This window comes from Lepisma saccharinum, chromosome 21 (genome assembly GCF_977018435.1).
Source record: "Lepisma saccharinum chromosome 21, izLepSacc3.1, whole genome shotgun sequence".
Classification (NCBI taxonomy): Eukaryota; Metazoa; Arthropoda; class Insecta; order Zygentoma; family Lepismatidae; genus Lepisma; species Lepisma saccharinum.
This window is the reverse complement of record NC_139249.1, coordinates 65,678,994-66,255,709: the sequence shown is the minus strand read 5'-3', so window position 1 is coordinate 66,255,709 and position 576,716 is coordinate 65,678,994. Positions and strand designations below refer to the sequence as shown.

Genomic DNA, 576,716 nt, shown 5'->3' with positions numbered 1-576,716 from the left:
TAATGGTACGGTACACAGAACGATAGGCATGAAGCCAGCTGACGTTACGAAATCTGACGAGCAGCGTTTAATTTCTACAGTTTACTGTCCAAAGTAAACTCCGACTACCCAGAAATCAAAATTCAAAATTGGAAACCAGGTGAGAATCAGTAAATTCAAACGCATCTTCGAGAAGGGATTCACAAAAAATTGGATCACGGAACTTTTTACGGTGGTTCGAGTTTTACCCGGAAACCGACACACGTATATAATAAAGGAGAGTAGCGGCGAGATTTTGAAAGGAAGATTTTACGAAAAGGAACTCTCTAATACAAAACACCCCGACACGTACCTCATCGAGAAAGTATTGCGTAGGAAAGGTGACAAACTGTTTGTCAAATGGCTTGGACTTCCGGAAAAGAGTTGGATCGATGCGAACGAAGTGATCTTGTGAGTACGTGGAACGTGGTGAAGCGTCTACCGGATTCGGAAAGTCAAACGAAAAAAAAAGATAGGCTAGTTGCTTCCCGACAGCATCCGCTGTCTAATCGTAGGTCCTTCAGGGTGTGGGAAAACGACACTGCTCGTGGACAATTTTCTCCTTGCACCGAATTGGTTAGATTGGAAGAACAGGCACCTGTACGTGTTCTCGAAAAGTTTAGAGCAATCCAAATACCAGCAACTGATGAAACTGTACGATGGTCTGGACATTGCAACGTTCGCTTCGGAAATAAAACCACTCGACGATTTTCGTGAAAATTCAGTCGTTGTGTTCGACGATGTCATCCTGGAAAATCAAAATGAAATTCGAAACTTTTTCACGCAAGGTCGTCACAAAGGAATGGATTGCTTTTACCTAGGTCAAACGTTTTCCAAAATTCCAAAACAGTTACTACGCGACAACGCTAATTTCAAATGTTTGTTTCGTCAAGATCACACCAACCTCAAGCACGCGTACGATGACTACGTATTCGGAGACATGAACTACAATCAATTTTCGGAACGCTGCTCTTCTTGCTGGAACAGTGACGATGTCGGATTCGCGATGATCGACATGACGAGGAAACCCAACGACGGAAAATACAGAAACAAAATCGACGACTTTCTAAACGTTGCAACGTTGTGAGAAACTACGTGTATAAATAACGTTATGACGAAAAATCGAAGACGAAAATCTTAAGCTTCGCGATTACCTCGCGAAACGCTTCAAAGGTTGGAAATCCGAGAATCGCGGATTCTAGGAAGAGGAGAAACGTCAAGATCAACCTGTGATCGATGCCATCAGCGATCTAGGTAAAGAAATTAAAGTTGTCACGGAAAAAAATAAAAATTTGATCAACGAACTCGTACCACTTGCAGCTTAAAGTTACATTGTACCCACGCCTATTTCAAGCATTCCTTCGACGCCGTTCGAACTGAAGGACGTACCACAACGTCGAGCCATAAGCAGCACGTCTTCGGATAAAATCGAGTTGGGACCGTTCGCAAGAGACTACCTGAGCACGTGGAAATTCAACAAGGATGAAGTGTTTGGATTGTATCCGAGGCGTCGTGTAGAAGATTGGGAAATCGAAAGTCACCTTCAAAGGCAACGACATTAAAGTTCATTTATGCGATAAAAATAGTTGGACCAGGTATCCAGGTACGGTGGGACTGTGGGAACTCATTGCCAAAAAATATCCGAAACATTACACTGACGAAGATTATCAGAGTTACAGGGAAATTCTAATCATGACGGATGCCATGTACCAGAACAACGATGCCTCGCAGAATAGGGTGAAATCGAGCAGCGGTGAGAAGTACAGGAATCTCATCAAACCGATATGGAACGAGGTGAAAAGTGGAAGCGGCGTCAAACGCTACAACACGTTACCCAAAGAATTCGTTTGGGTGGATGACGTGAGAAAACTCATCGACAGATTGTTAGTGATAGCCGGTGAAGAGAATGCAGGCAATCGTAATTTTTACAATGAGAAGGTTTGCATCGTGGACATGATCAGCACCAAACTTTCCAACTTCATCGTGAACGACGACAAGGGCATAGGTTACTTGATCAAAATTATCAACACGCTGCCTCCGAGATTCTGAAAGGTGGCCGAAGGAAAGGGACTCGTGAACGACATCATCAACAAGTTACCTTTCGAGATGCATTTACCTGGCTACCAGTACTGCGGTCCCGGTACCAAACTGGAGAAAAGATTGGAGAGAGGAGACAAGGGTGTGAATCCGTTGGACGCTGCATGCAAAGATCACGATATTGCTTACAACACGCACCCGAATTTGGATGCACGTCACGAAGCAGACAAGAAATTGGAGGATGCCGCTTTCGGGAGGGTCATGAGCAGAGACGCATCGTTGGGTGAAAAATAGCAGCATTGGGCACCACCATCGCCATGAACACGAAACAAATATTTGTGTGGGGTATATAAATAAATAACATACAGTAAAAAAACTAATAACAACATGTCTTGTATAACACGCTTTAAACGGAGATTGTGGGGATGTAGGGAAACTTTTAAACATAGCAAGAACAACACCGGAATTTCGTATCCCTTGTGAAATGGTTGTCAAGGATTATCTTCGGGAGATCAGTGGAATGAGGTGCGATGATCTCGACACTCTTCTTTTAGCCGCAGGGGAAAAATTAAACGATAGGATGGAACTTTACGAGGCGAGGCAGGGAAGAAGACAATACACAGATGATTGGTTTAAGTCTAAACAGGAGACCGATGATATCATCACACACATCATCGCGTTTTCCAAAGAACGAACTTTCTTCCTCTAACACACTGTGAAAAAAATAATAATATTCATGTCAAAAAAATGTACGTGTCAAAAAAATATGACAAAAAAATATACGTAAAAAATGTACATGTCAAAAAAAAAGTTGCCATGGAAAAATTTTTCATCGTCAGAAAAAAGTTGCCTTATCGTAAAAAAATTTTATCGTCAAAAAAATTTTGTCTCGTCAAAAAAAAGTTGTCAAAAAATGTGCAACAAAAAATGTACATGTCAAAAAAAATGTACCTGTCAAAAAGAAATGTGAGAAAAAATGTAGGTGTAAAAAAATATACGTGTCAAAAAAAATATACAAGTAAAAAAAACTTCATATATAAATAACACATCGTAAAAAAAATCTACGAAATCAAAAAAAAATTCTTCGGTATATAAATAACACATTGTGAAAAATTTAAATTCTAACACACCCTGAATTTCTTCGATATGACTGAAAAAATAAGTGACCTCCAAGCATTAAAACAAATGCTAAATTTGTCAGTCGAGTATATAAAAATTCAGGAATTGGAAGTCAACAAACCTTACACGATAACTTCCGGTTCAATTCTGTCTACCCAGTATGGTCCCAAAGTACGTCTGTTGCTCAACGGACAATACAGTCTATTTTTACCAGATCGATATGATAACATGTTATCCGACGAGAAGCTATCTACTTTAATCGAGAACAAAACTCGAATCGTGTTCAAGGGGACAAAGGAACTTCTTGGTAAGAAAACAAAGCACGTAATAGAATTTGTGTAACGGCTGCGGAGTAGATAAAATAACATACCTTGAAAAAAAAAATTACACGAGAGGGAAACAAAAAAATCTTAGAACATATATATATATATATAAATAACATACCGTGAAAATAACTAATAGAGCATCAACATGAAGCCCAAGGGAGTCGTGTACCAGATACCATATTCGAATCTGAAAACGCTGGGTGCCCTCGATGGGTTACTCACCAAGAAACAACGCAAGAAGAAACGTTCTTGCTTGTCCAAAGGACATGGAATGAAATTGCTGCTCAGCACTCCACAATTGAGACGGTTGCAGCGTTCGCGGAAACAGCAAAAGACAGGGGGGGTTCAAATTCAGCATCCCTTCCATCCTGGCAGCATTGGGGGTCGTTGGAAGTTTGGCTGGGGGTAGCGCAACCATCGCGAAAACCGTGATCGACGTGAAAAAGAACAAGGCGGAATTGGAAGAAGAGAAACGTCACAATCTGGCCATGGAGAAGAAAGGGGGTCATGAGCAAGTATAAAAAAAAGAAAAAGCACTCACCAACCGAGACATTGAATCTTTAATCAAACCATTACAAATCAAACACTTCAGAGGCGTTTTCATGTCCGATTCTTTACCTTCAACCGTTAAAAATAGAGAATGTGGAGTAGTCAACTTGGACAGTCAAGAAAATCCAGGCACGCATTGGATATGTTACCACAAAAATGCAAATAACAAAGCAATTGTTTTCGATTCTTTCGGAGGTGTTCCACCTACAAATTTAGTTCATTTTCTGAAAACGAACAATCTATACTACAACGTCGAACGCATTCAAAATTTCGGAGACGTGAACTGCGGTCATCTCTGTCTCTCCATGCTCACGTTTCTCTCTAAAATAAATAAACCATCGGTGGAAGATTTCCAGAAAGCATTGTGGAACCTTAAACACGATGGGCGTGTTCCATCTCACGAGAGAATTTTCGATCTTGAAACTCGCGCTGCACGACGACATCGTCTATCCTAAATCCATAGCTCTGAGTGCATTCTACAGCATGTACCTCATACCTAACGTCACGCAGCACAACAACAAAATTAGCGTCGGAAGCGTACATATCGTCGTCACGCCAGGTCAATACAATTTTTCTACTTTGCAAGCTCAATTACCTAAAGGCACGTACTTTTCTCAAAATTCGGTAACGCACAGAGTCGAAATGGTGTCCGCGACGGAGACCGTGGACCTGGGCACCATAGGGGAACTTTTAGGTTTCGAGAACAACACCAAACTCGAAGCTGGCATCAAGAACACGGAAGCAAACATTCCTAAATTTCTAGCCATCGAAACTTTGAACGTTCACTGCAACGTGTCCAAAGGCATGATCCCGAAATCTGAGGGGTTGGGAAGTCACAAGCAGAGGGGAATCATAGCCACGTTCAAACCCAGTTCCGAATTCATGGAACTGATCATCTACACACCCACTTCGCCGATCTATTTTCCAGTATGTCGCAACCGCATAGACAATATAGAGTTGGTGGTCACGAACGAGAAAAGAGATGTGGTGGATTTTGCGGGTGCCACGACGACGGCCGTCCTGGAGATCAACGTATAATAAATAACCATACACACACATCATGGAACAAATCGAAAGTTACGAATTGCAATCTTTCCCTCCCAACCGTCGCACGTTCGCAAATTTGAACGAAGCGAACCTAGAAATCAAATATGATGTGGACGTAGGCGATGGGTTCGTTCATCCTCACAGAGCGGACCTTTACCTTCAATTCGACATGGTGAAGAAAGAAAGCGGAGACGCGTTCCCCGCAGCAGCAAATTTGAAACTCGTGGACAACTTCGTGCCTCACCTGTTCTCGCAGGTGGAGGTGAGGAAACACAACATCGTCATCGACAGAATCGATTATCCAGGCATCACGTCAACGGCAGTGGGAACATTGAAATTATCCAAAACGGACGCATCATACTATCAAGCGGGGCGGGGTTCGAAGTCGGAACCAAAATATCGACGAGAAGTCACACGGTGCTCTTTCCCATGCGTCTGCTTCCGGGATTCTTCTCGGACTACAAGGAGATCATGTGGAAGACAGGACTGAGAATCACATTTCGAAGAGCGGCTAACGATAACGACGCACTGATGCGATACGCTACTTTGGGTGCAGACGGTATCACGCCGCTGCCCAACACTTTACCCGAAGCAGCCAAATGCGTCATCCGGAGCATGGAGTTGAGAATGTCGATCGTGGAATACGAAACAAACTACGCCCTCAAGTACAAAGCAGAGATCTTGTCCACAGGTGCCCATTCACTTTCACGGTTACCAGTGCTTGCAAAAAATAGCGTCAGGAAGTCATCTGGAATTTGACGTGACGACGCAGTTCAACAATATACTGTTCGACATGCCAGATTTCGTCATTGTACTCTTTCAGACCAGACGCGATAACAATCAGGAAAAAGATTCCAGCTAATTCGACGACTCCAAGATCAAAAATGTTTATCTGAAGAATGGCAGGAACGAAGTGTTCCCGCGCGAGAATAACAACCTCGACATGACCAAAGATGATTATCTAAAACTTTACGAAGCTTACACCGCTTACAAGAGGGTAACAGAGGGAAACGTCGACATGTACTACACACCCAGCGAATTCAAAACCCACAGACCCATGTTCATCATCAATACCACAAAGAGGAAGCAGGTGGTAGTCAACGATCGAACTAACATAGAGATCGTTTGCGAGTTCAACAGTCCATTGCCCGAGGATATCGTGTGCAGTGTCATCCTGATTGCAGAGAAGTCCTTCGCGTACGACGTCATAACGAGAGGGTGACGGAACAGTTTTAAAATTCGTAAAAAATTGCCACATACTAAAAAAAATCAACACATTTTAGGTTATATAAAATATGTGAAAACTTTAAAATACTGAAATATTAAAACAAACGGGGTCCAATGTAAGTTAGTTCGGTGCGTAAAAGATCGCAAATAAAAAAATGATAGGTTAACTTATATCACTGAAGATCGTAAGAAAAAAAATCGTAAGAAAAAAGGATAGGTTAAGTTATATCACGTAGGATCGTGATATACCTACAAGTACGAGGTGGGAAAAAAAGAGGTGCATTGAAAATTGTACTAAAACATCGCTAAACGCTAAAACATCGACAAAAAGTTGTAAAATATGTCAAAAACGGATTTTCAATTGATAAAAAAAGAGGATACCTACAAAGTATTATTTTGAAACGATAAGTTTACACTACTTGTAACCAACCGTGGAACATAACGAGGGTGTGGTTTGGAAAATTGGAAAATCGAAAGTCACGTTCGAGGCGACGACGTAAAAATCAATTTGGGGGAGAAGAACAGCTGGACTAGGTACCCCGGCACCGTAGGACTGTGGGAACTTATCACCAAGAAGCAACCTAAAGATTATACGGACGAGGATTACCAAAGTTACACAGAAATTTTAATCATGACGGACGCCCTGTACCAAAACAACGATGCGACACAGAATCGCGTGAAATCTAGCAGTGGAGAAAAGTACAGGAACCTCATCAAGCCAAAATGGACCCAGCTCAAGACTGGCAGCGGAGTTTGTTTGGATAGACGACGTAAATAAGCTTGTAGATCGATTGCTGGTTATCGCAGGCGAAGATAATGCAGGCAATCGCAACTTCCACAACGAGAAGGTGGGTATCATGGACATGATTAACACCAAGCTTAGCAACTTTATTGTCAACGACAGCAAAGGCATAGGTAACCTCATCAAAATCATCAACACCCTGCCTCCCAAATTCTGGAATGTAGCCGAGGGTCGAGGTCTCGTGAACGATATTATCAACAAGCTACCCTTCGAGATGCACCTGCCAGGTTACCAGTACTGCTGTCCGGGTACGAAACTCGAACAGCGACTGGAGAGAGGAGACAAGGGAGTGAACACACTGGACGCAGCCTGCAAGGACCACGACATTGCCTACAATACTCACACAGATCTCGATGCACGTCACGATGCTGACAGGAAGTTGGAGCATTTAGCTTTCGGGAGACTCGTCAGCAGAGATGCCTCGCTAGGTGAACGGGTTGCTGCATTGGGTACGACCATTGCCATGAACACAAAACAAAAATTAGGGTGGGGATTGTAACTAAATAACCCTTGTGAAAAAAGCAATTTGTATAACCAACCTATTAGGGGGCAAAGCCTTACCCTCACACGATATATAAATAACATACTATCACCATGAAGCCCAAAAGTGTCGTTTACCAAATACCCTACGCAAACCTCAAGTCTCTCGGAACATTAGATGGAATGCTCACCAAAAAGCAGCGCGAGAAAAAACATTCCTGCTTGGCAAAAGGTCATGGAATGAAATTGCTACTTAGCATTCCTCAGTTGAGGAGGTTACAAGGTTCGCGAAAACAGCAGCAGAAGACTGGAGGTTTCATATTCAGCATCCCGGCTATCTTGACAGCATTGGGTGCTATTGGCAGCTTGGCAGGAGGCAGCGACGCCATTGCCAAGACCGTCATCGATGCAAAAAAGAACAAGGCCGAGTTAGAAGAGCAGAAACGTCACAACCTGGCTATGGAGAAAAAGGGAAAAGGTGTGACCAAAAAGCGAAAGAACAACCTCGAAGCTTTGAAAAAGTTTTAAAAAGAAGAGCCCTGTCCAACTTCGATATTGAATCTTCGATCGAATCGTTGGGGGTCAAGCACTTCAGGGGTGTTTTCATGTCCGATTCTCTACCTTCTGTTGTGAAGAAAAAATAGTGTGGCGTGGTTAACCTTAACAGTTACGAAAATCCAGGTACATATTGGATATGCTACCTCAAAGCCAACAACAACAACAAAGCATTTGTTTTCGATTCATTCGGAGGCACGCCACCTGCTGGGTTGGTAAAGTATCTCAGTGTTGCCAATCTCTACTACAATGACGAGCGAATCCAGGGTTTCAGCGATGTGAACTGTGCCCATCTCTGCGTTTCCATGCTTATCTTCCTCTCGCAATTATATAACCCAACAATCGACGATTTCCAGAAAGCATTGTGGCATCTAAAGCACTATGGGAGTATTCCATCTCACAAGCAAGACTTCGCTTCTGAAACTCGTATTGCATGACGATATCATCTATACTAAATCTCTTGCTCTTCGTGCATTCTACAGCATGTCCCTGATACCTAACGTGACGGTACACAACAATACCATCAAAATTGGCAGTGAAAAAATCAGCATCACCCCTGGCCAGTACAACTTGTCTACCTTGCAGGCTCAATTGCCAAGAAGTGTATTGCTGTCGCAAAATTCTGTAACTCACAGGGTGGAACTGGTGTCTGCCACGGAAACCGTAGACCTGGGTACCATCAGAGAGCTTTTGGGATTCGAGAACAACACAAAGCTCGAACCTGGCATAAAGCACATTGGTGCTGACATTCCTAAATTTCTAGCCATCGAGACTCTGAACATTTATTGCAATGTGGCAGAAGGTATGATCAACAAATCCTCGGACGGCATCCCAGGGAGTCACAAGCAGACAGGTATTGTCGCTACGTTCAAAGCAAACTCTGAGTTCATGGAGCCAATTATCTACACACCCTCCTCCCCGATATACTTTCCTGTATCTCGTAATCGCTTAGACAACATAGAATCGGGAATTACCAACGAGAAGGGAGATATGGTTGATTTTCCAGGAGCCACGACCACTGCCGTCGTGGAGATTAACGTATAATTAATAACCATCATGGAGCGAATCGAAAGGTACGAGTTGCAGTCCTTCCCACCAAATGGTCGCACGTTTGCCAACCTTAACGAAGCGAATCGAGACATAGAATACGACGTGGACGTCGGGGATGGATTTATTCACCCTCACAGAGCCGATTTGTATATCAAGTTTGATGTAGTGAAGAGAGACAACGGCGAAGCATTCGTTGCCAATGAAAATTTAAGACTCATGGACAATTTTGTGCCGTACTTATTCTCGCAGGTGGAAGTTAGAAAGTATGGCACCGTCATAGATACTGTTGACTACCCCGGGATTACCTCTACAGCAGTGGAAACACTGATTTATCCGATACCGATGCAGCATACTACCAGGCAGGGGGATTCGAATCAGGTACAAAAATTAAAACTCAAAGTCACACAGTACTGTTTCCAATGCGCCTGCGTCCTGGCTTCTTCTCCGACTACACAGAGATTATGTGGAAGGGTGGTTTGCGAGTCACTTTTCGCAGAAGCGGCAACGACAACAATGCGCTGATGCGTTACAGCACCTTGAATGCAGACGGTTCGGCACTTCCCAACACACTACCTGATCCTGCCAAGTGCATCATCCAGTCCATGGAGCTGCGCATGCCCGTAGTGGAATAAGAAACTAACTACGCTCTCAAGTACAAAGCAAACATTTTGAAGAATCCCCAAGTACCCATTAAATTTTAGGGTTACAGAAACCTGCTTACGGCAACCATTTTGAATTTGACGTGACAACACAGTTTAACAACATCCGGTACGATATTCCAGAGTTTGTGGTCGTGCTCTTCCAGACGGGAGAGGACAACAACCAAGAAAAAGAATCGAGCCAGTTCGACAATTGCAAGATCAAAAACATCTACCTCAAAAATGGCAGGAACGAGATATTCCCGCGTGAGAACTACAACCTGAACTTTGCAAACGACGACTACCTCAAACTGTACTAGGCATACACAGTTTACAAAATAGTGACTTCGGGTAACGTGGACGTGTACTACAACCCCAATGAGTTCATAGCTCGCAGACCCATGTTCGTCATTAACACATCGAAGAGAATACAGGTGGTTGTTAACGATCGCACCAACATCAAGATTGTCTGAGTTCATTGACTCCTTGCCTGCCAAGACGCTGTGCAGCGTCATTCTTATTGCAGAGAAAACTTTTGTTTATGATGTCAAGAATGAAACAGTGACCGAACAGTTTTAAATATGCATAGGAAATAACAAGAAATAATAATAAAAAGCCATGCTTGAGCGCGGAAAGAAACTTCCCCTTTTGGCCCTGCACATGCCCTTAATTTTCGTCCCGTAGGACACGGCGAGAGTTAGTTTCGTTAAAAAATATACATACTATATATTTGCAGACATTTTTAATTTTTTGTACTCTTTTGTGTAGGTCAACAAAAAATTCTGAATATATAGTATGAATATGAATTGAATATATAGTATGTATTACAAAAAAAAAGTGAAATTAATATTTTGAAAAAATATCCCACCTTCACCCCCTCGTTATTTTGCATTCGAGGGAAAATTTCTTTTTATTTTTTTTATTTTGAGCACACAGCAAGTTTTACCTGTTTTCAGGCGATAATGACCCCACGGCAGGGTATGAATCCCACATTCGAGAACACATCTCTTGTCGTCTAGTGCATTCAGAGCAATTTTCCTGACGGCGTTGGTTGTAAGTGTGTTTAACACTCTGGATGCGATACTCTTTTCGCATAATCGGCTTTTTGGTTTCGAGGCACTCGACATAGTCTTCAAACTTGAGTTTTCTCTAAACCACCCGCTTGCCTATGCCTTTAGCTTTTTTGGTCACAGAACTCTCAGCTTGAATTGCATATGCTTTGGCACGAAGACCAGCAAACTCTAATATAATATCCCCATCTTTTTCAACCCTTAGTTTGCCTGGTACTTTTTTGTTTCGAGCCAGGATTCCATATCGATTTGGTTGGGTATAGCTCGACGTGTCGAACAAGTTAACGAGAGCTTGAATCGTGGTGATATCTTTATATGCGTTAGCAGTGTGGGCGTGATATACCAGACTGTCCGTATCTGCGTAGAGAAGGTTGATGTTGGTACCATAGTGCAAGCGTAGTATATCATAATATATCTCGAACATTTGCAGCTTGCTTAACTCTAACACTGTGGCACCAACATAGAATGGTTTGTTGAGCTTTACCTCACCACGATTCATGTGCACCAAAGCAAGCTGTTCGTTGTATATTGTTCGAGATTTAAACAGTGGGCTTGCAACAAGTTTGCGACAACGGTCGACGCTAGTAAGCAACCTTATGTCTTCACGATTTCGCGTGTTTTCCATTGTTTTGCCAAATATTATATTATTCATGTCCTTAAAAAATTTGCGATCAAGTTCCGAGGTAACAGCAGTACGATGTTTAGTATTGAGGGCGATGTATGGCTTCAACCAATTTGAATGGTTGAAAGTGAGGACTCGGTGAATTGCTGTAATCGCGACCCCTCGTTGCATCAACCACCGAAGATTTCGGTAGTGCAACCCGTAACGCTTTTTGGGGTTCGAAATCCATGATGAGTTTTTTCCTCTTCGACGCAGGTGGACACTTGAATTCCGATGCTGGTGGGAGGTCGCAGAACACATCCTGCAGCTTCTCGGAAAACTCGAGGTCCACCTCGACAAAGAAACCTTGTTCCGAGTCGTCGAAAACTTCTACGTCGAATTTGGAAGGATCAGCCCACTCAAATCCTCCAAATGGACGTTTTTGCACCATGGAGTGCCCGTAAAGATTATTAGCATCCGTGTACATGATGTAGCTGGATGGTTGGCAAGGGTCGTACCCTGTCGACATGTGTTGGTTGTTGGCGCGAGCGTACCGTTGTGACACCTGGACCATGCCACTCCGAACAAGTTTTTCCACAAAAAGCATCATGTCCACATTGGAAATAAGCTCTGCTTGACTTTTGTTAGAAGGAGCATGGCCGACCATGCCAGCCCGGGGAAACCGTAGAAGTATGCAGGATCCAGCTTCTAGATTCGCATTGCATTTGCGCGAAACACTTGAAAGACGTCTGCGAGGAGTGTTACATCGAGTTTTAAGTAGGCATCGTGGTATTCTCCAAAATTTCGACAACCCAGCTTGAGCCACATGGACTGAGCATGCTGATATTCTTCATCGCTGATGGCCGAACCTCGCAGCCGGCTGTGAAACTTAGCCTGGGGAGGCAACGACTCCTCCTCGAACTTGGAAGTGTCGCTAAGATACTCGTAAAGGGTAGACCCCCTTACACCTGAAGAGACTAGCATCCAAGTTCGGGAAATTGGCTGAGGTAATAATTAGTTGATTGTTGTTGAGCATCCCAGCAAGAGCACCGAGACCTGCCTGGAGAAACCTCAGGGAATCGAGAAACCGAAGTTCTATGCCTTGCACCCATTTAGAGATGGCAATGTAGTGTTCCTCATTTTGTGCAACAATATTAATGCGCGCATCGTCCTATCCGAGATGCCTGATAAGGTGGTGAAAATCGTACCCGGAGCTGTTATGGAAGAATACGGGGACGAAGCGCGGGTCCTTAGCCTTCAGGTTGCACCCGTTACACCAAGAATCAATATAGCTTCCGGTGAAGTGATCGTGGTGTCGAACGTTCTTTTTTTTCCTACTATCAATAAATTTTTCGTTACAAACTGGACAGTGTGTAGCCTCTTCGTGTTTACGCTTTTCTTCGGGAGTTAAGTCTCGCATAGCTATAGGATCTAACAATACTTCTCCTATCTTGTTCACTTCTACAATCATCCTCTCCAAAAAATGATTGCCAGCATCGGTACCGCGATATACATATGGCTCAGGGGTAATTATTTGATTACGTCGCACCACAACATAGGCAAAACTGGAGATCTTGTGAATTTGACAAGGCATGGTAGAAGAAACTTCTGGGTTGGGTTTACGGGTGGACAGCGGTTCAAGGAAGGCCTCTAAATCTGCAATGATAATAGCAGGGTGCTCTCCCATAGCACTATGCCCCCGAAATTGCTCCACAGTACCAGGCTCGGGTAAGACTGCAATCCCAGGCCTGTTGTTGTTACAATAGCGCATTTGGTGTGCAAGCTTCTGGGCAGCAATGTCAAGACCTTGAATGTGTTGGTAATCTTGTGGTTTTTGATTATTGAACGTGGACAAGCATCTGCGATAGACTTCTATGCAACCATCATGCTTGCTTTTTTGACCTGAAACTAACCGGGAGAGAAAGCGAATAAGCGTGTAATGATGGCAAGTCTCGTTCTTGATAAGTAACAAATTGATTTCTTGTACAGCATCACCTTCCATGTTGCTCACTCGAATAGGGTATACAATATTTGTGTTCTTAGTAAGGCCGTAAACATTGATAGCTAGTTGCAGGTTTAGTAAGTTGTGTGCACGGGTCTCGAATTTGTTTATGTCCGACAACTGAACTGGGCAGGTAATCCCAGCCATCGCATTTTCTTATTTTGGTTCGTAGGGTATGTAGTGGGTAACACGATGCGGTTGATCTTTCCAGTGGATACGATGCAGCGCTGCCAGCACCGACCAAATAAACATTTTGAATCGCTATTCTGGATGTTTAGAACAGCCTTCTTGACTGCAATTATTGCGGCAGTGGAACATAACTAGACCCAGACAGTGTAACAAACTTGTTAAGACTCAATTTAAGTTTATGCGGAGTACCACACAACGAACCACCCGAGCTTTCAGCCTGATGTTCTTCCTGTTTGGCAACCAGCTCCTCCAAGAATTCGTCGTAGATACTCTCGAGGTTGGCAACATCTGCCAAGTGCAATATTTTTGCCTTGGTGTTATGGTGAAATCTGCATTCCTCATCAGATGGTTTTTTGTATTGGCATCCCAGCGATGCATAAAATTTAGTAGAGTTTAAAGCCAGTACACCACTTAAGATAGAAATTATCTTGGGTCGCGCACTCTCTAGGAAGCTACGTACATCGCATAAGCTATCTGAGGTAAAATCAAAATCCTCTAATATATGATCAAAAGCAAACCGGCTTGCTTTTGTTGCCGACTTGACGCGTTTGGCAGATGGTAATATGTTAAAAAAATCTGCTTCAGCCTTCCTTTTGACCGAGGTCGATGGTCCCAGCACAGGGTCTCCTGTACCCTTGCAATTAGGCATATGCTTTTTGGCATGTGCAATTGTAAAGTGTTTGTTACAATTAGGACACAATTCGGTTGCTGTTAAATGCTTGCCAGGCACACAGGTACGACTATGTCGTGCATAATGAGCACTGGAAATATTTTTCTTACATGTAATACAAATCTTTGTAGGACGCATATTTTTTGGGGGTGTTTATTTATATATGTAGATATGCTGATGTATGATTTTTTTGATGTCGAATCCACACGTACTGTTGTACAATTAGGTACAAAATGTTGTACAATGAGGTATAAAGTGCAGTACAATTAGGTAGAGAGTATTGCACAATTAGGTAATGAGTGTTGCACAAATAGATACCCAAAAAAAAGCAGTACAAGAAAAAATAACTACTCTTCAATCAGTCTCACAAAAACTCAACTACTGTGTATACAATTTTTAAAAATCAAACAGAAAATATCACCATGTAACAGGCAAATCTACAAGGAACACTGCGACAGGACGTCCGTACTCTTCAAGCTGCTCTCGCAGACTGTGACTGACTGCTCTGGCCCCCTTATATAACCTCGGTTTATTTATGACGTATTTTTCCTCCAATCAGAAGAGACCACGTTAAGTATGACGTATTTTTCCACCAACCAAAAGAGAGCATGTTAGATATCAGTCACCACATTACGTATTTTTTTTTAACTTATTAGAAAACGCAATATCAAAAGCATTCGCCTCTGGCTATCTCTGACTGGAGGCTGGAGTTGAGCGTGGACTGCAGGGCCTGCAGGTCGCTTCGCAGCTTCTTGATCCTGACGTCGAGCATGAGAAGCTCGTCGCCGTGGTCGTCGCGCTTGGTGTGACCGAAAATGTCGTTAAGCATTGTTACCACTGTGGTTATTTATTGTAGGGTAGGTGATTTTCATTTCTATGAAAAGAGGGATGAGTTTGTCGTAGTAGTCCAAGAGCTCCACGTACAGGCGATCGCCAGCAGACACATCGTACGTTGTAGTCGCATCAATCCTATCGTGCTTGATGCGATAGATGTTTTTGCCTGAGGAAACCTTATCCTCCCCTTCGTTCTCGGGGTTCATGTCGAACTTAAGTTTGCCGGAGATGGGGAACTGGTAATAATTCAAGTTGTTGTTGAATACATAGAAAGTTTTGCCCACATCTTCGTCGTACTGGGTAAGGATGCTATTCAAGTGTACAATTAACAGACCGTTAAGTTTATATAGCATGGAAGGCAGGAGTTCGTCGAAGCTCGACGACGACGTAGGCTGGCCAGGCACTTCCATAGCTTGCTTCCTGAAGCCAAACAGGTTCATAGGCACGGTTATTTTATAGAAACATTTTCTAGCCGTAAGGTTAAAATTTTGGGCCCGTCACAAATCGCATTACATACATACGTGGCGTTACAAGAGCCCCGTGCCTCCCAAGAGGTTTGGTTAGCACGCAATAGATCAGTATGCTAGAAAAAATAGAGGGGGAGGGGGAGAATCGATTTTATTTGCCAGTCGAATAGTTCTCGTCGAATCCTATCCAACAAACCTAAAATCGTCATCTTAGCTCAATTAGGAGCCAAGAAAATCAACGTCTTGGAAAAACGTCTTAAGATATTTGTCTCAAGAAAATTTTCTTGACAGGCCGGAATTGACAAACCGGAAGTCGACTTTCTTAAAGATTAAGATATTTGTCTTAAGACGTTTTCCAAGACGCTGAGAAGCAACTAGTTAGTGTTGCCAACTCCTATTTGTAGGTTAGCTTCGCCTGTGAAATATCACATGGTGATATTTTCTTGGAGAGGGTTGGCAACACTGAACCTCACTTAATGTTGCAGAACCGGCTAAGTGCCTTTACTCTTGCAATACATCAGTATGCTAGAAAAAAATAGAGGAGGGGGGTATTAACACTGCGCCACCAACACTATTGCCAGTTAGCATCACCAACTCTTCTTCATCTTACTGCATACTTATCATCTTAGAAGGCTACAAAATATTACGCCGTCAACTCCTATTTATATATTAGCCTCTAGAAGCCGGAATTGACATACCGGAAGTCGGCTTTCTTAAAAATTAAGATATTTGTCTTAAGACGTTTTCCAAGACGCTGAGAAGCAACTAGTCAGTGTTGCCAACTCCTATTTGTAGGTTTGCTTCGCCTGTAAAAGATCACATGGTGAAATTTTCTTCTGGTGGGCTGGCAACACTGCGAGCGCACCACTTTCGCGTTTGCCTTACGATATTGTTCCGTTAAGGTTGCAAAAAACGCACCACTTTCTGTTGGTGAACTGTCTTTTTACCCCTACTCGTCCTCAAACTGGTGTTCATAATTGCTGTGGTGAATGCCTGTACCAGAAAATAGTTTTATAGGCACGTGTTATCAATCCGCTATTTAGTTATGTGGTAATCCACAAGGGTTCGGAAGGTACAGGTTCTCTATTTTTCACAAGGTGGAAAGAAGAAAAGTTATAACTTCTAAAGACAGACGGATTTTTCCTACAGTCTCCGAGAAAGCTGCTTGTGAACACCATAGTAAAAATATCAACATTCGTAAAAGGACCTTGAAAAGCATTATCGATCGAAATCTGCTGCGTTCCGATGATCTAAGAATAAGCTTTGATGACGCTTCTGGTGATCGGATAGTGAGCAGGAACGTAAGAGAGTGCTCTGTCTATGGCCAAACTGGTGGTAGGAGTAGGAATGACGTGGTTCATTTCGAGAACAGCCTCTAAATTTTTAATTCTGACTGTAGGTCAAGTCTGATCTCCCCAGATGTAAAAATCGTCACGTGACCTGGCTAGATCAATACGTACTTCAACACCGTTGATCAGGGATTTAGGCTGGTGGAAGCAATCTTTGTGAAGTTTTACCATAAGTTCGACTACAGCTGACACTTCCATAGGATTTCCAGTTATCGGAACATATTGGATTTTTTTTTCTGGTGGTGAAACCTTTGTTGTCGGCTGTGATTTTATCTTGATAATCAGGTGTGTCCAAATACCATAAGGCATTATGAGATAAGTGTTTGCAGCATCGCTACCGTAATTGATATGATTTATATGCATAATTGTTATCGGCTGTTGTTACAGCAATGCCGTTGAGAGTCGTTGTACTCTTCGCAAGATCTTAATTGACCACCCAGAAGAAAATCAAAGTCCTGAATTCGTAAATTTGGCAACATAGCGCTTCAGAGTCCGCAAATAGTATCCAACGTAGCAACAGTTTTTCTTTCTAAACGAAAACGCTCTTGTTAATATATTTTATTCTTTCACATTCCATGAAGTTAGAAATCCTAAACCAGTAATATAATACGAAATTAAACAAAAATCGTAAATTGGAAATAGAAATGTTGATTTCTTTTTAAGACTCTTCGTTCTGAAATAAAAAATAGGGGAATTTATGTGCAGTTGGAAAGACTGAACTCATAGTTCACCACCTGGAGAGAATTGAAATCACATGCCAATGCAATGAAGCAAATTTCTGTCGATTTTATGCAAAATTACAATAAAGATAAATTGTACAATAACGGACGATTCTACAAAGTGCGTCCTTTCCCTGATCTGTGGCGAAACTTGGTTCGGAACTCCAGGAAAATATTATTTCAACTTAGATCAACTTGTTTTACAAACTTTCACATTAGCAATGCCCTGGGGCAGTTCGTTAAGCAGTCGTCTCGTTTTGCTTTTTCGTCAAGAAGGAAACGTCGTAGGTTCAAATCTCACCCACTCCTCATTATTTTTTATTGTTATTCACGTAGTAGGAAGTGTTGTAATGATGTAATATAAGATTACATTAAATCACTGTAAATATTTATACAATGCATACCTCGGAAATGTTTCTACTCATCTTCTTGATTTTTCAGTAATTGGCAGGATTTTTGGCAAGACCTTTCTTTTCATTTAGCTGTCAAAAGCCATGTTAACACACATTAAGAATTAATATATCATAAATACATGTTCTTATACAGCATATTGTAATCAAGTGTTCCCTGTTTTAATATCAGGTGGAGGCTCATTGCACAGTGGTTCGGATCCAACATTAAACTGTAGGTCCCGTCCCAATTAACTTTACTGTGCATAAGGTTGACGACTTAACACACCAAATCAACCAATACATCTCCTTTCAGAGTGGGCCTTCTACGATACTGTAGTCGGACAGCATCCGATAATACAGTTCTGCTTCGCGTGCACCAGAGTATAATTTCATTTAATATTGTGACTAATTTTACTTTAAAAGCACAGATTAAAGCAACAATAGTGTCCGGAAAATACCCTCCAAGCAGTATTCACACAAAGTATTTTAATCCATTGCCAAACATTTCAGTTAAGAATTTTATTATGCTTTTCCATTAACCGTATTTTCGATTCATAGTGAATTTGATAAAAGGCCCATGTCAAGAAACCTAATTATGTTAGTTTTACTAGAAATTGCATTTAAAATGCACGAAACAACAGGGGAGGAGAAAAATAAACCTGAAAAATAAGTAAAAAATGCAAAAAAAACTGTTAAGAATACTGACAAATAAACTAAAAGCCAAAAAAGGCTGAAAAATGCAAAAGAAATGTAAAGTAGAAAGTGTTTTCAGGCTCTAACTGAAGGGAAACGGACACGATATCAGGTTTGGCATTGTTTTTAAGGGTCAGAAAAAAAGTTGAGTTTCCTCAAGTTCCAGACCTTATTACTAATTATGACCATTGCAAAAGTTGGAGGGAAGGAGTCGGCTCACTTAAGTTTTTTTCTTTTTTTTTTCCTTTTTCTTTCTTTCTTCTTTTTCTTTTTTTTTTTTTTTTTTGCTGAGGGATCGTATCGCCCCATATCTCGACTTTATAATACAGAAAAAATCAAGTTCATATTTCGAAAATGACTTGCAGTTTTCCACCACGAAAATATGTTTTCATAGTTTGAAGTTCGTTAGTATTATCTTGCAGGGTTTATGTTGTTTTATTTTCACACATATTTTATATGTCATACGTTCCTCTCTATTTTCATCCAGTCTTTGGAAAAGAGCTGAAGTTTCTTGGCAACCGGGTTCTGGTTCAAATTACTCCTTTTCACTCTCCTGTTCCTACCTTAACCAAATAACAAAATACTTCGTAACTAAACAATTCCTTGTTTAAAACACGGGATTTTTACACAATTTACAAAATATGACAAAACACCAATAGAATGTTTATCATCTTTCCGTTTCATCGTTTCTCGATTTTTTCTGAATTCCTTTTCTCATGAATATTGCCATGAGAAAAATGTAGACTTGAAATTATGTGTGAATTGGTTTCTTCAAACTGGTAGCTAATCATAAGATGACCTACCTGGTGGAAAGGTAGCTTGCTTGATTCTCACGAGGGAGGTCATAGGTTCGACTCTCCACCTAGGCAGGATTTTTATCAGATATTTATCGTTGGATGTAAAGTTTATCCACCATACTAAGAAGTTAACATAGGTCTCTCTATTTCATGAGGTGAAAGGAAATAGTAAGAGAAAATTGTTTCGATTGTAGGAGGAAGTCATATGCCACGTGGAATGCGCAGAATCAAGTTACGTAGAGCTAAGTCGCTACTGGCGGTATCGAATGTTGCAAAGTTCGTTCGTGGGGAATGTTGTTATATCTGATACTCGTACTTTCTGTTCAAAGAAGACAAACATTTTAGATACAAAGGCAGTGACGAATTAACGATCATTATGAGGTTTTGAATTTTTTGTTTGTCACTCACTATATAAATATTTATTAGTAGTTTCTTATCGAATCGGCCTCCGTCGCAATAACCATTTACTTATGTTAATTAGCGATTTACTATTATTTTAGACGCATGGTAAGATGGTGGTGAGGGGATTAACAACAGTCGTTACGAAGGGACGGAAATAAAATTACCAATCTTAGCAATTTGAACTCATTAAACGCTCTCGTTTGTTACAGTAATGCACTACATCACTACTTAACATAACTGTATATGTTTGGTTTAGTATATCGAAATCAAATAATCAATATTTTAGGTGTCAGTAAAGAACAAACAATACATAACTTAAATAACATTACATTTTGCATCCTGAATTCATATATGTGATTTGTGAATTAATCATGATGTGTGTGTTAACACAACATATATACAATAACTAACAAAAAGTTTCAACTTTAAAAACTGGTAATATGCAAGTTCCAAGGGGAAATATGCGCCGAGGGGACGTCCCTCAAATGTGCATCGGATTCATTTTCTAAATATTCTAATATCAATGGTCTCTATTCAGGGAAAAAAAGAGGAGTGGAGAGGGTGGGATTCGAACCCGCGACCTTTAACGCTTGACGAAAAATAATGAAAGCAGAGTGTAACCAACTCATCTACGTAACTTTATGACGTAATGCCCTTAAAACACGTTGACGTTTATGGAGACTCCCACCTTCTTGTGTTTCAAGCACATTTTCTCGACAAGTCGTAAAAAATATTATTTTTTGAGAACTGTTCGACAATATGCAAGCTATTGTAAAAAAAATGGTGCATAAACTCCTCACAAATTTGCTTCGTTCTGCTCAAACTTGATGGCGATATCCTCCAGTTGGAGATAAACTGTATTCAGTGTTTCAAACCCCTCTATATTCAAGTCGAGCAAGCGGAATCGTAAAAATTCCTCAAGGTTAATTTTCCAATTTATTATTTCTGTTTGATTGTGTATTATAATAGCAGTTTATGGTTTCTAAGATCATGGAAAGTGCGAAATTGAAAACCTCTCACAGCAGCGTTTTTCGTCTTGTGGAAGGACCAACCAAAAGTTGGCTTCTCTCACTTGGAGCCGAAGTGCAATATTGCTAAGTTTACGAATTCCGGACTTAGAATTCTTTCGGGGCAGTCAAATAAGAAGTTGCGAAGTGTACATTCTGAAAATAATGAATGGAGAAGTTAATTTGCGACCTCACAGTTTTTTGTGATAGCTTTTTCGGTTTCGGAGGCACTCTTGGGACTTACAGCTTGTTTGACCATTTGCGTTTGCAGACAGAGATAAGCAGATGCAAGATCAAGAAAACCGGTTCCTGCCCCCCGTATGACAAACTGGATTATACTCTGATTATCGATGGAAGCAATAGGTTTGTAGGCGACCGTGTAAGTTTTTTTCGACATTTTGCTGAATAGTTTTTTTTTCCGGAAGAGGTCGAACTGCGAGATCATGTACGTGTTATCCTCCATCATTATCCAAAAATATATTTTTCTGCTGCTTTTTGATTGATTTTTGTTTTAAGTGTTCTCCTAGATGTTGTAGATGTTTTTGTCTTTTGGATGCGCGTTTTTTTAGGATCGCCTATGTTCTAATACGGGTGGATGAACGATTTAACATCAACTGAGCAATTTTTTTTGCAGGTTTTGTTCTTATAACGGAAACTACCAGAGAGTCGATTTTCCGTTGTTCTGTACTTTGAAGATTTTGACCCGCTTGACGTATCCGTTGACGAACAATAGTTTTCGGAGCTTTTTGGGTTGTTTACAATATCCGTGATAATTTTAGCGCCTGTTTTTAAAGATTCTTTTCCGATTGTTTTTGTACTGTTCCAGAGAAGAGGTTTCACCATTCTAAAGAGTCCTGCGAAAAGAGAACCCAATGCTCTCCCTCTTTGAATTCTGCTTGAACGGTACATGGGTCCAATCCCTCTACGGATTTCATTACTGTAATATTTGGTCTGCGAATTCATGGTGATTCATTCGCTTTTCTGTATAGACTGAGAAAAATAACGGCCTACTGTTTTTTCTACGAAAATGTAAAACAGCAATGGTGGGTACGGAACCGTTTCTCAAAGGCAGAAAACTTCCTTTTCTATCGTACAGCGCCATTTCTATTGTTTCGAAAGAACCTTTATCCAGAGAAAAGTAATGAATCTGGCAAAATGTAAAAAAAAGTAAAGTGCTCCCCTGTGCTTAGCACCACGCCATGAAGGCGTATAGGGGGTGTGAGGGTAACGCTCCACACTTTCTTGATCCGGTCATGAGTGGGGGTGATGTGATCAGCATCACGCCCCTGACCGCCTTTACCCCCCAGAGTTTCCCCCAGGTACCCATGTTATTCGACGCAGGGTGGGCGCCGGGGCCGCTTCCATTGTTAGAAAAGTTCCCGGATTTGAACCGGCCGGGGATCGAACCCGGGACCTTTAACATGGTAGTCAGACGCGTTGCCGACTTTTTTTTATTTATTTACCATTTTTCTTTCATACAGTAATTTTACAGGTTTTGGATAACAATAGTTCTTTTAAAATTCCATCAGCACCTTTACAAAATGTGCAAATATTATTGTTCTTTTATCTTGAGACACTTTATGATATTCCTGTTTAACATATATTAAAAATTGATCATGAAAATCTATACTTTTATATATGCAGACAAACAATATATAATACCCAACCAAACATTGTACACTACGCAATTTAGTACATGGCAAATACGAAACGGTAGGTAACATTATGTTATGCACAGTAAACGCATTGGGATGGGTGCAACAAATTTTTCCTAATAACACACATAGATATTTCCATGTTTCACGTGTCCGTATGCATTCACTTAGCCAGTGTGAAATCGAACCATTTTTTTTACACCTACAACGTAGTAGGTCTTGTAACAGTTTTAATTTATGTAATTTCTCTTCCGTTACCACTATATCCTGTACCACACAGTACCACGCAGATTTTACCATGGGCGATAAATTTATTTTATTTATTTATTTCGTCTTCTTTTACATGGCGAAGTTAAGGCTGTGGAGCCTTTTCTTCCACTTTACCATGTTTACAAAATACAATTGAATGTAAAATAATTAAAATTTTGAAAAAGAGAAAGAAAAAATAAAATTACAGAGAAATAAAAATACAAAGAGCAATTACATATAAGAATGGTAATCTAACCTACAGATACGGGTACACACACTCACACTCACACATACATATTTTTTCCTTACACGCGTACAAGCAAATACATAACACTACACTTACTTAAGCACAGTCCAACATTACACATACTGAAACACAGTCCAAAACGGAATACTTTGACGATAATTAATCTTAACTATTACGTTAAATCATTTTTGTGCCTAACGTCCTTCTATTATTCTCTGCACCCGCCATATTATTAGGGAAATCAAACATTTAATTTTCAGTGTATAATATGTGTAACTTTAACAATTTTTTGAACGTCACAATTGAGGAAGAGACATGAATTTCAGGTGGCAACTTGTTCCAAAGGCCTGCTGAGGTAACAGTAAAAGAATTTGCATAAAAGTTGGATTTGTGGAGAGGAATGGAGAGCAAAGACCTTTCGCGCGATCTGGTGCTGCGGCCGTGAAAGTCGGAAAGATGTTGAAATCGGTTATAGAGATATTGCGGGTCTTTTATTTGGAGGATTTTGTACAGTAAAATTAAATTATGAAAATTACGTTTATCGCTTAATTTAAGCCACTCGACCTTCGCAAAGTACGATGTCAAATGCTCTGAATATTTTAGATCGAAAACGAAAGGAATTCAGGGATTTTGAATTCCCTGCAGTCGTTTTGCTTGTTCATGATTGGCATCCAAGAAAGCAATGTCGCAATAGTCAACAATGGGAAATACAAGAGACTGGACCAGTTTAATTTTTATGCGCTCAGGGAGGAAGTTTTTGAGCCGATAGAGTGAATGCAATGCACCGAAAGCTCTTCTAGATACCAAGTTAACTTGCTCTGCCCAGGTGAGATGGTGGTTGACTATGACACCCAGATTCTTAACAGTAGTGGAGAAGGGCAGATGAATATCATTTACGTTGAGTCTAGGGAGGCTAGATTTATCTATTTTACTCCAAATTCTAGGTGAACCTACAAGAATACACTGGGTTTTAGTCGGGTTTAGATGTAAGGCATGGTGTGCAGACAAAGTATTTATTTGTTTAAGGTCATTGTTCACAATTTCTATTGCATGCAGTATTTCTTGCGGAGAGAAAGAGAAATATAACTGAAAATCGTCGGCATAGATATGGTATTTACAGCAGTTAAGCACTGTCGGGAGGTCGTTTATATACATAGCAAATAAGAGGGGGCCGAGTACAGTTCCTTGAGGGACATCACAAGGAATGTTTTTCCACGACGATTTTCCATATAGGTCAACGACACATTTTTGACGTTCTTGTAGATAGGAGCAGAACCAATTAACCACGGAGTCGGAAAAATTGAATAACGATGATAATTTAGCGAGTAGAATTTCATGATCAATTGTCTGAAAAGCTTTTGTAAAGTCTAGAAGTACCAGAATCGTAAGTTGTTTTTTGTCCATGGCTAGCCTCATGTCATCGGTTACATTGACAAGAGCCGTGCAAGTGCTGTGGTTACTTCGAAAGCCAGACTGAAGAGGATCTATTAAATTATTTCGCGTTAGAAAGTCCCGGGTTTGATCGCTAACGAGATGCTCTAGGGCTTTAGACAAGGCTGGGAGGATGCTGATTGGTCGGTAATCGTTGACGTTTATTATGCCGTTTGTTTTAGGTACAGGGTGTACCAGGGCGAGTTTCCAAGACGAGGGAAATGCGCCGGTAATTAAAGAAAAATTTGAAATATGAGTGATAGGAGCAAGTACGTGGTAGAGAATTTTTTTAATCATGAGGATAGAAATTTCATCTACTCCTTTATCTTCTGTAACGATTTTCTGACTTGTTCTGGCGAAAAATGAGAAAAACAAAATTTTGGAGCAGTTCTGGAGCGTGTTTCAATGTTACGAATCGTTTCGTGTTTCACATTATCATCGACGATCGGAAGATCACAAAAGTGATCGTTAAATACTTCCGGTGGAAATTTATTAATGGATTCGTGGTTTCTCCGCTTCCCAACTCCCAGAATTTTCATTTTTTTCCAGAGGACGTCAGGTTTACTTTCGTATGTTAGTAGTTCAGACGCGAATCGGCGCTTTGATTTTCGTACTTCCTGGGTGCAACGGTTCTTCAGGATTCTGTAATTTTCAAAGATGGATGTGTTATGATCACCGACCTTAATCGACTTCCTAAATTTGGTGTACGCTTTGTCACGCATCGCCATAAGCTGGCGCAACTCATCCGTCAGCCAGGGAGCAGGGGGACGCGAAACACGTTTCTTCCTGACTGGAGCATGTTTATCGTACAATTGGAGGATAAAGGTATTTAACAATAAAACTTGCTCATCCACTGTAGGTAACATACTGATTAAATGCCATGGTACAGTGTCTCTCAAAAGTTTTAGGACAACGACATTTTAAACTAGGCAACCCAACTTACACAAAGCGTTGGTGGGTTACGTGTAGAGTTAGGCTCAATTTCAGGGTTGCCATATGCGCAATAGATATTTATAAAATACGCGAAATGAATAAAAACAAGTAATACTGTATAAAATTATTAAAAATATCACTATTATATCGCAAGTGACAAAATTCTTTCTCGAAGAAAAAAAAATGTGTCTATTATTTCATCGCTGATGAGTCTACAGAAAGGAAAAGAGGTGAGAGAATACGAAAGGTGGCAAAGGAGAAGAGAAAGAGAAAGCGAAAGGAGAAGAGGGAAAGTAGAGGAGAGAAGAAAGAGAGGATAGACGAGGAGAAGAGATGTAGTGAAGAGAATGGAAAATGATTCTAGGAGATTTGAGAAAATGGAGCAAAGAAGATAGAAGAGGAGAAGAGGAGACGAGAAGAGGGGAGTGAAGTGTAAAGTAAAGGAGAGAAAAAGAGAAAAACGAAAAGAAGAGGAGAAGAGTGCAGTGGAGTTGTTACGACCTTACTTATTTTGTAACTTTGCAATGCCGTGTTAAAAAGAAAAATTGATATAGTGTTACCTCAAGTCATTGTTAATGTCCGTGATACTACATGTTTTGACGCAAATATGAACGCGCCAATCAAGGCGTTGTTGAACTAATGTATTCACCTTTCCGTAACTATCTAATGAAGACAGCTCGCTTAAGACAACGGGCATTTATTATGATGTAAATATAGATTTGCCAATCAAAGATTATCCATGTTTGATGAACTAACCTAATTGTAATTAAATAATGGCGGAACATTTAAATTTGTATATTTCCAAAATGTAAGATTTTATCAACGTTAAAGAAATAATTGTTAACTCAAATGAATATGTAAATTTTCTTTGTAAATTATTAATTGCCAAACTATGTATTTTTCAAATATCTTTCTGTTGTAATTTAGAGTATTGTAATAAGAAATTACATAAAGACAGGTGTTCGAGGCTGGAACTTTGGGTATAAATACGAAGGAGTTTGGTCCGTACGGAGGTCTGTTCTGGTATCAGTCTAGGTAGAAGTGAATAGGTGCAAGCCGCTCTTCTTTAAAGACCTAGACTGGCCAAATAGGAACGGTCTAATCTAGGAAGAAGTGAATAGGTGTATGCCGCTCTTCTGTAAAACCTAGGTTAGCCGAATGGGATATAAGTTCCAATTTAGGAAGAAGTGAATAGGTGCAAGCCGCTCTTCTGTAAAAACCTAAATTGGCAATCTCGGGTGATAACTCCAAGTCTAGGAAGAAGCGAATAGGTGTATGCCGCTCTTCTGTAAAACCTAGGTTTGGGCCACCCTAGTTTGACCTTTCTAGTAAGTTCGAAATTATCTATTAACAATTGACCTCCAAGTTCCAGTTACGAGTTACCTAACCACTGGCTGTAAATACTCAAGCAGTAAATAAACTTTTCATTAAAACTTCACAACGTTGGTTGGATTTGTTCTGCACCTACCCTGAAGATAGGTTTCAGTGTAGACCCTTAGAGACTCCATGCTCCCGACTATAGGAGTAAAGGGTGAGGAAAGTTGCTAGGAACGTAACAGATCCTTTTTGGCGCCCATCGTGATGGCCACGACAGTTTAGAACTTCAACCACCGACGTTGGATACTGGGTATACAACGTGGGGCTCGACAATTGAAGAATCCAGCCAGACGACTATTACGGAAGAGGTCCTCGTTAGAAGCGAAGTTGCAGTAGCGCCGTAGAAGCTGAAGAATCCTGACCGCTGCAGTTGAAGAAGATGACCAACGACGAGTAGAAGATTACTATAAGAAGCAATAACTTAAAGACTTCATTAGTTTGGAAAATATTCTTCAAGAAAAAGGACTTACATTTTAAAAGTGTGAAAACTCAAATATCAGTATTTAGTCATGTCTAAAAGGTATTTAAGGGGGGAACAAAGAAAATTAAACATGGCGACCTTTAAGTGCTGCACTGATGACTCCAAGTCCGAAGAAGGAACTGTCAAATGTCAAGAATGCGAGTGTTTGTTCCACTTGAGTTGTTTGAATATGGATGCCACGAATGAAGATGTTGATAGAACTAGTTTTAAATGCCAAGGTTGTCAAAACAAATCTGAATCTGCGAACCAAATGATAGATTTATTGAAAACGTGGAGACAAGAAGATGAAGAAAAGAGACAGAAAGAAAGACAAGAAGATGAAGAGAAAATACAGAAAGATGAAGAGAAGAGACAGAAAGAAAGACAAGAAGATGAAGAGAAGAGACAAAAAGAAAGAGAAGAAGATAGTAAAAAGATGAGAGAATTAATAGAGGAAGTAAGATTAGAGTGTAAGATCAATAAGAATGAGTTACAAAAAACTGTAGAAGAATGCCAAAAGGGAATGAGGGCGGAAATGGAAGAATTTAAACAAGTAATGAGTCAAGAAGTGAAAGATCAGATGGAAGCAACCCAGAAAGCCTTATTGGAAGAAATAGATGAAGAAAAAGTCAGAGGAAAACAAAAGAAACGGAATTAACAAGCTTATTTGAAAGTTTAAGGCTTGAAACTACCAAGAGCTTGATGGAAGAAAAACTGCAAAGAAGAAAGGAAATGGAAGACGAAATAAAGGAAGTACAATGGCAATTTCACAAAACTTCTAGTGAAATATATTATTTGGCCATGAAATTAGAACGTCTACCTTTGAGTGCTAATTCAGTAGACCAAAGTCAGAGGATTCACTCTGCTAATTTGGCCACTCCTATCGCTAGTGTATCTAAGAGGAGGTATACTGAAAGAAGTAACCTCTCATCCTCTAGTGCTACGTCCGACGAAGGTTCGGAGTTGAATAGAAGCCAACGCTCGAAGAAAGTGAAGAAGTCACAACAATTCTTCAATCACCTTTCAGAAGAAGAGACTAACAACAGAGTTAGGAAATCCAAGTGTCAGAATTTTAGACTGGCAGATATAAAAGCCTTAGAGAAGTTTTCTGGAGAAATAAATTCAGTCTCGGCCGAACGATACATCAAAAGTTTAAAGACCTATCTAGATATAATGCAAGTTTCAGAATTTTACAGGTTGAAAATTTTACCTTCCTTAATGACAGGAAAGGCCAAATCCTGGTTTATAGCAAATGAAAGGAAGTGGAAGAGTTTTGATCAGTTCTGTTATGCATTTCGAAAGCAGTCTGCTTCTTTAGAGGCTAAACAACGAGAAATGCAGCTGTTAAGGAATAAGAAATTTCAGAGGTCCCTTGGATTAACGTTAGAAGAATACTGCTGGGAAGTCTATGGAAACTACTGCAATCTGGTGGAAGTAGTAAATCAGGGTGAAGTCTTGCATTTGATAATCAGCCAACTTCCGGTGAAAGTTCGACAACTAGTATTGACTCGAGATCCAAAAACCATGGAACAACTAGCAAATTATCTTAGTCGATATGAAGCTTCCGAACAACTGGAGATAAGTAGGGGAGATAACCCCAAGGTGGAAGACAGAAGGCCGTTTCAACCCAGAGTTAGACAGACTAATATAGTCTCGCCTAGATTTAACAACGAAAGTGAAGGAGCGACCAGAACACCTCAGAATCCTAATAGGAACAATAATAGAAACCAGAGGGGTTACCAAGGGCGGAAGTTCTATAGCAACGGCAATAGAAGTCAACCTTATAGACGACCATGGAACCAATCCCGTTTCCCCAACAACCACTTCAATAGAAATTCTAATACAAAGGAAATCTCCTGCCAAACTGAAGAAGTCCCGACTGAGTTAAATCCTGTCGCTCCAGCTTGGGAAGGTTCAATGCTCCCAAATCAAAATTTAAACCAACCCTCGTTGTAAATGAAGCTCTCTCATTTACAACGGAAGGGAAAACTGCATCGGAGAAAAATGAGAGTACCGACCATTTCCTCACCGAAGATATTTTAGAAGTATTGCATTTAGAATTAGAAGTCGAAAATGAAGAATGGAAAAAGATAGAAGAACCTGAACATAGGGAATATTGTCGTCCAAGAAACCAAATTTTAGGATTAAAAATTAACTGCACTATAGATACATGGAGTGAATGCACTATAATGAAATATAAAATTTGGCTTAAGTTACGGGACAGGTTACCCGGACGTTAGACGTTCTATTGCAACCTGATTCCGGTTACCTGCTACATGAAGGCTTGTTGTTTTACAAGGATCAGAAGGGACGAGGAACTTACCGATTACTAGTTCCAGACATTTTAGTTCCTAAGGTAATGGTCGCCGAGCACGACGAAGCGGGACATTTCGGGTTCACCAAAACGTATAAAAGACTAAGACTTCATTTCATCTGGCCGAAAATGAAAGAGAAGATTGCGCAATATGTGCGGGAATGTTTGGTATGCTCCCGAAACAAACCGGACAGGAAAGGAATCTGTAAGTAGTATAAAATATGATATTATAAACCCGAGAAAGGAAGAGCCCCCCTCAAGCAGAATTGCTTACACTTAAACCTAGCTCAACATGCCCATATGAGCTTTTTGCTCAAGTGTAGCACCCCCCTCTAATCCAAGATTTTTGTAAAAAAGCCCTCATGGATTCCATGAGAAAGGAAGAGCCCCCTCGGATTGATGTGTCTATACTTACAAAAGGCACTTCTGTGAGATTGTTGTCCATAATTCTGTCAAAAATATGCCCCTCTTGATATTTTTTTCGGCCACACTTAAAACTAGGCCACGACACACCCACCTACACACACATACACCCACACACACTCACCCACACACACATATTTACTTCCGGTCCACTTCCGGTTTACTTCCGGTCCACTTCCGGTCCACTTCCGGTCCACTTCCGGTCCACTTCCGGTCCACTTCCGGTCCACTTCCGGTTTGCCGCAGAGCTCCTCTAGAATTGCTCTGTGACTCTCTCATTTCTTACATCATAAACATATGATTTTTCTCCTATGAGAATAACACTACATATGGTGTCATCAGGTAAAGCCTCATGGAATTCACAGATAATTTTAATGTTTGTTCTGTCATTCACCACAACCTGTTTTCTTTTCGAAGTGTTAATTACAAACATGGGTCTCTGTGCCTTGAATTCATCTGGTGTGTAGTACATGTCAGTATTGCCTGTAGTGACTCTCTTGAAAGCCGAAAAAGCCTCATATAATTTGAGGAAATCATTCTTGGACATGTCTAAATTGTAATTTTCTCTAGGAAATACCTCATTTCTGCCATTTTTAAGATATATGTTCTTGATGTTGCAGTTATCAAATTTGCTTGAATTTTTTTCCTGATTATTGTGTCTTCCAGTCTGAAACAATACTACCACAAAATCAGGCATGTCATATTGTATGCTGGAGAATGAATTTGTGGCATCAAACTCATAATAAGTACCAGATGCGGGCTTCTGTACGCATTGATATGTATAAAATTGCAGAGGAATCTGTGGATTTTTTATTATATCAGCTTTGTATTTAAGAGCATAACTGGCCTCGTATTCAACAACTGGGATTCTTAACTCCATAGTCTGAATAATGCATTTGCCTGCATCTGGTAGGGTATTGGGCAGAGCTTCTCCTGTAGAGTTTATTGCACTGTACCTCATCAAAGCATTGTTATCATTTGCAGCTCTTCTAAATGTAATTCTTAACCCACCCTTCCACATAATTTCTTTGTAATCTGAGAAGAATCCCGGCAATAGGCGCATGGGGAACAGCACTGTGTGGTTCTTAGATAATATCTTATCACCAGCCTCGAATCCTCCTATTTTGTAGTATGAAGCCTCGGTTTTGGATAATTTTAATGTGGCCAAAGCTGTGGAGGTAATGCCGGGATAATCCACTCTGTTTATAACAACGCCATGCTTTCTGATCTCAATTTCAGAGAACAGATGCGGCACAAAATTGTCTACAAGTCTTATATTTGAATTTGCCGGATAATCGGTTCCATCGAGCTTTACAACATCAAATTTGATGTATAGATCTGCTCTGTGGGGGTGTATAAATCCATCCCCTACATCAAGATCAACCTCAATCTCTGTGTTGGGCTGATTTAAATTTGCAAATGTCCTCCTGTTTGGGGGGAATGATTGTAGCTCATAACTCTCAATATTTTCCATTGTATGTATTTTTATTTAAATATTAATCTCTATGATTGCAGTTGTTGTGGCTCCAGCAAAATCAACTAATTCTTCTTTTTCATTAGTGACCATCAATTCAATGTAATCTATTCTATTATGACACACAGGAAAATATAATGTTGGTGATGGATTGTAGATGATGGGCTCCATGAATTCAGAATTAGGCTTGAATGTTGCAATGATGCCTGTTTGTTTGTGAGAGCCTATGCCATTGGATTTGGTGATCATACCCTCAGCCACATTACAGTGAATATTCAGAGTCTCTATGGCTAAGAATTTGGGTATATTCATAGCAGTGTGTTTGATGCCTGGTTCAAGTTTTGTGTTGTTCTCAAAGCCCAACAGCTCTCCTATGGTACCCAGATCCACTGTTTCTGTGGCAGATACAATCTCTACTCTGTGAGTGACAGAATTTTGACTTAACACTACACCTCTGGGTAATTGAGCATTTAGAGTGGACAGATTATACTGCCCTGGAGTGATGACAATTTTTTCATCACCAACTGCAATTGTATTGTTGTGGTGTGTAATATTAGGGATCAGGTACATGCCATAAAATGCCCTGAGAGCTATTGTTTTGGGATATACAATGTCATCATGCAATTTGAGTTTCAATATTGAATTTTGGCTGGTGAGATGGAATACCCCCATGATGTTTCAGATACCACAAGGCTTTTTGAAAATCTTCAATTGATGGTTTATTTATTTGAGACATGTATCTAAGAACAGATAAGCACAAATGTCCACAATTAACATCTTTGAAATTTTGAACACGGGCATTATTGTAATAAAGATTAGCTGAATTTAGATATTTTATTAAATTTTCAGGTGGAACACCTCCAAATGAATCAAACACAAATGCCTCATTTTTTAAATATTTAAGATAGCAGATCCAGTGAGTGCCCTGATTTTTGTACTTATCCAAATTAACAATGCCACACTCTTTGTTGAGTGGTTGTTCTGGTAAAGAATCAGACATGTGCACACCTCTAAAATGTTTGATGCCCAATGGCTTGATTAAAGCTTCAATATCTTGGTTTGTAAGCGGCTCTTGTTTTTTTTAAACTTATTCATGGCTCTTTTAACACCTTTGCCTTTTTTCTCCATTGCCAGGTTATGGCGCTTCTGCTCATCTAATTCTGCCCTATTCTTCTTGGCATCTATTACTGTTTTTGCTATGGCAGCTGAACCCCCAGCCAAGCTCCCAACAGCCCCGAGAGCAGCTAAGATGGCAGGGATGGTAAATATGAATCCCCCCACATGTGATTTTTTTCTTGATTGCTGTAATTTTTTTAATTGGGGGGTACTAAGCAACAATTTCATACCATGCCCCTTTGCAATACAAGAATTTTTTTTCTTGCGCTGCTTTTTGGTCAAGAGACTGTCAATAGTTTTAAGAGATTTGAGACCTGCATAAGGTACTTGATACATAACACCCTTGGCCTTCATTGTAGGTTTATTATATACATATTCACAACCCCCACCCCAGTTTTTGTTTGGTGCTCATAGCTATGGTGGTTCCCAATGCTGCTATTTTTTCACTTAAAGAAGCATCTTTGCTTACAAATCTGCCAAATGCAGCCTCTTCTAATTTCTTGTCTGCAACATGTCTCTTGTCAAGATCAGAATGTGTGTTGTATGCAATATCATGGTCTCTACAAGCAGCATCTAGGGGATTAACACCAGGATCCCCTCTGTTTAATCTATGGTCCAATTTTGTACCGGGACCACAATACTGATAGCCTGGAATGTGTAGTTCAAATGGCAGCTTGTTTATAATGTCATTAACAAGGCCCCGACCCTCAGAAATATTCCAGAATTTGGGGGGTAGAGTATTAATAATTTTTATGAGATATCCAATCCCCTTAGGATCATTCACTATAAAATTAGACAATTTGGTGCTTATCATGTCCATAATTCCAACCTTTTCATTGTAAAAATTGTGGTTCCCAGCATTTTCCTCCCCAGCTATCACCAATAACCTATCTACAAGTTTCCTGACATCATCAACCCACACAAATTCTTTGGGCAGGGTGTTGTATTGTTTGATTCCACTGCCAGTCTTGATCTGTGACCATATTGGCTTGATTAAATTATTGTATTTTGCTCCACTGCTAGACTTGACTCTTTTTTGTGTGGGATCATTGTTCTGGTATAGAGCATCTGATTTTATTAATATTTCTTTGTAATCCTCATAATCTTGATCTGTATAGCTGCCAGGCCTTTTCCTAGTCATCAATTCCCACAATCCAGGTGTTCCGAGATACTTAACAAAAGCACCTTTTTCTCCAAGTCGAGATTCTGAATATACAATTATATCATCTCCCATAAATGTTACTCTGAAATTGCCAATTCTATGTATGATGCTGCCATCAAGCTCTGTGTCAGCATATAAGCCAAAAACCTCATCTTTATTGTCTTTAGGTGTTGTTAAATATTTTTGAGCAAGAAGACCCAATTCAATAGGATCCTGACTAGCCTCAATTCTTCGAGGAGGACTAGGTGTATGAATACTTGAAAGTGGGGTGAATGGATAATCTAATATGTTCCTAGCAGCTACAGGTACAAGCTCTGTGAGCAAATTTTGATTCTGCTCTGTAACAGTTTTGATATTCTTACCTAAATTATTAATAGCATCAATTACAGGCTGTTCTGTTTGTTTGTGTTTTTCATAAATTCCACGGTTCTCTGATTTCCATCCCTTAAATCTTTTTACAAGATAATCTCTTAACTTAAGATCATCAATGATTGGCCTTTTCATGTTTATTTATATACGTCTCAACGTCTAGAAAATGTTTCAACGTCTAGAAAATTGTTGATTTTATTTCTGTATTTGCCACTGTTAGGTGTTCTTGTCATATCAATTGTGACAAACCCATAACTGTCCTGGTTCCAGCACTTGCTGCAAAATTTGGAAAAATCATTGTAGCTCAAGTCCCCACCTACATATTCATCATGTATGTGTTTGAGGTTGGTATGGTCTTGATGAAATACACATATGAAATTGCTGTTGTCCCGGATCAGCTGCTTGGGTATTTTTGAAAAGGTCTGTGCCAGGTAGAAGCAATCAATGTTTTTGTGCCGGCCCTGTGTAAAGAAGTTTCTAACCTTGTTTTGATTATCCAGTATAATGTCATCAAACACAACAACAGAATTATCGAGACATTCATCAAGTGGCTTAACATCTGGTTCAAAAGTGGCCATATCCAATCCATCATATAGCTTCATCAGCTGCTGATATTTTAATTGTTCCAAGCTCTTAGAGAAGATATACAAGTGCCTGTTTTTCCAGTCTAACCAGTTGGGTGCCAATAAAAAATTATCAACCATTAGTGTAGTTTTACCACAAGCAGATGGCCCAACAATAAGACACCTAATATTATCAGGTAGCAAGTTGCCATTTCTCTTATTCTGCTGTTCAGGTTCTGGCAGCCTTTTTATAACATCCCAGGTGTTCATATTATTATTTTGTCTGCATCGATCCAGCTGTTTTCCGGATGACCCAGCCATTTGACAAGTAACTTTTTGCCTTTTCTGCGGATGATTTTTTCTATGAGATATGTGTCAGGCTGTTTAGTTTTGCTGAGCTCTTGTTCATAGAACCTGCCTTTGAGAATTTCTCCTCGATGATCTTTTATTATATATGTGTTAAGGGTCCCGGGTTTAACCTGAACCACTGTAAATAATTCAGTACTCCAGTTTCTTGTAAAGCCTCTCTTGAATAAGTGCTTATATTTGCTTATTCTTACTTGATCCCCAATCTTGTATCTAGCCTTTCTTGTTGTTGGCTGATATTTAGGATAATAAACAGTGCTGATCAATTTTTGCTCATCAGATGAGCTCTTTACTTCAAAGGGTTTCATGTTGATTGTGGAATGGACTGAGTTGTTATATTTATGTAGAAGTTCTGGAAGAATATTAATCCATTTATAATTACCTTGAAGTGTAAATTGTTTATACATAAGATTTTTTAAGGTTCTGTTGAATCTCTCTACAATTGAGGCCTTGAGATCACTGTAACTCGAATAATGTTTTATTGCCTGGCTTTTCATAAATTGTTGAAACACTGAATTATAAAATTCTTTGCCATTATCTGTTTGCAAATAGCGCGGGGATCTTCCACTCTGATTGATGATTGTCCTAAAAGCTTCTGTAACACATGTTCCAGTCTTAGATTTGAGTGGCACAGCCCAGGCAAATTTTGAAAATGTGTCTATTACAGTGAGTAGATACTTGTAGCCCTTGTTGATTTTGTCTAAGTTTTTCAACTGTCCACTTGACATTTCAATCAAGTCGCTTTGCCATAAATCATCTATGCCCTTTGTGACTACTGGCAGTCTCTTAAAATTATGTCTGGCTTGTCTGTGTAATTCATCAACAATAATTTGTCTAGACATAATATGTAAACAAGAATATTGCAACTATGGGGTGTTCAGCAGCTGATACTGCAGGATTTTCTAAATATAATTTGTCCCCTATCTGTATTTTAAATTCCAGAGAGCCATCATCTTCTACATAAGATGTTTCTAATGTATTGGGATCTGTAAAATCCTCCAATTCTACACTGCTGATTTTCACTTTGTTGTCAGCATTTGTTATTGATAATGTGGGGTAGTGGTGTGCCTGTGGCTGTAGCCAATATTTGATCTTGATTGGTCTCAATGTGCCCCCAACAAAAAACTGGTAATAAAATTGTGCAGGGGACAGCATATATATTTTGCCACCTGGTGTAAATGGAGAATCATATTCTTTGTTGGGGATGCTGTACAATTCAAGAATTACTGAATGTTTTGGATTCTCGATTATGCCTGTTATTTCTTTTTCTGCTGTGAGCAATCTGCTTGTTACAGATTCAAGGTGCTCATTGATGGTCCTTACAACATCATCATGGCCTGGCTTTATTTTTATGTCCACAGCAAGTCTCTTGTATTGCTGCACAATCTCTTGAAGCTGGGTGGTAAAAACAGACAGAGCATTTGCTTGATTGGATTCCATGGTCCCTAGCTGCTGCTTGATATTAGCTACAATTTGTTGCAAATTTTCAACAACTGCCAATTTTGAATTTTGAGCTGTAAGATCATGGACCTGCCTTCTGATATCCTCAAACAGGGCATGCAATTCATTAATATGTTGATTAGTTGGTAGAGTGGCCACTGTCTGAGTGAGTTGTTTGATCTCTGCTTGGATATTCTTGATATCTTCTGATTTCAATATCCTATTCACTGCCCTCTTAATATTTTTAAGTTCCTGTGATGTAGGAAGATTTGATACTGTATTTTGCAAAGATTCAAGTGCCAATTTTACATTGTGTAATTCAGAAGCATCAGCCACATTTTGCATAGCATTTTGGAGCAGGGCTATATCTGCCTGAGAGGGTGTGGATTGTTGTAAAATTTCAAGTTTTGTTTGGATATCATCTATCAAGTGATGAAAATGAGATAGTTCAGATTCAGTGTTGAGGTTTTCAAGCTTTGTGATTTGTTGCTGGACACTGACAAGGGTATCTACAATCCCAGGCAATCTGGATTCTAGTACATTTGCCAAATCACTTTGCACTGCTGCTATTGTACCTTCAAGATGGGTTATGGAACTTTGAATTTTTCCAAAATCTTCATATGTTTCAAGTTGCAGCTTAATATTTGCCACACTCCGAGTTATTGCATTTAAAGCATCAGAAGAGGGCAAGTTGTTCATAAAATTTTCAAGTGTCTCAATTTTTTCTTTAACCTCGGCTATGGCATTGTTCAGAGGGTCCAGATTAGGTATTTGGAGTGACTGAATCTGTTCCTTTAGAGTGGAAATCACTAGATCAAAATCTTCTTGTGATTTTATGCTTTTGACAATTGTTTGGAGCTGTGCCTGGACATTATTTATCTGCTCTTCCAATTGTTGTTTCAATTGCTCAGAGTTGTTAGCCTGGGTCTTAAATTTGGCTTGAAGAGCTGCAACAGCTTCTTCTAAACTTTGAAAATTATCTAATGTCGCCAGGTCAGTATATTTCTGAAGCAGCAGTTTAAGTTCAGAATCAATTTTAAGAAGAGGGTCCATGCATTGTGATTGCAAATTTGTAATTTCTAATTGAAGACTGGCATTGAGTGTTGTTTGTAAAGCTTGTAAATCACTTCTTAATTTCTTGACTCTGACATCAAGCATCAGAATCTCATCACTGTGATCTTCATGTCTTGTATGGCCAAAAATATCATTAGGCATTTTGTTTAGTGGTTATTTATTATAGAGTATCTGATTCTTAATTCTATAAAAAAGGGTATAAGCTTATCATAGGATCCAGGGACCTCAATATATAAGCAGTCACCAGCAGAAACAGTATAAACAGTGCCAGAAACCATGTTTGAGTGCTTAATTCTGTAAATATTTCTCCCTACTGAAATTTTGACATCACCCTCAGGGGTTGTAATAAATTGTAATTGCCCACCTACAGGTAATTGGTAATGATTTAAATTATTGTTAAATATGTACAATATTTTGCCTGTTTCATCGTCAATATCTGTAAATATGCTGTTCAGATGAATAATTAACAAGCCACTCAGTTTAGACTGTATATCGGGAGAGGCTTGTGGTGTTGGCAGGTCCATAATAGCCCGTTTTTTGAACCCAAATAAGTTCATAGGCATGTTTATTTATTTCAAATCATGCTCTGTGCTTGTGCATTGGTTGCCATTTTTCAAATCACAATGACCCCATGGTAAAGTATGTATGCCACATGATAAAATGCATCTCTTATCATCATGTGGGTCCAGAGCCACTTTTCTTACAACATTTGAAGTCAACAAGTGATCCACACTCTGAATTCTGGATTCTGATGTTTTGATTAAATTCTGGGATTTGAGGCAATTTTTATAATCTTCAAATTGGAGCTCTTTTTCCACAGTAACTCTGCCAATGCCCTTGGCTTTTTTGACAACAGCATTACATGTTTTAAAACTGTACATCTTGGCACTTAACCCAGCAAATTCCACAATAACATCACCAAGTGTCTCATCTTTTAACTTGCCGGGTACTTTTTTGTTGTGGGGTTGAATCCTTTTATGTTCACTGGTATCAAAATATTCGAGCAATTCAGGCTGTGACATATCTTGATAAACATCTTCTGTTTGAATATCAAGAATAAAACTATCCGTATCCATGTACATCAGTTTTACATTATCGCCATAAAAAGGTTTCAACACATCATAATATAGTGTTAACATATGTAATTTGGACAATTCCAATATTGCAGCCCCTACATAAATAGGTTTATCAAACTTAATCCTTGTTTTTTTCATGTTGAAAAGTGCCATATCTTCATTATAAATTCTTCTGTAATTGAAATTAGGCTTTGCAACCAATTTTTTGCTCAGGCTGGGGTCAGTAATTATTTTAACATCGGTATGTTTTCTGACATTTTCAATTGTTTTGCCATATACAGAATTAACCATCAATTTAAACAAGCCCTTATCAAATTCGCTCTTTGCAGATGTTCGAAGCTCCGTGTTTGTATCAATGTATGGTTTCAACCATCTTGAGTGCCTAAACCTCAAAACTTTTCCAACTTTGGTTACTTGAACACCATGTTTCATCAGGAACTGGAGGTTTTTGTAATATATGACACAACCCTGTTTTGGCTCCAGAGTCATCATGAGCTTCTTCTGTTTAGAGCCAGGTGAGCACTGAACCTCGGGAATTGGGGGCAGATCAGAAAATTTGTTATGTAAATGATCTGGAAATATCAGATCAACCTCTAAGAAGAGGCCATGTTCTCTGTCATCATAGTTCTGAAGATCCTCAATATTGAAACCTTCGACCCATTCAAGCCCTGCATATGGCAGTTTTTGCATCATTGCCTGACCATAGAGGCTGTTTGCATCTACATACACTATATAATTTGATGGCCGTGCTGGATCATGATCAGGCATATATTTGTTATTTGCTCTGGCGTATCTCTGAGAACATTGCACCATACCTCCTCTTATACCTTGCTCTATAAACAGATACATATCTGGATCTTGGATCAAATCCAATGGCATTTTGGTGTTTAAAAACATTGCAGACCATGCTAGGCCCGGGGCACTGTAAAAATACACTGGGTCCAGTCCATAATTTTGCATTGATGATTTTCTGAATGCTTGAAGTATATCAGCTAAGAGGGTCACATCAAGTTTCAAATATGCCATGTGATAATCACGAAATGTCTGGCATTTTAAATTGTTCCACATCAATTGGGCATGGTGATAATCATCATCAGTGATTCCAGATCCTCTGATTTTGCTGTAAAACTCTTCTTGTGGTGGCAGAGAACACTCATCAAATTTAGAAAAATCTGTAACATAATCATATGGATATACACCCTTCTGCCTAATTAATTTCAGGTCCTGTTTTGGAAACACTGCACGTGTGATTTTGAATTCACCATCAGATAATTGAGTGGCCAGTGTAGCCAGGCTATCAGATAAAAATCTGTAAGAATCAAGAAATCTTATTCGAATAGAAAATCCATTAACTTTAATTATTTTGCTAATAGATATATATTTCTCATCATTTTCAGCTAAAATATTTAAATTCTGTTTCTCAAACCCCTCGTACCTGATGAGATGATGGAAATCATAATTGGATGCTCCATGGCAAAATATGGGGACAAATCTTGGTCTCTTGATCTTAATATTACAGCTATTACACAGGGCCTGTTTATATCGACCATCTGTATGAGAATGGTGTTTCACCTTGATATTTGTATCTGAAAATTCACAATCACATAGTGGGCATTTTTCTGCATTGTTGAAATCCTCAATCTGTTTCTCTGTTAAGGGCAACATGGGTTTTGATTTTAATAAGATGTTAGATGCTATGTCACGGCACTCATTTTCTATTCTATGTGCAAATATTTTGATGGCATCTGGTCCCATGTATGAATATTCTTTGGTAACAACACCATCCTGTACAACCACATAACAAAAACTGGAAGGTTCATGTAGCTGATATGGTGTAATTGAAGATTCTTCAGGATCTGGGCTACAAAATGCAAGAGCTTTGAGGTTCGATTCAGAATCCCAGACAATATATGCTGGGTGTTCCAACAAGGCTTCAAACTTTTTGAATTCGGCATTTTCACTTGGCATTGGCATCACCATATGAACAGGTTTATGATTGCCACAGTATTTCAGATGCTCAATTAACTTGTTTTTGGCAATTTCTGTATTACATTCAGGAACTTTTTTTGTTGTTTTTTGACCATCAAATACACGTAAACATCTTCTGCACAACTTGAATATTCTATTAGATTTGTCTAGTTGTGTTCTCACTAAAGCTTCAAGATTATGTATCAGAGTGTAATGATATTTGCCATCCTCTTCAATTAAGAGCAAATCAATTGGAATAGCAAAATCATCATCAATTGTACTGATTCTGAGAGGTTCTATCGGGCAATTGCCAGTGGAGCAAATAAATACATTAATAGATAATTGTTTGCCATTGATATCCCTGGCCTTTTTTTCAAATTTATCAATATTCTGAAGAGACATTGGATATTCCAAACCCTCCATTGCTTCATCAAAATCGTGCTCATGTTGTTTATAATAACTTATTCGCTCAGGATGCCTTGAAACTGGATACAAAGCAGCTAAAATACACCACAAAAAGCATTTCTCATCATTATTTTCAATATTAACCACGGCTCTTCTGTTTTTAATATTTGCAGGTAATGGCAGATATGTAGATCCTTGTAATGGGCTGAATTCAGAAATATTAACATATAACCTGTGTGGAGAGCCACATAGGCTCCATCCAGACTCTTTTGCTGCAAATTCAGAGTGTTTAATATTCAATTGATCTATTAAACTGCTTATTATTGTGTCTGAATTTGCATTTGAATATACAGGTACAGTTTCTGTCATGTGGGGCTGTGTAAATTTTGTGCCATTTGGTTTCTTATATTGAGTATACAATTTGAGAGAGAGCTTATAAGAGCCATTTTGTGCATTTAGAATTGCCTGCACATCAGGATTTATATTGTTCAAGAAATTCTGAATGCCACATCTTGGCTCTGATACAAACCGATAATCCCTAAGTTGGGCATTAAAACTGCTATGGATAGGTGCAAAGCATGGCTGTTTTGCTGCTCTGGCATTAAGAGGTACTTCATGCTTTCTTTTCAGACCAGATGTGGATGGTTGTGGGGGCAATGTTGATGACTGTGCAGAACAAGTATTTTTATGTGTATATGTGAAATATTCCATGCTATATTTTCTATTGCATTTGGGGCAAATTTTTGTGGGAGTTCTGCGTTTGTCTGGGTTACAAATCTTTTGGTGTCTGGCCCAATTAGAGCTAAATATATTCTTATTGCATTGGTCACAATATTTTTGATTCGGCATTTCTGTTGTTGTTTATTATATACAATTTCTTGGGATTCAATTCAAAACTCTATACTGGATCAGTTGTGTTCAACACTGTGCTGTGTATACCTAGTGTGTATACCTAGTGCATGTGTGTGTGTATGGCTATGGAATTTCTGTTGTTGTTTATTATATACAATTTCTTGGGATTCAATTCAAAACTATATACTGGATCAGTTGGGTTCAACACTGTGCTGTGTATACCTAGTGTGTATACCTAGTGCATGTGTGTGTGTATGGCTATGGAATTTCTGTTGTTGTTTATTATATACAATTTCTTGGGATTCAATTCAAAACTCTATACTGGATCAGTTGTGTTCAACACTGTGCTGTGTATACCTAGTGTGTATACCTAGTGCATGTGTGTGTGTATGGCTATGGAATTTCTGTTGTTGTTTATTATATACAATTTCTTGGGATTCAAATCAAAACTCTATACTGGATCAGTTGGATTCAACACTGTGCTGTGTATACCTAGTGTGTATACCTAGTGCATGTGTGTGTGTATGGCTATGGAATTTCTGTTGTTGTTTATTATATACAATTTCTTGGGATTCAAATCAAAACTCTATACTGGATCAGTTGGATTCAACACTGTGCTGTGTATACCTAGTGTGTATACCTAGTGCATGTGTGTGTGTATGGCTATGGAATTTCTGTTGTTGTTTATTATATACAATTTCTTGGGATTCAAATCAAAACTCTATACTGGATCAGTTGGATTCAACACTGTGCTGTGTATACCTAGTGTGTATACCTAGTGCATGTGTGTGTGTATGGCTATGGAATTTCTGTTGTTGTTTATTATATACAATTTCTTGGGATTCAATTCAAAACTCTATACTGGATCAGTTGGGTTCAGCACAGTGCTGTGTGTGTGTGTGTGTGTGTGTGTGTGTGTGTGTGTGTGTGTGTGTGTGTGTGTGTGTGTGTGTGTGTGTGTGTGTGTGTTAATATTTTTGGCTTTGGTATTTATATAAAATTTCTTGGGGTTCAAATCAAATCTCTATGCTGGATCAGTTGGGTTCAGCAGTGTGATTTGTAATTCAATTTATACAAATCTGCAATTAAAAAATATAAGCAGCACTGGAACAATACAACCTCACTCTTCAACAGCTCTTACAATACTGGCTGATATGCAATGCAAAATCTCTTTATATACCCTAAGCACGGACCGCATTGAAACAATAAGCCAATCAGAATATAACACATCATCAAATTACGTCATAAGCAACCAATCAGAAAACGACACATCTGAAACAATAAGCCAATCAGAATATAACACATAATCACATTACGTCATAAGCAACCAATCAGAAAACAACACGTATCTAATAATTTATTGGATGTTGCACAGCATGATGCAATACAGAAATAGGCCACAAGTAGACCGGAAGTAAATATGTGTGGGTGGGTGTGGGTGTGTGTGGGTGTGTATGTAGGTGGGTGTATATGAGGGTGGGTGTGGGTGTGTATGAGGGTGTGTATGTAGGTGGGTGTGGTCAAGGTCAAGGTCAAGGTCAAGGTCAAGGTCAAGGTCAAGATCAAAGTCAAGGTCAAGGTCAAGGTCAAGGTCAAGGTCAAGGTCAAGGTCAAGGTGAAGGTCGGGGTCAAGGTCAAGGTCAAGGTCAAGGTCAAGGTCAAGGTCAAGGTCAAGGTCAAGGTCAAGGTCAGGGTCAAGGTCAAGGTCAAGGTCAATATGTGTGTGTGTGTGTGTGTGTGTGTGTGTGTGTGTGTGCTTTTGCAGATGCTACCTTATGGGGACACTCGTCAGTTGTGAATCCACCTTGTGGGGACCGCACCGACTTGTGGGGACCAAAATCCGGTCCCCACAAGGAAATCGTTACAAAAATACATTTAGAAGCCTCGGATCACTGCCCTTGAATTTTTGAGGAATGATAACGGAATTACCTAATAGGAAGTACATGGAAGAACCTGATGGATAGCATCCTTACTTGGGCAAATTTGTTTTTCACGTGTCCCCACAGGGTGGCAAATTTCAATGCAACGTGTGGGATGAGCTTACTATTTTCCACACCAGGTGGCAGAAAAATCGCGTCCGCGTTACACACCCACACGCTCTGGTTTTATCGCCCTTGTCGGTACCCGGGGGGAAGTGGAGTAAGGGGGGAGGTTTCGGGTGGTGGTGCGGTGAGAGGGGGAGCGCATACACACGATTTCTTTCCGCGCAGACCTTGTGGGTACCGGAGAATCACCTCCCGGTCAAAAGCCAAGATATTCAAGGTGTACCGGCGCTCGTCAGGAGAGGTTGAGACAGTGTCTGGCTGAAGGTCACTTTTTACCCCACAGCTTTCTGGAATTCGATTTCTGAAATACTTTTAATTCTTATTATTTGGCGCCATTGCCCTCTATCTAAATCTGTTTCGCAACAGGTGTTCCTCCACAAGGTCACGGGTGTGCTGCGAACTTTTGTCTGTAGTAACTAATTGAATGTAAATTATTTAATCTGACTACCATGCGAGAGACCCGGGTTCTATCCCCAGCGGGGGAGAACCTGTATATTTTCCACCTGTTCAAGCGGTTCTGGCGCCCACCCAGCGTCGTATAAAGTGGCCACCTGGAGAAAACTTTTGACGAAAGAAGGCGGCCATGGACGTGGTGCTGATCACTTCACTCCCACCTTCGACCGTGATCAAGAAAGTGTAGGGTCCAAACTCCACACCCACTTTACTCCTTCATGGCATGGTGCAATGCACAGGGAAGCACTTGACTTTTTACTTTACAAATTTGTTTTCCTATGTTTGTATTTCTCGCTCTGTCATTGTCATGACTTCAATAAGACGCCCCTTGATGGCAAGGGTCAGTTTGTTATTACACATACATAATCTCTACAGGCGTTTCGGATCCATATAATCAGCTGCATGAATCGTTTCAATAATAATAATAATAATAATACCAAAAGTACCTATGAGTGCAGTGAATTGGATTATTATTATTATTATTATAATTTTTATTAATAGTAGTAGTAGTAGTAGTAGTAGTATTTTTAACTGATTATATTGTAACTCATTCCTAAAGTTTTAATTTATATCAACAGTGCCATAATGTATTTTTTTTAGATAAATAAATTTTATGATGTGCCGTGTTCAGTACTGGATAATTTATGGTATTCTGCGAGGACAAGAAGGTTGCGGAACATTGCTCAACCTTTTTTTTTATAGATGACGGAGTATTTTGAGGGGTTTAGAATTATCAGAAGGAAAAAGAGGTGAACACCATACTATCGGAGGTATTTTCTTATGCCCTGGTACCTTATAATTAACTCGGGCGTGAGTTCCGCGATTTTTCTTTTACGGATTCCCTTTTTGATTCATCCTTTATTTTCCTTATTTTTTTGTTTACAGTAAATCGCTGTGACATTGGCATGAAGAACCAAATTTGTTCGGTTTTCCTGAACAACGTTGGTTTTACAGCATTCTACGAGGAGATAAGTAAGATTAAAATAAACGTTAATAATAGTAGAAGGTAAATGTGTGTTAGTGTTCAACATTAATAATATTTATGAATACAGATACAAAATCACATAAGTGTGTAATTGGTTTGGTAATGTTTTGTTAGGATAGGTTATATTGTGTGTCGTGTGCCGTAATGTTAGTGTTAGTGTCAGAAGGAAGTCATGAGCTAAAAAGACGTCCGTTAAAAGTGTAAAGTTAGAGAGGCCCTATCACGGGTAAATACATGTTGTTTAGTTATTTTTCCCACTTATTTCTCCTTGATTCAACCTCGATAGCGAGAAAATATTAAGATTCAGTTGAAGTGAAGAAACTTCTATTGGTACTTAATTACTGCGATGTGTAGGGAGTAAAACCACAGACTAAAAAGCGAGGGAAGAACAACGTTAACGTTAATACCTATTTTGTTTTGTTTCTTGACTGTAAACTTACTGTTCTCTAGGACACAGCCTATATATTATGCAAGTTCTGTCCCAAAAGTAATTAGACCAATTCTGGAAAAATCGTTTTGTTGAAGGTACTGGTGTGTTTAAGGGGGCTATCGAATTTGAACCTTCTCAGAACATTCTCTGCACATAAATACTATAAATTAAATTCAATACCAATTTATGTGATGTAAAAATGTTAATAGAATTTATATTTTTTCACATATGCCTTTTTGAATGTAACAATGACATTGTACGTTTAATATTGTTGCCAAGTTGTTTGATGACTTATGGACAGTCAAAGACGACTGATGCTACAACTAAGTTATCCAGATACCTGTACCCTGCACCATCCCGTTTAATTTTTTTCATCATTGTTGCAGCCTACTAGGAAGGAATTCCTTGATTCTTCAAACTGTTATGGGTTTTCAGTGACGCATTTATGTGAGGCAACCATAGGTGCATAGGAGACACTTGCTCCCAATTTTTTTGGTTTATCACGAGATAATGGTACTTTTGTTATCTCCTGAAACCCGAGGATTAAAGTAATCAGTAATTTTATGATTTTGCAAATGTAACACCTATTTATCAAAATATTCCTGGATGATATTTCTATGAGCTGCAAAAAAGAAAATATTCTCCCCCCACCCCCCCACCCCCCCGGAGTTAAGCTCCAAATTTTTATACTATATTCTGAGCATACGAGGCAAACATTGAATATTTCATTCTGTAAAATAAGGTAAAGTTTTATGGTTGACGTAAAAGTGTGGAAGAAATCGAAGGAAAATTAAATTTAGATAAATAACATCATAAAATCGGATAGTCTTAACCCTCGGCCAGTCTGGTGAAAAGAAAATACATCATTAGTCTGGTGGGGTGTGAGGCACCCCAATACTTATTTTTATTTTGGGTAGTTTATTTTTTATTACAAATACCTCACATTTGCCGAAAAAGCTTTTCTAATGTTACAAATAATTTCTGAAAGCAAAAATTAAAAAAAACAACAAAGTTCAGTGACATTCAGTCAGGTTCACCGTTGTTTGCTTGTCCGTAACATTCTTTACAAAGAGAGAGTGCGTGTTCCAAACATAGAAATTTTGCACACCTTGCACAAGTGAACCTAGTCTTTCGATCTTTTGAACGTGGACAGATTACACATCGTCCTTGAGAACACTTTGGACCTGGAGCTGGAACGTCCTCTTCTGTATCATGTCTTCTTTTCAGCTTCAGTTGTAGTTCCCTCGGAAGATTGCTGCTGGAAGCAGCCCGAAGGTTGCGGTGTTCTTCGATCAATTCAAACGCCAACTTTTTTAGAAACTTACGTCTTTGTATTTGCTGGTTGGTGTTTCTCACAAATATAACCTGAGAATTGATGCCACTGATATTCAGTACAGCGTAAAATACCGTCAAAGGCCAACGTCTAGAGTTTCTAGAAACGTCGTACGTGGCACACATTTGATCCACTGTGTCAACGCCACCCTTACAGAAATTGTACGTGGTAATCATTTCTGGTTTTTGAAGATCGCCTGTTGTTTCATCAATCCTGTCGTCATGATGCATAGTAGAAACGACAAGCACAATCTTATTTTTTTGCGGATATTAGGAAACTAACGTTATATCTTTGGTGAAAGCAAAGATACTACTGTTCACTGTTCTTTTTGTGCCTTCAGTTAACTCAGGTGGTATCTCTCTCTTGTTTTTCCTGATTGTACCAAGTAAGGTTAGGTTATGATCTGTCAATAGTTTATTGGCCAGTGGTATGCTGGTGAACCAATTATCTACTGTGACGTTTCTTCCAGAACCTGTTATTGGTGACACCATTCGCTCTACGACAGATTCCTGAGAATTGCTGATCTTGAACGGTCCATCAGGTTGTTTACCAGCATATATTTCCAGGTTTTGCGAATAGAAGACTCTTGAATCTACAAGAGCAAAAAGTTTAATGCCATACTTGCCTGGCTTGTTGGATAAGTATTGCCGAAAGGGACACCTACCTCTGAACTTTTCGAGTTGCTCGTCTATTGTTACATTTGCTCCAACAGAGTAATGTACTTTACACTGCTCAACGAAAGTTTCAAAAAAATCTCTTATCGGTGCAAGTTTATCAAATTAAGATCGCTCAGCTCTCGTAGATTTGTCGTCGAAACGGAGACAAATGTCAATGCAACGTCATTGTACTCCAAAATATATCCATACCAGTACCATCTCTCGCCCACAAATCATCTAAATTTACTCTGTTTGCTTTGTAAACACCTGCCATGTACAAAAGTCCAATTACAGCTTTTATTTCTACTAATGACGTATTTTTTACTTTATATTTCTCATGTTCACCATACTTTTGGGACGCATTGTCTATGAATTTGTTTGCGTTACTTACGATTTTCTGCAGTGTGTCGTCACTAAGAAATAACTGAAAGTATTCTGAAGGACTTTTGCAGTTCTTAGCCACACCTAGTACACATGGGAGACGTGTTCTGATAATATTACTCGCTCTTGTTCTTGTATTCGTACGTGGTGCTGACTTGCTCCACTTTGTGGTACCGTCCTTACCTACGTAAAAATTCTCATTTACACTATCGGTATTGTCTAAATCCGCATCTTCTTCAGAATCTGTGTTATGTTCATTTTCACTAGCATGGTCCGACCAACAATCACTACCCTCACCTCCCTCCACATCCGATTCCACTTCTTCGCATTCTTGTAACAATCACCTAATATGTTCCACTTCAGAACTCATTGTTTGCAGAATACACAGACACTAAACAAACAATAACAAATAAACTATTGGCTTTTTTTTTGTATTTAGTCCGTACATAAAAACAGAACAGTGACTAGTCTGGTGGGGTATGCCAAACCCCAAAGCCAGCAAATACGTGACAACAACTTAACAGCTCCAGCACCTACAATTGCAAAAACACTACAAACATCCACGATAAACACTTGCCAGGTACACGGATGGACAAAGTTCAGTGTTGCCAAATCGTTGAGAAATAAACTAATATAGTACGACTGGGGTTTGTCACACCCCAACAGACTAACGCAGGGTTAATGTGAACGAAATTAAATAACGTCTGTTTCTGCCATGAATTCAATGGCGCTTCCAGAAAATTTGTAAGAAGCCTAATGCTGCTTTTTCACTCTTGCAGATGTATTTTGCCAGTATTTCATATTATTTTTGACCGAATCGAGCGGAAGTTTACGTCCACTTTATGCCCGATCTGATCGAACTGGAGCTACAAATTCAAAGTGCGACAAGGACAACTTGAAACGTGACCCCATAAGAAATCAAATCCTGGAACCTATATTTACAAGATCAACGTCCTATCGGCGAAGCCCTTACTTAAATTCCTCAGAGTATGTGTCAATAAAATACAGTAAGTTAGTTAGCATATATTTTTAACCGTGTTTGGAATTACAGTTTAATGTGGAATCGGTCCCGGGGAACCTTGATTGCAGCTTCAACCACTCGCTATCAGTTGTATTACGTTTTTCATTTTTCTCGGTAAAGGATATACGTATTTATATTTGGGTGGTCACTGCTTCACATCTCACGACAGCCTTAAAATTCTCGTTGTCTTGTTGAGTCTATTCAGGCGACTGCCGAGATAGTGCCGCTGACGCTTTATTCCCTGCCCTTCATTTTCACTTTTTATACACCGTTATCCTCTCGTCTCTGTTCAGTTAATTGTGAGGCCTCCTCGATGGCGCAGTGGCAGAGTAGTTGCCTTGCCATCATGGGGTCCCTGGCACATAGTGGTTCGGATCCCACTTTAAACTGTAGATCCAATCCCGATTAGCGTAACTGTGCATAAAGTTGACTTAAAACACCAAATCAATCAATCAATCATTTCAGCTAATTGTGCATATAAGCAATGATGAGTAAATAAACAAGCACCCAATCACAAAAAAAGATCCTTCAATTTTCCGCTTCTCATTAACTTCATTCATAGTTTCCAAAAACCTTTCAGCAGAAGGGAATAAAAAAAGCGTAGGTCGTTCCCCGTGACGTAAGCATATCAGAATCAGCTGCCTTGTGACTTGAGAAGGAAAGGAGAAACGTGACAGGTTAGAAGTTCAGATTGCAATGCCTCGATTCGTGATACCCACACACATGCTTGGAACCTAACGTCTTGTGTTTCGTTGTTGATAAAAACACAGCAGCCCCAGAGAACATTCGTGGAAGTTGCTCACAGCATGTCTACTGCTCCATTTCGACCTTGAGTTCCTTCGCTGGAATCACTTTGAACTGCAGCGTGTGATGTAGGTATATTGGAAGTCAAACGTCCAATCATGTGAACGTCGAAATACATACATCTTTTATTATAAAGTTGATATTACAAAATATATGCTACGAATGATGTGATAAAAAATTAATGGAAGTTATTTTCCTCAGGACGTCTAACTGCCAAGCGGGTGACCAGGGTTCGATTTCCGGGTGGGGCTTGATATACTCTCGGAATTCGAGAATATGAGGGGTCCTATACCTATATCCCCTAAATGTGCCTTTATGGCACGGTGCTATCTGCACGGGGAACTTTACCTTTTACCTCACATTTATCACAATAAACAAGCTTTGTTTAATATATATTAATAAATATAGTTCTGACTGGGTAAAGGCTGTGTAATATCCCACTTTATTTTTCATGATTTTCTGTAAAGTTACTAAACACGATATTTATTGCCATATTATTTTTATATTATATTTTTGGATTCTTTTATGTTCCTTTTAGGAAACTGATTAGCGAATGTGTAAAGTATTTCTGTCCAAGTCCATCAGCCCATATGAACGATCAGTGTCTCAAAGCTACAAATTCAAAAATCTGATAGACCTAACAGATAGTAGGTAAACACATCCATCTCTATCGGACCGTCCGTCTGTCTGGCCGTGAGGGACAAGAGTCGATGCGAGTTGAGACATCCATATCAACAGAATCTGTTGACGCTACATCCGCAAAAATAAACACAATTTTACGACAAAGAAAATTCTAAACAATCCCGGTATAAATTATCTCCAATCCAATCCAAAAGTCGGAAACCACCCATATATTTTCTCCAGATATTTTATATTTATTTATTTATTTAACAAATGATGCCACAAAACATTGTTCGATTTCCATACATTTTGTGCATTTGTATATGTGCATTACATATATCTGTGCATAACATAAATTGTTTCACTAATTCCTATACAGACGAACCCCTCACCCCTTTCTCCACTGAGCCAGTAGGACTCTTTTGAATGATTGAAATGACCGACTGTTTATATCAACGCTCGGATCATTTGCTACGACTTCATTATAAGTTTTACCCATTTTCCACATCGGAGATATATTTACATAATTTGTTCTAGATTTTGGTACATGAAACAAACCGGGTTTCGGTCTTCTTCTTATTTGAGGTACATGATATTGTAATGCAGATACTAACCCCGTAGAGTCTATTTTGTTATTTGCAATTTTATATAACGTGCTCATCAAATTAAGATTAAACTTTTCTTCAATTTTTTCAATGTTAAACTGCGATATAAGCTCCGAGTACGGATTGAATTTAGGATATACTTTGTCTTCTCTATACTTTATGAACCTCAAGAACTTGGACTGAATCATTTCTATTTCCCTCATATGTTTTTTTTTTTTGTCCAAGGGCTGCCATATTACCGATGCATATTCTACGAGTGAGCTTACTAGGGAGACATACAAAAATTATTAATATTGATGTACTTTCTAGATCTTCCACACATATTTTTATCAATCCTAATTTCTTATATGCTTGGTTAACGATATGATGCATATGCTCTTTAAAACATAGATTTGCGTCATACGTGACACCAAGATCCGTGAATTTAGTGACCTTAGCTATTTGTTTTCCTCCCATCTGACACTGGAAGTTTATTTTTATTTCAGCGTTTGTTATAGACATTACCTGACATGTATCAAGATTAAATGAAAGTCTATTATTTTCGCTCCATTGTAGTAATCTATTTACGTTTGCCTGCAAGTCAAGGCTGTCTTCGTCAGAGCAAATTGTTCTAAATATTTTTACATCGTCAGCAAATATAAGTCAACGTGATTTCGTAATAATTTTCGGGAGGTCATTAATAAAGAGTAAGAAAATGAGTGGGCCCAAATTGGATCCCTGCAGCACCCCAGAAGGCGTAGGGTATTCCCGAGATATGTATCCTCTATAATTGACAAATTGCTTTCGGTCCATTAGGTAAGATTTTAGCAGCATAATTACTTGTCAGAAATATTAAAATACGATAGCTTCTGAAGTAAAATGTCATGATTTACCGAATCGAACGCCTTGGCCAGGTCAACATAGAATACATCTATCTACCTGTCTCCTTTCGTCTAATTCATAAGCTACAAAATATGCAAATTCGGCAAGGTATGGGATTGTCGACCTCCGCGATATAAAACCATGTTACATGGGAGATATAGTCGGTCGTACGTTGGCCATTATTCCATCGTACAGTATTTGTTCAAACACTTTGCAAAAAAACTGAGAGAATTTACACTGGCCTAAAGCAATCAACGTTCTTTGCATTTGCCTTTTTTTGGGAAGGGATTAACTTTAGTGATTTTCCATTTTGATGGGAAGTTGTGATGTTCTAAAATGTTATTTAATATTATACTCAATGGTTTTATTTGCGCACCCCTTGACCACATAGGGAGGAATGATGTCCATCCTCACTGCTTTTTTGGCTTTCAACATTTTAATTGCTTCCTCGATATCATTCAATTCGATATGCGATATATCGAGTTGGGAAAGCACTCCGATTTCGCACTTATCTGATTCAACTATAGAGTACTGTGAAGCATCTTTGAACACCGATAGAAAGTAGGTAATAAATGCATTTACAATATCGTGCCCATTGTGTAAGATTTCATTGTTGTATTCAAAAGTATCACTACCTGAATCCCTCTTTTTATTTCTAATATACGTCCATACATTATTTACATCTATCCCTATGTTTTCCTCCGTCTCACGGATGTACGCTTTGTACGCTGCTGTTAGCCCTTTCTTTATCTCTTTCCTAAGACTTGTATTTTCCTTCATGATACTCTGCGTTGCAATGACATTTTACCCACTTTTTTTAATGATATAATTTTGACATTATTTTCCTAATAATGTCACCATTGACATTATTTTCCTAATAATGTCACCATTGAACCACACAGGATATTTAGGTACCTTGATGCGTTTCAGTGGTACGCAGTCATTCAAAATATTATATAAAATATCATAAAACGTATTAGTTAGTGTATTGACATCCTCAATATCGCATAGATTTACCCAGCCATAGTCTGTTAATTTTCGATATAAAGACTCGAAGTTCGCTTTTTTGAAGTTTTATTAAAAATTTACATTTTCTGTTCGAGTTGAAACATCGACCATTAATGTAGCCATATGCGGTATTAGGAGATAAAGTGCTTCATCTCTGAGGCATGTTAGATATCCCGTCCTCCATATTGGATTCGACATATTTGATTTAACCTTTTTTCAAATGGAAATAGGGATAAGTAACACATCAAACATCTTTGACAGTTTTCGAGTTCAGGAGAACCATGATTAAGTACGTAATTTTATATTATGCAGACACTCAAAAACGAATAAAAATCCCTTAAAAAGGATTTCAAAATGTGATATTTCAGAAAATTTCACGTTATTTCGGTATGACACATGATCCCCTTTCGAATTAAAAAATAATAAGCGGATTTGAAGTTGGAGCGGGTATTCTTGTTGCACTCTTTAGTCCAAGACATAATGGTAATGATATTATTGGTTTAACGTTATATGCGTTGTCATGAAATTGGCTGGTTCCATGTTTTTGCCTGTTTATACGTCGGTACTTTTTGACACCCCGTAACTTCGAAAGTAATACAGATATCTTAAAAAGGGATTTCACCATTCAATTTTTCAGAAAACTTTACATGAATTTGATATGTCATTTGCCTATCCCCATTTGAGAAAAAAAAGAAAAAAACTTTCTATCCACTTTCATCAATTCATTCTTTGTGTTGCGATTAACCTAGAGAGGTAGAAAAATATCGTAAAATAACAAAACAGGAGAAGAAAGTAAGGTATGGACACATAGACTCCTACATACTGCACGTGATTGCATTCACGGTTTATAATATCTGTATAAATTATATGGGTGTTTCCCTTTCGATTTTCGAATCACCCTGAATTTTAAAGTGGTGACGTGACCGAAACTGTTCGAGCTATAAATTGAAATTTGTCAAACCAACCGGACGCGTTATTAAAAATCTCTATTGGGTCTTTCATTTGATTCTTGTAGTCATTCACGAAATAATTGGATAGATAGTCAAAAACCATAAAATAGAATCGTAGATAGTTAGACCTGTCAAATACTAGCATGGAGCGGTATAAAGTATCTGGATGTGAGTATCCGTCTGTTTATGGGAGGCAATGAATCGAAAGTCAACAATGAAAATATTCTTATACTTAAATATCTTGGACTCAATTAAAGCTACGAACGTGTAATTTGATAGATATTTTAAATAGCAACTTCCATGGGCGTAACTTGAGACCTAACTTGAGGGGGGGGCAGGATCGAAATTTTTTCATCCCATAACTACTGTATTTGTAAAATTATAAAGTTATATTAATATAAAATCAATTTTTAATTAAACTTTTAAAACCATTAATTATTTATTGGAAAATTAACAAGCCGAATAGAAATTTTAAACACACAGCAAATTTTTGTTGTTATACTTAATTTAAATTTAGGAGATTAAAGAGCATTCTTCTTTCTGGTTGCAAATATTAGTCCTTCGGGGCTTGTTTTAAGGTGGCCTTCCCCACCTGAAAATACTTGTTTCAAATGGTACATGTTAGAAATTTTAATATTGAAGGAGTTAAGGTCAAACTGTTTCAACAGTGAATAGATGATGATCATGCACATTCGCTGATGCCAGAATTATTTAATATATTGTAAACTGTCCGCATTTAAATATTCAATTTAATATTTTTGATATTTAAAGTAACATCTGGTTATTCACGTGGGAATTTACAAATACAATTGTTGTCAATATTCTTTAAACTGTAATCAAGGGTCCCAGGTTCGATACCTGGTGGAGGCCCATAGTGATTCGGATTCCACTTTAAACTGTAGGTCCAGTCCCGATTATCCTATTAGAGTATAAAGTGAGGTTAGAACAACAACTTAACAAGATAATTTATACGTCACAAAGCATGAAACTTTTCAGATTCGTTGACTTTCTGCTATCCTCTGTGCACGTCCCAGCACTTGAGCCGTAGAGAAATATCGACTTGTATGGAAATTTTCACTCTTATATCTTCCACGATTTCATGTCATTTCCGGTGGCCGTGAAGAGCAGGACTTCCTCCATGCCGCAAGGACCACACAGTATTTCCAAAGCCCTGAAATACCTACTTTATAAATTGAACATTTAACCAATGTAGTTCTCTTTCTAAATTTTGTAGTATTTTCTGTGAGAGGGAGCGATAGTTCGCTCTTTGTATTTCTGCCATTTTAAAGAATAAGAATCGGAGCTCAAGCATGTATATACGATGACGTCCAAAGTGTACCTGGAGAGGGGAAGGGGTGATTCTGAATTATTTATCATCATTTTTTTACTCCTGTATCCTCTTTAAATAATAATATTTTTCAAGAAAACTGGCCATGTGCTTTGGCCAGAATTTCAGGCCTTTGAGAAATCTGTGTCATGGTGTGCAAAGTATGCAGTCCGGTGTGAGGTTGAATGCATGAAATTAGTTTCATCTAGCACGGTTAGCACAGTATAGTAACTATTTTTTAGCGTGTAAAACACGTCGTGTTATTTAACAATTTGTTTGCAGCAAGTTTTGTCACTCATGTTGAGCAGTTAATACCTCTACTGCATAATGGTTCTATTATTGCACAAGAAAACTATAAATGAGCCCAGCAACTCATCAATTCCTCCTCTATAAACGATATATATTCTTCAAATACAAGTGATAGAAATGCAATAGTTTGGGCTATCTATGTTGAAAAATAATGGTACCCAGCAACGCAAGAAATGTGGGCTTTAGACGGGAATTCCTTCAATATTTGGAATCATGTGAGACGTGGCATCCCCAAGAGTATCCGTGAGGTCATAAACATATATAGACCATAATACAATTTCGAAGGTGTTTTTATGCATAGCCTATTTCGATCTTTATATAGCATATAAATCCGATGCGCCACATACCACATATAGCACACAAGTATGAGTGAAGCTTCTAGTTCTAAGCTTCAGGCTTCCCCGATGGCGCAGTGGTAGCGTCCTCGCCTTGTAATCAAGGGGTCCCGGGTTCGATATCCGGTGGAGGTACAAAGTGGTTCGGATCCCACTTAAACTGTAGGTCTAGTCCCGATTAGCCTTACTGTGCATAAAGTGGACTTAAAACACAAAATCAATCTAATGAAGATTCAGTTTCCTTTCTTGACGAGTTGCGTCCGAGTAAAATTCATTTATAATTTTGGACCTATTAATATCATTCGTTTGTTAAATATACAAAACAGCAATAAGGCGAAGTATTTAATGTCCAGTAGTTTTGAGTATACAGTGTATTGGTCCTGAGCCTTCGAGGGCAAGAAAGAATGCTCACAGTATCCTGAACTCACGGAGGTTGTCAATAATGTTTTGAACAGTTCATTTAAAATTTGGAAATGTTCTCGTAAATGTTGTTCCTCACACACAAGAAAGATCTAGGTTGAAACTCATGATCAGTGTTCTTATATTCACACATTTCTGACAGCACATTGAGTTCTGAACTATTTTCTGTCTCTGTCATTTTATGTGTGGAATATACCTCTCTTTCACTCAACAACTGATTTTTTTGGGGGGGGTCCGGTTGCCCGCCCTTGCCCCCGCCAAGTTATGCCTATGGCAACTTCTCTCGGCAAAATGTTCTCAAATGGTTTGTCTGTTTGTAGGTGACGGTAAATAATTTGACAACATATACCTGTCGGTTGCTCAGAAATAATTGCAAATTGGATTGAAAGTAGTCTTAAGTCTAGTATTATGGAATAATTGACATGTCGATAAAATTGTTTGTCAGTCAATGTGAGTTCAACTATGGATATACTACTTTCTGATTAGTACACATAGCATAGAGCATTCGCAGTTACACTGTAAACACCGTTCTAACTTTTTTTACATATCTACGACGTGACATAAGCATGAATCATGAACTCATGAAATAAGTGGAGGGATTTTCGCACCTGCATGTTTTACTTAGAATTTCAACCTGAGGTCCATAACGCTATGCTTGATCATTTTTACGTACACTGCTGTTATCCTCTAATAAACCAGCCCGAATAATGAAGCAAATTTGTATGTGAAAATTTAAAACTGTGGGTTAACTTTATTCATGTATTATAATTATGGACGGAAAATACATAAAATGTGATCTTTATAGTTTGCTTTTATTCATCGTACCTTCATCAACTATTTTTTTCGTTAACAGAAATGTCGAAGTTGCCAAATTCCGAACATAACTGTGGTACAACTTGCTGCACATGGAAGAAAAATAGTATTTAAAGTTCTATGTAAAATGAAATACACTAACCGTCGGAGTGGTCAGCGCCAGGGACATGAGTATTCTTTCCGAGTATCACTTAATCAATTTCGTCTAATCATCACTCATCCTCATATTCGCGACTTTCCAAAAGTGGCAGAAATTCGAAGTAAAATAAACCAAATCAATCAATCAATCAACGAAATATACTAACTTGAAGTTTACAAAATATATTTACATGTAACTCTTACATAATCAATTTACAATCAATTGATGGAAATATATTTGCTAATTTGCGGTGATTAGAAGACAGTCAAAAGTTCTACTAATTCTTGACTTTGGTCGTTGAGATATTCTTAAAACGTGCTCATTAAAATTTCCGAAAGCAGATATTTTGATGCATTAAGGAAGATTCAGGCCAAAGCAGATTTCAGAAGAATAAGTAAACAAGAAACGAACATTAAGAAGCAAGTGTGACCTTCCACACCGGGGCGACGCAATAAGCACCTCAGTTGCCTGTAGATTGGGTGACTCTTGGAAAGGTTCGTTTTTTTCTATAGTCTAGTTGCACCCTTCAAGTGCAGTGAAGATTGCAAAGAAGATCCAGGTGTTGTATCCCTTGCATGTTGTTGCTTTTGTACGAAACCCTCTGTTGCTTCAAGCAACTTGCTTGTCTCCTGTACGTACTTGTTATTTGTATCTTTTGTGTGAAATCTTCGTAACATAAATTTCATAGCCAAGAAAAACCTCGCAGCACTTGTAATGGTCGGATTGAGCATTACTGGTTTTGGAAATATGTTAATTAATTGCTGGCCAGCTACAAGGTGTAGGGTAAAGTAATATGTTTTTCATGTGTGTACTTTTGTGTTATTACTGGATGTAAGTGTATGTGCTCATTGGATTGTGCTTTACTGGATATTAGATTCCCCTGTTTACCTCCACCGGGTATCGAACCCGGGACCCCTTGATTACAAGGCGACGACGCTGCCACTTCGCCATCGAGGAGACCCTACTAGAAATGTTATGATTTGCTGAATTAACTCTAAGAACTACAGTACTGTCCATTTTAAACCAGTTGTTTATTCACTTGATGTACATGCGTAACGAACCAGGGACTAAAAATATAAATGTTATGTGAAACCCCCCTTTCGTATTTCCGGCTCAAATATAATCTGCTCGCTTGGCACCTAGGGTGAGGTGAAAGGAGGGATTTGAAGGATTAAAGTAGGAAGTAATCCAGAGGGCCGGATAGAAACCAGGGACTGGGGCTAACCTTTCAAAGAGGGGGGTTGCACTTTCACACACTGATCCTAGGTTCGAATCTTCGGTAATCGATGTGTGTTTGTTCCGTCATCTGTCTCATCAATTCATCCTTCATCATTGTATTGTGATTAACCTAGAGAGGTAAAAAATGGACGTAAAATAACAAAACAGAAGAAAGTAAGGTATGGACAACAACGTTCCTCCGAATAGAGGAAACATTTTATTTTGAAAATATCAAAGAGCTTCTGTCAACATTACAGTGTCGCCGAGAAAGATAGAAGAAAAACGGGGGACCGAAATACTTTTTTAGGAATAGTCAAATTTTATTCCCATTAAATATCGCATACAAAATGCATACTTGAGGTAAAAGTTGGTTAAATGAAAATTTTTCTTGTAGGGACATTTTTTCTTGTGGGGACAGTTTTTCTTGTAGGCTAAGGTAATGTAGGCATGTGTCAAGCATGTGTACGACCGTGAGGTGCCGCTCCTCCACCCTTGTATTCCTCAAATCCTCAATTGTTTGTTATCATTGTAGTGAACAAAGTTGTAAAATTGTAATCAACAGGGTCGTAACGAGTAATTTCATTGTGAAGCAATTAATCTTCGTTTTTAAAATATGTTCTAGATATGTGTTTGAACAAGTTGGAGCTAGGGTTGCAGCTTATAATGTTCTCCATGGGTATCGAGGCATTTAATAATGCCCTGAGTTGTCCTGAAGCACAGTTTCGAACGACATTATGCGGGTGTGTCTACGAAAACCAATCCAGTCAGCAAATCAACCATCAGCTTGTAGATCCACTATTTAAAATAGTAGCTTATACCACTCGCTTATAGCAAGAAACTGAATGTGTAGATATTTGTGCGACATGAAAGCACTGTTTCTGTTGCTGTGGAAATGTTTGTACAATTCAAGATATCGCCAGAAGTTAGAGTAGTTACGCCAGAGGTTAGAGTAAGTTTAACTTGTTGAAACAAGTTCGCCACTTCTACCCAGTAGAGGCACATAATGGTTTGGATCCCACTTTAAACTGTAGGTCCAGTCCCGATTAGCCTTATTGTGCATAAAGTGGACTTAAACACCAAATCAATAAATCAATCAAGTTTGTCACTTCGCCGAAAGAAAAACTAAACATCTCTCAACTTACAGCATTTTGTAATCGCGCAAAATAGCGAAAATCCATTCTCCTCCCGCCTTATCGAAGGCTATGACCCAATTTTACTCAAATGAATTATCACTCTAGTCCTCAAAGGTATACAGCGACTGTAAAAAAATCTGCCTAAAAGCTCTAAATTTACAGTAATTACCATCTTAGCAGAGTTGTAATTTTTCTATTTTGTTCCTGCTCCCCCCCCCCCACCTATGCACTCAAAAGTAAATTTCTTACTGGCAAATTGTACATCTATTGTTTGTTGAGTTTCGATGATTAAGCTCTGAATATTTAGTTTCTACAGAGCATTGCAAATGTCAAAAATGGGTAAGTAGTGAATATGCATAAATATATTTACATACATACATATGTACATATAGGTAGGTATATGCATGGATGTAAGGTTCAAGTGACGGTTACATCCAATGGCTGGAAGCCCTCTGTTCTGCTAAATGAAATGTGGTATGTATCATCAGGAAAGCAGGTGAATATTTCTGCCAAACCTCTATTTTTGTTGTTGGTGTTGTTGTTTCCTCACAATCATTTCAAGAATATTTCTTAAAAAATAAAATAATGCGGGTTCAACCTTACTTTACCCATCTTTTCACACCACTAGGTTTCGTGCGAATTCTTCTCTCTCTTTACAGTTACACATTATTTCACACGCATTTGTTTATGAGAGTTGTGAATTCGTGACAGGGCAGAAGTCGCTAGCAATGCTATGAAGAAAGCAGGAACTCCCTTGCTCCTCCAATGTTTGTTTTGATCTGGTGGGGCCTACACAACACTAGGCCCCATCTCATAAACAAGGGTGTTCTAGGAATAACCAAAGAGACCCGGGAATTATGAAACATACATTGTTTACATGAATGTAAAATTAAGTACATGTCTGTAAGTAACTCTCAAAGTATCTTGATACAAAGTTTCGTTGCAGTTTGTGTCGTTCATTACAAACAGACGTTTATTATTATTATTGTTATTATTATTTTAGGCTCACCCTGACTCAAAAAAATTAGTACCTTGGGGTAATCCTCGGGAGTAAGGGCGGCCGGAGTGTGGTGCTGAACACATTACCTCCAAAATGGCCGAGATCAAGAATATGTGCTCCCACCTCCCCTAAATTTGCCTCATGCACGGTGCTATATGCGCGGGAAACTTTACATTTTACCTATTATTATTATTATTATTAAATATGTGAGATATCTGTATGCTCTTTGTGGTATTAGTTATTTCTTCGTTATTTTACGTCGCTTTTCGTTGGTTCGATGTGGCTTACAGACTGGGTATTGTTTGTCTCTTTCAGTACAGAATAAACGTAACTTGATTCGCAAAGGATTGGGTCGCCCACGTCGTCTTCGTGACCGCTTACGTGACTTCATATGTTAAGAAAACAAATTCAGATTGTTTCCACTTGACCTTGGAAGGGGTGGACTATAATTGTGCATAAAGAATGCAGCGTGCTGTAGAAAATAATTGGAATGTATATTCTTTCAATAGGTCGCCGTAGTGCGGGATGAAAGGGAATGCTTCCACAACTAGTGTTCAGCTTCAAGCCCTGCATTTCCCTCAGTAATAAACAGATAAGGAAAGAAAAAGGGAGAACCCCTGAAGACGCTTATTGTCCTGGTGCCTTTAAAATAAACAAGGGCGTCAGATCAGCGGAATTTCGATTCCCCCGTTTTTTTTCCCTTCTTTACTGACCGTTTCAATTATATGTATGTTCGAGACACTAAAGCTAAATCTAGTTAACGTCTCATGGGTATAGTGGACCAAGATTGTTCCGGCGTTCTAGAAACGAACTTGGTTGTAAGATCTTACTTGCTAGTAATTGAATTAAATTAATGGCATCTGCATTGTTAGTAATAAAAACCGCGGTAGCTCAGCTAGCGTCTGATTACCATGCGAGAGACCCGGGATTTTTTCCACCTGTTCAAGCGGCCCTGGCGCCCGCCCAGCGTCGTATAAAGTGGGTACGTGGAGGATGCTCTGGGAGATAAAGGCGGCCCCACCTTCGGCCGTGATCAAGAAAGTGTGGGGCCCTAACTCCACACCACGTATATGCCTTCATAGCTTGGTGCAAAGCACAGGGGAACACTTTACTTTTTATGTTAGTAATGAAACGAAGGTTGGGGAGCGGGGAGAATGTGTTAAGACAGAGAGGAAAAAGAGTGGTATTTTAGGAAGGTTATTAATTAAATGAGTTAAGCAGTGTGCGAATTAAGCGAAGGGGGTGCCGGTGATTTCCCCGCCACAATAAATTTTATCCCCTGCAAAAGAAAATTATTTTTATCCCTGCCAGAAGTGTTTTTATCCCTTTAAAGAAAAATGGAATTGAAAGGATATACGATATACGATATACGTATTATTCCATGTCTTAACTACGTAACAGACACAATTGAAAAATCATTTGTCCCTTAATGGTCCAGTCATAAGATTTCCCTGCCCCAAAGTATGCACGAAATTGACAACCTCACCGTGCCGACACAACAGAAACTCAAATTTTCGTGGCATAGTGCTGATATTTCACATTTATTAAATTGTTCACAAGAAACTTGTAAGATTAGCATTAAGTATGAACTTGGCAATATACAGTTTTTTCGTGTATGAGTTTGGGTTTACTTAGAATCAGGGGGGCCGCCAGGAGGTGGGGAAGGATGCTTCATCACCCCTTCATTTTCTTCCTCACGCCGTCCACCATCCCTTGTTCAATTTGTTAAACCATGTCATATTCAGCGTAGAATGGTTTTGAAGTGAGATCGGTATTACTGCATACAACAGGCAAGTCATCGATCTTAATCTGACATCAGGCACGTATCCGAAGGGGGAGGGCTTTGGGGGCTCGAGCCCCTCCGAAAATTTTCTGTTTACACTAGATAAAATGAGGCTTTTAGTTTCTTGAATAATGTGATCATAATTTGAGAGTTATAATTATCGAGAGAAGACAGAGAATGTTCTATTACTCTCTTATTGTTAATAGCACGTATCCATGGTGGGGATCGGAAATTTTTCAATTTACTTTAGAAAAAAATAGGTTTTTGTCTTCTTGAATAATGGGACGATGACTTAAAGAGAGAAATAATTATCAAGGCAAGACGAAGAATGTTCTATAACCCTGTTGTTCATAATATTGCACGTAAACTTTTCTTGCGCTTTCGGTGTTGTCGCAGCGAACTTGAGCACTATGGAAAGACTTGTCAGCATTTGAAAGCTGCACAACAAAGGTATCGCCACAAGTAGGACAATTCGTTGTAATTTTTAATCTCTGGAAAGCGCGAGAGGGAACGTTCTTGAATAAGAGAAGGAGTCGAACTACTACTGGGTATATTAACGAACCGTTTTCCTGCTGAACGTTCTAGAATATGAGAATATTCAATTTCCCGGTTGATCTGTACAATAGAATCGGTTAATGAGACTTCAGAGATAAGTGTGACAACTCATACAGTCGATTAGTGATCAGTCAGTGTCCATTGGTGGCTTTATAAGATCTAGTGATTTAAAAATGAAAAGTAACGAAGTCTACTTCTAGTTCCAGTTCGGGTCCAAAGAAGGACACAATGACGACAGCGGAACTTCCAGAGTCTCAGTGTAGTGCTAATTCAGGTCGAGAGTCGAAGAGATCGAAGGTCTCTTTCTCTAAAGTTAATATTTCAGCAATACCGGGTATTGGAGCAGTTTATTAAGAAAGAAATAAACTGCACAAATCAACTGAAAAACAAAGTTCTGATTGATGATTTAGTTGTGACCGGACCAAATTCCGTGTATGCGGTTTGTAACCTTATATAATAGAAAAATGCATATGCATGTGTGAACCTACAACAGATGGTGATATTTCAGATATTGGCTTTGTTATACTTATTACCCAGCAAGCCTTGATGAGTTACTAAGTCTCTCATGTTCCCGACAAAAGGAGTAGCGGACTAACTTTGTGACGACTGGTATCCAACTGGAGGATGTTGCAACATCGCGCTACGACGCCAGGGGTTCCGGTTTCGAATACCGGCCTGGGCATGGATGTTTTTGAGTGTACATTCATCAATTTCATCATATCGTCACTTATCCCCATATTCGCAAATTAGCCAAACGTGGCACAAAAAACTAGTAAAATAAAGGATGGAAAATTAGGGCTTTTTTAAGGTTAGGTTCGAAGGCAGGTGACAACACCCTAAAGGATCATATACAAACCTGCGGGAAGAACGATATTACTTAAGTCTCCGATACGAAATGATAAAAACTTTTGGTGAGTTCATTATAAATAATGTGTCCGAGATAAAGAGTGGTATCTCCAGAATTTTCGGAAGGGAGAGGGGTTATGAATACTATTTTTGGTGGTCAGTCTTCATTTTGCAATATTTGTCTGTCTTTGACGTTCTTTTTTTTTAAGGAATACTTTGTCAAATGGTGTTATGACCCCACCAACTCTCCCTTGGGCACGTCACTGTAGACAAATGAGTAAGCATTTGATCATATTGGGAGACGAAACATTAGATGTGTTGGGAACTGTGCATTAATTGTTTCTCGATCCGGCTATATTCGAGAAAACTTCCTTTGTTTCGTGCCGACATATGACAAGACTGAGGAAGCTGTGATAGACATCTTTGAACAAAGTAAAATAAAGCAGATCAATGAATCAATCACAATTTTGAACACTTGCGAGTGCCTGAATGTGGACAATTTGGTGGGTTTCGGCTTTTATAAGAGCTGCAAACATGGGAGGACAAGACACATTAGTGGTGTTCTGGTTCGAATCAGAGAGAAATATTCGAAAACTGCCTGCGTTCAGTTCGAAGCCCACAGTTTGAATCTCGCTTAGTCGAGTGGATTGCTCATTCCGTGCGTGTGTAACACCTTCGTAAAAACACTCACAGATACCACAGATGTTTTGATGCCTGGTGAGAAGAAATGGACAAACGCACATACTCAGATGGTTCCGGCAGACAATGTTAATGCTTGGAAACAGAGGAGTCGTGTGGTAAAAAATGTTCCGATTTCACGTTCTAATTAAAATGGCAACCTTAAACAGGCGACGATTTAAGGGATAGTTGTTCCCCATTTTTTTGCTTCCTCACTATGGCCTCTTAATGGTAAGCCTTGTCTACGAAGAGAAAGTAAATTTTCCTTGCACCGCCCCTTACCCCAGGTTTTGGAACCCAATAGCCACCACTGGCCTTAAACATGCAATTCTGAGGTTCTATCTATACCTCTTAAAAATATGTTGTTAGTGTAAGACTGTTTGCTTGTATAGAGTCAATTGTTTTTATGAGCCATTGTTGCTTTCCATTGTTATGCGGCAATAAAGAGGGTCCAAAATACAGGTTCCGACTGTATTTTTACTTATTTCGGCCCGTAATATCTTGGTTAAACAACACTACCCATTTTTTTTACTCGGCATGGAAGCTCACTATTAGCACTCACTGAAATGGCACATAATATGGATATTGACGCTGTTAGTAGATATAACCCTTTAAATACTAAATTATTGCAAAATCCGCAACTTTAGAATTAGGCTTTTCTCAAAACAGCAAAAGGGAAGAGTAAAACTTGGTATGCCAAGTCTTTTTTTCTTTTCTTTTCTTTTCTTTCTATTGAAGACTCGTAGTGGCGCTGTCGGCCACCAGAAGACAGTTTAGTAGAAGTGAGGAAAATGGCTACCACTGGACAGCAGAAAGCATTCTGTATTCTCGTTCAGCAGCGGCATTTCCGAACAAGATTTGTGGTTGAACCACCTTCTGGCAAGTCAATTAGAAAATGCTACAACATTGGTGGAATTACGTGAGCGCATCACTGCAGCCATAGCCGACGTGGACCCTGACATGCTAGGAAGAGTGTGGCAGGAACTTGATTATAGACTAGACGTGTGTCGTGTAACACTTGGATCACACAGAGAACATTTATAATACGCCAGGAAAAACATTTTGCGTTTTTCAATCTGTGTGTGTAATATCAGTCATTTACGTATCATTACAATGAAATAAATAGACACTGAAATCGGGAACATCATTTTGACTTACGCTGTATGTACTCACACATGGAAATAAAAAATCATTGGGGCCTCGTCCTATTTTTTGAGGGGAAAACATCAAAATGTTAAGAAATGTCAATGTAAATTATCACACTTCCTTCCCTATCAGAAAGAGGAACAGACCTTTCTCCTCCCCTTCTATGTTCCAAATGGAACAGTTCCTGTCTTGAAAAGTTGTGGAAGAGTTACAGTTTTTATTTCTTTGATGAGTAGCGTAGTGGTAATGCTACCTCTTTGTAATCAAAGGTCTCCTGGTATAATGTAAGGTGGAGTTACAAGTTGTTCGGATTCCACTTTAAACTGCAAGTCCACAGTCCCGAAAAGCTTTTATGTGCATAAAGTGGGTTTAAAAATAAAACTCTAACGAACTCTACATACAGTGACATACCAAGGACTTTCGTTAGCCATCTTTCTGCCACCTTTTCCTGCTTTAGACATTCTTTTTACTGGACCAAAGAGGGACTATGATTCCCTACACCAGAAATGCCCATCCCCCTCAAGGCCCTGAACGCAGTCCCCCAAATCAAGAATTTCAAGACAGCAAGCGTAAGGATAATAGGCCAAAATTCATAACTAGATTTGATCATCATAACCCCCCAATATTATTTTGATAAATATAGTAACTGATTTTAATTTGGATGCAATAGCCTGTCAAGTGGTCGATAGTTATATCTTTAAAATGTATATTTTCGACACGCAGAAAGCTAGCACATTGAGTTTTTAGATAATTTGAAATGTCAGAAAATAAATTATGTGCATGCAGTGTTTCTGGACGGGGATAGATGTTAAAAAGCCCACAACTTAATGATAAGATAGAAAAATCTAACTGGGCACATTACTTGCATACCCATGATTTTTCTTTTCGGAGGCGGCCGGAATTGTAAAGGTAGATATTACATAGCTGCTTCACTTTGTTCTGGGAGAAGACAGGATATAAAATATTTCATAAATATTATTTTCTTGCCTTCCTTTTTAAAGTTGTTCAAAGACAAATATCGGGGGGTCGTTTTAAGGGGAGTTTGCTTTTATCATTTTGCCCTTTCCAGAGTTTTTTACTGCCTTCATTTGAAAAAAATAATTTTCACAAAATTTGAGAATTTCAAATTTTCTCAAAAATTCATAGGTAATTGTGGAGCTACAGCACCATCATATCCCCCAACCCCTACCCTGCGTACACCAGTGGGGCACACCAAATATTCATGCTGCAGTTGTCTTAACCAAAACTTGTTTGTTCGTATGACTGATTCAATTATCATTTCATACACAGAGCTGTTGATAGTGAAAATAGAATTTGTTGCCTCCTGCAACAAATTTTCCTCTTAGGCTTAGAGTATTTCAAAGTAAAAAAAATCTGGATTATATCTCACGTGTAAAATTCACTTTCTGCGACAAGTTTGATATGCACATCTTACATTACATATTTTTCTGTTGTATCGGGTTCTTTACAATGCTTTAGTATGTAGTATATTTAGTACAATTATGACAGCACACGGAACAGACAATACAGTAGTATTTTTAATAGAACTACTTCCTTAAAATGGTGCACCTGCAGGAAGAAATGGCACGGGCCAAGTCCTGTGAATAGGCTGGATTGGGAATAAATTCGAAGCAAAATTAGTGCAATTTTGTCTTTGGGACGCTCGATTTATGGGATGGCCCGTTTTTCTGTTGCAAAAGCACTTTTTGGGCTTTTTAGAAAGTGATTCACCTAATGAACTGCGACATCATCTCCTAAATTTACATAAATATTCAATCAACACCAAGAATATTGGTCTAGTCTGGCAATGTAGCAGCCGACCTTCGTGGCGGTGTGATTAGCACAGCGCGCTACGACGCCAGGGACCACGGGTTTGAATTTCGGGTTGGACATGAGTGTTATTTGTGAGTGTTCCTTCATCAATTTTATCATATCATCACTCATTCTCATCGTCGCGATCAGCCCAAAGTGAAAGAAAAGCGACGCTAAATAACAAAAAGGAAATCAAATCGTAATGTAGCTACAGTATAATCCATTACAATCATCTTATCAAGACCCAAACAGGGATAATTGCGAGCAAAGCTAGCGGGAAAATTTTTATATATATTTATTTGCATACTTACAAGAATATTACATTAATTTAATTTTTCGTCAATACTTTCAAAAGATGCCGTGCTATTTACTCTTTCCCAACTTATTCTCCATTTGCTCATGGACGCCAAAAACGAAAAGGGTACATCACTAAGAAATGGGGTGGAAAAGTGGTACAATATCAAGTAAATGGTAAGACACGAACTACAATAATCTTTTCGTATATAATATCACAAAATGTGAACGGTTTTTTTTGTGACCTCCAGAGCTCTATGCCCCTTTTCTTCAATCTGCTGTTTTACATTGTGCGAAGCACTGCAAGCGAATCGAGCAAGAAAATAATGAGGGCATTAATTAAGAAACTGGCAATAATACTAATTTAACAAGGAGTAAATATATTTGCACACGGTGCCGCGACCTTTACTCCTTCCAAATTGTTCTCTTATTGCTTCTTCAGCACCCACTTTGTCGTCTCTGAGCTCGTGGCGCCACCGTACCTAATGCTATGTCAAACCATCTCACTTACCTTCATTATCCTAAAGTGGCAGAAAAGTAACGTAAAATAAGGAATAGTTACATGTGGATTTCTTATTTTGTAGTCGGTGCTCTATTTTTCTTCACTACATTTTCATGCATCAGATGTTTGTTTTAGGAGAGAAGGAAGAGAAGCGGATGGCTATGACACCCACCGCCACGCCGCTTAGCGAATAATCCAGAGTAAAATCCACTTTATACCATACGATCATCAAATGGTATGGTGTCTAAATAATGATCATCATACGAATTTTATGCCAAGCGCTAAATATTGATTGCCCCCCTCCCCGAACTTCAAAGTTCGATCCCCCCTTACTATGGAAATTCTGTGCCAATCTAAAACTTAACATTGCTATCCAATGTATGTCCTCGAAACATTGCAAGCCAACTCCAATTTAACCTGACTGGTAACCCGAGAACACTTGTTCGAATTGTGTACTTGTTTAAATATTTAAAAAAAATATGTAAGGTACGTACATGTATTCCATTCAGACTTTTGTTATATTAGGATATTCCAGTTAACGATTTCCTTGCTTATTTTGTTCAAGGAGTCTTGAAGAAAATTGTCAACGGGGGAGGAAGGGGGCTGGAATTAATGGGAAACCAGAAAGCAGGAAGAGCGAAAGACACGAATCAGAAAACATAAACAGAAGCTTGTTAGAATAACGAAAGAATACGAAACAGAAAATATAGCTGGGAAAGTCTATTGTAAAAGCAGAGTATGTACACTGAAACAGAAGGAGCTTTCAACAAACGCCGACAGTGAAGTGGCTAATGTTGTCACTTTCTAATCAAGGTCCTCGATTCGACACTCGGTGGAGGGCGCATTTGTCCGGATCCCACTTTAAACTGTAGGTCTAGTCCCGATTAGCCTATATGAGGATAAAGTGGACTTAAGACATACAATGGACGTCCATCTCAGAACTGAAAATCTGCGTTTTACACGTAGGTAATATATCAATTAGTTATGATTGTTGACTACAAAAGTTAAGTGTAAGGCTCAGTCTATAAAATAGACATGTATATATATGTAATGTAAATATATGAAACACTATCCTGAAACATATTGTGCCTAAAATTATTTTCTAAAAAATATGTTTTTATGCCGCAGGAGCGACAATCACTGTGAAATGCTGTGTGATTTGTTGTTCACACAAAACGTTATTGTGCACCATTGAAATTTCTTGCTCATAGTAATGAGTTGGATTAAGTCTTACAGAGGAACTGTGCCAGTGTCTCCTGTTGAAACAAATGAAAACGTTATTTGTCGTGCTTTTTGCCAAACAACTGTTCTCACCAAGAATTTTTAAATGTTCATGTGTTGCTCAGTTGACCTCCTCTTTTTCCAGGGTCTTGTGCGAGTCGTATGTCGGAAATAGGAAGAATGAAGAAGAGTAAAAAATAATGAATTTGATCATCTACATTCACCAGATGTTATTAGAATTATTAAATAAAGACGATTTCGGTGGGCAGGTCATCAAGCACGAATGGGAGAAGAAAGAAAACTTACAGAATTCTGGTTGGGAAACCTAATTGTAGGAAACTTATAGAAAGGCCAAGACAAAGATGGAATGGCAATAAATAAGTTGCTTATAAAGAAACTGGTTAACAATGGAGAAACCTGAATTAATCTTACCCATTGTAGGAACGGATAAAAAAGTTTAGGTTGCTGTGACAATAAATTTTCCACTTTAGAGTTTAAGTTCGAGTTTGTGTTTTAAGTCCACTCTATGCACAATATGGCTAGTCGGGACTGGACCTACTGTTTAAACTGTGATCCGAACCATTATGTGCCTCAATCAGGTATCCACACCGGGATCTCTCGATTACAAGGGGACGCTCGCACTTTCCGTTTTAGGAATGACAAAGAGTTAGTTAATATTTTCTAATTACTTTCACTTTCAAAACTTAAAGTTCAACAAATCTCGACTTCTGTGGAATAAAAGTCAGTGATATTTGTGTCAAGAAGTGTAACTCAACTGGTAATGTGAGTCCGAGGGACGCCAAGCTAACACGAGAGAGCGTAGAAATACGTCCAAAGTGCAAGCACCTAGCATAGGGTACATTCAAGGGGATTGCCATGGCAGTTTGTATCACAAAATGGTCGACAAATTAAGTTTCACTCGGGTCTGTCAGACACCTCGTTACCTTTCAACGTCTAAGATAACGGATTCGTTTTTGGAAGTAGCCGGTTATAATTCACGGGTTAAGCTTAACGCCCACTGAGACGTTGTTAAACGCAGCAACAGAACGCAACAGACGCGTTTCCGGCGTCTCAGCGTGCGATAACCTTTAAGATAACATGCAGACTTCTGGCATGGAAATTCCGTGCGTTTCCCTGTAGTGGGCGTTAAACCATTTGATTTCAATAGAAGCAGACAACAGAAATTCTGTTGCTTTCTGTTGCCGCGTCTCAGTGGATGTTAACTTGAAGTTTCCACCGTCACTTGAGACAAATGCTGCGGAAATATTTCATTTCCTCTTATTTGTTTATCACATTTTCCATCACTCTCTTATTTTGTCACCACGGTTAACCACCTAGTACAAATTGTCAATTTAAGTTGAATGAATTGAGCAAGGAAGAAGCTAGCAAAGTGCTACAACTTGTTTGAACTGTGTTACATCTTAATTTAGCATCGACATTCAATTATTCCCAGAGTTGTTTAATGTAAAATTGTAGTTGAGACATCTTGGAAATAGGGTCTGTAAGTTGGGTATGTTATGAATCCTCATGATAATATTTAATTCGGCTTCCTCGATGGCGCAGTGGTAGGGTTGTTCCCTTGTAATCAAGAAGCCACTGGTTCGATACCCGGTGGAGGCATACAGTGGTGCAGATCATAGTTTTAAACTGTAGGTTTAATCCCGATTATCCTTACTGTGCTTAAAGTGGACTTAAAACATCAAATCAACCAAATCGACCTCTACGTAAACACACACAACAGGTGTGTTTCTGCTTGCCATTAACTTCATTCCTAGTTGATACTTCCTACCCTCACATCAGGTTAGCGTAAGGAAAACATTTCCCCTGACATAATCAATCCCAAAAACTCCTATCAAAATGAGAGCGCTTACATCATAGCTGACACGTAAGCAGTTTACACGTTTCCCTGCACCACCCACGCGACCCTAAATCTGTTGACCTTGAGTTTATTTGTCGACATCAAGTGACCCAGCAACGAAAGATTTAGCGCGAACGCAGCTCACGTGTCGCCACTTTCATTCCGTTGCAGTGGCGCAACCACAGGGAGCAAGGGAGGCATTGTCCCCCCAACCTTGGATGGAAATGAGTTCTTGGGGGTACAAGAGGGGCAAACATTGACGGCCAAGTGTAACTGCAATTTCCGCCCACAACTTGAAATTTTATACAAACAAAAATACTATTCACAAAATTTTTCTTCATAGCTTCGCTCGCATTACCTGCTTATCTTAGTCTTATCTTTTGTAAGTCTTCAGTACCGTAGCTAGGGGGCGGAGGGAGTCTGCCCTGGGCACCGAACGACTTGAAGGAAAATAAGTTGTAAAATTGATTGATTGGGTTGTGGTTTTACGTCCATTTTACGAACAGAAATGCTAATCGGGACTGAACCTGCAGTTTAAAGTTGGATCCGAACCACTGTGCCATGTGCCTCCAGCGGATATTGAACCCGGGACCCCCTGATCACATGGCAACGATGTTATCATTATACCATCGAGGTGCAGGGGCGGCGCCAAAAATTTTCGACCGGGTGGGCAGAAGCTGTATATTCATAAATTAGGGTGGGCAGTATAAATCTAAGACCTTATATGAGTTTTTCATGCACTCATGCTCGTCCACCCCTCCAACATATTCAGGGTGTCCTAAAACAACTTCAACAACGGTTGGATGCTGATATATATATATATATATATATATATATATATATATATATATATATATATATATATAAAACAAGAAACTTTTCCTCATACTCATAATCTCGAAAGTGCTTAAGTTTCTGATCTATGAGCGCTGAAAATCTAACCTGTATGTACAGTCACGGACACGTCAGGGTTATAACAATCCCATTAACTTTCAATGCAATCATTACAACCCAGAAGTGTCCATGACTGTACGTATACAACCCAACTCACCAAACGATCGCTCTGACGTAACTTCCAGGGACGCGTAACAAGATTGCCACTTGAATTGAAAACAACATACTTGGGAGTCTTATCTGGCAAAATACAAAATAATAATTATACTTGCGATGTTGTAAGCATAGGTGCGCGCAGAATAATTTATTTGGGGGTCCCTTAAGAGAAGTTTCAGTTACCTACCTGGACATGGCTAGCCTATAGTCGTAACTTCATGTTATTTTCACAGGAACTATTAAGTATAAGAACATGAAATTTTAACAATATAGAATGAGCATTTGTTATCACTTTAGCACAGGTTTTACTATCACCGTGTCGATATTTTAAGTAATGAAAGTAAACAATTGAAAATGATAAATACAAGGCTATATCTCTACGGGTACTATCAGCTGAATCACTCTCACGAAGTACATCTGTAGGTTCAGTTTTACCATGTTTTCTAATGCACATTAGCCTACTTCATAAAATATATTGCTGTACCTGGTCACTCGATAGTTAATGCCATGTGTTACATGTCATTTTAAACCGTAGCATTCAGATGTAAGCAAAAATCTGAAAATTGATACACCTGTCATTGAATGAGAAGTGAGAGAGCATTCATGTAAATCTTTGAACATGAAAGTCTTATTGGAAATATTAGAAGGTTGCATTAACAGACAAGTCGGTCCTCGGGAAAATAATATTTACGGTCCAATATGTGAAGGGGCTCTGCGATTTATCAAGACAGAAATAATTTATTTACTACGTGATTACTGATTACTATAGTAAAGGAATATCACATTGTTTTGTGGAGAGGGAGAGACTCAGAGAGAGATTCAGAGAGAGAGAGAGAGAGAGAGAGCTGGTCATCTCAAATGAAACGAAATTCCTTATTTTTTACCACTGATATTATTTTCATTATTTTAATGGTAGTTCAACATATTTTCTTTATTTTTTAGAAGACGTTTGGGGTAGCCAGGTACCTTTGGCACCTCCGTGTGCACACCTGCCTGTAAGAAGTATCTATAGCATTTGCAAACTGGCCAAGACATAGAATTACCAACAGATACGGACTGAAATTCAAGACTCTTCATTCTAAAATGTCCTCATCGTGTTTCGAGTGTCGTGCAGTACCAATAATCGTGAATCGCGAGATACACTTACGACATGTTGATGAAATCGACGAACTGAGAAATGCAAACATAGTGTGTTCGCCATCTTGTTTTGTTTCACACGCAGACTGCAAACCCCTTACTAAAAATAATGAATGGTAAAATCTCTTGCAATAAAATGAAGAATATCGTTTGAACATTAATTAATTCGCAGATTAAAACTAATACATAATAACTGAAATCAATCCGATCTGTATAAGGGTGTGACTGTTTGACGTGTGCATTCCGAGCGCCCAATACAGCTCAGCGTTTGACGTAAGTATGAATAATGTCTTATTAGCAAAATTTAAAAAAGCAAGAACCCGGGTATAAATCAAATTATTAGTTCATTCTGCATAATATTTACCTAAGCTAAAGAAGGACATTTTGGCAAAATATCACCGAAATGTAATAAATAAATAAATAAAATTGTATGTATTTTGTTATGAAGCACAAAGTTCTAAAATTGTGTCCCTATTCTATGTTAGTTAACCACAAGAAAAATCACATGATTACGTAACTGATAGGGAAAATGTATCTGTAAGAAGATTTTTAGCCTCCCTGATGGCATAGTGGTAGGGTCGTCGCCTTGTGATCAAGCGGTCTCGGGTTCAATAACCGGTGGAGGCAAATAGTGATTCGGACCCCACTTTAAACTGTAGGTCCAGTCCCGATTAGCCTATCTGTGCATAAAGTGGACTTAAAACAACAATTCATTTAAGAAGAATCCTAATACGGTTGTTAACTCATCAAGTCATTACTAATTCTGCAGCTATTTTTCAAACCTACAGAGCTGTTTTATCAAAATCTATTTTTGTGATTGCTTCTTATTAGTAGAATGAATATAAAATTATTATTATCTATTTTGGATACGATATCGAAATTAGAAATTACAGGTATATAAAATCGTGATGATGAAAGGGACATATCAAATTACCTCTGTCTTAGTATTTCAGTATAGACCTAACTAAACAACTTTGTGTGTTGCTGAAGGAAGCAACGCGAAGAAGAGGTTTTTAGTTGTTTAACAGATCACCTTAATCATACCCAGGCCGGAAGCCCGGAGTTGACAACATCAAGCAACTCGACTCCACCCCTTCTACACTCAATTTCAGTTACAACTTTTTGGCCAAGTTATGGCAGACAGTTAATTATATTTCTATATTTTTGCCACATTTCAAGTATCTATTTCTTTTCATTATGTGGCACATTTTCAAAGCAATTTGATGCATCATCCCTGTGAAGGTCAGAAGCTGCAGCCCTCAGGCCCATAATCTTGTTCTAATCTTGATCATATTCTGCACAATTTTGCTCCTCTCATAAAGCCTCCTAAGGGCATTAGATCACATTTTTTGTTTCAAAAGATTTGGAAATTCCTTTCGCTTTCCAATGATAAAATTAAGGAAGTTGAAAGAAAAGCTTAAATTAAACCCATTCAACTTATTATTTACTCTGACTTTTGTAAACCTATTCACGAAATCAGTGTTTCGGCAAAGCTTTTTATTGAATGATAATATGTGAACTTGTCTGTAATATAGATAATATTCACAAGTAAAATATACATGAAGTGAACACCATAATAAACTTATTTATTAGACCTTTCGCATTCTCCCAAGAGTATATATTTATTGAATTTGATTGGGTTGGCACAGCAATTTCTGGGTAGGCAATTGTCCATCCGTGCCCACCCCTGTCGCCGTCCCTGTCGGGGAGGCACAAAAGTTGTAAGAGAGAGAATGCATTGGCGTCTCGTGAAATAGTTTGAGCCCTATTAAACCAATATTGATTTCAGCCTGCAAAAAAATTGAATCCAAAAATTTTCTTGCTCGCCTTGCTCGCAATATATCATTCTTCTCTGTAATGTATTGTAAATTACCAGACAGAGAAATAAGACTTGTCTTAATTGAATTTGTTTTAAATGCATGAACAATTGTTTCGAGGAAAGGGAGCGTGCAGACAATTTATGTAATTTTTGCTGTTGGTTTATTGTGAGATGGATGAATTGGTTGCCTAATGGATTTAAATAATATAAGTTGTATATAATATATATTAAATAAACTTTGAATGTGCACACAATTTAGTGTCCACATCGCTCCATGTTGCATATATCGTCGGTAAAGGGGCGAAGTGGCGTAACTCGAAAAATTGCATTTTTGATTTATGACTACCTCCTCTGTTACCTGTCAAAATTTCGTGGCTGAATTCCCACTGGTTCTGGAGATTTAAGCACCCTGCAATTGGCGTATCTTGAAATTTTCTGCATAAAGATATCTGCGAAGTTTCTTCAGGCGCGAACTGGCGTAAGCTTATATCGGGAAACAAGATATACGATTTACGAAATATTATATAAATTTATATAAGATTTATGAAACAAAGGTGAATCATACGTTAGTCCATGCACAAAAAAGTTAGTTCCAGGGAGAAATCTGAAAGAAAAATTTGATGGAAAATGTGAAAAGTTTGGTAAAGAATGCTTTAAAATCACAGATGCGGAAAGACATGAATTTTTTAAGGACTTTTATGTAAGTGACGACCTTCAGCTTCAACGAGAATTCGTCAACACATAAGTAAAGGTTTCAGACGGTAAACACAAAACTACGCAAAATGAAGAATCTCGAAGATTAAAAACAAATCATTACTTTTTACCATAGAAGGAAAGAGAAGTAGTATCAGTGTGTAAAACCATGTTTCTAAACACATTTTTAATATCAGAGAAAACAATGCGAACTGCTCTAGCCAAAAGAAGATGTCATTGAGAATGAGAGAAGAGGAGGAAAACTTCAGAGCCTACTGGAAAGGGACAAAATAATAGAGAATATGATGTAAAACTCATAAAGAGATTCCCAAGAGTCGATTGATTGATTGATTGATTTAGTTTATTTTACTTCGCGTTTTGTGCCTCTTGGCTAATTTGCGAAGATGGGGATGAGGGATGAAATTGATGAATGGACATTCACAAACAACCAAGCCCGAGCGGAATGTGCTAACCACTCTTTTCTAATATTATTTTTTTAAAAGGAAAGCCCCTATTTCAATTTCAGGACAATCACAAACATTCATGTCCGAGCCAGGATTCGAACCCGGGACCCCATGCGTCGTAGCGCGATGTGCTAACCACTCCGCCACGGGGGCCGACCACTCGACCACAGGGTCCGGCCCCAAGAGTCGAATCTCACTACTGCAGGAAAGATACAAAAAGACAATGTCTTCATTCGGATCTGACTAAAAGCAAAATGTATAGAATGTTTATTTAGGATCATAAAGAGAACATCACCCCTTTACCAACTTATCAGACATACAGAAAGATATTGAAAAGCATGAACCTTTCTTTTCATTGACCGAAAAAGGATACGTGCGGTCTGTGTAGCAACTTTCTGGAAGGAGATGAGTCGAAGAAGAGCGAACTAGGTGATAAGTATCAAAAACATGTCGCCGAGATAGATACTGTAAGAAAGAAGAAAATGGAAGCTAAAGACACATCGGACTTTCAATGCAAGACTGTTGCTGCAGTGTTTCAGTTGCAGCAAGTCATTTATCTTCCCATTTCAAATGAAATGAAGTTATTTTATAAAAGACGATTATGAATATACAATTTTACACTCTATGATCTGAAGACAAGGGAATGCTATTGTTTTCTTTGGCACGAAGGAGTGACCCACAGAGGTGCATGCGAAAATCTTCACATGCCTAAACAATTTTCTTCATCAATTGGATGTAAAATAGGTTGAAGAAATTTACTTGTTCGCTGAAGGTTGTACAGGGAAAAATAAAAACTCAATAGTTGCAGCCATGATGCTCTACACTGTTACTATGGCTCAGCATATCAGTGTCATCAATTTAAATTTCTTTGAATCGTACCACGGAGAGAATGAAGGCACTAAAATCAACTGGAAATGTATTCATTCCAGCTCAGCTGCTACCAATATTTAGACTTGCACGATCTGATAAACTTACACTGAGCATTCCCTTCGATGCATGAATTTCTGAGATTTCCGAGATGTCGCATCAAATCTGAGGATCCTATCTGTAAGGAAGGATGATAATGGTGAAGGAATTGACTGAACAGGCGTACGATAACTAATGGTTAAGATAAAATTTATTTCAAGGACAGCCATTTAAATATGGTTTATTGAAGTATCTCGCTGCAAAGGAAAGTTATATTCACCAAAACTCCAAAGTGTCTTCACTCACATACACCAAGGATTTCACTACAGATGTATGCAGATTTGGTGTCTTTATGTGAAGGAGATACACCTGTAGTGAGAGAACCTGAGTTTGTGTATTTCTACAAAAATCTTCCACACTGAATTTCATTAAAAAAATATTAAAAATATTCTATTGTACGAGCCTTCAAAGTCCCATAGTTATTCTTAGTTACAAGTACAACCAGAATTCATATTTTCTTTGTACTGAAGTGTTACTATATCTTGAATTGAATTAAAGATAAACCATTATTAAGTTTCTGTATTTTATTAACTTCTTTTAACTACTATTTTCAACAGCAATGGATAAATAGACGTGAATGTATGGATCACTTTTAAATAAAGGTATGAAATCAATACAACTATTATTAAATACTTTATATTAACGGGAAAATTAATAAATGTATCTCTACATACCAAAAAGATCATTTTAAAAAAAATGTAAGGAGGGCGTAACTTTAATCACAATCTTTGAAAAGAAAAGGCGAAGGGGCGTAAGTGATTCAAGCACATTCCAAAATTTTTCTTCCAGCAGAAACGAAAACATGTTCAAAATGTAACTTTTCCCCCAGATGTAACAACAATCATACACTTATTGTACAAAATTTGCAATTGATATAATAAATATCAAATGAGCACGACGGTATTATGTTGAACGAAAAACTTTAAATCTCTCTCTTAAAAAATCGTAAAAATCAAGATACGTCACTTTATCCCTTCACCGACGATATGTGAAACATATATCGTGCACTAAAGTTGTACATGTTAATGTAAAAAATAATTATATTTGGAATGCATTTATCAATGTGAAATTGAAAGTGTTGAAAAATAATTCAATCGTTTGTTCGAACACAAATGCTTTAGCGCCAACTTCTACCCCCTTCTTGCATAATTTACGAGGGTAATAACGTCTTTGTTACTACTACTACTACTACTACTACTACTAATAATAATAATAATAATTTTGGTGCCGGGTTCGAATTCCGGCTTGGGCATGGATGTTTGTGAGTGTGTGTCCATTCATCAATTTCATCAAATCATCACTCATCCCCATTTTGGCAAATTAGCCAAAAGTAGCACAATAAGCGAAGCAAAATATGGCAAAATCAATAATAATAATGTTATAATAATAACATTATTAACATTATTATTATTAGCATTATTACTATTATTAATATGGCACATTTATCCTCGTACTTGCCACCCCAAACAAAAATTCGTGGTTTCGCTTCTGTTCCAATGGGTTTCTTTCTGAGATCGATCCACGTTCAAGTGTTTCAGATGTTTTTGAATTCAGATATCTAATATTCGTAATGATTCCAAGGAGTTTATTTTTTCCAAAAACAATTACATTGTCAATAATGAAAAATATAACCAGCTAGATATTCTGGCGCGTTACCCACGGTTACCCACGGTGATTTTTTGTCAATTTTAGACATCGTGTGGACGGGATCGTCCCGTCGAACTCATACCTCCTTTAAAGACAATGAGATATCAATATTATTCATCGTACAAGAAATTCCGGATCTCGGTATTTAAAATTTCAAACCGGGTAGTCCCTGTAGTACTTTGTGAGTGATATATAATTTTTTTTTTCATATTTTCGCACATAAACGTTGTGTTTTTCTTCGCAGCAAACAAAAGAAATATATTGTCGCAACACAGTCTGTAAGTCAATGATATGAATACACGTTTATTATTTTGAAGCCCCTAGCGAGGGATAGGAAAGGGGGACTAGGGAGCCATGCACAGAAGGCGCTTCTTGAATTTTTTCCCCTCAAAGTAGTAGCAATAGAGCGTTTTAAATGATGTTCTACAGGCATAACTGAAATCACTGGCGCAACGACAGGGGGCAGGGGCATTGCCCCCAACCTTGGACGAAAATCCATTCTGGGGGAAAAGGGGGGACAAACATTGAAGTAGAAGAAAAGCAAGACTGGCAGACTCTAAGAGTAACAGGACAATAGGATACTCAATATGGAATAAGTTTACACGTATTTCTTACATTTTTTCTTCTAGACGGCCAAGGCACCTGCAGCGGGGGAGAAGAAGGGCAACTACGCCACTTTATTTCAAATTTTATACAAATAAAAATACATTTCGTATTTTTCTTGCTCGCAATACTTAATTTTCTTACAGTCTCATCAAGTTCAGAGCCGTATGTAGCTAGAGGGGCGGCGGGAGTCAGCCCTAGGAGCCGAACGATCCAAATAAAAGAATAACATGTAAAAGAGAATCTACATTATTTTCAGTTTTCACAATTTTGGTTCTAAAAATTTTCTTGCTCACTTCGCTGGCCATATGAATTATATTCGTTATGCATTCTCTGCCGTTCAAAAATTCAGTTTGTGTGCTTGTTTTTCATTATTAGCTAATGAAAATGAAAGTGTTGAAAAAATATTTCAAATAGTTTGATCCAACACTATTGCTTGGGCGCCGACTTCTAACCCCCCCTTATTGCGTGAATAATAATGTTTGGTACTACTACTATTATTAATAATAAAAATAGTAATACTAATTACAATCGTGTTGTTATTATTATTGATTCGTTCATCCTAGTGGTTGCCCCCCAAACAAAAATTCGTGGTTGCGCCTCTGACTGAAATATTCTTAAATATGCTAAAACTTTTGTTAAAATCAGAAATGCAAAATACGAATCTTTAAATATAACCCACATTATTTTTAATGAGCTTTTATTTCTTTCCTTACTCCAAAATTTGTAGGATGTTAGCATTCGCGCTCATATTGGGAAAGGGGGGGACAGTGAAGCACTTGACCTACCTGAGATGTCTGGGAACACCTAATATCATTTGAATAGTGAAATTGTTGCGTGAAAACATCGACAAGGTGTGTCTTGAAAGATATCAGACTTAGTGGTCTCTGATATTTGAGTTTTTGTTTTTAAGTCCACTTTATGCACAGATAGGCTAATCGGGACTTGACCGACAGTTTTAAGTGGGATCCGAAATTTTGGTTGCCTCCGCCGACTACCGAACTCGGAACCCCTTCATTACAAGGCCACGCCATTACTACTACGCCATCGGGTTGACCCTAGTCTCTGATATACACATCGTGAAAAAATACAAAAAGACACTGAACTGTTCCTAAAATAAATGTTAAAGTTTATGGAAAGGAAGCAAGTCGAATCCAGTTTCTATTTAAATAGAGGACTCAAGTCTGAACTTAGCAACAATGCCACGGTATTTTCAATTCAATTTAAATTTTATGATTTGTAAAACAACGACAACAATAATGATAATAATAATAAAATGTCACGGTAATTTTTTATGATATGAAATATTACCCTGCCCCAAGTGCTCGAAGTGAAAATCCTTGCCCAGTTTGGGAAAAAATATGAGGATGCTTGTAGTTGTATGGATCAATTTTGAGAAAATGCGGTAGGTGAAGGAATGCCTATGCAAATTATCCTTGTCGTGGATGCTTTGTTAGAATTTTCTTAAGTGGGGGATATCATTACTGTGGCATAAGAAGAAAATATCGAAGGACGTATGCGACTAAATTGCAATTTCCTCTACAGTTGTCATAAAACAAGAGCTCTCCTCCCTAACATCTTACATTTAGCCAACAGTACTCGTGGCGACGCTTCAGATGATTCTTTTTTTCAGGTGACTGTTGCTAGTTACGGGGATCAACGTTATGCGATTATAAACTTCCCTCTGCTACAGTTTTTCCATTTTCTGCGCCGCGTTTTTGTGAGGGACAGTCGGTTGACTAGTTAGCGACTGTACGAGACACTAAGCAAATTCAGGGCCTCCCCGGTGGTAACGTTGTCGCCTCGTAATCAAGTCCCGGGTTCGATATCCGGTGAAGGCACATGGCACAGTGGTTCGGATCCCACATTAAACTGTAGCTCCAGTCCCGATTAGCCTTTGTTCATAAAGTGGACTTAAAACAAATCAATCAATCAAACTAAGCAAATTCATCTACCAGTGACTTTCGGTATAGTGTAATGTGCAATGATAAATAGGAGAACGATAAAACTGCCGGAGAATGGGCAAGAGTGTACGAATGATCTGAACAGCTTGGCGAAGAACGCTAGTTGCTCACAAATGAACCGCGTGGACACATTTGTCCGACTGGGACATGCAAAATGTTCTTTATGTGAATTTTTGGGAAAAGGGTCATGATTTATGCCCAGTTTTCCTGCACATTGATGAATGTATAATGACATTTGTATAAATAAGACGTTGATGTTGTCTGCAAATGTTATCCTTCACCATAATTTCCCCACATGGTCAATTTGACAGCAATAACTCTCCGAAAGGGTTTTGCTTCATGTTCTTACACTCCGAGCTTAGCTCTTAGTGAATATCAGATTTATTTGAGCCGCTTAAAGATAATATGAGAGAGAAGAAATTTTTGACATATGAAGCACTGACAAAAAAAAATAAGATATCCTGCGGTGGCTATGACAGCAGTCTATTTTCTTCAACGCCAAAGAACTCACGGAACTGACACATTGATAGCAGTTATGCCTGCATGCTCAGGGAGATTCCTTTAAAAACTCACGTAGTTTTGTCCTTGTAGGACTTGTACTCTTGGTCGGTCAACCCTGAATGACCCTTGCAAATCTGCTGTTTGAGAAAAGATCAAACTAATTCCATCTGTATTTTTACGTCGCTTTTCTGCCAATTTAGCTAATCGCGACGACAAGGATAAAATTGTGAAATAGATGGAAAGACAAAAACACATTATGCCTTCTCCGCCACAGAAGACGACCAAACTATTTACATTTTTCAAATTATTTGGAGAATATTTTCGTTCACTGTAAATTAATGGAAAGACCAAAAATCATCAAATGAAATAGGTCTACAAGTTAGATAAAACTAAATTAATGCTTACTGGAAGAAAGCAATGTTTCCTTTCTTTTCCTAATGCCTCAGACCTCCCCGATGGCGCAGTGGTAGCGTCGTCGCCTTGTATTCAAGGGGTGCTGGGTTCGATAGCCGGTGGAGGCACATAGTAGTTCGGATCCTACTTTAAACTGTATATCCAGTCCCGATTAGCCTTACTGTGCATAAAGTGGGCTTAAAAAACTGTTTTTTTGACTTTATGGGTGTGAGTGATCGGAGTTTATGGGTCCGGGACGGGATCGATACGGTTTATAAAACTATCCCAATCTTCAGGACAGAAAATTTCACGTATTTCCCGACTAGTTCAGAAAATTTTATGGATGGGTAATGTTCAGAATTTCCGAACACTCCTGAAATTATTGAGTTCCACGAAAAATTTTGTCCCCAAATAAATTATTTTCGGTATTTTGATGCCATTTCTAGAAGATTTATCTTCCGATAATTAAGTACATGTATATCCAGAATTCTTATTTCGCGATCATTTTAAATTCCTGACCTATCGGAAATCCCGAAAGTAAGGAAATCATTTCCCGAAGTTTCCCGGGACAGGACTTCTGGATCCCGCAAACTGAAGTCTGCTTTCCGTTGCGACTGGTAGTATGTCAGAGGTCCCAGGTTCGAATCCTTGTCATTGTGTTTGTTCAATCACCATGTTCCTGACGTGAAATAACCAGAACACGTAAACTTTAATAAACAAATATCGTATCCGATGCAGAGGCGGGCTGATTAACATCTGTGCATAAATTGGACTTGAATCTAGGGATGTACAATATCGGAATTTTGATATCGAGATATATCGTCAAGAAAATATCGTCGCAGACGATACGATATTATTTCCGTATCGTGATATGGGTGATATATCGTCTCCCTCTCTACAATATATATCGCAAAAATATCGTGACGATATATCGTCTAGTTAATATCGATAGGACGATAGTTCCTCAATATCGCGATATATCGTCTAGACGATATATCGTCGATTAGTACTTGAATCAGTTGAAATGTCGGTTCTGCCAACCGAAGGCTTAGTGTTTTGATGACGTTACTTTGGTCTCAATATGTGTTCCTTGCACCCCTAGCACGCGTGGTTTTACCACAGAGAGCAATGTAATAAAAACTAACTCTTTTGAACGTTCGTACCGCCGAAAGGACCCACCGAAGAGAAAAATGACACTTGCATTAAAATAAAAAAAATCATTATGACCTGCCTGCTTTACCCACTGCGCCTGCACTTCCTTCTTCTTCCTCTTTGATATGTGGCGCCGTTCTTTCCCTTCAACATGTTTACAGTTAATCGGATATCATGAGTAAGCAGTTGCAGTGGAAGGAATCTTCCAAAGCGAAAAAAACAAAAACATATTTGTTTCCCCGCCATAATGAATTCACAGTTGCCTTCTCCTTAGATATAACACTGACATAGTGTTGATTGATTGGTTGATTGAGTTGGTGTTTTAAGTCCACTTTATGCATAGTAAAGCAAATTTGGACTGGACCTACAGTTTAAAGTAGGATCTGAACCACTATGTGCCTCCACCGGGTATCGAACCCAGCACACCTTGAATACAAGGCGACGACGCTATCGGGGAGGCCTGAGGCATAAGGAAAAGAAACGAAACATTGCTTTCTTCCAGTAAGCATTAATTTAGTTTTATCTAACTTGTAGCTTCCTTGACTGAAATATTGATTTTACCCATGTGTTATGTCGCCCCTCCTTCCTTCGAAACTTTTTAAGCCCCCCTGTACTTTTTGAGGACATCAGACACTTCCTCAACGTAAGATAACAACATTGTGAGGACGCTAATCACTTGTGCACCAGAAGTAATAAGCCTTGTGAGGACATCATACACTTCATCAACAGAATATAATAGCCTTGTGGGGACACTACTCACTTTGCATCAGAAGTAATAAACCTTGTGGGGACATCATACACTTCTTCAACAGAATATGGTAACATTGTGGGGACACTACTCACTTTACATCAGAAGTAATAAACTTTGTGGGGACATCATACACTTCTTCATCAGAAGATAGTAACCTTGTGGGGACACTACTCACTTTGCATCAGAAATAATAAGCCCTGTGAGGACATCATACACTTCTTCAACAGAAGATAGTAACCTTGTGGGGACACTACTCACTTGTGCACCAGAAGTAATAAGCCTTGTGGGGACATCATACACTTCTTCAACAGAAGATAGTAACCTTGTGGGGACACTACTCACTTTGCATCAGAAGTAATAAACCTTGTGAGGACATCATACATTTCTTCAACAGAAGATAGTAACCTTGTGGGGACGCTACTCGCTTTGTATCGGAAGTAATAAGCCTTGTGAGGACATCATACACTTCTTCAACAGAGAATAACAACCTTGTGGGGACACTACCCACTTTGTATCAGAAGTAATAAACCTTGTGAGAACATCAAACACTTCTTCAACAGAAGATATCATCCTTCTGGGGACACTACTCGCTTTGGATCGGCAGTAATATACCTTGTGAGCACATAATACACTTCAACAACAAAAAGGTAAGCTTGTGGAGCGAAAAGTTCCTTAAACGTATAGTATATCGAATTTCTATCGCGGATTGAAGCCATGACTTCCTTATTTCAAAGCATCCGAGCACATAAAGTAAATTGATTGAATTTGTGAGATGTAAATAATGCATAAAAGAATAATATATTATCATAAATTAGAAATGTACATAAATCAATAATGATAATAACAGTTACTGTTAGTATTTTAATGGCGTGTAAAGTTACATTTTAGCTTCCTTGAAAAATTTATTAACTTTGCCCATGATACACCCCTCCTGCTTCCGCTTGGAAAATTTCTACCCTTGAGCGCACTATATATTTCTTCAATGGAAGATAACAACGTTGTAGGGACACTACTCGATTTTCCATCAGAAGTTATATCCCTTGTAAAAGCACTTTTTAAATTATTAACTAATTTAATTTAGTAACACTGTTGAGCCTTGTTTCATGCCTTGGTCAGCATTGTAATGTTTAATTGAATTTAGATAAAAATTAACATTTAACTTAAAGCAAAGCATAATTCGAAATGTACATAAATTAAACACAAATAGTTTGTGAGAACAATAAAAGATACTTTGCATATATCACATTTTGCATCGTATCATTCTGGCTTTTTGGGTTAATCGTGACGATTAGATAAAATTGATGAAGGGACACTGGAAGAAAATAATCGAACTCGGAACTTTATTGAATCAATTTCAAGTCCTATATCCCTCTGCAAGATTTCCACATCATATCACATGGTGGTGGTATTATTATTATTATTATTATTATTATATTATCATCATCATCATCATTATTATTTGTAATACGCGTGCTATGTAGCTTTTTACTTTTTGTCTTGATGTTAAAACACAGAAGTTTGCATTTCTACCCAAAATAGCACAACACTCGTTAGTATAATTATTTTGCTAACTTTATTTGTCAGTCATTTAATTACATCCACCGTCAGATGTCTCCTATTTCATGTAACATCTGTTTCTCTTTTCCAGTGATTTATTCTCTGCAGGACAAGTATTTATGATTTTTTTTTATGAAAAATATCATAAACGACAAAAACTGCAAAACTCGACAGAGACTAAAAGTATTTGCTCTCTTTTATTCTCAAGTACCAACAGGGTAGCATTTTCAAACTTATTTACACATCGGTCCCCACAGCGTCTGTACAGAATCAATCGTGTGTATGGAGTGTATGTGCAAATTTTCATGAATCTAATAGACCTTGTGGGGACCCGAGGCCACCTGATTTCACAGGCCTTGTGGGTACTGGTGTCCCCACAAGGATAGGAAACGTTTTTCTTGTATAATTTGCTCACAATGTAGGTTACTTCTAATTTTCGGGAGTTTATAGTTTTACGGTGTTATTTGTCACATAATTTCAACAAACACATCAGACTACGACTGTGATTTCCTCCGGTCCCCACAGTGTATGTGCACTAACAGAGTCCCCACAAGGTAGCATATGCACGTATGTGTGTGTGGGTGTATGTATGTGTGTGGGTGTATGTGTGTGTGGGTGGGTGGGTGTGGGTGTGTGTGGGTGTGTATGTGTGTCGTGGCCTAGTTTTAAGTGTGGCCGAAAAAAATATCAAGAGGGGCATATTTTTGACAGAATTATGGACAACAATCTCACAGAAGTGCCTTTTGTAAGTATAGACACATCAATCCGAGGGGGCTCTTCCTTTCTCATGGAATCCATGAGGGCTTTTTTACAAAAATCTTGGATTAGAGGGGGGTGCTACACTTGAGCAAAAAGCTCATATGGGCATGTTGAGCTAGGTTTAAGTGTAAGCAATTCTGCTTGAGGGGGGCTCTTCCTTTCTCGGGTTTATAATATCATATTTTATACTACTTCTGTAGGCAACAATTTAGCATTATGAATAAACTTCCCCATGAAGTATTGTCTATTGACATAGTGGGAAAGCTACCTAGATCCGGGACTTTTAACTTTATCCTCACCATGGTGGATGTAGGCAGTCGATACGCTATAGCTTACCCTTTAAGTACTGCTAAAACTGAAGAAGTAAAAAATAAACTTGAACAAGGATATATGGATCATTATCCTAAACCCAAATATGTTTTATCAGACAGAGGGACTCAATTTACTTCCCATAAATGGGCAAAATTTCTTAAAGAAACATGGGATAATTCCGTGGTTCACCACTCCCTATCATCCTGCAAGTAATCCCGTAGAAAGGGTAAACCAAGAAATCGTAAGGTTGCTGAGGACTTTCTGCTCAAAATAACATGATTCTTGGCACAAATACGTAAATAAAGTATGCTGGCTGATTAATTATTCGGTATCCGAAGCTACAGGATACGCCCCAGCTGAACTATTTTATAACAAGCCAGTACCTTCTAATTTATTGAAGCATTTAGAATGGCCCGAAGGAGACGAAGGAAAGATCAAATGGGAAACCAAATTGTTCCTGGCCTCATATAAACCAAGAACTCAGAAAAAGAAAGGAGAGCAAAGCGGATATATTTTGAACATCGGAGATTTAGTGTTAAAAAGAAATCGTAAACTGAGTTCGGCACCAAACAAAGAAATCGCCAAATTTTTCGAATATTTCCTAGGTTCCTATGAAATAATAGAAATAGGGAATAATTTGGCTTTGCTAAGATATCCCTGGACGAAGGAAGTTTTAGGAAAGGAGAATTTCCACAACCTTAAAAAAATTAATTGTTCAGCCGAACGTAGAAAGGAATTGCTGGAGAAGTGGAGCTCGAGCCGAGGAGGACTGGAACCTAGAAAAACAGAAATTTAATAATAGTGCAGAACCTGAATGAAAAGAAAGACCTTATAAACTGATCTCAGGGAACCGAGGATGTTTCCATAGGCCGAGTAAGCGTTATTGCTTGGTAAGCCAAGGAAGGGCTACCAGGGGAAAAGGTTGATTCCCTTACTCTTCGAGGATAGAAGAGAAATTGCTGTAACAATTTAAAGGAAGAAATTGTTATTTTAAGAGGCTGAGTCGTCATAGCGTTAGCAAAGATGGCTTGAATTGTAAACGTTTATAAGAGAGGTCAAATAATAAGGAAGAGTGAGAAACTCTTGAATTAAAAAGGTTCTACTGAGAAAAAGAGAGATCAATAATTATTACATAAAGGTCTAGGTCTGGCTCGAAATTGTTTAAAAAGCGAGATTATGATAAACGGTCAAGCATTACGTATTAAGATTGTTAGAGAACTAACATGGCTGAACGACAGAGCTCTGCTATTCAGATACCCAAAGAGTTAAGCTTAGCAGAACTACAAATTGTGGAGGAGTTCGACAAGTCCTACAAACAGTGGTTTCAACAATCCAACGCTTGGACTTCTGACAATGAAAGATTAGAGGGATATTTAGAGGATCTTACCAAAAGTTTTACCTCAATATTGATCCAAACTAGGCGAAAGGAAAACGAACGACTACAGGATACCTTTAGGAAGATCGAAGCTGAACAGAGGCAGCATAGGGCTGAACTAAGAGACATTCTAAACAAATTTTCCTCTAGTATTGAGGCAGTCTGTAAGGAAGTTGGGAACAACAAAAACGTTAACAAACTAACCTGTGATGAGCTAGTGGACGACCTTCCTGTTGAAGCTTTGATAACACTAGTGCGCAAGGAGTTAGTAAACGTCCCTGAACTAATTAATGACCATTTTTATGACGATAAACCTGCCCCGCTAGTTACTAGTCACCTGAAGGAGGACAAGGTTCCTAAAAAGGATGTCCCTGATTGGCAAGGATGGTTCCTGGAGCTAAGCCCGGAAGTGAAAATGAACAAGAAGATTTTCCTTAAACTCTTGGCAAAGAAACTAAAGTTAAGTCGGAATGGTGCCAAGCGAGAAATGAAGAAATGGTTTAGTTGGAACGGGATGCGGTTTATTTTAAAGAAAACCTAATTAAAGAAAAAATGGTGATTACTGAAATAGCTTATAACTGAACATCACCTTTACAGGAAATAATTAATCAAGCAACAAATGCTTGTTTAACTAAATGTGTGTAACCTTGATATGTTGTATTTGTTTGTTAATTCTTTAAAAATTGTTGTGTTGAATTGAAAAAAAAAATATATATATATAATAAAAAAAGAAAGCCGTTTAAAAAGTTGTGATCAAATATTATCGTCTGAGAATTGTATGATATGTTGATTTAACAGTTTAAAATTTGAATATAAAATTGTATTTAAGACATGTACTTAATTGAAATCTAACCATATAATTTCTAGTGTTGTGTTATAAATGTTGATAAAGCATTAATATTTGGGAAACAATATGATTATTAGTTGTACTGAACTAATCATTTAATTTGAAATAATAAACGCAATTGGTGTATATATAAAAAAAATGTATAAGAAAGGCAAAGAGTTTAGAGAAAGAAAAATTTGTTTCACTTTCGTTTCTCAAATTTTCCTTTAAACTACAGAGGGGGGAACCTGTTACGACCTTACTTATTTTGTAACTTTGCAATGCCGTGTTAAAAAGAAAAATTGATATAGTGTTACCTCAAGTCATTGTTAATGTCCGTGATACTACATGTTGTGACGCAAATATGAACGCGCCAATCAAGGCGTTGTTGAACTAATGTATTCACCTTTCTGTAACTATCTAATGAAGACAGCTCACTTAAGACAACGGGCATTTATTATGATGTAAATATAGATTTGCCAATCAAAGATTATCCATGTTTGATGAACTAACCTAATTGTAATTAAATAATGGCGGAACATTTAAATTTGTATATTTCCAAAATGTAAGATTTTATCAACGTTAAAGAAATAATTGTTAACTCAAATGAATATGTAAATTTTCTTTGTAAATTATTAATTGCCAAACTATGTATTTTTCAAATATCTTTCTGTTGTAATTTAGAGTATTGTAATAAGAAATTACATAAAGACAGGTGTTCGAGGCTGGAACTTTGGGTATAAATACGAAGGAGTTTGGTCCGTACGGAGGTCTGTTCTGGTATCAGTCTAGGTAGAAGTGAATAGGTGCAAGCCGCTCTTCTTTAAAGACCTAGACTGGCCAAATAGGAACGGTCTAATCTAGGAAGAAGTGAATAGGTGTATGCCGCTCTTCTGTAAAACCTAGGTTAGCCGAATGGGATATAAGTTCCAATTTAGGAAGAAGTGAATAGGTGCAAGCCGCTCTTCTGTAAAAACCTAAATTGGCAATCTCGGGTGATAACTCCAAGTCTAGGAAGAAGCGAATAGGTGTATGCCGCTCTTCTGTAAAACCTAGGTTTGGGCCACCCTAGTTTGACCTTTCTAGTAAGTTCGAAATTATCTATTAACAATTGACCTCCAAGTTCCAGTTACGAGTTACCTAACCACTGGCTGTAAATACTCAAGCAGTAAATAAACTTTTCATTAAAACTTCACAACGTTGGTTGGATTTGTTCTGCACCTACCCTGAAGATAGGTTTCAGTGTAGACCCTTAGAGACTCCATGCTCCCGACTATAGGAGTAAAGGGTGAGGAAAGTTGCTAGGAACGTAACAGAGTCGGAAATCTGACAGGAGAGGAGATACGAGGAGTGGAGATTAGTGGGGATAGAGGTAAGATGCGAGAAAAGTAGGGAAGGCGATATAAGATAAAAGGAGAGCGAGCAGAAGGATGGGAGAGGAGAAAGAAAAGGAGAAGAGAAGAACAGAAGGGACTGAAGAGAAGAGGTAGTTGCAGAAAATATCGTCTCAGTGTCAAGAATTGATGCATTGGTCAAATTATCGACATCAAACATTCAATAACATTCTGAAATGTGTTGGAGAATGTATTAGATCGGTTCGAAATGCACTTTGGCTTAGTTCAGAGCAAGGTAAAATCTACCATGTAAGATCTTTGATTTTACCTGCGTTTATACCACTAAAAACATGAATGTAACTTGAATATTTATAAGAAGTATGCAATTTTGACCACTTCTCGGTTCGTTGAAATTGAGATTTTGTAATTTAATATTTCCCTTCCCCCCATCGTTAATTCCAGATTGAATCATTTGGTTTCACACGGCGTGGAGAATGGACACAATGGGATAGGTCTAAAACTTACGAAAATTTTCTGCCACCTGAAGGGTTTGAACTTACGTCCATCAGATTGACAGTCCTGAACGGTAAACACTACCCTACAAGCTTTCGCTTATGAAAGAGTGTAGAAGGAGCTGACCAATGTGAAATGTAGATGAAACTCTCCACCTACATATATTGTGCAATGAATACTTGTTTGTAACAAAGTAAACGAAAGTAGTACGACTCGGAGGAAACATTTAATGGAGAATTGCACACGATGAAAACTTTTCATTCGATATTTGCGGAGGTATCCTTGCATTGAACTCGAGTGGGAAAAGGTGTAAAATTAGTATGTCCTGAATTGCCACAAATATAAATAGTTATTTCATTAATATTTGCCAATGTCTTTGAAGCAGTACACAATTATCGTTAGAGCATCATAATTCACGATCTTATACATGAAAATATCCCTTTGAATGTGTGTCAATTCATTTATTCGTTAATTTTATTTTTTATAAATTCCGTATGCAGAACAATGTAGCCACTATACACTGCTATTACAAATAATGTTACCATGCTCTCCACACCTAGTATGGAGGATCGAACCTTGGGCCGCTAGCAGCCCAATCGAGAACTCTAACCACTATAGAACGCCCTTACCTTCGATTGAAACAACAATTGTTAATTATTCTGTCCCTCCAATATTGTAAATGTCCTTGGGTGCATGTAGTTGAACTTTTACTTTAATTTTGAAATGCTTTCTTGTAGTATAGCAGATATCTTCGAGAAATATTTTTCGAAGTGATGAAGAAAAACAAGAATATTGGTAGTTGCGAAAATGCGAGTTATTTCTTCTAACTTATGATTGTGATTAGACATTATTGATGGAAAATATCTAGAGGCTTGAACATTGCAGGACGATATTCTTTACCTGTGATACTGCAATAGACGAAATGCTTCTTTACTGTGACACGGTCGTGCCAGAGTGAACCATATTATATTATTAATAGTCATAAGAATATATTTATCTCAATACAAATTGAGAATGAGCAACATGAAACTATATTGAGGTATACGCGTGATACCTTCCAGGCACGAGAAAACATTAAGATTTGCAGTAAATAGACAGAAAAACACAGAACTTACGTTTTAACATATGAATTCAGAATCTATTTATCTTGATTATGCAATTTAAAAAGAACCAAAGTTGAACATCATAACAAAACTCACAAAAAGAAATGACAGTAACCGCACAATCCTCTCTTTCATGCACTTCCATTAATCTCGTAACTTCCCAGCACAAGATTCATATATATCAGGCGGGATGGTGTACTTCAACAGTCTGTTCATACGTCCGGGAAGGACAAGTCATTCGCCCCCTCCATTGAGAAACAAAATCGACGACGACTCGTGGAAGCAATCACAGTCTAAGACATTTTGGATTCAACCTTCTAAAAGTATTTTCCTCATGTCTGGAGAACAATTAGAAATCTTCAGATTGTCGAAATTTACATTGCACACTCCCTTACGAGTTTTTGTGTCCAATAACACTGCCGTGTTGAATTTCACTTCGATAGCTATGACGATCCTGTCCACAAATAAAACAACTTGGAAATAGTTCGGTTAACAGCTGAACTTGGACGATGACTTCTTAGCAGCACCAGGTCATCCTCCAACTGCAAAGCATGGCACTACTGTTTCAGTTTCCGCCTCTGCCCAGCATATCTTTCCCTTAACTGCACTTGAACAACCTTACTCTGCCAGTCTTTCTCACCGTCTTCTGACACAGGCCATGGAAAATCTCTTAGCACTTGTGGTGGAACTGAATGGCGGAAAAACAATTCAATGGGTGAATATCGTGTAACTTCAGAAAGAGAATTGTTAATTAACCAGGCAACTTCATAAACATGCTTTTACCAAATATGGTGATCGTGCTGGCAATAAACCCTAAGTAAACGAGTTATCCATTGGTTTGCTCTCTCTACTAAGTTTCCTTGAGGGTGGTAGGGCGTTGTACACACATGTTTCATTCCCATGGATTGGATGAAACTCTGCCATGACCGGGAAGTGAACTGGGATCCTCTATGCGACAAAATTAGTTTAACAGCTGGATAATGGGCGAAATGTCTCTCCTTCGTTAAGCGAATTATCTCAACTGTATTAGCCTTCCGCACAGGATAAACTGTGACGAACCTGGAGAAAACATCTATAAGGCTGAGAATATAATTTTTGCAGCTCAGCCTCTAGTTTTGCCCTTTTTGCCACTGGAATCGGGTACGGTTTTTGACTCACTGGAACGGTACTGGACAAATGAATATCACAGACTAAGTTCTTGGCAGTGCCAGACCTCTCTGAAAACACCTTACTATGTGCAATAAATATCTCGAACAATTCGGCTCTTTGTTCCTTATCCAATAATTCACTGGAGTCAATCTTCTCCCTTATATCCTCTAGCGGTGTAGCCCATTTACCGTAACTAGCTTCAATCCTCCGGACGCTCATTTGCTTATCAACGGAATCATCATCATCTACCTTTTGCTCAATTGGCTCTACATCCACCATTAGATACAACTTTTTATGCTTCAGATTGATCTCTGCTTCATATTTCTGCAGGAACGAATAACCCAATAATAAGTCTGAAGGAAAATCCTTCACAACAAAAAATTATAAAGGTATGGTGCTCTCAGCAATATCCAGCACGATTCTGCGCTTTCCCACAACTCGAGTTCGACTTTTTCCAGCGAAATCAATAAGTCGCACCTCTGGAGTAGCTTGTAACATGGCCCCTGGCTAATTTTGCTTTATTTTCTTCCAAATCTCTAGACTCAGAACAGATATTTCAGCTGCGGTGTCCACTATACAAGTTATATCAACATTTGCTACACGTGCCTTGAACTCAGGCGCTCTTCCAAAGTTTTTCGACTGACTAGCCTGACACAATTTGTAAAGAAACTCACTCTCTTCATGATTGATAACAAGCACCAGCTTCAGATCATTATTTACAGACTGGGAAATATTTTCTGCAGGCCCCAGTTCTATCCGAGACCGCGCGACATCAGAAGGGGACCTTTCTATGCCAGGCGTGGGGTAAAATCCCGCACCTGGTCGATATTTGCTCCATTCTCCCAGCAAGAATTTCTCGTCAGCTCGACGCTCTGTTGCTGCTCGTTACTAGGGTACGACACTGCAGCATCTGTTTGTAAGCCACTGCTCGCCACTTGCAATCGTGCAGAGCTACGACCTTCCCTCAAAGGTTCACTGTGCTCCGGAGAAGATAAACGGTTTTCAGTTCTTGGTCTCTCACAAGGTTCGTATCTGGCAGCAGTATACTCACGTCCCTGACTATTTTGGCTTTGTTGACGATAACGATTGCCGTTTCTATATGGACCTGCAGAGCGATTTTCACGGTAATTATTCTGCCTCTGGACCATACAAACCCTCGGGTTTCTGTTTGCCAAGTTGCCTGGAATATCTCGGTTGTTCTGGTGAGTAGAATTCTCCTTCCTCCACGCAGTTCGCCAAGCATCCTGCTCTTCCGCTTGCTCGTATCTCTTAACAAAATCTACAAGCAAATCAACAGTTACGGGAGCTTGGGCCATACACCATTGCTTCACTCTATAAGGCAATTGGCCGATTATGAGGTTTACCACCTCCTGCTCTGTGTAGTGGCTACTCAGGTTTCTGTAAGCAGAGTATACAGACCAAACATATTCATTCAAACTATTGTCATTGTTTTTGTTGTACCGTTTGGCCCTAACAGATGCCAACTCCCTTTCTTTTGCCTCTGAAGACCTCAAAACACCTCTTAAACGCCCTACGGAAATCTGAATATGTGTGGAAATCATTCTTATGAGAGTAGAACCAATGATAAGCCATGCCCGTTAGCAAACGAGGAATAATCTCCAGCCTGTATCTATGCGGGATCTGAAGGATCTCAAGGTTGGTATCTAATTCCTTCAGATAAATCTCAGCCGAAGTGGCTATAATATTTCCGTCGAATTTCCGCATGGAATTCAGGTCAGCCATCCGGGGAGTCAACCCAACACGCGTACCATTGGTTCGAGATTTTCTTTCTTTTCTCTTTTCCAATAAAGTCGACTCGCTGCCTGAAGAACTGGAAACGATCTCTCTGTGGCGTCTTTTTTAACATGTGTACGGTTTCGTTGCCCCGAAGAGACCTCAGAACGACTAGGAGACAGTAACATTCGAAAAGGTGCGCCCAGCTGGTCCACCCGCGGTAACTCTGGTTCACTGGAGAGTGGCAACTTGCTTAAAGTGGTTGAAATTTGAGCCACTTCGTCACAAAGATTACGCATTTCTGAAGAAAGCTTCCCTTGTTTGGATTCCATATCATTTTTCCACTCTTCAGCATTCTCTCTAGGACCATCCGTGCTGCTTTTAAGGTTTTCTGCAACCGTCTCTACAACTCGCAAATTCAAGTTTTCTCTCAGCTGATATGCCATACTGGTCACCTGGTTGTCCAACTCTCTGGACATTTCTTCCCTGAAACCGCTCTGCGTTTCAGTGATTGCCTTTCGGAAGTCGTCCTTGGTCTGCTCAGCTTCTTCCCTCAACAGAACAACTGTTTCATGGAGTTTAGATTCCAGCTGCTGAGAATTTGACTGACATGCTTGACGTAAGCTCACCATCTCAATTTCAAGTCTTTCGTTCAATTTCTGCTGCCCCTCAGACATTTGCAGAGTCAGTTGTTCGATCCTCCGTCCCATCTCTGAATTGGACGCAGCGAGTTGTGAACAACTCTGGGACAGTTTCTCCTCCGTCCTTTCTTCTAACCGGCACTCAAGAGTTCTACTACTTTCCTCCAATTTTAGTTGTAAACTGTGCTCCAAGATATTCATATTTTCCTGGAGTTTATCCTCTAACCTCCTAGAGTTCTCATGTAACGTAGCCTCCAAGCTATCAGAATGTTCCCGCATTCTAGATTCTAGGTTATTAGTATTTTTACTAATCCTTTCCTGGATTCTAAGTTGTAGATTACTATAATTTTGTGCCATTTTAGCTGACCAGACAGCTAGCATTTTATGTCATTTTTTTTGGATTCTAGCTTCCAGGTGCTGGAATTTGCCTCCAGGATTCGCTACAATGACGCGAGCAAATCAGCAGTAACAGGAACAACAGGAACTGAAAGTTTTTCTTTGCATGCGAGACATGTTAATTCACCAGGAGAATTACTTTCCTTTGGTGACTTTAGCTTTGCACAATTCAAATGAAAAGTATTTTGACACTCAGTGCAAACAAACGTATCATCAAGCCTTGATGTAGTCTCACAGCAAAACACATGAACTGTGCTTTCATCAACATATGAAGCTTTGCTTCCACTTCTTAATATTTTCTTTTCCATTGTTGCACATCAAAAGTTCTGAATCAACTGAAAATCTAAAACATGTTACCAAAGATTAACGTAGCTAAAGCACAATGTGCTCGTGGCCCCACGTTCTGTGCGCCAAATTATTGACACGGTCGTGCCAGAGTGAACCATATTATATTATTAATAGTCATAAGAATATATTTATCTCAATACAAATTGAGAATGAGCAACATGAGACTATATTGTGGTATACGCGTGATACCTTCCAGGGCACGGGAAAACATTAAGATTTGCAGTAAATAGACAGAAAAACACAGAACTTACGTTTTAACATATGAATTCAGAATCTATTTATTTTGATTATGCAATTTAAAAAGAACCAAAGTTGAACATCATAACAAAACTCACAAAAAGAAATCACAGTAACCGCACAATCTCTTCCTCATGCACTTCCATTAATCTCGTAGCTTCCCAGAACAAGATTCATATTTATCAGGCGGGGTGGTGTACTTCAACAGTCTGTTCATACGTCCGGGAAGGACATGTCAACTGACGCAAGTGTCGTGTTCAGAACAGTCTTATGAAATGTAGTTGGTGTTGCTTAAGGTAACACGAAATAATTACACCGTTTGCGAACTACCAAATCTCCGCAACGTTAGACGTAAACAGGCGGATTTTTTTTTCTTCATAAAATCAGTTCACATTTGACAGTATTAGTCAAGAGAGACTCGTTTGACACTGGGTTAAGGTGCTGGAGTAAATACTTCTTATTTTTCTTCCTCGAAGAACAACAATTTTTAAAGTAGAGTAACAGTCGTTCTGCTCTTTTTTATTTCTTTTAAATTCTTCCACATTCCTGTAATTTGGTTAAAAATAAATAAAAATATTGCTTGCATTTCTGTCATTGACGTAGACCAGGCCCATACGCAGGATTTCTTTAACGGAGGGGCCAGACCCAAATTATATATATATATATATATATATATATATATATATATATATATATATATTGTAGAGATATGGAGACCATTAGACCGAGAAAACCTCGTCATGTTAATATACACGCTTGTTCATTTCCTGCACTTGTCCGACCAGCGAGCGATCTCAAGAATGCGCTAACTTGTAACTTTCGTAAACCAAGGAACTGGAAGGCAAACGCGTGGATCTAAACAAGATCTATCGTGTTCGAAAGGTTTAACAACCTTTCGACGCCTGAGATTATAAAAGCAAGCTCCGTCCCGGAGCTCGCTCTCTTTTGATTCTGACACTCATCGACGCTACATGGATAACTAGTCCGATACAACACGTTACACTGCTAGCTACGACGATGGAACACGGAGTTACCGCTGCCTAGCATGCTACAAGGCGCAAGGGATCGCTTGGCTTGGTGAACTGAGGGTCGCTGGATAGAACCTTGGAACTGTCACGATTCGGTCTGCGAGAAGCATTAGGACAAGACATCACACACATCTACCAGGTATGAACAAGCGTGAATAACCTTTTACTCCAACTTTCCATATCTCTACCCTCCTACGGAGCAGGTTCAGCCATCAAACATTATTAAGCTCTACCTAAATGTTTAAATGAAACTTCCCTGTGACCTCTCTAACCCCAGGAAACGGGGTTACAACATGGTGGAGGTGCTTCAGGCCCTTTTTGCAATTGCGTACCCTCCTGTACGAATTGCTTTACATTAAATTATTCTCTCCCCCCCCTCCCTCCCACTTTGGGAGCATTTTTTTAAAGTAAATTTTTAGTAATTCCAACTCATACTCCCACAAAACGCTTAAGATGCGTCAGACCCAGTGACAATTTTGTGTATTACCCTATGGAAAACAACCCCTCTTTGTCTTTTATGCCGAGTCCCCCCCCCCTTTTTCAACAAAAATCAAGTTCTTCTACATAAAGTGTATTCAAGCATCATTCACACAGGAATGAGAACATTTGCTTATACTTATTTGACCAGCGATATATTAATGACATAAATAACTGTATCCCCATACTTTCATTTGTTCTTTGGTCAGCACGACGAACCTTCGTTTATGAATACGTCACAGATAGCGTTGCACGAACACCTAGATTCCTCCCTCGACCAAATCATAGAGTTAGCAACTGCAATCACGGCAAATCCAATAAATTCACGACCTTCAACCCCAATTCCCTCCCCTCCACTAACACGGTTAAGGTCTGCTAATAGAAATTACCCTCAATTTGTCCTTGGACTACAAACACCCGACAAAAACCGACCCCAACCCTTAGTGAGTACCCCGGCTCCCGCTTCAACTTCCTCTAACACTGTTAATAACTCTGATCACTTAACTGTAGAAATTCCCACGACTAACATGGCTACCCCAATTCCAACTGCGTTATACCCGGCACCATTTAGCGGAAATGACCCTACGCACATTGACTCATTTTTCCTCAAGTTTCAAAATGTAGCACACGCCGCAGGATGGTCGGAAGCTAAGCGTAAAGAGATGTTACCTTTATTTTTGACTGACACCGCTTTAACTTATTTTCATGACATACAGAAACGACCCAATTTTGTAGACTTGACATACACCCATATCAAAGACGAGCTAAGTACGCTTTTTAAGGGATCATACTTGTCAGCAGATCCTGTACAGATAATTCTCCAGAGAAAACAGGTGGTAAGCGAACCCATTCACACCTACGTTATTGCTAAAAAAGCATTAGTCCAGCAATACTTCCCGAACGCCACTGAAGAACAAACTCTCTCTTACATCATCACGGGACTGCGAGCCAAATACATTGGCTGTTTAACCAACAAGCATTTTGCTAGAACAGAAGAATTAATTGCCCACCTACAGAATTTCGAACGCCAGCAGTCATTAATTAATTCCCGTATGTTGGAAGAGAAATTGGAAATTGATCAGGTCATCGCTCAGGCAAGCTTACCCCAGACATTCACCCCGTCACCACTTCACAGCTGTCCGCATGCACAGATCTATTCCCCCCTCCCCAGTAGTGCACACAACCGAGCTCAGCACTTTGTACCATACAACCAGTGTCCATCTTTTTCTCTCCCACCATTGACACCACAAGTCCAAAGTCTACAGTCCAACCCGGCTCTCGTAAATAGTTCACACACAGTGTATCAAGGAATGTATCATATACCGAGTTCTGATAGTGCCCGCTCCGCGGCACCACCAGCCATACCCAGAGTAGAACACGCTCCAGGTGCTACCCCTGGTGACGAAATAAACAAACTTTCGTCACAAATCTCGACCTTATCTCTGCACTCAACCGAAGACGCCAGTTCTCTCTTCAATTTTTGCTCAAATGTGCTGGAATTTGCGAAAACGGCTAATCAAAATGCACAGAACAGAGGTTTCAACAAGGGGAATAATAACTCTTCCTACAGAAATAATAATAATTCTAGAGCTAATCACAGAGGTAACTTTCGATCGAACTCAAGAGGCCAGTTCAGAAGTAATGGTAACAAGAGGTTTCAACGTCGAGATCAGGCTAATCGCGACGATGCAAATACCTCAGCTTGCAAGTTTTGTGGTCGTTATAATCACGAAAGCGACAACTGCTTTTACAAGCCACAACGAGACAGTGTTTTAAACTAAAATCGTCTTCGACTTGCAGGGACGAAATCGAAGATAATACCAGATTAGATAAAGTTCCTATAATTGAGAGAAATGGCCTATACTTTATTAATAGTAGTATACAAGGAAAACAGGTAGATTTACTTATTGACGTGGGTTCCCAAATCTCAATTTATCCTTCCCATCTTCTCCCTATTGAAAGAAAAACATACAAAGTACAATCCACAATCCAAGGTGTGTCCGGATCGAAACTGAGTGTGTCTGAAATTGTAGTTCTTCCTATCATAATTGGAAAGCGTAAATATTCGCACCCATTTAGAATAGTAGATTCAACTAACGTCCCTCCCCTTTTAGGAAATGACTTTTTGAAAACGCAAAGGTGCGAAATGTCATTAAAAGACAATACAATAACTCTTTGTCATTTAGGACGTACTCCTAATTATAGTATTTTAAGATCAAAGTACAAGACTCACCAGCTGTCGCATGACATATTTACCCAAATTGAAAATGCAAATGTGTATGAGGGAAAAGCTACCCTTTCAAACACAGTTCAGTTAAGTCCACGATCCAAGACTTATATCAATTTGAACATTACCACTACAACACCTAATACCCATAAGCCTGTACTTTTTACACCATCTGCTTCCTTTATGAGCCAGCATCCAGTAGTCCTTCCCAATGCTGCAGTAAACCCGCAGTCACCTGTCATTCACATACATAACCCTACGGAAACCACAATCACTTTGGAAAGTGACACAATAGTAGGCGAAATATCGACATGTGAAATTTTAACTGATGTTACTTCCGTTTGGGAACATAAAAGTGAAGATGTTGCATTTTCATACTCTTGTAATGAAAATACTACAGTAAAGCAACAACTTAGTGAAAGTCAAAACAAATTTGACCCCTCCCTCCTCACAGTTAACCCTGATATTCCCCGAGAAGAAAGAGAAAAAATCCTAAAGCTCGCATACACGTATGCAGATATTTTTCTCTGGCCAGGGGATAAATTGACTAAAACTAATGTTTTGGAGTATGATATCAAACTGACAGATGACACCCCAGTGTATGCCAGAACCTACCCTATTCCTTTTCATTACCGAGAACCCATGAAACAGGAAGTTCAGAAATTACTAGACCAAGGTGTTATAGAGCGCTGTGAAGGGAGTCCCTATCGACACCCAGTCCTATTAGTTAAGAAACCCAATGGGACTTACCGTTTCATCTCTGACCTCCGTGACCTTAACAGAATAATAGCTCCGATTTCCTTGCAATCCCCAGACATAAAAACCATCATGACAGAGATGGCTGGCAAGAAATATTACTCAATTTTAGATATGTCCAGTGCATTTTTTCAGGTTGGATTAACAGAACGTTCTAAAGACATTACCGCCTTTTCTATTAACAATCTTGGTAGTTTTAGGTATGCTAGGTTATGCCAGGGATTGAAAACATCCCCCGGTGTAATGAATCGCGTAAGCGAACTTGCCCTTAGCGGAATAGACAGTTCAGAACTTTCTGTTTACACTGATGATATTATTATTTACAGTTCAAATCTCCCACACATGCTTAACATACTGGACAGAGTGTTTCAAAAGTTACGAACAGCATCCCTTAAATTATCACCCTCTAAGTGTAGGTTAGCTTTTACCGAAGTAAAAGTCCTTGGTAATTTGGTATCTCAAAAGGGAGTTAAAATTTCAGAACACATTCTTAAAGCTATCTTGGAATATCCCACCCCTCCCACCAAACGCAAGCTTCGTAGTTTTCTAGGACTTGTAAATTTCATTCGACGATTTGTGCAAGGTTTTGCAGGACCAACAGAATGTTTATTTAAGCTTCTTAAAAAGAATGTTAAGTTTCAATGGACTGACGAACACCAGAAAAGCTTCGAAACACTGAAAGAAATGATCACGTCCGCCCCTATCCTCCGCCCTTATGACCCTAAACGGCCCTCATATGTATACATTGACGCGAGCGGAGAAGGAGTTGGAGGATCGCTGTTACAGCCTGATGACGAAGGAAATTTACATCCATGTGCCTATTGTTCACGAGCCTTAACAGACACAGAGAAAAGAGCTGACACATTTTCACTTGAAATTGCAGGTGCATATTATGTACTGAAAACTTTCAAATTTTTTCTTATGAATCAACATTTTGTGGTTCTCACAGACAATAAAGCCTTATCTTATCTTCGTTCAACTAAACACCATAGTTCTATTTTAGGAAGAAGAGCCCTTTATTTTCAGAATTTTGATTTCGAAATAAGGCATGTCAGCGCTAGTAAAAATGAACTTGCGGATGCACTCTCCCGTGCAAGTTTACCGCTTGACAAGACTAATCATGACAAGAAAGATGATGATGATGATGATGACTTATTCTTTCATCAAGTATTTCATGCACAAGCAGCAGATTTTGATATTAGTTCAGAACAACGTAAAGACCCCTATTTCAGAGACATTATTGATGTATTAGAAAACAAAGATAAAGCTAGTGACCCTAAACTAGAAAAGCTTTCGTATTCTTATGTACTCAAAAATGGAGTCTTATACAGGACTAATAAAATCAAAACTGGTAATAGGGATAGACTTTGTATTCCTCATGCGTTACGAAATCAAGTTTTCGACCTTATTCATGCACACAAAATGAATGGAAGTCACCAAGGTGCACAAAAGACATATAATTTAATGCTTATGCGTTACTTTTTCCCCAATATGAAGAAATTTGTGTACGATAAGGTTAGACATTGCATCCCTTGTCAGATTTCAAAGAAACCACAAGGTTCTAAACCGCATACGCTGCAAACATTTCCACCAGCCCAAATTCCGTTCCAACGAATTCATATTGACGTATGTGGTCCTTTAGTCTCTTCAAAAACGCACAAATACAAATATTTCCTATCAGTAGTTGATAGTTGTACAAGGTATGTAATTACAGCTCCTTTGGCTAATCACGATGCACAAAACATAGCAACAGCCCTAGTTGAGAAAGTCTTTTTAGTCCATGGCATCCCAGAGACGATCTATTTAGATCGTTCAACGCCCAATTCAAGTTTACTCTTACGAGAGTTAGCCAATATTACAGGTGTACAACTAAAATATGTCGATACTTGTGCCCATTTCACGAATGGATTAGTTGAGAGTTCATTTAGTTACTTAAAGAAAGCTATGAGAGTCTTTGTGTTGGAAAAGAAAGCTTCGTGGTGTGATTATTTGGCTAGCGCAGCGTTCAGCCACAACGTTACAATCCATTCTGGATCCCTCCAGAGCCCGTATTTTACTTTATTTGGCTACAACCCAAGGATCTTAGCTGACGCTGTCCTTCCTTCGAACCCCGACAATGTTTCCCAGACGAACGCACAGAGACTTGAACTCCTGACCTCCATACGTAAGACCGCACATGACAACTTGAACAAGCGTTACGAACAGCAGAAAAGGTACGTAGACAGCAATTCTAGGAAAATACAGTACTCACCAGGACAACATGTATGGATTCTAGATGCCACTCCAACTCCAGGCGTGTCAAAAGCTTTTGCGTCCTCTTATAAGTACAAAGGAACTATTCTTCGCAAAGTTAACGAGAATTCCTACGAGGTAACTTTCATCGACGGGAGAAGTAAGCAAAAGACTGACACTATCACTATTGCTAGACTTAAAGCCCGCTACGACTAGTGCCATGATAACCCCACTAACATTCATTAACACGCCATTCCGTTGTCACTCGCTTTAGCCTCTTCGCTCGTCGTTGCCTACATTGCACATGCTAGCATCCAGCATTTTCTCACGCTCATCCACCTCCCCCCCCCCTCTTTCCACTCCCAGTGCTCGCACTGCATTTCTTCGTTAGAACGAACTCATTTTTATTTTTAATACAACATGGTTATTTTTATTTTAACAAGATTAGGATTATAGAATGCTATCTCAATCGTCGGAACATTTATAATACATCTCTTGCCTAATAATTAATTTTCTTACAGATATTTTAATGTTATTTTATAATTGCGTTTAAACGCATGGTAATAGTCAGAACATATCACTTAGCTGATTTGACTAATAAGTACTTAGTGTGTTTATGATCCGAACTAGCAAATATTTTTTCCCCATTTGCTGGTACATATACGCTCAAATGAAGAAAAAAAAAGTACAAAGAAATAAAGAACAAATGAACTGCGTAGAACTTGCTTGAACATTTGGCTTTTTGGCCATAGCAATTTTTTTTTTATTTACGCTCAGGTGTACCGCGAACTGCTTCTTTGAAAGCTGCAATGCACTAAATATGTTAATAAAGCATATAATACATATAGGCAAATGTTCCCACTCTCTCCTTTAATTTTAGAATTCAAATATTGATAGCATACAACATGGTATAGCTCATATCCCATGAAATTACAAACTTACTTTATTTTTCAATGAACTTTTACACAAATCTATTACTTACTCTTTTTCACTTCTTTTTCAATTTTTTTTTTATTAGCAGCGAATCGAAGGCGCTTAAACCTTTGTCCACAAGACACGTAAAATTCTTGCAATTGTTTTTATAAACGACATTTACACATATTACAGAAGGAAATGTCTCGTAATCACTTAGTTCGTTCTATTATCGCTGAATTCCCCTTTCTTTTCTCATTTCAGACCCCTACAACAAGATGTCTCCGGTTCATTATGCTATTATCGCATCCATCGTAATAGCTCTTCTTGGCATACTTATTTTATTGGCATTATTAATTATATCTTGCTGTCGTTCCCCCAAATCACCTGTCACCACACCACAACTACGATTAAAGAAACTTTCCATCAGTGCCCCGATTGCTTTACAATCACTTTCACATGCCCCGGAGACACCAGTCATTCCCACACCACCCCCTCTTCCCCCGGCCCCTTTCACTAATGGTACGAAACAGATAATTACTCCCACTCAATGTACCACCATTCTTGCGAAAGGACGCCGACTTCCGGCACCTCAAGTCAAGCCACCGCCGCCCCCGGCCCCTATCCCGGCTAAGCCGACTATTCCACCTATTCCCCCCCCATCCCCCCCCGGCGAACTTCCCACAGGTAAACCTGTTAATCATAAACAGGCCCCCTTAAAAACTCTACATCATATAAGTAATAACGCCCCTAACGCCCCTTCGCCGTCATTCAAATTAGATATTACCTCCCCTCCACCCCAAAATAATTCACCAGTTTTAACTGAAAGTCCCTTTTCAGTCGATTTCATAACCCGTCATCATTTATTGTAACTCTCCTCCACTACCTTTTGCTTTTTCCTAATTTTTCCTTTTACGCTTGTTTCATTATCTCATCGCCACGGATGTTCCTGGACCCATGACACCACTGCACTTGTCCGACCATCGAGCGACAGACCTAGGCCCATCGCAGAGACCAACAACGATTTTGTGGAGTTCCAGCACCAACAAGGACCCGTTCCCGTCTGGACCCCATGGCTGATTTTTCCATCTTCCACGCCGCGACCCAGATGTGGAGCGCTTTACCCAGGACGTTTCTTGCCCTGAAGCGCCATCGCAAATTTGACTTCCAGACTCAACTTCGCTGACGTCACGGCGATCTTCATCGACAGGCCCCGCCCGTGTTTACTGACGACACATGATCCTTATTGTCATTTGTCATCGGCTAAAAGTGTTCCGGTGCTCAGCTACTTCAAGTACCGTAAGGCACACGCTATTAGTCCAAACATATGTCATTTACAGTGCCAAAGTTTGTGCCCATGAATGCTACCCATATTGCATTAGAGATACGTCTCTTTCTTTTGTGTTTTTTTTTTTATCGTCAGCTGCACAGCACGTCCCGCCTATGGCGGCATGCAGTTTACAGAGTTGCCATAGGTAACATCCTCAAGGCTCCGCCCAGCATTGTGTATCTTCCGCCGAGTGTACTTTGAGCCCCGCACACAGTAAATACAACCGCTTGCGGTTCCCGGCGTTTTCTCACACTGTGCTGACATGTGTTGTTTTTTTTTTTTTATTATTATTGTGCTGTCATCACTCAACCAAAACTAGTTCAGTGTTACACTTATGTAATTATTTTTATCCATGCCTCAAGACTTAGTTATTGTGGTCGTACTTTTTGAGTTCATAAGAGGCTATGACCTACAATTTTATTATTTTTTTTTCTCTACGTGGTTTTATATATTTTTTCTCAACGGTGTTTGGTGCCATGATATAATATGACTCTTCTGGTGATTTCAATTTTTTTTTTACGGTGATGTGATTCTTCTCGTGATTGGTTTACTGTATAGGTCTTCTACACGTTTGATTTGTTAATAAATCCTAATTTTTTAAATATAATCTACTCCGGACGAAATAGTCGACCATCACAGAGTGGCTCGATTATTTCAACAAGGGGAATGTAGAGATATGGAGACCATTAGACCGAGAAAACCTCGTCATGTTAATATACACGCTTGTTCATTTCCTGCACTTGTCCGACCAGCGAGCGATCTCAAGAATGCGCTAACTTGTAACTTTCGTAAACCAAGGAACTGGAAGGCAAACGCGTGGATCTAAACAAGATCTATCGTGTTCGAAAGGTTTAACAACCTTTCGACGCCTGAGATTATAAAAGCAAGCTCCGTCCCGGAGCTCGCTCTCTTTTGATTCTGACACTCATCGACGCTACATGGATAACTAGTCCGATACAACACGTTACACTGCTAGCTACGACGATGGAACACGGAGTTACCGCTGCCTAGCATGCTACAAGGCGCAAGGGATCGCTTGGCTTGGTGAACTGAGGGTCGCTGGATAGAACCTTGGAACTGTCACGATTCGGTCTGCGAGAAGCATTAGGACAAGACATCACACACATCTACCAGGTATGAACAAGCGTGAATAACCTTTTACTCCAACTTTCCATATCTCTACCCTCCTACGGAGCAGGTTCAGCCATCAAACATTATTAAGCTCTACCTAAATGTTTAAATGAAACTTCCCTGTGACCTCTCTAACCCCAGGAAACGGGGTTACAACAATATATATATATAAGAGAGGGGCTGTTGCGCAAAGGATATTATTATTATATAAGAGAGCGAGACAGATATTACAAAATAGTTCAAATAGTGCGACTGCCATTGAAAAGACATGATAATTCTATGTTTAGAAAATAATATATTTATAAATTAAATGTTGCGAACTAGGAATTATGATTACAATAAACAACATGTCTAATTGCGAGTTAAGAAAAAGCAATAATAAAAAGACATTCTCGCATCACGATTGCAGTTCGAAGAAGTCAGGACAGGGATTGGAAGTAACGCACTGTCCTGACTAAATCGCTGAATCGGACGTCTGGTAGCCTTGCATCAATGATTATAAAACTAAAAGTACCCAATATTGCAGCCTGAAGACTTTTGCGCAAGAAACCGATTCATTTATGTAAGAACAAAATTGAAATTCTTACAGATTTCTAAAATAGACAATGTTATTTTCGTAGTTATTGATAGGTTCACATTTAAATATTTTTTCAGGGTTCGATTGGGTCATGGCGCCCATGCCTCCCCCCACCCCCGGATACTGGCTTGACGTAAACAGTGGGAGATAAATTTTAGAGAATCTTTCTATTATTTTTTGTATTTACACCCACCTTATGCTCAGATAGGTTTATTGGCAATCGTGAACTTTTCGTTTAATAGATAATATTTGGTTTCAAACGACGGGAGAATATTGGTCAAATTTCCTTTCGTGCTCTTTTGAGAGAATATATACTTCTACAATAGCAATCGCGTTCGGAATTGGTGAAAAAAATGACTTTGTTTTCAAAGGCAGACAACTTTGGTAGCGTAGCTTGCTCGCGTTCAAAGTGATTCACTCACGGTATTCAAGGCCGTTTCTTATCGCAAAACACTGTGTGTCGATGCACAGTGTCTGCACCAACCACGTTACAAGTGACCAGAGTCGAATTTGAAAGAGAATCTGAAGAAAGATAGATTTCATCAGAGGCGGATAGATGGGCACTAGCTCAACATGCAATAGTTTAAGTCATAATTTCTGACAAACAAGAAATCTTATTGAATAAGTATTGGGATAGTAATACGTGTATCCGCTCCTTTTTAACAATGTAAGCTCAAAGACTTTCTGCATTCCATTTGTTTATATTGGTAAATTGGTCAACCGAAGTTTATTATAAGAAACTATTTCGTAGGTGTTCATGTAACCGTTGTAAACTTACAAATAAAGTATATTCACAAGCTCAGATATACTAACAACGAAGAAATAAATTCAGAGTTAAATTTCAAATGCATGTGTATAGAGTAATTCTACAGGGTGGATCAATAAGTCACTTAACAGCCCCAGTACAAGGCCACTGCGGCATGTAACGTGAAAATGGCGATGACAAATCGTTGACTGGCCAAGGGGGAACCACATTGACGTCACCCGCATGGTCGGCAGCCATCTTGTTGTCCGCCATCTTGAATTCAACTTCAGAAATTTAAATGGAAAGGGGTCGTGCGACATATCAAAATGGGCTAGAATTTTACCAGGAAAACAACTGTGACATTTGTTTTCACCTAACTTTAATTGTTGCAGAGTTAACAATACCACAAAGTTATGGCTCAATAAGTCACATAACACCCCCAGTACAAGGCCACTGCGGCATGGAACGTGAAAATGGCGATGACCAATCGTTGATTGGCCAAGGGGGAACCACATTGACGTCACCCGCATGGTCGGCAGCCATCTTGATGTCCGCCATCTTGAATTCAACTTCATAAATTTAAATGGGAAGGGGGTCGTGCGACATATCAAAATGGGCTAGAATTTCACCAGGAAAATAACTGTGACATTTGTTTTCACCTAACATTAATTGTTGCAGAGTTAACAATACCAAAAAATTATGGCTCAATAAGTCACTTAACACCCCCAGTACAAGGCCACTGCGGCATGGAACGTGAAAATGGCGATGACCAATCGTTGACTGGCCAAGGGGGAACCACATTGACGTCACCCGCGTTGTCGGCAGCCATCTTGATGTCCGCCATCTTGAATTCAACTTCAGAAATGTAAATGGGAAGGGGGTCGTGCGACATATCAAAATGGGCTAGAATTTCACCAGGAAACAACTGTGACATTTATTTTTACCTAACTTTAATTGTTGCAGAGTTAAAAATAAAAACAAATTATGGCTCAATAAGTCACTTAACACCCCCAGAACAAGGCCACTGCGGCATGGAACGTGAAAATGGCGATGACCAATCGTTGACTGGCCAAGGGGGAACCACATTGACGTCACCCGCATGGTCGGCAGCCATCTTGATGTCCGCCATCTTGAATTCAACTTCAGAAATGTAAATGGGAAGGGGGTCGTGCGACATATCAAAATGGGCTAGAATTTCACCAGGAAAACAACTGTGACATTTGTTTTCACCTAACTTTAAATTTAAGGGCGATTTCTGCATGGGAGAGTGACACGTCCTTTCCTTTTTGCTTAAATGTTTATTGTTCAAATAATCGTTAATATGTGATTATGTGGTATTTATTGTTAGACCAATCACTGAAAATGTCCGGATATTGACTTACCGGTATGTACATATCTTGTAGTATTGGTTGGCATGGGAATTACGATTGTGTTTTGTCTTTACATAAAAGTTTAAAAGATTGATGATGTGAATTGATCGTGTCAAGAGTAGCATATTTCCTTTTTCACTGATCTGAACGAAAATTCCACTAACACTTGAGAAACGGATTGCCATCATATTGATGTCAGGGGAGAGAAGTACGCGTGACATTGCCGCAGACTTCAATAACCGCAATCCTGTAAGACAACCGGTGTCACATGTGGCCGTCAGCCAGTTGCTGGCAAAGTTTCAAGCTACTGGATCTGTGTACGACAAGCCGCGACATGGACGTCCGAAAACAGCCACGGATGAGGGTACTGCTGTAGCGGTGTTGGCATCATTTGCAAAGTCCCCAACGCGTAGCACTCGGAGACTGGCGCTGGAAAGCGGTGTCAGCAGGAGTTCAATTCAAAGGATTGTACGTGACCACCACTGGCATCCGTATAAGATACAGCTGCAGCAGCACCTTAGTGAGGACGATCCAGACAGGCGTTTGCAGTTTTGTGAGTGGGCTATAGCACAACTGCAACGTGACCCTGCCGTCGGTAGCAAGATTCTGTTCAGTGATGAGGCTAATTTTTATGTGTCTGGAGAGGTGAATAAGCAAAATCTGCGGTACTGGTCACCCGAAAATCCACATTTCACAGATCCCAGCAAGGTGACTGGACGCGGGAAGCTAATGATGTGGTGTGGTATTTGGGGTTCCCGACTTGTTGGTCCATTTTTCATTGAGGGCAACTTAAATGCAGAGGTCTCCTTGCTTCTGCTACGGGAGCAGATCTTACCATCCTTACTGTCTGAGGATGGGAGCTATCCTGAATGGTTCCAGCAAGATGGTGCTCCACCGCACTATGGGATGATAGTCCGTCCGTACCTGGATCAACAATTAACTCACCACTGGATTGGTCGCCGAGGGACTGTGGAATGGACTGCACGCACCTGACCTGACACCATTAGACTATTACCTCTGGGGACAATTGAAAGCCATGGTGTATGCTACGAAAATCAGGGATCTGGCCCACTTGCGCACACGCGTTGTGGATGCCTGTACTGCAATAACTCCTGAGGTTCTTCAGAATGTAGTAAGGTCATGGGAGAGACGATTACACGTGTGTGTAAGAGGGACGTCATATTAAGCATGTGTTATAACTTTGTGGTATTGTTAACTCTGCAACAATTAAAGTTAGGTGAAAACAAATGTCACAGTTGTTTTCCTGGTGAAATTCTAGCCCATTTTGATATGTCGCACGACCCCCTTCCCATTTACATTTCTGAAGTTGAATTCAAGATGGCGGACATCAAGATGGCTGCCGACCACGCGGGTGACGTCAATGTGGTTCACCCTTGGCCAGTCAACGATTGGTCATCGCCATTTTCACGTTCCATGCCGCAGTGGCCTTGTTCTGGGGGTGTTAATTGACTTATTGAGCCATAATTTGTTTTTATTGTTAACTCTGCAACAATTAAAGTTAGGTAAAAACAAATGTCACAGTTGTTTCCTGGTGAAATTCTAGCCCATTTTGATATGTCGCACGACCCCCTTCCCATTTAAATTTCTGAAGTTGAATTCAAGATGGCGGACATCAAGATGGCTGCCGACCATGCGGGTGACGTCAATGTGGTTCCCCCTTGGCCAGTCAACGATTGGTCATCGCCATTTTCACGTTCCATGCCGCAGTGGCCTTGTACGGGGGGTGTTAAGTGACTTATTGAGCCATAACTTTGTGGTATTGTTAACTCTGCAACAATTAAAGTTAGGTGAAAACAAATGTCACAGTTATTTTCCTGGTGAAATTCTAGCCCATTTTGATATGTCGCACGACCCCCTTCCCATTTATATTTCTGAAGTTGAATTCAAGATGGCGGACATCAAGATGGCTGCCGACCATGCGGGTGACGCCAATGTGGTTCCCCCTTGGCCAGTCAACGATTGGTCATTTCCATTTTCACGTTCCATGCCGCAGTGGCCTTGTACTGGGGGTGTTAAGTGACTTATTGAGCCACCCTGTAGAAGTACATAGCTATATCAGAATAATGAACTTCTTTTTGTAAGATAACGTTTACAATATTCACGCTACAGAATAATTAAGAACTATTGCTCCAAGGGAAACAAAGGGCGTAGTGTATTCGTTAGAGTTCTTGAAAGCATTGATTACGGTCCCAGGTTCGATCTTCCATGCTAGGTGTTCTTTTTTTAAATTCTCCTTTTATTATAAACAAGAGCATGGTAATATTATTTGTAATAGCAGTGTATAGTTACTACAATGTTCTGCATATGGAATTTATAAAAAAATAAACAAATAAATGAATTGACAAACATTCAAAGGGATATTTTCATCTGTAATTTCGTGAATTATGATCTCTAACGTTCATTGTGTACTGCTTGAAAGACATTGACAAATATTAATGAAATAACTATTTATATTTGTGGCAATTCAGGACATACAAATTTTACACCTTTTCCCACTCGAGTTCAATGCAAGGGTACCTCCGCAAATATCGAATGAAAAGTTTTCATCGTGTGCAATTCTCCATTAAATGTTTCCTCCGAGTCGTACTACTTTCGTTTACTTTGTTACAAACAAGTATTCATTGCACAATATATGTAGGTGGAGAGTTTCATCTACATTTCACATTGGTCAACTCCTTCTACTCTCTTTCAGGAGCGAAAGCTTGTAGGGTATTGTTTACCGTTCAGGACTGTCAATCTGATATTCGTAGGTTCAAACCCGTCAGGTCGCAGAAAATTTTCGTAAGTTTTAGACCTATCCCATTGTGTTCATTCTCCACGCCGTGTGAAACGGAATGATTCAATCTGGAATTAACGATGGGGGAAGGGAAATATTAAATTACAAAATCTCAATTTCAACGAACCGAGAAGTGGTCAAAAATTGCATAATTCTTATAAATATTCAAATTACATTCATGTTTTAGTGGTATAATCGCATGTAAAATCAAAGATCTTACATGGAAGATTTTACCTTGCTCTGAACTAAGCCAAAAGGCATTTCGAACCGATCTAATACATTCTAAAATACATATCAAAATGTTATTGAATGTTTCATGTTGATAATTTGACCAATGCATCAATTCTTGACACTGAGACGATATTTTCTGCAACTACCTCTTCTCTTCAGTCCCTTCTGTTCTTCTCTTCTCCTTTTCCTTCTCCTCTCCTTTCCTTCTGCTCGCTTTCCTTTTATCTCATATCGAGTTCCCTACTTTTCTCGCATCTTATCTCTATCCCAGTCATCTCCACTCCTCGTATCTCTTCTCCTGTCAGATATCCGACTCCACTGCACTCTTCTCCTCTTCTTTTCGTTCATCTCATTTTCTCTCCTTTACTTTACACTCCACTCCCCTCTTCTCGTCTTCTATCTTCTTTGCTCCATTTTCCTCATCTCTCCTAGAATCTTTTTCCATTCTCTTCACAACAAATCCTCTCCTCGTCTATCTTTCTCTTTCTTCTCTCCTCTACTTTTCCTCTTCTCCTTTCGCTTTCTCTTTCTCCTCTCCTTTGTCACCTTTCGTTTTCTCTCACCTCTTTTCCTTTCTGTAGACTCATCAGCGATGAAATAATAGAAACATATTTTTTTTTCCTTTGAGAAAGAATTTTGTCACTTGCGATATAATAGTGATATTTTCAATAATTTTATAAATATTACTTGTTTTTTTTCATTTCGCGTATTTTATAAATATCTATTGTGCATGTGGCAACCCTGAAATTGAGCCTAACTCTACACGCAACCCACCAACGCCTTGTGTAAATTGGGTTGCCTAGTTCAAAATGTCGTTGTCCTAAAACTTTTGAGAGACACTGTACAAGGGCAGCGTTTTCATTTAGGCGGGCTTCGTTAATGTTTTTGAAGTCTCTATATGAAACTTGTTTTGCTTTATATTTAGGAACGCGAAGATGAAAGGACACGTAAATTAAGTCGTGATAGGAAATTCCAGGCACTGGCGCGTTACACGATTTTCATTAGAAAGCAAGATGACGTCAAGCCATGAGTCGGAAGTGGCCGTGTGGTTAGTTGGATTTAAATGGCATATGGAAAGATTTAAAGCAGAGAACGTATCACGGAATTCTATAACCTTTTCTTTTTTGCTAAATAAGTCGGTATTCATATATCCCAGAACGATCGTGTGTGAATATTTTGGTAGAAATTTTTCAACATCGTTCTCGAAGTTATCAAGTCTAGTGCAAGGTGGATGATAGACTACCGCCAGGAGGAGTTTTTGTTGACAGATACTGATTTCGAGGATTATATATTCCGATGAACCATCATAGACATCGGGCGACTTTGAGAGAATTTTGGCAGCGATATCCTCGCGCAAATAAATTGCCACTCCCCCTCCCCTCTTTCCGATTCTGTCTTTCCTAAATAAATGAAATCCAGGAAGATGCACCAGATCGTCCCAAAGACTCTCCTTCAACCATGTTTCCGAGACCAGTAAACCATGCACGTCTTTGTTCATTTGAATTATATTTTCTACTTCTAGGAAATGAGCGAGAATAATTTGCGCGTTGATATGAATTACGTTAAAGCTGCCGGGTGCAAGATTCAGCTGCGGCCCACAATATGGATAAACCGTTTCCGTTTGTAGCGCTGCAGTTGAGTAGGAAAGCCATTGTTGCTGTTTGTTGGAGAGGTACAAATGTTGCAAAGTTGGTTGAAAAAGTTCGACTTCGGCGTTGCCGCATTTACAGTACACAAATCGTCTCTATCAGCCATAATATTGCATACTGTTTTTAGAAGTGTTGACAAATGGATGGAATGCACACATTTGAAACGAGATTACATATATAATTAGTTTAAAAAGAAATTGACTTACCATAAAAGTGGCGTTGTAGAAAGGCAGGTGCAGTGAACACAAATATAATAATACACTTCCACTAGATTTAAATTTAAACACACTCACATGGACGGAACGTATGCACAAGGATGAAAAATTGATGCGCAAAGAAAAAATAGTTTCACGCGCTTGGACACAATAAAAACACGTAACACACAACACGCACACAGTTTCATTATTTAAACATACACTCATGAATCCTCATTGAAAATTTACTTTTCCTCCCGCATTTATTTCATGTTGTCAAATGCCGCCAGTGTTGTGACGGATACTTTTCGGCCAGTTGGTAAGAGGATGATAATTCTTCCATCTTGGGTCCACACGTTCCGTTGGCCGTGGCGGTCTTTTGCCCTCCGTAACACATCTTGTCGCATGGACGTCAGGGATTCGGTGATGAGCAGCTTCGTCCCTTTCAGAGATTTCTTCCGCCTCCAAACTTCGTCCCTGGTGCGGTAGCTGGTCAGACGAAAGATGATGGGCCTCCTTCCTTCACGGACGGCATCGGCGGCGGTTCTTTTTTGAGGGCCAAGGCGGTGTGATCTTTCGATGTGCTCCAGAGTGATGTGTTGAAGGTTTACATTCTTGTGGAGAACGTCAAGTAAAAGGGAGTCTGTATTTTCGTTCGACCTTTCAGGAACGCCATGCAGGAGGAGGCAGTTTCTCCGAGAGTACATTTCAAGGTCGTCGATTCTGATGGCATTTTCTGCTGTTTCCTTCCTTAAAATCTGCAGATCGGACTTCACAACTTTGAATGCGTCTTCAACCTCGTCCTTGAATTTCTTGAACGATGCGCAGAGATCTTGCAACTGTGTAACGGCGCTGCTTCTACGCTGTTAGGGGCTGGCTGCTCCTCGACGATCTCTTGCAGGCAGCTCTCGAAGTCCCGTAGCCTCGACTACACACCGGTTACCCGAGTTGAGACTGTATTGATAGATGGCTTTGACATTGTAATCTTGGATTATTCAATTCCTGGAATCACAACATTTCACGACGCTTCAGCAAATAGTTGCAAGTTGCCGGCGAGTGGAATATATAAAGTTCTAGATATAAATGTCTCAATGAGCCAGCTAAATTCGGGAAAAATTGCGGAGCTCCAACTACGCGCAGACCATACGATCCGCCATCTTTTCGTGAACATTGTTCCATATTTTATGCCAGGGATGGGTTGGTTGATTAATCATTATGTTGCAGCTAGGCAATATTGCCAACCAACGTGACTGGTATCATTGAGATACTTTTGCTCTTTCAAGAGGTTTCGCTGAAAGTAGTATATAACAAATTTCTAGCACTGATTCTTGTAAATATTTACACTGCGGTGTCACCGTTGCTATAGCTATCGGAGACTGCAATGGCATGGTGTCCAAAATCTGCTTCAGTATCACACCCGTTAAACTGTCTGGGAAGTTTACTAACATTGACATATCTGCTTGTACTCGGAGAGCTTGGCTTTTTAAATCCACGTAAATCAAGCCAAATCCCCCGCACCGTACCGGCAGACATACATGCTCGTGACTCACCCGCAACATTTGGTGTGCCCAAACAAACCAGTTTATCGCACTCCTTATCTGTACAAAATCCAATTTCCTCATCAGAAGCACTCATGCCACAAACCAGAGCTTTGAACTCGCATAAATATTTACAAAAGCTACCTTGGCAACGAAGCTAAGGGCACGAAGCTTGTTTTGTTTAAGCACAGTTTTCAGGCCAGCAATACATATTGAATAATTTTGAGCAATCATTTCTTGTAAAGAGTGGGTAAAAATTATTCCAAGTATTTGCAGTGAATTTACTTTTTGAATTTTATCATTTTGATGCGAGTGGTTTGTAGCATCTAAGTGAATCCAATGAGTTTTATTATAGTTAATCTTTAGTCCAGCCACCGAGCTGTACTTTTCTATCACATTTTCAAGTATTTCCATATCTGTCGGCAAATTCACAAACACCGTGATATCATCAGCATAACCTAATAATTTTATCGTTTTTGAGTGAATATTTAACCCCTGCAATTGCTTTTCAAGTACCTTTAAAAAATGGCATTAACGCTACACAAAAACTTATCATAGACATGGGATCACCTTGTCTGACACCCCTTTGTATAGGAAATATCTTAGTTAGGAACCAATTGATTTTTACACAAGATTTGGCATCAGTATATAAACTCATAAACGCATTTACAAATTTTGGACTACAACCCATCCTTAAAAATACAGCATATAAAAATTCGTGCTGTAGAGTATCAAAAGCATTTTGAAAATCCAATGCCACTATACCATGGTGATCTTATATGGTCGTATGTCTATAACTAGTTATAACATCACGAATTGTCTGTAAAACAGTAAATATCGATCTATTATTACCATCATAACAGTATTGATGGACACCGATCATTCTTTCCATATACGGCAAAAGACGACGAAGTAAACATCTTACAAAAATTTTATAATCCGTGCACAACAAAGATATAGGTCTATAGTGTTTTACTATCGTAGGGTTAGGAACTTTGGGAACCAGGACGATTACACCTGTATTGCTCGTCCTACCCAAGCAGTGTTGATTATATACTTCATTTATCCAGTCTGTCACAATATTACCTACAAGTGACCAAAATCTTTTATAAAATACTATGGGAATAACATTAATTCCTGGCGATGAGTTATTCTTCGTTCCTAGAATCGCTTCGTACACCTCAGCAGCTGTAAAGGACTTTTCAATCCGGAAGTTATTATTACCCGAAAAAATTTCCGGAACTTGTTGTAAAACTATTTGTTCCTGAGCTGGATCATAACTTGTTCCTTGAAATCTAGAGTGATATGCACGGTAAAAGATTTTCTTTATGTCAGTCACATTACTATACTCCGAATTATTTTCGTCTGTTATCTTGTTAATCGTTTGGCGTTTTCCACGATTACGTTCTTGTAGAACATGACTAATATTTGCCATTTCAAGAGGGTCAAAAGGTAAAAGTTTACTACGGATTTTGAACCCACTTCTTTTTTGCGCGTGTAATTGCAACAATATTGCCTGTACTTGTTTAAGTTCTGTTGCACTTTTCGCCCTCTTACCCATTCATCAGTTAGCTCTCTCAACACTTTACAATAAAAATTGTATTTATTATTCCAATCCTGGTTCCGTTCCCTACTATATTGTCTACAAAATCGTTTGATAGCTGGGTTTAGATATTCATCCCACCACTTAATTATATTTATTTGTTTCGCTCTTAATCGTTCCCAATATTTCCATTTCTCTTGGAATTTGTCAGCAAAAAGTGAATCATCAAATAACGATATATTCATTTTCCAATATCCATACCCATATTGTATATTTGGGAGTTGAATATTTACCGCCATTATAATTGCTCTATGATCTGAGAAGTAAGTTGGCACCGTATTAACATTAGTGATATTAGGGATAATTGATGGTGAAACATAAAATCTATCTAACCGTGAAGCTCTCCCATCCTTTACATATGTGAAGCCTGCACTAGTTGGGTGCAATCGTCCCATGCATCTTTCCATTGAAACCCAGTTACCAACTTCTGCAGCGCATTGGATGTATTAAATCCAGGGCGCTGGTCTTTTGGCAACAACACACAATTAAAATCGCCTCCCCATATAATATGTTGCTTATTACCTTGAAGTTCCGTTGCTACTTCCTTTGTAAAAAATTTATTACGTTGCAAACTTTGATTACTAACAGAAGGCGCATACAGATTACATATCCACAGGTTTTCCACTTGTACAGTTGTAATTCTACCACTCGGATGGTATTCTACATTTAATACCGGTATATTGTCTCTAACTAGTACAGCTGTTCCTTGCGCTGAATATGTGGAATTATTATAGACAATATAACTAGCGGGTAACTCATAATTAGTTATTGCTGCTTCTTGAATGAGAGCAATATCTATAGCGGACTGAATTAGAAAGTTCCCCAATGCACTTTGTTTTGTTTTGTTTTGTAGTTTGTTTATGTTTATACTAGCAAGTCTAATGGTGGTAAGCATCACTATGTATATGTAAACACTTGATTTTACAATACTGTTAAATATATACATCCAATAAATGAAAACAGTGCCACATCAAGGAAATGGAACAGAGTGGTACAAATCGTTGATCTTCTTTACAAAAAAAAGAGGAAACTTATATATCAAGAAAAAATAAAAATAAAAAAGAATACTCGATCACTCTATCATACCTATCAGTCCCCTATCAAAAGCCACCACAATCATTGCACTCTTACAAAAATTACTTAACCTCCTCAACATTTTTCCAACTAATCTGTTTATAATCTTGATTAGTGTTGTCAGTATCTACTCCACTCTTTCGAGGAAATATTCTATAATGTACACCTGCAGTATTTTTCTTCTTTTTTCTATGACGCACACGACAAATAACGTTGGACACTACACTAGGGGTGGTCCCTCCTTCCTTTCTTCTGTTAGTGCCGATACCCATGTATATTGACTCAGGGCTCCCCAGGTACCTGCGGATGTTGAGGCAGAGCTCCCCCGTGTTTTTTCTTCTTCCTTATTGGCGGGACGAATTGTGGTCTGGATCGCTTGTGTCTTGAAGAGCGTCTTTGTCCTTTATCCGTGTTAATTGCCGGAAATTCATCCTCTGTTTTGGATTCATCCCCGGATCCATCTTCTGTGCCTATTTCTACTTTCTGGACTTCTATCTTCTTGTCTACTTCCTTTGCGAGTTGTGAGGGAAATCCTGAGGTGTGTTGTTCCTTGTCAGGTCTGTCTAGTGTTGTTAAGGGGTTGGAGTTGGAGCTGGAAGGTTGGCTACTCTCTTCTTTTTCACCTTGTTGTTCGTTGTGTATTTTGTCTTTGTCGGTGCTCTTCTTTTGGCTTGGGTCGTTTGGTGTTATCTGTATTTGAGGCTCTGGTTCAGTGGCGGGTGTGTCTGTTGTTTCATTCGTGAAATGGGGGTTGGATCTATGGCAATTGACCTCTTCACTTGATGTTGTATTCGAGTTTTGGGGTCTTGTCAGTACTGGAAGTACTGTAGGTTGGGATACCATAAGGGACGTTCCAGTGGTCAAATTAACAGGGACTCGTCCAGTTCTATTAACGCGGGGTCGTCGCTAGGGGCATTCTGAGAAGTTATGTCCCTCCAAATCACACCCACTACACGTACGTACTTGACCAGAATAAGTTACCCAGTATCTGTCTCCTTGTATGGTAATGTACGAAGGGATTCCTTTCCGCAGGGCCATTTTAAACACAATGCGCCCCGTTCGTGTTCTATAAATATGTTCTTCTGAATACCTGTCTTCCTTTACGTTCAGCACTTCACCGTATTCACTAATTTCATTACGAATCGCATCGTGGCTTAATTCGTCTGGCACTACATGCACACTTACAAAAACACTCTGCTGGTCAGCCCATTCCACATCTATTTTATGCGTCCGTCTGCATCATAATAGGGCACTTCAATTCCATAAGCATTTAATAATCGCTCACCCACCACATTCGTTACAAATTTCACAAAAACACAGTTTCGATAGTAATCAATTTCAAAGCTTTGAACTTGGTTCGATGTCACACCGTACGTGTTATGAAACCACTTATGTAAATCCAGCGAAGTAGGTCTAGATTTTACACTACGAAAAATAAATTTCAACGTATTTTGTCTCTGTACCGGCATGTTTGTCTTCCTTCTAGTCTTTCTCAATTAGCATGTACGTACTCCAAAACAGAGCTTGCTCAATTCAACTCAAGAGTATTTTGCCTTACCTACCACACGGAAAATAGCTAACGCGAGAACACGATCTGCACGCGGCCGCGTGTGCAGCTAGACTGATTGAGCCACTGCGGCCACATGAATCTGGCTGAATGTATTATGTGCAAGATGAATCTGTCTCCGAATATCGTTTTCGGGTAAGACGTAAAAGACGTATCATTTCTCCTTCAACCAATTGCTGTTTCACGAGATCGGACTAAATCGTATCAATCCCTAAGATTGTATGTTTATTTTATTAAGTCTCTCTGAACGCTTCATGTTGACCAGGGCATTCACTTGTTTTCCTCAGCTGTCTCAAGCCTCTTAGGCATGTTTACAATGCATTGTGTTGTGCCATGCAAACCTCCTGAGCATTCAGGAAACAGGTAACACTTCTGGGTTTGGTGTCAGCGGTTTGCATGGTAGCAATTATAATAAACACGATTCGGCGATTCGGCATCGAGGAAGAGCTCGATGGCCAGGGAATATAGAGGTGAGACAAGCTGGGAAGTGACTGGACTTTGGGTATTGAGTTGGTAGAGAGAGGAGGTCAGCAAGACAGGAGGTCGATAGTGGAAGCACGCTTTGGTCAACAAGTTAGAAGCTTACAGAGGACTTCGCTATTTTGATTCAGCTCAGAGACTTCAGTTAGACAGGTAATTATCTTACACCCAGCCATGATACAGGTTCAACGGTTCACAATATCCAACGAGTTACCAGCGACAGTTTTCAGTGTAACTCACTATATGCTTTGAATATTGTATAATAATACATTGGAATGTGCAACACAGCCATGCAAGTTTATATATTTGGCGATGTTAGGAGTGCAGTGCTACGTAGTTCGTAAAACATACGCACTTTGATATGATCAGGTTTTTACACGGACAAAACAGTGAGAAGTGACAATGTTTTACATGCTTACTTACGTGTACTTACTTGTGCACCTTTTTAAGGTATTTTTTATTTTGAAGAGTTTATATCGAGCGGCAATATAAACAAACATTGTGAATTCCGTTCTATCTTGCAAAGACGCTCCGCTCCAGCTGTTAGCCTCGCGGAACACACAGAGTCGTTACCGCGTGGCGAGGCATCACAGACTCTTGACTAGGAGCAAATGGATGAGCAATTCTACATAATACACATTACGTACGCACAAAATGTGGTACATTAAGAGTTTTTTCGCTTAACGACACGAACTTTTGTGATTTCTAGTCTTATAATAGTATATATTATTGTTTTTGCGTCGTATAAACATACGAATTTGTTAGTATTAAGGGTATTATTCATTATAGAGTTTAGGGAATAAAAATTTTTCTTTCCTTCAGGCTACGGCAAACAAGGGAAGGTATGTTTTGGTGGATTTTTCTTTTGTATATTTGGTTTTTTAAGAAAATATATGGAATTGGCGAACCTGAGTCATGTCAAGCTTTGCGATTTGACTTTTAAATTTTCAAAGGAGAAAATTTTTCCTAGGAGGCGCGAACGTATCAATGCCTAAGATTGTATGTTTATTTTATTAAGTCTCTCTGAACGCTTCATGTTGACCAGGGCATTCACTTGTTTTCCTCAGCTGTCTCAAGCCTCTTAGGCATGTTTACAATGCATTGTGTTGTGCCATGCAAACCTCCTGAGCATTCAGGAAACAGGTAACACTTCTGGGTTTGGTGTCAGCGGTTTGCATGGTAGCAATTATAATAAACACGATTCGGCGATTCGGCATCGAGGAAGAGCTCGATGGCCAGGGAATATAGAGGTGAGACAAGCTGGGAAGTGACTGGACTTTGGGTATTGAGTTGGTAGAGAGAGGAGGTCAGCAAGACAGGAGGTCGATAGTGGAAGCACGCTTTGGTCAACAAGTTAGAAGCTTACAGAGGACTTCGCTATTTTGATTCAGCTCAGAGACTTCAGTTAGACAGGTAATTATCCTACACCCAGCCATGATACAGGTTCAACGGTTCACAAAATCCAACGAGTTACCATTGTCTTTTCAGTAGTTTAATTCCTTTGTGTAAATTGTACCTTTCGCATGCCAAGCAATAACTCGTCATGTCAATGACGAGTGGTCTCATCAAGAGGATGAATGATGAGTAGTTTACATCACCCCATCAGTTAACTGGTTGAGATCCCTTCATTCTATAGAATGACACGAAATGAATATATAAGGGTTATTGGACACTCCATGAGTAGAATAAATAGATTTCAATATGTCATATCGAAATTTAGCATAGTCATAAGTCTTGTCTATGGAAGTAACATTATTTGTTGGAGTATCGTCAGATTCAGGCTTTGGAATCCCTATCACGGACAGGTGATTGTACACAGCCTCTTTAAAGAAAAATCTGAGATGAGGAGGAACAGCGACGTTAGCAGGATTTGTTTTCAAGAAATGAATAAAATCTTCTATTGCATATGTTGCTGCAGTAAAATAAAATTGTTGTTCGTTAATATAGAGTGTATTATCTGTCCATTTTCGCCGAACACAAAGAACTCACTGGATCGTAGTAACGATGTATTTTAATATAAATATGTTTTGGAAATTATTGTCAGTAGTGTATTTGGTACTATTATAAACTCGAGAAAGTATGAGCCCCCCTCAGGCAGATTTGGCTACACTTAAAACTAGCTCAAGATGTGCATATGAGCTTATTGCTCAAGTGTGGTACTCTGTCTAACCCAAGATTTTTGTAAAAATGCCCTCGGGAATTTCCCGTGAAAGTATGACACCCCTCAGATTGATTTGCGTACACTTACAAAAGCTACATCTGCCAGATTGTTGTCCATAAGCTTGTTAAAAATATGCCCCTCTTGATATTTTTTTTGGCTAAACCTAAAACTAAGCCAAACATATTAACACACACACACTCCCCACACACACACACGTTTACTTCTGGTCTACTTCTATTGCATCATGTTGTGCAACAAATTATTACCCAATATTATGCAACAAATTATAAGGCAAGAGCTCTTGCATCATGTTGTGCAACAAATTATTACCCAATATTATGCAACAAATTATAAGGCAAGAGCTCTTGCATCATGTTGTGCAACAAATTATTACCCAATATAATGCAACAAATTATAAGGCAAGAGCTCTTTCATTACATATCAGTTAGTATTGTAAGAGGGGTTGAAGAGTACAGATGTGTTGTTGCAGTGCTCCTCATACAGGTCTGATATTTGACACATCTTGCTTGTTTGTTGTAATCCACTCATATTTAGAGTCAGGCTTATATCTGTCCCAGTTTGTTATACATGACACATGGTATTAGGCCTTTCTAGGACATGCCTGTGTAGACATGTATTTGTGGTGGCTTAGTGCTTCTGTAGATTAATACTTATTCTATTTTTGTGCATGTAGGCTATCAGCTTTATACAACCTGTCATAGTTTTATTAAGTATAGAGTTTTGATTTGAACCCCAACAAATTTTATATAATAAACGAACAACAAAGCCAAAAATATTAAGAAACTAAGTATATACACTAAATATACAAAGCACACTGCTGAATCCAACTGATATTTTTTATAAAGCATAGAATTTTGATTTGAATCCCAAGAAATTTTATATAATAAACCAACAACAAAAATGCCAAATCAAAAATATTGTAATCAATGCAATAAGAATATATCCAGCCCCAATTGGGCTAAGCATCAAAAGAATTGTAATCCAAACAAATGCAGAACTCCCACAAAAATATGCCCAAAATGCCATAGAAAATATAGCATGGAATATTTCACATATAAACATATGGGTACTTGTTCTGCACAGTCATCAATATTGCCCCCACAACCATCTACATCTGGTCTGAAAAGGAAGCTTGAAACACCTGTTAATGCTAGACCGGCAAAGCAGCCGCGCTATCCCTCTGTTCATGGCAGTTTTTCTGGCCAACTTAGGGATCACCGTTTTGTATCAGAGCCAAGATGTGACATTAAGAATTTTTTGAACAGTATAAATCCTGATGTGCAGGCAATTCTAAATGCACAAAATGGCTCTTATAAGCTGTCCCTCAAATTGTTTACACAATATAAGAAAGCAAATGGCACAAAATTTACATAGCCCCACATAACAGAAACTGTAGCTATATATTCAAATACAAATTCAGACAAAATAATAAGCAGTTTGATAGATCAATTGAATATTAAACACTCTGAATTTGCAGCAAAAGAATCAGCATGGAGCCTATGCGGAACTCCACACAAGTTATATATTAATATTTCTGAATTCAGCCCATTACAAGGATCTACATATCTGCTATTACCTGCCAATATTAAAAACAAAAGAGCCGTGGTTAACATAGAAAATAATGACGAGAAATGCTTTTTGTGGTGTATTTTAGCTGCTTTGTATCCAGTTTTAAGGAATCCTCAGAGAATAAGTTATTATAAACAACATGAAAATGATTTTGATGATGCTATGGAGGGCTTAGAATATCCAATGTCTGTTCAGAATATTGATAAATTTGAAAAAAAAGGCCAGGGATAGCAATGGTAAACAATTATCTATTAATGTATATATTTGTTCTACTGGCCGTGGCAATTGCTTGATAGCACCTCTCAGAATCAGTACACTTGATGATGATTCTGCTGTTCCGATTGATCTGCTCTTAATTGAAGGGGATGACACATGCCATTACACTCTAATACACAGTGTTGAAGCTTTAGTCAGAAAACAACAAGGCAATTCCAATACGATATTCAAGTTGTGCAGAAGATGTTTGACTGTATTTGATGGTAGAAAAATGATGAATGGGGTTCGGGAAGTGAATGCAGAAATTGCTAAAAACAAGTTAATTGAGCATCTAAAATACTGTGGCAACCATAAACCTGTTCATATGGTGATGCCTAGTCCAAGTAAAAATGCCAAATTCAAAAAATTTGAAGCCTTGTTGGAACACCCAGCATATATAGTCTCTGATTTTGAATCAAACCTCAAACCCCTTGCATTCTGCAGCCCAGATCCTGATGAATCTTCAATTACATCATACCAGTTACATGAGCCTTCTAGTTTTTATTATGTTGTTGTACAGGATGGTGTTGTTAGTGAAGAATATTTATACATGGGATAAGATGCAATCAAAGAATTTGCATATAGAATAGAAAATAAATGCCATGACATAGCATCTAATATCTTATTAAAATCAAAACCTATGTTTCCTTTAACAGAGGATCAGATTGAAGAATTCAACAATGCAGAAAAATGCCCGGTATGTGATTCTGAATTTTCAGATACAAATATCAAGGTGCATCACCATTCTCATACAGATGGTAAATTCTTAATGGCCCTGTGTAATAGCTGCAATATTAAGATCCAGAGATCAAAATTTATCCCTATATTTTGCCATGGTGCATCCAATTATGATTTTCATCATTTGATGAGGTACAAGGTGTTTGACAAGCAGAATTTAAATATTTTAGCAGAAAATAATGAGAAATATATAGCCATTAGCAAGATAATTAAAGTTAATGGTGTTCCCATTCACTTAAGATTTCTTGATTCATACAGAATTCCGTCGGCTAGCCTGGCTACACTGGCCAGTCAATTATCTGATGATCAATTCAAAATCACATGTGCTATGTTTCCAAATCAGGACCTGAAATTAATTAGGCGGAAGGGTGTATACCCATATGATTATGTTACAGGTTTTTCTAAATTTGATGAGTGTTCTCTGCCACCACAACAAGCATTCTACAGTAAACTCAGGGCATCTGGAATTACTGATGATGATTATCACCATGCCCAGTTGATGTGGAGCAACTTAAAATGCCATACATTTGGTGATTATCATAAGGCATATTTAAAACTTGAAGTGACTCTCTTCAGGCATTTAGAAAATCATCGATGGAAAATTATAAGCTGGATCCAATGTATTTCTACAGTGCTCCAGGCCTAGCGTGGTCAGCAATGTTTTTAAACACTAAAATGCAATTGGATCTGATCCAAGATCAAGATATGTATCTGTTTATGGAACAATGTATGTATGTAGATGCCAACAGCCTCTATGGTTATGCTATGATGGATAAATTGCCATATGCATTGCTTGAGTGGGTTGAAGATTTCAATATTGAAGATCTTCAGAATTTTGATGATAGTAACTATGGCCTGTTCTTAGAGGTTGATCTGACAATTCCTGATGATTTACACAACAAATTTTCTGATCTGCCCCCCATTCCTGAGGTTAAGTGTTCACCTGGCTCTAAACAGAAGAAGCTAATGATGACTCTGGAGCCAAAACAGGATTATGTCATATATTACAAAACCTCCAGTTCCTAATGAATCATGGTGTTCAAGTGACCAAAGTTGGCAAAGTCTTAAGGTTCAGGCACTCAAGATGGTTGAAGCCATATATTGATACAAACACAGATCTTTGAACATCTGCAATGAGCCAATTTGATAAGACCTTGTTTAAATTGATGGTAAATTCAGTGTATGGCAAAACCATAGAAAATGTCAGAAAACATACTGATGTTAAATTAATTACTCACCCCAGCCGGAGCAAAAAATTGATAGCAAAGCCTAATTTCAACTACACAAGAATTTATGATGAGAATATGGCACTTTTTAATATGAAAAAAACAAAGATTAACTTTGATAAGCCTATTTATGTAGGGGCGGTGATATTGGAATTGGCCAAATTAAACATGCTGGAGCTTTATTATGATGTGTTGAACCCTTTCTATTGTGATCGTCTAAAATTGATGTATATGGACACAGATAGCTATATTCTTGATATTCAGACAGCAGATGTTTATCAAGATATATCACAGCCTGCATTGCTTAAATATTTTGATACCAGTGAACATACAAAGATTCAAAACCACAACAAAAAGGTGCCTGGCAAGTTAAAAGATGAGACACTTGGTGATGTTATTGTGGCATTTGCTTGGTTAAGGGCCAAGTTGTAAGCTTTGAAACATGTAGTGGTGTTGTTGCCAAAAAAGCCAAAGCCATTGGCAGAGTAACTGTAGACAAAGAGCTCCAATTTAAAGATTATGAAGATTGTCTCAAAACCTAGAGTTTAATCAGAACATCAGAATGCAGAATTCAGAGTGTGGATAACTTGTTGACTACAAATGTTGTAAGAAAAGTGGCTCTGGACCCACATGATGATAAGAGATGTATTTTGTCATGTGGCATACATACTCTACCATGGGGTCATTGTGATTTGAAAAGTGGCAAACAATGCCCAATTACAGAGCATGATTTGAAATAAATAAACATGCCTATGAACTTATTTGGGTTCAAAAAATAGGCTATTATGGACCTGCCAACACCAGCACCCTCTTCTGATATAGAATCTATGATATCTAAACTAAGTGGTTTGTTAATTATTCATCTGAACAGCATACTTACAGATATTGATGATAAAACAGGAAAAACATTGTGCATATTTAACAATAATTTAAATCATTACCAATTACCTGTAGGTGGTCAATTACAATTTATTACAACTCCCGAGGGTGATGTCAAGGTTTCAATAGGGAGAAATATTTATAGAATTAAGCACTCAAACATGATTTTTGGCACTGTATATACTGTTTCTGCTGGTGACTGCTTATATATTGAGGTCCTGGGATCCTATGACAAGCTTATACCTTTTTTTTATAGAATTAAGAATTAGATATTCTATAATAAATAAACACTAAAACAAAAATGCCTAATGATATATTTGGCCATACAAGGCATGAAGATCACAGTGATGAGATTCTGATGCTTGATGTCAGAGTCAAAAAATTAAGAAGTGATTTACAAGCTTTACAAACCACACTCAATGCCAGTCTTCAACTAGAAATTACAAATTTACAATCACAATGCATAGACCCTCTTCTTAAAATTGACTCACAACTCAAATTGCTGCTTCAAAAATATCCTGACTTGGTTACATTACATAATTTTCAAACTTTAGAGGAAGCTGTAGCAGCTCTTCAAGCCAAATTTAAGACTCAGGCTACCAACTATGAGCAATTGAAACAACAATTGGAAGAGCAGATTAATAATGTCCAGGCACAGCTCCAAACAATTGTCAAAAGCATAAAGTCACAAGAAGATTTTGATCTAGTGATTTCCACTCTAAAAGAACAGATTCAATCACTACAGATACCTAATCTGGACCTTCTGAACAATGCCATAGCCGAGGTTAAAGAAAATATTGACACACTTGAAAATTTTATGAACAACTTGCGATCTTCTGATGCTTTGAGTGCTATAACTCGTAGTGTTGCCAACATCAAGCTGCAACTTGAAACATATGAAGATTTTGGAAAATTTCAGAGTACTATATGCCATCTTGAGGGTACAACAACAGCAGTGCAAAGTGATCTGACAAATGTACAAGAAACTCTAGAATCTCGCCTGCCTGGTATTGTTGACACCCTTGTCAGTGTCCAGCAACAGATCACAAAACTTGAAAACCTCAACATTGAATCTGAGCTATCTCATTTTCATCACTTAATCGATGATATCCAAACAAAGCTTGAAATTTTACAACAATCAACACCTACTCAGGCAGACATAGCCCTGCTTCAAGATGCTATGCGAAGTGTGGCTGATGCTTCTGAATTAAATGATGTGAAATTGGCACTTGAATCTTTGAAAAATACTGTATCAAATCTGCCTACATCACAGGAACTTAAAAATATTAAGAGAGCTGTGAATCGCATATTGAAATCAGAAAATATCAAGAATATCCAGACAGAGATCAAACAACTTACTCAGACAGTGGCCACTCTACCAAATAATCAACATATTAATGAACTGCATGCTTTGTTTGAGGATATCAGAAGACAAGTCCATGATCTTACTGCTCAAAATTCAAAATTGGCAGTTGTTTGAAATCTACAGCAAATTGTAGCCAACATCAAGCAACAGCTAGGGACCATGGAATCCAACCAAGCAAATGCTCTGTCTGTTTTTGACACCCAGCTTCACGAGATTGTACAACAATACAAGAAACTTGTTGTGGACATAAAGATCAAGCCAGGCCACAATGATGTTGTTAGGACTATCAATGAGCACCTTGAATCTGTAACAAGTAGATTGCTTACAGCAGAAAAAGAAATAACTGGCCTAATCGAGAATCTTAAACATACAGTAATTCTTGAATTGTACAGTATCCCCAACAAAGAATATGATTCACCATTTACACCTGGTGGCAAAATATATATGCTGTCCCCTGCACAATTTTATTACCAGTTTTTTGTTGGGGGCACACTTAGACCAATCAAGATCAAATATTGGCTACAACCACAGGCACACCACTACCCTACCTTATCAATAACAAATGCTGACAACAAAGCAAGAATCACCAGTGTAGAATTAGAGGATTTTACAGACCCCAATACATTAGAAACATCTTATGCTGAACACGATGGTTCTCTTGAATTTAATATACAAATAGGAGACAAATTATATTTAGAAAATCCTGTAGTATCAGCTGCTGAACACCCTATAGTTGCAATATTCTTGTTTACATACTATGTCTAGACAAATTATTGTTGATGAATTACACAGACAGGCCAGACATAATTATAAGAGACTGCCAGTGGTTACAAAAGGCATAGATGATTTATGGCAGTGTGACTTGGTTGAGATGGCAAGTGGACAGCTAAAAAACATAGACAAGATCAACAAGGGCTACAAATATCTACTCACTGTCATAGACACATTTTCAAAATATGCCTGGGCTGTGCCACTCAAATCCAAGACTGGAGCATGTGTTACAGAAGCCTTCAGGACAATCATCAATCAGAGTGGAAGATCACCGCGCTATCTACAAACAGATAATGGCAAAGATTTCTATAATTTGGTGTTCCAACAATTTATTAAAAGCCAGTCAATACAACATTACTCGAGTTACAGTGATCTCAAGGCCTCTATTGTAGAAAGATTCAACAAAACCTTACAAAATCATATGTATAAACAATTTACACTTCAAGGTAATTATAAATGGCTTACAATCCTACCAGAACTTTTAGATAGATATAACAATTCGGTCCATTCCACAATCAACATGAAGCCCTCTGAGGTAACTTCATCTGATGAGCAAAAATTGATCAGTACTGTTTATTATCCTAGATACCAGCCAACAACAAGAAAAGCCAAATACAAGGTAAGTGATCAAGTAAGAATCAGCAAATATAAACACATATTCAAAAGAGGCTTTACCAGAAACTGGAGCACTGAATTATTTACAGTGGTTCAAGTTAAACCTGGGACCCGATACACATATATAATAAAAGACCACCGAGGAGAAATTCTCAAAGGCAGTTTTTATGAAGAAGAACTCAGCAAAACTAAACAGCCTGACACATATCTCATAGAAAAATCATCCGCAGATAAGGCAACAAGATACTGGTCAAATGGCTAGGACTCCCAGAACACAGCTGGATTGAGGCAGACAAAGTGATACTATGAACACCTGGGATGTTATAAAAAGACTACCAGATCCTGAACAGCAGATTAAGAGAAATGGAAAGCTGCTGCCTGATAATATTAGATGTCTTATTGTTGGGCCATTGGCTTGTGGTAAAACTACACTAATGAATGATAATTTTTTATTGGCACCCAACTGGTTAGACTGGAAAAACAGACACTTGTATGTCTTCTCTAAGAGCTTGGAACAATTAAAATATCAGCAGGTGATGAAGCTATATGATGGGCTGGATATAGCCACTTTTGAAAGATGTTAAGCCACTTCAGGAATGTCTCGATAATTCTGTTGTTGTGTTTGATAACATTATACTAGATAATCAAAACAAGGTTATACATTTCTTTACACAGGGCCGACACAAAAACATAGATTGCTTCTATTTGGCACAGACGTTTTCTAACATACCGAAGCAGCTGATCCGAGACAACTGCAATTTTATATGTGTGTTTCATCAAGATCATACCAATCTCAAACACATACATGATGAATATGTAGGTGGGGCCTTGAGCTACAATGATTTTTCTAAGTTTTGCAGTAGGTGCTGGAACCAGGACAGCTATGGGTTTGTCACAATTGATATGAAAACTAAACCTAATAGTGGTAAATATAGAAATAAAATTAACAATTTTCTAGACATTGAAACATATATAAATAACCATGAAAAGACCAATTATTGATGATCTTAAATTAAGAGATTATCTTGTAAAAAGATTTAAGGAATGGAAATCAGAGAACCGAGGAATCTATGAACAACACAAGCAAACAGAACAACCTATTATTGATGCTATTAGTGAATTAGGTAAAAATATCAAAACTGTTACAGAGCAAAATCAAAATTTGATCACAGAGCTTGTACCTGTTGCTGCTAGGAACATATTAGATTATCCAATTACCCCACTTTCTAGTATTCCTACAACTAGTCCTGTTGCTCCTCGAAGAATTGAAGCTACTCAGGATCCTATTGAATTGGGTCTTCTTGCTCAAAAATATTTAAGCACACCTAAAGACAACAAAGATGAGGTTTTTGGCTTATATGCTGACACAGAGCGTGATGGTAGCATCATACATGGAATTGGCAATTTTAGAGTAACATTTATGGGAGATGATCTGATTGTATATTCAGAATCTCATCTTGGAGAAAGAGGTGGTTTTGTTAAGTATCCTGGCACACCTGGATTGTGGGAACTGATGACTAGGAAGAGACCTGGCAACTAAACAGATCAAAATTATGAGCATTTCAAAGAAATATTGCAAAAATTTTCCTTAAACAGTTAACAAATATAATATATATTTTTTTAATTCAGACATGAGATGGATTTTACAAATATATTTTAAAAAAATAGGTTAGGTCATTGTAGCTTCTACAGGTCGCCAAGCAAGGTGCTCTTGCATAAGCTCTTATCAGTCTGTAAGTTGTAATATATCAGCAACAAGGAACCTGCGCTAGAGGTAGATGCTCTTGACATTGTGTTCATGAAAAATAAAAGCTTGAGTAAATGTAGCTAGTTTTCGAGTAACTTTTTTTTTCTTCTTGATATTGTGTTTTCTGATTAGTTAAAAAATACGTAATGCGATGATTCATATCTTCTGATTGCGCGACAAGTTATTACGTAATGTGATGATTCATATCTTCATATTGTGCAATAAATTATGATGTAATGTGACGATTCATATCTAATGTGTTCTCTTCTGATTGGTGGAAAAATACGTCATACTTAACGTGGTCTCTTCTGATTGGAGGAAAAATAGGTCATAAATAAATCGAGGTTATATAAGGGGTGCATAGGGCAGTCAGTCATAGTTTGCGAGAGCAGCTTGAAGAGTACGGATATCTTGTTGCAGTGTTCCTCGTAGATTTGCGTTACGTGGTGAATAGCAAAATATTTTTTTATACAATATAATTAATTAATTATAATTTGTAAAATTTTCTAAGAACAATTATTTTTTTCTTATAGTGCTGTACCTAATTACACAACAGTACGTGGGAAGCAATTGTGGATTCGACATCTAAAATCACACATCAGTATATCGGCATATATATATAAATAAACATACCCCCAAAAAAATGCATCCAACAAAAATTTGTCTTACATGTAATAAAAGTATTTTGCATGCTTATTATGCGCGACATAGTTGTACCTGTGTGCCTGGCAAGCGTTTATTGGCAACAGGGATGTGTCCTAAGTGTTACAAAAGCTTTACAGTTGCATATGTCAAAAAGCATCAGCTTAATTGTGAGGGTACTGGAGACCCGGCGTCACAACAATCGACTTTGGTCAAGAGGAAGACTGAAGCAGATCCTCTTGGTGTGTTGCCACCTGCCAAACGCGTTAAGACATCATCAACAAAAGCAAACCGGTATGCCTTCAATCACATATTAGAGGATTTTAATTTTACTGCAGATAGCTCATGCGACGTGCAAAGTTTCTTGAAGAATGTGCGACAGAAGATAATTATTGTTTTGAGCGATGCGCTGGCTGCGCACTCTACTAAATTTTACGCTTCTCTGAGTTGTGAATATGAAAATCAATCCAATGAGACCTACACCTTCCACCACTGCACCAAGGCGAAAATGTTGCATTTGGAAGATGTTGCCAAACTTGAAAACATCTGTGATGAGTTTGTTGAGGAACTGGTAGTCAAGCAAGAGGAGCATCAGGCTAAGGGTTCAGGTGGTTTGTTGTGTGGTACCCCACATAAAGTTTGTGTTAGTCTTAACAAGTTTGTGCCACTAGCGGGGTCCAGCTACGTTCCACTGCCGGCAATAATTGTAGTCAAGAAGGCTGTTTTGAATATTCAAACCAACGATTCAAAATGCTTCCTCTGGGCTGTGCTGGCAGCCTTGCACCCGGTCCACAAGAAAAATCAACCGCATCGTGTTGCCCACTACTTACCATACGAGTCAGAACTAGAAGATGCGATGGTTGGGATCGACTACCCAGTTCAGGTATCAAATATTAGCAAATTCGATGCCCGTGCGCGCAACTTACTAAACCTGCTACTGGCCATCAATGTTTACGGACTTGTCAAGAACACAAATATTGTATACCCCATCAGGGTGAGTGATATGGAAGGTGATGCTGTACAGGAAATCAATCTCTTGCTCATCAAAGACGAAACTTGCCATCATTATACTCTTATTCGCTCCCTTTCACGGTTGGTCTCAGGTCAGAAAAATAAACATCATGGTCGCATAGAAGTCTGTCCACATTCGACAATCAACGAAAACAAGAGAATGATTGCCAGTATATTCGTGGGCCTAACGTTGCTGGCCAGAAGCTTGCCCGTCACATGCGCTATTGCAATGCCAACGAGCCTAGGTTAGTAGTCTTACCCAATCCTGGTACTGTGGAGCAATTTCAAATGCATAGTGCTATGGTACCACACCCGGCAATTATTATTGCCGATTTCGAGGCATTACTCGAACCTCTGTCCACCTGCAAACCCAATCCAAAAATTTCTTCAACCACGCCTTACCAAATTCACGAGGTCTCAAGTTTTGCCTATGTTGTGGTGTGGCGAAATCAAAAAATTGCCCCTCTACCATATGTGTATCGTGGACCTGATGCGGCCAAGCATTTTCTGGAGAGAATGGTTGTGGAGGCCAACAAGATACGAGAGGTACTGTTGGATCCTAAACCCATGCTAGACTTAACTCCCGAAGAAGAGCGTATGCACGATGAGGCCACCAAATGTCCAGTGTGCGACAGATTTTTTAATAATAGTATGAAAAAAAAGAAGGTTAAACACAATGATCACTACAGTGGAAAGTATATTGATTCCAGGTGTAATAGGTAACCTGAAGGGGCGGGACCCGCGCTTTGTTCCCGTATTCTTCAACAACGGCTCCGAATATGATTTTCACCATCTCATCAAGCATCTTGGTTACGACGATGGAAGAATTAAAGTTCTAGCACAAAACGAAGAGCGCTACATCAGTGTGAGCAAGTGGGTGCAAGGCATAGAAATTCGGTTCCTCGACTCTTTGAGGTTTCTTCATGCAAGCCTCGATACCCTTGCTGGGGACCTTAGCGACGAGCAACTGCTCATTACTTCAGCCAATTTTCCGAACTTGGACATTGGACTCATAAGACGTAAAGGGGTTTACCCCTACGAATACGTCACTGACCCTACCAAGTTCGAGGAAACATCACTGCCTCCCCAGGATAAGTTTATTAGCCGGTTGCGAGGTTCGGGCATCACCGACGAGGACTACCAACATGCTCGGACTATGTGGCATCGACTGAATTGTAAAACTTTTGGTGACTATCATGACGCCTATTTAAAGCTTGACGTGACCCTTCTTGCCGATGTATTTCAAGCATTTCGTACAACTGCTATAAATATCTACAGCCTGGACCCTGCTTACTTTTACAGCCACACTGGACTAGCGTGGTCGGCCATGCTTCTTGTGACGAAAATAAAGCTTAAGCTTCTTTCGGACATAAACATGGTACTGTTTGTTGAACATGCTAAGCGAGGTGGCATGGTCCAGGTGTCGCAAGGCTATGCTTGTGCCAACAATCGTCACATGGCCAATGGTTACGATCCGTCCCAACCTACAAGCTATATCATGTACACGGACGTAAATAATCTTTATGGACACTCCATGATGCAGCCACTCCCATATGGACATTTCTTCTGGGATGATCCAGCAAACTTTAAATCGAACCTTTCGATGATGAGGAGTACGGGTTCTTTGCCGAGGTGGACCTTGAGTTTTTCGAAAAACTACAGGATGTATTTTGTGACCTCTCGCCTGCTCCGGAATTCAAGTGTCCACCCGACTCGAAGCAGCCCAAGCTCATCATGGATTTCAAACCAAAAAAGAAATATGTGCTCCACTATCGGAGCCTTTGGTGGTTAATGAAGCATGGGGTCTCGGTCACAGCAATTCACCGAGTGCTTGTGTTCAAGCATTCTCCATGGTTGAAGCCATACATCGACCTCAACACCAAACATCGCACATAAGCTACCTCTGAACTTGCTCACAACTTCTTCAAATCAATGAATAACGAGGTGTTTGGCAAAACCATGTAGAATGTGCGAAATCTTGTATATGTGAGGCTGGTGACAATTAAAACACAATGTAGGAAGCTTGTCGCAAGTCCACTATTCAAGTCAAGAACGATATATAATGAGGAGCTTGCTTTGGTACACATGAATCGTGGTGGGGTAAGGTTCAACAAGCCGATCTATGTTGCTGCTTCCATATTGGATTTGAGCAAGCTGCGGATGTTTCAAATATATTATGGTATACTACGCTTGCACTATAATAATAATATCAGCCTTCTCTACACGGACACAGACAGTTTGGTGTATCATGTTCGCACAGCCGACGCATACAAAGATATAGCTACGATTCCAGCCTTCGCTAACTTGTTCGACACGTCGAGCTATCCTCAGCCAAACCAATATGGAATCGTGGCTCGAAACAAAAAAGTGCTTGGCAAACTCAAAGACGAAAAAAATGGAGATGTGATTGTGGAGTTTGTCGGGCTTCGTGCCAAGGCTTATGCGATTCGAACAGAGAGTTCTATAACAAAAAAGGCGAAAGGTGTGGGCAGGCAGGTGGTTCGGAAAAATCTCAAATTCGAGGACTACGTCGAGTGTCTCGAAACCAAGAAGTCGATCATGCGAAAAGAATATCGCATCCAGAGTGTTGAACATGTTTTGACAACTAATCTTGTCAGGAAGGTTGCGCTGGATGCACACGATGATAAGAGGTGCATTCTTGACTGTGGGATCCATACCCTACCATGGGGGCACTATCGCCTGGAAACAACCAAAACCTGCTCTGAGTGTGCTACAAAACAAGAGGACTGAATATAATACAAGTATTGCAACACATGAACATTAGCGTTTGCCCTCGAACGCAAACAAGTGGAGGTGGGATTTTTTTTAAATATCAATTTAATTATACTTGTCATAAGTTCAGCCAACACACTTCAAAATGTCTACAATATATGTGTGCTACAAACAAAAAAAATTTTTTTTGAAGAAACGGAACTAACTCCCGTCGTGTCCTACGGGACGAAAATTTGGGCCATGTGCAGGGCCAAAGGGGGCAGTTCCTTTGCGCGCTCAAACATGTTTACTTTTAAATACCTTATGATTTAATTTTATTGTATTTTTTTTCAGATTATCCTCATTGACTGGCAGAGTAATATGAAAATCGCATTTATTTTAAGAAGATGTTGCATGAAGTATGCTCAATTATCAACCTCCACTCCTTGGAGTACGTTCTGGACATTGCAGGTTAACAAAAAAACCTACGGTCAGTATTATTTTTATAGAATTATGTAATTTTTTTTGGTACTTAGAACTGTTCGGTCACTCGTTCATTCTTGACATCGTACACAAAAGTTTTCTCTGCCATGAGGATGACGCTACCCAGAGTGTCGACAGGCAAGGCATTGTGAAACTCGCACACAACGTTTGTATTGGTGCGATCGTTTACGACCACCTGCTTCCTCTTTTGTTTGTTTATGACAAACATGGGCCTGCGAGCTATGAACTCGTCGGGATTGTAGTAGACGTCCACGTTGCAGGAAGTCACTCGTTTGTAGGCAGTGTATGCTTCGTAAAGTTTAAGATAATCATTGTCTGCAATGTTTAAGTTGTAGTTCTCTCAGGGGAAGATGTCGTTCCTGCCATTTTTGAGGTAGATGTTCTTAATCTTGCAGTTATCGAACTGGCTGGAATCTTTCTCCTGGTTGTTATCCTTCCCAGTTTGGAAAAACACTGCCAGAAATTCTGGCATGTCATGGCGTATGCTGTTGAACGTCGTAGTTAAGTCAAATTCGAAATGATTGCCGGAAGCAGGTTTTTGCACGCACTGGTGACCGTAAAACTGTATGGGTACAGACGGGATCAAATGAAATGTACTTCCATTTTCCTACCAACTCAGAAGCGAGTTGGAAACTCTTCATTGCTCCTGTGTAGAAAAGAAAGTGGGGGAGGGCAGTAGCAGACAAGGCCAGCACGGAAACTTGTTTCCAGCAAGCTTTCTGTTGGAGTCTTGGCAGTTTGTAGAAGGATTTTGTGTTCCTATCCCCCCTGCCTTTCTCTCTCTCTCTCTCTCTCTATCTATCTCTCTTTTTGTGTTTGTGTGTGTATGCGTATGCGTGCGCTCGTGCCGACACCTGTTTTATTTTAATTTTTACGCATTTTATTGCATTGACTAATTGCTGTTGTGACTGGGTATGAACCAGGTTAGCAATGGAGACATAATGAAGGATCAAAAATACAAAAATTCATGGCATGGGTAGTTATTAGTAGTAAAGGTAAGGTTAAGTTCGTCGTCCGTATAGAACCGTGCCATGAAGGCACATTTAGGGGATGTGGCAGTAGGGCGCCGCATATTCTAGAGTTCGGCCATTTTGGAGGTCAATGATCAGCATCACGCTCCAGCCGTTTTTACTCCCCAGGGATGTAGTAGAAACGAGAAAATAAAAATGTTTTACATTTCGCGTATGTGACAGTATTCTTTGGATATTGTCTTGGAAGTGTCTGTTAACATCTTAACCCGTAATTTTGTTTATGGATAAAACTGGCTGAAGGCCGCGACTGTTCTTGAGAAGTAATGAGCATATCACATAATGCGCAATAGTTTGGCTCGCGTTTTTCGAAAATAATAATAATAATAATAAAAACAAAATATAGAAATCAATTCTACGAATGCTTACGTCATTGTGACCATGGAGTGCATTTTGCACACTAACGAGGTTCTGGCGTCTAGACATAAGGTCAGTATAATGGTCTGTGGGGGTTTGGACTGTGTCCTATCCATCTACGTTTGTAGTTGTCCTTTCACAACTTTCATCTTAACACACCTTTCATTGCCCAAAAGTGGAAGAAAAGCGAAATAAAATAAATAAATAAATCGGTTATTGTGTCCCTGCGTTTTTCAATTTATCACCGTGACCGAAAATTAATGTTTCACTGATGTAATGCATCACTATAATCATGTGAATTATTTTCCGTCATCATCGTGTGCTTAATCGTTCCTTAAAGCATAGACTCTAACGCTGTTGTCCGTAGTGTAATTGATCTTATTGTGTGGAAGTTCTGATGTAGGCAAAAGAATGGTTAAGAATAAATCTCAATTGATTGTTCGAAATTTAAAATATAATAACTCTGAGGTGACGCATATTAACTGTTCTTAGTTCGATGTCAAAGAACGATTTTTCCTATACATTAAAAAGGATTCCGGCCTCCGTGGTAGAGTGGTTAGCACAGCTTGCTTAATGACCGGCCTTGGCATTGTGTTCGTTCGGTGTTCATTGTGAGTGTCGCTTCATTTAGTTCATCATTTCATCGACCATCCTCATCGTCGCGTTTTTTTCAAAAGTGGCACCAGAAGCGAATTAAAATAAAGCAAATCAATCAATCAATACAGTAGAACATAGGGTCTCCGGTTTCATAGAGCAGTATGCAAAGCACTCAGTCATGGAGGCCCTCAAAATTGAAATAATAATTGCAACAGAAAACCTGATATTAGAGTATTTTAAGAGTTTAGGCATATTAAAAATTCACGTCAACCAACAACAATTTCACCTGTATTGTGTGATATATGGTTCTGCCCTAACAATTGATTGATTGATTTCCTTTTATATCACTTCGCTTTTTGTGCCACTTTTGGCTAATTTGCGAAGATGGGGAAGAGTGATGATGTAATGAAATTGATGAATGGACACTCAGAAACATCCATGCCCAGGCGGGATTCAAACCCGGGACACCTGGCCTTGTGTATGGGACCGGTGGCCATCCACCGGCGTGAGGAAATTGGGGAGCTACAAATGAGTAGCGTGATGCGGTGACGGAAACCTACAACGACTGAAGGCTGTCTTGCTGACCACACATCACCACATAATTCTCACCTCGGCAGGTGGAAGTGAGGCCGGCAGTCGGTAGGTTGGACCTGGCCCTCACGGACTGTTGCGCCACGGGTTATTATTATTGCCATCTTCAAATAAAGCTTTATTGTTATATATTACCGTACTTCATCGCATAATTGTCGCACCCTGTTTTTCAATCCAAAGAGAGAGAGAGAGAGAGAGAGAGAGAGGCGGGGGATAGGAACACAAAATTCTTCCACAAACTGCCAAGACTCCAACAGAAAGCTTGCTGGAAAGAAGTTTGCGTGCTGGCCTTGTCTGCTACTGCCTTCCCCCACTTTCTTTTCTACACAGGAGCAATGAAGAGTTTCCAACTCGCTTCTGAGTTGGTAGGAAAATGGAAGTACATTTCATTTGATTCCGTCTGTACATGGGGATTCTTCAAGATGTCAGCTTTGTACTTGAGGGCATAGTTTGATTCGTATTCTACGACGGGTATGCGTAGTTCCATGCTCTGAATCACACACATGGGAGCGTCGGGTAGTGTGTTGGGAAGCGGGGTGGTCCCGTCCGGGCCCAAAGTATTGTAGCGTATCAAAGCGTCGTTATCGTTGGCAGCTCTGCGAAAAGTAATGTGCAAACCTCCCTTCCACATAATTTCTGTAAAGTCGGAGAAGAAACCAGGCAGCAGACGCATGGGAAACAGAACCGTGTGGCTTCTGGTTTTAATTTTTGCATCTGCTTTTAATCCTCCTGCCTGGTAGTAAGCAGCATCGGATTTGGAAAGTTTTAGCGTTCCTACAGCCGTAGAGGTGATCCCAGGGTAGTCGACTCGATCGATAACGGTGCCGTGCTTCCTGACTTCCAGTTGGGAAAACAGGTAAGGTACGAAATTATCGACGAGTCTCAAGTTTGCATCGGTAGGAAAAGCTTCTCCACTTTCTTTTTTCACCACGTCGAATTTAATGTAAAGGTCGGCCCTGTGAGGATGGATAAACGAGCCTCCAACGTCCACGTCATGCTCGATTTCGCGATTTGCCTCGTTCAAGTTGGCGAACGTGCGACGATTGGGAGGGAAGGATTGCAACTCGTAACTTTCGATTTGTTCCATGGTAGTTATTTATTATATGTTAATCTCCACGATGGCAGTGGTCGTGGCGCCGGCAACATTTACCACCTCCCCCTTCTCGTTTGTCACTGCCAATTCTATGTTGTCTATGCGATTACGAGACACGGGAAAGTATATCGGTGGCGAAGGTGTGTAGATGATCGGCTCCATAAATTCTGAACTTGGTTTGCAGGTGGCAATAATGACTGTTTGCTTGTGACTGCCCGGGATGCCGTCCGAGGATTTGGTGATCATGCCTTCTGCCACATTTCAATGTACGTTCAAAGTTTCGATGGCTAGAAATTTTGGAATGTTGGTACCGATGTGCTTAATAGCAGGTTCGAGCTTGGTATTGTTCTCGAATCCCAGGAGCTCCCCGACCATATCCAAATCAATAATTTCTGTAGCAGATGCAATTTCAACTCTGTGAGTTACCGAATTTTGAGAAAGCAACCCACCTCTAGGTAAGTGTGCTTGCAAAGTCGAAAGATTGTACTGTCCCTGTGTGATGACTATTTTCTCCCTTCCAACAGTAATTTTATTATTGTGCTCCGTGACGTTGGGTATCAGGTGCATGCTGTAGAATGCAAGAAGAGCAATAGATTTAGGATAGATAATGTCGTCATGTAACGTAAGTTTTAGAACCGAAGTCTCGCTGGTGAGATGGAACACTCCCATTATGTTTTAGGTACCACAACACTTTTTGAAAATCTTCCACCAAGGGGTTATTTATTTGTGGCAAGAAAGCAAGAACAGAAAGGCATACGTGGCCACAGTTTACATCTCCGAAACCTTGAATTCTCTCGTCGTTGTAGTATAGCTTGAGAACACGTAGATACTTTACCAACCCAGCAGGTGGCACACCTCCGAATGAATCGAAAACAAACGCTATGCTGTTGCTAGGCTTGTAATAGCATATCCAGTGCGTGTCAGAATTTTCGTATTTGTCTAAGTTGACCACACCGCACTTTTTTTCTTTGCGGCAGATGGGAGGGAGTCCGACATGAAAACCCCCTAAAATGTTTTATTTTCAATGGTCTAATCAAATCATCAATGTCGATGTTGGACAGGGCCTCTTCTTTTTTTAAAGTTTGTTCAAGGCTTTGCGTTGTTTGCCAACGCCCTTCCCCTTCTTCTCCATGACCAGGTTGTGTCGTTTCTGCTCTTCCAGCTCTTTCTTGTTTTTTTTCATCGATGACAGGTTTGACTATGGCGGCACTGCCTCCTGCCAAGCTGCCCACGGCCCCCAGAGCTGCCACGATGGCCGGGATGCTGAAGATGAAACCTCCAATTTTTTGTTGCTTCCTCGACTGTTGCAACTTCTTGAGTTGAGGGGTGCTGAGCAGTAACTTCATTCCATGACCTTTAGCAAGGCATGCATGCTTTTTCTCTCGTTGCTTTTTGGTGAGTATCCCATCTAGTGTATTCAAACTTTTGAGGTTGGAGTAAGGCACCTGGTACACGACACCCTTCGGCTTCATGTTGACGCAGTATGTTATTTATATATTGTGAAGAGGGGGGGTTAAACAAATTCTATCACATGCTTAGATTTGTTGCCCGAAAATTCTTTTCTCCCCTTGTACACAATTTGAGTTTTATTTTTAATTAAAATACATAACTCCTGATCAGATAACATGTTGGCATATCGATCTGGTAAGAATAAGCTGTATTTATCGTCGAGCACTAAATGCACTTTGGGACCATATTTGGTTGTGGCAATCTCACCAGAAGTTATCTTGTACTGTTTGTCCACTTCCAATTCCTGAATTTGTACGTACTCGAATGATTTATTTAGAGTTTGCTTTAACGCTAAAACATCTAGTGCTGGTTGTTTATTCATTTTTGATAGTATGTTATTTATATGACAAACCAATTATTTTATATAGCTAAAAATTGATATATTTTTTTGAGAGTCACCTGAGGGATTTTAATACATATAATTTGAATTGTTATTTATAGACCCCATCCAAGTTTACGTTTTGTGTTCATTACAATTGTAGTACCTAAGGCTGCAACCCGTTCCCCCAGAGAAGCATCGCTGCTGACCAGTCTTCCGAATGCTGCATGCTCCAACTTTCTATCGGCCTCGTGACGCACGTCGAGATTGGTATGTGCGTTGTAGGCAATGTCGTGATCCTTTGCATGATGCGTCCAGAGGGTTCACACCCCTGTCGCCTCTCTCCACCCGCTGTTCGAGTTTGGTACCGGGGCCACAGTACTGGTAGCCTGGGAGGTGCATCTCGAATGGCAGCTTGTTGATGATGTCGTTCACGAGACCTCGACCCTCGGCCACATTCCAAAATTTTGGAGGCAGGGTGTTGATGATTTTGATGAGGTACCCTATGCCTTTGTCGTCATTCACAATAAAATTGGCAAGCTTGGAGCTAATCATGTCCACAATTCCTACCTTCTCATTGCGAAAGTTGCTGTTGCCTGCATTCTCCTCTCCTGCAATAACCAACAACCTGTCTATGAGCTTGCGCACGTCGTCCACCCACACGAACTCTTTGGTCAGGGTGTTATACTGTTTGATGCCACTACCCGTTTTCACCTGGTTCCAAATTGGTTTGATGAGATTCCTGTACTTCTCCCCGCTGCTAGATTTGACACGATTCTGACTGGCATCATTGTTTTGGTAATGAGCATCCGACATGATCAAAATCTCGCTGTAACTCTGGTAATCCTCGTCCGTGTAATCTTTTGGATATTTTTTGGTTACAAGTTCCCACAGTCCCACCGTGTCAGGGTACCTAGACCAGCTGTTTCTCTCGCCCAGATTGATTTTTATGTTGTTGCCTTCGAAGGTAACTTTCGATTTGCCAATTTTCCAAACTGCACCCTCGCCAGTTTCCATGGTAGGGTACAGACCAAAAACCGCATCCTTGTCGAGTTTGGGAGTGCTCAAGTAGTCTCGTGCCAAGGGTCCCAACTCGATTGAGGGGGTTGTAGGCTCCAGGTTTATGGATAATGGTGGCTTTTGGAATTCGAGTGGCGTGTGAATGCTGGACAGCGGCGTGGGCAGATAATCATATTTTTTATCTGCAAGTGGTACCAACTCGTTTATGAGGTTCTTGTTTTGTTCGGTAACACCTTTGATTTCTTTTCGAAGTCCACTGATGACATCGATGATAGGTTGGTCCTGACGCTTCTTCTCTTCATAAATTCCACGATTCTCCGATTTCTAACCTCTAAATCGTTTTGCCAAATAGTCCCGTAGCTTCAAGTTGTCGTCGGCAAGTTTACGTTTCATCGTAGTTGTTTATAACACATCAAGACGTTTCTCGTAACGTTGCAACGTTTAAGAAATCGTTAATTTTATTTCGATATTTTCTGTCGTTGGGTTTCCTCGTCATGTCTATCGTGACGAATCCAAAATCATCTTGATTCCAGCACGAAGAGCAAAATTTCGAAAACTGATTGTAGTTCATATCTCCGCCTACGTAATCGTCGTAAGCATGTTTCAAGTTGGTGTGGTCTTGGTGAAACAAACAAATAAAATTAGCATTGTCCCGAAGCAGTTGCTTTGGTTTTTTGGAGAAAGTCTGAGCAAGGTAAAAACAGTCCGTACTCTTGTGCCGACCCTGGGTAAAAAAATTGCGAACCTCGTTCTGGTTCTCCAGGATCACATCGTCGAAGACCACCGAATTTTCGAGGCAAAAATCTAAGGGCATCACTTCGGAAGAAAAGGTAGCTATGCCCAGTCTATCGTACAGTTTCATCAGCTGGCAGTATTTAGATTGTTCCAAACTTTTTGAGAAAACATAGAGATGCCTGTTCTTCCAATCTAACCATTTGGGAGCAAGAAGAAAATTATCAATAACCAAGGTTGTCTTTCCGCATCCGGAAGGTCCAACAACAAGGCAGCGAATGTTGTCAGGCAGCAACTCACCGTTTTTCCCAGCCCTGAAGATCCGAGGGAGGATCTGGCAGTCGCCTCACCACATCCCAAGTACTCGTTACACAATCTTTTAGAAAGTTCCTTCTCGTAGAATCGTCCTTTCAGAATTTCGTCGCGATTATCCTTTATTATATACGTGTGACGGTTTCCGGGTAAGACTTTACTTACTGTAAAAAGTTCAGTAGTCCAATTTTTAGTAAAGCCCTTCTCGAAAGTGCGCTTGAACTTGCAGATCCTGACCTTGTCTCCAATTTTAAATTTAGGTTTGTTGGTTGTAATTTTGTACTTGGCACAATAAATAGTGGAAATCAAACGTTGCTCGTCAGACTTAGTTACATCAGCAGGTTTCATGCGTATCGTGCTGTGATGTGTGTGGTTGTAATTGTTCACAAGTTCCGGTAGTATGTCGACCCATTTGTAGTTTCCCTGAAGCGTGAATCGCTTCCACATGAATGTTTTCAAGGTTCTATTGAAACGTTCCACAATACTAGCTTTTACGTCACTGTAGGTTGAATAATGCAGGATGTTATGCTTTTGAACAAATGTTGAGTTGTAAAATTCCTTTCCATTGTCAGTTTGCAGGTAGCGTGGTAACCTTGAATCTCGCTCGAAAATAGATTTGAATGCATCCGTAATGCATACACCGGTTTTAGCTTTCAGAGGCAGAGCCCATGCGTATTTGGAAAATGTATATATGACAGTTAGAAGATATTTGTACCCTCTGTTAATCTTGTCAAGATTTTTTAAGTTGCCACTACTTAGTTCTACCAGATCTGCCTGCCATAGGTCGTCTATGCCTTTGGTCACAACCGCCAGTCGTTTGTAATTGCGACGTGCAGGCTTGTGCAACTCGTCAACGATAGCCTGCCTAGATATTGCGCGAAAATAAGAATATAGCTTGGATAGGATTTCTGGCTACAGACAATGCAGTGTTTTCTATGTACAGTTTGTCACCTACTTCGATGTCGATAATTTGAGTTGCATCTTCGGCGTAGACCGTCTCTCGAGTTTCGGGGTGTGTAAAATCAACCAACTCCACTTCTCTTATTTTAGGTTCGTCCCCAATATTCGTCACGGTCATGGTAGGGTAGTGTGTAGCATCAGGCCAAGACCAATACGAAATCTTGACGAATTGAAGTTTACCAGCAATGAAAAATTGGTAATAAGCTTTGGCAGGAGTCAGCATGTACAGTTTGGATCTTGGATTGAAGGGGGAGGTAAATTCTCTGTTCGGAATGCTGTACAGTTCAATAACAATCGTGGACTTGAGATTATCAATGCTGGCATTCAGAGTATTTACGTTGGCTCTTACCTCGCTCTCCACGTCCTCTATTCTACCATTTACCGATTCAAGATGTTCTTCGATAGCAAGGACAATAGTGTCGTAGTTGGGTTTGATTTTCACGTCGACAACAAGTTTCTTGAATTTTTCATTCAACTCACGCAGCTGGGTACTGAAATTTGCTATGGCAGATTCCTGGCCTGCTTCTATGTTGCCAATTTGCTCTTTCACGTTGGCAATAATTTGCTGCAGGCTCTCCACGAGCGTCAACTTGGAGTTTTAAGCTGCGAGGTCGTGGACCTGCGTCCTGATCTCCGCAAACAAAGCATGCAGCTCAACGACATTCTGGTTGGTAGGCAGGGTGGCAACAGCATCCCGCAACGTTGCAATTTCAATTTGAATGTTTTTGATGTCGTCGGATTTGAGTAATCGGTTGAGAGCCCTCTTCACGCTTTTAAGTTCCTGCGAGGTAGGCAGGGTGGCCACCGTGTTTTGAAGCAATTCCAAAGCTTTCTTCACGGCATCCAGCTCCTACGCATTCGCAGCCGCACTTATGCCTTCTTGGAGTTTAGTTATGTCATCCTGGGTGGGAGTGGATTGCTGCAGTGTTTCCAACTTGGTCTGTATGTCGTCGATCAAGTGATGAAAATGCGAGAATTCCGATTCGGTGTTTAGATTTTCCAATTTGGTAATTTGCTGTTGAACAATAGCCAAAGTGTCCCTGATGCCTGGCAGTTTGGATTCAAGTTCCTCGTGAACGTTCGCCAGATCATTTTTGATGATTGCAAATGCATCCTCGATGTGGGTTACAGTACCTTGCAGTTTGCCAAAATCCTCGTAGGTCTCGAGTTGGAGCTTGATGTTGGCCACACTATGTGCTATGGCATTCAGTTCGGTACACGAAGGCAAGTTGTTAATAAAATCCTCCAACGTTTTAAGTTTAGTTTGAGCTTCGGTGATGGCTTCAGTTTGAAGCTCAGCCTTGATGCTTTCCAACGTGGGAATTTCAAACGATTGAAACTGATCGTGCAATTTGGCAATACTGGCATTGACGCGATCGTAGTCGTCTTGAGTCTTGATGCTCTGCATGATGGTTTGCAGTTAAGTGTGGATAGTGGACGTTTGGTCCTGCAATTGCTGCTTAAGCTGTTCGACATCGGAGGTCTGCCTTTGCTTCACCTTAAGAAGTTTGTTTTGAAGGTTGCCTATGCTCAATGCCAGGTTTTCGAGGTTGTCAATCGACGCGAGGTCCGTGTATTTATGCAACAGAAATTTGAGTTCAGCATCAATTTTTAGTACTGGGTCCAGGCACTGAGACTGCAGGCTGGCTATCTCAGTTTGAAGGCTGGAATTGAGCGTAGACTGGAGAGCCTGCAGGTCGCTTCGCAGCTTCTTGACCCTCACGTCGAGCATGAGAAGCTCGTCGCCGTGGTCGTCGTGTTTGGTGTGACCGAAAATATTGTTAGGCATTGCTGCTACTATTGTTTATTTATTATAGGGTAGGTAATTTGCAACTCCAGGAACAGAGGGATGAGTTTGTCGTAATCGCCCAGCAACTCTATGTACAAGCAATCGTCGGCAGACACATCGTACGTGGTGGCACTGTCCATCCTATCGTGCTTGATGCGATAAATATTCTTACCGAAGAAAACTTTGACTTCACCTGCATTCCCCGGATTCACAATCAACTGAAGTTTGCCGTCGATCGGAATCTTGTAGAAATTTAGGTAGTTGTTGAAAACATAGAAAGTTTTGCCGATATCCTCATCGTATTTCGTCCAAATGCTGTTCAGGTGAATAATCAATAATCCACTCAATTTAAATAACATAGACGGCGACATGTCAAAGCTTGCCGGTGCAGCTTGACTCGGTGTTTCCATGATAGTCTGCTTCCTGAACCCAAACAAGTTCATACGCATGGTTATTTTTTATGCACAAGAGTAAATTGGAAAACACTCTTAAACATGCAAAAGCCACCCCGTAATAAAATTAAGAGAATAAAACATATACCGTTTCACAAAGTAAGGGTTGGCCCAAAGGCTCAGTGTGTGTGCGTGTAGTTACGAAAACATTGCCTCAATCCTAAAATATTTAAGTCAACACTCCCAGCCCTAACAATGTGTGTGGTTTGGTAAAAAAAACTGCTGGATGTTTAGGTTACGCTAACTCAAGAAAAGCTATTATTATTATTATTCAATACTGTTAACCAGTAGTGAGGGGTTGTGGGGTATGGGGTGTGGGGTTAAATTAAGTCGTAAAAAGCTACACTGATTCACCACTTTCATAAGGGATAGGGGTAAGAAGTAAGAGGTGGGGGTATAGGATTGGGGTTGGGGGTATGGGGTTGGGGGTGTAGTGTGTGGGGTTAAATTAGCTCGTAAAAAGCTACGCTGATTCACCATTTTCGCATTGCCTTACACACTTTTTCGTTAAGGTAGCATAAAATTCACCATTTTCGGTTGCTGAACTGCCTATTTTGCACTACTTCCTACGTTGGAAAGCATCAAGGCTGAGCTTCAAACAGACGCTTTGCATGCAGCCATCCACGAAGTAAAAAGTAAACTCAGAACGCTAGAGGACTTCATCGACAATCTACCTTCTTCCAGCGAGCTTAATGCTATTGCCAGTAGCGTGGCCAACATCAAACTTCAACTTGAGACCTACGAGGATTTCGGGAAGCTGGAAGGTACCATAGCCCATATTGAGTATGCTCTTACTGTCATCAAAAATGATCTGGCAAACGTACACGAAGCACTGGAATCCAAACTGCCTGGCATCAGGGATACTCTGGCCAGCGTCCAACAGCAGATCACCAAGTTTGAAAATCTAAACACCGAATCAGAGTTGTCGCATTTTCATCACTTGCTCGACGACATAAAGGCTAAGTTGGAAACTTTGCAACAATCCACTCCCACCCAGGACGACATAACACAATTAGAAGAAGGCTTACGCGCTGCTGCTGCCTCAGAGTTGGATGCGGTGAAAAAAGCTTTGGAATCTCTTACCTCGTAGGAACTGAAAAGCGTGAAGAGGGCTCTCAACCGAATACTCAAATCCATCGAAATCAAAAACATCCAAACCGAAATTGAATTGCTTCGGGAGTCTGTTGCAACCTTACGAACCAACCAGAACATCAGCGAGCTACATGGCTTGTTTGCGGAAATTAGAACCCAGTTCCACGACCTCGCAACCCAGAGCTCCAAGTTGACACTCGTGGAAAGTCTACAGCAGATTATCGCAAATGTGAAAGAGCAAATTGGCAGCATCGAGACGAGCCAGGAATCAGCCATAACCAATTTCAGTACCCAACCACATGAGTTAAACGAAAAATACCAGAGGCTAATTGTCGATGTGAAGATCAAGTCCGATTACGATACTGTTGTCCATGCTATCGACGAACACCTGGAATCGTTGAACGGTAGATTGGAGGATGTGGAGAACGAGGTTCGAACCAATATAAACACCCTGAATGCCAGCATCGACAATCTCAAGTCCACTGTTGTCATCGAACTGTACAGTATTTCAAACAGGAAATTTTCCTCGCTCTTCCATCCAGGTGCCAAACTCTACATGCTGACTCCTGCCAAAGCCTATCATGAGATTTTCATCGCTGCCACACTTCAATTTGTCAAGGTTTCATACTGGTCCTTGCCTCACGCAACCCACTACCCAACCATGACCGTGACGAGCCTAAAATAAGAGGAGTAGAGTTGGTCGCTTTCACCCACCCCGAAACTCGCGAGACTGCCTATGCCAAAGATGCCACTCAAATTATCGACATAGAAATAGGTGACAAGCTGTACATAGAAAACCCGGCATTGTCTGCAGCCGGAAATCCCATCCAAGCTATATTCTTATTTTCGTGCAATGTCTAGGCAGGCTATTGTGAATGAGCTGCACAAATCTGCACGGCGAAACTACAAACGACTGCCGGTAGTGACCAAAGGCATAGACGACTTGTGGGAAGCTGACTTTGTGGAAATGAGCAGTGGCAACTTGAAAAATTTACATAAAATCAACAACGGAAACAAGTATCTTCTCACCGTTATAAACACATTTTCAAAATATGCGTGGGCTTTACCCCTCAAGGCAAAACCAAGAACCTGTGTAGTGGAAGCATTCAAAACTATTTTCGATGAAAGTGGTAGGCGACCTCGATTTCTTCAAACAGAAAACGGAAAAGAATTCTACAACTCTGTCTTTCAGCAATTTATTCAAAAACAAAAAATTCAGCCTTTACTCAACCTTTAGTCACATCAAAGCCAGCATAGTGGAACGTTTCAACCGAACTTCCAAAACACGCATGTGGCAACAATTCACGCTTCAGGGGAATTACGAGTAGCTCGACATGCTTTGAGAACTTGTTAACAGCTATAATCACAGTTTGAATCGCACGATAAACATGAAACCAGCTGACATCAACAAATCTGACGAGCGTCCTTTAATTTATATTAATGCCCAAAGTACAAATTTACAAGCAAGAAACCGAAATACAAAATTGGAGATCATGTGAGAATTAGTAAATTTAAGCGTGCGTTTGAAAAAGGCTTCACTAAAAATTGGAGTACGGAACTTTTCACCATAGTTCGAGTCTTACCTGGAACCTTGTCGCGTATATAATAAAAGATAATCGCGACGAAATTCTGAAAGGAAGATTTTACGAAGAGGAACTTTCTAAAACAAAATACCCCGATACGTATCTTATTGAAAAAATACTACGTACAAAAGGTGACAAACTGTTAGTGAAATGGCTGGGACTCGAGGAAAAAAGTTGAATAGACGCAAACGAGGTGATTGTGTAAGTGGAGCTTGGGATGTAGTACGGCGACTGCCAGATTTTCCCTCGGAATATAAGGTTACGAAAAACGGTGTCCTTCTACCAGACAACATTCCCTGCCTCATTGTTGGAACTTCTGGATGTGGAAAATAAATGTTACTTATTAATAATTTTCTTCTTGCACCCAACTGGTTAAACTGGAAGAACAGGCACCAGTATGTTTTCAACAAAAGTTTGGAGCAACAGAACTATCGCCAGCTGTCAAAACTGTACGAGCTATATTTGCTTCTGAAGTGATACCACTAGATTGTTGTCTCGAAAATTCGGTGGTGGTTTTTGACGGTGTGATCCTGGAGAAGCAGAACGAAATTCGCAATTTTTTTACTCAAGGTCGGCACAGAGGCATGGACTGCTTCTACCTTGCTCAGACGTTTTCCAAAATCCCAAAGCAGCTATTCCGAGACAATGCTAATTTCATTTGTTTGTTTCGTCAAGACTACACCAATTTAAAACACGCTTACGATGATTATGTAGGTGGGGACATAAACTACAATCAGTTTTCCAAATTTTGCTCTTCATGCTGGAACCAAGATGATTTCGGATTTTTCACAATAGACATGACGAGGAAACCCAATAACGGAAAATACAGAAATAAAATTAATAATTTTCTAAACGTTGCGACGTTCCAAGAAACGTCTTGACCTATTATAAATAACTACATACAAAAAAATGAAACGCAAACATGCAGACGACAACCTGAAGCTGCGTAGGTAACTGGCAAACGGTTTAAGGGTTGGAAATCCGAGAATCGTGGAATTTACGAAGAGAAAAAGCGTCAGGACCGACCTATCATCGAGGCCATCAGTGGACTTAGTAAAGAAATCAAAGATTTCACCGAGCAAAACAGAGTTAATCAACGAGCTTGTGCCACTCACTGCTCAAAATTATACCATACCCACACCTATATCCAGCATTCACACTACTCTGTTCGAACTTGTTCCGGCTCCGAGACGTCAGGCCCTAGGCAGTACCTCTTCGGACAAGCTAGTCGAGCTGGGTCCGTTGGCGAGGGATTACCTAAGCACCCGGAAATTCGAAAAATACGAGGTATTCGTATTATACCCGAATATGGAACCCAACGAGGGTATGGTTTGGAATATTGGAAAATCGAAATCACGTTCGAGGGTGACGATGTGAAAAATCAATTTGGGCGAGAAGAAGAGCTGGACCAGGTATCCTGGCACGGTGGGACTGTGGGAACTTATCACTAAGAAGCAACCTAAAGATTATACATACGAGGATTACCAAAGTTACACAGATCATGACCAACGCCCTGTACCATAAGAATGATGCAACACAGAATCGCGTGAAATCTAGCAGTGTAGAGAAGTACAGGAACCTCATCAAGCCAATATGAACCCAGTTCAAGACTGGTAACGGTGTCAAACTCTACAACACCTTGCACAAGGAGTTTGTTTCGGTAGACGACGTAAGGAAGTTTGTAGATCGATTGCTGGTTATCGCAGGCAAAAAAATGCAGGCAATCGCAACTTCCACAACGAGAAGGTGGGCATCATGGACATGATTAATATAATAAATAAACATAATGGAGCAAATCGAAAGTTACAAGTTGCATTCCTTCCCTCCCAATCGTCGCACGTTCGCCAACCAAAATGGAGCGAATCGAGAGATAGAATACGACGTGGACGTCGGGGATGGATTCATTCACCCTCACAGAACTGATTTGTATATCAAGTTTGATGTTGTGAAGAGAGACAACGGCGAAGCATTTCTCGCCAATGCAAATTTAAGACATGTAGATAATTTTGTGCCGTATCTATTCTCGCAGGTGGAAGTTAGAAAGCATTGCACCGTCATCAATAGGGTTGACTACCCCGGATTACCTCTACAGCTGTGAGAACACTGAAACTCTCCAAGACCAATGCAGCATACTACCAGGCAGGGAGATTCGAAGCAGGTACAAAAATTAAAACTCAAAGTCACACAGTACTGTTTCCCATGCGCTTGCTTCCTGGCTTCTTCTCCGACTACACAGAGATTATGTGGAACGACAACAATGCACTGATGCGTTACAGCACCTTGAGTGCAGACGGTTCAGCACTTCCCAACACACTTCCCGATCCTGCCACGTGCATCATCCAGTCCATGGTGATGCGCATGCCCGTAGTGGAATGCGAAACTAACTACTCTCTCAAGTACACAGCAGACATTTTGAAAAATCCCCAAGTACCCATCCAATTTTGCGGTTGCCAGTGCGTGCAGAAACCTGCTTCCGGCAACCATTTTGAATTTGACGTGAACAAACAATTTAACAGCATCCGGTATGATATGCCAGAATTTGTGTTCGTGCTCTTCCAGACTGGGGAGGACAACACCCAAGAAAAGATTCGAGTCAGTTCGACAACTGCAAGATCAAGAACACCTACCTCAAAAATGGAAGGAACGAGATATTCCCACGTGAGAATTACAACCTGAACATTGCAAACAATGACTACGTGAAACTGTACGAGGCATACACAGCTTACAAGAGAGTGAACTTCGGCAATGTGAACGTGTACTACAAACCCAATGAGTTCATAGCTCGAAGACCCATGTTCGTCATTAACACATCGAAGAGAAAGCAGGTATTTGTTAACGATCGCACCAACATCAAGATTGTCTGTGAGTTCCACGATGCCTTGCCCGCCAACACCCTGTGCAGCGTCATCCTTATTGCAGAGAAACCTTTTTTGTATGATGTCAAGAATGAAAGAGTGACCGAACAGTTTTAAGTACTAAAAAAAAATCGCATAATTCTATAAAAATTATACTGACCGTAGGTTCAAATATTAGATTTTTTTGTTAACCTGCAACGCAGTGTCCAGGGTGTACTGCAAAGTGTGGAGGTTGATAATTAAGCATACTTCATGGAACATCTTACATTTGTGAAGAAAATTTTTTGAGAATAATCTGGAAAAAAAAATAATTTTGATGCATTTAAGAAATAATCACACTTGAGCGCTCAAAAGAAACTTCGTCTTTTGGAACTGCGTGTGCCCCTTTTTCGCCCTGTAGGACACGGCAAAGAGTTAGTTCCGTTAAAAAAATCACAAACCTCCACCTGTTTGCATTTGAAGATAAACACTATTGTTCTAGTATCTTGGCTATATTAAATTGGAACTTCTGTTGGACGAGTTTTTTTTATTATTACATACTATTTACTACTTCATACTACTACATTTGAGGCATGTCTTACTAGTTTTTAGACGATAGTGACCCCACGGGAGCGTGTGAATCCCACATTTCAGAACATACCTCTTGTCGTCGCGTGCGTCCAGGGCTGCCTTTCTCATCTTGTTGGTTGTCAACACATGGTCGACACTCTGGATGCGATGCTCCACTCCTAGAATTGGCGTCCTAGTTTGAAGAGTCTCGAAGTAATCCTCAAACTTGAGGTGATGGAACCCTCTACCCGAATAGCATAGGCTTTGGCGCGAAGACCGGCAAACTCAAGAATTATATCTCCGTCCTTCTCGTCTTTGAGTTTGCTAGGCACCTTCTTGTTGCTATCCAGGATTTTGTATCGGTTCGGCTTTGAATAGCCTGACGTGTCAAAAGGTTCACAAAAGTTGGTACCGTGGCTATATCCCTATATGCGTCGTCCGTGCGAACGTGGTACACCAAACTATCTGTGTCCGTGTAGAGTAGGCTGATATTGTCGTTATAGTGCTGGCGTAGTACCCCATAATGTATTTTAAACATGCGGAGCTTGCTCAGGTCTAATACTGAGGCACCAACATAGATTGGATTGTTGAGCATCACCTCGCTCTTCCTCATATGCACCAGAGCAAGCTGCTCATTGTAAATAGTACGTAACTTGAATAACGGGCTTGCTACAAGCTTTAAACATTGTGCTTTTCTTATATTAGCCTCACATCCACACGATTTCGCAAATTCTCCATGGTTGTCCCAAACACTGCGTTGTTCATTAACTTGAAGAAATCGGGATCGAAATCAGAAGTAGCGACTGTGCGGTGTTTGGTGATGAGCTCGATGTATGGCCTCAACCTCAAGTATAGGCCTACACACTTGAGATGAGATCCAACTTTGTTGCATTACAGTATAACTTTCAACACGGATAGGATCTTGTTGGTGTAATTTACTTATTTTATTTATTTCGTTCTCTCAACAGAGGTAAAACTCCTATTACAGTCTTGTGCATGCGTACGAAATTTTCTTTGTGAGCATTTAGCTACTATATAAGTGCTAAATTCTGTTACATCTCATGAAAAAAGTTGCTTTCTTGTCTCATAATACTAAAAGTAGTATGCAAAATCTCATCAGAAAATATAAACCAAGTAACTGTAAAACTCACAATTCTATAATTTTTAAAATTTAATTATCGATTTCTCAAGAACGAAGACATTTTAACCTGTTCTTCAAGCAAACCCAAAATGAATATCATTTCTGTTGATTTAAAATAAATTTCGAATATATATAGTAATAACACCTTTAACCAGACCTATAGAAATATCTTCATTTTACAATTATTACCAACATATTTCTCCTTAAATCCAGAAATTAATGTTATAAAATCAAACATGCAACCAGTAGATCAGACTTTGTGTGTGTGTGTGTGTGTGTGTGTGTGTGTGAGTACGCAGATATATTCTTGTGGGAACCAGCGTATGTTTAAACACCTTTCTTAATGGGACCAAAAAAATTGTTGGGACTTTTTGCCGGTCCCAACAAAGAAAAGACCATTGCGAGACTCCTGAGACCTCTTTCGACATGTACGCGAAGTATTTCGAAGGTACCAAAAAGTCGCTATTTGTTCGATTTGTGTGTTAACGTGTGTGTTAAACTCTGCCAGCTCTGGAAGCTTCACGTCTGTGTAAAAGTGTGGTGTTTAATCGCATCTCTTGGGACCAGGAAGTGTGGGTGTGTAAAATCTTGGATCTATTTCGCATGTATTGGTACCGAACATCCCGGGGGGTTGAGAGGCGAGGAAACGTACGTGCAAATGCCGTCGGGGTTCCCCTCTCGCCTGGCCGTCTTGTTGCTTCCGAGCTGTCAATGTTGCCAACTTAAAACTTTGGAACCAGATCTGTTTTTCTATTATCTTCTAACCCTCCAAGTGTAATTGTAATTGATTTGTTTTATTTTACTTCGCTTTTTGTACCACTGTTGGCTAATTTGCGAAGATGGGGATGAGTGATGATATCATGAAATTGATGAATCGACTCCCACAACATCCATGCCCAGACCGGGATTCGAACTCGGGAACCCTGGTGTCCTAGCGCGATGTGTTAACCACTCCACCACGGGGGTCGGCTTTAATCCTGCAATCAAACAAAATGCTACAATAGAATTTATTCCTCCAAATGTGACCCTTCTATATGTGCCTATAACAAATTATTAGTTGGGTTTTACTATAATACTGGTAAACAGAAATCCATTTGTAAAGCTCATTTTCTTCCATTACCAGGAAACAAAGAGTAGAGTTATCAGATGTTATCAGTAGAAACTCGTTACTTGTCTCCTTTCGGCCAAGATGAGGATAAGAATGGAGATTTCTGACCAAGGCGACAAGCGATCCGGCAAAAGGGAGGGGGTGTTCATATCGAAGTGACAAGTGACACGATACCTCTGTCTACAAGCAAGCATTTTTCTCAAATGCTCTAACAGACCAAGGCGACACGCTGCATGACATCCATGACTTTCAGAAGCGGAAGCCGAGAAGCGACACGTTTCGAAACGAAGAAGCAAGTCTCGCCTGTTACTTCCGTTTGTCAATATCCTGAATTGGGTCGCCTAGGTCTGGTGTTCGGGCTTTAACAGTGAATGCTTACTTGAAGACTGAAGTGGCTTGTCTTTCTTTTCGCTTGTCACTTCGGTATGAACTTCAGTGTCATTTGCAGCCGTCGTTTGCTACTTGTTGCCTGTCGTTTCGGTTTAAAATCTCTCTGCAAGAAAGCAATCAATGCGTAGGCATGACCACCAGACCGAAGCAACACGATAACGTCCCCAGTGCGTGAAACATGCAAGTGGCACGTGTAGTTTGTCATATCACATTTGTTAGAAAGTTTTATTTATTTAAGAATTTTTGTTTCCAAAGCCATTTATCGCTTCGGTACGAAAGTTCCATTGGGACGAAGCGACGAGCAACGAGCAACGAGGGGTTTCTCACTGAAGTAACACTACCCGTGCAGCATAGCATATATTATTGAGTGTTTGTTTCCAAGTGGCACGTGTCGCTTCTCGCTTCGGTCTGGAAGCATCCCAAGACTCGTACGGTATTCGAACATAGGATCCCTATTCGTAGAACACGAAGACAAACGTTTATACTTCTCAAAGTTAACGGCTTGATTGCAATCCTTAACTACATTTAATTTCAATGTAGTTCTTTTTCTAACAGTCGTGTTTGGCAACACTGATAAGTGAAGCGAAGTTTTCACTCTCGCCTCTGCAGCCGCGCCGAAACCGTGGACAGAGAGCTGTGGATGTATTTTTGCGACGTTGCATGCTACACGTATTTGACGTCTTCTGCACTCGCTCGCTCTGTTTAACGTGCGACTAGACGAGAGGGAAAAGTCTTCACCCGAAAACGTCGCAGGGGCAAAACAATCGCTTCTCTGCTTGTAGTAAGTTCACAGCGCATTTTCCCCCTGTGTCTGTTGTCACGGTATCTTACGCTTGATCTCTCCATTGCGTTATTTTCATAAAGTAGGAACTGTGTCCTGCTCGTCACTTCGGTTTGCGTGTGTTTCTTCATAGTTCAAATGTAAAAAGATAACATACAAATGCTTACGCAGAGATATTCGCATTATTATATGCGTATAATGCATTTGCTTATACATAATTGATTGATTGATTTGGTGTTTTAAGTCCACTTTATGCACAATAAGGCTAATCGGGACTGGACCTACAGTTTAAAGTGGGATCCGAACCACTATGAGCTTCCACCGGTTATCGAACCCGGGATCCCTTGATTACAAGGCAACGACGCTACCACTGCGTCATCTTATGCATAAAACAACCGAGAGAACAATGACATGTACATTTGATAATGTTCCCCACCAGAAAACTTTGAGGGAAAAAGCTCGAGTTGAAGACATCGATTTAATTTTTTATATAATGCCTGGAAACAACATATTTGCCTTCTATGACCTTAACGAAAATATTAAATCCACTGTATTAAACATTACTTTCTAGATGGAAAAATAAAATGTAAACGACATAAATACTCTTCCCGTTTCTAAACCTGATAATTTATAGCCGTGTATTTGATTGCATTTTATAATTAATAATGCAATGAAGTAAATGGTCACACAGTATTCAGGTTTAGTGAAAGATAGCGTATTCCTTCCCTCAGTGTGGTCTTTATATAACAATATTTACAAAGTTACAGAAGCAAATGTACTTGAAGGGACGCGAAGATTTTATGCCATCAAAATATATGTGGCGACTGCTACAAAAGGTAAAGTTCTCCCCTGTGTATGGCAGTCTGCCGTGACACCATTGGAGTAAATGATATGGCTCCACACATTCTCGATCTCTGCCGTAGTGAAGGATACATGAATGATACACACCACGCTCTGATGTATCTAGGGGTTGCGGGTTCGACACGCGGTGGAGGAACATGGCATGGTGTTCCCTTGACGGTGCCCTTCATCAATTTCATCATATTATTACTCATCCTCGTCGTTTGGATTAGCCAAAAATGAAAAAAGCGACGCTAAAAATCATCTAATCAAATATATTCATTACTTACCTTCCAGCCTCCATGAAGAAGTGGCTACGAAGCCAGAAGCTCTACTTGTGAATCCTGGGTGAGGAATGAATATATCATCGTGTTCATTCGGATTCCACCATTAATGCTCATTAACGATTAACCTACGACGTAGAAAAACGCTTAAAATTAACGTAAATATACGTCGCATTCTTCAGTCGCTTCATTAATGTGGATCATTTCACTATCCTAGACGGAAAACGTTAGTTTAGCAACGTAAAGAATATTCACTTTCGAGGCAATCCAAGGCATTGAGAGGCAGGGGTGTAGCAAGGGGTGGAAGAAGTGCGCGACCGCACGGGACTTCGCGCTTAAAGGAGCTTGATACGAAAAATGTTATAAATAGAAGTGGGGGGGGGGACATGGAAAATGCTATTTTTTGTGGGCAGTAATATTAAAACATTCTGTATTTATCTGGTTTTAAATTCTAGTTAAACGTTATAATTTGAATGAATACGTCCAATCAGAGGCATAACATACAGGCAGGCAGGTCTTAAGTCTAAGGGGCACGAAAGAAGTAAAAAAGGATCGTCGTATTTCTCATGTGAAACAGTTAGGAAAAATTTACGCTAACTTGCTTAGACATTTTTACACATTTATTCTTTCATTGAATAGAACGTCCTTTGTCTTGTATTCTCTTCATTCTCTTGACCCTGCACTCCCGATTTTAATAAGTTAACAACAAAAACCTCTAACTGGCACGAAGCAAGCGCGAGACATTTAAACGCTTGCGTTGTTTTATTCCTTCCTAGAACAGGCCCGTACCCAGAATTTGTTTGAGGAGGTTGGAGACAGATCCGAAAATGTGGAACAAAAGAGAACATCCGAAATGCTATTGGATTTGTTGAGTTAGGTTATTTTACGTCGATTTTCTGACACTTTTGGCTGATCGCGATGATGAGGATGAGTGATGATATGATGAAAATTGATCAAGGAACACTCACAAAGAACGTCCATGCCCAATCCTGGATTCGAACCCGGAAACCACAGCATCGTAGCGCGTTGTGCTAACCACTCCGTCCAGGTGGTCGACCCTGGTCGGCGAAATGCTGTTGGGAGTACTGGATGTGACCACCAATGTTTCGGTAGTATTATTGTGCGAGCTAGTGCTAGCTCGTAGATATAGTGCTAAATGTACACCCAACGGTAAAAGCAATATGTCCATCTCCACCGTATTTTCATTCAGTCTGTTTTCCACAGTGTCATGATAAAGGGTTGAAATAGAAACGCAGTCAACATAAGCTTCGCATCAAAAGAATCAATGACCCCTTAGAACAACACAGGATGTAGAGTAATAAGAGAATTAAAATGGTGGTGAACAATTTGCCTACTATTATCTTTCCTAATTGTAGAATTGTAGAGTTGCAATGTTAAGGTCCAAAGTATCAAGAAGAAATCATTATTAATTATTAATTAATTATTATTAATTTAGCAATCATTATTAAAATGAAGAACATGTCTAAATGGGGGTTAACGTCCTCCAAAATAAAACCTCGACACATTTAGTCAAATTACGACTTGAGTTTGAAAGAATAGACTGTCCCGACTGAATTGGAATGTCTTGTAAACACGCATCAATGATTATAAAACAAAAATTACAAGGACAGTTTACTTTCCCTTGGCAGATAAGGTTTAGCACAGTTCTGGCGCAAAAGTGAAAAAAAGGGGGAGCGACTGCTCACCCCCACTTCCCTTTAATTTCCGCCATTGGATGGGGGCCTCGCATTCTAATCTCATCCAGGGCCTCGCTATATGTTGCTACGCCACTGTTGAGAGAGGATTACTAAATTCAAAAATCCATCTTTCGAAGCGTCATGCATGTTTTGTGCAATTGTTTTATACTTATCGTTAGTTTATTTAGTTTATTTGACATCGCATTTCTATCACTTCTGGCTAATTGCGAGGATGCAAATGAATGTCAGAAATGAATGAAGGGTCTTAGCAATAGCAACCAATTTTCGCGACGTGTACCTTCTCCCCTCTCTCTTGCCACTCATGTGTGCCGTGTTCTTTGACATTCTGACATTGTCCTCGGTTTTCTTATAGCTTTTCTTTCAATCAAAATATGTGCACAATGACAACGTGACTACTGCTGCATTTGCAAACTGGAAGTAACAAAATGCAAGTCAATGTATACTGCTATAATCTAATTTTGTATTGGTATAATTGTTATTTTCGCTTGTCGATCGCTACTCCTCGCGGACTCCTGCCCAGAATTCGAGTCGCTATGCAATGGAAACAGCCCGCGGTGTTTTTCCCAGGCTTGTTTTTCAGTGAAGTTCAAATGCTATGGAAGAATAAAGCTTTGAATTCAAAGCGTTTTGAAGGAAAACTAAAGTAAATTTTGCATTTAATTCTAACGATTTTAATACAAAAGAATACCGTAAACTATGTAAACATGTGTAGAATTAGCAAATTAGAATTCAGACCGACAAGTTACTGTTCCTGGATATTAAGGTAAAGAGATAATGGGTTGTTGCAAGTCTGATTTGTGAACAGATAGACTAATCGGGACTGAATGGGATCCGAACCAATATGTGTCTCTACTGTCTCTACTGGACCCCTTGATTGCAAAGCTTGATTGGAAATTGAGGCGTTCTTAGTCCAGCATTAATATATGTATAGAAAAATTTCAACACTGGGAAATATACAATATTGCAGGATTTAAAAAAAGAAGTATAAAATCATTGTAAAATTTAAGAGCGAAAAGGAGTTATGAATAATATATATCCTATATTTTGTTAATGTTTTGGGCCTAAAAGCTTAGAAGCATCAGTTAAATTTATTTGAGGTTTTATTATAAATCCACTTTATGTACAAATAGGTTAGTCATGGTGGACCTAGAGTTTAATGTTGAATTATAACACTACGTGCCTCCATCGAACACAGGACCCCTTGCTTACAAGGCACCGAGATTGCCACCATCGGGGTGGCCCTACAGACATACTGTCTGGCTACCTTAGCTGAGACCATGGACGAAAGTGCGCATTCGTCAACTGGAAGTGTTCATTGGCAAAATAGGGGCACTTTGTTCATGAAGCGGGTTTCGTGAAAATCGTCAGCTGTTGAAAAAACAACGAAGTTTCAAACGTAGTAACATCGCCGCCAAAATACCTATAGATGTTTACGAATTATGTAAGGGTACAGAATTAAAAAAAAATAACCATCCATATACTATATAAGCAAACGGAACATATCAGGAAAGTATTCATTACGTCACATTAGTAGATAAACTTGTTTGAGCCCGACCCTGTGGCCGAGTGGTTAGCATATCGCGCTGCAACGCCAAGGGTCCCGGGTTCGAATCCCGGTCGGGCTTGGTTGTTTGTGAATGTCCATTCATCAATTTCATCATTTCATCACTCATCCCCATCTTCGCAAATTAGCCAAGAGGCACAAAACGCGAAGTAAAATAAACTAAATCAAATCAAATCAAACTTGTTTGTAAACATGGAACTTTATTTTCGGTCATTCAATTTAATTGATATACTTATTAAATCGTATAATTAGCACAAATGTACACAGCAGTAATCAGAATAGTATTCAACAGTATTATTATGTAAACTATTATAAATACAGTAAAGAAAATGTAGTAACTGAATGGTTTGTGGTTTGTATTATATCAAGGGTGTTTTGTAGTGTGTGCAACAGGGACCAATACGTCTTTGTTTTCTTTGTTCCACTTCGAAACGGTTTGTTACGAATTGTAAGAGACATTACAAACACAACACAGAAAGCAGTAATAAACACAGCAAGCGAACCCTACAGAGCGACCACAAGGAAAAAAACCTTGGACGAAAAGTCCCAGCGTAGCTTTCCCTTCTTCCGTTCAGCTCGTGCCATAAGGAAGCCTGGTCCACTCTCCCCCTCCCCTCCTCGCAGGAGTACGGTGCACAGGCTTTGCTGGTCTGAGCAGGGTTTTTTGCTTGTGGTTTTACTATAACAGGCAAGAGCCACAGGGTGGTGTTCTACCTGCTTCCCTTCTCGCGTTTGGAATCGTACTTTCCAGCTAGTTTCGTTTCCCTTGGCCGGACTGTACCAGTCAAATTATAATTTAGAACTCCAAGTTACTTGGTGACAAAAAAAACTACACTAACCCCCACAAAAAATACCTTACTTCACAGAATATAATACTTTAACACGGAATTATCATTACCTGCAAACTATATGAGTGTTTCCAAAGATTTGCTGCATATACCCTTTCCCTCATAACAAAGATCAACTAAAAATTAAAAAAAAAAAAACGAGCGTTTCTCTATTTGCAGTCCGTCTTTGTTTACGTGTAGCGCGAAAGGTTAAAGTTTTAGTGTTTTAAACCCAGAAAATCATTTTTTTGCACTTGTCCTTTCTTGCATCATGATAAGATGTACAAATGCCTCAGCTCGATATAATTCAACTTCAGAGCTCTTTTGCTGCTTGCAGGAGTGGATGTTATCTGCTTCAGTAATCTACACTCCCTTGTTCCACCTGCCAGGCTGCTAGAGTAGTGCTTTCAATTATTTTGACTGGTATGTAATTTTCGCTGCTGGCTGCAAGCAATGTGTAACAAAATTATACCTCATGTGATATAACATGGCGATTATTATTATTATTATTATTATTATTAAAGATTAATTAGTGAAATAGTTTTCTCTTTCGCTAAAATTAACATAAAGAAGATAGCAAAGAATGAACTATGAATCAACGAAATTAATAACAGCGTTTGCTTTTCTTTGACGATTTAGTTAGGAAACAGACCTGTGATCCAATATTTCGTTATTATATATTATATTATTCTTCTTTAAATCTTGTATCTACAAGGAAAATCAAACAAAGAAACATAAGGACGTCTTATTTTAAATTCGTAACCCCGTAGCGTGAAACGAAAAGTTGGAGGGACTTCTAAATGCAACAGTTAACTTTAGTACTTGGTTCTTGGAGAGAACGTGCGTAATATTAATTTAACGAATGGTTTGTCCAATGAATGATTAATAATTGCGACAGACAGGCGGAGCAAGGGGCGAAAATCCCGTGGATAGAACGAAATTACTATTTACATTGGGAACCATCAAACGTGATTTAGTTACCTAACAACCACTGCATACCCAACCCAAATCTCGACAAATTAAAAGTAAAAGCGAGCAAATGTAGAAATATTATGCAACAGATATTGGTCCATCATTCCCAGCTGAATTGTATCCTTAAACATCTCTCACAAGTGACTTATCGAAAGTTTCATCTGCACATGATTTTGCCAAACACTACATCTCCAATTCTACCTCCCTCTACAGAGGTATACCATGTTAGATAACCGGTGGAGGCACATAGTGGTTCGGATGTCATTTTAAAACTATAGGTCCTGTCCCATTTAACCGATCTGTGCAAAAAAGTGAACTTAAAACTATACATTAAAAAACTCCAGAGATATTCCGATCTCCGCACGGACTGCTTAGCACAGTTTACGAAGCCAATGGTTACGGTTCGCATCTCCCCCTGGACGTGGGTTTGCTTTGTAAGTGTTTCTGCATCAATTTCCTAATTTCATCCTATCATCACTCATCCTCATTGTCGCGATTAGCCAAAGTGGATAAAGCGATGCTAAATAACAAAATCAAATCTTTGCAGACACACGCAAACAACATACATAAATAGAAGAAACTGAACAGGAGGAAATGTTTTGTCATTTCTTTTCACAAGTGTGTTTGTTTTACATTCAAGGAAACTTAAATAATGCTTTGCGATGGGCCAAAAATATGTAGATTCGTCACTGACAGTCATTTGTTTTCTCCTCTCCACATCGCTTTTAGCCGAGTACCGCCTTGTGGCCAGTTTCCTTCAGCGCTTCGTTGTCAAAAGCTTCAAAAACGATAAATATTACATCTCTACTTTCGATGTTTGAGTTACATGATAATACAAATGCTTAGCACTGAATAAAGGCGACGACCATCTGTTCAAGAATGCTGAACATTTTGTCCACGCAGGGGCAGGATTACATTGTAAAGAGCTGCTTGCGTCACCCACGCTCCGACCGCTCCCTTACTATTGGGCTTATGCACGTTGTGGTTCGGATACCACTTTTAATTATAGGTCAGCACCGATTAGCCCATCTTTGCATAAAGTAGACTTAGAACTCAAGCTAGCGTGATCACAGGTTCCATTACCGAACATTTCGGTTTCTTGAAGGCAATTGGGGAGCTACGTGAAATAGAGGATAAAGATAACAGCGGTAAAGGGATTCGATGTGCTGACCACGTGTCAACTTATAAGAAAGCCACTTAACAGGCCTTTGTTATTCAAGGCCGTTTCGCCACGGAGTTTTTTCATCGTAACTGTTTTATATAAGATTGGCGAGAAAATATTAACAAAGCATGCTATTATTGTGTTTCACGCTAATCGGAGGTGAATTCTGTTACTGGGTGATAGATGGGTGTTATGATATGTCAGCTGTAAAGTTAAGAACAGTGGCGTATTTAGAAGGAGTTTTAGAGCTAGGTAGTCTTATTTTTGCTCAAGTATCCTTAAAATAAAATAAAAATAAAATTTAGGAAAATGTGGCATGATCTAGGAGTGGTAAGGAATATCTGATAACCCCTTATGATTTGATTTGATTTGATTTGTTGTTTGAAGTCCACTTTATGCACAGTAAGGCTAATCGGGACTGGACCTACAGTTTAAAGTGGAATCCGAACCACTTGTGCTTCCACCGGGATTCGAACCCGGGACTCCTTTATAACCCCCTTATGTTCACATCCCTTTACTGCATTTGTGAGTACGGCACTGAAAGCGTGGGGAATACTGCTCGCAAATAAAATGGAGAGGGTTCCTTAAATAACGATAACAGAAGCGGGGTGTAATGCATGGCTTTCCTGCAAGATCCTAAATGTAAACCTCTCTTCCACGTCCTGGACTCAGGAAGGAAGGGGGGTTGCCATTAGGCTATCCTAGGCTATAACCAAGGGACAGACAAAAATGCGATCCTGAAGGGGCAGAAGTGAAAACCATGGCAAATTGAAACATGCCAAAACATTTTACTTACTTATTTCGTTAACGAAGGACTATCTAGCAATTAAATAAGTTCTTTCACCTTAGCCTATTTTCAAACGTCACCTAGATCATACAAACAGTATGTACAACTCTATTGTTCGAATATAAGTAATTGTTCCTCGAAAAAACAAATGTAAACATTTTGAATGCCAACAAATAAAAGTCAATTGGGGGGATATTTGCGACCAAAATCAACATCATTGTTTACCGGTTTACCGGTTCGCGTGCAGTGTGGCTACAATAATGTAGTGTTGATTCGTTTTCCTTTAGTGCGTGTGAGGTATTTGTGTTGTCTGGCGAAATATATATTGAAAGTGGCGGTTTCAAAGGAAAACGAAGTTTAATGAGTAATTTTTAATCAGATGTATCAATGTTTTGAACTTTACAAGTGTTATTAGTACAAAGCACGATGCAGTTAGTGAAAATGAAGTACCATGAGAACAAATTATTAATAAAAATGTCTACAGTTCCCAAATTAGAGGATAGTCCAAATTCTATATATATCCCGCTCTGGATGGGCTACATTTTGCAGACAATCGGTGCTTTCGCGTCTAGACTCAGATTCACTCTGTTCGTTGCGTACTGCCCATACATTCTTGTTATTGCCCTCACATCAATTCCATCCTAATCTTAGCGATTGACCAAAAGAGACAAAAGGGAGAAGTAATATTAGTCGAATTAATCTCTATATAACAGCAGCAAATGGCTGTGTCTTCCTCAAATTGAGGATTCCTCTCGCAGATATCCCATATAACATGAAGGTTAGGATGACTGATGAAACAGATTGTTGGAACAAAAATAATTTCATGTACAGGTTTTCCAGGGTGCGAACCTAGGACACCGAGTTTTGTTGCACGCTACGCTAACCATTCAGCCACAGAGCCGACCTGAAATACTTTGTGCTTGCGGGAGTAATTCTCGAGACGCACACGATATACGTAAGTGGCAAGATGAATAAGACTTGCATTGGCGCCTTCAGGTCTGCGCCGAGCATTCAACCATATCGGTATCAATACCTCAACTTGATGTGGTTTCAAGGTGAATAGTATGTATGCCCCCTATACTTTCGGTTGTTGTATTTCTGCCGCCCAACTTACAGATATGTATGTGTAACACAGTGTTAATGACCACGGACATATGAAAAATGGGATAACCGTTAAAATAAAATAAATATTAATTGCATGATTGTGGATTAAAGGTGTTGTTTGTTAACTGACTTACGCAGTTATAACTATTGGCATGAGTTTACAATACCGGACCACTCTCCAATTTCTATAAAATTTCGTCTACTTACTAATTTCGGTGTCCTGATGACGTATCTGTAGTTCATATTTGGCGGTCACTTGTTAAAATTGTACATTTACGTGTAGAACTTGTAAAATAACCTTGCGATTTACCACGGTGATTGTCCATACACAGCAATTTGGAACCACCTTTCTTTCGCAATTCATTAATGGTCTCTCTTTACGCACAACAATCTTGCTGACGTCAGACGAGGAATGCCTACGAGGTTAGGTTAGGCCTGTTAGGTTAGGTTCCATTAGCATAAATACAAAGAAAAATTAATGTTTTAGCTAAGAGAACTATACCTTGTCTTGCCTGTTGATTTCTTCATGTTGGAAAAATGGCGTCTTCCGTGGAGCTTATTTCGTTTTTCTCTCGATTTCCATACTTGACCGCCAATTACTACATGCAGATTCGTGATTAGGAGTTCACAATTAGTGAGTAGACGAAATTTCATAGAAATTGGAGAGTGGTCCGGTATTGTAAACTCGTTCCTAACTATTGAAAATTAAATATTTCTGGTTAAACTCGCCTAAAATCAATTGGTAAATTGTTTTACATTTTCACACAAATGTCAAGTTAATGTACTTGAAGCTAATATATATTTTAAGTTTGAGACATCACAGAGGGCGAAGGGGTGGTTGTTGAAAGACTGCTGAATTCGCCGCATTGTTGCTTCAAGGGAAGGGGGGAAACTCGTTCAAAACGTAAATACTCTCATCTAAAACTAGAAATGCTAGTGGCAACAAAGAAAGAGAGGAGAATTGTTTTCAGCACTCTGTCCTCAATATTTCGCATGCATGTACTATATGAGAAGCAGCAACTTGGAACTTTCCTAAAGGATAAATGAAAAATCTGTTGCTACCAGGGGATCTACTTTCTACACTAACTCCGTGCTATTAATTCGAGGAGACGGTTGTTTTCACATATTGACTCACATGCTAGTCATTTATGAAAATCCGCGCTTCTGGTAGATCATTCCCAATCAGTGACATGAATAGATATTGATACTTTTTAACACTAAAATTCAAGAATCAATTTTTTAATGAATAATTTCCTCTTTTGTTGCAAATAATTGCAAAATTATCATCATAATAAATAGGGAACGAATTATTTCACGAGTGTTAACCCTAGAACACTACCGTACGTAAAATTTACGTATGCTTCGCGCTCAATTCCCTCCCTTACCTCCCTCGTCGCACCCACCTACCCCTCCACCTATGGTATTCCTCGGGCATTCTGTCAGGCACGTGGCAGCACTGTGGTAAGGAGGGCGGAAGCAGTGAACGTCTTTAGTTTGTGCGTTATGTGGGACTCTGTACGTCAATAATACGTAGCGATAGTAACAAAAGAAAAATCTTGCACGTAAGTTTGACGTGCATGTAGTAATAACGCCATTTGTATTCACGTAAGATTTGCGTGAATTTTTCTATAATATCTCATTTTTCTATAATATGATCAATATCGAAGCGATCAATGGATACATTATTCACACTCACAACTTCTGCAACAATCAGGGCAACTCATAAAAGAGACCATTCTCACAGATTCAGTTCATGCTTCACCTCCATAAGATCTTGACCAAGAATTGGCAGGAGCAAAAGCTAATAAATCTGGAAGTGTCACAGGAGTTAAGAAAGTCAATTTTGAAGGTACTGGGGAAGGAAGAGACAAGTACAGTAGCAGCCACGTCACAAGGGAACAGAAAGTATTGCAGTTTCTGCAACTACAAGAAAAGGAGGATGACAACTACGTACTGCTCCTGTGGGAAGCCAATTTGTGGAACACTAACGTACGTAAAATTTACGTATGTTTGCGCTCAAATCCCTCCACTATCTCCCACCTCGCACCCACTCAGCCCTCTGCCTAGCAGTGCCTCAAGTTGTCTGTCAGACATAAGGCAGCACTGTGGTAGGGAGGGTGCAAACGCTGATCGTCTTGATTTGGTTTGTTATGTTGTGCACTGTACGTCAATTTTACGTAGCTGTGTAAAACGAGAAATATCTTCCACGTAATTTTGACATTTGTAAATTCCATTTGGATACTTAGATTTAGAAAACGAAAGTTTAGAAGCATACACTATTTTCTTGCAAGTCTTTAAAATTACATTTGTTCCTTATTTACAGCGTTATTAATATTATTATTGTTTGCTTTTCATTGTTCGAACTTTTCGCCTTCATTCTTAATGTACGAACGGGCTTGTCAAGCAAGATCTTCTCTTGAAATATTCTATGTTTAATAAAACCATGTTTATACATTTTAAAATGAAGAATAAAATTCCAATATAAGGAAAAATAAACAAAATAATGTTCACAATGAATAGAAATTTGTTTTAATGATGTAGAGGTTGTTTTAAAAATAGATTCCTTCATGTACGTAAAATTGACGTAGCGGTAGTTATACTGTAATAGTGGAACACGGTAGTGTTCTAGGGTTAAACACGTCATATATTATCATTCTCTAAACCTCAAGATAATATGTCAATATTTGAATCTATGCTTATTCTTGTTCACATCAAATCACCTCCAAATTAGCCGCGATCGAAGCGTGTGAGAGGCCCTACACATCGTTTTATCTAGTCTAATAAATAGTGTTGTCATTGTTAAAAGACTAAACAAAATGCAGGACTACATTTAGAATATAATCGTTATATTTGCACCTTCAATCACTGCCACAATCACTGAAGGTGCAATGTCTATAAAGTGTTTGCAACACGCTCCGAAACGTTTGCCGTAATCTTTGCAATGGGTGTGATTTCGCGCAAACAATTGTCGGGGAAGTTGTTGGCTGAATATCATCCAATAGAAACAGCTGCTTAGGTTCTAATGGTGATCAAACGCCGAACCGCACCATTAAATGTGATACCTTTACCACTACACCATTGGGGACAATTGCGATAGCTGAAAACATTCACACTTTTTCGCCATCTTTATTTGCAGTTGAAGTTAATAATACAGCGAACTTGAATCATATTGGGACTACTGTATTCCCAACTAATTGCCCCCATGCACACGCCACTGTTGTCACTTACAAGCGAAACCGAAACTCGAGCTCTCAGCGAGACAACTCCAGGCGCCGTGAAACAGATAACGGTTAAGCCACTGATGTTCGTTGGAACATGCATTTCTACTGTCCTGACCTTTGAGCCACTGCTTTGGTTGCGATGAAGTATTTTGGCAGGTGTCCTATTTCGCTGCAGGATACATGCAAGGCTTAACAGAATAATGTTAATGATATGCATATGATATAAAATGGTGACTATTATTCGGAAATTAACACATGATTTCTCTTCTGTAGAATGTAAGAATTTTTTCTTCCGATAAAATTATCAACAATGAAATAAATGAAATAGTAAAAAAAATATTTAACCAGAAATCAACAAAGTGAATAACAACGTTTGCTTTGCTTTTGATATATTACCAAAGCAATTACCGACCTTTTTTTAATACTGCCGATTCTGTGCGTAAATGCAGTCAGTACCCCTTCCCCCAAAATGATATGTTTACTGTCTCTTTATATATCTCTGGCTCTAATTGATTATTTATTTACCACGTAAGACAGATGAAACTGACGTAGGAATTCGAACCCAGAATTTATTGTGCTAATATAATGAGTTGACCGACATTTAACAATCGTGGCGTCCTTTAACTTTTCCAGGCAGTCATAGCCGAGATATATAAAACAACGTTTCGATTATAATTTTGTTGGTTGAAGTTCGAAAATTTTTCTTAAGTAACGAAAACTCTTTGCTCATATCCGAATAGCACCTTTCAGTAAACAAATTGATAGATTGATCGAGTTCGTGTTTTAAGTCCACTATACATACAGTATGGTTAATTGGGACTAGACGTACAGTTTAAACTGGGATCCGAATCATTTTATGTCTCAAATGGTTATCGAACACGGGACTCCTTGATTACAAGGCGACGACGTTTACTACTACGCCAACAGGGAGTCCCAGCAACCAATATATATATACTTTTTTTGTCTATAAAACACCCGATATTAACACACTTTCAAACAACATCTTGTACATATGAAGCAAATTAAAATTGATATGTGAGGGTATAGGAGTGCGCACGGTGGTTGCCAGTGGTGCATGAACACCTCAAAATGCGTCCTCAAAAAATTAAGAATGTAGAAACAACCATTATAATAATGAAAATAATGTCTCCCCTACTGTCTCGAGATTTGAATTTTAATGGTCGGATCTTTCTAAAGTTAAAGCCAGAAGAGTGAAACGACTTGCAGCCAAAGCTGGAATCCGCCTAGAAAGATGACCCTTCGTTCGATATTCACCAGTGATAAGAGGAAATCCTTGATTGCTTAACGAGTGTCAAGCAAACTATTTTGAGAAAACAATAATAATACAATGCCAACAATACCCACAATAATTTGCAAAATGATCTACGTAATCAGTGCGATGTGTGTAGTGGTGCAACACTCTACGTTAGAGAAAACAGGGTTTGAAATAGAGTTCGATTGATTTGATTTTTTTAACGTCGCATTTCTTCTACTTTTGGCTAATCACGAAGATGAAGGTGAATGATAATAAGATCGGATGGATGAAGCAGTATCCGAATGAAGGGGGTGAACCGGGGATTCCCCCCCTCTATTTTTCCCATGCCCTGCTCTACATTTATATTTTCATTCCCAACCATCGGAAGAAAATTTCCCCCTCTGAACGTGTACTTTGAATGGAATGACAGTCATTCACTGTTTGAGTCATAATTTCGAGCTTGCTCTTCAAGATGTTTTTAAGAAAGATAGCCATTGTACCCTAAATATTTTATGGATGCACTTTATTTTATGTTCAGTCAAAACAGAAAAAGTTAAAAGGATCTGTTCTAGAGTGGTCAAGCAGTAGAAACAACAATGATGGAAATTAACGAAATGTTTGACATTTCTTGGGTGCCATCAAATCAATCAGTATGGGTAATAATAAATACGTATCTGGTTCTTGTACATTTCTCTTCGAATCGTGAACTCAGTGCAGCTATCAGTTGAAAGGAAATAGAAAGAGCCAAGGAATGCTGAAGAAAGTACCAACTTAGTTATTTGTAGTACAATTTTGACTTTCCCCTGTTTTATTAGATTTCCTCAAACAGTTTCCATTGCCTCTTCAGAGAAGAAGTGCACGTCAGGAACTGGCTGTGGCAATAACTTACTTTAGCGAAGTACAAACTTTTCAACCTCACAACATTTATAGTACTACAAGCAGTGGCGTGCCCAGGAGTTTACAAAAGGAGGGGTTACGTATAATTTGTGTTGGCAGTCTGCCCTCATTTTGTCATATTTTCCTACCTTTGACATTTTTCTTTTAGGAATGCTGGGCCAAACGGGGGGGTTATAACCGCCACTAACCCCCCCTTGGGCACGCCACTGACTGCAAGTTTAATTTGTGGAAGCAAACGTTATATTTCTCCTTCCTTGATTCCTACTCTTCGCCGACCCTTCTCCAGACTTCCAGGAGCCATGTACTGACACAGCTTTCAGAAGCATTCTTCCCAAACTTGTTTCTGTCCGACTCAAATGCTAAGGGGAATAAGGCATTGGATCGCATCGTTTCTCAACCTATGGGGCCCGACTCACAGCTGGGACCCGAGGGGGTGTTTGGTGGGTTGTGAAGTCGGACTTGAGAATTTATTTACTGTCTTACAAAACTATTACGTTTAAAATACTAATATATATTATTTCAATATTTTAACCCGCGTTGTACGTAGTGTAAGCTATACATTTCTGTTCATCGTAACCTAACCTCTGGAATTCAAGGCGCCTTGCTGTTGGACGCGCTCTTCTTTTCTCAGTTTATTGTTTCCTGCCCTTGCGCACAGTTTCATGATGGAAATGGACAATTCCGTCTTTCATACAATACTGGTAAAATACCTTTAACCCAAATAACGTAGTTCAGGACACCACATTATTTGTTTATTTACCTAGTACCTACAGTACTGTGCGCCCATTTTACACCGATTACAAAAACGAAAACAAAGAAAGTTTGGCACAAAATATTTACACGTACATTGTTATTTTACAAAAACAAACGAAGCATAAGGTGAGGTCAGGGCTCGAAATGGACCGTAGCCGACCGGAACGGCTTCCGGTTCGTGATTATCTGGAAGCGTTCAGTTCCGTCTCGTCAGTTCAGTTTCTTAGATATTTAGACATGGCTACACTTTAAGCATCGAAAACAATTGATTCACCTTGAAGGACGATAGTTTCGGAGTTAAGGATAACCATGTTCCAAAGCATTTTCTTCTTTCGTGAATAATATGAATAGCCGGTTTGAAGACTCAGGTATATTTTCGCATACAGTCCCATAAAACGCAAATACATGGTATTTAGATAATTGTGAAGGTGTGTGAGATGTCAGGCAAACTTTGTAAGCAAAAGGATGTGTGCGATAGTAGTTAAAAATCTTCGCACCTACAAAGAAACTCCACAACACATTGCCACGTCACTCAAAGTTTATGTGAATTATATCAAAATTGTTCCAATATCTACAGCTGAATGTGAACGCTGGTTCAGAGATGATATCTTTTCTTGGATCATAGAATAAGCTACATCGCTGTAAGTCAATTTCGATAATGTCCCCTTTTTTTATCAGATATGAGCTCCAAATACGATTTTAAAACTTCCTTTTAAAAGTTATTGAAAGACAACAATGGTTATCGGGGATTATTTTAATGGAGGGTTTCCCGACTTTTCTGCTTTCATTTGTTTATTTTATAAAAATATCGGGGCTGTAGCCCATTTATGCCCCCTCCTTGTGCGTACGCCAGTGGCCTGAAGTGACTACACCAAACAACGAAAAAGCTTAGTCAGGCTGCAGCAGATGGGACCTTATCAAACTATCTCTCAAACACGAACTCGTTAAGCCTCTTGCAACGGTTATTCGATTCGGACAAGACGTCGCCACGGAATCACGATGCGTAGCTTATGTTCTCTGTTCCACCCTTCTTTCTCCCTCTTCTATCTGTCCTTATATTTTTTTCCCCATGTGTTATATTATAGAATTAATAAATAGATGTGTAATTCCCATACATTTACAGCGTAATTGCCCTTACAATTTTGAGAAATCTTTACGTGATTCTGGGATTAGTCTTTCTGATTAGCCAAATTGGTTTCAAATTCACTTTATTCTCAAATGTCGGATTCAAATCACGGTTCAATGTGTCTCGCCAGGAATCGTACCTGGTACTCATTTTTTACAAGGCGTCGCGTCCTTCCCGACTGGAATTAAGTTATACTGTAATAATACATAACAACCTTTTTAACAGACCCTCTGTTCGTATCTCTGTCTAGTTGAAAGGATTTTGTAACGTAAAGGTAACTTCCCCGTGCATACTGCACCGTGCCACATTCAGGGGAACTGGGTTAGGGTTCCACACATTCTCGATCTCGGCCATTTTGGAGGTGGTGTGATCAGCACCAGCGCCGCCTTTAACCTGTAGGTTTGCCTCCACGTACACACTGATTTGAAGCTGGATAGCCCCCAGAGCCGCTTAATTCGGTGACGAGGTCGGAAAATAATCCTACTTTAGATCCCCCACACCGGGAATAAAACTCTTGTATCCCGTGTGGCAGTCAGACGCCAAACCGATTAGAGCCACTAGTCGGGGTTATTTGGGACTTGATATAGAGTTGAAAATGGGTCCGAATCACTGTACCATAGACATTCAGGGCTCAGCATAAATCGTTTAACTTGGGTACGATTTCAGATATCATGGACGGAATCATTAGTGACTGGGATGGATGTCACTTCAGTTTACCTTTCTACGTATTTCTTTAGGCCATGTTTGAGGCAACAGCCAACTGGTTCCATCAGCACTATGAGGTAGAGGTAAGGGACTCGAAAAAGCCTCTGACCAGTGGCGTCGATTAGGGGTGTAGTTGCCCCCACCCACTTTTTCCAACTTTTGTCCCCCGCACTATGCTAAATCTTATGTACCAAGGGAAAGTAAATTGTCCTTGCCCCCACTTTTTACACCTTGTCCCCTAATTTTGGAACCCAATCGCCGCCACTAGGCAGTCGCTTCGGTTGGTTGAGTGGTCGACTCGCGATTTCGAAATTGTAATTTAAATTGATTGATTGATTTAGTTTATTTTACTTCGCGTTTTGTGCCTCTTGGCTAATTTGCGAAGATGGGGATGAGTGATGAAATGATGAAATTGATGAATGGACATTCACAAACAACCAAGCCCGAATGGGATTCGAACCCGGGACCCTTGGCGTCGCAGCGCGATGTGCTAACCACTCGGCCACAGGGTCGGGCGAAATTGTAGTTTAAAGGTTCGAGTCTTGATCAGGACATGTTGGTTCATTTGTGAATGAACTTCATATAAAAATCATGCATCATTATCGATACAATTTCTTTTTAATAGGTAGAAAATAAAAAAAAATAATTAGAAAATAATATTAAATATATAACACAACATTAATAGGGTGAAACCGTTAATTGAATTTGATATTCAAAAGTACGTAATAACCTACTCCTGCTGACGTCACACTTCAAATCGCCGAAACAAGTATAATGGACCCACCTGTATATTACTACCTAACGACGCGCTGGATTGAAAACAAAAGAACAGCGAGGGATCCACAAGAACACGGCAACCGAAAAGGGAGTCCAAGTATAGATTGTATTTGCGTTTTTCTATTTTGGCGACACGTGAAAGTACGGAGGATTGAACGGACATTCACAAATATCCATACCCAGGCCGGGATTCAAACCCGGGTCCCCTGCCGTCGTAGCACGATGTTCTGACCACTCCGCCACGGGCGAGGTGGGGCTGCAACAAAATGAATATTGCACGAAAGAAGTTTCAAATGTAAGTTGCAACAGCATATTAAATAGGAAATATTTTGTAAAGTTCGAAAAATGTACAAAGTATGTTTCTAGTAAGCTAGGAAGAATAAAGGAATATGTGATATATTTTACTGTACACGAGTTACAACTGTCTGTCAGAACAAATACACTCGTATTTTACAGTGACATGCTGACGGGAAGAGATTGCAAAGAAAAATGACACTGAATCAACACAGAGACGCAGAGGACACATTGCTGCAATGTTACTACCTCATAACGTCACTCGAAGTTTCATAATCTTGTATATGAAAGGCTGAGAAGAGGTTGGTCTCAACCTTGCCTGCGCCGGCTCCGTGGCGGAGTGGTTAGCACATCGCGCTACAACGCCAGGCTTCCCGGGTTCGAATCCTGGCCTGGGCATAGATATTTGTGAGTGTCCATCCATCAATTTCATCATATCATCGCTCATCCCCATCTTCGCAAATTAGTCATAAGTGGCACAAGAAGCGAAGTAAAATAAATCAAATCATTCATTCATTCAACCTTGCCTGCTCCCTGCGGTTGCCTATCGCAAGGATGAAGTGTTTCGAGGCAACACGCGTTTGAGACAGGGGATCGACATCCACACACGATATTTAAACGTGACTGTATGCTTGCTTTTGGCGCAGGTGGAACTCGTATTTCTCGTGCTTCACTGCAGGGACAAATCCCGAAATAAGAAAGGAGCGGAGTCCGTTATAAAAAAAGCGCAAAAACGAAAGGCTAATTGTCTATGAACTTGGACGCAAAGAAGCACCAGCAGATTTCTTGGATGACGTGGAAGTAGAGGTTAGGTGACCAACAGTTATCGTGATTGGGTGGTTACAAAGGATGAGATTTAGAAATCGTTTTCTTCTTCGCTCCACTCGGGAAACAAACATTTCTGTAAACTTCACATCAAGTTTATACTCTCTACTTTCAATTAAATATTTATTCAATTATGCACTATTCAATTAATATTGAATTTGTTTGAGATGAAAGATTCTATTGAAATTTCCAATAAGAGACACGATTTTATTCTTGTAAATTTACTGTACTGGATCTCTGAGAAATTAACACTATCAAAAGGTAAAGTGCTCCCCTGCGCTTAACACTACGCCATGAAGGCGTATAGGGGGTGTGGGGGTAACGCCCCACACTTTCTTGATCCGGTCGTGAGTGGGGGTGACGTGATCAGCATCATGCCCCTGTCCCCTGTCATTCGACGCTGGGTGGGCGCCGGAGGCCGCTTCCAACGTTAGAAAAGTTCCCGGATTTGAACCGGCCGGGGATCGAACCCGGGACCTTGAGCGTGGTAGTCAGACGCGTTACCGACTGAGCCACCGCGGCCTTCTAAAATTAACACTATCGTCATTTTAAAAAGGAATGAAATAAGTGACTTTTTCCTTCGCTCTCTTTGTTGAAATATAGTATATTCGCAAAAGCCACGTGATGCGACCTCCTCCTCCCCCAAGCAAATAATTCCAACAGAGGTAAAATTTTAGTTAAGTGGGGAAATGGTTATCACATCGCGCTGCGATGCCAAGGGTCCAGGGTTGGAATCCCACTCGGGCTTGGTTGTTTGTGAATGTCCATTCATCAATTTCATCATATCGTCACTCATCTCCATCTTCGCAAATTATCCAAGAGGCACAAAACGCGCAGTAAAATAAACTAAATCAATCAATCAATCAATCAATCACATCGCGCTACGACGCCGGGGGTCCCGGGTTCTAATCCCGGCCTGGGCATGATGTTTGTGAATGTCCATTCATTAATTTCATCATGTCGTCACTCATCTCCATCTTCGCAAAGTAGCCAAAAGTGGTACAAAAAGCGAAGTAAAATAAAGCAAATCAATCAATCAATCTATTGTAGTTGATTGAAGGGTATCCTAAATCTGATCACGCCCAGGGCGCAAGGATCTTAACAGCTGTATTGTGACTGACATTTCAGAACGTTGAAAAAGGTGAAAACTTAGTTTCAGCAATATTTTTTTAGGGTCGCTTCAGTAGATTATAGTGCACACTGAGAGAGTGTGCATGTATGTAGTGAGTGGCTTTGCAAAAGTTCTGCGGATACTGCCTTTGCGTAAGCATTTTCTTCCTTTCCTTAGGTGAAGACAATACAATAATAGCTTAATGTAGCTTCGAGAGGAAAGAAACACGCGATAAGAGAAGCTGCCTGTGTCGCTTGTCGCTCGCGTATTGCTCGAATTGGGCTTTTATAATCCTGTAGTCTCAGTCCGTTGTTCGCTGTGAATGTTTAGCTTTAGAGAGATTTCACAGTTTGTGACAAACGACAGACGACAAGCGACACGAGTCGCTTGGAAACGAACCCCCAGTAATCAAGTGAACCTTTCCAACAGAAGCGACAGAACAAACCGCACGTGCCGCTTGTAGCTTGTGTGTCGCTCAAACTGGCCCGTTTTCTCAATACCGTCCATGGTGTCGCTTGTCGCTTACAGCTTCTGTGTGAATTCTCCGTATCGCTTGTCGCCTGTCGCTTCCAGCTTCTCGCTTTGTAAGGGAAATTTCACACTGAAGCGACAAACGACACGTAACAGGCGACAAGCAATTAACCACTTTTGGTTAATCGCGGCGATGAGTGATGATCACATGAAATTGATGAAAGGGCAGTCACAAAGAATACCCATTCCCACGAGTGACTCGAACTCGGGAACTTTAATGACGGGATCCAAAATCAAACACTTGACCACATTGTCCATTGAGCTGGCACGAGTTTCTTTGTAATTCATCCACAAAGGGAGGAGGAAGTTAATCTTTTATTGATGGATTACGTTTTCCCACGACATTAGATTCTATCCTTTTACAATGTCTAGAAAACAATTTCAATTTTTCAAAAATAAAATATATCTGAGTTACGGTTTTCTAAACACAAATCACTTCAGGTAGAATATTTCTGCAGTTTTCCCATAGTTTGTGGACAGTGAATTACGTGGGAAATGTTGATTTGAACAGAGTGTCCACACTCATCTTGCCTACGGTCCCATCAAATTTATCATTTCATCATTCATTTTTAATGTTGCGGTTACCATAAAGACGTAGAAAGCGACGTCAAATATCAACAGCTGCATCCTACATATACTAGAGATATATAAATTATTATGAACACGCCATTATAAATAACGAACATCTGTGGAAATTTGAATGTATGAAGGATAATAAGTGTTGGTGGCGTAGCGAAATATTTCATACGTAAAATTGCATTTATTTTCCCACAAGCAACTTTAGATTTCAATGTAGCGTGATTACTTTTTGATATTTGATACTTGATGATAGTCATGATTATTTTTGCTTGAATTGTATAACGCAATTTATTGTTATTACGTGCTGTAAACTTCTTCATATTATTGCCTAGGTCTTATTCCTTGCTTTTTGCCTAATACCCTACTGTAAATGGTTGATAGAACCAAGATATGTACGATTAAAACTTAATACATTTCCCGTAAGTTTGCCTTGCTACGCGAGACCTGCACGCTTGACATACCTCTTGGTCACGTCAGAGCTTGTAGCGGCTCCTGGCCAATGGGAGACCGCTGTGTATCGGAATGCTCTTTCTAGAATACTCTATAATCCTTGGTCACAGTATCCAGCTCCATCTGGCAAGGCTGCGCCCAAAACTCGTTGTCTTTTGCCGAACTTTCTGTTTAAATGTGTGCATTCAAAGTAAAAATATAAAGAAACAACATACAAATATTTACGCAGGGATATTAGCATTGATACTCGTATATGCGTATAATACATTTTCCTATATACAAGACAACAGAGAGAACAATGAATGTACCTTTGGTAATGGTTCCCACCAGGAAACTTTGGGGAAGGAAAAAACCTTGAGCTGAAGATAGCGATTTCTTTCCTTTATGACAGTGGCATAGCAGCCGCCCCCGTGGTCTCTAAGCTCCTGAGATTTTATACAGTGTCGGTTGTTTTTTTAAAAAAAAAAAATACGAAATAGACAAAATGCACGTCAACAATGACAAAATTTGAACTCGAAATTCACTGATGTGGGCACTAAATAGACCCGGTCTATGTTTTTCTTGTCGGTGAACGCCGCTCGGGATCAAGTGATGATAATATTTGCTGACTGCGCCAAACTTAACACTCCTAAATAACTAGCAGGTATATATTTTTTACAATTATAATTCTAATACTGCCTACGTTGTTAGGTTAGGAGGGTAGGTTTAAGGCTCTTAGGCCTTAGCAGCCAATTTTCGCGACGTGTGCACGTTGCGTTACATTATCTTCTCCCATCTCTCTTATCACCAGTGTGTGCCTGTTATTTGACATTCTGATATTGTGTTCGGTTTTCTTGGAGCTTTTCTTTCAATCCTCGTTTTTTGTTGCATACAACAATGTGCATAATATTCACAATGATGGACAACTTGCCTACTGCTGCATTTGGAAACTGGAAGTAACAAAATTAAAGTAATTGAATAAATCTAATTTTATGTTGGTATAATTGTTAGTTATTTTCGCTTGTTCATCCCTAATCTTCGCGGAGTCTTGTCCAGACTTCGAGGTGCCAAGCGTTCTTCTCATGCCTGCTTCCCTCTGAAGCACAAATGCTATGGAAGAATAAAGCTTTGAATTCAAAGCATTTAGAAGGAAAACTTTTAATGTTAATTTTGCATTTAATTCTAATGATGTTAATACAAATAAATAAACTACATAAACATGTGTAGAATTATTTCAGATCAACAACTTACTGCTCAGGTAAAGAGCTAAAGATTTGTTGCAAGTCCGCTTTTTAAACAGATAAACTAATCGGGACTGGATGGGATCCGGACTATGTGCCTCCACCTGACATTCAATCCGGGACCACTTGCTTACAAAGCTTGATTATAAAGTGACAGCGTTCTTTGTCCACTATTAATATATGTACAGAAAAATGTCAGCACTGGGAAAAATACTATATTACTGGATTGTAAGAAGAAGTGTAAAATAATTGTAAAGTTTAAGAGAAAAAGAAGTTACGAGGATTTACGAATAATACAGCTGTCCTAAATGTTGTTAATGTTTTGTGCTTAATAGGTTAGATGAATCAGGTGAGTTAATTTGATTTGAGCTTTATTTCAAACCCACTTTATATATAAATAGGCTAGTCATTGTGGACCTACAATTTAAAGTTAAATCATAACACTATGTGTCTCCATCGAACACAGGACCCTTGATTACAAGGTAAGGACGTTCCTCCTACACCATCGGGGAGGCCCTACAGATATAACAGCCAAATTATAATTCATAACTCCAAGTTACTTAGGGACAAAAAAATACTACACTAACACGAAAAAATACCTTACTTCACAAAATTTAATACTAGCATGTTCCTTTCTTTAACACGGAATTAGCATTAGTCGCAGCCAAAGATCTGCTGCTTATACGCTCTCCTCATAACAAACTTCAATAAAAAATTAAAACAGGAATGTTTCTCTTCGTCAAATACTGGACAGACTGAAAAACAAAAATGCTAGATCTAGATTGTACTTCTAGTCCGCCTTTGTTTACGTGTAGAACGCAAGGGTAACGTTTCAGGGTTCGAATCCTAGAAAAGCATGCCTTTGTACTTGTCTTTTGTTGCATCATGACAAGTCACTAACAGTTCTGGGTTGTAACGATTTCATTGACTTTCAGTTGGATAATTACAACCCAGAAGAGCCAGTGACTGTACAAATGGCCCAGTTCAATATTTCAACGGCAGAGTGCTTCTACTGCTTGCACAAGTGAGTGTTATCTGCTGTAGTAATCGTCAAGTCGTTCCCCTTCTTCCACTCATTGGGCTGCCAGAGTAGTGCGTAAGAATTATTTTGACCGGTATCTAATTTTCGCTCCAGGCTACAAGCAAGGTCTAACAAAATAATTAGTCATGCGATATAACATGACGATTATTATTAGAGATAATTTATGAATTGCTCTTTTGTAAAGTGAAATAGTTTTCCCTTTCGCTAAAGTTAACAACAATGAGATAGCAAAGTAAAGAACTATGAATCAAAACAAAGACAATAGCTAACAGACAGCGTTTGCCTTTCTTTGACGCTTTACTTATGAAACTAGCCTGTGATCGAACATTTCGTTCCCAGTTTTTTTTTTTTTTTAATTTATTATTATTTTACAAATATTTTTTTAAATCTTGTATTTACAAGGACAAGCAAACAAACAAAAGTAAGAATGTCTTATTTGAAATTGTTAACCGCCCTGAGCCAAAGGTTGAGGGAGTTTGAAATGCAAAAGTTAACTTTCGTACTTGGTTATTGGAGAGAACGTGCATAGTATTAATATAACGAATGGTTTGTCCAATGAATGTATAATACTGTACTTGTAATTGTGACAGACAGGCGGAGCAAAGGACGAAAATCCCGTGGATACAACAAAACCAGAACTGCATACCCAGCCCAAAACTTGACAAATTGAAATTAAAAGTGCGCAAATGTATAAATATTATGAACCAGTTATTGGTCCATCATTTCCAGCTGAATTGTATATTTAAACATCTGTCGTAAGTGACTTATGGAAAGTTTCATCTGCACATTATTTTGCGAAACTCCACCTTTACAATTCTACTTTCCTCTCGATAGGTATATACCATGTTCGATATCCGGTAAAGGGACATAGTGGTTCGGATTTTATTTTAAAACTGTAGGTCCAGTCCCGTTTAACCTATCTGTGCATAAAAGTGGACTTAAAAACTATACGTATACAGATATGCCGACCTCCGTACGGAGTGGTTAGGAGAGTTTACGACGCCAATGGTAACGACATCTGTTTTATTTGTGAGTGTTCCTGCATCAATTTCGTAATTTCATCCTATCATCACTCATCTTCATCGTTGCGATTAGCCTAAAGTGATAGCAAAGCGATGCAAAATAACAAAATCAAATCACACACAAACAACATACATACACTGAAGAAACTTAGTAGCAGTAAAAGTTTTGCATTTCAGTTCACAATTACGTGTGCTTTACATTGAAGGCACATTAAGTAATGTTTTGCGATGGATCCAAAATATGTCTGTTACTGACAGTCAATTGTTTTTTTCCTCCCTTCCGTATAGCCTTCACCCGAGTATCGAGACGTCGCCAGTTTCCATCAATGTTTCGTCGACAAAGGCTTCAACAACGATAAATATCACATCTCTACTTTCGATGCGTAAGCTTCATGATTATACTGTTTAATACTGAATAAAGGTGACGACCATCTGTTGAAAAATGCTGAACATTTTGGCAACGCAGAGGCAGGATTACATGGTAAAGAGCTCATTGCGTCAAGCAGGCTCTGGCAATTCCCTTACAGTTGACAATTTTGCAACAGCGCCAGTGAATTTCTCATCTTGCTCAAGCTCGAACATCAAAATCAAAATCATTATATCTACTTCTTTTAGGTGGAGTTCGACGTCTAATCATACATCGGATAATTCACTTCCTTTGCTGCTGATACGTTTTTGCCTTTCAAGTAAATGCAGGATTGATTGATTTGGTGTTTTAAGTCCACTTTATGCACAGTAAGGCAAATCGGGACTGGACCTAAAGTTTAAACCCGAAATACTGTGTGTCTCCATCCGGTATCGAACTCGGAGCCCCTTGATTACAAGACGACCACTCTACCACTGCGTCATCGGAGAGGCCCAAGTAAATGCAGGAAAATCAGGCCTTCTGTAAGAAGCTAAGAGGATTAAAAACGTTTCTGTCCCTCGCCCTCCTGCAAGATAGCGATAAGAAGTGCTTGCTTCTTTTTATCTTTTCGCCGAACTACATTGAGTTAAACATGTCAAATGCAGTACAAGAAGACCTGTGACCGGTGGTTGACTGCGGACGGAGTAGATAGTCAAAATGTTACAAATGGAACATTGGACCTATCTTTCTACATTAAACTACATTACTCTTTCAATAAATATACTTTAATTTCTAACTTATCCAATTTATCTTCCAGCCGGACGCTCATTTCTTTCATGGTTCGTTTACTTTCCTCCACATTCAGATACAACATGTCAATTTTTTTATTCTACTCTTGCCTATCCTCTTCTCTAAATTTAAGCTGATCTTGCATATCCTCTTTTCTACTCTGCTTCATAAATAACAAAAGTGTCGTGACGCTAACGCTCTCTTTATTTTCGTCAGTTAATTTTTGAACACCCTGACATTTTCCTTTTCTGACAGTGCGCGGCATATCTTGCAAGAAAACATTTCTTCTATATGCAACTCAAATTTCGTAAATTCTTCTTCGCTCATTCCCGCGCAAGATTTATGGTACTTCATAAAAAAAAACTACATTCTATTGCTCCCTCATAAGAAAGTCCATTGCCGCAGCACTCAAGTATTTTATTCCAGCCTATTTCGGCTGCTTCGTACTGAGAAGGAGAAATCGACTTTCGAACCATGTTTGTACTACTGACCTACTTATCGCTAGCTCGCTAATCCCTTAATCCCGTACAGCTGCAACGAAAGAGCCTGCTCACCCGATCAAACTGTACAGCTTTTTCTCTTCACTTTCTTACGTCGAACACAAATATTTTACACACAAATAATCCTATCTCAACTTATTATTAACATATATTCATATTTTCAGTCACTGATTGACGCATAGTCGTAACGTAATTTCCTGAGAAATATGGTGCGAAAAGATGAATTCCCCCATTTTTAAAAATTCGACTCTGTTGTTGAGTGCGTTGGGTGATCGTGCACTCCGGGTTCGAGTCCCGTCAGCCTGGACGAAGCTGTTTTGCGAGTGTCTCTTCATCCATTTAACATAATCAAGATTCATCGTCGTGAATTGCCAAAAATGGAAGAAAAGCGACGTAAAATAAATAATAAATATCAAGTACAAATTACTTCTAAAAAACAGTGGCCTGGCCAACCACAAAGCTTCGTACTGTCCATAACTGCACAAATTAACCTAACAGTCCATACCCCCCCCCCCCCCCACGTCCCTTTTGAACAGGGAATCATTTCGTGGGCTTACAACTGAACAAAATATAAGACATAAAAACGAACAAAGTAGGTTTCAGGGATGACCAGTGGCTTAGCAGCAGCTCCCTCAATGCATTGAAGGGGGAAGCTAGGGACCTGTCTATGCAGTAAAGTACAGCTGTTCCCTGTGCATTGCGCCATGACTGAATATCACGGTAGTGTGGACTGTGGAGTTATAGGGCATAATATGATAAGATGACCTGATTACTGCAACAATTCTATGCTGTCTCTCTTCGCCCGAAAAATATACGCAGTGTTAGTGGTATACGTGACTTCGCACACACCGCACTGCGGGAGAAGGGGGCCCAAGCCTCAAGACTGCGTTCCGAGATCGGAAAGTGAAAGAAAGAAAATAATTATGATGATAAATTGAATTCAAATTTCTCCGATTTGAAACACAATTTATTTAATAGTTTTTAATTTTGCGTACGTGTTATGTGCCCATATTTCTATTATTCATTTAAATTATTAAACTAATTAATATGTTAATATCTGCTATTTATATATCAAGTTAAAACATCATGACACTTTTCTGAATGAGTTGAAAGGCGCTAAGACTTAAAATGTGCTAAGGTGACAGAGAACAGGCGATTGCTTTACAAGCCGTTAACATGTGCTGTTCCCGAACAGCGATATCTCATTATATCTAATCATCACGATCTCTTGCACAAAAACTGCGTCATAAATGAAACAATAAAGAAAGATTCCGCCGAACTACCGTCCAATTAAAAATTATGGCTACTCGAGTTTGCTCTCGAATTAAAAATTAACCAGTTAACTTATTGAATTGTGAGTTAAGCTATAATAACTAATTTTTTTTCAATTATGCCTTCAATTTCTTATCCTCGTGAGAACCAAATAAAATGCCGCTTTTTTGGTGTTTTTCAAACTACGCTCTCTTTGAGATTCTGTAATTAAAAAACTTGTGGTCCAATCGTGACGAAATTTAAATACGTAGCTCTACTGGTTAATTTTTTGATTGGAGCTCAAACTCGAGTCTCCATAATGTTTAATCCGACTGTAGACAATCATTCGCTTTCAGGTCAATTGCCCTCAAATAGTACCAACACAGAGAAACCAGGAATGGCATAGTCTCCCTCCTTTCCGTACTTTCAAGCGACAACCCAGGAATGAGCCAAAAACGGCGTCACCCACTCCCTCCCCTTCCTTGACGTCCCCTAGCCCACAAGCAAGAAAAAACAGCGTCGGAGATCCAATTGCGTACATGGGCCAATGTTGAGGGTCTCAAACAGTTACCAAAATTCTGGTTTGAAAGATTGCGATAATACATGTTATACAAAGTTTAGCTAAATCTAAAGAATAGACTCGATAATATGGAGTCATGGACATCGTAATTCTACCTTCAACATTTTATCATTCCACATCATTGTCTGGATTCATCCACGAAATAGATCGGTGACGTAAAATAAAAAAAATAGAAATAGCTATATAGGAAACATTTTAATTGAATAGGTCGCAAATTCTTTCAAAATAATGTGACGTGTAGAAATGTTTATATTACAATCGAAGCAAGCAAGAAATATTTTTTTGCAAAATTGAGGGTAAAGCAGGCAATTTTGACCAAATATTTAGTCTAAAATTGCGTACTACAGTAAAATGTTGTTAACCGTAAGAGGCTGCTGGTAGATCAGAATGTAATCTTGATTTATTTGGGGGAGGCAAATGGTATATCGCCAAATGCCGTGACGATATATCGCTGACACGATATATGTTCTAAAATATCGTGACCATATATTGCCCAACACTAATAAGAACTAATAACCTGGAAGTAAAATTGAAAGTTTAATTCAAATATAAACGAAAGAAGGCAAGGAGAGGAGATTTAAAATTGTAAACAGATTTAATAAAGGATTCAAAGGTTCGTAGGTAAGCGAAGATATGTGGCCCCCGAGAAAAGTGAGTTTACACTGGATATAAAGCAAAGCAAACAGCCCGACTATTTATTAAAGTTCTTGAAAGAAATGGGCCAGAGGAAAAAGGCCATCCCTTTGGCTGGTCGCAAATCCGAGTTAACCAATTGTCAAGACCAAACTTGAAACCAAAGCTGACAGACAGTTTCTGGATCAGCGCTTCTTTCAAATATTCATTGCCGGTAATTGCGAAGATGAGGGTGGATGGAAATACGATCAGATTGATGAAGTGACAATCAGAAATCTATATGGACGACACAACCCAGGCACCAGAGACTCGTTAGTCTGATAAATGCAGTTCAGGGTCAGACTCCAAGACACACATTTTGGCGAAGTACAACATAATTTCGACTATATTCCTCTTATTCAATTTATTCGACATAGCATGCAGTTTTTCTTGCATAACAATTGTATTACTGAATTCTAATTAGATTTCTTTATGTGTAAATATTTAGCGTACTACAAACTGCACGAGAAATTACGCTACTGGTTTTATATATAGCCTCATTAATCAGTTCCTCAGCGAGGGGGGGGGGGTTGCAAAACTGATATAGCAGTCACCGTAATCAAGATGTCTCGGACTCGATTTTCAGTGACGGAACATATAAATAGTATAAATACCGTCACAATAATAGCAAAACCTGTGCTAAGGTGATTATGCATACCCATAAACCATAAGGTAAAATGGTTTCTGTGAAAGGGGGAAATGAACGTATGACAATTAAGGTAACATTGTCCAGATAGGCTACTGAAACACCCCTTAACACTCCCAAATAAATTAGTCTGCGCTTGCATATGTGTGTGAGGGGAAGGGATAGGAGAGCGTATAGTTTTGAATTCTATTACCCACGTGTTTAAGTGACATTTCAGAAGCTGAATATCTTTTCCCCGGCATCATGAAACATGACCTTGAGACTGCTTATCGTATCGTTAACTAAATAACGGAGAAAAGGATGGTAATTGGACATTATTGATTGTTCACTTTTCTTTTCTGTCACTCTTGACTAATCGCGAATATGAGGATGAGCTCTGTATTTCTCCCTATATTTAAGTCGCAATTAGTCATCATGCACAGTTTTTTGCTCCACAACTACGTAAGTTTGAATAGAAAAGAATAGTTAAAAGAACACAGACATTTGCTAGTAAAAAAAGCGTGATCTCGGCGCTTTACAAAAGTACGAAAAACATTTTTTCTTTGTAATTAACAAATCACCCAAATTTTTAACCGCTACGGCCACTAGGCCTAACTACAGTATAACAAAGCGTCTCAGGTTCAACTACAGTTTATGCCTCGATCAATATTCTCATCACGGGAATTTTAACGTCCTTTCTACAACAATTCTTTTCTCAAAAACCACGACAGTGCAGTTATGCAACGTGCGTGTATAAATTTTAGCCACAGAAGATTCTACATGTGTAGGGGTTCGAGGAATAAAGAGTGTCTGCCAAATGGCAACCGTTACGGAGAAAGGGGGACGGGATGGATAAAGGCGCGTTTACACCGAATGTTACCTGCAAACGTTATCAACCTCTTGTTACCAGCAAGGTTAACAACAGATGTTGTCAAAATGTTGGTAACCATATCACTACTTTCACTTTACTTTTGTTAATAACTTTTGTTAACATTTTGGTTGCAAGATGCCGACCGTGGAGGACGTTGTACTCTCTGTGGCAGCATGTGTCATTTTGTCGAAACAGAGAAGACCGAAGTTTCTGGGTGAGACCTTCACTGCGGACAGGAGATAATTGTAGGGGAAGTGCCCTTTTGATCTGTACCGACTTCTAGTGGATAACAACATTTCTGTTTCCAACACGGGAAATCTGTTGAAAACATGAGATGTTGATAAGAAATTCACAAGCGTTTTTCGAAATATTAACGACATTTGCTGGTAACATGTGTGAGCAACCCCGGTGTAAACGCGGCTTAAGAGCATGGATAAATCCTGGAAAGTTTCGATACAAAGTTTGTTTTCCAACAGTTTTGTTATCCTGAATTGGTATTGAACTCCAGCTAGGATCGTAGCAGTTAGTTAACACACTATTCTGTTCATCTTTTGAAACTTTTCAGGTACTACAAATCGACAAAAACACTCGAAATAGACGATTACGTTACATTTACATGTAAATGTAATGTAATTGTTTGAGCAATGTTAATTTGTTCGAGCAATAAAATATAAATAAGAATTTAAGAACTAAGAAGTATTCACAGTATTTATAACCTGACCAAAACAAACAATGGGCAGACTGAAATTCCAGATTACTCATTCTAAAATATCTCCATAATTAATTGATTGATTTTGTTTATTTTAATTCGCTTTTCTGCCACCTTTGGCTAATCGCGAAGATGAGGATGATATGATGAAATAACAAATGACACCAATGTCTAGACCAGGATTTAAACCCGAGACACCTGGCGCCGAAGCGAGCTGTGCTAACCACATCACCACGGAGTGTTTCGTATATCATGCAATATCAACAATTGCAAGGGACACGTGATATAGGGGAAATCCACGAACGAACAAATGTAAGCATGATGTGTTTGCTGCCTCGTTTCAAACACGCAGACTGTAATGTTATTACAATTTATTTATTAGAAATAAAGTGAACTAGCGCTATTGCAAATCGAGTTCGTTATAAAAAGCAGGCTGAAAAGAAACAAAAATCTCCGGCAGATGAATATTCTTGAACCATTTCGGTGACTGAGTACGTTTAGTGATCAACACATGATCCCTCTCTACCGCATTTTCCGGACACGAGTTTCGACCTGGACAAAAATGTCACTGAATCTTATGTCCTCGTATTTACTATTTGCCCGAAAGTGTAGGAAAATTACGTACAATGAGAATAATATAAATTCACACGAATTATTCCGGAAAGTCATCTAGATGTCAGAATCTCGCTCGTTTGCTAGAAAACGTTGTTTCCAGGGTGAACTAAAAGTTGACATTTTGGTGCCTTCCGAAAATGTTACTCTTACATTTCAATGTTGATATCAAGTTGCTACAATGAATGATAAATATGTACAATTTATGACGTGTACTCAATGGTTTCCTTTTGTTTATTTTTTTTTCACGTTCCATGATAAGAATGCTAAGCAAAGACACAAAATGAGAAAACTAATTCGCACACATGAAAAGAGTGTAAATTACGAGGATTTCTCTTGATGTACCAATATCAAACGATATCGTGAAGTGCAGAACAAACTAGTACAGGCAGTAAGTATGCACCGAACTCAATGTGATTCCTTTCAGTGAAATATTAATTTCTTCCTACAACTTCTTTAATAGAGCATTCAAGATTAACCAGTTTGAGTGGGGAGAAAGAGAGAGATAGAGAGAGAGAGAGAGAAAGAGAGAGAGAGAGAGAGGGGGGGGAGAGAAAGTTTTTAATTCGCATGTTCCTAGTATTGCAAATAATCCTTGGAATTTTCTTGATACCAATTTTTGAAACACATAATTTTTCTTACCAGTTGTCGGTAAAATTTATAGGTTGCCACTGTTTTCTAAAATAAGCTAGGGGTCTTGGGTTCGAATATCGGCTTGGGCATGTATGTTTGTGAGTGTACATTCATCAATTTAATCATATCATCACTCATCACCATTTTCGTATATTAGCCAAAAGTGGCACAAACAGCTAAGTAAAATAAAGCAAATCAATCAATCATTAAATGAAAAGAGCCTCGCAATTATTTTCTTATGAGACAAACACAATTAGCAATAACGCTATTACAGATAGGAATAATTTTCAAATAAATTGTAATAACCCGGGTTCGAGTCCTGGTCGAGCATGCATTTTTCGCTGATAATTTCTACATTTCAGTCTGCGTGTTCGAAACGAGGCAGCAAACACATCATGCTTACATTTGTTCGTTCGTGGATTTCCCCTATATCACGTGTCCCTTGCAATTGTTGATATTGCATGATGTACGAAACACTCCGTGGTGATGTGGTTAGCACAGCTCGCTACGGCGCCAGGTGTCTCGGGTTTAAATCCTGGTCTAGACATTGGTGTCATTTGTTATTTCATCATATCATCCTCATCTTCGCGATTAGCCAAAGGTGGCAGAAAAGCGAATTAAAATAAACCAAATCAATCAATCAATTATGAAGATATTTTAGAATGAGTAATCTTGAATTTCAGTCTGGCCATTATTTGTTTTGGTCAGTTTATAAATACTGTGAATCCTTCTTACAACATCGCAAGTATCATTAATGTTTTCGATTTTGCTCAGGCAAGACTCCCAAGTTGTTGTTTTTAAGTCGTCTCTCTTAACGAGGAACGCTAGTGGCAACCCTGCCACGCGCCCCTGCTAGTTATGTCAGAACAAGCGTTTGCTGTGTTGGGTTGCATACGTACAGGATAGACTTTAAGCGCTTATAACACAGAAACTAAGCGCTTTCGAGGTAAACTTTATAGGGAAAAGTTACTTGTTTTTATGATATCTACCAGCTCCCAAGCGTTGTTGAAAGAGTTTTGCGACACCCTGTATAGTAAACGTTCATGCAACTTCCCACTCTTTAAAATTATGCACTTTTTGCGTGAGGTCCGCCATCCCAAATTAGGAGGTAGGAAAAGAAACGGATGACACGCTCACTCAACAAGAGGCCTTGCATCAGTGGTGCTTTCAAATCTGGGCCGATTAACAATTACAAAAGTCGGAACGAGTTTACGCCATAGATTGAGCTGATGCACTCCTATCGGGACTGAGATTTTCTGTGTCTTCTACAGATGACTGCAGGCATAGCAGCTTCGTCGACGGACAATATTTTCCAAATAACTGCCCTAAATCAAGAAATGTTCCAAAATAGTGGGACATTAAGTGAGATATAATATGTGACCCCTTACAACTACATCCATGCAACGCTGTAATGCACTTTACTTTACCCTTGCATGTTTCACATTCATATTATTTATTAGTATTTTTTGTGTTAAGAACTCTACACCTTTCCAACGACATTAAAGTCTAAAGTCTTAAAATACCACCATAAAATAGAGATTGTTCATTTTGTGGTCGTAGGCTTGTTTTGTTGCATTAAGTCGCTGTGTATTAGTAGCGACATGTTTTGTGCTGCCATTGGTTGGAAATGTTCCATGTATACGTCGATCCAAACTGTTTCTTTCAAGGTTAGTTGGTAAAACTACGCACAATAATAAAACTAGACCGTATGATCGCAATAATCGAGACAGTTAGCTTCTTGTGCTTTTGTAGTCAGGTCAGTTCGTTCTGCCAAGACGACACCATCTACTTTTTATAAGTAGTGAATTGAAAACATTTCTTGTGACTAAGAAATGTCTCCCTCTGTTGCTAATATCGGACTCTTGAGATAACAGTGCAGAATAATGGCGTGTTCGCCTCTACCTCAGTTTGGTGAAGCCACTTGTTTTATTGCGACATGTTATGAGAGTTTCTTATTCGACATACCAACAAAATGTGACGCAACATCAGTTTAGGGTTGTACAGAAACCCTTCTGGGTAGTAATGATTCCATTGAAAGTCAATAGTGTTGCTACAACACAGAAGTGTCCGTGACTACAATATGATTATTTACCATAATATACTTCTCCCAACTCGGCCTCGAGAACATTGGTTCATTTCTTCTTCTTAATCGTGTTTTTTATTATCCTGCGTTTGAGACTGGGTAACGACATGAAGACATACGATATTTAAACTTCTTGACTGTATGCTTGCTTTTGGTGCAAGTGGAACTCGTTTGTTTGAGTTGGTGTTTTAAGTCCGCTTTATACACAGTAAGGCTAATCGGGACTGGACCTACAGTTTAAAGTGGAATCCAAACCACGAAATGCCTCCACCGAGTATCGAACCCGGGACCCCTTGATTACAAGGCGACGAAGCAACCACTACGTCATTTTTTAAGGAATACCCCTAACCGGAAGTATCCCCCGTTTTTCAGTATATTCTCAAGATTTTCATTTCTCGGTTATTCTCAATTTTCAGTTTTTCTCATTTGGACAAACACAAATACCCGTGCCTTGCCCGGGACTCGAACCCGGAACCCCTGGCGTCGTAGCGCGCCGTGCTAACCAGTCCGCCACGGAGGTTGACATGGCCATCGTGGAGGCCTTAGGTGGAACTCGTACCCCTCCTACTTGACTGTGAGAAGAACTACCGAAGTAAGAAAGGACCGGGCGTCCGGTAAAAAAGGCGCGAAAACGAAATGCTTGTGCTAGGACGCAAAGGAACACCTGCAGACTTCATGGGTGACGTGGAAGTAGAGGTCAGTTGATGAACAGTTACTGTGAATGGGTGGTTGCAAGAAATGAGATTTATAAAACGTTTTATTGTTCGCTCTATTCGCGAAACAAACATTTCTGTACGCTTCACATCAAGTTTATACGTCAATCATTCATTACGAGTATTACAATTATGCCCTATCTCAGGGGATCCCAAACTTTGTAGTTTTCAAATTTTTCCGCGGCGCCCAAGTCAGAATGTAGACATAGGCCTATCTAAAACTTGCAACGCTAAGTTAGTGTTGTTAGGTTGCTTGCCTTAAGTTAAAAAATAAGCACATATTTCAAATTCAGAAACATTGTTTATGTAAAAAGCACTAAATAAGCAAATGTTTGGAACAATCATATCTAAAACCATCTGTAGACTAACAAGTAAGTGACATTTCAGTGAAAATATCGCACCCCTGGGCGCCGCGGAGCACACTTTGCGAATCACTGCCCTATTCATTTTTGAATCAGTTTGTGAAGAAAGGTTTAATTAAAATGACTCACACCATTATATACTTGGATAGTTTTACTGTACTGGACTTCTGGTAAATTAACACTTAATTCATTTTACAAAGAAATGAAATAAGTGACTTTTTCCTTTGCTCGTTTTGTTCAAATGTACAGTCTACATGGAACAGCCATCTGAAGCACCACCCTCCTCCACAAACTTAATAACTCCAACAGAAGTAATTTTTTGTCGACTATAGTCTCCAAATTCTGTTCTCACGCAGAGAGACAAAATCGTAACAATTCTATTGCGAGTGACCCTTCACAACGATGAAGAAAGTGAGATCCTATAGATCGACCACAAGAAAAAAAACCTTGGGACAAAAAGTCCTCGCACAACTTTCCCTTCTTCCCTCCACCTCGGGCCATAAGGAAGCATTGTCCACTCTCCCCCTCCCCTACTCGTGGGGGTACGGTGCACAGGAGCCGCGGGTCTGCGCAAGTTGTTTTGCTCGTGGTTCCACTATAGTTCCAGCAAATAAATTGTTAGGGCCGCTTCGGTAGATTATAGTGCACGCTGAGTGTGCACAGAAAACAGAGTTTCAAATATAATGAGTGGCTTCGCAAATGATCTGCGGAGACTGTATTTGTATAAGCATTATCTTCCTTCCCTGAGGAGAATTGAATAAAACAATGGCTTGGTGTAGCTTTCAAAGGCGAGCGGCACGTGACACGCTTAACTTGCAAACCAGCATTCAGAAAGCGACAGGACAAGTTGCATGTGTCACTCTGATTAGGCAATTTTCTCAATACCGTGCTCTTGTTAGCTCATGCGCGGTGAATGTTTGAATTTAAACTAACTGTGCGAGTGTCGCTTGCCGCTTGTAGCTTCTGTGTGAATTATCCGTGTCGCTTGTCGCCTGTCACTTGTCGTCTGTCGTTTGCAGCTTTTTTGCTTTGTAAGGGAGATTTCACACGAAAGCGACAACCAACACCTGTCCCTTGGAAGCGAACCAGCAGTAATGAATTGAACTTTTAGAACAGAAGCGACACGACAAGATGCAGGTGTCGCTTGTAGCTTGCGTGTCGCTCTGATTTGCCAGTTATGTTAATACTGTGCATCATGTCGCTTCGTACTTTTGTTCTCGCGTGCGCGGTGAATGTTTTGCCTTATATTGAATTTTCTAATGTCGCTTGTTGCTTTGGTATAAAATCTCCATGTCGCCAGTCGCCTGCCGTTTAAGCAGATTCCAGACCGAAGCGTAACGCGACAAGCGACAAGCCTCGGTAATCAATGCTTCGTTTCGAACTGATACAGCACGGTAAACTGCAAATATTGCATGTCGCTTGGTTGTGTCACTCAAACTTGCTATTTTATCAATGTTGTGCATCGTAACGCCTCCACTTGTTGTCGTGCACGGGTGGTGAATGTTTTAGTCTACAAGACAAAAGGGACCCGTGTCTCTTGTCGATGTGGAAGCACACTGTCGCTTGTCGCCTCCGTCAGAATTCTTCCCCTGACCCCTTCAAGGAGACTTCAGATCGAAGCGACAACTGGCAGGCGACAACCGACAGGCAACACTGGCATGGACGTCAGCAGTTTTTTTTTCCAGGGAAGGGCCGGGAAGGTATTTTTTCCTGGGGGGCAAATAAGCCACATTTTCTCCAATGTTCCCTCAAAAAACATTGCTTACATTTGAATTTATCATGTTCGTGCATTAATAAACACTTATTATTGTGGCTTAAATGAAATTATATGTGTGAAATATATAATTTGTTTGACTTTCAGTTTCCAGGGGGTACGGCCCCCCTTGCCCCCTTCCGGACACCCACGAACACTGGCGACTTCAATCTAAAGCAAGAAATTCACCGCTCATGCTCGAAAAACCTAATGCATCGACCCGCAAGCGACATGTGTATCTTGCCCAGTCGCATCAATGCGAAAGGTCGAATTGATTACTGAGGGTTCAATTCCAAGCGATACGTATCTCTTGTCGCTTGTTACCTATTGTGTTTCGCTTGGTAGCGTTCCAATAAAGAGCTTCGTTTCACACCGTTGCCGCATGATAGGCCGCACAAGCCTTCTTTGATTTCTGAAATCATCAAACAACACATAAAAGTATGCAAAGTAAAAATTAAGATTCAGCGATTAGGGTAAATGTGATTATTTTCTCAATTCCACAGTGGGGCAAAAACTCCTTAAGTACGGCACTGACTGCGCCGCAGTTAATCCCTTCCTAACTCCGCCGCGAGAGGAACTCTTCTTTTCCCCCTCCCCTTCCGACCGCCGCGAAAGGAACTCATCTCTTCCCCCTCCCCCTTCCGAATGCTCTGCGCCGAGACAGCTACGCGCTCTCAATTGACGCTGTAAAGCGCGTTTCACAACTATTGCCCAATTCGGTATGGCACGTAGCTGCTTACACACAGGAAGAAATCATGTGACCTACAAGAATTGTGATTGGTTGGACGGGTTTTGCAATATTGAATGGTACCCACAACGGATGCAATTGTATTAAAATTACAACACGTAAATCAGACAGGTGATATTGGTACCAGGTTCCAACAAGAATAGTAACCATTTTTTCGTCAGGAAAACTGGATAAATGATAATTTTCAAAAACCACGGTGGTATTTGTAATCACATGCATGGTCTCGACATTTTAAAATGAATTTGATTATGCTAATTTATCAAATTATAGTGGTTCCAACAACATAAGTACACTCACTCGGGCCTTATAAGACCACGTTTACACGTATGTGTGTGTGTGTGTGTGTGTGTGTGTGTGTAGGGGGAGGAGGTAGAAAGAGGGAAGTGACACATGGATGACGAAAGACATTAATATCTACTTATCGTTGTAACCCAAAGTTTCGAACTTAAGTTCTGTGTTATTTTTTTAACAGAAGAATAACATTTGATTATATGGTGAAATAACAACACAATGAAAAATACGTTTCAAACTTAAAAGCATGTAACGTAGTCGGTACAATAATAATTTTCTTCTTGCCACACGAAAACAACAAAGTATAAAGTCATTTTCCTAGCTTTCCTGTCGGACCCTGTAACCCAGTGGTTAGCACATTGCGCTGCGACGCCAGGGTACCGGGTTCGAATCACGCTCGGGCTTGGTTGTTTGTGAATGTCCATTCATCAATTTTATCATTTCATAACTGATCCCCATCTTTGCAAATTAGCCAAGAGGCACAAAACGCTAAGTAAAATAAACTGAGTCAATCAATAAAAAAAAAATAGTTTTCCAGTCGGCGAATGATGAAAAAGTTCTCTCGGGATATCAGTCAGCTGATTTCTGTATAGGCATCCGAACTTTCGAGGGCTAATGTAACTCTCATCTTCAGTAATTGAAGTGCAGAGAAACGTTGGGATATTATTCCATGTTTTGGTGTGGGAGGGGTACGGTACAGGTTTTGAACCAATCAGGTGCCGTCTCTACGACGTTCTTGCCCCCAGTCGACTATCGCTAACCAGGCTGGGTCCAGTTCTAGTCCCGTGTCACTGTTCAGGTTTGCCTTTTCCCCATGGATGGCTCTTGCTTCTTTGATGATTCTTTCCCAGTAATTAGATGACTTATCGATGATCTTGGTGGTTGTAAAGTTGATTCTATGGCCCTGTTGGATGGAATGTTCTGCTAACCCGGATTTTTCTCTGTCAAAATTATATATGAAGCTGGCTTGTTCGATTGTCCTACCCGTTTGACCGATCTAGGCTTTACCGCAGGTACAGACGATAGGGTAAACCCCTGGTATCTTCTGTTCTAGGTCGTCTTTAGGGTTTCGAAGGGAAGGCACTACGAAGAGACCAACGGAGTGGTGATGGGATCCCCGCTCTCGCCTACAATAGCAAATTTCTTCATGGAGAACTTCGAACATGATGCAATCAGTTCAGCTCCACAGTAAGCTAATGAATTTTACTGATACGTAGACGACACCTTTGTCATCTTACCGCACGGCGAAGCAGCGCTATGGATGTTCTTGGTACATCTCAACAACCAGCACCCGAACATCAGATTCACTATGGAGGCAGAGACCAACGGCAGCCTTCCGTTCCTGGACATCCTTAGGACACAGAGGCTAACCCTAACGTCTCTACCTGCGGTAAAGCCTACATCGGGCAAACAAGGAGGACAATCGAACAACGATTATTATTATTATTCATGTCTGTAGCGGTAAAAAGATGTGTTGATTCAAAGTGTTGAGTGTTTTAATTTGTAAGAATACATATTTGATTTTTGCCAAGCCGACGGGAAAAACGAGACGTTCGCGTGTCTTAAGGGTCAGCACCTGAAGGTTCACGTTATGCCTCTAAAGCTTAGGAAATTCGACCGTTGTGATAAACATTTAAATATCTCGGTTTCCAGCAGTCAGATTCATGTGAAACTTATACCAGCGCAGCGGCATGTGTGCAAGGACGGATGTGTGGAGTTTCGTCGCGATCAAGCAACAATTACGGACGCCAGATCAAATCGGTTGTAATTGATCAGTTTGTGGACACCGGTTGCAATTGAGCTATGGGCGACGGCCAGGCGGAAGCTTAATCCGCAGATACTCAACTTCGAGCACTTCCCGTCCAAGTTGGGAGACAATAGAGCCAAGTGGAATGACCTCTTCGGAAGCGTCCCTTCAACGAACGCCTAGCGTCTTTTTTCAAAATCCAAATAAAACGAAGGACATGGTTTTTCGACAGACAGTCTTACCGCGATCCTTGTAGCGAGAGCAGCTACGTGTTACCTCTCCGTGTACAGTTTTGCCGCGATTCTTGTAACGAGAGCACCTTCGTGCTACATCTGCGTGTACAGTGGACTTTGTTGTGTTTTGCGAACACCAGTGTGTGTGATAGACAGTAAGTCTACACGAGTGCGCCTACCTCAACCGCTGGGAGAAGTTGAAGCGAGACCGTGTTTCCGTGATTAACTTACGCCGTTTTTAATTTTTGAGAAACGAGGAACACCGGAAACTATGGCGGGCTAGAGGAAGAAGAGAGGTGAGGGCGTTACCGTCGATTCGCCCGATGTCAGAAGAGACTACGCCGATGATGCCTACCAGCCGCCACGAAGAGAGAGAGAAACGACGAGCCACGCCGATGATGCCTATCCGCCGCCACGAAGAGAGAGAGAGACGTTAACGCCGCCCTATTGATACGCCGATGATGCCTACCAGCCGTCACGTTGACGTCCCGACGCCCAGACCACGGAGATGTTCACCGATCCCGAGGGGAAGAGAAACCGAGGAACCAGAAGTATGAACACTTTTCGCATCTTCATCGTCGCGACCAAGGAATCCTTTCGCGTGAATACTATGTGTTTTTCAATCGCCCATACCGACGCCAGGATGCACCTCGGAAGCTGAGAGATGGTAATGTATCCATCTGTGTGATTGTCAGCACGTGACGGCACGATTGATTTAGAGAACGCCCTTGAAATTCGTCAACATTTTTGAAAACGCCCACTCATCTCGAATCTTCATATCAAACTCCCGTCGCGCTTGTCACTTGTAATCTATTCGTCTCAGGTCAATTTTTCGTATTCCTAGTGATATTTTTTTTAATGATCTTAAATTCATTGTTGTTTGTGCTCCTTTGTATTTGTTTAAAGTGCGTACCATTAGAGTAAAGCGCCACCGACTTAATTGTTTAATCTACTTGAGGGTTGTTCATGTTTTATGTGTCAGTGCTGTGTCGCTGCTAGCTATGTCAGGCCGCATGTGTGATTATTTGTTAAAAGTATTTGCCTGGTAATATGAATTGCTCGTCGCGGCGAAGTGTTTAAGTCCCGCCTGCTAGAGAGTATATGTTTGCGTCACTCAACGGAGGTTATTTGTTATGTTTGAACCACGTGAGGTCTTGTAAAAGGAAAACGTCCGCCCACGTGAATCTAATTACCGTTGAGACGCCTTTGTTTATGCTGGTCAAATAATGTATTGTCACCGCGCCGACTAGTTTCTTTTTTAAAAAAGGGTGAACTTAAGTAAGGGCTGGCTAGGATTTGAGTAGCACTGGAGCAAAATCACAAATGACCTGATTAGACAAAAAGTAAGGTAAAATTAATTGAGAATGCAATAATTAGGGCTTATCGTCATAACACCTGTACATGTCATGTATCATTCCTTGTGTCGATGACCCCGTGAGGATTGATTCTGTGAGTGAAAGTGAGAGTGAAAGAGGGGGAGATGTAGTAAATTGATTTTTGTTGATTATGAATAGAATATACTTTTTATTTTCATGTTAATTTTGCGTTATATCATTTCGTACGCATGTCGCTACCCGTGATTTTCAGGTATGCAGCTAGCCGCTTCCCGGCTACAGGTAAAGAGGTGGTTATTTGAAAGTACCTATGTCTTTGTTTTTATTCGATATGGCTTATCACTATGCACTGTCGGTCACCGGTTCCTACACACGAACTTAACCTGGACCGTAACGCTATTTCGCTTGTCCGAGGGAGATTTTGCCGCCTCTATCTTGGTAGTGGTAGCATTTGTTTTCCCGGGCAAGGGAGGGCGTTTCACACAACCACCAAGATTATTGACAAGTCATCCAATTTCTGGGCAGAATAATCAAAGAAACAATAGCCATGCATGGGAAAATGGAAACCTGAACATTGACACAGGATTAGAACTGGACCCAGCCTAGTTAGCGATAGTCGACTGTGAGCGCGGACGTCGTGGAGATAGCACCTGACTGATGCGCAACCTGCGCCGTACCCCTCCCACATCAATACATAAAGTGTACCACAACTTTTCTCTGAACTTCAATCTCTGAAAACGAGAGTGACATTAGCTCTCGAAACCTCGGAAGCCTATCCAGAAATCAGCTGAAAAATATCCCGAGAGAACTTCTTCAACGAGGTATAAAAGTGTGACTCGCTGTTATAATTTTCGTGGCACCCGTTTGTAAGAAAATTGAAAGAAAAAAATTTCACCACACGGGAAATAAAACGTAGGATTTCAGCTTACGAAGTTTACAGACTTGGACACAAGCCACGGTGTGGAAACCAATTTATTCGCGCGATTTGTCTTGAAGATTCCATCTTTACCTGTCCAGTTCCAAACTTTCAATGTCTCGTCTCTCTAATTACTTTAATTTGAAAGCTCTACGTTTCATGGTATAGTGTATCTATGCTGTGCACACATTGCTCACAGACTATAATTTAATGTTGTGTGTTTATATTAATGAAGACGATCGAAGACGTACTTTTTGCTAGTTTATTGTATCCTACTCTGAATAATCATCGTGCTCTAGCTTCTGTCTACATTGCAGATTCTTGGGTTCGATACCAGGTGGATGCACATAGTGTTTCGGATACCACTTTAAACTATAGGTCCATTCGCGATTAGCCTTGCTGTGCATAAAGTGGACTTAAAACACCAACTCAATCCAATCCATATCAGATTCTGATATTTCTCGACGAAGAATATAAGTCAATGGCACACACACTATTATATTTTTAAACTAACTATTTGACGAAGAAGAGTGATTTTTCAGGAATGTATGAAGACATTCATATTTTTGCGAGCAATATTATCCTACTTTTGTGTTCAAATTACAAGCTAGAAAATCAGCTTTCTTACGTAAGAGAAATAAATGAATGTGATCGTGAATTCACATCATTCGGGCTGTTACAGAAAGGGAGATATATATTCTTATAGCTTTCGATTGTATATTGTCTCCCATCCTCATCTTGAAAGTCAATTATATTTTTTTTGGTAGTCACTTTTCTTCCCCTATTAGTTAATCACGACGAAGAAGATAAATTATAATATGGGAAAATTGATGAAGTGACGCTTGCAAAAACACCCAAGCTCTGGATGGAATTCGAACCCGGGTCCTCTTGCTGAACGTCGACGTTGCTGTTACGTTAAGGTGGGGATAGATGTAATGGAACAATGATCCAATCCCCTCTGCTTTCAAATGAATATGTTTTTTTTCCCAAAGCAAAGGGATTGAGGCATGTTTTCTTTCTATCATTATTAGTTACTTGATACTGAGTATCTCAAACACTTTTTCCCGACTTTTTCCCCACCAATCCCTTGTAAATTTGGACAATGGATTGCATTGCTATTTAAAATGCAAACCTTTCCTGTAACCGTTTCTCTTCACTCGGCAAGTCTGAAAATTCCCTGTGTTCACTGAAACTCTGTAGTGGTAAGCAACACTGCCGAGTTCATTCTCCAAAGTTAGGATCGTGACGGGAATTTTTTTCCGTATACGACTTTTCGGGGTTCCGCAAAATCCTAAAGAAAACTGTCATTAGCGGCTTAGTTCATGTCTGATTACGTCGCCGTAGGGTAGACGACAGGCATGAATATGCGCTGGCAACAGTTTCACCCATCCCGCCCGTTTCAGCAATGTTCTGTGAAACTGTGCTCCTCTTGTGTGTTAAGTGTATTTTTTGTAGTTTGTTGTTAATGATTTGAGAAATTGTTAAAAACAAACGTCCAAGTTGTACTAAAGTTTGAAAAAGAAAGAAGAGGATGAAAAGGCAAAGAAATATCCAGAGTTCATTTTTTTTTAACCTGGCAGCAATAGTGATATAACTGAAAACATCACCAGTGGTGGGACTAATGGTGGTGATTTACGTGAGTGTGTACAAACAAGACACTGATAACAATGGATAACCTTAAACATAACTTATAAATTCTTGCCAAGTAAGCGACAGTGAACCTTCTGAAGATGACACCGTTTTAAAAACCAAAGCAGACACAAATGTTTGTGAAAATTAGGGAGGTGGACTTTACAAGTGGTGCAACAAGTAAAACCTTTTGACTTTTGAATATCGATATTGGTTTGTATTTACAGAATGACGTACAAGCAAGATGTTAAAAGCTTCAATTTTTTCATCCAAACCAAGTAAACTACAAGGACCTTTCCCGAAAGACCCGGTGATATTTCACCTGGGATTATTACAACATTGATTCAAATTACATGCATATATTTTCATATTTGATGAATGTAAGCGGAAATTAATATTTTAGAAACTAAAGCTTTCATTAAAAAAATTTAAAAAAACTAGTAGGGCCGCACAACTCGAAGTTGCGGGAGGGGAGGGGGTCGCAGAGCGGGTTTTTATGCTACTGAAATATACGTTCATGTTCAGATACCATTTTCATTGGTGTGAATAGATTGGATTTGGTGAATTATCGGAACACTCTGATTCAGGGATTGTTCCCTTTCATTTGAGATTCCTTTTAAAATATGTTGTTCAGGAATTGGGAAAATCATCAATTGTACAGGTTGCGTAAAAGTTGCGAGACCATTGAGCTGTGTTACCGAGAATATTATCTATCAGTGAATGGTTATAGTTTTATGCAGACCAAGTTGATGTAAAGTAGAGGAGAATGTTTTTTTCTTGCATGGGAGACGTTTTCTTCCTCTGTGGGAAATCTAAGCAATATAATTCACACCTGTTAAAGGCATAAACACTGTTGAATGGGATAAATGCATTTGTTAAAAATAACCCCGCTGATTTTGCCATATACTATATTATGGTAGACAGTGCAAACCTCGTCTTTGGATAGAGTCTTAGCGTTTTAGTACAGTATAACTATAAGTCCTCTCTGAAAGCAAGGCGGCTCGCAGGATTTTTTTCTCAGTGTGCAGCAATGCTTATATTGGAGGAAGAGTGGCGTGATGCTTCTCACCAATGAAGAAAAGTCTCATAAAGCATCGCCAAATTTCATTGGTACACATTTGCTGTCTTTCACAGCACCTCTCGAATGTGTTCTCATGCTACAATCTCAAATTTGAATTATATGATATCCTTCAAGATATCTCAGTAGGGACCATGTGCCCCTCCTGCCAATCCCCTCTAAGGGTGACTTTGACTGTAAGGTTGATTCCATTGAGTATAATAAAGTATCCAGTGGAGAAAGGCTTTGGTGACCCTGCCACGAATTGACCTTCCTCTCGGCTCCTGTCAGTGTATGTGTTTTAGGAGGCAGGGTAGCTCTGACGAGTAAGTTTCCGCATACCCTCACAATTGTCCATTTTTGGTGGTGGTCTTTGCGAAGATTTCCCTTGCGGCTGATTGGGCCAACCCCCGGAACTAGGGCAGTGTTGCGCCACAACAGTAGCGCTACAGGTTGGAAGAAAATATAATCAATGAGTGCTAAAGATTTTGTCACCAGAAATCATTAAGTCATCCAACTTATGCAATCCCTTCATCAAGTAGTCAGTAGCGTTCACGGAGGAAATCTTTCCATCTGTCTGGTTCCCGACAGTGTAAGGAGAGAGAAGTTGTAGAAGAAAAGCAACCCAATTCACATTCGCAATACTCCGCACCCCTACCAGACAAAATACACTAACTCAGACACATACCCAAGTAGATGTAATTGACGGGTTCTACAACTTCAAGTGGGTCTCAGTGTTGCCAACACACCCCAAGAAAATTTCACCATATGATATTTTACAGGCGAAGCTAACCTACAAATAGGAGTTGGCAACACTCACTAGTTGCTTCTCAACGTCTTGGAAAACGTCTTAAACAAATATCTTAATCTTTAAGAAAGTCGACTTCCGGTATGTCAAGATGTTACTTCCGGTCTGTCAAGAAAATTTCCTTAAGACAAATATTTTAAGACGTTTTCCAAGACATTGATTTTCTTGGCTCCTAATTGAGCTAGGATGATGATTTTAGGTTTGTTGGATAGGATTCGAAGAGAACTATTCTACTAGCAAATAAAATCGATTCTACCCCCTTCTATTTTGTCTAGCATACTGATCTATTGCATGCTAACCAAACCTCTTGGGAGGTAGGCTCTTGTAACACCACGGGTCCTCCACATGTATGTATGTATGTAATGCGATTTGGGGGGGAAGAAAGTTGCCAAAATTTTGAACTTACGGCTGGAAATGTTTCTAAAACATGTATTCGTTCGAAGCAAATTCATAGATATTGTTAAATAAATAGTAATATTTTGCTATTAATTGTAAATATATACTTATAGTATTGTAGCAATTAGTTTTTTGGTATCGAAAAGCGACTGTTATCGTATTTGAAAATTATTTTTCTATGGACATCTAGAAACTACAATTTCGTTCCCTTCCGTGCTAACAATGCTGGCAAAATACAGAATGAACAATAGGTAGGGGCCTTGGACGGCGGAAGTTTACTTCCTGGTTTTTTCAGTAGCTGAACGATGGAATTGATCTCTGGCCAATTTTAATCTTACAGCTAGAAATGTTTCTATAAAATAACAATGCCTATGAATCTGTTTGGCTTTCGGAAGCAAACTATGAAAGTGCCCGTCCAGCCTACGTCGTCGAGCTTCAACAAACTCCTGCCTTCAAAGCATTTATTTTGTGACCCTTCACAAATAAAATAACATACCCCACAAATATTTTCAACAAGATGCAATCTGTGAAAATTTGCCCTATGTATGAAACTGGTGTTTCAAGTAAACATTTCAAAAGACACTGCCGTACCTGTGTACCTGGTAAGCATGTGACCGCTACAGAACCATGTCCCAGGTGCGGTAAACATATTACTATTGGTAATCTGAAAAAGCATATAACAACATGCAAAGTCGTCGGAGCCCCTGTCCCACAACCGTCGACCAGCTCGACCAAGAGAAAAGCGAAAGCCGACTCGCCACCATCCGCCAAACGTGTCAAGCCTGTGGCGAAAGCGAACCAGTCTGCTTTCGAGCGTTTGTTAGAGGACTTTGTCCTCACTTCGGAGGGTTCATGTGACGTGCTTAGCTTTTTGGAGAACGAGCAAGCCAAAATTATTTCCATCCTCAGCGATGCGCTTGCAACGCACTTCACAAAATTCTACGCATCGCTATGCTGCCAATACAAGAAGCCGTTTGATGAAATTAATAGCTTCTACCACAATACCAAGGCGAAGACGCTGCATCTGGCGGATGTCGACAACCTAAAGGTCATCTACAACGAGTTTGCCGAGGAGCTAGTGGCCAAGCAGGAGGAACATCAAGCTATGGGCTCAGGAGCTTCGCTTTGTGGTGAACCTCACGAACTGTGTATCAAACTTAACATGTTTGTGCCTCTCTCCGCGTCCAGCTAGGTCCCCTTACCACGTACCATTGTGGCAAAGAAGGCTGTACTGAATATTCAGAACAGTGACGCCAAGTGCTTCCTCTGATCGGTGCTTGCAGCGTTGCACCCTGTACATTGGAAAAAACAACCACACCTAATTAACCCCTACAAGCAGTACGAGTCAGAGCTGGACGATGAGATTGTTGGGATCGACTACCCTGTGGAGGTCTCGGATATTCGAAAGTTCGAGTCCTCCAGTACACACAACCCGCAGTTGGCTATCAATGTTTATGGCCTCACTGAGAAAAATGTGGTGTACCCTATTCGGGTAAGCGAAGTAGAGAACAATGATGCTTGAGAAATCCATATTTTACTCATCAAGGATGAAACTCACCATTACTACACTCTTATTCGCTCTCTCTCTCGGCTTGTTTCTAGCCAAACAAGCAAGCAAAAAAACACATAGAAGTGTGCCGCAGGTGCTTGTCCACTTTTATTAATCGAAAATAGCTTGATTATCAGAGCATCAGTAGGTCCCAACATTGCTGCCGAGAAGCTTGCTAGCCACAAACTCTATTGCAATGCCAACGAGATAGGGGTGGTATACTTACCCAAACCTGGCACTGTAGAAACATTTCACATGCACAGTGCCATGGTAGAGCAGCCTGCTATCATCATCGCCGATTTCGAGGCCTTCCTGAAACCTATGTCCACATGCGTTCCCAATCCCGAAATTTCATCTACTACCCCTTACCAACTCCACGAGGCCTCGAGTTTTACTTATGTTGTGGTGTGGCGAGACCGACGTGTTGACCCCGAGCCCTATGTGTATCGCGGTCCCGACGCAGTCAAACATTATCTAGAAAGGATGGTTGTGGAAGCCAACGAGATAGGGGAGTTCCTGTTGACCTGCAAGTCTATAGAATCGCTGTCTCCTGACGACGAAATCGAGCACGAGGAGGCTACTACCTGTCCAGTTTGCATCTGGGAGTTTAGCACCAACAACCGTAAAGTTCAACATCATGATCACTTCAACGGCAGATACATTTGTCCTTGGTGCAACCGGTGTAATTTGTTGGACGGAACCCACGCTTCATCCCCGTATTTTTCCACAATGGGTCGGGGTACGACTTCCACCATCTACTGCCACATCTTGCGTAGGACGACATGCAAATCCTGGCGCAGAACGAGGAGCGTTTTATTAGCTTGAGCAAGTGGGTGCGAATCCCAGAATTAGGCTCTCGCATCGAACTTCGTTTCCTCGACTCCCTAAGATTCCTCCTGAACGCCGGTCTCTCAGGCGTAGGGGAGTCTACCCCTACGAATACATCACCGGCTATACCAAATTGGCGGAGAAGTCGCTGCCTCCTCGAGCAAAGTTCTACAGCAAGCTGCGAGGCTCAGGCATCTCTGAGGACGACTACAACCATGCTCAGTCCATGTGGTGCGAGCTAGATTGCCAAAATCTTGGGGACTACCACGATGCCTAACTAAAACTCGATGTTACGCTCCTCGCTGATGTTATCCAGGCGTTTCGTCCAACTGCGAAGACCATCTACAAGCTGGGATCTGCATACTTCTACAGTCTTCCTCGACTGGCATGTTTAGCCATGCTTCTTGTTATAAAACTCAGGCTTGAGCTTCTTTCGGACGTGGACATGATAATGTTTGTAGAACGTGCCGTCCGGGGTGGAATGGTCCAGGTGTCGAAGCGACACTCGCACGCCAACAATCACCACATGGCCACCGGTTACGACCCCTCCCAACCGTACAGCTGCATCAGATACACAGACGTCAACAACCTCAACGGACACTCCATGATGCTGTCACTCCCTTTTAGAGGGTTCATGTGGGCTGATCCCTCCAAATTTCTGCGATTTGCATTTCGGATTTTTTGCCGAGGTGTACCTTGAGTTCTCCAAGATGTTGCAGGATTTGTTCTGCGACGTTCCAGCTGTCCCGGAATTCAAATGCCCGCCTGGCTCGAACCAACAAAAGCTCGTCATGGACTTCAAGCCCAAAGAGCGTTATGTTCTGCACCACCAAAAACTCTGGTGGTTGATGAAGCATGGGGTTACCGTCCACACTGTACATCGAGTTCTTATGTTCGTGCATTCCCCATGGTTGAGGCCATACATCGAGCTCATCACCAAACACCGCACAGTCGCTACTTCTGATTTCGATCCCGATTTCTTCAAGTTAATGAACAACGCAGTGTTTGGGACAACCATGGAGAATTTGCGAAATCGTGTGGATGTGAGGCTAATATAAGAAAAGCACAATGTTTAAAGCTTGTAGCAAGCCCGTTATTCAAGTTACGTACTATTTACAATGAGCAGCTTGCTCTGGTGCATATGAGGAAGAGCGAGGTGATGCTCAACAATCCAATCTATGTTGGTGCCTCAGTATTAGACCTGAGCAAGCTCCGCATGTTTAAAATACATTATGGGGTACTACGCCAGCACTATAACGACAATATCAGCCTACTCTACACGGACACAGATAGTTTGGTGTACCACGTTCGCACGGACGACGCATATAGGGATATAGCCACGGTACCAACTTTTGTGAACCTTTTGACACGTCAGGCTATTCAAAGCCGAACCGATACAAAATCCTGGATAGCAACAAGAAGGTGCCTAGCAAACTCAAAGACGAGAAGGACGGAGATATAATTCTTGAGTTTGCCGGTCTTCGCGCCAAAGCCTATGCTATTCGGGTAGAGGGTTCCATCACCTCAAGTTTGAGGATTACTTCGAGACTCTTCAAACTAGGACGCCAATTCTAGGAGTGGAGCATCGCATCCAGAGTGTCGACCATGTGTTGACAACCAACAAGATGAGAAAGGCAGCCCTGGACGCACGCGACGACAAGAGGTATGTTCTGAAATGTGGGATTCACACGCTCCCGTGGGGTCACTATCGTCTAAAAACTAGTAAGACATGCCTCAAATGTAGTAGTATGAAGTAGTAAATAGTATGTAATAATAAAAAAAACTCGTCCAACAGAAGTTCCAATTTAATATAGCCAAGATACTAGAACAATAGTGTTTATCTTCAAATGCAAACAGGTGGAGGTTTGTGATTTTTTTAACGGAACTAACTCTTTGCCGTGTCCTACAGGGCGAAAAAGGGGCACACGCAGTTCCAAAAGACGAAGTTTCTTTTGAGCGCTCAAGTGTGATTATTTCTTAAATGCATCAAAATTATTTTTTTTTCCAGATTATTCTCAAAAAATTTTCTTCACAAATGTAAGATGTTCCATGAAGTATGCTTAATTATCAACCTCCACACTTTGCAGTACACCCTGGACACTGCGTTGCAGGTTAACAAAAAAATCTAATATTTGAACCTACGGTCAGTATAATTTTTATAGAATTATGCGATTTTTTTTTAGTACTTAAAACTGTTCGGTCACTCTTTCATTCTTGACATCATACACAAAAGGTTTCTCTGCAATAAGGATGACGCTGCACAGGGTGTTGGCGGGCAAGGCATCGTGGAACTCACAGACAATCTTGATGTTGGTGCGATCGTTAACAAATACCTGCTTTCTCTTCGATGTGTTAATGACGAACATGGGTCTTCGAGCTATGAACTCATTGGGTTTGTAGTACACGTTCACATTGCCGAAGTTCACTCTCTTGTAAGCTGTGTATGCCTCGTACAGTTTCACGTAGTCATTGTTTGCAATGTTCAGGTTGTAATTCTCACGTGGGAATATCTCGTTCCTTCCATTTTTGAGGTAGGTGTTCTTGATCTTGCAGTTGTCGAACTGACTCGAATCTTTTCTTGGGTGTTGTCCTCCCCAGTCTGGAAGAGCACGAACACAAATTCTGGCATATCATACCGGATGCTGTTAAATTGTTTGTTCACGTCAAATTCAAAATGGTTGCCGGAAGCAGGTTTCTGCACGCACTGGCAACCGCAAAATTGGATGGGTACTTGGGGATTTTTCAAAATGTCTGCTGTGTACTTGAGAGAGTAGTTAGTTTCGCATTCCACTACGGGCATGCGCATCACCATGGACTGGATGATGCACGTGGCAGGATCGGGAAGTGTGTTGGGAAGTGCTGAACCGTCTGCACTCAAGGTGCTGTAACGCATCAGTGCATTGTTGTCGTTCCACATAATCTCTGTGTAGTCGGAGAAGAAGCCAGGAAGCAAGCGCATGGGAAACAGTACTGTGTGACTTTGAGTTTTAATTTTTGTACCTGCTTCGAATCTCCCTGCCTGGTAGTATGCTGCATTGGTCTTGGAGAGTTTCAGTGTTCTCACAGCTGTAGAGGTAATCCGGGGTAGTCAACCCTATTGATGACGGTGCAATGCTTTCTAACTTCCACCTGCGAGAATAGATACGGCACAAAATTATCTACATGTCTTAAATTTGCATTGGCGAGAAATGCTTCGCCGTTGTCTCTCTTCACAACATCAAACTTGATATACAAATCAGTTCTGTGAGGGTGAATGAATCCATCCCCGACGTCCACGTCGTATTCTATCTCTCGATTCGCTCCATTTTGGTTGGCGAACGTGCGACGATTGGGAGGGAAGGAATGCAACTTGTAACTTTCGATTTGCTCCATTATGTTTATTTATTATATTAATCATGTCCATGATGCCCACCTTCTCGTTGTGGAAGTTGCGATTGCCTGCATTTTTTTGCCTGCGATAACCAGCAATCGATCTACAAACTTCCTTACGTCGTCTACCGAAACAAACTCCTTGTGCAAGGTGTTGTAGAGTTTGACACCGTTACCAGTCTTGAACTGGGTTCATATTGGCTTGATGAGGTTCCTGTACTTCTCTACACTGCTAGATTTCACGCGATTCTGTGTTGCATCATTCTTATGGTACAGGGCGTTGGTCATGATCTGTGTAACTTTGGTAATCCTCGTATGTATAATCTTTAGGTTGCTTCTTAGTGATAAGTTCCCACAGTCCCACCGTGCCAGGATACCTGGTCCAGCTCTTCTTCTCGCCCAAATTGATTTTTCACATCGTCACCCTCGAACGTGATTTCGATTTTCCAATATTCCAAACCATACCCTCGTTGGGTTCCATATTCGGGTATAATACGAATACCTCGTATTTTTCGAATTTCCGGGTGCTTAGGTAATCCCTCGCCAACGGACCCAGCTCGACTAGCTTGTCCGAAGAGGTACTGCCTAGGGCCTGACGTCTCGGAGCCGGAACAAGTTCGAACAGAGTAGTGTGAATGCTGGATATAGGTGTGGGTATGGTATAATTTTGAGCAGTGAGTGGCACAAGCTCGTTGATTAACTCTGTTTTGCTCGGTGAAATCTTTGATTTCTTTACTAAGTCCACTGATGGCCTCGATGATAGGTCGGTCCTGACGCTTTTTCTCTTCGTAAATTCCACGATTCTCGGATTTCCAACCCTTAAACCGTTTGCCAGTTACCTACGCAGCTTCAGGTTGTCGTCTGCATGTTTGCGTTTCATTTTTTTGTATGTAGTTATTTATAATAGGTCAAGACGTTTCTTGGAACGTCGCAACGTTTAGAAAATTATTAATTTTATTTCTGTATTTTCCGTTATTGGGTTTCCTCGTCATGTCTATTGTGAAAAATCCGAAATCATCTTGGTTCCAGCATGAAGAGCAAAATTTGGAAAACTGATTGTAGTTTATGTCCCCACCTACATAATCATCGTAAGCGTGTTTTAAATTGGTGTAGTCTTGACGAAACAAACAAATGAAATTAGCATTGTCTCGGAATAGCTGCTTTGGGATTTTGGAAAACGTCTGAGCAAGGTAGAAGCAGTCCATGCCTCTGTGCCGACCTTGAGTAAAAAAATTGCGAATTTCGTTCTGCTTCTCCAGGATCACACCGTCAAAAACCACCACCGAATTTTCGAGACAACAATCTAGTGGTATCACTTCAGAAGCAAATATAGCTCGTACAGTTTTGACAGCTGGCGATAGTTCTGTTGCTCCAAACTTTTGTTGAAAACATACTGGTGCCTGTTCTTCCAGTTTAACCAGTTGGGTGCAAGAAGAAAATTATTAATAAGTAACATTTATTTTCCACATCCAGAAGTTCCAACAATGAGGCAGGGAATGTTGTCTGGTAGAAGGACACCGTTTTTCGTAACTTTATATTCCGAGGGAAAATCTGGCAGTCGCCGTACTACATCCCAAGCTCCACTTACACAATCACCTCGTTTGCGTCTATTCAACTTTTTTCCTCGAGTCCCAGCCATTTCACTAACAGTTTGTCACCTTTTGTACGTAGTATTTTTTCAATAAGATACGTATCGGGGTATTTTGTTTTAGAAAGTTCCTCTTCGTAAAATCTTCCTTTCAGAATTTCGTCGCGATTATCTTTTATTATATACGCGACACGGTTCCAGGTAAGACTCGAACTATGGTGAAAAGTTCCGTACTCCAATTTTTAGTGAAGCCTTTTTCAAACGCACGCTTAAATTTACTAATTCTCACATGATCTCCAATTTTGTATTTCGGTTTCTTGCTTGTAAATTTGTACTTTGGGCATTAATATAAATTAAAGGACGCTCGTCAGATTTGTTGATGTCAGCTGGTTTCATGTTTATCGTGCGATTCAAACTGTGATTATAGCTGTTAACAAGTTCTCAAAGCATGTCGAGCTACTCGTAATTCCCCTGAAGCGTGAATTGTTGCCACATGCGTGTTTTGGAAGTTCGGTTGAAACGTTCCACTATGCTGGCTTTGATGTGACTAAAGGTTGAGTAAAGGCTGAATTTTTTGTTTTTGAATAAATTGCTGAAAGACAGAGTTGTAGAATTCTTTTCCGTTTTCTGTTTGAAGAAATCGAGGTCGCCTACCACTTTCATCGAAAATAGTTTTGAATGCTTCCACTACACAGGTTCTTGGTTTTGCCTTGAGGGGTAAAGCCCACGCATATTTTGAAAATGTGTTTATAACGGTGAGAAGATACTTGTTTCCGTTGTTGATTTTATGTAAATTTTTCAAGTTGCCACTGCTCATTTCCACAAAGTCAGCTTCCCACAAGTCGTCTATGCCTTTGGTCACTACCGGCAGTCGTTTGTAGTTTCGCCGTGCAGATTTGTGCAGCTCATTCACAATAGCCTGCCTAGACATTGCACGAAAATAAGAATATAGCTTGGATGGGATTTCCGGCTGCAGACAATGCCGGGTTTTCTATGTACAGCTTGTCACCTATTTCTATGTCGATAATTTGAGTGGCATCTTTGGCATAGGCAGTCTCGCGAGTTTCGGGGTGGGTGAAAGCGACCAACTCTACTCCTCTTATTTTAGGCTCGTCACGGTCATGGTTGGGTAGTGGGTTGCGTGAGGCAAGGACCAGTATGAAACCTTGACAAATTGAAGTGTGGCAGCGATGAAAATCTCATGATAGGCTTTGGCAGGAGTCAGCATGTAGAGTTTGGCACCTGGATGGAAGAGCGAGGAAAATTTCCTGTTTGAAATACTGTACAGTTCGATGACAACAGTGGACTTGAGATTGTCGATGCTGGCATTCAGGGTGTTTATATTGGTTCGAACCTCGTTCTCCACATCCTCCAATCTACCGTTCAACGATTCCAGGTGTTCGTCGATAGCATGGACAACAGTATCGTAATCGGACTTGATCTTCACATCGACAATTAGCCTCTGGTATTTTTCGTTTAACTCATGTGGTTGGGTACTGAAATTGGTTATGGCTGATTCCTGGCTCGTCTCGATGCTGCCAATTTGCTCTTTCACATTTGCGATAATCTGCTGTAGACTTTCCACGAGTGTCAACTTGGAGCTCTGGGTTGCGAGGTCGTGGAACTGGGTTCTAATTTCCGCAAACAAGCCATGTAGCTCGCTGATGTTCTGGTTGGTTCGTAAGGTTGCAACAGACTCCCGAAGCAATTCAATTTCGGTTTGGATGTTTTTGATTTCGATGGATTTGAGTATTCGGTTGAGAGCCCTCTTCACGCTTTTCAGTTCCTACGAGGTAAGAGATTCCAAAGCTTTTTTCACCGCATCCAACTCTGAGGCAGCAGCAGCGCGTAAGCCTTCTTCTAATTGTGTTATGTCGTCCTGGGTGGGAGTGGATTGTTGCAAAGTTTCCAACTTAGCCTTTATGTCGTCGAGCAAGTGATGAAAATGCGACAACTCTGATTCGGTGTTTAGATTTTCAAACTTGGTGATCTGCTGTTGGACGCTGGCCAGAGTATCCCTGATGCCAGGCAGTTTGGATTCCAGTGCTTCGTGTACGTTTGCCAGATCATTTTTGATGACAGTAAGAGCATACTCAATATGGGCTATGGTACCTTCCAGCTTCCCGAAATCCTCGTAGGTCTCAAGTTGAAGTTTGATGTTGGCCACGCTACTGGCAATAGCATTAAGCTCGCTGGAAGAAGGTAGATTGTCGATGAAGTCCTCTAGCGTTCTGAGTTTACTTTTTACTTCGTGGATGGCTGCATGCAAAGCGTCTGTTTGAAGCTCAGCCTTGATGCTTTCCAACGTAGGAAGTAGTGCAAAATAGGCAGTTCAGCAACCGAAAATGGTGAATTTTATGCTACCTTAACGAAAAAGTGTGTAAGGCAATGCGAAAATGGTGAATCAGCGTAGCTTTTTACGAGCTAATTTAACCCCACACACTACACCCCCAACCCCATACCCCCAACCCCAATCCTATACCCCCACCTCTTACTTCTTACCCCTATCCCTTATGAAAGTGGTGAATCAGTGTAGCTTTTTACGACTTAATTTAACCCCACACCCCATACCCCACAACCCCTCACTACTGGTTAACAGTATTGAATAATAATAATAATAGCTTTTCTTGAGTTAGCGTAACCTAAACATCCAGCAGTTTTTTTTACCAAACCACACACATTGTTAGGGCTGGGAGTGTTGACTTAAATATTTTAGGATTGAGGCAATGTTTTCGTAACTACACGCACACACACTGAGCCTTTGGGCCAACCCTTACTTTGTGAAACGGTATATGTTTTATTCTCTTAATTTTATTACGGGGTGGCTTTTGCATGTTTAAGAGTGTTTTCCAATTTACTCTTGTGCATAAAAAATAACCATGCGTATGAACTTGTTTGGGTTCAGGAAGCAGACTATCATGGAAACACCGAGTCAAGCTGCACCGGCAAGCTTTGACATGTCGCCGTCTATGTTATTTAAATTGAGTGGATTATTGATTATTCACCTGAACAGCATTTGGACGAAATACGATGAGGATATCGTCAAAACGTTCTAAGTTTTCAACAACTACCTACATTTCTACAAGATTCCGATCGACTGCAAACTTTAGTTGATTGTGAATCCGGAGAATGCAGGTGAAGTTAAAGTTTTCTTCGGTAAGAATATTTATCGCATCAAGCACGATAGGATGGACAGTGCCACCACGTAGATGTATCTGCCGACGATTGCTTGTACGTAGAGTTGCTGGGCGATTACGACAAACTCATCCCTCTGTTCCTGGAGTTGCAAATTACCTACCCTATAATAAATAAACAATAGTAGCAGCAATGCCTAACAATATTTTCGGTCACACCAAACACGACGACCACGGCGACGAGCTTCTCATGCTCGACGTGAGGGTCAAGAAGCTGCGAAGCGACCTGCAGGCTCTCCAGTCTACGCTCAATTCCAGCCTTCAAACTGAGATAGCCAGCCTGCAGTCTCAGTGCCTGGACCCAGTACTAAAAATTGATGCTGAACTCAAATCTCTGTTGCAAAAATACACGGACCTCGCATCGATAGACAACCTCGAAAACCTGGCATTGAGCATAGGCAACCTTCAAAACAAACTTCTTAAGGTGAAGCAAAGGCAGACCTCCGATGTCGAACAGCTTAAGCAGCAATTGCAGGACCAAACGTCCACTATCCACACGGAACTGCAAACCATCATGCAGACCATCAAGACTCAAGACGACTACGATCGCGTCAATACCAGTATTGCCAAATTGCACGATCAGTTTCAATCGTTTGAAATTCCCACGTTGGAAAGCATCAAGGCTGAGCTTCAAACTGAAGCCATCACCGAAGCTCAAACTAAACTTAAAACGTTGGAGGATTTTATTAACAACTTGCCTTCGTGTACCGAACTGAATGCCATAGCACATAGTGTGGCCAACATCAAGCTCCAACTCGAGACCTACGAGGATTTTGGCAAACTGCAAGGTACTGTAACCCACATCGAGGATGCATTTGCAATCATCAAAAATGATCTGGCGAACGTTCACGAGGAACTTGAATCCAAACTGCCAGGCATCAGGGACACTTTGGCTATTGTTCAACAGCAAATTACCAAATTGGAAAATCTAAACACCGAATCGGAATTCTCGCATTTTCATCACTTGATCGACGACATACAGACCAAGTTGGAAACACTGCAGCAATCCACTCCCACCCAGGATGACATAACTAAACTCCAAGAAGGCATAAGTGCGGCTGCGAATGCGTCGGAGCTGGATGCCGTGAAGAAAGCTTTGGAATTGCTTCAAAACACGGTGGCCACCCTGCCTACCTCGCAGGAACTTAAAAGCGTGAAGAGGGCTCTCAACCGAATACTCAAATCCGACGACATCAAAAACATTCAAATTGAAATTGCAACGTTTCGGGATGCTGTTGCCACCCTGCCTACCAACCAGAATGTCGTTGAGCTGCATGCTTTGTTTGCGGAGATCAGGACGCAGGTCCACGACCTCGCAGCTTAAAACTCCAAGTTGACGCTCGTGGAGAGCCTGCAGCAAATTATTGCCAACGTGAAAGAGCAAATTGGCAACATAGAAGCAGGCCAGGAATCTGCCATAGCAAATTTCAGTACCCAGCTGCGTGAGTTGAATGAAAAATTCAAGAAACTTGTTGTCGACGTGAAAATCAAACCCAACTACGACACTATTGTCCTTGCTATTGAAGAACATCTTGAATCGGTAAATGGTAGAATAGAGGACTTGGAGAGCGAGGTAAGAGAAAATGTAAATACTCTGAATGCCAGCATTGATAATCTCAAGTCCACGATTGTTATTGAACTGTACAGCATTCCGAACAGAGAATTTACCTCCCCCTTCAATCCCAGATCCAAACTGTACATGCTGACTCCTGCCAAAGCTTATTACCAATTTTTCATTGCTGGTAAACTTCAATTCGTCAAGATTTCGTATTGGTCTTTGCCTCATGTTACACACTACCCTACCATGACCGTGACGAATATTGGGGACGAACCTAAAATAAGAGAAGTGGAGTTGGTTGATTTTACACACCCCGAAACTCGAGAGACGGTCTACGCCGAAGATGCATCTCAAATTATCGACATCGAAGTAGGTGACAAACTGTACATAGAAAACCCTGCATTGTCTGCAGCCAGAAATCCTATCCAAGCTATATTCTTATTTGCGCGCAATGTCTAGGCAGGCTATCGTTGACGAGTTGCACAAGCCTGCACGTCGCAATTACAAACGACTGGCGGTGGTGACCAAAGTCATAGACGACCTATGGCAGGCAGATCTGGTAGAACTAAGTAGTGGCAACTTAAAAAATCTTCACAAGATTAACAGAGGGTACAAATATCTTCTAACTGTCATAGATACATTTTCCAAATACGCATGGGCTCTGCCTCTGAAAGCTAAAACCGGTGTATGCATTACGGACGCATTCAAATCTATTTTCGAGCGAGATTCAAGGTTACCACGCTACCTGCAAACTGACAATGGAAAGGAATTTTACAACTCAACATTCCATAAATTTGTTCAAAAGCATAACATCCTGCATTATTCAACCTACAGTGACGTAAAAGTTAGTATTGTGGAACGTTTCAATAGAACCTTGAAAACATTCATGTGGAAGCGATTCACGCTTCAGGGAAACTACAAATGGGTCGACATACTACCGGAACTTGTGAACTATTACAACCACACCCATCACAGCACGATTAGCATGAAACCTGGTGATGTAACTAAGTCTGACGAGCAACGTTTGATTTCCACTATTTATTGTCCCAAGTACAAAATTACAACCAACAAACCTAAATTTAAAATTGGAGACAAGGTCAGGATCAGCAAGTTCAAGCGCACTTTCGAGAAGGGCTTCACTAAAAATTGGAGTACTGAACTTTTTACAGTAAGTAAAGTCTTACCCGGAAACCGTCACACGTATATAATAAAGGATAATCGCGACGAAATTCTGAAAGGACGATTCTACGAGGAGGAACTTTCTAAAACAAAATATCCAGACACGTATCTCATCGAAAAAGTGGTGCGCAGTAAAGATAACAAACTGCTGGTCAAATGGTTGGGACTCGAGGAAAAAAGTTATATCGACGCAAACGAGGTGATTGTGTAACGAGTACTTGGGATGTGGTGAGGCGACTGCCAGATCCTCCCTCGGGTCCTCAGGCTGGGAAAAACGGTGAGTTGCTGCCTTACAACATTCGCTGCCTTGTTGTTGGACCTTCCTGATGCGGAAAGGCAACCTTGGTTATTGATAATTTTCTTCTTGCTCCCAAATGGTTAGATTGGAAGAACAGGCATCTCTATGTTTTCTCAAAAAGTTTGGAACAATCTAAATACTGCCAGCTGATGAAACTGTACGATAGACTGGGCATAGCTACCTTTTCTTCCGAAGTGATGCCCTTAGATTTTTGCCTCGAAAATTCGGTGGTCTTCGACGATGTGATCCTGGAGAACCAGAACGAGGTTCGCAATTTTTTTACCTAGGGTCGGCACAAGAGTACGGACTGTTTTTACCTTGCTCAGACTTTCTCCAAAAAACCAAAGCAGTTGCTTCGGGACAATGCTAATTTTATTTGTTTGTTTCACCAAGACCACACCAACTTGAAACATGCTTACGACGATTACTTAGGCGGAGATATGAACTACAATCAGTTTTCGAAATTTTGCTCTCTCTTTGGAGGTTGTAGGCTCCCGGTTTATGGATAATGGTGGTTTTGCCAAACACCTCGTTATTCTTTGATTTGAAGAAGTTGCGAGCAAGTTCAGAGGTAGCTAATGTGCGATGTTTGGTGTTGAGGTCGATGTATGGCTTCAACCATGGAGAATGCTTGAACACAAGCACTCGGTGAATTGCTGTGACCGAGACCCCATGCTTCATTAACCACCAAAGGCTCCGATAGTGGAGCACATATTTCTTTTTTGGTTTGAAATCCATGATGAGCTTGGGCTGCTTCGAGTCGGGTGGACACTTGAATTCCGGAGCAGGCGAGAGGTCACAAAATACATCCTGTAGTTTTTCGGAAAACTCAAGGTCCACCTCGGCAAAGAACCCGTACTCCTCATCATCGAAAGGTTCGATTTAAAGTTTGCTGGATCATCCCAGAAGAAATGTCCATATGGGAGTGGCTGCATCATGGAGTGTCCATAAAGATTATTTACGTCCGTGTACATGATATAGCTTGTAGGTTGGGACGGATCGTAACCATTGGCCATGTGACGATTGTTGGCACAAGCATAGCCTTGCGACACCTGGACCATGCCACCTCGCTTAGCATGTTCAACAAACAGTACCATGTTTATGTCCGAAAGAAGCTTAAGCTTTATTTTCGTCACAAGAAGCATGGCCGACCACGCTAGTCCAGTGTGGCTGTAAAAGTAAGCAGGGTCCAGGCTGTAGATATTTATAGCAGTTGTACGAAATGCTTGAAATACATCGGCAAGAAGGGTCACGTCAAGCTTTAAATAGGCGTCATGATACTCACCAAAAGTTTTACAATTCAGTCGATGCCACATAGTCCGAGCATGTTGGTAGTCCTCGTCGGTGATGCCCGAACCTCGCAACCGGCTAATAAACTTATCCTGGGGAGGCAGTGATGTTTCCTCGAACTTGGTAGGGTCAGTGACGTATTCGTAGGGGTAAACCCCTTTACGTCTTATGAGTCCAATGTCCAAGTTCGGAAAATTGGCTGAAGTAATGAGCAGTTGCTCGTCGCTAAGGTCCCCAGCAAGGGTATCGAGGCTTGCATGAAGAAACCTCAAAGAGTCGAGGAACCGAATTTCTATGCCTTGCACCCACTTGCTCACACTGATGTAGCGCTCTTCGTTTTGTGCTAGAACTTTAATTCTTCCATCGTCGTAACCAAGATGCTTGATGAGGTGGTGAAAATCATATCCGGAGCCGTTGTGGAAGAATACTGGAACAAAGCGCTTGTCCCGCCCCTTCATGTTACACTCATTACACCTGGAATCAATATACTTTCCACTGTAGTGATCATGGTGTTTAACATTCTTTTTTTTCATACTATTATTAAAAAATCTGTCGCACACTGGACATTTGGTGGCCTCATCGTGCATACGCTCTTCTTCGGGAGTTAAGTCTAGCATGGGTTTAGGATCCAACAGTACCTCTCGTAACTCGTTGACCTCCACAACCATTCTCTCCAGAAAATGCTTGGCCGCATCAGGTCCACGAGAGACATATAGTAGAGGGGCATTTTTTTGATTTCGCCACACCACAACATATGCAAAACTTGAGACCTCGTGAATTTGGTAAGGCGTGGTTGAAGAAATTTTTGGATTGGGTTTGCAGGTGGACAGAGGTTCGAGGAATGCCTCGAAGTCGGCAATAATAATTGCCGGGTGTGGTACCATAGCACTATGCATTTGAAATTGCTCCACAGTACCAGGATTGGGTAAGACTACTAACCCAGGCTCGTTGGCATTGCAATAGCGCATGTGACGGGCAAGCTTCTGGCCAGCAACGTTAGGCCCACGAATATACTGGCTATCATTCTCTTGTTTTCGTTGATTGTCGAATGTGGACAGACATCTGCGACAGACTTCTATGCGACCATCATGTTTATTTTTCTGACCTGAGACCAACCGTGAGAGGGAGCGAATAAGAGTATAATGATGGCAAGTTTCGTCTTTGATGAGCAAGAGATTGATTTCCTGTACAGCATCACCTTCCATATCACTCACCCTGATGGGTATACAATATTTGTGTTCTTGACAAGTCCGTAAACATTGATGGCCAGTTGCAGGTTTAGTAAGTTGCGCGCACGGGTCTCGAATTTGCTAATATTTGATACCTGAACTTTGTAGTCGATCCCAACCATCGCATCTTCTAGTTCTGACTCGTATGGTAAGTACGATGCGGTTGATTTTTCTTGCGGACCGGGTGCAATGCACCCAGCACAGCTCAGAGGAAGCATTTTGAATCGCTGTTTTGAATATTCAAAACAGCCTTCTTGACTACAATTATTGCCGGCAGTGGAACGTAGCTGGACCCCGCTAGTGGCACAAACTTGTTAAGACTAACACAAACTTTATGTGGGGTACCACACAACAAACCACCTGAACCCTTAGCCTGATGCTCTTCTTGCTTGACTACCAGTTCCTCAACAAACTCATCATAGATGTTTTCAAGTTTGTCAACATCTGCCAAATGCAACATTTTCGCCTTGGCGCAGTGGTGGAAGGTGTAGGTCTCATCGGATTGATTTTTATATTCACAACTCAGAGAAGCGTAAAATTTAGTAGAGTGCGCAGCCAGCGCATCGCTCAAAACAATAATTATCTTCTGACGAACATTCTTCAAGAAACTTTGCACGTCGCATGAGCTATCTGAAGTAAAATTAAAATCCTCTAATATGTGATTGAAGGCATACCTGCTTGCTTTTGTTGATGATGTCTTAACGCGTTTGGCAGGTGGCAACACACCAAGAGGATCTGCTTCAGTCTTCCTCTTGACCGAAGTCGATGGTTGTGACGCCGAGTCTCCAGTAACCTTACAATTAAGCTGATGTTTTCTGACATATGAAACTGTAAAGCTTTTGTAACACTTTGGACACATCCCTGTTGCCGATAAATGCTTGCCAGGCACACAGGTACGACTATGTCGCTCATAATAAGCATACGAAATTCTTTCGTTACATGTAAGACAAATTTTTGTTGGATGCATTTTTTGGGGGGGTATGTTTATTTATATATATATGCCGATATACTGATGTGTGATTTTAGATGTCGAATCCACAATTGCTTCCCACGTACTGTTGTGTAATTAGGTACAGCACTATAAGAAAAAAATAATTGTTCTTAGAAAATTTTACAAATTATAATTAATTAATTATATTGTATAAAAAAATATTCACCACGTAACGCAAATCTACGAGGAACACTGCAACAAGATATCCGTACTCTTCAAGCTGCTCTCGCAAACTATGACTGACTGCCCTATGCACCCCTTATATAACCTCGATTTATTTATGACCTATTTTTCCTCCAATCAGAAGAGACCACGTTAAGTATGACGTATTTTTTCACCAATCAGAAGAGACCACATTAGATATGAATCATCACATTACATCATAATTTATTGCACAATCAGAAGATATGAATCATCACATTACGTAATAACTTGTCGCGCAATCAGAAGATATGAATCATCACATTACGTATTTTTTAACAAATCAGAAAACACAATATCAAGAGAAAAAAAAAGTTACTCGAAAACTAGCTAAATTTACTCAAGCTTTTATTGTTCATGAACACAATGTCGAGAGCTTCTACCTCTAGCGCAGGTTGCTTGTTGCTGATATATTACAACTTACAGACTGATAAGAGCTTATGCAAGAGCAACCTGCTTGGCGAGCTGTAGAAGCCACAATGACCTAACCTATTTTTTTAAAATATATTTGTAAAATTCATCTAATGTCTGAATTAAAAAATATATATTATATTTGTCAACTGTTTAAGGAATTTTTTTGCAAAATACCCCGACAACGTTTCAGCTACTAGGACCTCATTAGCATGAGCCTAACCCTAGTAAGCCACATACACACCTGTTCTTCGTATCGCATATGCTAGTAAGTCAGATGACATCATGGGAGAATGACATTTTTCCCAGTAGTGTATATTAGGCGTTTCAAAGTCACACTTGGTACGAGCCCACTTTTGTTATGGATTTAACCTCAGTGGTAGCATATTTTGACGATATTTTTGTTGATTTTATAGCGTTTGACGACTTTTCAGTGCAATTTTCACCGCATCTAATTTTTTCCCCACTCACACTTGGTACGAATGCCACGATCTTACGTGATATAACTTAACCTATCTTACGATTTTTTTTTCAGTGATATAACTTAACCTATTATTTTTTTATTTACGCACCGAACTAACTTATATTGGACTCCGTTTGTTTTAATATTTCAGTATTTTAAAGTTTTTTCACATATTTTTTATATACCCTAAAAATTTGTTGATTTTTTTTAGTATGTGCTCCGTCACCCTCTCGTTCTTCACGTCGTACGCGAAGGACTTCTCTGCAATCAGGATGACGCTGCACACGGTATCATCGGGCAGCGCGTCGTGGAACTCGCACACGACCTTGATGTTGGTGCGATCGTTGACCACCACCTGCTTCCGCTTCGTCGTGTTGATGACGAACATGGGTCTCAGTGCTTTGAATTCGCTGGGCGCGTAGTACATGTCCACGTTTCCCTCGGTCACGCGCTTGTAAGCGGTGTAAGCTTCGTAAAGTTTGAGGTAATCATCTTTGGTCATGTCGAGGTTGTAATTCTAGCGCGGGAACACTTCGTTCCTGCCATTCTTGAGATAAACGTTCTTGATCTTGCAGTCGTCGAATTCGCAAACAGATTTTTTCTAAGTCTTACCGTTTCCAAGATAACCCTACTTCCGGTCGCCATTTTGGATTTCCGCAAACAGATTTTTCCTAAGTCTTACCGTTTCCAAGATAACCCCACTTCCGGTCGCCATTTTGGATTTCCGAACATAGGTTCTATTCATACTTTTTCTCACGTATAGGTGTACATGATGAATCACCAAACAGATTTTTCCTAAGTCATGAATTGGAGGGTTCTATGACAACCTATATTAATTCTCGTAAGAGAACAGAAAACACAAAAAAAAAACAATACTGTGGTCAATACAACAAATAGTCTTCTTCAACCCCAATCCAACAACCCAAAAATCATCATCCTAACTAGAACCATGTAACTATCTGCCATCTGTTAGAGGTTTTGTGAACTAAGTGGTGCTTTGTTTGTGTGTAAAAAAAAAGAAATGCAATGCTTTTTGCACTTGGTTATCATCACCTAACATGTTATTAATTGTTTTTTAAAATTAATTACAACTGAAAACTAATAATTAATATTATCTAAAGTTACTAATTAATAGTATACAAGTGATTGATATAATTTTTTTGTTCTTGTTGCTAGTGTTGGGTAATTATACTTGTTGCATAATATAGCTCTCGCGTATGACAGTTTCTGAGTGTTGTTGGGTATATAAGAACAATTATACACGACCTCTCTCGGTGCTCCTCCTTAGCCGTGCGTGTTAAGGCGTTCACTCGTTCTTGTCATTGTTCGTTCTACGTGTGGCCTATAGGTTCGAACCCGGTCGTGGTCGAAAGTTTTTCAGCGTGTCTAGGAGTCTTTAACAGTGTGTATATTTGCTTCTCTGTGTTGAGTCTACGGATTCTGAACGGGGTTGTGTAATGTATATGTTGTTCTTGATATATATATATGTGGTGTTCATGTATGTATCCAAAGTACATTGGAAACAATATTCGATCATTAGCAGCGTTCAACCACTGCTGCGGTGGAGTGACCACCCCCTGTCCCCGGGGGTTCCCCCCTGTCCCTGGACCCCTGTCCCCGGGTTCCTATCCCTGTCCCTGGGCTCGTGTTCCCGGGAGTCCCTTTCCCCTTGTCCCTGGACCCCTGTCCCCGGGGTCCTATCCCTGTCCCCGGGCTCGTGTTCCCGGTTAAGTTAGGTTAAGTTGTCTAATGTCTATGTCTATGTGTAATGTCTATGTCTATATGTAATGTCTATGTCCATGTCTCTGTCTTTGTAGGTTTTTTTTTGTCCTAAGATTTTTTTTAACGCTGGACTTAGAAATTTTTTTTCGGTTGATGAAAAAAAATGGTTCCATGACGACCTATGTTTATTTTGATATGGGTGGACAGAGGACACCGAGACTCGACCGACACACTAAACCCGACCTCTCTACGACTATTTGTTCAAAAGTTACGAGTGATCAAAGTTTTTGGGAGGGGGTGGGCTAACTTCTTAACCCTTGACCCCAGGACCACCAAAACTTGGTACACGTATTCTACACCTCCAAAATCGACAGGGGGCATATCACGATGCCGTATGGGGGTGTTTTTCGATATATTTTTTCGATAACTCTTACCATTTTCGAGATATTTGCAATTTAAGATTTTTTTAACACTGGACTTAGAAAATTTTCGATACATTTTTTTTTGGTTCCATGACGACCTATGTTTATTTTGGTATGGGAGGACAGAGGACACCGAGACTCGATCGACACACTAAACCCAACCTCTCTACGCGTACTCTACGTCACCAAAAAAGGTTAAAAGTTCCAAATAACAAAAGTTAGAGTTTCCCCAATCTAGTAAAGTGGATTGGTTGAAATCTCCAAGGCGTATTTTGCATTTTTTTTCAAATATGAACACGTTAAAACTGAACTGTCTCGGATTATGAGTTTTGTAATTACCCCGAGAAATTCTATATAAAATAACATACCTGGAAATTATATTCGCGTTAAGTTGAATTTTGATTTTTGTAATTACCCCGAGAAATTCTATATAAAATAACACCTGGAAATTATATTCACGTTAAGTTGAATTTCTATTTTTGTAATCACCCCGAGAAAATTCTATATAAAAAAACATACCTGGAAATTATATTCACGTTAAGTTGAAATTTGAGTTTTGTAATCACCCCGAGAAATTCTATATAAAATAACACCTGGAAATTATATTCACGTTAAGTTGAATTTTGATTTTTATAATCACCCCCGAGAAATTCTATATAAATAACATACCTGAAATTCTATTCAGAGTAGATTGAATTCTTGAGTTTTGTATTCACACCCAAGAAATTCTATATAAATAACATACCTGAAATTCTATTCACAGTAGATTGAATTCTTGAGTTTTGTATTCACACCCAAGAAATTCTATATAAATAACATACCTGAAAATTGTATCGCTATATACTAGACTTTTTGATTTCTGTGATTTTGGAGAAAGTAATGCTTTCCACCACCAGTTTCAATCATAAAAATGATAAAACTGAATGTGTTACTTGCGAAAAATTAATATCTAAAACTAATATTAGCAAACACAGGGCAAGATGTAGCGAAACAGGTTCGAGAATTAATCGTTCGTTACCTTCTAAGCCCTGTGCTCGATGCGGAAAGATGATCAGCATTGCACATTTAAGTAAACACCTCAAAATTTGCAAACCATCGATAGAACAAGGAACATTGAAAAGGAAAATCGACGATTCAGAAACGGAAGCTTCCACTTCCAAGCAAATTAAATTATCCAATGAACCCAAACCAATTAGATCTGCATTCAACGACCAACTCCAGGATTTTTCAATTAAGTCAGAACCAGGCCGTGACATCCTTAGTTTCTTGGATGAAACGAAAACATCTGTACTAAATATTTTAAAAGATAAACTTGAAAACAACTCTATAAAAGTATACGTTGTTCTGTTTTCTGAATACGAGAAAGTTGATGGGACAACGAGTATTTTTTATCATCGTACAAAAAACCAGACTCTTTATTTTGCTGATGTCGAAAATTTAGACAACTTCTATTATAAAGTTACCAACGAGCTGGTTAAGAAACATGACAATTTCGAGGCTAAAAGGGTCGGGATGGTCTCTGTGTGGAAGTACTCACACGTTAACCGTTTACGTGAACCAATTCTCGCCTCTTCGCGCTTCCAGCTACGTTCCTCTTCCACCGAACATTCAACACAAGAGGGCTGTGTTAAATATACAGAACAGCGATAAAAAGTGTTTCCTTTGGTGTGGGTTGGCAGAACTTCATCCGATTCATTGGTCAAATAATCCAGAACGGGTTTATCATTACAAGCAATACGAGTCCGAGTTTGAAAGTGTAATGTCTGACATCGAATACCCGGTGACATTGTCGGATATAACAAAGTTCGAAAATCGTGCAGGAAAACGCATCGCTATTAATGTATATTCCTTCACGTCAGATAAATATCTCGTGCATCCCGTCAGGATAAGCGATATCGACGATGTCGATGCTTGTGTAATAAATCTCCTTCTCATTTCCAACGAGGATGTCTATCATTACACGCTAATTCGTTCAATGTCTCGATTACTAGGAAGCCAAACAAACAAGCATGAACATTGCATCGAAGTTTGTCCGAGATGCCTAACCACGTTCGACGATCAAAACCAACTCAATTATCGAAAATACAGCGCACGTCAAATTGCTATCGATAAACTTGCCGAACATAAAATTTATTGCGGTGACAACAGACCGGCTAGAATGTTGATGCCCGAAACGAACGAAGTCGAAGAATTCAAAATGCACAAGGCATTGTTGGAACATTCCTCAATCATCGTCGCAGATTTCGAGTATTTCCTGAAACCACTCTCCTACTGCGAACCGGATCCTGAAATTTCCTCCACAACGCCGTACCAGCTTCATCAACCTAATAGTTTCGGCTATGTTGTTGTGCGACGTGATAAAATAAATTAAGCGTATATATACCGCGGGCCAAATGTAATCGAACACTTCCTGGAAAAAATGGTGGAGGAGGTTGAGGTAATTGGTAGCGTACTGCTTACATCAAAACCGATGGCACTTTTAACTGAAAATGAACTTCAAAATTACAATTCCACTGAGGTGTGTCCGGTATGTGATCAAAGTTTCACTGATGAGAACAAAAAAATATTCCACCACAATCATTTCAGCGGAAACTACATAGGTGGAATTTGCAACACGTGCAATCTTAAAATCCAGAAACATAAATTCATCCCAATATTCTTTCACAACGGAAGCGGATATGATTTTCACCACCTGGTGAGACATCTTGGCTACGATCCGAAACGTATAGGTGTCTTGGCCGAGAATGAAGAACGCTACATTAGTCTCAGCAAGCAAGTGTCGATTCCGGGAACGAAAAATACAATCGAGATGCGCTTCCTGGATTCGTATAGATTTCTCTCTGCGAGTCTGGATGCTTTAGCGAACAAACTCACCGACGATCAATTTAAAATAACTAGAGCTAGTTTTCCCAACGTAAACATAGAACTCGTTAGACGTAAAGGGGTTTATCCTTACGAATATGTTAGTGATGGTTCTAAATTTAACGACGACGCTCACGGAAGCATTCAAATTAATTTTTCGCGAAAGCGGCAGACGACCACGGTTTTTGCAAACAGACAACGGTAAAGAATTTTACAACGCCGTATTCCAAAAGTTTATTCAAAAACATGACATTCGACATTATTCGACTTTCAGTCACGTCAAAGCCAGCATCGTGGTAAGATTTAATCGAACCTTGAAAACACACATGTGGAAACGATTCACGCTTCGGGGAAATTACAAATGGGTCGACATCCTGCCAGAACTCGTCGACAACTATAATGATACGGTGCACAGAACGATAGGCATGAAGCCAGCTGACGTTACGAAGTCCGACGAGCAGCGTTTAATTTCTACAGTTTACTGTCCAAAGTACACTCCCACTACCAAGAAATCAAAATTCAAAATTGGAGACCAGCTGAGGATCAGCAAATTCAAACGCACCTTCGAGAAGGGATTCACAAAAAATTGGAGCACGGAACTTTTTACGGTGGTTCGAGTTTTACCCGGAAACCGACACACGTATATAATAAAAGATAGTAGCGGCGAGATTTTGAAAGGAAGATTTTACGAAGAGGAACTCTCTAAAACAAAACACCCCGACACGTACCTCATCGAGAAAGTATTGCGTAGGAAAGGTGACAAACTGTTTGTCAAATGGCTGGGACTTCCGGAAAAGAGTTGGATCGACGCGAACGAGGTGATCTTGTGAGTACGTGGAACGTGGTGAAGCGTCTACCGGATTCGGAAAGTCAAACGAAAAAAAAAGAACGGCGAGTTGCTTCCCGACAGCATCCGCTGTCTAATTGTAGGTCCTTCAGGGTGTGGGAAAACGACACTGCTCGTGGACAATTTTCTCCTCGCACCGAATTGGTTAGATTGGAAGAACAGGTACCTGTACGTGTTCTCGAAAAGTTTGGAGCAATCCAAATACCAGCAACTGATGAAACTGTACGATGGTCTGGACATTGCAACGTTTGCTTCGGAAATAAAACCACTCGACGATTGTCGTGAAAATTCAGTCGTTGTGTTCGACGATGTCATCCTGGAAAATCAAAATGAAATTCGCAACTTTCTCACGCATGGTCGTCACAAAGGAATGGATGGCTTTTACCTAGCTCAAACGTTTTCCAAAATTCCAAAACAGTTACTACGCGACAACGCTAATTTCATATGTTTGTTTCGTCAAAATCACACCAACCTCAAGCACGCGTACGATGACTACGTAGGCGGAGACATGAACTAGAATCAATTTTCGGAACGCTGCTGCTCTTCTTGCTGGAACAGTGACGATTTCGGATTCGCGACGATCGACATGACGAGGAAACCCAACGACGGAAAATACAGAAACAAAATCAACAACTTTCTAAACGTTGCAACGTTGTGAGAAACGACGTGTATAAATAACGTTATGACGAAACGAAAAATCGAAGACGAAAATCTTAAGCTTCGCGATTACCTCGCGAAACGCTTCAAAGGTTGGAAATCCGAGAATCGCGGATTCTACGAAGAGAAGAAACGTCAAGATCAACCTGTGATCGATGCCATCAGCGATCTAGGTAAAGAAATTAAAGGCGTCACGGAACAAAATAAAAATTTGATCAACGAACTCGTACCACTTGCAGCTAAAAGTTACACCGTACCCACGCCCATTTCGAGCATTCCTTCGACACCGTTCGAACTGAAGGACGTACCACGACGTCGAGCCATAAGCAGCACGTCTTCGGATAAAATCGAGTTGGGACCTTTGGCACGAGACTATCTGAGCACGGGGAAGTTCGACAAGGATCAAGTGTTCGGATTGTATCCGAGCATGGAAACCAACGAGGGTGTGGTGTGGAAGATTGGGAAATCGAAAGTCACCTTCGAAGGCAACGACATTAAAGTTAATTTAGGCGATAAGAATAGTTGGACCAGGTATCCGGGTACGGTGGGACTGTGGGAACTCGTTGCCAAAAAGCAGCCGAAAGATTACACCGACGAAGATTACCGGAAATATACGTGTAAAAAAAACATACGTCAAAAAAAATGTAGGTAAAAAAAAATTGCCATGGAAAAATTTTTTATCGTCAAAAAAATTTGTCTCGTCAAAACAAAGTTGACGTGGACATCGTCAGAAAAAGTTGCCTTATCGTAAAAATTTTTTATCGTCAAAAAAATTTGTCTCGTCAAAGAAAAGTTGACGGAAAAATTATCATCGTCAGAAAAAAAGTTGCCTTATCGTAAAAATTTTTTATCGTCAAAAAAAAATTGTCACGCCAAAAAAAAGTTGACGGAAAAATTATCACCGTCAGAAAAAAGTAGCCTTATCGTAAAAATTTTTTATCGTAAAAAAAAATTGTTGTCAAAAAAAAGTTGACGTGGAAAAATTATCATCGTCAGAAAAAAGTTCCCTTATCATAAAAAAAAATTATCGTCGAAAAAAAATTGTCGTCAAAAAAAAAAGTTGTCAAAAAATGTGCAACAAAAAAAAGTACGTAAAAAAATGTAACTGTCTAAAATAAATTTTTTTTATAAAAAAATTGTAGCTGTAAAAAAATGTGTCAAAAAATATACGAGACAAAAAAATGTACGTGTCAAAAAAATATACATGTCAAAAAAAATATACGTGTCAAAAAAAATGTACAAGACAAAAAAAATGTACGTGCCAAAAAAATGTACAAGTAAAAAAAATCTTGATATATAAATAACACATCCTGAAAAAAAATCAAAAAAATTCTTCGGTATATAAATAACACACATTGTGAAAAATTAAAATTCTCTAACACACACACCCTGAAATTTCTCTTCGATATGACTGAAAAAAAATAAGTGAAATCCAAGCATTAAAACAAATGCTAAATTTGTCGATCGAGTATATAAAAATTCAGGAATTGGAAGTGGACAAACCTTACACGATAACTTCCGGTTCAATTGTTTCTACCCAGTATGGTCCCAAGGTGCGTCTGTTGCTCAACGGACAATACAGTCTATTTTTACCAGATCGATACGCTAAAATGTTATCCGACGAGAAGCTATCTATATTAATCGAGAACAAAACACGAATCGTGTACAAGGGGACAAAGGAACTTCTTGGGAAGAAAACGAAGCACGTAATAGAATTTGTGTAACGGGGCTGCGCTGAGTATATAAAATAACATCCCTTGAAAAAACATTACACGAAACAAAACAAAAAAAAATCTCAGAACATTTATATATATAAATAACATACCGTAAAAAAAATTACACGAGATGGAAACAAAAAAATCTCAGAACATTTATATATATAAATAACATACCGTGAAAAAATAACATATAGAGCATCAACATGAAGCCCAAGGGTGTTGTGTACCAGTTACCATATTCGAATCTGAAAACGCTGGGTGCCCTCGATGGGTTACTCACCAAGAAACAACGTGAGAAGAAACGTTCTTGCTTGTCGAAAGGACACGTAATGAAATTGCAGTTCAGCACTCCACAATTGAGACGGTTGCAGCGTTCGCGAAAACAGCAAAAGACAGGGGGGTTCATATTCAGCATCTCGGCCATCCTGGCAGCATTGGGGGCCGTTGGAAGTTTGGCTGGGGGTAGCGCCCCCATCGCGAAAACCGTCATCGACTCGAAGAAGAACAAGGCGGAATTGGAAGAACAGAAACGTCACAACCTGGCCATGGAGAAGAAAGGGGGGAAGGGGGTGGGCGTAATGAAAAAGTTTAAAAAAAAAGAAACAGCACTCACCAACCGAGACATTGAATCTCTGATCAAACCATTACAAATCAAACACTTCAGAGGCGTTTTCATGTCCGATTCGTTACCTTCAACCGTTAAAAGAAGAGAATGCGGCGTAGTCAACTTGGACAGTCAAGAAAATCCAGGCACGCATTGGATATGTTACCACAAAAATGATAAAGCATTCGTTTTCGATTCTTTCGGAGGTGTTCCACCTACAAATTTAGTTCATTATCTGAAAACGAACAATCCTATATACTACAACCACGAACGCATTCAAAATTTCGGAGACGTGAACTGCGGTCATCTCTGCCTCTCCGTTCTCGCGTTTCTCTCTAAAATAAATAAGCCATCTGTGGAAGATTTCCAGAAAGCATTGTGGAACCTGAATCAGCATCACGATGGGTGTGTTCCATCTCACGAGCGAATCTTCGATCTTGAAACTCACGCTGCACGACGACATCGTCTATCCTAAATCCGTAGCTCTGCGTGCATTCTACAGCATGTACCTCATACCTAACGTCACGCAGCACAACAACAAAATTAGCGTCGGAAGCGAACATATCGTCGTCACGCCAGGTCAATACAATCTTTCTACTTTGCAAGCTCAATTACCCAAAGGCACGTACCTTTCTCAAAATTCGGTCACGCACAGAGTGGAAATCGTGTCCGTGTCGGAGACGGTGGACCTGGGCACCATAGGAGAACTTTTAGGTTTCGAGAACGACACCAAACTCGAAGCTGGCATCAAGCACACGGGAGCAAACATTCCTAAATTTCTAGCCATCGAAACTTTGAACGTTCACTTCAACGTCACGGAAGGCATGATCACGAAATCTTCGGACGGATTACTGGGAAGTCACAAGCAGACGGGAATCATAGCCACTTTCAAACCAAGTTCCGAGTTCATGGAACCGATCATCTACACACCCTCTTCGCCGATCTATTTTCCAGTATGTCGCAACCGCATAGACGACATAGAGTTGGTGGTGACGAACGAGAAAGGAGAGGTGGTGGATTTCGCAGGTGCAACGACCACGGCCCTCCTGGAGATCAACGTATAATAAATAACACACATAGTGAAAAAAATGGAGCAAATCGAAAGTTACGAATTGCAATCTTTCCCTCCGAACCGTCGCACGTTCGCCAATTTGAACGAAGCGAATCGGGAGATCGAATACGACGTGGACGTAGGCGACGGGTTAATTCATCCTCACAGAGCAGACCTCTACCTTCAATTCGACGTGGTGAAGAAGGAAAGCGGAGACGCGTTCCCCGCAGAAGCAAATTTGATACTCGTGGACAACTTCGTGCCTCACCTGTTCTAGCAGGTGGATGTGAGGAAACACAACACCGTCATCGACAGAATCGATTATCCAGGCATCACGTCAACGGCAGTGGGAACATTGAAATTATCCCAAACGGACGCAGCATACTATCAAGCGGGAGGATTCGAAGCGGGGACAAAAATATCGACGAGAAGTCACACGGTGCTCTTTCCCATGCGTCTGCTTCCGGGATTCTTCTCGGACTACAAGGAGATCATGTGGAAGGGAGGACTGAGGATCACATTTCGAAGAGCGGCCAACGACAACGACGCACTGATGCGATACAGCAACTTGAACGCGGACGGCACGCCGCTGCCCAACACTTTACCCGAAGCAGCCAAGTGCGTCATCCGGAGCAAGGAGTTAAGAATGCCGATCGTGGAATACGAAACGAACTACGCCCTCAAGTACAAAGCGGAGATCTTGAAAAGTCTGCAGGTGCCGATTCACTTTCACGGTTACCAGTGCGTGCAGAAGTTAGCGTCCGGAAGTCACATGGAATTCGACGTGACGACGCAGTTCAACAACATACAGTTCGACATGCCAGATTTCGTCGTAGTGCTCTTTCAGACCAGGCGCTATAAGAATCAGGAAAAAGATTCCAGCAAATTCGACGACTGCAAGATCAAGAACGTTTATCTCAAGAATGGAAGGAACGAAGTGTTCCCGCGCGAAAATTACAACCTCCACATGACCAAAGATGATTATCTAAAACTTTACGAAGCTTACACCGCTTACAAGCGCGTGACCGAGGGAAACGTGGACATGTACTACGCGCCCAGCGAATTCAAAGCACGGAGACCCATGTTCGTCATCAACACGACGAAGAGGAAGCAGGTGGTGGTCAACGATCGCACTAACATCAGAGTCGTGTGCGAGTTCCACGACGCGCTGCCCGATGATACCATTTGCAGCGTCATCCTGATTGCAGAGAAGTTCTTCGCGTACGACGTGAAGAACGAGACAGGGTGACGGAGCAGTTTTAAAAAAAATTCGTAAAAAAAAATTGCCACATACTAAAAAAAAAACACATTTTTAGGGTATATAAAAAATATGTGAAAAAACTTTAAAATACTGAAATATTAAAACAAACGGAGTCCAATATAAGTTAGTTCGGTGCGTAAATAAAAAAATAATAGGTTAAGTTATATCACTGAAAAAAAAATCGTAAGATAGGTTAAGTTTTATCACGTAAGATCGTGGCATTCGTACCAAGTGTGAGTGGGGAAAAAATTAGATGCGGTGAAAATTGCACTGAAAAGTCGTCAAACGCTATAAAATCAACAAAAAAATCGTCAAAATATGCTACCACTGAGGTTAAATCCATAAAAAAAGAGGGCTCGTACCAAGTGTGATTTTGAAACGGCTAATATACACTACTTCCCCCAATGATCCCACCACAACAAACATCGCACATGCTAGAAGAAACAGGATCAGGATAGTTTATGCTAAATTACGGCTGCCTATATGCAGTTATAGGCAAATCATGAAAAGAGCGCTCTAACCCATACAGCACAACATGGTTTCAGATACGTTAGCAACACGTAAGTCGTGAAACATTGTAACATTGCGGCAATGTTGCAGAACATTACAGAAATGTTTCGGGTAAGTTTCAGTAATGTGGAAATGTCCGCGAACATAACACAACATTGAGAATGTTACAGAAACATGTAAATGTAACATTACCGACATTACAGAGACATTTCCATTAGGTTGCATAATATTTCAGTTACATTACTGCAATGGTATTTTACATTGTGGTTATATTGCATGTATTCATGGATGGCATATTTGAGGGGGGTTATTGGGGGTTAAGCCCCTTCAAAAATTATTACATTAGCAGCTTGTAAATCATTTCCTGAAAATAGAATTCACAAGATTCTTAGAAAACTAGGTTTAGGCAAGATATCTAAATGTATTTATTTTACCTCTCATGAACTGACCACATATCTTAATTGTCGCAATTAATATAAGGGGAGAAAAACTGCATAAAAGTACTGGATATTAATTCATTAATATCAGATAACAGGTAGAGCTAATAAAAAAAAGATAAGGAAACTCGAGTGAAAATGAAATATTGACAACTAAATCACTAAATTCTAAGATAACATCAAATTTGTATAAAATAGTGTTTTACATGCTATAATAAAGCTCTCCCTGGTTTGTAACACCATGTCATGAAGAAGATTGGATTTGAGTGATGTTATCAGCATCATGCTCCAGTCGCTATCCATCCCCTTTACCAATTGATGAGAGGCTGGCAGGATGTAAAATATTTTGCAGAATCATGATCATCTGAAAATTCAATTCTGTCTGCATTTCTCAGGGATAACACATATGTTCAACTTTCATGGTTTTTCAACCTACACAGTAGTCAAACTATCAGTATTACACAGCAATATTCCAAATGTTACAAATTAAGTATGTGGTTTTAAAGTATATAACTTCCAAATACTAAAAATTACCATGTGTAAATTCTTGGTATAATCTGGTGTAACATATTGTAATATTCCTGTTAATTACAAAAGAATCAAGACGTGACTTCAGCCTTTCATCTCAAATAAATTAATTAAATAGCACACTTGCATGTTTCTAGTTTATCAAAACCTTGTACGTACCTACTTGAAATTCTTGACAAGTCTGCATTCTAATAATATTAATTGTGAAGTATTATGCATTATTCTGTAAACTTGAAATACCTCTGGAGATCATGCGAAGGGTCCTAAAGTAACGTGAATTGGAAGACAATGTCTCTTATACTTACATAACTGGAGAATGTACACACACATTGACCATGAAAAGAGATTCAGTTAATGAACCAGTAAAAAAAAAATTAAAAAACTGGGAAAAACTACCAGTTCACAAGAGACAAATGCAAAATGGATAAAAGTTAAACTTCAGGAATTTTTGTGCAGTAACATTACAAAAATGAGAACACGCCAGACAATTGTTATGATGTTTGGCCGGTTTGAGCCTACACTGTAAGAAATATAAATGAGAGCCTTGTAATCGAGGGGTGTCTAGTTCGATACACAGTGGAGGTACATATCTGTGTATAGTGTGTTTAAAGCAACAATAACAACCAAACAAATATAAATAAACATACTTTGACACAGTTATGATGCCAGTGAGTGCTCAGGCACACTTCATGTCCAAGGGCTTCCCCGATGGCACAGTGGTAACGTCATTGCCTTGTAATCAAGGATCCCAAGTTTGATATCTGGTGGAAGCACATAGTGGTTCACATCCCACTTTAAACTGTAGGTCAAGTCCCGATTAGACTTACTGTGCATAAAGTGAACTTAAAACACCAAATCAACCAACCAACCAAGCAATTCATGTCAGCATTGAAGTCTACAAATTACACATACATTACATGGTTTGTTAAAACACTAAAATCACACCCTAAGAGCACGATAAAAACACTTCGGAGTTCTTCCAAGCTTTCGACTCCTTCACGGAGTCATCTTCAGGGCTGGTCTGTCCTCGAAGAACTCCGAAGCGTGTTTATCGTGCTGTTAGTGTGTGATTTTAGTGTTTTAACAAATATGTTGCCGGCACGTGATGTAAGAAGTTTTCTACAATCATATGGTTATGGTTATTATGAAAAAAACATTTTTTCATAAAATATACCCTTTATTTTTATTTTTTTTGTTTAAATACACTTTTATCTGTAGTTCAGAAGAATTCCATTGCAGGTTCTGCAATATACCCTCATGCTGGAGTGGAATAACATTCAGTTCCTTCCTGTAAAGGAAATACGGTCATGTGTAATATCAATACGGAATTAACATTCTCGTCAGAACTTTCATTTAAAGAAAAATATTTTGCATCAGTAAAATAACAACAACCCAGATTTTTTAAACTTCTAGTTCCCATATACCAAATATTCTTAACTTCAATTTTATTTCTAAAATATATTGTGTGTGATAATATCTGCAAAAGAATACCTATGATACACTAGGGCTTCTAAACAAAGGTCATCAACAATAAAAACCAACTTCATCACAGAAAGAATACTCCAGCTGCCTCCATGGTGGAGTGGAGTAGTTATCACAACATGCTATGATGCCAAGGGTCCCAGACCGAAACCTGGCATAGGTATTTGTGAGTGTCCATTCATCAATTTCAGCATCCCCATCTTTGCGATTAGTCAAAAGTGGCAGAAATACAAAGTAAAATAAGCCAATTTAATCAATCAACAATCAGGAATATTGCACAAATTTGCAAGACATTTAATTTGAAAATAAAAACGTTGCAACAATGTGAAAAGTGATCAATAAGTTATTGGGAATTGTGATTTGACGAATGTTTGAAGATGAAATTTTGGCATTCTGGGCTATGCAACAACCTACTGCATAACATGCCAAGTTTTCTTGCGAGATGATAGAGTTGCAAAAATCTAGCTTTATGAATGAACTGTTTCTTTTTTCGATAAAAAGCAGGCTTTTTTAAAAAGAAAAAACAACAGAAATTTTGGCTTTTTACCAATTGCAGCTAACCTATTTCACTTGAAGTTATTGTTATGAGTTTACAGGTTTGTAGTCACATATTTTACAACTAGCTACAAAAATTTACATGATGCAGCAGCCAAGAGACATATATTGACCAATCTCAGTGGGCACATATTGCATAGTGGTTCAGCTACAATTTTCATCCTAGCTTACCGAGGAAGAGGGGGAGGGGGGCTTGCAGTCCAACCACCTCTTATTTTTTAGATTTTTCAACTGTTTGAAAATAAATTACATGGTTCCCTGGAATGTTCCCAATATTTCTGTATTACTTCTGCTCATAAAAACATAAATGTAATGTAATTAGGAGGCAAAATGCACTTGGGGGACATATCATGCGTCATCTTTGAATGCATCTCATTCGAGATACTCATGCCAGTGACAGTGTAGAATTAGTTGGTAATGATGGTAATTATTGTAATAATTATATATAATAAAGAACTGCACTTCTACAAACAAAAAATCATTAATAAAAATGTCATCGGTTTTGCGAGTTTTAGGGAATGATAAAATATATGTGACACACTCATGTAGTAATTGGTTATTATTTTTTATTCATGATAGTAATTTCTGTAATTATTATAATTAATAAATAACTAGCCATATATAATCAGCAAAGGAAGCAGTGATTCAATAATAAAATGATTTCAATGTGACCCCCCCACTACCATGCGTTGCTTCGGTCTGAATGTTCTTTCTCTATACTTAACACGATTATTACCTACTTCATCCGAGATTAAGATATAGTTTAGCCTGCAAATCAGAGAGAACAATTTGCAAGTACTGTTGTTGGAAAAAGGCCAGCTTTTTATATAAGGTACCTTTCATAATAATAAATGGACCTCTGGAGTGGAATAAAAAGTAAATGCTCTTGCCTTGTAATAAGAAGGGGTCTGAGGTTCAATCCTCAATGGAGGCAGAGTGCTTTGGATCTAATTTCAAACTGTAGGTCCAGTCCTGATGTCTTAAATATTTTTTTGCAATTTGCAGTCAGTCTTATTTTCTTCTGCTTCAGTTTTAATGCCAGTGCATTTCAACAAAAGGTCCGTTGCACCCAGGGGTTGACAACTAATTTAAATCTAATTTCATATTTGACAGCAAACCTATACATAATTGAACTATGTATTACTCTTTTATGATTATGCCATAGTTTATATATTAATATTGAATATTCATTGAGAGTGCATGTTAATTTACACAAACTTTAAAGATCAGAAATGTATTTATGAATGAAATTCTTGGGATCAGGGCATCGACTTATAATAAATAAATTTAGTGGGCTGTGATCTAAAAGGTGAGAACCACTGCAACAAGTAGCAAAATTACATCACTAGTTGCTCCGTGACCAGGTTTAGCCGCCATTTAACCAAATTATACATTATGTACTGGAAAGCCAGAATACAATTGTATTTTACTGAACACAAACTTTAATGTAAATAGATTTCATACTAGATTCTCAAAAGATAGAGTATATTATTTTTTTGCTTCATGTAAATGATCCTATAACAAATTCAAGCATTGAAAATCATATCATACTATTAGATTATATTAAAAACACACACAAAACTACTCTAGTTATGTGAATATTTTTATACTACATAGATATATTTAATAAGCCTACCAAAATATGAAGATGACACTCTGAAAGAGCAGTCCATTCAAAAAAACCAGCTTTTTTGAAAACACTGTTTATATCTAGCTACGAATTTCATATTGTAAATTGTATTTTATATTTAGAAATGAGTGCCTATTTTACAGTAGGGAGATATACGAAACCATGCAACAGGAAAAGTACTGCCAACTCCTTTTTTTTTTTCATTGATTTGAGACACTTTTGTAAAAAAGCTCAACCAAAAACAGCTATGGAGAAAAAACTTGTTTCCCCCCCCCCCCAAAAGCCAGTTTTTCCGACCACTTCCAACTCTATGAGATTATAAAACAAACATGGAATGACAGTAATTCTATACATTTATATCAAAACTTTTACAGCAATTCCTTCAATCAAACATCTCAAACTCACTGTGCCACATCTAAGGGAAGGGATGGATGTGCCAAAATGAGACTTCTTTTTCTAATGTCTGTGTAATCAAGGGGTCCAGGGTTCGATACCCGGTGGAGGCACAAGTGGTTCGGATCCCACTTTAAACTGTAGGTCCAGTCCCGATTAGCCTGACTGTGCATAAAGTGGACTTTAAACAACAAATCAATCAATCAATCTAATGTATGTGCTTTAAGAATACAATAGGCACAATTTTGGAAAGGGAGAAAATAAATTAATTATGAGCTCTGTATGATTGTACAATTTCTCAAAGAACCAAAACCATTGTTGGAAAAAATTCTGCATCTCACATAAAAAATGATAACACAAACACTTTATTGCCTCCCTGATGGCATAGTGGTAACGTAGTTGATTTGTAATTAAGGGGTCCCAGGTTCAATTTCCGGTGGAGGCACCTAGCAGTTCGGTTCCTACTTTAAACTGTAGGTCTAGACCCAATTAGCTTATCTGTGCGTAAAGTGAACCTAAACAAAAAAAAAACACACTTCAAACCGCAATGAACACTTTCTTATGCTGTGCGAAAGTCACCCAAAAGGACAAACAGGAATAATCATATATGTGAATATATGTCTGCTATGTAATTTAACCAACTTTTCAAGGCTGATTTGGAAAAGAAATTTGCATTTCACTGTCTCTGGATTCTGAATTTGAAGTGGAAAATGTTAGCTGAGGGATGTTTGATAGAGCCTTGGGGTTAGTTGGGGGGATGCTCATGTAGTTTAACATGGTGACAGTGAGACAACTAGGGCAGAGGGGTGCTTGCGAAAATGTTTTTTAAATTTTTTTTATGGATTTTTATGCTTGCCATATGGAGGGAAAAAGTTTCACCAAGTTTTCTTGCTATATATGCCTTTAGCAAGCTGTCTGGTGGGAGGAACAATGGCTGATGGGAGCAATGGCAGATATCTATATCTTGCTGATGCCAATGTTCTCACTGTAAATCAAGGAGAATGTGATGGTAGATTACACTTTAAAACTAGCACAACCACAAGCCCGGCAAATATCTAATTCGTAGTTAGGTTTCTCTAACTGCAGTGTAAATATGTTAATCTGAATCAGTGTATTGCTTTTCATGACTTTTGCGAGTAAAAAAATGCAAATTATCATCCCAGTTTCCATTACATCATTATAACTTACTTGTTTTGTTTGTTGTTTCTGAGTTTGACCCGCACACGCCACTTCTGCCATATTAGACACTTCTTGCTCTAGCATTTGGCCAGTGTTGGTGAACAGATCCTAAAAGAAGAAATTTTATGAATTAAATCAGTAGTAATTTATTTCTATTTAAATTGGATTCCTAATGTGGATGAGTAGTCAAATAAATTACTTATGAATTAACATGTGAAATGCTCGGTAGTGCATAGAAGACAAATTGCAGAAACAATAATCCAACCTTGGACATTGGGTATATTCTACCCCAGCCCGAACACAACCATTACATGCAACAGTCAACAATGAACTGACAGGATTATTTTGCTGGGTGACTGATAGCGGAATTAATGTAGAGTATAAAAAGGGTAGTGGTGGAATCTACCCCACATGCAAGGTTGGAGTTAATGTTTCATTTCCCCATAACATTGCAATTGAACATTCATCCTCACCCCCCCCCCCACCAACAGTGGGACCATTATTACCATTACAGCAAATTACTTTTCCCCCACAATTTAATAATGGAAAATTATTCATCCTTGTAGCATTTTAAAATAATAGGATTGAATTGTCTGGTATGGCACAGCAGCATTTATCAATCGTAGCACCCTTTTGATGGACTTTCAATTCATCCAGCACTAAAATTGTTGCTTACTATATTAGGTGTATTTTTTTAAAAGAGGCATGTTCCTGGCTATGATGTTTATATAACTACATATTAACCATTCTGTACCACGAAGGTCCACCTAACTAGCAGGCTCACATTTTCATTTGGTTGACAACCCCCCACTCCTCGCATACAAAAATTCCTGGATGCACCTATGCTTGCACATATGTTTAAAACAAATAAAACTGATTGATTTTTTTTATATTCTCCTCTCATTGATTGCTGACCTTCCTTGGAACAATTTGGTTTGATTTTAACCACATGCATCTCAAGCCTCACCAGAAAATAAGTCATACCTCCATCCTCAAAAGACTGGAGAAAAAAAAATGAGTAGAGAACATACTTTTTTAAAACAGTTATGGCTTGGCTCTCAAAACGTGTATCACAAAATTTAAAAACAGGTACTGCCAGATACAATGAAAGGAAAACATGCATGCTCTGCTTACAAGTGATAAGCCTAACTGAGTAACTTAACGACTGGTGCAAGTAAAGAATTAATAAAATCAGAAATTAAGTTTTGACAGAAAAAATACCCAAGTGGTGATTAATGGTGAAAATATTGGAAAAGCTGACTACATATCTAGTGATATGGTCATTCCAAATTTTTAGAGTGGTGCTTACTTAACCCATGCACATAACTGCCTAACCTGCTAAGCAGCATGGAAACTAATAATACAACACAATCTCTTATGAATTAGTGTGTATCTCGTAACAAACATTCCTCATATTACAATGAATAATGAGACCAGATTCAATAATAATAATAATAATAAAAGCATTAGCTTCATCACCTGGCACAGTTGGTCACTGTAATAGGAACGACTGAAGATGACCGGACCCTTCTCCGATTTTCTTCATATTTGGCATACTCACTAATTGAGGCCTCGTAATCACAAATCTGAAGTTAAAAGTTGTCGGAAATGTCTAGAAATTGCAAAATAAGCGAAAATAAGGCGTTAGTTTTCGGAATGAAAACAGTCTATTTTCGCAATTTTTTTTATCTCACAAGCAAATATATATATATATATACCTGATACTACTACGACACGAAATTTTAACTATGTTTGCCTAACCTAACCGGAACTAACCTAACCACACGTCAATGGTTCGTTGGGTTAGCGTCAATGGTTCGCAAATATTTTGCAATTTCTAGATGTTTCCGACAAATTTTAACTTCAGATTCGTCATTAGCAGGCTTCAATTAGTAAGTATGCCAAAGATGAAGAAAATCTAAGAGGGGTCCGGTCATCTTCAGTCATACCCTGTAATAATATACATGTAACCAGCCACACCACTGTGACACTACTGCAAGTCATGGCATGCTGTATCTTTCAGAGAGCTATGGTAGCCAGTACCATGTCTGTTTTGTCTATAATTGTATACTTAAATGTAAACAGAATTTTGATTAAGAGTGTCGTGTACATTTTGTGTTATCGACGGCTAATTTTATTATTGCCACCAAAGGAGCTGAAGTAACAAGAATCGAGATTCAAAAATAATTTACAATTTTACTTCGTGCATGTTGTAGATCCCATCCATATTTTAAAACAAAGTCTGATTGCATAAGTTTGCAAGAATGTGACAATTATTTTTTTTGCAAGCAATGTAACCGAAAATAGAGTTGGGAAAAACAGCTTGAAGACATGTGCGAACATGTAACAAAAAATATTTTTGGGCCTTTTATACAGTATGTATAAACCTGACCTGCCTAACCTACTGACGTATGCATCTACTATCAGAAATAACCTAAACTTGACTTACCTATACTATTCACATATTTATTTCTGCTATAGATAGGATGCACACATGAGTAGGTTAGGCAGCTCAGGTTTATGCATACAAAAGGGCAAAAAAGGTTTTTGTTACATGTCATACAAACTAAAGGTTAAAAGATTAAAAATCAGTAACTTACGTGTGTGAGCATAAGATTTATTGAACTACGTTTCGAAGGTTATACTACCTCCTTCTTCAGGTTGAAATGATGTTTTCAGACACCTGACATGGTGCCTCGTCGAGAAAGTGATGGTTGAGGATTTAGGTTAAAATGGTATAGGAAAGACACTTTCTAAAAAATAATGTTAAATACACATACTAAAACCGCGCAATACTCCATAAAAACAAGGCTCGCCTACCCCGAGCACCAATCGGCAGTTGGCCTTCACCAGCCTTGAACGTTCTTTTGTTTTTATGGAGTATTGCGCGGTTTTAGTATGTGTATTTAACATTATTTTTTAGAAAGTGTCTTTCCTATACCATTTTAACCTAAATCCTCAACCATCACTTTCTCGACGAGGCACCATGTCAGGTGTCTGAAAACATCGTTTCAACCTGAAGAAGGAGGTAGTATAACCTTCGAAACGTAGTTCAATAAATCTTATGCTCACACACGTAAGTTACTGATTTTTAATCTTTTAACCTTTAGTTTGTATTTAATTGTGAGCAATCAGCACATTACCAGTATGTTACATGTCAGCACATATCTCGAAGCAGGCATAGCTGTTGCTATCTACTCATCTAGCCAGTGTGTAAAATTCAAAAAACTGCATGACAATGGTGCTGCCCTCAATTTACACATTGTAACAATATCGCAGAATAAATTAGTTGAAACGTGAATATTTTTAGATAGAGGCTGGGAACGTAACAACTTATATGGTACACCTCTTCACTATACACAGGAAAGATAGAAAATTTTCTTTTTCAAAGAATAGGGTAAGTTTTGTGCAAAATTTAGGGGGGGGGTTATACTGTAAAAGCAAAGGTGTATATTTAGGCCACAGCTTCATCACCAGGTGATGAGAATAACATATGGAATTGCTATCACAACAGCCCTAAACCTGGCCTGCCTAACCTAACAAATGCATTTAGGAATGTAATACCCCTTCATACCTACATCGTGGGCATTGTATTGGTAAGACTGCAGAATATGGGCTGCTTAGGAGGAACGGGGTTAATAATTTTCTGGTAACGTTTTGTAGTTAGTAATCGGGAAAAGTAAGTTTTAAGGTGCGGAAAAATTTTTTTCTTTAAAAAAAAACAGAAAAAACGTGTCCAGGTTGGGCGGTATTGAAATCGTAGCAACGAAGGAAAAGGCATATTCCTGCACAAATCTAGTGAAAGCAAAAAATGCCTATGTTGTTAGGTAGCTAGGTTTAGTTCACTTAGCCTAAATAATAGTTACTGTATTTATGCTAATGAAACCTAACCTAACAGGCCTAACCTAACCTTGTAGGCATTCCTCGAAGAAATAATGAAAGGAACTGTGCGTAAACAATATGGACACGATCGAATGGAGAAATGCATTGCTTTTAGTAGCATGAAAAACATTTTTCATTGTATTTATGCTATTGGAACCCAACCTAACAGGCCTAACCTAACCTTGTAAGCATTCCTCGTCTGAAATAATGAAAGAAACTGTGTGTCTGTGGGTGGAATCCGGAGCAACAAATCAACTCGAATGCCGCGAAACGAAGGGTCTCACTTATCGCACAACACTTGAGCGCGTAAACAATATGGACGCGAACAAATGGAGAAATGCATTGCTTTTAGTAGCAGGAAAAACATTTTTTACGCGCAGTAATATAATAGTAATCGTAAAAGGAACACCGGAAAATGGAAGTAGAAGGTACGTACTTTCAGGGGATATAAATTTTGTTAGTCTATTTAGAGGAAAAAAGCAGGCCATGTTCTGCAGTGAGACCATTGTATTTACGGAAGAATTTTAATGCTAACAGCCCCATATTTCAGCTTCCTAACCTAACAATGAAAGCATTTAGGTGTGTAATAATTATTCATACCAACGTCAAGTGACATTAGCAGCAGCAGCAGTCCACAACGGAACACTTTGCAGTATTCTTCCACGTTATTTTATTTGTGCACGCTGGAAATGTTCACTGCAATAGTGGTACCCTTGACCCTCTGTACCCCGAAAGAAAGTGAAATATCTTGCATTGTTTATGAAGATTTTGTTGTTTATGAACGTTTTCAGTTGATTTTAGTTCTCGGAAATGTGTTATTGTGAAGTAAAGTACGTTTGTTTCCTTAGCATGTTACTTTACTGTGAAGCAGAGCAGTCCGAAGGCTTCACGCAAGTGAATATAGCACCCAAAACGACTTTCCACAAAAGCAGCTATAATTTTACGTAGTTAGGTTTGGTACTGATAGTCATTTTCGGCGTATTCTTTCGCTATTTTACTGTACATACAAACAATTTTTACCAACAAAAAGTGGCGAAAATACTTAGAAATTTAAGATTTTATCTTACGTGTGCCATTCTATGGTATCAAATATATCCGTTATTTGTGCTTTCCTAAAGCTGGAACCACTTTTACATTACATAAAACATTGAAATTTGTCGATTAAAAAAATTTCGACGTAATTCTCGAGGGGTACAGTGGGTAAACGGTCCCGCGATAGCCACGCTCGGCAGAACGATAACAAACTCTACATGCTTGATTACGTTACACGTAGAAATAGGAAATAAATTACACGGTACGTGAGTAATTCTGTTGTGTGTATATATATATATATATATATATATATATATATATATTTTAATATGTATGTTCACACACACCACTATAATTTCACAATAAAAGTAACATACTTTTCGCACTAAGGAAGCAGAATTAATAGTAGGCTATATTTAATTTATTTAATGTTGGGAATGCTGTATTTTCGTCGTAAAAAAGACTACGGTCAAAAAAGTAAATATTAATACACTTACCTCTGTCTTTACAAAGACGATTATTCCATGAAACGAAGCTCAAACCACGCTACTCATATGTGTTTGGCTTCGTCGGTGAGGAGCGTCCGTCGTTCAACTTCTTTGGCGCAGTGGATGATGGGAAGCAACGAGGCAGCTATCGCAAGTAACTTCGCCGAAAGATCCCTGTGTAAGATGTAACGAGCTCCAAAAATGAAAGCACCACGCAACGTTAAAGCAACCACGACAGGGAAACACTGAAGTATGTTATGTAAATGAGACTTCGTAACCTTTCAGAAACATGATTCTGACTTCGTGTGCTGTATGGGAATATACAATAATTTCTCCTACCATGTACCCTAACATACAATTTAACATAACAAGTAAAATTTCGATTCGTCTATATATACCCAACAAAACTCAGAAACTGTCATACGCGAGAGCTATATTTTGCAACAACTATAATTACCCAACACTAGCAACAAGAAAAAAAATTATATCAATTACATGTATAATATTAATTAGTAACTTTATATAATATTAATCATTAATTTTCAGTTGTAATTAATTTTAAAAAAACAATTAATAACATGTTAGGTGATGATAACCAAGTGCAAAAAGCATTGCATTTTTTTTACACACAAACAAAGCACCACTTAGTTCACAAAACACCTAACAGTTGGTAGATAGTTACATGGTTCTAGTTAGGATGATGGTTTTTGGTTTGTTGGATAGGGGTTGAAGAAGACTATCTGTTGTAGTGACCACAGTATTGTTTTTTTTTTTTTTTTTCTCTTACGAGAATTAATATAGGTTGTCATAGAACCCTCCAATTCATGACTTAGCAAAAAATATGTTTGCGGATTCATCATGTACGCCTATATGTGAGAAAAAATATGAATAGAACCTATGGTCGGAAATCCAAAATGGCGACCGGAAGTGGGGTTATCTTGGAAACGGTAAGACTTAGCAAAAATCTGTTTGCGGATTCACCATGTACACCTATACGTGAGAAAAAGTATGAATAGAACCTATGTTCGGAAATCCAAAATGGCGACCGGAAGTAGGGTTATTTTGGAAACGGTAAGACTTAGGAAAAATGTGTTTGCTGATTCATTATGTACGCCTATACGTAAGTAAAATATGAATAGAACCTATGTTCGGAAATCCAAAAAGGCGACCGGAAACGGGGTTATCTTGGAAACGGTAAGACTTAGGAAAAATCTGTTTGCGGATTCATCATGTACGCCTATGTGTGAGTAAAATATGAATAGAACCTATGCTCGGAAATCCAAATAAGCGACCGGAAACAGGGTTATCTTGGAAACAGTAAGACTTAGGAAAAATCTGTTTGCAGATTCATCACGTACGCCTATATGTGAGTATAATATGAATAGAACCTATGCTCGGAAATCCAAAATAGCGACCGGAAACAGGGTTATCTTGGAAACAGTAAGACTTAGGAAAAATCTGTTTGGGGGTCACCGAGCTATATTTCGGGCAATAAAATACAACAACTCACCCTAAGACTAGTGCCTAAACAACAGCATAGCCTTTCACAAGAGAAGAGGGCAATAAAATACAACAACTCACCCCTAAGGCAAGTGCCTAAAACAACAGCGTAGCTTTTTACGATGTATATTTTTGAGAGCCCATGGCTTTTTATGCTGTATACTGACAAACATGTCAAAGGTTACGCTAACTCAAGAAAAGCTATTATTATTATTATTATTCAATACTGTTAACCAGTAGTGATGGAGTGTGGGGTATGGGGTATGGGGTGTGGGGTTAAATTAAGTCGTAAAAAGCTACACAGATTCACCACTTTCATAAGTGGTAGGGGTAAGAAGTAAGAGGTGGGGGTATAAGATTGGGGTTGGGGTTATGGGGTTGGGGGTGAGTAGTAGGATTTACAATATAACCAGGACAACTTATAAGTGTAGAAAAGGAGAGGCTAATGATTGAACAGCCAGATTTGCCTACACTTAAAACTATGCCAAGAGGGGCTTATACCCTAATTCTTCAAGTGTGATATGCTCTGAATTTTAAGAATTTTGAATTCAAGTGTAGAAAAGGAGAACCCTCCTCAGACAGATTTGCCTACACTTAAGACTATGCCAAGTTCCCATATCATCTTATTGTTTATAGTGTGTCTTTTTGTCAAAATCCCAGGAATCTTGAATTTTAGTGTAGAAAAGATGAGCCCCCCCCTCAGATTGATTCTAGAGGGGGCGACGCAAACCCAGAAGCCTCTAGATTACTAAAACAAAAATACTTATATAAAGCTCATAGCTTCTGGGTTCTGAGACCAGTAGAGTGTGGTGCATAGCCCCATGGTTTTTATTGCCTTGCAATCAGGAGGCTTCTGGGTTTGAGTCCTGATAAAATGTGAAGCCTCCCCTGATTGCAAAGTGTTAATATTGTTGTTTTGTAAACAAGAGGCTCGGGTTTGAGTCCTGATAAAATGTATAAGATTGAAATACATGTGGCAAAATAATATCTCCACACGTGAGATTTTGAGAATAATTACTGATAGCTCCCAGATCTGAAACCTGGTAAAAAGTGTTATACAACAGCATAAAAAAGCAAAATTATTTTATATTGGGGGTCACCAGAGCCTAGTTATTACTGTTATAATTGTTTTGGCATATTGTCCATAGTTCTGATCAATTCCATTGCTCGGGGTAAGCAATTATTTAGCTCGGAAATGCATGAATTGCTATTAATCTATCAAAGGACTAATGTTTTGCTTGCATGCCTTGCCGGCACGCAAGAGATATAATCTACACAGCTAGAAGGGGGCATTAATGATTTTTCTGTGCCATTCACTGAAGGGGCCATTAATCTTTCTGTGCGACAGGGGAAAAAGTGTAACAAAGATCATTGAGATAAAGATACAAATTTTCTGACACAGTGGCAATGAACTGCCTTGCATGCAAAACCAATTCTAGTTTTGCATTATTCTGATAATAAGAGCATAGGCAAGGCTTAGAGAATAATTCATTGTGCAGTTCAAAATCCAATTTTGTCTGTATTAGCTTCTGGGTCTTAGAACCCAGTAAAATGTGGATATATTCCATATGGAGAAGTGTTAATATTGCTGCCTTGTAATCAGGGGCTCTGGGTTTGAGTCCTGATAAAATGTGTAAGATTGAAATACATACAACAAAATAATATGCCCACACATAAGATATTCACTGCTAGCTGAAACCTGGCAAAGTGTGTTGTACAACAGCATAATAGAGCAAATATCTTCTAGAATTGCTCTGTGACACTCTCATTTCTTACATCATAAACATATGATTTTTCACCTATGAGAATAACACTACATATTGTGTCATCAGGGAGTGCATCGTGAAATTCACAGATAATTTTAATGTTTGTCCTGTCATTAACCACAACTTGTTTCCTTTTTGAAGTATTGATGACAAACATGGGTCTCTGTGCTTTGAATTCATCTGGTGTGTAATACATGTCAGTATTGCCAGTAGTGACTCTTTTGTATGCTGAAAATGCTTCATATAATTTAAGGAAATCATCCTTGGACATGTCTAAATTATAATTTTCTCTAGGAAATACCTCATTTCTGCCATTTCTAAGATATATGTTCTTGATGTTGCAGTTATCAAATTTACTTGAATTTTTTTCCTGATTATTGTGTCTTCCAGTCTGAAACAGTACCACTACAAAATCCGGCATGTCATATTGTATACTGGAGAATGAATTTGTAGCATCAAACTCATAATATGTACCAGTTGCGGGCTTCTGTACACATTGATATGTATAAAATTGTAAAGGAAACTGTGGATTTTTTATTATATCAGCTTTGTATTTAAGAGCAAAAACTGGCTTCATATTCAACAACTGGCACTCTTAGCTCCATAGTCTGAATAATACATTTGCCCTCATCAGGTAGGGTATTAGGCAGAGCTTCCCCTGTAGAGTTTAATGCACTGTACCTCATCAAAGCATTATTATCATTTGCAGCTCTTCTAAATGTGATTCTTAAACCACCCTTCCACATAATATCTTTGTAATCTGAGAAGAATCCTGGCAACAGGCGCATAGGGAACAGCACTGTGTGGTTTTTAGATAATATCTTATCACCAGCCTCAAATCCACCTATTTTGTAGTAAGAAGCCTCGGTTTTGGATAATTTTAGTGTGGCCAAAGCTGTGGAGGAAATGCCGGGATAATCTACTCTGTTTATAACAACACCATGCTCTCTGACCTCAATTTCAGAGAACAGATGTGGCACAAAATTGTCCACCAACCTTATGTTTGAATTTGCCGGATAATCGGTACCATCGAGCTTTACAACATCAAATTTGATGTATAGATCTGCTCTGTGGGGGTGTATAAAGCCATCCCCTACATCAAGATCAACCTCAATCTCTGTGTTGGGTTGATTTAAATTTGCAAATGTCCTCCTGTTTGGGGGGAATGATTGTAGCTCATAACTCTCAATATTTTCCATTTTTTGTATGTATTTTTATTTAAATATTAATCTCTATGATAGCAGTTGTTGTGGCTCCAGCAAAATCAACTAATTCTTCTTTTTCATTAGTGACCATCAACTCAATATAATCTATTCTATTATGACACACAGGAAAATATAATTTTGGGGATGGATTGTAGATGATGGGCTCCATAAATTCAGAGTTAGGTTTGAATGTTGCAATGATCCCAGTTTGTTTGTGAGTGCCTATGCCATTTGATTTGGTTTAACTTACCCTCAGCCACATTACAGTGAATATTCAGAGTCTCTATGGCTAAGAATTTAGGTATATTCATAGCAGTGTGTTTGATGGCTGGTTCAAGTTTTGTGTTATTCTCAAAGCCTAACAGCTCTCCTATAGTACCCAGATCCACTGTCTCTGTAGCAGATGCAATCTCTACTCTGTGAGTGACAGAATTTTGACTTAACACTACACCTCTGGGTATACCTGCCGCAAAATTAGTTTGGTATTGAGAGCTGAAGGAACACGCGTCACGGTGTTGCCATATCATGCGTTACGGTACGCAGTGCAGCCTTCTGACGCTGTGTCCAGGAAAACGTGTTATAAAAAAGAACAACAATGATGAAATGTGTTATTGTTTTTCGAGGAAAATGGGATAACAACTATAACAAGAACAATGATGAAATGTGTTATTGTTTTCTCTCTTCATTTCCATTTTCCTTACAACATGAACGAATTAACGAAACGAGAATTGTTTACAGGTTACCTTTTCAATCCATTCTGAAAATATTCAATATATACACTTTCAATAATCATTTCTTCCCGAAGTCGCCGTTAAAGTCTGCCCATCTTTCAATTATACCGCAACTGAATTGCACAAAGTCCAGTTGGTGGGGCGTCTGACTTTTACGCGGGAGACCCGCGGTGGTTTGTGGAACTCTTTCAAATATCCTTAGCAGGCCTCCCCGATGGGGTAGTGGTAACGTCGTCGCCTTGTAATCAAGGGGTTCGCTACCCGGTGGAGGCACATGGCACAGTGGTTCGGATCCCACTTTAAACTGTAGGTCCAGTCCCGATTAGCCTTCCCGTGCATAAAGTGAACTTAAAACAACAAATGAATGAATGAATCAATCAATCAAATATCCCTAGCGACTGCGGAGTCGACTCAGCCCAAATGAGTACCTGGGGCAAACCTGGGGTAAAGGCTGTTGGTGAACCACATCACCGCATCACCTCCATAATATGGTCGAGGTCGAGAATGTGTGGAGCCCTACCTCCACATCCCCATATTCCTCCATACTTTACTTTATTTTGATTCCATTATTTGTTTTTGTATGAGAATCCCAGAGATTTTATGACTGTCCTTAAAGATATTTTCCCACCTTGAAAAAGTCCCGAATCTTTCAACGAAATGCGCAGTTTCCCTACAGTGGGATGAACTTTCCTCCTATAATAAGAGTAAATATGGTGACGAATAGCGTCTCGCTGAAAGGTATCTAAATTTGTTACGCGTTTACTGATATTCCTCTTCTTTCCTGGGGTTTCCAGTTTTGAAGCCTCGCATTGATTTATTTCTACCACATTATATTCTTCTTTCCCCATGGTAACAATAGTGTTCTTAGACACGCCGACAGCAGCAGCAGTCCTGTCCAGAACTTTATTTACAGAAATGATTGGACCCCCATTGTTTCTCTCTTGCTCAAAATATTTGCGCACAGAACAAACGTTTTCCCGCGTTTGGCCTTTGAGAGGAATTCCTCGAGTGTGCTTCCTGTGCTTGACATTCTTCACACAAGCACACGACACACTCAAGCAGAAAATTATGTACAAAAAAAAACACACTAAAACAACACGCTATATACAACAAAGAATACTCTAAATTCAGTAAACACTAAACAAACGGACCGGTTAAAATATCACAGCAACGCAACAAACAACACGTCCTGTTTCAACAACATGAAAACTGATCGCAAGAACAATCGCCCGATAAGCGGCAACACCGTGATAAACGTTTTCTGTTGCTAGGTAACCAGAGTTTGGGTGAAGCACTGGGACGATTTTGATTGGCTCGCATGCCAGCAACCCACCCTGCCGCAGTAAAGTAGACCCGCTTTCTCCACGTGCTTCCCAAGTGTCAATACCAAACTAATTTTGCGGCAGGTTTAATTGAGCATTTAAAGTGGACAGATTATATTACCCTGGAGTGATGACAATTTTTTGATCCCCTACTGCAATTTTGTTGTTGTGGTGTGTGATATTAGGGATCAAGTACATGCCATAAAATGCCCTGAGAGCTATTGTTTTGGGATACACTATGTCATCATGTAATTTGAGTTTCAATATTGAATTTTGGCTGGTGAGATGGAATACCCCCATGATGTTTTAAATACCACAGGGCCTTTTGAAAATTTTCAATTGATGGTTTATTTATTTGAGACATATATCTAAGAACAGATAAACACAAATGTCCACAATTAGCATTATTGTAACAAAGATTAGTTGATTTTAGATATTTTACTAAATTTTCAGGTGGAACACCTCCAAATGAATCAAACACAAATGCCTCATTGTTTAAATATTTAAGATAACAGATCCAGTGAGTGCCCTGATTTTTGAACTTATCCAAATTAACAATGCCACACTCTTTGTTGAGTGGTTGCTCTGGTAAAGAATCAGACATGTACACACCTCTAAAATGTTTGATGCCTAGTGGCTTGATTAAAGCTTCAATATATTGGTTTGTAAGCGGCTCTTGTTTTTTTTAAACTTATTCATGGCTCTCTTAACACTTTTGCCTTGTTTCTCCTTGGCCAGGTTATGGCGCCTCTGCTCATCTAATTCTGCCTCATTTTTTTTGGCATCTATTACTGTTTTTGCTATGGCAGCTGATCCCCCGGCCAAGCTCCCAACAGCCCCGAGAGCAGCTAAGATGGCAGGGATGGTAAATATAAATCCCCCCACATGTGATTTTTTTCTTGATTGCTGTAATTTTTTTAATTGGGGGGTACTAAGCAACAATTTCATACCATGGACCTTGGCAAGACAAGAGCTTTTCTTCTTGCGCTGCTTTTTGGTTAGAAGATTATTAATAGGCCCAAGAGATTTCAGACCTGCATAAGGTATTTGATACATAACACCCTTGGCCTTCATTGTAGGTTTATTATATATATATTCACAACCCCCACCCCAATTTTTGTTTGGTGCTCATAGCTATGGTGGTCCCCAATGCTGCTATTTTTCCACTTAAAGAAGCATCTTGGCTTACAAATCTACCAAATGCAGCCTCTTCTAATTTCTTGTCTGCAACATGTCTCTTGTCAAGATCAGAATGTGTGTTGTATGCTATGTCATGGTCTCTACAAGCAGCATCTAGGGGATTAACACCAGGATCACCTCTGTTTAATCTATGGTCCAATTCTGTTCCTGGACCACAATACTGATTGCCTGGAATGTGTAGTTCAAATGGCAGCTTGTTTATAATGTCATTAACCAGCCCCCGACCCTCAGAAATATTCCAAAATTTAGGTGGTAAAGTATTAATAATTTTTATAAGATATCCAATCCCCTTAGTGTCATTTACTATGAAATTTGACAATTTGGTGCTTATCATGTCCATAATTCTAACTTTTTCATTGTAAAAATTGTGGTTGCCAGCATTTTCCTCCCCAGCTATCACCAATAACCTATCTACAAGTTTCCTGACATCATCAACCCACACAAATTCTTTAGGCAGGGTGTTGTATTGTTTGATTCCACTGCCAGTCTTGATCTGAGACCATATGGGTTTGATTAAATTGTTGTATTTTGCTCCACTGCTAGACTTGACTCTTTTTTGTGTGGGATCATTGTTCTGGTATAGAGCATCTGATTTTATTAATATTTCTTTGTAATATTCATAATCTTGATCTGTATAGCTGCCAGGCCTTTTCCTAGTCATCAGTTCCCACAATCCAGGTGTGCCGGGGTACTCAACATAAGCACCTTTTTCTCCAAGATGAGATTCTGAATATACAATCAGATCATCTCCCATAAATGTTACTCTGAAATTGCCAATTCTATGTATGATGTTACCATCACGCTCTGTGTCAGCATATAAGCCAAAAACCTCATCTTTGTTGTCTTTAGGTGTGCTTAAATATTTTTGAGCAAGAAGACCCAATTCAATTGGATCCTGAGTAGCTTCAATTCTTCTAGGACCAATAGGACTAGGTGTATGAATACTAGAAAGTGGGGTGAATGGATAATCTAATATGTTCCTTGCAGCTACATGTACAAGCTCTGTGATTAAATTTTGATTTTGCTCTGTAACAGTTTTGATATTTTTACCTAATTCACCAATAGCGTCAATAATAGGCTGTTCTGTGCGCTTGTGTTGTTCATAAAAACCTCGGTTCTCTGATTTCCATCCCTTAAATCTTTTTACAAGATAATCTCTTAATTTAAGATCATCAATGATTGGCCTTTTCATGTTTATTTATATATGTTTCAATGTCTAGAAAATTGTTGATTTTATTTCTGTATTTGCCACTATTGGGTTTTCTTGTCATATCAATTGTGACAAACCCACAACTGTCCTGGTTCCAGCACCTACTGCAAATCTTAGAAAAATCATTGTAGCTCAGATCCCCACCTACATATTCATCATGTATGTGTTTGAGGTTGGTATGGTCTTGATGAAACACACATATAAAACTGCTGTTGTCTCGGATCAGCTGCTTGGGTATTTTAGAAAAAATCTGTGCCAAGGTAGAAGCAATCAATGTTTTTGTGTCGGCCCTGTGTAAAGAAATTTCTAACATTGTTTTGATTATCCAGTATAATGTCATCAAACACAACAACAGAATTATCGAGACATTCATGGAGTGGCTTAACGTCTGGTTCAAAAGTGGCTATATCCAATCCATCATATAGCTTCATCAGCTGTTGACATTTTAATTGTTCCAAGCTCTTAGAAAAGACACACAAGTGCCTGTTTTTCCAGTCTAACCAGTTGGGTGCCAATAAAAAATTATCAACCATTAGTGTAGTTTTACCACAAGCAGATGGCCCAACAATAAGACATCTAATATTATCAGGCAGCAATTTTCCCCTTCTCTTATTCTGCTGTTCAGGTTCTGGCAGCCTTTTTATAACATCCCAGGTGCTCATATTATTATTTTGTTTGCATCGATCCAGCTGTGTTTTGGGAGTCCTAGCCATTTGACAAGTAACTTGTTGCCTCTTCTGTGGATGATTTTTTCTATGAGATATGTGTCGGGCTGTTTAGTTTTGCTGAGCTCTTCTTCATAGAATCGGCCTTTGAGAATTTCTCCTCGGTGATCTTTTATTATATATGTGTTAAGGGTCCCAGGTTTAACTTGAACCACTGTAAATAATTCAGTGCTCCAGTTTCTTGTAAAGCCTCTTTTGAATAAGTGCTTATATTTGCTGATTCTTACTTGATCACCCACCCTGTATTTGGCTTTTCTTGTTGTTGGCTGATATTTAGGATAATAAACAGTGCTGATCAATTTTTGCTCATCAGATGAAGTTACTTCAGAGGGTTTCATGTTGATTGTGGAATGGACCGAGTTGTTATATTTATGTAGAAGTTCTGGAAGAATACTAATCCATTTATAATTACCTTGGAGGGTAAATTGTTTGTACATAAGATTTTTTAAGGTTCTGTTGAATATCTCTACAATTGAGGCCTTGAGATCACTGTAACTCGAATAATGTTGTATTGACTGGCTTTTAATAAATTGTTGAAACACTGAATTATAAAATTCTTTGCCATTATCTGTTTGCAAATAGCGCGGTGATCTTCCACTCTGATTGATGATTGTTCTGATGGCTTATGTAACACATTTTCCAGTCTTGGATTTGAGTGGCACAGCCCAGGCAAATTTTGAAAATGTATCTATGATAGTGAGTAGATATTTGTAGCCCTTGTTGATTTTGTCTAAGTTTTTCAGCTGTCCACTTGCCATCTCAATCAAGTCGCACTGCCATAAATCATCAATGCCTTTTGTGACTACTGGCAGTCTCTTATAATTATGTCTGGCTTGTCTGTGTAATTCATCAACAATAATTTGTCTAGACATAATATGTAAACAAGAATATTGCAACTATAGGGTGTTCAGCAGCTGATACTACAGGATTTTCTAAATATAATTTGTCCCCTATTTGTATTTTAAATTCCAGAGAGCCATCATCTTCAACATAAGATGTTTCTAATGTATTGCGGTCTGTAAAATCCTCCAATTCTGCACTGGTGATTTTTACTTTGTTATCAGCATTTGTTATTGATAATGTAGGGTAGTGGTGTGCCTGTGGTTGAAGCCAATATTTGATCTTGATTGGTCTAAGTGTGCCCCCAACAAAAAACTGGTAATAAAATTGTGCAGGGGACAGCATATATATTTTGCCACCTGGTGTAAATGGTGAATCATATTCTTTGTTGGGGATGCTGTACAATTCAAGAATTACTGTATGTTTAGGATTTTCAATTATGCCTGTTATTTCTTTTTCTGTTGTAAGAAATCTGCTTATTACAGATTCAAGGTGCTCATTGATGGTCCTAACAACATCATCATGGCCTGGCTTGATTTTTATGTCCACAACAAGTTTCTTGTATTGTTGCACAATTTCTTGTAGCTGGGTGGAAAAAACAGACAGAGCATTTGCTTGATTGGATTCCATGGTCCCTAGCTGTTGCTTGATATTAGCTACAATTTGCTGTAAATTTTCAACAACTGCCAATTTTGAATTTTGAGCAGTAAGATCTTGGACTTGTCTTCTGATATCCTCAAACAGTGCATGCAGTTCATTAATATGTTGATTAGTTGGTAAAGTGGCCATTGTCTGTGTGAGTTGTTTGATCTCTGTCTGGATATTCTTGATATCTTCTGATTTCAATATGCGATTCACAGCTCTCTTAATATTTTTAAGTTCCTGTGATGTAGGCAGATTTGATACAGTATTTTGCAAAGATTCAAGTGCCAATTTCACATTCTTTAATTCAGAAATATCAGCCACATTTTGAATAGCATTTTGGAGCAGGGCTATATCTGCCTGAGAGGGTGTTGATTGTTGTAAAATTTCAAGCTTTGTTTGGATATCATCAATCAAATGATGAAAATGAGATAGCTCAGATTCAGTGTTGAGGTTTTCAAGTTTTGTGATCTGTTGCTGGACACTGGCAAGGGTATCTACAATACCGGGCAGGCGGGATTCTAGAGTTTCTTGTACATTTGTCAAATCACTTTGCACTGCTGCTATGTTACCTTCAAGATGGGTTATGGTACTTTGAATTTTTCCAAAATCTTCATATGTTTCAAGTTGCAGCTTAATATTGGCAACACTCCGAGTTATTGCACTCAAAGCATCAGAAGATGGCAAGTTGTTCATAAAATTTTCAAGTGTCTCAATTTTTTCTTTAACCTCGGCTATGGCATTGTTCAGAGGACCCAGATTTGGCATCTCCAGTGACTGAATCTGTTCCTTTAGAGTGGAAATCACTAGATCAAAATCTTCTTGTGATTTTATGCTTTTGACAATTGTTTGGAGCTGTGTCTGGACATTATTAATCTGTTCCTCCAATTGTTGTTTCAATTGCTCAGAGTTGGTGGCCTGGGTCTTAAATTTGGCTTGAAGAGCTGCTACAGCCTCTTCTAAACTTTGAAAATTATCCAATGTGGCCAAATCAGTATATTTCTGAAGCAATAATTTAAGTTCAGAATCAATTTTAAGAAGAGGGTCCATGCATTTTGATTGTAAATTTGTAATTTCTAATTGAAGACTGGCATTGAGTGTGGTTTGTAAAGCTTGTAAATCACTTCTTAATTTCTTGACTCTGACATCAAGCATCAGAATCTCATCACTGTGATCTTCATGTCTTGTATGGCCAAATATATCATTAGGCATTTTGATTTATTGGTTATTTATTATAGAGTATCTGATTCTTAATTCTATAAAAAAAGGTATAAGCTTATCATAAGATCCAGGGACCTCAATATATAAGCAGTCACCAGCAGAAACAGTATAAACAGTGCCAGAAATCATGTTTGAGTGCTTAATTCTGTAAATATTTCTTCCTACTGAAATTTTAACATCACCCTCAGGAGTTGTAATAAATTGTAATTGCCCACCTACAGGTAATTGGTAATGATTTAAATTATTGTTAAATATGTACAATGTTTTGCCTGTTTCATCATCAACATCTGTAAGTATGCTGTTCAGATGAATAACTAAGAAACCACTTAGTTTAGATATTATATCAGAAGAGGGTTGTGGTGTCGGCAGGTCCATAATAGCTTGTTTTTTAAACCCAAATAAGTTCATAGGCATGTTTATTTATTTCAAATCATGCTCTGTAATTGGGCATTGATTGCCATTTTTCAAATAACAATGACCCCATGGTAGAGTATGTATGCCACATGATAAAATGCATCTCTTATCATCATGTGGGTCCAGAGCCACTTTTCTTACAATATTGCTAGTCAGCAAGTGATCCACACTCTGAATTCTGGATTCTGATGTTCTGATTAAATTCTGGGATTTGAGACAATTTTTATAATCTTCAAATTGGAGCTCTTTTTCTACAGTTACTCTGCCAATGCCCTTGGCTTTTTTTGGCAACAACACCACTACATGTTTCAAAGCTGTACATCTTGGCTCTTAACCCAGCAAACGCCACAATAACATCACCAAGTGTCTCATCTTTTAACTTGCCAGGCACCTTTTTGTTGTGGGGTTGAATCCTTGTATGTTCACTGCTATCAAAATATTCAAGCAATTCAGGCTGTGACATATCTTGATAAACATCTTCTGTCTGAATATCAAGAATAAAACTATCCGTGTCCATGTACATCAGTTTTACACGATCCTTATAAAAAGGCTTCAGCACATTATAATACAATTTTAACATATGTAATTTGGCCAATTCCAATATCACAGCCCCTACATAAATAGGCTTATCAAACTTAATTTTTGTTTTTTTCATGTTGAAAAGTGCCATATTTTCATCATAAATTCTTCTATAATTGAAGTTGGGCTTCGCAATCAATTTTTTGCTCAGGCTGGGGTCAGTAATTATTTCAACATCGGTATGTTTTCTGACATTTTCAATAGTTTTGCCATATACAGAATTGACCATCAATTTAAACAAAGATTTATCAAATTGGCTCATTGCAGATGTTCGAAGCTCTGTGTTTGTATCAATATATGGCTTCAACCATCTTAAGTGCCTGAACCTCAAAATTTTGCCAACTTTGCTCACTTGAACACCCTGATTCATTAGGAAATGGAGGTTTTTATAATATAAGACATAACCCTGTTTTGGCTCCAGAGTCATTATCAATTTCTTCTGTTTAGAGCCAGGTGAGCACTTAACCTCAGGAATTGGGGGCAGATCAGAAAATTTGTTGTGTAAATCATCAGGAATTGTCAGATCAACCTCTAAGAACAGGCCATAGTGACTGTCATCAAAATCCTTAAGATCTTCAATATTGAAATCTTCAACCCACTCAAGCCCTGCATATGGCAGTTTATCCATCATAGCATAGCCATAGAGGCTGTTGGCATCTACATACAGTATATAATTTGATGGCAGTGCTGGATCATAATCAGGAATATATTTGTTATTAGCTCTGGCATATCTCTGAGAGCATTGCACCATGCCTCCTCTTATACATTGTTCCATAAACAGATACATGTCCTGATCTTGGATCAGATCCAATTGCACTTTAGTGTTTAAAAACATTGCAGCCCATGCTAGGCCTGGGGCACTGTAAAAATACACTGGGTCCAGCTTATAATTTTGCATGGAAGATTTTCTGAATGCCTGCAGTATATCAGCTAAGAGGGTCACATCAAGTTTTAAATAAGCCATGTGATAATCACCAAATGTCTGGAATTTTAAATTGTTCCACATCAATTGGGCATGGTGATAATCTTCATCAGTGATTAAAGATCCTCTGATTTTGCTGTAAAACTGTTGTTGCGGTGGCAGAGAACACTCATCAAATTTAGAAAAATCTCTAACATAATCATATGGATATACACCCTTCCGCCTAATTAATTTCAGGTCCTGATTTGGAAACAAAGCACATGTGATTTTGAATTGATCATCAGATAATTGAGTGGCCAGTGTAGCCAGGCTAGCAGATAAAATTCTGTATGAATCAAGAAATCTTAAGTGAATAGGAACACCATTAACTTTAATTATTTTGCTAATAACTATATATTTCTCATCATTTTCTGCTAAAATATTTAAATTCTGCTTCTCAAACCCCTCGTACCTGATCAAATAATGCAAATCATAATTGGATGCGCCATGGCAAAATATTAGGATAAATTTTGGTCTCTGGATCTTAATATTACATTTATTACACAGTGCCATTTTGAATTTACCATCTGTATGAGAATGGTGTTTCACCTTGATATTTGTATCTGAAAATTCAGAATCACATACCGGGCATTTTTCTGCATTGTTGAAATCTTCAATCTGTTTCTTTGTTAAAGGCAACATAGGTTTTGATTTTAATAAGATATTAGATGCTATGTTATGGCACTCATTTTCTATTCTATGTGCAAATTTTTTGATGGCATCTGGTCCCATGTGTGAATATTCTTTACTAACAACACCATCCTGTACAACAACATAATAAAAGCTGGAAGGTTCATGTAATTGATATGATGTAATTGAAGATTCCTCAAGGTCTGGGCTACAGAATGCAAGAGGTTTGAGGTTTGATTCAAAATCACACACTATATATGCTGGGTGTTCCAACAAGGCTTCAAATTTTTTGAATTTGCAATTTTCACTTGGCATTGGCATCACCATATGAACAGGTTTATGGTTGCCACAGTATTTCAGATGCTCAATTAACTTATTTTTTGTAATTTCTGCATTCACTTCCCGAACTCTATTTACCATTTTCCTGCCATCAAATACAGTTAATCATCTTCTGCACAACTTGAATATTGTATTGGATTTGTCTAGTTGTGTTCTGACTAAAGCTTCAAGATTATGTATCAGAGTGTAATGATATGTGCCATCCCCTTCAATTAAGAGCAAATCAATCGGAATTGCAGAATCATCATCAATTGTACTGATTCTGAGAGGTGCTATCAAGCAATTATCACGACCAGTGGAACAAATAAATACATTAATAGATAATTGTCTACCATTCTTATCCCTGGCCCTTTTTTCAAATTTATCAATATTCTGAACAGACATTGGATATTCTAAGCCCTTCATTGCATCGTCAAAAAAGTGTTCATGTTGTTTATAACAACTTATTCTCTCAGGATGCCTTAAAACTGGAAACAAAGCACCTAAAATACACCACAAAAAGCATTTCTCATCATTATTTTTTATATTAACCACGGCTGTTTTGTTTTTAATATTGGCAGGTAATGGCAGATATGTAGATCCTTGTAATGGGCTGAATTCAGAAATATTAACATAGAGCTTGTGTGGAGATCCGCATTGGCTCCATCCAGACTCTTTTGCTGCAAATTCAGAGTGTTTAGTATTCAATTGATCTATCAAACTGCTTATTATTTTGTCTAAATTTGCATTTGAATATACAGCTACAGTTTCTGTTATGTGGGGCTGTGTAAATTTTGTGCCATTTGGCTTCTTATATTGTGTAAACAATTTGAGGGACAGCTTATAAGAGCCATTTTGTGCATTTAGAATTGCCTGCACATCAGGATTTACACTGTTCAAAAAATTCTTAATACCACATCTTGGCTCTGATACAAACCGATAATCTCTTAATTGGCCATTAAAACTGCTATGGATGGGTTCATAGCGTGGCTGCTTTGCTGCTCTAGCATTAACAGGTGCTTCATGCTTCCTTTTCAGACCAGATGTAGATGGTTGTGGGGGCAATGTTGATGACTGTACATAAGAATTAGACTTATGCCATTTGTAATATGCCTTGCTTAATATTTTATGGCATCTTGGGCACATTTTTATGGCCTTTCTGCATTTCTTAGGCTCACAAATATGCCGGTGCCTAGACCAATGAGAACTAGATATATTTTTATTACACTGATTGCAATATTTTTGATTTGGCATTTTTATTGTTTATTTATATAAAATTTCTTGGTCCAAAAAAAAAGAACTATGGACAATATGCCAAATCAATTATAACAGCAATAACTAGGCTCTGGTGATCCCCAATATAAAATAATTTTGCTTTTTTATGCTGTTGTATAACACTTTTTACCAGGTTTCAGATCTGGGAGCTATCAGTAATTATTCTCAAAATCTCACGTGTGGAGATATTATTTTGCCACATGTATTTCAATCTTATACATTTTATCAGGACTCAAACCCGAGCCTCTTGTTTACAAAGCAACAATATTAACACTTTGCAATCAGGGGAGGCTTCACATTTTATCAGGACTCAAACCCAGAAGCCTCCTGATTGCAAGGCAATAAAAACCATGGGGCTATGCACCACACTCTACTGGTCTCAGAACCCAGAAGCTATGAGCTTTATATAAGTATTTTTGTTTTAGTAATCTAGAGGCTTCTGGGTTTGCGTCGCCCCCTCTAGAATCAATCTGAGGGGGGGCTCATCTTTTCTACACTAAAATTCAAGATTCCTGGGATTTTGACAAAAAGACACACTATAAACAATAAGATGATATGGGAACTTGGCATAGTCTTAAGTGTAGGCAAATCTGTCTGAGGAGGGTTCTCCTTTTCTACACTTGAATTCAAAATTCTTAAAATTCAGAGCATATCACACTTGAAGAATTAGGGTATAAGCCCCTCTTGGCATAGTTTTAAGTGTAGGCAAATCTGGCTATTCAATCATTAGCCTCTCCTTTTCTACACTTATAAGTTGTCCTGGTTATCTTGTACATCCTACTACTTGGGTGTAGGGTGTGGGGTTAAATTAGCTCGTAAAAGGCTAAGCTGATTCACCATTTTCGCATTGCTTTACACACTTTTTCGTTAAGGTAGCATAAAATTCACCATTTTCGGTTGCTGAACTGTCTATTTTGCACTACTGTAGGAATTTCGAACGATTGAAACTGTTCGTGCAATTTGGCAATACTGGCATTCAGGCGATCATATTCATCTTGAGTTTTTATACTGTGGATAATGTTTTGCAGTTCAGTCTGGATGGTGCTCGTTTGGTCCTGCAAGTGTCGCTTCAGCTGTTCCACGTCAGAAGTTTGCGCTTGCTGCAGCTTCAAAAATTCATTCTGCAGCTTGCCTACACTCAGTGCCAAATTGTCGAAGTTGTTTATGACGCGAAGTCTTCGTACTTTTGCAGCAGCGATTTAAGCTCGGCGTCGATTTTGAGTACGGGGTCCACGCACTGAGACTGTAGACTAGCTTTCTCTGACTGGAGGCTGGAGTTGAGCGTGGAATGCAGGGCCTGCAGGTCACTTCGCAACTTCTTGACCCTGGCGTCAGGCTTGAGAAGCTCGTCGCCGTGGTTGTCGCGCTTTGGTGTGACCAAAAATATCGTTAGGCATTGTTACCACTGTGGTTATTTATTATAGGGTAGGTGATTTTCATTTCTATGAAAAGAGGGATGAGTTTCTCGTAGTCGTCCAAGAGATCCACGTACAGGCGATCGCCAGCAGACACATCGTACGTTGTAGTCGCATCCATCCTACCATGCTTGATGCGATAGATGTTCTTGCCAGAGTAAACCTTGGACGCCCCTTTGTTCTCGGGATTCATGTTGAACTTAAGTTTGTCGGAGATGGGGAACTGGTAGTAATTCAAGTTGTTGTTGAATACATAGAAAGTTTTGCCCACATCCTCGTCGTACTGGGTCAAAATACTATTCAAGTGTTTAATTATCAGACCGTTAAGTTTAGATAGCATGGAAGGAAGGAGTTCGTTCAAGCTCGACGACGTTTGCTGGACGGGTACTTCCATAGCTTGCTTCCTGAAGCTAAATAGATTCATAGGCATTGTTATTTTATAGAAACATTTCTAGTTGTAAGGTTAAAATTGGCCAGTGAGGAATTCCATCGTTCAGCTACTGAAAAAACCAGGAAGTAAACTTCCGCCGTCCAAGGCCCCTACCTATTGTTCATTCTGTATTCTGCCAGCATTATTAGCACGCAGGGGGACGAAATTGTAGTTTCTAGATGTTCACAGAAAAATAATTTTCAAATACGATAACAGTCGCTTTTCGATACCAAAAAACTAATTGCTACAATACAATAAGTATATATTTACAATTAATAGCAAAATATTACTATTTATTTAACAATATCTATGAATTTGCTTCGAACGAATACATGTTTTAGAAACATTTCCAGCCGTAAGTTCAAAATTTTGGCAACTTTCTCCCCCCCCCAAATCACATTACATACATACATACATGTGGAAGACCCGTGGGGTTACAATAGCCTACCTCCCAAGAGGTTTGGTTAGCATGCAATAGATCAGTATGCTAGACAAAATAGAGGGGGGTAGAATCGATTTTATTTGCTAGTCGAATAGTTCTCGTCAAATCCTATCCAACAAACCTAAAATCATCATCCTAGCTCAATTAGGAGCCAAGAAAATCAATGTCTTGGAAAACGTCTTAAAATATTTGTCTTAAGGAAATTTTCTTGACAGACCGGAAGTAACATCTTGACATACCGGAAGTCGACTTTCTTAAAGATTAAGATATTTGTCTTAAGACGTTTTCCAAGACGTTAAGAAGCAACTAGTCAGTGTTGCCAACTCCTATTTGTAGGTTAGCTTCGCCTGTAAAATATCATATTGTGAAATTTTCTTGGGGTGTGTTGGCAACACTGAGACCCACTTGATGTTGTAGAATCCGTCTATTACATCTACTTACGGTAAAAAGCATTATGACTTTCTTGACACCTGTTCGTGATTTTCGTTCATTCGAATAAGATAGTTCATGCCAATGACATATAATATGTATGCTCTAAAGTATACTGTTGGAAAGTTATTACTCATTTTGGCTCTGGACGGAAGAAATTTACGTAATGTTACAACTTATTTGTGAATCTTTAATATAGGATTTAATGAATAAATAAGTTTTTGTTTTAAGTCCTGTTTAAGCAACTCAGGACTTTACAGCAATCCTGCATACATTGAATTTCCCACAAACAACACACATAAACAATAATTGCAAAGGAAACAGGATCAGAGCGATAGGCTTGAAGGAATATAGAATGCAATTCGGACGAGCGGAGAAAGGACAGGCTGAACGTGTGCCGTTCTTGTTTGCGAATGCGCAACGTTTTCTAATAATCGTGTGGAAAACTGTTTCACCATACGAACTATAACTTATTGTTTAATTCGTCTGATTTGAAAATTGTTCATAGTATGTTGGTTGCCGTTCGAAGAACACGCTATAAATACTCGATAGCGTCAAGTATTTGATTCAAATTTATGTAATGAAGAGAGATGCAGAGCCTAAACTGTAAAAGTTATACTTTTCCATCTCTCCACTTCTAACCATCTATCCGACTATACATAGACAATGTCGCATTCCACAGAGAATAACTTCATTGTTTCAGCTCCATACCGCTGTGTATGTAATTCCATTCTCGTTTCCTGTAAGGGATTTTCTGCTCAGAATACAGGCTTTGTCTTTTCATAGTGAAGTAAGAACAAAGGTTATGGAGTGAGTGTAAAACATACTGCAAGGTCAAACTCAGTCTCAGTCTCAGTCTCAGTTGGCATTAAGAATACGTAAGATAAAGTGAGTGCAGGATCGAGGTGGATATAACTTAAGGTGCGTGACACCTCAGTAGGTTGCACCTCAAACCAAGGACATTACATAGATTAATAACATCTCGGTCGGATATAGGTAAGTGTTGAGAGAAATCAGCTGTGTCATCCTCTTCTTTCTTCTCCTTGACAAAAAAAGGGAATTAAAACTGTAAAATGAAACCTCTCGCATTGCATAATTATTTACATCCCTTGTGACTCTAAGATTCCCTAGTTATAAATTGAGTCACACTTCAGTAAATGCATTTTTCAATTTTCCATAATTTGTGCATTCCTTTTATAATTCAGGCTTTTGAAAGCATTTAATGTTAAATAAATTTTATGGCTCACTGGTATCGCCCAAAAGCATTTTTTCAATTTGTTCAAAATGGCGTGACAAAACTTTTCATATTTTGTTTGTTCCCCAACTCCGATATTCCGTCATATTTCTCAGGAGCTACAAAGAGTCCCAAGGAATGTATTAAAACAAAGATTACTTTCCAAAATTTGTATCCGTTTCCGGTACTAATTTGCCTACACTAGTAGTGACTCCCAATTGTACGTGAAGAGTTCAGTTCTTGGGAGACGGCTACGTTTGTAGGCAATGAGTATTGGTGTCACACTCTAGTCTTTTCGAGGACCGCAGTTGGTTAACTAAGTGAATCATCGCACTTGAATCAGCGAAAATGGGAATGTCTTCTTCATTCACCGCCATGAAACTTCAACAAGTATTTTAAAGAGTAAAACTACAATGAATTACAAAACCTTACGTGACCGATGTTTGTTTTTTTTTTAAATAATGAGTATCTTGAATTTCTCATAATATCAGGGAGATTTGTTTAACCCATTCCAAATTATTTAGTTTTGTGGTCAATTTTGTCCAACTTTCAAACAAAATGTCAAAATTCAACCAGACTTTTGGAAATGAAGTTTGGGTGTGTACATTTGGTATTCTAACACAGTTTATAGCGAATTTGCTAAATTTTAACACAAGAGAAAATACTATGAAGATAGGATGTATCTATGTTTCAATATTATTACTGTTGTTCCTTAATACATTAATTTCTTTCTAGGGAAGAGCATTGCAGCTTGAGTGTGGAAGACTGCTCGGTAGATGAACATCCAGTAAACTGTTCCACAATATTCAAGAAGACTTACTTCTTCAATCACCAGTGTTGCTCTTTCAACTCTCTGCAGTCTATGTAATTATATTTATTAATTTTAATGTCATCTTTATTTGTAATGAACATAGATGTTCCTTAAATTGTAGTTATAATAAGGGGGCTTGGATTTATATTTACTAAATGAAAAGAAAATATGTGAGAAAATATGCACTTCCATCATGTACTATAATTTTAAAATAGGTGTCCTAAAAATTGTGCATTACAATCTATATATGCTCTATGACTGCACCAATAACCTCCAACTCTCAGGAGATATTAACTCCAAACACAGTTAAATGATTTAAAGCAATTCCTGATTATAAACCCATTTTTCCATCGTTAATATAATTGCTAAACATGGATAGTGATTTTTTTTTTCATTTTTGTAATTTGAAATTTCACGGACAAATACTTTTAAATAGCAGGAAATTATGACTAGTTGCTGGAGTTATTTTAGGTTTTTTCTTCAAATAAGATCGTCATGCACAAGATATTAACAGCTAAACAACAGTCAAAATACCCTGTGTTTTCGAAAGTACCAAATTACATGCAAAATAAATTAATAAATTTGCACATATTTACACAACGTCTAGTCTTACGCAGTCAAAACAATATTGTGCAATATACTCGTACTGTTGAATATACTGTTGGACAGGGTGCACAAAGCCATGAGATTTTGGCTGAAACTAAAGTACCAATATTCTGATGTATAATTGTTATATATGTGGAACACATGTGCAAGAGCTTGTAATAATAAAATAATTGATATTAAAAATACACCTTTTTTTAACTTTGATTTTGGACGCCATTAAGGATAAATGGTTGTATTCTGTTTTTATAAAATAATGCCAGAAATTCGAAGAATGAACTAGTGCCTCCAACTTTGGAAAGCGTGTGCTTAATCCTTACATTTAAGGTGGGATCCATGCTGTTCTCATTGGAATCATGGCAATGATGGACGGCGAGAGTTGTGTATTACATTTAAATTTCCATATGAACCACAAAATATTATTCTAGATACCTAAGATATAAAATGTAATACTGATATGCTTAAAGTAGGCTTGCAATTAAATAACCGTGATATCAGCATTAACGACATCGTTGTATCTTATTCATTGTTGAATTAATTTTTTCTTCAAGCCCTCGGTATTACAATTTTTTAAATATCGTCTGTCAAAAAGCAAACGTGACGTGTGTGTCATCAGGTGCACATGTCCAAATAGATATTCTAATGTTTATTTGTGATAGCAGATGTTACAAAGCATATGGATATAGATCATTCCACAAAGCAATGCTTTTTTCGTGAAAGCTTTTGTACTGAGATAAGGGGTTATTTAACGTAAATTATCTACAAATAAGCCGACGTCAGAATTAAGGAATCAAGTTCGCAAGTAACATATTATTGTCTATAGTAACGTAGTTCTTACACTGGATGGCGAATATAACAAAATCCAGTATTTTAAATATTTCAAAGCCGGGAGGGGAGGTTCCAGTAAATTCCTTGCAAGTATGACCATATATTTGTAGCATCTTGAAAGTAAGTGAAAAAAATGAAATATTTTAATGACCATTATTGTATAGAGAAAAAGTTTTCTTGCGAGCCGATTTTTATTAAATTAGATTTGAAATAACTTCCAGTGAGAAAGTTACAAAGAAAACTTCAAATTTTAAGTTCGTATAATATTTTGTACTATATGTTATTTGGTTACTGAGAAAACGAGAGAAGAACTTGATTCATTCTTTCGCGGCGCGGCAAAGGCAACTTCGTTTGTCGCAGATACCATTTGCAGGTCTTGAGGCACTCGCAATAACATAACAACTGTCTGGCATGCATAACATGAAATGAAATACAAATTCAAATGTCATTTACTTACATAACGCTGATTCCGTACTGCTGTCAACCTCGTCACTTGATTCAAGTTCTTCGGAATCCATGTCTTGCAAATGTGCAATGACCTGCTCGATGACATCGTCTCTGACTATTTCACTCTGGAAGTCATCTTCTTGTATTTTCTCTGCGTGAGCCACACAATCTGCCCATTATTCTGTCTATTGCTTCGTGAGTCAGTTTCTCTACGTCGACAATTTTGAAAGTCTTGTATTTGTCAGCTACGTACCCCTTCACCTGGGTCCAAATCATTTCAATCCGGTTGTACTGAAAATGATAAGGTGGGAGACGAACAACTCTGTAACCTTATTCTTTTGCTATTATATCGATTTCGTAACTTTTCTGAGTTGGTGTATGACGTTTCACCAACTGCAACAATTCTGCTCGCGTTTGCGTGCTTGTCTTGGGAATGTTTTTGTTACAGAGCCATGCCATAATATCCGCCCTTCCTTTATCCACTTGCAAGGAATGTATGCTCGCGTTGTTCATTACAATCATAGATTCAGGAGCGAGAAACGGCAAGAACTGCTCGCGGAACCACTTTCGAAACACGGCAGACGTCATTTCTGAATGATAGTCAGTACTGTTTGTTTTGGAGTTGAAAAACAATTTACTTTGGGGCACAAAGCCTGTAGCAGCTGAACCAGCATGACACACTATAAGGCGAGCACCTTTCCTAATGGCGTGCTCATTCTCCAGCAGCTCGTCCTCGTGTGATTCTGTTTTTAGTACACATCATGCACAATAAGTCTACTCGGGACTGGGCCTACAATTTAAAGTGGAATCCTTACCATTATGTGTCTCGGATATCGAACCCAGGACATTGCTCTCTATCCCCTGTGTTACCCATGTGTTAAAATGAGATCATGAGAATTTTCGTCCAGGCGTGAGGTCTGTGTAACCGATTGGGGGTATTGACCGGACATTACTGTCTGTCTCGTTTGTTAGTGATGGGTCCTACCCGCTCCTGCGATTGAGAAATCTTGGCGAAACCTGATTCGGTGGATAAGAAGCCATGGTGTGATGATTTTCTTTAGAGATAAAATAACATAAGTAATTTGATAAAAGTTTTCCCAAGAAATCGTCACAACTACGTCTTTATCTTCACCACTAAATGTTTGAGCGTTTATTATTCTTCTATTGTTTAATTAATTAAGCGAACACATTACCAGGGGGCTTTTAAAGTTTCGCTGCTCTGCTTCCGCTCTCTTGGCAGTATCCGGTCAGTCATGACTTGAGTTATACGGCATACGTCTCGCACATCTTCAATTCTGCAGCTGGGAGAACTCCGATACGATTGGGCAAAGTTGGCAAAATGGAAAGAACACATGGACATTTAACCATAGTGCGGTAATACACAAGTTTGTGTAGTACTCGTCATTTTTGTGGTTGTATAATATTGTACATTGGTACCAAGAAAGAATTGTCTGTTGGATCTAACACGTTAAAAACTATCGAATTTACAGGTATGTTACTGCACGTATTTTTGACAAAAATGAATTTGACCTGATTCTCTTCCGAGACTGTGTAGTTAAAAATACATATCTACGTCTTTCAATAAAGTGTGTCGTGAACAGATAATAACAAGTTCTTAACAAAAAGGCAGTCCTTACATGAAGTGATTAGTTGTGTATTTAGACGATACAATAATAAGTATCGCGAGTGTCCACTATTACTTCGTAAATTTTGCTAAATTCTTGAAAGAAAATACGTACTAAAAATTTTGCGATTCACTAATAGAGCAGTTGCCATTTTCATGAATTAAGTGATACCGTACGTGCAGAAAACTAGTTCATAATGAATTGTGTTGAACATAGTTAATGCATCGATAGCAAGATACGAACTTTTGTAAGACGTCTTACAAACTAAGTACTCATGAAATGATAATATTAATCTTTTTATAAGCGGTTGACCATATTTCAACCAAATATCGACGAAGTAAATAAAGTAAAGAATAAATACCAAAAAAGAGCCTTCCCGTTATTACCCTCTCTAAATCCTTTAACTCAAGGAGGATCTTGTTCGTAATAAAACAGAACCACTAATAATAATAATAATAATAATAATAATAATAATAATAATATACATATAATTTCAATATTTTCTAAGGAAGAGTAATGCTACTTGTTGAATGTACAGTTGAATTTAGATTTGTACAAATGTTATTGTCCGACGATAAGATGTAGTTCGTTGAATGTGTTATTTAAATTATGCACGTGTAAGAAGGGCGATTAATTTCCTTGTCGTTAATTTTTGATTGTTGTAATTTCAATGCTGGTTGGATATTGTTATTGTTATGCATTGAATTGAGACTACTGGTCCAAATAAATTTTTTGAACCTTTACAAATTGATATATTTTCACCAAATCAAATTGGAGGTGTTTAGATTACCTGTAGTTAGTAGTAGAGAGTAGGTGTTTTTGACGTTTAAGTAGCATTTAAAGATTAAGATTAACTTGTCTCTAACATTAAAAGACGATGTGCAATTTAGTTGAAATCTACTATGGACATAATGTTTGATTCTAAGAATTGCATGTTATCGTGATGTTTAAAGGCGTACAAGTAGTCCTACACTGAGAGCTAAATACTTCTAAAAAATAAATTTATTGTGCTTGTTACGTGGATGGTTTTGCCACGGTTTTTCGCGCTTTTCACTAATTTTACGATATCCACATAAGAAGTCACAACGGTTAAGCATAATTGGCGGGTAAAAATATAGAACTGCATCTTGTTTGTCTCTTCACTTTCGCAGGAGGGAGCTGTCGCCAGTGCTTAAGAGATATGAAACGGATATCATTTGGCGGAAAATTCTACGTTGGATCATAATGTAATATTTACAACTATGGACAGCAGAGAGACCGGATTTGCCCTGTTAGCATCACCTCGATGTCCTCTGTCATCCTCGAGCACAATCGGCACCGGTCCTCATGGCACCATATGACCGATATGCTATTACGGTACTGACAAAAACCTCATAAGATTTTGCGTTCTCCGAAAAGACAATAACTTCTCTATTCATCCAACATTCTTCCCACGGAACCAAACATCCCGTAATCTAAGAAACCCGCATCCCGAGATGGAAGCCAGTGTGATCTAGCCCTGAACTTTTATCTTCCTCCAGATTCAATTTGGTCTGATGCCAACATAACATCGCACACTGCTGATGTTGGAATATTGGAGATGCAGCTGTCTAACAGGGACGGACATCTAATCACGGCGTTCGAGACATTTAAAGTTTAAGAGGCTGTCAAATGTATATACAAACTTCGCTATATATTTTAACATTATTGTGTACAGTTTTCAGAATATAGATCCGCATTTATCTATATCCTCTTGGCTATAAAACGCTTTCTTATTTGGAATTCTCGAATAAAGAACCTATCCCCTAAGTATAGCTTGTGTCGTTTGTATAATGCAAAAAGAAGCGGGGAAAGCGAGCGCATATATGTAACAAATACGATTACGCTTTAAAAGGAAAGACAATAAATTAGAAGAAAGAATAAGCCTTTTCCGAAAATAGAAGAAAGAAAAGAAGAGAAAGCCTTTTCCCTAATCAAAGATAGAAAAGGAGAGGAAGCCTTTTCCCTAATCAAAGATAGGAAGGAAGAAGAAGCCTTTTCCCCAATCAAAGATAGGAAGCAAGAAGCAGACTTTTACCAAAATAGAAGGATGAAAAGAATATTTCCTTTCAATCATTCATATATATATATATATATATATATATATATATAAGAATATAACCGACTTAAATTTTTAATCAGAATATATATATTTCAATGTATATACAAGCTTCGCTATCTATTTTCTCTGTATTGTGTACGGTTTTCAGAATATACATCCGCATTTAACTATATCCTTTTGGCTATTAAACGCTTTCTTATTTGGAATCTCGAATAAAGAACCTATCCCCTGAGATTAAGATATTTCTGTAGCCGTGTTAAATAACATTTAAGTACGTCCCCCATAGTCATAGCATAGTAGCGCCCATAACGTGGAGCTTAACTTTAACTTACCCACGGATAAGGCGTAGCTTAGTGGCGACCAACGTTGGGGCTAGCAGAATTATGAATAAGAAAGCGAAAATGGAAGAAAGCCAAAATGAAGGAAGAAAATAAAATTTAAGGCGAGAACAGAGAAACTATAATTGAGGATGAAAATAAAAGTAAAGGCGAGAACAGAGAAACTGTAAAGAAGGAAATGGAAGACAGAAAGGATATATTAAATTGCTGTGGAAAAGAGGGCAATAAGGAAGAAACTATCCTATGCAGCTCATAAAAAGAAATGAAACATTGGTTATGTGAGAAGATAATAAGAGAAAATACATAGTAATAAGTGAAAGAGGAGATTACGTATGCAAAAATTGCAAGAAAGAAAGGATAAATGAAAAAGAAGAGACGAAAAGGGAAATAGAAGAATAGAAAAGGAAGGAAAAACTAAAGAAGCCGGAAGATGTGAACATGATAGAAATGTTCCAGAGATTATCGATGCAGATGGAAGAAAATAGCAGAAGATTAAAAAGAGAATTAAAAGAGAATAATAATGAAAGTAGTAGAAAGTTAGAAATAAATATAAGTGAAAATAGTAGAGAATTAGAAGAGAATAATAGAAGACTCGAAGAAAAAATAGATGAAAGTAGTAGAAAGTTAGAAGAGAAGTTTGAAGAAAGTAATGAAAAGATGGAAGAAAGACTCGAGGAAAACAGCAGTAAATTGGAAGCTTCGAGGTCCGAAATCCATGAGATGTTTTTGAGATTGAATGAAACGTGTGAAGGAAAAAGAAAGTCGGTGGAAAGTAAGATAGAAGAAACAACGTTGTTAATCGAGAGTACAAGTTTAGATATAAATAGAAGAATAGAAGAGGAGGTTTCGAATCTCAGAGAGGAAAATAAACAAAGAAACGAAAATTTGGAGAGAAAGCTGGTTGAAAGTAAATCTCAAATAGAATTATCCGTTTCAAGAATAAAAGAAAACGAAACCAAGATAGAGGAATCTAAGCTCCTGATAGAAGATAGAAGTTTGGAAATGAATAATAGAATCGATAGAGAAAACTCGCATAGACTTCAAGAAGCTCAAGAAAAACTCTGGGAATAGAAAAGGAGATTGTAAAAAATCGAGCCAAAATGATCGCAGCAGAGAAGAGAGGAAAGGAAATGGATAGAAAAATAAACGGAACAGTATCCAGGATGGATCATACAGAGAAGAGAATGGAAGAAGCGGAAAGAAGATTAGGGAATACATCAGTAAGAGATCCAGTTTTCGATGCAGCGAGGAAGAAACTTGTATCAAGAAAGAGATAATAGATGAAAGCTCTAGCGATGAGTCTACAACAGAAGAAGAAAGGAAATAAGAATATGGAAAAATATCTCACCAAAGGAGAAAGAGAAAGTGGAAGAGTAGTGAAGAAGGTAGAAACAATAAGAAATTTTCAGATACGCTAGAAGAAGAATACAAAGGATGTGAAATATATAAATCAAGGATACCTAGACCTCAGGAATTACAGCATATGCCTAAATTTAATGGAAATATATCAGAAAAATGCCCAAGGAAAATCCTGAAGGAGCTAACCACGAATATACGTTTAATGAGAATCCCCGATCACATGACTCTTAGTCTCATTGACACGTGTTTCGAACAGTCAGCAGCCGGGTGGTACCAATTAAACCAACACAAATTCAAAGACTTTCGAGAATTTAGTCGAAAGTTTTTAGATTACTATTGTAGCCAAGACATCAAGGAAAGGCAATTGGAAGCCCTAGAACGGAAACACATCGACCGGTCAAAAATTGAAAGTCTGAAGGAACGTACATGGGAAACCTTGAGAAGCTTTAAGAATTTGAAAGAAGGATGTAGTGAAGAGGAATTAGTGAAACAAGTAATCCAAACGCTACCAGTTAGAATTCAAAGAGCTATAGCGGCGGTGAAAATAAGTGTGGATGACTTAATAGAATACCTAAGGACGAAAGATATGTAGAAGTAAACTCAAAACTCTTGGCATAGAGAGAGTAATGACAGGGATGGTCGACCTTATTCAAAGAGACGTTATGATGACGAAGATTATAGTAACAGGCAAAAGTTCCGAAGGCAAGAGCTCGAGGTTAAAAATCTGGATTTGAGAAGTCAGGACCAGGATAGAGGAAGATGAACCAACTTGAGAAATAGGAACGATTACGTCAGGAATCAAGAGTTTGTTTGAGGTGTAAGGTACCAGGGATATGATAGGACAAATACAGGCCGAAATAGATGTCAGAGATATGGCAGAAGTGGAAGTCCTAGATGGAGAGAGGAAAGAGAAGAAAGACAGCAGAATGGACGAGCATCCATTGATGAAACTGAAAGAAAAAATATATCTCTGGAAGAAGAGAGAAACGAGGCAATGGAGCTAACAATAAGCTATTGTACTGATGGAAGAAGGTTGCAAGAAAGATCGCCCGGAGGAGAACATTTGGAGAACGCCCAAAATAATCGAGCGTCAAACATGTAATGATCTTGCAGCAATCCCCAGTTGTGAGAGCTAGTGAAAAGGAACATGAAATGTAAAGGGAAACAATAGAGAAACCTAGTGATAGTCTAAAATTATGTTTAGTAGTAGAACCAGACTTTGGAAGTCTTAAACCTGGAAGAACGTTTTATGTTAACGCTAGAATAATAGAACTGGAAGTTAAATGTTTGGTAGAATGCGGAAGCGTAGTGGAAGTCATGAGTTACGAATGCTGGAAGAAAATAAGAGAGAAGTACCCTCAAGCTAGGTCAGATACATGCGAGAAAGACAGGATGAGATTAGTCATGGCAGCCGGCAAGGATGAATACAAGATACAGGGATCAATAAAAATCATGATGAATATTTAAGGTGAAAATTTCTCAGTAAATATCCTAGTGCTGAAAGGCTTACGGTGTGAGATTATTGTAGGATTGTCTTTCCTAGAAAAGTATGATGGGCACATTCATGTCAAAGAGAGAAGGCTAAATGTGTAATTGGAAGAGTCGTGTAGACTTGATATTCCTATGGAGACAATGTGTGACGAGTCGACAAAAGAAATGTGTGTTCGAAAACAAGGTCTTGTGGTTAATAAAAGGGATGTTATGTATAAAGAAGGTGAATACGACGAATATAAATATAGAGAAATAAAGGAAAAAGAAAATGAATATGTTGCGTCCGTTAAAGAAATACAAGATAAAGTGAGCGAATGCATAGAAATATCTGAAAACGAGAGAAGAGAATTGAGAGATGTACTTGTCAAGCATAGGAACTTATTTAGCCAGCGACCTGGACTTTCGGATGTGTATTCATATGAAATAGAGGTCGACACAAATCAGCCCATGGTATCTAGACAATATTCAATACCGTTTACCAAGAGGAAAGCTGTTGAACAAGAACTACAGAAATGGCTAGATTGGTAGATCTTAGACGAGTCGAGTAGTATTCACAAAAGCTCCATGCACGTAGTGGATAAGCCAAACGTAGCCGTGAGACTTGTTTTGCACCTGAGAGAGCTAAATAGGCACGTATTACTACCACGAAATCAAGTAGAAAAAAATAATGACTTGTTGCATTCATTTGCGGGAAGTAAGTACTTCACATCTTTTGAATTAACGTTGGATACATCCAGGTGGAAATTGAAGAAACGTCTAGCAAATACACCGCATTTAGGTATGTGTCCAAGTCATTCCAATTTAGGAGACTACCTTACGGACTTAATTCATCGGTGTCGGCGTTTACAACGGCGCTAAAACAGAATATTTGGTCTGGGAACAAAGTCATGGTTAGCAATAAACGTAGATAATATGTGCCTACATACAAAGGACTGGATGGATCATATAAGCAAAATAGACTGAGTTTTATGTAAATTGAAAGAAGCAGGACCTACCGTTAAGTTAGAGAAGTGTTCGTATGCAAAGAAAGAAATCAAGTTCCTAGGGCATATAGTATCTGGAGGAAACGTAAGACTTTACAGCGATAAAAATGAGGCTATATGTTTTCCAAAGCCTACAACCAGGAAGCAATTGCAAAGATTCCTAGGGATATGCAATTGGAGAAGCAAATTTATTAGGAATTTCGCTTCAAACGCCAATCCTTTATACGATCTTTTGAGAAAGGATATGAAATGGAAATGGGCACAAGAGGAGAAAAAGGCAATTAAACCTTAGTACGCAGCGCGGTCTGACGAAAGTAAGCCCAGTGTCGCCGAGGCTTTGAGCGGGAAATTTGAATCCGTATATATAATGGAGAAAAATCGTAATAACTCTCTCACTATGGGACCAATCTACTTCGGATAACTTTTTTTTGCCGGTAATACATCGGTGTATGCAACCATGTAAAATTTGGATGCCCCAACAACGGGGCTGCATCCCCGGAATTTCAATGAAAAAAACATAAAAATGTGGAGTTTGCCACCTCTTCTCCAGCTACTTTGTAGTGAAAACCGGAACTTTTGCTTTTTTCTCAAAGAATGGACCTTCCGCAACAGAATGAAACTTGATTCATGTTTGTGGGTGCAATACAATTTGAATAATAAGGCAAAATGTAAAACTCTGTTTTTTTCCTCAAAATAGCGAATTTTAGCCAATTTGCATATTATTCATAAAATTGTTACATAACTGACACTATGGGACCAATCTACTTCCGATAACTTTTGTTTTGCAGCTAGAACATCAGTGCTTGCAACCAAGTAAAAGTTGGATGTCCCAACTGCGGGAAGGTTACGGGCGGGGGCTGCATCCGCCGAATTTCAATGAAAAAAGCATGAAAATGTGGAATTTGCCCCCTCTTCTCCAGCTAGTTTTGGGAGAAAACCCGAACTTTTGCTTTTTTTTAAAGAATGGACCTTCCGCAACAGAATAAAATTTGATTCATGTTCGTGGATGCAATACTTTGAATAATAAGGCAAAAGGTAAAACTCTAGCGAATTTTAGCCAATTTGCACATTATCAATAACATTGTTATAACTCTGACACTATGGGACCAATGTACTTGGGATAACTTTTGTTTTGCAGGTAGAACATCAGTGCATGCAAGAATGTAAAATATGGATGCCTCAACCGTGGGGGGGGGGTTACGGACGGGGCTGCATCCGCCGAATTTCAATGAAAAAATCATAAAAATGTGGTTTTTGCAACCTCTTCTCCAGCTACTTTGGGGAGAAAACCCGAACTTTTGCTTTTTTTCGTTCGCACTTGCATCTTGTGTAGCTACTGTGAATCTATTTCTTCCCTGTTGACTCGGCTCTTTGTGGAAATATGTCCGGAAGCAAACGATTAGGAAACGATTGTGCAACGATTGTGCGTTAGGCAAATCTATGAGCTGTTATATGATACGAACTGTTTATGGTGAGGCCTTTCCTAACAGAGGACGAAAGGGAGCCTTTTCAATCGTTTGTTTGCTCTATACTTCTGGATAGACTCAAGCTCTGGCCTCTGGATGGCTATCGTCAAGCTTCATTGCATTTCTAACATAGAGGCGACAGAAAGCTGACACCGCTAAACCTCATCCAATCCCCTCTCTCCTTGACCCCCCCCCCACTACTTCAGCTGGATCACCAGGTCTAAACCCAAAGAAGAATGTGTGCCTTATCAGCACTAAATCACAACGTTGGAAGCTTGGAGGAAAACAGCATCGTAAATACCAAACATTTATTGTGTCTGTCAACTGCCGAGCAAACACGTGAGCCCAAAGCCCAAACACGTGACATATTCCTTGAAAAGAGGGGGGTATTCGGAATTTTCGTAAACACGATTGCAAGACATGTTCCCGAACGGACTGCCAGTGTTTCAACCTCAATATACAAATATAAGTGTTAAAAGCCTTTTCCTCCTCTTGTGCCCATTTCCATTTCATATCCTTTCTCAAAAGATCGTATACAGGCTTGGCTTTTGAAGCGAATTTCCTAATAAATTTGCTTCTCCAATTGCATATCCCTAGGAAGCTTTGCAATTGCTTCCTGGTTGTAGGCTTTGGAAAACATTATATAGCCTCATTTTTATCGCTGCAAGGTCTTACGTTTCCTCCAGATACTATATGCTCTAGGAATTTTTCATACTCAAGGAGGGGGATATTGTGTCACGTGCCAGTTCGGACGACACAATGAAAAATGCAAGGAATAAATGTTTCCCGATAGCGACGATAGAAGGCAGCACGCCATTTGAATGTAAATGCAAAACATATAAAGGAAGAGTATAAAAATTATAGAAGGAGAGAATAAAATGTTGTATATAGCCAATTAAGATTATTAAGAATATGCTCGTATATGAAACAATTAGGAAAGTTAATAAGTGAGCAAATGAATTCCGAAAAGTATCTCTCTCCTTTTTGATCCTAGTGATCAGAATTTGATTTTATACCTCTGACGGTGGAGAACATCGTCAGCTTTTGTATTTGTCCGTCCCTCGGTGGCGCTGTGGTCAAATTAGAAGCACTTATGGTTGCGCTCCTTATTAAACGCACTGGGCCATAGACAGCGCTTGCTGTTCGCTTGCTTGCGATCCTGGGCTATTTCCCCTTTTGGTCGTTACATAAGAGGTGGCGCTACTGTCAGTTTAGACGCCCCTAATCATTCTATAAGTATAGCTTGTGTCGTTTGTATAATGCAAAAGTAAGCGGAGAAAGCGAGGGCATAAATGTAATAAATAAGATTACGCTTTAAAAGGAAAATCAATAAATTAGAAGATAGAAGAGAAGAATAAGCCTTTTCCAAAAGTAGAAGGAAGAAAAGAAGGGGAAGCCTTTTCCCTAATCAATGATAGGAAGGAAGAAGAAGCCTTTTCCCAAATCAAAGATACAGAAGTAAGAAGAAGCCTTTCACCAAAATAGAAGGATGAAAAGAAGAAAAAGCCTCTTTCTCAAAAATTACGAAACGAAAGAAGAAGATTTCCAGAAGATTTCCTTTCAATTATTCATATATATATATATATATATATATATATATATATATATAAGAATATATCCGACTTAAATTTTTAATCAGCATATATATATATACAGGCTGTCCCAAAACTCTTTCAACAACGCTTGGGTGCTGGTAGATATCATAAAAACAAGTAACTTTTCCCTATAAAGTTTACTTCGAAAGCGCTTAGTTTCTGCGCTATGAGCGCTTAAAATCTATGCTGTACGTATGCAACTCAACACAGCAAACGCTTGCTATGACATAACTACCAGGGGCGCGTGGCAGAGTTGCCACTAGCGTTCCTCTTTAAGAGAGACGACTTGAAAACAACTTGGGAGTCTTGCTTGAGCAAAATCCAAAACATTAATGATACTTGCGATGTTGTAAGAAGCATTGACAGTATTTATAAACTGACCAAGACAAATAATGGACAGACTGAATTTCAAGATTATTTATTCAAAAATATCTCCATAATTGATTCATTGATTGGGTTTATTTTAATTCGCTTTCCTGCCACCTTTGGCTAATCGCGAAAATGAGGATGATATGATGAAATAACAAATGACACCTATCTAGGCCAGGATTTAAACCCGAGACACCTGGCGCCGTAGCGAGCTGTGCTAACCACATCACCATGGAGTGTTTCGTGTATCATGCAATATCAACAATTGCAAGGGACACGTGAGATAAGGGAAATCCACGAACGAACAAATGTAAACATGATGTGTTTGCTGCCTCGTTTCGAACAGGCAGACTGAAATGTTATTACAATTGATTTATTTGAAAATTATTCCTATCTGTGCTAGCGTTATTAGTAATCGTGTTCGTCTCATAGGGAAAAAATTGCAAGGCTCTTTTAAAAGAATGATTGATTGATTTGCTTTATTGTACTTCGCTTTTGTGCCACTTTTGGCTAATTTGCGAAGATGGGGATGAGTGATGTTGATATGAATAAATTGATGAATGGACACCCACAAACGTCCATACCCAAGCCGGGATTCAAACCCAAGACCTCTGGCTTAATTTTGAAAACAGTGGCAACCTATAAATTTTACCGGCAACTGATATGCATGTAAGAAAAATTATGTGTTTGAAAAGTGGGTTTCAAGAAAATTCCAACGATTATTTGCAATATTAGGAACATACGAATTAAAAATATATCTCTCTCCCTCTCTCTCCCACCCTCTCTCTCTCTCTCTCTCTCTCTGTCTCTCCACTCAAACTGGTTCATCTTCAACGCTCTATTAAAGATGTTGTAGAAAGAAATTAATATTTTATTGAAAGGAATTACTATGAGTTCGGTGCCTACTGCTTGTACTAGTTTGTTCCGCACTTCACGATGTAGTTTGATATTGGTACATCAAGAGAAATCCTCGCAATTTACACTCTTTTCATGTGTGAGAATTAGTTTTCTCATTTTGTGTCTTTGCTTCACATTCTTATCATCGAACGTGAAAAAAAAATAATCATAAGGAAACCATTGAAAACACGTCATAAATTGTACATATTTATCATTCATTGTAGCAACTTGATATCAACATTGAAATGTAAGAGTAACATTTTCGGAAGGCATCAAAATGTCAACTTTTAGTTCACCCTGGAAACAACGTTTTGTAGCAAACGAGCGAGATTCTGACATCTACAGTAGATGAATTTCCGGAATAATTCTTGTGAATTTATATTCTTCTCATTGTACGTCATTTTTCTACACTTTCAGGCAAATAGTAAATACGAGGACGAAAGATCCAGTGACACCTTTGTCCAGGTCGGAACTCTTGTCCGGAACACTCGGTAGAGAGATCATGTGTTGATCACTAAACGTACTCAGTCACCAAAGTGGCTCAAGAATATTCATCTACCGGAGATTTTTGTTTCTTTTCAGCTTGCTTTTTATAACGAACTCTATTCGCAATAGCGCTAGTTCACAATTTTCTAATAAATCAATTGTAATAACATTTCAGTCTGCGTGTTCGAAACGAGGCAGCAAACACTTCGTGTTTATATTTGTTCGTTCGTGGATTTCCCTATCTCACGTGTCCCTTGCAATTTTTGATATTGCATGATACACGAAACACTCCGTTGTGATGTGGTTAGCACAGCTCGCTACTGCGTCAGGTGTCTCGGTTTAAATCCTGGCCTAGACATTGGTGTAATTTGTTATTTCATCATATCATCATCATCTTCGCGATTAGCCAAAAATGGCAGAAAAACGAATTAAAATGAACCAAACCAATCAATCAATTATGGAGATATTTTAGAATGAGTAGGCTAATCTTGAATTTCAGTCTGTCCATTATTTGTCTTGGTCAGTTTATAAATACTGTGAATGCTTCTTACAACATCGCAAGTACCATTAATGTTTTGGATTTTGCTCAGGCAAGGCTCCCAAGTTGTTGTTTTCAAGTCCTCTATCTAAACGAAAAACGCTAGTGGCAACACTGGCACGCGCCCCTGGTAGTTATGTCATAGCAAGCGTTTGCTGTGTTGGGTTGCATACGTACAGGATAGAATTTAAGCGCCCATAGCGCAGAAACTAAGCTCTTTCGAGGTAAATTTAATAGGAAAAAGTTACTTGTTTTTATGATATCTACCAGCACCCAAGCGTTGTTGAAAGAGTTTTGCGACACCTGTATAGATATATATATATATATATGTCAATGTATATACAAGCTTCGCTATATATTTTCTCTGTATTGTGAATATAGAATCCGCATTTAACTATATCCTCTTGGCCATAAAACGCTTTCTTATTTGGAATTCTCGAATAAAGAACCTATCCCCTGAGATTAAGATATTTCTATAGCCGTGGTAAATAACATTTAAGTACGTCCCCCAGGATCGTAGCATAGTGACGCCCATAACGTGAAGCTTTACCATAACTTACAAACGGATGAGGCGTAGCATGGCCGAACACTTCCCGCTGGAAAACATCTCTCGCCTTCATCCCGGACCTGAGAAACAACGAAGGTTCTGTTCTCGTGAGAACATCCAGCTGCCCAGACATCAACAAACCCTGCATCCAGACATTTATAGAACCTGAGCCAGTGTCATAACTGTAGAAATGCAGCCATCCCGGCTGCAGACTTGACGTTTCCGTGACTGCATGAGAATGGAGAAATTTGAAATCCAATTCCGTCCAGGATCCCGACGAAATATGTTATCACGCTCATGACGTTAATACAGCCAGGAAAACATAAACAAATTGAAACGTCACAAGTAGAGTGCTTGTAACATATTTACAGCACCGAGTTTTAAATTAAACCAAATACTCTTAATCACTTCGCATGGGCAGTGTTTTGGTGGTGTTATGGTGCAAAGCCCCGAGTTCTAATCGTGAAAGCAGCCCCACGTGGGCGCAATAAAAAGTAACTGACCAATGGGAATGAAGGACAGTTCTCCCTTGCGCTGCGATACCAAGAGACTTGGCGGTGAAAGAAGTGTGCTCCGAAGTTATTTCATATCCAGCGCTCTGACTGATTTCAGGGAAACAGTTTTCCTCCCCGTACTTGACCGTCTTATTCATGCACACTGTTCAGAAGATGCTGATACACTGTACTACGAAAAGAGTTAGTCATACACAGTGCATCGAGTGTGAACAGTATTTGCATCAGGGATGCACTAAGGACTAGTTCGTTTTCCAAGTATGACGCGTACCGTGTGTGCGACGCGACAGCAATTTGTTTGTAACCAATGCTGACTGGGTTTTTGGGCGCACTGCGCCATTCACTTGTCCTGCAATGCGCATATATGTGACAATAAGTAAAAGTATACATTAAAATTCTTCGCTTATCTAAAACCCAGTGTCCTGACTACTTTTATTTATGATATATTTAATCAGTAGATAGCAGGCTTGAGTCTAAGACCAGTGAATGTGGGATGTAATCGCCTATAATCATTGGCCGTTCTAAAGCAAAAGATTGTACCATCACGTTTTATTTTGTTACACATGTTTCAGGTTTTTAGGTTGTAAACGAGCATCCATGCCTAAAACCTATTCGAACCAACATCCTTGCTATAACCAGATTCCACCTTCTGAAAATTTTTCTAAGTCCCATGCAAAAACTTCAAAATATCACCAAAATCTCAAATATCTCGAGAATGGTGAGATATATCGCAAAAATATATAGAAAAATACAACACCACCAGCACTCATCCATTGTCAATTTATATACAGATCATATATAACGACGTTTTGAAGGTCTAGCTTCAAGGAAGGGTGGGTGGTGAAATAAAAATTTGGTCAAATCTTTAATCACCCATTTCTTCGGAACAAAGAACCCCAGAGATATCGGATTTTCTAAGTTAGCGTCATCTTGTTGCCCTCTGTCCTCTCTGATCTCAATTGGCTTCAGTCACATTGGCACCAGATTCCACCATATGAGAATTCTTCAAAGTCACATTTTAAAAATCGAAAATCGAAATTATTTCGATGAGACCTGATTCCTTTCCATCTCAACCAGCTTCAACCGAAATCCATGTTTCGGAACCCTAGCTTCAATGAAGGGTGGGGGAGAGTGATAAGAAAATATTTTTTGTGAAACTTTGAGAGAGACCGCACTTGCTCTGTACGCATCAGCTCTGTGTCCTCTGTCAATCACAACCACAATCGACACCGGTCATCACCGCAGCAGATTTGATCCTCTGAAAATTTCTCAACGTCTGCAAGCTAAAAATCGATCAAGTGCAACCTTTTCCTTTCCGACCACAACCAGCACACAAAATCAATATCGTAAATGATTCCGGCCATCAAGCTGCCCAGTCAGCAACCCAATGGCTGGAAACCTTCACCCAGCACAAACCTAAGATATTGCACCATCTGCAGAGCGCAAAACAGGGAACCAAATTGATTATATCGCTGTGTACATTCTATTATAATGTATGGAACATCCACAGTGTTAAGAGTATCATAACCGCCAACATCATTCGGAATTTGGTGAGTGCCATGTAGAAGCTGCTGGATGTATGTTCCGAATGGCGCTTACCCACCTGTCACTGGATGAGATTTATCAGGAAAATCTTGCACAATCCGGCGGATCAAAGACCGGAACATATTAAAACAGCGCGGGAGCATTCCAACATGTGCAGCAATATCGCACTCTGGAAAAGGCAATGCTCTGTAACCCTCCATTAACCACATATAGAGATCGATTTAGGGAAGAGGGTCGGATTCTCTGGGCGATACACCTTGCCTCGGATCACAATGAGCATTTCCTGCCATCTAGACATGGCCGAGCTAATTTCCATCGCATCAGAAATCGGTGATTTAGACGTAGACCGAAATTGTCTTGCTTTGTACCTGTGCTATGTCTAGGAGGAAATGTGAATTCAAGGAAACCGGGTGGGATGAGAAGCTTGCGAGTGTGCTATTATATTCCGTCAAGAATTATCAAATTCCCGCGGTCGAACCCAATTCACTCAGGATGGCAGTAAAAAAAATAGCATTTGTGCAGCTAATCCATATTAAATCAACCGCCCTTCTCACCACGAATGGGGTGGTCGAGATCATTAATCTTCTACGCTCCATGACCGCCGATAATCGAGCGGGTCTCTTACTCATTGCTCGCATATATGTGGCCCTTCTAAAATATTTGGTGTTGTTTGAACCATCGATATACAAGTAGATGCGGCGCGGCGGGTACCCGCCAACATCCTGCTCACCGTTCAGTCGTCTCTGCCCATGCCAGCAGATTAGATTCCTTAATTTCGATCCAGTCATTGAGGGTATCCGAATTCAAACCGCTTTTAATTTTAGCAGAAGTGAGCTCGGCAAAGTCGTGAATTTTTGCTGAGCGATCAATTGGTAGTCGTCCATGATGGTCATGGGGTCTCGCCTCTGGTAGATGCGATAGTACCTAAAATGGCAGAGATGATAAAATGTGTGTACCCAAGAGATTTTCTGAATGTTCAAATTTTAAGCACCTGGGATCATATTCATACCAAGAAAATGGATGCCGGCGTTCAATCATGATAACGCTCAAATCACAACTAGTTTATCTGTGAGTAAATTGTACTTATAAAATCTCAAACTGAATAATTTATCTTACAGTGAAAGCAATGTGAACATGATTGAGATTGTTCCTGGCGTTTCTGTCCTTCTCAAATTTCGCCCAATAAAAACAAATCTAATGAATGAGGTAAGTTATTGCAATTTGAATACGTCACATTCAAAGTCAACGATATACGCATGATTGTTGTACAAATATACACAGTAGAATGAATATGCTTTGAGCATGTATGTTATAGAATTATATTATATATATACGATTATATACATATATACATATATATAATCAGGGTAGATAAAAGTCATGATTTTTATTTTAAGGATTCCTTTTTGATATTTTAAATCTGAATCACAGTTTATTATTTTTTTAATGGCGCATAAATCTGAATTTTTAATCACAGTACGTAGAGATATGCTTTTCCTTATGTGAAAGGTCTTTCTTTCTGTTAAATGGCCCTGAAAAATGTTTGAACAATTGATGGAAGAAATTAAAAATAATGTATGTAAATATACACTTTCTTTATTTCTGATGTTGTATATATGAACTTGCTTTGGACAAATTTGTTGAGCGTGTACATTAAACTATACAATACTTTCAGTAGATTTTTTTCTAATAAAAATAAACATGTTGGATGTACTATATAAATGTAACTTAACATATTTTTAGAGTGTTTGTAGCACAATTTTGACATTTTTTTAAATGATAGTTACAAAATAATTTCAGCTGTCATGTTTGTTAGAGCTTAGTGATAATTGCACTATTTTCAGCTTTATTTAGTTACTGTTTTGTATATTCTATACAAGACATTTGCTAATTTGTCGGTGTAAATTATCGAGTTTAAAAGGAACTGACTCAGATAATTCATTTTCTTGACATCAGTACAAATATTTTGTTTCCATTGATTTAAAACCCAATATTAATCACTGAATGATTACGAAATTAATGTACTTTTACCAAGAAATATTCTGATATCTATAAATTATTTATTTAATCATTTGATTTTCTTAATAAAACACACGATTTAAATCTTGATTTAATTCAAACCATTGGTCTGAGGTGTCTGGCTTTCGGCTCGGACTACGGGACACGTTAAAGTTCGAGTTTCCTGCGATCAAGCGTAACAGATTTTCTCCTGAGGTTTCGGCCTGTGTATGGGACCGGTGCTCATCCACCATCGTAAAGATTTTGGGGAGCTACGAATGAATAGCGTGACCCTATCATGGAAACTTATAACAAAGACCGGGGGTTTGTTGTGCCTACCAAAAGTGAATCCGTAACTGTTTGCGTGATCGCGCACCTCTTTTGAGGCTTGCAGGTAGATTTGATTGATTGATTGATTCTCTTCATTTTACTTCGCTTTTGTGAAACTTTTCGCTAATTTGCGACACTTTACCTAATTTGCGAAGATTGGGATGAGTGATGATGATATGATTAAATTGATGAATGGACCTATAAAGGGGGGAACCCCCAAAAATGCCCTTCTCCAGCCGCATATATTCGGAGGTATGCGTTATTGTCCCGGTGCTTAAATTATAGCGGAACGACAGTGACGCGAAATATTTACAGATTTACCAGTTTATCTTTGTTCCTTATTCTTTATTTATATTTTTTATATACGTATAGGTAAGTTTTAAAATCATACCAGAATATGGTCAAATCTTTATTCGGAGACCAGAACAATCAACTGTGTCTGTGCATATATACACTATGTGGAAGAAAGTCATTGGACACCCCGGTTTCAACTCTGAAACGAACTCCTCATGGAAAAGAGAGTACAGACGGGTATATATACGGCAGCAGGAGGCTTCTCAGATCATTCGCTGATAAAATGACGGACAGGAAAGAGCTCAGCATGTTTGAAATAGGGATCATAGTAGGCTGCTCCATAGGAGGCATGACTATACGTAGCATAGCTGATGCCCGACAGGTCCCTAAATCAACTGTCATCAAGAAGTGGAAGGAAAAGGGACACTGCAGCAATGCACCACAAAGTGGAAGACCCACGAAATTGGACGACCGGGACAGGAGAGTGCTGAAGAGGGAGATTCGGAAAAACAGGAGCCGTCCGATGCATTCGATTGCAGAAGAGTTTCAAAGTGCGACCAATTTGACTGTTTCGACGAAGACACTTCGGAAGGAGGCCCATGCACTCGGTTATCATGGTCGAGCCGCTCCCCACAAACCCCTGATAACAAAAAAACAATAAGCGGCAGAGACTATGCTGGTGTAAAGAGCGGAGAAACTGGAAGGTGGAGCAATGGCGGAAGGTCCTGTGGAGCGATGAATCACGCTTCACACTGTTTCGATCAGATGGGAGAGTGTGGGTATGGCGATTACCTAGAGAACGTCTGTTACCCGAGTGTGTAGTGCCCACAGTGAAATATAGTGGTGGCGGCATCATGTTCTGGGGTTATTTCAGCTGGCATGAGTACGAGAAGGACCTCCTGGAGGCCATAGAAATAAGAAATCCTGGATAAGTCAAGAGGGTGTATAGTAAAATATGCTACATTGTTTTACGGTTTTACGGGTTGTTATCTGTTAGTTGTAGTGATGGCAGATAGAATGGACCTTGGTACCACAAGGAAGAAGAGTATTTATCGGATCTTATGAGCTGATAAGTGTCAAAGGTTTGCAAGGAATCTCTGAATTGATCGATGACGGTTTTGTAGTAGGAAAATTAAATATTTGGTGTTCTGGAGAGTCGTTGATGTTGTTGCATGATAGACACGTCTCGCTTGGTCTCATGTTGAACCTATGTAAGTGGATTCCTTATGCCAATGGTCTGTAATGAAATGCATCAGTACCTTTGATGTTTGGAAGTATGTTATATGGAGTTTTTCTTGGATGTTTGGTAGAAGTTTAAATACTCTTCTTGCTTGTGGTACAAAGAACCATTCCATCTGCCATTCTTGTGTAATTGTTGGTATAATATCTAATATTGTGTTTGCATGTGTCCGTAAGATTTTCAATATTTGATCCTGATGTCCTTTCGAAATCAGAATTTGCAGACTCTAACTTTTATAATTTTGTCTATTGGCCACAGGCCCATGACGACAAGGAGTGCTAATGTGGATGTCACACGAAATGTACCTGGCATTCTTAGAATAGCTATTCCTTGTGACTAGCGGAGTTTGCTTATAATTGATTCTCGTATGTTGGTAGATTTTATTTGTCCTACGCATTTGTTTCTTCAGTTTGTTTAGTTTTTATGATCATGGTATGTGATTATGTTTCTTCTTGTATGTAAGAGCTGTTTCAATAATGGCTTCACTTACTAATTTTCTCAAGTTTTCTGCTAGGGTATGAAGGATTTTTCCTCTGTCGATCTGGTCGGATATACCTAAGTAGTCTCAAAATGGGGAAGCTGACTCGTCCGGACGAAAAACGCTGAAATTTTTTCAAACGCGAACAGCCCAAAAGCGAAAAACGCTGAAATTTTTTCAAACGCGAACAGCCCAAAAGCGAAAAACGCTGAAATTTTTTCAAACGCGAACAGCCCAAAAGCGAAAAACGCTGAAATTTTTTCAAACGCGAACAGCCCAAAAGCGAAAAACGCTGAAATTTTTCCAAACGCGAACAGCCCAAAAGCGAAAAAGGGTAGTACCTTCACGGCTAACCCCCGAAATCACCTATAGGGTAGTACCTTCACGGTTAACCCAGTACCTTCACGGTGAAAGCACCTATAGGGTAGTAGTGAACCGTAGCCTTTTACGCTGTATATTTTAAGCTTCACGGCAAATCACCTATAGGGTAGTACCTTCACGGTTATTTTCCAAACAGCCCAAAATAACAACTACCTTTCACGGTCTTTCTAGTACCTTCACGGTTAACCCAGTACCTTCACGGGAAAGCACCTATAGAGCAGTACCTTCACGGTTAACCCAGTACCTTCACGGGAAAGCGCCTATAGAGCAGTACCTTCACCGTTAACCCAGTACCTTCACGGGAAAGTATCTATAGAGCAGTACCTTCACGGTTAACCCAGTACCTTCACGGGAAAGCGCCTATAGAGCAGTACCTTCACGGTTAACCCAGTACCTTCACGGGAAAGCGCCTATAGAGCAGTACCTTCACGGTTAACCCAGTACCTTCACGGGAAAGCGCCTATAGGGTAGTAGCGAACCATAGCCTTTTACGCTGTATATTCACGGTGTACCCTCGCTGTCAGCGTTGCCAACTCTGCGTAGCCTTTTACGATGTATATTCACGGTGTACCCTCGCTGTCAGCGTTGCCAACTCTGCCATCAACATTTCACCACAATATTTTACGAGTTAAACTAACATAGTGAGTTGGCAACATTTATTCTATCATGCACGAACTAACCTAACCTCTTCCAATGGTGAATGGCTCTGATTGGTCAGACAGCCCCTCCCGAACATTTCATGGTCGATCAATTTTGTGCGCGTGAGCCTCGAAGTCTTTTGTGATCCCGTACATTTCATATTTTTATGCTGTACAACACAAAATAAAATTTCAATATTTGTTTCTAGATCGAGAAACAATACAAATTCCAGCATTTCCTCTACCGATGAGCCTTTTTTCACCGTTCGGGCGGTTCTTGGTTAATTACGCAAGGGGGGAAAAGAAAATCTTTACCAGTAAAAATATCTGTATAGGAGCCGTTGCTAATACTAGTTATGCGATTCTTTCCCTCTAATTGCGTGAGCAAGACGGAACGATGTATGTAGCCTAGACGGATCGATATCGTTTCCTACCACGATCGCCTCGACTTTTCGCAGTGCTTAGCGAGAAGGTGACCGGAGTGAGTATATTAACAGCATTCCTGCCGTGAATTGCTAGTGACATTTATGCTGTATTAACTCTAGTGTCTGAGTTCTATATGAGCTTGTGGTGCACGGTGTGTTCAATTGCATGAAAACTTTTGCAAGAAGGAGAAAGAACAGCTTTACTTCAACATAGGTAAGTACAGCAATTATGTTTTTACTTGCTTTATTAACCCGAGTTAACTTGGAATTTACTTTTACATTGCATATTATTAACTCGAATTGTCTCGTGATCACACAATAACAGTGTATTTTTGTGCTAATCAGAAAAGTCTCGTTTGAGCTTTAATAAGTTTACATAACAAAATTTTACTTGCTTCTACTGGACGTCGTGTGAGAAAAGGAACACGATGACGATGGGATTTTGTGCTGGAGAGAGCGTGGGGTTCTCTACATACAGTTTATCGCCGACTTGAATGTCAATGATTTGCGAAGCATCCTCTGCATATGCAGTCTCTCCACTTTCGGGATGTGTGAAATCAACCAGCTCTACATTACAGACTTTAGGTTCGTCCCCTATATTCGTCACAGTCATAGTCGGATAGTGAAGGGCTCGCATTAGCGAAGAGTAAGTTACCTTGACAAACTGAAGTTTTCCCCTGAGGTAAAATTGATGGTATGCTTTGACAGGAGTGAGCATGTAGAGTTTGCTTCGTGGATTGAAAGGGGACGGAAATTCTCGATTTGGGATGCTGAATATCTCTAGGACGACTGTCGATTTTAAGTTGTCGAGGCTAACGTTCAGGCTGCCGACGTTGGCTCGCAGTTCCTCCTGCACGTCGTCCAGTTTGTTCTGTACGGGCTCCAGGTGTTCGCTGAAGAGGTTAACGATGCTGTCGTAAGAAGGTTTGATCTTGATTTCCACGCGAAGTTGCTTGAAGTGTTCGTTCAGTTCGCGAAGCTTGTCGGCAAAATCAGCCAAAGCAGACTCTTGAACGGTCTCCACGTCGTCGATTCGAAGTTTCACGTTTGCGATGATCTGCTGCAAGCTTTCGACGAGCCTCAGTTTGGAGTTTTGTGTCGCGAGGTCGTGAACCTGATTTCTGATTTCTGCGAACAGAGTGTGCAGCTCGTTGACGTTCTGGTTAGTGGGCATCGTGGCGATGGTGTCTCGAATTTGACCGATTTCAATCTGAATGTTTTTCACGTCCTCGGATTTGAGCAAACGATTCACTGTCCTCTTCACGGCTTTCAGTTCCTGCGATGTTGGTAAGTTGACTACTGTATTCTGCAGCGCGGTCAAAGCTTTTCTCACGGCGTCCAGCTCACTGGCGTCGGCTACCGTACCCAGCGCATCCCGGAGTCGCGTCATGTCGTCCTGGGTAGGGGTTGATTGCTGTAGTGTTTCCAACTTGCTCTGTATGTCGTCGATCAGGTGATGGAAGTGTGAAAGTTCGGTTTCGGTGTTAAGGCTTTCCAGCTTGGCAATTTGCTGTTGAACGGTGGTCAGGGTTTCCGTTATGCCTGGCAATTTCAATTCCAGAGCTTCCTGCACGGTCGATAGATCAGTTCTCATGGTCGACAATGTGTCCTCGATGTGGCTTACGGTGCCTTGGATTTTACCGAAATCCTCGTACGTCTCTAGTTGCAGTTTTATGTTGGCCACAGACTTTCCTATAATTTTCAGTTCCTCGGACGAAGGAAAGTTGGCAATGGCTTCTTCGACGGTTTGAAGTTTCTCCCTCATGTTTTTCACCGAGTTTTCAAGTTCTGCAAAGGAAATCAGAGACGGGATCTCATCCCGAAAACTACCGAGTTCGTTTCGTAGATCGGTCACTGTTCGATTGATGAGAAGTATGTCTTCGGGTGCAGGGTTGGTTTCAAGTTGGATCTTAATGTTCGAAATAACATTTTGAAGTTCGCTCAAGCTAGCTTGGATGTTTGTTTCCTGTTCCTCAAACTTAGTTTTTAGTTGAATAATGTCTCTGGATTTTTGTAGGTTAGATAATTCCTCTCGTAGGTTGTTCACTGTTTCCTGAATGCTGCTCAAACTTTCCAAGGATGCTAAATCAGCATACTTGGCGAACAGTGATTTGAATTCCGCTTCGATCTTCAGGATCGGATCCACTAATGTTTTCTGCAGACTTGTGATCTCATCTTGTAGGCTCGAGGACAGAGTGATCTGGAGAGTCAGCAGGTCGCTGCGAAGTTTCTTTACTCGTTGGTCGAGTTTCAGAATTTCAGTGTTGTCGAGTGGCTCGGTATCCGTGCCGCCTCTGGAGTGGCCGAAGATATTGTTCGGCATCTTGATGCGTCTTACTGTTTACTTACAGATTCGAATCAAAACAATGGTCCAATATGTATATAATAGCCTATTGCATACCCCTGAAAGTTGGCTTTCTCTGTTGCAGAAAAATGTCGCAGACACAAGCCACTGCAGTTCCGAAAGAACCCCAAGTTCACTGTCCCTTCTGTAATATCCCACAAACCAAGTCCAATCTAAGTCGGCATAAACAAAGATGTATTCAACGGCCTGGTTCGTCGAAAGAACCCATCAGCATCACCAAATCTTCCCCAACATCCAGTAAAGTGATAACAACAAAAAATTTGATTGTCAATCAGAAGAGTGGGGTAAAGCGAAAGCAGTCTTCAAACCAGTTGAGCCATGGAAAGAGAACGAAGATCATAGAATCGGCTGAAGCACGCGACCCAGAATGCATTAAGCCGAAGAGAACGGCCTTCAGGCTTATGTTGGCAAATTACAGCCTCAGCAGCGAGAATAGGGGTTTGCCCTGCAGTGCCGAAATTTTCCTGGAGGAGAAGAAAGCAGAAGTGGTTAAGATTTTGGTTTCCACTCTCAACAAGGGCCCCTTCAAATTCAACATGGTTTTGGATTCGTTGTTTCAGAAGCATTCGTCGGAACAAACTCACGTATTCTCCAGTAGAACAAAGCAACAACTTCTGCTGGAAAGTGATAGGGAAGTGATAAGCGAACTTTACGACAAGTTAATGAATGAGATCGTCCGGAAGGAGGAAGAGTTTCAAGGCAAAGGATCGGGTTGGAGTGTTTCCAACACTACACACATCATCAACATCAACATAAGCAAATACAAGCCTCTTTCAGGATCGACTTACGTGAAGCTCCCGCAGGTGATCGAAAACAAGAAAGCCGTTCTTAACATTGAAAACAACGACAACCAGTGTTTCAAATGGTGCCTCCTGGCCCATTTGCATCATAAAACAAAAAACTCTGCGCGCGTTGGAAGTTACAGCCAGTACGAGAATGAATTGGATGAATATTTCGAAGACGTTCCATTTCCTGTGCAGCTGACAAAAATCGAAAAATTCGAAAAAGCCTATCAACAAAAGAACGAGATTCCAATCGGTGTAAATGTGTATGGATATACAATCAGCTACAAAAAAGTAAATATTTTTCCGCTTCGAATCAGCAAAATTGTAGGTGATGAGGTGAATGTAGTGCACATGCTGTTGATAAAAAATGTGAAACAGCACCATTATTGCCTCATCCGTGATCTTTCGAAGCTGGTCAGAAGCAAGATAACGAAACATAAACAACAAATCGCAATCTGTTATCGATGTATGACATTTTTCAACAACCTAGGTTCAAGAACCGCCAAGGAGAGGTTGCAGGAGCACCTCAGAGAATGCCTGCAGCATCAACCATCCAGGTACGTGTTCCCTGGTGGTTCTCATTTCTTCAGAAAGTACAAGTCCCAGCTGGAGGTCCCCGTTGTCATCGTTGCGGACTTCGAGGCATTCTTGAAGCCCATGGCTATCTGCGACCCCGATCCTGCGAAATCATCAACTACTGCCTACCACGAGCACATACCTTGCAGTTTCGCATACTACGTGCACTGGATGGCAGGAGCGGATGAAGATAACAAGGAACCGATTCTTTACCGAGGACCCGAGGCTGGAAAACGCTTCCTGGAATTCCTAGTCAAGGAAGTGGAGGAATGGGGTGATGTTTTGTTCAGGACTAAACCCATGAATGATCTTACCGAAGACGAAGAATTGAGGTTTGTTTGTGCAACACATTGTCCAAATTGCGAGTCCAAATTTGATGATTGTGTGATAAAAGTGGCACACCACATTCACGTAACGGGTCAGTACATCCGTCCGTTATGCCATAGATGCAATTTGAAGCTTCAAACTGCCAAGTTTGTACCGGTATTTTTCCACGGGCTCAGCAATGATGATCTTCACCATTTCATCAAAGAGCTGGGCTATGACAAAAAATCCATTCGTGTGATTGCCGAGACCGATGAGAAATACAGTACTATCAGCAAGTGGGTGAATATTCCACCGGGATATCATGGCAAGATGAGCGAAATGATCCCCTGCGACGATGAGTGCACGTTGTGCGCTGCTGGCAAGAAGCCAAAATATAGAAGAATTGAACTTAGATTCATCGATTCTTACCGCTTTCTCCAGGCTAGCCTCGCAAAATGCGTCGCCATGTTGGACGTGCCGGAAGTTACCAGAGATCATTTCCCAGATGTGTCCTTGGACGCTATTCGAAGGAAAGGAGTGTACCCATATGAGTACGTCGACGGGCCCGAAAACTTCGACGAGACGGATCTTCCATCGAAAGACGCTTTCAATTCAACTTTGAAGGACTCCGTGTGTTCCGACGAAGACTATGCGCACGCCAAACGTATGTGGAACGAGTTTCGATGCTGGTCGCTGGGTGATTTCCACGATCTATACTTGAAGCTGGACGTGCTTTTCCTATTCGACGTGCTCCAAGCGTTTCGTCAAACCGCTATTCGTGATTACAAAGTCGACCCTGCGCACTTCGTGAGTCTTCCGGGATTCACCTGGAATGCCATGTTGTATTCCAGTAGCATCCGATTGCAACTTTTCGCGGAAGATCAATGCGACATGCAGCTTTTCATCGAGAAATGTATTAGGGGCGGCATCGTGCAATGTTGTTTAAGACATGTGAAAGCAAACAACGAGTACATGGGAGACGATTACGATCCAAATCAGGAGTCCAGCTACATAATATACTTGGACGCCAACAACCTGTATGGTTATGCGATGACGCAGAAGCTGCCACAGTCTAATTTCGAGTGGTCGGACATCACCGAAGAAGGACTGAAACATCTGCTTCAAGAGGATAATTTTGAAGGATCGACAGGATACTTCGCGGAGGTAGACTTGGAGTATCCTTCAGAATTGCACCAGCTCCATTCGGATTTTCCTCTGGCGCCTGAGCTAAAATGTCCTCCTCGCTCCAATCAACCAAAACTGCTTCTGACGTTGGAGAGGAAGGATCATTACGTAGTGCACTGCAAACTGCTGAAATTCTATCTCCAGCAGGGTCTTGTTTTAACTAAAGTGCACAGAGTTTTGAAATTCACGCAGGGCAAATGGCTGGAACCCTACATCAACATGAACACCCAGAAGCGGCAGGTGGCGACATCTGACCTGGATAAGGATATGTATAAACTGATGAACAACGCCATCTACGGAAAAACAATGGAGAATGTCAGGAAATACAAGGACGTCAAGATAGTTTCGGATGAAAAAATGCATGAAGTGGGTTGCCAACCCACGCTTCAAGAGCAGGAAAATTTTCAACGAGAACCTGACGTTGCTTCATCTTGACAAATCCTGCATTACGTTCAACAAACCGACGTACGTGGGGGCTGCAATTCTCGAACTGTCAAAACTGCAAATGTACGAGTTCCACTACAACATCATGAAGCCACGATACAAAAATCAAATCCAGATTGCTTACATGGATACGGACAGTTTCGTTTATGTGATGAAGGAAGATCCGTACAGGGGCATGACAACCGAATTGAAGGAACATTTCGACACTTCGGGCTATCCACAACCGAACCCCTACAACATTTTGCCAAGAAACAAGAAAGTTCCCGGATTGATGAAGGACGAAATGAACGGTGAGATCATCAGAGAGTTCGTGGGACTCAGGGCTAAATCATATTGTATCAGAACGACCGTTGCCACCATCAAGAAGTCCAAGGGAGTTGGGAAAAGCACTGTTCAGGGGAAATTAAAAGTCGAGGATTACATTGAATGCCTGAAAAAGAAACTCCCCATCCTGCGGGAAGAGAGGAGGTTCCAGAGCATAGACCATAATGTGAAGACCGTGAAACTAAACAAAGTGGCGTTGGATGCAGAGGACGACAAGAGAAAAGTTTTGAACTGCGGCATTCACACCGTTCCATGGGGCTATTCACCAATCGGAGAGAAGTGCAAATCATGCAATAACTGTAATTAGACTAATTCTAATCCTGTAAAAAATCCACTTCACACGCTTCTGTAAATACTTTTTCATTCACCCCTTTCAAACGAAGATATTGAGTCTCTAGCTGAATTCTTCAACGTTATAAACTTTAGAGGTGTGTTCATGTCCGATACATTGCCTGCTAATGGACCCCGAAGTGGCGGCGAAAGCGGAGTGGTCAACTTGGATAATTCTCTCAACCCGGGAACCCACTGGGTATGTTATTGGATTGCCGAGGACGGAAGCGCTTTCGTTTTTGATTCTTTCGGTGGCGTTCCATTTCTAGCGCTTGCGAACTACCTGAAATCGACGTCTGAAATATTTTACAACGATGAAAGGATCCAGGGCTTCGACGAAGTGGTCTGCGGTCATCTCTGCGTCGTAATGCTGGTGATTCATTCGCAACTAACCGGCAGCGGGGACTCGACGTCGTTGGAAATGTTTCAGAGAGCAACGGATTTGATAAAACAATAGCGATAAAAGAAAAATGCTAGTCCTGCATTTGTCCAGCGAGACTTCAATCCTCAAACTGAAATTGCATTACGATGTAATCAGTCTGCAACAAGAGTCGTTGGGGCTCGTGGCTTTCTACAGCATGTACTTGATTCGCAACGTCACCGAATACAACAACAGCCTCCACGTAGGAAGCAAGAAGATCATCGTTTCGCCTGGACAATATAACCTGACTACGCTACAAGCCCAATTGCCTTCGAACGTCATCCTGTCCGAGAGTTCGGTCACTCATCGCGTGGAGATTACGTCCGCCACAGAAGAAATAAACCTCGGATCCATCGGGGAGCTCTTGGGTTTCCCTAACGACAGCAGGTTGGCGCCGGGGATCAAGCACGTCGGGTCCTCTATTCCCAAATTCCTGTCCATAGAAACTTTGAACGTACATTGCAACCTGGCTCAGGGCATGGTTGTATCGACGGACGCAAATCGGGACCAAACACACAAGGAAACCGGTATAATTGCAACGTTCAAGCCCAATTCGGAATTCCTGGAGCCGATTCTTTACGAACCAGCCAAACCGATCTTTTTTCCCATCCAGCACGACAAGTTCAGTGAAGTAGAACTGACTATAACGAACGAGAAAGCTGAATTGGTGGATTTCGCCGGAGCCACGAGCACGGCCGTACTGGCTATCTTGTAAATAAAATAGACGGTTACGATGGATCACGTAGAAAGTTACGAACTGCAGTCCTTCCCTCCCAACAGAAGGACGTTTGGCAACCTCAACGAACCGAACAAGGACATCGAATTTGATGTAGACGTTGGTGACGGGTTTGTGCATCCTCATCGCGCTGACCTCTACATCAGATACGAAATTGTCACCAGGGACGAAAATGCAGCTTACCCCGCAGGAGCCAACATCAGGCTGATAGACAATTTCGTCCCTCACCTCTTCTCCCAGGTGGAAGTGAGAAAGCATGGCACAGTCATCGACAGGATAGATAACCCCGGACTAACGTCGACCATCGTGGCGACCATGACGCTCTCGAAGCCAGAGAGTTCGTACTACAAAGCAGCGGGTTTCGAAACCGACAACAAATTACCCGGGAAACTCAGCACCGTGCTATTCCCTCTGCGACTCCTCTATGGATTCTTCTCCGACTACAAGGAAATCATGTGGAAGGGCGGTCTGAGGGTCACTTTCAAGAGAGCGTCCAACGACAACAACTTGTTACTGCGATGGAAATCCGCGACGGCTGGGGGCGCCGTGGACAAGGCGAGCCTCCCGTCCGAGGGTAAGTGCGTGATAAAATCCATGGAACTTCGCATGCCGATCATCGAATACGAAGGTAACCACGCCACGAAGATCAAAGCTGAAATCCTGAAGAACCCGAACGTCCCGCTCGAGTTTCAGATGTACCAATTCTTGCAGAGGACAGTGTCCGGGCGATACTTTGAGTTCGACGTGACGACACAGTTCAACAGCATCCAGTACGACATGCCCGACTTCGTGGTGGTTGTGTTTCAAACCGGTCGCGACGGCAGTCAGAATGCGGATTCGAGTATGTTCGACTACTGCAAAGTTAGGAACATTTACTTTAAGAACGGGCGGAACGAGATTTTCCCCAGAGAGAACTACAACCTCGCGGAAGATGATTACCTGAAGCTGTACGAAGCTTACACAGCGTTCAAGAGGGTCACCATGGAAGGATCTACCGACATGTACTACACGCCAGCGGAGTTTATCCAGAAACGTCCGATGTACGTGATCAACACATCGAAACGCAAGCAGGTGGTGATCAACGACCGCACGAGCATCAAGGTTGTCGTGGATTTCCAAGAGGCGATCCCAGACAATACAGTATGCAGCGTGGTCCTGATTGCAGGGAAAAAAGTTTGTTTACGATTTAAAGAACGAGAGAATCATTGAACAGTTTTGATATTTTTTATTGAAATGAAATAAATACAAATTTGTTACAAACCCCAACCGAGTTTTCTTTTCGTATGCATTGCCATTGATGTTCCCAGAGCGGCCACTCTTTCACCCATGCCGGCATCTCTGCTGACTACCCTCCGGAAAGCCCGGTGTTCCAACTGCATGTCGGCATCGTGCCTTGCTGCGAGATTCCTGTTGTCCCGGTACGCAATATCATGGTCTTTGCAGGCAGCGTCAAAGGGATTAATTCCCGGATCACCGCGATCCAGTCGAGCGTCCAATTTAGTACCGGGACCGCAGTATTGGTAGCCGGGAATATGCATCTCGAAAGGCAATTTGTTGATGATATCGTTGATGAGTCCCTTCCCTTCCGCCAGCTTCCAGAATCGCGGGGGCAAGATGTTGATGATGTTTATCAGATACCCGATGCCTTTCGGTTCGTTAACGATGAAACGGCTTAGTTTGGAAACGATCATGTCCACGATGCCAACCTTTTCGTTGTGAAAGTTTCGGTTTCCGGCCCTTTCTTCTCCGGCGATGACCAGCAGCCGGTCCACGAGTTTTCGAACATCGTCCAGCCACACGAATTCCACGGGCAAATTGGAGTAGCGCTTGATACCGCTGCCGGTAGGCAGGGGAGTGTGTTGCTGCTTGATTTCATTCCAAAACGGTTTGATGATGTTCCTGTACTTCTCACTGCTACTTGACTTGACCCTGTTCTGAGATGGGTCGTTGTTCTGATACAAAGCATCGGTCATCTGGAGAATTTCCTTGTAATTGTCGTAATCCTCTTCGGAATACACGTTGGCGTCGGGGCGTTTTCTAGTGATTAGTTCCCATAGCCCCGGCGTGCCTGCGTACTTCTTGAAGAAACTTCTGCGTCCCGCTCGGCTCTCGTTGTAGATGATGATATCATCCTTGTCGAACGTGACGTGCCAACTGCCTATCTTCCACACGACGCTCCCGGAAGGGTCGGGTGATGGATACAAACCGAAAACTTCGTCTCTGTCATCGCCTTTGGTGCTCAGATATTTGGCTGCGGTCGGTCCTAATCGTATTCCCTCGACGGAAGACGAACTGCTGCTGCTGCTGGGCGACGGAAACCTAGTGGGAAGCGACGGCAGTTGGAAGTGTTGGAGAGTTGTGGTGGGTGAAGGAGGAGTGGGAGGATAGTCCGTAATGTTGCGAACTGCCACCGGCACCAACTCTGTGATCAAGTCCTTGTTATGTTCGGCAACATCTTTGATTTCTTTGCCCAGGTCACCGATCGCATCGATGAGCGGTTGCTCCTGTCGCTTCTTCTGCTCATAATATCCACGATTCTCTTCCTTCCACCCTTTAAATCGTTTAGCAAGGTACTCGGTCAACTTGATGTTTTCTTCGGCTTTCCTTTTAGACATTGGAAAATGAAGTTTTGGGCCTATCTGTTTTCTTACAATTTTGTTATTTCATTTCGACGGAAGAAACAAGACAGAGCTGTCAATGAAATGATATTGTCGATAATCTTATCTTTTTTGTTGTTCATCTCGTACCATGCATCTGAAAATTTTCTAACACTCTGCTTATGATATCCATCAAGCATGTCTTCCATTTCGTCTGTTATTGCGTGAAGATCTTCGGTATTCACGATCTTTTTCCCCGTGATTTTAAATATGTGATCCTTCATGATCATCTGGCACGGCACGGCGAACGCTGGCGAACTATCGGCGATATCAATTATTCTGTGGATGTTATCTTCTTCTCTACCCGACACAATCTTGAATATCTGATAGAGCAGCTCCACAGGAAGGTTAGCAGATCGTGATGTATTCATTTTTTCTTCACCTCGTACTATTATATTACATTTTTCATCACGATAAACTCGTTGATCTTGTTACGATACTTCCCCTGGTTCGGTTTGCGAGTCATGTCTATCGTGGCGAAGCCGTAGTCGTCGGCATTCCAGCAATGCGCGCAGAGGTTGCGAAACGACTCGTACGTCATATCCCCTCCGACGAACTCGTCGTACACGTGCTTGAGGTTGGTGGCATCCTGCCGAAACAAGCAAATGAAGTTGGCGTTGTCCCTGATCAGCTGCTTGGGGATCTTCGAGAAGGTCTGAGCCAAGTAAAAGCAGTCCATACCCTTGTGGCGACCTCGAGTGAAGTAGTTGCGAACCTCTTCCTGATTCTCAAGGATGACGTCGTCGAAGACAACCACCGAATTCTCACGACTCTCGTCCAAAGGTACCATCTGCGAGGCAAAGGTGGCTATTTCAAGATCGTCGTAGATTGCAATCAGCTGCCGGTATTTCAATTGCTCGAGGCTCTTGGAAAAGACGTACAGGTGTCTGCTCTCCCAATCGAGCCAGTGGGGAGCCAGGATGAAATTGTCTACCATCAATGTGGTTTTGCCACAACCCGAGGGCCCCACGATGAGACATCTGATACTTTCGGGAAGCAATTCGCCATTTTTCTTTCTTCCTTTACCTTCGCCAACGTCCGGGAGCCTCTTGGTCACCTCCCAGCTCATACGATATCGATAGCATCAACCCAAGAATTCTGCGAAGAGGGAAGACCGAGCCACTTGACGTAAAGTTTGCCCTTGCTGCGTCGGAGCACTTTCTCCACAAGGTAAGTGTCCGGGAACCTAGTGGCGGACAGTTCCTGCTCGTAGAATCGACCCTCGATGTCCTCACCGTCCGCGGTGCTCTTCAGCTTGTAGGTGGGGATGTAGGGAGGTGATGAAGGCAGGAGAACATCGGTCACGATGAAAATTTCTGTAGACCAGTTTCGAGTGAAACCTTTGTCGAATACTCCGGGGCGCTTGAACTTGCTCACTCTTACCTTGTCTCCTATTTTATACTTTGGTTTCTTGATTTTTTCGCCAGTGTTTCGTTTGCAGTACACTTCGGAGAGCAGCCACCTTTCGTTTTGCTTGGTCACTTCCAAGGGTTTCATCCCGATCGTTCTGTGAATTCGGTTGTTGTATTTCTCCACCAGTTCGGGCACCAGATCCACCCACTTGTAGTTCCCGCGGAGGGTGAACTGTTTCCACATGAGCCCCTTGAGGGTCCTGTTGAATCGCTCCACGATGCTTGCTTTCAGCTCGCTGTAGGTTGAATAGTGAAGAATACCGTTCTCCTTGAGCATCCTCCCGAAGGCAGAGTTGTAGAATTCCCTGCCTCGATCGGTCTGCAGGAAACAAGGGGATCTCTGTTTGAGAACAGAAGCGAAAGCTTTGCTGACCTCGACCCCGGTCTTGTTTTTAACGGGTATCGCCCAAGCGTACTTGCTGAAAGTGTCGATCACGGTGAGGCTCAACCCCTTGTTGATCTTGTGAAGCCCCTTGAGATTCCCCTTGCTCATCTCCACGAGGTCGGCCTGCCAGAGGTCGTCTATCCCTTTGGTGACCACGGGCAGTCGAGGATAATTCCTGCGGGCAGGTTTGTGCAGTTCGTTCACGATAGCTGCTCTCATGAGGCTTATAGACAACAAAGGCTCCGATGCAAAAATATGGATCTATTATCTTCATTGTTTTCTTGCATTTTGCTTACTTGCTTGCTTACGATAGACGACTGACACTGGCGACGGGATAGGAGAGCACCAACTCCAAAAAAAGCGGTATCGGATGCTCCATATTCGTCTCGATAGATTCGGCGTACAGACGATCTCCGACGGAAACGTTGTCGTACGAGACTCCGATTTTCATGTTGTCGTGCTTGATCCTGAATAAACTCTCCCCTTGATGCAGACTTATCGCGACACCGCTCGAGGGATGCAAGTTCACAATTCGGTGACTTCCGCCACCTAGGGAGAGTTCGTAGAAGATGCTATTGTTGTTGAAGATGAAGAAGATCTTGCCAGTGTTCTCTTCGAACTGCTTCACAATACCGTTCAAGTGGATGATTGTAGCTGCCAACAGGTCGGTTCGGAAAGCAAGCAAGGCATCGTCAAGCATGTCTCGAGCTTTGACGACCTCTTCGCTGGATATCTTGACGTACTTGGGAAGCGTCGCGCCAGGTTTCCTCCTGTTGTAGCCGAACACGTTGGTTGGCATGTTATAGAGCATTTCTTTCTTTCCCACTGCTCAGACTATTTTATTAATTTTTCATCTTCTTGCTTCGAGAAAAGGTCTCGCAGACATTTTTACTGGTAAAGATTTTCTTTCAAAGCCCTTTTTTCCCTTGCGTAATTAACCAAGAACAGAAAAGAGGCTCATCGGTAGAGGAAATGCTGGAATTTGTATTGTTTCTTTGTTTTCGAAAGCATACTTCATCCCCTGAAGAGCACTCGTTTTAATTTGTTAGCTAAATTTAGCTTGCGGCTCAAGCAATGCATGATAGAATAAATGTTGCCAACTCACTAGGTTAGTTTAACTCGTAAAATATTGTGGTGAAATGTTGATGGCAGAGTTGGCAACGCTGACAGTGAGGCACCGTGAACTCTTGTAATAAACCGCTACGCAGAGCTGACAACGCTGACAGTGAGGCACCGTGAATATACAGCGTAAACGGCTACGCAGAGTTGGCAACGCTGTCAAGAAACACCGTGAATATACAGCGTAAACGGCTACGCAGAGTTGGCAACGCTGTCAAGAGGCACCGTGAATATACAGCGTAAACGGCTACGCAGAGTTGGCAACTCTGACAGTTACCTGCGTTAGGTTTGGAAAAAACCGTGAAAGGTAGTTGTTATTTTGGACTGTTTGGAAAATACCCGTGAAGGTACTGCTCTATAGGTGCTTTCCCGTGAAGGTACTGGGTTAACCGTGAAGGTACTGCTCTATAGATGCTTTCCCGTGAAGGTACTGGGTTAACCGTGAAGGTACTGCTCTATAGGCGCTTTCCCGTGAAGATACTGGGTTAACCGTGAAGGTACTGCTCTATAGGTGCTTTCCCGTGAAGGTACTGGGTTAACCGTGAAGGTACTAGAAAGACCGTGAAAGGTAGTTGTTATTTTGGGCTGTTTGGAAAATAACCATGAAGGTACTACCCTATAGGTGATTTGCCGTGAAGCTTAAAATATACAGCGTAAAAGGCTACGGTTCACTACTACCCTATAGGTGCTTTCACCGTGAAGGTACTAGGTTAACCGTGAAGGTACTACCCTATAGGTGATTTCGGGGGTTAACCGTGAAGGTACTACCCTTTTTCGCTTTTGGGCTGTTCGCGTTTGGAAAAATTTCAGCGTTTTTCGCTTTTGGGCTGTTCGCGTTTGAAAAAATTTCAGCGTTTTTCGCTTTTGGGCTGTTCGCGTTTGAAAAAAATTCAGCGTTTTTCGCTTTTGGGATGTTCGCGTTTGAAAAAATTTCAGCGTTTTTCGTCCGGACGAGTCAGCTTCCCCATTTTCAGACTACTTACCTAGGTAATTAGATTGTTTTAATCTATTTATCTGAGGTTATATTTCAAATTATTAGATTCTGTTTCTTCGCACGTTGAGTTAATTAGTTTGATTTTGAAGGTGATAATGTTATGATAGCTTGTGGTAGCCACATCATGGACCTTCCATTTCTCTATATGAGGAGTTTCTTTATTATTTGTTAAGGTTAGGTCGATATTACTGCTTGTCCCAGCTCTGCCTCTATATGTGGGTGGGTTGTTTGGTTGATTCTCCACATTCAAATTTAGTTCTGCAGTGAGTTCCTCCATTAAGATTCCATTACCACCGGTGGTGTTGCTGCACCACAATGGGGATTTAAATTAGCGACTAAGATATGATGATTTTGTGGTTAGTATACTCGTCGCAGATGCTGTTCATTTTTTGAATGTATTGATTTACGTCTTTACTTAATTAACAGTATACGTTTATCATTATCCATGTTCCGGTTGTGTGTCAGAATGGACAGTAAAAAAGTCCATGGACGGGTCGGGATTTTAACCCTGGACCCCGGGCGTCGCAGCGCTACGTGCAAACCACTTAGCCACAGGATCCGGCAAGGCTTATAAGGGAGAGGCTGGCAGTCTGTAGGTAAGACTTGGTCGCAAGGGATGTTGCGTCATGGGCTATGTCACCCAAAGTTCGCCACTCTAAGATATTTTTTTTTGACGTGAATGAACCTCCAAGACCTATAAAATGAATTCCAGTATCCATTACGATTGTTCATTCCGGCATAAGCTGTAGTGGTGAATTTAGGGAGAGGTGCAGTTTATAATACCATCATAAAGGAGTTGGACATAGCTAAAGGAAATAAAATACTAATAATAAGTCTGATGGAAAGTACATAAAATACACATTCTCTGCATACATATCTCGATTACGTCATGTGAAACAGATATTTACGGACCAACTGTTGTATCGCAAACCAACAATAACACAATATGGGGAATATCTCCAGCCAAGCTATGTTGGAGACGTTCTTTCTAAGTTATACGAAGCTTGAAGACACTACGTTCTCTTTGCAACACCTTATTTCAAATTCTTGAATTCATAAATTTGTCAACATAACACTCCAGAGCCAACAAATATTATCTAACAGTTTTTCCTTCTAAATGAAAGCGCTCTTGCAATTTTTTTTCCATTCGTTCACATTCCATGTAGTTAGAAACGCTAAACCAGTAATACAATACGCAATTAAAGAAAAATCGAAAATTGGAAATACGAATGTTGAATTTCATTACGATTCTTTGTTCTGAAATTAAAATAAGGGAACGTATGTGCCGTATGAAACACTGAACTGGTTCTCCTTCACCTGGAGAGAAATTTGCAATCAAATTTAAATGCAATGAAGCAAATTTCTGAGGATTATAGGCGGAATTACAGTAAATATACCTTGTACAATTACGGACGATTCTAAAAAGTGCCTCTTTTCCTTGATCTGTGGCAAAAAATTGTTCGGAACTCCGCCACAATGTTCTTTCGACTAAGATAAACTTGTTTTACAGAAATGCACGTTAGTAATCTCTTGAAGCAGTTATTTCGACTGTTGTCTTGTTATATAGGTAAAATTCCCACTATCTCCTGATTGATTTGTTTATTCTTATTAACCGAATAGGAAGTGTTGTAATAATGTATTATGAGAATAAGATTACATTAAATCACTGTAAATATTTATGCGATGCATAACTCAAGGAATGTTTCTACTAATCGTCTTGCTTTCTCAGTGATTGGCAGAATTTTTGGAAAGACTTTTCTTTCATTCAGCTGTGAATAGTTATGTTAGAATGTTATATGAGAATGTATATCTCATAAATGTATGTTCTTAATAAAGATGTTGTTATCAATGTATCCCAGGTTTGATATCCGGTGACGCTCATTGCATAGTGGTTCGGTTTTCTGTCTAAAATGTAGGCCCCGTACCGATTAACCTATCTGTGCATAAAGTAGGCTTACGATGTTATTTGCTTGTACTCTTCACTGAGGACCTGACACATACAGTATGTCGGATTTTCCGTGAGACAAACCATTTATTTTATGCTATATTCAAAGTTTGAAACTACCCACCTCAGACTATACATGTCATGTTTCTGCACATTCCAAGTTACATTTTCAATACTACTATTAAAATATCATCCGGAAATGATGGACGCAAATTGCATAACTATCAACGGAAGTAGTTGAGAAACTTCAAGTGAATCGCAGTGTTGCCAACCCACCCCAAGAAAATGTCACCATATGATATATTACAGGCGAAGCTTACCTACAAATAGGAGTTGGCAACACTGACTAGTTGCTTCACAAACCTTATGTTTTTTTAAACATTTTGCCATATGATATTTCAGAACCGGAAGCTAACCTACAAATAGGAGTTGACGGTGTAGCCTATTAAGATGATAAGTATGCAGTTAGATGAAGAAAAATTAATGACGCTAACTGGCAATAGTGGTGGTGGTGGTGCAGTGTTAATGCTTCCTCTTCTTCTTCTCCTCCTCCTCTTCCCCCCTTCCTCTCTCTCCTCTCTCCCCCCTCTATTGTTTTCTAAAATACTGATCTATTGCATGCTAACCAAACCTCTTAAGCAATATTCGGAGGCCGCCACGGGTCCTCCACATGTATGTATGTATGTAATGCGATTTGGCCGAAGGGGGGGAGGGGGCAAATTTTGAACTTACGGCGGGAAATGTTTCTATAACATGTTTTCGTTCGAAGCAAATTCATAGATGTTGTTAAATAAATATTAATATTTTGCTATTAATTGTAAATATATATACTTACTGTATTGTAGCAATTAGTCTTTTTGGTATCGAAAAGCGACTGTGCTCTCTCTCTCTCTCTGATCGTATTTGAAAATTATTTTTCCGTGGACATCTAAAAACTACAATTTCGTCATTTTGCGTGCTAACAATGTTGACAAAATACAGAATGAACAATAGGTAGGGGCTTGGACGGCGGAATTTATACTTCCTGGTTTTTCAGTAGCTGAACGATGGAATTCCTTACTGGCGTATACAATTTGTTTTGTTCATGTTTCAATACAGACGTTGCTATGTGGCGTTTTTAACATCAGCCCTGGCAATTGTTGAGAAATAGTGACGTCAGTTAATAGCATTAGAACCGTGGCTGAAATGAAGGGGACTATTTTCTAGAGCGAATTGTCTCGGATTTCTATTGGTCCACGTTGCGTTGGCTAACATACCAGTCCTCTACCTCTCTAACACCGGATAAAACTTAAAGCGCTAGTGTGGAAAAGTTCTGTTTCATTTTGAACGTCGGTGAAGAAGAATATTTCAGCAGGATTTCACAAAAAAGTGAGTAACTTTGTTTCTTAGCTTGCATGGGTTGGCTTTGATTTATAAATATGGCGTTGCTTTTGTGAGCTGATTCTGAAAAACCTAACAGACGTAAGGGATTGTGGATGGAAGGTAACTTCCTGAAAAACCTAACAGCCCTTATGTATTGTGGAAGAAATATACTCACAAGACATACAAAGAGAGAGATAATGTAGAAGGTGTTTCATGTCTCTCTCTGCTTTATATATTAGGGGCATGCTGAAAAAGCAATATACAACTAGTTTTAAGAATTTGTGAGCAATATTTTATTCGCGAATTCTTAAAAAAAAAAAACTAGTGGTATATTGCTTTTTCAGTATGTGGGGTAGCTGGAATATTTTTCTCTTTTGTGTGCCGTTGTTGGTAGGAAATATGTGTGCTGGGCATATTTCAAAAATAATAATAAAAAGTTAAATTGTTAGAGGAAGTCAAGAAATAGAGGGGTGTAATCGAAGAGTTGTGTGTGTTTGATATCTAGTGGAAGTACATAGTGATTCGAATCTTATTATTTAAAATATTGAGTTCTTTTATGCACGCTTATTGATATTAAACCTAAAATTAAATAAAATCCGGCAACTATATCCAATTATGTTTATGGCTATAGCGAGCATTCGAAAAAATGGCGATGATGTGTCTTGAGATTTTGTTTTTGCTACGTAAACAAAATCGCCGACTCGCAATGGCTGTGCCAAATATGAACAGGCTATATAGATTGAGAGATGGATAGAGAAGTTCATTGTAATTTAATTTCATGATTGCAACACGGAAGTTAAATATAAATACATATAAATTAATTGTTTGGTGCTGATCACATCACACATTGACAACTATGTATTGGACTTTCCATATGCACAGATATGAAATTTATTTTTGTGGCTTGTAGTGCAAATATGTTGCCTGGCTCGGGACCTGGACCTACAGTCTAAAAATTATGGTATTATTTCTGCAATTATTTGCAATCTTGGCCAGACGGAAGTAGAAAAGTGATATTTTGTTTCAATATCTAGCCTATATTAAAATTTATACATGTGCGCATGCCCGCGGGGGGTGAAAGTTATTTTTTTGTTTGGGTGGGTTGTAAGATGAGTGAATATGTAGGAAAAACAATAGTATACACATAAACCAAAGTTGCATGGTTCTAGGTCCCATGGGAGCTAAGAAAATTAACGTCTTGGAAAAACGTTTTAAGACAAATATCTTAATCTTTAAGAAAGTCGACTTCCGGTTTGCCAAGATGTTACTTCCGGTCTGTCAAGAAAATTTTCTTAAGACAAATATCTTAAGATGTTTTCCAAGACATTGATTTTCTTGGCTCCTAATTGAGCTAGGATGATGATTTTAGGTTTGTTGGATAGGATTCGACGAGAACTATTCGACTAGCAAATAGAATCGAATCTACCCTCTCAAGTTTCGGAAATACAGACATTTTTTAATTTTTTGATAAACTTGATTTGCTGACTTAGTTTTTATCCTAATTCGAAAATTGTAATAGCATTCTGTAAAAAATTAGAAGTACTCCAATACCTATTGGAGGGATGATGACTATTGCTTGCTGTTTTCGAGTTATTTTGGATTAAAAATTCAAGACGAAATTTCTAAGATGTCTTGTAATTCATAAACTATGGGTTGTAGGAAAACGATTCTTGCTCTATCTGCTATTGCTCGACGAATAGTATAAAAACATAAATAATGCTTATGGTTTGGTTTTAAAAAATGGCGACCGTAAACAATTCTGTTTTCTGAAATTATGATTTATGCTTCATACGCCAAGTGGACTGAGGGTTAGAAAAAGAGATTGTTTGGTAGAAAACCTTAAATAGAATTATGTGCGCATAATATTTTTGTGTTTTCGATACACAAACATATTTTATTTTATTTATTTACAGGATTGATTAAGGAGCAAGAATAGCATATACATAAATAACACACCAAACCCAGCACCATCGTGAAATGGCCTTCCAAGGTTTTTTTATTGCAAAGCATTTATTTTTTGACACTCCACAAATAAAATAACATACCCCACAAATATTTTTTCAACAAGATGCCATCAGTAAAAATTTGCCCTGTGTGTGAAACTAGTGATTCAAGTAAAAATTTCGAAAGACACTGCCATACCTGTGTACCTGATAAGCATGTGTCCGCTACAGAACCATGTCCCAGGTGCGGTAAACATATCACTATTGGTAATCTGAAAAGGCATATAACAACATGCAAAATCGTAGGAGCACCTGTCCCACAACCGTCGACCAAGAGAAAAGCAAAAGCCGACTCGCCACCAACCGCCAAACGCGTCAAGCCTGTGGCGAAAGCAAACCAGTCTGCTTTCGAGGGTTCGTTAGAGGACTTTGTCCTCACTTCGGAGGGCTCTTATGACGTGCGTAGCTTTTGGAGAACGTGCAAGCCAAAATTATGTCCATCCTCAGCGATGCGCTTGCAACGCATTCTTCCAAATTCTACGCATCGCTATGCTGCCAATACAAGAAGCCGTCTGATGAAATGTATAGCATCGACCACAATACCAAGGCGAAGACACTGCATCTGGCGAATGTCGACAACGATGTAATCTACAACGAGTTTGCCGAGGAGCTGGTGGCCAAGCAGGAGGAACATCAAGCTGTGGGCTCAGGAAGTTCTCTGTGTGGTGAACCTCATGAACTGTATATCAAACTTAACAAGTCTGTGCCTCTCTCCACGTCCAGCTACGTCCCCTTACCACGTACCATTGCTGCAAAGAAGGCTGTCCTGAATATTCAGAGCAGTGACGCCAAGTGCTTTCTTTGGTCCGTGCTTGCAGCGTTGTACCCTGTCCACTGGAAAAAACAACCACACCGAGTTAACCACTACAAGCAGTACGACTCAGAGCTGGAAGATGCGATGGTTGGGATCGACTACCCGGTGGAGGTCTCGGATATTCACACGTTCGAGGCCCGTACACACACACACCGCAGTTGGCTATCAATGTTTATGGCCTCATGGAGATGAAAAACAAAGTATACCCTATTCGGGTAAGCGACGTAGACAACAAAGATTCTCGAGAAATCCATATTTTACTCATCAAGGATGAAACTCACCATCACTACACTCTTATACGCTCTCTCTCTCGGCTTGTTTCTAGCCAAACAAGCATACAAAAAAAACATATAGAAGTTTGTTGCTGGTGCTTGTCAATATTTGACGGACGGGATCACCGCAGTTACCAACATGTTCGAGGCTCCAATATCGCTACCGAGAAGCTCGCTCGCCCCAAGCTCTACTGCAGTAACAACTAGATAGGGGTGGCAGTCTTGACCAAACCTGGTACTGTAGAAACATTTCACATGCACAGTGCCATGGTAGAGCACCCTGCTATCATCATCACCGATTTCGAGGCCTTCCTCAAACCTATCTCCACATGCGATCCCAATCCCAAAATTTCCTCTACTACCCCTCACCAACTCCACGAGGCCTCGAGCTATGCTTATGTTGTGGTGTGGCGAGACCGACTTGTTGACCCCGAGCCCTAAGTGTATCGCGATCCCGACGCAGTCAAACATTTTCTAGAGAGGATGGCTGTGGAAACCAACGAGATAGGGGAGTTCCTGTTGACCCCCAGGTCTATGGAATCGCTGTCTCCTGACGAGTTTAACACCAACAACCGTAAAGTTCAACATCATGATCACTTCAATGGTAGATACATTGGTCCTTGGTGCAACAGGTGTAATTTGTTGGCCCGGGACCCGCGCTTCATCCCTGTGTTTTTCCACAAGGGCTCGGGGTACGACTTCCACTGTCTGGTGCCACATCTTGGGTACGACGACATGCGAATCAACGTCCTGGCGCAGAACGAGGAGCGTTATATTAGCTTGAGCAAGTGGGTGCGAATCCCAGAATAAGCCTCTCGCATCGAACTTCGTTTCCACGACTCCCTCAGATTCCTCCCGGCCAGCCTCGATGCAGTGGCGAAAAAGCTCAACGACGAACAAATGCTCATCCCCTCTGCCATCTTTCCGAACTTGGACGCCAGTCTCTTCAGGCGTAAGGGGGTCCACCCCTACGAATACATCACCGTCTCTACCAAGTTTGCGGAGAAGTCCCTGCCTCCTCGAGTGAAGTTCTACAGCAAGCTGCGAGGCTCAGGCATCTCTGAGGACGACTGCAACCATGCTCAGTCCATGTGGGGCGAGCTGGATTGCCAAAATCTTTTGGAATACCACGATGCCTACCTAAAACTCGATGTGACGCTCCTCGCTGATGTGATCCAGACGTTTCGTGCAACTGCCTAGACCATCTACAAGCTGGACCCTGTATACCTCTACAGTCTTCCTGGACTGGCATGGTCGGCCATGCTCCTTGTTACAAAAGTTAGGCTTGAGCTTCTTTCAGACGTGGACATGATGCTGTTTGTAAAACGTGCCGTCCGGGGTGGAATGGTCCAGGTGTCGAAGCGACACTCGCACGCCAACAATCACCACATGGCCACCGGTTACGACCGCACTATACATCGAGTTCTTATGTTCGAGCATTGTCTATGGTTGAAACCATACATCGAGTTCAACATCAAACACCGCACAGTCGTTACTTCTGATTTCGATTGCGATTTCTTGAAGTTAATGAACAACGCAGTGTTTGGGAAAACCATGGAGAATGTGCGAAATCGTGTGGATGTGAGGCTAATATCTAACAAAGCACAATTTCGCAAGCTTGTAACAAGCCCGTTATTCAAGTCACGTACTATTTACAATGAGCAGCTTGCTCTGGTGCATATGAGGAAGAGCGAGGTGATGCTCAACAAGCCAATCTATGTTGGTGCCTCAGTATTTGATCAGAGCAAGCTGCACATGTTTTATATATATTATAAGATACTACGCCAGCACTGTAACGACAATATCAGCCTACTCTACACGGACACAGATAGTTTGGTGTACCACGTTCGCACGGACGACGCATATAGGGATATAGCCACGGTACCAACTGTTGGGAACCTTTTTGACACGTCAGGCTATTCCCAGCCGAACCGATACAAAATCCTGGCTCGCAATAAGAAGGTGCCTGGCAAATTCAAAGACGAGAAGGACGGAGATGTAATTCTTGAGTTTGCCGGTCTTTACGGCAAAGCCTATGCTATTCGGGCAGAGGGTTCCATCACAAAAAAGCTAAGGGTGTGGGCAGGCAGGTTGTCCAAGAGCACCTCATGTTCGAGGATTACGCCATGACTCTTCAAACTAGGACGCCAATTCAAAGAGGGAGCATCGCATCCAGAGTGTCGACCATGTGTTGATAACCAACAAGGTGAGAAAGGTTACCCTGGACGCACGCGACGACAAGAGGTGTGTTTTGAAATGTAGGATTCATAAGCTCCCGTGGGGTCACTATCGTCTAAAAACTAGTAAGACATGCCTCAAATGTAGTAGATAGTATGTATGAAAAAACTCATAGTTCCAATTTAATATAGCCAAGATACTAGAACAATAGTGTTTATCTTCAAATACACGCAGGTGGAGGTTTGGGATATTTTTTACGAATCTAACTCCCTGCCGTGCCCTACGGGGTGAAAAACAGGCACACGCAGGGCCAAAAGAGGATGTGATTATTTCTAAAATGCATCAACATTAAATTTTATTATATTTTTTCCAGATTATACTCAAAAAAGTTTCTCCACAAATGTAAGAAGATGTTCCATGAAGTATGCTCTTCGCAGTACATCCTGGACACTGCGTTGCAGGTTAACAAAACATCTAATGTTTGAACCTACGGTCACTCTTTCATTCTTGACATCATACACAAAAGTTTTCCCTGAAATAAGGATGATGCTGCACGGGGTGTTGGCAAGCAAGGCATCGTGGAACTGACAGACAATCTTGATGTTGATGCGATCGTTAACAACCACCTGCTGTCTCTTCGATGTGTTAATGACAAACATGGGTCTTCGAGGTATGAACTCATTGGGGTTGTAGTACACGTACACATTGCCGGAGGTCACTCTCTTGTAAGATGTGTATGCCTCGTACAGTTTCAGGTAGTCGTTGTTTGCAATGTTCAGGTTGTAGTTCTCCCGCGGGAATATCTCGTTCCTGCCATTTTTGAGTTAGATGTTCTTGATCTTGCAATTGTCGAACTGACTAGAATCTTTTTCTTGGTTATTTTCCTCCCCCGTCTGGAAGAGCACGACCACAAACTCTGGCATATCGTACCGGATGCTGTTATACTGTGTGGTCACGTCAAATTCAAAATGGTTGCCGGAAGCAGGTTTCTGCACGCATTGGTAACCGTAAAATTGGATGGTTACTTGGGGATTCTTCAAAATATCTGCTTTGTACTTGAGAGCGTAGTTAGTTTCGTTTTCCACTACGGGCATGCGCAGCTCAATGGACTGGATGATGCACTTGGCAGGATCAGGTAGTGTGTTGGGAAGTACTGAACCGTCTGCACTCAAGGTGCTGTAACGCATCAGCGCATCGTTGTCGTTGGCGCTTATGCGAAAAGTGAAGCGCAAACCACCCTTCCACATAATCTCTGTGTAGTCGGAGAAGAAACCAGGAAGCAGGCGCATGGGAAAGAGTACTGTGTGACTTTGAGTTTTGATTTTTGTACCTGCTTCGAATCCCCATGCCTGGTAGTATGCTGCATCCGTCTTTTAGAGTTTCAGTGTTCCCACAGCTGTAGAGGTAATCCCAGGGTAGTCAACCCTATCGATTTCGGTGCCATGCTTTCTAACTTCTACCTGCGAGAATAGGTACTTCGCAAAATTATGTACAAGTCTTAATTTTGCATTGGCAAGGAATGCTTCGTTGCTGTCTCTATTCACAACATCAAACTTGATATACAAATCAGTTCTGTGAGGGTGAATGAATCCATTCCCGACGTCCACGTCGTATTCTCTCCCTCGATTCGCTTGATTGAGGTTGGCAAACGTGCGACGATTGGGAGGGGAAGACTGCAACTCGTAACTTTCGATTTGCTCCATGATGGTTATTTATTATACTAATCATGTCCATGATGCGCTTCTTCTCGTTGTGAAAGTTGCGATTGCCTGCATTTTCTTCGCCTGCGATAACCAGCAATCGATCTACAAGCTTCCTTACGTCGTCCAAAGAAACAAACTCCTTGGGCAAGGTATTGTAGAGTTTGACACAGCTGCCAGTCTTGAGCTGGGTACATATTGGCTTTATGAGGTTCCTGTACTTTTCTACACTGCTAGATTTCACGCAATTCTGTGTTGCATCGTTGTTTTTTTACAGGACGTCCGTCATGATCAAAATTTCTGTGTAAGTTTGGTAATCCTCGTCTGTATAATCTTTAGGTTGCTTCTTAGTGATAAGATCCCAGTCCTACAGTGCCAGGATACCTGGTCCAGCTGTTTTTCTCGCCGAAATTAACTTTTACATCGTCACCCTCGAATGTGACTTTTGACTTTCAAATCTTCCAAACCACACCCTGGTTATGTTCCATGGTCGGGTACAATCGGAATACCTCGTATTTTTCGAATTTCCCGGTGCTTAGGTAATCCCTCGCCAACGGACCCAGCTCGACTAGCTTGTCGGAAGAGGTACTGCCTAGGGCCTGACGTCTCGGAACCCAAGTAAGTTCGAACGGACTAGTGTGAATGCTGGATATCGGTGTGGGTATGGTATAATTTCGAACAGTAAGTGGCACAAGATCGTTGATTAACTCTTTGTTTTGCTCGGTGACATCTTTGATTTCTTTACCAAGTCCACTGATGGCATCGATGATAGGTTGGTCCTGACGCTTTTTCTCTTCGTAAATTCCACGATTCTCGGATTTGCAACCCTAAAAACGTTTTGCCAGATAGCTACGCAGCTTCAGGTTGTCGTCTGCAAGTTTACGTTTAATTTTTTGTATGTAGTTATTTATAATAGGTCAAGACGTTTCTTGGAACGCTGCTACGTTTACAAAATTATTAAATTTGTTTCTTAATTTCCGTTATTGGGTATCCTCGACATGACTATTGTGACATATCGGACATCATCTTGGTTCCAGCATGAAGAGCAAAATTTGGAAAACTGATTGTAGTTTATGTCCCCACCTACATAATCATCGTAAGCGTGTTTTAAATTGGTGTAGTCTTGACGAAACAAACAAATAAAATTAGCATTGTCTCGGAGTATCTGCTTGGGGATTTTGAAAAAGTCTGAGCAAGGTAGAAGCAGTCCATGCCTCTGTGCCGACCCTGAGTAAAAAAAATGTGAATTTCGTTCTGGTTCTCCAGGATCACATCGTCAAAAACCACCATAGAATTTTCGAGACAGCAGTCTAGTTTTATCACTTCAGAAGCAAATATAGCTATGCCTAGTCTCTCGTATAGTTTCGACAGCTGGTGATACTTCGTATTCTCCAAACTTTTGGAGAAAACATACAGGTGCCTATTCTTAAAGTTTAACCAGTTGGGTGCAAGAAGAAAATTATCAATAAGTAACGTTGTTTTTCCACATCCAGAAGGTCCAACAATAAGGCAGCGAATGTTGTCGGGTACCACATCCCAAGCACCCGTTACACAATCACCTCGTTTGCGTCTATCCAACATTTTTCCTCGTGTCCCAGCCATTTCACCAACAGTTTGTCAACTTTTCTACGTAATACTTTTTGAATAAGATATGTGTCGGGGTATTTTGTTTTAGAAAGTTCCTCTTCGTAAAATTTTCCTTTCCGAATTTCGTCGCGATTATGTTTTATTATATACGTGTGACGGTTTTCGTGTAAGACTCGAACTACGGTGAAAAGTTCCGTACTCCAATTTTTTGTGAAGCCTTTTTCGAACGCACGCTTAACTTTACTGATTCTCACCTGATCTCCAATTTTGTATTTCGGTTTCGTGCTTATAAATTTGTACTTTGCGCAATAAACTGTAGAAATTAGACGATGCTCGTCTGATTTCATGACGTTAGCTGGTTTCATGTTTATCGTGTTATGCAAACTGTGATTATAGCTGTTAACAAGTTCCGGAAGCATGTCGAGCCACTTGTATTTCCCCTGAAGTGTGAACTGTATCACATGCGTGTTTTGAGAGTTTGGCGAAACGTTCCACTATGCTGGCTTTGATGTGACTATAGGTTGAGTAATGTTGAATATCTTGTTTTAAAATAAATTGTCGAAAGACAGAGTTGTAGAATTCTTTTCCGTTATCGGTTTGAAGAAATCGAGGTCGCCTGCCACTTTCATGAAAAATAGTTTTGAATGCTTCCACTACACAGGTTCTTGTTTTTCCCTTGAGGGTAAAGCCCACGCAAATTTTGAAAATGTGTCTATAACGGTGAGAAGATACTTGTACCCCCTGTTGATTTTATGTACATTTTTTAAGTTGCCACTGCTCATTTCCACAAGGTCAGCTTCCCACAGGTCGTCTATGCTTATGTTCACTACCGCCAGTCGTTTGTAGTTTCGCCGTGCAGGTTTGTGCAGCTCGTTCACAATAGCCTGCCTAGACATTGCGCGAAAATAAGAATATAGCTTGGAAGGGCGATGAAAAAAGCTTTGGAGTCGCTCCAAAACATGGTGGCTACCCTGCCTACCTCACAGGAACTGAAAAGCGTGAAGAGGGCTCTCAACCGAATACTCAAATCGGACGACATCAAAAACATCCAAACCGGAATTGAATTGCTTCGGGAGTCTGTTGCAACCTTGCCCACCTACCAGAACATCAGCAAGCTACATTGATTGATTTTATGCGGAAATTACAACTCAGGTCCACGATCTCGCAACCCAGAGCTCCAAGTTGACACTCATGGAAAGTTTACGCCAATGTGAAAGAGCAAATTGGCAGCATCGAGGCAAGCCAGGAATCGGCCTTAACCAATTTAAGTACCCAACTACATGAGTTAAACGAAAAATTCAAGAGGCTTATTGTCGATGTGAAGATCAAGTCCGATTACGACACTTTTGTCCGTGCTATCGATTAGCATCTGGAATCAATAAACGGTAGATTGGAAGATGTTGAGAGCGAGGTTCAAACCAATATACACACCCTGAATGCCAGGATCGACAATCTCAAGTCCACTGTTGTCATCGTACTGTAAAGCATTCCAAACAGGGAATTTTCCTCGATCTTCCATCCGGGTGCCAAACTCTACATGCTGACTCCTGCCAAAGCCTATCACCAGTTTTTCATCGCTGGCACACTTCAGTTCGTCAAAGTTTCAAACTGGTCTTTGCCTCACGCAACCCACTACCCAACCATGACAGTGACGAACGTCAGTGACGAGGAGTGGAGTTGGTCGATTTCACCCACCGCGAAACTCGCGAGACTGTCTATGCCGAAGATACAGATCAAATTATCGACATAGAAATAGGTGACAAGCTGTACATAGAAAACCCGGCATTGTCTGCAGCCAGAAATCCCACCAAGCTATATTCTTATTTTCGCGCAATGTCTAGGAAGGCTATTGTGAACGAGCTGCACAAACCTGCACGGCGAAACTACAAACGACTGCCGGTAGTGAACATAAGCATAGACGACCTGTGGGAAGCTGACCTTGTGGAAATGAGCAGTGGCAACTTAAAATAATGTACATAAAATCAACAAGGGGTACAAGTATCTTCTCACTGCTATAGACACATTTTCAAAATTTGCGTGGGCTTTAGCCCTAAAAGCAAAAACATGAACTTGTGTAGTGGAAGCATTCAAAACTATTTTCGATGAAAGTGGCAGGCGACCTCGATTTCTTCAAACAGACAACGGAAAAGAATTCTACAACTCTGTCTTTCAGCAATTAATTCAAAAACAAGATATTCAATATTACTCCACCTTTAGTCACATCAAAGCCAGCAAAGTTCAACGTTTCAACCAAACTCTCAAAACACGCATGTGGAAACAATTCACGCTTCAGGGGAATTACAAGTGGCTCGACATGCTTCCAGAACTTGTTAAACACTATAATCACAGTTTGCATCGCACGATAAACATGAAACCAGCTGACGTCAACAAATCTGACGAACGACGTTTAATTTCTACGGTTTATTGCGCAAAGTACAAATTTACAAGCAAGAAACCGAAATACAAAATTGGAGATCAGGTGAGAATCAGTAAATTTAAGCGTGCGTTTGAAAAAGGCTTCACTAAAAATGGGAATACGGAACTTTTCACAGTAGTTCGAGTCTTACCCGGAAACCGTCACACGTATATAATAAAACATAATCGCGCAGAAATTCGGAATGGAAAATTTTACGAAGAGGAACTTTCTAAAAAAAAATACCCTGACACGTATCTTATTGAAAAAGTATTACGTAGAAAAGGTGACAAACTGTTGGTGAAATGGCTGGGACTAGAGGAAAAAAGTTGGAAAGACGCAAACGAGGTGATTGTGTAACGGTTGCTTGGGATGTGGTACGGCGACTGCCAGATTTTCCATCGGAACGTCAGAATAGGAAAAATGGCGAGCTTCTATCCGACAACATTCGCTGCCTTATTGTTGGACCTTCTGGATGTTGAAAAACAACGTTTCTTATAGATAATTTTCTTCTTGCACCCAACTGGTTAAACTGGAAGAACAAGCACCTGTATGTTTTCTCCAAAAGTTTGGAACAACCGAAGTATCGCCAGATGTCTAAACTGTACGAGGAACTAGGCATAGCTATATTTGCTTCTGAAGTGATAAAACTAGACTGCTGTCTCGAAAATTCGGTGGTGTTTTTTGACGAGGTGATCCTGGAGAACCAGAACGAAATTCGCAATTTTTTTGCTCAGGGTCGGCACAGAGGCATGGACTGCTTCTACCTTGCTCAGACATTTTTCAAAATCCCCAAGCAGCTACTTCGAGACAATGCTAATTTTACTTGTTTGTTTCGTCAAGACTACATCAATTTATAACACGCTTACGATGATTATGTAAGTGGGGACATAAATTACAATCAGTTTTCAAAATTTTGCTCTTCATGCTTGAACCAAGATGATTTCGGATTTGTCTAAATAGACATGACGAGGAAACCCAATAACGGAAAATACAGAAACAAAATTAATAATTTTCTAAACGTTGCAAAGTCACAAGAAACGTCTTGACCTATTATAAATAACTACATACAAAAAAATGAAACGCAAACTTGCAGACGACAACCTGAAGCTGCGTAGCTACCTGGCAAAATGGTTTTAGGGTTGGAAATTCGAGAATCGTTAAATTTACGAAGAGAAAAAGCGTCAGGACCAACCTATCATCGATGCTATCAGTGGACTTGGTAAAGAAATAAGAGATGTCACCGAGCAACACAAAGGGTTATTCAACGAGCTTGTGCCACATACTGCTCGAAATTATACCATACCCACACCGATATCCAGCATTCACAGTACTCCGTTCGAACTTACTCCGGCTCCGAGACGTCAGGCCCTAGGCAGTACCTCTTCGGACAAGCTAGTCGAGCTGGGTCCGTTGGCGAGGGATTACCTAAGCACTGGGAAATTCGAAAAAGACGAGGTATTCGGATTGTACCCGACCATGGTACATAACGACGGTGTGGTTTGGAAGATTGGAAAGTCAAAAGTTACGTTCGAGGGCGACGACTTGAAAATCAATTTGGGCGAGAAGAACAACTGGACTAGGTATCCCGGCACCATGGGATTGTAGGAGCTCATCACCAAAAAGCATGCTAAAGATTATACAGACGAGGATTACCAAAGTTACACGGAAATTTTGATCATGACGGACGCCCTGTACCAAAACAACGATGCAACACAGAATCGCGTGAAATCTAGCAGTGTAGAAGAGTACAGGAACCTCAAGAAGCCAATATGGACCCAGCTCAAAACTGGCAGCGGTGTCAAACTCTACAACACCTTGCACAATTAGTTTGTTTCTTTGGACGACGTAAGGAAGCTTGTAGATCGATTGCTGGTTATCGCAGGCGAAGAAAATGCAGGCAATCGCAAGTTTCACAGCGAGAAGGTGGGCATGATGGACACGATTAGCACCAAGCTTGCCAACTTCATTGTCAACGACAACAAAGATATAGGTTACCTTATCAAAATCATCAACACCTTAACTCCTAAATTCTGTAATGTAGCCGAGGGTCGAGGTTTGGCGAAATATATTATCAACAAGCTACCCTTCGAAATGCACCTGCCAGGTTACCAGTAGTGCGGTCCGGGTACGAAACTCGATCAGCGACTGGAGAGAGGAGACAAGGGAGTGAACCCACTGGACGCAGCATGCAAGGACCACGACATTGGCTACAATGCTCACACCGATCTCAACGCACGTCATGATGCTGACCGAAAGTTGGAGCATGCGGCATTCGGGAGAATCGTCAGCATAGATGCCTCGTAGGTGAACGGGTTGCCGCATTGGGTACGACCATCGCCATGAACACAAAACGAAAATTAGGGTGGGGATTGTAACTAAATAACACCCTGTGAAAATAGCAACCATGAAACCCAAGGGTGTTTTTTTATAGATACCCTACACAAACCTCAAGTCTGTCGGAGCTCTTCATGGATTGCTCAAAAAAAAGCAGCGCGAGAAGAAACATTCCTGCTTGGCAAAAGGTCATGGAATGAAATTGCTGCTTAGCATTCCTCAGTTGAGGAGGTTACAAGGTTCGCGAAGGCAGCAGAAGACTGAAGGTTTCATATTCAGCGTCCCGGCTATCTTGGCAGCTTTGGGTACTGTAGGCAGCTTGGCAGGAGGCAGTGCCGCCACTGCCAAGACCGTCATCGATGCAAAAAAGAATAAGGCCGAGTTAGAAGAGCAGAAACGCCACAACCTGGCTATGGAGAAGAATAGGAAAGGTGTGACCAAAAAGCGAAAGAACAACTTCGAAGCTTTGAAAAAGTTTAAAAAAATGAAGAGCCCCTGTCCAACTTCGATATTGAATCTCAGATCGAATCGTTGGGGGTCAAGCACTTCAGGGGCGTTTTTATGTCTGATTCTCTACCTTCTGTTGTGAAGAAAAAAGAGTGTGGCGCGGTTCACCTGGACAGTTACATAAATCCAGGTACACATTGGATATGCTACCTCAAAGCCAACAACAACAAATCATTTGTTTTCGATTCATTCGGAGGCACGCCACCTGCTGGGTTGGTAAAGTATCTCATTGTTGTCAATCTCTACTACAATGACGAACGCATTCAGGGTTTCAGCGATGGGGACTGTGGCCATCTCTGCGTTTCCATGCTTGTCTTCCTCTCGCAAATAAATAACCCAACAATCGAGGATTTCCAGAAAGCATTGTGGCACCTGAAGCACTAGGGGAGTATTCCATCTCACAAGCATGACTTCGCTTCTGAAACTCGCATTGCATGACGATATCATCTATCCTAAATCTATTGCTCTTCGTGCATTATACAGCATGTACCTGATACTTAATGTGACGGTACACAACAATACCATCAAAATTGGCAGTGAAAAAATCAGCATCACCCCTGGCCAGTACAACATGTCTACCTTGCAGGCTCAATTGCCAAGAAGTGTACTGCTGTCGCAAAATTCTGTAACCCACATGGTGGAACTGGTGTCTGCCACGGAAACCGTAGACCTGGGTACCATCGGAGAGCTTTTGGGATTCGAGATCAACACAAAGCTCGAACCTGGCATCAAGCACATCGGTGCTAACATTCCTAAATTTCTAGCCATCGACACTCTGAACATACATTGCAATGTGGCAGAACGTATGATCACCAAATCCTCGGACGGCATCCCAGGGAGTCACAAGCAGACAGGTATTATCGCTACGTTCAAACCAAACTCTGAGTTCATGGAGCCAATTATCTACACACCCTCCCCACCGATATACTTTCCTGTATCTCGTAATCGCATAGACAACATAGAATTGGCAATTACCAACGAGAAGGGAGAAGTGGTTGATTTTGCAGGAGCCATGACCACTGCCGTCGTGGAGATAAACATATAATAAATAACCATCATGGAACAAATCGAAAGTAACGAGTTGCAGTCCTTCCCTCCAAATCGTCGCACGTTTGCCAACCTCAATCAAGCGAATCGAGAGATAGAATACGACGTGGGCGACGGGGACGGGTTTATTCACCCTGACAGAACTGATTTGTATATCAAGGTTGATGTTGTGAAGAGAGACAACGGCGAAGCATTTATTGCCAATGCAAATTTAAAACTTGTAGATAATTTTGTGCAGTATGTATTTACGCAGGTGGAAGTTAGAAAGCATGGCACCGTCATCGATAGGATTTAGTACCCCGGGATTACCTCTACAGCTGTGGGAACACTGAAACTCTAAAAGACCGATGCAGCATACTACCAGTTAGGGGGATTCGAAGCAGGTACAAAAATCAAAACTCAAAGTCACACAGTACTGTTTCCCATGCGCCTGCTTCCTGGCTTCTTCTCCGACTACACAGAGATTATGTGGAAGGGTGGTTTGCGTGTCACTTTTCGCATAAGCTCCAACGACAACGATGTGCTGATGCGTTACAGCACCTTGATGGCAGACGGTTCAGCACTTCCCAACACACTACCTGATCCTGCCAAGTGCATCATCCAGTCCATTGAGCTGCGCATGCCCGTAGTGGAAAACGAAACTAACTACGCTCTCAAGTACAAAGCAGATATTTTGAAGAATCCCCAAGTAACCATCCAATTTTACGGTTACCAATGCGTGCAGAAACCTGCTTCCGGCAACCATTTTGAATTTGACGTGACCACACAGTATAACAGCATCCGGTACGATATGCCAGAGTTTGTGGTCGTGCTCTTCCAGACGGGGGAGGACAACAAACAAGAAAAAGATTCGAGCCAGTTCGACAATTGCAGGATCACGAACATCTAAATCAAAAATGGCAGGAACGAGATATTCCCGGGTGAGAACTACAACCTGAACATTGCAAACAACGACTACCTGAAACTGTACGAGGCATACACAGCTTACAAGAGAGTGACCTCCGGCAATGTGGACGTGTACTACAACCTCAATGAATTCATAGCTCGCAGACCCATGTTCGTCATTAACATATCGAATAGAAAGCAATTGGTTGTTAACGATCGCACCAACACCAAGATTATTCTGTGAGTTCCACGATGCCTTGCCCGCCAACACAACGTGCAGCATCATCCTTATTGCAGAGAAAACTTTTGTGTATGATGTCAAGAATGAAAAAATGACCGAACAGTTTAAGTACAAGAAAAAATCTCATAATACTATAAAAATAATACTGACCGTAGGTTCAACCATTAGATTTTTTGTTAACCTGCAACGCAGTGTCCAGTATGTACTGCGAAGAGTGGAGATTGTTAATTGAGCATACTTCATGGAATATCTTCTTACATTTGTGGAGAAGATTTTTTGTGGATAATGTGAAAAAGTTATAAAATTTAATTATGATGCATTTTAGAAATAATCACACTTGAGCACAAAAAGAAACTTCCTCTTCGGCCCTGCGTGTGCCCCTTTTTCGTCCAGTAGGACACGGCAGGGAGTTAGTTCCGTAAAAAAAAACCCAAACCTCCACCTGTTTGCATTTGAAGATAAACACTATGGTTCTAGTATCTTGGCTATATCAAATTGGAACTTCTGGTACATGAGGTTTTTTTATACATACTATCTACTACATTATGCTATTACATTTGAGGCATGTCTTACTAGTTTTTAGACGATAGTGGCCCCAAGGGAGCGTGTCAATCCCACATTTCATAACACACATCTTGTCGTCGCGTGCGTCCAGGGCAACCTTTCTCACCTTGTTGGTTGTCAATACATGGTCGACACTCTGGATGCGCTGCGCACCACTCTTAGAATTGGCGTCCTAGTTTGAAGAGTCTCGACGTAATCCTCGAACTTGAGGTGCTGTTGAAAGACCTGCCTGCCCACAACCTTAGCTTTTTTCGTGATGCAACCCTCTGCCCTAATAGCATAGGCTTTGGTGCGAAGACCGGCAAACTCAAGAATTACATCTCCGTCCTTCTCGTCTTTGAGTTTGCCAGGCACCTTCTTGTTGCGAGCCAGGATTTTGTATCGGTTCGGCTGGGAATAGCCTGACGTGTCAAAAAGGTTCCCAAAAGTTGGTACCGTGGCTATATCCCTATATGCGTCGTCCGTGCGAACGTGGTACACCAAACTATCTGTGTCCGTGAAGAGTAGGCTGATATTGTCGTTATAGTGCTGGCGTAGTATCTTATAAAATATTTGAAACATGCGAAGCTTGTTCAGGTCTAATACTGAGGCACCAACATAGATTGGCTTGTTGAGCATCACATTAGCCTCACATCCACACGATTCCGCACATTCTCCATGGTTTTCCAAAACACTGCGTTGTTCATTAACTAGAAGAAATCGCGATCGAAATAAGAAGTAGCGACTTTGCGGTGTTCGGTGTTAAGCTCAATGTATGGCCTCAACCATAGAGAATGCACGAACATAAGAACTCGATGTACTGTGCGGACGGTAACGCCTTGCTTCGTCAACGTCGAGAGGTTTCGGTAGTGCAGAACATAACCCTCTTTGGGCTTGAAGTCCATGACGAGCTTTGGTTGTTTCGAGCCAGGCGGGCATTTAAATTCCGGGACTGGCGGAAGGTCACAGAACAAATCCTGCAGCTTCTCGGAGAACTCAAGGCCACCTCGGCAAAAAACCCAAATTCCAAATCGCAGAAATCTTCTTACCTGAAATTTGTACGATCAGCCCACTCGAATCCTCTGGAGGGGAGTGACAGCATCATGGAGTGTCCGTACAGGTTGTTGACGTCTGTGTACATGATGAAGCTGGACGGTTGGGAGGGGTAGTAACCGGTGGTCTTGTGGTGATTGTTGGCGTGCGAATGTCGCTGCGACACCTGGACCATTCCACCCCAGACGGCACGTTCTTCATACAGCATCATGTCAACGTCCGAAAGAAGCTCAAGCCTGAGTAGGGTAAAAGCTTCGTTTTGGGCCACCCCCAAAATTTTGGTTTACTTTTATTGTGTACACCTATACAGTAATATACTCAAAATCGAACTTTGACTGTTACAAAAATTGACACAATACAAGCGCAAAAAAAAGTCAATGCTCAAATTCCAATTTTCATAGTGCAAAATTGCTAATTTTCGAAAATCCTTCTATAACTTTTGCTAAAATTTTATTTTTCAATAATTAAAGCGAAGTGCTAAGTTAAAAATATTATAAATTATTACAAATTTTAGCAAAATACCCCAGCATCTATTCGGTTCAGATCTGAACACCCATACCCACCCACCCACACCCACCCACCCACACATACTTACTTCCGGTTTACTTCCGGTCTACTTCCGGTCTACTTCCAGTCCACTACCGGTCCACTTCCGGTCTACTTCCGGTCCACTTCCGGTTTACTTCCGGTGCACTTCCGTTTTACTTCCGGTCTACTTCCGGTCCACTTCCGGTCTACTTCCGGTCCACTTCCGGTCTACTTCCGGTTTACTTGACAGACACCTGTGGGTTACTATGGTGTCTTCTGATTAGCTTACTGTTTCAGATGTGGTCCGCGCTTAGGCTACTTAAAGGGTTTTCGTATTACAGATTAGTTAATATTGTGAGAATAGTTGAAGAGTATAGATGTGTTTTTCTAGTGCTCCTCAGTAGTCCCCGAGAAAATTTATATATAAAGTAGTGGGAAATACAATATTATAAACCCAGGAAAGGAAGAGCTCCCCCCAAGCAGGTTTGGCTACACTTAAAACTAGCTCAACATGCCCATATGAGCTTTTTGCTCAAGTGTAGAACCCTGCCTAATCCAAGATTTTTGTAAAAATGCCCTCGGGAATTTTTTGTGAAAGGAAGAGCCCCCTCAGATTGATTTGCCTATACTTATAAAAGGCACTTCTGTGAGATTGTTGTCCATAAACTTGTCAAAAATTGATATTTTTTTTGGCCACACTTAAAACTAAGCCAAAACACATGCACATACACACATATACACACACACATACACACACATATTTACTTCTTGTTTAAGTTCAATTGGGAACCAGGCTCAATTTGCTTATATAATATTAAAACAATGTAATATGCAGTGACCCTCTAGAATTGCTCCGTGACTCTCTCATTTCTTACATCATAAACATATGATTTTTGTCCTATGAGAATAACACTACATATGGTGTCATCAGGTAATGCCTCATGAAATTCACAGATAATTTTAATATTTGTTCTGTCATTCACCACAACTTGTTTCCTTTTTGAAGTGTTGATTACAAACATGGGTCTCTGTGCCTTGAATTCATCTGGTGTGTAATACATGTCAGTATTGCCAGTAGTGACCCTTTTGTATGATGTAAATGCCTCATATAATTTGAGGAAATCATCCTTGGACATGTCTAAATTGTAATTTTCTCTAGGAAATACCTCATTTCTGCCATTTTTAAGATATATGTTCTTGATGTTGCAGCTATCAAATTTACTTGAATTTTTTTCCTGATTGTTGTGTCTCCCAGTCTGAAACAATACCACCACAAAATCAGGCATGTCATATTGAATACTGGAGAATGAATTTGTAGCATCAAACTCATAATAAGAACCAGTTGCGGGCTTCTGTACACATTGATATGTATAAAATTGTAGAAAAATCTGTGGATTTTTTATTATATCAGCTTTGTATTTAAGAGCATAACTGGCTTCATACTAAACAACAGGGATACTTAACTCCATAGTCTGAATAATGCATTTGCCTGCATCTGGTAGGGTATTAGGCAGAGCTTCTCCTGTAGGGTTTATTGCACTGTACCTCATCAAGGCATTATTATCATTTGCAGCTCTTCTAAATGTGATTCTTAAACCACCCTTCCACATAATATCTTTGTAATCTGAGAAGAATCCTGGCAATAAGCGCATAGGGAACAGCACAGTGTGGTTCTTAGATAATATCTTATCACCAGCCTCAAATCCACCTATTTTGTAGTAAGAAGCCTCGGTTTTGGATAATTTTAATGTGGCCAAAGCTGTGGAGGTAATGCCGGGATAATCCACTCTGTTTATAACAACGCCATGCTTTCTGATCTCAATTTCAGAGAATAGATGTGGCACAAAATTATCTACCAATCTTATATTTGAATTTGCCGGATAATCGGTACCATCGAGCTTTACAACATCAAATTTGATGTATAGATCTGCTCTGTGGGGGTGTATAAATCCATCCCCTACATCAAGATCAACCTCAATCTCTGTGTTGGGTTGATTTAAATTTGCAAATGTCCTCCTGTTTGGAGGGAATGATTGTAGCTCATAACTCTCAATATTTTCCATTTTTTTCTTGTATGTATTTTTATTTAAATATTAATCTCTATGATTGCAGTTGTTGTGGCTCCAGCAAAATCAACTAATTCTTCTTTTTCATTAGTGACCATCAATTCAATATAATCTATTCTATTATGGCACACAGGAAAATATAATGTTGGGGATGGATTGTAGATGATGGGCTCCATAAATTCAGAATTAGGCTTGAATGTTGCAATAATGCCTGTTTGTTTGTGAGTGCCTATGCCATTTGATTTGGTGATCATACCCTCTGCCACATTACAGTGAATATTTAGAGTCTCTATGGCTACGAATTTAGGTATATTAATAGCAGTTTGTTTGATGCCTGCTTCAAGTTTTGTGTTGTTCTCAAATCCTAACAGCTCTCCTATAGTACCCAGATCCACTGTTTCTGTGGCAGATACAATCTCTACTCTGTGAGTGACAGAATTTTGAGTTAATACTACACCTCTGGGTAATTGAGCATTTAGAGTGGATAGATTATATTGCCCTGGAGTGATGACAATTTTTTCATCCCCAACTGCAATTTTGTTGTTGTGGTGTGTAATATTGGGGATTAGGTACATGCCATAAAATGCTCTGAGAGCTATTGTTTTGGGATACACTATGTCATCATGTAATTTGAGTTTCAATATTGAATTTTGGCTGGTGAGATGAAATACCCCCATGATGTTTCAGATACCACAAGGCTTTTTGAAAATTTTCAATTGATGGTTTATTTATTTGAGACATATATCTAAGAACAGATAAACACAAATGTCCACAATTAACATCTTTGAAGTTTTGAACACGGGCATTATTGTAATAGAGATTAGCTGAATTTAGATATTTTATTAAATTTTCAGGTGGAACACCTCCAAATGAATCAAACACAAATGCCTCATTTTTTAAATATTTAAGATAACAAATCCAGTGAGTGCCCTGATTTTTGTACTTATCCAAATTAACAATGCCACACTCTTTGTTGAGTGGTTGTTCTGGTAAAGAATCAGACATGTACACACCTCTAAAATGTTTGATGCCCAGTGGCTTGATTAAAGCTTCAATATCTTGGTTTGTAAGCGGCTCTTGTTTTTTTAAACTTATTCATGGCTCTTTTAACACCTTTGCCTTTTTTCTCCATGACCAGGTTATGGCGCCTCTGCTCATCTAATTCTGCCCTATTTTTCTTGGCATCTATTACTGTTTTTGCTATGGCAGCTGATCCCCCAGCCAAGCTCCCAACAGCCCCGAGAGCAGCTAAGATGGCAGGGATGGTAAATATAAATCCCCCCACATGTGATTTTTTTCTTGATTGCTGTAATTTTTTTAATTGGGGGGTACTAAGTAATAATTTCATACCATGACCCTTTGCAATACAAGAATTTTTTTTCTTGCGCTGCTTTTTGGTCAAAAGACTGTCAATAGTTTTAAGAGATTTGAGACCTGCATTAGGTATTTGATACATAACACCCTTGGCCTTCATTGTAGGTTTATTATATACATATTCACAACCTCCACCATAGTTTTTGTTTGGTGTTCATAGCTATGGTGGTACCCAATGCTGCTATTTTTTCACTGAAAGAAGCATCTTTGCTTACAAATCTGCCAAATGCAGCCTCTTCTAATTTCTTGTCTGCAACATGTCTTTTGTCAAGATCGGAATGTGTGTTGTATGCAATATCATGGTCTCTACAAGCAGCATCTAAGGGATTAACACCAGGATCACCTCTGTTTAATCTATGGTCCAGGTTTGTGCCTGGACCACAATACTGATAGCCTGGAATGTGTAGTTCAAATGGCAGCTTGTTTATAATGTCATTAACAAGGCCCCGACCCTCAGAAATATTCCAAAATTTGGGGGGTAGAGTATTAATTATTTTTATAAGATATCCAATCCCCTTAGTGTCATTCACTATAAAATTAGACAATTTGGTGCTTATCATGTCCATAATTCCAACCTTTTCATTGTAAAAATTGTGGTTCCCAGCATTTTCCTCCCCAGCTATCACCAATAACCTATCTACAAGTTTCCTGACATCATCAACCCACACAAATTCTTTGGGCAGGGTGTTGTATTGTTTGATTCCACTGCCAGTCTTGATTTGTGACCATATGGGCTTGATTAAATTATTGCATTTTGCCCCACTGCTCGACTTGACTCTTTTTTGTGTGGGATCATTGTTCTGGTACAGAGCATCTGATTTTATTAATATTTCTTTGTAATCCTCATAATCTTGATCTGTATAGCTGCCAGGCCTTTTCCTAGTCATCAGTTCCCACAATCCAGGTGTTCCGAGATACTTAACAAAAGCACCTTTTTCTCCAAGTCGAGATTCTGAATATACAATTATATCATCTCCCATAAATGTTACTCTGAAATTGCCAATTCTATGTATGATGCTGCCATCAAGCTCTGTGTCAGCATATAAGCCAAACACCTCATCTTTATTGTCTTTAGGTGTGGTTAAATATTTTTGAGCAAGAAGACACAATTCAATAGGATCTTGACTAGCTTCAATTCTTCTAGGAGCAATAGGACTAGGTGTATGAATACTGGAAAGTGGGGTGAATGGATAATCTAATATGTTCCTTGCAGCTACAGGTACAAGCTCTGTGAGCAAATTTTGATTTTGCTCTGTAACAGTTTTGATATTCTTACCTAAATTATTAATAGCATCAATTACAGGCTGTTCTGTTTGTTTGTGTTTTTCATAAATTCCACGGTTCTCTGATTTCCATCCTTTAAATCTTTTTACAAGATAATCTCTTAACTTAAGATCATCAATTATTGGCCTTTTCATGGTTATTTATTTATGTTTCAATGTCTAGAAAATTGTTGATTTTATTTCTGTATTTGCCACTATTGGGTGTTCTTGTCATATCAATTGTGACAAACCCATAACTGTCCTGGTTCCAGCACTTGCTGCAAATCTTGGAAAAATCATTGTAGCTCAGGTCCCCACCTACATATTCATCATGTATGTGTTTGAGGTTGGTATGGTCTTGATGAAATACACATATAAAATTGCTGTTGTCCCGGATCAGCTGCTTGGATATTTTTGAAAAAGTCTGTGCCAGGTAGAAGCAATCAATGTTTTTGTGCCGGCCCTGTGTAAAGAAGTTTCTAACCTTGTTTTGATTATCCAATATAATGTCATCAAACACAACAACAGAATTATCGAGACATTCATGAAGTGGCTTAACATCTGGTTCAAAAGTGGCAATATCCAATCCATCATATAGCTTCATCAGCTGCTGATATTTTAATTGTTCCAAGCTCTTAGAGAAGATATACAAGTGCCTGTTTTTCCAGTCTAACCAGTTGGGTGCCAATAAAAAATTATCAACCATTAGTGTAGTTTTACCACAAGCAGATGGCCCAACAATAAGACACCTAATATTATCAGGTAGCAATTTTCCATTTCTCTTATTCTGTTGTTCAGGTTCTGGCAGCCTCTTTATAACATCCCAGGTGCTCATATTATTATTTTGTTTGCATCGATCCAGCTGTGTTCTGGAAGTCCTAGCCATTTGACAAGTAACTTGTTGCCTTTTCTGCGGATAATTTTTTCTATGAGATATGTGTCAGGCTGTTTAGTTTTGCTGAGCTCTTGTTCATAGAACCTGCCTTTGAGAATTTCTCCTCGGTGATCCTTTATTATATATGTGTTAAGGGTCCCGGGTTTAACTTGAACCACTGTAAATAATTCAGTGCTCCAGTTTCTTGTAAAGCCTCTTTTGAATAAGTGCTTATATTTACTGATTCCTACTTGATCACCCACCCTGTATTTGGCCTTTCTTGTTGTTGGCTGATATTTAGGATAATAAACAGTGCTGATAAATTTTTGCTCATCAGATGAAGTTACTTCAGAGGGTTTCATGTTGATTGTGGAATGGACCGAGTTGTTATATTTATGTAGAAGTTCTGGAAGAATATTAATCCATTTATAATTACCCTGCAGTGTAAATTGTTTATACATAAGATTTTTTAGGGTTTTGTTGAATATCTCTACAATTGAGGCCTTGAGATCACTGTAACTCGAGTAATGTTGTATTGCCTGGCTTTTAATAAATTGTTGAAACACTGAATTATAAAATTCTTTGCCATTATCTGTTTGCAAATAGCGCGGTGATCTTCCACTCTGATTGATGATTGTTCTAAAAGCTTCTGTAACACATTTTCCAGTTTTGGATTTGAGTGGCACAGCCCATGCACATTTTGAAAATGTGTCTATTACAGTGAGTAGATACTTGTAGCCCTTGTTGATTTTGTCTAAGTTTTTCAACTGTCCACTTGCCATTTCAATCAAGTCGCTTTGCCATAAATCATCTATGCCTTTTGTAACCACTGGCAGTCTCTTATAATTATGTCTGGCCTGTCTGTGTAATTCATCAACAATAATTTGTCTAGACATAATATGTAAACAAGAATATTGCAACTATGGGGTGTTCAGCAGCTGAGACTGCAGGATTTTCTAAATATAATTTGTCCCCTATTTGTATTTTAAATTCCAAAGAGCCATCATCTTCAACATAGGCTGTTTCTAATGTATTGGGATCTGTAAAATCCTCCAATTCTACACTGGTGATTTTCACTTTGTTATCAGCATTTGTTATTGATAAGGTGGGGTAGTGGTGTGCCTGTGGCTGAAGCCAATATTTGATCTTGATTGGTCTCAATGTGCCCCCAACAAAAAATTGGTAATAAAATTGTGCAGGGGACAGCATATATATTTTGCCTCCTGGTGTAAATGGAGAATCATATTCTTTGTTGGGGATGCTGTACAATTCAAGAATTACTGTATGTTTTGGATTCTCGATTATGCCTGTTATTTCTTTTTCTGCTGTGAGCAATCTACTTGTTACAGATTCAAGGTGCTCATTGATAGTTCTAACAACATCATCATGGCCTGGCTTTATTTTTATGTCCACAACAAGTTTTTTGTATTGCTGCACAATTTCTTGTAGCTGGGTGGCAAAAACAGACAGAGCATTTGATTGATTGGATTCCATGGTTCCTAGCTGTTGCTTGATATTAGCTACAATTTGTTGCAAATTTTCAACAACTGCTAATTTTGAATTTTGAGCTGTAAGATCATGGACCTGCCTTCTGATATCCTCAAACAGGGCATGCAGTTCATTAATATTTTGATTGGTTGGTAGAGTGGCCACTGCCTGAGTGAGATGTTTGATCTCTGCCTGGATATTCTTGATATCTTCTGATTTCAATATGCGATTCACTGCCCTCTTAATATTTTTAAGTTCCTGTGATGTGGGCAGATTTGATACTGTATTTTGCAAAGATTCAAGTGCCAATTTCACATTGTTTAATTCAGAAGCATGAGCCACATTTTGCATAGCATTTTGGAGCAGGGCTATATCTGCCTGAGAGGGTGTGGATTGTTGTAAAATTTCAAGTTTTGTTTGGATATCATCTATCAAGTGATGAAAATGAGACAGTTCAGATTCAGTGTTGAGGTTTTCAAGCTTTGTGATTTGTTGCTGGACACTGACAAGAGTATCTACAATCCCAGGCAATCTGGATTCTAGTACATTTGCCAAATCACTTTGCACTGCTGCTATTGTACCTTCAAGATGGGTTATGGAACTTTGAATTTTTCCAAAATCTTCATATGTTTCAAGTTGCAGCTTAATATTTGCAACACTCCGAGTTATTGCATTCAAAGCATCAGAAGATGGCAAATTGTTCATAAAATTTTCAAGTGTGTCAATTTTTTCTTTAACCTCGGCTATGGCATTGTTCAGAGGGTCCAGATTAGGTATTTGGAGTGACTGAATCTGTTCTTTTAGAGTGGAAATCACTAGATCAAAATCTTCTTGTGATTTTATGCTTTTGACAATTGTTTGGAGTTGTGTCTGGACATTATTTATCTGCTCTTCTAATTGCTGTTTCAATTGCTCAGAGTTGGTGGCTTGGGTCTTAAATTTGGCTTGAAGAGCTGCTACAGCCTCTTCTAAACTTTGAAAATTATCCAATGTAGCCAGGTCAGTATATTTCTGAAGCAATAATTTAAGTTCAGAATCAATTTTAAGAAGAGGGTCCATGCATTGTGATTGTAAATTTGTAATTTCTAATTGAAGACTGGCATTGAGTGTAGTTTGTAAAGCTTGTAAATCACTTCTTAATTTCTTGACTCTGACATCAAGCATCAAAATCTCATCACTGTGATCTTCATGTCTTGTGTGGCCAAAAATATCATTAGGCATTTTGTTTAGTAGTTATTTCTTATAGAGTATCTGATTCTTAATTCTATAAAAAAGGGTATAAGCTTGTCATAAGATCCAGGGACTTCAATATATAAGCAGTCACCAGCAGAAACAGTATATACAGTGCCAGAAATCATGTTTGAGTGCTTAATTCTATAAATATTTCTCCCTATTGAAATTTTAACATCACCCTCAGGGGTTGTAATAAATTGCAATTGCCCACCTACAGGTAATTGGTAATGATTTAAATTATTGTTAAATATGTACAATATTTTGCCTGTTTCATCATCAACATCTGTAAATATGCTGTTCAGATAAATAATTAACAAGCCACTCAGTTTAGATATCATATCAGAAGAGGGTTGTGGTGTTGGCAGCTCCATAATAGCCTGTTTTTTGAACCCAAATAAGTTCATAGGCATGTTTATTTATTTCAAATCATGCTCTGTGCTTGGGCATTGATTGCCATTTTTCAAATCACAATGACCCCATGGTAAAGTATGTATGCCACATGACAAAATGCATCTCTTATCATCATGTGGGTCCAGAGCCACTTTTCTTACAATATTGCTTGTCAATAAGTGATCCACACTCTGAATTCTGGATTCTGATGTTTTGATTAAATTCTGGGATTTGAAACAATTTTTATAATCTTCAAATTGGAGCTCTTTTTCAACAGTTACTCTGCCAATGCCCTTGGCTTTTTTGACAACAGCACTACATGTTTTAAAACTGTACATCTTGGCACTTAACCCAGCAAATGCCACAATAACATCACCAAGTGTCTCATCTTTTAACTTGCCAGGCACCTTTTTGTTGTGGGGTTGAATCCTTGTATGTTCACTGGTATCAAAATATTTAAACAATTCAGGCTGTGCTATATCTTGATAAACATCTTCTGTTTTAATATCAAGAACAAAACTATCCGTGTCCATGTACATCAATTTTATATTATCACCATAAAAAAGTTTCAACACATCATAATACAATATTAACATATGTAATTTGGCATTTTCCAATATTGTAGCCCCTACATAAATAGGTTTATCAAATTTAATTTTTGTTTTTTTCATGTTGAAAAGTGCCATATTTTCATCATAAATTCTTCTATAATTGAAATTAGGCTTTGCAACCAATTTTTTGCTCAGGCTGGGGTCAGTAATTATTTTAACATCGGTATGTTTTCTGACATTTTCAATTGTTTTGCCATATACAGAATTAACCATCAATTTAAACAAGGCCTTATCAAATTGGTTCTTTGCAGATGTTCGAAGCTCTGTATTTGTATCAATATAAGATTTCAACCATCTTGAGTGCCTGAATCTCAAAACTTTGCCAAGTTTGGTCACTTGAACACCATGTTTCATCAGGAACTGGAGGTTTTTGTAATATATGACATAGCCCTGTTTTGGCTCCAGAGTCATCATGAGCTTCTTCTGTTTAGAGCCAGGTGAGCACTGAACCTCGGGAATTGGGGGCAGATCAGAAAATTTGTTGTGTAAATGATCTGGAATTGTCAGATCAACCTCTAAGAAGAGGCCATAATTACTGTCATCAAAGTCCTGAAGATCTTCAATATTAAAATCTTCAACCCATTCACGCCCTGCATATGGCAGTTTTTGCATCATGGCATGACCATAGAGGCTATTTGCATCTACATACAGTATATAATTTGATGGCAGTGCTGGATTATAATTTTGAATATGCTTGTTATTTGCTCTGGCATATCTCTGAGAACATTGCACCGTGCCTCCTCTTATACCTTTCTCCATAAACAGATACTTATTTTGATCCTTGATCAGATCCAATTGCATTTTAGTGTTCAAAAACATTGAAGACCATGCTAGGCCCGGGGCACTGAAAAAATATATTGGGTCCAGTCTATAATTTTGCATAGAAGATTTTCTGAATGCCTGCAATATATCAGCTAAGAGAGTGACATCAAGTTTCAAATATGCCATGTGATAATCACCAAATGTCTGGCATTTTAAATTGTTCCACATCAATTGGGCATGGTGATAATCTTCATCAGTTATTCCAGATCCTCTGATTTTGCTGTAAAACTCTTCTTGTGGTGGCAGGGAACACTCATCAAATTTAGAAAAATCTGTAACATAATCATATGGATATACACCCTTCCGCCTAATTAATTTCAGGTCCTGATTTGGAAACAATGCACATGTGATTTTGAATTGATCATCAGATAATTGAGTGGCCAGTGTAGCCAGGCTAGCAGATAAAATTCTGTAAGAATCAAGAAATCTTATGTGAATAGGAACACCATTAACTTTAATTATTTTGCTAATGGCAATATATTTCTCATCATTTTCAGCTAAAATATTTAAATTCTGCTTCTCAAACCCCTCATATCTGATCAAATGATGAAAATCATAATTGGATGCTCCATGGCAAAATATGGGGACAAATTTTGGTCTCTTGATCTTAATATTACAGCTATTACACAGGGCCATTTTGAATTTACCATCTGTATGAGAATGGTGTTTCACCTTGATATTTGTATCTGAAAATTCAGAATCACATACCGGGCATTTTTCTGCATTGTTGAAATCCTCAATCTGTTTCTCTGTTAAAGGCAACATGGGTTTTGATTTTAATAAAATATTAGATGCTATGTCATGGCACTCATTTTCTATTTTATGTGCAAATATTTTGATGGCATCTGGTCCCATGTGTGAATATTCTTTACTAACAACACCATCCTGTACAACCACATAATAAAAGCTGGAAGGTTCATGTAGCTGGTATGGTGTAATTGAAGATTCTTCAGGATCTGGATTGCAGAATGCAAGAGGTTTGAGGTTCGATTCAAAATCACAGACAATATATGCTGGGTGTTCCAACAAGGCTTCAAACTTTTTGAATTTTGCATTTTCACTTGGATTGGGCATCACCATATGAACAGGTTTATAATTGCCACAGTATTTCAGATGCTCAATTAACTTGTTTTTTGCAATTTCTGCATTTACTTCCCGAACCCCCTTCACTATTTTTTGACCATCAAATACACATAAACATCTTCTGCACAACTTGAATATTGTATTGGATTTGTCTAGTTGTGTTCTCACTAAAGCTTCAAGATTATGTATCAGAGTGTAATGATATGTGCCATCCCCTTCAATTAAGAGCAAATCAATCGGAATAGCAGAATCATCATCAATTGTACTGATTCTGAGAGGTTCTATCAAGCAATTATCACGACCAGTGGAACAAATAAATACATTAATAGATAATTGTTTATTATTGATATGCCTGGCTCTTTTTTCAAATTTATCAATATTCTGAACAGATATTGGATATTCTAAGCCCTTCATTGCATCGTCAAAATCATGTTCATGTTGTTTGTAATAAGTTATTCTCTCAGGATGCCTTGAAACTGGAAACAAAGCAGCTAATATACACCACAAAAAGCATTTCTGGTCGGTATTTTCAATATTAACCACGGCTCTTTTGTTTTTAATATTGTCAGGTAATGGCAAATATGTAGATCCTTGTAATGGGCTGAATTCAGAAATATTAACATATAACTTGTGTGGAGAACCGCACAGGCTCCATCCAGACTCTTTTGCTGCAAATTCAGAGTGTTTAATATTCAATTGATCTATCAACCTGCTTATTATTTTGTCTGAATTTGTATTTGAATATACCGGTACAGTTTCTGTTATGTGGGGCTGTGTAAATTTTGTGCCATTTGGTTTCTTATATTGAGTATACAATTTGAGGGACAGCTTATAAGAGCCATTTTGTGCATTTAGAATTGCCTGCAGATCAGGTTTTACACTCTTCAAAAAATTCTTAATGCCACATCTTGGCTCTGATACAAACCGATAATCCCTAAGTTGGGCATTAAAACTGCTATGTATGGGTGCATAGCATAGCTGCTTTGCAGGTCCAGCATTAACAGGTGCTTCATGCTTCCTTTTCAGACCAGATGTGGATGGTTGTGGGGGCAATATTGATGACTGTGCAGAACAAGTATTTTTATGTGTATATGTGAAGTATTGCATGCTGTAATTTCTATTGCATTTGGGGCATATTTTTGTGGGAGTTTTGCATTTGTTTGGATTACAAATCTTTTGGTGTCTGGCCCAATTAGAGCTAAATATATTTTTATTGCATTGGTCACAATGTTTTTGATTTGGCATTTTTCTTGTTGTTTATTATATACAATTTCTTGGGATTCAAATCAAAACTTTATACTGAATAAAAAATATAAGTTGGGTTCAGCAGTGTGATTTGTGTGTGTGTATATATATGTGTGTGTGTGTGTGTGTGTTAATATTTTTGGCCTTGGTATTTTTGTTGTTGGTTTATTATATAAAATTTCTTGGGAATCAAATCAAAATTCTATGCTTAATCAGTTGGGTTCAGTGCAGACAAAAAAACTGCATAGCTCTATGTCAATTAGTTCTTGAGTTTTGTATTTAGGAACTACTTTGGCAGGAATAGAACTGCCCGGGCGAGGAGTATTAATCCCACAGCTCCGCGGTGCGGGAATCTGAGAAACTGCCCCGAGTATTGATCCCTGCAGAGGAACTGGCCGTGCCGCAGCTCCTCGGTGCGGGAATCTGAGAAACTGCCCCGAGTATTGATCCCTGCAGAGGAACTGGCCGTGCTGCAGCTCCGCGGCGCGGGAATCTGAGAAACTGCCCCGAGTATTGATCCGTGCAGAGGAACTGGCCGTGCTGCAGGCCCTTTTTTCCCTTTCCCCCCCCCCTTTTGCCAAAAATTGGCTTTTATTGTATCAGTGTATATTGTTTCTATGACCTTACTTGGGTTATTCCGCCAAATTATATGCTTCAATTCTCCTATAATTTGGTGGAGCCTGTTCAGGTTCTGCCCCCCACTTGTGGGTTCCACTGCCGATCCAGCAATGGTGAAGAATCTGCACTGTGCCCTGGCTTATATAGATTTACAGAGCCAATAGAAACACTGCTTATTTAAACCAATCAGAAAACACCACATCATCACATTATGTCATAACTATTTAATCAATTAATATTGCACAACATGATGCAATAGAAGTGGGCCGGGAAGTAAATATGTATGGATGTGGGTGGGTGTGGGTGGGTGGGGGTGGGTAGGTGGGGGGTGTGGGGGTGGGGGTGGGTGGGGGTGGGTGGGGGTGCATCTTGACTTAGTTTTAAGTGCTGTGTTCAAAATAAAAATATAATAGCTGGTAGCTATATCCAAGCCCTATTATAATTTTTGTTTCTCTATTCTGTCACTAATTTTGATCCTAGAATAATTATATTTATGGGGGTGACTCTGCATGGCCCCCAGAGCAACATACTGAAATTTTAAAAAAATCGATTATTTTATTTTTGCAATTTTCACTAGTTTTGATCCTAGGCCAATTATATTTATGGGGGTGACTCTGCATGGCCCCCAGAGCAACATACTTAAATTTTGAAAAAATCGATAATTTTTTGAATTTTGATTATCTCTGGAACCATGAATCCTAGAGACATGGGGTTTGTTGCTTTGGCCTGGGCATTTTAAGATGCAACTTTTTGATCTCTATAAATTTTTCAAAATATCTTGTTGTTCTCTAGATCTTGAATAACTTGCCTATTTTTCAAGATAGGAGCATGGGGGTTGCATATTTGAAGTTTAGAAGCTGTTTAGAAGTTTTGTTAAAAAATCGATAATTTTTTTAAATTTGAGATTTTTTCAAAACCTATCAGTGCTGGAGACTTGAAATTTTGTAGACATATTCTAGGCATAATTCTCTACATTTTTTGTCTCTATAATTTTCCTGATATATGCAATATTTAAGCTGTAAATGCCTAATTTTTATAAATAGAAATTTCTGAAAAATGCAATATTAACAATTTTGTTAATATTTTGAAATCTATACATAATAGGGCACTGTAGCAGTTACTATACTTAAGATATCATACAATATCAAGAAGAGCATATTTTTGACAAGTTTATGGACAACAATCTCACAGAAGTGCCTTTTATAAGTATAGGCAAATCAATCTGAGGGGGCTCTTCCTTTCACAAAAAATTCCCGAGGGCATTTTTACAAAAATCTTGGATTAGGCAGGGTTCTACACTTGAGCAAAAAGCTCATATGGGCATGTTGAGCTAGTTTTAAGTGTAGCCAAACCTGCTTGGGGGAGCTCTTCCTTTCCTGGGTTTATAATATTGTATTTCCCACTACTATATAAAACTTCTATTTAAATAACATTTTGTAAAAAATGACAACTTGTATAACTGATTTGCCACTTGAACTGCTGTACAAGATTTTTGAGTACACAGGTGAGGATGTTGCGAGGCTTGTTGAGTTAAGCAAAATAGTGCCTGAATTTCGTCTACCGTGCGAGATGATTTTTATGAACAATCTTCGAAAAATAAGTGGTATTAAAAAGTTACAGAATCCAGAGTCTCTTTTTCGGGCTGCAAGCAAAAAATTGGCTGATAGGATGGACGAGCTTCATGAGGCGAGGGAAGGAAGGAGACGATATACGGATGATTGGTATAAGTCAAATGCTGAAACAGACAGCATTATTACAACTTACTGCACTGACTGAGGCACGAACTTTCTTTCTAACCTGACATGATATATAAATAAAATACTATTACTAACAAGGAGATAAATGGATTAACTTTTGAAGGTGACAAAATCTCATGAAATATTGATAAAAGATATACTTTCTATTAAAAATGTAATTACTTATAAACATGGAATGCGTGATATTCTCGAAAAATGTAACCTCTCTTTTCTCTCTTCAAGAAATCGAATTCTATTAAAACAAACAAAAAAAACATCAACACGGACGACAAACATGCATCACATGAAATAACAAACAACTTATTTTGTTTAGTTAAAAAATTCTAAATTTAATATCTAATGAAAACACATGATAACAACTTATTTGAACTAGTTTTCAAATTCAAATATTTAGGAGTCATATTAACAAATGAAAATTATATTAAAGAGGAAATAAAATAAAAAGTAGACTTAATTCAGGAAATGCATGTTATTTCTCTCTAAGAAATTAAAAGTTAAAATATATAAAATAGTAATTCTGCTTGTAGTATTATATGGATGTGAAATTTGGTCGAATATAAATTGAAAGTATTTGAAAATAAGTTTGTTAGGAAAATATTTGGATTTGAAAAGGATGAGAAGAGAAGTGGAGAAGTGGAGAAAATTACATAATTTAGAATTACATAATTTATATTTATGTCCAGATATTATTAGAATAATTAAATAAAGAAGATTTAAGTGGACAGGATATGTGCTACAAAGCCCGAATGGTAGAGAAAAGAGGAGTTTACAGAATTTTTGTTGGGAGACCTGATGGTAAGAGGAGGCCTAGACGAAGATAGAAGGACAATATTGAGATGGATCTAAAGGAAATTGCTAGGGATGGTTAAGAATATATAAATAGATAGATGGAAGGCTAGTGTTGCTGCAGCTACGAACCTTTGGGTTTAAGAAGATTAGAGAGTTAGTTAGTTAGTTAGTTAGTTATGAAATCACATGGCACTATAAAAAAATATAATCCCTGGCAGTTAAGTTGAAGTTAAAGATGCTAAAAAGATAAATTATTCGAATTTAAAATACCTAAAATCTTGTTAATATGTCTGACAAATATACAATTTATGAAAAGTTAAAAAACAAAGATGTATCATATTTATTGCTTTTTAATTTTGCTTTAGAATATGCTATTAGGAAGGTAAAAGAAACTAACGAAGTACTTACTGTGACTCAACTGCAGATGATGTAAATACAATTAAGAATAATGCTAAAATATTTTTCAAAGCACAAAGAGAAAATTACAGGCCGAAACCAAGTGATAATTATTCGATTTTGAACCAGTTTCCAAATTCAAGTACTTAGAAGTAATACTAACAAATGAAAAGTAGGATTAATTCGGAAAATGCATGTTATTTTTCTCTTCATACATTTTTTTGTATTTTTGTTTAATATCTAAGAAACGAAAAGTTAAAATATACAAAACAGTAATTGTGCCTGTGGATGTGAAAACTTGATTTCTTGAAGATAAATTGAGGCGTATTTGAAAATAAGATTCTTAGGAAAATATTTTAGATTAAAAGGGATGAAGAAACAAGTGAATGGTGAAGGTTACATAATTTAGAAGTACATAATTTATGTTAGTTTCCAAGTATTATTAGGTTGATGATTAAATCACGAATACTTAGGTGGGCACGAATGAGAAAAGAATAAAGAAGAGTTTACAGGAGTTTTGTTGGGGAAAACCTGATGGTAAGAGACCAAAACGAAGATGGAGGCGGACCTAAAAAGAAATCGGTAAAAATGGAATGGAATATATAAATCTTGCTCAGGATAAGGACAAATGGAAAACTGCAGCTATGAACTTTCGGATTCAAGAAGGCTAGAGAGTTAGTTAGTTAATTGATATTCAATGTAATATAATTTAACATATTTCAGAAACTAAAAGGCGGCAACATGGTATTCATATTGACAAGGGAATTCCTACAAAACTTTTTTTTTTCCTCGTAAGTTTACCAATAGCACTTACTTACTAATTGTAAAGATGAGGATGACAATACGTTCCATTGTTCCTATATAAACGTTTCAACGTTTCGGTAAACGTTTTGGTAACGTTTCAACGTTTCGATAATATTACCAAAATATTATAATATTTTTAACTTAGCACTTCGCTTTAATTATTGAAAAATAAAATTTTAGCAAAAGTTATAGAAGGATTTTCGAAAATTAGCAATTTTGCACTATGAAAATTGGAATTTGAGCTTTGACTTTTTTTTTGCGCTTGTATTGTGTCACTTTTTGTAACAGTCAAAGTTCGATTTTGAGTATATTAGTAGTGCAGTGTCCCGGGGTCTGCGCCAGAAAATGAGGCTCGGTGAGGCTTGCCTTAATGGATTTCTCTCGTAAGGCATGAGCCTCATTTTCTCGCAGTGTTGCCAGCTCACCCCAAGAATATTTCACCATGTGATATTTTACAGGCGAAGCTAACCTACAAATGGGAGTTGGCAACACTGGCAACATCAATTGCGGTTCAGTGTTGCCAACTCACCTCAAGAATATTTCACCATGTGATATTTTACAGGCGAAGCTAACTTACAGAGTAGTGGGGGAAAGAGAGTTCACAAACAGAAAATGGGGCTCGGTGGGGCTCGCAGTGTTGCCAACCCCCTACTCGAAAAAATCACCAAGGTTTTTGTTTTTGGGTATAACCTAACCTCAAGCAAGGAGCTGGCAACGCTTGAGGCTTTCTCGCAGTGTTGCCAACTCACCTCAAGAATATTTCACCATGTGATATTTTACAAGCGAAGATAACCTACGAATGGGAGTTGGCAACACGGATTAGTGGAGGTGCACGGGTTCACCAGCATCAATTGCGGTTCAGTGTTGCCAACTCACCCCAAGAATATTTCACCATGTGATATTTGACAGGCGAAGCTAACCTACGAATGGGAGTTGGCAACACGGATTAGTGGAGGTGCACGGGTTCACCAGCATCAATTGCGGTTCAGTGTTGCCAACTCACCCCAAGAATATTTCACCATGTGATATTTTACAAGCGAAGCTAACCTACGAATGGGAGTTGGCAACACTGGCAACATCAATTGGCGATCAGTGTTGCCAACTCACCTCAAGAATATTTCACCATGTGATATTTGACAGGCGAAGCTAACCTACGAATGGGAGTTGGCAACATTGACTAGTGGAGGTGCACGGGTTGAGCGCTATCAATTGGCGATCAGTGTTGCCAACTTACCCCAAGAATATTCCACCATGTGATATTTTACAGACGAAGCTAACCTACAAATGGGAGTTGGCAACACTGACTAGTGTAATCAACCCGGTTCTGCGCCATCAATTGCGGTTTAGTGTTGCCAACTCACCCCAAGAATATTTTACCATGTGATATTTTATTTCCAAGTCCCGGGGACACCAATGTATATCGTGACCTTTGTAAACCTCTCTCGGGAACGATGTGCCACACGCGCGCGCGCGCGTGCTTCTTTTTTATTTCTGTATTATGGCGCAAACACATCTAGAAAAACTACAATTTTGTCCCCTCTCCTCTCTGCGTGTGCTATCAATGTTGACACAATAACGCAAATTCAACAATACGTAGGCTTTGGGACGACGGAAGTTACACAACGGCAAGCCTCGTCAGTACACCTACCCCCAACATCCGGAGTGTGCAAGTACATAATAGCGGGCTGCTTGGGCGTATACAATTTGTTTTGTTTATATTTTGTTTCAGAGCGGGCGAGATGCCCGAAGATTATTAGATATCTGGAGCATGCAGGCACACAACAGCGAGCTGGGATGGAAGATCGTCAGCACATCCGGAGCGTGCAGGTACATAATAGCGAGCTGCTTGGGCGTTAGCGTGGCTTCGCCGGATGCAATACACACGATGCTTAGGTTACAACAGGTTGTTAACATTAGCTTTGGGGAAGAATGTTCTAGAGAAGATTGTCTCAGAACATTTTCATAGTTTCACACCTCTATTAGATTGGTAGAAAAATATATTAGTGGGCAATAAAATCTGAAGAAGATTTGTGTCTAACAAAAATAAGCTAAATAGAATTACACATGCATACAATATTTATTTTTTTTCTATCTACAATCATATTTTTCTTATGTATTTTTTAAATTTTTTTATAGGGTTGATTAAAGCACATATTTGAGGAAGACAACACTCTACCACCAACAGATCACATATAAATAAACATACCCCGAAAAAAATGCGCTCCATGAAAAGTTGCCCTGTGTGTAAAAGAACTATATCAAGCAAAAATTTTGCAAGACATTGTCGCACCTGCGTGCCAGGCAAGCATTTGGCTGCCACCGAACTGTGTTCCGGATGCAATAAACACATTACAATTGCGTATGCCAAGAAGCATAAGCTTACTTGTCTAAGCGAAAGTACATCTGGTGCTCAACCGTCGACCAGCTCAACCAAAAGGAAAGCGGAAGCCGACTCGCCACCATCCGCCAAGCGCATCAAAACTGTGGCGAAAGCGAACCAGTCTGCTTTCGAGCGTTTGTTAGAGGACTTTCCCCTTACTTCGGAGGACTCATGCGACGTGCGTAGCTTTTTGGAGAACGTGCAAGCCCAAATTATTTCCATCCTCGGCGATGCGCTTGCAACGCACTCCACCAAATTCTACGCATCGCTACGTTGCCAGTACAAGAAGCCGTCTGATGAAATTTACAGCTTCTGCCACAACACCAAGGCGAAGATGCTGCATCTGGCGGATGTCGACAACCTCGAGGTCATCTACAACAAGTTTGTTGAGGAGCTGGTGGCAAAGCAAGAAGAACATCAAGCCAAGGGCTCGGGGGGTTCGCTGTGTGGTGAGCCTCACGAACTGCGCGTCAAACTTTGCAAGTTTGTGCCTCTCTCCGCCTCCAGCTACGTCCCCTTACCATCTGCCATTGCGGCAAAGAAGGCCGTCCTGAACATTCAAAACAGTGACGCCAAGTGCTTTCTCTGGTCGGTGCTTGCAGCATTACACCCTGTCGACCGGAAAAACCATCCACACCGAGTTAACCACTACCTACCCTACGAGCCAGAGCTGGAAGATGCGATGGCTGGGATCGACTACCCGGTGGCGCTTTCGGACATTCGCAAGTTCGAGGTCCGTACACACAACCCTCGGTTGGCCATCAATGTTTATGGCGCCACCGACGAAAATGTGGTGTACCCTATCCGGGTGAGCGACGTAGACGACGACGGTGCGCAGGAAATTCACCTTCTGCTCATCAAGGATGAAACTCGCCACCATTACACCCTCATCCGTTCCCTCTCTCGGCTTGTTTCGAGCCAGCTGAGCAAAGACAAAACCCACATAGAAGTTTGTCCCAGGTGCTTGTCTATATTTCGTAATCGAGAACGGCAGGATTACCAGCGCATCAGAGGTCGCAACATCGCTGCCGAGAAGCTCGCTAGCCACAAATTTTATTGTAATGCCAACAAGCCTGAGGTGATAGTCTTACCCAAACCTGGCGCCGTGGAGCGTTTCCACATGCACGGTGCCATGGTGGAGCACCCTGCTATCATCATCGCGGATTTCGAGGCCTTCCTCAAACCCCTGTCCACTTGCGATCCCGACCCCGAAGTTTCCTCCACCACCCCTTACCAACTCCACGAGGCATCCAGTTTCGCATACATTGTGGTGCGACGAGATCAACACATCGCCCCCGAGCCCTACGTGTACCGTAGTCCCGACGCAGCCAAACACTTCCTCGAGAGGATGGTTGTCGAGGCCATCGAGATAGGGAAGGTACTGTTGGCTCCCAAGTCTATGCTCCCACTGTCCCCCGACGATCAACGTAGACACGATGAGGCCATCACTTGCCCTGTCTGCGACGAGGAGTACACCGCCAACAACCGTAAAGTCCGACACCACGATCATTTTAACGGTAGGTACGTTGGTCCTTGGTGCAATGATTGCAACCGTATGGCCCGGGACCCACGCTTCATCCCTGTGTTTTTTCACAACGGCTCGGGGTACGATTTTCACCACCTGATCAAGCATCTTGGGTACGACGACATGCGAATTAACGTTCTCGCCCAGAACGAGGAGCGTTACATCAGTGTGAGCAAACTAGTGTCGATCCCGGGAGCAGACTCTACCGTCGAGCTTCGCTTCCTCGACTCCCTGAGGTTTCTCCCGGCTAGCCTCGATGCTCTTGCAGGGAAGCTGAGCAACGAACAAATGCTTATTACCTCTGCGAATTTTCCGAACTTGGACGCCGGTCTCTTCAGGCGTAAGGGGGTCTACCCCTACGAATACGTCACCGACTCTACCAAGTTTGCGGAGACGTCGCTACCTCCCCAGGCGAAGTTCTACAGTCAGCTACGAGGCTCGAACATTACCAACGAAGAATATCATCACGCCCAGTCCATGTGGCGCGAGCTAGGTTGTCGAACTCTCGGAGACTACCACGACGCCTACCTCAGACTTGATGTGACGCTCCTCGCCGATGTGTTCCAGGCGTTTCGTGCAACTGCGAAGACCATCTACAAGCTGGACCCCGCCTACTTCTATAGTCTCCCCGGACTGGCGTGGTCAGCTATGTTTCTGGTGACAAAAATCAAGCTGGAGCTTCTTTCGGACGTAGACATGATGCTGTTTGTGGAACGCGCCGTGCGGGGTGGAATGGTCCAGGTGTCGCAACGGCACGCGCGCGCCAACAACCATCACATGGCTACTGGCTACGACTCCGCCCAACCGTCGAGCTACATCATGCACACGGACGTGAATAACTTGTACGGGCACTCCATGATGCAGCCACTCCCCTTTAGAGGGTTCGAGTGGGCCGATCCTTCCAAATTCGACATCGAAAGCTTCGACGATTCGGAACATGGGTTCTTCGCCGAGGTGGACCTTGAGTTCTCCGAGAAGCTGCAGGATTTGTTCTGCGATCTCCCCCCTGCACCCGAGTTCAAGTGTCCACCCGTTTCCAACCAGAAGAAGCTCGTCATGGATTTCGAACCCAAGAAGAATTACATCCTGCACTACCAGAATCTCCGGTGGTTGATGCAGCGAGGGGTCGCGGTCCACGCAGTTCACCGCATCCTCAAGTTCGAGCATTCTCCATGGTTGCGTCCATATATTGATGTTAACACTGAACACCGCACCGCAGCCACGTCCGAGCTTGATAAGGATTTTTTCAAACTCATGAATAATGCGGTGTTTGGCAAAACCATGGAGAATGTACGGAATCGCGTGGACATAAAATTGGTGACGAGGAAAGAGCGATGTCGTCAGCTTGTCGCAAGTCCATTGTTCAAGTCTCGAACAATCTATAACGAGCAGCTGGCTCTGATTCACATGAAGCAAGGTGAGGTGAGGCTCACCAAGCCCATCTACGTTGGAGCCACTGTTCTGGATCTGAGCAAGCTCCACATGTTCGAGACGTACTACGATATATTACGTCCACACTACGGCCACAACATCTCGCTTCTCTACACGGACACGGACAGCTTGGTGTACCACGTTCGCACAGCCGACGCATACGGGGATATAGCCACAGTTCCATCTTTGGTTAACCTCTTCGACACCTCGGGCTATCCCCAGCCGAACCAGTACGGCATCCTGGCCCGCAACAAAAAAGAGCCTGGCAAACTCAAAGATGAGAAGGACGGTGACGTGATTCTCGAGTTTGCAGGTCTTCGCGCCAAGGCCTATACCATCAAAGCCGAGGGCAGCGTTACCAAAAAGGCCAAGGGTGTCGGCAGACAGGTGGTTCGGGAGCATCTCACATTCGAGGACTTCGTGGATTGCCTCAAAACCAGGTCGTCGGTTCTAAGAGCAGAACAGCGCATCCAGAGCGTCGACCATGTGTTGACCACCAACAAGGTGAGGAAGATTGCCCTGGATCCCAACGACGACAAGAGGTGCGTCCTCGAGTGTGGAATCCACACACTGCCGTGGGGGCACTATCGTTTAGCAGAAAGCAAAACCTGCAACATATGCCCATCTTCAACAGAAGATTCATAAAAAACAAAAAAAAATCATTTTGTTAGTTATTACAAAAAAAACACTGACTGTTATTACAAAAAAAACTTTGACCGTATTCTTAAATAACCAGCATACCTATGAATCTTTTTGGTTTCCGAAAACAAACCAACATGGAGACTGTACACCGCGCGACGACAGATCATGAATTTCTACCTTCCATGTTAACTAAACTCAACGGTCTACTGATTGTTCACCTTAACAGCATTTGGACGAAATTGGATGACGATGTGGGCAAGATGTTTTACGTCTTCAACAACAATTTACATTTCTACGAAATTCCGATCGATGGAAAACTTCAAATCGCCGTGAATCCGAAAAACGTAGGCGAAATCAAAATATCTACCGGCAAGAACATTTTTCGAATCAAGCACGACAAGATGCTTTCTAGCATTACGTACGATGTTTCTGCAGGAGATTGTTTATACGTGGAACTCCTAGGAGATTACGACAAACTCATTCCTCTCTTCGTAGAATTACGAATCGTCTATCCTATTATAAATAACCGTTAACCAAAATGCCTAACGATATTTTCGGCCACACCAAGCGTGTAGACCACGCAGAAGAGATTCTTATGTTGGACGTCCGAATTAAAAAGTTGAGGAGCGATTTGATCGCTTTGCAGGAGACCTTAAACAAAAGTTTAGAGTCCGAGATCGCTACGCTCCAAACGCAATGTCTCGACCCCATTCTGAAAATCGATTCCGAACTGAAAACGCTCATAAAAAATTATGTCGACGTACCTTCTTACGACAGCGTTCAAAATATACAGTTGAGCGTGGATTCGCTTCAAAATGATTTGGCCAAATTACAGCAATTTCAATCGAAGAATGAAGATTTGGAAAAATTGAAACTCGAAATCGAAGAACGAACTTCCGCAATCGAAAAGAATTTCTCTGAACTTCAAACCGTCGTGAAGGATATCGATGTAGAACGCTTGCACGTCGTCGTTTCCAAATTACAAGAAGAATTCACCAGCACGTTGGAAGAAATTAAATCCAAGTTACAAACTTTGGAAGATACCATGACGAACCTACCATCGTCAGACGAACTGCAGGTCATCGGCAAAAGCGTCGCGAACATAAAAATTCAATTGGAGGCTTATCAAGATTTCGAACACATTCAAACCACCATCGCTACGCTTCAGGCGTCTCTGGAGTTGATCAACGAAGAAATTAAAAATATTCACGCTGAAGCGAGTGCGTTGACGAGCATTCAAGACACGTTGAGCACGGTTCAGCAGAAGATCGAATATTTAGAAAATTTGAACGTCGAATCCAATCTTGCTCATTTTCATCACGTGCTGGACAACATACAGGGTGACTTGGAATCGTTACGGACGAGCGTGCCTTCGAGCGAAGATTTGGAAAAATTGAAAACGGCGGTGACGGCACTATCCGAATCGAGCGACATCAAAAGTTCGTTGAGCGATCTCGAGAGTAAGGTGGCCAATCTCCCCACATCCAAAGAATTGCACGCTTTGAAAAGGAACATATCACGTATGCTGAAACGATTGGAAACGGAAACGGCGAACGTGGAACAGATTCGAGACGAACTTGCTTCGCTGGTGTCGACGCTGCCCACTTCGCAGAGCGTCGCAGACCTTCACACGCAGTTTACCGAGATGCGAAGCATCGTGAACGATCTCACCGAGAAAAGTTCGAAATTGAATCAAGTCGAGAACCTTCAGAGTATTGTCGTCAACATCAGGGATCAAGTTGGAGTGCTGGAATCCACGCAGGAATCGACGCTGGCCTCTTTCGGTGCCAAGTTACAAGAACTTAACGAAAACTACAAGCAGTTGAACGTGGAAGTGAAAATCAAACCGTCATTTTCTACCGTAACGGATACCATAGTCGAGCATTTGTTGCCCGTACAAAATACACTGGGACAGCTTCACAGCAACCTCGTTAGCGTCGATACTAAATTCGCTAAACTGCATTCTCTGCAAGCCATCGAAATCAACAGCGTACCCAATCAACAGAGAATCTCCACGTTCGTCGAAGGTAACAAACTGTACATGTTGCATCCTTATCATCCGTACTACAAGTTTCTCCTCGATGGCACGATTCAGATAAACGAATTTTCGTACTGGTCTCACGGCAGAAAAGCTAGCGTTCCCACCATGACCTTAATATCGAATCGTGGTGTTCAGAAAGCAGGAAATATTCCTCTGGCACGTTGGAACGAAACGCGCAACGTATATGAAATACACGAAGACGAAGATCTTACCGTTTTCGACGTGAGTGCCGGCGATAAGCTGATCGTTCAAAACACAGGTGAGGTGCCACCCTCTTTGAATCCCATCACGCTGGTGCTTCTCTTCAAACGTAATCTCTAAAAAAATGTCTAGGCAAGCCATCGTCCAAGAATTGCATAAACCTGCACGCCGCAACTACGAACGTTTGGCGGTGGTAACCAAGGGCATCGATGACCTCTGGCAAAGTGACCTCGTGGAGATGAGCAGCGGCAATCTAAAAAACGTACATAAATTGAACAAGGGCAACAAGTACCTCCTCACAGTCATAGACACATTTTCGAAATTCGCATGGGCTCTACCTTTGAAGGCGAAAACGGGGACGTGCGTCACGGAAGCATTCAAGACAATTTTTCGCGAAAGCGGCGGCAGACGACCACGGTTTTTGCAAACAGACAACGGTAAAGAATTTTACAATGCCGTATTCCAAAAGTTTATTCAAAAACATGACATTCGACATTATTCGACTTTCAGTCACATCAAAGCCAGCATCGTGGAAAGATTTAATCGAACCTTGAAAACACACATGTGGAAACGATTCACGCTTCGGGGAAATTACAAATGGGTCGACATTCTGCCGGAACTCGTCGATACCTATAATAATACGGTGCACGGAACGATAGGCATGAAGCCAGCTGACGTTACCAAGTCCGACGAGCAGCGATTAATTTCCAGCGTTTACTGTCCAAAGTACACACCCACGACAAAAAAACCTAAATACAAAATTGGAAACGAGGTGAGGGTCAGTAAATTGAAGCAAACGTTCGACAGGGGTTTCACACGAAACTGGAGCACGGAACTTTTTACCGTGGTTCGAGTTCTACCCGGAAACCGTCACACGTATATAATAAAAGATAGTAGCGGTGAAATTTTATTGGGGCGCTTCTACGAGGAGGAACTCTCTAAAACTAAATACCCCGACACGTACCTTATCGAAAAAGTTTTGCGTAAGAGAGGCGACAAACTTTTGGTCAAATGGCTGGGACTTCCGGACACGAGTTGGATCGATTCAAACAAAGTGATTCTATGAGTGCGTGGAATGTCGTGAAACGTCTACCTGATTCGGAAAATCGAAAAAAAAGGAACGGCGAGTTGCTTCCCGACAGCATCCGCTGTCTGATCGTAGGTCCTTCAGGGTGTGGGAAAACGACACTGCTCGTGGACAATTTTCTCCTCGCACCGAATTGGTTAGATTGGAAGAACAGGCGCCTGTACGTGTTCTCGAAAAGTTTGGAGCAATCCAAATACCAGCAACTGATGAAACTGTACGATGGTCTGGACATTGCAACGTTCTCTTCGGAAATAAAACCACTCGACGATTGTCGTGAAAATTCAGTCGTTGTGTTCGACGATGTCATCCTGGAAAATCAAAATGAAATTCGCAACTTTTTCACGCAAGGTCGTCACAAAGGAATGGATTGCTTCTTCCTAGCTCAAACGTTTTCCAAAATTCCAAAACAGTTAGTACGCGACAACGCTAATTTCATATGTTTGTTTCGTCAAGATCACACCAACCTCAAGCACGCGTACGATGACTACGTAGGCGGAGACATGAACTACAATCAATTTTCGGAACGCTGCTGCTCCCACTGTTGGAACAGTGACGATTTCGGATTCGCAACGATCGACATGACAAGGAAACCCAACGACGGAAAATACAGAAACAAAATCAACGACTTTCTAAACGTTGCAACGTTGTGAGAAACGACGTGTATAAATAACGTTATGACGAAACGAAAAATCGAAGACGAAAATCTCAAGCTCCGCGATTACCTCGCGAAACGCTTCAAAGGTTGGAAATCCGAGAATCGCGGATTCTACGAAGAGAAGAAACGTCAAGATCAACCTGTGATCGACGCCATCAGCGATCTAGGTAAAGAAATTAAAGGCGTCACGGAACAAAATAAGAATTTGATCAACGAACTCGTACCACTTGCAGCTAAAAGTTACGCCGTACCCACGCCTATTTCGAGCATTCCTTCGACGCCGTTCGAACTGAAGGACGTACCGGCACGACGTCAAGCCATAGGTAGCACGTCGTCGTCTTTGGATAAGATCGAGTTGGGACCTTTGGCACGAGACTACCTGAGCACGGGGAAATTCGACAAGGATGAAGTGTTCGGATTGTATCCGAGCATGGAGAGCAACGAGGGCGGCGGTGTGGTTTGGAAGATTGGAAAATCGAAGGTGACCTTCGAAGGCAACGACATTAAAGTTAATTTAGGCGAGAAGGATAGTTGGAACAGGTATCCGGGTACGGTGGGACTGTGGGAACTTGTTGCCAAAAAGCAGCCGAAAGATTACACCGACGAAGATTACCAGAGTTACAAGGAAATTTTGATCATGACGGATGCCTTGTACCAGAACAACGACGCCTCGCAGAATAGGGTGAAATCGAGCAGCGGCGAGAAGTACAGAAATCTCATCAAGCCGATATGGAACCAGGTCAAAACAGGCAGCGGCGTCAAACTCTACAACACCCTACCCAAAGAATTCGTTTGGGTGGACGACGTGCGCAAGCTCATAGACCGATTGTTGGTTATTGCAGGAGAGGAGAATGCAGGCAATCGTAATTTCTACAACGAGAAGGTAGGAATTGTGGACATGATCAGCGCCAAACTTTCCAACTTCATCGTGAACGACGACAAGGGCATAGGTTACCTCATTAAAATTATCAACACGCTGCCTCCGAGATTCTGGAACATGGTCGAAGGAAAGGGACTCGTGAACGACATCATCAACAAGTTACCTTTCGAGATGCATTTACCCGGCTACCAGTACTGCGGACCGGGTACCAAACTCGAGAAAAGATTGGAGAGAGGAGACAAGGGTGTAAATCCGTTGGACGCCGCATGCAAAGATCACGACATTGCCTACAACACCACTCGCACCGATCTAGATGCACGTCACGAAGCAGACAGAAAATTAGAGCACGCAGCTTTCGAAAGATTCGTCAGCAGAGACGCATCGCTGGGAGAAAGAGTTGCGGCACTGGGCACCACCATAGCCATGAACACAAAACAAAAACTTGGGTGGGGTATATAAATAACATACAGTAAAAAAAACATCATGTCTGGTATAACCGACTTGCCACACGAACTACTGTGTAAAATATTCAAACATGCAGTAAACGGAGATTGTGAGGATATAAGAAAATTTTTGATCATAGCGAGATCGACGCCGGAATTTCGCATCCCTTGTGAAATAGCTGTCAAGGATTATCTTCGGGAAATTAGCGGCATGAGGTGCGACGATCTCGACACTCTTTTTTCGGCCGCAGGGGAAAAATTAAACAATAGGTTAGATGAACTGCATGAGGCGAGGCAGGGGAGAAGACGATTCACAGATGATTGGCATAAGTCGAAACAAGAGACGGAAGATATCATCACGCACATCATCGCATTTTCCGAAGCACAAACTTTCTTCCTCTAACACAGACAAAAAAAAATCTTCGATACAAAAATCTCGTGAAAAAAAATATATATAAAATAACACACATCGTGAAAAAAAAATAATCTTCAGTGTATATATAAATAACACACATTGTGAAAAAAAATTAAATTTCTCTAACACACACACTGAAAATTTCTCTTCAATATGACGACTGAAAAAATGAGTGACCTCCAAGCATTAAAACAAATGCTAAATTTGTCAGTAGAGTATGTAAAAATTCAGGAATTGGAAGTGGACAAACCTTACACGATAACTTCCGGTTCAATTGTTTCTACCCAGTATGGTCCCAAGGCGCGTCTGTTGCTCAACGCACAATACAGTCTATTTTTACCAGATCGATACGCTAACATGTTATCCGACGAGAAGCTAGCTATTTTAATCGAGAACAAAACTCAAATCGTGTACAAGGGTACAAAGGAACTTCTTGGTAAGAAAACAAAGCACGTAATAGAATTTGTGTAAGGGGTCTGCGCGGAGTATATCCTTGAAAAAAAAAATTACACGGAACAAAAAAAATCTCAGAATATTTATATATAAATAACATAGCGAAAAAAATTACACAAAACAAAAAAAATCTCAGAACATATATATAAATAACATACCGTGAAGATAACATATAGAGCATCAACATGAAGCCCAAGGGTGTCGTGTACCAGATACCATACTCCAATCTGAAAAATCTAGGTGCCCTCGATGGGTTACTCACCAAGAAACAACGCGAGAAGAAACGTTCTTGCTTGACGAAAGGACACGGAATGAAATTACTTCTCAGCACACCTCAATTGAGACGCTTGCAGCGTTCGCGGAAACAGCAAAAAATCGGAGGTTTCATATTCAGCATCCCGGCCATCCTGGCAGCATTGGGGGCCGTTGGAAGTTTGGCCGGCGGAAGCGCCGCCATCGCGAAAACCGTCATCGACTCGAAGAAGAACAAGGCGGAACTGGAAGAACAAAAACGTCACAATCTGGCTATGGAGAAGAAGGGGAAAGGTATAACCAAAAAGCAAAAAAGCAACCTCGATGCTTTGAAAAAATATAAAAAAAAGAAGAAGCCCTGTCCAACTTCGATATTGAATCTCTAATCGAACTGTTGGGAATAAGAAACTTCAGGGGTGTTTTCATGTCCGATTCTCTACCCTCTGCTGTGAAGAAAAAGGAGTATGGCGTGGTCAACCTGGACAGTTACAAAAATCCTGGTACACATTGGATATGCTACCTCAAAATTAACGATAACAATGCATTTGTTTTCGATTCGTTCGGTGGCACACCACCTGCCAGGTTGGTGAAGTATCTCAGTGTTGCCAACCTCTACTACAATGACAAACGCATCCAGGGTTTCACCGATGTTAACTGCGGCCACCTTTGCCTTTCTGTTCTCGCATACATGTCTAAAATAAATAACCCGTCGGTGGAACATTTTCAGAAAGCATTGTGGAATCTTAAACACGATGGGCGTGTTCCATCTCACGAGCGAATCTTCAATCTTGAAACTCACGCTGCACGACGACATCGTCTATCCTAAATCCGTAGCTTTGCGTGCATTCTACAGCATGTACCTCATACCTAACGTCACGCATCACAACAACAAAATTAGCGTCGGAAGCGAACACATCGTCGTCACGCCAGGTCAATACAATCTTTCCACTTTGCAAGCTCAATTACCCAAAGGCACGTACCTTTCTCAAAATTCGGTCACGCACAGAGTGGAAATCGTGTCGGCGACGGAGACCGTGGACCTGGGCACCATGGGAGAACTTTTAGGTTTCGAGAACAACACAAAACTCGAAGCTGGCATCAAGCACACGGCAGCAAACATTCCTAAATTTCTGGCCATAGAGACTCTGAACGTTCACTGTAACGTGGCGGAAGGCATGATCACTAAATCTTCGGACGGGGAGTTGCTGGGAAGTCACAAGCAGACGGGAATCATCGCCACATTCAAACCCAATTCCGAATTCATGGAACCGATCATCTACACGCCCTCTTCGCCGATCTATTTTCCAGTATGTCGCAACCGCATAGACGACATAGAGTTGGTAGTGACGAACGAGAAAGACGAGGTGGTGGATTTCGCAGGTGCCACTACGACGGCCATTGTGGAGATCAACATATAATAAATAACACGCATAGTAAAAATGGAGCAAATCGAAAGTTACGAATTGCAATCTTTCCCTCCGAACCGTCGCACGTTCGCTAATCTCAACGAAGCGAACAGGGAGATCGAATACGACGTGGACGTAGGGGACGGGTTTGTTCATCCTCACAGAGCGGACCTCTACCTTCAATTCGACGTGGTGAAAAAGGAAAGCGGAGACGCGTTTCCGCCCAATGCAAATTTGAAACTCGTGGACAACTTCGTGCCTCACCTGTTCTCGCAGGTGGAGGTGAGGAAACACAACACCGTCATCGACAGAATCGATTATCCAGGCATCACGTCGACGGCAGTGGGAACATTGAAATTATCCAAAACAGACGCGGCATACTATCAAGCGGGAGGATTCGAAGCGGGAACAAAAATATCGACTAGAAATCACACGGTGCTCTTTCCCATGCGTCTGCTGCCGGGATTCTTCTCCGACTACAAAGAGATCATGTGGAAGGGAGGATTGCGCGTCACGTTTCGAAGAGCGGCCAACGACAACAGCGCACTGATGCGATACACCAACTTGAACGCCGACGGCACGCCGATAGCCAACACATTACCCGAAGCAGCCAAGTGCGTCATCCGAAGCATGGAATTGAGAATGCCGATCGTGGAATACGAGACGAACTACGCCCTCAAGTACAAAGCGGAGATCTTGAAGAGTCCGCAGGTGCCGATTCACTTTCACGGTTACCAGTGCGTACAGAAGTTGGCGTCGGGAAGTCACATGGAATTCGACGTGACGACTCAGTTCAACAACATACAGTTCGACATGCCAGATTTCGTCGTAGTGCTCTTTCAAACCGGTCGCGATAACAACCAGGAAAAAGATTCCAGTAAGTTCGACGACTGCAAGATCAAGAACGTCTATCTCAAGAATGGTAGGAACGAAGTGTTCCCGCGCGAGAATTACAACCTCGACATGACCAAAGACGATTACCTCAAACTTTACGAAGCTTACACGGCTTACAAGCGCGTGACCGAGGGAAACGTGGACATGTACTACACGCCCAGCGAATTCAAAATCCGCAGGCCGATGTTCGTCATCAACACGACGAAGAGGAAGCAGGTGGTGGTCAACGATCGCACCAACATCAAGATCGTCTGCGAGTTCCACGACGCGCTGCCCGATGATACCGTGTGCAGCGTCATCCTGATTGCAGAGAAGTCTTTCACGTACGACGTGAAGAACGAGAGAGTCACAGAGCAGTTTTAACAGGTTTAACATCTTTTTCTTGCACAATCAGTTACAATAAAAATTTTGTGCTAGCACAATAATAATACGAATTTCTCTAGTTCAGATCAGTTACAATGTCAATTTCACCAATTATCAGTTACAATATCTTTTTTTTTCATCAGTTTTTTTGCACTATAGCACGAGACAATCAGAATTTGCACAAAATTTTGTTGTTTTTACATGAGAAAATTAACAATAAAATTCTTTTTTTTATCGTTACAGATGCTGTCAAACATCAAGCACACACACACACTAGAAAAAAAAGCATGCAACTTTAGTTTTTATAACACACATTCTCCATCTTCATCAAGAAAATATTATAATAAATATATCTCACAATAAAACTCTATATCCAAAAATATTACAACATCAAATAACACTAGAGTTGTTAGTACACGTTGCATGCATTACGGAGGTCCTCTGTAGAGTTTCATGGAAGTTTGAGAGAAAAAAAAAAAAACACATGAAAACTCTACAGAGGTGTGGTTATCCATAACCACAGCCGTTAGAACCTTTTTGGGTTGAGCACCACGCACCCTGGCGAGGTTAGAGGCTAGGAATCCTAAAAAAATAAAAAAAAAATATTTGTTTGTTTGCTTGAGTCACAATACAAAAATAATAAGAGGCGCCAGCACGCGCGCGCGTGTGGCACATCGTTCCCGAGAGAGGTTTACAAAGGTCACGATATACAAACATTAGTGTCCCCCGGGACTTGGAAGATTACGATAAAGTGCATTCGTACTTCAGAAATAAGAAAATGCATTATTTACTCATCACGCTGTGTCAGCGCAACGAATAAATACGCGAAACGTAATCTGCCGATAGGCGCGCGCGCGCGTGTGGCACATCGTTCCCGAGAGAGGTTTACAAAGGTCACGATATACATTGGTGTCCCCGGGACTTGGAAATAAAATATCACATGGTAAAATATTCTTGGGGTGAGTTGGCAACACTAAACCGCAATTGATGGCGCAGAACCGGGTTGATTACACTAGTCAGTGTTGCCAACTCCCATTTGTAGGTTAGCTTCGTCTGTAAAATATCACATGGTGGAATATTCTTGGGGTAAGTTGGCAACACTGATCGCCAATTGATAGCGCTCAACCCGTGCACCTCCACTAGTCAATGTTGCCAACTCCCATTCGTAGGTTAGCTTCGCCTGTCAAATATCACATGGTGAAATATTCTTGAGGTGAGTTGGCAACACTGATCGCCAATTGATGTTGCCAGTGTTGCCAACTCCCATTCGTAGGTTAGCTTCGCTTGTAAAATATCACATGGTGAAATATTCTTGGGGTGAGTTGGCAACACTGAACCGCAATTGATGCTGGTGAACCCGTGCACCTCCACTAATCCGTGTTGCCAACTCCCATTCGTAGGTTAGCTTCGCCTGTCAAATATCACATGGTGAAATATTCTTGGGGTGAGTTGGCAACACTGAACCGCAATTGATGCTGGTGAACCCGTGCACCTCCACTAATCCGTGTTGCCAACTCCCATTCGTAGGTTATCTTCGCTTGTAAAATATCACATGGTGAAATATTCTTGAGGTGAGTTGGCAACACTGCGAGAAAGCCTCAAGCGTTGCCAGCTCCTTGCTTGAGGTTAGGTTATACCCAAAAACAAAAACCTTGGTGATTTTTTCGAGTAGGGGGTTGGCAACACTGCGAGCCCCACCGAGCCCCATTTTCGGTTTGTGAACTCTCTTTCCCCCACTACTCTGTAAGTTAGCTTCGCCTGTAAAATATCACATGGTGAAATATTCTTGAGGTGAGTTGGCAACACTGAACCGCAATTGATGTTGCCAGTGTTGCCAACTCCCATTTGTAGGTTAGCTTCGCCTGTAAAATATCACATGGTGAAATATTCTTGGGGTGAGCTGGCAACACTGCGAGAAAATGAGGCTCATGCCTTACGAGAGAAATCCATTAAGGCAAGCCTCACCGAGCCTCATTTTCTGGCGCAGACCCCGGGACACTGCACTACTTATATTACTGTATAGGTGTACACAATAAAAGTAAACCAAAATTTTGGGGTTGGCCCAAAACGAAGCATTTACCCTACTAGCCTGACTTTTGTAACAAGGAGCATGGCCGACCATGCCAGTCCAGGAAGACTGTAGAAGTATGCAGGGTCCAGCTTGTAGATGGTTTTCGCAGTTGCACGAAACACCTAGATCACATCAGCGAGAAGCGTCACATCGAATTTTAGGCAGGCATCGTGGTAGACCTCAAGATTTTGGCAATCCAGCTCGCGCCACATGGACTGAGCATGAATGTAGTCGTCCTCAGAGATGCCTGAGCCTCGCAGCTTGCTGTAGAACTTCGCTCGATGAGGCAGCGACTTCTCCGCAAACTTGGCAGAGTCGGTGATGTATTCGTAGGGGTAGACCCCCTTACGCGTAAAGAGACCGGCGTCCAAGTTCGAAAAGATGGCAGAGGTGATGAGCATTTGTTTGTCGCTGAGCTTTTTCGCCACTGCATCGAGGCTGGCCGGGAGGAATCTTAGGGAGACGACGAAACGAAGTCGTTGCAAGAGCCTGATTCTGGGATTCGCACCCACTTGCTCAAGCTAATATAACGCTCCTCGTTCTGCTACAGGACGTTGATTCGCATGTCGTCGTACGCAAGATGTGGCAGTAGATGGTGGAAGTCTTACCCCGAGCTATTGTGGAAAAACACAGGGATGAAGCGCGGGTCCCGGGCCAACAAATTACACCGGTTGCACCAAGGACCAATGTAGTTGACGTTGAAGTGTTCATGATGTTGAACGTTACGGTTGTTGGTTTTAAACTTCCAGGTGCACACAGGACAGGTAGTAGCCTTCTCGTGCTTGATTTTGTCGTCAGGAGACAGTGATTCCATAGACTTGGGGGTCAACAGGAACTCCCCTATTTCGTTGGCTTCCACAACCATCCTCTCTAGAAAGTGTTTGACTGCGTCGGTACCGCGATGCACATACGGCTCGGGGTCAACAAGTCGGTCTCGCCACACCACAACATAAGCAAAACTCGAGGCCTCGTGGAGTTGGTAAGGGGTAGTAGAGGAAACGTCGGGATTGGGATCGCATGTGGACATAAGTTTGAGGAAGGCCTCAAAATCTGCGATGATGATAGCAGCATGCTCTAACATGGCACTGTGCATGTGAAATGTTTCTACAGTGCCAGGTTTGGGCAGGACTGCCACCCCTATATCGTTGGCATTGCAATAGAGTTTGTGGCTAGCAAGCTTCTCGGCAGCAATGTTGGGAGCTCTGATGGTTTCATAATCCAGTTGTTTTCGATTATCAAAAGTGGACAAGCACCTGCTACACACCTTGACGTGGTGACTATCATTGCTCCGTTGGCTCGAAACAAGTATGCAGAGGGAACGGACGAGGGTGCAATGATGATGGGTCTCGTCCTTGATGATCTGACGTTGAATTTCCTGCGTACCATCGTCGTCTACTTCGCTCACCCGAATAGGATACACCACATTTTTCTCAGTGAGGCCATAAATATTGATAGCCAACTGCGGTTTGTGTGTACCGGCCTCGAACTTTCGAATATCCACCTCCACCGGGTAGTCGATCACAACCATCGCATCTTCCAGCTCTGGCTCGTACTGCTTGTAGTGGTTAACTCTGTGTGGATGGTTTCTACTTTTCACAGGGTGCAATACTGCAAGCACCGACCAGAGGAAGCACTTGGCGTCAATGTTCTGAATATTGAGGACAGCCTTCCTTGCCGCAATAGTAGGTGGTAAAGGGACGTAGCTGGACGTGGAGAGAGGCACAAACTTGTTAAGTTTGATACACAGTTCGTGAAGTTCACCACACAGCGAACCTCCTGAACCCTTAGCTTGATGTTCCTCCTGCTTGGCCACCAGCTCCTCGGAAAACTTGTTGTAGATGACCTCTAGGTTGTCGACATCCGCCAGATGCAGCGTCTTCGCCTTGTTGTTGTGGCAGAAGCTATAAATTTCATAAGACGGCTTCTTGTACTGGCAACGTAGCGATACGTAGAATTTGGTGGAGTGAGTTGCAAGCTCATCGCTGAGGATGGAAATAATTTTGGCTTGATAGTTCTCCAAAAAGCTACACACGTCACATGAGCTCTCCGAAGTGAGGACAAATTCCTATAACAAACGCTCGAAAGCAGACTGGTTCGCTTTCGCCACAGGCTTGACACGTTTGGCGGATGGTGGCGAGTCGGCTTTCGCTTTCCTCTTGGTCGAGCTGGTCGACGGTTGTGGGACAGGTGCTCCGACGTCTTTGTATGTTGTTATATGCCTTTTCAGATTACCAATAGTGATATGTTTATCGCACCTGGGACATGGTTCTGTAGCGGTCACATGCTTACCAGGTACAAAGTGTCTTTTGAAATGTTTACTTGAAACACTAGTTTCACACATAGGCAAATTTTCACATATTGCATCTTGTTGAAAATATTTGTGGGGTATGTTCTTTTATTTGTGGAGTGTCACAAAATAAATACTTTGGAATAAAAATAAACCTTGGAAGGCTAATTCACGATGGTGCTGGTTTGGTGTGTGTTATTTATGTATATGCTATTCTTGCTTATTAATCAATCCCGTAACTATTTAAGTTTTTCTACCAAACAACCTCTCTCTAACGCTCAGACCTCTTGGCGTTTTGAAGTATAAATCATAATTTCAGAAAGCAGAGTTATTTCCGCTCGCCATTTTTTGAAACCAAACCATAAGCATTATTTATGTTTATACTATTCGTCGAACAATAGCAGATAGAGCAAAAATCGTTTTCATACAACCCATAGTTTATGAATTACAAAACATCTTAGAAATTACGTCTTGAATTTTTAATCCAAAATAACTCGAAAACAGCAAGCACTAGTCATCATAACTCCAATAGGTTGTAGAGTACTTCTAATTTTCGAATTAGAGTAAAAGCTAAGCCAGCAAATCAAGTTTCTCAAAAAATAAAAAAAATTGTCTGTATTTCCGAAACTTGAGGGTGTAGAATCGATTTTATTTGCTAGTCGAATAGTTCTCGTCGAATCTTATCCAACAAACCTAAAATCATAATCCTAGCACAATTAGGAGCCAAGAAAATCAATGTCTTGGAAAACGTCTTAAGATATTTGTCTTAAGAAAATTTTCTTGACAGACCGGAAGTAACATCTTAACAAACAGGAATTCCACTTTCTTAAAGATTAAGATATTTGTCTTAAGACATTTTCCAAGACATTGATTTTCTTGGCTCCTATGGGACCTAGAACCATGTGACTTTGGTTTATGTGTATACTATTGTTTTCCTACATATTCACTCACCTTACAACCCACCCAAACAAAAAAAAAATAAAGTTCAACCCTGCGCACATGCGCACATGTATAAATTTAAATATAGATGAGAAGCTAGGCTCGAAGATTGCAAATAATTCCAGAAATAATACCATAATATTTTAGACTGTAGATCCAGGTCCCGAGCCAGACAACATATTTGCACTACAACACAAAAAATACAATAAAACATTTCATATCTGTGAATATGGGAAGTCCAATACATAGTTGGCAATATGTGATGTGATCAGCACCAAACATTTAATTTATATGTATGTATATTTCAGTTCCACAATATTTGTGTTGCAATCATGAAATTAAATTTTAATTAACTTCTCTATCTATATCTCTCTCAATCTATATAACCTGTTCATATTTGGCACAGTCATTGCGAGTCGGCCATTTTGTTTACGTAGCAAAAACAAAATCTCAAGCCACATCATCGCCATTTTTGCGAATGCTCGCTGTGACCATCAGCAAAATTGGATATAGTTGCCATTAATTAGAGGATTTTATTTAATTTTAGGTTTAATATCAATAAGCTTTTTCTTTTTTGTGCATAAAAACTAAATATTTTAAATAATAAGATTCGAATCACTATGTACTTCCACTAGATATCAAACACACACAACTCTTCTATTACGCTCCCTCCATTTTCTTGCCTTCCTCTAACAATTTAACACATTTCGACTTTTTATTATTATTTTTGAAATATGCCCCGCACACATATTTCCTACCAACAACGGCACATAGAAGATAAAAATATTCCAGCTACCCACATACTGAAAAAGCAATATACTACTAGTTTTTTTTAAGAATTCACGAATAACATATTGCTCACAAATTCTTAAAAAATAGTTACATTAAATTTTCAGCATGCCCCAAATATATATACATAAAGCAGAGAGGGACATGAAACACACTAAAAAAACTTCTATATTCTCTCTTTTTGTAAGCTTTGTGAGTATATTTTCTTCCACAATACATAAGGGCTGTTTGGTTTTTCAGGAAGTTACCTCCCATCCACAATTCATTACGTCTGCTTGTTTTTTTTTTAGTTTTTTTTTTTTTAGAATCGACTCACAAAACCAACGCCATATTTATAAGTCAAAGCCAAGACATGCAAGTTAAGAAACAAAGTTACTCCCTTTTGGAAATCCTGCTGAAATGTTCTTCACCGACGGTCAAAGTAAAACAGAACTTTCCACACTAGAGCTTTTAGTTTATCCGTTTTTAGTGAGGTCAACAGTTGCCAAGGCTAATGTAAAAAAACTGCTGGAACCTACATGTATTGAAACATGAACAAACAAATTGTATACGTCAGTGAGGAATTCCATCTTTATTGTTCAGCTACTGAAAAACCAGGAAGTAACTTCCGCTGTCCAAGGCCTACCTATTGTTCAATCTGTCATTCTGTCAACATTGTTAACACATAGAAGGACGAAATTGTAGTTTCTAGATGTCCACAAAAAATAATTTTCAAATACGATAACAGAGAGAGAGCACAGTCGCTTTCGATACCAAAAACTAATTGCTACAATACAATAAGTATATATTTACTATTAATAGTAAAATATTAATATTTATTTTTATTTATTAAAAATATCTATGAATTTGTTTCGAACAAAAACATGTTATAGAAACATTGCCAGCCGTAAGTTCAAGATTTGACCCCTTCTTCCCACAAATCGCATTACATACATACATACATGTGGAGGACACGTGGCGTTACAAGAGAGAAGAGCCCTGCCTCCCAATATTGCTTAAGAGGTTTGGTTAGCATGCAACACATCAGTATGCTAGAGAAAACAGAAGAGGAGGGGGGCATTAACACTTCACCACCACCACTATTGCCAGTTAGCGTCACCAACTCTTCATGGTATCATCTTAGAAGGCTACAAAATATTACGGTGTCAACTCCTATTTGTAGGTTAGCTTCACCTCTGAAATATCATATGGCAAAATAAAAAATCAAAAGGTTTGTGAAGCAACTAGTCAGTGTTTCCAACTCCTATTTGTAGGTTAGCTTCGCCTGTAAAATATCACATGGTGAAATTTTCTTGGGGTGAGTTGGTAACACTGAGACCCACTTGAAGGCACAGAAGCGGGCAATTATAACTAGTCACACAATTTATAAAACGTGACAAAACACCGATTGATAACATCAGTCTTCCCTTTCAGAGTTTCTCGAATTTTGCTGAAATAGTTTTCACTTAAAAATTGCTATGAGAAAATTATAGACATTTATCTATTTATTACATTACAGGCAAATGCCCATTTACAGTGCCTTGATTTTTATTTCTGAGTTAAGTTCCCATACATTATATCAAGACAGAATTGATTATGAATATGAAACAGAAAACAAAAATAAAGAGAAGATAAACTATAAAACGGAACAGAATAATCGTTACATAACAGCAATATATAATACAAGGGTGGTATATCATAAAGTATACAACAAGAATATGTCAAGAATAAGAATAAGATGCTGTAAGGAACGTTTGTTTGAGCTCCGCAAATTTGATTAATCTACTCAGTTTTAGTGGCTATAGTGGATATTCCTGTTATAAAACAAATTCAGTAAGTACTGTAGATTACATACATACGTAAATCTATCGAACTAGAAATGCAAGGTGATATATTTAATCTTTTTTCGTCGTTCAATACAATGTAAACAAAGAACATCAGTTTCAACGACAAGTGTAGTAACACAGTTCATGCAACACGATTGTTGCATAATAGTTCGGCATGAATGTGTTTGCGGTGTGTTCAAAACCAGTTTCGAGGCAAGAAGTGTTATCAGAAATACAGTGTAGCGACGGTGTTACTTGGTTTCATACCAAATGTGTTCAGCTGAAAGACGCAGATGAAGAATTTATACATTTTACGAAACAAGTATGGCGCTGTAAAAACTGAGTAATGAATAGACGCAGTAGTATTACTCTTGAAAGTGTTTCGGAACTAAGTGAAATGATTCAGACTTATATGATGGATGTATACAAACTATTGCAAACGGTATCAAAGAGAGTGCAGAAACTGTAGGAAGTAAAATAAAGAAACAGAGCGGGAATTGAGCACTTCATTGTATTATGCTCATCAAAAACTGGACGAAAATGTTGATTTAATAAGAAAGCAATCCGAGACCATCGCCACTTATCTTGTACAGGTGGAACGGCTGCAAGAGGAGAACATGAAACTCAAGAAACAACTACAGGAGACTCAGTTAGAGCTTGATGAACTTGAACAATACGGCAGAAGAAAAACAGTGGGATTTTCGGCATTCCCGAAAATCCAAATGAAGATCCTAATGAAATTGTGAAAAATGTAGGACGGGCTCTAGATATGCAAGTGGAAAATGATATGATCGACACTTGCCATAGGTCAAGGAAACTTCCCCTTCAAAAATCAGCAGGTATAAATGTCAAGTATGTAAGGAGGGAAGATACAGAAAAAATGTACAATCAGGAAAGGTTAAAAAGAATCTAAATTGTACTCATGTAGATGGTAATGAGAATGTATATATTAACGAAAGTCTAACTCCTCTCCGAAATACTATATATGGACAACTAAGAAAAATAAAACGAGAGAAAAGATATGCCATCTTGTGGGTTGACAGTTCAGGTACGATTAAACTAAGAAAAAGAGAAGGCGACTGGAATGTTTTTGTTTTAAAGACAATTGAAGATGTTACTTAGTTGGCATGATTCTAAGTGGCTTCGCCAATTGACGTTTCCCTTTACTATCAAAATGTTAGAGTTATAAATACAAAAACATGAGAGTCTTACGAAAATAATATTCTGAATAGTTATGATATAATTGTTATTACTGAAACTTGGTTAAATAGTGGTGTATAGAATAGTGAATTGTTTGATGATAAGTATACTGTGTTTTGACATGACAGGTTAGAAAATAAGAGAGGATCTGTCGTATTTATTGCTATTAACCATAACATAAGATCTGATAATATTATTCTAGACAATATTAGAGAGTAGGGGACCAATGGTATGTTTCAAGCGAGAACGAGTTGGGCGAAAGTTCATGTTTTTGCGTGGTATTTTGGCTGTGCGAGGGGAATTTCTCTCAGTTTCACAGGTGAAATTGGGGGAATTCATGAGACAAAAGCAAATTTCTCGGGGCGAGAGAGACGAGTACAACTAAGCGTATGAAAAATTTAATAATTGTCTTGTTTAGTGACAATATTACAAACCACTACTATTATTTTCTATGATGTGAAAAAATAATAATAAATAGGTTAGCTTCTAAAGCTAACAGCTGTATATTTGAGGTATGCGGAGTGTTCTTAGTTATGATGCATTTCCATACTTACCTTACCATCCACCTTTACAGCTCTTTTTGGGCTTTGGCTTCCTTCACTAATCGCCTTCAAACGTCTCTGTTCTTCGCTCTTCCCCTCTATACTTAGATCTTCATCGTTTTCAGATCCTAAGTTTGCATAAGTAAATTATTTTTATAGGGGCTGGATGTTCTCAACAACCTGATTCATTGTTGATTGATTTTCCTGCTACATGTTATATTTCCTACTTGTTTGATTGATTGGTTGATTTGGTGTTTTATGTCCACATTATGCAGAGTAAGGTAAGGGAGTGGAACAAAAGTTTAATGTGGGATCCGAACCATTTGTGCCTCCACCGGGTATCGAACCAGGGATATTTCCTACTTGTTCCAAGATATTGCTTGCTATGTAGCATTGCCAATATGTGAATTTGATTAGATAATTACATTTGTACGTATTATGTATATTAGATAATTTGTTTTAAAAATCACAAAATTAGTGTAGTGTGGGCGTTTTAAATTCATCCGAAGTAGGTATCCTCTATTTTCTATGGTTTTAACCTCAGTTGTATCATATTATGACGATTTTTTGTGGATATTATAGCGTTCGACGATGTTCCAGTACAATTTTCATTGCAATTCAGTTTTCCCTACCTCATCCTTCGTAGGTATGCTACGATCTTACGTGATATAACTTAACCTATTCACTTTTTTACGAGTTAGGTAACTCCTGTTGTGACCTGTCATCAGGATTTTTTTAAAAATCCTTTACACACTTAACTAACCTACATGGAACTGTAGAGTAGTATGAAACTGTAGGAGATTGATACGCCCTTTGAACTACTTTTGATTTTACGAACTTTTACAGACTAAACTAACCTACAGGAAGAAAAAGAGGCTCTGGCAACATTTTTCACCTATTGCAAATTTTCCTCTTGTTTTTTCTTACGCTGGCCGCCTCCTTTGACCTACCTTTTTATTTTTACGATCTTTTTTGGACTAAAATAACCTGCATGGGAATCAGCTGACCTATAAGTAGAAGAAAAAAATTAGTAAATATAGGCTCAAATAAACTTTTAATCGGTTGTTTTTATAGAGCCCCTAAATCTGGCACTGCAACCTTGTCAACACTATTGGACTCTGTGCTAAATGCTATTGAGGAAACTGACATCATTCTTATGGGTGATTTTAACCTTCATATAAAATGGTCATCATCGAACTCTGGCCTCTGCACAGACAATGATGACAGGTGGTTTTTCGACCATTACATCAAGGCGATTGGACTTCAACAATTTGTAGATTTTCCCACAAGACGCACAGAAACTCTCGACCTGTTGCTGTCCTCGCACACAAAGGTCAAGGCCACTCCCGGTGAGCAATTCATCGCCTCGGACCACACCCCCGTGCATGCCGAAATCCAAGTCCATGGAAAAGCCCCCAGGCCCTCCCCCTCCTCCAGACCTGTCTACAACTGGAAAAGAGTCAACTGGGAGGAACTTTCCCTTTTCACCAGCCTCATTCCTTGGACAATGATGGACCCCCTCCCCGCGGAAGAAGCAGTGGATTTCCTCGTGGACTGTGTGCAGGCTGTAATTAAAGATCACGTGCCCCTAAGGAAAACAAGAACATCCCGATTCCCTGTGTGGTATACTGAGGAGACTAAGCTTACGCTGAAGAACAAAAAGAATGCTTGGATCCTGTGGAAACAAATTCCGAACGTTCATACCCTGAACACTTTTACTTACTTAAGGAAGTATAGCAAAAACTTAATTCAAAGGGACTATAATAATTATATTCAAAGTGTAACAGAAAGTGCTGCTAAAAATCCTATAACATTCTGGACGCTAATTAACTCACGCCGGCAACATGACCGTATTCCCCCTCAAGTCTCGTGGAACGGTAAGTCTGCCACAAAGGATGAGCGATCATCGCTTTTTAACTCGTACTTCCATAGTAACTTTACAAAGAACGCTGCTACCACACTACCGGAAGTCAGGTCCATTATTCCTTACACACTCTTTCAAATCTCAACTAACTGCAATGAAGTTCAAGAATTATTAAAATCTGTTTCAAGTTCCAAAGCTACCACTCCTAATGATATTCCTGCGATATTTCTGAAACATTTAGCCCATATCTTATCCAAACCAATAAGCACAATCTTTAATAAATGCTTTTCCGAAGGTGTGTTTCCTTGTACATGGAAGCAAGCAAATATAGTCCCTATCCTCAAACACGGAAACAAAACTCATGTCACTTCCTATCGGCCGATTTCCTTACTTCCTGCACTTGCACTGCTAGCTGAAAAAATCATTTCTAATCGTATCCTTGCACACGTTTCTCCGTTTCTCTCTCCCACTCAACACGGTTTTCTCCCTCATGCTTCCTGTGACACAAACCTTGCTTGCTTGCTTACCAAAGCAGTTAACTGCCTGAATGCAAAGCAAGACATGGACGTCGTATACTTAGACTTTTCCAAAGCCTTTGACTCTATCTCTCACACGCAACTCATCCACAAATTATCGAACAGATTCAATATTCACGGAGCTCTTCTTAAACTACTTTCATCTTACTTGCACAATAGAAAGCAAAAGGTTATCGTATCTGGTTGCTCTTCGTCGTGGCTCCCTGTAGTTTCCGGTGTGCCCCAAGGAAGTTCTCTGGGGCCCCTGTGTTTCTCTCTCTTCATGGATGACATTCACGAATATATTTCTTCCGAATGTTCAGTATTATTGTATGCTGACGACTGCAAATTATTCCGAAACATTACCTCACTTCAGGACACATGCTATATCCAAGACAATCTCAAACACATTGAACGCTGGTGTCAAGACTGGAATCTCAAATTAAATCCGGATAAATCTGTTGTCATGAGGTTTACCCTAAAATCCAATAACACAGTGCCCTCCTACAAGTTATGCAACCAGGTTATTCCGTTCGTACGACAGCACAAGGATCTTGGTGTCATTTTTGATAGCAAACTGACTTTCAACCATCACATAGACTACTAACTTCGAAAGCGATGAAAACACTTGGACTAATTTACAGATTTACAGACATAACACACGTTTCTGCCCTCAAAACCTACTTTACAATGTGTGTTGTTCCTATTCTTGAATATGGCTCCTGTATTTGGTCAATGGCATGTGAAAGCAATTTAAAGAAAACAAACAAAGTAGTAAGTTTCTTCGTCAGAATAGTCAAACACAGATGCCCAGCCCTTGCAAACTTCTCCAAACAAGAAATTCTATCCACTCTACAAATTCATGACCTTTCTCTTCGCCGTCAACTCTCAGATTTAACACTACTCTTCAGAATCATTAATGGACAACTTTTCACCAGCGAACTCTTGCCACTTCTTAATATCAGAATCCCACGTCCCAACAGTAAATGCAACAACTTCTTTTACATTAAATCTTCAAGGCTATCTTTAGAACAAAGATCACTTCTCTACATGCTACAAACCACTTATAACTCATTAAAAGACGCTCCGCGCTTCCATTTATCAAAGCAGACTTACAGAACGGCGTGCATAAAGCAGCTGAAGTATAAATAATATTATTTTTGCCCTACTTGTTATTATTCTTGTTATATATGTATATGTGTGTGTGTATGTGTCCATCTTATTATTTTGTTTATTTCTTTTCCGGTTGATATCCTGATGTAAAATGGATTTTTCTGTATTCAGGACTATTCAAATAAATAAATAAATAAATATTTTTTGACCAATTGTGTAAACCGTTTTTCCACTTCCGGTCGCCATTTTGAATTTCTTCAAGTCATGGAGGACATCAAGACGATGCTAGCGCAAAAAGAACATGTCTCTACGATCGTCATTTCGAAAGTTACTAGCAATCGAAAAATAAATCGCCAGTTGGCCCAACCCTTGAACTTAGGACCACCAAATTTTGTACGCTTACTCTACATCACCAAAATAGACAGGGTGAATTTTCGAGTAATTTTGCGCTATCTCTTACCGTTTTCGAGATTCGTCCACTTCCGGTCGCCATTTTTGAATTTCGGACATTTCTTCGTTTGGGTCGCAGAATTTGTGATAGGCGACGACAGAAAAATCTATGATGTCGGAATTTTCTGCCAACTTTTTTTTTCAGTACTTCTACATTTGTTAAAAATATTTGAGTATTTATATTTTTTTATAATTTTTTTGCGAATTTATATGATTTCTAAAATGGTGATACCTGTTCTAAATTTTGAAACTTTTTTCTTAATCTTGGAGTTAAAACTGTACTGTGACAATCTCATTTTTGACATCTTGGATGCATGACTTCTCTGCCACTATGATTACGCTGTACACCCTGTCGTCAGGGAGGGCGTCGTGAAATTCACACACTAATTTGATGTTGGTGCGTTCGTTGACCACCACCTGCTTTCTTTTTGACGTGTTGATTATTAACATGGGTCTCTGTGCTTTGAATTCGCTTGGGGTTATAGTACATTTCCACTTTACCAGTTTGAGGTATTCGTTGGCGGTAATGTCCAGGTTGTAATTCTCGGGCGGAAAACCTCGTTTATTCAGTTTTGAGGTAAGCGTTCTTGATTTTGCTGTTGTCGAACATACTGGAATCGTCTTCCTGGTTGTTATTGCGTACGGTCTGAAAAAGCACAACTACGAAATCTGGCATGTCGAAATGTATTTTGTTGAATTTCGTCGTAGAGTCAAATTCGTAATTGTTGCCCGAAGCGGATTTCTGTACGCACTGGTAATTGTAAAACTGAATGGGTACCTGTGGATTTTTCAAGATTTCCGTTTTGTACTTGAGGGCGTAGTTAGTTTCGTATTCTACAACTGGAATTCCTAACTCCATGCTCTGAATTATGCATTTGGCTGCTTCAGGTAGGGTGTTGGGCAGTAGCGTGCCGTCGGCGTTCAAGTTACTGTATCGCATCAAAAGATTGTTGCAGTTCAAGTATCTGCGAAAAGTGATTCTGAAAGTTCCCTTCAACATGATCTCCTTGTAGTCTGAGAAATAAACCGAGAAGTAGACGCATGGGAAACAGTATCGTGTGACTTATTGTCAAGATTTTTGTTCCTGCTTTGAATCCTCCTTCCTGGTAATAAGTGGCATCTGTTTTCGATAGTTTCAATGTTCCCACTACGTTGGAAGTGATACCTATATGATCAACCCTATCGACGATCGACAGGTGAAGCACGAAGTTGTCTACAAGTTTCAAATTTGCATTGGGCGGGAATGTGTCTCCACTTTCCTTTTTCACCACGTTGAATTAAACGTAAAGGTCTGCTCTGTGAGGATGAACGAATCCGTCTCCAACATTGATGTGCACCTCTATCTCTCGGATCGGTTCGTTGAGATTGGCGAACGTGCTACGGTTGCGAGGAAAACATTGCTATTCGTTACTTTAGATTTGCTCCATGGTGGTTATTTATATGTTGATCTTAACGATGGCCGTTGATGTGGGTCCTGCAAAACAACTTCTCCTTTTTCGTTGGTCACCACTAATTCTATCTGGTCGATTCTGTTGCGGCACATCGGAAATTAGATTGGTGACGAGAGCGTGAATGAATTCCGAATTTGGTTTGAAGCGTGCGATGAATCCTGTTTGTTTGTGACTGCCGATATTGTCTGCTTTGGTGGTCATGTCTTCTTCCACGTTGTAGTGAAAGTTCAAGGTCTCGATGATGAGAAATTTTGGAATGTTGGCGCCGAAGTGTTTGATGCCTGGTTCGAGTTTGGTGTTGTTTTCGAAACCTAAAAGCTCTCCGATCGTACCCTGGTCTACGGTTTCTGTTGCGGACACAAACACATGTCTGTAGTCCCGGAATTTTGAGATGGAAGTACTCCTTTTGGTAACTCGGCTTGCAAAGTGGACACATTATACTGTCCTGGCATGACGCTGATTTTTTGGTTTCCAATCTTGATTGTGTTGTTGTTGTGTTTGGTGACGTTGGGAATCAGGTACATGCTCTAGAATGCACGAAGGGCTATGGATTTAGGATAGAAGATATAGTCCGGCAACGTGAGTTTCAAGTCCGACGTTGTGCTGGTGAGATGCAGCACTCCCATGATGATGTTTCAGGTGCAACAATGCTTTCTGGAAATCTTGAATTGATGGGTTATTTATTCGAGACAAAGGTGAGCATAGAAAGATGACCGCAGTTCACTTCCTCGAAACCTTGGATTCTCTCATCGTTGCAGTAGAGATTGGAAGTTTGAGATATTTTACTAACCCCATGGTGGAACTCCTCCGAAACAATCGAAAACGAAAGCGTTATTTGAATTTTGAGATAACATATCCAATGTGTGGCTGGATTTTGGTAATTGTCCAAGTTGACGACACCACACTCTTTTTTCTTATCGCGGAGGGCAATAAATCTGATATGAAAACGCCTCTGAAGTGTTTGATTCCCAAAGGTTCGGTAAAAGATTTAATGTCGTGGTTAGAGAGTTGTTCTTTTTTTTCTAAACTTGCTGAAAGCGTTCTTTTGATTTTTCTTGAGGCCTTTACATTTTTTGTCCATTTGCAGGTTTTGACGTTTCTGTTCTTCCAATTCCGTCTTGTTCTTTTTCACGTCGATTACGGATTTTGCTATGGGGATGGTACCACTTGCTAAACTTCCCACGGTACCGGAAGAGTGCTAGAATTGTTGGAATGATGACTATGAAATCTCCCGTGTGAGTTTTTTTTCTCGAACGCTACACTCTTTTCAATTGAGAGTTCACCCAGAGTTTTCAGATTCGGGTATGGTACTTGGTACACGACACCCTTGGGTTTCATTATGATGCTATGTTATTTATATATATATTCTGGGAAAGAAATAAAAAAAACATTTTTGTATCACTCAGCTCGATGTGTCTGAGTTCTATGTTATCTGATGTAATTTCTTACTAGGTCTATGAGTTTTGTGAATAATTCACATGATAAGTTTGTTAATTATGACAATCGGTTATTAATATTCGTGGGAGTCGAAGATGAAAGTTCGTGCTTCGGTCAACGCAATAAGGTTTGCGATGATGCTTCCTGTTTCCATGTTGGACCTGTACCAATTGTCGGTGTATTGTCTCATTTCCTTCCTTACCTCGTGAGGATCATCCAATCTGTTGTCAAACTTTTCCCCTGCAGTCTGAAATTGGATGTAAAGAACTTACAAGCTTTTTGTGTCGCATATTTTCCGAGGATGCTCCATGAGAACCTTCTTGCACGGTTATCGAAATTCGGAAGTTATTTTCGCCAAGTCAACGATTTTTGAGACATTCGCGTCACCTCCGTCGAACGTAATCGTAAATATTGTATACAAGGGTTCGGTAGGAAGTTCTGTTATTAGAAGCTGTGTCATTTTTTTACGGAGTGTTATTTATAGACCCCATCACAATTTTCCTTTTGTGTTCATGGCGATGGTCGTGCCTGCAACCCGTTGCCCAAGAGAAGCGTATCTGCTGATGAGTCTCCAGAATGCTGCATGTTCGAAATTTCTATCTGCTTCATGACCTGGCCCAACAATTTTCTTCACCAAAATTAACTTTTACGTCGTCTCCTTCGAAGGTAACTTTCGATTTTCAAATTTTCAAAATCACTTTTTTGTTATTTTCCATGGTCGGGTACAATCCGAACACCTCATCCTTGTCAACTTTTTCGGTGCTCAGGTAATCCCTTCTCAATGGACCCAACTCGATCTTATCCGAAGAGGATGAAGTGTTTGCTATGGCTCGACGTTTTTTAGGTAGTCTGAGTTCGAGAGGAGTGTGAATGCAAAAAAGAGGCTTGGATGGAAATCGATATAATTTCGAGCGGCAGGAGGTACAAGTTCTCTGATGAGATCCTTGTTCTGTTCAGTAAAATTTTTAATCTATTTACCGAGACCGCTGATGGCGACGATAATAGCTTGACACTCGTGCTTGTTCTCTTTGTAAAATCTACTATTTTCGGATTTCCAATATTTGAAGCGTTTCGCAAGGTAATGGCGCAATTTCCAGTTGTCTTCGATTCTTCGTTCATTCATTTTTTTTATATACGGATATTTTAAACGTCGTGTAACGTTGCAACATTTACAAAGTCGTTGATTATGTTTCTGTACTTTACTTCGTTTGGTTTTCGAGTCATATCGATTGTCGCAAATCCGAAATCGTCACTGTTCCAACACGAGGAGCAGAATTTCGAAAATTGATTGTAGTTTAAATCTCCTACTACGTAGTCATCATAGACATGCTTGAGGTTGGTGATCTGGACGAAACAAACAAATAAAATTAGCATTGTCGCGTAGCAACTGTTTCGGAATTTTGGAAAAAGTTTGAGCTAGGTAGAAGCAATCCTGTGACGACTTTGAGTGAAAAAGTTTCGAATTTCATTCTGGTTTTCTAATATTACGTCGTCGAATACTACTACAGAATCTTCTTGAACACAGTCGAGTGGTTTAATTTCATATTCAAAAGTTGCTATTCCCAGTCCCTCGTACAGTTTCGTAAGTTGCTACTATTTTGATTGCTCCAAACATTTGGAGAACACGTACAGGTATCTGTTTTTCCTGACTAACCAATTAGGTGAGAGGAGAAAATTGTCAACCAGTAACGTAGTTTTTCCACAATCAGAAAGATTAACAATAAGACAGCGAATGTTATCGGGTATCGTTCAATATTTATTTTAACGGTGCGAAGTTCTTGCGAGTTTTGAAGACCACCTACGGTGTTTTCGAGTACAGTCACAGATGTTTTGATACTTTCCACATCACTAATTTCGGACAATATCGACAGTACTCTTTTGAACTTCTGTGAATCTTCATTCGATGGAATACTCGTCTGCATTATTTCGAGATCTTGCTATATGTTGTCCAAGACATCATGATATTGGTTAAGATCAGATTCAACGTTCAAATTCTCTAAGTATTCAATCTTCTGCTGAACCGTAGTTAACGTGTCTTGAATATTCATCGTCTGATTTTGGAAGTTCTCTATGACAGAATGGATATTTTTAATTTTGAAATTAATCAACTCCAATTACAAATGGAGTGCAGCAAACGTAGTTTGAATGTGTTCAGAATCTTGGTACGTCTCTAACTGAAGCTAAATATTCGCTACGCTCTTACAGATAATTTTTAATTAGTCGGAGGAAGGTAATTTTCTAATGGTGTCTTCCAACATCTGCAATTGACTCTTAATTTCTTCGAGAGTGTTATGAATTTCTTCTGTTTGAAGCTTCTCTTTGATAGAATCTAACGTAAGTTTTTCACTTTCGATAGTGACATATTCATCACGTAAGTTAGAGATGGCGTTATGTAACTAATCAACGTGAAAATCATCTTTAATATCGTCTATCAAGTTTTGAAGTTCGGACAATTTTTTCTCTATTTTGGAAGTTCGCTCTTCAAGTTCAAGTTTCAATTTTTTTATATCTTTCGTTTGAAACTGCTGCAATTTGACCAAGTCGTTTTGAAGCGAACCAATGCTCAACTATATATATTGCACGTTGTCAAGCGACGGAAAGTCAACATAATTTTTTAACAAATATTTCAGTTCAGAATCTATTTTGAGAATGTGGACCAGGCATTGAGATTGAAGACTTGCTATTTCCCACTGTAGACTGGTGTTAAGTGTATTTTTAAAATGTTAACAGATCGCTTCTTAACTTTTTAACCCTGTCATCCAGCATAAGTATCTCGCTAGCATGATCCACTTTCTTTGTGTGTCCAAAAATATCTTTAGGCATTTTTTATTACTTTGGCTAGTTATTTATTATCGGATACGTGATTCTCAATTCTATGAAGAGAGGAATGAGTTGGTCGTAATCTCCCAGAAGCTCTACATGGAATGAGTTGGTCGTAATCTCCCAGAAGCTCTACATGAAGACAATCGCAGGCGGAAACTTCGTACGTGGTATCGGAATCCATCCTAACGTGCATGATTCGGTAAATGTTACTCCCTGATGAAATTTCTATTTCGCCCGCATTCTCCGGATTCGCGGTTATGTGAAGTTTCCCGCCGAACGGAATCTTGTAAAAATTGAGGTTGTTGTTGAACACGTATAAAGTTTTGCCAACTTCGTCATCGTATTCTGTCCAAATGCTGTTCAGGTGAATAATTACCCGAAAGTTGAGTATAGATAATACGGAAGGCAAGAGGTCGAAACTTGGTGGTGCAGTTTCAATGATGATTTGCTTTCTGAAACCGAAGAAGTTCATAGGCATGGTTATTTATTTATTTCAGTATGTAAAAAAAGTTTCTTTTGTACGATGTAATGGATGATTTCTTTTGTTTGAATATGGACATTCGATACATTTCTTGCCATTTTTCAAACCATAATGACCCTAAGGTTATGTGTGAATACCGCACTACAGCTACATCTCTTATCATCACGATTATCTAGTGCAACTGTTCTGGTGGTGAGTACGTGATCAACGGTTTGCATTATTTTTTCTAATCGTAGTATTGTGGACTGCGAGTAGAGGCAATCAATATAATCATGAAATAAAAGTTTGTTTTATAGTGTATTTTTGCCCACTACTTTAGCTTTCTTCGTGATGCTACTATCTGTTCTTATTGTATACATTTTTGAACGCAAGTCAGCAAACTCACAATAATACAATAATATCACTATTACATTCATATTTCAATTAGCCAATAACCTCCTTGTTGAGACAAGGCATCCAAATCTGTTCTGTTGGGGTTAGGAAGAAGTATCAAAATAATCAAGCATGTTAGGGTGTTTGAGGTCTTCGTATAAGTTCGTAGTTTGAATGTTGTAGATGAAGCTGTCCTTACAAGGTTCTCGTTGTAAATTTTTCGTGATTTGAATCTAGGGTCAGCTACCCACTTTCTACATTTATTTTTATCTGAAATCAACTTTATGTCTATATGCTTCCTAACATTCTTCACTGTCTTGCCATATACCGCGTTATTCATCAATTTGAAACAATCTTTGTCTAAATCGGAAGTGGCGTGTGTTCTATGCTGAGTGTTAGTTTCGATATATGGTCTCAACCACTCGCAATGTTTAAAGTTCAATATTCTTCTCACATTTGCTATCTGAACTCCCTTCCCAATCAAAAACTGTAGACTTTAGTAATGAAGAACGTATCTGTCTTTTCTCTTGAGAGTTCAGAAGACCTTACATTGATTAGAAACAGGTGGACATTTGAGTTCGAGAGTCGGAGGTAAATCAGAAAAAGTATCATGCAAATTTTCTGGAAATTCAATATCCACCTCCATGAACAGACCAAATTCATGATCGTCGAAATTTTTAATATCAATTGAAGTGGGATACATCCATTCGAATCCCCCGTAGGGAAGTTTCTGTATCATAGCGAGTAGTTACAGATTATTTACATCAATATAAAATACGCAATCTAATGGTTGGTTCGAGCTAAATTCCTTATTGGCAATGTGCATGTTGTTTGCATTTTCGTGTCTCTGCAGACATTAAACCGTTCCACATCTTATCCCCCTCTCGATAAAAAGCAGCATGTCCACATCGGAGATAAGTTCAAGATTGACGTGAGTTTGGAAAAACATAACCTACCACGCCAAACCAGGAAGGCTGTAAACGTTTGCAGGGTCTAATTTATAAATAATCACTGCCGTTTTCCTGAATGCTTGAAAAATATTTGCGAGTATTTTTACGTCTAATTTCAAGTATGCGTCGTGACAATCCCCGAGAGTATTGCAACTCAATTCATTCCACATTAATTTCACGTGCTGATATTCTTCGTTTGTGATGCCTGTCTCCCTGAGTCTAATGTAGAATTATCTTTGAGGTGGGAGAGTTTTGTCATTAAATTTAGATTTATCAGTTACCTATTCATATGGATAAATGCCTTTGCGTCTATTAAGTTCTATATCTATGTTGGGAAAACTAGTTCTTGTTATTTTCAATTGGTCATCAGTGAGTTTGGTTGCAAGAGCGTCGAGACTAGCGCAAAAAAAATCTATACGAGTCGAGAAAACTCATTTCTATGATCATTTTTGTTCCTGGAATCTTAACGTTCTTACTTATAGAGATGTAACGTTCTTCGTTTTCAGCGAGAATATCTATCTTTTGTGTATCATATCCAAGATTCGTAAATAAAGGATGTAAGTCGTAATTTGATCCATTATGAAAGTATATATTGGGACAAACATTGGTCTTCGGGTTTTTGATATTACATGTATTACATGGACTGATATAGTTTCCGGTAAAATGATTGTGGTGAAAAACTTTCCAGTTTACATCTGTAAAGCATTGACGCACACCGGACAGATATCACTGTTATTGTAACTTTTAACTTCATTAGTATATATAGGACGCATTGGTTTTGATGTTTTCAGCACGCTGCAAATTTTCCCAACCTCCTCGATCATTTTTTTAAAGAAGTGTTTGATTTCGTCTGGTCCTCAGTATATGTATGGTTCATCTATTCTATCCTGCCACACGACAACATAACGAAAACTATTTGGTTCATCAAGCTGATACGGCGTGCTAGAGGAAATTTCGGGATCCGGTTCACAATAGGAGAATCGTTTGAAGAAAAGCCTCAAAATCTGCAATGAAGATGGCCGGATGTTCCAACAAAGCCCTTTGCATTTTGAATTCTTCGGCCTCTTTCAATTTTGGCATTAACATTCGACCTGGTCTCTTGACTCTACAATAGATTTTATGGTCGGCAAGTTTTTGAGCAGCAATTTGGCGTACAGTGTATTTCCGTGAATTGAGTTGAACACGATTGTCGAACACGTTTAAACACCTTGAACAAACTTCGATGTGATGTTCATGATTCGTTGCTGACCAAGCGTTAAAGTGAATGAATAAAACAGTAGTGATGAACATCCTCGTTGGAAATATGAAGGAGCTTTATTGCACGAGCATTGCACGTCAATATTGTTTATTCTGACGGGATGTAAGACATGCCTATCTGATGTGTAACCATACACATTTATGGTTAAGCGTTTTTCTTCTGCATCTTGTGTACGCGACTCTAATTCTAATAAATCTTTAAGAGCAACTGTATACTCGATACACGCCATAACATATTCAATCTCATCAACATATTTTTGCAATGACTAATCCGCTCTGGATTATTTGATTAATCAACCGTGTTCAGTGCAGCCAAAATGCACCAATGAAAGCACTTTGCATCATTATTTTGAATATTCAACACAGCCCTCTTATGTTGAATGTCTAGTAGAAGAGGCACGTAGCTGGATGCGCTTAGAGGTGTGATTTTTTAAAAAAAGAGCCATCAATGTGTGAGGATTAGCACAAAATGACCAACCTGATCCCTTAGCCTCGAAATCATCGTGTTCCATAACCAGATCGTTGGAAAAATTAGAATATAAATCGTCCAAATTATCGACTTCTCCCATACGAAGAACTTGGGTTTTCGTTCTGTGATAGAAAAATATTCGTTCTGCCATCGGGTTTCTCGTATTCAGAAAATAGATCAATATGTACTATAATAGAATTGTTTTCCAGTTTATTTTCCACAATATTTATTAAATATGTTTTTATTTCACTCAAGATACAAGGAATGTCACGGCCCGTTTCCAACGTAAAAAGGAAATCCTCGAGCTGGCCATTAAATGCAGACTAATTAGTTTATGTTCATTATATAACGTAAATTGTTTTGAAGTAGAAGCTTCATTTCCTGAATTATCAATTTTCCTTTTCGGTAGAGATCCGGTGAATAGTTTGCAAATTTTCAGATGTCTATTCAGATTAGGATTTCTAACGGACTTTCCGCATTGAAAACAGGGTTTAGAAGGTAACAAACGATTATATATATTCGTTATATCTTGCCCTATATACTGATAATTTGTTTCTTGAGATTAGCTTCCCACAAGTAACGCATTAGGTTTTATCATTTTTACGAGTTAAATTGGTAGATGACATTTTTTAATACTGTATTTATACGCTATCTAGGGAATCACAGAGACAAGTAAACAACAGTGGAATTTTCAGGTATGTAATTTATAGAGAATTTCTTGTGGACAACACGTAACGTCGGATCAAGTTAAAATTGAATCTGACCGAAATCAATATGAAACACCTTTAAACTTGATATAATTGATTGAATGTAGCTTTAAAAAACGAAAGTTAAACGACTAGGGTCGTAATTATGATAGAATTTTAGGGTATGTTGTTTATAGAGTATTTTTCGGGGACAACACGTAACACCCGATCAAGTCAAAATGCAATCTGGTCGAAATCGCTGTGAAAATCACTTCAAACACCTTTAAACTTGAAATATATGTTGAATGTAGCTTAAAAACAAGTTAAGAAACTATTATTCATACGTTTTGTAAAAAACGGGGAGCGCTGCGACAGGACGTCCATACTTTTCAACCACTCTCATGAAACTGACTGATCTGCATTGTGTACAGCCTTATATAGACATTTTCAGCCAATCAGTAGAGGCCACATTAGATATGAGTTAGCACATTACGTAATAACTTGTTGCAAAAAGTTGTGCAATAGTTTACCCTTGTAAGTAATATAAGAAAACAATGGCCCTGTTGTCGCATAGGCGTCCTAGGTTCGCATCCCGGATAAAACCTGGACATGAAGTTGTGTTTGTTCGAACAGTCTGTTTCATCATTCACCTTATAGCCTTCATATTATATGCAAGAGTTGCCATAGGAATACTCAATTTGAGGAAAGCACGGCCATTTATTTGTTGCTGTTACCTATTGATCGATTTGATTTATTTTGCTTCTCGCTTCTGTCTGTTTTTTCCAATCGCGAAGATTAGGACGAAACTGATGCGAGGACAAGAACAGGGTGTTAAGCAACACAGAGACTGACTGTGAGTATAGAAGCCAAAGCTCCGTTTGTTGGAAAATGTAGTCCAGGCTGAGCGCGATTTATAACGCTTGGCCCCTAGGCTATCTTTCGTTTTGGGCACTATCGACATTATTATAATTATTATCATAATTATTATCAACAATTGTGTTATCATCATATTTGACTTCCACTATTTACATGCTCTCTACTAAAAGCACTTGTATAGTTTAAAATATCCATACATCTGATTACAATATATTCCTTTAACTTCGTTCTTCTTTAAAACCGCCACTTTCAATATGCATTTCGCCACACATGCTGCCTCCCCCCTCGCCCCCCAATTGCCGCCACTGTTTATGAATAAGCAAGTACAAAGGTCGTTCAAGGTTGACCGGGACTTTTATTTCTGCAGAGGAAATAGGTAGCAGAAGAAACACCAAACTATGTCAGTTTTTCAAAGTATTCTCCGTGCGCGCCAAGGCACCGTTGCCATCGTTCTGGCAGCTACCGAATTCCTTTGGCGTAAAAAGAACTTCGTTGTTGTCGTAGCCACTGGAGGACATCGCTCCGCAGTGCTTTCGTCTGTCGTGAATTTCTTCCCTCCCAGATGGTCTTTAAGGGGTGCAAACAAATGATAATCACTGGGGGCTAAATCCGGACTGTAGGGGGGATGGGGTAGGACTTCCCAGCGCATGTCGGCCAGAGTTGTTGTTGTCACAATGGCCGTGTGAGGGCGGGCATTGTCATGGAGAAGAATGACATTTCCAGACAACATACCAGGTCTTTTCTTGTGGAATAATACTGGGCATTAATCGTGCTCCCTTTGTCCAGAAAATCCACATGGATAACGCCCTTCATGTCCCAGAAGACACTTGCCATGATCTTTCCAGCGGGCGGCTGCGTTTTGCTTTTCTTGGGGGGCAGGGAACCATTATGCCGCCACTCCATGCTGCGTCTTTTGGTCTCTGAGGTTGAATTGTGCAACCAAGTTTCATCACACGTGATGATGGATTGCAACAATTCATCAACTTCTGCTCGAAACCGATTCAGAAGCTGTTCACAGACCGTCCTGCGTGTCCACTTCTGATCGAATGTCAGCTGGTGGGGAACCCAACTTGCACAGATTTTGCGGAAGAGTAAGTGGTCGTGAATGATTGTCTCAACACTCCCGACACTGATATTCACCTCGGCAGCAATATCCCGTACTGTTACTCGCCGGTTCTCAAGAATCATTTGCTCAACACGTGGGATATTCACTGGTGTGACTGCAGTCGGGCGAATGTGTCCATGCGCTTCATTTGTCACCATTTCCCGTCCTTCGCGAAACTGCTCACACCATTCGTACACTCTTGTCCGCGACATCGTTTGTTCACGATACTGTGCTTGCAATCGTCTGAAAATCTCAGCTGGTTTCACTTTCTCCTTCACAAGAAATTTGAATACACACCGCTGCTCCACAGCCACAGACACACTGCTTGCTGCCATGTTCGCTGCAATTGCTGCGCATGCGCGAAATACGTCATGCCGGGCGCTAGTTACTCGCGAAGGAATACATTACGTCACCCGCACGTTTCATCATGATCCGGCTATTCATCGATTTTTTACGTACGAAAATCCCGGTCAACCTTAAACGACCCTTGTAAAAGGATTTGACATGCTTAATTTTATTATTATCAAAATATTAAAAAATGTTAATAGTCGAAGGTCTTCTTCACTTCTGCCCCTTCAGTGTCTCCTTTTTGTGTGGCCCTGGCTAGCCTAGTGGCAACCCTGAGTTGAGAGGTTGACATGTAGGTGCTTACAGGAAAGCCATCCCTTTCACCCGCTCTGTACTCGTTACATAATAAGGACAGCACGTTGGGTAGTAACGCGCTGTGCAAACCTTTCCGCCACGAGGGTCAGCTGCAAAAGAGTCGAATCTATTGAATAGATTCGTTTTTAGGAGACTTAGTTTTTTTCTTCTTTTACTTTCCCTTTAAAATGCTTCACCAGAGCGAGGAATTGATCATGTCTCCTTCAGTACGGCCGAGATCGAGAATGTGTGGCATGGTGCGCATTAACGCGCGTCGAGCGTCTGCTGTAGTACACGTCGCAACAAAAGTTAGTGGTCAACGGGTACTGTTCTATACAAGAATGCATGAGTTCTTTGGAAGCTGTTGGTCCAGAATAATGACTGTACGTGGAGGAAGATTTGAAAATAACTGCTTCCGAATGAACTTTTCATACGTCTTGCTGTCTATTATATCACATATGTCGGCAGTGTTTTTTTGTTTATATTATGCACAGAAGGGCAAATCGGAACCGGACCTACAGTTTAAAGTGGGATCCGAACCACTATGTGCCTCCAACGTGTATCGAACCCGGAACCTCTTGATTACTAAGCGACGACGTTACCCCAGAGCCATGGGGGAGGGCTCTTTCACAATTTTCGGTGCACTGTCTCATTTGAAACAGAACCCTGTTCATTATACCGGCATACACCAATGCAAATCACCCCCTCCTTCGTCGCATTTTAATCAAGGAATTAGGGTTCGATACCCGGTGGAGGCACACAGTGGTTCGTACCTCACATAAAACCGTAGGTCCAGTCCCAATTAACATATCTGTGCATAAAAGTGGATTTAAAACTCAATTAATCAATTACTTGCAGAGGTGGGAAATAGATGAAGTTCTCTTGTATTTGTGTGGACAATGATTTCAGAAAAAAGAGACATACAACGGAAATATCCATTCTAAAATGCTTTCGCTTTGTGTCCATCAGTTAACGTTATTGGCTTGTGAGCAACAAGTCCCGGATTAAATTTACTTAAGTATCTCAAAAATCTATTCACTATTTATGCATTTGAGTCATTTGATTTATTCTTTTAACTATCTGGAAAAGAAATGCTCGATCCTTTTATGTTCTTTTAATATAATGCTATCAATACTTTCTATAATACTTTGTCATCCTTTGGGAAGAGCAAGTCAACCGGGGGGTCCTCCCGCCAGATTAGCCAATGCTATGCCTTTTTTCGGAGAAGAATTATCTAAAATGAAAAAGCACGCACACAAACAATAAACCACTTGACGCAACTGACGCCTATTCACGAACTTTTGCCTAACAATTCAGGGTTATAGGGTGTTATGAAGGAGAGTGTACATGAGGCCGTACCGTCTACATCTGTTATAGGCCCTAAAGCCTGAAGATAATGTGACCCGTGTCAACTTCTGCGAAAATGTGCTGGACATGGAAGGTGATTTTCTTACCCGTGTGATCTTTAGTGATGAAGCCTCATTTCATGTTAGTGGACGAGTGAATATGCCTAGTGTACGTATTTCTGGGTCTGAAAATCCACACCAAACAGTGCAACGCATGAGGGATTCGCCAAAAGTCTTTTGTGCTCTATCCAAAGAATCAAGTGTATTTACCTTTCCTCTTTGTGGAAAAGACTATCACTATTACTGCTTATTTAGACATGCTCCAGCAATAGCTCTGCCCTCAACTGGATCATGAGTAAAAAAGGAACATCATCTGGCAACAAGACGGCGCGCCCCCTCACTTTCATCGTGAAGTACGGAATTGCTTGAATGCTGGTTTTTCCCCAACGATGGGTCGGTCGTCATTGTGAGGATGACATGTCTCTTCTGAAATGGCCCCCAAGATCTCCCTACCCCACCCCCTGCGATTTCATCTTGTGGGGGTATGTAAAGGATAGTGAATACGTGCCACAGCTACTTGCCGACCTCCCTGAATAGAGACGCAGGATTGATACAGCTGTGGAGTCTGTTACACCAGAAATGCTAGCTTCAGTGTGGGAAGAAATTTCCTACAGACAAGATGTGTGCCGTGTCACAAGGGGATCCCACATTGAACACTTGTAACTTGTGACAAAAAACTGTTTAAGTACCCTTCCTTTTATTGTATGTTTCATTTCTGTATTGTATATATAATATAATATACACTTAATTAAAATCCCGATATACATTTTGGAACACCCTGTACATGGCTATAAATTGTAAGGTTTACAAACGTATTGAGATTTATATTTTACTTTGACATTTTAAAATTGATGTCTACTACATTGTAATTAATATTTTCGTTAAGATAGTAGATGGTAAATACATGTAGTTTCCAGGCATTATTTATCATATAGGAAAGAAATCGATATGTTCAACTCGAGGTGTTTTCCTTCCCCAAAGTTTCTTGGTGGAGACAATTACCAAAAATACATTCATGGTTCTCTTTTTTGTCTTGTATATAGGAAAATGCATTATAAGCATATATCAATGCTAGTACCCCTGCGTAAGAATTTGTATGTTGTTTCTTTACATTTTTACTTTGAATGCACACATTTAAACAGAAGTATCGAGTTCGGCAAAACAGAACGACTTTTGGGATCGGCCTTGCCAGATGGAGCTGGAATACTGTGACCAAGGGTTAGAGTATTATAGGAAGAGCTTTCCGAGACATGTGGTCTCCCATTGGCCAGGAGTTTCTACGAGCTCTGACGTGACCAAGAGGTCCGGCAATCGAACGAGCTTACGGGAAATATCTTCAGTTTTAATTGTCCATATCTTGGTTCTATCAACCATATGCAGTAGGATACCAGGCAAAAAGCAAGGAATCAGACCTAGGCAATAATATGAAGGTTTACAGCACGTAATAACAATAATTTGCGTTATACAAATCAAGCAAAAGTAATCACCACTATTCTTTTTATATCACCGCTACATTGAAATCTAAAGTTGCGCATGGGTAAATAAATACAATTTTACGTATAAAAAATATTTCACTGCCACACCAATACATATTATCCTTCTTACCTTCAAATTTTCAGATATTTTTTTATATATTATGGCGAGTTCATAATAATTTATATATCGTATATATGTAGGATGTCGCTGCTGTAATTTCAAGTCGCTTTTCTAGGTTTTTGGGTAACCGCAACAATAAAAATGAATGGTTAAATAGTGAATTTGATGAGAGCGTAGGCTAGATGAGTGTGGCAACTCTATTCAAATCAACATTTCCCAAGTAACTCACTTAACACAAAGAATAGCAAAACTGCAGAAATATTCTACCTAAACTGATTTGTGTTTAGAAAACCGTAACTGAAATATATCTTATTTTTGAAAAGTTGAAATATGCTTTTTAGAAATTGTAAAACAATAAAATCTAGTGCCTGGGAAAACGTGGTGTCGGGAAAAATGCGCCCGGGAAAAGTGCGGTCTCGCAATAAAGTGGGAAAAATGCGCCCTCCCAATAGTAACCACAATGACAAGTGGGAAAATGCGCCCAGCACACACGACCTTCACCAATATGATAATATGTTGATTAAAACAAAATTTACGCAGCTTCCCCTCACACTAACACAGGCTTGGAACTGTCAGGAAAGAGATTTTTTTTAAAAAAAAGTACAGTAAAAATATGCTCTTTTCTGGCGTGTTTAGAAGCTGGAGATGATGTCCTTTGCTCGTCTCTGCTCGTCTCCTTCATCTACCAAAAGGAAACTTGAACTTTCGCCCATTTTAAGGTCTTCAGATATATTCTGTCTGGAATTCGGGTCCCGACGATCTCCTTGTGCCTGCCTCCTCATATAGTCCATGCTGCGTTTGAAGCTGGAGTACACAGGAACTTCCACCACGAGGTCGAATCCTTGATTATACAAGGGACCCATTTCTTCCTGGTAGAGCTTGGACATAGATTCATCACCTTCTCTTGCTCGCTTCTTAGCTGCCACTCGCTTAATTCGGACTTCTGTTTTGTCCGGTTTGCACTTTCGATCTGCTGAGCTGATGATATATTTTCCTTTCGTAACTAACTGTCCTCTACATTTCTCTTTTTTCTCTTTAACACAAAGCCAAGTAGTTTTCTCATCCGCCTTCTTCTTAACTCGATATTGAAATCCATTGAACAGAGCACACGGCTTGCCTCTGTTCGTCTCGGTGGTTGTCTGGACCTACAGTTTAAAGTGGGATCCGAACCACTATGTGCCTCCATTTGGATCTCGTCGCTGACGTTCCCGAGATCGAGTAACGTCGTGGGCATGCGTCTTCCTTGTGACTGCCCTTGCATCTACTTCAATGATCATCACTCATCGCCGCGATTAACCAAAAGTGGTAGTGATTCCATGTTTACGATTGTCTCTTCATCCACCTCATCTTATCACCATTCATCCTCATTTTCGCGATTAGCCAGAAGTAGCAGAAAAGCGAAATAAAAATAAATCAATATGTGTGTATGTATGTGCCCTTTATTTAAAGTCGTTTTTTTTCCTTTTGGGCTGATCGCTACGAAGAGGATGAATGATTAACTAATGAAATGGAGATTGAGACAATCGTTGCTATATGCCTTACTATGGTTGGAACTGGCCTCTGGTTTCCTAAATCGTTATGCTGTCATGGAGACCGGTTATATACATGTAAGTAAGTCCCTCGAACTTACTCAGTCCTTTCAGTCCAATCTTACTCTTTCTCTGTTACACTTATGTTCATGGTATAGTTAATTAAGTTGATCAGCAACTTGCATGAAAATATGCCCACGAGACTCTACCTCCATCCCCTCCAGCACACACACAAGCCTTTAAAATTGTTTAACTTTAGGATTCTTCGGGTGTTCTTTTGTGTTCGTCTCAGGATAAGACTCTCATCTAAATCATTTAGATCGGTATTGCTGGTAAAACCATTTTCATATTCTTCTTTTTCTAAGAGAATCAAACCCAACTTGCCTAACCTAACCCGCACAGATTATTTACTACCCCAAAAAGCTAACAGCCAATGAGAATGCTTCAAAAGGTTGTACCATATATCACTACCAATCATTTAACTTCATTGCTGTGTCTTGTAATCAGGGAGTCCCGGGTTCGATACCCGGTGGAGGAACATGGTGGTTTGGATTCCACTTTAGCCTCTAGGTCCAGTCCCGTTTAGCCTTACTGTGCATAATGTGACTTAAAACACCAAATCAACCAACCAACCAAGTATATTGCTGCGTGTAGATGTGATGACAAATAGCGTTGAAGAACCAAGGACATGGATTCCTTTTTAACTAAATTTAGCATGAATTTATTCGTTTTCCATCCACAGTTAACTTGAAAAGGTACGGGAAAGGAGTGAAAAAGAACTCCATGCTATTAACATTGTTTCCCAATAGTGATAATCGACTCCGTGGGGAGGAAAACCAGTATGTTTTTACATGTTATCAAGCGACCCGCAGCTGAGGATCGCCCTTTTTTCACCACACCCTAGCAGAAAACATTCAGTCTCGCCGTAGCGCGGGAAACTGAATAGTACCCCCAGTACAGTGACAACACACAGGAGCAAGTCGCGGTGAGCTTATACTGCAAGGATAGAGCCTCCCTCTGCGATGATGTCGGGTAAATGTTTCCCCACTCTAAAGTCGCACGTTGCGTTAGACAGAGCGAGCGGGACGTGAAGTCTCCAAATAGGTGTGGCAACATCGCAAAACACGTCTAACTGTATCGCCGTCGCCGCAGAGCGGGAGTGGAAATTTTGCTTGAACCATCAGTGTTGCCAAACGCTGATGTTAAAAAAGAACTGCATTGTAATTAAAATGGGGTTAATGATTGATTGATTTTAGTTTATTTTACTTCGCGTTTTGTGACTCTAGGCTAATTTGCGAAGATGGGGATGAGTGATGAAATTATGAAATTGATGAATGGACATTCACAAGAAAACCAAGCCCGAGTGGGATTCGAATCCGGGACCCTTCGCGTCGCAGCGCGAGTGCTAACCACTTTTTTATTACATACATTTGCGGTTTACATTTCAACTCATTGGGCAAGTGAACATTACTGTAAGAAAATCAGAACACAATCTATTTCTTTTACAGTGAGGTATCCTGTGGTATTCTTGATGGAGGTAATTTACAAATTTTATATTAAAATCTGGTTGCCGATATGTCGATAGGAAATAGGCATAGTGTCCTAAGAGCCAAAGTACACTTTTACGTTCCTTTGGTTTGGGTAATATGCAAAAACTGGATATAAAAGAATATCTACAGAGATGTTATACACTGATGTTCGACAAATAGTACTCACAAGTTTCCTTATATCGAGCCATGATGTTTGTATTATTTGGCATTCACTCAGTCTATGGACTAAACTCTCAGATACATTACATCTAGAAAACATTGGTGTATTTATTAATTTAAGATCATAGAGACTCTCTCCAGTCATTAATTTTTGGTGGACAACTATATACCATGCTGATCGGATTCGTGATGTAAGATGGTGAGCCTGAATATTATTCCATATTTCTCTCCACTTCATTCTGGGATTTTGCTCAATAATTTTATACTTTGGTTGTTCTAATTTGCATAGTCCACGATATATTTCCGATGTCACTGGTATTGTTAATATCGGAGTTTGTAATAGGCCATAACTTATATTCACTATTCTTGCCTTAAAATACCATAAAGTGTCTACCAGTCTAGTAATATCAATAGGAGCTTCTAGTCAAATATAGTCCAAAGCGCTTCTCAAAACTTTACTTGTGAGGCTGAGTGGATGATGCATCAATGTCTGCGTGTCAGATTGAATACGTAAAGCCTGGCATTTGAGTTCTATGTTCACAAGATTCATTCCTCTCTCGGCAAAGGACAAACAATGTAACACATGTTTTACCCTCAATATCTGACCGTTCCAAATAAACCAATTTACTGCACTCTTAAGTTTAATTATATATAACTTCCGTAGTAGGACGATTTTTGCCATGTACCGTACCTTTGAGAGTGCATACACCTGTACAAAGGTCACCCTTGACTGTAAATTAAGGTTGCGAAATTTGTTTGTTTGTAATATCGCTTTAAGCCCAGTTATTACTCCATTATAATTTAATTGGATCATACTTTGAATAGAGCGCGTATATATTATACCTAGTATGCGTATCGTTTGTACAACATTAAAATTACCTCGCTGCGGGTGAGAATGAACCAAATTAAAATTCAAAAGTGATGATTTTTTTTTGGTTCATTTTTAATCCCGACCATATTCCAAATTTCTGTAATACCTGACACGTTGCATCAATATCAGACTGTTCATTTATTAATACAGTAATATCGTCAGAATACGCTAACACCTTAATGGTAGTAGAGTGTATGCTAATTCCTTGAACTTTTCGGCCTAACATCGACAAAGTATCTCCTTGTCTTACACCTTTAAGTAGTGGGACGTGGACAGTTCACAAAATTCAAGTGGGGTTCAGTGTTGCCAACCCACCACAAGAAAATTTCACCATGGTGATATTTTACAGGTAAAGCTATCTTACAATTAGGAGTTGGCAACACTGACTAGTTGCTTCACAAACCTCTTGTTTTTTTTAAACATATGATATTTCACAGGCGAGGCTAACCTACAAGTTACAAGTTGACGGCGTAACCTTCTATAAGATGATAACTATGCAGTAAGATGAAGAAGACGTCGCCAGCTGGCAATAGCGGTGTTAATGCTTTCTCCTCTCTACCCCCCTCCCTAACCAGGCCTCCTCCCTTATGGCGGGAACCCAAAGTGTTCTGGCTGGGTCCTTTGATCTACTTTTTTTTTTATTTTACGACGTTTTTTTTTACGGAATAAACTAACCTACAATGAGAGAAAAGTGGACAGAAGAAGAAGATCTGGCATCACCTTTTTTAAGCTATTTTTTTACCTCCTGCTCTTATGCTAACCTCGCCCTTTGACCTACTCTTGAAATGACTTTCCTATAAGTCTGCTGTCTCCTCTTACTGTAAGGTCCCTCATTGTAATCTACTACGACCTTGCTCTCAGCGTAATCTGCCACGATGTTTTTTAAAACTCTCATGTGTGATCTTCTACAATATGTGCCCCCCCCCCTGCAACGACCTAAACGGGACACCTCTCCTACGATGGTTTTGCCCCCCCCCTCCTGCTACGATGTTTTTTTTCTCCTCATGATGCAAAAAATGGTATTGTAGCGGTATTTGAAATCGACTGTGCTGCGTGAAGGTCATGTTCAGTGAACAATAGGAGAGTGGGAGAGTACAAGCAAGCGCCCCCTCATTTTTTTTTATTTTTTTTTTAAGAAATTCGATTTGTGATCCTACAAAAACTCTGCATCCCTATTAGAGTGCTTTGGGAGTCGTTTTAGATTAAACATTTTGTAATGGAGGTTGTAGAAAAGCTATTCTTGCTTGTTGGCGATATATTTAAAACTGCTCCGTGACCCTCTCGTTCTTCACGTCGTGGATGAAGGACTTCTCGGCGACCAGGATGACGCTGCACACGGTATCCTCGGGCAGCGCGTCGTGGAACTCGCAAACGATCTTGATGTTGGTGCCATTGTTCAGTACGAATTCGACCTTCACCCGCAAGTTCGGGAACCAACCGCTCGTGCAGGTGATCGATCAAGCTATCCTGAGCGCGTTTATCCGTGAGTATGAAAAGCGAATCCGTGTCCATGTACATCATGCGCGGTGGCGGGTTCGAGGGAAAATTTTTCGACCACGTCGCGCGATTTCAGCAGGATGGTTCGCGACAGAAAAGTGACGAGGGAGGCGCAAGCGGGGGGTTCTTCGAAACGAACGAGCCCCCAACGTTTTACCGTACGGCCTGCGAATGTAAGGTTAGTTCACGTGAGCGCGAATTTCTTCCGGAATGTCTTTCAGTTCGTACATCTGACCGTACATGCTGTTCATCATCAACTTCGCCGTGTTCTGTTTCGCGTCCATTTCGAGCAATTTGCCCGGCAGCAGGGCCTCGCAGTTCTTGATTTTTTTACGCAAGGTCATGATCTTGCGGATGCACAAGGCGTTGAGCGTGTCGGGCGAAAAATACACGTGGAGATCCGCTTCCGCGCAGCCGGTGTGCGATTCGTGCTGCCGCGATAAACGTCCACTTCCGTGCCTGGTGGTTCCGGTGTGGAATTCACGCCTTTCAACGTGAACTTGGAGTGGCGAGAGCCCCGCTGCGACCATGACACTCGGGGTAGAGGGACGCATGAACCCCGAGAAAATTCTATATAAAATAACATATCTGAAAATTGTATTCACAGTATAGATTGAATTCTTGAGTTTTGTAATCACCCCAAGAAATTCAATATAAAATAACATACCTGAAAATTGTATCGCTATATATAATAGACTTTTTGATTTCTGTGATTTTGGAGAAAGTAATGGCATCCACCTCCAGTTTCAATCGAAAAAATGATAAAACTGAATGTGTTACTTGTGGGAAGCTAATCTCAAGGAACAATTTATCTGTACACAGGGCAAGATGTAGCGAAACAGGTTCGAGAATTAATCGTTCGTTACCTTCTAAGTCTTGTGCTCGATGCGGAAAGATGATCAGCATTGCAAATTTAAGTAATCACCTGAAAATTTGCAAACCATCGACCGAACAAGGAACATTGAAAAGAAAAATCGATGATCCAGGAACCGAAGCTTTCACTTTCAAACAAGTTAAATTATCCGATGAACGAAAACCAATTAGATCTGCATTTAACCGTCATATTCAGGATTTCTCTTTTACTTCGGAACCAGGCTACGACATTCTTAGTTTCTTGCGTGAAACGAAAACATCCCTGATAAATATTCTAAAAAATAAATTGGAAAATAATTCAGTAGTGTGTTTGGTACTATTATAAGGACAACAAATGAAGAGCCATATGATTCAACAGCCCGATTTGGCTACACTTAAAACTATGTCAAGATGCCCATATGCCCCAATTCTTCAAGTGTGATATGCTGTCAAAATCCCAAGAATCCTGAATCCTAGTGTACAAATGAAGAACCCTCAACAGACAGATTTGCCTACACTTAAAACTATGTCAAGTACCCATATGATCTTATTGCTTACAGTGTGCTACTCTGTCAAAATCCCAAGAATCCTGAATTCTAGTGTACAAATGAAGAACCCCCCCTCAGATTGATTCGGCCATGTGTGCAAAAGCTGAACCTGTGAAATTGTTGTCCATAAGCTTGTCAAAAATATGACCCTCTTGATATTATTATAGCTACACTTAAAACTAAGCCAAAAATGCTCATATGAGCTTTTGCTTACACAGTAGTATAATAAAATATATGCTTAAATACTTGTTGCTGTTATGTTAATATGTTACCTGGAATATGCTCAATATTTTAATTGGGCACCAGGCTCAACTAGCAATTCTAGTACTAAGATAATGCATTTTGCAGAGGCTTTCTAGAATTGCTCTGTGACTCTCTCATTTCTTACATCATAAATATATGATTTTTCACCTATAAGAATAACACTACATATGGTGTCATCAGGGAGTGTATCATGGATTTCACAAATAATTTTAATGTTTGTCCTGTCATTAACCACAACTAGTTTCCTTTTTGAGGTGTTGATGACAAACATGGGTCTCTGTGTTTTAAATTCATCTGGTGTGTAATACATGTCAGTATTGCCAGTAGTGACCCTTTTGTATGCTGTAAATGCTTCATATAATTTCAGAAATTCATCCTTGGACATGTCTAAATTATAATTTTCTCTAGGAAACACCTCATTTCTGCCATTTTTAAGATATATGTTCTTGATGTTGCAGCTATCAAATTTACTTGAATTTTTTTCTTGGTTATTGTGTCTTCCAGTTTGAAACAGTACCACTACAAAATCTGGCATGTCATATTGTATACTCGAGAATGAGTTTGTAGCATCAAATTCATAATAGCTACCAGTGGCAGGCTTCTGCACACATTGATATGTATAAAATTGTAAAGGCACCTGTGGATTTTTTAGGATATCTGCTTTGTATTTAAGAGCATAGCTGGCTTCATATTCAACAACCGGGATTCTTAGCTCCATAGTCTGAATAAGACATTTGCGGAAAAAAAATCAACCGAATAATAAAAATTCACAAAGTACCCAACAATTCTCTTCTTTCTGTAATACAATTCCAACTCAAAATGGCTAATGCTTTTCAAACACAGGTACTCAAAGCTGTGCTTACTGTCCAGCACCCACTGAAACTCAGTCTCATTCTCAACAGACATCAAGTCACATTCTGACAGTTTTGAGAACCTCAGCTTGAATTCAGAAATAAGAGATTTAGATTTGATGTATCTGGAAATGCCCCTTCTTTCAAAAAATGTTTGCATCTTGAATCATAACCTGCAAACAATATTACATGTTAGGCTTGAAGCTATCTCAATATCAAAGGCATACAGCTCAGTGGCTTCCCGCACTTACACTCTGTAAACACATTACATGATTTCATTATCCTATTAAAGCACTCAATGCTGCAATTTTTAAATTTTTGCTGAAGAAGGTACATGATTATCTCATTTATGTTCATCATTTGATAGTTGTATGCATCAAAGGGCTGCAGGTGATGATTAAAATCTGCGCCACTATACAGCATCCCACTGTCTGTGGTGACAAATTCTGACCTATGGAACCTGTCCAAATGCATCTGCAAAAATCTAAAATGTTTCCAATTTGAGCTCTGATTGGGAAGCATCTCAAAATCATAGAATCCCTTGGGTTTTCTACAATTTGTGAACCAGTACCCATAATACGTAAAATTAATGCAATAATAAACAACAACAAAATACCCTACAATACTTCTACATGTATTATACTTGTGGCACTCAAAATCTGTAATGCATCTCAAGTTCAGATATTTGAAACTGTGTGTGCTGTCAAGTGCGCAGTGAAACTCTGTCTCAGTGTTGATGGCAAACACATCATCCTCTGACAGGGTTGAGAATCTAATTTTGAAATCCTCAACAAGAGATTCAGATCTAATAAATCTTGCAATGTTTCTTCTCTCAAAAAATAACATTTATGCAGGGTGCCCTAAGAATATATGAATATTGCTCCTATCTAGAAAATTGCACACAACAGGTCTTATAACAGAATCACAATTTTTAATTTTCTGACCCAGCAGATACATCAACACCTCATTCATATCAATAATTCCCCTGTTGTAGAAATTCTGCCTGCCAACAAAATCCAACCCAGAATACACCATGCCTGTGTTTGTAGTTATAAATCCAAATGTATCAAAACAACTCAGAACAATCTCACAATTGAAATGTTTCCAGTTTGAACTCTCGTCAAAGGGCATATAAAAATTGTACAGTGCTGTGAAATTTGTGTTTGTGAACCAGTAAGTGTTCCTGAATGAATCATAGAAGCTTACAAAGAATCCAACAATTCTTCTTCCTATCATATATACAATTTTTTCAACCGTGCTAAGACATCCCAGGCTCATGTATCTGAACTCATGCTCACTGTTGAGCACCCACCTGAACTCTGTTTCATTTCTCACAGCAAACATATCATACTCTGATAACTCATAGAACACAAGCCTGAAATTCCTCAAAAGTGACTCTGATTTTATGTATCTTGAAAGATTTCTTCTGTCAAAAAACATTATTATTGTATAACCTGCTGCAGTGTGAACAGTGCTGTATATACAATTAATTGGCAACAAATCTGGATAGGAACAGGTGCATGACTAGAATTGTTCTGTGTTTCAGGCTCAGCCCTCTAGCACAACAACACACTCAAAAATACAATATTGCAATTTTTTAAGAGCATGTTGGATATTCAGCTTCATCACCTCAGCCCTAGGCTGATGGTGCTCTTCACTGCCCACTACCAGACCTCTGTGCCTGAAATACATGATGTTGTTTGGCTTTCAAAAATTTAATCAATCCTACTCTATGTATGTATTACTGGTAGGGCGGATAATTGTTTCCCACAGTTGCATACATTATTCCAATTGTTCTCCTCCAGTGACAGGGAGACACACTCATGGTCACAATCCCTAAATTTTTGTCTCAGGAAATACATAACAAGCTCATTCAGGTATGTGTGCTTTGAGTACTCAACTCTGTCAGGATCAAAATCCACCCAGCTATACATATTTCCCTCATCTGTGGTGATGAATTCACTCTGCTTCAAGTTCATATTAATCATCTTATTTAAAAATTTATAATGAATCCAATTTGAACTCTGAACTGCAATCATGTGCATCCTATACTCAAAACACCACTCATGGCAATTGTTGAACCAGTGACTGTCATACAATTTCAACATGCAATAGTAATAACACCTGTCTGTGTAAAAATTAACAAAGAATCCAACAATCCTCCTGTATCTGTTGTATGCAAATCTTTCAAACTTGCCAAGAAGCTTTAGGCACAAGTATTGAAAAATCCTGTCACCAATAAGCACCCACTGCATTTCAGTTTTATTCTGTACAGCAAACAGGTCATATTCAGATAGGCCAGAGAACTTAAGTTTGAAATCATCAACAAGGGACTTGGATTTTATGTACTTTGAAATGCATCTTTTCTCAAAAAATCCTGTATCAGATAATTCCATACAATTCTAATTGCCACCCAGGCATATAGCACTAGATAGAACAAGCTATTTACATAAGCACCCCTTGCCTGTCCTAGGTTGAGATTGTTTCCAGCAAATATTTAACAGTTATATAGCTCTGTTTCAACAAACAAATAATATTACCTTGCCTGCTGATGTCTTGTCTGCTCTTAAAAACTGCTTGCTCACGCCTGCTGTAGATGTTTACTGCCAGATAATTGTATCTGAAATACATTTGAATTATTTGACTGATAGGCTAGATAATTGTTTACCACAGTTGCATGTGTCACTCAGGTTGTCCTCATCTAGTGATTCAACAATACAATCACAAGTACAATCCCTAAATCTTTGTCTTAGGAAATACATAATAAGCTTATTCAGGTGTGTATGCTTTGAGTACCAGACAAGGTCCGGATTAAAATCTTCTCTGCTGTACAAATATCCCTCATCTGTTGTAACAAATTCAATATTCTTATCTATTAATTTCCTGTCAATAATTTTATTTGAAAATTTGAAATGCCTCCAATTTGAACTCTGATCTGTACATCCTATACTCTGCAAACAATTCATAGCAATTGTTGAACCAGTGATTATCAAACAATTTCAGCATGCAGTAATAATAATATTCATCTGTATAAAAATTAACAAAGAATCAAACAATTCTCCTGCATCTGCTGTAGATAAACCTCTCAAACTTGTTAATAAACTTGAGGCACAGGTATCGGAAAGGCCTGTCACTAATAAGCACCCACTGCATCTCAGTTCCATTCTGTACAGCAAACAGGTCATATTTAGATAGTCCAGAGAACCTAAGCTTCAAATCATCAACAAGAGACTTGGATTTTATGTATTTTGCAATGCATCTTCTCTCAAAAAATCCTGTATCAGATAATTCTATACAATTCTAATTACAAAACATGATACATAAGACAGGCTAATATTGTTTATAGCCTAGGATATAAATATTTGACAGGCACAAAGCCATGTTCGCTACTGCCCTGTTAATCTTGAAACAGGATATTCTCAGTGCGGGCCTACAGTTTTGAAGGCTATGTTTGCCTTCTTCTATGTGATAGCACTAATTTTGATTTTCTGGGAGTGACCCGGCATGGCCCACAGAGTAACATACTCAAATTATGAAAAAAATCAATAATTTTGTTTCTCTGATATCTCTGAAACTATTGATGCTAGAGACAAGGGGCTCGGTGATTTTTCATATGCATGCCAAAATGCAACTTTTTGATCTCTATAATTTTTCAAAAAAATCTTGTTGTTATCTAGATCCTGAATAACTGGCCTATTTTTCAAGATAGAGTCATGGGAGTTGTGTATTTCAACTCTACATGTTATTTAGAAGTTTTGTGGAAAAAAAATCGATAATTTTTGATTTTGTGATTTCTCAAAAACTACAAGTGCTGGAGACCTGAAATCTTTTCAGGCGGATTCTGTGCATGATTCTCTATGTTTTAGGTCTCTATAATTTTTTTGATAGATGCCATATTTAAGCTGCAAATGTCCAATTTATGTCTGTTCTATAAATAGAATTTTATGGAAAGTGCAGTATTAACAGTATTTTGAGAACTATGTATTCTGGGCCACTCCAGCAGGGAGATATAAACTTGTGGTGCCCTACTGAACAACATACTCAAAATTTGTTGAATTTTGATTATCTCAGAAACTATAAGTGATGGGAACCTGTAATCTTTATATATGTAATGTGCATGCAATTGTCTTCTATTCTACATATAAACTTGAATAACTCAGAAATGATGCATGTTGCAGGTCCGGGGTCTGATATTTGTACTCTACAGGCTGTTGTGCATGTTTATGAAAAATAGATAATTTTTTTGAATTTGATTATCTCAGAAATTATAAGTGGTGGAGACCTGGAATCTTTTCAGATGTTATGCATATACAATTCTCTATATTTTGTGTCTCTACAATTTTTTTAAAAAAACTTGTAATTTTGCCTATAAACTTGAATAACTCAGAAATGATGCATGTTACAGGTCTTCGGCCTGATATTTGTACTCTACAGGCTGTTGTGCATGTTTTTGAAAAAATTATCAATAACCTGTAACATGCATCATTTCTGAGTTATTCAAGTTTATATGTAGAATAGAAGACAATTGCATGCACATTACATATATAAAGATTACAGGTTTCCATCACTTATAGTTTCTGAGATAATCAAAATTCAACAAATTTTGAGTATGTTGTTCAGTAGGGCACCACAAGTTTATATATCCCTGCTGGAGTGGCCCAGAATACATAGTTCTCAAAATACTGTTAATACTGCACTTTCCATAAAATTCTATTTATAGAACAGACATAAATTAGACATTTGCAGCTTAAATATGGCATCTATCAAAAAAATTATAGAGACCTAAAACATAGAGAATCATGCACAGAATCCACCTGAAAGATTTCAGGTCTCCAGCACTTGTAGTTTTTGAGAAATCACAAAATCAAAAAATTATCAATTTTTTTCACAAAACTTCTAAATAACATGTAGTTGAAATACACAACTCCCATGCCTCTATCTTCAAAAATAGTTATTCAGGATCTAGATAACAACAAAGTTTTTTGAAAAATTTATAGAGATCAAAAAGTTGCATTTTGGCATGCATATGAAAAATCACCAAGCCCCGTATCTCTAGCATCAATAGTTTCAGAGATATCAGAGAAACAAAATTATTGATTTTTTTTCAAAATTTGAGTATGTATTTTGTGGCCATGCCGAGTCACCCCCAGAAATATAAGCGGCCTAAAATCAAAATTAGTGCTATCACACAGAAGAAGGCAAACATAGCCTTCAAAACTGTAGGCCCGCACTGAGAATATCCTGTTTCAGGATTAACAGGGCAGTAGCGAACATGGCTTTGTGCCTGTCAAATATTTATATCCTAGGCTATAAACAATATTAGCCTGTCTTATGTATCATGTTTTGTAATTAGAATTGTATAGAATTATCTGATACAGGATTTTTTGAGAGAAGATGCATTGCAAAATACATAAAATCCAAGTCCCTTGTTGATGATTTCAAGCTTAGGTTCTCTGGCCTATCTGAATATGACCTGTTTGCTGTACAGAATAAAACTGAAATGCAGTGGGTGCTTATTGGTGACAGGATTTTTCAATACTTGTGCCTAAAGCTTCTTAGCAAGTTTGAAAGATTTGCATACAACAGATACAGGAGGATTGTTGGATTCTTTGTTAATTTTTACACAGACAGGTGTTATTACTATTGCATGTTGAAATTGTATGACAGTCACTGGTTCAACAATTGCCATGAGTGGTGTTTTGAGTATAGGATGCACATGATTGCAGTTCAGAGTTCAAATTGGATTCATTATAAATTTTTAAATAAGATGATTAATATGAACTTGAAGCAGAGTGAATTCATCACCACAGATGAGGGAAATTTGTATAGCTGGGTGGATTTTGATCCTGACAGAGTTGAGTACTCAAAGCACACATACCTGAATGAGCTTGTTATGTATTTCCTGAGACAAAAATTTAGGGATTGTGACCATGAGTGTGTCTCCCTGTCACTGGAGGAGAACAATTGGAATAATGTATGCAACTGTGGGAAACAATTATCCGCCCTGCCAGTAATACATACATAGAGTACGAATGATTAAATTTTTGAAAGCCAAACAACATTATGTATTTCAGGCACAGAGGTCTGGTAGTGGGCAGTGAAGAGCACCATCAGCCTAGGGCTGAGGTGATGAAGCTGAATATCCAACATGCTCTTAAAAAATTGCAATATTGTATTTTTGAGTGTGTTGTTGTGCTAGAGGGCTGAGCCTGAAACACAGAACAATTCTAGTCATGCACCTGTTCCTATCCAGATTTGTTGCCAATTAATTGTATATACAGCACTGTTCACACTGCAGCAGGTTATACAATAATAATGTTTTTGACAGAAGAAATCTTTCAAGATACATAAAATCAGAGTCACTTTTGAGGAATTTCAGGCTTGTGTTCTATGAGTTATCAGAGTATGATATGTTTGCTGTGAGAAATGAAACAGAGTTCAGGTGGGTGCTCAACAGTGAGCATGAGTTCAGATACATGAGCCTGGGATGTCTTAGCACGGTTGAAAAAATTGTATATATGATAGGAAGAAGATTTGTTGGATTCTTTGTAAGCTTCTATAATTCATTCAGGAACACTTACTGGTTCACAAACACAAATTTCACAGCACTGTACAATTTTTATATGCCCTTTGACGAGAGTTCAAACTGGAAACATTTCAATTGTGAGATTGTTCTGAGTTGTTTTGATACATTTGGATTTATAACTACAAACACAGGCATGGTGTATTCTGGGTTGGATTTTGTTGGCAGGCAGAATTTCTACAACAGGGGAATTATTGATATGAATGAGGTGTTGATGTATCTGCTGGGTCAGAAAATTAAAAATTGTGATTCTGTTATAAGACCTGTTGTGTGCAATTTTCTAGATAGGAGCAATATTCATATATTCTTAGGGCACCCTGCATAAATGTTATTTTTTGAGAGAAGAAACATTGCAAGATTTATTAGATCTGAATCTCTTGTTGAGGATTTCAAAATTAGATTCTCAACCCTGTCAGAGGATGATGTGTTTGCCATCAACACTGAGACAGAGTTTCACTGCGCACTTGACAGCACACACAGTTTCAAATATCTGAACTTGAGATGCATTACAGATTTTGAGTGCCACAAGTATAATACATGTAGAAGTATTGTAGGGTATTTTGTTGTTGTTTATTATTGCATTAATTTTACGTATTATGGGTACTGGTTCACAAATTGTAGAAAACCCAAGGGATTCTATGATTTTGAGATGCTTCCCAATCAGAGCTCAAATTGGAAACATTTTAGATTTTTGCAGATGCATTTGGACAGGTTCCATAGGTCAGAATTTGTCACCACAGACAGTGGGATGCTGTATAGTGGCGCAGATTTTAATCATCACCTGCAGCCCTTTGATGCATACAACTATCAAATGATGAACATAAATGAGATAATCATGTACCTTCTTCAGCAAAAATTTAAAAATTGCAGCATTGAGTGCTTTAATAGGATAATGAAATCATGTAATGTGTTTACAGAGTGTAAGTGCGGGAAGCCACTGAGCTGTATGCCTTTGATATTGAGATAGCTTCAAGCCTAACATGTAATATTGTTTGCAGGTTATGATTCAAGATGCAAACATTTTTTGAAAGAAGGGGCATTTCCAGATACATCAAATCTAAATCTCTTATTTCTGAATTCAAGCTGAGGTTCTCAAAACTGTCAGAATGTGACTTGATGTCTGTTGAGAATGAGACTGAGTTTCAGTGGGTGCTGGACAGTAAGCACAGCTTTGAGTACCTGTGTTTGAAAAGCATTAGCCATTTTGAGTTGGAATTGTATTACAGAAAGAAGAGAATTGTTGGGTACTTTGTGAATTTTTAATATTCTGATGATTTTTTTTCCGCAAATGTCTTATTCAGACTATGGAGCTAAGAATCCCGGTTGTTGAATATGAAGCCAGCTATGCTCTTAAATACAAAGCAGATATCCTAAAAAATCCACAGGTTCCTTTACAATTTTATACATATCAATGTGTGCAGAAGCCTGCCACTGGTAGCTATTATGAATTTGACGCTACAAACTCATTCTCGAGTATACAATATGACATGCCAGATTTTGTAGTGGTACTGTTTCAAACTGGAAGACACAATAACCAAGAAAAAAATTCAAGTAAACTTGATAGCTGCAACATCAAGAACATATATCTTAAAAATGGCAGAAATGAGGTGTTTCCTAGAGAAAATTATAATTTAGACATGTCCAAGGATGAATTTCTGAAATTATATGAAGCATTTACAGCATACAAAAGGGTCACTACTGGCAATACAGACATGAATTACTCACCAGATGAATTCAAAGCACCGAGACCCATGTTTGTCATTAACACTTCAAAAAGGAAACAAGTTGTGGTTAATGACAGGACAAACATTAAAATTATTTGTGAATTCCATGATACACTCCCTGATGACACCATATGTAGTGTTATTCTTATAGGTGAAAAATCATATGTTTATGATGTAAGAAATGAGAGAGTCACAGAGCAATTCTAGAGGGCCTCTGCAAAATGCATTGTCTTAGTACTAGAATTGCAAGTTGAGCCTGGTGCCCAATTAAAATATTGAGCATATTCCAGGTAACATATTTACATAACAGCAACAAATATTTAAGCATATATTTTATTATACTACTGTTTAAGCAAAAGCTCATATGAGCATTTTTGGCTTAGTTTTAAGTGTAGCTATAATAATATCAAGAGGGGCATATTTTTGACAAGCTTATGGACAACAATCTCACAGGTTCAGCCTTTGCACACATGGCCGAATCAATCTGAGGGGGGTTCTTCATTTGTACACTAGAATTCAGGATTCTTGGGATTTTGACAGAGTAGCACACTGTAAGCAATAAGATCATATGGGTACTTGACATAGTTTTAAGTGTAGGCAAATCTGTCTGTTGAGGGTTCTTCATTTGTACACTAGGATTCAGGATTCTTGGGATTTTGACAGCATATCACACTTGAAGAATTGGGGCATATGGGCATCTTGGCATAGTTTTAAGTGTAGCCAAATCGGGCTGTTTAATCATATGGCTCTTCATTTGTTGTCCTTATAATAGTACCAAACACACTACTTAATTCCATAAAAGTATACGTTGATCTATTTTCCGAATACGAAAAAGTCGATGGTACAACAAGAGTCTTTTATCATCGAACAATAAACCAGGCTCTTCATTTGGCGGACGTCGATAATTTGGACGAATTTTATCCTGATCTTTCAAATGAACTGGTTAAGAAACATGACGATTTCGAGGCTAAAAGGTCGGGATGGTCTCTGTGTGGTAGTCCTCACACGTTAACCGTTTACGTGAACCGATTCCCGCCTCTTCGTGTTTCCAGCTACGTTCCTCTTCCAGTGGATATTAAAAATAAAAGAGCCGTGCTGAACATTCAAAATATAGATGATAAATGTTTTCTTTGGTGTGTGTTGGCGGAACTTCATCCGATTAATTGGTCAAATCATCCAGAACGGGTTTATCATTACAAGCAGCATGAACCTGAACTGGAAAATGCAATGGCTGGCATCGAATACCTGGTGACCATTTCTGATATATCAAAATTCGAAACACGAGCACGAGATGCAGAAGGAAAACGCTTAATCATCAACGTGTATTCCTATACGTTGCATAAACATGTCATGCATCCTGTCAGGATAAGCGATCTCGACGATGACGATGCTCGTGTGAATAATCTTCTTCTAATTTCAAACGACAGTGTTCACCATTACTGTCTCATTCGTTCACTATCACGCTTAGTCAGAAGTCAAACTACCAAGTATGCAAACAACATCGAAGTTTGCCCAAGGTGTTTGACCACATTCAACGATATAAAACAAGTCGATTATCGAAAATACACCGGACGTCAAATTGCTATCGATAAACTTACCGAACATAAAATATATTGCTGCAACAACAGACCGGTTCGAATGTTGATGCCCTAAAAGAACGAAGTGGAAGAATTCAAAATGCACAAGTCATTGTTGGAACATCCGGCCATCATCGTTGCTGATTTCGAGGTGTTCCTCAAACCACTCTCATACTGCGATCCGGATCCCGAAGTTTCTTCCACCACACCTTACCAGCTTCACGAACCAAACAGTTTCGGTTACGTTGTCGTGCGACAGGATAAAATAGATGAACCGTACGTATACCGAGGACCCGATGCAATTGAACGCTTCTTCGAAAAGATGATCGAGGAGGTTGGGAAAATTGGATGCATGCTGCAAACATCGAAACCGATGCTTCCGTTATCTGCTATCGAACTTCAAAATTACTATGACACTGTCAAGTGTCCTGTGTGTGATAACCACTTCACCGACGACAATCGTAAAGTGTTTCACCATTCGCATACGGACGGTCGCTTCATAAGCGGAATCTGTAATGCATGCAACCTCAAAATCCAAAAACCAAAATTCGTCCCCATATTCTTTCACAATGGCTCTAATTACGACTTTCATCCCTTAATTAGGAAACTCGGATACGACACTCAAAAAATAGATATTCTTGCTCAAAACGAAGAACGATACATCTCTATAAGTAAGAAAGTTATGATTCCTGAGACTAAAAATACCATCGAGATGAGGTTTCTGGATTCATACAGATTTCTCTCTGCCAGCCTGGACGCTCTTAGTAGTTGTATTGATGATAGGATGAGCACCACTTACAAGTGTAGAAAGGAAGAGCCCCCCCCCCCAAGCAGGTTTGGCTATACTTAAAACAAGCTCAACATGCCCATATGAGCTTTTTGCTCTAGTGTGGCACCCCCTCTAATCCAAGATTTTTGTAAAAATGCCCTCGGGAATTTCTCGGAAAGGAAGAGCCCCCTCAGATTGATTTGCTCATACTTACAAAAATTGCATCAGCCAGATTTTTGTCCATAAACTTGTCAAAAATTGATATTTTTTTGGCAATACTTAAAACTAGGCTAAGACACACACACATACACACATATACACACATATTTACTTCCAATTTAAGTTTAATTGGACCCCAGCTTTAATTTGTTTATCTAATATTAAAACAATGTAATATGCAGAGACCCTCTAGAATTGCTCCGTGACTCTCTCATTTCTTACATTATATGTTTGCATGTTTCAAGTAATTCCCCTCTGTGTCAGTGTGTACAATTCCCGAGACGGTAGTATTGATTTTTGCTTTGCATGTTCTCCTCAGCGCCAGTAATTACAGAAATTCCCGAGTATTGCAGCTTTGATGCAATATTACATCAGCCAGTATTGTGAGACTGGCTGAGGAGAACAGATGTGTTTTTATAGTGCTCCTCATACTTACAGGCTTGTTTGATTTAATATGAATATTAAATATATATTGTTGCTTGATATTTGTTACATCTAGTTTGTTTGTTGTAATCCACTCTTATTTAGGGACAGGCTTATATTTGTCCCAGCTTGTTATACAAAAATCAATACATAATACTCAGTGCTGGGTCATTGCCATTCTAGACATGCATGTTCGTGCAGGTATTTGCGGAAGGTCAGTGTGAATGAATATTTATTCTCTTTTTCCACTTGTGGGCTATTGGCTTTACAACCTGTCATAAGATAAGCATAGAGATTAGATTTAAAAACCCAGGAAATTTTATATAAATACCAAAGCCAAAAATATTAACACACATACACACACATATACATATATATACACACAAATCACACAGCTGAACCCAACTGATATTTTTTATTCAGTATAAAGTTTTGAATTGAAACCCAGGAAATTGTATACAATAAACAACAGCAAAAATGCCAAATCAAAAATATTGCAATCAGTGCAATAAAAATATATTTAGCTCTAATTGGGCCAGACACCAAAAGATTTGTAACCCAGACAAATACAGAACTCCCACAAAAATTTGCCCCAAATGCAATAAAAAATACAGCATGCAATACTTTACATATACACATAAAGATACTTGTTCTGCACAGTCATCAATATTGCCCCCACAACCATCCACATCTGGTCTGAAAAGGAAGCATGAAGCACCTGCTAATGCCAGAGCAGCAAAGCAGCTATGCTATGCACCTATCCATAGCAGTTTTAACGGCCAATTAAGAGATCACCGGTTTGTATCAGAGCCAAGATGTGGTATTCAGAATTTTTTGAACAATATAAATCCTGATCTGCAGGCAATTCTAAATGCACAAAATAGCCCTTATAAGCTCTCCCTCAAATTGTATACTCAATATAAGAAACCAAATGGCACAAAATTTACACAGCCCCACATAACAGAAACTGTACCGGTATATTCAAATGCAAATTCAGACAGAATAATAAGCAGTTTAATGGATCAATTGAATATTAAACACTCTGAATTTGCGGCAAAAGAGTCTGGATGGAGCCTATGCGGCTCTCCACACAGGCTCTATGTTAATATTTCTGAATTCAGCCCATTACAAGGTTCCACATATTTGCCATTACCTGCCATTATTAAAAACAGAAGAGCCGTGGTTAATATAAAAAATACCGACCAGAAATGCTTTTTGTGGTGTATATTAGCTGCTTTGTTTCCAGTTTCAAGAAATCCTCAGAGAATAAATTATTACAAACAACATGAACATGATTTTGACGATGCAATGGAGGGTTTAGAATATCCAATGTCTGTTCAGAATATTGATAAATTTGAAAAAAGGGCCAGGCATATCAATGGCAAACAATTATCTATTAATGTATTTATTTGTTCCACTGGCAATTGCTCGATAGAACCTCTCAGAATCAGTACAATTGATGATGAATCTGCTATTCCAATTGATTTGCTCTTAATTGAAGGGGATGGCACAAATCATTACACTCTGATACATAATCTTGAAGCTTTAGTGAGGGCACAACTAGACAAATCTAATAGAATATTCAAGTTGTGCAGAAGATGTTTAACTGTATTTGATGGTCAAAAAATGGCAAATAGGGTTCGGGAAGAGAATGCAGAAATTGCTAAGAACAAATTAATTGAGCATCTGAAATACTGTGGGAACCATAAACCTGTTCATATGGTGATGCCCAATCCAAGTGAAAATGCAAAATTTAAAAAGTTTGAAGCCTTGTTGGAACACCCAGTATATATTGTCTGTGATTTTGAATCAATTCTCAAATTTCTTGCATTCTGCAATCCAGATCCTGAAGAATCTTCAATTACACCATACCAGCTACATGAACCTTCCAGCTTTTATTATGTGGTTGTACAGGATGGTGTTGTTACCAAAAAAGATTCATACATGGGGCCAGATGCCATCAAAATATTTGCACATAGAATAGAAAATGAGTGCCATGACATAGCATCTAACATCTTATTAAAATCAAAACCCATGTTGCCTTTAACAGAGAAACAGATTGAAGATTTCAACAATGCAGAAAAATGCCCGGTATGTGATTGTGAATTTTCAGATACAATTATCAAGGTGAAACACCATTCTCATACAGATGGTAAATTCTTAATGGCCCTGTGTAATAGCTGTAATATTAAGATCAAGAGACCAAAATTTGTCCCCATATTTTGCCATGGAGCATCCAATTATGATTTTCATCATTTGATCAGATATGAGGGGTTTGACAAGCAGAATTTAAATATTTTAGCTGAAAATGATGAGAAATATATATCAATAAGCAAAATAATTAAAGTTAATGGTGTTCCTATTCACATAAGATTTCTTGATTCTTACAGAATTTTATCTGCCAGCCTGGCTACACTGGCCACTCAATTATCTGATGATCAATTCAAAATCACATGTGCATTGTTTCCAAATCAGGACCTGAAATTAATTAGGCGGAAGGGTGTATATCCATATGATTATGTTACAGATTTTTCTAAATTTGATGAATGTTCTTTGCCACCACAACAAGAGTTTTACAGCAAAATCAGAGGATCTGGAATCACTGATGATGATTATCACCATGCCCAATTGATGTTTAACAATTTAAAATGCCGGACATTTGGTGATTATCACATGGCATATTTGAAACTTGATGTGACCCTCTTAGCTGATATAATGCAGGCATTCAGAAAATCTTCTATGCAAAATTATAAACTGGACCCAGTGTATTTTTACAGTGCCCCAGGCCTAGCATGGTCTTCAATGTTTTTGAACACTAAAATGCAATTGGATTTGATCCAAGATCCAGATATGTATCTGTTTATGGAGAAAGGTATAAGAGGAGGCATGGTGCAATGCTCTCAGAGATATGCCAGAGCAAATAACAAGCATATTCCCAATTATAATCCAGCACTGCCATCAAATTATATATTGTATGTAGATGCAAATAGCCTCTATGGTCACGCTATGATGGATAAATTTCCATATGCAGGGCTTGAATGCGTTGAAGATTTCAATATTGAAGATCTTAAGGACTTTGATGATAGTGAGTATGGCCTCTTCTTAGAGGTTGATCTGACAATTCCAGATAATTTACACAACAAATTTTCTGATCTGCCCCCAATTCCTGAGGTTCAGTGCTCACCTGGCTCTAAACAGAAGAAGCTCATGATGACACTGGAGCCAAAACAGGGCTATGTCATATATTACAAAAACCTCCAGTTCCTGATGCATCATGGTGTCCAAGTGACCAAACTTGGCAAAGTTTTGAGGTTCAAACACTCAAAATGGTTGAAATCATATATTGATACAAACACGGAGCTTCGAACATCTGCAAAGAGCCAATTTGATAAGGCCTTGTTTAAATTGATGGTCAATTCTGTATATGGCAAAACAATTGAAAATGTCAGAAAACATACCGATGTTAAAATAATTACTGACCCCAGCCTGAGCAAAAAATTGGTTGCAAAGCCTAATTTCAATTACAGAAGAATTTATGATGAAAATATGGCACTTTTCAACATGAAAAAAACAAAAATTAAGTTTGATAAACCTATTTATGTAGGGGCTGCAATATTGGAATTGGCCAAATCACATATGTTAACATTGTATTATGATGTGTTGAAACCTTTTTATGGTGATAATATAAAATTGATGTACATGGACACGGATAGTTTTATTCTTGATATTAAAACAGAAGATGTTTATAAAGATATGACCCAGCCTGAATTGTTTCAATATTTTGATACCAGTGAATTGCCAGGCCATTTGAATATTCAACCCCACAACAAAAAAGTACCTGGCAAGTTAAAAGATGAGACACTTGGTGATGTTATTGTGGAATTTGCTGGGTTAAGTGCCAAGATGTACAGTTTTAAAACATGTAGCGGTGTTGCTGCTAAAAAGGCCAAGGGTATTGGCAAAGTAGCTGTGGAAAAAGAGTTTGAATTTGAGGATTACAAAAATTGCCTCAAATCCCAGAGTTTAATCAGAACATCAGAATCCAGAATTCAGAGTGTGGATCACTTATTGACTTCAAATGTTGTAAGAAAAGTGGCTCTGGACCCACATGATGATAAGAGATGTATTTTATCATGTGGCATACATACTTTACCATGGGGTCATTGTGATTTGAAAAATGGCAATCAATGCACAAGCACAGAGCATGATTTGAAATAAATAAACATGCCTATGAACTTATTTGGGTTCAAAAAACGGGCTATTATGGAGCTGCCAACACCACAACCCTCTTCTGATATGCAGTCTAAACTAAGTGGTTTCTTAATTATTCATCTGAACAGCATATTTACAGATGTTGATGATGAAACAGGCAAAATATTGTACATATTTAACAATAATTTAAATCATTACCAATTACCTGTAGGTGGGCAATTGCAATTTATTACAACCCTTGAGGGTGATGTCAAGATTTCAGTAGGGAGAAATATTTACAGAATTAAGCACTCAAACATGATTTCTGGCACTGTTTATACTGTTTCTGCTGGTGACTGCTTATATATTGAAGTCCCTGGATCTTATGATAAGCTTATACCCTTTTTTATAGAATTAAGAATCAGATACTCTATAATAAATAACTACTAAACAAAATGCCTAATGATATTTTTGGCCATACAAGACATGAAGATCATAGTGATGAGATTCTGATGCTTGATGTCAGAGTCAAGAAATTAAGAAGTGATTTACAAGCTTTACAAACCACACTCAATGCCAGTCTTCAATTAGAAATTACAAATTTGCAATCACAATGCATGGACCCTCTTCTTAAAATTGATTCTGAACTCAAATTGTTGCTTCAGAAATATACTGACCTAGCCACATTAGATAATTTTCAAAATTTGGAAGAAGCTGTTGCAGCTCTTCAAGCCAAATTTAAGACCCAGGCTAACAACTCTGAGCAATTGAAACAGCAATTAGAAGAGCAAATAAATAATGTCCAGGCACAGCTCCAAACAATTGTCAAAAGCATAAAATCACAAGAAGATTTTGATCTAGTGATTTCCACTCTAAAGGAACAGATTCAGTCACTCCAAATACCTAATCTGGACCCTCTGAACAATGCCATAGCCGAGGTTAAAGAAAAAATTGAGACATTGCCATCTTCTGATGCTTTGAATGCAATAACTCGGAGTGTTGCAAACATCAAGCTGCAACTTGAAACATATGAAGATTTTGGAAAAATCCAAAGTTCCATAACCCATCTTGAAGGTACAATAGCAGCAGTGCAAAGTGATTTGGCAAATGTACTTGAATCCCGATTGCCTGGGATTGTAGATACCCTTGTTAGTGTCCAGCAACAAATCACAAAGCTTGAAAACCTCAACACTGAATCTGAACTGTCTCATTTTCATCACTTGATAGATGATATCCAAACAAAACTTGAAATTTTACAACAATCAACACCCTCTCAGGCAGATATAGCTCTGCTCCAAAATGCAATGCAAAATGTGGCTGATGCTTCTGAATTAAACACTGTGAAATTGGCAATTGAATTTTTACAAAATACTGTGTCAAATCTTCCTACATCACAGGAACTTAAAAATATTAAGAGGGCAGTGAATCGCATATTGAAATCAGAAGATATCAAGAATATCCAAGCAGAGATCAAACATCTCACACAGACAGTGGCCACTCTTCCAACCAATCAACATATTAATGAACTGCATGCCCTGTTTGAGGATATCAGAAGACAGGTCCATGATCTTACAGCTCAAAATTCAAAATTGGCAGTTGTTGAAAATTTGCAACAAATTGTAGCTAATATCAAGCAACAGCTAGGGACCATGGAATCCAATCAAGCAAATGCTCTGTCTGTTTTTGCCACCCAGCTACAAGAAATTGTGCAACAATACAAGAGACTTGCTGTGGACATAAAAATCAAGCCAGGCCATGATGATGTTGTTAGGACCATCAATGAGCACCTTGAATCTGTAACAAGCAGATTGTTCACAGCAGAAAAAGAAATAACAGGCATAATCGAGAATCCAAAACATACAGTAACTCTTGAATTGTACAGCATCCCCAACAAAGAATATGATTCACCATTTACACCAGGTGGCAAAATATATATGCTGTCCCCTGCACAATTTTATTACCAGTTTTTTGTTGGGGGCACATTGAGACCAATCAAGATCAAATATTGGCTACAGCCACAGGCACACCACTACCCTACCTTATCAATAACAAATGCTGATAACAAAGTGAAAATCACCAGTGTGGAATTAGAGGATTTTACTGACCCCAATACATTAGAAACAGCCTATACTGAAGATGATGGCTCTTTGGAATTTAAAATACAGATAGGGGATAAATTATATTTAGAAAATCGTGCAGTATCAGCTGCTGAACACCCCATAGTTGCAATATCCTTGTTTACATATTATGTCTAGAGAAATTATTGTTGATGAATTACACAGACAAGCCCGACATAATTTTAAGAGACTCCCAGTAGTCACAAAAAGCATAGATGATTTATGGCAAAGCGACTTGATTGAAATGTCAAGTGGGCAGTTGAAAAACTTAGACAAAATCAACAAGGGCTACAAGTATCTACTTACTGTAATAGACACATTTTCAAAATTTGCCTGGGCTGTGCCACTCAAATCCAAGACTGGAAAATGTGTTACAGAAGCTTTTAGAACAATTATTAATCAGAGTGGAAGATCCCCGCGCTATTTGCAAACAGATAATGGCAAAGAATTTTATAATTCAGTGTTTCAACAATTTATTAAAAGCCAGGCAATAAAACATTACTCGAGTTACAGTGATCTCAAAGCCTGAATTGTAGAGAGATTCAACAGAACCTTAAAAAATCTTATGTATAAACAATTTACACTGCAGGGTAATTATAAATGGATTAATATTCTTCCAGAACTTCTACATAAATATAACAACTCGGTCCATTCCACAATCAACATGAAACCCTCTGAAGTAACTTCATCTGATCAGCAAAAATTGATCAGCACTGTTTATTATCCTAAATATCAGCCAACAACAAGAAAGGCCAAATACCGGGTAGGGGATCAAGTAAGAATTAGTAAATATAAGCACTTATTCAAAAGAGGCTTTACAAGAAACTGGAGCACTGAATTATTTACAGTGGTTCAGGTTAAACCCGGGACCCTTAACACATATATAATAAAGGATCACAGAGGAGAAATTCTCAAAGGCAGGTTCTATGAACAAGAGCTCAGCAAAACTAAACAGCCTGACACATATCTCATAGAAAAAATCATCCGCAGAAAAGGCAACAAGTTACTTGTCAAATGGCTAGGACTCCCAGAACACAGCTGGATCGATGCAAACAAAATAATAATATGAGCACCTGGGATGTTATAAAGAGGCTGCCAGAACCTGAACAACAGAATAAGAGAAATGGCAAATTGTTACCTGATAATATTAGGTGTCTTATTGTTGGGCCATCTGCTTGTGGTAAAACTACACTATTAGTTGATAATTTTTTATTGGCACCCAACTGGTTAGACTGGAAAAACAGGCACTTGTATGTTTTTTCTAAGAGCTTGGAACAATTAAAATATCAGCAGCTGATGAAGCTATATGATGGATTGGATATTGCCACTTTTGAACCAGATGTTAAGCCACTTCATGAATGTCTCGATAATTCTGTTGTTGTGTTTGATGACATTATATTGGATAATCAAAACAAGGTTAGAAATTTCTTTACACAGGGCCGGCACAAAAACATTGATTGCTTCTACCTGGCACAGACTTTTTCAAAAATACCCAAGCAACTGATCCGAGACAACAGCAATTTTATTTGTGTGTTTCATCAGGATCATACCAACCTCAAACACATACATGATGAATATGTAGGTGGGGACTTGAGCTACAATGATTTTTCCAAGATTTGCAGCAAGTGCTGGAACCAGGACAGTTATGGGTTTGTCACAATTGATATGACAAGAACACCCAACAGTGGCAAATACAGAAATAAAATCAACAATTTTCTAGACATTGAAACATAAATAAATAACCATGAAAAGGCCAATCATTGATGATCTTAAGTTAAGAGATTATCTTGTAAAAAGATTTAAGGGATGGAAATCAGAGAACCGTGGAATTTATGAAAAACACAAACAAACAGAACAGCCTGTAATTGATGCTATTAATAATTTAGGTAAGAATATCAAAACTGTTACAGAGCAAAATCAAAATTTGCTCACAGAGCTTGTACCTGTAGCTGCTAGGAACATATTAGATTATCCATTCACCCCACTTTCCAGTATTCATACACCTAGTCCTATTGCTCCTAGAAGAATTGAGGCTAGTCAAGATCCTATTGAATTGGGGCTTGTTGCTCAAAAATATTTAACCACACCTAAAGACAATAAAGATGAGGTGTTTGGCTTATATGCTGACACAGAGCTTGATGGCAGCATCATACCTAGAATTGGCAATTTCAGAGTAACATTTATGGGAGATGATATAATTGTATATTCAGAATCTCGACTTGGAGGAAAAGGTGCCTTTGTTAAGTATCTCGGAACACCTGGATTGTGGGAACTGATAACTAGGAAAAGGCCTGGCAGCTATACAGATCAAGATTATGAGGATTACAAAGAAATATTAATAAAATCAGATGCTCTATACCAGAACAATGATCCCACACAAAAAAGAGTCAAGTCAAGCAGTGGGGCAAAATACAATAATTTAATCAAGCCCATATGGTCACAGATCAAGACTGGCAGTGGAATCAAACAATACAACACCCTGCCCAAAGAATTTGTATGGGTTGATGATGTCAGGAAACTTGTAGATAGGTTATTGGTGATAGCTGGGGAGGAAAATGCTGGCAACCACAATTTTTACAATGAAAAGGTTGGAATTATGGACATAATAAGCACCAAATTGTCTAATTTTATAGTGAATGACACTAAGGGGATTGGATATCTCATAAAAATTATTAATACTCTAACACCTAAATTTTGGAATATTTCTGAGGGTCGGGGCCTTGTTAATGACATTATAAACAAACTGCCATTTGAATTACATATTCCAGGCTATCAGTATTGTGGTCCAGGCACAAAATTGGACCATAGATTAAACAAGGGGATCCTGGTGTTAATCCCTTAGATGCTGCTTGTAGAGACCATGACATTGCATACAACATACATTCCGATCTTGACAAGAGACATGTTGCAGACAAGAAATTAGAAGAGGCTGCATTTGGCAGATTTGTAAGCAAAGATGCTTCTTTGAGTGAAAAAATAGCAGCATTGGGAACCACCATAGCTATGAGCACCAAACAAAAATTGGGGTGGGGGTTGTGAATATGTATATAATAAACCTACAATGAAGGCCAAGGGTGTTATGTATCAAATACCTTATGCAGGTCTCAAATCTCTTAAAACTATTGACAGTCTTTTGACCAAAAAGCAGCGCAAGAAGAAAAATTCTTGTATTGCCAAGGGTCATGGTATGAAATTGTTACTTAGCACCCCCCAATTAAAAAAATTACAGCAATCAAGAAAAAAATCACATGTGGGGGGATTTATATTTACCATCCCTGCCATCTTAGCTGCTCTCGGGGCTGTTGGGAGCTTGGCTGGGGGATCAGCTGCCATAGCAAAAACAGTAATAGATGCTAAGAAAAATAGGGCAGAATTAGATGAGCAGAGGCGCCATAACCTGGCAATGGAGAAACAGGGCAAAGGTGTTAAGAGAGCCATGAATAAGTTTAAAAAAACAAGAGCCGCTTACAAACCAAGATATTGAAGCTTTAATCAAGCCACTGGGCATCAAACATTTTAGAGGTGTGTACATGTCTGATTCTTTACCAGAACAACCACTCAACAAAGAGTGTGGCATTGTTAATTTGGATGAGTACAAAAATCAGGGCACTCACTGGATTTGTTATCTTAAATATTTAAAAAATGAGGCATTTGTGTTTGATTCATTTGGAGGTGTTCCACCTGAAAATTTAATAAAATATCTAAATTCAGCTAATCTTTATTACAATAATGCCCGTATTCAAAACTTCAAAGATGTTAATTGCGGACATTTGTGTTTATCTGTTCTTAGATATATGTCTCAAATAAATAAACCATCAATTGAAGATTTTCAAAAAGCCTTGTGGTATCTGAAACATCATGGGGGTATTTCATCTCACCAGCCAAAATTCAATATTGAAACTCAAATTGCATGATGACATTGTATATCCCAAAACAATAGCTCTCAGGGCATTTTATGGCATGTACCTGATCCCAAATATTACACACCACAACAACACAATTGCAGTTGGGGATAAAAAAATTGTCATCACTCCAGGGCAATATAATCTGTCCACTCTAAATGCTCAATTACCCAGAGGTGTAGTATTAACTCAAAATTCTGTCACTCACAGAGTAGAAATTGTATCTGCTACAGAAACAGTGGATCTGGGTACTATTGGAGAGCTGTTAGGCTTTGAGAACAACACAAAACTTGAACCAGGCATCAAACACATTGCTATGAATATACCTAAGTTCTTAGCCATAGAGACTCTAAATATTCACTGTAATGTGGCTGAGGGTATGATCACCAAATCAAATGGCATAGGCACTCACAAACAAACAGGCATTATTGCAACATTCAAGCCTAATTCTGAATTTATGGAGCCCATCATCTATAATCCATCCCCAACATTATATTTTCCTGTGTGTCATAACAGAATAGATAATATTGAATTGATGGTCACTAATGAAAAAGAAGAATTAGTTGATTTTGCTGGAGCCACAACAACTGCTATCATAGAGATTAACATTTAAATAAAAATACATACAAGAAGAAAATGGAAAATATTGAGAGTTATAAGCTACAATCTTTCCCCCCAAACAGGAGGACATTTGCAAATTTAAATCAACCCAACACAGAGATTGAGGTTGATCTTGATGTAGGGGATGGATTTATACACCCCCACAGAGCAGATCTATACATCAAATTTGATGTTGTAAAGCTCGATGGTACAGATTATCCGGCAAATTCAAATATAAGACTTGTAGACAATTTTGTGCCACATCTATTCTCTGAAATTGAGATCAGAAAGCATGGCGTTGTTATAAACAGAGTGGATTATCCAGGCATTACCTCCACAGCTTTGGCCACTTTAAAATTATCCAAAACCGAGGCTTCATACTACAAAATCGGTGGATTTGAGGCTGGTGATAAGATTTTATCTAAAAACCACACAGTGCTGTTCCCTATGCGCCTGTTGCCAGGATTCTTCTCAGATTACAAAGATATTATGTGGAAGGGTGGGTTAAGAATCACATTTAGAAGAGCTGCAAATGATAACAATGCTTTGATGAGGTACAGTGCAATAAACCCTACAGGAGAAGCTCTGCCTAATACCCTACCAGATGCAGGCAAATGCATTATTCAGACTATGGAGTTAAGAATCCCTGTTGTTGAGTATGAGGCCAGTTATGCTCTTAAATACAAAACAGATATAATAAAAAATCCACAAATTCCTCTGCAATTTTATACATATCAATGTGTACAGAAGCCCGCAACTGGTACATATTATGAGTTTGATGCTACAAATTCATTCTCCAGCATACAATATGACATGCCTGATTTTGTGGTAGTATTGTTTCAGACTGGGAGACACAACAATCAGGAAAAAAATTCAAGTAAATTTGATAACTGCAACATCAAGAACATATATCTTAAAAATGGCAGAAATGAGGTCTTTCCTAGAGAAAATTACAATTTAGACATGTCCAAGGATGATTTCCTCAAATTATATGAGGCATTTACATCCTTCAAAAGAGTCACTACTGGCAATACTGACATGTATTACACTCCAGATGAATTCAAAGCACAGAGACCCATGTTTGTAATCAATGCTTCAAAAAGGAAACAGGTTGTGGTGAATGACAGGACAAACATTAAAATTATCTGTGAATTCCATGAGGCATTACCTGATGACACCATATGTAGTGTTATTCTCATAGGTGAAAAATCTTATGTTTATGATGTAAGAAATGAGAGAGTCACGGAGCAATTCTAGAGGGTCTCTGCATATTACATTGTTTTAATATTAGATAAACAAATTAAAGCTGGGGTCCAATTAAACTTAAATTGGAAGTAAATATGTGTGTATATGTGTGTATGTGTGTGTGTCGTAGCCTAGTTTTAAGTATTGCCAAAAAATATCAATTTTTGACAAGTTTATGGACAAAAATCTGGCTGATGCAATTTTTGTAAGTATGAGCAAATCAATCTGAGGGGGCTCTTCCTTTCCGAGAAATTCCCGAGGGCATTTTTACAAAAATCTTGGATTAGAGGGTGTGCCACACTAGAGCAAAAAGCTCATATGGGCATGTTGAGCTTGTTTTAAGTATAGCCAAACCTGCTTGGGGGGGCTCTTCCTTTCTACACTTGTAAGTGGTGCTCATCCTATCATCAATACAAACTTTTAGACGAAAAATTCAAAATTACAAAAACTAGTCTCCCACCTCCAAGAGAATTTTACAGCAGACTCAGAGAGAAAGGAATCACGGACGAAGAATACCAACACGCGCAACTCATGTGGGAGAAATTAGAATGTAGGACACTCGGAGACTACCACGATGCCTACTTAAAATTAGACGTAACGATACTCGCGGATGTTTTTCAAGCGTTCAGGAAAACGGCAACGAATATTTATAAATTAGATCCACCGTATTTCTACAGCCTACCGGGATTAGCGTGGTCGGCAATGTTATTCCAGACAAAGGTGAAGCTAGAACTGATATCGGACGTGGACATGTTACTTTTCATCGAGAGGGGGATTCGGGGCGGGATGGTACAATGTGTACAGAGATATGCAAAAGCCAACAACGTGCACATGAAAGAAGATTATGATTCAAATCGAGCATCGAATTACATCTTCTACGCCGACGTTAATAATCTCTACGGACATGCCATGGTAGTAGTGTAATTTATGATAATATAAACAAGAGAAAGTATGAGCCCCCCTCAGGCAGATTTGGCTACAATTAAACTTAGCTCAAGATGTGCATATGAGCTTATTGCTCAAGTGTGGTACTCTGTCAAACCCAAGATTTTTGTAAAAATGCCCTCGGGATTTTCCTGTGAAAGTATGAGCCCCCTCAGATTGATTTGCCTACACTTACAAAATCTACATCTGTGAGATTGTTGTCCATAAGCTTGTTAAAAATATGGCCCTCTTGATATTGTTTTTGCTACACTTAAAACTAAGCCAAAAAAACACCCACACCCACCCACACCCACCCACATACACCCACATACACCCACATACACCCATGCCAACCCACATACACCCACAGCCACCCACATACACCCACATTCACCCACATACACCCACACCCACCCACATACACCCACACCCACCCACACCCACCCACATACACCCACACCCACCCACATACACCCACACCCACCCACACCCACCCACATACACCCACGCCCACCCACATACACCCACATACACCCACACCCACCCACATACATCCACATACACCCACACCCACCCACATACACCCACACACACCCACATACACCCACATACACCCACATACACCCAACCCCACCCACATAAAACCACACCCACCCACATACACCCACACCCACCCACATACATCCACATACACCCACATACACCCACATACACCCACGCCCACCCACGCCCACCCACACCCACCCACATACACCCACACCCACCCACATACACCCACGCCCACCCACATACACCCACACCCACCCATATACACCCACATACACCCACACCCACCCACATACACCCACACTCACCCACATACACCCACATACACCCACATACACCCACACCCAACCACACCCACCCACATACACCCACACCCACCTACACCCACCCACATACACCCACACCCACCCACATACACCCACACCCACCCACAAACACCCACACCCACCCACATACACCCACACTCACCCACACCCACCCACATACACCCACACCCACCCACACCCACCCACATACACCCACATACACCCACACCCACCCACGTACACCCACATACACCCACATACACCCACACCCACCCACAAACACACACACCCACCCACATACACCCACACCCACCTACACCCACCCACATACACTCACCCCCACCCACACCCTCCCACGCCCACCCACATACACCCACACCCACCCACATACACCCACACCCACCCACATACACCCACATCCACCCACACCCACTCACATACACCCACACCCACCTACACCCACCCACAAACACAAAGTAAACAAAGCACACTGCTGAACCCAAATGATATTTTTAATTAAGCATAGAATTTTGATTTGAACCCCAAGAAATTTTATATAATAAACCAAAAACAAAAATGCTAAAGCCAAACATATTTACACACACACTAAATATACAAAGCACACTGCTGAACCCAACTGATAATTTGTATTAAGCATAGAATTTTGATTTGAACCCCAAGAAATTTTATATAATAAACCAATAACAAAAATGCCAAATCAAAAATATTGTAATCAATGCAATAAGAATATTTCCAGCCCCAATTGGGCTAAGCATCAAAAGAATTGTAATCCAGACAAATGCAGAACTCCTACAAAATATGCCCAAAATGCCATAGAAAATATAGCATGGAATATTTCACATATAAACATATGGGTACTTGATCTGTACAGTCATCAACATTGCCCCCACAACCATCTACATCTGGTCTGAAAAGGAAGCTTGAAACACCTGTTAATGCTAGACCGGCAAAGCAGCCACGCTATGAACCCATCCATAGCAGTTTTGCTGGCCAACTTAGGGATCACCGTTTTGTATCAGAGCCAAGATGTGACATTAAGAATTTTTTGAACAGTAAAAATCCTGATGAGCAGGCAATTCTAAATGCACAAAATGGCTCTTATAAGCTGTCCCTCAAATTGTTTACACAATATAAGAAGCCAAATGGCACAAAATTTACACAGCCCCACATAACAGAAAGTGTAGCAGTATATTCAAATGCAAATTTAGACAAAATAATAAGCAGTTTGAAAGATCAATTGAATATTAAACACTCTGAATTTGCAGCAAAAGAATCAGGATGGAGCGTATGCGGATCTCCACACAAGTTATATATTAATATTTCTGAATTCAGCCCATTACAAGGATCTACATATCTGCCATTACCTGCCAATATCAACAAGAAAAGAGCCGTGGTTAACATAGAAAATAATGATGATAAATGCTTTTTGTGGTGTATTTTAGCTGCTTTGTTTCCAGTTTTAAGGCATCCTGAGAGAATAACTTATTATAAACAATATGAACATGATTTTGATGATGCTATGGAGGGCTTAGAATATCCAATGTCTGTTCAGAATATTGATAAACTTGAAAAAAAGGCCAGGGATATCAATGGTAAACAATTATCTATTAATGTATTTATTTGTTCTACTGGTCGTGGCAATTGCTTGATAGCACCTCTCAGAATCAGTACACTTGATGATGATTCTGCTGTCCCGATTGATCTGCTCTTAATTGAAGGGGATGACACACATCATTACACTTTGATACATAATCTTGAAGCTTTAGTAAGAAAACAACTAGACAAATTTAATAGAATATTTAAGTTGTGTCGAAGATGTTTAACTGTATTTGATGGTCAAAAAATGGTAAATGGGGTTTGTGAATGTAACACAGAAATTGCTAAAAACAAGTTAATTGAACATTTAAAATACTGTGGCAACCATAAACCTGTTCATATGGTGATGCCCAGTCCAAGTGAAAATGCCAAATTCAAAAAATTTGAAGCCTTGTTGGAACACCCAGCATATATAGTCTGTGATTTTGAATCAAATCTCAAACCCCTTGCATTCTGTAGCCCAGATCCTGATGAATCTTCAATTACATGAACCTTCCTAGTTTTTATTATGTTGTTGTACAGGATGGTGTGGTTAATAAAGAATATTTATACATGGGAGCAGATGCCATCAAAGAATTTGCACATAGAATAGAAAATGAGTGCCATGACATAGCATCTAATGTCTTATTAAAATAAAAACCCATGTTGCCTTTAACAGAGAAACAGATTGAAGATTTCAACAATGCAGAAAAAATGCCCGGTATGTGATTCTGAATTTTCAGATATAAATATCAAGGTGAAACACCATTCTCATACAAATGGTAAATTTTGAATGGCACTGTGTAATAGCTGTAATATTAAGATCCAGAGACCAAAATTTGTCCCTATATTTTGCCATGGTGCATCCAATTATGATTTCCATCATCTGATCAGGTACGAGGGGTTTGACAAGCAGAATTTAAATATTTTAGCTGAAAATAATGAAAAATATATTGCCATTAGCAAAATAATTAAAGTAATGGTGTTCCTATTCACTTAAGATTTCTTGATTCCTACAGAATTCTGTCCGCTAGCCTGGCTACACTGGCCAGTCAATTATCTGATGATCAATTCAAAATCACATGTGCTATGTTTCCAAATCAGGACCTGAAATTAAATAGGCGGAAGGGTGTATATCCATATGACTATGTTACAGATTTTTCTAAATTTGATAAGTGTGCTCTGCCACCACAACAAGAGTTCTACAGCAAACTCAGAGCATCTGGAATCACTGATGAAGATTATCACCATGCCCAGTTGATGTGGAACAATTTAAAATGCCAGAGATTTGGTGATTATCATAAGGCATATTTAAAACTTGATGTGACTCTCTTAACTGATATACTTCAGGCATTTAGAAAATCTTCCATGCAAAATTATAAGCTGGATCCAATATATTTCTACACTGCTCCAGGCCTAGCTTGGTCTGCAATGTTTTTAAACACTAAAATGCAATTGGATCTGATCCATGATCAAGATATGTATCTGTTTATGGAGCAATGTATAAGAGGAGGCATGGTGCAATGTTCTCAGAGATATGCCAGAGCAAATAACAAGTATATTCTCAATTATGATCCAGCACTGCCATCAAATTATATACCTTATGTGGATGCCAACAGCCTGTATGGTTATGCTATGATGGATAAATTGCCATATGCAGGGCTTGAGTGGGTTGAAGATTTCAATAATGAAGATCTTCAGGATTTTGATGACAGTAACTATAGTCTATTCTTAGAAGTTGGTCTGACAATTCCTGATGATTTACACAACAAATTTTCTGATCTGCCCCCAATTCCTGAGGTTAAGTGTTCACCTGGCTCTAAACAGAAGAAGCTAATGATGACTCTAGATCCAAAACAGGATTATGTCATATATTACAAAAACCTCCAGATCCTAATGAATCATGGTGTTCAAGTAACCAAAGTTGGAAAAGTTTTGAGGTTCAGGCACTCAAGATGGTTGAAGCCATATATTGATACAAACACAGAGCTTCGAACATCTGCAATGAGCCAATTTGATAAGACCTTGTTTAAATTGATGGTAAATTCAGTTTATGGCAAAACCATAGAAAATGTCAGAAAACATATTGATGTTAAATTAATTACTGACCCCAGCCGGAGCAAAAAATTGATTGCTAAGCCTAATTTCAACTACAGAAGTATTTATGATGAAAATATGGCACTTTTCAACATGAAAAAAAACAAAGATTAAGTTTGATAAGCCTATTTATGTAGGGGCTGTGATATTGGAATTGACCAAATTATACATGTTAAAGCTCTATTATGATGTGTTGAAGCCTTTTTATGATGATCGTGTAAAACTGATGTACATGGACACAGATAGTTTTATTCTTGATATTCAGACAGAAGATGTTTATCAAGATATGACACAGCCTGCATTGCTTGAATATTTTGATACCAGTGAACATACAAAGATTCAACACCACAACAAAACGGTGCCTGCCTGGCAAGTTAAAAGATGAGACACTTGGTGATGTTATTGTGGCATTTGCTGGGTTAAGGGCCAAGATGTACAGCTTTGAAACATGTAGTGGTGTTGTTGCCAAAAAAGCCAAGGGCATTGGCAGAGTGACTGTTGACAAAGAGCTCCAATTTGAAGATTACAAAAATTGTCTCAAAACCCAGAGTTTAATCAGAACATCAGAATGCAGAATTCAGAGTGAGGATCACTTGTTGACTACAAATGTTGTAAGAAAAGTGGCTCTGGACCCACATGATGATAAGAGATGCATTTTATCATGTGGCATACATACTCTACCATGGTAGTCAATGCCCAAACACAGAGCATGATTTGAAATAAATAAACATGCCTATGAACTTATTTGGGTTCAAAAAACAGGCTATTATGGACCTGCCAACACCACAACCCTCTTCTGATATACAATCTATAATATCTAAACTAAGTGGTTTGTTAATTATTCATCTGAACAGCATATTTACAGATGTTGATGATAAAACAGGTAAAACATTGTACATATTTAACAATATTTTAAATCATTACCAATTACCTGTAGGTGGTCAATTACAATTTATTACAACTCCCGAGGGTAACGTCAAGATTTCAATAGCGAGAAATATTTATAGAATTAAGCACTCAAACATGATTTCTGGCACTGTATATACTGTTTCTGCTGGTGACTGCTTATATATTGAGGTCCCGGGATCCTATGACAAGCTTATACCTTTGTTTATAGAATTAAGAATTAGATATTCTATAATAAATAAACACTAAAACAAAAATGCCTAATGATATATTTGGCCATACAAGGCATGAAGATCACAGTGATGAGATTCTGATGCTTGATGTCAGAGTCAAAAAATTAAGAAGTGATTTACAAGCTTTATAAACCACACTCAATGCCAGTCTTCAACTAGAAATTACAAATTTACAATCACAATGCATGGACCCTCTTCTTAAAATTGACTCAGAACTCAAATTGCTGCTTCAAAAATATACTGATATGGTCACATAGGATAATTTTCAAAGTTTAGAAGAGGCTGTAGCAGCTCTTCAAGCCAAATTTAAGACTCAGGCTAACAACTCTGAGCAATTGAAACAACAACTGAAAGAGCAGATTAATAATGTCCAGGCACAGCTCCAAACAATTGTCAAAAGCATAAAATCACAAGAAGATTTTGATCTAGTGATTTCCTCTCTAAAGGAACAGATTCAATCACTACAGATACCTAATCTGGACCCTCTGAACAATGCCATAGCTGAGGTTAAAGAAAAAATTGAGACACTTAAGAATTTTATGAACAACTTGCCATCTTCTGATGCTTTGAGTGCTATAACTCGTAGTGTTGCCAACATCAAGTTGCAACTTGAAACATATGAAGATTTTTGAAAAAATCAGAGTACCATAAGCCATCTTGAGGGTACAATAGCAACAGTGCAAAGTGGTCTGACAAATGTACAAGAATCTCTAGAATCTCGCCTGCCTGGTATTGTAGACACCCTTGTCAGTGTCCAGCAACAGATCACAAAACTTGAAAACCTCAACACTGAATCTGAGCTATCTCATTTTCATCACTTGATTGATGATATCCAAACAAAACTTGAAACTTTACAACAATCAACACCTACTCAGGCAGACATAGCCCTGCTCCAAAATGCTATGCAAAGTGTGGCTGATGCTTCTGAATTAAATAATGTGAAATTGTCACTTGAATCTTTGCAGAATACTGTATCAAATCTGCCTACATCACAGGAACTTAAAAATATTAAGAGAGCTGTGAATCGCATATTGAAATCAGAAGATATCAAGAATATCCAGACAGAGATCAAACAACTTACTCAGACAGTGGCCACTCTACCAACTAATCAACATATTAATGAACTGCATGCCCTGTTTGAGGATATCAGAAGACAAGTCCATGATCTTACTGCTCAAAATTCAAAATTGGCAGTTGTTGAAAATTTACAGCAAATTGTAGCTAATATCAAGCAACAGCTAGGAAGCATGGAATCCAACCAAGCAAATGCTCTGTCTGTTTTTGCCACCCAGCTACAAGAAATTGTGCAACAATACAAGAAACTTGTTGTGGACATAAAGATCAAGCCAGGCCATGATGATGTTGTTAGGACTATCAATGAGCACCCTGAATCTGGAACAAGTAGATTGCTTACAGCAGAAAAAGAAATAACTGGCATAATCGAGAATCCTAAACATACAATAATTCTTGAATTGTACAGTATCCCCAACAAAGAATATGATTCACCATTTACACCAGGCGGCAAAATATATATGCTGTCTCCTGCACAATTTTATTACCAGTTTTTTGTTGGAGGCACACTTAGACCAATCAAGATCAAATATTGGCTTCAACCACAGGCACACCACTACCCTACCTTATCAATAACAAATGCTGATAACAAAGCAAAAATCACCAGTGTAGAGTTAGAGGATTTTACAGATCCCAATACATTAGAAACATCTTATGCTGAAGATGATGGCTCTCTGGAATTAATTATACAAATAGGAGAAAAACGGTATTTAGAAAACCCTGTAGTATCAGCTGCTGAACACCCTATAGTTGCAATATTCTTGTTTACATACTATGTCTAGACAAATTATTGTTGATGAATTACACAGACAAGCCAGACATAATTATAAGAGACTGCCAGTGGTTACAAAAGGCATAGATGATTTATGGCAGCGTGACTTGGTTGAGATCGCAAGTGGACAGCTGAAAAACTTGGACAAGATCAACAAGGGCTACAAGTATCTACTCACTGTCATAAATACATTTTCAAAATTTGCATAGGCTGTGCCACTCAAATCCAAGACTGGAAAATGTGTTACAGAAGCCTTCAGGACAATCATCAATCAGAGTGGAAGATCACCGCGCAATTTGCAAACAGATAATGGCAAAGAATTCTATAATTCTGTGTTCCAACAATTTATTAAAAGCCAGTCAATACAACATTACTCGAGTTACAGTGATCATATGTATAAACAATTTACCCTCCAAGGTAATTATAAATGGCTCAGTATTCTACCAGAACTTCTACATAAATATAACAACTCGGTCCATTCCACAATCAACATGAAGCCCTCTGGGGTAACTTCATCTGATGAGCAAGATACCAGCAAACAACAAGAAAAGCTAAATACAAGGTTGGTGATCAAGTAAGAATCAGCAAATATAAGCACTTATTTAAAAGAGGCTTTACCAGAAACTGGAGCACTGAATTATTTACAGTGGTTCAAGTTAAACCTGGGACCCTTAACACATATATAATAAAAGATCACCGAGGAGAAATTCTCAAAGGCAGGTTTTATGAAGAACAACTCAGCAAAACTAAGCAGCCTGACACATATCTCATAGAAAAAATCATCCGCAGAAAAGGCAACAAGTTACTTCTCAAATGGCTAGGACTCCCAGAACACAGCTAGATCGAGGCAGACAAAGTGATACTATGAACACCTGGGATGTTATAAAAAGACTGCCAGAGCCTGAACAGCAGATTAAGAGAAATGGCAAGCTGTTGCCTGATAATATCAGATGTCTTATTGTTGGGCCATCGGCTTGTGGTAAAACTACACTAATGATTGATAATTTTTTATTGGCACCCAACTGGTTAGACTGGAAAAATAGGCATTTGTATGTCTTCTCTAAGAGCTTGGAACAATTAACATATCAGCAGCTGATGAAGCTATATGATGGACTGGATATAGCCACTTTTGAACCAGATGTTAAGCCACTCCATGAATGTCTCGATAATTCTGTTGTTGTGTTTGATGACATTTTACTGGATAATCAAAACAAGGTTAGAAATTTCTTTACACAGGGCCGACACAAAAACATTGATTGCTTCTACCTGGCACAGACTTTTTCTAAAATACCGAAGCAGCTGATCCGAGACAACAGCAATTTTATATGTGTGTTTAATCAAGATCATACCAACCTCAAACACATACATGATGAATATGCAGGTGGGGATTTGAGCAACAATGATTTTTCTAAGTTTTGCAGTAGGTGCTGGAATCAGGACAGCTATGGGTTTGTCACAATTGATATGACAAGGAAACCCAATAGTGGTAAATACAGAAATAAAATCAACAATTTTCTAGACATTGGAACATAAATAAATAACCATGAAAAGGCCAATCATTGATGATCTTAAATTAAGAGATTATCTCGTAAAAAGATTTAAGGGATGGAAATCAGAGAACCGAGGAATCTATGAACAACACAAGCAAACAGAACAGCCTATTATTGATGCTATTAGTGAATTAGGTAAAAATATCAAAACTGTTACAGAGCAAAATCAAAATTTGATCACAGAGCTTGTACCTGTAGCTGCAAGGAACATATTAGATTATCCAATCACCCCACTTTCTAGTATTCATACACCTAGTCCTGTTCCTCCTCGAAGAATTGAAGCTACTCAGGATCCTATTGAATTGGGTCTTCTTGCTCAAAAATATTTAAGCACACCTAAAGACAACAAAGATGAGGTTTTTGGCTTATATGCTGACACAGAGCGTGATGGTAGCATCATACATAGAATTGGAAATTTTAGAGTAACATTTATGGGAGATGATCTTATTGTATATTCAGAATCTCATCTTGGAGAAAGAGGTGCTTTTGTTAAGTATCCCGGCACACCTGGATTGTGGGAACTGATGACTAGGAAGAGACCAGGCAGCTATACAGATCAAGATTATGAGCATTACAAAGAAATATTAATAAAATCAGATGCTCTGAACCAGAACAATTATCCCACACAAAAAAGAGTCAAGTCTAGCTGTTTAGCAAAATACAACAACTCAATCAAGGCCATATGGTCACAGATCAAGACAGGTAGTGGGATCAAACAATACAACACCCTGCCTAAAGAATTTGTGTGGGTTGATGATGTCAGGAAACTTGTAGATAGGTTGCTGGTGATAGCTGGGGAAGAAAATGCTGGCAACCACAATTTTTACAATGAAAAGTTTGGAATTATGGACATGATAAGCACCAAATTGTCTAATTTTATAGTGAATGACACTAAGGGCATTGGATATCTTATAAAAATTATTAATACTCTACCACCTAAATTTTGGAATATCTCTGAGGGTCGGGGGCTGGTTAATGACATCATAAACAAGCTGCCATTTGAACTACACATTCCAGGCTATCAGTATTGTGGTCCCGGTACAAAATTGGACCATAGATTAAACAGAGGTGATCCTGGTGTTAATCCCCTAGATGCTGCTTGTAGAGACCATGACATAGCATACAACACACATACTGATCTTGACAGGCGACATGTTGCAGACAAGAAATTAGAAGAGGCTGCATTTGGTAGATTTGTAAGCAAAGATGCTTAGTTAAGTGCAAGAATACCAGCATTGGGGACCACCATAGCTATGAACACCAAACAAAAACTGGGGTGGGGGTTGTGAATATGTATATAATAAACCTAGGATGAAGGCCAAGGGTGTTATGTATCAGATATCTTATACAGGTCTTAAATCTCTAAAAATTATTGATAGTCTTTTAACCAAAAAGTAGCGCAAGAAAAAAAATTCCTGTCTTGCCAAGGGCCATGGTATGAAATTGTTACTTATTACCCCCCAATTAAAAAAATTAAAGCAATCTAGAAAAAAAATCACATGTGGGTGGATTTATATTTACTATCCCGGCCATCTTAGCAGCACTTGGGGCTGTGGGGAGCTTGGTTGGGGGATCAGCTGCTATAGCAAAAACAGTAATAGATGCCAAGAAGAATAAGGCAGAATTAGATGAATTGAAGCGCCATAATCTGGCTATGAAAAAACAAGGCAAAGGTGTTAAGAGAGCCATGAATAAGTTTAAAAAAACAAGAGCCGCTTACAAACCAAGATATTGAAGCTTTAATCAAGCCACTGGGCATCAAAAATTTTAGAGGTGTGTACATGTCTGATTCTTTACCAGAACAACCACTCAACAAAGAGTGTGACATAGTTAATTTGGATAAGTACAAAAATCAGGGCACTCACTGGATCTGTTATCTTAAATATTTAAAAGATGAGGCATTTGTGTTTGATTCATTTGGAGGTATTCCACCTGAAAATTTAGTAAAATATCTGAAATCAACTAATCTTTATTACAATAATGCCCGTGTTCAAAATTTCAAAGATGTTAATTGTGGACATCTGTGTTTATCTGTTCTTAGATATCTCTCTCAAATAAATAAACCATCAATTGAAGATTTTCAAAAAGCCTTGTGGTATTTAAAACATCATGTGGGTATTCCATCTCACCAGCCAAAATTCAATATTGAAACTTAGATTACATGATGATATAGTGTATCCCAAAACAATAGCTCTCAGAGCATTTTATGGCATGTAATTGATCCCTAATATTACACACCACAACAACACAATTGCAGTTGGTGATCAAAACATTGTCATCACTTCAGTGCAATATAAATTATCTACTCTAAATGCTCAGTTACCCAGAGGTATAGTGTTAACTCAAAATTCTGTCACTCACAGAGTAGAGATTGTGTCTGCTACAGAAACAGTGGATCTGGGTACTATAGGAGAGCTGTTAGGCTTTGAGAACAACACAAACTTGAACCAGCCATCAAACACACTGCTATTAATATACCTAAATTCTTAGCCATAGAGACTCTGAATATTCACTGTAATGTGGCCGAGGGTATGATCACCAAATCAAATGGCATAGGCACTCACAAACAAACTGGCATCATTGCAACATTCAAACCTAACTCTGAATTTATGGAACCGATCATCTACACTTCATCACCAACATTATATTTTCCTGTGTGCCATAATAGAATAGATTACATTGAGTTGATGGTCACTAATGAAAAAGAAGAATTAGTTGATTTTGCTGGAGCCACAACAACTGCAATCATATAGATTAATATTTAAATAAAAATACATACAAAAAAAATGGAAAATATTGAGAGTTATGAGCTACAATCATTCCCCCCAAACAGGAGGACATTTGCAAATTTAAATCAACCCAACACAGAGATTGAGGTTGATCTTGATGTAGGGGATGGCTTTATACACCCCCACAGAGCAGATTTATACATCAAATTTGATGTTGTAAAGCTCGATGGTACAGATTATCCGGCAAATTCAAATATAAGATTGGTAGATAATTTTGTGCCACATCTGTTCTCTGAAATTGAGATCAGAAAACATGGTGTTGTTATAAGCAGAGTAGATTACCCTGGCATTACCTCTACAGCTTTGGCCACACTAAAATTATCCAGAACCGAGGCTTCTTACTACAAAATAGGTGGATTTGAAGCTGGTGATAAAATTATATCTAAAAGCCACACAGTGCTGTTCCCCATGCGCCTGCTGCCAGGATTCTTCTCAGATTACAAAGATATTATGTGGAAAGGTGGTTTAAGAATTACATTTAGAAGAGCTGCCAATGATAATAATGCTTTGATGAGGTACAGTACATTAACCTCTACAGGGGATGCTCTGCCTAATACCCTACCTGATGAGGGCAAATGCATTATTCAGACTATGGAGCTAAGAATTCCAGTAGTTGAATATGAAGCCAGTTATGCTCTTAAATACAAAGCAGATATAATAAAAAATCCACAGGTACCTTTACAATTTTATACATATCAATGTGTACAGAAGCCTGCCACTGGTAGCTATTATGAGTTTGATGTTACAAATTCATTCTCCAGTATACAATATGACATGCCAGATTTTGTGGTGGTACTGTTTCAGACTGGAAGACACAATAATCAGGAAAAAAATTCAAGTAAATTTGATAGCTGCAACATCAAGAACATATATCTTAAAAATGGCAGAAATGAGGTGTTTCCTAAAGAAAATTATAATTTAGACATGTCCAAGGCTGATTTTCTGAAATTATATGAAGCATTTACAGCATACAAAAGGGTCACTACTGACAATACTGACATGTATTACACACCAGATGAATTCAAAGCACAGAGACCCATGTTTGTCATCAACACCTCAAAAAGGAAACAAGTTGTGGTTAATGACAGGACAAACATTAAAATTATCTGTGAATTCCATGATACACTCCCCGATGACACCATATGTAGTGTTATTCTTATAGGTGAAAAATCATATATTTATGATGTAAGAAATGAGAGAGTCACAGAGCAATTCTAGAAGGCCTCTGCATATTACATTGTCTTAGTACTAGATATGCAAGTTCAGGCTGGTGTTCAATTGATCTTAAACCAGAAGTAAATATGTGTGGGTGTGGGTGGGTGTGGGTGGCTTTTTGGCTTAGTTTTAAGTGTAGCAAAAACAATATCAAGAGGGCCATATTTTTAACAAGCTTATGGACAACAATCTCACAGATGTAGATTTTGTAAGTGTAGGCAAATCAATCTGAGGGGGCTCATACTTTCACTAGAAATTCCCGAGGTCATTTTTACAAAAATCTTGGGTTAGACAGAGTACCACACTTGAGCAATAAGCTCATATGCACATCTTGAACTAGGGTTAATTGTAGCCAAATCTGCCTGAGGGGGGCTCATACTTTCTCGGGTTTATATTATCATAAATTACACTACTCATGGTACAGAAACTTCCTTACGGGGGATTCGAATGGGCATCAATAGATATAGAAAATTTCGATGATAGTGAGTATGGCTTCTTCGCAGAGGTGGATATCGAATTCCCCGACCATTTACACGATCTGTTCAGCGATTTACCACCGGCATCCGAGTTCAAATCTTCGCCTCATTCTAATCAATGCAATCTTTTATTGACTCTAGAGGGGAAAAAGAGATACGTTGTTCATTACTCGAATCTCCGATTCTTGATCGGGAAGGGTGCTCAGGTAGCGAAGATTAGAAGAGTCCTCAGGTTTAAACATTCCGAGTGGCTCAAACCGTACATTGAAACAAACACGCAACATAGGACAGCTGCCACTTCCGATTTAGACAAGGACTTCTTTAAATTAATGAACAACGCGGTGTACGGAAAGACCATGGAGAATGTTAGAAAGCACGTAGACGTGAAATTAATTTCCGATAAGAATAAATGTCGGAAGTGGATAGCCGATCCTAGATTCAAGTCGAGAAAAATTTACAACGAGAATTTGGCACTTTTCAATCTAGATATAAAATTGATGAAATTCAGAAAACCAATTTACGTTGGCGCAACGGTTCTCGACTTGTCGAAACTTTACATGTTCGAATTTCATTATGACGTGATGAAACCCTTCTATGATAAGATATCACTTTTGTACACGGACACCGACAGCTTCATTTACAGCATACAAACACCTAACCTCTATGAAGACATAAAAAATCCTTCCATGCTTGAGTATTTCGATACTTCTGCATATCCTCAACCCAACATATTTGGGATTCCTTCCCTCAACAAAAAAGTCCTAGGTAAACTGACAGATGAATGTAACGGTGATATTAATGTCGAGTTCGCGGGTTTGCGTTCGAAAATGTATGTCATGAGAACAGAAAGTAGCGTGACGAAGAAAGCAAAAGGTGTGTGCAAGAATACGGTGGAGAACAAATTCACCTTCCACGATTACATCGATTGCCTTTACTCACAATCAACGATACTAAGTATAGAACAAAGAATCCAAAGTGTAGACCATGTGATTACAACAAACAAAGTTAGGAAAGTAGCATTAGATCCGCATGACGATAAAAGATGTATTTTGTCTTGTGGAATCCACACGTTGCCTTGGGGACACTATCGTTTAGAAATTAGTATAAATTGTAGGCAATGCAAATGAAAAAAATAAACTTAAATAACTATAACTAAAATAAAAAAAACTTTAACTGTCTCACATACACAATAAATAACTAGCAAGGACAATGAATCTTTTTGGTTTCCGAAAACAGATCATCATGGAGACTGCACACCGCACGACAGATCTACCTTCCATGTTATCTAAACTCAACGGTCTGTTGATCATTCACCTCAACAGCATTTGGACAATATTGGATGACGATGTGGGCAACACTTTTTATGTCTTCAATAAAAATTTACATTTTTACGAAATTCCGATCGACGGAAAACTTCGGATCACCGTGAATCCGGAGAACGAAAAGCGAAAAATGAAAATTTCTGCCGGCAGGAACATTTTTCGAATGAAGCACGACAAGGTACTTTCTAACATGGCGTACGACGTTTCTGCAGGAGATTGTTTATACGTGGAACTCCTCGGAGATTACGACAAACTCATTCCTCTTTTCGTAGAATTACGAATCGTCTATCCTATTATAAATAACCGTTAACAAAATGCCTAACGACATTTTCGGCCACACCAAGCGTGTAGACCACGCAGAAGAAATTCTGATGCTGGATGTTCGAGTTAAAAAGTTGAGGAGCGATTTGATTGCTTTGCAGGAGACCTTAAACAAAAGTTTAGAGTCGGAGATCGCTACGCTCCAAACGCAATGTCTCGATCCTATTCTGAAAATCGATTCCGAACTGAAAATGCCGTTAAAAAATTATGTTGATGTACCTTCTTACGACAACGTTCAAAATATACAGTTGAGCGTGGATTCGCTTCAAAATGATTTGACCAAATTACAGCAATTTCAATCGAAAGATTTGGAAAAATTGAAACTCGAAATCGAAGAACGAACTTCCGCAATCGTAAAGAATTTATCTGAACTTCAAACCGTCGTGAATGATATCGATGTAGAACGCTTGCATGTCGTCGTTTCCAAATTACAAGAAGAATTCACCAGCACGTTGGAAGAAATTAAATCCAAGTTACAGACTTTGGAAGATACCATGACGAACCTACCATCGTCAGACGAACTGCATGTCATCAGTAAAAGCGTCGCGAACATAAAAATTCAATTGGAGGCTTATCAAGATTTCGAACACATTCAAACCACCATCGCTACGCTTCAGGCGTCTCTGGAGTTGATCAACGAAGAAATTAAAAATATTCAAGTTCAAGCAAGCACGTTGACGAGTATTCAAGACACGTTAAGCACGGTTCAGCAGAAGATCGAATATTTAGAAAATTTGAACGTCGAATCGAACCTTGCTCATTTTCATCACGTACTCGACAACATACAGGGTGACTTGGAATCGTTACAGACGAGCGTGCCTTCGAAGGAAGATTTGGAAAAATTGAAAACGGCGGTGACGGCATTATCCGATTCCAGTGACATCAAAAGTTCATTGAGCGATCTCGAAAGTACGGTGGCCAATCTCCCCACCTCCAAAGAATTACACGCTTTGAAAAGAAACATATCTCGAATGCTGAAACGACTAGAAACGGAAACGGGAAACGTGGAACAGATTCGAGATGAAATTACTTCGCTGGTGTCGACGTTGCCCACTTCGCAGAGCGTCACGGAGCTTCACACGCAGTTTACAGAGATGCGAAGCATCGTGAACGATCTTACCGAGAAAAGCTCGAAATTGAATCAAGTTGAGAACCTTCAGAACATTGTCGTCAACATCAGAGATCAAGTTGGAGTGCTGGAATCCACGCAGGAATCGATGCTGGCCTCTTTCGGTGCTAAGTTGCAAGAACTGAACGAAAACTACAAGCAGTTGAACGTGGAAGTGAAAATCAAACCGTCATTTTCTGCAAAACGGATACCATAGTCGAGCATTTGTTGCCCATTGAAAATAAACTTGGACACGTTCGCAGTAATCTGCTCAGCGTCGACACTAAAATCGCCAAATTGTTCACCTTGCAAGCCATCGAAATCAACAGCGTACCCAATCAACAGAGAAACTCCACATTCGTCGAAGGTAACAAACTGTACATGTTACATCCTTATCATCCGTATTACAAGTTTCTCCTCGATGGGACGATTTAGATAAACAAATTTTCGTACTGGTCTCACGGCAGAAAAGCTAGCGTTCCCACAATGACGTAGATATCGAATCGTGGTGTCCAGAAAGCAGGAAACATTCCTCTGGCACGTTGGAACGAAACGCGCAACATATATGAAATACACGAAGACGAAGATCTTACCGTTTTCGACGTGAGTGCCGGCGATAAGCTGACCATTCAAAACACGAGTGAGGTGCCACCCTCTTTGAATCCCATCACGCTCGTGCTTCTCTTAAAAACGTAATCTCTAAAAAAATGTCTAGGCAAGCCATCGTCGAAGAATTGCATAAACATGCACGCCCCAACTACGAACGTTTAGCGGTGGTAACCAAGGGCATCGATGACCTCTGGAAAGTGACCTCGTGGAGATGAGTAGCGGCAATCTAAAAAATGTACATAAATTGAACAAGGGCAACACGTACCTCCTCACCGTCATAGACACATTTTCGAAATTCGCATGGGCTCTACCTTTGAAGGCGTTCACGGAAGCATTCAAATTAATTTTTCGCGAAAGCAGCAGACGACCTCGGTTTCTGCACACGGACACCGGGAAGGAATTCTACAATGCCACGTTCAGGCAGTTTATTCAAAAACACGACGTTCAACATTACTCGACCTTCAGTGACGTCAAAGCCAGAATCGTGGAAAGATTCAATCGGACTCTGAAATCGCGCATGTGGTCACGCTTTACGCTTCAGGGAAGCTACAAGTGGGTCACTATTCTTCCGGAACTCCTTAACGACTATAATCACACGGTGCACAGAACGATAATCATGAAGACAGCTGACGTTACGAAGTCCGACGAGCAGCGTTTAATTTCTACCATACGATGTCTGATCGTAGGACCTTCAGGGTGCGGAAAGACGACACTGCTCATTGATAATTTTATCCTCGCACCCAATTGGTTAGACTGGGAAAACAGACGTATTTTCGAAAAGTCTCGAACAACCGAAATTCCAGAAACTTATGAAACTATACGAGGGACTGGGCATTGCAACTTTCGCATTTGAAATCATTCCACTGGACGATTGTCTCGAGAATTCCGTTGTGGTGTTCGACGACATGATCCTGGAAAATCAAAACGAGATTCGTAATTGTTTCACTCGAGGTCGTCACAAAGGATTAGATTGTTTTTACCTGGCACAAACTTTTTCCAAGGTTCCGAACACAACTGCTACGCGATAATGCTAATTTTATTTGCTTGTTTCGACAAGACCACACCAATTTAAAACACGCACATGATGATTACGCAGGGGCTGACATGAATTACAATCTATTTTCTAAATTCTGCTCCCACTGTTGGAACAGTGACGATTTCGGATTCGTGACCATTGACATGACTCGAAAAGCAAACCATGGAAAGTATAGGAATAAAATAAACGTTTATCTAGACGTCTCAGAGTATATTAATCACCCTGAGGCTAACAAGAGGACAATTTCAGATTTGCAACAAAAAGAAGAAAAAAATCCAAAAAAAATCAAAGGTCGTGAGAATCTAAAAAATAAAATTTGAAAATAAAACGTTCTTTTTTTTCAAACGTCTGACAAGCATATATAAAATAACCATTATAACAAAAAAAGTGAGTGTTAGAAAAGTGGATAGTCTCAAGCGGGTGACGGCAAGAAAACTACGAGAACCGAACGTATAGGCTGAGAATTCGACGTTTCAGAAACGTTTCGACGTATATAGAAAAATGTCAAAACGTCAATTTCAAGAAGACGAAAATCTCAAGTTGCGGGATTACCTCGTGAAACGCTTCAAAGGTTGGAAATCCGAGAATCGCGGATTCTACGAAGAGAAGAAACGTCAGGATCAACCTGTGATCGACGCCATCTAGGTAAAGAAATTAAAAGTGTCACGGAAGAAAATAAAAATTTGATCAACGAACTCGTACCAGTTGCAGCTAAAAGTTACACTGTACCCACGCCCATTTCGAGCATTCATTCGACGCCGTTCAAATTGAAGGAAGTACCGGCACGACGTCAAGCCATAGGTAGCACGTCGTCGTCTTCGGATAAGATCGAGTTGGGACCCTTGGCACGAGACTACCTGAGCACGGGGAAGTTCGACAAGGATGAAGTGTTCGGATTGTATCCGAGCATGGAAACCAACGAGGGTGTCGTGTGGAAGATTGGGAAATCGAAAGTCACCTTCGAAGGCAAGGACATTAAAGTTAATTTAGGCGTGAAGAACAGTTGGCCAGGTATCCGGGTACGGTGGGACTGTGGGAACTCGTTGAGAAAAGGAAGCCGAAAGATTACAGCGACGAAGATTACCAGAGTTACAGGGAAATTCTAATCATGACGGATGCCATGTACCAGAACAACGATGCCTCGCAGAATAGGGTGAAATTGAGTAGCGGTGAGAAGTACTGGAATCTCATCAAACCGATTTGGAACGAGGTGAAGAGTGGAAGCGGCGTCAAACGCTACAACACGTTACCCAAAGAATTCGTTTGGGTGGACGACGTGAGGAAACTCGTGGATCGATTGTTGGTGATAGCCGGCGAAGAGAATGCAGGCAATCGTAATTTTTACAACGAGAAGGTTGGCATCGTGGACATGATCAGCACCAAACTTTCCAACTTCATCGTGAACGACGACAAGGGCATAGGTTACCTGATCAAAATTATCAACACGCTGCCTCCGAGATTCTGGAACGTGGCCGAAGGAAAGGGACTCGTGAACGACATCATCAACAAGTTACCTTTCGAGATGCATTTACCTGGCTACCAGTACTGCGGTCCAGGTACCAAACTCGAGAAAAGATTGGAGAGAGGAGACAAGGTTGTGAATCCGTTGGACGCGGCATGCAAAGAACACGACATCGCTTACAACACGCGCACCGATCTGGATGCACGTCACGAAGCAGACAAGAAATTGGAGCATGCCGCTTTCGAAAGGTTCGTCAGCAGAGACGCGTCGTTGGGTGAAAGAGTTGCAGCACTGGGCACCACCATCGCCATGAACACGAAACAAAAATTTGGGTGGGGTATATAAATAAATAACATACAGTAAAAAAAAATATAACAACATGTCTTGTATTACCGACTTACCGCACGAACTGCTATGTAAAATATTCAAACACGCTTTAAACGGAGATGTTGGGAAACTTTTAATCATAGCAAGAACAACACGGAAATTTCGTATCCCTTGTGAAATGATTTTCAAGGATTATCTTCGGGAGATCACTGGCATGAGGTGCGGTGATCTCGACACTCTTCTTTTGGCCGCAGGGAAAAAATTAAACGAAAGGATGGATGAACTGCACGAGGCGAGGCATGCGAGAAGACGATACACGGATGATTGGCGCAAGTCTAGACAGGAGACCGATGATATCATCGCGCACATCATCGCGTTTTCCGAAGCACGAACTTTCTTCCTCTGTGAAAAAAAATAATAATATATACGTGTCAAAACTTGATATATAAATAACACACATCGTGAAAAAAAATCTTCGGTATATAAATAACACACATTGTGAAAAAAAATTAAATTTATATAACAACCTTAAATTTCTCTTCGATATGAGTGACATCCAAGCATTAAAACAAATGCTAAATTTGTCAGTCCAGTATGTAAAAATTCAGGAATTGGAAGTCGACAAACCTTACACGATAACTTCCGGTTCAATTGTTTCTACCCAGTATGGTCCCAAGGTGCGTCTGTTGCTCAACGGACAATACAGTCTATTTTTACCAGATCGATACGCTAACATGTTATCCGACGAGAAGCTATCTACTTTAATCGAGAACAAAACTCGAATCGTGTACAAGGGGACAAAGGAATTTCTTGGTAAGAAAACAAAGCACGTAATAGAATTTGTGTAACGGGCTGCGCGGAGTATATAAAATAACATACCTTGAAAAAAAATTACACGAGAGAGGGAAACAAAAAAATCTCAGAACATATATATATATATATATATATATATATATATATATATAAATAACATACCGTGAAAATAACATGAAGCCCAAAGGTGTCGTGTACCAGACACCATATTCGAATCTGAAAACGCTGGGTGCCCTCGATGGGTTACTCACCAAGAAACAACGCGAGAAGAAACGTTCTTGCTTGGTGAAAGGTCACGGAATGAAATTACTTCTCAGCACACCTCAATTGAAAAGATTGCAGCGTTCGCGGAAACAGCAAAAGATCGGAGGTTTCATATTCAGCATCCCGGCCATCCTGGCAGCATTGGGGGCCGTTGGAAGTTTGGCTGGGGGTAGCGCCGCCATCGCGAAAACCGTGATCGATGCGAAAAAGAACAAGGCGGAATTGGAAGAACAAAAACGTCACAACCTGGCCATGGAGAAGAAAAGGAAGGGAGTCGCGAGGAAGTTTAAAGAAAAAAAACAGCACTCACCAACCGAGACATTGAATCTCTGATCAAACCATTACAAATCAAACACTTCAGAGGCGTTTTCATGTCCGACTCGTTACCTTCAACCGTTAAAAATAGAGAATGTGGAGTAGTCAACTTGGACAGTCAAGAAAATCCAGGCACGCATTGGATATGTTACCACAAAAATGATAAAGCATTTGTTTTCGATTCTTTCGGAGGTGTTCCACCTACAAATTTAGTCAATTATCTGAAAACGAACAATCCTATATACTACAACGACGAACGCATTCAAAATTTCGGAGACGTGAACTGCGGTCATCTCTGTCTCTCCATGCTCGCGTTTCTCTCCGAAATATATAAGCCGCAGGTGGAAGATTTCCAGAAAGCATTGTGGAACCTAAAGCATCACGATGGGCGTGTTCCATCTCACGAGCGAATCTTCGATCTTGAAACTCACGCTGCACGACGACATCGTCTATCCTAAATCTATAGCTCTGCGTGCATTCTACAGCATGTACCTAATACCTAACGTCACGAAGCACAACAACAAAATTAGCGTCGGAAGTGAGCATATCGTCGTCACGCCAGGTCAATACAATCTTTCTACTTTGCAAGCTCAATTACCCAAAGGCACGTACCTTTCTCAAAATTCGGTCACGCACAGAGTGGAAATCGTATCCGCAAGGGAGACCGTTGACCTGGGCACCATAGGAGAACTTTTAGGTTTCGAGAACGACACCAAACTCGAAGCTGGCATCAAGCACACGTGACCAAACATTCCTAAATTTCTAGCCATCGAAACTTTGAACGTTCACTGTAAGTCACAAGCAGACGGGAATCGTAGCCACGTTCAAACCCAGTTCCGAATTCATGGAACCGATCATCTACACACCCTCTTCGCCGATCTATTTTCCAGTATGTCGCAACCGCATAGACAACATAGAGTTGGTGGTGACGAACGAGAAAGGAGACGTGGTGGATTTTGCAGGTGCAACGACGACGGCCGTCCTGGAGATCAACGTATAATAAATAACACATAGTGGAAAAAAAATGGAGCAAATCGAAAGTTACGAATTGCAATCTTTCCCTCCGAACCGTCGCACGTTCGCAAATTTGAACGAAGCGAACCGGGAGATCGAATACGACGTGGACGTAGGCGACGGGTTCGTTCATCCTCACAGAGCGGACCTTTACCTTCAATTCGACGTGGTGAAAAAGGCAAACGGAGAAGCGTTCCCCGCAGCAGCAAATTTCAAACTCGTGGACAACTTCGTACCTCACCTGTTCTCGCAGGTGGAGGTGAGGAAACACAACACCGTCATCGACAGAATCGATTATCCAGGCATCACGTCGACGGCAGTGGGAACATTGAAATTATCCAAAACGGACGCAGCATACTATCAGGCGGGGGGTTTCGAAGCGGGAACCAAAATATCGACGAGAAGTCACACGGTGCTCTTTCCCATGCGTCTACTTCCGGGATTCTTCTCGGACTACAAGGAGATCATGTGGAAGGGAGGACTGAGAATCACATTTCGAAGAGCGGCCAACGACAACGACCCATTGATGCGATACAGCAACTTGAACGCGGACGGCACGCCGCTGCCCAACACTTTACCCGAAGCAGCCAAGTGCGTCATCCGGAGCATGGAGTTAAGAATGCCGGTGGTGGAATACGAAACTAACTACGCCCATCAAGTACAAAGCGGAGATCTTGAAAAGTCCACAGGTGCCGATTCACTTTCACGGTTACCAATGCGTGCAGAAGATAGCGTCAGGAAGTCACATGGAATTCGACGTGACGACGCAGTTCAACAACATACAGTTCGACATGCCAGATTTGGTCGTAGTGCTCTTTCAGACCGGGAGGGACAAGAATCAGTAAAAATATTCCAGCAAGTTCGACGACTGCAAGATCAAGAACGTTTATCTCAAGAATGGTAGGAACGAAGTGTTCCCGCGCGAAAATTACAACCTCGACATGACCAAAGATGATTACCTCAAACTTTACGAAGCGTACTCTGCTTACAAGAGGGTAACCGAGGGAAACGTGGACATGTACTACACGCCCAGCGAATTCAAAACCCACAGGCCGATGTTCGTCATCAATACCACAAAAAGGAAGCAGGTCGTGGTCAACGATCGCACCAACATCAAGATCGTCTGCGAGTTCCACGACGCGCTGCCCGAGGATACCGTGTGCAGCGTCATCCTGGTCGCCGAGAAGTCCTTCATCCACGACGTGAAGAACGAGAGGGTCACGGAGCAGTTTTAAATATTGCCTTCGTCGAGCAAGAATGGTTTTTTCTACAACCCCCATTATAAAATTTTTAATCTAAAAACGACGCCCAAAGCAGTCCAATAGGGATGCAGAGTTTTTTTAGGATCACAAATCGAATTTCTTAAAAAAAAATTGAGGGGGCGCTTGCTTGTACTCTCCCACTCTCCTATTGTTCACTGAACATGACCTTCACGCAGCACAGTCGATTTCAAATACCGCTACAATACCATTTTTTTGCATCATGATAAGAAAAACATCGTAGCAGGGGGGCCCAAAACCATGGTAGGAAAGGTTGCCCCGTTTAGGTCGTTGCAGGGGGGGGGGGGCACATATTGTAGAAGATCACACATGAGAGTTTTAAAAAACATCGTGGCAGATTACGCTGAGAGCAAGGTCGTAGTAGATTACAATGAGGGACCTTACAGTAAGAGGAGACAGCAGACTTATAGGAAAGTCATTTCAAGAGTAGGTCAAAGGGCGAGGTTAGCATAAGAGCAGGAGGTAAAAAAATAGCTTAAAAAGGTGATGCCAGAGCTTCTTCTTCTGTCCACTTTTCTCTCATTGTAGGTTAGTTTATTCCGTAAAAAAAAACGTCGTAAAATAAAAAAATAAAAAAAGTAGATCAAAGGACCCAGCCAGAACACTTTGGGTTCCCGCCATAAGGGAGGAGGCCTGGTAAGGGAGGGGGGTAGAGAGGATAAAGCATTAACACCGCTATTGCCAGCTGGCGTCGTCTTCTTCATCTTACTGCATAGTTATCATCTTATAGAAGGTTACGCCGTCAACTTGTAACTTGTAGGTTAGCCTCGCCTGTGGAATATCATATGTTTAAAAAAAACAAGAGGTGTTTGTGAAGCAACTAGTCAGTGTTGCCAACTCCTATTGGTAGGTTAGCTTCGCCTGTAAAATATCACCATGGTGAAATTTTCTTGGGGTGGGTTGGCAACACTGAACCTCACTTGAAGTTTGTGAACTGTCCACGTCCCACTACTCTAAAGTAGGTCAAAGTACGTAGAGGCTCTCGTGTAGTTTAGCACGTAATAAAAAAAATGAATAGGTTAAGTTATATCACGTAAGATCGTGATATACCTACAAGTATGAGGTGGGAAAAAAAGTGGTGCATTGAAAATTGTACTAAAACATCGCTAAACGCTAAAACATTGACAAAAAATTGTCAAAATATGTCAAAAAGTAATATTCAATTGATAAAAAAAGAGGATACCTACAAAGTATGGTGTAGAAACAGTAAGTTTACACTACTCCTTTATAAATATATAGAGTTATTTTGTCAGAAAACCATTTACTTGAATTTTTGCTGTTGCATGACTATAAAGACTTTTAAATACTGACAGAAACTGTCCACGTATACCGTAGCCCTGCAAAACGTTAAATAGATATACATGATTTATCGAGTCAAAAGCACGTTCAAAGTCTAATGCTAATATAGCATTTTCAGAATTACTTTTCTGTAGTCTATAACATGCAATTACTTCACGCAGCATTTGTAAAACATTTGTAATTTTCTTATTTAAACCCAACACATATTGTTCCACTGCTACTAATTTTTCGACATAAGGCATAAGTCTGCACAGCATACATGCGCCAAAACTTTGTAATCCGTACACAGGAGGGTGATGGGTCTATAATGACCAGCTTCGCTTGGTTTTGGACATTCTGGTATTAGAATTATAATACCCGTATTGGAAAATAAATGCTAAACACTCCATTTATCCAGTCCGTTATTGTTAGACCCGTGAATTTCCAAAAGGTTTGATAAAACTTATTGGGTATCCCATCCCAGGAGCTGAAAATGATTGACCTGCCTTAACCGCTTGAAACACTTCCTTACTTGTATATTCTTTGTTTAAGTTTTCACTTTCTTCATCTGTAAAAGCCTATGATTAGGATGTCAATGCATTCATTAAATCTCCATTATATGACGCTGGTTGGGAATATTGCTGCTCAAAATAATTAAAAATGCAATTACGTATTTTCAAATATTTCACTAATACATTGTCTTCTAGCATTGTTTCTTTCATGAATTACATGGCTGATAGAGGCGACCTCATCGTTGTCAAAATGAGGAAGTTTACTATGAATTTTAACCCCTTGACGCCTTTCTGCTTTAACAGAACAGCTTGTATACGTTTGACTTTAGTTTGCACTTTTTTCCCGTCTGTTGCTTGCTGAATTTGTTCACGCAACACCCTGTAGTAAAAATTATATTTATTTGTCCAATCTCGCGACCTTCCTTATAGTAACTGATACAGAATCATTTTATGCCCGGTTTGAGAATCTGCCGCCACCAGCGGATTATATCTATCCTCCTCAGACGGTGTGTTATCCATCTCAACCATTGGTCATGAAATGCTTGTTGGAAATTTTTCTCATTAAGAATTGAAGCATTTAATTTCCAACAACCGTATCCTCTAGGGACTATTAGAATGCCCACATTTATCATCGTAATGACAGTACTGTGATCTGTAATTTGGGTGTTACATAATATCTATCCAATCGGGATACACAATTGTCAAGTATATACGTGAAAACTCTCTGCCCAAAATTTTTGTCACTCCAGACATCTGTGAAGGTAAAGCCAGTTACAAACTTTTGCAATGAATTCGACGTGTTAAATCCAGGTCTTTGGTACTGCGGATACAATACACAATTGAAATCTCCCCTACATATTATGTGTTCTCTACTACCTTGCATTTCAACCGCAACTTCCTGCGCAAGAAACTCATCCCTTTGTTTCCTACACTGTGACCCGGACGGGGCATATATATTATATATCCATACATTTGTAACTTTTGCAGATATGATTCTATTATTAGGATGACATACCACATTTGTGAGGGGAACCGTATTGCGTGTTAACAAAGCTGTTCCTGTCGATTGGAAATTTGCATTATTATGAACTCTTATCGTTGGGGAAAAATTTAAATTCATTTGTCCATATTCTTGGAGAAATACAAAATGATGCTTGCATAATAGAGTCCTCTCACGCCGCCAGTCTTGTGAGGGATTTCATTTTGTTTATATTTATCTTCGCAAAACGAAGGGTTGTCATCATAAATACTATGATCAACATTTTTGGGTTTTGGTATTCCCAATACTTATACTTCCACCTTTGCCCCATCTAAGAGTAATACTTCTTACGCTATTTTTATATACCCCTAATGTTATACATCATAAATTAACAAACAAACTAACAATATTATTTTAGTGGGGGAGGAACTACCCCTTCCCTTTATATACCTTAATCCATAAATAACTACCACCACACAAATCAATATCATTAACTTACTGACAGTCCATATTAAAGTATTCATTACAAATAATACTATTTTCTAATCTTAAAGTGATTAACTGTACCCAGTTTTCACAAACTTTCATGGCCTATCGGACTCGGATCAATAACCATGTCTTATACATTTGTTTTTACATGTCGAAATCATTGTCGTTTCGTCCGATTGCTGCCTGAAGCTTTCCTTATACTCTTTGGTCGTTTTTGTGAGCCGGAAACCGAACGACCCGTACTACTTTGGACACTTCCACTTTCACTATCAGTTTCCGAATCTTTTTCCTGTTCAGTTTCTTGTCTGAAATCGTTTTGCTTGGTCTGATTCTGCTTCATCTCCTTTTTGTTCTGTAGCACTTCATCACTCGATTGCTCTTGCACTTTAGTTATGTCTTCTTGTTGTCTTAGTGGTCCATCCTAGGGATGGCCAAACGGATCCGGATCCGGATCCAAAAGTTACGGATCTGGATCCGGATCCGAAAATTCCGGATCCGGATCCGGATCTGAAAGTTTCGGATCTGGATCCGGATCCGAAAGTTCCGGATCCGCGGATCCGGATCCGGGTCTGAAAGTATCGGATCTGGATCCGGATCCGAAAGTTCCGGATCTGGATCCGGATCCGAAAGTTTCTGATCTGGATCCGGATCCGAGAGTTCCGGATCCGAAAATTTTGGATCCGGATCCGGGTCCGAAAGATTCGGATCTAGATCCGGATTCGAAAATCCGGATACGGATCCGAGAGTTTCGTATCTCAATCCCATTAAAATATTACTACACCTTAAAGGGTATTATGATCTTCGATTACAAAGAAATTTTTCGTTAGTTCTACAAGAATTTTTTTCAAGTGTTGTTCCTACAATACTTTGCTACGCATCAGCTAACACACTCGTGCACACATGTCAGAGGTGATTTTGTAAATGCCATTGAAACGAATATGTATTCATTCGAATGTATTGGAAATGAAAACACACATAAATGTGAGACATTCCATTCCAGGATGAAACCTTTAACACATATAACAAGATAGAAATGTTATACAAAAATTATACAATTCTTCTACAGTTACAGTTCTACAAATTAAAATAAAACATTAAAATAAAACATTATGCAGTGTTAAATAATTACAAAGTGTAAGACTAACAAGGGAGGTTATCTAAGTGTCCCCCTCCGATTTCCATGAAACTTGGCAGTATAGTGGTGCCCAAAGGAAGAATTACGTGTTTTTTTTGTTTCATCTAAAAAACGGTTTTAGGGGGCAAAACCCCCTCAAATGTCAAGATGAAGACAAATTGAAGTGAGGATCTGACCCCTGTGTCCCCCTCCGATTTCCATGATACTTGGCAGGTGTATAGTGAGGCCCAATGGAAGAAATACGTGTTTTTTTGTTTCAGCTAAAAATCAGTTTTAGGGGGCAAAACCCACTCAAATGTCAAGATGAGGACAAATTGAAGTGAGGATCGGACCCCTGTGTCCCCCTCCGATTTCCATGATACTTGGCAGGTGTGTGTATAAACGGGCCCAAATGAAGAAATGCGTGTTTTTTTTGTTTCGGCTAAAAACTGTTTTAGGCGGCAACCCTCCCCCTCAAATGTCAATATGAGGACAAATTTAAGTGGGCATTTAACTTATGTGTCCCCCTCCGATTTCCATGAAACTTGGCAGGTGTATAGTGGGGCCCAAAGGAAGAAATACTTGTTTTTTTTGTTTCAGCTAAAAAACTGTTTTACAGGGCGAAACCCACTCAATTGTCAAGATGAGGACAAATTGAAGTGGGGATCTGACCCCTGTGTCCCCCTCCGATTTCCATGAAACTTGGAAGGTGTGTGTATAAACGGGCCCAAATGAAGAAATACGTGTTTTTTTGTTTCGGCAAAAAGTTGTTCTAGGGGGCAACCTCCTCTCAAATGTCAAGATGAGGACAAATTGAAGTGGGGATCTGACCCCTGTGTTCCCCTCCGATTTCCATGAAACGTGGCAGGTGTATAGTAGGGATGGCCAGATCCGGATCCTAGCGGATCCGAAATCCAGATCCAGAACTTTTTTATTTTAATTTGTAGAACTGTAACTGTAGAACAATTGTATAATTTTTGTATAACATTTCTATCTTGTTATATATGTTAAAGGTTTCATCCTGGAATGGAATGTCTCACATTTATGTGTTTTCATTCCTCCCCCCCCCCCAAATGTCAAGATGAGGAGAAATTGAAGTGGGGATCTGACCCCGAAACCACGTAAATATGGCATAGGATGAAACAAGGGGCATACGGATTCTCTGTACACCTATCAAATTTCATGAGAATCGGAGGGGGACACAGGGGTCAGATGATGCTCACGTCAATTTGTCCTCATCGTGACATTTGAGGCGGGTTTTGCCCCCTAAAACAGTTTTTTAGCTGAAACAAAAAAACACGTATTTCTTCCTTTGGGCCCCTCTATACACCTGCCAAGTGTCATGAAAATCGGAGGGGGACACAGGGGTCAGATCCTTACTTCAATTTGTCCTCATCTTGACATTTAAGGGGATTTTGCCCCCTAAAACAGTTTTTAGCTGAAACAAAAAAACACGTAATTCTTCCTTTGGGCCCTTCTATACACATTTGAGAGGAGGTTGCCCTCTAGAACAAATTTTTTGCCGAAACAAGAAAATACGTATTTCTTCATTTGGGCCCTGCAAGTTTCATGGAAATCGGAGGGGAACACAGGGGTCAGATCCCCACTTCAATTTGTCCTCATCTTGACATTTGAGAGGAGGTTGCCCCCTAGAACAATTTTTTTGCCGAAACAAGAAAACACGTATTTCTTCATTTGGGCCCTGCAAGTTTCATGGAAATCGGAGGGGAACACAGGGGTCAGATCCCCACTTCAATTTGTCCTCATCTTGACATTTGAGAGGTGGTTGCCCCCTAGAACAATTTTTTTGCCGAAACAAGAAAACACGTATTTCTTCATTTGAGCCCTGCAAGTTTCATGGAAATCGGAGGGGGAGACTTAGACCTCCCTTGTAAGTGTATTCATTAATTACAAATCGCGCACGCGCGCACACACACTATATATATATGTGTGTATGTATATTATATATATATGTATATTAGCAGGTAACAATATGTTATAAGCACATTCTAACTTTCCAAAGAAGCGCATGTGGGATGGCAAAACGGATCCGGATCCGAAAATTCCGGATTAGGATCCAAAATTACCGGATCCGGATCCGAAAGTTTTGGATCCGGATCCGAAAGTTCTGGATCCGGATCCGAAAATTCTGGATCCGGATCCGAAAGTTCTGTATCCGGATCCAGATCCGGATCTGAAAATTCCGGATCCGCGGATCCGGATCCGCGGGTCCGGATCCGGATCTGAAAATTCCGGATTCGCGGATCCGGATCCGGATCTGAAAATTCCGGATCCGGATCTCTAATTCCGGATCCACGGATCCGGATCCGAAAAATTTTAGCATCCGGATCCTTAGGATCCGGAACCAACCGGATCCGGATCTGGCCATCCCTAGTCCATCCTTCTTCTGCTCCCTTGTATCCAGGGACATTTCTTCACTTGGTCGCGAATTTGAACATTTAACACAGGTTCTTTTGGTTGCTCTTGCATATTTTTTTTCAGTTCCTTCCTTGGTCAAAGTCTGTTGATCATTCTTGTGAATATTTTTCTCTTCCTGTATATGTATTCCCTGTTGAAGCCCTTCTATCACCTATCACTGATTCTTGACTCTGTGTCGTAGTATGGTGACCCACATTTATACCTTCGTGTGTAGATGGTGCAATTGCTTCACTATAGGACCGAACTGCACGACCCATGACTTTAAACATTGTTGGCTTCCCTAAGTTACACGACTACCACACCATTCACACGTCGGGATTTGGCCATTATATACTACATGTGCCGTATATTGGCCTATTTTCACAAAGGAGGGAATTGGTTTCTTAATTGTCATCAAAACCTGACGCACCCCATTATACACTTTGTACCTGAATTTGTCACTCCAAATTTCTGTTATCAATTCATAGAATGTCCCATATTCACTCAGTTTTTCACGAATTCGTCGTTCTGGCACTTCCAAAGGAAGATTAAACACTCGAACCGGCTTCACAATTCGATTCGCATCACTCAGTTTCACTTGTGTCATAGCTCAACTACTATAATAAAAATTCACTTCATCAGTATTTTCTTCTAATATTTTTCTCATTTTCCCAGGACGCACTAAATTAAAAAAATACGCATTTAATCGTCGTGGGAATTTGTATGGCTGCAATTTCATCCACGCTCAGTTTGAATTTATCATGAATAAATTCATGTACTTCAGGTTTCAAAACTGATTGGTATCGTATTTTCGCGATCCATTATATACTTTACTTTTGTCCAATTGTTCACTAGCACAGTTCAACAGTACACCCTCTCTCCCGTATACGTACCGATATTGCGCTGAACTTTCACTTTTCCTCATAGCACAGAGCTCGTACGGCACGACCTACCTGCTCCGCGCTAGGCGCGAGACTGACCACTCGGCCACAAGGTCCGGCTAAAAAGGGGTTAACGATTGCGATCAAGCAGTTAACTACGAGAAGTATAAACATTTGTCTATGACTAGTAATCCTGTGTTCGAATTCCATACAAGTTTAGGGATCTTCCAGACCGAAGCGACAAGCGGCCGTATCACTTGAAAACAAATACTCAATAATAAATGCAACCTTTCGAAACTTTCAAAGCGACATGATGAGGTGCACATCTCCCGTCGCGTCGTTCTGGTCTGGTGGCTTCAGCTGTTAGCGCAGCTGCGGTGAATGCTTGCTTATATTCTTAAGCAATTCGTGTTGCTTGTTACTTCGGTGTAAAAGCCCTAGTTGCGCCTAAGTTCCTCCAGGGGGAATCGAACCTTCTACTTCTTCATTATAAGGCGAGAGCGTTAGTCACTACATTATCCTTCTCAATCCCTATCCCTACTTTTTCAAACAGAAGTAGACGAGTTTCAAGCAATATGTTATCTTTTATCTTCTAGGGGCTATATTTTAATATACTACTTCTAAAAAATGCACAGATCTCCACGCCCCTCCCCCCATTCCTACTCCGTCCTGGGCCTACAATTCCAGGGACAGCACGCTTCGCCACTGTTTGTAATAATATTTTGAAATTGACTGCACACACTGAAATGTTCTGAAATAACATTTCTTCTTTCGAACTGGTTTCAGCTTATGATTACTTCAACATACGAAGCGCCTTACGATGCAGACAATTCTATATCATTAGATAAAAACGGACGAAGAATAAAAGTGGTTATTCGAGAAGTGACCTTCGATAGATCTGTGGAAGATTTACCAGAAGGACCAAGGCGCTGTAGGTTGCCAAGCAACAGAGGAAAGTACTTCAAGTATTACTCCAAGGGAACTTGCACCTCGGAATGCATGTTTGATTTGTACGAGATATATTGCAATTGTAGGAATCCCTATGCCATTGGAATGCACCCAGGTATGTAGATAAGATGGCAGATTTCTTAAAAGAGTACGAAAGTTATGTAAAACAGAAACGACATTATTTTTAAATTCTGGTTTATTTCGTATCACTACTTACATAAGTTTTGACAGGATGATACATTTTTTTATAAGAACCTAATATGTGCTACTAAGATCAAATGTTTGTTTGCATTGTAGTAAATAATTCCATTGTAACACTGCACCGGTAGCGCTGAAAAAAAACCTCTCGTTAATGGTCTCGCGGATCACTATTGTGATCCATAGAATATTATAGTTTTACCAATTATGTGTCAACATTTCTCGGAGTTTATAGCGTGTATATCCATTCGAAGTATTCTCTTTTGCTTATTCCCTTGCTTCTTTCACTCAACACATTACATGGGGGTGGAAATTGTAAATCTAGTGCATTGCATTTGGGTGTGATGAAACCAAACAAAAGCACATATCTTAGAATCCTACTTTTGTTATTTTCTATCGCAAAAAAAAATCGCAAAACGTTTTTTGGTAGTCAGGTCATGTCCATTGCTTATATTTATAACATATTTTAGAGAAGCATTCTTACGTAGTACATATGTATATAGAAATCATACGCATCCGAATATACTCCCGCTAATGGTCGCACGGATCAATATTGTGCTCTACTGAAATGTAAGATCTAATAACAAGTCAACAGTGGATATATTTCAGATAGCAGGGGGAAACCCTGGGGGGTAAAGGCGGTCAGGGGCGTGATGCTGATCACATCACCCCCACTCACGACCGGATCAAGAAAGTGTGGGGCGTTACCCCCACACCCCCTATACGCCTTCATGGCGTGGTGCTATGCACAGGGGAACACTTTACCTTTTTTTTTTTTTTTTTTTTTTTTTTTACATTGGGAGCCAAGGTGAAGGATGATGCCAAACTGCTGTAGCAGATGAAATGATACGAGCGGATCACTATTGTTGTTGCTGAAAACAAAACGCGTTTGTCCTTATAGCGCACCAACAGTGAACCACCTGTTGTAAATGGTTTTCACTTAGAAAATGAACAACTAACGAGGTGTTTACCTTGTTGCAATTCTTGCTAGATTTTAGGCACAATAAATATTGTATTTGTGGCTGTAATGTAACAATTTATTTTTGCTGGGATCTTGTATATTCAAGGAAGTGGTGTATTATATACATTAGTTTTCAAACTTAATAATGATATATAAACTTTTTAACCAGCAGTTTTGAAACTAACAGATTTTATTCAAAAGATAGAACTACACAATTGCAAGTCCTACGTAAGCATACAGCGTGAAGGAAATGTTTTAAAAATGGTAAGTAGTAAATTATCTTCTTGTCCTTGGGGACATGTGAGCCAATTGCACGCTACTTTCACCACTTCAGGTATTATTACCACCCAATTTCACTTCCCCACGATTATTTATTATACGCATAATACATGTACACACAGTTCTCAAAACCAAACACAACCCTCACAATCAGAAACTTAATATACACCAGAAGGAGGAAATGGCATACGTGAAATTTATATCCATGAATTAGAAGCTGTACTTTTTAAATGTTTTCAGAGTAGATAACTATTTGTATTATAAATGAGTATAAGAATTTTCTATAAGTTATCTTCCTGCAAAAATTGACATGGGTTAATATATTTTGACATAACTTTATTTCATGTTGATTTTTTTTAATGAATTTTCGATTCTCTACGTGGACAAAGTTTCTAATTTAGTTCATTTTTCAGGGGAACCGCTATCCTGTGATGGTGTGCTTGAAAAAATGATTACCTCTAACTATGAAGGTAGGATCTATGTGGAAAATGACATTAATGAAATTACATTTTAAGTTAGATCCATATGCAATCGATTTGAAAAAAAACATCCATTCCATTTAATAATTAGTCGAATAATTATGTGTTTATAAAGTAGAATGAAAAAAATCCGTTTGCAGCCCACTCCGTTTACAGAGTAGAAACAGTTTTATAAGAACAGACCGATTTCTCCCTGAAAATTGTACCCCTTTTAATCACTTTGACTCCCCAAAACGGAGGATCTTCACATAACGAGTATGCAGAGTAGTACCTCCGTAATCTAAATATGGTCTGAATTGTAGCACAAAGAGAGCCCTGAGTCGACCGGGAAGTGGGTATGTTGGGGTAACTTTACAAAATGCGTATAAAGTACGTTTTCTTAGAAGTGCGACTGCGGATATGCTTGCTGCCTAAAATCCTCGATGTCCTTTCTGCATGGACTGTTTTCCAATTAAGAATAATATTGCGTCAGTAGCAATGTATCCACATAAGGTGACAGGCATTCCACTATGAATTGATTTTTAGAAAGTCCAGTTTCAACACTTTTCAATTTTCCTGTACAATTATGGATACCACACGAAAGCTTTTGTACTCTTAAATTATCGTTTAGTGGAAGAAAATGTCTTGTTATTTTCGCTGCAGACACAAGAGGATATAAATTAATAAGTGGCTATGTTTACACGGAGGAACGAAGACGAATATTATTCCGCTCTCATTACAAGACACTTGGTTGACGATGCAATAAGGTTTATGGAATTTTTCCACATTCCTAGTACCATGATTAATTTTCTAAATTAAATCTCTCAACTTGCAATGATGTGTGGATTGCATCGAATTTGTAACATGGTCTCGAAGGTAGAAGGATTGCAATATTGCAATATTGCATTCCAACCTACGGCTGTCTGTGATAACACGTGCTCTGGATGTGAGAATGAGGTCCCTAATATGGAAACCGAAAGAACCAAACGGTTATCTGAACGGGCTTGCAGCAAACTTCGGCAGAAGTAACATACTTTGAAATGCGTTAGCGGCTGCAAGTTTAATTGTAAGACTAAGGCAGACGTTGCTGAAGCGAAGCAAATAGCAAGTGAAGTGGCGTGTGAATATGATGTTTTGAAGGGAAGGTTTTCAATGAATAAGTACATTAATGTTGACTTGTAGGTAAGAATTAGAAGGTGTACTTGAAAACGAAACATTACGGAGACAGGATGTTCTCGTCGGTTTGGAATGCAGACCTTACAAATTCCATTACTTGCCTCGTCCGTGGAAAGGTACCAGCCTGACAGACGGATATGAATCGACAGGTATTGGAATTTGTATAGCGAAGCAACCGAACCGATCTGAGAAGATCGGAAGGGAATTTCGGGAGGAGTAATGGATTTGGTTTTGGTGTGTGAACATCCAGGAAGACAGCGCAGGTATGTACCTGGAGGACGGAGGCGTCTCTCCGAACATAGAATGGTCTGAGCCTTATTACTAAACCTCTCGCTAGTACCTTTTCTTACTTAAACCCCGGTAATAAAATAATGAAATAAGGGAAGGAGGAAACATGGTTGGAGGTACGGGCCTTTTTTTGTAACTTTTACTTGTAGGTGCGAGTTCCTTATAGGAAATATGTGCTTCAGAACGCGGGTTAGGAATGCTAAGGAAAAATGAACATGAATTAGAGTTATCTTTAACAAGGATTCAACAGCTGGCGGAACAAAGGGTTCCGATTTCACCGTCTCGTCCAGTCACCAGGGCAAGGTCGCGATACATACAGCAGTTTTCCACAAACACTGCACATTCCACGGACTGTGTTGCCATTATTCCTTCCACCGTTGTCAAGAATACTGAAGTCATGGCATTGAACATACCAAATTTTATTCAACCTGAAAATTTTTTTGGGGCAAAACCCTTAGAAGTTGATCAATTTTTCACATCTTTTGAAAATATGGCGGATGCATTAACTTGGACCCCTGCAAAAAGAAAAGATTTCTTGCCTTTATTCCTCACTGGAATCGCTTTAGATTTAATAACGGGAATACAATCTCAACCAGATTATGCAAATAAGGAGTATCAAACGCTCAAAACAAAAATTACCAACACTTTTAGGGACATTGGTCAACCTCTCCTGGTTGAAGATTTTTTAAAGGAACAAGTCCAACAAATTCAGGAAACCCCGCAGGCTTACATCTTGCGTAAGCATGCCTTGATCCAGAAATATCTCCCTCAAGCATCAGTAGTGCATGTAATTTATTACATTGTGAGGGGACTATGTACGCAGTACCTTCAAGTAGCTTCCGACAAGAATTTTAATTCATTGAATGAACTTCTACGGTTCATCAACAACTTACAAAGAAAACAAACCCTTTTGGAAGAGCAAGCGTACAGAGAAGCTAGGGAATTAGCGGCGCTTAAATATACTCAAGGTCTAGTTGCATCAACAAATCAGATAGGATTGCAAAACATAGTAACCCAACCTCCCATAAAAGAACCTCAAACTAGCTCAAATAATCAACAGGGAATAAACAGTCAACTGCAAACAGAAAAAAACTTTGTAACACAAGATCAATTAAAAGATTTGGAAATTAAAATGAATGAACTCCAAATTAATCATTTTCAGAATAGTGCACAAACGTTCAGAAATAGATCACAGCCTACTAGAACTAATAATAGATTTCCTGCACGCCAAAGATATAACGGTAGGAATAGTTCACATTCCCAAAGAAGTAACAATTTTTATAGATCAAATAATTCAAACAATGGTTACCAACGTGGGAACAGGGGACGTTCAAATTACCGTAGAGGAGGTTATAGGCCATTCCAGAAATAACACCCTCAACAAGCTCAGAGATGGCAACCCTGTGAAAACTGTTGCCCTGAACGTGAACAACATACAGCCCAGCAATATAATCAACAAGTATATTACAATCAGACAGGTTCATCGGAACAACAATCACCTAATGCCTCTTTAAACTATTGAAACCCTCTGAACGTGGGAACGGTCGTCAGGAGAAAAGTTCGCATACAGTTCCCATAATTAAACAGAATAATCTTAGTTTTCTAGAAGCAACAGTAAATAGGAAACCTTGTAAAGTACTTGTAGACATAGGTGCAAATTGTAGTATAATAAATGATAACTTGGTTCCAACAAATGCAAAAAGAATAAACATAAATTCAACCATAGCAGGAATAAGTGGAAATTCCAAAACTGTCAGACAAATTGCCTCATACGATTCCGAATCGGTGGGAAATTTTACTGTCGCCCGTTCAGAATAGCTAATACAGAATTCCAGTATGCAATTTTGGGCACAGATTTTTTAAATCTACATAAAGCAAACGTATCGTTACGAGATAATACGATCTCATTGCAGAGATTAGGGTATTCACCAAAAATGGCAATTTTTCAGTGACGAAAGCAGAGTACACACCATTCCTGATCAAATATTTCAAATGTTAGATTTAAATCAAAGTTCAACATTTGTAGCACAACATAAGATAACATTAAAACCGAAATCCTCAACTACGGCTAGAAAACATTTAGATTGGGGCTAAATATAACACATTTGAACCGAATAAAGAATTGTTGGACTCATTAGATGTTTTAGCACCTTATGCATTAGTTAATGAAGAAGAACCCCACATTTTGCTAACAAACACAAAATATCATCCGTTAGTAATACAGAAAAACACTCCAATTGGTTCAGCAGGAAGTAACCAAATAATTTCTGAAATTTATGACACTAACGTCAATGCGAATGCAAGTAGTGGTCATAAAGTACATCATTCATTCGAGCAAGGTGACGAAAATTTAGACCAGGAAACCTTAAAACGACTCACTAAACATAGGAAATTTTATGACGTTAAACAAATTGATATAAATCCAGAACTAACAGAGGACCAAAAGCTCAAAATTCAAAATTTAATTTACAATTATGCAGATATCACAGATATCATGTATTGGAATTCTGAGTGCTTTTCTAAAACAAACGCAATGGAAGCACACATAGATGTTGCTGAATGTGTTCCTCCATTTGCTAGGCAAATTCCCATACCCATAAATTTAAGGAAAAAAATGAAAAATGAAATAACAAGACTTCAAGAACAGCAGATCATTGAACCTTGTGAAAACTCACCATTTCGTCATCGCATATTCTTAGTTAAGAAACCAAATGGAACCTACAGACTAGTTTCAGACTTTTCAGAAATTAATAAACAATGTTTCATATCCCACTCCAGATTGCAATGACATTTTAGCACGTCTTTTTTTTACACTGCATTGGACATGGCTCAAGAATATTTTCAAATTCCAATATCAGAAGAATCACGTCCAGTTACGAGCTTCGCAATTCCAGGTTGTGGTTCATTCCGTTAGAAATGTTTACCTATGGGCATGAAGACATCCAGTAGTTTTATGAATAGACTAATGGACATAGTATTTAGTGGTCTTCCCGACAATCAAGTAGCCACCTATTTAGATGATTTGTGCATAGCAACTTCCACTTTTGAAGAGAATTTTTCCTTAATTCAGCAAATATTTGATAGGATTAGGAAAGCAAACATGACGGTTGGAATAAAGAAATGTAAGTTCGCGTTTTCAGAAACCATCGTTTTGGGACATCTTCTTTCTGCAAAAGGGATGAAAATTTCCTACAAAATCATTAATTCAATCAAGAATTTTCCAACATCTAGCAATAAGAAACACGTGAAGAGCTTCTTAGCACTTTGTTCTTACATTAGGAAATATGTGTCCGGATTCTCATTTTTAGCTGATAACAATATAAACTTTTGAAAAAGAACGTTCCGTTCACGTGGACAGAGCAGCACCAGAAAGAGTTCGATGAACTAAAGGATAAAATTCTCAGTTCTCCCGTTCTCAAACCGTATTCTCAAAACAAGAAGACCTACCTCATCACCGATGCGTCTACAGTTGGCCTCGCAGCCAGCATTTGGCAAGATTCGGAAGACGGAAGCTCACGCCACCCAGTTGCCTTCGCGAGCCGCAGATTAACCGACACAGAGAAGAAGAAATCAATATTTGAACTAGAATTTCTCGCAGTGGTCTATGGAGTAAAAGCGTTTAGATATTATTTGCTACACAGTCATTTTACTTTAATAACTGATAATCACTCCATATCATATTTACGACAAGCATCAAATTTGACAGGTCCATTGGCACGGAGAGCTCTGGAACTACAGCAGTTTTCCTTCGATGTGAAACATGTCAAGTCATCAGAAAATGCCCTTGTAGACACTTTAAGCCGCTATCCAGCAGAGGAAGCTCCTGCCGACAGTGAAGACAACCCTGAACTAATTTTCCACCTAGAGGACGAAAACTTCAGCATTCGACAACATCAAGAAGACGATCCATTATTCGGCCCTATCATTAAAGTCATCAACAACGATCCGATGCAAGATCCATGAGTAGTACGAGCAGCACAGTATTACGTCATCAAAGACAACAAACTGTACAGACGTCATCGATACGATACAGAGCAACTTCTCTTGTGCATCCCACACAAATTAAAAGATGAAATTTTCGAGAAGATTCATTGCAGTGAATACAATGCAGCTCACGCTTCACCATCTTCCACGTATGAAAATTTCAGGAAAAGATTTTACTTCCCAGGATTAAAACGATGGGTATACATGAAATCAAAAAGTTGCCTCGAATGCCAGATGTCGAAGAGAGATTTCGGACCAAAGAAGCTCACCCTTCAGACGTTCGAACCGATCGCCACCCCAGTCAGGAAGTGGGTCATCGACACGTGCGGTCCACTGCAGGCCACAGCCAACCACGGACATCTGCGTTGATCAAGCGACCAGGTACATGGTAATGACTTCTATACCTTCAGTTGACGCTGAAACGATCGCCAATGCATTAATGGAACAGATCATTTTGCAATTTGGTGTGCCAGACAACATCACTCTTGATCGTGCACCAGCGCACACTTCAAAAATCATGGAACAATTGAGTCAAATATTGAACGTCAGACTCAGATTCGCAAACACAGATTTCCACGAAACAGTTGGACTCGCCGAAAGACATATTCAGAAAATAAAGCAAAGGCTGAGACCGTATGTAATGAAAAAATGTGCACAGTGGTATCTGTATCTCTCGGCCATAACGTTTGCGATAAATTCAGAAGTACACACAGGAACAAGATATTCTCCACATTACCTTATGTACGGTTACGAACCAAAGAATGCGATGGATTCATTGCTACGAATAGATCCAAATTCGTTGCAGCACTCTAACAAGGAACGCCTAGACATATTGGAAGCGATGCGTGAACAAGCACAGGAAAATCTCCAGAAGAAATTTAAAACACAGAAAAGGTACTCGGACCAACACACACGGCATGTTGAATTTCAACCTGGACAAAAAATGCTAATTTTAGACACAGTACCGAAAAGAAATGTACCTAAGCACTTCGCAAATTACTTCAAAATACATGGTACAGTTCTTGAAATGGAAAATGCCAACAGCGTACGAATAAGCTAATACAAGGACGGCCGAGGAAAGGATAAAATTGACACATTTTCCATAACAAGAGTCAAACCCTTCTTTGAAGAAAAGGAGAAAATACAAGAAGAAAATGATAACATCGACGAAATGTCTGTAGAACAGTCAGAAGCCGAAGAGACAGAAGTCAAAAGGACATAATTCCACAGAAAGTCAAATGGGAAAGAACGTTGTCATTCCATCATTTTATCGTCATTGTCGCGATTAGTCAAAGGGGAAGAAAAGCGACGCTACAAAACAAGCAGTCCAATCGAAGCATCCATGTTTAATTAAAACCTAAATGCATTTATTTTGTTAAATCTTATCAAAATATTCAGGAACTTTCCTCTTCAAAAATACAACCTTAGTGACAATAAAGTTCGACCAGTCACAAATATAGGAGTGCGTTATGAAAGAAGTAGAACACATGCATATGCTGAACATATTTTATTCAGCAGGCTACATGGAACAAAGGAAAACATAAATTTCCGCTGCAACGCAGCAATGTATTCGTGTCCGTGACGTCATGCTTCCGTCGAATGCGCCACTATCTGGAATTTCCGTATGGGTCTGGTGCCTGGTCGAAGTTCAATGTCACGCGTATAGTTCCCCGTTTTCGTTCTTTACGTGACCTTGGGTGCAACATGCTGGGATAGCAAGACAACATGGCGAGTATGTGATAAGTGAGTAAGGTGTGTGCTCCGATGAAATTCTATTTTAATACTACAACAGGCAACTGAAGACTATATATTGCTGAGACTTGTTATGTAAGTATACTAAGTTTATTGACATTTACTTAAAAGTCAATATAAGTGCATATTCAATGAGTTATGAACGTAAAACTTGATCTTTTCGTTAAACTGTCTTGATAAACAAACATTCACTTGTTATCAGTGTTGCCAATTCATCTGCATCGGAGTTCACAGACTATCACCTTCTTGTGCTTTAGTGGGTGCTCAGTTGCTGTCCATATAGACATTTACTGTGCTGTGTGTTTGTGTGTTTGTTCTAACGTAAAGAATGAGCAATTGTGGTGAGTGTAATAAACCAGTTTCTCGGAATGATGTTAACGCCAAAATAGTATGTACTGACTGTTCCAAGCTATGGCATATTAAATGTGTGAACATTAATGAAACCGATCTGGAGTTTTATAAATCTGAAAATCGACCATGGAGGTGTAAATCATGCAACTCTAAAAAAAGACGATCTATGCATTCTGAAGAACCTTTAGTAGAAGGTGTTCCCTCTTTGCAAAACATTTTTGATTCCGTGAAAGAGTTAAAGGAAGAACTTATTAATGTTAAAAAAACAACTAAGGAGACGGAAATTGAACTTGGTAAATCATTAGAACTGTTACATGTAAAAATGGATGATAATTCTAATCTAATAAAATCCCAGTCGGACAAAATCAATGCCTGCCTCGCCCACATCGAAGAACTGAAAAAGGAGAATACCGAGTTGAAACAAGAATTAAAAAACACTAAAGTTCAACTTGATGAATTGGAGCAATATAGCAGAAGGAATGCATTGGAAATTATTGGTATTCCAGGAAAATCTAACGAAAATGTTTATCAAACTGTTATGGATGTTGGTAGGGCCCTTGATTTGGAAATTAAAGAGGAAATGATAGATGTATGTCATAGGCTTAAGAATTCTAGCAATCATAATTCTCCGGGTATAATTGTAAAGTTTGTAAGAAGAGTGGATAAGGATAAAATGATTGAAAAACGCAAGGTAAAAAGAAATTTAAATACAAATCATCTGGGGTTTACGAATAATCAGCCAATATACATTAATCATAGTCTTACTCCATATAGGAAAACCATTTTTGGACAAGCCAGGAAATTACAAAGAGAAAAAAACTATGCCTATCTTTGGGTCGATAGTTCCGGCTCTATTCGTTTAAGAAAGACCCCAAATGACAGGCAAGTTTTTGTAATAAAAACTGAAACAGATATACAAAATATTATGTAATCATGGTGAGTTGAGTCACGGATTATAATGAATCACATAATGAATTGAATTTATACTATCAAAATGTAAGAGGTATTAATACTAAGCTTAATGATGTATATCTAAGTATTCTAAATGAAAACTATGATGTAATTGTTTTTACAGAAACTTGGCTTTCCAATGTTATTAACAACTGTGAATTTATTGATACTCGCTATGCTGTATTTAGGCAAGATCGGTTACATAGAAGAGGTGGTGGCGCATTAATTGCAGTAAAGAGTACTTTGAGGACCAAGAACATTGAAATAACTATAGAAAATATTCAGATTGTTTGTGTTAAGATAATAACTAGTGTTTCTTCCATTATAGTGGTTACAGTTTATTTCCCACCTAATACTAAATTACAAATTTACAATATGTTTTTTGCCAGAATGGAAGAGCTATGTAATATACATTCTTGTGGTCTGATTATTGTAGGAGATTTTAATATTCCAGAAATTGTAGATTCTAATTACGACTTAGAAAATGGTTGTCCTCTTTCCTTAACATTATTTAGATTTTTAAGTTTACTGGAATTACAAAGCATAAATAATGTAAAAAATAACAACGGAAAAACGTTGGATTTGGTACTGACCAACTTGTCTAACAATGTCGTGGTTAATCATAACTCTTTCCCTCTTCTAAGCCCTGATGCTCATCATCCTCCCTTATTACTTCAAGTCCACCGCTTTTATGACAAAACTATTCATAATGTTAAGTCACGTTCTATTTATACATATGATTACCGTAATGCTGATTTTTTCAATATATATAGAAATCTTAATCAAACTGATTGGAATCCTTTAACATTATTTAAGAATCCCAACGTAGCATTGGACTACTTTTATGAAATTTTAGATAAAATTATTCGTAATAATGTACCCATAAGGAAGCGTAATAAGAGAAAATCTTACCCGCCTTGGTTTACACTGGATATTATAAGATTACTTAAATATAAAGAATATTATAGACATAGACGTAAATTGTCAGAATATAACCAGAAGAAATTTGTTGAATTGCGCAGAAAATCAAAATCTATGATAACTAAAGCTTACAAGATTTACATAAAGAATTCTGAAGAATCCATAAAAAATAATCCTAGGTCTTTTTGGAGTTATATTAAGGGTAAAAAGAAATCAACTAATAATCAGTGTAGTTTAACCTATAATGGAGTATTACTTGACAATAACAAAGATATAGCTAATGGTTTTGCGCAATTCTTTAAGAGCGTTTTTAATGATTCTATTCCAACTTACTCAATTCCTAGTGAAGTACCTATGATAGTAAATCAACCATTGGTATTAGATAGTATTACTGAATCTGAATGTGAAACTTCTATTAGAAAACTGAAATCGAAGAAAGCTAGTGGTCCAGATAGTATACCAGTTTACATATTTAAAGGATGTACTGATTGCTTATTGTTTCCTCTATGCACCATATTTAATTTGATTATAACCACCCAAATTTTCCCCGATAGGTGGAAAATAAGTAAAGTAACTCCTATACCAAAATCTGGTAACGCCAATGAAATCATTAATTATAGGCCTATATCTTTAATTTCAACACCAGCAAAAATTTTTGAACACATTTTATATAATAGAATTTGTTATCATGTTAAACCGTATATAACTCACCATCAGCATGGTTTTATATCCAAAAGATCAACCTTAACTAATCTTATCTCATTTACCCAATTTTTGGCAGACTCATTTAACAATGGTTACTCTGTTGATACTATTTATACAGATTTTGCTAAAGCTTTTGATAAGTTAGATCATGATATATTAATATATAAGTTAGCAAATTTCGGTTTTTCGTTTCCACTGTTAAAATTAATAGCATCGTATTTAAAAAATAGGAAATTTTATGTCACCTACAATTTTGAATCATCCCCTTTATATTGTGTTACATCTGGTGTTCCGCAAGGCTCAAACTTGGGTCCCTTACTTTTTATAATATTTATTAATGATTTATCCTCTGTTATAAAAAATTCTAATTATCTGCTTTATGCTGATGACCTAAAAATATTTAAATCCATTACAAATATAAGTGATTTAGCGCAATTACAGAAAGATATAAACAACTGCTTTCAGTGGAGTGTCACCAATAAGTTAGATTTTAATATAAGTAAATGCAGAACTATTACGTTTAGCAGACATAACTTATCTTATACTCATAACTATACTATGAATGGAATAGTTTTAAATAGAGTTAAACTTATAAAGGATTTGGGAATTTTACTCGACTCAAGGCTTACTTACAGAGAGCACGTACAAACATTAGTATCGGATGCATTTAGAATTTTAGGCTTTATATTTAGAACTACCAGAGAAATTAATAATATTCAAGCTATTGCTTCAATATACAATTCAATATTAAGAAGTAAGTTAGAGTATGTTAGTGTCATCTGGGATCCTTATTTTCAATGCTACCGTGATTTAATTGAAAATGTTCAGAATAAGTTCGTAAGATATTTATATTACAAAAAATTTAAAAGATCTTCATATTTAGAAAGAATATCCTATAATACTATTTTATCTGAATTTGGGTTCTCTTCATTACAATCAAGAAGAGAACTAGCCAAACATATTTTACTTTATAAATTTATAAATAACTTAATTGATGCTCAAGATTGTCTTCAGTTGATAGGATTCACAATTAAACCTAGAACGCTTCGTTCTTATTTGCCATTTTCTTTCGTTAATTCTAAAAATATTGTACATCAGAATTCAGTAATGGTTCGAATATGTAAAGCTCATAATGTACTAATACAAAATAATGTTAATATTGATTTTGCTATGTCCTACAAGAAATATTTATCTGTCATTAAACAATTTTATTCTTAATTAGTATTTTTGTTTAAAAAATTGTAATTATATATTTCAAGTTATTTTATCAATGCTAAATATAATTTTATAATACAATATAATATAACACAAACTGAAAATAGGCATTAATATCATTTAATTATTTGTGTATATGCAATTGGTTTATGTGTTTGTATATGTTAATATTTATGTTTATGTATATGTTAATATATGTTTATGTATATGGATATTATGTACCATAGTTTATTTACTTGTAAGCCCCCGTTGTAAGTGGAGCAATAGCTCTGTTATGGGGAGTATGTATAAATAAATAAATAAATAAATAAATAACGATTCTTGCCTGCTCACACGCCTCCTCTTACACACATGCGTCACTTCTGCGGGTCACCCATTCCACCGCCTATGCCTCTGTGCATTTAATCACGTATTCCTTTCTGGTCGAACTTCATTGTCACCAAGGTTGTACAATTTCGTGATAATCACGCCAAACTGTCATTCGTTGAATAAACTCGTTTCTTTTCATGAAGATTGCAACACGCGCCTCCTGGACTTGGAAGAGAGCGATATCAACAAAACACGTACATCTCCTATATTACAGCGGCCAAGGAACGAAGTAGCGTGACGTCATCCTGAAAGTGACATCAAACTAACAACAAGCAACTAGCAGAAGTGACAGAGGTTTCGCATGTAAGCAGTTTCTTCAAAACTCACACCATATGCATTCGAAGATTGCAGTGAAACACGATTATGCAAAAAACTTATATAATAGAGACATTAGATCATTAAGAGAATAACGAGCATTAAGATATTCAGTGTAAATTCTCTACAACAATATACATACCTATATTGCAGAGTATACACTCCTGTTATAATTTAAATGGAATAGTGCACAAGTTATATTTATATACAGTATGTATGAATTTACGCTCGCAATAATAATAATTCACTTAAGTTTAATGATGCTAGGGACAGGTTTTATCTTCATAGATAGCCATTTAAGTATAGTGCGCACTTGAGCGTATCTGATATTCCTTAGTACATAATTTCTGGAATTCTGGTGATTCCATATATATATAACGAATTCCTCATAATACATATGAGTGAGAATAGAAAATGAATTAATTTTCATAAATATTGATAATTCTTGTGTTTCATTGCAATAATAATCATAATAATAATAATGCACTGCCCTTCGAAACTGCGTCACATACAGCGACAGCGATATCTTTAATAATTGTAGGGACTATCTTATTTTTATTAATTACGGCATGTTTAGTTCGTAAAATTAAATCCTGTTTTTGTTGTCGTCCCCTTGCACAACAAACAACCAGTCGACAAAAACCTACCCCTCAAGCTCGCAGTATAAATGTCACAAATGAAGAACAAATAATTCCTGTCAGAAAGCACAAAATAGACATATCAGACCATCAACGGCACCACCCCCTATTCCTTTTTCTTCCAAAGCGCTGGCTAAACAATCTTGTATCGATATCCCATCACATCACTTTGACAGTATCTGTTAAGGCACATCACCACCGACTTGCACTTAGCCAATGGATTAGACACCCTGTCCAGCAGACAGACAGTGAACTTCTAAAGCCGCCCTACAATTGGCTGAGTACATGTCGATTGGTGTATGTCGAATTACTACATTCCTATCCTTATTTTCTCTTTCTCCTTAATTGCAATGGCTCAGACCACCTCTAACAGGTACCTACAAAACCAGGGCATCATAGAAGATAGACAAAGGAAAACTCGAGGACCAACGCCGCCAAATTGTCTTCCACCTTCTACAGAATACAACTCCAGATTTAAATCCAATTTCGGAGCAAACGCCTCCTCCCCCCCCCCCCCCCAGATTTTGATGGACGATGGACTTGCCTTATTGGAGAATAGAAAGATGAAAGACAAGTCAAGAAGAAAATTCCCGGAGGCTAAACTTTGTTTGGACAGGACAAAGAAGGACCAGCATTGATTGAATATGTATCTATTACATTCAAATTGATACTGCTAAAACAGGACAATGCATCCAAGAAGAACCTTCTGTCCCAGTTGCGGAAGTTGGAGAAGAAGTGTAAGACGTTTCTCACCTAGGACAACATGTGATTCTTCCACTGTGATCTGATTCCCAGCTTACAACACCTGAGTATAGCAGGCAAGTATTTCACGAACTTGGAAATACTTCCCAGCAGGACCGATTAGTACATTACATGTTCCAAATACCAATTCACCAGAGCATCCCAGCTGCCCAGGATGTCATCAATCATTACAAGTTGCAACAAGGTGTGAAAATGAAGAAGTTCTAAGAACTGGAAACGCCAAGTTCACCACTTCAATCCCTAGTAAAGTCCCAATAGACTACATGAAGTACAGAAACTAGGTTCGTCCCAATTGTGCTACTAAGTCAGATACATTTCTATGCATGGACAAACGTGAACAGTTCAGAACACGGGAAATCGAAATGATACTGATCTGCAATCATTGCGTGAATTCTTTTAGAAGAAACTGGTACCCTCAAGATGATAAAACAAAATGATTAAGTGAAAATAAACACAATATCTGGAAGGAGGAAACATTAAAGTTAATTGCATTAGAGTATTTGGGTCAGTATGTGCGAAATTGCGGACTGACATAAGCCACTATACTGTGTCGAACATGCAGTCACAGACGACAAAACAGATGTTTTACACTTTGCAGGTGTGACTACATAAACCGTAATAGCTATAAATGCACACAAACAAACATAAATGGATCTGCTTGAGAGTTATGAGTTTCAGTCGTTCCCTCCGAATAGGCGCGCGTTCACCAACCTCAACGAAGCGAACAAAAGAAGTTTGGATTTTACATTGACAAAGAGGATGGATACGCTAATTCTCGCTAAGCCAATAAATACACTAAACTTGAGATTGTTAAATAGCTTGGAAGTTCATTTGCTGACAGCAAATGTAAAACGTATCCATATAATCCTACCTAATTGGTTTTCTCAAGTGAAAATTAGGAAGCATAGAAGAGGCATGGATTGCATTCATTATCCTGACTAATTTTGGCAGACATTGAGACAGTATGTAATATATGTGTAGTGAATAGTGCCTTCAGACAGAAGGATTTGGCACCACTGTTGATGGCAACATGGCCGACAATGAGTGGTCCTTGTCACCAAGATCGTTGCTTCTAACGTCTTGATTTCTTGTTATTCTTATACTTTGTGGTGTAGAATAAAGTACGTTGTTAAGTTAACGTTTGTGTTTATCATAATAGTATGACGAGATATTGCGTGTGGAAACGTTGCGATCCGATAATATAACACGGGCCTACATGTGATTATTGTTCATCGTCATGGAATCGCATAAGGTTCCCAAGGAATTGCAGCTTAAGGGTAATCTGAGTAAAAACTGACGACGTTCTCGACAAAACTTTGAAATATGTATGAAAGTAGCAGGACATACCACGAAATCTAGTGACGTAAAAGTTGCCATATTACTTAATGTAACAGGTGAGGAAACTGTTGACTTACTGAGTACTTTTAATTTGTCGGAAGAATCCAAGAGTAATTATGAACACGTGTTGCTGGCGTATGAAAATTAGGCAAATCCGAGGAATAATACTCTTGTGGATAGGTATGTTTTCAACTCTCGTGTGCAAAGTGAAGGAGAGTGTTTCAATAATTTTGTAACTGATCTAAAAAACTGGTATAGTCATGTAATTTTGGTGACCAAACATATAGCGTTTTACGAGATGGCATAGTGTTAGCTTTTAATGACAGGAGCCTACAAGAAATAATGTTACGAGAGGGAGACTTATCACTCGAAAAAGCCGTGGAGATGGGGCGTGCAGCAGATAAAAGTAAGCAACAAGCAACCACGATTCAGAATAAAAATCTACGTATGAATGCAGTTATGATCGTGAAAGCCCATAATGAAGATGATTGATTGATTGATTGATTTAGTCTTTTAAGTCCACTTTATGCACATTAAGGATTATTGGGACTGAACCTACAGTTTAAAGTGGGATCCGAACCACTATGTACCTCCATCGGGTATCAAACCCGGGACCCCTTGATTACAAGGCGAAGACTGCACCATCGGGGAGGCTCATAAGGAAGATGAAGCTCGTCCAGTAAGAGATAAGGTGAATCCCAAAAAGTCTTACCAGAATAAGAGCAACATGAATAAGAAAAATATAGAAGAAGTGTATCAGTGCAAGAAGTGTTTTTTAAACATAAAAAGCATCATGCCCAGCGTTTGGTAAGCGTTGTAAGAAATGTAGTGGGTATAATCATTTTTCAGTTGTATGCAAAGTGAAAAATGTAAAAAAATGTGGAATTTCAAGATTACACGTGAGATAGTGGTGGTGATGTGCTGTGTTACTTCTGTGTTTGCAGCAAGTAGGAGTGCAAAAAAGCAGCAAGTCGTAAGGATTGGTTAGAAAACATAATGGTAGAAAATGAAAAAAATCAGTTCAAACTAGATACAGGTGCTGACGTTAATCTAATGCCACTAAGGGTGTTAAATAAAACCAAAAGTAAAGACAAGCTAAGGCCAGTAAGTGTGGTCATAGAAATCTTTGGAGGTTCAAAAATTCGTTCATTAAGTGTGGCAAAGTTAAGCTGTGCATCACAATTGTCTGAAACAGAGTAAGAATTTGTAATAATTACGTATACGTTCAGGCAATGTAAGCCTATACTAGGAGTAAATGCGTGTGTAAGCTTAAATCTAGTAAGAAGGGTGCTGTTTAATCCAGTATCCGCAGGTGACAAAATTGAGTTCATTGGAAAAAATAAAGATGTTTTTGAAGGAGTAGATAAATGCTCAGGTAAATTAAGAATAGAAATAGATGAAAATATAAGACCATTCGCCAAGCCTCTACGAAGAGAACCTCATGCATTGAAACCTAAATTAAAGGAAAGCCTTGAAAAGTTAGAAGAACAATGTATAATAATTGAAGAAGAGAATCCCAAGGCTTGGGTTAGTAATTTAGTAATTATTGAAAAACCAAATGGTTCACTAAGGTTGTGCTTGGATTCACAGGATTTGAATACGGCCATTAGAAGAAACTTTGCATTAACACCAACTGTGGAAGAGTTATGTGCAATGCTAAGTAACAAATCAGTATATTCTCTACTTGACCTAAAATATGGATTTTACCTTGTAGAGTTAGATGAAGATTCAAGTAAGTTGTGTACCTTTAATACTTATTTTGGGTACTACAATTTTACTAGATTGGCATTTGATTTGTTAATAGCACCAGAAGTATTTCAGGTTGTTCCGTACCTTGTGCTTGTGGAGCCAAGATGGCCGCCAGGTTATTCTCTGGACACTAGTGCCTCCTGAAAGTGAGAGAGTGAATAGTCTGTGAAGAGAAAAGCGACGCTATGTAAGAGAAGTATTGCAGGTTGGCTGCAAATAATGTATATTTTGCGACGAATACATCAGTTCGATGTAATTGAGTGTCTCATTTATGTATATTAGTCTACCTACAGCGGCTGAAACAAGAAAAGTGTTTCTTGTTGGATGACGGGCGCGAACATGGTTCTCCTTGTGCCAGATGTTGCCTGCGATCAGCATTCGTTGTGTTGTGTTGAACTTTTGTGCTAGCGTGCATTCGTGAACTGTGAATAAATACATTGGCATACGGTTTGCTAGGGGTAACCAATAATAGTGCATATTTTGCAGTGCCAGGAAGTGTTTCGTGCGTGCTTTGTAGTTTGGACAACAACAATCCGTGCGCGACTCAATAAACATGGAAGCCATATCGGCAGCAACGACTATGCTCAAGCGAGAAGTTACTCGCCTTGAGAATAAAGTGAACGCAGGTTTACTGGACAATGTGACAATCGCGTTATCGGTAAACAAAGCCAAACAATTAACATACGATTGTAAACAGTTATTATTTGACCTGGCTAGTGCGTGTGATGATGCAACTTTTGAGAGTTATGACAGTGAAATCGGTTGTATTCAAGACCGTTTGGATGCAACCATGTGCAGGCTTTGTTCGTTGCAGCAGCAACAGACTCAAGCTACGGTGACGTCATCGACAGAAACACGAACAAGTGAAGTGCGTCTCCCGAAGCTCACGCTGCCTGTGTTCACGGGACAATTACAAGAGTGGCTTTCCTTCCGTGATTTGTTTATCGCGTCGGTGGACAAAAACAAACAGTTATCCAGTGTTCAAAAGCTACAGTATTTGAAAGCTTCGTTAAAGGTGCAACCTGCATTGCTTATCCAGTCCATGTCGGTGACTGATGATAACTTAGCAGAGGCGTGGAACATTCTAAATTCTCGTTCTCAAAACAAACGGGAAATTGTTATGGACACAATCAAGCGTTTAGTCGCGCAACCCAAAGTGCAACGTGAATCCGCAGCAGCCTTAGGTAGCCTGCTAGACACAACTACCGAGTGTGTTCGCATGTTGAAAGTGATGGACATTCCCATAGAACATTGGGATCCTATCCTAGTATTTCACGTGACAGAAAAAATGGACAGTGATACTAGACAACAATGGGAACTTTCATTAAAGACAACCGAGTTGCCTACGTTTCAGGAGTTGAGTGACTTTCTTGATCAGCGTTCTCGTGCATTATCAGCTTCAAATCTCAGTGCTCAGAGATTGAAGCAGTCGACTCACAATAGCTCCCAGTTCAAGAGTGTGTATCATGCAGTGTCGGATGATACCTGTGAAAAATGTAAACTGCATCATGCGCTATACAAGTGCAAAGACTTCAAAAGCCTTTCGTGATGGACAGAATAAGATTTATTAGAGAAAAGGGTTTGTGTTATAATTGCATTCAAATTCACCATAGGGCATCGGTATGTAACTCAGGGGCGTGACGCGTTTCCAATAAAAAGCATCATACGTTGTTACACTATTATAAGCAGAATGACTAGTGAAACATCAACTTTCACCCAAGAAGTTTCTTCTCATGTGGCTGGAGAAGGGGACAAGGGACTAAAGCCAGTGTTGCTATCCACTGAAGTTATTTATGTGCAGGGAAGAGATGGTGTTTATCAACCAGTTCGTGCGCTCCTAGACTGTGCCTCAGAGACTTCCTTTGTGACCTCACCCTGTGTGCAAACGTTAGGTTTACATCAGCATAAGGCAGACATCACTGTGAATGGGATTACAGCAACGGGTGTAGGTGTAGGCACTGCAGTAGTGAATCTATTCCAACCCAGTAGAAGAAGGAAAACATTCACCACAAGGGCAATCGTACTTCCTAAAATAACAGGAAACATTCCCAGGGAAACTTTATCAGACTTCAGGAAGTGGACACATATTCAAGGACTGAAGTTGGCAGATCCAAGGTTTTAGGTGATGGAACCGGTGGACATTTTACTTGGAGCAGATTTGTTTCCTTTTCTTATGCAAAGTGGCAAACGTGTTGGGCCAAAGGGAACACCTACTGCACTACATACTGTTCTTGGTTGGATTCTTTGTGGCAGTGTGGACTTTCCCAAGGTAAGGGCAGTAGCATCATTTCATGCATCTTGTAGTCTTGATAGTGTACTTCGCCAGTTCTGGGAGGTAGAGGAGGTCCCAAGGCAAATGCATATGCATCTGACGTTAGAGGAAATACAATGTGAAGAGCACTTTTCGGTGACTCATGTTCGAGAAAACAATAAGTTCAGTGTGAGCCTTCCATTCAAGGAAGACAGTCCTCCCTTATGATACTCTCGTGAAACAGCTGTGGCGAGATTAAAGCAAATGGAACGAAAGTTTGCAAGGTCTCCTGTTTATCATCAGAAGTACTCAGAATTCATGCGTGAATATTTAGACTTGGGATATATGGAGCCTGTTCCTGCAAGTGAAGTGAAAAATAAACCATGTGATAGTTTCTATTTACCGCATCACGCTGTAATCAATCCAAATTCCACCAGTACACCTCTTCGTGTAGTTTTTGATGCCAGTTCAGTGACTTCAACAGGGATTAGTCTCAACGATAAGCTTCAAGTTGGGCCAAAATTGCAAGGTGATATGTTTCCATTGTTACTCAGGTTCAGGAAGCATTAAATTCCTTTGTGTCCAGACATTTCCAAAATATATAGACAAATATTGATCCATCCATCAGATACAGACTTCCAGCGAATAGTGTGGCGAGACAATCCTAAAGAATTGATAAGGGACTATAGGCTACTCACGGTGACGTATGGGACTTCCAGTGCACCTTATCTTGCAACAAAGTGTGTACAACAATTGACCACTGATGAAATGAATGCATTTTTATTTGCAGCCTCAGTGTTATTAAATGATTTTTATGTTGAAAATTTGGTATCTGGTGCCAGCAATGTGGAAGAAGCTATCGAATTGCAGTCACAATTGATACAGTTACTAGCAAAGGGTGATTTTTGAGTTACGTAAATGGTCCTCTAGTGAGCCACAAGTGTTGAAAAGTACCTGTATAGTTGAGAGAAACTAATGTGCTTTAGATATCTATTGCAGTGAACTTGTAAAAACGTTAGGTCAAAGGTGGCATCCTGGTGCTGACCACTTCACTTTTCTTGTGACATTACCACCAAAACGTCACACATTGACGAAAAGACTATTGTTATCTGACATTGCAAAATTGTTTGATCCTCTTTGTTTCTTATCCCCAACAGTCATACAAGGAAAAATACTTATTCAAGAATTGTGGAAAGAAAGGTTGGACTGGGATGAGGCATTATCCGTGGAAACATGCGAACTGTGGCTACATTTTTGTAGTGAACTTCCTGTACTGCAACAATTACAAACCAAACGTGCTATTGTATCTGCAAATGCTATAGCTTGTCAATTAGTGGGTTTCTGTGATGCCTCACAACAAGCATACTGTGCGGTAGTGTACCTTCGCTCAGTTTATGTCGATGGTCATGTCGAAGTGAGGTTGGTAGGAGCAAAGACTAAGGTGGCTCCAATCAAGCAAATGTCTCTATCAAGGCTAGAACTATCAGCGGCAGTTTTATTGACACGATTGCTCGTAGTAATCTCCAATGCACTATCCTACAAAATGGAAGATGCGTGTGTCTGGACTGATTCTACCATTGTGCTTGCTTGGTTAACCTCAACACCAAGCAGGTGGAAAACATTTGTAGAAATCGAGTGGCAGAAGTGCAGGAGAGTCTTCGTCGTGAACAATGGTCACACATCATGGGAAAATCAAATCCTGCAGATCTTGCTACAAGAGGTATCGGTGCTTCAGCCTTAGCTCAGTGTGAGTTATGGTGGGCGGGACCAGAGTTCTTACGAGCAACTTCATTGGCAACGTTTGATCATCATGAGACAAGCAACGAAACTTTGGGAGAAATTACAAAAGAAGAGAATAATATTGCCCTTACAGTTATGTACATTACAGTAGAAGAAGATCTGATCAGTAGATATATAGCTTTTCTAAAATGCAGAGAATAACGGCATGGATCCAACGATTTGTATTCAATGCTCGCCAGTCAGTGAATCAGAGAAGGCAAGGAGCATTGACAGCAACGACCTCTCTTGTAAAACAAACTCAGAAAAGTGAATGCACACCAGAGTTACATTGTTTACAAGCTAAAATTCCTCTGCCAACAAAAAGCAGGTTATTGTGTTTGGCTCCCTTTGTTGATAAGGCAGGTGTCATTCGTGTTGGAGAGAGGCTACACAAAGCAAGAATAACAGTGGACCATAAACATCCAATGTTGCTACCTGCAAAGCACAAATTGACTCACTTATTAATTAAAAATGAACATTTACTTAATCTTCATGCTGGTCCTCAGTTAGTGTTGTCCTCATTGCAACGAACATTCTGGATACTGAGAGGGCGAGATACAGTGCGTAACATTGTGAAGAAATGTGTAACTTGTTATCGCTTTTGTACACTAGCTGGGGGACAATTAATGGGTAGCTTTCCAGAATCTAGGATTAATCCTTCTCGTCCATTTATAAACTGTGGTGTGGATTATGCAGGGCCCATACTGTTGAAGGAAATGGTTGGACGCTCTCGTAAGCAGTATAAGGGTTATATTGCCTTATTTGTTTGTTTCGCAACGAAAGCAGTTCATTTAGAAATAGTGAGCAGTGGTACTACAGAGACGTTTTTGGAAAACCCAGTAATATTTACAGTGATTGTGGAACAACGTTTGTTGGCGCTAATAGAGAGTTAAAGGAATTCATGAGATTGGCCAAACAACCAAAGCACAATGAAACTATTTCAAGGGCTCTAAGCAGCTTAGGCATCCAGTGGCATTTTAATGTTCCTCGTAATCCTCATGCAGGAGGGTTGTGGAAGAGTGGTGTCAAATAAGTTAAATACCACCTGAAAAGAGTTGTGGGGAATGCCCTACTTACCTTTGAGGAATTGTATACAGTATTAACACAAATAGAAGCATGTTTGAATTCCAGACCGTTAACTCTCTATCCAGTGATCCCAACGACAGGCAGGCACGTACTCCACGCCATTTCTTAATAGGAGATGCATTGATAGCTACTGATAGGGACTTTGCTACAATAAAAGTGAACAGACTGTCGAAGTGGCAGCTCGTGCAAAGGCTGACACAGCATTTCTGGCGCAGATGGTGTAGGGATTATCTTTCTCAGTTACAACAACGTCTTAAGTGGAGAAGGGAGCAACGGATTCTACAGGTCGATGACTTGGTTGTGGTCAGAGATGATCAACTTGCACCTCAACAGTGGAGACTTGGCAGAGTAATCAACGTTCAACCAGGTGAAGATGGATTGGTTAGAGCAGCAACAGTGAGAACCAGTGAAGGAACCTACAAGAGGCCAGCAGTGAAGCTGTCCCTTTTACCAGTGAGTGAAGTTGAACACCAATGAGAAAGAACTTAAACTTTCAAATTTATGCATATAAGGCAATCATTAGTTTGTTCAATTTCTTTTTAATTTTGTGTTGTCATTTTCAGTAGGAAATTTTTGGAAAATTGCATTCAATTTACATTTGTTCATCAAAAATGTGTTCTATATTGTGTATTTAGTAAAGTGTTGAAATTAATCATTTCAAGGTGGGCGGAATGTTCCGTACCTTGTGCTTGTGGAGCCAAGATGGCCGCCACGTTATTCTCTGGACACTAGTGCCTCCTGAAAGTGAGAGAGTTAATAGTCTGCGACGAATACATCCATTCGATGTAATTGAGTGTCTCATTTATGTATATTAGTCTACCTACAGCACCATTACCTTCCTGGAAATGCTACAAACAAGAAAACAAGAAAAGTGTTTCTTGTTGGATGACGGGCGCGAACACAGGTGTAAGTATATTGATTATTTAAATTGCAGCAGAAATGAGTCTGAACATGATAGAATATTGCAAAAAGTGTTAGAAAGAGGTAGACCAGGTAGACAATTGAATACAAAATTCAATCCAGTAAAAATACAGTACAAGGTTATTGAAGTGAAGCATTTGGGTCATGTATTTTGTAAAGAAGTTCTAAAAGCAGACCAAGAACAAATTAAAGCCATTATCAGCATTCATGAACCGGGAAGTAAGAAAGAATTACAAAGAGTTCTAGGTATGGTAAATTATTTAAGTAAGTTTATATGATATGTGTCTACTGAAACAGCTCCATTAAGAGAACTTCTTAACGATAAAGTTCATTGGCAATGGTTACCTCATCATGGTCAATCATTACAGAGAATTTAGAACACAAAGTATCTGCAACTCCAGTGTTAGCTATGTCTAATGACAAAAATAAAATTGTCATTCAGTGCGATGTCTCTAGTGCAAGGCTAGGTTGTTGCTTTATGCAAGAAGGTAGACCAGTAGCGTACGCTTCTCGTAGTTTAACAGAAACTGAAAAGTCATATGCTCAAATAGAACGAGAATGTTAGTAATTGTATTTGCTGTAGAAAAAAAATCATTTTTACAATTATGGTAGGCAAACTGAAATTAATACAGATCATAAGCCATTAGTATATATAATGCAGAAGTATGTAGGAAATGGTATGTCAAATAGGTTACAAAGAATGAAAGTGAGGTTATTAAAGTATAATCTAAATGTAGTGTATATTCCAGGTGCAAATATGCACATTGCAGATTTGTTGTCTAGATCTTTCATAAAGGACAAAGTAGATAGTGATCCATTCTTATCAGAAGTTGTCAACAGTGTAACTGAACATTCGCAAATAAGTGAGTCACGTAAACACTAATTTTGTGAACACACCAAAAAATGATCCTGTTCTTTGTAAAATAATGAAGTACCATAGAAATGGTTGGCCAGTGGAAAAGAAACATGTGCGAGATGATGTAAAATTGTACTATAAAATAGTACTGATATTCATGTAGAAAGTGGATTAGTGTTTTTAGAACATAAAGTAATTGTACCATTAAACTTGTTCTAAAATTACTGCATGAAGGTCATTTTGGCATTGCTAAAACTAAACTGAAAACAAGAAAAGTGGTATATTTGCCGGGGTTAGCAACAGATATTGAAACTTTAATCCTAAAGTGTACAGTGTTTGAAAAGTATCAGAGGTAAAATTGTAAAGAACAATTAATCTCACATACTCTTTCAGAATTGACATTTGAAAAGATAGTTGTAGATATTTTTGAGTATGGAGGTAAATGTTATCTAGTATTTATGGATTATTAAACTAAGTGGTTGGAATATATGTCACCAAAATTTAAAACAGCTACAGAAGTAGTTACTGAAACCTATATAACTGTAACTATAACTGTAAAATAAAAACAGTCCAACTTCATGATTATGATTTATAACTTGTAATATAAGGGAATTATTGTAAATGGGGAAGAAATAATATGTGAGTAGTGAACAGTGCCTTCAGACAGAAGGAACGGGCACCAATGTTGATGGCAACATGGCCGACAGTCAGTGGTCCTTGTCACCAAGATCGTTGCTTGTAACTTCTTGAATTCTTATTCTTATTATACTTCACGTTGTACAATATAGTACTTTGTTAAGTTAACGTTATTCTTTATCATAATAGTAAGACGACGAGACAGTATAACTGACAAAACTCAACATTGTTTTGTATCAAGGAAGTGGATTCGATACATGGACCACCATGAAAAGATGCGATCATACTGTGCTTTTTAACATGTAATTAAAATTCTGGTTTCATCTAACATTACGCGGAGATCCTGTTGAATGATGACAAAGCTGTGCAAAGATATAGACTTTAAAAGCAGATGGAACATAGGTTGCAACTAGTTGCCTGGAGAATTCTCTATCAAATCTATTAAGTTACTATTATCCACAGTTCAATATAACAAAAAAATCGAAAGTTCTAGTCTAGTTTTATTCTTATGAACGTGTGCAGAAATCTGTTTTTAAGAACAATTTCGAATATGATGTCACCACACAAGTGAATAGAATACAGCACGATATGGCTGAATTCGTAATAGTGTACTTTCGTACTTGCAGAGATGACAACATAGAGAAGGATTTCTGTAATTTCATGAATTGCAAAGTGAGAAAATATTTTTTTTTATGGACTAATAATTTGAAGTTGTTTAATGTGAAAATTATAATTTTAACATAAACAATCAAGATTATTTTCAAGTATACGAAGTGAAAAAAAAATAATGGTCACTTCGGGAGATGTAGAGATATTTTACAGCCACACCGAATTTATCTCACATGAACCAATATTTGTATTTAATACTTTCGGGTTGGTGATGACTTAAAAAAAAATGGGTGCCAATGTCAGGAAGCCGGCCTGGGTGATACAGTATCCAGCGTATTGTTATTGCTCAGGCGAATCATTTATGTATGAATTAGAGAGTTATAGAACAATATTAATACAGCCTGCAAGAACGCACTTTTAGAATTTTGCAGAACAACTGGATTCACATTATGCGGGGACATTACTTGAAATCAGCCTCACCAATTTTTTATCACAAAAGCTGCCTGTGGTCAATTGTAAATAGTCATACATCCCTCTCCTTCAACGAAAGATTTCACAAAGGGAGGAAGTGAAATTTTACACATTTAGCATTCTGCATGTATAACTTTAAATGTTTCCTACTTAGTTAATTGAAAATAAAATTACATTATTTCCAAACAAATTTAAAGTAACTCAAATTTTTGTTTCTAAATTTTCAATGACAAAAGCTTCATTCATCAAAATAATTCAATTCTTCTATCACACCAAAAATTAATCATGATTATCATTAGAACTAAATGTATTTGATTCTACAAACAAAATCGCAAAACATGTAGAGTGAATATGTGCATACAACGTATTTATCTACCCTATCATTTGAATAAATGCTTCTGCAGCTCTGGGCTTAATTTGTCTTATTGTCGTCAGTAGTAATCTCTCTTCTCACTTGAACATTTCCACATCCTTAACTTATCACTGTCATGGTTATCACTAATATTATCATTTTTTTTACCTTGATGATATTTTTTACTTTGTTGCCAGCTACTAAATATGGACCTTCATAAATGTCACAATATTTATTGATATGATTCCCTTGAATATTACTAAGGTAGTTAGTTTTGATTAATACAAAATGTGAAACTTTAATCACAGGTCTATTCTGTTGCTTTTCATTACATCTGTTCTTCATTTTCGTTCTTATTTCTAAGTCCTTAACAGAAGTCATATATAATTTCTTTTTTCATTGGGAAACCAAATTGAGAGGTGCTTCAAAATAATTCAAAGTACACTTCGCAACATCTTATTTGACCGCTCCGAAAGAATTCTAAGTCCCGAAATCGTAAACTTAGCAACATTGCACTTCGGCTCCAGGTAAAAGTAGCCAACTTTGAGCAGATCCTTCCACTAGACAAAAAACGCTGCGGTGCGAGGTTTTCAATTTAACACTTTCCATGAAATTAGGAACTATAAACCGCTATTATAATACACAATCAAATAAAAATAATAAATTGGGAAAAATACCTTGAGGGATATTTACGATTCTGCTTGCTCCACCTTAAATTTTGGGGGTTTCAAACACTGAATAGAGTATTTCTCAACCTGGAGGAAATTGCCATCAAGTTTGTGCAGAAAGAAGCAAATTTGTGAGGAGTTTATGCGACATTTTATTTACAATACCTTGCATAACAGTTCTCAAAAACGACTTGTCGAGAAAATGTGTTTGAAACACAGGAAGGTGGGAGTCTTCATATACGTCAACATGTTTTTAAGGGTATAACGTCATGAAATTAACGTAGATCAATTGCAGTTCCGCGGAAGTGCCCGCGCGAGCAACATCGCCGTGTCTCTGCTCGTGAACCGGTGAGTCACCGGGACTCTGGCGTGCTAGACGACGCGAAACACGTAAATTTTCAAGTTACGTAAAGTTGTTAAATTGAAGAAAAATGGAAATCCGTCGTGTAAATACGCTACAGTTATGGTTTTCAAGTGTGAAGAAGTGTCCATCATCGTTGGATACGGGATACTCTTGCCTTGACTGAAGACCAGGTATTAAGTATTGAACTGGATCAATACCGTAAGTGCGTATATATTAAGCTAGTGACGCGTCTATTAGGCGAACAGTTAATGAATAAATTTGAAGGGAAGTTAGTGTATTGTGATGAGGATGATGAACATGAAATTAGATTAGATTGGGCTTATAGAACTACACTAGTGAGAATACATATTATACCAATGGAAATAACTGATAGCCATATCCGTACAGTGCTTGCGCAGTATGGTGAAATTAAAACCCCTCCGGTGGACGAGCGATATTCGGATGAGCATATTTATAAAACTCGTACATTCATTAAGTTGGTGAGAATGTTTCTGAATAAGCCAATCCCGTCCTATGTATTAATACACGGCATGCAATATTGGGTAACATATTATGGACGGAAACCTACATGTGAAATATGTGAAGACACTCAACACAGAGCGCGGTTTTGTCTACAACGACGTGGTGCTATGGGTGAGCGAGTGATGCAAGATAATACTGGAGCATGTGCTACTCCTGTAGAAATCCAGCCTAAGCAGTCATATGCAGCAAGGGTACATGGACCACCTAGCCAACGTTCAGCGCACGAGACGGATATAAAGGCTGACACACAATTTACAGTGTTGCCAATTCCAATGCAGTTGCAAGAAAAAAATGTGAACAATGAACGCGATAAAAATCTGCAAATAGAGCCGAAAAAAGCTGATGTTTTAGAACACAAAATGGACCCTACGAAGGAAACACCTATACCTGCGTCTATCCACAGCACATCGTGGGCGGAAGATGTGGCCTCCTTAGACAACCTTCACAGTGACGTACGGGATAACGTGTTGGTGACTCACAGTCTGGAAACAACTGATCAAGAGATGCGCGAGTCTGATACTACGAGTAATCGTGAAATGGAGACTGAAATGTATGAAGCAGGAAGATTAACAAAGCAAGGCTCAGCTTGGTGAAACCACAACAGGAACTAAGGACAATGCCAAAAGAAAATCAAATGTGAAGAGACTCCAGGAACAGAAGCAGTTGAAGAAGAAAAAAATACAACAAAATATGGCACCTAACCACAAGAAGAACGTGAAGCAACAGGCAATAGCCCCCTCCCCAGTGCGTATAACCAGATCCCAAAGTGTGACAAATTTGGTCCCGAGTGTTGATTTACAACCTTTGATTGGATCCAAATTCATTGATTCCCCTAGTGTGTCTAGTGAATGTGTGGGTGCAAGTAAAAATGAAAGTCAGAAATAGCATGTGTTTGCACGAGGTACCGTGCACATATGCAAGGTTTACGTTTCGTGTGCATGAAAGTGAGTGGAAAAACAGTGTACGAATATTAGGGTCCTCTGGGCAAAATGTGTAATTCAAAGTGTTGGGTAACCCTAGTTCTTAAATTTCTGTTCATATTATATATGATAACTACTCTCCGTTTAGCTACGATCAATATTAACAAAATGCGATCTATTACTAAACAGGAGGCGCTAGGAGATTTTTTCCTACAATCATGTTTAGATATAGCACTTCTTCAAGAATGTGGAATAACCGCATTTAACCTTCCCCCAAACATATTAGTCTATAACAATGCGACCTTCCAAGCGACAGGAACAGTCCTGTTAGTACGTAACACCGTACCGATTACAAATGGTAGAATTATCTCAGCAAAAATAGCTAATGTTTGGGTATATAATTTATATGCACCTTCAGGGACACAATTTAGGAAACAGAGGGATGCGTTTTTTGCTGTCGCTACTGAAATGCAGGGTACAAGAGAACATATAATTTGCGCGGGCGATTTCAATTGTGTCCTGCATCCGCAGGACCAAAGACTTGGCTTTAATACCTCCAATTTTTTGCAAAACTTAGTAAATGGGTTTAATTTTACAGATGTATGGAATGACAAATATTTTGGACAGAAAGGGTACACGTACATTCGTAATAATTGTGCTTCCCGTTTAGATCGATTTTATGTAACACCACATATACGCCAACAAATCAAGTCACTTAGTATAACACCCACCTGTTTTTCAGACCATAGGGCCGTAATCATGGCGATAAATTTAATGTGGATATACCAATAGTACCTAGAGGGTATGGCTACTGGAAATTAAATGCTTCTATCCTTACAGATGCAAATTACCAACGAGCCTTTCAGAACCAGTGGAATGTATGGGAAGCACAACGTACCAGACAAAGTGATATAATTCGCTGGTGGGATGAAATTCTTAAACCGGGCATAAAACGGTTTCGTCTTAGTTATTATAAGGAACGTTCTAGTGACTGGAATAATAAATATAATTTTTATTACCGTGTGCCGCGTGAACTTATTCTTGAAGCCACTGAAGGGAAACAAGTGCAAACAGAGGTAAAACGTGTACAAGCTGTACTGCTGAGGATGACAGCTGAAAGACGACAAGGTGTAAAGATTCGCAGCAGACTCCTCCACTTTGATAAAGAAGAGGTTGCATCTATAAGCCATGTGCTGCAAGAAAGACACAATGCGAAAAGACAATTTATTAGCGAAATAAACGATAATTCTGAAATGAAAATAAAAACAGCCCCGGAAATACGTAACAGATTTTACAACTATTTTGAGAATCAATTTTCCCAACCAATAACACATAATGTAGATTTGACGTATAACTTGGAATCCTTGTCCGAGGTCCTTGACGATGAGGAACGTGAGCAATTAAATAACGACTACGCAAGCAAAGATGTATTCCGAGCGGTTAAGTCGGGGAAGCCGTTTTCTGCACCTGGTCTGGATGGGATACCAAACAAACTCTACCAAACATTTTGGACGTTGATGGGAAAAACACTAACTGAATGGATAAATGCAGTGTTCCGAAGGTATAAAATGGGAAAATCCTCAAATACTGGGATTATAGTTTTAATACCAAAATGTGTGAAACCCACTGAAGTTGGTCAATATAGACCCATTACCCTCTTATGTACTGATTATAAAATATTCTCTCGCTGTATGCTAGGCAGACTTATGCCCTATGTAGAAAAACTAGTTGGAGATACACAATATGTTTTTGGTATGAACAAGAAAATTACAAATGTCTCACAAACGCTTCTGAAGTGCTTACTTGTTAGAGTCAATAGCAATAACCATGATAATGCTATATTAGCAATACGTAGATATTGAACGAGCATTTGACTCGGTACACCATGATTACATATTTAATGTGCTTCAAAAGTACGGTATACGTGGACATTTTTTGTCAGCATTTAAAAGCCTTTACAGTAACGCGACATCCAAAATACAAATAAATGGATTTATGACAAGAGAACTTCCAATTCACAAGGGAGTAAGACAAGGCGACCCAATATCGATGATAGCTTTCTGTATCTCATTGAGACCCCTCCTTTCTGCATTGGAAAAGCAAGTACAAGGCATCACCATACAATCTATAAACACAAAGGTGTTGGCCTATGCTGATGATGTCAATGTATTAATAAATACGCAGTCTGATATTGCTGCAACGTCTAAAGTATTACAGGAATTTTGTCCCCTTTCAGGGCTCACGGTAAATCAGAAAAAATCAACTCTTATGTATTTAAACCCGGATATAACTTACCCTCAGAGCGGAGAATTTCATGTTGTTCCATCGATAAAAATACTTGGAATAATTTTCGCGAGCTCCCTTCAACGAATGTTCCAGTTAAACTATGACACAGTGATAAATGGTGTTAAAGCAGTTCTACAAATGAATAAATTTCGAATACTTAGTATACAGTCAAGAGTGACGTTTGTACAGGTGTACGCTCTCTCCAAGGTGTGGTATGTAGCAAAAATCCTCCCGTTGCGGCAACTGGATATTTTTAAGCTCAAGAGTGCTGTGAACTGGTTTGTCTGGAACGGTCAAATCTTGCATGTAAATCACGCAACGCTTTGTTTACCCTATGCAGAATGGGGAATGAACCTTGTAAACGTGGAATATAAAAGTCAGGCTCTACGTATTCAAGCTGATGTAACGACACTGATTCAACACCCAAACAGCCTCACTAGTAAAGTTCTGAGACACGCCTTGGACAACATTCAATTGGAGGCCCCCATTGATGTTACAAGACTTCCAGACAGATTATGGTATTTTAAGAATACAATAGTGGATATCAGTTACGCTTTAATACAATCTTCTATCCTTCCAACGCAAGAGACGTCAAAAATATATAGAAGAATGTGTTCACTATCACAAAAACAGTGTAAAATTGTAGATCGGAATCCAAGAGTCAATTGGCGGGAAGTATGGAATAATATACAGGCCCGCCACCTTACGTTAAGAGTCAGATCAGCGTGGTATATAATTGTACACCAAATATTCATTACTGGAGTTAAACTTTATGATATAAAATTAGTAAATACTCCAATATGTGCTACATGTAATGTACAAGATAATTTAGTGCATAAGCTTAGTGAATGTCAAATAATCCAAGAATCATGGTTATATATCAACAAACTTGTGAGTACAATTTGTCGTACATCAGAACGTAACATTTCAGTAGATATTCTTTTGTATCCTTCCTTTGCATATTATTAAAAAACAAAACGCCACAGTGTACAATGGCTCCTAGGCCAATATGCCCTTTTTGTATCCATATATAGGCAACAAGATGTTCACACCCAATTTATCAATCACCTGTACCAGGAATACCAAATGATCCCTCGTTGTAAAAGAGATATGTTACATGAAAATTTCATAAATGTAATGTTCACTTTAAAATGACCTAAAATGTATAACATGCACAATAATATGAAATAGTTTCAAATAAATAAATAAAAAAAAAAGTTGGTTAGGCGCTGCTATCCTTATTTTTCATCAATCGTGAAAGGTCGCGGGTTCAAATCCCACCCTTTCCTCTTTCTTTTTTTTTCTTTTTCTTTGTTTGCTGAACAGATACCGTTGATATTAGAATATTTAAAAAATGAATCCGATGCACACTTGAGGGACGTCCCTTCTGCGCATATTTCTCCTTAGAAGTTGGAGATTTCCAGTATTTAAAGTTAAAACTTTTCTTTTTCTTTTTAGTTATTGTTCATATGTTGTGTTAACACACACATCATGGTTAATTCACAAATCGCATATATGTATTCAGGATGCAAAATGTATGTTATTTAAGTTATGTATTGTTTGTTCTTCACATTGCCTCCTCCATGGCGCAGTGGTAGTGTCATTGCCTTGCAATCAAGGAGTCCCGGGTTCGATACGCGGTGGAGGCACAAGTGGTTCGGATCCCACTTTAAACTGTGGGTACAGTCCCGGTTAGCCTTACTGTGCATAAAGTGGACTTAAAACAACAACTCAAACTGTTTGTTCTTCACTGACACCTAAAATATTGCTTATTTGATTTTGATATACTAAAAAAAGATATACAGTTATGTCAAGTAGTGATGTAGTGCAGTACTATAACGAAGGAGAGTATTTAATAAGTTCAAATTGCTAAGATTGGTAATTTTATGTCCGTTCCTTCGTAATGACTATTGTCAATCCCCTCACCACCATCTTATCATACGTCTAAAACTAATAGTAAATCGTTAATTAATAGAAGTAAATTGTTATTGCGACGAAGGCCGATTCGATAAGAAACTACTAATAAGTATTTATATAGTGAGTGACAAACAAAAAATTCAAGACCTCATTATGATCGTTAATTCCTCACTGCTTTGTATCTAAAATGTTTGTCTTCTTTGAACAGAAGGTACGAGGATCAGATATAACAAACTTTCCGCACTAACTTTGCAATATTCGAAACCACCATTACAGACTTAGCTCTATGTAACTTGATTCTGCGCATTCCACGTGGCATGTGACTTTCTCCTATCATCGAAACAATTTTCTCTTACTATTTCCTTTCAGCTCGTGAAATACAGAGACCAATGTTAACTTCGTAGCATGGTGGATAAAGTTTACATCCAACGATAAACTCCTGATAAAAATCCTGCCTAGTGGAGAATCGAACCTACGATCTCCTTCGTGAATATCAAGTGAGCTACCTCCAACTTTTTCAATAGTCATAATTAGTAATTAGCGTCCGGAAGTTGATGAAAAATCAACTTTTTTCTCACCCTTAAAAACAATGCCAAACCTGATATCAAGTCCGTTTCCCTTCAGTTAGAGCCGGAAAACACTTTCTATTTTACATTTTGTTTTTGCATTTTTCGGCCTTTTTTGGATTTTAGTTTATTTGTCAGTATTTTTAACAGTTTTAGTTGCATTTTTACTTATTTTTGAGGTTTATTTTTCTCCTCCACTGTTGTGTCGTGCATTTTAAATACATTTGCTAGTAAAACTTACATATTTATATGTCTTGACATGGTCCTTTAAGCAAATTCACCATGAATGCAAAAGCATAATATTATTCTTAACTGAAATGTTTGGCAATGGATTAAAATACTTTGTGTGAAGATCTACTTTGAGGTTCTTTATCTGGAAACTACAGGGGGTCCCACGAACGGCGAAACTGGGAATTAAGAGTGGCGTTACTTTGTAACCGAAACCTGTACATACATAAGTCATACACCAAATGTTAGCCCTGTCCAAGTAGATATTTTTAAACATAGAAACAACAAACGGGGTGCAGTGTTGTTCATGCAGTGTTGCCAAATGTAAGTGAAAGTGAAAATTTATTTTTCCACAAAGCATGGAAAATTGCATGTCAAACATTCGTACGGAAATTTGGACGTCAATTTCCACCTTGGGTAGGTGGACTATTTCGCCATCTATAGTTCAGAAAAGAAAACCGATCGTTTTCGCGTATAGCCAATCCTGAAATGCCTCGTAAAGGCGTACCGGTCCAAATGGGTGTTTTAAAAAAATTATGAGGTACAGTGGCAACACTGTTGATGTTTGAAGGCAACAAAAGGTGTGTTTAGTGATGGTCTATGATATGGAAATACTGGAAACAGGAAAAAAGAAAATGAAAATTATGGTGAAAAAAGTGTTACTTACCTACTCCTGGCAACCATGCAATGCGCGTAACAGGCAGTGTAGCTTTACAAAAGATGTTGAAAATGACAACCATTTTCCCTGAGGCATTCATCAACACGTTTTATCATGTTGGAAGCAACGTTATGCAAGGTTGATTGGTTTATATTGTTAATGGCTGTGCAAGTGTTTATTTTTAGATCATGAAGTGTTCTTGGGTTATTAATGTAAACTGTTTGTTTCAAATAACCCCACAAAAAAAAATCTGGAGACGTCAGATCCGGAGAGCGACTGGGCCATAAGTTTTTGGTTATAATGTGATCGCCAAAAAACGCTGCCAACATGTCTAAAGTTTCATTAGACGTGTGACATGTTGCGGAGTCTTGTTGAAACCAACAATCACGTTCATCACGTTCTACCAGGGAAATAAACTGTGTGATAAGGTCACGATAAACTATTCCATCAACTGTTGTGTTGAAAAAGAATGGACCGATTATTTTTCTCCGCGAAATCGCGCACCACACACCGATCTTTTGTGGATGAAGTGATTGTTCATGTAACAAATGGGGATTGTTACTTGACCAGTGTCGAGAATTTTGACTGTTGACATATCCATTTAAGTGGAACCATGCTTCATCCGTGAAAAAAACCTTATCCAAAATATTCACACCATTGTCTATAATAAAATTTCTAAACCACTGGCAGTATCTTACACGTTCACCTTTGTCTGCTTCCTTCAGTTCTTGCACAGCCTGTACCTTATATGCACGTAAGTGCAATTGTTTTAACGCTAGGTGAGTTGTTGTTTTTGATACACCTGACTGTGCAGCAAGTTTACGAACAGATTTCCTGGGAGATTGTGATATTCTCTGCTCCACATCCTGCAGCACACCTTGTGTCAAAACTGGTGGTTGTCTGTGGTAGGGTTTGTCATTAACTGATCCTGTTTCACGAAATCTGGAAACAAGTCGATATATCGTCGAATTTTCTGGAACACTGTTATTCGGATATTTCTCGCGAAACACAGTTTTTACACTAGCGTACGATTTTGAACAAAAATAATGTTCTACAATGAACACCCTCTCTTCCAAAGAGTACTTCATTTCACAGAACAATTCTAATCTTCCCCTACGAACAATGCGAAATGCACGGTTCAAACATTTCTGAGTACACAACTAACTGATTCTTTTGTTCTTGTTCGGTGGGCGCTTTTATCGCATTGCATGGTTGCCAGGAGTAGGTAAGTAAAACTTTTTTCACCATAATTTTCATTTTCTTTTTTTCCTGTTTCCAGTATTTCCATGTCATAGACCATCACTAAACACACCTTTTGTTGCCTTCAAACATCAACAGTGTTGCCACTGTACCTCATATTTTTTTAAAAAAAAACACCCATTTGGACCGGTACGCCTTTACGAGGCATTTCAGGATTGGCTATACGCGAAAACGATCGGTTTTCTTCTCTGAACAATAAATGGCGAAATAGTCCACCTACCCAAGGTGGAAATTGACGTCCAAATTTCCGTACGAATGTTTGACATGCAATTTTCCATGCTTTGTGGAAAAATAAATTTTCACTTTCACTTTCATTTGGCAACACTGCATGAACAACACTGCACTCCGTTGTTGCTTGTATGTTTAAAAATATCTACTTGGACAGGGCTAACATTTGGTGTATGACTTATGTATGTACAGGTTTCGGTTACAAAGTAACGCCACTCTTAATTCCCAGTTGCGCCGTTCGTGGGACACCCTGTATTATCGCTTTAATCTGTAGTTTTAAAGTAAAATTAGTCACAATATTAAATGCAATTACACTCTGGTGTACGCGAAGCAGAACTGTATTTTCTGATGCTGGCCGACAACAGTATCATAGAAGGCCCACTCTGAAAGGAGATGAATTGGTTGATTTGGTGTTTTAAGTCAACTTTATGCATAGTAAGGCTAATCGGGACTGGACCTGCAGTTTAAAGTTGGATCCGAGCCGAGTGCATAAAATAACGTGAAACGTGTTGTGTAAGGGGATCGTTTGCTTATGGAATGGAAGGTCATGGGTTCAAATTACTTCTTTGCAAAATCTTTTTCGGGAAATAAACGGCTTTGGACGAGAATGCTTATCTACGTTTCTTGGATATTTCCGTTGATATTTATTCGATTTATGTCCAGCATTTCCGGATACAGAAAGTTGACATGTAAGTTCTTAATATGTGTTAACTTATAACAGCTGAATGAAAGGAAAAGTAATTTCTAAAATCCTGTCAATCACTGAAAGATTAAAACATTAATAGAAGCATTACTTGAGGCATGCACAGTGGCGACGATTATGGAGTGTGGAGGGGCAGATGACCCAACACTATACTAAACATTATCTGCCAATGAAAGAATCTGTCCTTGCCCTCCCCCACCTTGCCCCATCAATTTTGAAATTCAATCGCCGCCACTGAGCATGAATCGCATAAATATTTACAGTAATATCATATATTATTATATTACGTTATTAGAACACTTCGTACTCGGTAAATAAAAAGGAAAAATAATAAGGAACGAATGGGATTTGAACCTACGATGTTTTGATCTTGACGAAAACAGTAAAGAAACGAAAGTACTGTCATCTAACTAACTACTCCAGGAGATTGCTAATAGGAAGCCCAGTAAAACAAGTTAATCTCAGTTGAAGCAACATTGTGCCGGAGTTTCGAACCATTTTTTGCCAAGAACCAAGGAAAAGACACTCTTTGCAGAATCGCGTGGTGGTGTGCAAGGTATCTTTACTAAACTTTTCGCATAAAATCATCATAAATTTATCTTCTTACATTCAAATGTGACCGCAATTATTTCCAGGGAGATGAGAACCTGTTCAGCGTTTCACAATGCACATAAATTTCCCTATTTTCAAATTCAGAACGAAGAATCTTGAAATATTTTCAACATTCGTATTTCCACTTAACAATTTTTGTCTACTCATATATTTTATTACTGCTTTAGGGTATCTTTACTTTATGGAATATGAAAGAATGAAAAAAATCACAAGAGCGTTTTCATTCAGGAAGAAGAAATATTACAAAGTTGGCTACTCTTTGTTGGCTCTGAAGAGCTATGCTGCCAAATTTACGAATTCTGGACTTTGAAATTTTTCAGTGCGGTCAAATAAGATGTTGCGAAGTGTACATGAATACAGATTTCTGTTAAGTTGCAATTCCGATGGAGTAAATACCAAACAAGTGTGTATACTATTATTGATTAAACTCAAAATTATATCAATACACTTGTGTCAATCTTGATGTTTCTCGTTACAAGATACAAGCAATAGTCTCTTTAGTTCATAAAGACTTACATACTTACTTACTCCTTGGCTGCTACAGCCCCTAAAGGGACTTGGCCTCTCTCATAATGATAGCCCATTCTCTTCTGTCTTCTGCTCGACGTCTCCACCGTCTTACTCTCATCCTCCTAAGGTCCTCCTCAACGTCCTCCAACCATCTTTTCCTGGGACTTCCTCTTAATCTTCTCCCTCCTGGTGTCCCTTTACAGACCTTTTTAATCGCTCTGTCTTCCGGCATTCTTTCCACATGTCCTAGCCACCTCAGTTTCATGCTTCTTATATCGGAAACTATATCTGTTTTTTTTGTAGAGTGCTCTAATTTCATCGTTTCTCGGTATTCGCCATTGTCCATTCTCATTTACTGGCCCGTATATTTTCCTCAGTATCCTTCTTTGCCATCTTCGCAAAGGTTCTTCATCTGCTTGCACCAAAGTCCATGTCTCTGCTCCATATGTCACCACTGGCTTTACGACTAACTCATATATACTTTGATTTTCAAATTTCTACTCAGGCTGCGAGATTTGAAAACTCTTAACAGTGAGAAATAGCTTCGATTTCCAGCTGCAATTCTTTCTTTTATTTCATCCTTAATATTATTATCCATGGTAACTAATTTTCCAAGATATTTAAAACTTTTGCATTTTTCATAGGTGCCTCCATTAAGTTGTATATATTGGCCTTCCCTGAATTCCATATTTCGCGCTGAGAACATGTATTTAGTCTTGGGTTGGTTTATTTGCAGTCCCATCTCACTAGCTGTGTTCACCAAACTTTCCAGTCCTCCCTTCATTTCTTGAAATCTTCGTGCCATATCAATGTCATCAGCATATGCTAGATTTTGGTTCACTCTGTTGAAGAGAGTTAATCCTGGGTTACACGCTTGATCCACTCTTCTCGTGATTTTTTCTAAAGCTATATTGAATAATATTGTAGATAGCACATCTCCTTGTCTCAACCCTTGGTTCACTGCAAATTCCCTTGTGAGCTCTCCTTCAATCTTCACCTTGCATTTAGTACCCCTAAGCGTCATTCTGGTTAATCTTATTAGCTTGCTTGGGATCCCTAGCTCCTTCATTGCCTCATACAATTTTCCTCGTATGATACAGCCATATGCCTGCTTAAAGTCTATCAATAACTGATGAATATTAATGTTATATTAATGTTATATCTGCCTGACCATAAAGATTTGATCCGTAGTGGATCTGTTCGGTCTAAAACCACACTGATAATCCCCTATTATTCCCTCAGTCAGTGATGACAATCTTCCTGCTAGGATCTTTGCAAGTACTTTGTACATTACGCTCAGTAGGGCTATACCTCTATAGTTCTCACAGCAAGAGTTATCGTTATTTTTGTGTATAGGGCAGATTATTGCCATACTCCATTGAACGGGCATCTGTTCGTGTTCCCATATATCAGATAACAATTTGTGTATATACTTTATTAGTTGGTTTCCTCCGTTCTTAACCATTTCAGCAGTGATATTATCAATCCCTGGGGCTTTGTTATTCTTAAGAGACTTAATAGCTGTTCTAACTTCTTCTAGTGTTGGAGATGTTCCGGTTTCATCACTCAATTCTAGATCTTGGAACCCATTTTTCACATTAAGTAGCTGACTAAAGTATTTTGCCCATCTCTCTAAGATGTCATTTTTCCCGCCTATTAGGTTTCCTACTTGGTCTTTACAGAAAGCTGTCTTCGGTTAGAAGCCTTTCCTTATATCCTTCACCCTCATATACATTTTCCTTACTTGCTGATTGCTATTATATTCTTCAAGTTCCTCAATCCACTCTTTCTCAAAGCATCGTTTCTTTCTCCTGCACACACAGTTTCCTTCCCTTCTTTAAGTCTGTATTGTTCTGTGTTATACTTGGTTTTCCTATTTAGCATTCTCTTTCGTGCCTCATTTCTTTTATTTATTGCTGTTCTACATTCCTCATCAAACCATTTACCTCTTCGGATCTTCGACTTCTCTCCCAGCACTTCCTGTGTTGTTTCATGTAGTATCTCCTTTATTATACTATATATCCCTTCAACACTTTCGCTTTCCCACCTTTGACTTCTTTGTTGAAGTTGGTTGCCTACCATTAAACAGAATTGTTTGGCAATGGCTTCATCTGTTTTTAACTTCTCATCATCTTACCTTGAGGTCACTTTCGCTCTTCTTCCATCCCTATATGTAGCTATTCTCTGTCTGTATTTAATGCGTACTAAATAATGGTCCTAATCACTGTCTGCTCCTCGACAGGTATCTACTTTTAGTATATCAGAGGCATATCTTCTGTCTATCAGCACATGGTCAATTTGATTTTGTGTAACACCATCGGGTGAACACCATGTCATTTTTCTCACGTTCTTCCTTTGATGCCAGGTGCATCTAATGACCATTAAGTTACACATAGCCAGATCTATCAGTCTCAGACCATTATCATTTGAAAATTGATGCAAACTTTCCTTTACTATAGTGTCTTGGAATGCTTCTTCACGTCCAACCTTGGCATTAAAGTCTCCCATTATTATCTTAATGTCATGTTTTGGTATACGATCGATTACCTGATCCAGCTGCTGATAGAATCCATCCTATTCATCTTCTTCTGCCTCTTCCGTTGGGGCATATACACATACTAAGGTAATGTTGAAGAACTTGGCTTTCACTCTCAGCGTACATAGCTTCTTATTTATTGGTTTCAAGTTCATTACTACAGTTTTATATTTATTGTTTAGTAGGAATCCTGTGCCACCTCTTGTACTTTCATTGCTTCCACTATACATTAATGTATAATCCCCAGTAGATAACATTCCATTTCCTTGCCACCTGATCTCCTGCAATGCCGCAACTATTATTCTGTATTTCTTCATTGCCTCCTTTAGGTTTTGCAATGCACCTGGTTTACTTAATGTTCTAACATTCCATGTGGCCAGGTATATATCATTCTTCCGTTTACGTAAGTCCTTTAGCATGCCTGCGTCTTTCCATAGAATCCGTCCGGCTATCATTGTTTCTGAGTTCCGTAACAATGTTTGTTTTATGGGATAGGGTCGTTATCCCCATGCTCAACGCTCAAATTGGAGGACCAGGGTTTGTATCAGATTTGCTCCTTTAGAACGGTTGCCACCACTACGGCTGAGGAATCCGCTCCATCCCCCTCGTAACCCTAAGGACGGGAATAAGTAGGAATATTGGGATAGGATACAATAGGTAAGATGGGACGTTGGAGAACGCCTTATTCTGTCTTCTGTTCTGAGACCTGTCCAGCATGGGTGACCCTGCTGGTAGAAAATCTACCGCTGGCATAGCTCTCAGCCTCAACAAAGCACGCAAACGCCTCCGCCCGCACGGTCACTGTTACTATAAGGCGGCGTTCCCTGGAGGGGAGTTCATAATGACTGCGTTCAAGAATATTAGAAACAGTAGATGAATTGTCCATCACCATTTTTATTCGATCTATATTACGTAGCGTGTCAATCTGAAGAATGATGGGATCTGAGCCAGTCATTGTGCAATTAATTGCTGGGTGATGTAAGTTACTCATCATTCATTCTCTGATGAGAGCACTCGTCATTGGAATGACGAGTTAACGCTTGGCAATGCGAAAGGTACAAATACAATTAAGGAACTAAACTTCAGAAAAGACAATGGCCACTCGTTGGGTTTTGTGAACCTTTGAACCTGAATCATGGCTGGCTGTTAGGATAGTTACCTGTCTATCTGATGAATAGAAGATACGAAGTCCTCTGTTGGCTTCTCAATTTGTTGACCAGAGCGTCGTCTCACTTCTGCCCTACTGCTCTCCTAACCTCTTCTCCCTTCTTAACTCCAATCCAAAGTCAGTCCCCTCTAGCTTGTCTCACCTCTATATCCCTAGGCCATCGAGCTCTTCCTCCATGTTTCTTGAATAGCTCAGGAGGCTTGCATAGCACAACAGTGTGCATTGTTTACATGCCTCAGAGGCTGAGACAACTGAGAAAAACAAGTGAATGCCCTGGTCAACGTGAAGCATTCAGAGAGGCTTTATAAAAACAACATATAATCTTAGGGATTGATACGTTCTACCGCCGTGGAGAAAATTTTCCATTTTGAAAATTTAAAAGTCAAATTGCAAAGCTTGACATGACCCAGGTTTGCCAATTCCATATATTTTCTTAGAAAAACAAACATACAAAATATAAAAACAACAAAACATAGCTTTCTCTTGTTGTCCCAACCCCAAAAAAATATTCCATTCCCTAAAACATTACAATCGATAATAATAAGTACGCACGTCGATATGATATAAAAACAATATTATGTATCATTACATAACTGGTAGTTACAAAAGGTTCATGTCATTTATAATATAACTTGCGACGTAACACAATTGTGCGTACGTATGCCTTTTGATGTAGGATTGCTCATTCCTACGGGTCGCGAGCGCTCGGTCGTTTGTCTTTTGTCCATCGAAAGCGCGATGGCAAGGCTTGATTTCCTATGTATAGAAGACCTGCATATGGCCGACGTGTTTTCGCAAGGAAAACCATAGTTCACAATGTTTCTGTGGAATTGAGCCCGATGTGGACCCTTGAAATGATTTTCAAAAATGAAACAAGATTTATAAGTAAGTACACGAAAGCGTGGATTGTCATATATGTAAGTAAGAATAAGCATGTAGAACATAAAAACTAGACGTAAAATATTGCATTGAATCCTAGGGTAGAAAGTGTTCGCAGTAAACATTATCACAAATACACATCTCATTGTTTCTGCATGTAGAAAAGCCTGGGTACACCAAAATGTAATACGTTTTGCTTAATTTATAGCCACTTCACTTATGACCAAACGAAAGGAAAATATTGTTATGCATTGTTCATATCAAATCTTTCCTTCGTTGAAAGCCAAATAAGCCTCTTCAAATATATAAACTGTCACTGGCTATTTCGCTTATTCCACTGAAAAACTGTCGCAGGCATAATCCCTAGATATAACGTTCGATTTTCTTGACTATGTTATTATGTACACAGTAGTATAGCCTTGTAAATACTGATGTATAACTGCACAAAGAAAAATATCTTGCAAGTGTCCAAAACTATCTGCTCTGATTGTAAACATCAGAAAAATATCCTGTGTTCAAATGTGTCGCTTTCTATGTTCCATGTTGGTGAAACAAAAAAATAACTGCTTGGAATAAACATATGCATAAAACATTGGCATAATAAAGCATACTTCCTGAAATGTTCGAAAGTGCTGTAGGAATGCTTTTACTGGCATATTCGTTTGGTTATCCATTGCGAAAATTTCTTCTTAAAAAATATACACTAGTTGTTGCTAGCGCTGGTTAATTGGCACAACTGACGCTTGTCGCCTCCATGTATTATGATGTGAAATATAATGCATGTTAAAACAGCAAGCATGCATGTTATGGAACTGAACATGTGAAGAAGGGCTATGGAAAAATATTCCTTCCCATAATGCATGTTAAATATCCACATAAATACACATGGTATGAGCTTGCATGTGTATGTGTGGGGAACCACTGAAGCACAATTTCAACAACAACTCCGTAATTATTGTCGTAACCAAAAACTGCTGCTTGTGGGATATATGTTCTCTCTGCTTCTCTTCCTCTTTTGTATTGCTTGTCTTCTTGACTTAGTTTGGGGCAATGTAAAAGGTGTAATAAATTACCAGTAGAACTTGGGAGGTGGGGGAAAATGTTGTCCCAACTGCAAACAGTGTGGAGGAAAATTTTTGTCTGGTTCCTTCACTAAGTGTTGTTAATAAATCAATAGTCTGTAATCCACTGAACTGGGAAATTCATGGTTGAATACAGTCTTCCCGGTAAAAATGTAGTCCTCTTGTAGTATTACTTAAAAATGTCTGCATGTTTCCCTCAAGTTGTTGGTGACGAGTCCCTCCGCATGGTAGTTGACTGCTTCTGCGGAAGTTTTTCATAAAAAATGCCCATGATTGGTGTAGACATTGCTCGTCCACGTTGTTTCGTATAGACAGGTTAGGTTAAATAAAAGGAAAATTATAATAATGAAAGGAAACTGCTTAGGATAGGTGTATTTTAATTCACTGTATGCTCACAAGACCAAACTCATTCCATTGCCTCTTCTTAAAATTAAATTAAATTAAATTGCCTCATCAAGATAAACTATGATTAAAATAAATTGATTAAATATCTGCCATAACTCGTTCAAAATAAATAAGGAAAATTTAAATAAAATATACAACCGTAATTAAAATATTAATGTCCATGATTGACGTGTTGCCTAAAATTATAAATTATTGCCGTGCTACTCTGAATGTACCTGTCTTGCAAGTTGACGGTGCTTACAAACATAATACACAAGGGCTGTAGTTAGCAATAAATTCCAAATAATAAAAACTAATATAGACATGGGCAAAGGGTTTAAAACTAATTCCTGAAATGAAATGCCCTTACTAATAGATTGATTAAGTTGCTTTAAGGCAAGTTCAAGCGGAGTCCATTGGGGAATAGTGAAATCAGATAAATTCTTGGGAATATTAAGTGGTAATTCAACTTCCTTCATTTTTACCTGTTCAAAAGCTAAAATTCTTGTATGTAAAATTTGTTGATCCACAATAATCTGAGAAAAATCCTGATAATTAAAAAATATAGATTGCCCTTCGTTAATCTGAATTGATCTGTGGGTGTTCAAATTATTATTCAAGTTTTGAATGACAATAAATTGACCTGAGCCTGATATTAAAATACCATTACCTGTTCTGATAAATTGAAATAATTTATTGTCAGTAATATATTTCACTTCAAAATTACAAAATTTAAAATTATTAAACAAAATAAGTCTTGCAACCATGTTCTGAATTCTGTTTAAATTTTAAAAAAATATTATGTTGTGAACCCTTAAAAATATATATATAATTCGAGTTGCGCAAAGCAAGCTATTAGCATCCTAAGAGGTTGCTTTGGCAAGCCTCTAATGGCCTCCTAATAAATGATAGGCCGGTGCAATTTGCCGTGGTTCATTATTATGCAATGTAAAACAAAAAATTCAGTAAATGCTACTTCGGACTTTCGTTAACACTCCAGGCGGTAACAAATATAGCATCAGGGAATTAAAAGAGTGAAATTCAAATTTTTAAACACAATAAGGATAAAAAGAACCTTCTCAATTCCAAATTTTCTTTAAACAAAAGAAATTTAACCACTCAAAATTTCTCGAGTACGCCGTATACTTCAAATCACTTAGTCTTATAAACAGATCCGCCGCGGAAAAGATAATCTTGACCCATATAAGAATGGTGCGTCAATCCCTTAGGTTTGTCCAAACAAAATAGATCGAGAATATATTAAAATATAAATACAAATTACTAGTTATTGCCTGCCGTACTAAAATTAACACGAAGTTAATCAGTAAGAAGTAATGAATTTATTGCTGCATCGTCAAATAAGGTGCAAATTGGGTAAGTGAACTAAATTTCCTAATAATAAATATTAATACTAATAATAATAATAATAATAAATTCTCAAAATAATAACATTTGTGGTAAACCACACTGTTAAAACTTGGAAAGGCTACCGGTGCCGTGGCGACTTTAGCTGCACATGCCTGTGCTAATCACCGAGGCTTAGCCCGGGCATGTTGCTGGAAGTTTTGATTAATCTATGTGCATTAAATGCTAATATTGCCCGTTTGTAAAACTTTTCCTGATTTCTATCGAAATTTCGTTTGGCTTTTTCCTGATTCTAATCAAATGCAAATCGATTTCCCAAAAAAATACTTAAAATAAATATATTTATGGTAAACGGGAAAATATTGCGAGAACAACTAAAAAAATCTCGTCTTGTTGTTCCTTTGATAAAATTATTGGTCGTGATTAATCTTAAGTGCATAAATGCGACGTTTTAATGCAAAATTTATCTATGTAAAACAAAATATCCCTAACATAGTTGATATGAAATTCTATCGTGAAAATTAAATTCTGATGGCTATAACCATAACTAAACTGGTCCCATGAAAATTTAATGAGCGAACGCCACTGGTTCGAAAAAATATGCAGAGTTTAAAGTTTTTGTAGTCGTTTCCATGCTAATTCTTTCTGATCTTCTAGCGTGCTCTGGAAGGCTTCAACGCGATAAAAGAATTTGTAAATTCATGGATGTATTTCCGCTTAGCGTTGCATTCTTACGTTGCTTGGAGAGCTTCAATGCAAGAAGCAAAGCTGGTTCGCTAGTTTGCGTGTTCGGGCGACTTCGGGTACAGTTCGGGTTCCGTCGGAATAGCGGAGGAATGAGAATCGTTGCTTCGAGCAACGGGCAAAAAAAACTCCAGCTTGGACGGTAACCTTCCAAAGGGCGGAGGAAGAAAATGAAGCGCTATGATTTGCTGACTCGCTGCGTGACGCGTTAATGTTGACAGAACTTTAAATTATTACGAACAAGGTTTAATAAGAGCTGCGAGAGTCTAAACGAAGTCAAGGACTTTTGAAATGACGTCGTAGGCGGGATGGAGAAAGATAAAAAATCGTCGTGCTTTGTCAGCGTGGCTACAAAACTCGAACACTTCCGTGATCGCATAATAACAAAAACTTGGGAAGGTGATAGCAAAATAAAAGACTAATAAACCTTGCATAAAATACAATCAGACCTCAATAATGGATTATAACTTAAAATTTAAAACGTAATAAATATAATAGAAATTCTAGGCAAAAGTATAATCGTAAAAAATATGACCAGTAAAAGATACAACAGGTTCGGAAACCTGTGAATTTGGCTTACTTTCTGCTTTTAGAGTGAAACTTGGAACTTTCTCGGCTTTTGCTGTTGACTGATTTACAAATAAATCTTTAACTTTTACAATCGGATGGACACAGGGTGAACTAATCAATTCACTCTCAATTTTGCAACTGTTTTGAATAAAACTTGGACCCTTGCTTACGGCAAACTTCTGAACTCTATCTTTAACAGATTCAATATTCTTAGGCAAATCTAAAACGTCGTCTTTGGTGACTAATATATTTCGGGATGAATCTTGAACATCTTCTTGTACACTGTGCTGAATAATAACGGACTTGGGGAGGGGTGGCGGCATTGGCGGGTGATTTGATTTCAATGGTACCACTTCAACAGTTGATGCAACGTCATCGTAAAGCTGGTCCATGGATGGTGAATCATTTTTAAGTTCACTTAACGCTAATTCGTTGGTACACTCCTGGTCATAAGTAATATATTTCTTGTTTTGACATTTACAGTAACAAATTATGAAAATTATAAAAATACTAATAATAAATGATGTTAATAATAAACTAGTAATAATATTATAAGGATATTTTTCAACAGATAAATAAAATTTGAAGCTTTTACGTATGGAAGAAATCCGTTTAACATAACTAAAATCGCTATGATTTTCATGTTGCTTAGGCAACAAAACAAACAGTTCCTCAAACACGTACTTTACGCCTTCCTAGTTTAAATTAGTAGGTATTTTAACTCAACTTAATTATGTCTGATTCTAGGCTCAAGTTATCTGCTTAATTTAATTATTTGATATAATTTATTTATTCTCTAAATTTTTTAGCACTGTTTAACTTATCTTATTTTATATTTTACTGCAAATTTATCTTATTTAATTTCAGGTGTTATCTTTATTTTTAAATACTTAAACTCAATCAAACCGTACTGAGGTACAAGGAGGGAAAAAAATTGAGACTGATATTCTCCTGATTTACATGAATTAAAATAATAATTAATATTTATGCGATCTTTAAATGCATTAAAATACTAACATCACTAAAACTTAAACAATCTTTAATTCTCTCAACTCATTCTAAAATATGTTTAGCATATTATTGTGGCAAAGTTTGAAACTAAAACCGTTGCGGTTTAGCCATAATCATTTTGCGATGGCAGAATGGATTTCCAGGATTTTGGTCATGATGCAATATCCGAAGGAAAATACTTGTTATTGGGGCGCAAAAAATCTTGACGTCGACGTCAATATATTCATATAAAATAAATATTCTCATTAACTGGCGCTTAAAATAAACTTTGCTAATATAATTATATACCTTCTTCTGAAGTGTAACTATAAAATTCTAGTGATGTATTTGCTGAGCTAGTATTTTTAAATACTGCAAAAAAAAACTTTTTTTGCCAAAGGCACATTATTAAGTAATAAGTCTGCTTTTAACCTTTAATATTATTAGTGCCATTTAATTATAAATTATTATTATGTCACGCGAGTGGATTTAAAATATTACACCTGTTTCACTTTAATAAATGCCGTAACTTGGAGCGAAAATTGCAATATTTATATTTTAAAATTTAAAACAAACTACATTTTAAAGTTTTTAACGTTCGAAGCTACAACGTGCTAAGGCTAAATATTCAACTGTCAAACGAAACAATGTTTCGGACCGGAAAAAAATATAAATATATATTGACAAAAAATCTCATTAATATGTGAGAAACGTCCACGCCGTGTAAGGCCCTCCTAATTCTCTTCTAGTTATTCAAAATAAGTTGGCTGTGTCTAATCATAAATATATGTATATATGTTTACGGACTCTTTCACGTCACTACTGCTTATCTGTGTACGGACATCTCTCTTCCAAGCAGCCTATTTATACATCTATTACTTCTCAACTAGAACTTTTAATTAATCGGGCGGTTTATATCCTAAATCACGGTATGCCACTCAAACTATATACTGATAGCGGACATTAAATGTACAGCGTGCCCAGGAATATAAATAGCGTTTCGTTTCTTTACATATTAACATGAATTTAAAATTTGAGGCAATGTATTCGTAAGTTAAGGTAACATAAGGCAAGTGACTATCTCGTATAAACTTGACTATCTCCTTAATCTAAGCTCCCTTCATGAGGTGCTAGGAGACTTCAGTCATTAAGAATATAAATGAGTGGTCCTCGGGGCCTTATTCGTTCCCAAAACTATATATGTATAAAATGTAATATCCTCTTTGCAATAATCTTAGCAGTTATAGTTCAAGCATTCTAAATCATTTACAAGTTACGGTCAGTTTTATACAAAATTTAAATTAAACTTTTAAGGAATTTCAATTAATAATAATAACAAAAACAAAATATTTACTCAAAGAAGCATACTCTGTGCCATGACTCGTTAAAATGCACCATAGTGCCACCGAGTCAGAGTCAATAAACTGTAAATTATTTTCTTCATACATGAATAACTTTAAAATCCACTTTTAATCCACGTTTTAATTAATTAAAATATTAAGGAGTAGTGTTATTTGTGGGTCAACAAATGAAGAGCTCATATGATTAAACAGCCCGATTTGGCTACACTTAAAACTATGTCAAGATGCCCATATGCTCCAATTGCGCAAGTGTGCTATGCTGTCAATCCCAAGAATCCTGAATCCTAGTGTACAAATGAAGAACCCTCAATAGATTAATTTGGCTACACTTAAAATTATGTCAAGTTGTCCATATGATCTTATTGCTTACAGTGTGCTACTCTGTCAAAATCCCAAGAATCCTGAATTCTAGTGTACAAATGAAGAAGCCTCAACAGATTGATTTGGCCATGTGTGCAAAAGCTACATCTGTGAGATTGTTGTCTGTAAGCCTGCTAAAGATATAGTCCTCTTGATATTGTTATGGCTACACTTAAAACTAAGCCAAAAATGCTCATATAGGTGCCTCTAACAACTTACAGATCTAATACAATACAGGATTACCTTGGACAAAGGCAGGTTGCAAATTGAACTGTTACCTGTTTTCTTCCTAATCTTTGATCAGTTTTATGCCCGGGGCAGTAATTACTTAGCTCAGAAATGCATTAGTCTGTCAGACAGTTTCGATCGGGAAGATTGATGCATTGCTTGACCTGGTAACAAATTATGCAGGCTTGGGGGCTTTTATATTCCATTTTGCTATCACGCATAGGGGATAATCTACACAGAAAAATAAGCTGAAAGGAGGCATTATTGATATTTCTGTGTAATTCTAGGGAAAATTCCCTTTGCATGATAGCATGCAGGCCTGACACATGCTTTTGACTCCAATTCACTGGAATGGCATGAAACTTTAATTAATATTTCTGTGTAATAGGGGAAAATTCTTACTAAAAGGACATTACCCCTTTGCATGACATCACGCAGACCTGACTCCAATTCCAGAAGTCTTTGCTCTGAAATAATATATACACACGTGAGACTTTGAGAATATTCACTGCAAGTCCAAAGTCCAACTTTGACTGTATTTAGCTGATATCCAGCTGATAGCTCCTGGGTCTGATACTCAGTAGAGTGTGGGCATAGCCCCATGGCTTATAAGCCTTGTAATCAAGAGGCTCCCGGGTTTGAGGCCTCCCCGATGGAGAAGTGTTAGTATTGCTGCCTTGTAATCAAGAGCTCCCGGGACTGATACCTGGTAGAGTGTGTAGGCCTCCCTGATGCAAAGTGTTGGTATTATTGCCTTGTAATCAAGAGGATCCCGGGTTTGATACCTGGTAGAGTGTGTGAGATTGAAATACATGTGGCAGAATAATATCCCCACACGTGAGACTTTGAGAATATTCAATGCAGATTTAAAATCCAATTTTGACTGTATTTAGCTGATATCCAGCTGATAGCTCCCGGGTTTGATACCTGGTAAAGTGTGTTATACAACAGCATAATAGAGCAAAACTACTCTATATTGGGGATCACCAGAGCCTAGTTATTGATGTTGTCTGGGTATTAAAGCACCAGCTCAGCCACTAACTGCTGTTATAATTGTTTTGGCATACTATCCATAGTTCTGTTTTTTTTCGAACCAAGAAATTTTAACTATAAATAAACAATAAAAATGCCAAACTTGAAATATTGCAATCAGTGTAAAAAAAATAATTCAAGTTCTAATTGGGCTAGGCACCGGCATAATTGTGATCCAGAAAAATGCAGAACACCCACAAAAATATGCCCTAAATGCCATAAAATATTAAGCAAAGCATATTACAATAGGAATAAATGTACTTGCTATGTATAGTCACCAATATTGCCCTCACAGCCATCTTCATCTGGTCTGAAAAGTAAGCTTGAAACACCTGTTAATGCTAGAGCAGCAAAGCAGCCACGCTATAGCAGTTTTGCTGGCCAACTTAGGGATCACAGTTTTGTATCAGAGCCAAGATGTGACATTAAGAATTTTTTGAACAGTATAAATCCTGATGTGCAGGCAATTCTAAATGCACAAAATGGCTCTTATAAGCTGTCCCTCAAATTGTTTACACAATATAAGAAACCAAATGGCACAAAAATTTACACAGCCCCACATAACACAAACTGTAACTATATATTCAAATACAAATTTAGACAAAATAATAAGCAGTTTGATAGAGCAATTGAATATTAAACACTCTGAATTTGCTGCAAAAGAATCAGGATGGAGCCTATGTGGATCTCCACACAAGCTCTATGTCAATATTTCTAAACTTAACCCATTACAAGGTTCCACATATGTGCCTTTACATGCTAATATTAAAAACAAAAATAGAACATAGAAAATAATGATCAGAAATGCTTTATGTGGTGTATTTTAGCTGCTTTGTATCCAGTTTTAAGGAATCCTCAGAGAATAAGTTAATATAAAAAGCATGAACATGATTTTGATGATGCAATGGAGGGCTTAGAATATCCAATGTCAGTTCAGAATATTGATAAATTTGAAAAAAAGGCCAGGGATATCAATGGTAAGCAACTATCTATTAATGTATTTATTTGATCTACTGTCCGTGGCAATTGCTTGATAGCACCTCTCAGAATCAGTACACTTAATAATGATTCTGCTGTCCCGATTGATCTGCTCTTAATTGAAGAGGATGGCACACACCATTACACTCTGATACACAGTCTTGAAGCTTTAGTCAGAACACAACTAGACAAATCTAAGACAATATTCAAGTTGTGTAGAAGATGTGTGACTGTATTTAATGGTCAAAAAATAATAAATGGGGTTAGGGAAAAAAATGAAAAGTGAAAATGAAAAATTTAAAAATTTGAAGCCTTGTTGGAACACCCAGCATATATAGTCTGTCATTTTGAATCAAACCTTAAACCCCTTGCATTATGCAGCCCAGATCCTGATGAATCTTCAATTACATCATACCAGTTACATGAAGCTTCTAGCTTTTATTATGTTGTTGTACAGGATGGTGTTGTTAATGAAGAATATTTATACATGGGACCAGATGCCATCAAAGAATTTGCACATAGAATAGAAAATGAGTGCCATGACATAGCATCTAATATCTTATTAAAATCAAAACCTAAGTTGCCTTTAAGAGAGGATCAGATTGAAGATTTCAACAATGCAGAAAAATGCCCGGTATGTGATTCTGAATTTTCAGATACAAATATCAAGGTGAAACAACATTCTCATACAGATGGTAAATTCAAAATGGCCCTGTGTAATAGCTGTAATATTAAGATCCAGCGACCAAAATGTGTCCCAATATTTTGCCATGGTGCATCTAATTATGATTTTCATCATCTGATCAGGTACGAGGGGTTTGACAAGCAGAATTTAAATATTTTAGCAGAAAATGATGAGAAATATATTGCTATTAGCAACATAATTAAAGTTAATGGTGTTCCCATTCACTTAAGATTTCTTGATTCCTACAGAATTCTGTCGGCTAGCCTGGGTACACTGGCCAGTCAATTATCTGATGATCAATTCAAAATCACATGTGCTTTGTTTCCAAATCAGGACCTGAAATTAATTAGGCGGAAGAGTGTATACCCATATGACTATGTTACAGATTTTTCTAAATTTCATGAGTGTTCTCTGCCACCACAACAAGAGTTCTACAGTAAACTCAGGGCATCCGGAATCACTGATGATGATTATCACCATGCCCAGTTGATGTGGAACAATTTAAAATGCCTGACATTTGGTGATTATCATAAAGCATATTTAAAACTTGATGTGACTCTCTTAGCTGATATACTTCAGGCATTTAGAAAATCATCGATGGAAAATTATAAGCTGGATCCAATGTATTTCTACAGAGCTCCAGGCCTAGCATGGTCTGCAATGTTTTTAAACACTAAAATGCAATTGGATCTGATCCAAAATCAAGATATGTATCTGTTTATGGAGCAATGTATAAGAGGAGGCATGGTGCAATGTTCTCAGAGATATGCCCGAGCAAATAACAAGTATATTCCCAATTATGATCCAGCACTGCCATCAAATTATATACTGTATGTAGATGCCAAATGCCTGTATGGTTATGCTATGATGGATAAATTGCCATATGCAGGGCTTGAGTGGGTTGAAGATTTCAATATTGAAGATCTTCAGAATTTTGATGATAGTAACTATGGTCTGTTCTTAGAGGTTGATCTGACAATTCCTGATGATTTACACAACAAATTTTCTGATCTGCCCCCAATTCCTGAGGTTGAGTGTTCACCTGGCTCTAAACAGAAGAAGCTAATGATGACTCTAGAGCCAAAACAGGGTTATGTCATATATTACAAAAACCTCCAGTTCATAATGTATCATGGTGTTCAAGTGACCAAAGTTCGCAAAGTCTTAAGGTTCAGGCACTCAAGATGGTTGAAGCAATATATTGATACAAACACAGAGCTTCGAACATCTGCAATGAGCCAATTTGATAAGACCTTGTTTAAATTGATGGTAAATTCAGTGTATGGCAAAACCATAGAAAATGTCAGAAAACATACTGATGTTAAATTAATTACTGACCCCAGCCGGAGCAAAAAATTGATAGCAAAGCCTAATTTCAACTACAGAAGAATTTATGATGAGAATATGGCACTTTTTAATATGAAAATAACAAAGATTTAGTTTGATAAGCCTATTTATGTAGGGGCGGTGATATTGGAATTGGCCAAATTACAGATGCTAAAGCTCTATTATGATGTGTTGAACCCTATTTATAGTGATTGTGTAAAACTGATGTTCATGGACACAGATAGCTTTATTCTTGATATTCAGACAGAAGATGTATATCAAGATATGTCACAGCCTGCATTGCTTGAATATTTTGATACCAGTGAACATACAAAGATTCAACCCCACAACAAAAAGGTGCCTGGCAAGTTAAAGGATGAGACACTTGGTGATGTTATTCTGGCATTTGCTGGGTTAAGGGCCAAGATGTACAGCTTTGAAACGTGTAGTGATGTTGTTGCCAAAAAAGCCAAGGGCATTGGCAGAGTAACTGTGGACAAAGAGCTCCAATTTGAAGATTACAAAAATTGTCTCAAATCACAGAGTTTAATGAGAACATCAGAATGCAGAATCCAGAGTGTAGATCACTTGTTGACTACAAATGTTGTAAGAAAAGTGGCTCTGGACCCACATGAAAATAAGAGACATTTTATCATGTGGCATACATACTCTACCATGGGGTCCTTGTGATTTGAAAAGTGGTAATCAATGCCCAAACACAGAACATGATTTGAAATAAATAAACATGCCAAAGAACTTATTTGGGTTCAAAAAACAGGCTATTATGGACCTGCCAACACCAGCACCTTCTTCTGATATACAATCTACGATATCTAAACTAAGTGGTTTGTTAATTATTCATCTGAATAACATACTTACAGATGTTGATGATAAAACAGGTAAAACATTATACATATTTAATAATAATTTAAATCATTACCAATTACCTGTAGGTGGTCAATTACAATTTATTACAACCCCCGAGGGTAATGTTCAGATTTCAGTAGGGAGAAATATTTATAGCATTAAGCACTGAAACATGATTTCTGGCACTGTATATACTGTTTCTGCTGGTGACTGCTTATATATTGAGGTCCCAGGATCCTATGACAAGCTTTACCTTTTTTATAGAATTAAGAATTAGATATTTTTAATAAATAACTACTAAAACAAAATGCGTAATGATATATTTGGCCATACAAGACATGAAGATCACAGTGATGAGATTCTGATGCTTCATGTCAGAGTCAAGAAATTAAGAAGTGATTTACAAGCTTTACAAACCACACTCAATGAAAGTCTTCAACTAGAAATTACAAATTTACAATCATAATGCATGGACCCTCTTCTTAAAATTGACTAAGAACTCAAATAGCTGCTTCAAAAATATACTGACTTGGCTACATTAGATAATTTTCAAAATTTAGATGAAGCTGTAGCAGCTCTTCAAGCCAAATTTAAGACTCAGGCTACCAACTCTGAGCAATTGAAACAACAATTAGAAGAACAGATTAATAATGTCCAGACACAGCTCCAAACAATTGTCAAAAGCATAAAGTCACAAGAAGATATTGATCTAGTAATTTCCACTCTAAAGGAACTGATTCAATCACTACAGATACCTAATCTGGACCCCTTGAACAATGCCATAGCCGAGGTTAAAGAAAAAATTGAGACACTTAAGAATTTAATGAACAACTTGCCATCTTCTGATGCTTTGAGTGCTATAACTCGTAGTGTTGCCAACATCAAGCTGCAACTTGAAACATATGAAGATTTTGGAAAAATTCAGAGTACCATAAGCCATCTTGAGGGTACAATAGCAGCAGTGCAAAGTGATCTGACAAATGTACAAGAAACTCTAGAATCTCGCCTGCCTGGTATTGTAGACACCCTTGTTAGTGTCCAGCAACAAATCACCAAACTTGAAAACCTCAACACTGAATCTGAGCTATCTCATTTTCATCTCTTGATCGATGATATCCAAACAAAGCTTGAAATTTTACAACAATCAACACCTACTCAGGCAGATATAATCCTGCTTCAAGATGCTTTGCATAGTGTGACTGATGCTTCTGAATTAAATGATGTGAAATTGGCAATTGAATCTTTGCAAAATACTGTATCAAATCTGCCTACATCACAGGAACTTAAAAATATTAAGAGAGCTGTGAATCGCAGATTGAAATCAGAAGATATCAAGAATATCCAGACAGAGATCAAACAACTTACTCAGACAGTGGCCACTCTACCAACTAATCAACATATTAATGAACTGCATGGCCTGTTTGAGGATATCAGAAGACAAGTCCATGATCTTACTGCTCAAAATTCAAAATTGGCAGTTGTTGAAAATCTACAGCAAATTGTAGACAACATCAAGCAACAACTAGGGACCATGGAATCCAACCAAGCAAATGCTCTGTCTGTTTTTGCCACCCAGCTTCAAGAGATTGTGCAAATATACAAAAAACTTGTTGTGGAAATAAAAATCAAGCCAGGCCACGATGATGTTGTTAGGAATATCAATGAGCACCTTGAATCTGTAACAAGTAGATTGCTTACAGCAGAAAAAGAAATAACTGGCTTATTCGAGAATCCTAAACATACAGTAATTCTTGAATTGTACAGTATCCCCAACAAAGAATATGATTCACCATTTACACCAGGTGGCAAAATATATATGCTGTCCCCTGCACAATTTTATTGCCAGTTTTTGTTGGGGGCACACTTAGACCAATCAAGATCAAATATTGGCTACAAACACAGGCACACCACTACCCTACCTTATCAATAACCAATGCTGACAACAAACCAAAGGTTACCAGTGTAGAGTTAGAGGATTTTACAGACCCCAATACATTAGAAACATCTTATGCTGAAGATGATGGTTCTCTTGAATTTAATATAAAAATAGGAGACAAATTATATTTAGAAAATCCTGTAGTATCAGCTGCTGAACATCCCATAGATGCAATATTCTTGTTTACATACTATGTCTAGACAAATTATTGTTGATGAATTACACAGACAAGCAAGACATAATTATAAGAGACTGCCAGTGGTTACAAAAGGCATAGATGATTTATGGCAGTGTGACTTGGATGAGATGGCAAGTGGACAGCTCAAAAACTAAGACAAGATCAACAAGGGCTACAAGTATCTACTCACTGTCATAGATACATTTTCAAAATTTACCTGGGCTGTGCCATTCAAATCCAAGACTGGAAAATGTATTACAGAAGCCTTCAGGACAATCATCAATCAGAGTGGAAGATCACCGCGCTATCTGCAAACAGATAATGGCAAAGAATTCTATAATTCGGTGTTCCAACAATTTATTAAAAGCCGGTCAATACAACATTACTCGAGTTACAGTGATCTCAAGGCCTCTATTGTAGAAAGATTCAACAAAACCCTAAAAAATCATATGTATAAACAATTTACACTTCAAGGTAATTATAAATGGCTCAGTATCCTACCAGAACTTTTAGATAGATATAACAACTCGGTCCATTCCACAATCAACATGAGGCCCTCTGAGGTAACTTCATCTGATGAGCAAAAATTGATCAGTACTGTTTATTATCCTAGATACCAGCCAACAACAAGAAAAGCCAAATACAAGATTGGTGATCAAGTAAGAATCACCAAATATAAGCACTTATTGAAAAGAGGCTTTACCAGAAACTGGAGCACTGAATTATTTACAGTGGTTCAAGTTAAACCTGGGACCCTTAACACATATATAATAAAAGATCACCGAGGAGAAATTCTCAAAGGCAGATTCAATGAAGAAGAACTCTGCAAAACTAAACAGCCTGACACATATCTCATAGAAAAAATCATCCGCAGAAAAGGCAACAAGATAGTTTTGAAATGGCTAGGACTTCCAGAACACAGCTGGATCGAGGCAGACAAAGTGATACTATGAACACCTGGGATGTTATAAAGAGACTGCCAGAGCCTGAACAGCAGATTAAGAGAAATGGCAAGCTGCTGCCTGATAATATTAGATGTCTTATTGTTGGGCCATCGGCTTGTGGTAAAGCTACACTAATGATTGATATTTTTTTATTGGCTCCCAACTGGTTAGACTGGAAAAACAGGCACTTGTATGTTTTCTCTAAGAGCTTGGAACAATTAAAATATCAGCAGCTGATGAAGTTATATGATGGACTGGATATAGCCACTTTTGAATCAGATGTTAAGCCACTCCATGAATGTCTTGATAACTCTGTTGTTGTGTTTGATGACATTATACTGGATAATCAAAACAAGGTTAGAATTTTTTTTACACAGGGCCGATACAAAAACATAGATAGCTTCTACCTGGCACAGACTTTTTCTAAAATACCGAAGCAGCTGATCCGAGACAACAGCAATTTTATATGTGTGTTTCATTAAGATCATACCAACCTCAAACACATACATGATGGATATGTAGGTGGTGACTTGAGCTACAATAATTTTTCTAAGTTTTGCAGTAGGTGCTGGAACCAGGACAGCTATGGGTTTGTCACAATTGATATGACAAGGAAACCCAATAGTCGCAAATACAGAAATAACATCAACAATTTTCTAGACATTGAAACATATATAAATAACCATGAAAAGGCCAATCATTGATGATCTTAAATTAAGAGATTATCTTGTAAAAAGATTTAAGGGATGGAAATCAGAGAACCGAGGAATCTATGAACAACACAAGCAAACAGAACAGCCATTGATGCTATTAGTGAATTAGGTAAAAATATCAAAACTGTTACAGAGCAAAATCAAAATTTGATCACAGAGCTTGTACCTGTAGCTGCTAGGAACATATTAGATTATCCAATCACCCCACTTGCACCTAGTCCTGTTCCTCCTCGAAGAATTGAGGCTAATCAGGATCCTATTGAATTGGGTCTTCTTGCTCAAAAATATTTAAGCACACCTAAAGACAACAAAGATGAGGTTTTTGGCTTATATGCTGACACAGAGCTTGATGGTAGCATCATACATAAAATTGGCAATTTTAGGGTAACATTTATGGGAGATGATCTGATTGTATATTCAGAATCTCATCTTGGAGAAAGAGGTGCTTTTGTTAAGTATCCTGGAACACCTGGATTGTGGGAACTGATAACTAGGAAGAGACCTGGCAGCTATACAGATCAAGGTTATGAGCATTACAAAGAAATATTAATAAAATCAGATGCTCTATACCAGAACAATGATCCCACACAAAAAAGAGTCAAGTCTAGCAGTGGAGCAAAATACAACAACTTAATCAAGCCCATATGGTCACAGATCAAGACAGGTAGTGGAATCAAACAATACAACACCCTGCCTAAAGAATTTGTGTGGGTTGATGATGTCAGGAAACTTGTAGATAGGTTGCTGGTGATAGCTGGGGAAGAAAATGCTGGCAACCACAATTTTTACAATGAAAAGGTTGGAATCATGGACATGATAAACACCAAATTGTCTAATTTTATAGTTAATGACACTAAGGGAATTGGATATCTTATAAAAATTATTAATACTCTACCACCTACATTTTGGAATATCTCTGAGGGTCGGGGGCTGGTTATAAACATCATAAACAAGCTGCCATTTGAACTACACATACCAGGCTATCAGTATTGTGGTCCAGGCACAAAACTAGATCATAGACTAAACAGAGGTGACCCTGGTGTTAATCCCCTAGATGCTTCTTGTAGAGACCATGACATAGCATACAACACACATTCTGATCTTGATAGGCGACATGTTGCAGACAAGAAATTAGAAGAGGCTGCATTTGGTAGATTTTTAAGCAAAGATGCTTCTTTAAATGAGAGAATAGCACCATTGGGGACCACCATAGCTATGAACACCAAACAAAAACTGGGGTGGGGGTTGTGATAAATTAAATAAATTTAAGCCTCTTAATTAAGCTATGTAATCCCAGAATATGTATATAATAAACCTAATATGAAGGCCAAGGGTGTTATGTATGAGATACCTTATGCAGATCTTAAATCTCTTGGGCCTATTGATAGCCTTTTAACCAAAAAGCAGCGCCAGAAAAAAAATTCTTGTCTTGCCAAGGGCCATGGTATGAAATTATTACTTAGTACCCCCCAATTAAAAAAATTACAGCAATCTAAGAAAAAATCACATATAGGTGGATTTATATTTAGTATCCCAGCTATTTTAGCAGCTTTGGGGGCTGTGGGGAGCTTGGCTGGGGTATCAGCTGCTATAGCAAAAACAGTAATAGATGCCAAGAAGAATAAGGCAGAATTAGATGAATTGAAGCGCCATAATCTAGCTATGGAAAAACAAGGCAAAGGTCTTAAGTTAGCCATGTATAAGTTTAAAAAAACACGAGCCGCTTACAAACCAAGATATTGAAGCTTTAATCAAGCCACTGCGCATCAAACATTTTAGAGGTGTGTACATGTCTGATTCTTTACCAGAACAACCACTCAACAAAGAGTGTGGCATAGTTAATTTGGATAAGTACAAAAATCAGGGCACTCACTGGATCTGTTATCTTAAATATTTAAAAGATGAGGCATTTGTGTTTGATTCATTTGGAGGTGTTCCACCTGAAAATTTAGTATAATATCTAAAATCAACTAATCTTTATTACAATAATGCTCGTGTTCAAAACTTCAAAGATGTTAATTGTCGACATCTGTGTTTATCTGTTCTTAGATATCTGTCTCAAATAAATAAACCATCAATTGAAAATTTTCAAAAAGCCTTGTGGTATCTGAAACATCATGGGAGTATTCCATCTCACCAGCCAAAATTCAATATTGAAACTTAGATTACATGACGATATAGTGTATCCCAAAACAATAGCTCTCAGAGCATTTTATGGCATGTACTTGATCCCTAATATTACACACCACAACAACACAATTGCAGTTGGTGACCAAAACATTGTCATCACTCCAGGGCAGTGTAATCTGTCTACTCTAAATGCTCAGTTACCCAGAGGTATAGTATTAACTCAAAATTCTGTCACTCACAGAGTAAAAATTGTGTCTGCTACAGAGACAGTGGATCTGGGTACTATAGGAGAACTGTTAGGCTTCCAGAACAACACAAAACTTGAACCAGCCATAAAACACACTGCTATTAATATACCTAAATTCTTAGCCATAGAAACTCTAAATATTCACTGTAATGTGGCCGAGGGTATGATCACCAAATCAGATGGCATAGGCACTCACAAACAAACTGGCATCATTGCAACATTCAAACCTAACTCTGAATTTATGGAACCGATCATCTACACTCCATCACCAACATTATATTTTCCTGTGTGCCATAATAGAATAGATTACATTGAGTTGTTGGTCACTAATGAAAAAGAAGAATTAGTTGATTTTGCTGGAGCCACAACAACTGCTATCATAGAAATTAATATTTAAATAAAAATACATACAAAAAAATGGAAAATATTGAGAGTTATGAGCTACAATCATTCCCCCCAAACCGGAGGACCTTTGCAAATTTAAATCAACCCAACACAGAGATTGAGGTTGATCTTGATGTAGGAGATGGCTTTATACACCCCCACAAAACAGACCTCTATATCAAGTTTGATGTTGTAAAGCTCGATGGTACAGATTATCCTGCTAACTCAAATATAAGATTGGTAGACAATTTTGTGCCACATCTGTTCTCTGAAATTGAGATCAGAAAACATGGTGTTGTTATAAACAGAGTGGATTACCCTGGTATTACCTCTACAGCTTTGGCCACACTAAAATTATCCAGAACCGAGGCTTCTTACTACAAAATAGGTGGATTTGAGGCTGGTGATAAAATTATATCTAAAAGCCACACAGTATTGTTTCCTATGCGCCTGTTGCCAGGATTCTTCTCAGATTACAAAGATATTATGTGGAAGGGTGGTTTAAGAATTACATTTAGAAGAGCTGCCAATGATAATAATGCTTTGATGAGGTACAGTACATTAACCTCTACAGGGGAAGCTCTGCCTAATACCCTACCTGATGAGGGCAAATGTCTTATTCAGACTATGGAGCTAAGAATTCCAGTAGTTGAATATGAAGCCATTTATGCTCTTAAATACAAAGCAGATATCCTAAAAAATCCACAGGTGCCTTGACAATTTTATACATATCAATGTGTGCAGAAGCCTGCCACTGGTAGCTATTATGAATTTGATGCTACAAACTCATTCTCCAGTATACAATATGACATGCCAGATTTTGTGGTGGTACTGTTTCAGACTGGAAGACACAATAATCAGGAAAAAAAATTCAAGTAAGTTTGATAGCTGCAACATCAAAAACATATATCTTAAAAATGGCAGAAATGAGGTGTTCCCTAGAGAAAATTATAATTTAAACATGTCCAAGGATGATTTCCTCAAATTATATGAAGCATTTACAGCATTCAAAAGGGTCACTACTGGCAATACTGACATGTATTACACACCAGATGAATTTAAAACACAGAGACCCATGTTTGTCATCAACACTTCAAAAAGGAAACAAGTTGTGGTTAATGACAGGACAAACATTAAAATTATCTGTGAATTCCACGATACACTCCCTGATGACACCATATGTAGTGTTATTCTTATAGGTGAAAAATCATATGTTTATGATGTAAGAAATGAGAGAGTCACGGAGCAATTCTAGAAAGCCTCTGCATAATGCACAAGTTGGGCCTGGTGTCCAATTGAACTTAAACCGGAAGTGACCGAAAGTGGACCGGAAGTGGACCGGAAGTAACCGGAAGTAACCGGAAGTGGACCGGAAGTAAATATGTGTGGGTGTGGGTGGGTGTGGGTGTATGTGGGTGGCTCTTTGGCTTAGTGTTAAGTGTAGCCAAAACAATATCAAGAGGCTCATATTTTTGACAAGCTTATGGACAACAATCTGGCAGATGTAGCTTTTGTAAGTGTAGGCAAATCAATCTGAGGGGGTCATACTTTCACGGGAAATTCCCGAGGGCATTTTTACAAAAATCTTGGGTTAGACAGAGTACCACACTTGAGCAATAAGCTCATATGCACATCTTGAGCTAGTTTTAAGTGTAGCCAAATCTGCCTGAGGGGGGCTCATACTTTATCGCCCCAGTAATAGGGTATTTTACACTACTTTAAGGGTAAAATTCGTTTACTGTTTACTGTAGCTTACTGCATTAGTTTAATCCTCATAACCAACGTTGTGATAATTTTCGTATCCAAAATCATATAAAAAAATGTCCTACTTCTTATGTTCTAAAATCACTGTCAATGCAAGAAATCATCGAATCGAAATGCCTTTTCTTTATACCTTAATTAATATTCTGGGAATGGTAAAAAATTCCCAGGTGGGAAATCTGTCGTAGCCATGGTACCGATTTCGCGAACGAACCACAGCGCTACCAGGAGCGGATTGATAGGGAAACGTCCACGGACGTCCCTGGGCCGGCCACATTTTTGATGAAATGGGCCTCCCTAAAATCCGACATCGAACCTTCCGCCACGCGGAATGCTGGACGCTCCTGATACCAAAGCGCCAGCCCGATGCGGGTAACCGCGACGGAGCAAGGGCGCAGGTTCCTCCGCATTTTTACATTTCGCTAATTACCGACCCAGACTTGAGGTAGATAAATTTCATCGCATTCATCCTTATGTTAAACTAAACGTCTATCATGACATATATAAATTCTTCTCCCATTAATGTTAAAAAAAACTTTAAGCCCTATGTATTTTCAAAATCAAATATGGCAAGGACATACTAAAAAAAACTAAACAAGTTAGCAAAATTTTGGGGTGGGATTAATTTAAAACTCGTTATAAAAAATAATCTTTCCATTTTAATTTAGTTCATGGTGAAATAAATGAAAATCCCAGCACCTCGACCATGTATGAAGCTATTTTCTCATCGCATATCCGAAGAAATGAATGAGAAGCACCAGCAATCCACCACGTATCTATTTTTGGGGTGGGGTTAAATTTTAAACTGGTTAACAAACTCTTTTCATTTCTGAAAGAAATGAAAAGACCCGCGTATCTCCATCACGTGTCATTCTGAAGAATGATGGGATCTGAACCAGTCATTGTGCAATTAATTGCTGGGTGATGTAAGTTACTCATCATTCATTCTCTGATGAGAGCACTCGTCATTGGCATGACGAGTTAACGCTTGGCAATGCGAAAGGTACAAATAAAATTAAGGAACTAAACTGCAGAAATGACAATGGTCACTAGTTGGATTCTGTGAACCTTTGAACCTAAATCATGGCTGGTTGTTAGGATAGTTACCTGTCTATCTGATGAATTAGGATGAATAGAAGATACGAAGTCCTCTGTTGGCTTCTCAATTTGTTGACCAGAGCGTCGTCTCACTTCTGCCCTACTGCTCTCCTAATCTCTTCTCCCTTTTCAACTCCAATCCAAAGTCAGTCCCCTCTCAGCTTGTCTCACCTCTATATCGCTAGGCCATCGAGCTCTTCCTCCATGCCGAATCGTGTTTTTAATTGCCACTATGCAAACCGCCGACTCCATAGGCAGAAGAAACTACCTGTTTCCTGAATAGCTCAGGAGGCTTGCATAGCAGAACACTGTGCATTGTTTACATGCCTCAGAGGCTGAGACAACTGAGAAAGACAAGTGAATTCCCTGGTCAACGTGAAGCATTCAGAGAGGCTTTATAAAATAAACATATAATCTTAGGGATTGATACGGTAGTGTGATGATAATGAATTGAAATAATGACGAAACAAAGAGCAAAGGGCAATACATGCTGCGAACCAACATAGTTTCATTCCTTAAAACAATACAGGATGTAGAATAAAAAAATGTAATGAAAATAGGCGTGGGAAATTTTCCTACCATTATCTTTGGCGTTGACTTTACATGAGATTGTATGTAAATTTAATACCTAAGTTAGTCAAAGTATTTACTTATTTCTTAGAATGGAACTCTGCAGCATTATCTTTTACTAACCTATGCTGAATACCAAAGTGTGTAATGTGCCCTTCTAAGTGAACTTTCGCAATGGTATCAGCTTTTCTAGATCTCATTGGATAGGCAAATACATACCTTGTGTGTCAACAATATCCTTTTCCCTTGGTGATTCTAACCAATGGACCTTGAATATCTAAAAATATAACAGTTTCACCTCTTCTATAATGTATCAGAAAAGTTTATTTAGGCGGATACCTGTTGGGATTTTTATTCATACATATTTTACAGTATTTAATATAACGCAAAATAATTTCTCGTACAAGGCCAGTAAATAAATATCTTCATTCTCGAAAGAACTTTATAACCCCCAAAGTTCATTACAAATCTTATAATGCTTCCAACAATTTATACCTTGTCTTCGAAAAATCACATTCAAACTTTCAGAACTGTTTAAATAAGTAATGATAGGTTCATTATTAAAATTTTTTAGAACCAATATTTATACTGGTATATCTAAAATTTCTTTCTCAAGATCATATAATTCTTAACATGAACTAAAACAGTTTGAGATGCTTCAAAATGTCTTCACAATAGATATGCGAGATCATTATCAGAGCCTCTACAATATACCTCCGTAAATTTGTATTTCTGAATCTCGAGAGACCGACGCAAAAAACGAGGGTTACCATTCTTTGAGTGATTTAACCCAAGAACACTACCGTCCCTCCTCTACCTCCCACATCGCACCGCCCTACCTCCCACATCGCACCCACCTACCCCTCATTTTATGGTATTCCTCGGGCGTTCTGTCAGGCGCATGGCAGCACTGTGGTAAGGAGGGCGGAAGCAGTGAACGTCTTTAGTTTGTGCGTTATGTGGGACTCTGTTCGTCAACAATACATAGAGACAGTAACAGAAGAAAAATCTTGCACGTAATTTTGACGTGCATGTAGTAATAACGGCATTTGTATTCACGTAAGATTTGCATGCCGGTAGTTATGCTCATAGTGCAAATGTCTGAAAAACATCTGACAACTGATAAAATTTGCGAACTTATGGTCGGAACAATAAAGAAAAATAAACGAGAACTGCCACTGGAGTTCAAAGATTTAATATTTCAAGAGAGAAAGACTGGATCAATCCTCTTCCTGTTTCACGACGATGTAACTGCAGTATCATATAAGGCCAAACAAAACAAAATTGTGGCTTTAATTTCAACAATGCACAAAGATGCAACAATCAACAGTGAAAGTAAGAAACCCGAAATCATTTTGACCTACAATTCTACAAAGGATGGGGTAGACGCTTTTGATAAAATGTGCCAACGAATGAATGCTGGAAGAGAAACTAAGCGACGGTCCCTCTCATTTTTCTATAATATGATCAACATCGCAGCAATCAATGGATACATTATTCACATTCACAACTTCTACTACAACAGGGCAACTCAGAAAATAGACCATTCTCACGAATTCAGTTCATGCTTCACCTCCATGAGAACTTGACCAAGATCTGGCAGGAGCAAAGTTTAAAAAATCCGAGACTGTCACAGGAGTTAAGAGAGACAATTTTGGAGGTACTGGGGAAGGAAGAGACAAGTACAGTGAAGTACAAGTACAGTAGAAGCCATGTCACAAGGGAACAGAAAGTATTGAAGTTTCTGCAACTACAAGAAAGGGTGGATGACAACTACGTACTGCTTTTGTGGGAAGCCAATTTCTGGTGAGCATAGAAAGAAAAAGTGCCCCGACTGAGGATATTTCCAGAAATACACTATTTTTTCTAAGGTGTCATTTTATTCCTTGTTAACAATGTTATAATTATTTGCAAAATTTGTTTATAAAGTTTATTTTTCGCATTAATTCTTAATATACTTACGTACAAGTTCGTCAACTAATATATTATTTTCACATATTCTGCATTTAATAAAGTCATGTTCATATATTTAATAAAGAAAAAACTCCAAAATGTAGAAAACAAACAAAATAATATTACAAAATGTTTGTCACTTTGATTTTATAAACTAATGTATATGTTGAAAATCATTCACTGCATGTACGTAATATTGATGTAGCGGTAGTTATACAGTAATAAGGGAACACGGTAGCGTTCTAGGGTTAACCAAATAAGACATTTGTGGTCACATACTATTGTGAATTCTCTCTCCCTAGAAGATATTGGCTACATTTTTCTATACAGAATAACAGACCTAAACACACTGGTTTTCTTATGGTGTAATACTTCTAATGATTTCTTCATGTATGACTCATGTAACACTTTACCCTTTTTACCAACAATATGTTTATATAAATAGCACCCAATGCCAAGTAAGGAGGCATAGAATCTTTGATTAATGTCTGGATGGAAAATTTTAACATCATTTGAAATTGCTTGTTTCAGTAAATGAAGACTTCGATGTTCTTTCTTTGTCCACACCTACTTCTTACCGTTTCTTAATAACTCATACAAGGGAATACATATTACAACAAAATTTTGAATAAATTTCATCATCCATGAGAAACTACCTATAATATTTTGAGTCTTTATACCTTTTGGAGCGGGAAGATCAAGAATATCTTGTACTCTTTCGGGGTTTACATGAATTCAGTTTTATCAATCATATGACCTAAGTACAGTAACCATTTTTTTAGAAAAATATTTCTTATTAAGGCGTATAGCCATACCAGGTTCTTGTTATTTGCAAAATACTTCTCCTAAATGCTTAAGGTGAGCTTCAAACGTACTAATACGAACAGATAAATGGTAAACATATATTATTACATTATCGGAGAGTGTATCTCCAAGCACTCTACTCATTGCCATGGTGAAAGCTGCACACCATTGCAAGTACCAAACACACGTCTTTTATATTGATATTGTTTCCCCTGAAAACAGAATTCAGTAATTTTCTTATTTGTCAAAAAGTAATATTTCATGAAATCCAGCTGACATATCAATCAGAGTAACATAAGATTTATACATAAATCTGTAATTGCTTCTTCAATATTTATATGTCTAATCTGTATAATCTTTTGATGTTTATTAATATTACTACCACCAGAGGATTAAGATATGGATAATCACATTGTTTAATAACGTCCAATGCAATAACGTATTGATATAATCACGTAGAACTTGTCTGTAGTGATATGTTATAGGATAAGGTTTCGTAACAAGAGGTTGATCTGTATTAAGTTCTATGCGATGGATGAAGTTATTAGAATGACCTGGCTTATTATCAAATAAATTTAAAATTCTACTAGTAAATTAAATATATTCACCTTCTCATATTCAGCTACAATCTCTGCTTGCAAAGCCTTATTCCTTAAATTATTAATACTAGCAATTATTTCAATCATTTCAGATTTTGTCATTTTTCTTAGGCAATAATTTTCTACATGATTTTCAGATTCAACATACTGTACGTACATGGAATTGGAACTAATTTAATTAAATGTAAATTTTATTCTGAGTTAAACATTATAGAATTATCTGCGAAGTCAATCTGAACGTCTATTCTATATAAGAAGTCTAACCTAACAACACATCAACTGATAAATATCTTACAACAACAGATTGGATCAGAAATTCAATGTTATCAATTTCAAGATTTACACGGAATTTACCTATCACCTTTTGCTTTATTTTACCGGTAAAATCTAGTAAAATGATGTCTTCCATGAGATCAAGTTTAGGGCAACTTAATTCAGACGTTATTTCTCTCCATCTTTTCTCTGACATCAGCACAATTTCACACCCAATATCAAATGAACATCTATTCCTTACTTCATTAATATTTGCAAAATTAGTACTTTTTATCTTACTTCTTAAATGCACAGGTAACGCCGTATTACTTTATCTATAGTGTGATTTATTTTCCAATATATCCTCGTAGAAATCAATAACTGTCTTACATACAGTTTTCAATTGAGCTTCACCCATTTCATACCCATCCCAATTGAGCTTCGGATTGGTTATTACATGAACTCGTTTAAGTGAGTTCCAATGTCAGAATCATTACAGACACAGCATATTTGTCTTCATCTACTTTACCCTGTGTCGTTGTAACAGTAGACTCGGGTTTTAGTTTAAAGATTGTGATTGCAGGTACAAAGGTACATTCGCTCTAGGCGAAGAATCTACATTTATAGTTTCTGATTCATCAGAACAAGATGTCAGTTTACGAATTTCAGAATTTCCTAACAGAAACTTTCTCACTTGAATATTGTTCTATGGTACTGTATTTGTGATGCTATTTCTGTAACTACTTCCACTTACAATTCTCTCATTACTATCATATCTAATAGAGTCATCATTACCAAAATCGTAAATACATCTACTCCTTCTAATTACATTTATACTACTTCTAATTACATTTGAATCATTGCAATTCCTATGAAGTAATCTATAACTTAATTGAGAACGGTTAGGTCTTTGAACCCATGACCTTTGTCTTACATTCCTATTTCGGTTACACATGTTTTGATCTCTGTAAACATTGACACTACTTTCATTCACATGGTGTCTTTCAAAACTGTTTCTTATAGGTAGTTTATTCCTAACTGTATCACCTCGTACAATTTTTATATGTCTTAACCAACAAATTTACCATATCTTTTTGTTTCTTGTTCATACCCCGTATACAAAGCTTCATGTCTAGCTACAAGCTCAGCTGCTACTTTAAAACTTATATGTTGCTGATTTAAAATATATTCTTTTACTTTAACAGGTAGCTGTTGAGCTATTGAATTATTTTTTTTATTCACTCAAATCAGGCTCTATTGTTTTTAACAGATTAAGCTGAGACCAAAAGTAACTCAAAAGAGATTGCGTTGACTCGTTAGAATTCCTTTTACACAAAACATCAGCAAAAAAATCTGTTTCTAGGAAGAACTCTCGAATATATTTAAAAACATAAGCTTAAATTCATCATAACCACATATTTGTGCCTCATCTTGTGAGTAGTAGTTTTTAGCAAATCCTTCTAATAACAATGTATTCTTTTCTAGACACATTCAACATTTGAAAGCTATCTTACACTTCCTCTAGGAACTGTGAAGCTAACTAATCGGTTCTTGTTGAATTAAACTTAAGAGATGTATCTACATCAGAATACTAGGTTATTCAAATATGAGCGGGACTGATTTCTTTATTACCAAATCCTTTATTGTCAAAAAGCTTTATTTGCATATGTCACCCTTCAAAGTACTCCCCTCCAGAGTCCATACATTTCTTTTCAACGTTCTGGGCGATTTTTCATGCACTTTTCATAAAAGTTTTTCGGTTGGCTGTGTATCTGAACACTGACAATGACGGCATCGTTATCCACAAACCACATGCCTTTCAAGTCGATTTTAAGCCTTTCAAACAGGTAGAAATCACTTGGGGCCAAATGGGTACTGTATGGCAAGTGTGGCAGAAGGTTCCATTTCAATTTCTTGAGAGTTACCTATTTTGTTTAGTTTATAGGCCATTCATTGTCCTGAAGGAAGGTTACTCGCTATCTACCTCTCTTTCGCTCGGATCGGATCTTTTCCTTCACTTCTGTTGTCAGGAGTTCTGAGTAAAAAAAAAGCTACGGTGACTTTTATGGCATCTGTAAGAAAGTCTACGTGGAAAACCCCCTGACAATCCCACAACAAAAACGTTGCCATCAATTTTCCTACCGAATAGGTCCTCGGCGCTTTCCTGGATCTGGGAGAACCGGTAATTATACCACTCAAACACACGGGTTTTGAGAGACATTATTCCCCAAACTGTTGATTCAATCTCTGCAAAATTTCAAATGGGGACGTTTTCTCCAATGAGAAAATTGATCACAGTAAGTTGCTCTACGCTCCGCGGCACCTTCTGTTCGCTCATCACTCTAGCAAAACTCAGACATAACTGAGCAGGTTCCATCCTGCACGGGAGGGAGGGTGGGGGTTGTGACTCTATTCTCCCAAGGACGCACAATTGCTGCACATGGCAGGCTGTTTTAACAAAATCAGTCCCAGTCATATTTGAATGACCTAGTATTTTAATATTCCTTTCTTTAATTTTCTTTCTTGCCTTCTGAGACTTTGGTCTAATTAACTATCAGAAATACTATATTACATTCTGTCTCATTTACTTTACTTAACTTACTATGACGTTTACTTTCTATACTTTATCCATACATAAATCCTATATCTATATCACACTTATCTTTATTTTCTTTCATTTTTGCCTGATATTCAGGAACCGAAGACATACTCTCAGTATTACATTCCTTTTCAACATGCTTTTGTTTTTCACTTTACATAATATGTTTAGATACTTTACTTGGAAAAGTACTGTATTTTCATTCTTAGATTTAGGTAAAGAAGTTACATCTTCTGGAAACTTTATCTACTTATGTGTTAAAAGGAAAATTCATAATTTACAAAAAAATAAATATATTAAGTTTCAACATAACCATTTTATTGCTCAAATCTCTTAATTGATATTCCATGCCAGCACATTTTACTTCCATTAGGTCAATTGTGTTGTGTAATATCAGAAATTTGCTGGACAGCCTCTTAACACATTCTGCGGGCCTACCCGATGCGCAGTGGTAGCGTCGTCGCCTTGTAATAAAGGCGTCCCGGGTTCGATACCCGGCGGAGGCACATAGTGATTCGTATTGCACTTTAAACTGTACAAAAATTATATCAAGCTTATAAATATGTCATTGGGCATATCACTGCAGTGCATGTTCACTTGCAACAGTAATCACATATATAATATTCAATAATAATTGTGTAATAAGAGTGTGTAATATTCAGTCGCATGTGCAATGACTGACGACCACAGTTATCCAATCGGGGCAAGATTGTTATCTGGATTTCTTGAATCTCGATCATCAAAGAGTATACATGTAATTATTAACTCAAAACGTGCCTTAGACATAATACTTATATATATTTCTGGTCCAAAGCATGAACACATTTCATTTGCTGTGAGGTTTCCATTTTTTAGGCAAACAAGAAATGTATAACAAACCAATCAAACAATACATTTCAGAATCAATTCTGAGAACCACGTACCTATAATTCATATTTCGCAATTCTTATTTTAATTATAACACCATTAAGCCATGTTTCCATGTTATGAAAAACTCAATATGCTGACCAATGCAGAAATTTATATACTCTTTATTATTTATTTATTACTCTGCACCAAGTACAAATATAAAAAGGTACAAAACAGGACGATATATATATACACAAACATTACTCCCCTCCAGACTATTAGAAAGTTGTTCTGGAACATTCTAGCAGGTGGCTTCCCTTATCAACTGTACTTTCAACTAAAAGGCTAAATATATTTTCTTCCATCTAGTATGTGGAGAGGGACTAGAATGGAAAGAAGAAAGGGGAGAAGAGGAAGAAGAGGAGGATACCAGAAGAAGAGTTGTGGTAATAGGGAATGTAGACCTGTCAAAAAAGAGGAAGCTTTTTTAAAGATAGGAAGAAGTTTCAAAGTATATAAATAAATGTAGATTATTAAGAAGTTATATATGAAATTGAAGAAGCAATGCTCCATATAAAAGAAGAACCAGAAAGAGACAATATTAGAAGATGAACAGCAGCCATACTGAAGAAAGAAATGGGAAAACAAGGAAAAGTAGATAATTTGATTTAAAAAGGGAAGGGATGAAGTAAATGAAGGCAAGAAGTGATGTGGTGATAGAGCAGGCAGATAAAGGAGAAGCAATTGTGGTGATGGAAAGAGAATGGAACGGGAGGAATTACGAAGACCTAAAGAAGAACGAATATAAGGAAATTTGTGAAACAGAAGAAAAACAAACTATAAGAGAAAGTGCCATAAGAGACTGTAGGAGGAGAGGAGTCAAGAAGTGCATAAGGGAGACAGGAAGACTACCAAGTTTGAAAGGCTTTCCAAAGATACACAAATAGGACTTAAAGTTGAGACCAGTAATGGACTGCAGAAATAATAATTTGGAACCCTTGGAAAATAAATTAAAGAAAGTTATTGAAGTGTTAGTAACACATCAAGAAAGCAGAACAGTTAAGAACAGTGAACAAGTGGTGGACCTCATAAAAGTACTTAAGTTGAATGAGATGAAGACAACAATGTTTAGCTTAGACGTGAAACTTATATTCCCGAGTATCAAGAGGCGACACGTTTTGGACATTGTTAAAAAGAGAATTGGACAAGAAATTATAGGAGAATGGGATAGTGAAAGGGTAGTGAAGGCGCTGGAAACCATTTGGAATAACGGTTAAAGTATAAAGGGGGATAAAATAATTTTAATGATTGAAGTACTGAATATAGGTTCTAGCCTAAGCTCAGCATTGGCTGCATTGGTTATGATTGAATGGGAAAAGAAAGTGATAGAAAACGTAGGTGACAAAATAATTCTGAATTGCAGATATGTGGATGATTGTTTTGGCATATGGAAGGGAACGAAGAGGCAGCTCGACATATTTGCCAAGGAAATACAAGATGAAGAAAGAGGAATATTATTGGAACTCGAATTAGTAGAAGACAAAATAAGCTACCTAGATATATTGATGAAAAGGAAGAGAGGACAAGAAATTGAAACCGCTTGGCATCAGAAGAAGGGTGCAACAGAGGTATTCTGCCACAAAAGAAGTGATGTAAGTGAGGTGACAAAAATAAATTTTATAAAGAATATGGAGGACAGAATCAAGAAAATATGCACAAAAGAATGTGAAAAGGGAAAATAAACAGCTTATGGAAACAGCTGGAAAAAATGGCTATGAGAAGGAGAATTGACTGGACATAAACAGAAGAAGGAAGAAAAGTTGCATGCGAGAATTGGAAGAGAAAGAAAAAGAGAGGAGGTTTGGAATAAGGAGTATGGGGAATACCACAGAAAAGATATGCAAAGTGCTTAGGAAAGCGAGCATTAAAACTTACAGGAAGGGAGGGAGAAGCATCTTAAGAATAGCAAAGAATGCAAACACGAAAAAGGAAAACAGAGAAGAGGAAGATAAAGAGGAAGGGATTATCTACGCAGTGAAATGTAAAGCATGTCAGAGTGTGTACATAGGAGAAACGAAAAATAGGCTGAAAGACAGGTTGAAACAACATAGGGATTATGTACGACTTAAGAGAGAGAGAAATGCGATATTTAAACAAACGAGAGAAACAGGACATGACATAGAGTGGGATGAAGCTAAACAGATAGGAAGGGAGAAGATAATACTAGTGAGAAAATGTAAGGAGGCCAAGGAAATAGAGATGAAAGGTGAAGAAGAAACAATAAACTGGAATGGGGGACAGAAAGTAAACAAAGAATGGAAGAAGGTGTTAGAAAAAGTGGAAAGGACAAGAGAGAAAGAGGAGAAAACAAGAAGGAAGAAGAATGTTCACAAAAAGTGGCACACTCGTTTGAGTTGAAGTCCACCTTCTTGGCCGGGGTACAGCCGAAGTAAGTGTTCAGAAAGCAGGAGTGTTGCTTACTATCAATCAATTTAACCATATGCAGGGAATGTTGGGTCTCTCTGACTCAAAGAAAAGGACTAACGGAAATATTACAGCTTAAATATTAATTAACTGAAATTTCCACGTCTACAATCGAGATAATGTAAATGTGAAATATCCCTGAAATTTATTTAAAAAAAAACGCGTTTTTGACGTTCGTGACGAAGTAGTTATCACAATTCGTTAGAATGCGAGGGCCCCGGGTTCGAATTTAGCCTGAGCAAGGGTTTTCTTTTTCTTTTCATGCAATCTTCATCGTCGCGAGTAGCCGAAAATGGAAGATAAGCAACACTAAATAACGAAAAGGAGAAAAGTAAATAAAAAGGGTCACAAAAATAGAGCTGTTGCAATTCCTAAGAATGGTGCAAAAAATCTTTCGGAAAGTGTTATCCTAGTCCAGGAGACCAGGAGAAGGTTTGGAGGATAAATAAGTTCCCCATACACATTGGCAAACAGAATCAGAAAGTTGGATCTGAATATGCGATGGAAAAATAATAGAAATCCTAAAGAAAGAAGAGCTTATGTCACAGCCAGGGGGAGGGGGGGCACATGATACGAGGTACAGCTCCCACATCAGTCATCCAGGCTATTAAAAACAAGTAAATGTTTGTCATCTCATATAACTTTAAAAATAAATTGAATTTCTGTAAAATAAAAATTGTCGGGCTTTACTGTTTTCGCACGTACACGTTGGTTTCGTAATGGAGCACAAAAATTGAATTGTGACTCTTGTAAAATTCTTACCGTAGATTACAAAGTGATTACTCTTCATTTTGAAATAAATAGTTTAATTTAATATAATTTATGTACCGTTGGTTAATTAGATTCGTCGTCACATAGCAGAATCCGCTATGTTGACGGAAACTAGAGAACGGTTATCATTTAGGTTGGGAAGCACTGACTTTCCACAGAAGCACCACGACTTCCCAACTTCTTCATAAATTTTCATTTACAAGCTTCAGTTTTATTTTGTAAACAATGTCTACAGCATATGAACCCTATCTGATTTAGCGTATTGTTTTAATTAATATAATTAGCGAGAAGCGACATCAAACGTTTCGAACTGGACAGGAAAAGGTGCAATCTTATAAATAAATTTCTCGCAGAGCTTAGTTTCTTCACCGTTGCTTGTTGCCATGTCGGTTAAAGGCCAGCTTTGCAAGCTAAAATCCTAGGTTCGAATCCCCGTGGTTCCAAAGTATTTTTTCTTACCAAACGGGTGCCAATAAAGAAATATGTAACGAAATTATTACTCGTTCAGAGAACGTGACTGTTACTCGAGACTACTTGAAATTGAGATTTCTTAGTTGCTGATAAGCCTAGATATTTACAACAAGTGCTAAGATTTAAAATTGTTTTGTGATAAATAATAATAATAATCCTTTGCGCAACAGCCCATGAAGGGCCTGGGCATACCTACCGACTGCCGGTCTCCCTCCCACACTTTCCTTCGTCACCTCTAAGCGTGGAATAGTCGGGGGGTCGGCCCGACGTATCCCCAGCCGTTATAGTAGGTCGTCTCGACCGGATTACGCTCACTCATTCGGAGCTCCCAAATTTCCTCACGATGGTGGGTTGCCACCGGCCCTATACGTAGGCCGAGTAGATTCCGACCAGAGCCGGATTCGAACCTACGCCGTCCCGCAGCGAACGATCTCAAGACGAGTGAACGCCTTAACCCGTTTTTTTTTATCTGAAACTATTACATATTATTGTGAATGTTATACATTTCAGGTCATTATAAAGTTACATTACATTTAGGAAATTTGCATATAACATATCTCTTTTACAACGAGGGATCATTTGGTATTCCTGGTGCAGGTGATTGATAAATTGGGTGTGAAAATCTTGTTGCCTATATATGGATACAAAAAGGGCATATTGGCCTAAGAGCCATTGTACACTGTGGCTTTTTGTTCTTGGATAATATGCAAAGGAAGGATACAAAAGAATATCTACTGAAATGTTACGTTCTGATGTACGACAAATTGTACTCACAAGTTTGTTGATATATAACCTTGATTCTTGGATTATTTGACATTCACTAAGCTTATGCACTAAATTATCTTGTACATTACATGTAGCACATATTGGAGTATTTACTAATTTTATATCATAAAGTTTAACTCCAGTAATGAATATTTGGTGTACAATTATATACCACGCTGATCTGACTCTTAACGTAAGGTGGCGGGCCTGTATATTATTCCATACTTCCCGCCAATTGACTCTTGGATTCCGATCTACAATTTTACACTGTTTTTGTGATAGTGAACACATTCTTCTATATATTTTTGACGTCTCTTGCGTTGGAAGGATAGAAGATTGTATTAAAGCGTAACTGATATCCACTATTGTATTCTTAAAATACCGTAATCTGTCTGGAAGTCTTGTAACATCAATGGGGGCCTCCAATTGAATGTTGTCCAAGGCGTGTCTCAGAACTTTACTAGTGAGGCTGTTTGGGTGTTGAATCAGTGTCGTTACATCAGCTTGAATACGTAGAGCCTGACTTTTATATTCCACGTTTACAAGGTTCATTCCCCATTCTGCATAGGGTAAACAAAGCGTTGCGTGATTTACATGCAAGATTTGACCGTTCCAGACAAACCAGTTCACAGCACTCTTGAGCTTAAAAATATCCAGTTGCCGCAACGGGAGGATTTTTGCTACATACCACACCTTGGAGAGAGCGTACACCTGTACAAACGTCACTCTTGACTGTATACTAAGTATTCGAAATTTATTCATTTGTAGAACTGCTTTAACACCATTTATCACTCTGTCATAGTTTAACTGGATCATTCGTTGAAGGGAGCGCGCGAAAATTATTCCAAGTATTTTTATCGATGGAACAACATGAAATTCTCCGCTCTGAGGGTAAGTAATATCCGGGTTTAAATGCATAAGAGTTGATTTTTTCTTATTTACTGACCAAATTCCTGTAATACTTTAGACGTTGCAGCAATATCAGACTGCGTATTTTTTAATACATTGACGTCATCAGCATAGGCCAACACCTTTGTGTTTATAGATTGTATGGTGATGCCTTGTAGTTGCTTTTCCAATGCAGAAAGGAGGGGTCTCAATGAGATACGGAAAGCTATCATCGATAATGGGTCACCTTGTCTTACTCCCTTGTGAATAGGAAGTTATCTTGTCATAAATCAATTTATTTGTATTTTGGATGTCGCGTTACTTTAAAGGCTTTTAAATGCTGACAAAAAATGTCCACGTATACCGTACTTTTGAAGCACATTAAATATGTAATCATGGTGTACCGAGTCAAATGCTCGTTCAAAATCTATTGCTAACATAGCATTATCATGGTTATTGCTATTGACTCTATAACAGGTAAGCACTTCACGAAACGTTTGTAAGACATTTGTAATTTTCTTGTTCATACCAAATACATATTGTGTATCTCCAACTAGTTTTTCTACATAGTGCATAAGTCTGCCTAGCATACAGCGAGAGAATATTTTATAATCAGTACATAAGAGGGTAATGGGTCTATATTGACCAACTTCAGTGGGTTTCACACATTTTGGTATTAAAACTATAATCCCAGTATTTGAGGATTTTCCCATTTTATACCTTCGGAACACTGCATTTATCCATTCAGTTAGTGTTTTTCCCATCAACGCAAAAATGTTTGGTAGAGTTTGTTTGGTATCCCATCCAGACCAGGTGCAGAAAACGGCTTCCCCGACTTAACCGCACGGAATACTTCTTCGCTTGGGTAGTCGTTATTTATTTGCTCACGTTCCTCATCGTCAAGGTCCTCGGACAAGGATTCCAAGTTATACGTCAAATCTACATTATGTGTTATTGGTTGGGAAAATTGTTTCTCAAAATAGTTGTAAAATCTGTTACGTATTTCCGGGGCTGTTTTTATTTTCATTTCAGAATTATCGTTTATTTCGCTAATAAATTGTCTTTTCGCATTGTGTCTTTCTTGCAGCACATGGCTTATAGATGCAACCTCTTCTTTATCAAAGTGGAGGAGTCTGCTGCGAATTTTTACACCTTGTCGTCTTTCAGCTGTCATCCTCAGCAGTACAGCTTGTACACGTTTTACCTCTGTTTGCACTTGTTTCACTTCAGTGGCTTCAAGAATAAGTTCACGCGGCACACGGTAATACAAATTATATTTATTATTCCAGTCACTAGAACGTTCCTTACAATAACTAAGACAAAACCGTTTTATGCCCGGTTTAAGAATTTCATCCCACCAGCGAATTATATCACTTTGTCTGATACGGTGTGCTACCCATACATTCCATTGGTCCTGAAAGGCTCGTTGTAAATTTGCATCTGTAAGGATAGAAGCATTTAATTTCCAGTAGCCATACCCTCTAGGTACTATTGGTATATCCACATTAAATTTATCGCCATGATTACGGCCCTATGGTCTGAAAAACAGGTGGGTGTTATACTAAGTGACTTGATTTGTTGGCGTAAATGTGGTGTTACATAAAATCGATCTAAACGGGAAGCACAATTATTACGAATGTACGTGTACCCTTTCTGTCCAAAATATTTGTCATTCCATACATCTGTAAAATTAAACCCATTTACTAATTTTTGCAAAGATTTGGAGGTATTAAACCAGGTCTTTGGTCCTGCGGATGCAGGACACAATTGAAATCGCCCGCGCAAATTATATGTTCTCTTGTACCCTGCATTTCAGTAGCGACATACGTCGCAAAAAACGCATCCCTCTGTTTCCTAAATTGTGTCCCTGAAGGTGCATATAAATTATATACCCAAACATTAGCTATTTTTGCTGAGATAATTCTACCATTGGGATGGCACATCACATTTGTAATCGGTACGGTGTTACGTACTAACAGGGCTGTTCCTGTCGCTTGGAAGGTCGCATTATTATAGACTAATATGTGTAGGGGGAGGTTAAATGCTGTTATTCCACATTCTTGAAGAAGTGCTATATCTAAACATCATTGTAGGAAAAAATCTCCTAGGGCCTCCTGTTTAGTAAAAGTTCGCATTTTGTTAATATTTATCGTAGCTAAACGGAGAGTAGTCATCATATATACAATTAACAGAAATTTAAGAACTAGGGTTACCCAACACTGTGAATTATACATTTTGCCCATAGGACACTAATATTCGTACTCTATTTTTCCACTCACTTTCATGCACGCGAAACGTAAACCTGCATGTGTGCACGGTACCTCGTGCAAACACGTGACCAAGCATCATATACCTTTACTCATTTTACACATGCTTTTTCTGACTTTCATTTTTACTTGCACCCACACATTCACTAGGCACACTAGGGAAAACACTGATCCGAGCACAGGTTGAAAATCAACACTCGGGGCCAAATTTGTCACACTTTGGGATCTGGTTATACGCACTGTGGAGGGGGCTATTGCCTGCTGCTTCACATTCTTCTTGTGGTGGGGGTTAGGTGCCACATTTTGTTGTACTTTTTTCTTCTTTAACTGCTTCTGTTCCTGGAGTCTCTTCACATTTGATTTTCTTTTGGCATTGTCCTTCGTTCCTGATGTGGTTTCACCATACTGAACCTTGCTTTGTTGATCTTCCAGTGTATGGGATCCTCCTGCTTCGTACATGTCAATCTCCATTTGACGATTACTCGTAGTGTCAGACTCGCGCATCTCTTGATCAGTTGTTTCAAGACTGTCAGTCACAAAAACGTTATCCCGTACATCACTGTGGAGGTTGTCTAAAGATGCCACCTCTTCCGCCCACGATTTGCTGTGGATAGACACAGGTAGAGGTGTTTCCTTGGCAGGGTCTAGTGGGTGTTCTGAAACATCAGCATTTTTCGGCTCTATTTGCAGATTTTTATCGCGTTCATTGTTCACATTTTTTTCTTGCAACTGCATTGTAATTGGCAACACTGTAGATTGTGTGTCAGCCTTTATATCCGTCTCGTGCGCTGAACGTTGGCTAGGTGGTCTATGTACCTTTGCTGCATATGACTGCTTAGGCTGGATTTCTACAGGAGTAGCACATGCTCCAGTATTATCTTGCATCACTCGCTCCCCCATAGCACCACGTCGATGTGGACAAAATGTGTGTTGAGTGTCTTCACATATTTTACAGGTAGGTTTCTGTCCATAATATGTTACCCAATATTGCATGCCCTGTATTGATACATAGGACGGGATTGGCTTATTCAGAAACATTCTCATCAACTTAATGAATGTACGAGTTTTATAAATATGCTCATCCGAATATCGCTCGTTAAACGGAGGGGTCTTAATTTCACCATACTCCGCAAGCACTGTACGGATATGGCTATCGGTTATTTCCATTGGTATAACATGTAGTCTCACTAGTGTAGTTGTCCTATCAGCCCAGTCTAATCTAATTCCATGTTCATCATCCTCATCACAATACACTAACTTCCCTTCAAATTTATTAATTAACTGTTCGCCTAATAGACGCGTCACTAACTTAATATATACACAGTTACGGTATAGGTCCAGTTCAATACTTAATACCTGGTCTTCAGTCAAGGCAAGAGTATCCCGTATCCAACGATGAAGCATCAGCGATGATGGGCACTTCTTCACAATTGAAAACCATAACTTTAGCGTATTTACGCGACGTATTTCCATTTTCCCTTGAATTCAACAACTTTACGTAACCTGAAAATTTACGCGTTTCGCTCGTCTAGCACGCCAGAGTCCCGATGACTCACCGGTTCACGAGCAGAGGCACGGCGATGTTGCTCGCGCGGGCACTTCCGCTGAACTCCCTGCTCGACTACGGAGGACGACTTTTGTGATAAAACACACCGTTAATATTCTCAAGAAGAAAACCACTGACATTAAATGAGTAAGTTGAGAGGAACACCAGCAGATGTATTTTAATATGTTCCATCATTCACGTGTCACTCTCCTCGTTTTATACATAGATAGATATTTACAAGTGTTCACTTGATGAATGCTCGCGCCTGAAGAGTAATTTTGAGATGGGAAAGAAAAAAGCCTGGTCCAAATTGGAATTCAAGACGTGATTCAAGACAGATTGTAGGTGTTATTTTCAGAAACAAACAGAATTAATCAGTAACTACTCATAACACTCATATGGCACTTAGAATAAAGCTGTAAAAAAATATTTTGGATAATTTCATAACCCACAGCGCTACAGCCCTTGAAGGGCCTTGGCTTACCTACCGACTGCTGGTCTCCCTCCTACACTGTTCCTCCATCACCTATTATCGCGTGGAGATCTTACACCAGTATTGGGGTGACGGGTGATCAGCCCGACGAACCCCCAGCCGTTGTTGTAGGTCTTCTTGACAGGGTTACGCTCACTCACTCGGAGCTTCCCAATTTCCTCACGATGGTGGATTGCCACCGGCCCTATACGTAGGCCGAATGAATTCCGACCAGAGCCGGATTCGAACCTACGCCGTCCCGCAGCGAACGATCTCAAGACGAGATTTTGGATAATTAGTTGGTTGAATTATTCTTCTTATATTATACTTATTATGCTTCTGGATACTACTGCTTTCGAGGTGCAATGTTGAGCGAAACAGTTGAATCCGGTCTGCAATCTTATATTAATAGCAATACAACCATTGCAGTATAGAGAGATGAAAGGGACAAATATGTCATTTCCATTAACATTATACTACGCAGGTAACGTCTTGGGTAACTTGTCGTATGCATTGGTTTTAATTAAATTCGACGTTACATTGCAAGGAATGTTTGTCTCCTTGCTACAAAATATTTCAAGAAACGCTTCCTCTTGTCTGTTGGCTTTCGCGGGAGCTGCTTTAGACTGCCAAGGTCTAGTATTCGCCGTGTTTCAGTAAAGTAAGCACGAGTCACGTAGTCAGTTGAACCTGTCAATCCAGCTGTTTTTTCTCTGCAACCGAGAAGCATATTTGGTATAAATTAACAACCTGCAAGGGTCGCGAGTTCGAACCCTGTCAGGATCAGAATTTTTCATCTTCATTTACGCGGTAAACAGTTCGGGTGTATCAAGGTTCGAAAGTTGATTTTGATATATCCGTATTATTTTGACCATCTATGTATAATATATAATTTCGAATTCGCCAAAAATCAATTAGATAGCAAATATTCAGATGTAAACACATATAGTGCTAACGGAAAACCTATATTAATGCGCTTTTAGTAGTTACATAGAGAAGGGAAAATATAAATTTATTTCAAATATCTCCTGATTATCACAGGGGCACGTGGCAAAGTGATTTTTTTTTTAAAAAAAGTGTAAATAGTCTGTGGATACGTCACACTTACACTTCAATTATACTCGGGACGGGACTTACAGTTACAAGTGAGATCTGAACCACTATATGTCTGCCACCTGCTATCGAACCCAGAGCCACTGTATTACAAGGGGACTAATTTACAACCCAACATACGAGAGTCTCTCTCTTATGTCACGAAATTTACCACTTTTTTCCATTTAGCTCACAATTAAGCTGGAGAACTGTAAAATTAACTGTCCAAACAAAAATAAATTATATTAATCATTTTCCAACAACATAACAATAAAATAATCTACATTCCTAGAAGAAAAAGAGACAGGCAAACTTTGTATCATGTTTAGTAATTATATAGTAGCCGAATATATTGCTTTCCTTCTTATTGAAACACTACTAGAAAGCAATTTTGGTCCAAAATTTTAGTAAAAATTAGTTTTGTAAAAAAATCTTAGTAGTAACTCCTGCAACTAGATCAAATTATATTTCTTTACGTTTACAAATTACAGATTTAGAAGAGAGTGCTGATCCAAACACTTACTCGTGCACTATGAAATAACTCAAACAGCTTCGGGTTGTCCAGAGGAAAGAATAGACTGTTGTGTATATGAGAACAGCGTTGCCACTTTCCGCAGGGCCGAGTAACGGACCTGCTAGCAGTGAAAGTACAAGACGAAACAAACGTGCGTGGCGCTTGAATCGCGGGTACATAAAAATTGAGGAAATAAGTTCATGGTTAGCTATTATTAAAAACAAGGAACAAATTCACAAAATTACATAACTATTCTTAATGAACTTATTTTTTTCTCACATGTCACTCAACAAGGTTAATTCCTTCCATTGCATAATCATGACCAGAATAATTTTCTTCTGTCAGATCATCACTCTCGCTGGAATCTTCACCCAAGTTTATTATTATCTGATCAACGTCAGTCATCCTGAAATTCATCTACATTCCACATTTCCTTCTCTATATCCATGACATGTTTTTCGTAATTTTGGCAGATTTCAACTGTTAATGTCTTACATAATTCAGAAATTAAATTTTCAATGTCTTTAGTTTTGAATGTAGTGTTGTTACACCTAACATAATGTTTAACCTGTGACCACACAAGTTCAATCGGGTTCAGTTCGCAATGATATGGGGGGGCAAACGAAGCACCGTATGCCCCATCTGTTTTGCCATCTCATCGATCTTCTATTTATCTTACTTAATTTTATGAATATTTGTACGTTCCGGAAGATCTCTCCAAAACATGTCGTCATCATAACGAATGCCATGAGATTTCAACCATTCTCTTAAATCATTCTTCTTCCACGAGGTTGTCGGCATTGGCTCTTGCTTGCGGCTATGATAAGAGGCATTGTCAACAACAATCACAGATCCCGGAGGGATATTGGCGAGCAAATGCCCCCGAAAAAAATCTCATACGTTTCTCTATCCATTTCATCATGGGCATCTGCTGTATTCTTTTTGCACTGAAACACAAGTTGGGCGTTTTAGAGAAAACCTCGTTCGTTACCCGCATGAACTAAAGCGTATATCGCTCCGCGAGATGTTGGATTTTTAATCCAGTGGAAAGACCTGCCTGTAAAGCTTGTTTTGCAGTTGTAATTGTCTTGTCTTTCCAATCATAATTGACTGAGGTTCCGGTGTTCATCCAGGGCTCATCAGTGTAAACAATATTTATATTTTCATGCCAAAATTTTGTAATTTCTCCTAAATATTTATGGCGAAGAGAAATTAAATCTTCCCTTTCCATTAACATGGATTTTTTTCCCCTTTTCTCATACGAAGCCAAGTTCTTTGAGAAAGACATGAAACGTCATCTTTTCAAACTCGTTAATGTGGAGTTAGAATTAACAGCAGCAAGAACCGAATTAAGTGTTGAGGTTTGTGTTTAAAAAAAATCGTGACCTTTACGCCGCACAGCACGTTTGACAAAATCATAATATTTTACATTTCTACTTGTAATTGGCGTTCTCTTCCCGGGTCGTTTCTTACCTGGTGTTTCAAGAGGACCTTGAGAAACCTCACCCCGAAATTTAAACACAGTAACCGTGAAACTCTAGTTACTTTTGCTGTCTCGCTGGCTAACCAACTTACACTGCGAACCGGATTTTTCTCTTTCAAATAAACAAAATTATTCATTACTATTTGCCTTTCTTTACTTTTGAGAACCTTAATACGCCTTCTCTTTTTTACACTACTTTCGCTCATATATCAGTACTAAAACAACGGTTTTTTACAGCACAACACACCACAACTCAACGCACAGATCCGCCACAGTCAATCTTCGTCGAAACCAACGGTCAGTCACTCTCTGCTTCCGAGAAATTTTGTGTACCACAGTACTGACTGAGGTGGAAAGCAGCCGACAACGGTGGGCTAGCCGTTCTCCTCCGTGAACGTGCCCCTGCACAAATAAATTTTAAAAAGAAAACTGCTGGAAGAAAATTTTGCTGGTCTGAAAGCTTAACCAGTTCCGGAATAGCGTTTAACATTCGAGATAACAGCAAATGTGTTCAGTGGTAAAACAAAATTTAAAAAGAGGTAGAAGGTAGGGAAAGAAAAGGCCATTCAGAAGCAAAAGTCTATTCTTTTCGCTGGACAACCAATAATCATCCAAAAGACATATTTTACATCTCTATTGTAAATGCCATATGAGTGATGTTTAGGTAAAAAATTGTAGTTACTGATTTATTCTGTTTGTTTCTAATAATAACATCTACAATCTACAATCTGAGCACGTCTTGACTTTCCAATTTGGATCAGGTTTTTTTTTCTTTCCCATCTGAAAATTACTCTTAAGGTGCGAGCATTAATCGAGTGGATCACTTGTAAATATATATCTATGTATAAAACGAGGAGAGTGACACTTGAATGATGGAACATATTAAAATACATCTGCTGATGTTCCTCACAACTTACTCACTTAATTTCAGTGGTTTTCTTCTTGTGAATATTAACGGTGTGTTTTATCACATAACAATTTTCAAATTTATACGAGCAATTTCTCCATAAGATCACATCTTTTCCTCTTCAGCTCGAAACGTTTGATGTCGCTTATCGCTAATAACAGTAATTTGAAAGCAATACGCTTCATCAGATAGGGTTCATATGCTATACACATTGCTGACAAAATAAAAGTGAAGCTTGCGCATGAAAATTTATGAAGACCTTGGGAAGTCTCCGTGCTTTTGTGGAAGGCTGGTCCTTTCAACCCTAAATTATAACTGTTTTCTAGTTTTCGTCTACATAGCGGATTCTGCTACGTGACTGCGAATCTCATTAACCAACGGCACATAAATTATATTATTTGAAACTATTTATTTCAAAATTAAGAGTCATTATTCTGAAATATACGGAGGCATTAATTCATTCGATAAGAATTTACGAGAGTCACAATTCTATTTTTGTGCTCCATTACGAAACCAAAGTGCACATGTAAAAATAGGAAAGCCCTGTAATTTTTATATTACGAAAATTCCATTTATTGTTAAAGTTAAATGAGATGACAACCATGGATTTATTTTAATAGCCTGGATGACTTAAGGTTGGGGAGGGTACCTCCTCTCATGTGCCCCCCCCCCCCCCTGGCTGTGACAAACTCTTCTTGCATTCGGATTTCTATTATTTTCTCCATCGCATATTCAGTGCCAAATTTCCGATTCTGTTTTCCAAAGTAAACGGGGAAGGAGTTTTTTTTTTATTCTTCACGCCTTCTCCTGGTTTAGGATAACATTATTTTTGAAATATTTTTTTTGCATACTTTTCAGGAATTACAAAAGCACTATTTCCTTTTCGCTTATTCTAATGACATTTTTTCTTCTCGTTATTTAGTGTTGCTTTTCTTCCATTATGGGCTATTCGCAACGATGAAGAGAGACTCAGGCCAAATTCGAACGTGGAATTAGACGTGGAAATTCCAGATAATTATTATTTACGGTGAATCTTTCTGTTAACCCATACATTTGAGTCTGCCAGACACAAAATTCCCTGCATGTGGTTAATATGATTGATAGTAAGCAACAGTGCTGCTTTCTGAACGTATACGTCGGCTGTACTTCCGGACACGAAGCTGGATTTCAAATCAAACGAGTGTGCAACTTTTTGTGAAGAGAAGTGTACAATAAAGAACAAGCAAGCTCTCGCGCATGTTAGATACACAAAATCCTGTACGACAGGAAATTACCATAGGGTAACTTCGGTGAATAACGCCACCAATTGGTCATTTCGTTCTAGAACTCGTACATTTTTATTGTTAGGAACATGAAACTTACATGTATAGGAGAATGAACTTTCCTCTATTGTGTAATAATAAAACATTGATTGCACTGTTATAATGAAAGCAATAAAATACTAAATTCTGTGTTCATGCAAAATGGCGTTATTTCCAGACCTGTCGGGTAATAACGCCATGTTCTTAATTACAAGTAAAACATTCACATTATCTTAATTACAAGTAAAACATTCACATTTTCTTTACTAAACTGTACTAGGAAAGATAATTACTGTAGTAAGTTATTAGAAAAAGCATGTCTTTTTTTGTCTTATCGCGATACCCAGTCCCTCAAAGTTCTGCGAGGAATTTGGAACAAACGTGCAGCACATGCTATCTTCATCCCTTGTTTGATGACCGCCATAGCTTGCCTCAAGTCATTTACTGACCATTTGGCCCGTATATTTCTACATTTCCTCGCCATCTGAAAGAGGAAATTAACCATTTGTACGCCTCGAAAGTAACTGAGAAAGGATAAACCTATTTTCGAAAACAACATTTCCTTAAATTTGAGTTTAAATTGAGTGGCGTTATTCCCCGACACGATGATGGCGTTATTTCCCGAAACAACAGATTGCAGCTTAACCAACTGTTCTAAACTTACGACACCGACCCTGAAAACCGTACACACATCATTCACTTACGTAATAAACGTATTGTGTACGTACAGCATTGTTAACATTTAAAATCTAATCCTACAATAGAAAAACACTCATCTTTGTCGGCGCGATGAAAATGTGGACCCTTTTTCCTCGAAACGCAACACAAACGTCTACACTGTTCAAACTGTTTCTCTTAAATGAAGGCTCGAAAATGGCAACCGTTCTTATCAGCAATGCTACCAGGCACCATTGTTTATCGCAAAACGGTGAGTCACCCCTTAACTTTACATGCGTCCATGCTTTCAGAGTTGAAACTTTGAAATGGCGTTGTTTCCCGCCTGGCGTTATTCACCGAAGTTACCCTATACTCATGGATCCTACTGTACAGGCAGGAACACTTCTGGGTTGTAACGATCCTATTGAGATTCAGTTGGATTGCTAAAACCCAGATGTGTTCGTGACTTTACACGTGCTCCGTTTGTCGCCCACAGAATATGAAGAAGACGTGGATTTCATGTCGAATTCAGGTCTGCAGGTCTCCATTCTGTTGCCATTAATGGCAAAGATTGCTTGGTACTTTGGGAGAATCTCAACATGATCGTTGTTCGAGCTTTGACTTCAAAGACTGTTCTTACTAGAACAGTTCGGTTACTAAAAACTTCCCTCCACACCCTATAACACTATTTCAAGAAATAGGATGTTTCTGGTAGTGTGTTGTAAAATTTATCTGAAATTTCTCCATGGATTGTCTTCAATTAATAAAAAAAAAACAGAGTGAACTCTCTCTCTCTCTCTCTTGTGGAAGAAACCACATGCCAACTCTCACCTAGAAATAAAGAAAAAACTTTAGAGAAGTGGAGGCGCATAGTGCGGTGTCAATTACCCCCAAACGTTTTACCACTTTTTTCCCCGAGTTATGTTAAACCTTATCTACGAAAGGATAGTAAACTGCCCTTGTCCCCCATTGGCACCCTGTCCCCAGTATTGGAACCTAATTGCCGCTATTTTTTTTTAGTATTTCAACCCATACATGCTACTACTTCCTTTGCATCTACATTATTTTCTCCTTTATTCAGATCTCAGGTAGATATCCTGTACTATTAAAGAGTCAATACGAAGTACAGGCACACTGCCCTATTGACAATAAAGGAATTGATAGACATGCATTTCAAATTGATCAAATGTAATAAACAATTCTAAATTGGAAAAAGCTTTCTTCACTCAAATGTTTCTTTGATCAATATAATAAATAACTTCTGGCATTGGAGTAGGTGTGTAGCAGGGAATGAAAGTTTCTTGTTCATAAGATAGTTAGGTTTTTGGATGTTTACAAGCTCAGTAAATATCGTTGATATTTTAAAGTTTGGAACTTTCATTCCTATTCAGACGTTTCTTTCTCGCTTCACGAGAAAAGGGGGAAAACTTAGCTCCACCACTAGGTGAGTACAGGTAGAGAAATCAGTCGATCTGCAGGATTCTGTTGGATATGAATAAACAAAAGAAATCGATAATAGGAACCATTTTGTTTACGCATTTAAATATTTAAATTTTTGATCGTAGCATAATATGCGGAAATTCAGTATATTCTGTCGGTCGCATACTGACAAATGCTGTGCGCTAGACCTGAAATGTCAATGCTGTGAGTAACACCTGACTATGTAAATAATCTATCGTTAGACATCTGTTACCTTCATCTTGGGTTCAATGATTAATGTATAATGTAACTCGGAAACGGTTGGGTGCTTCTGTATAAAATAACGGCATTTATGTTCGTTGTACCTGAAGGAACACATACTGCAAATGTATTCAAAAACGGAATTTCTAGTAGCAAATGTTCCCAGTCTCTCATGTCGAATTAATATGGAGTGACATTCCCTCGTTACCACTTCATACACGCGCACATATAAACAAGAAGCCTATCCTGGGGGTTTTCATCTCGCCTAACTGTATGTCCCCTTTAGTCTCTGTACATAGACGACTATAATTATTTGTTTATATTCTCAAATCAAATTTAGTCTTATTTTATTTTCATAAAATACTGCCATTTCTGCACACCTTTATATGTAATTAGTTGGAGAAATTAGCTGTTTCTACGTTCTCTCTCTTTTTTGGTTTTAGGGGAATCTGACGTCACTTGGTTCAGTTACGGAGACTTATATTGCAAGGCGAAAGGTATGTACACAATATAATTTTGTCCTCTGTATTTGCTAACAAATAAAACTTGTTATGAGCTTTCAAAGATAGATGCATGGAATACTATATTTCCTGTAGATTCATGAAATTAATATTGAAGTAAAACTTTTGATAAAAAAAATCCTAAAGTGAGAATAACCTCTATGCAGAGGTCGGCATATGTTAGTTTACTGCTGAACCCTTCGACGTGACGGACGGAGTTCAATGCACCTTCACGATCCCTTCCATTATGACGGACGTAGTTCAATTAATTTTCACGATCCCCTTCAATTTATAGCGGGCTCAGTTCAATGCAACTTCACGATCCCCCTTTATTCTAAGACGGAGGGAGTACGATGCACCTTCACGATGCCCTTCAATTTATGTCGGACGGAATTCAATGCACTTTCACGACCCCTTCCATTCTATGATTGGGTGGAGTTCATGGCAGTTTCACGATCCCCTTGATTCTATGACACCCCATCACTAGCAATGACCTGTTTCGTTCAGTTTCTTGCTGTGTTACGTGTCAGATTTTTTCACTAGAAACTTCGGTTATGCTCGTGCGAGTGTGTTGTATCTGTTTGTAAAGACCAACCATTTTGAAATTTGGTACCATGAAGATGAAAGAAAGTACAGCGGATGTTCCTTTTACAAAAGCGGTTGCAGTACAACCGTGACATTCGTGAAATGTTGGCAGCAATCGAACAACGATTTCCTTATACAAACCTCCTTCTCGCCGAAGAATATATAAATTCAATAAGAGGTTTCAGGAAACAGTTTCAGTGTCAGATTTTCCTCAAAACGTACAGCCTAGCTCTATTTGTACCTCTTTCATTCTGTGCGTCATGTTGCTGAATCGTTTCTTAAGTCAGCACAGAAATCAGCGTTAATGTCATCGATAGAACTTTGATAAGAACGCAAGTCGTTTTGGGATTGAAGCCTTACAAAATTAGGCTGCTACAAGCTGTGAGGAATACGTGATTCAGAAAGAAACGAATCCAAATTTATATAAACGCATTTTGTGGTCTGGTGAGGTTACGTTCAAATTAAATGTACTTCCAAATGGATACAACTGCATTATTTTGGTATCTCAAAATTCTATTTTTTTATTTTTTTTTATTTATTTGAGAAATCCTGAATACAGAGAAAATCCATTTTATATCAGGATATCAACAGCGAGAAAAATAGGATTTAACAAATGAGAACCACGCACACATATGTAACAAGAATAATACAATAAAAATAATAAAAATTAAACAATAATAATAAAACAATAACAAGGGTATAACAAATATTAATTTCTCTTCAGCTGCTTGATGCACGCATTTCTGAAAGCCTGCTTCGATAGATGGAAGCCTGGAGGATCAACTAGTGTATTGTACCTTGTTTGTAGCCTATAGAGAAGTGACCTTTGTTCTAGGGATAGCCTTGAGGCTTTTGTGTAAAAGAAGTTGTTGCATTTGCTGTTGGTACGTGGAATCCGGATGTGAAGATGTGGCAAGAGTTCGTTAGTGAAAAGTTGTCCATTCATGATTTTGAAAAGAAATGTTAGATTTGAAACTTGACGGCGAAGGGACGGATCGTGAATTTGAAGAGTGGATAGAATTTCATGTTTGGAAAAGTTTGCAAGGGCTGGGCATCTATGTTTGACTATTCTGATAAAGAAATTTACCACTTTGTTTGTTCTTTTTATATTGCTATCACAGGCCATTGACCAAATACAGGAACCATATTCAAGAATAGGTACGACGCACGATGTAAAGTAGGTTTTGAAGGCAGAAACATGTGTGATATCTGTAAATCTGTAAATTAGCCCAAGGGTTTTCATGGCTCTCGAAGTTATGTAATCTATGTGGTGGATGGAAGTGAGTTTGCTGTCGAAAATGACTCCAAGATATTTGTGCTGTTGTACGAACGGGATGATTTTGTTGCATATTCTATAGGATGGTGCTGTAAAATTGGATTTGAGGGTAAATCTCATAAAAACGGATTTTTCGGGATTTATTTTCAGATTCCAGTCTTGGAACCAGCGTTCAATGTGTGTGAGATTGTCTTGCAAGGAACAAGTGTCTTCAACTGAAGCGATGTTTCTGAATAACTTACAGTCATCAGCATACAATAAAATTGAGCATTCTGGAGAAATATATTCATGAATATCGTCCATGAAAAGAGTGAAACACAGGGGCCCTAGAGAACTTCCTTGAGGCACACCGGAAACTACAGGGAGCCATGACGAAGAGCAACCAGATATGATAACTCTTTGCTTTCTATTGTGCAAGTAAGATGAGAGTAATTTAGGAAGAGGTCCGTTAATGTTGAATCTGTTTGAAAGTTTATGGATGAGTTTTGTATGAGGGACAGAGTCAAACGCTTTAGAAAAATCTAAGTAAACGACATCCATGTCTTGCTTGGCACTCAGGCAGTTAACAGCGTTGGTGAGCAAACAAGCAAGGTTTGTGTCACATGAAGCATGAGGAAGAAAACCGTGTTGAGTGGGAGAGAGGAACGGAGTAGCATGCGCAAGGATACGATTGAAATTATTTTTTTCGGCTTGTAGTGCAAGAGCAGGAAGTAAGGAAATTGGACGATAAGAAGTAACGTGAGTTTTGTTTCCGTGTTTGAGTATAGGAACTATATTTGCTTGCTTCCATGCAAGAGGAAATACACCCTCGGAAAAACATTTGTTAAAGATTATGCTGATTGGTTTGGATAGAATATGGGCTAATCGTTGTAGAAATATGCCAGGGATATCATTAGGAGCGTTAGCTTTAGAACATGAAAGAGATTTTAATAATTCGTGGACTTCATTGCAGTTAGTAGAGATTTGATAGAGTGTGTAAGGAGTGATGGGCTTGACTTCAGGCAGTGCAGTAGCGGTATTATTTGTAAAGTTGCTGTGAAAATACGAGTTAAAAAGTGATGTGCGCTCCTTCTTTGAAGCAGACTTACCGTTCCAGGAGACTTGAACGGGAATACGGTCGTGTTGTCGGCGTGAGTTAATTAGCTTCCAGAATATTTTGGGGTTTTTAGCAGAACTTTCCGTCACAGTTTGACGGTAATTATTATAGTCTCTTTGCATTAAGTTTTTGCTATGTTTTCTTAATTGAGTAAAAGTGTTCCGTGTATGAACGTTTGGAACTTGTTTCCACAGGATCCACGCATTCTTTTTGTTCTTTAGCGTAAGTTTCGTCTCTTCACTATACCACGATGGGAATCGGGATGTTTTTGTTTTCCTTAGGGGCACGTGATCTTTAATTATGGCTTGCACACAGTCCACGAGGAAATCCACTGCTTCTTCCGCTGGGAGGGGGTCCATCATTGTCCACGGTACAAGGCTGGTGACAAGAGAAAGCTGCTCCCAGTTGACTCTTTTCCAGTTGTAGACAGGTCTGGAGGAGGGGGAGGGCCTGGGGGCTTTTCCAGGGACTCGGATTTCGGCATGGATGGGGGTGTGGTCCGAGGCGATGAATTGCTCACCGGGAGTGGCCTTGACCTTTGTGTACGAAGACAGCAACATGTCGAGAGTTTCTGTGCGTCTTGTGGGGAAGTCTACAAACTGATGAAGTCCAATCGCTTTGATATAATGATCAAAAAACCACCTGTCATCATTGTCTGTGCATAGGCCAGAGTTCGACGATGACCATTTTATGTGAAGGTTGAAATCGCCCATAAGAATGATGTCAGTTTCCTTCATAGCATTCAGCACAGAATCTAATAATGCTGGCTGACAAGGTTGCAGTTCCAGATTTTGGGGTCTATAAAAACAGCCGATTAAAAGTTTTTGTGAGCCTATATTTACCTGAGTCCATATTAATTCGCATGACGTTTCCAGATCCAGACGTCTGATGCAGGGCCACTTGTTGTTTAGCAGTAACATTACTCCGCCTCCACGTGAACCTCTATCGTTGCGGAATACCTGAAAGTCCTTCAGGGGTATTTCACTATCGCCGATCGTTTCATTAAACCACACTTCACTGAAACCAATCACGTCGTATTCGTGGAATTCACTACAGAACATTTCCAAAGTCGATAACTTTTTGGTTAGACTTTGCACATTTTGGTAGTATATACGGAAACCACATTGTTCACGGGAAACCGCCCGGGGACCAGGGTTCACATGAATGTCGCCTGCCAGCAGGAGGGAGAACGCCGCATCCAAGAGACAGTGCTGGGTCGAGCCACGCAGCTGGCGGGAACGGGAAGCGTTGTTCTTGCGGCTTCCAGAAGCTGTCCACACGAGACTTCGATCCGAGCTCATGGCCGAGAAAGAAAATCGCCTGTAACTAAGCGACCAGTTCTCCACACACTTGTAGTTGTCCAGCATTTCTTCTCTTGCAGTACTTCGAGTCCACATCACAAGTAAAACAAGCACAACAGCACCCTGTAGAATTTAACAGTTTAGTCCGGCATATTGAGTGATGGTGTAATTGGACCTTATGTTTTTGATAGTACAGGGAGTGACCTGGCAATCTCCATGAACATATTATTAAATTTGAGGACAGTCCTGTTGGTGAAAACACACGTGACACAATTATCTGGCAGAACGATGGAGCACTCCTCACTACGGTCTTATTGTAAGGGGATATTTAAATGAGCATTTCAGGGAGTGAATATGTAGAAGGGCAACCATGCAGTGGTCTGCAATATCTCCTGACTTAACCCCATTTGATTTCTCCATCTGGGGAATTCTGAAAGACCCCGCGAGAATGGAACACTTGAGACAATTTCTTGCTTGCACCCGACTGGCTGGACTGGAAGAACAGGCATCTGTATGTTTTCTCCAAAAGTTTGGAGCAACCAAAATACCGCCAGCTGACGAAACTGTACGACGGGCTGGGGATTGCTACTTTTGCTTCTGAAGTTATATCGCTGGATCGCTGCCGCGATAACTCTGTGGTGGTCTTCGACGATGTAATCCTGGAAAACCAAAACGAGATTCGCAATTTTTTTTACTCAGGGCCGCCACAGGTTCACGGACTGCTTCTACCTTGCACAGACTTTCTTCAAGATCCCCAAGCAGCTCCTTCGGGACAATGCTAATTTTATTTGCTTGTTTCGTCAGGATGGCACCAACCTCAAGCACGTTCACGATGACTATGTGGGTGGAGATTTGAGCTACAACGATTTTTCGAAATCTTGCTCTTCATGGTGGAATCAAGATGATTTTGGTTTAGTCACAATTGACATGACGATGAAACCCAATGATGGAAAATACAGAAACCAAACTAATAACTTTCTAAACGTTGCAACGTTGCAAGAAACGTCTTGACGTATTATAAATAACTACATAAGAAAAAAAATGAAACGCAAACTTGCAGACGACAACCTGAAGCTGCGCGACTTCCTGACGAAACGGTTTAACGGTTGGAAATCCGAGAATCGTGGAATTTACGAAGAGAAAAAGCAACAGGAGCAACCTATCATCGATGCAATCAGCGGGCTCGGTAAGGAAATCAAAAATGTCACCCAGCAAAACAAAGAGCTGATCAACGAGCTCGTGCCACTCACTGCTCGAAATTATACCATACCAACTCCGATATCCAGCATTCACACTACCCCGTACGAACTTGAGCCGCCACCGAAACGTCAGGCTCTAGGCGGCACCTCTTCGGAAAATGTAGTCGAGCTGGGACCGTTGGCGAGGGATTATCTAAGAACCGGGAAATTCGAGAAATATGAGGTTTTCGGATTGTACCCGACCATGGAACTCAACGAGGGCGTGGTTTGGAAGATCGGAAAATCGAAAGTCACGTTCGAGGGTGACGCCATGAAAGTCAATTTGAGAGAGAAGGACAGCTGGAACAGGTATACCGGCACGGTTGGACTGTGGGAACTCATCACCAAAAAGCAGCCAAGAGATTACACAAACGAGGATTACCAAAGTTACAAGGAAATTTTGATCATGACGGATGCCTTGTACCAAAACAAGGACGCTACGCAGAAGCGCGTCAAATCCAGCAGCGGTGAAAAATACAGGAATCTCATCAAGCCGATATGGAACCAGGTCAAGACAGGCAGCGGCGTCAAACTCTACAACACCCTGCCGAAGGAGTTTGTGTGGGTTGACGACGTGAGAAAGCTGGTGGACCGTTTGCTATTTATTGCAGGCGAAGAGAATGCTGCAACCGTAATTTCCACAACGAGAAGGTGGTCATCGTGGACATGATTAGCTCCAAGCTTGCCACCTTCATCGTGAACGACAACAAAGGCATAGGGTACCTCATCAAGATCATCAACACCTTACCTCCGAAATTTTGGAACGTGGCCGAGGGTCGAGGTCTCGTGAACGATATCATCAACAAGCTGCCCTTCGAAATGCACCTACCAGGTTACCAGTACTGCGGCCCCGGAACCAAACTTAATCAGCGACTGGAGAGAGGCGACAAGGGTGTGAATCCCCTGGATGCTGCATGCAAGGATCACGATATTGCCTACAATACTAATACCGATCTCGATGTACGTCATGATGCTGACAGAAAGTTAGAGCACGCAGCTTTCGGGAGACTCGTCAGCATAGACGCCTCGCTGGGTGAACGGGTCGCCGCATTAGGTACGACCATCGCCATGAACTCAAAACAAAAATTGGGGTGGGGTCTATAAATAACAACCTACCCGAACTGCTCTGTAAAAATATTCAAGCTCACACAATATATAAATAACATATCGTCAAAATGAAGCCCAAGGGTGTAGTATACCAAATACCTTATTCGAATCTGAAAACTCTGGGTGCCTTCGATGGGTTACTCACCAAGAAACAGCGCGAGAAGAAACATTCTTGCTTGGTCAAAGGACACGGAATAAAATTGCTGCTCAGCATCCCTCAGTTGAAGAGGTTGCAACATTCGCGAAAGCAAGAAAAAAAGGCCGGAGGTTTCATATTCACCATCCCGGCCATCCTGGCTGCTCTGGGTGCTGTGGGTAGCTTGGCCGGCGGAAGTGCCGCTATCGCCAAAACCGTCATCGATGCAAAGAAGAACAAGGCCGAGTTGGAAGAGCAAAAACGCCACAACCTGGCAATGGAAAAGAAGGGGAAAGGCGTGGGCAGGAAGCTCAAAGCTTTGACCAAATTTAAAAAAAAGAAGAGCCGCTGTCCAACCACGACATTGTTGCTCTGATCGAGCCGTTGGGAATCAAGCACTTCAGGGGTGTTTTCATGTCCGATTCTCTACCCTCTGTTGTGAAGAAAAAAGAGTGTGGTGTGGTTAACCTGGACAGTTACGAAAATCCAGGTACACATTGGATTTGCTACTTGAAAACCAGCAACAACAAAGCATTTGTTTTCGATTCATTCGGCGGTGTGCCACCTGCTGTGTTGGCAAACACCTCGGTGCTTCGAGTCTCTACTACAACGACGAACGCATGCAAGGTTTCAACGAAGTGAACTGCGGTCATATCTGCATATCAATGCTTGTGTTTCTGTCTCAAATAAATAACCCTACGATCGAGGATTTTCAAAAAGCATTGTGGCACCTGAAGCACTATGGGAGTATTCCATCTCACCAGCGAGACTTCGGTCTTAAAACTCGTGTTGCACGACGACATCATCTATCCTAAATCATTCGCTCTTCGTGCATTCTACAGAATGTACCTGATACCCAATGTGACGGTGCATAACAACACAATCAAAGTCGGCAACGACAAAATCAGCATCACCCCTGGTCAGTACAACCTGTCTACCTTGCAGGCTCACTTGCCAAGAGGTGTGCTACTTTCTCAAAATTCAGTCACTCACAGAGTTGAAATTGTGTCTGCAACGGAAACCGTGGACATGGGTACCGCAGGAGAGCTCCTGGGATTCGAAAACGATGCCAAGCTCGAACCTGGCATCAAGCACATCGGTGCCAACATTCCTAAATTTCTAGCCATCGAGACTCTGAACGTCCATTGCAACGTAGCGGAAGGCATGATCACCAAATCTTCGGACGGCATCCCGGGTAGCCACAAGCAGACTGGGATCATTGCCACGTTCAAACCAAGTTCGGAGTTCATGGAGCCAATCATCTACACACCCTCCTCACCGATATATTTTCTGTATCTCGTAATCGCATAGACAACATAGAATTAGCAGTGACAAACGAGAAGGGTGAGGTGGTAAATTTTGCCGGAGCCACGACCATTGCTGTCGTGGAGATTAACATATAAATAACCATCATGGAACAAATCGAAAGTTACGAATTACAGTCCTTCCCTCCCAACCGTCGCACGTTTGCCAACCTCAACGAACCGAACCGAGAGATTGACTTTGATGTGGTCGTCGGGGATGGGTTCAATCACCCTCACAGAGCTGATTTGTACGTCAAGTTTGATGTAGTGAAGAGACACAACGGCGAAGCATTTCTTGCCAATGCAAATTTAAGATTTGTAAATAATTTTGTGCCGTACTTATTCTCGCAGGTGGACGTTAGAAAGCATGGCACCGTCATCGATAGGGTTGACTACCCCGGGATTACCTCTACAGCTGTGGGAACACTAAAACTCTCCAAGACCGATGCAGCATACTACCAGGCAGGGGGATACGAAGCAGGTACAAAAATCAAAACTCAAAGTCACACAGTACTGTTTCCCATGCGCCTGTTTCCTGGCTTGTTCTCCGACTACACGGAGATCATGTGGAAGGGTGGTTTGCGCGTCACTTTTCGCAGAGCTGCCAACGACAACGACGCACTGATGCGCTACAGCACCTTGGGCACGGATGGGACTACCTCGCTTCCCAACACACTACCCGACGCTGCCAAGTTTCTTGTAAGGTCCATGGAGCTGCGCGTGCCAGTGGTAGAATACGAATCAAACTATGCTCTCAAGTACAAAGCCGACATCCTGAAGAATCCTCAAGTGTCCATTCAGTTTTACGGCTACCAGTGTGTGCAAAAACCTGCTTCCGGCAATCATTTCGAATTTGACGTAACCACGCAATTCAACAACATTCGGCAGACATGCCCGAGTTTGCAGCCGTACTCTTCCAGACAGGAAGGGACAATTGCCAAGAAAAAGATTCCAGCCAGTTCGACAACTGTAAGATTAAGAACATTTACCTCAAAAATGGTAGGAACGAAGTTTTCCCACGTGAGAACTACAACCTAAACATCGCAGAAGAGGACTACCTGAAACTGTACGAGGCGTACACAGCTTACAAACGAGTGACTTCGGGTAACGTGGATGTGTACTACAATCCAAACGAGTTTATAGCTCGCAGACCCATGTTCGTCATCAACACATCTAAAAGAAAGCAGGTAGTTGTTAACGATCGCACCAACATCAAGATTGTGTGCGAGTTCCACGATGCTCTGCCTGCGGACACACTGTGCAGCGTCATCCTTATTGCAGAGAAAACTTTTGTGTATGATGTCAGGAACGAGCGAGTGACAGAGCAGTTTTAAATATGCATAGGAAATAACAAGAAATAATAATAATAAAAAAGCCATGCTTGAGCGCGCAAAGAAACTTCCCCTTTGGCCCTGCACATGCCCCAAATTTTTCGTCCCGTAGGACACGGCGGGAGTTAGTTCCGTAAACAAAATATACATACTATATATTTGCAGACATTGTTAATTTTTTGTATTCTTTTGTGTAGGTCAACAAAAAATTCTGTTGATTGAATATATAGTATGTATTACAAAAAAAAAAAACTGTGAAATTAATATTTTGAAAAAAATATCCCACCTGCACCCCCTCGTTTTGCATTCGAGGGCAAAAAAAACACTAGTAAATCAAATTTCTTTTTTTATTTTGGGCGCACAGAGCAAGTTTTACCTGTTTTCAGGCGATCGATAGTGACCCCACGGCAAGCTATGAATCCCACATTCGAGAACGCATCTCTTGTCGTCTCGTGCATCCAGAGCAATTTTCCTGACGGTGTTGGTTGTAAGTATATGTTTAACACTTTGGATGCGATACTCTTTTCGAAGAATCGGCTTTTTGGTTTCGAGGCTCTCGACGTAGTCTTCAAACTTGAGTTTTCTCTGAACTACCTGCTTGCCTATGCCTTTAGTTTTTTTGGTCACAGAACTCTCAGCTTGAATTGCATATGCTTTGGTACGAAGACCAGCAAACTCCTTTAGTTTGCCAGGCACTTTTTTGTTTCGAGCCAGGATTTCATATCGATTTGGTTGGGGATAGCTCGACGTGTCGAACAAGTTAACGAGGGCTGGAATTGTGGCTATATCTTTATATGCGTTAGCAGTGTGGGAGAGATATACCAGACTGTCCGTAACTGTGTAGAGAAGGTTGATGTTGTTACCATAGTGCAAGCGTAGTATATCATAATATATCTCGAACATTTGCAGCTTGCTTAACTCTAACACTGTGGCACCAACATAGACTGGTTTGTTGAGATTTACCTCACCACGATTCATGTGTACCAAAGCAAGCTGTTCGTTGTAGATTGTTCGAGATTTAAACAGTGGGCTTGCAACAAGTTTGCGACAACGGTCGACGCTAGTAATCAAACTTATGTCTTCACGATTTCGCGTGTTTTCCATTGTTTTGCCAAATATTATATTATTCATGTCCTTGAAAAATTTGCGATCAAGTTCCGAGGTAGCAGCAGTACGATGTTTGGTATTGAGGTCGATGTATGGCTTCAACCAATTTGAATGGTTGAAAGTGAGAACTCGGTGAATTGCTGTAATCGTGACCCCTCGTTGCATCAACCACCGAAGATTTCGGTAGTGCAACCCGTAACGCTTTTTGGGTTCGAAATCCATGATGAGTTTTTGATGATTCGATGCAGGTGGACACTTGAATTCCGATGCTGGTGGCAGGTCGCAAAACACATCCTGCAGCTTCTCGGAAAACTCGAGGTCCACCTCGACAAAGAAGCCTCGTTCCGAGTCGTCGAAACCATCTACGTCGAATTTGGAAGGATCAGCCCACTCAAATCCTCCAAATGGAAGTTTTTGCACCATGGAGTGCCCGTAAAGATTATTAGCATCCGTGTACATGATGTAGCTGGATGGTTGAGAAGGTTCGTACCCGGTCGACATGTGTTGGTTGTTGGCGCGAGCGTACCGTTGTGACACCTGGACCATGCCACCCCGAACAAGCTTTTTCACAAAAAGCATCATGTCCACATTGGAAATAAGCTCGAGCTTAACTTTTGTTAGAAGAAGCATGGCCGACCATGCCAGCCCAGGAGACCGTAGAAGTATGCAGGGTCCAGCTTGTAGATTTGCATCGCATTTGCGCGAAACGCTAGAAAGACGTCTGCGAGGAGTGTTACATCCAGCTTTAAGTAGGCATCGTGGTATTCTCCAAAATTTCGACAACCCAGCTTGAGCCACATAGACTGAGCATGCTGATATTCTTCATCGCTGATGTCCGAACCTCGCAGCCGGCTGTGAAACTTAGCCTGGGGAGGCAACGACTCCTCCTCGGACTTGGAAGGGTCGCTGACATACTCGTAGGGGTAGAGCCCCTTACACCTGAAGAGACTAGTTCCAAGTTCGGGAAATTGGCTGAAGTAATAATTAGTTGATTGTTGTTGAGCATCCCAGCAAGAGCATCGAGGCCTGCCTGTAGAAACCTTAGGCAATCGAGAAACCGAAGTTCTATGCCTTGCACCCATTTAGAGATGGCAATATAGTGCTCCTCATTTTGTGCAATAATATTAATGCGTGCATCGTCGTATCCGAGATGCCAGATAAGGTGGTGAAAATCGTACCCGGAGCCGTTATGGAAGAATACGGGGACGAAGCGCGGGTCCTTAGCCTTCAGGTTTCACCCGTTACACCAAGAATCAATATAGCTTCCGGTGAAGTGATCGTGGTGTCGAACTTTCTTTTTTTTCCTACTATCAATCAATTTTTCGTTACAAACTGGACAGTGTGTAGCCTCCTCGTGTTTACGCTTTTCTTCGGGAGTTAAGTCTCGCATAGCTATAGGATCTAACAATACTTCTCGTATCTTGTTCACTTCTACAATCATCCTCTCCAGAAAATGTTTGGCTGCATCGGGACCGCGATATACATACGGCTCAGGGGCAATTATTTGATTTCGTCGCACCACAACATAGGCAAAACTGGAGACCTTGTGAATTTGACAAGACGTGGTAGAAGAAACTTCTGAGTTGGGTTTACAGGTGGACAGCGGTTCAAGGAAGGCCTCTAAATCTGCAATGATAATAGCAGGGTGCTCTCCCATAGCACTATGCGCCCGAAGTTGCTCCATAGTACCAGGCTCGGGTAAGACTGCAACCCCAGGCCTGTTGTCGTTACAATAGCGCATGTGGCGGGCAAGCTTCTGGGCAGCAATATCGAGACCTTGAATGTGTTGGTAATCTTGTGGTTTTTGATTATCGAACGTGGACAAGCACCTGCGACAGACTTCTATGCAACCATCATGTTTGCTTTTTTGATCTGAGACTAACCGGGAGAGAGGGCGAATAAGCATGTAATGATGGCAAGTCTTGTTCTTGATAAGTAACAAATTAATTTCTTGTACAGCTTCACCTTCCACGTTGCTCACTCGAATAGGGTATACAATATTCGTGTTCTTAGTAAGGCCGTAAACATTGATAGCTAGTTGCAGGTTTAGTAAGTTGTGTGCACGGGTTTCGAATTTGTTTATGTCCGACAACTGAACTGGGTAGGTAATCCCAGCCATCGCATTTTCTAATTTTGATTCGTAGGGTATGTAGTGGCTAACACGATGCGGATGAACTTTCCAGTGGATACGATGCAGCGCTGCCAGCACCGACCAAAGAAAACATTTTGAATCGCTATTCTGGATGTTTAGAACAGCCTTCTTGACTGCAATTATTGCCGGCAGTGGAACATAACTAGACCCAGACAGTGGAACAAACTTGTTAAGGCTCAATTTAAGTTTATGGGGAGTACCACACAACGAACCACCCGAGCCTTCAGCCTGATGTTCTTCCTGTTTGGCAACAAGCTCCTCCAAGAATTTGTCGTAGATGCTGTCGAGGTTAGCAACATCTGCTAAGTGCAATATTTTTGCCTTGGTATTATGGTGAAAGCTGTATTTCTCATCAGATGGTTTTTTGTATTGGCATCCCAGCGATGCATAAAATTTAGTAGAGTTTAAAGCCAGTACATCACTTAAGATAGAAATTATCTTGGGTCGCACACTTTCTAGGAAGCTACGTATATCGCATAAGCTACCTGAGGTAAAATCAAAATCCTCTAATATATTATCAAAAGCAAACCGGCTTGCTTTTGTTACCGACTTGACGCGTTTGGCAGATGGTAATATGCTAAAAAAATCTGCTTCAGCCTTCCTTTTGACCGAGGTCGATGGTTGCAGCACAGGGTCTCCAGTACCCTTGCAATTAGGCATATGCTTTTTGACATATGCAATTGTAAAATGTTTGTTACACTTAGGACACAATTCTGTTGCTGTTAAATGCTTGCTAGGCACACAGGTACGACTATGTCGTGCATAATTAGCACTGGAAATATTTTTTTTACATGTAATACAAATCTTCGTAGGACTCATTTTTTTGGGGGGTGTTTATTTATATATGTAGATATGCTGATCTATGATTTTTTAGATGTTGAATCCACACGTACTGTTGTACAATTAGGTACAAAATGTTGTACAATTAGGTATAAAGTGCAGTACAATTAGGTACAGAGTATTGTACAATTAGGTACTGAGTGTTGTACAAATAGATACCCCAAAAAAATCACTACAAGAAAAATAACTACTCTTCAATCAGTCTCACAAAAACTCTACTACACTGCACTGTGTATACAATTTTTAAAAATCAAACAGAAAATATTACTATGTAAGGCAAATCTACGAGGAACACTGCGACAGGACGTCCGTACTCTTTTAGCTGCTTTTGCAGACTGTGACTGACTGCTCTGGCCCCCCTTATATAACCTCGCTTTATTTATGACGTATTTTTCCCCCAATCAGAAGAGACCACGTTAAGTATGACGTATTTTTCCACCAATCAGAAGAGACCACGTTAGATATGAGTCATCATATTACGTCATAATTTGTTGGGCATACAGAAGATATGAGCCATCACTTTACGTAATAACTTGCCGCAGTGTTGCGCAATCAGAAGATATGAGTCATCACATTACGTATTTTTTAACTAATCAGAAAACACAATATCAAAAGCTAATTATTGCTTATATATTTACAACTTGCAACCCCTCAGATTAATGTGTAATGACCGATATATACAAGTACATAGATTTTGTTATTATTTAATGTCTGAAATAAAAAATGTTAAGCAAAAGTTTTGCAAAATACCCCTGCCATTTGTTTCAACTTACTAGGACCCGAATTTCAGAGGCTTGATCCTAGAAGTCACATGCACAGCCATGTCCTTCGTAATCGCATATGCTATAGTCAGCCATATATATTCATAGGAGAATCACATTTCACCCTATGATTATACCCAAACTGACATTGCACAAGCTAGAAGAAACAGGGGCGGGATATTTTATGTTAATTACGGCAGCCTGTGTGCAGTTATAAGTTAATTATCAAAAGAGCGCTCTAACATAAGACAATACCACTTACAATATTCCCTAACACACAATCAACATACCAGGTAAGATCCTATTTGTCCTTTTATACCCACCAGAACACCTAGATTTTTTGTTTCCTCATAGATGGTGCTGACGGCGCCAACCAGCTCGAGATAGTTCCTTTGTTTACCACTGTCCTCCTACGAAAATTTTCAATAAAAAAACTTAAAATGCTAAATATCTCGAGAACGGTAAGAGATAGGGTAAAAATGGCAATACCCGGGTATTGGTAGAGGCCCCTTGTCGATTTAGGCAATGTAGATTACGTATACCAAGTTTGGTGGTCCTAAGTCAAGGGGTGGGCCAACTTCCAAAAATTTCAATTTTTTCTAGACTTCGTAACTTTCGAACGGGTGGTCGCAGAGACGTGGGTTTTTTTGCGTTAACATCGCCTCGGAGTCCTCTGTCTTCCTCTCCCAAATTGGTATAGGTCGTCATAGAACCAAATTCCCCCCCCCCCCTCTAGGTTTCCTCAATAAAAAAAACTTAAAATCTCGAAAACGGTAAGAGATAGAGCAAAACAAACCGCAATTTTGACCTCAAAGAAGCATTTTATGATAGTAGAGAATACCCATACCAAGTTTGAGCGCGTTACAATCAATATGGCCCACCCCCGAAATTTCGTCAGTGAACCATATCTCGAGAGCAGTTAGAGATAAATAAAAAAATAGTAAAAAATATTGCTAGATGCCACCCCTTGTCGATTTATACCAAGTTTGGTGGCCCTATAAGCCAAAGGGGGGGGGCAACTCCCAATTTTTTCTTCTTCTAGAAACCCCCATCGTAAAAGGCTATGGCAAGAGCCCAGTAGGTTGACAACATTGCTTTATGCACTGTAACTACATAACGCAAACGTAAAGCAAGGTTGCCAGTTTTTTGCTTTAGGTTAAGTTAGACTAAGAAAAGTACACGAGCGCATCACTTTCGCGTTTGCCTTATGATGTTTTCCGTTAAGGTTGCAAAAAACGCATCACTTTCTGACCCAGAACTCTCTTTTTATCCCTAGTAGTCAGTGTTGCCAACTCTTATTTGTAGGTTAGCTTCGCCTGTAAAAGATCACATGTTAAAATTTTCTTGGGGTGGACTGGCAACACTGCGAGCTCATCACTTTCGCGTTTGCCTTACGATGTTTTCCCGTTAAGGTTGCAAAAAACGCATCACTTTCTGACCCAGAACTCTCTCTTTATCCCTACTATATTTCTATATTTGAAAGACGGTCACAATTTCTGCAAGATTTCAATTCTCTTATAACTTAAGTTCTGCTTGTATAAAGCTAGTACCTAATAGTCCACTTCATTCTAAAGACCCCACTTTACCTACATGTTCCCAGTTATAATGACATTTCAATACTGGCGACATTGAATGGGAGACTGTGCACTTGGATGACCGTACATGAAAAGTCTTCAGAGTTGCTTTGGCAAGGCCTCGGATCCGTACAGGTGCAATCCCATCTATTTTCTGTCTTCTGGAAAGCAAAATGAAGAGGCGCAAAAATATCTAGAAAAGAAGATAAAAAAGAGGGAGGCAGAAGCTTTAAGAAGAGCAATTGCATACAGAATAGGGACCAAAAAAGAGTAAGACGCAACACCGACATTTTCAATCTTAAGTGAACTGAAGTGTCGGATCAACAAAATCCATCTTTCTTCACAGTGAGATATTTTGAAAGAGGAAAGCTGCATTATTTTCATATCCCTTAACCTCAGCCAATACCGACAGTTGGGTGGTGCGCAGTGCAACGTATCTCTCCATCATATTTTTGAGACGGAACAAAAACTGCGTCTTGCCAGCAGAATGAAGTTGAAACTGAAGTCACTAAAATATGGTGACATCTTTGCAAATCAAATTGACGAGTACGGTACATCTGAATTTACCCTGGCAGTTACAGACTTGGCTGTTTCAGAGTTCGAAAATTCGTACTGCGGATATTGTGGAAGCGAAGAGAAATCTTCCTATTTTGATGTACTGCTCTTACATTACAAGAAAAATGTTGACGTGCGATGACTGTAGCAACATTCTAGTTTTGGACAAGATTATGCAAGATATTCCAAATGATTCATTGGATTTTATAAAAAGTTCGGATAGAGGTGGATTGTTGTGTCCTTCAGAGGTGGTTGTGGATATTGTGCTGATCAGTTATGTTGTTGTCAAAAACTGATAAGCCGTGAATATGAAGTGGAATTCTTGAAAGCAGCAAACAAACGGGAAGTGGCATTCAATTTGTATCTTGTGAAGTTGAAAGAGGATGAAGATAAGTGGTTGGTGAGCTGCAATAATGGACAAGAATGCGAAAACGTTTTGAGAATAATTTTGTGGTCCTCGACAAATACTTTGTTAAATAAGTAAAAGAGTAAATAATTCTGTTGAAGGCCGACACAAAAGAAGAAAACTCTCCACACTCTAAACTTTTTTGTTGCTTGCATTATTCATTTGTCGAAAAAATTGGGTGTTTTTACTACAAAGTGCTATCGGAAAGAAAATTAAAGAATAATAATATTGAAAATGCAAGCGATATGTCTAAGAGTTTATTAATTGGTTAGGCAACTTGACCAAGTTATTGTCAACGTAACACAAAGTGATTAACTTATTCTATTTGTTATATATTTTTCTTACAAAAACTGTAACGAGTTTTATGTAAAACTTAATAATATTACGTATAATATTTCATAAATACAAGCATTTTTTTAAATAATCCACCAAAAAGTTTGTAACGATTTTCAACATGAATTTGGGTTATAACAGAGATTTCTTGTGGTGGCCATAGTCGCTTCTTGAACGAAAATATTGATGTAAATATTCATTTTTTATCCTTCTATCTCTTCTGATTATATTTACGTGAGGGTAAATGTTAAAATGGGACTTCCTCTGAGATTCCAGTCATTCAAAAAAAAGAAACAAACGAACTTAAATTCTCTACGATGAAATATTGTCTTCCTTTTAGAGCGTTAGGATGATCGCCTCCAGATGATGAGGTCAGAACTGAGCGTGCTGCCTGAGCCTCTGAGATGGTCTTGTTATAGGGCCGGTGGCAACCCACCATCGAGAGAAAATTGGGGATCTCCCAGTGAGTGTGCGTAATCCGGTCGCGAATCCTACAACGGCTGGGGGTTGTTCGGGCGGACCACCCGTCCTCCTAGTCTGGCGGCAGATCTCCACACCCCCCTGCTGGCCAGCCTGGGAGGGAGGACAGCAGTCGGTAGGTAAGCCAGGGCCCAATATTGGACTGTAGCGCTATAGGGTTACATAGGCTCAGTTTCGCGTAGTTTTGCTAATCCGCTCGACGGGGAGGGGGGGGGTCTAGCTGGTTCTAACTTTATTCAAGCTTTTATCCATTACAAAAATTATCACGGGCATTCTCCTTGGGAGACAGATGATCCGCACACCATCTTATTCAAAATATATGGAATTGATAAAAGGAATAAATACGCTTTAGTAGATGGTTGCAAATTTATTATATAACATATTTCTTCATTTGAAAAAAGGCATTTTTTAATATCTCATAATATTAATAGGTAATCCTGTGTTCATGGTACTGAGCAAATTATGATGGTGCAGGGCATTTAAATGTTTAATCCACATAGGTAATGAAATAGTAAAAACTTACATTTCCTTAATTTCAATACAACGAAATCTCGCACTTTCCTAATTTTACTACAACTGAGGACCATTAGCGACTAGAGTCGTGAAGAAAACTACTGTGGGATTAAAATTAATAGATACAAGAGTTTAGACTTCAATTAAAAATTAACCAATTGCCCTACATTATAACGAATTACATCAATCTTTAGCTTATTCAATTCTGCGTTAATCTATGCTAGACAATTAATTTTTTCTTACTATGCTTTCTATATTTTATCGTCGTGAGAACAAAGAAAGGGCAGGTTGCTTTGAGTTTTGAAAGCTATCACTACCTTTGAAATTCTGTAAATCGAAAGCGGTTTGCTGGATCGTGATGCAATTTGAGTGAGGCGAAGGCAGAAATGTTATAAAGACAATTATTCCATTTCAGGTTTTCAAAATGTCTCAAAAAAGCGTTATTTCTAAATTTGCCAAACACCTTTTCCTTGGTATTGGGTATTCCTACAAATGCAATATTGGTCTTGTTTTGAAGCTCATTGCAAAAACAAAAAAGAAATTTTATATCATGTTGTATATGATACAACAAATATAAATAATGAAGCATTATATATTCCAAATTTTCTAGCTAATTTTAAATCCAAAATTAAAAATGAAATCTGTAAAAACTTACAGAATGTTCCCTCAAAATATATTTTATTTTATCATCAATGTATAGAAATCCTCGTAATGGAGAAGAAGAATATTTTTATCCTACCGTGTGTTAATTTTACACTATAATGACAATCTTCGATTAGATGATATTTATGATAGAATTTGTCAAGAACCTTAGTTAAAACAACAACAATTCTAAGGGAGAGGTTCGGGTTGGTCACTTTGTAACACAAATCAGAAACTTGAATTAAAAATAGCAAAATGTACTCCATTTGGTGGATCTAGTTATATTAAACTGCCTGAACAGATCAAAAGCAAATTGGCTGTAATTAATATTCAAAATAATGATAATAAATGTGTTCTCTGGTGCATCGTAGCATATTTTATCACCACCCTCAGTTCCTTCGAGAAAACCAAACTCCCGTGAGGAAACGAGGCTGATGTGATCGCGCAGTGGAGCATGCTATAGATAGTCCTATGCGTCTCGAGAATGTTCATTGAAAAATACAGATGTTACAATTAAAACCAGCATGTTTCAAAGAAACCAGATGAAGTTATAAATTAACATGAGTTTTATTGCACGTATTGAAACCAAATTGAAAAATATAATAAGGTTAACAAAATCTTTTGGAACCATTCTATCGTTCCATTAATTCATCTAAGTTAAATTAAAGACACATACCAAATACCAATTAGACTTAACGAACTCTACCTTACATGAATAACGCTAGTGTACGTGCAGTGTATCTGATCGGCGTGCTACCCAGAACTCGAGTGCTCCAGCCTTCCTGGTAGCTCTCGAAAACTCGAGCTCGTCTTGTGCAGCCCCAATCAGATCACGCCTGACGTCATCTCTACTTCTTATATTTAACCCTAGAGTTCGTTAGTGTACACATCAACTTGAAAGACCCGTTTACATAACAAAGTGGTCTTAACCTCCCCCACTCGGGGGTAATTTACAAAAATTACACCTTAGTTATGATACCATTCTAATTTAAGTAAGTTCTGGGTAGCCAGCGCCGTTATTCCAATAAATCTGGTGTTGTGTGTCGCGACATAAAGCTAGGCGTACAGACCCCATCTGAAATATACAAAATCGAGAACAGTATCTTCGTAACTTGCATAAACACCCTGTATAACATTTATAAATCAACCATATGTATATTATTTTGATTACTTTTCACATATAAAAATAATTAGTATACAAATTATTTACAAATGTATGTGTCGACACATCATTAATGGATTTGCAACATTGTTTTTGGAATTTTTAGATTACGTAATCTTTAACCTTCGTTCAGTAACACATTTCCGGAAACGATTTCAAAAGTCTGACCTTGAGTCAGTTAGGCAGATACGACTTGAAATAAAGACATGCCTGTAAAGGAGACTTCTACAAGTAACAGATGGTTACACAGATAAGACGCAACACAAGGAGTTCTGACACGTGTTTTGGGTAGCACGTCGATAAAGAAAAATAAATCTGGGGAGTTCTAATCGTGAAGTCGAGACAGATACCTTTTCAATTGACTAACATGAGCTCGACGAATTTTCCTGGAGTCATTTACATGTTCTAATAAAACACTATTACCCCCTAGAAATTTTATTATCTGATAAGGTCCAGCATATTTCATACTCAATGATTTCGTTATATTTTGTGCTAGACTAGAGATTTTATGCGTCTCTTCTAAAACTAAGTCACCTACGGAAAATCTTATGTCTGCAATTTTTTTTTTATACATTTTGTCTCGCTTATGCCACATTTTAACCATATTTTCAATGGCAAGTTCCCATTTATTTATTAAATCTTGTTTTTCAAGATGTTCATCCGACAAGATAAATTGCCACTTAACTTCTAGAGGAGAGTACAACTTCCTACCCAAAAATAATTCTGCCGGAGACATCTTTAAGGTTTCATGATATACTGAATTGATACTAAAGACAATTTCTTGTAAAACACTTGAGCATTTGTCTTGTCTGTTGTGTATATAAGTTCGCATGGAACTTTTAATAGTAGATATGTATCTTTCACTCAAGTTTGCCGCCGCATGGTATGGCGAAATTGTAATATGACGAATTCCCATGGAGTATAAATATGAAGTGAAATATTGACTTTTAAAATAAGCTTCATTATCAGTTACACATTCATAAGGTACTCCTAGTAACATAAATGTTTTATGTAGTAATTTGACACAAATTTTAGAACTAATCTTAGCCATTGCGTGACATACACAAAACCTAGTAGCGGCGTCTACCATTATTAATATAAACTTATTTCCACCAGACATTGGTAACGGACCTATTACGTCCATAAAGATACGTTACAAGGGTAATTTTATGATTTCTGACATCAAAGCATTAGACGCAGGTACATTTCTTTTCTTTGCCTTTTGGCAAACATCACAACTACTTACAAATCGTTGAATGTGATTTTTCATACCTTCCCACGTAAATCTAGACTGTATTTTCTTGAGTGTTTTTACCCAATAACAATGGGATCCACCAATTACATTCGAGTGAAAATAATCGATTATCGAATTTTGTAAATGTTCGGGCACACATATTTTAAACGTTTGATTTATTGCACGAGTTTTCTTGTACAAAATATTATTAACTAACTTATAATCTGGAACCAATTCTTTATTATTTATTTTATCTATGATTCGGGACAATACTTTATCTTTTTTCTGTTCCAAATGATAAAGAGAATAATGGATGAAAATACATTCCCAAATTAACATGTTGCAATTCTTCAAGTTCCAAATTTTCGTTATGAAATTCTTGACTGTTGTAAATGCGTGAGAGAAAATCGGCAATAACATTAGCTGTGGTGGAAATGTGAGAGATTTCAAACTGATATTCGGAAAGCTTTTCTAAATATCGAGCATACAATGGATATTTCTTAGCTCTCCTTATCATCCATGTAACACTGAGAGAATCCATCTGAACCGTAAATGGTCTTAATTTTAAATAGAAACCAAATTTCTCAATAGCTAACATTAAACCCATTAATTCTATTTCATATATAGTTTTTGATTTATGTTTCTCTTTCAACCTTTTGGAATGAAAATAAACAGGTTTTAGTTGACCTTGTTCATTTTCCTGCAACAACGTGCATCCAAACCCTTTTAAGCTTCCATCCACTTGTACTGTGAAGGGTTTATTTAGGTTAGGTAGTTTCAGAACTACCAAATCTTCAAAACATTGCTTTAGTTTGTCGAAGGTAGACTGTTGAGCCTGTCCCCACTGAAATTTAACTCCTTTAACCTTTAAATCATACAAAGGTGCCATTATTTCATGAAAATTTGGAATAAATCGGCTGAAGTAAGAGAGAAACCCACAAAGTCTATTTAAACCTCTTATATTTTTAGGAGGTGGAAGTTTATGTATAGCGGTTATTCTATCTGGGTCCATGCATAATTTTCCTGATTTAACAAGGAATCCCAAATATTGAATTTCTAATTTCATGAACTGACCCCCCATTGCTTGAATCTGTCGAATACAATTCGAAGGTGTCTCAAATGTGTCTCTTTATATGGGCTAAACACAATTACATCACCTGCATAGAATTCCAAAATTTTACCTTTCAAGTCACCCAAAATTTTATACGTAATTCGGGCTAAGCTACTAGGGCCAATTTTAAGACCAAATGGGATCCTAGTGTACTGGTAAAATCCCGAGGAGGTCCCGAAGGCAGTCAGTGCTTTCGAATCCTCAGTTAATTTAATGTGATGAAAAGCCTTTTTTATGTCTAGCACACTATAAACATTTCCTTGGCTAATTGACATCAAACTTTCCTCCAACACCGTGTTAGGAAAGGCATCAAATAGTATATGTTTATTGACTTCAGAGTAGTTACAAACAAGCCTACTTTTATTGTTTTTACCTTTCACTATGAAGCAGGGTGAACAATAGTTACTTTGGCACTCTTCTATAATTCCCTTTTCTAATAAATCTTGAACAATTGATTCAATTTCTAATCTTTTCTCACGAGTTACTGGATATGGATTTATTCTAACGGGAGTTGTATCTTTTAACTTTATATGATATTCATAATCCCTTATACATCCTATATCATTATCAGTAAGTACGTCAGAAAATTCCTTTTTCAGCTTACCTAGTTCTTGCTCATAATAGCCTATATTTGCAGTCTGCATTCCCAGATGTGTCCCTTGATGTCTTCTAGGCCTGCCAAAGTGTTCTCCGGTTCCTGGTCTGCTTCTTTTCCGGACTCCAACTTGTTCCCGGCGGTCGTCGTATCCACTTGCTTGACGAATCGTCTGCCCATTTGAATATTGAGGAGTAGAAACACTTTCCTGAAATATTGTACATCCTTTAAGTAAACTATCACCATTCCACTTAATTGGCACAATCTTATTGCTGCTTTTTAACTGCACTACACCATCACTTAACTTTATATTCATTTCAGTTCGAATTTGAAATTTTAGGCCAAGAACTAAGTCTACAGGTAAGTTTTTAGCAATGTACATATCAACTGGCCACGACATTTCATTAATTTGAACTCCAACTGTCACTCTCTTATTAAGATGTAAACTGGAAGAAATACCCACGGTAACTTTGATATCTACGTCATGCTCGTGAAAATTTCTTTTATCTTTAATTAATTGATAAATACTGTCTTTAATAATGTTCTCAGAGCAACCTGTATCAATACAAGCCAACACTGGTACCTTTTCCACAGAACAGTCAATGAAAACAGCTTGCATCTCCTGTTTATTTATAGTTTTCGAAAGATCTCTCTTCATTATATAAGCCTGTCTTTTAAGGGGACAATTTGATTCTTTATGATTAAAGTTTGTACAAAATCGGCATTGCATAGGAACTTTGTCTTTAGGCAAGGAGAAGGAAACAAGTTTTTCCTGTCTTTTTTCCGCATAAAATTCCCTTGCAATAACATGATGTTTTTGCATTTTTTTTAGACTCGATTTGAATGTTTCAAGAGAGTCAGGAACTTCACTCATTATAAGAAATTTCTCGGAATATCTAGGCAACAGTCTTTCGACCAAAAAGGCACAAAATTCCGCATCTGTCCACGCAACTTGCAAAACTCGGGCTCTCCTTAATCTAGTTTCTAAAAATTCTACTGGGTCTTCCCAATTATCCTGCCTGCGTAATACATAGTTCGTAATGAGCTTCTCACGTCCCAAAGACGTCACATGAGTATCCAGTACTTTCCTTACAACTTCTCGCCACATGCTGTTCTTCGATATACAAGTCAACCATAAACTATACAATCTTTGTCCCACTTTATTTAACACTGACAACATGATTTCTCTCAAGGGAAACAAACCCCTTTCTACAATTTTCTCAATTGCTAGCAAAAATTAAAATATATTATCCGAAGATTCGGATACCATGGGCGGAACATCAGCAATAGCTTGAAATAACGTATTCTGTGCAATATGACTAGTTAACTTGCTTAACACCCCATCAGAAAAAATAACACTATTGTTACTTCTTTCATTAATATTAAGCCTAGCTTCTTCGTCTGAATCGGAGAACTGTATTAAATTGTGACGAGGGCGTCTATTTACCCAGGAAGTCCTGATAGGAACCCTATAACTAGGTTGTACCTCTACATTTCTTTGGTCGAGTACATTAATAGGATTATTCTCATTACCTTCAGATCGCTGGTCTCTGTTACGAGTTGAAGAAAAAGGCTCACGATATTGCGTGAGATCCGAGTCTCCCACCTGATCTAAGGTTAATAAAGAATTCACACCATCCATTTTCTTTATATTGCAAATAGTGTATCTGTAATTAGAAACATACGTTAATACTAAATTCTAATTTTCATATCTCCCCCCTTCTGTTCCATAACCAATTAAATTTTCCTTTTCTTTTACGATGAACAGATTGAATACTGGCATTTTTCAATGTAACGAGCAGAGCAAACCGACAGCTGGTATGTAAGGTCAAATGAACATGCCTCTGAAAACACACGATCAACCACGCTCTCTCTTATCACCACCCTCGGTTCCTTCGAGAAAACCAAACTCCCGTGAGGAAACGAGGCTGATGTGATCGCGCAGTGGAGCATGCTATAGATAGTCCTATGCGTCTCGAGAATGTTCATTGAAAAATACAGATGTTACAATTAAAACCAGCATGTTTCAAAGAAACCAGATGAAGTTATAAATTAACATGAGTTTTATTGCACGTATTGAAACCAAATTGAAAAATATAATAAGGTTAACAAAATCTTTTGGAACCATTCTATCGTTCCATTAATTCATCTAAGTTAAATTAAAGACACATACCAAATACCAATTAGACTTAACGAACTCTACCTTACATGAATAACGCTAGTGTACGTGCAGTGTATCTGATCGTCGTGCTACCCAGAACTCGAGTGCTCCAGCCTTCCTGGTAGCTCTCGAAAACTCGAGCTCGTCTTGTGCAGCCCCAATCAGATCACGCCTGACGTCATCTCTACTTCTTATATTTAACCCTAGAGTTCGTCAGTGTACACATCATCTTGAAAGACCCGTTTACATAACAAAGTGGTCTTAATTTTCATCCAGTTAAAAAAAAATACCGTGTCTCCTAATACAAAAATTTTAAAACAAGGTTTAAAAAATCCATGTCAGGAATAAAATATCCAGTAGATATCTCACCTATCGAGCAATTCGAAAAACAACATAAACAGTATAATAATCAATCGATAGCTGTACATGTTTATAGTTATAATGAAAATCATAATATTTAAGTACTCAGACAGCATCCACCAGCAGATGATGCATATATTATAAGATTACAGAGAGAAAAAAGAAACACTATTGTCTCATACAGAATCTCCCAAAATTGGTACATAAACAAATAACATCAGATCATCATAAAATTACTATATGTGATATATGCCTGTCAATATTTTATGGAAGGGGTAACAAATTATGCGAGCAGCAATTAGAAGAACATATTGGAAATTGTTGTCTCTATCGTCATGTAACTTACAAATTTCCATCATACAAAAATATAAAATTTTCTAATTATAATTCATTGGTACAACATCCATTTGTAATCTATGCTGATTTTGAAACAATACAAAAAAAATGGCAATATGTTTTCCAGATTCAGATTCATCATACACAACAAATATAGCTAAGCATGAAGCCTGTAGCTTTGCACTAAAATTAGTAAACACTTACGGAAAAAAATAATCCACCTCTATATATTTATGGAGGCAAAGATGCATCTCAAATATTTATCAAAACACTTCGAGAGTGGGTGAAAACTCTTGCTCCAATCTTACATAATATAGAACCGATGAACAACAACAGGAACATGATAATATCATACAATGTAAATATTGTAAAATTAATTTTAATTCAGACTATCCAAAAGTTCGACACCACAACTATTTTAATGGAGAACATATTCATACAATTTGTAATTCATGTAACTTGAAAATACAGAAACCAAATTATATTCCAGTATTTATTCACAATTTGCAAAATTTTGATACCCATTTATTTATGAAAGAATTGGGATATGATGCAGAGAATATTAATATTATACCACGCAGTAAAGATAAATATATTGCTATAGAGAAAACTATCAAATTAGAAAATAGAGAAAAAGTTGTTCTTAGATTCCTGGATTCATATAAGTTTCTTTCCAGCAGTTTAGGTACTCTGGTAAGTCAATTAACCGATGATGAATTTGTTCATACAACAACATACTTTTTTCTATGGTGGTACTGAAAATCATAATTTTAGAACAGGCTTTTTCATAAATAATAGAATTGTCTCGGCTCTTAAAACAGTAGAATTTATTAATGATAGGATATCATGCGCAGTTTTACAGGGTAGGTGGTGTAAAATTATTTTAATAAACATACATGCTCCAACGGAAGGTAAAGATGATAATAATAAAGATTATTTTTATACAGAGTTAGAACAGGTCTTTGATAAATTTTCTCAGTATGATATGAAAATTCTGTTATGTGACTGTAATGCACAGATTGGCAAAGAAGAGACATTTAAACCCACGATTGGTAAAGAAAGTTTTCATGAATTAAGTAATTCTAATGGTATAAGATTGATTACTTTTGCAACCTCAAAGAATTAAATTGTGAAAAGTACCAATTTTAAACATAAAGATATCCATAAATATACCTGGTCTTCTCCAGATGGTAAAACTCATAATCAGATAGATCATATTCTCATTGATAAGAGAAGGCATACTAGTATAATTGACGTTCGTACACATAGAGGTGCTGACTGTGCCAGTGACCATTTTTTAGTAATTGCTAAATTAAGAGAAAGACTCTCAGTGATAAATCATAAGCAACAAAATCTAAAAGTTATAAAATTTGATACAGGAAAATATACTGACGAAAGAATTAAGAAAGATTACCAAATTAAACTGTCAAATAGATTTGATGTTTTGCAGGATTTAAATGACGATGATAATATAAATGAAACAGACGTACATCAGAATTGGGAGCACATACGTAATGCAATAGAATCAGCAGCTAAAGAAAATATAGGATACCATAAACCGAGAAAAAGTAAGCCATGGTTTGATAATGAATGTCATAATCTAATAGAAATAAGAAATCAGGCTAGACAAAGGTGGTTAAAAAACTCTGATGATACAAATCTAAGCAATTATAATAGAATAAAGCGAGAAGTTAACCGCACGTTTAGAAGTAAAAAAAGAGATTACTTGAAAAGCAAAATTAACGAAATTGAAACAAACAGCAAAAATAAAAATATCAGAGATTTATATAAAGGTGTAAATGAATTTAGAAAGGGGTGGCAACCTAAAGTAAACTTGATAAAAGATAAAGACGGTGATTTTCTAGCTGACCCAAGCGATATTCTAAATAGATGGAAGAACTACTTTAATGACCTTTTAAATGTCCATGAAGGAGATAAATCAGAAGTAAATGAAGTACACACAGCAGAACCTTTAGTTCCAGAACCTAACTTGACTGAAGTTAAAGATGCTATTAAAAGGCTAAAGAATAACAAAGCACCTGGCATTGATTTAATACCTGCTGAGTTAATTAAATATGGTGGAAATTCATTAATATGTCAAATTCATAAATTAATTTGTTTAATATGGAATAAAGAAGAAATCCCTCAACAGTGGAAAGAATCCATAATTGTTCCTGTGTTTAAAAAAGGTGATAAAATGAACTGCAATAATTACCGTGGAATTTCTCTACTCTCAACAACATACAAAATATTGTCTAACATTCTTTTAACAAGACTAGCCCCATATGCTAATGAAATTATAGGCGATTATCAATGTGGATTTAAACGTAACAGATCAACTACAGATCAAATTTTTCACATCAGACAGACTCTTGAAAAAAATTGGGAATATAATCAAAATATCCATGAGCTATTCATTGATTTAAAAAACGCATATGATTCGGTCAAAAGAGATAAATTATATAATATATTAGTAGAGTTTGGAATACCTAAGAAGCTTGTTAGTATGATAAAAGTATGCACCAGTGAAACAGAAAGTAAAATTCGTGTGGGTATTAATATGTCTGACAAATTTACAATTCATGATGGGTTAAAACAATTAGATGCATTATCTCCATTGCTCTTTAATTTTGCCTTAGAATATGCTGTTAGGAAGGTAAAAGAAACTAAAGAAGGACTAAAATTAAATGGTGTGACTCAGTTGATAGCATATGCAGATGATGTAGACTTACTGGGGGATGATGTGAATACAATTGAGAATAATGCAAAAATATTTTTCAAAACGTATGTGCTCCCAATTCTGATGTACGTCTGTCTCATTTATATTATCATCGTCATTTAAATCCTGCAAAACATCAAATCTATTTGACAGTTTAATTTGGTAATCTTTCTTAATTCTTTCGTCAGTATATTTTCCTGTATCAAATTTTATAACTTTTAGATTTTGTTGCTTATGATTTATCACTGAGAGTCTTTCTCTTAATTTAGCAATTACTAAAAAATGGTCACTGGCACAGTCAGCACCTCTATGTGTACGAACGTCAATTATACTAGTATGCCTTCTCTTATCAATGAGAATATGATCTATCTGATTATGAGTTTTACCATCTGGAGAAGACCAGGTATATTTATGGATATCTTTAAGTTTAAAAGTGGTACTTTTCACAATTTAATTCTTTGAGGTTGCAAAAGTAATCAATCTTATATCATCATCATTAGTTAATTCATTTTCATTCTTTCACATTCCATAAAGTAAAAATACCCTAAAGCCGTAATAAAATATATGAGTAGACAGAAAAATGTTAAGTAGAAATACGAATGTTGAAAATATTTCAAGATTCTTAGTTCTGAATTTGAAAATAGGAAAATGTATGTGCATTGTGAAACACTGAACAGGTTCTCATCCACCTGGAAAGAATTGCGGTCACATTTGAATGCAAGATGGCAAATTTATGATGATTTTATGCGAAAAATTTAGTAAAGATACCTTGCACACCACCACGCGATTCTGCAAAGAGTGTCTTTTCCTTGGTTCTTGGCAAAAAATGGTTCGAAACTCCGGCACAATGTTGCTTCAACTGAGATTAATGTGTTTTACTGAGCTTTCGTTTAGCAATCTCCTGGAGTAGTTGGTTAGATGACAGCGCTTTCGTTTTTTACTGTTTTCGACAAGATCGAAACATCGTAGGTTCAAACCCCACCCTTTCCTTATTATTTATTCCTTTTTATTTACCGAGTACGAAGTGTTCTAATAACGTAATATATAATATTATATGATATTACCGTAAATTACCGCCACTGGCCGCGGTGGCTCAGTCGGTAACGCGTCTGACTACCATGCTCAAGGTCCCGGGTTCGATCCCCGGCCGGGTAAAGGCGGTCCAGGGCGTGATGCTAATCACATCACCCCCACTCACGACCGGATCAAGAAAGTGTGGTTCGTTACCCCCACACCCCCTATACGCCTTCATGGCGTGGTTCTATGCACAGGGGAGCACTTTACTTTACTTTACTTTACTTTTATTACCGTAAATATTTATGCGATGCATGCTCAGTGGCGGCGATTGAATTTCAAAATTGATGGGGCAAGGTGGCGGAGGGCAAGGACAGTTTCTTTCATTGGCAGATAATGTTTAGTATAGTGTTGGGTCATCTGCCCCTCCACACTCCATAATCGTCGCCACTGTGCATGCCTCAAGTAATGCTTCTACTAATGTTTTTAATCTTTCAGTGATTGGCAGGATTTTAGGAAATACTTTTCCTTTCATTCAGCTGTTATAAGTTAACACATATTAAGAACTTACATGTCAACTTTCTGTATCCGGAAATTCTGGAATACATATCAACGGAAATATCCAAGAACCGCAGATAAGCATTCTCGTCCAAAGCCGTTTACTTCCCGAAAAAGATTTTGCAAAGAAGTAAGTTTGAACCCATGACCTTCCATTCCATAAGCAAACGATCCCCCTACACCATACGGTTCACTTTATTTTATGCACTCGGTTCGGATCCCACTTTAAACTGTAAGTCCAGTCCTGATTAGCCTTACTGTGCATAAAGTGGAATTAAAACAACAACAAATCAATCCGATTAGCCTTACAATGCATAAAGTTGACTTAAAACACCAAATCAATCAATTCATCTCCTTTCAGAGTGGGCCTTCTATGATACTGTAGTCGGCCAGCATCTGAAAATTACAGTTCTGCTTCGCGTATACCAGAGTGTAATTGCATTTAATGTTGTGACTAATTTTACTTTAAAACTACAGATTAAATTTGAATTTGCTAAAAGGACCATGCCAAGAAATCTAAATATGTAAGTTTTACTTGTAAATGCATTTAAAATGCACGAAACAACAGGGGAGGAGAAAAACAAACCTCAAAAATAAGTAAAAATGCAACAAAAATTGTTAAAAATACTGACAAATAAACTAAAAGCCAAAAAGGCGGAAAAATGAAAAAATGTAAAATGCAAAGTGTTTCCCGGCTCTAACTGAAGGGAAACGGTCATGATATCAGGTTTAGCATTGTTTTTAATAATAATAATCCTTTGCGAGACAGCCCATGAAGGGCCTTGGCACATCTACCGACTGCCGGTCTCCCTCCCACACTTTCCTTCGTCACCTCTAAGCGTATTGGAATAGTCGGGGGGTCAGCCCAACGTATCCCCAGCCGCTATAGTAGGTCGTCTCGACGGGATTACGCTCACTCATTCGGAGCTCTCCAATTTCCTCAAGATGCACAGTGTGGTATTTTCGTAATCTAGCTGGACAAAATTATTTAGCCTTCAATATGTAACTTATATATGCTGTAAAGTGTTGTAGGTGAAATACAAAAGCACTTCCAAGGGTTGAGACATATATTTCAAGAAAATATCTCATACTAATAATAAAATATATGACGATGATTGGCGTTAATTACATCCACTGTTTTCTTGGCAAACACAAACTTGATGGGACGACAATATCTAGTAGAAGATGGGGAAGGGTTTTGCCATATGACGTGTTTGAGGTTTTGGTGTACAGATATAACACTGTTTCAGATTATGCGAGTTTATTTACATAATGTACAAGCACAATCAGACTACATAAATAAAGTTTATTCAACGATAAACTCGCTGAAAGAAAAAGATGTCTTCTAACTTGGGGCCAGTTTGATGGATATTCGTTTAACTAATTAATAATGAACAAAATCGATGTGTTTTGACTGTCAAGTCACTTCTTCACGTAGTATAAAAGAGAAAGATTATGAACAAAATATAATTGAGTGAGTGAGTGCAAGTTCGGAACTTAAAACATTACGAAAAGTGCTTCTCCATCTCCTCCATATCGTGGTTCCTCGGACACCTTCACAAAGTGTCTACTTTGAGGAAAACAATTTCCTCTCTGGGCCAGAATTCAAAATGCGCTGTACAAGGGCTGCGAGGTCGCACCGAGGCTTCCTTATTACGTCATAACCGATTCTATTGATCTCTGGTGGCAAAATTAATAATGATTCCATTAATCTGGCAAAAATGAAACAGAAATATAACAAACTGAAGGCTCCGCGCGCACTACGGTCCATATCTTGCAACTAATTTCAGTATGCTTTATAGTTACCCAACATGTACTGAGTTTAAAGACAATTGTAATGGAATTTTACCCTGTGAAATCGTTTACCCTGGCTACTTGTATACTATGTGCTTCATTTGTTTCCTTTTGTCTTGCAGCTGAATACTTGATTGCTAAGAAGACCGTGGAGTTACAGTGTGGTTGCATAAAAAGTTGTGCAGAACAGCAGTTTTCTGTCGTACAAAGTCGGAGGTAATATTAGTTCATTACCCTTTGTGTGTATGAATTTAACAATATATTTACGTAGGCTTCAATAGAAACTCCTACCGGTGGAATGTGCTTTAGCTTTGAATCCATGTAGGCTAAAGATGATCATTGCTTTCGGTGTGTTTCGTCATCTTTGTCATCAGTTTATCATTCTTCTTTGTCGCCACCGTGAATCCAGTAAGCTGGAAGATTGAAGTTAAATAAGCATAGTGCAAGGAAATATAAAATACACAAAACTTAGTAATAAATTCAACGTCAGGATAGAGCACTATGGAGTATAGTTTACTTTTTATTCTCTGCAACATTTTCTTCTAATATTTTTCTCATTTTTCCAGGACGCACTAATTTCAAAAATACACATTTAATCATCGTGGGAATTTGTATGGCTGCAATTTCATCCACACTCAGTTTGAATTTATCATAAATAAATTCATGTACTTCCAAAGGACTAGGTTTCAAAGTTCCCGTTTCAAAACTGATTTGTATCGTATTTTCGCGATCCATTCTATATTTTACTTTTGTTCAATTCTTCACTAGCACAGTTCAACAGCACACCCACTCCCACACGTACGTACCGATATCGTTCTGAACTTTCACTTTTCGTCAAAACACAGAGCTCGTACGGCACGACCTACCTGTTCCGCGCTAGGCGCGAGACTGAAGCTGAGACACCGCAGCCATTGGTAGAGTTAATTTTATCACAATGTCTTCTTAAGGATGTGGATGATTGTCTACTTGTTTTGGCCACTTCCGTTACTTCTCCTACATACACTTTACCATCATAATGAACAGGACACCAGTCACCTACTTTAAAATCAAGTTATTCAAACATCTAAACGTGAAAGGGGCATATGGTCTGTGATTTTGTTTCTAACTGTATACCAGTCTTGCGTTAGTCACTCTCATCAGCTGCAGAAAATCAGAAATACATATCCTGAATTTCATGAAGGGACTTGATGGAGTGGATTCTCGAGTTAAATGCAGCTTCAGTTTTCATCTTAACTGGCTTTTCCATTTAGTAGGGAATTCTCATTAAATAAATATTTGTTTTCGTAATTCATGATTTCCAACTTCACCTAAGTAGAGGTAAAATAAATAAAGGTTTTAGAAAAACCAAAATAGAGCTCAAGAAAAGTCAAGAATTTTGGACGTATTTTTTGGTATACACCGTGTATTAGGACTTAAGAAAACAGACATAAAAAATGGCAGAATTTCAGACGTAACGATCTTTATTCACGTGTTTTATAGGATATATTTAAATGGTATTGTGTAATCTACTAAATTCTATCACTTCTAATTTATTTATTTGGTACAACTATTACTCTAATTTAAGTAATAATAGACAATAATTCTTAGCTTCTATTTCTTCACAGAAACAAAAAAAAATACTAGGATTGTTACGTGCGTGATTAATTTTTATATTATTATTGTTTAACTTCCCTAAAAGTATTGTAAATATGTAAAACAAATGTATGTTGGTTTACAGCAATTAATACTATGGCACAAATGACTATTATGATAAATTACCAGATATCATTAATTCAGTACTTCTGACAGTTCTTTATTTGTAAATCTGTCAGTCTCTGGAAAAATCATATATTTAAGACTACTTCTAAAAATCTAACAAATAACATTTATCTAATAAATAACTTCATGTAAATCATATGAATTTACAAACCCTAAATCCTAATGCATTCAAAAATAATAATTTTCAACTGACTCACTGTGAAATTTACATAGGGTATAACCACGTATCGTGCATTGTCCCTATCACAGTTCATTTCCTGATACGTATATCTTGCTTTTGTGTTTATACCGATGGAATTAATAACCATGGATCCTTAAACGTGTTTCCTATTCTTATTCAATATTTTAATTGTAAAACAGGAGACACACATAACAAAGTTATTGAACTAAGAACCACCCGAAATGGAACTTTTGTAAACATCTCACGTCAAATGCTGAATATTCGTTTGCCATTGTAGGCCATAATGGGAATATTGAGTGAGTACTTTCATTAATATCAGCACAACGGACTCGGAGAAATGAGTTTTTCACAGAGTCGGTAAACATTTCGCACTGGTTCATTGTAGTTTCAAAGAGTATTACTGTTCAGACTTTCATAAATATATTTTGACCAAACTTCAAATTATGAAAAAAAGGGGTAGTGAGAAATGTATTGCTTAATACTGATAACAAGTTTCGAAATTTTGTAATTGAGAAATAACATTTTTTCAAAACTGAAAATGTGTCAGTTACATTCTAAAATGTTATACAAATGTGGGTCATTTTCTGCAAATATTTTGTCTCCGATATTTTGCCATAAAGTCGTACATTTTAAGAAAGTATAATTTTCCCTGATGGCGATATGGTAACCTATTGTATATAGGGACGGTACTTTCCACGAGATTTCTCGCATAATCCTCAGAAACGTTTGTGTTAAACAATATAAAATTACCTAACTCACTCTGTATTTCTGTTATATTGTTTTCTGCATTTTAGGATAATTCGTACGATTGAGATGAAACGACTCAGAAACCCGGCTGAACCATGACGTTGATATCTAAGTAGGATGACCATTCGACTGGGACACTTCCGTTTCAGAGACATTTCCCAGTAGTACCGTCAATGTAATTTAAAAGCCCTGTTTGTCCCGTTTTATAAAAGCCTAGGAGTTAGCTTGAAAATCAAGTCTAAATTTTAAAGACATTTCACGATCAAAAAATGTTGGACTTCGGTCTTCGTTTCAAGCACGTTATAATATTCAAAATGTTCCATTATCGTCGAGAACATGCGAGCAGATACGGGTTTACTTTTAAAGGTAGGTCGCGTCGTGGGTTGTATTTTGTGTGTGTGTTCCTTTATTTGTATAGCAGGGAATAAGCATGGCCAAGAAGCGTACATGGAGTTTCAATACGGAACTGCAACAATAATCTAAATTCCTAAAACAAACTCAAAAGACAAATCTCTCGTGTGTCAGATATGTGGGACATTTTCTGAACGGTTGGCGAAGAATAAAGCTTTTCTGCTGAATACCTCTGGCATTCCTCAACTTCATCGTAGAAATAATATCAAAGGTTGAACAGAAGGGTGATGAAACATCATGTAAGGCATGCCTAAATTACAACAGTCATTCCATGGGAAATCAACACAGCGCACAACCTGGCCATATTCGATTTTCATGAAATTTCGGGAGTTGAAACTATGCATCGAACTTAGTAACTGAAAATTTTGAGTCTCGTTTGCCTTGTAATTTCAAATTTATTCTAGGTCCAAGTTCGCAGAAATTGCCCGGAAAGGTGCTCTAACTCTGCTCCTATTTCGCCTAGAAAACTTGAATAA

At 39.2% G+C, this 576,716-nt stretch overlaps 1 protein-coding gene across 1 annotated transcript; it reads left to right on the top strand.

The window, feature by feature from the left end:
* Positions 1–292,711: 292,711 nt before the first annotated feature.
* Positions 292,712–295,930, top strand: LOC146004220 (uncharacterized). The gene has a single exon (XM_083142892.1). It carries the CDS (start codon positions 292,712–292,714, stop codon positions 295,928–295,930), a length of 3,219 nt encoding a protein of 1,072 aa, XP_082999018.1.
* The last annotated feature ends 280,786 nt before the right edge of the window (positions 295,931–576,716 follow it).

What these genes read in the sequence shown, in the direction of transcription:
- LOC146004220 (XM_083142892.1), top strand. Translation starts at nt 292,712, where the DNA reads ATGTCGCAGACACAAGCCACTGCAGTTCCGAAAGAACCCCAAGTTCAC.